Source organism: Xiphophorus couchianus, chromosome 22 (genome assembly GCF_001444195.1).
Source record: "Xiphophorus couchianus chromosome 22, X_couchianus-1.0, whole genome shotgun sequence".
In the NCBI taxonomy this organism is placed as follows: domain Eukaryota; kingdom Metazoa; phylum Chordata; class Actinopteri; order Cyprinodontiformes; family Poeciliidae; genus Xiphophorus; species Xiphophorus couchianus.
The window spans coordinates 22,702,542-23,243,693 of record NC_040249.1 but is presented as its reverse complement, the minus strand read 5'-3'; the positions used below and the strand labels follow the sequence as shown (position 1 = coordinate 23,243,693).

Genomic DNA, 541,152 nt, shown 5'->3' with positions numbered 1-541,152 from the left:
AAAATAAAAGGATTGCCACTATCAGATGATGGCTCTAATCCAAATTCTACATTACATAATAATATAAAAATAAAACGTACTGTTGCAAAAATATTGTAGCAGTAGTAACGTTATCAATAATCTTTATTTATTGTGATTTAATAATAACGATTAGCAACCCGCTAAATTGACGTGTGATTTTTAAGTGCATATTGCATGCAATATTACTATTCTTCATTTTCCTGTTCTTTTTAGAATAACACCAAGTGGATATTAGCTGGTAATTAGTCAGGCTATCTGCTCAGGTAGCCATCCTACAGTTGGCAGCTTGTAATTTTGAAACATTGGGAGTTATTGTGGCACTCTTTTAGCTTGCACATCATAATTTTGTGTTTTTGTGAGGAGACAAATTCCAAAACTGACATTTTTTCTTTCTATTAAGTGAAGTAAAAGTGGTATCCTTTAGTAATAATAGCCCATAACATAAGAACCCTCCAAATAAAAATCTGAAAACGTCTTTTAAGAGTTAAGGCAGTAGTTGTAGAAACTTGAATAAACTTGAGTGAAAGCCACTTCTAATTGAGGTGAGCCAGGCGACTAACAGGTTCGTGAATTACCAGGAGTCATTCAGATGTTAACCTATATTTGTGTCATGTTCTGACTCAGATAAGCTTCCTTCTATGACCAGTGGTTCGCAATTTGCTTAAAGTGCTCTGGGCATGACATTATTATTAGAATGATTAGCATGCAAATCTTGTATAGCCCCTGGCACTGGCACAGGCATCTACCCTTAAATTGCTCTTTCACATTCATTCACATTAGGCCCCCTTTTGGTTGCATCTTAATGCTGGGACCGTAATATACATAAATTATAGCCTGTATTTTGTGTGTCACATAAATGCAGGATAAAGGGTAAAAGACCCATAACTTCAGACTATATATAAAAAGGTCGATTGAAAAAGTAGTGCTTTATTTTTAATCCGGCTTGATGCTAAAGCTAGCTCATCTACATACAAAAAATATTATTAAAAACTGTTTTGATGGACAAGCGGTAATAGTGTCTGAATATAAATATTGTTATCGGTGAGTTTTGTCTTTGCTTATTTGACATAATGTTGAGTTTATGGGAATAATAATATGCTTACTTTTTAAAAAAAACAAATCTATTTCAGGAGATATTTATTAGTAATTATTTTCCTTTATTTCCGAAATAACAAGAATTAAGTCACAATATTACAGGACAAAGTTGTAAAATTACTAGAAAAAGGTATTCTTTAAAAAGAAATTAAATAGTTTAATAACCATTTCAAAGTCCTGCTACTGATAATAACTTGACTTTGATATGTTAAATGATGAAATATTTTCTCAATTGTAAAACCAAAGTATAACTTTATATGCTGCGCAACATTCCTCATTTTAAGTTTTTACTATGTTTTGTGTTGGAGTTATTATAATATTGCTACTTTATTCTCCTAATATTCAGACTTTATTCTGATAATGAGGTTTTTTTGTGCGTTTTATTACTTTTGACTTGTATTATTTCGACTTTGTTCTTGTGAATTTTTTTGTATTACTTTAACTTTTCTTGGTATTATTACAACTTTATTCTGGTAATATGACTTTATTCTTGTGTCATTAATCTTTTTTTCTCACAATCTACTGAGTTTTTTCACTTATTTCAACTTTATTAAGATGTTATTCTCATTATTTCGACTTATGTCTTTACGACTAAAATGACTTTTTTCTAACACAGCGTTTTTCTTGCAATTTTATGACTTTTTTCTCATAATCTTTTTCTCTTAGCCTAGCCCTAATAGTCTTATAATACCAACTTGAGTTTTTGCCTAAATATAAATAAATAATGTAAAAGTCCTTGACCTTCCTATGATCTTAGAGATTTATCCGGTTTATTTCTGCTGCGTATATTAAAGTTGAGTGATAAAGCTTATGTCATCATGAACATGTAAAATACATTTCATCCTCTGAAATAGGCCGCCATTAACTGGTATCACTCACTCTGCATTATCGCCACTTTAATTACATTCATGACAACACATCAGAGACTGAAGGTAAACGAAATGTACAAAGTCAACGTTAAAGCTAAAGAAATTTGATTTCCAGGTTTAAATCATTTTTTATTGATTAACAGGCTTTGTGTTCTATTTCACAGTTGAATTAATGTCTTGGCTTCCCCACCATCTATCTTCCTCTCTCTCTCCCTGGCAATGCGCTGCAGTTCATTATTTCTGTCATTTCTTGGTAATTTGGAGTTGGCTGTTTAAAACTTAGAGCCTCTTATTAAGTTTTTGGCCACGGTGGATAAGAGGCAGGACTGTAAGAGCACAGAGATAAACTAATCATCTTAAAACCCTAATTATTAGTATCTTACTGTGACAGACTGTTTTTGCGAGCCAGCCAAATTGAGCCTCAAATGAGGAAAGGCATATCTGTGGAAGTGGTAATAATTTTAAGTCATCTCGATCTGGCTTGGTGTGGCAGAATTCATTAGTGGAGATTAGCGCTGTGTGTACAAAGTAAATGAGATATCTAATAGCAAACGTGGAGGTCTGGGGACTCTTAATTTCCTCGCCAGTATGAGGGATGATGTTAAGAGGTGATTTTATATATTTATATATATATTTTAATGTGGTGGCTTTGGTTATGTGGATTTGTCTGCACTTAAACCAAGTAGTTAAACCAAACAGTGTCGCTAAACTGCTCACCTTTCACCTTCCTTTGAGTTTTTGCAACAAAAACGAAACCCGAATCAGATTAAAAGCCGGCGTTTTTCTGCCAGAAGTTAATTATGTGTGTAAGGAGAAGGTTGGGGGGAAAAAATAATAAGATTACAAAGAATAATTTGCTGATATAATTACACCAAAATTGGGTACACACAATCGTAAAATACATGTATTGCTTGACCCGGGTTAGCCGGTGAAATAAATCCTCCTTCTATAGCCTTTGTTAATTTGTTTTTATCATCTCCAAGTGGTGTTTGTGCAGGCAGTTCAATTTGCATGTGTAATTCCACTGTGCAAATTGACAACAAGTAGATAATTCGAGGAAATGGGCTGGTTGCAGGCCCCTGCTATCTTCCAGAGCCTATTCATTTTGAGGAACCACTGAGGCATGAAACTCATACATCAACTATTTCCTGACAACGCTTTGGCTTATTGTCCCCTAAAATGTCATTACAGCCATTATTTATGAAGCTAATTCATTTATTAAACCATATTTACTCTGACAGAATTTGTTACATTCTATCCATGTTGTGAGCGTCTGAAAATTGTCTCTCAGTGTGGGAATCTGCACTGTTCACAAAGTCTCAAATTAAAGGATTGTGTCTCCTGAAATAGTTGGAATATTGTAGAAAACTGTAAAGCTTAAAATAAATTCATCCTTTATTGCAGCAACATAATCTCCATGTGAAAACTTAAGAAAAGTCCAGCCTTTAACTTCAGCACTTTTATTTAATGGAGGAAAATCCTACTTTAAGAAGTAATTATTTTTTTTAAAAATCATCACACTGTTGATTTTGTGCACATAAGACCATTGCAGATAGAATAAAAAATAAAAAAGGAGTGAATTTGCTAGAAAAAAACAGAAAAATGTGGCGATTAATCTAAAAAATTATCTAGAAAATTTCTAGAAATTCCTGAGTTTTAAAAGTTTAAAATATGCTACACAAATACAGGAATTTTCCACAAAAGTCAAAAACTTCAGAATTTGAAAAGTTAAAAAATTTGCTACAAAAAGCTCCGAATTTTTTAGATGAATCTCAAAAATCTTCTGGACATTTTTGAGCATCAAAAGGTCGCTCAGAAAAACACTGAAATTTTCTACAAAAACATTTAACATTTCTCAATTTGAAAAGTTAAACATTTTGTAGAAAAATCTCAGAAATTTTCTGGAGAAAACATGGAAACTTCTGCGCTTGAAAAGTCAGAGAATTTGCTACAAAAAACTCAGAAATTTTGTAGAAATTTTTTGGGGGAAATTTCTGAGTTTGAAAACGTAAAAATGAGTCGAGAGAAATGAATATACAAATTTTTGACCTTTGAAACTCATAAATTTCTAAGTTTTTTCTCAAGAATATCTGAGATTAATCTAAAGATTTCCAGATTTTGTCGAACAAATGTTTGACTTTTCGAACTCAGAAATTTCCAATTTTTTCTTGAATATATCTCAAATTATCCCTCAAATTTTTGAGTTTTCTCTTGCAATTTCAACTTTTCTAGCTCAGAAAAGTCCATGTTTTTTTCTAGAATGTTTCTGAGATTGTTTGCTAAATTTATTTGGCAGAATTTTACTCCTTTTTTTCTGTCTAAACTGACCATAATACACCGTCATAGTTTGGTAACCAGGATGAATCTTCACTTTGCTTCCACACTGGAAACTGGAATTACAAGCAGCACTGCAGTCAAAGTTTTGAAATAAGGGAAAATTTCTCCAATTGGACTGATCAGAATCTCCTACATTACTTATTGTTAGACTCTGAAATTAGGCAGATGTTGCTCCTCTAGAATTTCCTTTGGGTTTAGACCACTCTCCTCTTTGACTGGCAGATTTTACAAACTGGAAGGAAAGTGAAAGCTAGACAAGGGCTTTTTTGTTTTTACACACGGTGACAGATTTCATGGCTGGTGAGCCACTGCGCGCCACCATCCTCCTACCACTTCCTGTCGTCTAATTTGTCGTTTCAACCAGTAGTAACATCCAGTTGTTGACTCGTGTGATGCCAAAAATGTGTTTCTATTGCAGTTTTTGTAAAATACATACAAATTGGTGCATCTCCATTAAGCACATTTATTTTTGTATTCCCAATTTATCCAATTTTAAGGTCAATGGAAGTGCAGCTGGTGAAACCAGACATTAAGTTTATAGACATGTTGCATTGTGACGTCACGCGCACGTAAGATCCCAACAGAATCGTGTCTTTGCCGCCTCAGAGTTGTGCGCATGCGTTAGTAGAAGAGAAAAGCCTGTAGTTTTGTAACAAACGCTGCGTTTCCCCCGCTGCTTCCTAAACCAGCATTAGTCAGTTTCAGCGCGTTTCAGGCCGACGGCGGAGACTTTCTGCATCGAGCCTCCTGGCCTGTTGCTGCTGACTTGTGGATCTGTCAGTTTAGTGCAGCACACTTCATGACAGTGTGGATAATTTTCAATTGTGAGCAGTGAAGGAACACATGGTGAACCGGGAGGTGTGTGTGTGTGTGTGTGTGGGTGAGTGTGTGTGTGTGAGGGTCATAAATTTTAATGTTACATGTTCTCTCTGGATAAATCCGTCACACCATTCTCTTGCATCTCTTTCTCTGGACTTACCTGTCACCCAAAAGCACTTATCACAGCAGTGGCGACGAGTTGTGTTTGAACTGTTTTACAATATTGATTCGGAGCCATGACATTTTAATTAATACTGGGTGTTAGCTGTCATATAGGCAGCCGTAGAAGGTGCGACAGGCGAGGTGGGGGCGCCGCAGATAAGACTGAAGCACTTACTGGGGAAGAGAGGGATCAGACAGTCATGGGGCGAATTTAAGGTGGAAAAACAGAAATATCAGCGCATACTGTGGTCCCGTCAAAGCCCATTCTGCGGCCTATAACACAAATCAGCGAGACACGGCGTGTCCTGCGTGTTTTCCACAAGACCCACATCCAAAACCAGAGAGAGGGAGAGCGGGAGCGCAGGGCGACCAGGGGGAAATTAGGTAACTTTTTAGCACTCCATTGAACAGCAATAAGCTTCTAAGGATTAGCAAGCATAAACACATTAAACTGATGAGATTCATCAGCACTCTAGTGTCAAATCTATTGAGCCCACAGGCGGAGCTCAGCCGCTGCGAGCTGCACACTGCAAAAACTCAAAAGTAGTTTTGGTCCATACTCCAAATATCTTATTACACTTTAAAACTAATCTACAAGTAACTTTTCTGCAAAACATAGAAGCTTATTTTAAGTAAATAATTCCTCAAGAATGATGAAATAGTTCTAGTTCCACTTAAGGGAAAAATGTCAATACAAGTGAAATAATCTACCAGTGAAAAACTAGAACATCAATTACTGACTTAAAACAATCTCTCATCTCACTGGAAAGTTACTTACAAGGTAGTTTTGTCTCATTTGAAGTGAATGGAGATATTTTAGAAACTAGACCAAATTTACTTGGTAAGATTTTGTGTTTTTGCAGTGCAGACAAGGAAGCTAGCACTTTCAGGTATTTTGTAGACATCAATTTTATCCAAATTGTATTCTAGATTTTAAAAAAATAATTCACAAAAACTCCTGACAGTCAGAAGTTTGTTGATATAACACATTTAAATATTAAAAGTATCGCTGTCAGTACGGTATCGGTGATATTTTCTTGGTATCGGATCGATACTAATGGCACACCTTCAGGAGAAAACCTGAAAATGTGGTTCAGGTATCAGAAGTTTAAATTTCAGACGGCTTTTATCTCATTAAACTGATTGCACTATAAAACATCTGTTTGCTAAGATGTTTTTAGTGTTTGAATGCAAAAAATTAAAATGAGAAACAGATTTTATTAGCTTTTTTCAACTGAAATGGGAAGCAGCAGCAGCAGCAGAGTTTCAGGGATAATATTTCACATATTGACGTCAGTGATACAACCCATCATACCATAAATATACAAATTATCCTGTATTATATACTATATTTATCACTGTAGCTCTTTTCCAAACAATAAATGTCTAAATAAGTGTAAATAATGGTTATAAATATCCATTATGCTTAAATGTAGCTTAATTTACAGTTAGTTCATTATATTTGGTAAAGCTGCAGGATCTTCAACCCGATAAAACGAAACATTTGACTTAATTTGATCATCTATCTGTTGTCTGTTTCCTTTCCAAACCATCGTCGCCTCTTGCCTTTCACTGGAGGCGACCAGGTCGGCATGAAATTATCCGGTTTGAAACTACGGTCCAATCAGATGAGCCCAGATTTAATCTCCGCCGCTGCGGCCGACCAGAGTCCGTCCAGAGTCCCCCACCCGGATGAAAAGTTCATGGCTTCTCCTCCATTACATCAGTTTATGCCAAACACTTCTTGTTTTTTTTTATTCTCGTGGTTTGTAGCATGAAAGTGAAACATGGAACATTAAATATGAAGTGACCCCAAACAGATGGAACTGAAACTGTAAACAAACCAGGTTTGGTTTTGAGAAAACAATGGAAATGTTGAATCTAAATACCAAACATTTCTTTGTGATCGTTTGAGATCAGGGCTGTAATAGCTTTGGGTTTTCATGGTAGTTTAGTTTTATTTTGTCCTGATCTAATCCAGTTAGTTTTTTCAAGTTATTATTAGTTAAATATTGTTTAGTTTTTATTAGCTATAGTAGGAGTTGTAGTTTTTTATACATTGGTAAGTATTGTAATTATCTATACATTGATTGGTTAATGAATACCAATTAGAAGCTCTCTGTGACGGCTGGGCAATTAATAAATTTTATTGATTACTAAAATTTTGTTTTTTGAAGGCTTAATTTTTGGAAGCTGTCCTTTTTTCCATTTTTAGCATGTCAGCACGCCCAAGGCCGCCATCGATTTTGATGAGCATGTTTTACAGCTTCTGTTTATTTGGACTTTCAATTCTGTGAAGGAATATTAGGGTGAGGTTAGAAAAACCAAAATAAAGTCAAAATATCACAAGAATAAAGCTATGATATAAAGCAAATACCAGAATAAAGTTGCAATAGTAGGAGAATGAAGTAATAATTTCATGTGAACTCCATGGTGAATTCACACCAGTTTAATCCGGTTTAATCCAACTCCGGTCCGTTTGTCTGGAAAGTTTGGTTCGCCTCTGGTGCGGTTTGAACGTATATGTGAACACCAAGCGAACTGGAAACTGCTCCAAAAGCAGGAAGTGGACTACAACGCAGGGCATTCTGGGTAAATATAACCAAAACAAACACGAGAGTTTAGCACTAAAGGGAGAAATGGCTTGTGGAATTTTACCAAAGACAAATAACTGTTAAATTTGCTAAAAACCAATCAATAGTTTGGTTTGTTTCACTTAGTGAATACAACCAAAACAAAACCGTTAGTGCTATCGCTAGTGCTAGTGGTATAAATGACTCATGGTTTTTGCCAAGGATAGGAGATAAATCCTTCAACCGGTAAAATCTGTCACCTCTTCATTTCTGTTTACCTTTCATGAAGAAGGAAGTTAAGCTCAGTGTCTTCAGAGGTTTCCTGAGCTACTTGGTCTAGCACCCCCACAGGCGAGGAGGGGAACCACAGCAGCTGAAATTGTAACAAATGTTATCTTTGTCCCCAACTGGACCAAATCTACTGGATTATCAGATGTGAAAACACCCTGAAACACAAAAACTGGTGTTTTTAGCAGACCAGAGTCCGATGGCGCGTTCTCACCTCCAGTCAAACCAACTGGAGTTCGATTAAAGCGGACCAAACATGGCTGGTGTGAATTCACCCCTTATTTTACTGTGTAATTGCAGCATACCCCAATAAACTCTGTCCTCTTCCTCTACTAATTAGGCTCATCCAGTAAGTTCACAGGTATAAGCTCTCCATCCTGACACCTTGGTGAAAGAAGGAGGGAATGAAGCCCACATATTGTGGAAATCATCATCTTCCCCTCAGAGGCAGAGACGGGTGGGGGGGGAGTCGGCTGTGCGATGCCTTCTCTTCCTCATTACACTGCTGTCATTTACTCTTCATCCCCCGTACTCTTTAGTGGCATTAAGACGGGATGTAAATTTGACAGTTAACGCTGTTAGAAAATGGCTAGTTCAAGAAGGGCAGGAATTAGAGATGGGCATTAGGCGCTGATAAGCTCCTTTCCTCTGCTGTGGCGGCTGCTTAACATTCATGGGAAAGTCATCATCAAACAACGTTATCACAGCTCTGTTGACGGCTGAGGAACATCATCACTATGATAATTTTTTTATAGCTGTGAGCCAAAAAAGCACTCTTTTATTTCAGCGGTTTGTTAATGAGATAGGAGCTTGTTGGTATGGGCGAATGCAAACTTGCCACTCTCCAGCATTTGTTTGAGCGCCGCCCCCGCCGCCGCCACCGCCACCGTCCTCCATGATGGCTCCCAGCTACCCTCCACACTGTTTAATGTTGCAGGAGGTGTTTAAACGCACTCCTCCCGAAGTGCGGTGTGTACACTGCTGAACGAGGGCCTTTATGTGCAGCTCTGCAGATCAGTCGCTCAAAGAGGAAAACACGCTTATATCAACAAGCGCTGCCTGCTGAGGGCCGGCGGCGGCGGGCGGCACCTGCCACTCACCTGGCTTCAGCCACATCCAGACAATTAGAACTACAAAATGCTTCTGAACTGGAGATGAACCGATCTAATATTAATATTTGTATCGGTCTAGATTATGTATTGTTGGCGATGTTCCTGATCTATAAAATCAGATCTACCTCCAAGTGACCCAAATCCGCTGTTTCACCGTAATGTGACCTGTGTCTGCTTAAGTCTGAGCAACACAGATCCGATTTGTTTTAATTCAACCCAAGTTCTAATCCTGATACGTGTCTGATCTTTTGAAATGGACACTGCAAAAACTAAAAATCTTACCAAGTATTTTTAGACTAAATTTTAGAGAAAATGTCTTAGTACACTTGAAATAAGACAAACTAATTGATAAGTAACTTTTCAGTAAGAACTAGAGGCTTGTTTTAAGTACATAATTTGTTAATATAGATGAAAAACCACTTGTTCCATTGTCAAAACATTTTATTATGACATGGGAAAAATACTTGTTGCAACTGAAATAATCTGTAAATGAAACTAGAACTTTCTCAATATTAAGGAATTGTCTACTTAAAACAAGACTCTATATCTTGCTGAAAAGTTACTTGTAATTCATATTTGTCTATCAAGTGTACTGAGGTATTTGCACTAGAAATTAGAAAAAAATACTCTGAGATTTTGTGTTTTTGCAGTGTGACCTTGTTGCAGTTTATTTTTGTAAGTTTCAGCTCCTTCATTAGTTATTTCACACTGTCTCTTATTCTCCTAATTACACTGATTGAATACATTAAAGTTGTTTTTAAGAATATATCAGCACCAACATCAGTATCAGCTGATAAAGATTTTTTTTTTTTACATATCTGTATCAGTCCAATGTGAAAAACTGATATTTATTTTTTATTTGTTTCTGTTTGGGGTTTTTCCCCAGAGTTGTTGAAAAGGTAATGAAATATATGTAAAACTGGTAAATATCGGTTATCAGTCCTGACACCGTTATTTATATCGGATATCGGTATTGGCCAAAATTTTCATATCAGTTGTTTTTACATGTTTGACGAAACTTTGTGAAGCTGATGGTGTAATTAAAGTTGCTGTACTGATGCAGAGTTAATAAATTTGTAATTCAGTACATTTATGTCTGCTTAAAAAGAAGAAACATTTTAAATTAATTCAGATGTTTTTCTGTATCGGATCGATATCGGCCAATGCTAAACCTCAGATATCGGTATCGGAAGTGAAAAAAGTAAATCTGTGCATTCCTGTCTTGAATTGTAATAAGAGGAACTTTGGCCAACATGTCTGATAATAATTTTGATGACGGCTCTTGACAAACTGTAATGTTGATTATTGGTTTTCACTAATTGTTGACTCTATGATGAGTTTGTGACCATTTTTATGTTTTTATGATGTAAAACACTTTGAACTGATAAAACAACAAATTAACAAAAAAATTGAGAAAACATTTTTGTTAACTGAAACAAATAACAGTAATTAACAGGGGAAAGCTATAAACTAACTGGAATCATATGTAAAACTAAAACATACTAAAATTATAGATTTAATGTCCTTTGTTTTTGTGTTTATGCATCTATCTATTAGCCTTTTGAACTGATGTGAAATAAAGAAAATCCAGATTTTTCTTAAATTAAATATTCAAACCAAAGATTCGATAAACCGATAAAACCGATTTATCGCCCAGACTGAATCATGTTTATTCACAAGTCAGAATTTTGGTCCAACCATAAAACCACATTTCATGATGAGCTCTGTGTCTTTTATGCAAATATAAGGCAACCTGACCCCACATAAGGTCATGACCTTAAACTGGTCAGGTGATACTTCCTGTTAGCCGCAGACTTTATCTAATTTAAAGCAGTCAGGATCCGCGTTTTACTGAGTAAACTGACACAAACAGTAACAGCAGATCTGAACTATTAAAGATGGAGGGATAGTTAAACTGATTTTCTCAGCATTCAGTCGGTTAGCGCCGCTGGATTCACACGTTCGCTTGCTGCCAATAAGCTGCTTTTCCCCTGGAGATCAGCGACAAACTGGACTGCAGATATCAAAATCTGATTTTGGCTTTGCTGCTGTTCATTTTTGAGAGATTCAAGTCTTTAAAAATCCTCATCAACAGGGGAAAACCAATCATATCTAATGACTTCTAGAACTTTTTGTTTGTACAGTTTGTGAACAAAAGCAAATACAGTCAGATGCCTGGAATAGAAAACCTTTAAATATACTGGGAAAAAAGAGCAGGTGATCCAATTTAAAGATATTGCATTAATTGGTCACAAGTAATCAAATTAAATTAATCCAAGTAAAGTCTGGAAAGAACTGCAATGTGGGTTTTATACTGGAAAAGCAGACGGTGTGTGGCACCAAGAACCAGTAAAACCAACAGAGCTGCGTCGATTTAAAGCACATTTAAACGTTTAGCAACAAAATGGATGATTTACAGTGAGATATTCTACAACTTTGACTCAGATTGTCATGTTTTGACTGAAATTTTAAAAAATCAGACTAAAAATAAGACAAACTAAATAAAAAGTAACATTTCAGCTAGACTTGGAGGCATATTAAGTAAATATTTCCTTAATATTTATTTAAAAGTATTTGTTTCATTGGCAAATAAGTTAACTTATGGAAAAAATGACAAGTGAAACAATCTGCCAATAAAACAGGAACTTTTTCATCAATATTAAGGAATTATTTACCTAAAAGAAACCTCTATATGTTGCTGAAAAGTTACTTTTTAATTCGTTTTTCGTCTTATTTCAATCGTATTAAGATATTTATACTGGAAATTAGACCAAAAACACTTTGTGTTTTGTGTGTTTGCAGTGTGACAGGAAGTGTTGACATTATGATTGCAGAAAGTTTCAGAGGAGGACATCGCTGCCACGTTCCTCCGCCTGGTTCTCAGATGCTGCTGCGCTGAAAAGCTCAGCGTAGATTACGGCTCTTTGCAGCACAAGGTCTCATCACTTAGCTAGAACTAAAACACCCTGACAGGCTGACACATCACAGGTAGGAGCTCTGAAGCCGAGCCACCGTCTGAGGTACACACTCACGTCCACCACACGTTCACACACCTGGCAGATCAGAACGTTTCTTAGCTTAAATACAGCAACACCTCCAACCGGAAATGTTTAGAAAACTCTTAATTTGAATACAGAAAATCAAACAAATCCCACCAACAAAGATTGGCGTTCAATAAAATCAGATAAAGCGTTACAGATGGGACGTTTTACCATAACAATAATTTATTTTCTATTAATAATATGTTCAAATCCGGCTGTTTATTAAGTTTGCATATTCCTCCCACACTCAAAAAAATGGCCGCTGGGTTAATTGACTATTCTGAATAACTTGGCAGTAGTGTATGCAGTTAAGCTAAGAGTCATTACAGCTGCAAACTCGTAATCAGAACTGAAATCTGGGGGTATGTTTGGACCTGGACATTCAGAATCACATAAAGACAGTTACAAAGTCGGCCTTCTGTCACCTGAAGAACATTCCCAGGATTAAAGGTCTAAACTCATCGACACGTTTATCTTCAGTTGCACTGAAAACAGCGTCTTCTCAGGTCTGCCTAGACAAATGAATCAGATAGCTTCCAGATCCAGCTCATCTAATCTGGAACAAACTTCCAGAAAACTGCAAAACTGCTGAAACACTGATGCTGCGTTTCAGTTGTTGTCCGAACTGGGAAATTCCACCTTCCCAGTCGGAAAAATCAATTGGAACGCCTTCCGTGGCTAGATTTCTGTTTACGAATGGTGCGCTACAAATAAACCTGTCTTAGGTTCTTAGGTAAAGTTTTAGGGATATAATTAAACAGTTAATTTTATTAAATCTAATTAATTTAATCGTTTTCTACAGTGCACAAATTTACAACACATGTGATATGTAGACAAAGCAATCATACTTGGATCCAATTTTATAGGAATATGAGTACAATTTAGTCCATGTCAATCCAATTAACTTTAATAAAAGCCACTCAAACAGATTCAGATGAAGTTAGAAATCATAAAAATATGTCGATCCAGCCGAATGAAGCGATTTGTAAACTGAGGAAGAACAGAATATTGATATTTGGCTTTGCATCAACCCGTCGTGCTGAGCAGGCTCGAACGTGAAATAAACACATTGAACACATTTAAATGTGATTAAACGAGTGTTATTGTCAAACTGCTCTGTTCTACGTCAGGAAAAGTAAAATATATTCTGATTTTATTTAGAAATCATAACCAGGCTGCAGCCATTTTCTCCGTTTATGATAATGAAATGTAATTCCACCCGTCACTGACACCCAGCACTTTTTATACCCGCTAAATTATTCCTCTTTTTACCCTTACTTTCCATATTTTGAAGCCATTACTTAATCACATTGTCCAAATCCCCATTCCCTCTCATCAATCCCACACTGAGCTTTATTTGTGATCCTCTCTGTCTTTTTTGCCCTCACTCCATTTCTCTCATTCAGTTTTGCTCTGCATTGATGTTTATTTATTTTGAGGATGATGGATTACTCCTACTGAAATAGCTGTTACTGAGATTTTAGGCCATCTTCTAAATCCATTAGGAGGAACGTACAAATAACCCTTCGCCTCTCTGCCAGCCGTAACACTTCAGTCTTTCTCATCTTCTTTTGTGACTTTTATTTGTTGACAAAGTAGTTTACTTTATTATTAACTCTTCATTTAACCAGGAAAGACTTTTAAGATCTTATTCAGAAGAGTGCACTAAAGCACAACAAACACAAAGGTTGGGGTAACTAAAGAATTTAATCAAATTAAAAACGTCTACATCATTAAGTATTTGAAATTTGGTGAGACAAGCTAATTCTGAAGCTTAAATTATATTTTCTCAAATTCTGTATAAACCTTTAAAAATGTCAACAGCTTGATGTAGAATTAGTTAGAAAAATAACAATCCATCAATCACCAAAACCAGATAGAAGCTTCAAAAACTTAAATTTAGCTTAATTTATGTTTTTGAAAACAGGTTTCTAAGGGCTACACTGTAAAAACTGACGACTCCCTCAGGTTAAATGCTCTCAATTTATCTCCATTGTTATAATGTTATTGTTTTTTAAACACAGAATGTAAGTTTATGTGTTTCCCGATGTTTAAAGTGTAACTGAAATAATAACTCCGCCCCCAGAAAAAGTCTGGAAAGTTCCACCAAAGTGGGCGGAGCCAGGAGGCGCTGAGGGGCGTGGCCTAATGTTGGGACGAGTGGAGAAGGTTAAGCAAAGAGATGAAGCATTCTTGCCAACTTTTTTATATATTTATGGACTTTCAGACACTATTTTGTGAAAAAAAAAAAAGCGACTAGCAACAATTTTTTTCTGGAGACATTTATGGCAACAATCACCAATTGCTCTGCAGAAACCGAGTGAGAAACCGAACCAATGTGATGTAGACATCAACCAAACTGTTCTGCCGTAACCAATAGGAAAATTAAACTGCAGTAATTCAACCCAAAGAGGGCAGCACTGAGCTTTGCTCAGAAACATAAAGATAGCGTCTTTAAGAATCAATTCAGACAATTTATCTTCAAAAATAGTTAATTTGGGGTTTAGTCCCTCTTTCACCTACAGTTTAAATTGTGTTCTTAAGGTGTCAGCATTGATCTATCTCATGTTAGTGCCTCACAACAGAGTGCATTACATCATTAAATGCAAAAAAGAAAAGAAACGGAAAGAAAATTGGTGTTCTCTTTCGAGGCAGATTGTTGGTTTTAAAGTGAATAACAGCAGTCCCAGAACTGAACCCTGGGGAACGCCTTAGGATACATGAAGGAAGCTAGACGAGTTACTTTCAGCTGTTTTGTACATCATGATAATTTTCTAGTCAGATATTCCTTCAGTTGTTCACTCATTAATGGATCTAGAGATTTTAACAAGAACATTTTTGATGAACATAAGCAGATTTTCTGATGTGGAAAGTGTCGCTGCGATGGCCGTTTTGTCCTAAACAAACATTTCTAATTCATTCCAGCTGTTCAGCGCGGACTCTAATGCCAAACACTGAAAGGTTTTATGAGTGCAAACTGCTGCATTTGTCATAATTTGTAATTTATTAATTTGCAATTAGCAGGTTTAATGAAAGCGATACGGCTGTATTAGTTTTTAGCTGCACAGTTTCAGCAGAAACAAATCTGCTCATTCGGTTCCATAAACGTGGCCACATGAAAGAAATAAAGTGGAGAAGCAAAGCGCATTGAAGCTAACGAAGTGCATTACACACTTATTAAAGTCATTTTCACTTTGCCTTCCAGACCTGGCCAAAAACACTTTCAAATTCTCATTGTACTCAGAGGTAGAGCAATTTTTACCCCCCGTCCCCTCCATCTTCCTCTTGTTAACTTTGAAGTAAGCTCAAAAACGTAAAGGTAGACAGGGGTGGCATCAAATAATCAGCAACTTCAAAAAGCATGCTGCCACTTAGCACTCCTAAAGCTAATGTCCCCGAGACATTCAGGATGGAAATTATTCAAACTCATTTAGTGGCTGCAAATTGGTCGGAGTTCAATCAGAAAACAGACTGACACCGAACAAGAAGTGCAGCCTAATTATACTTGTTTGTCAAATGAAAATTTCATTTGGGCCGAAATGAAACCTTCCAGCAACTTCTTTTAAGGTGAGCTGCTAGTTGTATTATCAGCTAAATGCAGTAAAATCCATAATCATGTGATGATAATGAAAATGGAGCCAATGTTAACATTCAGGCTTCCAAAGCCTCGGGCGTTTGGAGATAAAAATTAAGTACCATAGTCCTCTGCCAGGCACGCTGACACTTGGGCTGGTCTTTAGCCTCTTAGATGCGTTTTTGCATTTTAAAAACTTTATCAAAGCACTGTTGCAATGTGGAAAATGTCAACGTGAAATGCACTGAAGGCAAATTGGAATTTCATTAATGGTAAAATTATTGCTTTTGACTGATGTATTACTATGGTTGTTAAAAGCCGGGGAGTGGAACGCCCGTCTGTCTGGTCGGCGGGCTGCGCCTCTTCTCGGCCCGCGCCATTTGCTGAAAGTTAAGAGATCTCAACTTTCCGGATGGCAAATTGAAACAAGAAGTTGCTAAAGTTGCCCGACGTTTTGTTTATCACATGATATGAAGCGGAAGAGATTTTTCTCTTTGTTTGTCTTAATTGTGTCTTGCTTTAACTCATAAATACTGGAAAAGCTCATAATATGTATCATTTTATTTTAAATCATTTAATTAAATCCTGCTGCACACCTGGGATCACTATCACAGGTAAATCAGGCTGAGCAGAAGAAAAGAAATCAGTTCTCATGTTTTAAATTCAATAGAGGCAAAACAGGAAAACTGTCAGTTTTAATAGAAAACATAATAAATTACAAAATTAATCACTTTAATCTGACTAAATAATAAAAAACACAATGTATTTTTATTACATTTCAACTACTTGTGTAAAAAAAATGCTACTTGGGAATCTTGATGTTATAAAATTATAGATTTTTGCACAAGAATTGGCATTTTATTATGATTTTCTTATTTATTCTCACACTTGAATCCATTATATGTTTAAATCTGATTTTTTTTTTCCAAATCAAATCAAATTACAGTTTTGTGCTGAACACAAAACAGCAAATAACAGTAATTATAACATAAAGGAAAATAAAAACACAGCATAAAGCAAAAAAAAAAAAAAAATCCCATAAAACGAATGTCTGTTTTAGGAATTGACTTCGAAACACCAAAAGTTTATAATTTTAATTAGAAATTCATCATTTCAAACAAAAATAAAATGTTGGAACAATGTAGTTTTTAATATTTTTTGAGGTTGAGACCGCTCTTCCTATTTTTAAACATGAATCTGGTCAAATATATTTAAAAATATCCTGGTTTGTAGTTACCTAATTTACAGAAATATATTGATTCTAAATTTATTTGTCATGTAAAAGTATAAAAAGGAAAGATAAAGTAATTTATTTGAACTCAGCCTATTAAACTTTGGTAAGTGGAAGCAGCCCACAGCACTACCTTTAATGATAGCATCTCCTTACCATCAGTCACAAATTACACTGCAACCTTGTTCCAACCGAGCTTTCAGGAATTTAAAAGATTTTCCCTCCACACAATGTTGTCTCGCCTTTCATCTAGTCTAATGACAGTATTAATTGGATTTGTAATTATGTTTTAGGCAAACTTATTTCAGCAGGCATCTTTCAGGCGCCGGCCGCCGTGATAACGGCGAGCAGAGAAGAAACGGCAGGATTTGTAGGAGAACTCTGCCCTCTTGTGTCTGACTGAGGAACTGCAGGCATTTTCTGTTTGATGAACTTTTGCTGTTTTTCTTTGTTTCTATTGTAAATAATCAGATTTAAAAGAACATACAGAACAGCTGGACATACCTCACTTATCTCTAGTCATTAAACAATCAGTTTCACAATGACTTTTGTCTCTTAATCAATTTTCTGATGATTAATCGATTAATCGTACTAAAACATTTCCATTTTCTATCATTTAATTTTACCAGTAAGCCGTTTTTATACAATATTAGAAATACATTAAGATATACAAAAAAAACTCCCAAATAACTCACTTTAAAATAAGAAAATAAACATTTTATTCTCTAAAATGCAACAGCAGCATTCCTTTAGTGAACGCTTCCTCATTTGTAGCAAAGGAAGCATCTGCAGCTAAAAACAAAACTTATATCATGAAAAGCTCAGTCATTTCACATTAATACAGCGTAGGGCTGATCTGTTGATTATTTGTTCTATTAAACTATTGATAATTGTTTAGAAAAAGGGGATTAACATGAGAATTTCTTAGAATTTGAACCAGGCAAAGTTAAAAATGAATAGAAAATATTTACATCTTAAAAGCAACATGTTTATAATAATGCTTTGGCTTAATTATTGCTCTGAGTGTATTCTTTCAGAAAATGATGGGGGTTTTGAGTCCATATAGTCCAGTTAACGATTAATCAAAATCGATTAATCGCGATCAATCTGATTAATCGTTTCAACTGTAGTCTCATTGACCCCTGTCTCGCTCATTCACAGCAGAAACAAGAAATGTTCACATTTTTGTCACATTACTAAGGAGTTGGGTGAAGTAATTAAAAGTAAAAGTAGTTTTACTTTGACGCATTAATAAAATTGTAATTGTTCAAACAGTAAGAGCAAAAAAGTACTTGTAGCTGAAAAAAATGACTGTAGCTGATCATCTGATTAAAAAAAATAAGTTGAAATCTTTGTGTAAATTGTACAATTTTAAAGAAAAAAGTAGCTTAGAGCAACATCTAAACAAAACAGAAAATTTAGGGATAGAAACACATTTCCAACCTAAACTTGTTCAAAACTTAAAGATTTAGATTCTTATATTCGGTCATTTCTGTTAGAAATGTGCAAAATACAATATATAAACTTTTTAACGTATAATCACTCAACCTCCAAAGACTTGGCAGATTATTAAAACAGTCTTTACTTTTGAAACTCTGAAAATTTTAAACTTTACGAGGTCAGAAAATAAAAAGGTTTTTCTAGAAAACTTTTTACTTTCAGAGTTCAAAGATTTCCACATTTTTTAATCACAAAATTTCTCGCATATTTTCAACTTTTCAAACTTAGAAATTTCTATGTATCTCTGAGATTCATCTATAAAGTTATTTTCTGGCGAATTTTAGAGTTTTGGAGCTCAGAAATTTCCATGATTTTTTTCTGAAAATTTTCTGAGATTTATCACAAAAATCCTGACTTTCCTTTTTTGCAAATATTAAACTTTTTCTTTTTTGTCTGAGATTAATCTTGTAATTTCTGAGTTTTTCCTTGCAGATTTCTGACTTCCAGAGCTCCAAAGTTTCCATGTTTTTCTGAAAAATTTCTGAGATCTATAAAATTCTGGGTTTTCTTTTCTTTTTGCAAATTTTCGATTATTGGAACTTTTCAAGGTTTTTCTCAAAATATTCTGAGATTAATCACAATATGTCTGAACTTTTCCTTCCCCGAAATTTCAACTTTTTAAATTAATATCAAACTTTAGGTCCATTTTTTAATCATTTTTCCTTTTCATCTTCCCTCTAACTTTTGGAGGGCCTCCTAACAACAAGCAAACTTTACAAACGGCCTGTACAGAGGACATGTAATCATCAGCCTTACTCTCCAGTTGTTGCTCTTTTAAATTTGCGCTGAAGCTCATCAGGAGTCTCTCATAAAGAGGCAACGTTATTCACCGGGCGTCGCTTTTGCTATTATTCATCGCGTGTTCATCTCTGTCAGCCTGATGAATTCAAATGAAGCAACAATCTGTCACATTTACTCCACAATGAGGGCGGCCGGCAAACTTTCTCTGCAGAAATGAAACTATTATCTCCCACTAGACACGCACGGGGCTCATTATAAGTAAATAAAGTCACAGTTATCTGCTGGCCGGGTGATTGCTGCAGTCCAAATTGACTGTCTTATCATGCTGAAGTGGCGCCTGCAGATGAAGGCTCCGCCATCTTTAAACCGTCGTTAATGATGGCCGCTCGATAAATTGCGCCACAACAGTTTTGATCAGCTAAGCATGCGTTTCCTCCGTTGCCTATTTAGATGTGCAGGATAAAACTTGAGTGGTGTTCCACAAATTATAGTCAAAGGTAATGACTTCAGGAGGATGTTTTTAGTATTTTGTAACGTAAATAATCAAATAGGAAGGTTTAAAACAGATCTGGTAATAAATTAAGACAAAGCTTTCCCTACTTCTGTTATAAAAGTCTATAAATTGTATTTGGTCTCCTGTCCTACGTCGAGCCTTATGTGGGAAATATCAAAGCTGTTTCCCTCTTTACTAGTCAAAGCAATGCTTGTTTAATGGTAATTGGAATCTTATCCCGCTGTTTGCTCATCATTTCCTGCACCTAGTTATTCCACGCCTAAACTCCATTTAAGTTTTTAATAACATTTTAGAATAGTTCCTGTTGGGGTAAACAGAATCTGATTATCCTGATGGATTGAAAATGTATGTCCGACGGTGGTTTATTTGATTTATTTATTCGGGGGACCTCAAATGGAGGCGGCTTAAACGTAGGCAAACAAACACTTCCCATATGTTTCCCACCAGAACACAGAAACCCAAATACTGATTTGTTTTATTTCCTTCGCTTCTCTTTTCAGAATCCAGACTTGGTTTGTTTGTTAAAAAAAGAGAGTTTTTTTGGCCAGCACACCTACATTTACAGCCATGGACAAATTTGTTGGTGTCATTGGAACCGATAGTTTATTTCTAATGAAAAAAATCTAAATTGTTCTCACCTTTAACCCTTTGTCACATTTTCAGAATATCAAACCAATTTAAATGTTTGTCAAAGACAACACAAACGCAAAATGCAGTTTTTAAATGAAGGTGATTATTATTATGTAACTTTTATAAAGAATGGTTTTTTTACATATTTCTTAAAACTGATATCATATCATGACAAATAATCTGTAAAAAGCTCCACCTCTTCCTTATTACTGTCTGAAGAAATGTACCGCTCCGACCGAAAGCAAACAGTCAGAGCGTGGAGGAGGGTCTTAACGCTGTCAATCAACATCATTTAGTCTCCTGGCTCTGATTGGCTGTTTCTAGTTCGCACTGGGAGAAGGCGAGATATGTTTATATTTTTGCTGCAACATTATGGCTCATCATCGGCTGTCAGACGAGACATTAAGATTCCCTTTTACCTTAAAATTGGGCAAAGTGGCGCTACTAAAGTAAATTTGCTTTATAAAAACTCACCAATTTCGACTCCAATAAACTGCGGTCACGTAGTGATACAGAGGAGTAAAGTTGTGTATCATCAGCATATGTATGATAAGGTGCCTTAGAACTGAGCCTTGATGAACTCCCAATCACTGTTACAGTCTATTAGCAAAAGCAGCACAAAAAATATTTTGCTGCAAAACGTAGCCCAAACGTTTGACACCAATTTTGTTCGATTTGAAGAAGTTCGGGGGATGGTTGACCTGTAAAGTTTCATTAATATCTTCGTTCAAAAGCAGCACAAACAAAACATTTGGCAGCGCAAACTTAGCCGAGTTGATTGACGCCGGCTTTGTCTGATTTGAGGAAACTTGGGAATTTCGTTGACCTTTCATGACCCCTGGACACATTTATTAATATTATTAAAATGACAGCAGCACAAACAAAAATTGTTGCTGCACAAACGTTTGACACCAATTTCGTTTGATTCGAGTAATGTGAGGCTGGTTGACCTTTTCACCTTTAAACTTTCATTAATATACTCAAGCAAAAAAGCAGCACTTTTTGTTGCTGCAGTGACCAGCACAAACGCAGCCGAGGTGACTGACACCAGTTTTGTCTGATTTGAAGAAGGTGAGGAAACGGTTGGTCTTTCATGACTTCTAAACCTATCTTTAAAATGACAGCGGCACAAACAAAAAAATTGCTGCACAAATGCAGCACAAAAATTTGATGCCAATTCTGTTAGAGTTGATGGAAGTGGAGATTTTGATTGACCTTTCCTGACCTCTGGACACATTTATTAATCTCTTAAAAATAACAGCGGCACAAACAAAAATTGGTGCTGCACAAATATTTGATACCAGTTTTGTTAGAAGAAGGCGGAGGGGCCGACTCCCCTCAGGTCTGGGAGAAAGCGCTGTGGGCTGGAGGAGATCGCTGGATCCGTCTGAAAGCTGCAGACGTGTTCCCTCCCAGTCAGGCCCAAACCCGACGGGTCTGAAACCATCCTCTGATAGTTTTGGATTTCTTTCTCTCCATAAGCCTCTCATTGTGCTGCAGGGAGCTGCTTTGTACAAGCACTTGCCAGCTGCTTGCCAAATGAGGTTATAGTGTTTCCCTATCAACTGTAAATTTCAATAATTTGTTGGAGGGGCCTCTCACTGTCAGTTTTTATCATATTATCAATGACGACTCAATTTTCCTGTGCCACTCCATCTCAAGCTGAAGCTGACCCCCGGCCCTATTACGGCCCTGTAATGAAGTGCAATGGAGTGGTAATTGGTCCACATTATACCAGATCAGGTAACAGTAGACTTATTTTCTTATCACAATGAGCCGCTGCTGGTGACTCTCAATGAGAAACCAAACACAGCGCCTTTCTTATGCGGGCTATCGTCCAAATAACATTTCAGCTCCAGAGGCTTTCCCCATTTTAGTTTTCCGTTTCAAGATTGCCCTCCGTGTCCTCGGACCGCGCTTTGTTTCCGACTTTTAATGTCTCCCGAACGAGCGGCGAGGCGGGTCAGATATGAGGGTAGAGGTTTTCCAGCGAGGGGAAGTACAGTAACCGAGAAGGTAACTCGACCGCGATGCGGGGAATATTAGACGCCTCTTCCCTCCATCACCGCTTCCTCTTGATAACTTCACTTTGGATCATTTTTTAATGTCTTTTTTTTTTTTTTTTACAGCGGCACATTTTTCAGAGTTTCTGAGGGTAAAACTGCATCCCGGTCGATGCGTTTTCTTAAAAATTACCTTTTGCAGCCAGGAGGCTCGGAGATGTAGCTAAAATGAAATGCAGTTGGTAAAATTAGCACAAATCAATTTGCTCAAACCAGCTGCAGTAATTATGTCTCCGTCAGCTACAAAGGAGATTATATAACTCTGGGTAACAATGAGATAATGTAAGGTGCAAAAACATTTCCGCTCCGAAATTAAATGAGCAAAATAAGATGTTATGTGGAGGAAATTACTGAACTGTCCGAAGGCTGTGGGCCGAGAAGATTGAAATGAAAACGAATCGTTGGCTCAGTATGCGAGTCGTATGTATGATGGAGTATTATGAGATACTAAGGAAACATGTTAAAAAATTACAGGAATAAAGTCATAATATGAGAATAAAGTTATAGTATTAAGAGAATAAAGTCATAATATTTAAATATTGTCATGAAATTGCAAGAATAAAGTTTATAATACAAGAAGAAAGTCTAAATAATACAAGAAATTTTAATAATATGACAATAAAGTTATGATGTTACCAGAAAAGTCAAAATAATACAAGACTAGTCGTAACAATGAGAATAAAAGTCACAATATTTCAACAATGTCATAAAATTACGAGAATTAATGTAACTTTACAAGAATAAAGTTTAAAACAAATACGAGAATGAAGTCAAAATATTATGAGAAGCTGTGATAACATGGTTCCTCATATTTCAACATAAAAATACAAGAATCAAGTTAGCTTTACAAAAATAAAGTCAAAATATTACAAGAAGTTATACTAATATGAGAATAAAGTCATAATTATATGAAAATAAAGTTGTAATATCATGGCCTTGTTCTTGTGCTTTAATTATTCTCATTTTCGTAGCGTGGCGCTAACTGTCGTTAGCAGCCACCGCAGCCCTCCCAGCCTGGGTCTGACTCTGAGGAGCGGCCGGTCATTGGTTAGTGCAGAGCCTCCGGTCGAGTCGCTCCGCGTTCAAAACACACAGACGACTAAAGACACAGGATATTGGATAACAAGGTCAAATTATAGGAGCAAAAATATGCTCTTATTAAAGCCAGGCAGCAGGGATTTGAAGTGAGCCACCTAATAGACAGCGGTTTAAGGGAGCCCAAACTAAAGGTAACAGGCCGGTCATGCTTATGGTGGCTAATGGCAGCTTTAGAAGAAATTAGGGGATTCTTTTTTCTGCAGGAAATTGTGCCTAAAGGCAGGTCATGAATCACCGTGTTCTTCACAGGCGGCTTCAGAAGTCAAAAAGTGAACGTTTGCTGCCGATGGGATGACGACTGTGTTGCAGAAATGGGCCGAAATCAACCGTTTTATCGACAGAACTCAGATGGAGGAGAGTTAAAATGGAAGCGAAACTCTGATTTTTACCAACTTTTACCAAACCAATTCCATCAAACATTGAAAGAAGATTCCTTTATATTCCTATTAGGGGATTAAAAATACAACATTTATTAAGTCTAGTTTATTTGTAAAGTACATTCCAGTCCAAAATGCTGTAAATAATAAAAACAAAACAAGAAATAAACATCACATTTTGTCAAGAGTCATTAAAATCAATAAGAATCAGATTTATTGATCAATGCTCCAGTTGTTATTAATCAAACCAGCTGGGATTTTATCTTTGATTTAAAGGATTCAGCTGTTTTACAGTTTTCTGAAAGTTTATTCTAGATTTGTGGCGCATAAAAGCTGAATGCTGCATGTTTGGTTCTGGATGCAGAGCAGAACCAGAACCAGAACCAGAACCAGAAGAACTGAGTGGTCTGGAAGGTTGACCAGCAGCAGCAGGTCTTTCAGCCGTTCAGTGATTTATAAACTAACAGCCGTATTTTATTCTCTCAGTGAAGGACTGTAGAACTGGGTGATTTGTTCTGTCTTCCTGGTTTTAGTCAGAACGCCAGCAGCAGCGTTTGGATCCGCTGTAAATACACTGTTGCAGTAATCAATACGACTAAATATAAACGCATGGATGAGCTTCTCTAGATCACATGTGTCAAACTCAAGACCCGGGGGCCAAATCTGGCCCGCCGTAGGTTTTTATGTGGTCCTCTAGACTCCAAATCACATCAGTAAGTTCCTCCAGTTTTTTCACAAATCTGCAAAATTCACACAAACCAACAATGAAATCCTGATTTCATTGCATATTTTCTCAAATTTGGCCGATAACACTGGGTTTTAGCGTCTGCTGCCTCAGCCTACTTGGTGTTAAGTTATAGTCCGAGATCGATACGGCAAGTAATGAAACGTCAAATTTAACATCAAACATTAGCACAAATACCATAAAAATTTCTTACAAACATTTCTAAATTAGCACAAAATCTGTCATTTTGAATGCAAATAAACAAAAACAATCATGAAATCCTGGAGATTGATCAGTGTGAAAAAAGTTTCAATAATACTTAATTTTAAGAATCTTACTGAGCACTGATACAAACAGCTGTTTATTAATGTTTTAACACCTCAATTGTTTTAATTAATGCATTCTGGCACAACCGGCCCGTTAAGAACATTCAGACTTTTGATAATCCAAAATGAAAATGAGTTTACACTTCTGCTTTAGATCCTGCTGGGAGATTAGTCCTTTAATTCTGGAAACGTTCTTCAGGCGACGGAAGGCCGACTTTGTAACTGTCTTTATGTGGCTCTGAAGGTTCAGGTCCATCACCACACCTGTCTGAGCCTGATTTCTAGTTTCCGGCTGAAATAACTGAAGCTGTTCATTGACTGGCAGCATCATGTAGAGTGGTGTATCATCTGCTAATCTGGTAGCTAATCTCATTACTTGCTATGATCTGAACTACTGGAAGAATGTAGAAAAATGTATAGATCTCTAAGGAGTTTAAATAAATAGAGTTTACTCCGAAATTTGATATCAAGTGTTAATTTGAGGGAAAAATATGAACTTTGAGATACAGAAAAAGTTTTTTTTTATTTATCTCTTAGCTCAATGGTGGTTTTTCCCCTTTTTGTTCTTTGTGTTTGTGGCTGATTTAAAATAAATTAAACTTTGATTCGTAAATATACTAATACAATATACTTGCTAATATATTTTTCTTGGTAAATATACTTACCAGGGAAAGTATATTTCCTTGGTACCTGGTGCTTTCAGCGTGTGGATAATTCTGAGTTTGTTACCAAATATTTCTTACCATGAGACATTTCCTCAGTAGATAAATTCATTGAAATTAACACCTGGATTTTTCAGATTTTATTTTCAGTGTGAGATTATCCCACTGCAAAAAAAAGTTTCATCTTATTTGCATTTTCATTAATTTATGTTTTTGCATATTTACCATAGATGTCAGTACATTTGGAGAACCTTGTGTTCTCCAAATAATCCAAAACTTAATTCACCCGGATGAGAACAAATTGCAGAAAAACTGCTAAATTCCCTAAATAATCAGTAATTAAAATAAAGTCAAAGTGTCTTTATGGTTATATCTGTGTAGTGAGCTACTGATGAAACTGAGTCTCCTGACCTCTAGTGGTGGTTATGGGGTGGTGCAAATTAACCTTTAATTATTTTTGCTTTATTTTTTGCATTAGACTAAAACCCATCTAGAACTTTAATGCATTCTTTATTTTTGTTATGTTATCTCTAAACAAAGTCAACAAAATGACGGTTTGAATTTAAACTATAATGAAAGTGGATTTTAATTAATTAGAATTTAATTTACTTCAGCAGCTCAGTTAATTTAATAAATTCAAAATAAATTTACTCTGCAGAAAGGAATGTCTGTACTTTTCCGGATGCATTCAGCTGCCGGTTGGGGCTCATTTGCATGAATTATTGCATAAATCCTAAAGTGGCCTTTGATGACTTAAAGCAGGTATTTGGACTTTTGTCACTCCTGCTGGGAAACAAAATCAGCCTTTCCATAAAGCTCGTCAGCAGCAGGAAGCAGGAAGTGGTGTGAAATTTCCAGGTAGACGTCTGGTCTCGTTTAGATTTGATCAAACTCATCTGGACCGGAACCAGGAGACGACATGGACCGCCACATCTGTGGAAACGTCCCACTGGACCTGAAGCAGCGTGGATTCTGTGAGTCTTCGCTCTTCCTCCTGATTCTGGGACCTTCAGGCTTTTCTTTCACCTCAAATGAGGACTGTGTACCACTGATTATTCATTACGCTAAAGCAAAAATCCATCATGTTTTTATTTCACACAGAGCTTTTCAAGCCTTTAAACAACATAAAGGGTTACATTTTTCAGGATGTTCTGAATTTAGCAAAAACATAATAAAATTTAACATTATTTTGTCAGTTGTATTAAATTTCAAGGGTGCATTACACCACTGTAAATAGAAAAAAAGAAGCGGAAATTACTACCAAAAATTTCAGAAATTTAGATTTAATCTGACATTTTCTAAAAAAAAAAAAGTTTGAAAAATTTAAAATTTGCAAAGAAAAAAGAGAAAAAAATATCATATTCTGAGATTAATCAAAAAATTTTCTAGAAAAAGAATAAGAACATTTCTGAGTTTCAAAAATTGGGTATTTCCATAAGTTAAAAAATTCTGACTTTTCAAACTCGTAAAATGTCAAAAAAAAAAAATCTGGAAACTTTCTGAGATTAATGTCAAATTTTCAGATTTTTTTCTAGTAAATTTTTGACTTTTCAAACGATATTTCCAAGTTTTTTTATACAAAATTTCTTGGATTAACCTAAAAATGTATGCGTTTTTCTAGAAAATTCCTGAGATTTATCTAAAAATATCTTAGTTTTTTTCTAATAAATTTTTCAATCTACAACTGCCCTTCTTAATGAACTGACTGAATAAACAAAAACATTTAGGTTTCCTCACGTTCCTAAACTTTGTAGCACAAAAGTAATTTTCTGTTGAGAAGTTGTTGCTGCTCCTGCTTGCAGCTCGGCTGAATAAAACTAAAGTTGAAAACTTAAGGACTTTATCGAGTGTTAATATTTCAAAGCAGAATCACATAAAGTAAACTTTCCTCCCAACCCGAACCCTGTTTGGACGTTTCTCTTTTCCGTTGTGGAATCTCCCTGCCATCTTTGTTTCTATATCAACTGACTCCGCTTCAGAATGACCAGCAGCGCCCTCTGCTGGGTGGAGGCCAAACTACATCATCAAAAGAAGGTCTAAATGGATGTTACTAGCTAATAACAGTAACCAATTTTATTGGAACCAATTTTAATCTACTAAGTCATTAATCGTAAGTAAGTTCCATCCCTAGTTGTTACCTACTGGTGCATTTAATACATTGTCATAACCTTTATTAATCATCATACTGGCCAGATTTCATATCATCTGTGTTTTTATGAAGAATATTTCTGGACCATATTATTTCATTGCTACCTCTGCAGTGTTTATATCTCTTTATTTATCTGTGTTTCCTATAAAACAGAAATTCAGCCTTGCCTTTGTAAATTAATAGATGTAAAAGTTAAAGTGCTAAATAAAAACATTATGACTAGATGTGTCTGTGTGTGGTGGCCTTTAAAGCTCTAACTTGTTACAGCATGACACTTCCTAAAAAACTGAGCTGAGACAATCCTTTACCAAACTTTATTTATATATATATATATATATATATATATATATATATATATATATATATATATATATATATATACTGTATGTTAATAACTTGAACCAGGTGAAGCTAAAATTGCCACTTGATTTCTGGGTTGAACATATTTAGAGAGAAAAACTGGTTTCTTTTATCTTAAATGAAAAATATGTACATTTTCTGACATTTTAGACTTAATTGCTGCTCTTAATGTGTTGTTGTTGTTTTTCTTTTAATCAAATGGCTGTTTTGAGTTTAGAAACTAGACCAGAAATACCTTTCTGATCTAGTTTGCATACTGTATATGCAGTGTGTATATAAATGTGTTTATTAAAAGGCCCCTGCCAGTGCAACTCTTCACAGTTTCTCCCACACGTCTTCCTTTCTCATGCAGCACAGAAACAACATGGCTGTATGTTTAAAGCAGCTTTTACTGCCTAGTTTGGCATTAACTGTCGTATCTCTGAAGTGCAGAAAAGCACGCGATTTTTCTGTTTTCTGATGATTATCAGTATGAACTTGAACTCTGATCTCACAGGCTTGCGTGAAAGTTTCCTGCCAGATTGCACCTTGTGAAGGAAGTGAAAAATAGGAAGAAGTTCTCAGGTGAATCGATACATTTGTTTGTTAATGGAACTTTTTTTAAAATGGAGAACAAAGACTGTGCCCTAAAATGTTGCCTGTTATTAAGAAGTAGGATGCGTCTTCTGTTCATATGCTTCCTAAATTGAACGTGTGTCGTCTCTCTGTTTCTGCTGTTTTAAATAAACATGTAAGTAACATGAAGGCGCACGAGGCTGTGGTGACGCCAGACTTGTTGCAGTTTCTGATGAGACAAGGGTGCATTTTCTCACTTCTTCAACTGTTTCAGGAAGTGGGGCTGAGCTACCAAAATCAGGAAACTAAAGTGTTGCTATTTATACGACTGAGCAAAGGGCCAGAGCTGGTAGTCGCCGGGTTAGTGTGAGCCAACTAGCGAAAGAGAGAGCGTCGGTGGAGCTGGAAAAAAGGAAAATATTTGGAGGAATGGAGCCGCTTTTGGGATGATTTTGTGCAGATTTGAGCCCAAACCATGGAAGGACTCCCATCCATTACCGAGTCAGGTGAGTGTTGCCCGTTCCCTAAGACTTTTACACCCAAATATCACAACAAGTCCTCTCACTTCCTGCTTACTTCTCTGGGAAATTACCTAAATTTACTCGTTTTTCGGTTATTTTAGCCATCGTTTTTGCTGACTTGCATTTGGTTGACCTTTCATTGAGAATTAACATCTTAGCTGAAAAAGGAAAAAAAGAGGAACCAAACATGTCTGCATCCTGTATGGTTAAATGCCTACAGGAGCTAATTAATAAAAACCACCACACACACATTTAGTGTTGATTCAGTTAGTTTTGGACGGTCTCAGCAGCAGACGCCAGCGCTCGGCCGCTGATGAAGGCGAGCGCTCCGTTCGGTTTCTGAGTACAGAGCTGAACTCGGCCCGATTAGCGACTGTAATGAGTCAAACAGAATTACTCAGCGCTGTGTTGACACACACCGGTGTTTGCTCAACTCGCCGTTGACTCACACAGTTCACACATCCATCCCTCAGCCAGTCACCTTGACTTTCAGCAGCTGGAATGCTGCACAGGTTTTACACAACCTGCTGCAGCGAATAACGTCCCCAGGGTCTGAAATGTACCGTTGCACTGCAAAAACACCAAATGTTACACAGGAGTTTTGGTCTACTTTCTGGTGAAAATATCTTAACACACTTGAAATACGAAAAAGCTAACTTACAAGCAACAAAATATAAATAAATATTTATTTACTATAAATATTTAGTTAGTAAATAAAATATTTAGAATATTTAGCTACAAACTAAATACGAGGATAAGATGCTAAACATTTATTTTATCTCCAAACTAAATATTTACTTAGTAAATAAAATATTTAGAATATTTAGCTACAAACTAAATACGAGGATAAGATGCTAAACATTTATTTTATCTCCAAACTAAATATTTACTTAGTAAAATAAATATTGAGTTCACCAACTAATTATTTACCTTGAAATGAAATATTTGGTTAGCACAATAAATATTCAGTTAGCAAGTTAAATATTCAGTTAGCAAGCTAAAAATTGATCTAGCAAGCTATATATTTAGCTCTAAATAATGGAAATTGCTAACTACATTTTTAGCTCTCAAGAAACTAAATATAAATACTTAACAACCACTTTTTCATCAATTTTAAGAAAGTATTGCCTTAAAACATGAGTCTAATTATTGCTGAAAATTTAATTATAAGTTAGTTTGTCTAATTTCAAATTTACTAAGACATTTGCATTAGAAACCAGACCACAAATATTTGGTAACATTTTGTGTTTTTGCAGTGTAGTTTAAATCAGAAGAGGTTGAGGCTAAACCAGCTGATGAAAGTTTCTTTTTCCACTTTGTTGCATTTTAAAAACACGCTTCAATGCTTTGTTTTGCAGCCATCTCTGAGTTTTCCTCTGCGTTTGAGCTGCTGATTCTGCACACGGAGGAGGCCCAGGAATGGGCCGCGTACCTGCAGCAGATCCTAAAATCCTCCAAACATTTCCGCCGGGGCTCCGTGTTGCTCTACGCTTTGAGCTCGGCCGATCAGCTCCACGGATATAACTTTGAGGATTTCCAGAGCTGCAAATGCATCGTGGTGCTACTGACGGGATTTTTCCTGGACGTCCTGTACGACCCGGATCTGCACGGCGCGCTGCAGAGACTGCTCTATCCTCCACACAGGGTGGTGGCGCTGCTATGCGGCGTGACGGAGGCCGACCTGAACGTGGAGTACTTCGAGGGCTGGCCGAGCTGGAGGAAACTCTACGCCGACGACGAGCCGGGCGTTTATGTTTCTACCGTTTTGGAGTCAATAGCTGACAGTATGCAGACTTTCATCACCAAAACAAACGACAAATCCTTCACTGGAATTAAATATTTATCCACATTTTGATTTGAAACATCTGCAGAGATTTGATTTTTAACATTCGGAAATTTCAAATTTGCTGTTTTTTTAGGACGGACAGATGGATAAAACCAACATTTTTTAAAATTAAATGTTCTTTCAATTCATTTAATTTAGTTATTTCAAACAGGTTTTTAAAAACAAGAAAATAAGTAATCAGTAGGTCCAGAGAAAACGTGGAATGGAGCAAAAAGAAGTGAATTTTATTTAATCCTATTTTATCCCAATTTCATTATATTTTTATACCACGTAAATATTGGGCCCATATCTGTGATACTGATACTTTTTGTTATTTAAGTTTGATTTATCAACAAACTTCTAATCTCTAGATGTTTTTGTGATTTTTCTTTTAAATTGTTTTGTAAAAAACAAGGACAGAATTTGGACAAATTTTATAGCTGTCTATGAAATACTTTAAAAACAAATTAATCTGGAAAAAATAGAAAAACAAAGAAAATTTGTGTTGTTCTACACAAAGTACAAAAAAAAACATTTGAGAGCAAATAAAAAACAAAATGCTGAATCAACAAAGTGCAGACAATTATAATTTTAAAGTAAATCGAAACAAAATATTTAAACTGAAAAACATTTCAAGAGGGAAAATTACGTATTGATCTTATCGTATCTGATGCCAACTTATTAGCCATATTATCAATATTTTGGATCGATCAGCCCAAATCTAAAGCTTTCTTTGCCTATAAAAATGTTTTTATTCCTCCTTAAACCCTAAAAGAAGGATATTAACGTGTTAACATGTTTCCAGTTGTGCACAATAAATTGGAAAAATTCGACCATTTTAAAGATAATTTTTCTGTTTTGTTCGAAGGCAGGCGAGCAGAGGCCGAGCTTCAAAGCGAATATCCTGCAGCAGAGTCGCTCGTCTCCGCCACAGCGGCGGCTTCTCCTCTCTCCTCTGAAAATCCCACGGCGGGTGAAAGTGAAGAGGAGGAGTCAGAAGAGCAAAGCGAAACGTTCCTGAAGGAGGAAGAGCGAGCGAGCGGCGAAGATTCAGCAGGAGAACGCATCAGCTCACCGACACAACCGACATGTCTGACCGTTCAGCCCAGCAGAGTTCACTGTGGGGTGAGGATGAAGAAATAAAAACTAGAGCTGGGCGATACTGGCTCAAAATAAATATCCGATTTCTGATTTTAATGGAGTTTATGTTTGCTTTCTTTTCTAAAAAGATAAAAAAATACAGAAAATATTTTTTAAAAGTGGTGTATTAGAGCCAAACTACAAGAATTTTTGTTTAATTACAAGAATATTTATCTATTTAACTAATCTGTAAGATTGATTAATCAAACAGCAATAATATTTGATTAACTGATAAGAATGATTAATCAAATACAGATTTGATTAATCAACAAGTTGAATATATTTGACTAATAGAAAAAATTGATGAATTAAATAGACATAATTTGATTAATCGTAAGATTGGTTCATCAAATAGAGATCGATAAGAATGATTAATCAAATATGTATATTTGATTTATTAATAAGTTAGATATTTGATTGAGAAACCTGACTAATCGAACAGAGATATTTGATTAATCGATAAGAATGATTGTTCAATCAAATATTACAGGCAATATTTACTCTGGTTTGTTCTGTTCAGGATCAAGAGACGATTTTCATCGTATTCAGAAGCAGAGTGGGTTTCGGGTCGCCGGTGGAAGTGGAGTTCTCACCTGAAGGCGCAGCGTCCAAACGGGTTCTGGCCTCGGTGGAGAACGAGTTCACCATCAGCGTCTCTGCACCAGGCGAGCATCAGCAGGAAGACGGTTTCTCTGCTGCATTTCCTAAACATTATCTCATTATCTGTGTGTTTTTTCTGTCATTTCTACACAGAAATGCCTGCAGGAGTGACTTCGCTCGCTCTGCACGCCGACGGCTCGCGTGTCGGTCTGAGTCCGGTCACATTTTACACCAGCATGGGAGAAGTTAGCCGCCATCTAAAACAGGCTACTGACCCTGTGAACTTCATCTGCCAGGTGAGACATTTCTGTTTCCTCTTGTCTGTCCTGGTTTTTCTGTTTGTTAGATTTTTTAATCTTTGACTTTTTTAAACTGATTTTTGCTTCCAGGCCTTTAACTTGACCTCCAATGCAACAGAATCAGTGGACACATTGCTAACGGACTCGTTAAAGTCCAGGATGCCTCCATCCGGTCTGCAGCTGTTTGGAGTCAAACAGATTGAAGAAGACAACATGTCAGCATGTGAGTAAAGTTTTCTGATTTCATGTTGAGCTAAAGGTTTTGAGATGATTCCTATTTTTTTATAAATAAAAACGCAATCCTGCAAAAACACAAAATCTCACCAAACATTTTTGGTCTATTTTCTGGAGCAAATATCTTAGCACACTTAAAATAAGAAAATTAATTTACAAGTAACTTTTCTGGAAGATGTAGGAGCTTGTTTTAGGTCAATACGTGTTTAAGGTTTATAAAATGGTACTAGTCTCACTGACAATATGAGAAAAATGTTTTGTTATAAATGAAGAGTGAAGAGAATATTTTATCATCAATATTAAGAAATAATTATCTTGCAGAAAAGTTACTTGTGAGTTAGCTTTGTCTTATTACAAGTGTGATCATTTATTTGCACTAGAAACTAGACCAAAAAATACTTAGTAAGGTTTTGTACATTTCAGTGTTTCTATGCGATTCAGCTTGATTTTAATCCTCCTTCACTGCTCGGTCTGGGCTTTCTCCCATTGAACTGGATTTCACTGAAAGAATTTCGACGACCAGGAGAAGTCGTTGCTGTGCTGTTTTATAATTGTATTCGGTTTTTAGTTTTAGCAATGGCAACGAAGGACGTGAACGAAACCGTTCCGTATGATGATGTATTACAGTCATTGTACATAAAAAAGTAGTAAAATTCTAGAAAAAACGTGCAAATTTATGAGCACTGAAAGTCAAATGTTTGCAAGAAAAAAACTCAGAGATTTTTCAAATTAATCTCAGAAATTAAAAAATATATACTTTGAAATATCTGAGTTTAAAAAGTAAAACAAAAAAATCAGCTTTTGAAACAGAAATCTTCAAAGTTTTTTTAAAGAAAATTTCTAAGGTTAATCTCAAAATTGTTATTTTTGCTACTTTTCAAACCCAGAAATTTCCAAGATTTTTGTCTAAAGAATTTCTGAGTTGTCAAAATTTTTGTTTTTTTCTTGCAAAATTTTGACCTTTCAAACTCAGAAATTTCTACTTTTTTAAAGTAAATTTCTGAGAATAATCTCAACATTTCTGAATATTTTTGGTGGAAATTCAATCCTTTTTTTTCTCCATCTACTATGACCCTAATACATCGTCACAGTTCGGAGCCAACATTGGCAGCCATCTTGCTCGGATCGGCACTTCTCTTTTTGCAGTGGCAGATGGTTGTTAACAGTTGAGCCAATTTGTAGTAAACTTAAGCGTCAAACTGGCGCATTACAAATGATTGGGTAAAGCTTAAAACCTCTACACCTTGCCTCAGGTTTTTCTACCTTTTTTTAACCTTTTGTCTTCCTATTTTCTGGTCTGAAAATCAAGAAGCGCAACATTCAAACTTTATGCAAATGCAGAATCGAACCAAGCGCATCCAGTGATTCGCAGCTACTTTACTCTACAGCTACATTTACAGCCGGTGGAGAAGTGACAGAAATCATGCGGACATTATCTGGCTGTTTTAGAGAGGAATCACGTTCAGGCTGAGAGGATTTTATTGCTGCAGACGATAAAGAGATTGGGAAGATTATAAAACAGTGACTGAGATAAGGCTGTGTTAGATCATAGAATCATTACACGTACAACACACAGTTGTCCTTGAATACATCCTGTTATTTTTGGTTAATAAATGAGAACTGGTGTTGAGTTTCTATCATGGAGATCTGGCTGTGAACTTCCTCCATGCACCACTCCCAGGGTTGATTCTCACCCTGAATGTAGCAGCAGAGGGTATCGGTGACCAGAACCGCAGCATTTAAACTTTAAATTTAATCATTGTTGGCTTAAATAAATTATTTTAAAACCTCGTTTTGTGAAAGCTAGCTTGCCCATTTTAGCTCCAGCAACAAAATTGATGTTTAGCTAATTGTATTTATATATGCATGTGAGTGGAAGTTGGTATAAATGCATGCATGATGCATCTGTCCATTGTCTGCCTGCTTATCCTTACAGACAGAATAAACAAATGTGCACACCGATACATAAGGTCAGTTTAGAGAAGCAGTCGTGTTTTTGGACGGTGAGAGGAAGTTGTAGGAGTTTCCAGATAGAAACAGCGCATGCACAGGGAGAATATGCAAAGTTCATGCAGAAAAACTTCAGGTGGGGATTGGAACCCAGTTCCTTTTTGATGCAAGCAACAAAATAACCAGTCAGCCTCATACGATGTTTTTAAGTGTGAGCGACTGCCCTGGTGCAGTGAAAAACTATTTGATCTATTTTAGGAACAAATCTGCAAACAGTTTCACACACTCTCACCAAGTACTTCTGATCTAGTTTCTACAAACAGCTCAGTAGACAATGAAGTAAGACAAAAATAGGTTACACAGAACTTTTCAGCAAGACATGAAATTATTCTGCAGGCAGATTATTTCACTCAGATGTTTTAAATATTTGATTATTTAGCATGCTAATTGATTAGCATTAACCATGCTAACCAAACTAAAAATTTGGTTAGTCTGCTAATTAGTTTACCACATAAATAAAGGTACTAGTTCCACTGGTAGACTCAATATCTAGCTTGCCAACTAAATATTTCATTTGGATCTAAATATTGAGCTGGAAAGTCAATATTTAGTTTGCTAACTAATTATTTTTTAAGCTAAATATTTTGTTGGTTATCTACATATTTAGCTTGCTAACTCAATATTTAGCATCCTAAACAAATAGTTGGCTTTGTTAAGCACATATTAATATTTAGTTGGTAACCACAATATTTATCTTACTAATTAAATATTTAGATTGGAGCTAAATATTTTATTCCAAACTGAATACTTAGCTGCTAAACTAAATATTTATAATGAATAACATGGTAAAAATCTGACTTTGTATAATGAACCCATATTTTGTTTCTATCATTTCTTGCGGAAAAGTTATTTGTAAGTTAGTTTTGTCTTATTTCCAGTGTACTAACGTGTTTGTAGAAACTAGAAAAGCAAGCAGCTTTTTACATTTACCCCTGAATAAACTCTCTCCTGCTTCTGCTTTCCAAATGATGCTCACTTAGTTCAGGATTAAGATTTACAATCTGTTTGTGTTTCAGATCAGCGCAAGGAAGAGCTGCCCACGTTGCTCCACTTTGCTGCTAAATATGGCTTGAAGAAGCTCATGAGCTCCCTCCTGCGGTGCCCCGGGGCTCTGCAGGCGTACAGTGTGATGAACAAACATGGCGACTACCCAAACACACTGGCAGAGAAGAGCGGCTTTCAGGACCTCAGACGTTTTATGGACGAATTTGTGGTAAGTTAACTCATGAATCGATTAATGAGTTCATCTGAAGTTGATTGCTCTTAGCGATCAAGTTATAAGCGGCCATTTTCTTAAAAACTTTAGTTTTCCCTTTTGTCAAGAGGGCTGAAGGTCTTTACATAACATAAAAGGCTATTTTTTCATAATATGCTGAATTTAACCAAAAACATAATTCAATTGTAACTTTATTTTATGTCGGCTGTATTAAATACTTACTAAATAAACAGAAAATTGTGGTTTACTCACATCCTCGCGTTCGTAGCACATCGTCATGTTTAGTTGAGAAGTTGAGCTGCTCCGTCTTGCAGCTCCGCTGAATCAGCGCCATTAAGGTAATATATTGTTTATATATTAAGAATATAAACATATCAAGTGTTTATATTTCAAAACAGAACCGCATGGAATCCATTTAGCATCCCGCACCAGACTCTTTGGACCGTTTTGGTATTTTTAAGGGATACCGCCGCCATCTTAGATTCTGTATTAACGGCTCCGCTGTGTAAGGCTGCCCCGCGGCGCCCTCTGCTGGGTGGCGGCCAAACTACAACAATAAAAGAAGGTCTAAGCGGGCGATTGGAACTCATTTTAATCTAATAAACAATTAAGTCGATTAATCGTTTTCATCCCTAGATAGAAAACATTTTTAAATGAAACATTTATAATTAGAGTTAATAGTCTTGTTGGAACCCTCTCAGGAAACAGCAGACCTGCTCCAGTCTCACCTGGAAGACAACTTGAACTTGGACAACGATGCCGAGATCTACGAGCCGATGTCAAATTCTTCTCAGGACATCATGATGAAGTACTCCGGCTGCACTGAGGATATTTACGAGTCGATGCTCGGCCTCGACCCTGAGTGTGCACAAGACTTATGTAAGATCAGCTCTGTGATAAAAAATACTCCAAGCTTTTACAAAATGATGCTGATGGTGTGACTCGATTGTTACAGATGAAGTCATGACTGTAGTAGATGAGAATCCAGAAGAAGCTATGCTCAGGAAGTTCTTCCAAGGTATTTCAATCTTTTTACTTTACATCTTATAGTAATACTTATGATAACTTCTGATAATAGTTTTGGTGTTTTCATTATAGTTTATCTTTATTTTGTTGTTAGTTTTTGTTTGTCCAATTAAGCTGGTTTTAATTTGTATTTAGAGTGTGTCTGATAGTTTTTCTTAGTTATTATTAGTTAAATATTGTATAGTTTTAGTCTAGGTTTTAATAGTTACAGTAATAGTCTTAGTTTGTTCGTATTTTGTGTCATTTTTAGGCACAAATTAAAAAAAGTTTAAGTATTGTGACTGTTCTGTGACTATCTTTTGTATTGTGTATACAGAAGATACCATTTCCAAAAATGTATTCAATTATTGTTCAGTTATTCAATTAATGTCGGTTCTGGAATTTTTGTTGTTGTTTCTTTGTTTAACAGAAGAGCAAGACGTAACATAAAAACATTTCACGTTTGACATTCTTTACAGATAATATATTTTAAATAATCCTCCTAAAAATAGTCAGAAGAAAGTATAACAATGGTATAACTACTATTAACAACAGAAACAATACGGTAAGCAAAATATCAGGACAGAAAAAAAACAATAAAATCAAGACTTTAAAGCACAAATAAAAATAAAATCTGGGGCTAACAGCAAATTAAACTCTGATATAATTGAGAAAAGTTTGAAATATTCAACTTTTTTATTCCTTATTGAAATTCCATATATTCAGTTTTCATTACTTTGTTAGTTTTTGTTCACTATAATAACCTTATTTCTGAATATATTTGATTTTCCCGTCTGGCAGCGAAACCTCACGCCGCCGAGAACCAAGTGAACGCCCCGCCGCCTGCAGCTGAGAACAATGACAGGAACGAACACGTCAACTTTGATGAAATAGAGGAGGAGGAGGATCCGTACAACATCTGTCCAGAGGATATTTATGACATCGTGGATACAAACAGCACCTATAACCCGGGAGTCCAGAACCGCCCTCCGGCCCCCATCCCCAGACCTGAGTCTGAGCCCGAACCTGAACGACCCGCAACCTACATTTCCAGAGGTCTGCTGTTCACTGTTAAGTTTTTACACACAGGGCCGGCCCAAGGCAGATACTTAGGACCTCCATACCACCAGGGGGCCACTAAGAGCACCAAGCTATCATGATAAAACATACATATATAAAATAACATTGAATAATATAAACTAGTGGAGAAAGCATTTCTTTCTACATTGTTTTTATAGTTGTTACACAAATAACTGTTAATCACGTCCTGTGGAGAGACGGCAAGCTCAAGTCGTGGCAGTGGCAGCTAGAGTGGCACTTCTGGCTGCAGGAAACTGCCACAGCCTCCTGGTGTTTGCTTCCGGCTTTTGTGTCCGATGCCGCGGCTTCTGAGGCAGGTTGAAAATTGAACGTGAATATGAAGAAGTTTATTCCGAAAGAAAAAACCAGGAATCGTGGCAGCTGACACCAGAAGTGCCACTACAGCTGCCACAATTTGAGATTTCAATTTCAAAATTTTTTTTTTAGTTTGTTACTCCCGTAAGGTTTAAATCAACAACCATAATAACATCGGTTTTATGTAAGCTAATTGCAAATGATGCTAATGACAGCAGGTATGTTACACACATAGTGATAAACCATCTGGTGTCTGTATGGGGGCCACAAATGAAAACCTGCCTAGGGCCTCAGAAGGGTTTTGGCCAGCCCTGTTTAAACCCTTTAAGTTAATTTATTCTGATTTAAAATTATTAGTGTCATTAAAGATTTGTGTTTTTTATTTACAGTTTTTTCAGATACAGACATGTCCAAACGTAACTCGGTGGACAGTGGATGTCCTGCAGGTAAGACGGTTTCTGTTGTAGATTTTTAGTCTCGTGAGAAGCAGCAACACACTTTTATTCCCTTTAAAAAAAGTTTAAAGAGCTTTTTTACTGATTCCTCTTGTCTGATGCCTGCTTGCTTTTGAATTTGCATAAAGTTACTTTTGGGTGTAGGAAGGTCCGGTCCATCTCTGGCTGTTTTTTTTTATATGTCTAAACATAACTTGATTATCTTTTACGAAGAATTGTTGCTTTTTTTGTTTGTTTTGTTTTTTTAGCTAAAAGTCTCCACTTTACATAAAACAGTGTGAATAAAACACACTTTATGTTTCACCACCGTAGAATGTAATTTAGCAACTGTAATTTGTGATTTTTGCAGACTCAAGTATTTCTTTATGGAAAATGCACTTTAATCATAAATATCTCTGGACTTTTACACCTTGAATTTCCTCCTTTCAGGAAGGAACAATTCAGATTTTTAGATATTTTGCAGCTAGTATGACGTGTGGTTTTGTTTGTTTTGTGTTTTGCTGATGTTTTGCATTATGGCCACCAATCTCAGCTTTCTCAGGATTTACTCAGTCCTGTCGTGAACTTTGACACTGAACATGCTTATTTAAGACCATAGAAAATGAAATGCAGCTTTTATGGCTTTTCTCAGAGTTTGATGATTTAACATTGACGGAAAAATGCAGAGATGTCCACTTTTGTAGCTTTGAAATAATATTTGATGTGCTTTTATTGTATTGTTGGCTTACATTGTAAATCATTATATGTTCCAAGACTACAATGGTAGTAATTCAGCTTTAATTTTAGCACTTTTTGCAATATTTAAATGGAGTTGATTAGAATCCGTTGTTACAAAGCAGAGAAAATTTATTTAGTAGAAAGAGAGAAAAGGGAAAAAATCAATAGACATGCAGTTGGAAATTATTGAGTGCATTTTAATTTAGAGTACAATGAATTAATTTATTCACTTCATAATTTAGTCTAATCCTTCCTGGAGTAAATGATCAAATCTTGAAAATTGGCTCATATTTTAGAAGCATTGTCTGACGTTTGTTATTAGGAAAATGAAAGACGGTGTTGGTTTATTTTCTGCGACTGCGAACACAACCTGAGCCTGCTGAGCCGAGCAAACGTATCTAAACCTTTGTGGTGTTTCTGTCATGAGACATGAGAGTGTCTGTGACACCAGCTTGGTCAAATAAAACCAGCAGTCATTGCAGTTAGCTCTGTGGTCAGGGTAAAGTTTACAACCACCCCTCCTCCCAACGAAACGACTTCCTTCAGAGATTAACACGCACAACATGGCTGCTCTAAACTTAAATGAAATATGGGTAAAAATAAAATATTCATCCCACTTCTCTTTTTTTCAGCTCGCCCTGTGAGCGAGGCTCCCTGCTCGACCTATGACCCCTACGGCGGGATGAAGACCCCGGGGCAGCGGCAGCTCATCTGCCTGCAGGAGCGGGTCAAAGTGGGGGAGATAACGGTGGACGAGGCCGTCCAGGAGTTCAAAGCATGGCAGTTCGACCACGAGCGGCGCGCTAACTCTCTGCGCTATCAGCAGGTAGATGATCAACAAACATCCTCGTCTGATAGCAGCGCCATAAACCTCACATTTAATTCTTCTTCCTTAAAGGACAACCTGAAGAAACTACGAGATAGCATCACGAGACGTCACAAAGAGAGGGAGAAGACGGGGCAGGAAATCGGTGAGGTGTTTGGAGTTGACATGTCGACATCTTGTTGTGTTCACACGACTTCCTGTTGAGCTCATGGCTTCTGATGTGGTCTACTTCTTCTCTGCCAGATTATGAAATAAGTGCGCCGCTGCAGAGGAGCCTCTACTGGGGATCCAACTCGACATTAGAGTGCAGCGTGTACGAACCCACACCCAGAATGGTGGCTCCGCCCCCTCCGGCAACTCAGCCAATCAAAAGAGGGAGCTGGAAGACTGGCAGTACGTCCAGCACATCGAGTGAGTCTTTGGTTATTTTATTTTTAGGGATGAATATTATTGAATACGGAGTAATCCGTTCAGAAAAGAGCTGCCCCTGTGATGAGCAAGCGGTGTGTTCATGGTGCCGCCATATGGGTGGGAGAAACGGCTACCAGGACACACATGCAAAAAAATTGTTTTTATTTAGGAAAGATATGGAAACTCCATAAAGTAAATACATCTTTTATTGCAGAAGCATAATATCAAACAAAAAAAAGCTAAAATAAAAATCTATATTTTGTTTGTATGCAGTGGTGAAAAAATCTAGTGTTAAAATTCACATTTTGCATGTTTTTATACTTCCATTTGGGTCATTTTATTAACTTTTTTATAAAAAAAATAATACAATAAAAATACAAAATATAATTTTAATGCAGTAGGAAAAAATATCTGGTGTTAAAATTCACATTTTGAATTTTTTTTATTCTTCCATTTGGGTTTTTACTGCTTTAAAAAAGCCCAACAGTCTAAAAAAGAGACTCTGCTGTTTTTTTGGGAATAATTTGTTTTGGTGTCTAGGAAATGAGTTGTTTCTGCGGCGTTACCTAGCAACCCTAGCGGAGTTTCTCCCGTTACCTAGTAACCCCAGCTGAGCTTCAGTACGTTTTTATTAAGCTGGTTTTATTGCTGTATTTGCTGTGAACATAATAGACTTTTTGAAGGCTTTTTGTTGTTACCACTGCTCTCCGTTTACAGTTTCAGTATCTGGTCATGAGGAAATGCAGAACAAGGTTTTATTTTTACACGTTTAGTTCATGAAATAGCTTCAGAAAGGTACCGTATTTTCCGCACTATAAGGCGCACTTTCAATGAATGGCCTATTTTAAAACCTTTTTCATATATAAGGCGCATGGAACAGAGGCTACAGTAGAGGCGGGGTTACGTTATGCATCCATTAGATGAAGCTGCGCTAAAGGGAATGTCAACAAAACAGTCAGATAGGTCAGTCAAACTTTATTAACAGATTACAAACCAGCGTTCTGAAAACTCCGTTCATTCCCAAAATGAATAAACAGCTGTTTTATTATTTTCCCCGAGGTAAAGGCATGACTGATCGCCTTGAGCTTAAACTCTGCGTCGTAAGCTCGTCTCTTAATAGGAGCCATTTTGGGGTCTTTACACAAAACCCAGCCTGCACCGCGCGCTTCTTCTTCTACGGGAGAAATGAAGTCGGTGGCTGCTTACCGTAGTTGTGAGACCTGTTGTGGCTCAATATTGGTCCATATATAAGGCGCACCGGATTATAAGGCGCACTGTCGGCTTTTGAGAAAATTGAAGGTTTTTAGGTGCGCCTTGTAGTGCGGAAAATACGGTAAAAATAAAACGGATCTGTTTACCTGTTTTTCCTGTTTCTAAAAACGTTTTGACCGATTTGCACTGTAACATGTTCCGTCAGTGAATCAAAAAGCTTCAAATAATAGCCTCAACCTTAGTTTTAAAGAGAAAATAACATAATTTTTGATAAATATGAACTTCAGGAAACATTTTATTGGTACGTTTTGGGTCTTGAAACAGTAAAATGAGATTTTTTTGCAGAAGCTACATCTGGTGTTGCTTATTTAGGTTTCAGAGTTAAAATCCTTCAGAAATTTGCTCCTGACAACATGTTCATGTTGACTTTACTCTCTGTTGATTCTTATGTACAGCAGCAGCCGTACAGAGTGGCCTTACTCCGTCACTCACCAGACAAACTACAAATCACGTGTTTTCTTCTTACTCCAACTTGTTTTCTTGTCACTTCAGGCACAGAGAGCAACAGACTCAGCACTCACAGCACCTTTAGCCTCAGCAGTGGGACAGAACCGGACTTCGAGGTGAGCTCAGAACCTTGGGTTTGTGTTGATGCACTGCAAAAACACAAAAGTATTTTTGGTCTAGTTTCTAGTGGGATATTTTAGTTCACTGGAAATAAGACAAAACTAACTTATAAGTAACTTTTCAGCAAGAAATATTCAGTAATTCCTTAATATTGATGAAAAGTTTCAGTGGCAGGTTATTCACTTGCAACATGGGAAAAAATTATTTTGAAATTTCATCAATGTTAAGGATTTATTGCCTTAAAACAAGCTCTTCTGTCTTGTATATCTTGTACTTGTAAATTAAGTTTGTTTTATTTCAAGTATGCTGAGATATTTGCACTATAAAGTAAACCAAAAAAAGACATTTGTTTTTGCAGTGCAGAGTGAAGTCAGTGTTAATATATGCAGTAAATAACATTTTACACAACTCTTTCCACCAACAACCGTCTCCTTTAACAGATTAAATCTGTTTTTAAGTAAAGTTTTGTGTGTGTAGACCAAAAATAACTGATTTTGTGTTTTTGCAGTGTAAATCGTGCAGTGAGAACCAGTTCTGGTTCAGACCAACTGATTCTTTCTGCTTTTAACTCGGAATCGTGACTGAGAAATCTTTGTTTCACATTTTATCTTGGCTGCAGCTCAAACATCTCGCTCATATTTTGTGTTTGACGATGCATAAAGCCGCAGCTGTTCGTTAACGGAGGGAGTTTTGTTTTCTCATGCTTTGTTCTGTTTTGGGAACTTTGACTCTGAGCTTGAGGAAGTTCTGACCCAAAGTTTGAGCTCTGCCTTAATGTTCAGTTAATCCGGTTATCAGCTCTGTCACTAAAACCATCTGTGGAATTTAAAGTGTGATTTTCAAAGCGGCGCCATCTAGTCGTAACAAACAGAAAGTTCACCCTGTTTAATTGTTTCTATTTATACTAATAAGGGAACAAAAACTGATCAGAACCTTTGACAGTTGTGCAAATATTTAAAGTCGTCCTCAAATAGAAGAGGAACTATTATGCAAAACTTTTGTTTTTGTTTTTCCATTTTGGTTTCTACTGCTACTAAAAGCAATGCAGACAGATTTTTGGCAATAAGTTTGTGTTTTTTGAGCTGTTTCAAAAACGTCCGGAATGTAATGTCCCGGCCCGTTACCTAGCAACCCCAGCAGAGTTCCACTCGTTACCGAGCAACGCAAGCTGAGCTCCAGCACTTAGGTCGCTGTATTCGCTGTACAATGGCTGCTGGAAAAGACAAGAGTTCTTGTTGTTGACCCACCATCCAGAAACCACTTGCTGCATTCTTGTTGGCTGTACAGGAAGCCCTACTACTGCTTTTCAAAGATGTATGGATGTATGCACATTTGTTTGCTGCCATTTTGAGGTGAGAGTGTAAACGGTGAGTTTTGGGGGCGTGGCCAGTAGCAGCTTATTTGGATTTAAAGTGACAGAGGCCCAACTAAAGTCTTACTATCTAAGACAGGGGTGTCCAAAGTCGGTCCTGGAGGGCCGGCAGCCTGCATGTTTTAGTTCTCTCCCTGGTTTAACGCACCTGCCTCAAATGATGGCTCGTTAGAAGACCTAAAGGTTGTTGGTACCACCAGGGAGAGAACTAAAACGTGCAGGATGCCGGCCCTCCAGGACCCACTTTGGACACCACTGATCTAAGACCACCGATCTGAACCTGTTCACCTTTAAAAGACATTCAGTTTTTCTTTTTCTTCATATTTGCAGATTTATTCATTGATGCTAATGCAACAACATTGAAAATAATTAAAAATAATTATGGGATCTGGTAACTCTTAGTTTTTGTCCTTCCTGATACTTTAAATGTTACTCTGACTGATTTTATTTTCCTGTATGGTTCATATATTTAATGTTTCCCCTTCATCTTTAAAGGACGCAGTGGAAACTCTTCCTCCTCCTCCTCGGCCTCCGCGACCCTCTGACCCGGTGCCCGGCGTTCCTCCACCCAGGCTTCCTCCGCGGATCCCAGAAAGGTAAGGAGGCGTAATTAGGGGCAGAAAGCGCCGCTGAAGAACAAGCAGAGAGTGATAAAGAGGAAGCGTTCACCCTTCAGCGAGTCTGCAGCTGTGAGTTTGAGGGGAAGACTGAGAAAGTGATAAAAAAAAAATGCAAATCTATAAATATCTACAGGGCAGAGTCATGTTCTCGGAAAAGTTTAGGTGACAGTTTTAGACCGAGGTCCAGAAAATGTCGTCCTTCCACCAAATTTAAAGGCTGAATTCAACATTTTCAAACATTTTCCAGAAGGAAAATTATTCATGTTATTTACAGAATAAAAACATCTGTGAATCTACTGATTAAATATCCTGTGACCTTTATTATTAGCGTGATGCTAAATTTCCCAACACTTTATTCTTCAGAACGACTGGAATTAAGAAGGTCAGACATGAAATGTCACATCTCTGATGCTTTAACCCGAAAGCCTGATACGGAGGTGCAATTCATCTGGGTGGGTTTATTCATCCGAGCTTCGTGGAACTGCAAGATCTTATCAGCAACGCTGTTTTTAGTTCGATGAGGCGACGCATTTACTTTTTTTTTTCTAATCCGAGAAGACTAAATGTTTGAAAGTAGGCCGTGTGGTTTGATAGATGTGCAACCGTAACATGGGAAAGTGCAGCTCGGTGAATAACACGTTTGATTTATGCACAGCCTCTGTTCAACAGAGAAGCTTTCAGAGAAGAAAACGACGATGCAGCTCAGAAACGTCTTATTCTGTCGCAGCATTAACCAATAAATCAATTAATTACGTGATCAATTAAAACCAACTCAATCATTTCCATTTGCGTGATTTATCTTTTCTCTCTTTCTAAAAAAAACTGGAAGGTAAAAGTCTCCAGTTTGTTGTTCTGGTCTCAACGAGCCGTTTGTTTTGTTTACAGTTTTCATAATTCATTTTATTTGTTGTTTTCTTTATTTATTTTGGATATTTAAAATGTCTTCCAGTGTTAAATGTGCATTAGAATTTAAATTTTATAATTTTTAAGAATATATTCTTGTATTATTGTAGAAACTCCTTGAAGAATTTGAATTAATGTGATTTCAGCAACATTAAATTTCCCTTTGGGATCAATAAAGTATTTTTGAGTTTAATTTACTGTTAATAAATAAAGATTTCTCAAACAAAGTCTAAAAGCAGTGTCAGATTTTTGCCTTAAAAGATGGAAGTTGTTTAGATTCTGAGCTTTTTGGTCCCAGTTTGTTCCCAGCAACAAAAATGAGAACTTTCTTCGAAAAGCGTTTATTTAAAGAAGTTCAGTGAAAGGGTGTGATTCAGTTTGTTTATGAAAAAATGTCAATGGACGGGTAAAAAAGAGAAAGGAAAAACAAAACTACTGTGGCCACAAAGGAGAAAATTTCAAACAGAAACATTCTGACCGAAAAATTTCAAAAATTATGAAGAAAAAAAACTGAAATCTTTTAGATTATTCTCAGAAACTTTAGAAAATGTTCAACTTTTCAAACTCCAAAACATCCGATTTTTTTTTCTAGAAATTTTCTGGGATTAATTTCCGGATTTTCGTGACGGCCGTGTTTTCTGTGCTGCAGGGTGCCGGAGACGCTGCACGAGCGCTACATTTCCTGCCCGACGCGCGCTCTTCCTCAGAGACCCGCGCCCAGACAGACGCAGGCGGCGCCGCCGGTACCCCGCCGCCGGTGATGGCCGGCCGCCTGCGGCCCGGTCGGACTGAACACACCGGTACCGAGGGAGAACCGGTGGCTGAACGTGATGCTCTGGAGAATTTCTTTGGATGATATGAAAAAAATAGTGCAAATTGTTTCTATTATTATGTTTTTTTCTGTATTTGACATTATAATTAATGTAAATAAGATTTTTTAGTAAAAGTGACATTTAGGGTCACACTAGATGTTTAAGCCCAAAATTAGTCTAATTAAAGTTCACAGTTCAGGGTGTTTTTTTAGATTTTTTTTCTGTCCCTTTAACCCTTTCATGCATAGTGGTCACTACAGTGGACAGCTATCTAAAAGCCATTTTCTTGTGCTTCCTGTGGATTTTTATGTTATAAATGCACACAGACCACTGAAGTGGACACTAATGCATCATAAAATATACCATCAACTACTGGCCATCAGCTGCAAATGCAAGAAATTATTTTTGTTAAATACAATATGGCCGACAGACAAAAAAGCATGAGAACCGACCCGGTCCCTCCTTCTACTGTAGACGACTCTTGCAAGTAAAAAAAATATTGTGACATCAGATAACCCCTAAGGAACAATACTACTGATGTATTTTTCAAATAACAACTTTGTATTTGGACAAAATTACAATTGATCACATAAAAAAAAAAAATTAAAAAAAAAATTATTTTTACAAAAAAAATTTCCTACCTTTTTTATGCCTTAAGAAAAGAATTTTAAAAAATGGAAAAAAAATTCTGACACAAAGGATCACAATTCAGAGGGTTAAGACACTTTTCATGTGTTTTATTGCACATGAAAGCATCAGAGTCCATAAAAACTCCAACATGGAGTCCAGGCAGATGATTTAGTGTGAATGTTGCAGGTTTTAATTTTCAGCTGCGTCGGACCCGTCTCCAACAGAAACGCCTGTAAATTATGTATGAAGACTGAATGTGTTGCTGTAAAATATCAGAGTCTATTCTGCATTAATGTTGCTTGCTTTATCTGACCTGCTCTTGTTTGCACAGTCGAGTTTAAATGGTGTAACTTTTCATTGTTGTGCTTGATAAAAGGTTTCCCAAAGTAACTGTCGGCTCTTTGTTGCTGCTGGAAGAAATGAGTTTTACGACGGCGAGTTGTTGTTACCTACGGTACTGCAGAAAGGGAAAAAAGAAGTACATTTCTGCCAAAACACTTCTTAGAAATACATTTGAAATGTATGAGCTTGAAAAGTCAAAAATGTTTGCCTTGACATTTTTTTCATAAGTTTTTCTCTAAAGAATTTCTGAGATTAATCTCAAAATTTCTCTTTTCTTTCAAGTGTTTGAAATTTGACAGAAATCTTGCAAATTTTCCAAATTTGAAAGAAATTTCCCTCTTTGGCAGTTTCTGAGCTTGAAAATTTGCTTTAAAAAACGTAACATTTTTTGCATTCATCTCATTAGTTTTTTAGAGAAATTGAGTTGCAAAGTCGACATTTTTTTACTTTAGAACATAATAAATGTTTTTTCTGGAAGGTTTTTGGGAATAATGTCAACATTTCTGATTTTTTTTCTAGCAAATTTTGGACTTTCAGAGGTCAGAAATTTTGTTATTTTTCTATGAAATTTCTGAAATTAATATCAGAATTTCACTTTTTTTTTGCAAATATTCAATTTTAGATATTCCAAAATTTGCCATTTTTTTCTAGAACAATTCTGAGGTTTTTTTTTCTTGCAAATATTTGACTTTTCAAACTGAGAAATCTCCAGCTTTTTTTTAGCAAAATGTTGATCTTCTCAAGCTTTGACAAACAAGGAAATTTCTTGCAAATAAAAAAAGAATTTGAGAAAAAATTCAAGTTTTGGGATTAAAATAAGACATTTTCTTGAAAAGCTCAAAAATGTTCTATTTTTTTCTAGAAAATTTCTGAGATTGATCTGAAAATGTCTGAGGTCTTTGGTAAAATGTTTTCTATCTAAATTGGTCCTAATATGTTGGACCAGTTTTGACTTGACCTCTTTAGTTTTGGCTCATTTGTCCAACTCTGTGATTATTGCGATGTATCAAAACCCTCAAGATAAATTCATCTTGTATTGCAGAAGTGAGATATTTTTACTCGTCCGTATTCACATGACAGTAACACTATTTCACAATAAAATCACAGAAGTAAAAGTTGTAAAAAAATACTTTTAAAAACTTTTTTTCCCAAAAAGCTACTCAGGTAAATCTAACTGGTTTCTACCAAATTCTGCTTTCTTTGTTCTTCTAATTCAGTGGTGTCCAAACCAAAGTTGAAGACACTTGCAAGATACTGTTTTTTCCAGTTAAATGCAAAAAATACGTATAACAAATAAAAGTGGTGCAATATTTACTACAGTCTGGTTTTTGTGGAAAGGAACTTTGTAAATCACTGATGATTTTGAGTAAAAGTTTCTTGATGCACTTTGACGTGTCGGAGGGTTTGTTTGAGTTTTGAGTTGCTGGGACCTGCAGTGTGCCATGCTGAATAGATGTGTACAATTATATCTAACCTGGCTGTCAGTTGCTTGAATTCCCGTTTTTGAGAAGCTGGTTTTTGTTCCTATGTTTGTCGTTTGTCTCTCTTTTTTTTCTTTGCTTTTCATTTCTCTGATATGAGAGAGAATAATTACTGTCATGTAATAACTACAAAGAAAACTTGTTCAGATAGTTGCATGATTGTATTTCTAAAGTGGAAAATCTCAATAAAAATATTTTGGTAAAAAAAAAAAAGTTTCTTGATGTTTGTGAATCTGTTAACTGCAAAATTAAGAGGAAGGCTGAATGCTAAAATGAAAATATGTTTGTTGTACAAAATACTGGAGCGTGAAATAAGAAATAACAAAATTGAGAAAATCAGACAGTAACAAAATGAAACACCTTGATTTTAGGGAATAATTTATAGTAAAGTAAAAAAGAAATATGCCCAATTTTTTCCGAGCTGCAGTGTTATAATTTGGCCACTTGATGGCGCTCTAACCTTCCGTATTTGGCAGGTGGGCTCCATCTAATGTTCTCATCTACAAACTCAGCTGTCTGCTGAATCAAAGTTTAAATAATACTTTATCTTACTGGTTTATATAAATTCAGGCTTCCAGGAGGAACTTCCTGTTGAACCCTTCAAAATAAGACTGATGCAGTTCGATTAAAGTTTCTGTTTTTAATTTTAAGAAATGCTCTAGCTTATGTACTTTCAAAAAAACATTACAGTGAGGGGTTTTAATTAATTCAATTTCCTATTTATTGTTTTAAATAATAATATTATTCCCAAAATCTAAATCTAACCTTTGACCCCACACTTGAAAAATAGATGGTCAACCTTTAATTAAATCCAATAATCTCTCGCCGTCCACATCAGTTAGTTATATGGATGATATATACATTTGATATTTTTAATGATAAGCATTTTAGAAACATAAATATTAAATATTGTCTTCAAAAATATAATTGTAGACATTAAATTCCTAAAAACTGATGTTTGAGTTTGTTTAATCCACTAAATAATAACATCTTTAATAATATTTGTTAATGTTATTTATTTTATTTTTATTAAAATTACTTATATTATTAATTGTTTTATGTTTTATTATCCTTTTATTTTTACCAACTTTATTTTTAGTTGAACAACTGTACGGCAAGCCGTAAACAGACATTATAGGGTGCGTCCCCCTGACCGGGCTTTTATTTTGAAGGGCCATGCCCCCCGGGGCCGGCTGGGACTGAGGCTCCGTGATGCGCCGCGGTGGTCACGCAGGACGGTGGGGCGCTGACAGCCGGGACGCTGCCTGCGGAGCTCGGTGAAGTGTGTCTGCCACCCCGAGCCTAAAGCTGGATTACCACCAGGCCGAGGTAAGCTGCCCTGATGCGGGTTTTCTATTATTATTTTTATTTAATTATTAATAGGATTATTTTACCCTTTCTTCTCCTCTATTAGCTGAATTTAAGTCATAATGGCGTCTTTTAAAGTGAGTCCTTCTCATCATTTCAGTGGTTTTGTTCCAGTTTGTGTACTTTAGGAGGTCGGTGCGTGTTTTATTCAGTCGCTGTGGCAGTGGGACAGCAGCCGCCGCTGCTGCAGTGTAACACACGCAAACCCACGCCGTGGAAATGCGACCCACTCTGCCGCACTCCGGTGCTCAGTGTCCAGCTCAAATGATTAACCTTGGAGGTGAAGTCTTCCTGAGTCTCTCAGGGTTGGACAGTATTGATTGTGGTTTCCAGTGCGGGTGTTTGTGGATGTAATGGTTCGGCTGGGACAGCTGCTCCTAATGGGATGCACACTATGCGGCACGGAAGTGTCAGGAGCAGCAGGGGCGCAGCTAACCACTTTAGAGCCCCCCCGCCGCCCCCTCAATAAATAAAAACAGAAATATAGAAATATGTTTTCCGCCATAATGTGGCGCCCCCTTTAGCATGGCGCCCGCATATATATACATACCCAGTTTTTGCGCCACTGATGAGTTGCTGTATGAAGAACCAAGACTGACATAATTAAAAATAAAAGCAGGAATAGATATATATTGTTTTTCCTTTTCTGTTGGACTTGTGCGTTGTGATGGGACAAACCACAAGACATCAAGTCTGGGTTCAGAGGCCGTCTCCGTTTATTTAACCTGACAAGCGGGCAATATTAGCATTAGCACATAGCATGTGCTTCAGTTCTCCAGCCCGATCTATACAAGAGAATAGTGTTAGCATGCAGTGCGCATAATGCTTATAAGAAAAACAAGCAATTAGTATCATCAGATGTTATAAAGGCGTAATAACAATTCCAATGAAAATATTCAATCGTTAATACAGAAGAAAAAATAAACATTTAAACAATATAAATAAAATGAGGAAGAAAGAGAGGCGGAGCTGGAGGACCACACCCTCATAACGGATGCAGAGGAACACAAGAACAGTCAGGTATAAACAGACAAATACATTAAAGAACACATTTTGTGTAAATATACAACTATTAATATAGACACACTTACACATGCGTTTTAGTTTTTAGTGTTTTTCTTTTACAAGTGTTTGTTCTTTTGCCATTTTCTTTTCTCCTCTTTTTTACTTTTACATTTCTTTATGCATTTCTTCCTCAATATGCAAATGAGGAGGGCGGTGTCTTAAGGCTTCATCTTCGTCTTATTGGTTGGTTAGCATTACGCTCTGCTTGGCTCCAACAAAGATGGCCACCATCTCATCAGTGAGCTGAAGGTTAGCTTTAATTTAGGATTACTTCTTATAACAATAAAGGACTAATATAGTCCCTACATTTTCATGTTTAATTTTGCTAACGGGATTGTTTTACCGCGGCAGCGTAGCTGTGAACGGCAAGTAAAACAATCGTGAAATTTCTGGGTGTAAACAGTAGTAACGTGCAACATGTCTGAGGAGGTACCAGCCTGAACGATAAAGTTACCCGTATGTAAGTTAATTTAATACAGTAGAGATGAAGTGCAATCTGACATAACTGTAAATTTGCATTTCATTCAGGACATTTGTGTAAATTTAGCTGCTGATGATATATTAAACTGTGCAGCCTGACTAGGTCCTGGTAGGCAGCGCATGGCCTTTGCTGCTGCTGGACAGGTGTAATCGCTCCTCCTTTCTCTGCTCGTATTGACACAGCAACATGAATGTTTAACTCGGCTCTGCGGTCCGACCAAAAGGTCTCATCCTGAACAACAACTGCTGCGCCACGCCAGTGTAAACCCACACAGACAACCAAGCGCTTCACTGCTTAACCGGCTATTTATAGCTTCAACAAGTGTTTCCTGCTTTAAACTAAGTGCTGTCAAATACGTAAAGAAAATTTACTCATTTTTCATAAAGGTATATAGTTTGACTCATAGAGTCATCATCTGCATCGATAAATTTTAGATTCATGGAAACTTTTGAGGAATAACTTCAGATTGAAATGATTAAACAACACAACTTATGAAATTTCTCAGACGCACACAGATATCATGTGTGCGTCTGACTGATATTGGTGAAATATATTTTTAAAAGTTGCAAATAAACCATGAACAAGCTTTTTGGTACTTGATTATTTTCTTCAGTCAAACTGGTTGGTTCCTTACTTCAAACTGGTTTTCAGAACCTCACAGGGGCGGTACTTAGTGTTTTCCAGGCACACAGTATCATTTTACCGCACAATAAAGTAGCAATGTTGCCTTCAGTTGTTATAAACATGCTGCATGTTTATGTATCAAACAAATCTTCACAGAAATTTGATTTCACAATTTGATGCCTTGAATGTGGCTTCTGTCTCTTTAAGAAGCAGGTAGTCTTTCTGAGCCTTCGCCTCCAGTACGTCATTAAACAATGCTTCTCCATTATGCCGATTACAACTGTTCTTAGAAGTAATTTTTATGATGACCTCAGCAGACGCACGTGTTTGTCAATTGCTGCTGCCGCTAGTCTGAAGGAGTTGAATGGAGAATGCCCTTTAATGTAAGCCTGCTTTAGTTATTCTAAAACCAGTGATGATGTGTTCAGGTTCAGTTATTGGTGTATTTTAGTGTGCTGTTCTGGTCCAGACTTATCAAATAACTGTTTGTGTTTTAAAAGCATTTTACGTCAATTCAGAGCCGTTTTTCTGTATTGGATCGGTGTCGGAAGTGAAAAAACTGGATCGGTGAGTCCAACACGTGTTGCACGTCTCGTCCCGTGTTTTCATTCATGATTTTACTCCCCAGGCTCGGCGCAACATGATACTAAACGGGCGTGCTGAAATATTAACCCGTGCACAAATATTTAATCACACAGAGGAGGAGCAGTCAGATTGATTTTCGTTTGCTCCGTTTGTCCCGTCACATGCACGGTTCCTAACAGAGCTGCAGATTTATGTTTTCATGATAAAAAGCCACGTTAGTTTTCTGGTGCTGGATGTTTTTCAGGGTTTCAGCCATTCTGGGGAAGCAGCAGTTTAACAGCGAATGAAGGGATCAGACATGAGCCGCTGTGTTTGTTCAGCCGAGTCCCATGATCCTTTATTTAATATCATTAATGTGCGTCAAACTGGAACATTATTAGATTAATTCAGGTTGAAAAAACTTTTACATGCAACATATCCTGGCACTAATAAATGTTTTATAGTTTGTTTAAACATGCAGTAGCATAATATAAAGAAAATAGACAAATCCAACTTTTAATTTGGGTGCATGTATTCAGTGTAGAAAATATAAATAAAAAGGTTTGCCACAGAAAATGCCATGATCCTTAGTCTTTAGTTTAAGAGTTTTTAAGAGAAATGGACCATATTTATAAACAATTACTCGACAATCTGATAATAATGATAAAAAATTGTGTAAATCAAATTTATTTTCTATGATTTTTCAGACAATAAATTGGGTATTTTAATGTGAATTTGTTACTCAGATTAAATGTTTTTAAATCCTAGATTATTGAAGAAATGCAAAAGCAACCAATCATAGCCAGGAGGAGGGTCTTAGCGCTGCCAATCAACTTTATGTATTTGCTGCTAAATGTGATAATGGTGGAGAAACAACTCTTCCAGAAAACTGTTTATTGTCTGTTATTGGTGGCTATGCTAAGTAGCCTTAGCATCCAGAAAGGCTAAGCTATCAGAAATACACTGTAGCGTAGCAGAGAGAAATGGGGGAAGGTAATTGACAGCACTAGGACCCGCCTCCTGGCTTTGATTGGTTGGTTCTAATTAGCACTGGGAGATGGTAGACTAGCCGTTTGTTTCACAGATTATCTGTCTCATCTCCTACTGTCATGACTTGGTGACGGTTTCAAAAAATGTAAAATAATAATGTTTTATGCAGGTTACGTACCGCAGCTTTAAGACTTTGTACACACAACCAGTTTATTTTTGATCAGCTACCACAAGCAAAAACTGTAAAGAAAGATTTTTGCTCACTTTTCTAAAAGAAAGTGAAATTTTCAGCCACAGTTTGTTTTTCTTCTTCTTCGGGGATCTGAGTAAATCAAGGGGAGCGTGTTGCATTCGAGTGTTTTCGGTGAGTAGAGCTGACAGCGTCGACCAGCTCCCATTAATATTTCATGAAGCTTCTTCGGAGTCACATTTCCCTCTTTTCTTAGATTTGAGAGCAGCCGCCGCTCTCAGCAGTGATGAATTTGAAAGATTTGCTGATGAGGGATGAGCTGGGGTCAGCCATTTTGTTGGTCATGTGTTTTATTCCAGTTAGAGTAGCGCACAAATTGTTTGTTCTACTATTCGACTGAAGTTTGTTCTGTGAATTTCTGTTGACATTTGAAAGTGAAAGTTTGCTATTCTTTGTCAGTTGATGTTCTTGTGACTGTTGACTTGACTTAAAGAAAGTTATGTTTAAGCTTTCTGGTGTAAAATGAAGAAGATAACAAAATTACTTTAGACCTACTTAATTTCTGTGGAACTAAAATTTAGTCAACATAACTAGAAAAAATGTGTTGAATTAAACATAGTTAATGGATAGCAAATTATTAAGTTATTAACGTACAAAAGTGGACAGAGTACCAAAAACTGTCCTCAGGTAAGAGTAACACTACGTCAGCATATTTCACTCAAGTAAAAGTAAAAAGTAGCCGCCCAAGAGTAAAAAAAGTGTTTGGGAAAACGTCTATTAAAGTAGAGTAACTGATCAAATAATCAATTATTTAATATTTTAAAATTACATAATCAGATGGATCAAAATATAAAGTGGATTTTTTTTTTATTTTAAGGATAGAAATGATAATAATTCATATAAGTAGCAAACAATTTTTTTTTTCAATAAAAAAAACTGATGAAACTTTAACAGAAACTGCAGGTGTGTGTCTGTCTGGTGAATTTTTGGTTAAACATGTTTGTTTTTCATTCAGTGGGGAGAAAATCCAGAAATTTTACTAAACTAAGAGTAGAAATACTTCATAATAAAATTACTCAAGTAAAAGTAAAAATATTGCTAAAAGTGTTGTTTTTTTAAAGTTACTCATGTAAATGTAATTATTATACCCAATTCTGTTAAATGACATAATTTGTTTGTTTAGTGAAAAACTGTAAAAAGATAAACCTAGAGTGTTTGTTTTGTCGGACTAACACTAAAAAGTTAAGTTAGTTCAGACGACTTCTCTTTTGTCAATCTGAAGTGATTTGAAGTGTTTGAGTTAACTCATTAATTTAATCCTAAAGTCAGATTATTATATAATTTTTGTTTTTAATTAACAAAACACAATCACATTGAGCCAGTTTAAAGGAAAATTATATGGTAAGTCAGTGGTTTTGCCTTTGTGTGCAGACCGGATGCTCCAGCCGGGTTTCTGTTTTCCCTCCTTGTTAATGTTGCCTAGCAACGGCCCGACTGTCGGCTGCAGCCATTGGCTGAAGCCAGAGGGGAAGGGAAGAGTCAGGCTTTGACTTTTCAAGGTCCGAGTCACAGAAAGACACCGCCTGATCATGGCTGCATGTAAACAAGCAGATGAACAGATAGTTTACTGCCTGGTGATGGATTCCACATCCTGCCAGGTGTTAGACGTCAACAAACGATGGAAACACAGAGGCATCATGGCGGATGTTTGCAGAAATATTTCACAAACATTCATCATAAAATACCTGGTAACAGTAATACATAGTTTCTACATGTGTTAGGAAGACCTAGACCTATATTTCAGGAATAAGATCATAATATTAGCAGAATAAATACACAATATTACCAGAAGAAATTTGTAAAGTTATAAGAAAAAGTTGTTTTAACCAGAAAATAGCTTAGATAGAATTAGCAAAATTTCCTAATTGTTTTTTTGAAATCAATTCAGTCGTTTTCACAACTGTGTCAAAGTCCTGCAGATAATAATTTATGAACAAAATTTTTTAACTGAAAATAGTTTGAAACTGAAAATAAAGTTTGAAGCCAAAAACATGTTTTGAAACTGAAAAAAGTGTGAAGCTGAAAATAAAAACTGGAAACTGAAAGAAAATTGAAACTTAAAAGATTTAAAACTGAAAAATGTTTGAAACAGAAACAAAAAATTTTAAACTGAAAAAACTGTTCAAAGCTATTTTTCATATTCAATGTTCAGTTTGATTTTCTTTTCCTTTTAAACAATCGTTATGGCCCCAATTTAGCTCCATAGCCATTCATGCTTTTCAAACTTGAAATAAAACTTAACAGGTCTGATTTGTCATGAGCGGCCCGCTGTCTGTCTCTGGGTGGAACCGGGGTCCAGTCGGACCGCGCCTGCGTTCTTCGAATAGCCGGATGATGGCGACCCTCCGGAGTCCTGCAGCACGCAGTACCGTAATTCATCGCACTCGAAATTGCTGGATTATCGCTCGGCCGTTTGTTTTCACGTTCTGCCGCCATATCCTATGACTCAATTATCAAGTGGGTTATATTAGGGAGCAGAGTCACAGCTTCCAGCCCTGGTCGGAGCCAAAACATCCAGCAGAGATGAAAAAATGCTGTCGGCACCTGCTTAGGCTATAATCTTAATTGTCATTGGTGTGCAGCTAATGCACTGAAGCTGCACAGCTGAGCTCATTACATAGACATGACATTATATCAGCATCTGTTGTTTCTCATGTTACTAAATTAAGCTCCATGTTTTAAATAAACCCTGGCAATGATGATGCAAGTTATCGATTAATAACATTTATCTAAAGTTGTTTGACCTTATAAATTGACTGATTAATTGATGCAGCATTTTTTTTTACAAAACCTCTTTCTGGAACAGGAAGTGCAAATTTTTTCAGAACTTGCTGAATAAAAAAAAAAAATTACATTTAACACAATTTTGTGTCCGCTGTAAATACTGAAACAGAAAATTAAATTTAGACATATTTTATTTTAACATTATAATATATGTAAAGTTTGTTAAAATTGCTATTTATTCTTCAAATTAATTTTGTTTCATCAAGAAGTTATTTTCTCCTCACATTTATTATATTATGCTGCTCTTGATGGTTGGTGGTTACCATAGCAACCAGCAACTGACAATTCATCCGTCATCCCTTTTTCCCAGTTTCTGTCCATAACAGCGGGGCAGAAATGGCAGGACTGATGTTAAGCAAGTTGGGTTTTTTTCTCGTTAGAATAGTGAATCTTCGTGTGTCTGTTGTGAAGTCAACCTGCTGGACCTGAGACGAAGGGTTACCTTTACTTATAACATATAAAGGGCGATTTCACCACTTTTTAAAAATCTTGGTCACACAAGAGCTGCTCTAATTCCAAAACTACAACAAAAGAAATTCTCTTCAAACCTGGACTAGATTATTCTGCTCTAATAGCAGAATATTTTAAACCATGTTTGTGATTTGTAAGACCTTTATGTGATTTGTGAAACTTCACTAAAGTTTAGATTACTATTCACACTTGTTCCATGCAGTTTTTTTTTCAAATTCTAATTCAAAACCATTTTAGTAATACCAATAGGAAATTAAATGTTGGTGTAACTCATTAATTCTTCAAAGAGTTATTGTAGATGGTGATGGCTGTTGGAAGGAAAGATCTTCTGCAGCGGCTAAGTGAAGTGAAGTTTCACAAATCAGAAAAAGGTTTCACAAATCCCAAACATGGTTCTAAATATTCTGCTACTAGTTGAGAATAATCCAGTCCAGGTTTGAAGAGTCGAGGTGTTGTAGTTTTTAAACTAGAGTCGATTGAAGATGTGGAAGGAAGTGAAAAATTAGGTGGAATCGCCCTTTAGTCATTTCCCAAATCTGAAGCTAGAATTGGAAACCAACTTCAGCTTCGTCTTCATGTTGAGCTTATTTGCGGTTGGCAAACAGCTATTAGTTGGTATTAAGTTGCACACTAATAACCCAAATCAGCTGATCACAAACTAAATCAGCTGTTTCCTCCTAAACTCAGGCTTACTGTTGTTGTTTGTCCGAAACTAAAATGGCCACGGTGAGAAAATTCAGCAGTTTGACGTCATTGATGAGTGCCGTTTGAATTAATTGACAATTACAAGTCGACTGTTTGCATTCCTGAGCCCAGAGTTGTTTTGTAATAACTAGTTGCATTGGCCCAGTTACATTTACTTGGGTAAAGTTTTGAAAAAAAACAACAACTTTTAGAAGCAAATATTGCTACTCTTACTTAAATGAGAGGAGTAATATTTTTACTCAAGTAAGAGTTGCAGAGAAATTCTGGATTTTCTTCCCACTGAATGAAAAACAAACATGTTTTAAACAAAAATTCACCAGAAACACACCTGCAGTTTTTGTTAAAGTTTAATATTTAGAAAAGTTAATTTGGAAATATGTGTCTTTTGTTACTTTGTAATTTTGTTGTTTATGACTTTTTTTTATTTTAGTTCTTAAAATACTAGAATTTTCACAGAACTTTATATTTGGTCAATAAATTACAATTTGATCAGTTACTCAGAACTTGAGTCGCCTTTTTACCAAATACTTTCTACTCTTACCTGAGAATTTCTTGGATGGATACTTCTTACTTTTGCTTGAGTAGAAATATGTTGAAGTAGTTCTAGAAATATGTTGAAGTAGTTCTAGAAATATGTTGAAGTAGTTCTAGAAATATGTTGAAGTAGTTCTAGAAATATGTTGAAGTAGTTCTAGGAATATGTTGAAGTAGTTCTAGGAATATGTTGAAGTAGTTCTAGAAATATGTTGAAGTAGTTCTAGAAATATGTTGAAGTAGTTCTAGAAATATGTTGAAGTAGTTCTAGAAATATGTTGAAGTAGTTCTAGAAATATGTTGAAGTAGTTCTAGAAATATGTTGAAGTAGTTCTAGGAATATGTTGAAGTAGTTCTAGAAATATGTTGAAGTAGTTCTAGAAATATGTTGAAGTAGTTCTAGCAATATGTTGAAGTAGTTCTAGGAATATGTTGAAGTAGTTCTAGAAATATGTTGAAGTAGTTCTAGGAATATGTTGAAGTAGTTCTAGAAATATGTTGAAGTAGTTCTAGAAATATGTTGAAGTAGTTCTAGAAATATGTTGAAGTAGTTCTAGGAATATGTTGAAGTAGTTCTAGAAATATGTTGAAGTAGTTCTAGAAATATGTTGAAGTAGTTCTAGAAATATGTTGAAGTAGTTCTAGAAATATGTTGAAGTAGTTCTAGAAATATGTTGAAGTAGTTCTAGGAATATGTTGAAGTAGTTCTAGAAATATGTTGAAGTAGTTCTAGGAATATGTTGAAGTAGTTCTAGAAATATGTTGAAGTAGTTCTAGGAATATGCTGAAGTAGCTCTAGAAATATGTTGAAGTAGTTCTAGGAATATGTTGAAGTAGTTCTAGAAATATGTTGAAGTAGTTCTAGGAATATGTTGAAGTAGTTCTAGAAATATGTTGAAGTAGTTCTAGAAATATGTTGAAGTAGTTCTAGGAATATGTTGAAGTAGTTCTAGGAATATGTTGAAGTAGTTCTAGAAATATGTTGAAGTAGTTCTAGAAATATGTTGAAGTAGTTCTAGGAATATGTTGAAGTAGTTCTAGAAATATGTTGAAGTAGTTCTAGAAATATGTTGAAGTAGTTCTAGAAATATGTTGAAGTAGTTCTAGATATATGTTGAAGTAGTTCTAGAAATATGTTGAAGTAGTTCTAGAAATATGTTGAAGTAGTTCTAGAAATATGTTGAAGTAGTTCTAGGAATATGTTGAAGTAGTTCTAGAAATATGTTGAAGTAGTTCTAGGAATATGTTGAAGTAGTTCTAGAAATATGTTGAAGTAGTTCTAGAAATATGTTGAAGTAGTTCTAGAAATATGTTGAAGTAGTTCTAGAAATATGTTGAAGTAGTTCTAGAAATATGTTGAAGTAGTTCTAGAAATATGTTGAAGTAGTTCTAGGAATATGTTGAAGTAGTTCTAGAAATATGTTGAAGTAGTTCTAGAAATATGTTGAAGTAGTTCTAGAAATATGCTGAAGTAGTTCTAGAAATATGCTGAAGTAGTTCTAGAAATATGTTGAAGTAGTTCTAGAAATATGTTGAAGTAGTTCTAGAAATATGCTGAAGTAGTTCTAGAAATATGTTGAAGTAGTTCTAGGAATATGTTGAAGTAGTTCTAGGAATATGTTGAAGTAGTTCTAGGAATATGTTGAAGTAGTTCTAGATATATGTTGAAGTAGTTCTAGAAATATGTTGAAGTAGTTCTAGAAATATGTTGAAGTAGTTCTAGGAATATGTTGAAGTAGTTCTAGAAATATGTTGAAGTAGTTCTAGGAATATGTTGAAGTAGTTCTAGATATATGTTGAAGTAGTTCTAGAAATATGTTGAAGTAGTTCTAGAAATATGTTGAAGTAGTTCTAGAAATATGTTGAAGTAGTTCTAGAAATATGTTGAAGTAGTTCTAGAAATATGTTGAAGTAGTTCTAGAAATATGTTGAAGTAGTTCTAGAAATATGTTGAAGTAGTTCTAGAAATATGTTGAAGTAGTTCTAGGAATATGTTGAAGTAGTTCTAGAAATATGTTGAAGTAGTTCTAGAAATATGTTGAAGTAGTTCTAGGAATATGTTGAAGTAGTTCTAGAAATATGTTGAAGTAGTTCTAGAAATATGTTGAAGTAGTTCTAGAAATATGTTGAAGTAGTTCTAGAAATACGTTGAAGTAGTTCTAGGAATATGTTGAAGTAGTTCTAGAAATATGTTGAAGTAGTTCTAGAAATATGTTGAAGTAGTTCTAGGAATATGTTGAAGTAGTTCTAGGAATATGTTGAAGTAGTTCTAGGAATATGTTGAAGTAGTTCTAGAAATATGTTGAAGTAGTTCTAGGAATATGTTGAAGTAGTTCTAGAAATATGTTGAAGTAGTTCTAGAAATATGTTGAAGTAGTTCTAGAAATATGTTGAAGTAGTTCTAGAAATATGTTGAAGTAGTTCTAGGAATATGTTGAAGTAGTTCTAGGAATATGTTGAAGTAGTTCTAGAAATATGTTGAAGTAGTTCTAGAAATATGTTGAAGTAGTTCTAGAAATATGTTGAAGTAGTTCTAGAAATATGTTGAAGTAGTTCTAGAAATATGTTGAAGTAGTTCTAGAAATATGCTGAAGTAGTTCTAGAAATATGTTGAAGTAGTTCTAGAAATATGTTGAAGTAGTTCTAGAAATATGTTGAAGTAGTTCTAGAAATATGTTGAAGTAGTTCTAGAAATATGTTGAAGTAGTTCTAGAAATATGCTGAAGTAGTTCTAGAAATATGTTGAAGTAGTTCTAGAAATATGTTGAAGTAGTTCTAGAAATATGTTGAAGTAGTTCTAGAAATATGTTGAAGTAGTTCTAGGAATATGTTGAAGTAGTTCTAGGAATATGTTGAAGTAGTTCTAGAAATATGTTGAAGTAGTTCTAGAAATATGTTGAAGTAGTTCTAGGAATATGTTGAAGTAGTTCTAGGAATATGTTGAAGTAGTTCTAGGAATATGTTGAAGTAGTTCTAGGAATATGTTGAAGTAGTTCTAGGAATATGTTGAAGTAGTTCTAGAAATATGTTGAAGTAGTTCTAGAAATATGTTGAAGTAGTTCTAGAAATATGTTGAAGTAGTTCTAGAAATATGTTGAAGTAGTTCTAGAAATATGTTGAAGTAGTTCTAGAAATATGTTGAAGTAGTTCTAGAAATATGTTGAAGTAGTTCTAGAAATATGTTGAAGTAGTTCTAGAAATATGCTGAAGTAGTTCTAGAAATATGTTGAAGTAGTTCTAGAAATATGTTGAAGTAGTTCTAGAAATATGTTGAAGTAGTTCTAGGAATATGTTGAAGTAGTTCTAGAAATATGTTGAAGTAGTTCTAGAAATATGTTGAAGTAGTTCTAGAAATATGCTGAAGTAGTTCTAGAAATATGCTGAAGTAGTTCTAGAAATATGTTGAAGTAGTTCTAGAAATATGTTGAAGTAGTTCTAGAAATATGTTGAAGTAGTTCTAGAAATATGTTGAAGTAGTTCTAGAAATATGTTGAAGTAGTTCTAGAAATATGCTGAAGTAGTTCTAGAAATATGCTGAAGTAGTTCTAGAAATATGTTGAAGTAGTTCTACTTTTACTTGAGGCCAGTTTTTGGGTGCTCTGCCCTTCTCTGCCTGTGCCTGACTTTCTCCTCATTTTGAACTTTTCACTCTGTGAATCCTCTAAAGAGAGTGGAGAGCTACTTAGATATTCAGTTCAGTGTTTATCCTCACTCTTGGACTGCAGCCTGGAGCATTTGCTCTGGAGGATTCATCACTTTCTGTAAACTGTCAGCTCATTGGGATTCTTTTGGTGTTGCCTCTAAAAGCCGAGCATGCAAGCTGTAAGCAGGCTGGAAGAGAAAGTTTGATGTGCGCGGCCAAGTGCGGTCCTCCGCAGGACGTTCCCTCGCCTTCGGCTAAGTGATCTCTGGGCTTATCAGCCTCTGCAAGCACTCAGGCACACGTCTTTGTTAGCTGTGGGTTTGCCTCTCCTTTAAATAGGACCTTTTATCCTGGAGTAGCAGACGTTTCTTGAAATATTTTCCTGAAATATGATGTAACTGGCTAATTAAAAACGTTCTGACTTTATGAATGTGTTGCTGATATTCTTGAAGACGTAAATATACAGATATAGTGATGTCGTGATAACAGATTTTTCTGGAATTGTCCCAGAAGAAATTGCGATAAACGATAATATTGTTGCTTTGAGATCATTTTCAAGTAATATAATGGTAATAGCATAATAATAAGTCAAGAACACTTTCTCAAAGATGAATAAACTTTAAATTCTGATTAAGATTTAATACTGGAACTGGAAGATATTTTAATATTCAAAATAAACAAAACAACAAATAAAATGAATTATGAAGTGTTTGTAAACAAAATTGTCCTTCAACAAAAGGGCTAGTGGACACCAAAGGTCCAGACTCAAGACTTTTGTCATCCAGTTTTTGGTAGGAAGGGAGAAAAATGATAAATTATTGAGCTTGTTCTGATTGTGATTAATTGATTTTATAATTTGTTTTATTTGTTGTTTTGTTTATTTATTTTGGACAATTAAAATGTCTTCCAGTTCCGTACTAGAATTTAAAGTTTATGGAATTTGTTTTGTCATTATTACTGTTATATAGCGTTTATCGCTATAACTTCTGGGACGATTTATCACCCAGCAAAATTTGTGATTGTGACAGGCCTAATCAGATGAAAAGCAGCTGATAGAAAATATTTTTCTGAAAATATGTTGAAAAACATAAAACGTGAGAAAATGTGTGAAGAGCAACATTCTGGGTGTGTGTGCTGCCGTCAGCCGTACAGGTGCTTTCCTGCTCTCTGTGTCTTACATTCACTTCCTTTGTGCTGCAGTTGTTTGAAATGAACTTCAAATAGCTTCGCCTCAGGAATGTGCAGAATCCCAGGCCGCTGCCGAGTGTGGAAGCTGTTTATGGAAGAGAGCCGGCAGCATCGGTGGGGGTCTCTTCTCCATTAGGGGGATAAAGCTCTGCAGCGCCTCGTTCGAACCATGTTTGGAGCTCTGGCGGTGAGATCCGAGCGCCGCGCTGCTCGGCCGTTTGTTGACAAAGCAGAAGTCAAACGGGCTTATGTAACGACCTCTCTCTAGTGCGGCGTGCGATGAGAGCTGCTTCGTGTTGACACAGCGCGGTGCGGAGGGATGTTGCACACAGGGACCCCCTGCATGACATACATCACAGCTTCGCCTTTGTTTAGCTGTCAGAGCAAACAGCAGAAACGTGGAGGATGATTTGCTTCATTTAATGCTGTTAGAAGATATCAGCTCAGAAAAGACAGCATTTTACCTACAGACATATAAAGTAGAGACACGCCGATTAATTGATTTAATCACGATTAATCGATTTTAGAAATAATCGTAAACCAATTTAGTAGTTGATTAATCGTTACCTGGAGCATACAGACTCCAAAACAGGCCAGTTCTTTAATAAGCCAAAACTGTACAAAAATATAAACATTTTACAATTAAATAAAAAAAAATCTGTAAATATGTTCCACTCAGAAATGGTAAATGGACTGAACTTATATTTTCCAGTAATTTTAACCACTCAAAGCGTTTTACACTGGAACTGCAACGATTGCTGATTTCGATTTTGGCTGATACCAATTTGTTTTGTCTGAAACTTTGCCAAATATAACAAAAAAGTCACAATATTGGTGTGACTACTGTTAACTCCAAATGTGGAGAGATGATCGGTCAATCTCTCGGTCCCATCGACATGTGTCAGGTTGAAGCTGGAATCGAACCTACAACCTTCAAGACGACTACTCCAACCACTGACCCTGATGAGAACTCCTCAAAACACAGTCTTAGCTCCACCTGGTTTAAATTCTGTTTAAAAAGTCGTATTAAGCACCTTTTTGTATCAAATTATTAATCGGTTAAACCAAAAAATAATCAACACCTCTGAACTGTACTGATGTTCAAGCAGAAACAATATTTAACATGTTGATAGGAATATTTTTTAGCTGCAGGTGGATTCTTTCCTCCATCTGATTAATTGTTTACCTGTCAGAAAGTAAATGAAATAATGAATTACTAAAATAATTGTTAGTTGCAGCCTTAATATAAAGTATTTTTACAAGTGTAGACAGTTGCTTCGGAGATTTATGTGCATGAAATGAAACTAGCTCTCCAAAGTCTACACCCTCGTTAAGATGAGATTATCTCATTATCTGAAGAAAACGATTGGGAATGTAACTCGTTATCTCAAGAAAATCATTAGAAAATTAAATCTTGTGAAAACCATTGAGAAATAACTTATCTTCAGAGGACAATCAAGAAAAAGTACATGAGGTAAATGTCCGCTCTCTGACCTCTGACCTCTGCAAAGCGTTTCTCTCACACCAAAGTGTCCATTGGGAGTCAGAAGGACATCCAGCCGTCTGTCCTCCTCTGCCCCGTCCGTCTCCATGTCGAGTGGGAGGGAGTGGTTAGATGATGCCCTGCACAGTTGGTGAGTGGGTGCCACATTCCCAGGTGGCATGTGGTGACAGGTCTATCTGGACGGGTCTGCTGGGAAAAACAAACAGAACCTCCAAGATAGCGAGGGTCAAGGTCGGAACCGGGACGGTCTCGCCCAGACGGGACAGAAAACCCCCCCGGAGCTCCAGAAGGAGCTGATGTTCTGGGCGGAGGAGTTTCTGTGCTCATCATCAGGTAGGAAATGTCAGCTAGCTGGCCGCTGCCTTTTGGGAAATGTTTGTTTTGGAAAGATGTTTCTGTTGGACCCGAAAGCATTCAGCAGGATGCTTCTGTTTGTTCGGGAGAGATGGCGAAAATGAGACAAAGAGCAAATTATCTGGCATCTGTTTGATTCAGCAACAAATAACTCAGCCGAGAAGTTTAATTTTCTGGCTCAGTTTGAGTAAACCTTTGAAGGTTTTTCAGTTTTATTCTGATTCAGGATTGCATGATATATCGGCACTAACATCGATACGGGTCGATATTTGTCCGTTTCTAACATATCGGTATTGATCCGATGAATAAAACTGGGCCGATATTAACAGCTGATATTTGTTTCCTTCTTGTTGCTGGTCATGTGGTATATGTTTGGTCATGTGACAGTGAAAGTGATGCATCACAGTATTATGGGTAATTTAACTGAAGCAGAGAAGCAGTGGTGAAGTCAGGGCGTGGTCGTTTTTTTCAAGGTCGAAAGGTTAGTGAAATACAATATACAGAATATCTGTAAATATTGTTTATCAGCGATAACAGCAATATTAAAGGGGACGTATTATGGAAAATTCACATTTGAACACTTTTTGTACCTCCTTTTATTTTTCTACTATTTCTAAAAACAGCCCAAGTGCTTAAAAACCAAAAAATCTCCCATTTTTGGCAATAAATGTATAAATGTTTTTTGATATATGGAAACTGAACCCTTTCAAAAAACCTTCTGAATTTAAGAACCCAAATCAGCAGAAACTTTCCCGTTACCTAGCAACCCCAGCGACCTTCCACGCATCACCTAGCAACCCAAACGGAACTCAGACGTTTGGTCAGCTGGTTTTAAAATCTCATTATCTAAGAATGATTTTGTGCAAAAAATGTAATGAATATATTTGGTATATCCCATAAAAGTATCCTAACCTGTTCAAGGAAGCATAGAATGTCACCTTTAACATCGGGTATCAAAATCAGCCCAAATTTTTATACAAGTGACTCCCTATTTTGGATATTTTTTTAAAAAGTTCCTACAAATCCATCTTTTTTAAAATTATAAAACACATTATCTATTCTCTTTCTTTGATACATTCACTTCAGCTGTGTTTAGTCCGCTTTAATCAAACTCCAGTCCGTTTACCTAGAAAATCTGGTTCATTTGGTGAAAGGTGAATGTTCAGTTGAACTCAAAAGAGTGAACTCTGGTCCGCATAAAAACCTCGGTTTTGGTTGGGTTGAAGTGAACTCTGCCGTGGTTTGAATGTATGTGAAGTGGATCGGAGACCACTCCAACAGCAGGAAGCGGATTACAGTGCAGGACGTTCCAGGTAAATACATGCAAAACAAACCCGCTAGTCTGTAGCTAGCGGGAGAAATGACTTTTACCACCATCAACTTTCCTGTTTATAAATACTGACATTACATTTTGTGAACTTTACTTTATGTTGGCTGGATTCAGCTGTTTGTTCTGTCCCGAGCAGAACCAGGCAGGACGGATGGATGGCGTTCTGCTCCCCAGTGTGTCTTCCTAAAAAGGCCCTGTGGGATCTCTGCTGTCCTGTGTTTATACGGCCAACCAAACTCTGCAAGCTGTCATCGTCTTTTTATCTTCCATAAGTTGAACGGCGCTCTGCTGTAAACCCAACATCTCTGGGTTCATGTGAGGATGCAGCTGAGGAAGGAATGCCTCGTAATGTTTTATTATTTATTTAGGACATGAGATCAGGGGTGCATCGACTCTCTGGGCTGCTGGGGGTCAGGAAGCAAGTTGATTTTATTAGAGGGAGGAAAAATAAATACACTGCTGCAGATTCTCAGGGACAGCTCAGCGTGAAGGCTGAGAGTTTTTCCCCTGGAGGCCGTTTTGGAGTCGCTCCCATTTTCCCCTCGTCCACTCAGGCCTGTTGGAGGTTTCCAGCTGGAACGTCACTCCTGCAGGTTATTCGTAAACATGGAGCAGACAGAACAGCACAGCCTCACACTCACAGGAACAACAAAGTGTACGGTTATTGTTTGGAGCAGATGTCATTTTTATCTTTATTGATTACCAAGGAAGCAAATTTTACCACACAGGACTTTAGAAAAAAGAAAAGTAAATCAGTTCACTATGATAAACACTTGAAATAAGACAAAACTGACTTACAAGAAACTTTTCAACAAGCTATATGAGCTTGTTTTAAGAAAATAACTCCTTAACATTAATGAAAAAGTTCTAGTTCCACTGGCAGGGTAACTGGCCCTGCGCTGTTACCTAGCAACGCCAGCCAAGCCCGGCCCGTTGCCTAGCAACCCAGGTCTAGTTCCATTATTTACCTAAAAGCATAGAAACACATGTCTTGTTATAAGTGTAATAATCTGCCAGAGCAACAAATACATTTAACAATATAAAGGAATTATTGACTGAAAACAAGTTTATGTATCTTCTTGCTAAACAAATATTTTTAAGTTAGTTTGTCTCATTTGAAGTGAACTGAGATATGTTCACTAGAAACGCAACCAAAATTACTTGGTAATATTTTGTGTTTTTGCAGTGCAGTAATCTTTTATAATTAAGACATTCGCAAAAAACTTGATAATGGTTTTCATTTTGATTTCTGCATTTTCTCCAACAATAGGAGGATTTCCATCACACTGGCATTTCTGAGCAGGTGTGATAAAGAATCATAAACAAAGTTTTTCCATCCAAATTCTTTCCATGCCACTGATTTATTATATGGCCACGAATATTTCCATATTATTGCTTATTCCTCTTCTGTTTCTAAGTTGCCCTCTCTTTCCCATCTTACTTTAATATGAATTATTTTTTAATCCTAGCAGGTAATTTTTAGTTCTGCTCTCCTGAATAAAACCCAGTTGGTGTTTTTGTGTCCATGCCTGAGTGACTCTGAGTCTCTGCACCTCGACTGGCCCGTTTCTTGGCGTTGTGAAAGAGAGCGACTCCTAAATCAGCTGAATACAAGCGGAGGCCAGCGTGTTCCTGAGCGACCGCTGTGGTGTTGCTGCTCCGCTGCATGTTTACTGCGACGTTCCTGTTTTTACTGCAGACACACACTTAAACACGGAGGAACAGATTCAAACATAACAAGACTTTAATGCTTCTAACTGTCAGACGGCACAGAGGAAGATCTGCTCTTAAAATTATCTGCATGTAAAGAAAATACAGTTCACTCATTCAGGGGGAAAACGGCTCAAGCCTTTTATGGACCAGTAATGTTTGCGCAGAGTATCTAGTTACATTTACTCAACTACTTTTAATTGAGTAACGTTTTTGAAAAAAATTACTTTTAGGAATATTTCTACTACGCTGTACTTTGAGTAACTTCATTATGAAGTATTTCTGCTCTTACTTGAGTAAGATTTCTGGATTTTCTACCCACTGAATGACAAACAAACATGTTTTAACCAAAAATTCACCACACACAGACACACACCTGCAGTTTTTGTTAAAGTTTTATATGCTTTTTTTGAAAGAAACTGATATTGAAAAATGTCCTTTTGTCTGATTTTTTAAATTTTTTGTTACTGATATGAATTATTTTCATTTTGGTCCTTAAAACACCAAAATTTCCACTTAACTTTAGATTTTGGTCCATCTGATTAGGTAATTTTTAAATATTAAATGACTGATAATTTGATGAGTTACTCTGTACTTGAGCAGATTTTTTACCAAATACCTTTTTACTCTTACTTGAGTAATTTTGTGTTACTTTTTACTTTTACTTGAGTAAAAATATGTTGAAGTAGTTCTGCTCTTACTTGAGTAATATTTGTGGCTACTTTACTCTCCTCTGTCGATGTGCTGGATTTTATTCTCCAGTTTCGGGAGGATGTGATACAGAATCAATTTTTATTAAATTTAGTCTCAAAAATGGATTTTTCTCCAGCTGTAAATTATGAGACTCTTTTAAAATGCAGTGAAATATAAATTGGATGTGGTCATTTTCATGCAGCTGAGTTTGTTTTATGTAGCTGCACCATTATTTCATCTCCTCTGTTTGAAGGTTTTCTCTGTTTCTCTTCCAGAGCCCTCCAGCAGAGGGCAGCACAAGCTCAACTCGCAGTAAGTCCGCCTGATTTCTCTAAAAACACGATTCCTGATTAGAGCCTGTACAGATTTCTGTTTGTAACTGTAATTATGTGATGTTTCTTAATTGAAATGTGGCCTTCTTGTTGTTTTCTGTCTGATTGTTGAGGATCAGGTCCCAGAGCAGTGAGCGCTGTCAGGATTACTCCTTTAACAACCATGAAAGGTTCTCCTGATCTGATTCCCTCCGCAGGTGATGTTTCCCTTTACTTTCTCCAAACTCTAACACTGTAAACATTTTTATTCAATTAAAAAAATGAAGATATTGTGTGCAGAAATGTAAAAAAAAAAGTATTGAATATTTTATTGAAATGTCAGAATCTTGTTTTAAAAAAAGGAGAAAGTCTGTGTTGTCTTGGTCACATGCTTTCCAATGTAGGCATGTAGAGTTTAGCAAACTGTGTGGTTAGGTTTAGAGCTGAAACGGTTAATCAGATGAATCAGTTGTTGAAATAACTAATTTAGTGATGGATTAATCTTTAACTGGAGTAAATAGACTCTAATCAAGGCCATTTCCTGAAAGAACAGCACACTCAGAGCAGTAGTCCAGCCAAACTCAACAATAACTATATTAGTTTTGCATTTAAGATTTTAATCACCATATCATTACATTGATTTTAAGTCCAGCAGAACGGACCGAGCTTTTCTCACGTTGATTTTGGAAGTATTTTTTAGCTGCAGATGCATCCTTTGCTACCAGTGATCAAACTTTCACTAAAGTAATTATTATTCTTAAATTTTAGACACAGAAATGTTTGGTTTTTTATTTATAAAAGACATTTAATCATTTGGGTTTTTATCTATTAATGTATTTAAGTGGCACAATAAAAAAAATCTGCAAAATATGCAGATTAATCAGACAAATTTTTTTCTGATTAATTGTAAAAAAAATAATTGATTACTAAAATAATAATAGTGGAAAAGACTGTATAAAAAGCAACATTTGGTTAAGTAAGATGTTTTATTCTAATGCAGGTGACAAGCAGCATAATTTCTTCCAGGAACAGAGAACCAGTAGCAGAGATTTTAATAGATCATATCTAAGATATTCTAATTAAAATACAGCCTTATAAACTGAAATACTAACTTGAAGTTTCCCTTTATTTCCTTTGCCACTGTTGGGCTGAACCACAAAGAGCAGAAATAAAACCGGTAGCTGTTAGCTTCTCCGTTAGCACAGAAACGGCTTCCTCTGGGTGTTCTCTTGTGACGTCGCGCTTCTGCACGTAGTTGGAGTTGCTATGACAACAAGAGGCAAACCACTAGCATAGAGCTAACTCTTCCCCTTTCCTATCTTATAAACAATATAAGTACATTACAAGTATTAATCGATTCAAATTTTTGAGTACTCTATCCACCTCTGTGTAATGCTAAGATAAGTAGCAGTGATATTTACTGTAATACTTGCTGCCGAATTAGCACAGTTAGCTTAGCTAATGTAGCTCTCATCTAAAGCTAAGACAGAAATGTAGCCTACTTTCTCCCCTAGCATCTTTTAGCTAAATTTAACAGGAATCTTTATTGAGTCTGACTCACTACAGCAGTTCAAACGGAGGTCAAACTGGGGTCAAACTGAGGTCATGTTTCACAGAAGCTGTGATTTTATGATCTAGTGATAATAAAGGAACTGTCCCTCTTTATATTACTAATACATCAATTCATCAATTCATATTTGAAATTAGTGATTAATTTGCACTGTTGATTAATAGTTACTTCTTCAATATTCTTTTTTTCCACCAAGCTCAATAAATGCAGTTGAATTAAAGGTTGGATTTTTCCATTTTTTCACTGTGAGGTCATCCTACTGCTTTAAAAAAAGATAAAAAAATTTTTTATGTTGTTTTACTCATCCTTACCCGAGCCTCCATCTGCTTCAGCTCAGCAGCTAACTTTGTGTTAATTAGCTTCACGGCGTTTTAATGTGATGGCCTGGTTCTGATGAGCCGGATCTATTCCAGGAACTCCCTGCAGCTTTGAAACAATCCCGGCTCTAAAGCCGCTTCGTTTTCATCGGGATGAACCTTTTTCAGATTTGGACCCGAGCAGAGTGTGCAAAGGGAAAGGCGTGGTGACCCTGAGGGCGACCCTCGTCCACATCGACGACGACGACGGCGACGAGCCGAATGTCATCGCAGCTACAAGTACGTCGGGCTTTTTCACTGCAGCTCTGTGCATGACGAAATAATATTTAGCGTGGGGCAATAATCGCATGACTGAGTGCAGAAGATGACATTTCATCATGTTGTAAAGAGGCTTCGCTAAGCTCTGACCCAGAGCGTTTCAGTGGATGGACTCTCAGAACCGATTGCTCATATTTTCATGCAAATGTCAAAGAGCGTTCTTCCTGCCCACGCTGCGCTCCGGACCGCAGATCCGCTACTGTGGGCTCGTTTGTTGCTCAGAACCCTTCAGAACCGGGCTGGAAACAGGGAGATGCTTTAATTGTTGCGCAGCGGGATTAAAAAGGCCACTGGAACAAACGATCTTTGCATCTGTCTGAAAAGGCTTTTTGTTCTCCTCACAAAGTTCAGAGATTGTGGGAGAATCTTTTTTTTCCCACTTTTCTGTGAGTGAAGCTCACCAAAGAAAAAAACCCACACTGGGCGGAAACAGAGGACATGCAGCAGCAGCAGCAGTTATCTGCAACAGCGTTTTAAAAACAGGGACTAAATCATGGCAAAAAACTCAGAAATTTATTGAAAAAAAACCCTGAAGTTTTTGGAGTTTGAAAAGTCAAATTTTTCTTACTTTTTAAATTCACAATTTGGGATTAATCTCAAAACATCAAAAATAAATAAATTCTAGCAGTTTTTTGACTTTTCAGATTTAGAAATTTGCTTATTTTTTCCAGAAAAATTCTTTAAATTAATCCAAGTCAATAAATATTTTTAGCAAATGTTTCACTTTCCAAACTCAGAAACGTTCATGCTTTCTCTAGAAAATTTTAGATTAATCTCAGACTTTGAGTTTTCTCTAGAAAATTATTGACTTTTCAAACTCAGAAACATCAATGTGTTTCTAGAAAATTTGTGAGATTAATTTCCAAATTTTTTTCTATCAATTTTTCATCTTTTAAAGCTTGGAAATGTCCTTGTTTTCTCTGGAAAATTTGTGGGGTGAATCTAAAAATGTCAAAAGTTTTTTTTTAGAAAATCTCTGACTTTTCAAAATCTGAAATTTCCAATTTCTTCTGGAATATTTCTGAGATTAATTTAAAGGTTTAGAGCTTCTTCTAGCAAAATTTCAGAAATTTCCAAGTTTGTTCTACAAATTTTCTGACATCAATCTAAAAATGGCTGATTTATTTCTAGCAATTTTTCCACTTTTCAAACGTAAAAATTTCTTTGTTTTTTTCTATAAATGTTCAGATTTTTTTGGCAGATATTGACCTTTTTCTTGTCTCTTTCTTGTGAAATGTCCCTGATCCTCCGTTGTATTTGTCTGCTGTGGTTCACTGACATGCCACACCTTTCAGTGCCTCCCCCAGTGTTTGTCCTGCTGCAGTAGCGGCCGCCGTGCTCAGAGTGTTCTGGACTCGTTTCAGGCAGCTGGACCGGCCAGATTAATGGAGACGGATCCAGAGCAGGAGCAGCCGAGGACGGCAGCAGCAACGCGCCTCATTTACCTCCTGAGAGCAACACCCGGTGCCAGGTAGGATCACTTCACCTCGTTTAACCTCGGCCCGCTTCTCCAGGTTTATGGAAACATACCGTTCATTTCTGTTTTCTCTGCATTTTTTAGGCCTTTTCACCCAGAAGCATAAGCGAAAACGAAGCTGCTTCTCCTCCAGATGCTCTGTACGTTAACCCCTCGGCTCCCGGTTGTGTTTATCCCCGCACCAGTTCAGTCAACCCCACCATCGTCCTGCTGCAGCACAACAGAGGTGAGCCGCAGCAGGAGCTGCTGTTTCTGACCCATCACCAACTTGTGAGGCACGCTTGTCGTTCTGTTTCTGCGTCTCTAACCAAACTGATGCTTTCACACTTCAGCTTTGGCTGCTGAGTCACTTTTCACCGTTTGTCTCTCTCTCGCCACAGAGCAGCAAAAGAATCTGCCTCACTTCGAAGGTATGCGCTCAGGTTTCAGCAGCACATTTACTTACCTTTTCATCAGGCAGAAACTTAGATCTTCTGCACACAGAGACAACGTGTCTACATTTGTTTTCTTAGGGGGCAAAAACTGTTGGCCCGGGGTGTCCAAAGTGCGGTCCGGGGGCCCTTTCTGGCCCTCTGTAGGATTTTGTGCGGCCCCCTGACCTCAATGCAAGCTTTATTTCATCTTGTAGAGCAACATTTTCTACAGAGAAAAACATTTTTTAAAAATATCAAGATGTTTCTGCATTTGTCTTGATTTTGGCGTAACTAAACACAGACATACTTTTTCTAAATGCAAAGCATTCAGGCCAAATAAGGAGATAATCAACCCCAAAAGTGAGAAACCTGTTTTACAACGCAATCATGCAAAACCTTTTCTAGGTTTTGTATTTACAACTATTTAAAGTGTTACTTTAGTTTATTGAGCAGATAAAAAAGGCACAAAAAGTTTCTTTTAAAAAACTTTTGTGCCCCCCCAAGTTCTTTCAATGTAATGATTTTGGCTCTAAAAAGACTAAAATTGCAATTTCCTCTAAATTCACTTCAATATTAGAAAATAATGAACAAAACTGGAATAACACAAATAAAACACATGGATCTGTTTAGCATGTTTAAGTTTGTTTGTTACTGTTGTTTATGACACGCTAGCTGCACGATTAGCCTGTTTAGCTTAGCATAGCTAGCTGTATGCGGCTCTATTTTTAGTGCCGTTATTGAACCACTATAAACTACAAATTGCAAACAATTGTTTAATTATCTGGCACTAGAGATGGAAATGATCTTGTAATGTTAATTAATGTGTGATGCCCTGTTTTTAAAAAAATTAAAGTGAAGCAATCAACAAGAAAAACATACAGTATATATTTTAATGCCTGCTGTAGAAAAGCCTATCACCGTAACACATTTTGCTGGACGATAAATTGTCCCAGAAGTTATTGTGATAAACGATAATATTGTCGTTTATAGACCATTTTTATGTAATATTAAGGTAATAATGCAGGAACACATCATTAAAGATCAATACACATTAAATTCTGATTAACATTTGACACCGGAACTGGAAAACATCTTAAATCCAAAATAAATAAACAAAAACAACAAATAAAATGAACTATGAAGTTTCTATAAACAAAATTGTCCTTCAACAATTGGGCTAGTTGAGACCAAAGCACCCGACTGAAGAGTTTTATCATCTGGTTTTTCATAGAAAGAGGGAGAAAAATAGAAAAACAATAAATCATGCAAATGGAAATTATTTAAATTTATGATGCGATTAATTGATTTATTGTAAAAGAAGAAAAGGAGAATTTCTGTCATCTGCTGACATGGAGTGTGAACAGAAACGCTAATCTATGAACGACATGATGTAAACATCTGATGGCTCTGCTGACCAATCAGGTTTCATGTGTTCATTTGCATCAGAATCAGTTTTATTCACCATGTTTCTGCACATAAACAAGGAATTTGGTTTCATTTCCACTTTTCTCCTGAAGAAGACATTCCTTCTCTTCATGTTAGCGTGTGTCAGTGGTATTAGCCAACTACTGAATATTTGTTCCTCAGCTTCGGTGAGACAAAAGCAGAAAAACTGTTGGAACGATTTGAGTTGGTTTGAGGACACAGAGTTTATGCCAGTTTGTTGGATTTGAGGCTGTGTGGCTGCAGACCAGACAGGATGCTCACCTAGGAAACATTTGGCGCCAGAATGCATTGTGGGAATAAAACCAGCTGACAGAGGCAGAGTGATGCTGGAAACCAGCCGAGGGTCACATTCACATTCCCACCTACTGAACAATTGTTGGAGCCAGCGGCGCCTGAGGAAGGCAGCAAGGACATTTGTTCAGTTTGATGATCATCATGATGATGATGATGATGATGATCATGATGGTGATCATGATCATGATCATCATCATGACTTTTCTAATCCCCCACAGATTGGGTTAGCATACACGTATGTCTGCAGGGCTGAAGCTAATGATTGCTTTAGTAATTGATTAATCGATTACTATTTGATTAATTGGATAAAAATTGGCACATTCTGCAGGTTTTTTATTTAACCCTTTAATCCTTTTTATACAATTTTAGAAATACATTGCTAAATTAGTTATATAAAATGAAAAATGAAATGAAAAATCTGTGGCATATGCTTTTTCTTATCCGATTAATCGATTATTTGTCAGAATAATCGATAGATTAAAAGGTTTGTTTGTTTCCTCCGTTTTCTCTTGGGTTTTGTTTTATAAACAGTCAGTGTGGAATCTCCTGTGAGTGTTTTTGCCAACTTAAGATCAGATTGAAAGATGAGATTATTTCTGCGATGTCCTGACATGTGAAAGCCCAGAACTGAGAGGTTCTGTTTGCTTTCACACAGAGGCGTCGCCGTTCTGATTGTAGCGTCCATGTTGGACGACATGAACACAGAAACATTTCTCACATATCCATCGTAATAAACCGCCATAATGTGCCTCATTCACACTCCTATGATAACAGTTACTGTCATGCAGACTCCTGCACAGCTGTGAAATATTTAAAAAGTTCTGCAGTCATGCTTCATTTATTCTCCTCATTGCAACAGTTTGGACTTGTAACAACAATCATCACATTATAGTTGTATATTTAGTTTAATTGCAGGTTCTATAATTAATTAATCACATTTTAACTGAAAATTAAAAACAAAATAAGCAACATTTTCTATCTTGAAGCCCTTTTCCTGCTGAATTATTGAATAAATAGACATATGAGCTCAATAACGATATTTGTTGTTTTTCATCTGTTACCTGAGTGAAGTTGGTTCCCCTTTTTGTCAAATCTAACAAAATTTGTGTCAGACATTTGTGCACCAAAATTTTAAAGATATTACTAAATGTTTCTGGAGGTCATACAAGGTCAACCAGCGCCAATTTTATTGCACTTGGTCCACCAAAAAAGTGATTGATTAATTATTTGCTAGAGTATATAATTTATTTTAAAAGGTCTGATATGTCTTCAAATCAGACATTTTTGGTGTCAATCAACTTGACTACATTTTTGCAGCCTTTTTTTGTTTGTGCTGCTTTTGCTTTGATTATATTAATAAAAGTTTAAAGGTTAAAAGGTCAACCAGCCCCCCCAACATTAGTCCAATCCAACACAATTGATAAATGTCTGTGGTACGTTTGTACCCATTTTTGTTTGTGCCGCTATCATTTTAAAGATACTATTAAATAAAGTTTCCAGAGGTCGTCAGAGGTCAGCTGCCCATACTCTGACCTCTGACCCCATACTCACATGTACAATATCAAACAAATTCGATGCGAATGAACTGGGCTACATTTGTGCTGCTTTTGCTTCAAAGATATTGATAATGACCTCTGATGACCTCTGGATCTTTTTTATCAACATCTTTAACACGATCGCAGCACAAACATACCACAAAACATTTGATAGATTTGAAGACGGTCCGCTTCATTCTGGTAGCTAAACAGAGTGAAGTTGGTGGAATCAACTGACTCACTCACTCTTTGGTTACCTAGCAACTCGCTCATTCTTTGGTTGCCTAGCAACGACCTGTTGAGTAACATGCACAGCAGCAGTTTAATGTTTCGCCACTTTGCTTAAAAATAACTGATATTAAAAACAAAAAAAACTCTGATCAGTAGTTATCAGTATTGGCTGATACGAAACTCTCATAATGTGATCCCATAGAAGCGTATAAAAATTATTTTTATTGGTGAGGCTAAATTTAGAGTTAAATCATTAGAATTAACAGAAAAAAATGTCAGCTTGGAGTGAATCTAACAGTTTACTGAAACTGCCTCTGGTCTGCATGAGGTCCTTGGTTTGTCTGTCGCCTTAATGTTTCTCTCCTCTGTGTTCTGTTCTGTTTCTGGTCTGCTGTGCTTTTCAGAGCCGGCCCCAGACAAAGGCCCCGATCCCAGCAGGGACTGTGTGAGTCCCGGCTCCGACATGGACGGGACGAGGCTGCGGCTGTCGCTGCACTCCCCCGTCCGCGGCCCCATGAGCAAACCCATTGTGCCTGTTCGGGTGAGCAACCACAGCCTCTGTCTGATGGAGACAGATTTACTCACTGCGGACTAATAAAGACCGCTCTGTTCACAGAAGCCACATTTTCTTTACTCCTCTGTGGAAAACAGACATATTTCCATCAGGGTTACCAGTTAATCTTCTGTTATTGATGACTACACTGCAAAAACACAAAATCTTACCAAGTATTTTTGGTCTGGTTTATAGTGTAAAATATTTTGGGGTGGGGTGGGGGGGAGGAAGCTAACTTTAAAGTAATTTTTATCAATTTAAGCTAGGTTGTTTTAAGTTAATAAATCCTTCATATTGATGAAAAAGTTCTAGTCCCACTTTTAGCAAAGGAAAAATGTCTTGTTATAATTTATTGCAATAAATCAATTAATCACAAGATAAATTAAAATTAAGTCTAAACCATTTGCATGATTTATTGTTTTTCTCATAATTCGTTTTATTTGTTTCTATTGTTTGTTGATTTATTTTTGATATTTAAAATGCTTTCCTGTTCCAGTGTTAAATGTTCATTAGAATTTAAAATTAATTGATCGTTGACAATGTATTCTTATGCTATTAAAATTATACTACTTGAAAATGGTCACAAAACAACAATATTATCATTTTACTATCACAAAATGTTACGTTGCAGGCCTAGTTATATGTGAAATAATGGAATCAGTACTTTTTCATCAATATTAAGGATTTATTAACTTAAAACAAACTGAAAAGTTGCTTGTAAGTTAGTTTTGTCTTATTTCAAGTGCCCAAAATTATTTCCCCTAGAAATTACAGAAAATACCTGGTAATATTTGTGTTTTTGCAGTGCGTTCTGATTATCATTGTAATCTCTAGATGATCTGTTTCTAATTTCTCACATTTTAATTTCAGAACACTGAAAAGTCCAAGGACTGGTATAAGACCATGTTCAAACAGATCCATAAATTACCCGGTAAGTCTGTTTTTCTGAGCCGGAGTCGTCAGTTGGGTGTCCCTGTGGCTGTCCAGCGTGTGTCCCTGTCCCTCATGTCCTCTGTCTCACTGTGCTCAGAGCCTTTTGAGGAAAACCCCTACCGCCCCACCTACATTTTCCCCGAGACCTTTGACATTCGCATGACCCCAAAAGGTATCGATGGCGGCAGCCGTGCTCTCATTGGCTTTTACTAATTTGCAGCCATCTTCAGCTCCGGTTCCTCCAGTCTGCAGAAACACAGAAACTCTTTAACAAATTTTTTTCTGGTGTTTGTCCAAACCTCTGAGCCTCCAGCCACATTTGGAAATAATCATTAAACTGATTCAATGCGGCTGGAGGAGGATCAGCAAGGCTTTTTTGAAATTTCAGGTAAATTTGGACATAAACGTTCAAATTTAAATAAACATAAGCTAATGTTGTAATTTTCCTGTTAATCCAAATGTTTTAGTTTGTGATATGTAATAATTCATAATTACTTTTTTAAAAATTGGGTATTTTTTTTACTATATTTCTCATAAACGCAATGCATGTTGGTAGGTTATGGTGAAATCAAGTTTATAAACAAAATATACAAAGATAATGTGAACAATATACGTTTTTATATTAGCATAAGATCTTTACTGAAACAAACATGATTAGCTTCTGCTCCACTGTTTACTATATTAGCAGGAGCTAACACCGTTAGCAGGAGAGAGCGAACACCATAAGAAAGAGCTAACACCGTTAGCGGGAGCTAACACCTTAAGCAGGAGCTAACAGCGGTTAGCAGGCGCAAGCTAACACCATAAGCAGGAGCTAAAGCAAAATCAAAACAAATGTGAAGATAATAAATAAAATGGATGATAAAATAAATGGATGTTTAACGTGAAAATTAACCGTCTCTAGCTCTTTTTGTAGCTCTCCATTTTAATAGGTGAGAAAATATTTTGATCCATGCTTACCGTAAACAGCTTTCCTTGGAGCTTGTTGCTCTCCTCTCTGGTTAGCATTCCTGAGTTGCAGCCGCACAAACACCAGATTTTCTTTCCCCTCTTCCTCCGTTTGGTCCTCATCATCTTCATTTCTGCTTGTCGTTTCTGTGTTAACTTGTATTTCAATTTCTGGTTCAAATGGAAAGGACTGAATATTTTTCACTGATCAAAAATTACTGTTCTGGCTGGACGGAGCTAGCTCTGTAGCACCTAGCATGCGTCATCTACCTTGGATGCTTTGCAGCATGAACAACACAGCGATGTCCAAATGACAATATTTAATTTAAATTCATCAAAACTAATCAGCCTGCAGGTTCTGCTGTGTTTTTAGTCTGTTGTTGCAACTAACCGAGGTTGTTGTTGGACATCCAGTGTTTGGAGGGACATCCTGAGTACAAAATGAGAATAAATATCTTAATTTAACGAGGAAAACAAGTTTTTTCTCAAAAATTTCTGAGATTATTCTAAAAGTTTTTGTTTTTTCTAGCAAATTTTCAACTTTTGAAACTCAGAAATTTGCAAGTTTTTTCTAGAAAATTTCTGTGATTAATCTTAAATAATTTTTTGGGGGGTGGAAATTTACTCAACTCGTTTTTTTCTGTCTACAGTAGCCGTAACAGTCCTGTATGTGTTATTTTGGTCTGTTAAATACTTCACCCATATAAAAGCTTTTATTTTTGGTAAATAAACACATTTGTTCCCCAAACTTTGCTCCTATGATCGTCTGAATATTTAAAGAATTACAATAACCTCGTATAGCGGTTGGAAATAGTACGAGAAAAATCACATTTAGTCATGATGACGTTTCCATCTGAAGCTCCAGTTAAACATTTAGTACCATTTATAAAGTTTTCTTTTTTGGTTGTTTAGGTAATTATTTAACTGAGACTGGCTCTAAATAATCAGCACAAACACAGATAGGATGTTGGCCAGGATGCTCCACTCCTTTAAAATTCTGTCGCCTTCACAGATTCTAACTTTTCTATTTTGGTCCTTATTTCACTTATTTTCCTTTTTGTTATTAATTGTTTCAAAAATATTGTTCATCATTGGTTGTAGTGCTGAGTTGTGACCACTAGGTGGTGCTCCCGACCTGTGATGAGAGCTGCTGCTCCACAGAACATTTTCTTTACTTTTCATTATCAGTGTTCAGATTTATCTCAGTTCAATGTCATTTATTTACATATTTATTTCTAGTGAGTAAACTAAGATTTAAACGTGGAGAAATTTGTTTGATGTTTAAGTGGTCTGGATATGAATTGTTAATCCTCCTGTAACTAATATTTGACAAAAATATGGGTGTTTTTATAGCTCTGAGTGCTTTGCCTCAGCTTCATGCCTCATTATTAATTCAAACCCCAGTTTTAGCCGAGCGATGCTTCCTGTAAAAAGCTTTGATTTGACCCTCTTTGATTGAGTCGGCGATCCTGTGATGCTGGACCTAATGGAAAGCTAAAAAAGCCTTAAACTTTAATGTGTTTTGAATTATTTAGAGATCTTAAATGTATTTCTTGCTTAAAATCAAGACGTCTGCATTCCCTCGGCTTTCCTGTCGCTTTGTGGCTTTTTTGGGTTATTTTGAACGGTTCTCTCAGGTGGATGATAGGATTATACGACAGGCAACTTTAATGATTCATAAGAACAAGAATTGGACGCACAAATCTGAATCTATGGTAGATTTTCTCTCAAATTCAGAGTTGAAATAATGAATAAAACCTCAGAAACAGAAACTCAGTCATATTTAAAATATTGCAGTTTTAAGTTGCAGAGAAAACTGCACTGAAAAAACCGAACGAACCTCCAACTTTTAAAAAAAAGTTAATTTGTTACTTGGCTTAAATTAAGTTTCTGAAACTTAATTTATTTATGTTTCTTTAATATGACGACTTAATAAACTTTATATATTTATTTGGATTATCTTATTTTATTAGAATCAGATCACCTGTTTAACCGCTTATAAAAAAAGTAGAGCTTTTTCAAACAATAAGTTTAAATGTGCCTCTGTCTCATGCAAAATATAAATTTAAAAATATCTGAGTGTAATCGAACCAGTTTTTAAAGATCTAAAACGTTTTTGATTATTTTTTGTTAAACTAAACAAAACTAGTTTAGAAACAAATTAGCTTATTCAGCTTAGATCATTAAAATAGTTTGTTTTTAAATTTAAAAAAGCATTTTCATTTTTGTTTTTAGGTTTTAAAAGAAAGTTATCAAACTTTTTACACAAAAGGAATAAATACAAATTATCAGTAGAAAGTATAATTTTTATTTGACAATTATTTTTAAAAAGTGCAAACTTTGCGAGCATAGGAGGAAGAAATACTTAAAAAAGGAATATTCTTAACATTATTAATGCTATTCTTTGTGAAAATGCTCTGTATATATTACATAAAAACATTTACAGTTTAAAACACAAATTCTTTAGCATTTTTGACCGAAGTTATTATTATTATTATGTTTCTCTGGACAACTAATTTCAATTTTAAAAGCTGCATATTATTGTGTGGAGGCAATAAAACTGCATGTATAATTTTGACCCTGTAATCCAGAATAAATCCACTATAGTTTCTAAACTCTAATCTCATTAAGATGCTTGTCGTAGAGTTATTCCAATCTGATGAAAGAACCAATTTAATGAAACATTAAGAGAAAATATTAATATGAGACCAAATTTAAATGTTTTATCAAAAGCAACTTAACATTCCTCCTCCTCCTTCTTCTTCTTCTGCTTTTTTCTTCTTCTACGTTTTCAGACGATGGTCCCACCCCATATGTTTACCTGGAAGATGGTGAGTTTTCTGATCATCCGTCTGAAGCGACAAAGAATGTGTTCAGTTTGATCTGTTTTTCAGGAAGAACTGTTCAGAGAACACTCCAGAGAATCTGTTCAGTTTGATCTGTTTTTCAGGAAGAACTGTTCCGCGCTCTAAAAGCGCCGACCCGGTGGACTCCAGAGGGAGACCGATGCCGGTTCCAACCCGGTCCTCGTCTCTCAAGCCGTCTGCCACAAGGTCTGGTACCAGACAGAAAGTAGATCCACTAGAACCGCCAGCTTCTGCTGCTGTTTAGTCACTTCCAGTTTTCTGCTGGTTCCTGGGCCAGTTTTCTGTTTCTGACCATCCTGGACAGTTTTCAGTCACTCCAGGGAGAAAGTGGCTCAGATGGTGGAAAGTTGGACTCAAGGTGATCCAAAAACCACCAACAAGATTTGGTTTTGGGGTAAAAGACCTAAATTCTGAGAATACAAGTCAGGATTCTGAAATTAAAGTCAGAGTTTTAAAATTTAAGTCAAAATTTGAAGGTTAAAATCGGAATTCTAAAATTTCAATCAAAATTTTAAGATTAAATCTCCAAATCCAAAGAAAAAGTCAGAATTATAAAATTTAGGAAAAATTCTGAATAATAAAATTAAGTTTGAAATTCTGAGAAAAAAGTCAGAATTGTGAAATTAAAATCAGATTTCTAAAATTTAAGTCAAAATCCTAAGATTGAGTTGATGATTCTCTTCGTTCTGCCAGCGTCCCTGGTTCTGTATATTCCTAATTTAATGTTCTGGTTTCCGTCCGTTGGGAAAACTTCTTTTCTCTCACCGGGTCCGGCTTCGCCTCCGTAATCCAATCACTGCCCAGATTGGATTTTTCTGCCGTGTCGTCGTTAGAGGGAAGAGGCAGGCGTGTTGAAACGTCACGTTTTTTAAATGAGAAATCGTCTCAGCTCGCGCCGGTTGCCATGGAGACCGCCGGATAAGGCTTGGCTCTCGGTGTCTCTCTCTCTCTGACTGTCCTTCCTCCGCAGGAGCGAGTGGGAGCCGCCGGAAAAGAAGGTGGACACCAGGAAGTACCGCGCCGAGCCCAGGAGCATCTTCGACTACGAGCCGGGGAAATCATCCGTCCTGAAGCTGGAGAGAACGGTAACACTCTCTGGGTGTGTGTGTGTGTGTGTGTGTGTGTGTGTGTGTGTGTGTGTGTGTGTGTGTGTGTGTGTGTGTCGTCTGAGCTGTGTCCTCCCCTTCATCATCTTCATCATCTTCCCCTGCCACCTCTGCATCCGAGCTGCTTCACTGCTAACGGTTAGCAACACTCAGGTTTACTGCATTTATTACAAGAGAGAAAAAACCAAATCAAGTCGGTGGTTAACATCAGTCCAGCAGCTTCTGCCCCACAGTTACCGACGGCAACAGACTCTGATCGCATTAATCCGCATAACTAATCTTATCTTTAACATAAATTGCAAGTAATATACATATACATTTTTAGTACAGAAAATAAAATCACACATATAACATTCAAAACCATCACACATTTAATAACTGGAGCATTACTTTGTATGAAAAATAAATAAAACCTACAAAGAAAAAATCAAGTTAACATCAGTCCAGCAGCTTCTGCCCCTACACAATAAAAACAATATAATGAATAAACCTAAACAGTTCCTAATACCGGTCAATGCCTCTCAGTGAACAGTTAACAGTTGCAAAAGCTTTAATTATAACAGTATAAAACATAAACAAACAGACACGTTGCAGCATGATGTTACAAAAAGCTGCCAGCTGCGATGGCTACCGTTGGTTTTAGCTGTCAAGTTGTCAACATGACGCATCAACATAAATCTTAAATCTACATGTGACATATACAAGAAAAAGGGATGCAGTGCTTTGCTACTAATTGTCAACACACTGGCAACTAGATAACAAGGTCAGGAAAATTCAAATTCAAATATACTGTATTAGTCCCAAAGGGAAATTAAATGTTTCTGTAGCTCATTAATTCAGATTCTTCAAAGAGTTATTGAAGATATTTCAGTTAAAAAATAATAATGAGAGAGAGGGAAGTAGGTCAGTTGTGCTAGCTTGACTCTGTGTTTTGTCTGTGTTTTGGTTTAGTTAAAAATAAAACAAAGGCGACCCACACAGAAACTCTGACAGAGTAGCTAATCAACCACCATTGTGTTAGCTTAGCTGATAGCAGCAGTAGCTAATCTACCACCACTGTGTTAGCTTAGCTGATAGCAGCAGTAGCTAATCTACCACCACTGTGTTAGCTTAGCTGATAGCAGCAGTAGCTAATCTACCACCACTGTGTTAGCTTAGCTGATAGCAGCAGTAGCTAATCTACCACCACTGTGTTAGCTTAGCTGATAGCAGCAGTAGCTAATCTACCACAGCGATCATTTAATCATAAACGCTAAATAAACATAAAGCCTAAAACCATAGCACTGTAATGGACTGAATGTTATGTGTGTTTTTTGGTGTTGAATGCTGATACATTAGTGGCGTTGTTGTCAGTCAGTTGCTATGGCAGTTTGTTTGTGTGTAGCATAGTTGACACAGAGAGCGAGGAAAAAAGAAGAATACAAGTGGCTTTGAATTGTTCTTCAACGGTTTTTCAGCGTTATTTTTCCCTTTGCGGCGGCGCGCTGAATTAAATTAGTAACACCTGCGCCTCCAGGTTTCCTTTCGCTCACGGAGTTGCTTTACCGCAGCAGCGCGGCTACAGATGGTCCCCAGCGTCGTGCGCGAAATTCCTGGATGTAAACAATAACATGCAACATGTCTATAGATTTATTTATAAATTACATTTTTCAATTTGCATGCTTCTCTGTATTTATTTATCAATTTATTTGATATTTTGTCATATTTCAGTTACTTACGATATCACACTTATGTATATATTTTTTATAGAATTGATATATTTGTATTTAACTAATATTTAACACTTTGGATGGAGTAGCCTGTCAACAACACAATTTCTGCTTAGGGATTAATAAAGTATATTCTATTTCATTCTAAAACATGAAGTAATTACACATGAAACCATGTTTATTTGTATCTGTACATTTGTCTAAAATAAATGTTAAGAACATAATACTTGTAAAGAAAACAGCTGATCCTAATATGCACCACAGATACAAATGGCAGCAGAAAAAGGGGGAGGAGCTGACAGTTACTGGTTGCTATGGTAACCACCAACTGCCAAGATCAGCGTAATGTAACTTCACAATAAGATGTCAAGAGGAAAAAAAGGCTTTTGACTAAACAAAATGAGTTTGAAGAATAAATAAACCAGTTTTGACAAACTAACATCTAAAATAATGTTAAAATAAAAACCCTGTTATGTTCACATATTCTGCGGTGAATTAAATATTTCGTGTCCTTGGCAAGCTTGTCGTCTTTATGTAATCATTTTCCACTCAGATATTTAGAAAAGATGCTTTATTGTGACAGAGCAGAGATGTGCTCATGTAATTACTGCCAGGCTGGTTGAGATCTGGCCTGATCCCACTGCCAACCATTTTGCCCATTGCAGTTCGCTCCAGTTCACCAGTAAAATAATGAACTCAGTCATTCATTCTTCATGTTTGGTTCACTGATTTTACTCTGTTTCTTTAAACCAACAGAGAGCCTTGCAGAAAGTTTCATTCTTCCTTTCTGTAAAACTACAAACTTCAATGTATTTCAGTGGGATTTTATCTGAGATACAGCAATACATAACTGTATGTATAACCTTATGTATAAAGTATAAATAAGGTAATTAATACCTCTTCAATACTTCACTTCATGTTGTGGAAGTACTGCTGGGGGGTTGTGAGACTTCTGATTAACTAAGCAGATTCAAATCACTTTTTTTATTCAAATTTATCTTTAAATACAAATTAACCTGAATCCAAAATTACATATTTTAGTCTGAAACGCAAACATTCGGTGAGAAAAATCTGATCATTGTGTCAAAATGATCAATATGTTCATAGCTGCGGCTTTATTAGGCCGTCAATTATGTTTAAAATAAAAACATGAAATAAAGAAGCTGTGAATCATTTCCATTGAGTCTGAAGTAAGTAAAAAGGCATGTTTTATGTAGTACTAAGCCTCGTTTATTGTAAAATACTACATACTATTTAGGGCTGGACAGTATGGCTGAAAAGCATGTCAGCATTTGTTTTCAGTTGATATCCATAATTATTGATCATTTTTTGTTTTATGTATCTGTACTACAGACAAACTATTGGTTACTTTTTCTGTGTTATCCCGTTTTCACTCCAAATTGAAACCTGAAACTGCTCCTGTGCAAGTTACTTAATAGTTTTATGGTTGCTAGGCAACCAAAAGAGTGAGTGAGTGAGTGAGTTGCTAGGTAACCAAAGAGTGAGTGAGTTAGTCGGTGCCACTGAAGACCTCTGGTCTATCTCATACAATTCCCCAAAACTTGCATTAAAGTTTATGGTTTTTAATGTCAGGAATATGAATATTTTCTGCATGGCACTTTATGCAAATGTCCTTTGGCTTATGCGGCATCAAAACCAGGATTTTATTATATGGTTTGATCTGAGATATCAGTTTCACAACTAATGAAATATGAAGCAAAAGGCAGCAGCTGTTACTGTAAAACCCCTGAATTTCTTCATGTTGTGGTCGACATGAAAGCAAAACTTACAGGCTGGACAGTTGCTGGGCTGGAAGTTGTGGTGTGAAGAGGACAGATTGGATGTCACAAACTAATTAGAGGAGGAGGCGGATTTGGTTTCTCCTGGTTCCTGTTTTCAAGTCTTTATGCTTTGTGATGTTTATCAGCTTCTGTTGCATCACTTTTTGCAAGGAACTAAAACAGCATTTTACTGAAAATATCAAACTATTTCAGGAAGAGTCATTTCATAAATCACATTTGCTTTCATGTGATTGGCTCCTTGCCTTGATGTGCATAAGCTGTGCTGTCTGAACTGTCTTCTCTTTGTCTTTCTCCTCCTGTCGCCATGCCCCTTTACTCAGGATGTAAGTCCAGAAGATGTAGATTTAGAGAATGAGCCTTGGTATAAATTCTTTTCAGAGATGGAGTTTGACAAAGCGGTAAGTGGTCGCTGTTCTCACAACGACGGCATATCGTCACGTACTGCATGTCATGTAACATCCATGTTGAACGTCTAAACAAACTGTCTGTGAGGTCTGCTTGTTTCCTCTCCCACTCCCACTGTGATCCTCTGAGTGTCTGATCGTATGGATCATTGAGGCTAAATACTGATTATCAGTCATAAAATGTATTGTTTTCTTGAATTTTCAGTTATTTTCTGTACAAGACCTACACTGTTAGGTTTTGTACACAAATATGTAAAAAAAATATATATATATCCTCACCACATCGTTAAAAAAAATAACATTGTCCGCATGGGTTTAAGAAAAGTTGTCATTAGTGCTGGACGATAAAAGCGCTTCATATCAATCAATATCAAGAATTATTGATAAGTTTGTAGTTTTAAATGTCTGAACTACCAAACTGGTGGAGCGGCCTTTCCTGATTTATCTGCAGCTTTCACTCCTTGCTACTATTGTTTATTTTTAAGCAGTTATGTGGCAAAACCTAAAACTGCTGCTGCGCAGGTTACTCAACAGGTTGTTACTAGGTAACCAAAGAATGGGTGAGTTGCTAGGTAACCAGAAAGTGAGTGAGTTAGTTGATTCCGCTAACGTAGTCTAGCAAGAGCCCTCACAAATCCGTTTTAAATATGCCTAGCCTGTAGAGGGCAGTGTAGCGCTATGGTAATACATATGTTAGCCAATCAGATTGCTTCAAAACAACCATAACTTCCTGTTACAAATTAAACATGGAGGCAAAAGACTCATTTGTGGGGACTGAAATAAAGGTAAAGTACTTTTAAATTGCGTATTAGAATATAGAGTTATTAAAACACAAAACTATGTTGATTGGAAATTATGTCAAAGCAAGTACATGGATAAACTACGACAGTGTATTTCGGCCATTGTAGATAAATTACCACATATTTTTACTCAAGTAGAAATAAAAAGTAGCCATCCAAGAAATGACTCAAGTTTGAGTAAAGAAGTGTTTGGAAAAAGTCAAGTACTGAGTAACTGATCAAACCACAATTTGATATGTAAAAATTACATAATGAGATCAAAATGACAATAATTCATATACACAACAAAATCAGACAAAAGAAACAGTTGTGCTCTCCATTAAGTGAAGTTACTCACACAGGGTAGAAGATCCAAAACATTTAATCAATAGTAGCGATGCTTCAAAATAAAATTACTGAAGTAAAACCAAAATTACTCCTAAAAGATTTTTTTTTTCAAAAAGTTTCTCTAGTTACTGTGCTGTTGTAGTAAAACCACATTCTGTTAAGTGACTCTTGCAAAATATTCATGTTTATTCAGTTACACCAATAACTTCTTTGTGAAACTCGGATTTTGCTCCTCATCTTTTGGCCTGCGGTGTTTTCTGAGCATGAGGTCTGGATCAGATGATTCACCCAGGAGTCTCTTCTCTCTTGTAGTCCACCCAACAAGCAACAGGCTCCAGGGTAATCCGTGCCTGTTATATTTACCAAAATATCCGTATGGCGCAGGTCTGAATCAGAGCCGTGACACATGCGAGCCTCAGGACAGAAGTGGTCCTTGCTGCCCAGAAACAGATGTTAATTTCCCAACCCGCCCCGCCCCAGATCCGGTGAGGCGGCACCACTGGCTTTGTGTTCCTGCGCCGTCCAGACGCTGCAGTTTGAGGTTAGCAGGAGGTCCAGGAGGCTCAGTGCCGGTGGCAGCTGCCGGACTCAGTTTCTGTCTGGACGGGTGCCACGTGAGCTCGGCTTGATGACTGGCTCCTGTTTAATGTTAAAGCCACTTCTAAAGCTGCACCTGGTATGTGCAGCATTTGACCTTAAGGCCCAGCCAGACACCATGGCTCATTGCGGCTTGATTGACAAATCAGGAGTCGTTTGGTATTAGCGAAGGAGAAGGAGATGCATTTTCATATCTGCTGAATCATTTGTGTGTTGAACTGGTTGATGATTCATTTTCTGTTTCCTGGCTGTTTATTTAAAATGGTCTGGTATTATGAAGAGCTGATGATGCCGTACATTCTGGCAATTCTTTCAAAAACCCCTTTAGTTAAAGCTGCAGTATGCAACTTATGTATTTTTTTACATATTTGTTGAAACTGTCACCATGTAATGACGATATGAAACAGATAATGTATTTCTTCTGCCATCTCCTTGTGCTCCCATTGCTAACTAGAAACAACCAATCAGGGCTAGGAAGCGGGTCTTAGCGTGGTCAATCATCCTCTCTGCTACAGTGCGGCTAACAGTGAATGCTAAGAATAGTTAGCACGGCCACTGATGACGGGGAATAAATGGTTTTTCCATAACTAAGTTGTTTCTCTGCCGTTAGCACATTTAGCAGCGAGTACATGAGAATGATTGACAGCTCTAAGAGCCGTCTCCTAGTTCTGATTGGTTGTTTTTGGTTGGAAGTGGTGCATTTCTTCAGACGGTACTAGCTCAGGATGGAGGTGGAGGAGAACGATTGGGTGGCAACGATCATGTTTTTTGGTGTCTGGAAAATGAGTCATTTCAAAAACACTAACTCAAAGTTTACACTTGCAAACAGATGTGCAATTATACAACTGTGGATCTTTGAAAAGCAGAAGTGCAGCCTTCTGTACAACCATCAAGAATGCAGCAAGTGGTTTCTGAACGGCAAGTCAACAACAAAACACTTGTCTTTTCCAGCAGCCATTGTGCAGCCCACACAGCAATAAAACCAGCTGATCAAATGTGCTGGAACTCAGCTTGGGTTGCTAGGTGACGTTACATTCAGAAGGTTTTTGAAACGGCTCATTTTCCAGACACCAAAAAACATAAACTTAGTGCCAAAAATGGTTGGGTGTTTTCAGAAGCAGTTGAGACCCAAGTGGGAGTATAAAAATGTGCAAAATTTGAATTTCGCATAATAAATCCCCTTTAAAGGTCAGTTATTGGCCAGAAACTTGTAATTGGTGCACCTTTTGTCCGCGGAACTCAACCCAAGTTGAGACAGTTTCAAGTAAAGTATTGCGAAACTTAACATTTTTGCAATATAAGCTTTTATTAGTTAAAAGCTTCTTGGCATTTTGATCAACTTCAAGAAGTTTCCAGTTCAACTTGAAGACTGGATTCGTCTAAATTCTTTTAGGTAAAAAATCATTTATTTTTAGTGCTTGTGGAGAGCGCTGCAGATTGCTGGTAATGGTCCTCTTTAATAACACATCAGGGGTTTAAAGCTGCGTCTGAAAATACATCCAGTGACATGACAGCTCCAGTCAAGCGGCGGGTCATCGATAGACATAGCCAGCTGGAGCCGGAGTTCCACACGTATCAATGCTCAGGAAGATCACTGTGGCCCCCTGCTGCCGCCACAGCGACTCCATCTGCGGCGCGGACACTGACGTCAGCCCCGCTGCCAGCCAGTCTCAGCGCCGCCCCGCCGCCACCTGATGTACCCTAACCGGGGCGACGCTAAAAGCCTGCCAGCTCATTGTGTGCTCACATTTAACCTCTGTTACACACTTAACCTTTACCTTTAAGCATTTAGCGGCGGCAGGATGAGCTCCCCGGCATGTTAGTGTTCATAAGAACACGTCAACACAAATAAGGTTCTGGAAAGAATGGGCTTCGTGTTACAACGGCCCGCTCTATTTTGACTGTGAAAGCAGCAGAGTGCAGTCTGAGCCGCGGGGCAGCTGTTAGGAAACGCGGCGGTTCTGATGAATTGTTGTCGCCTGTGTTCCTTAGATACCTCAGTTTGCATCCGTAGGCAATATTAATAAAAACTTTTATTTTACTTATAACACGACATTTTTCTATTCTCTATTACCAACTTAAAATATCATATCTTACTGAAAAGCTACTTGTTAGATTTGTTTTAAGTGTACCAAGATATTTGCACTAGAAAGTGGACCAAAAATACTTGGTTCTATTTTTCAGTGTTTTACATAAAAACCTCAGAAAATAAAACACCATTAAGTGACGAGCGGCATTTTGTGCATCATCTGATTGTTTATGTCTCCGTTTGTTTGAAGTACCAGGAGAGATTGGATGATTTGGGCAGAAAATGGACGCAGGATGAGATGAAACGGCAAACAGAGTAGTTTCCATCCCAGCAAGATGTATACAGTGTCACCAACCATTATCTCCCATTTGCAGCACTAAATCTTTTCCCGGGACGTCCCAGAGTAACACGACGCTGTGATAACACGGCCGGGTTAGTCTGAAACTGATCCATTTTCCCCCCGTTGGACGAGGAAAAGTCCTCATAAACTGACACTAATCAGTCATCTTGTAAATAACCAGATTAAGATTCCAGTCCTTCACTGCAGATAAGCCCTCCATGATTGTTTCCTGTTTACTTTCCACTGACGCTGTTTGTGTGTGAGCCCAATAACCGGGAGTGTCAGAGGACGCTCTGTTACTCCCCCTGATAAGAGAGGTGGAGGTGGTGGGGTGGAAGACGTGGAAGATTAATCGGTGACCCCTCGGTGTGTTCTCCAAGTCGCCATGGAACATTTAACTTTATAAATAGACGCGACTATAGACCTGCCAGCTTGGTGTTCGGCTCCTACAAAGATAGGCTCTTATTCTCCGAGGTTATTAATGATCATCTGCCCCGGCAACGAGGCGGAGAGGCATGTTGTGGCAAATGAGCAGCGCAGAATGTTCCCTGTCTGGTCTTTGGTGTGGGAAGTGGAGGCTCGGCCGCGCCGCAGGGATGCCGGGGGGGTTTGGGGCCAGGTTGCCATGTCTGACTGGCAGTTTCCAGCCAAAGACAATGTCAAACCCACCCAACTCCCAAAAAAACCCGCCCAAATCTCAACCTTAAATGAAATTCATGTTGATAGCAGCAGACATAGTTACGTATATATGAATATATATTGGGGCTGGACAATAAATCAATAATATGTGATAGACACGTGATCAATGATGATAGATACATCTGATAGAATATTCAAAATTCACTAAACTCCAATCTAAAACTGCACAACATTCTGAGCTGGGTTGGTGAAACCAACTAACTGACTCACTCTTAGGTTTTATTTTATGAAAAGTTTCATGCAGCTTTATAAAATTGAGTTTAAAAGCAGTCTTACTGGGAGGAAACTTGCCCAAACTGGCAACCCTGGGATCGTTGGGAATGGGAGAGACGGGGGGGGGGGCGATTGTGCAATCGTATTTGCAAACAACACTTGTGCTCTTATTCATAGAGCCTCGTTATTTTTACCTGCTGTGACGTCCGAGAAAAGGAAAGCAGCAGAAACAGTGGGCTAAAATTAGCTTAGCTTAAAAGCATTTCAAAATGCCGCTCTGCTCCATCAGTGACCCCCAAAAATATGTGTTTTATTTCTCCTTATATAATGCCAATTAATCTCCATTAAATGTCACTCCACTCGCTAACCCTGTTCCTAACCCTAAATATGCAGAAAATTATTTCTTCTTTCATGTTCGAATATTTCTCTGTGCACTGCAAAAACACAACATCTTACCAAGTATTTTTGTCTGGTTTGTAGTGCAAATATCTTAGTTTTGTCTCATTTTCAACAAGATATTGGAGCTTGTTTTGAGTCAATAACTCGTTTTGAGTCAATAACTCATTAATATTGATAAAAGCAATTATTTATTTTATAACAACACATTACTAAATCAGTCTATGACTATTTTGATATTTGATTAATCGCGCCTAACCCGATTAATTGCTTCAGCCCTAAATGTTTTACATATAAGTCCGCTCTTGTGTTAATAAGAGTGGACTAATTCGGCTTTCTTGCACCACCAACACTAAGTATATATATATTTTCATACAGTTCTGGCTTAATTACTGCTCTGAATGTGTTGTTCCTGCATTAAATCGGCTTTTTTGAGTATGTATACGTTCTTAATGATTAATCAATAACTAAATTAGCTGTCAATTCCTTCAATATTTGATTAATCGCAATTAATCCAATAAATTTTTTCAGCCCAGCCAAGTTAAAGCGTAATGCACATATCTTTACTGCTTTTATTGTGTTGTTTTTTCAGTAATTTGCCTATTTTTGAGTCTGTTTTGTGTTTGTATGTTCCAGTTATTGATTAGTTGATTACTAAATTAGCCGAGAGCCATTTCATTCATCGATTAATCGTGGTTTATACGATTAATCGTTTCAGCCCTCATATCTTTTGCATATTGGTGAGCTCCTGTGTCTGTGTTGATACGTGTAATTCGGCCTCCTTGCCCCACCAGCTGGTTAATTGCCCCCGTCTGCTCCGCTGGTAATGAGAGCGACTCAGTCAGACAAAAGAAGTGGCTTCAGTGGGAGACAGCAGCTTATAGGCTGAGCCCGTGACAGCCTCCCCTCCCCGCATGGCGCCCCCTGACCGACGCACGCCCAGCCCTCCCTTCCCTTCCACTCTCCTTTCTACCGCTTGTTTTCTCCCAACTTGCATGCAGGCCAAAACACACGCTTGGCCCCCCCACCCCGTCCATGCCGAGAGACGCTCGGAAACGCTCGACGCAGAAACACACGGCCGACCGAGAGGAACGGAGGGCAGAATCTGGCCTGACTGGAGGCTGCTGCCTGTGTTTCAGCGGGAGGAGATCTTCCTGTGGATCTATCAATGACTTCTTTGTTTGGTTTGTTGCAGAGTGCCCCCTCCTTCAGCCCTCTGGAAACAGCCTCCGACCTGCAGCAGTAGTAAGTCAATGCTTCTTCCTTTCCCCAGCTCTCCAGCTTTAAAATCTCGCCTCATACTTGCAGATTTAATGTGATTATGAGAGGGATGAATGGCAGTTTCCTGTTAAAGAGGCAAAAAGCCAGCAGAACAGAGTGTCCCCTGGTTGCATTTTGTGTTGTTTTCCCTTCAGGTTGTAGATATGGCTCTTATCGGGGGGGGAGTTTATTTAAAGACAGGAACCTGGATGTCACTGGGATAAAGGGAACACTCCCAGCTGCTGCATAACTTAAAAACTGTTATCTCCGCCTGAATGTGCTGAATAACCGGATCATGAAACATGAGCGAATAATCAGATTAATCAACGTATTTAGAGATAGATTAATCGGTAACTGGAGTAAACAGACTCAAAAAAGGCAAATTGATGAAAGAACAACACAATCAGAACAGCAATTAACCTAAAAAATTACATATTTTGCATTTAAGATAAATGAAACCCGTCTTTGTCTGTTCAACCCAGAACTACGCAAGTGGCATTTTCAGCTTCACCTGGTTCAAATTATGTAACAATAATGAAAAAAGGGTGATTTTCTACCCTTTTCTGCAAATATTTTGCTGCTGCTCTGGTTTAAAGTGCAAATATTTTATTAGATTTTAAATAGGACAAAACTAACTTAAAAGTAACTTTTCAGGAAGATATAGAAGCGTGTTTTAAGTGAATAATTCCTTAATATTGATGGATCAATAAAAATAAATTAAATTTTAAAAAATCTGCAGAATGTGGGACTTTTATTTATCAGACTAATCAGAGTAATCAGTAGATTAATTGATAACTGGAAGAACCGTTAGTTGCAGCTCCACTCAGATCAAAAGCTGCGTTTGATCTTCTCTTTGTGTTTGATGGAGACTGACAGCATCTATTTCTGTGTCCTGCAATAAAATGCCAGGAATTTGGGGCCACGGCTCGGTAACTGTCTAGAGAAAATAAACCTTCATTTCTGCTTTCCATCTGCTGCAGTCATTATGTCACCAGGAGAGGGCGGCGGGGGGCGAGCGCGTCTAAAATAAACCCCAAACCAGCGTTTTGTTCCATTGATACGTCTGTCGTTTGAGAGCTGGAAAGGAAGCGATCCCTGATTAAAGGCCGATGGAAGTTTAGCCACTCAAAATGTTCGCAGCGGAAAGCTTTGCTCATAAACCGACTTCCCCCTGAGGGGCAAATTTATGGTCGCTTCGCTGTTTTCCTGCCTCAGCAGAGCTCAGACATGGCTGTTGGATCTGACACATTTCAGAAAGGAAAGGCACGACACTTGGAGGCTGGAATGATCTGGACTCGTTTGTTCTGTCATCATGATGCAGCAGAACAAATATAAAAGATATAAAACTGTCACAAGTTTACAAAAATAAACATTTTCTGTTTACTAGAACCTGTCTGACAACATGAAGTAGGCCACAGGCTCACGTTTCCTGAAGAAAACTGTCATGTTTGGCATAAAAGCACAAAATCTTACAAGTATTTTTGTCTAGTTTTTACTGTAAATAACTTAGTGCACTTTAAATGAAACAAAACTAACTTAAAAGTAACTTTTTAGCAAAATATAAGAGTTTATATTAAGTAAATTATTCTTGAACATCCATAAAAAGTGGAAGAAAATGTTTTAACTGGAAAATTTCTGTTTTATTAATATTTAAGAATTATTGACTTAAAACAAGCTCTTGCTTCTCACTGAGAAGCTACTTTTAAGTTAATTTAGTCTTATTTTTCAAGTCTAATTAGATATTTTCACTAGAAACTAAATGGATTTTCTGTTTTTATGTATGCAAAAGTTTTTTAGCCTACTTCATGTTGTCAAACAGGTTCTAGAAAACCGAAAATGTTGGGGTTTTTTGTGCTGTTTTTTGCAGTGTAAATAGAGCATCACACTAGCAGTTCAACATGGTGGTGGAAGTATTATGGTCTGGGCTCATTTTGGGCGCTTCAAGAAATAATTTATTTTATTTTTTAGCTTTGGACGAGAATCCAAAGCTCACCAATAAGTTTCACTCTGAATGATTTCATGAAAATTCAGAAGTGGCCTAGTCAAAGTATGGAACAGTCCATTTTAGCTCAAAACCACTGAATGTGGCTGAATTAAAACAATTCTGCAAAGAAGAGTGGATCACACTTCCGCCGCAGTTACTGCAAACAGTACACTGCAAAAACAAAATAGTAGTTTTATCTAGTTTCTTAATACACGTTATATAAGACAAAACTAATTTTATTTCCCTGCTGAAAATGTACTTATAAATTGGTTTTGTCTTTTTTAAAGTGTAATAATATAGTTGCAGTAGAAACTAGACCAAATATTACTTGGTACAGTTTTGTGTTTTTGAAGTGTTGATTGATCTCAAATGTTTAGATTTGATGAAACTATTTTGTACTCCTCGTTAGTACAGTGGTGAGTGTCACGTGGGAGACCGGGGTTCGATTCCCCGATGGGGAGTGAAGTTTGTCTCAGGTCCCTCTTGAAAATGAGATCTAGATCTCAACGGGGTTTACCTGATTAAATAAAGGAATATTATATTATTATTATAAAAGAGCAAAAACGGAACAAATCTGACATTTTTTACCGTTATGTTTCATGAAAAGTGATCAGGAAAGGTAGTAAACTGGAGTTATGTGTGTTTTGGAGTCTAATGATGACAGAAATCCTCAAAAGTCATGAATAAATCCCACCCAGTCTAAACCTGCAGGGATGTGCAGCATGAAAGCGCAGAACATGCGCCGCTCGGCGTTTGCTTTTACTAGAAGCTTCTCAGGAGATTATTTTAAATCTGATCGTAAATCAGCCACAGAAACATTTACGTGAATTCCTGTTGCACACCCAGACGCCATGCCTGCGCTGAGAATATTTCCCCTTCCACCTACGAAGGAGCCTCCTGCTGCTCAACAACTTAACAACGCTTCTCTGTGGCAGCTTTTCGCCAGAATGAGGTCAGAGTGAGCAGCGTCTGGGTGTGACGCAGGTGCTGCTGATGCATCAGACGGGAATGTGGAGGCAATATTTATAGAAATCATTCCCAACGCAGAGAAATCTCCTCTCTGCCTTCGCTCTGGATCCCACGTTGGGCTTTTTCCCGCTCTAATTACATCACATCCCACAAGCATTTCACATACTTACCCACAATCCCCTTAATGAGGCCCATATGACGGAGCATTACCCGCTTCCCTGATGTTTCGTTCTTTTTTTTTTAGATAATAATCTATGGAGGGAAATTAGTTCCAATATTATTGCAACCAAGGAACATGTTTCAAAAATTAAAATGACAAAAATGCGTTTTAAAAAGATTTTAAAACTTCTCAATCAAAAAAATATGACCTAAGATCCATTTTTTTTAGCAGTTTGCTAGTTTTACAGATTTTTATTTCATTTATTTTCAAAAAATATTTCAATTAGCAAAAATAACATCTAAAAAAGTAAAAAAATCAAATAAAATCTGAAAAAATAGTAAACTGCTCATTTTATCTTCCATCCATCCATCCATTTTCTGTTCACCCTTGTCCCTAATGGGGTCGGGAGGGTTGCTGGTGCCCATCTCCAGCTACGTTCCGGGCGAGAGGCGGGGTACACCCTGGACAGGTCGCCAGTCTGTCGCAGGGCAACACAGAGACATACAGGACAAACAACCATGCACACACACACTCACACCTAGGGAGAATTTAGAGAAACCAATTGACCTGACAGTCATGTTTTTGGACTGTGGGAGGAAGCCGGAGTACCCGGAGAGAACCCACGCATGCACAGGGAGAACATGCAAACTCCATGCAGAAAGACCCCGGCCGGGAATCGAACCCAGGACCTTCTTGCTGCAAGGCAACAGTGCTACCAACTGCGCCACTGTGCAGCATTTTATCTTTTTCAATTTATTTTTCTGTTTTGAAAAAAGTAAATTTGAAAAAAGTAAAATTTAAATAGAAAAAATCAGAAAAAGTAGTGAACTTGAAGTTATTTTTGCTTCATTTTTTTAAACAATAAAATATTTTAAAATTAATTTACATTTTTTTAAAATACATGAATAAATTAGCAAAAATAAAATCTGAGAAAGTGATTAAAACTAAATAAATATGGAAAATGTTGAACTGCAAGTTATTTTTGTTATTTTAGTTTTTTAATTTTTCCAATTTTTTCAAATAAAATCCAAAAAAGTAAATTTTCAAAAAACTATTAAAATTAGCAAAAATAAAACTCACAAAGGAAGTAATTTACAAAACATAATGAAAAATAACAAACTGCATAAATGTATGTTCAGCTTAATTCAACATAATGTGAATTACACTCAAAATGTGTAATTACACTCAAAATGTGTAATTCACAATGTGAGTTTGATTTACTTTTATTTTTGAAATTCTTTTTTTTTATATATATATATTTAAATTTTTTTTAAACATGCTCCTCGCCTTCAACAATATTGGAACAAATTTCTTTCCATCAATCTCTGAAATAAATAACAATATTGAAGCAGCCCGGTTGTGTTTGATTAACTTCTTTCTCTCTCGTTTGCGGCGCAGCTCCTCTAGCAAGTCTGGACACAACGAGGTGGACAAGGACGGGGGGTCGTCGTCCGGCGACCCCGCCGCTCCAGAATGCGACCGACATGTTTACAAGAGCATCCTGGAGGGCGGCGACATTCCCCTACAAGGCCTGCGGGCTTTAAACAAGCGCCATGGCAGCTCCTCCTCCTCTAAAGGTAGGACGCTAGCTCAGCATCAAACATGGCCGCTCACTGCAAAAACACAAAATAATAATAATATATGTACTGAATTACACATTTATTTGGTAACTTAAATGCACCAGTAGCTTGAGAAACTTGGTCAAACGTAAAAATATTTTATTTTTGTTCAGTCAGTGCAGTTAGGAGTAGAACAACCAATGCAAATAAATGATAAAGAAATTCAGGTTCAAACATGTTGAAAATAAACTGAAACATTCTTTCAAACGGTTCATAAAGAGCAATTAGAAATTCTCAATATAATGTAAAATAAATAATAAAGCATAGAATTAGACCGAATAGATCTGTCTTTATGGATCATCACCGATAACCGATGTAGAATTTTTTTCAATATTGGAACCAATACAGACACTATAAGTAAAGAAACCTGCCAGTGGAACCAGAACTTTTTAATCTGTACTCAATATTCAATTCAATTTATTGACTGAAAAATATGTTTTTGCATAACAATATCATTTTGTTGTAATGTAAGACAGATAATCTTTTTAAAAAAAAAATTGTTCCTCCTCCATTTCCTACTGCTTCTAGAAACAACCAATCAGAGCCAGGAGGCGGGTCTTACCGCTGTGAATTGCTGCAGCTAGCAGTGAGTGCTAACGCTAGTTAGCAGAGCCATCCATGATGGCTTATAAACAGTTTTCCTATGACAGTGAGTTGTTTCTCTGCTTATAAAACATTTAGCAGTGTGTACACGAAATTGATTGACAGCGTTAAGACCAGCCTCCTGGCTCTGATTGGAATAAAAAAAACATTTTTGTAAAAGTTACATACTGCAGCTCTAAAACAAGCTCCTTCTTGCTTTATTTCAATTGTACTAAAACATTTGCGCTGGAAATTAGACAAAAAATACTTTATAAGATTTTGTGTTTTTGCAGTGTAAACATCTCTTAAAGCTGCAGATGTTTTAAAATGTTGAAACTTCCAGATGCATGTGATTCGCTCAACCGTTCTGTTGGATTACACGCAGTGCACATTATCGGCCAATCACGTCGCAGCATTCATTACCGCTTACAGCTGCATTTCTATAAACCAGGAAATCAAGTTTATTTATTTCTGTCATTTATGGAAGGAAATTAGTTCCAACATTATCACAAGCAAAGAACATGTTCCAGAAATGTTTATTTGAAAAACTTCTCAATCAAAAAACAAGATTTTAGCATAAAATCTTGTACACATTTATGCAGTTTGCTCATTTTTTTATTCAATTTTTTTTTAAATTAAAAAATGTATCCAAAAATATATGGAACTGCATAAATTATATATTATGACTCTCAAAAATTATTTTTTGATTGAGAAGTTTTTCAGAGTTTAATTTTTGAAATACATTTTCCTCAAATTTCCATTTTTGAAATATTTTCTTTGCCTGCAATAATATTGGGACAAATTTCTCTCCTTATAATTCAGCTTAACAAACTTTAAGTCAAACTGAAAACCCTCAAAATAAACGTTTCATCTTGGACAGAGTGAAATATATTTGAAGTTCATATTTCAGTTTCAGAAAGTTGAGTGGAAGCAAAAAGTGTGTTAGAATAGAAAGTGCAACTAGCAACAGGGATAATAATAGAAATATAATTTATTGTCTCCACAATGGGAAAATTTCTGTGCAACAGCAGAAAAATAAAAGGCAATAAAAGCTTTTTGAAAAATCTTAAAGCGAATAGACTCACACAAAGACAGAATAAATAAATAAAATGGATTTCAATACAGAAAGGTCACTTTATGTTATATGTTCTCCACAAATTGCCATAAATAAATCATTAAAGGTCAATTTCAGAGAAACTGGCTGCTCACAGAGAGCTGCATCCAACCATATTAATTGAAAGTTGAGTGAAAGGAAAAACTGTGGTCAAAAGGTACACAACCAATAGAGATTGAAAGCTTGTTTTGTCAAGAAGCTACTTTGAAAAGGTGATTTATGCGTTTATCACGTCGTGTTGGCCAAGCTTCCAGTTCAATACACCAATATCCCAAATGACTTGTTATAAATGCACAAGGTTTTTTTGTTGTTTTACATTTATTTTTTTATTTATTACAAGATTTATTTATTATAAATGCACAAGTACAACTTTAGCAGAACAGACTTTGAATCCTTGTTCCAATTTTTCTACCACAGTTCTTCCTTCCACTCAACTACCATTAGTACACCTGGAAAAGAAACAACATTTTAAAAGTGTTTTTGGTCGCCTTTTTAGTGCAAATATGAAATGAGACAAAACTAACTTACAAGTAACTTTTCAGGAAGATATGGAAGCTGGTTTTAAGTCAATAAGTCCTTAATAATGGTGAAAAGGTTCCAGTTTCCCTGGCAGATTATTTCACAGATAATGGGCCCTGCGCCGTTACCTAGCAACGCCAGCCAAGCACAGCCCGTTACCTAGCAACCAAATTCTAATTCCACTGACAGATTATTTTGCTTATAGTAAGACATTTTCCTTATGTTACAATTGAAATCATTTGCCAGCAGAACTAGTACTTTTTTTATTAATAAGGAATTATTGACTGAAAACAAGCTCCTATTTTTTGCTGAAAAGTTACTTGTAGGTTAGTTTTGTTTTACTTTATAAGATGTTTGCAGTAGAAATTAGACCAAAAAAAATCTTTTGCGTTCTGCCACAACTAGCTAAAATAAAATAAACTTTCTGATGGTGTGCTAATTTATTTCAATGCGCCTGTGGATCTTTTCACTTGTTTATTTTTTGACTCATGTTGGGTCTGAAGTTGTCTCGAAACCCAACCGTGTGGATTTTTCCCTCCGCTGCCGCCCAGCTGGCGCGGTCTCCGGGCAGAGAGGGTATGGATGAGGAGAGATAAACAGAGCAGTGAGATAAACAGAGGGCGGGCATGAGGAAGTCAGCTGTCAGTGTGGGGTCAGGAGCTGGAATGCCAGAGCCCGGGGTGGAGGGGAGCGCAGATCCCAGGCGGGGACACTTTGACCCAATGTACCGAGCTGAGTAAACATGCAACAGTTACCACTTTTAAAGCCGAACTGCATGATAATCATAATCCCAATGCTGGAAACGGTGATTGTTGTAAGCAGATGTGGAGCTATGCAGTGTGAAAAATTACCCATCCAGTCAACTGACTAGCATGCAGCTCCTGCCTGAGGCTCCACCTGGGCCATTTGAGTCACTCGCTGCTCATGAAGCAGAGAAAGGAAGTCAGAAACCAAACTCTCCATCATGTGTTTCAGTCACAAAATGTTAAAACATCTAATATTTAAACTGCTGCGGCTAACAATTAATTTAGTAATCGATTATTCTGGCGATTAATCGGATAAAAAATATACATTCTACAGATTTCTCTTTTAGCCACTTAAGCCTTTTTTATACTATATTATAATACATTAAAATATACAAATAAACATATAATCCAATTCCTTTTTTAAATAGGAAATGCAATAATGAAGCATTCTTTTAGTAAATCTGAACCGAGTGAATCTAAAACTTTACAACTGAAGGAATTTTGACAAAAACATATTTACAGACAAAATGCAAATTTTATATATTTTTGTACATTTTTGGCTTAAGTACTCCTCTCACTGTGTTCTGTCAGCAAATCAGCTTTTTTTCAATTTGTACAGTTAACAATTAATCAATTACTAAAGTAGTTGACGATTATTTCAATAATCGACTAATCATGACTAATGGTTTCGGTCCTGTTTAAAATTAAACTAGCAGGCAGTTACTTCTGATCAGTCATTTTTGACTTAATCCCTGCTTTGAATATGTTGGGGGTTTTTCACCAAATGGCTGTTTTTGGGCCCAGTTAGCGATTAATCGATTACTGAATTACAGTCACAACCGGTGACTCTGTGATGTTTTATGACGTAAAGCACTTTGAACTGCCTTGTTGCTCAAATGTGCTATAGAAGTAAGCTTGAATTGAGTTAATTCAATATTTGATTAATCATAATTAATCCGATTAATTGTTACAGCCCTAAGTCTTTGTTAACAAACAAAAAAAAACCCTGACTAGCTGTGCTGCATTCCTGAGCAGGAGTGACTCTTTTCACTCCATCTGCCATGAATAAAACGCAGAGTCATCCTCCGCAGCGTGTTTTCCTGACAGATTTGAATGTGGCAGATCGGTCCCTCGCCCCGCGGCGGAGCCTCGCAGCGCGTGAAAGTGTTGTGTCATTTCCCAGCACCATCTGGATCGCAGTCATGAGTCACCAGGCGCTGACACAAGCTTTTCCTAGCAGATTTCAACTTTTTAACTGCAGGGCGGCTGGATCAGGAGGTATTTTTAATTCACAAACTCAGGGAAGCAGCGTGATAGCAGCTCCGCCGGCAAACATCAAACAATGAAAGCAACGTTAAAAACTATAACTTTTTCATATTTTATTAAAGTTTAGGGAGAAACTTCACTTTATGTTGTGGGGATTTTCTTTTATAGACAATAACAAACGAGCACAGAACTGTGAAGTGGAAGGAAAACTATGCATGGTTTTCAGTTTTCAGTGGTCAGCGCTGCTAACTAAACCATTAGCTGCGTTTCAGCTTTAGTCCTTTTCCTTCTACTTCACAATTACTGTCTATTTTGCGTTGATCGATCACCTAAAATCCCCTCCAACAACACACCGAAGTCTGAGCCTGAAGCTGGATAAACACAATCAGCCTTTAGCTTTAGCTAGCTTAAACAGCCTCCAACGTCACATGACATTTCATGGCATGTCGCTGTTTGAACGCCGTCTGTTCCCTCGTTGTGTCGACGATACAGGCTCCTACGGTGGCCCTGAAGTTCCAACCACATCAACAAATCACTAAACACAACTACAAATGGAAAAACACAACATTAATTGTGTTAAGCACAATTAAAGTAAGAGGGGGAAACCCAAAAACGTGGCTTTAGAACCGGATATTGTTCTGACTCTGCAGTTGTGCTTAATGTTGTGTTTTCTTAATTTTCTTAAGAAAACCCTTAATTTTTAGTTTTTTACTTTGTTTTCTTAATTTGTAGTCGTGCTGCGCTAATGTCATTGCGTTTTTCAATATTTTGTTGTGATATTCAATTTGCTGTTGTGGTTAGTGATTTGCTGATGTGGTTTGACCTTCAGGGCCACCGTAGTTTCCTGCCAGAGAGCGACTTCTTCCTGGTTTCATTCTTACCATGCAGTAAACATCTACTTGATGTTCACAGCATCAAGTCTGCGTCCTCTCATCCACTTTTTGATGGAATTTGTTTTTTAGCTCAGACTCAAACTGTTTTTGTGTGTAAACTTTGTTACCGTTGTAATCTAATATGTTGTTTATTCTGTTGTCCTGCATGCTTGCCAGTGGATTATAAAGGTGGGAATGGCTATTTAATTTCACCCTGCTCCTCTGTAAATAGTCGAATGGTTCTTGCCAGTAATGCAATAGGTGACCAGTGTAAGAGTAAGAAGTCCCTGTCCGCTGCCAAGGCCTGCATACCGCAGATCCTGCCCTCCAAGTTCAAGCCCAAGCTGCTGCCCCCCGGTGGTGACAGCCGGGACTGCAGGACCGATGGCGCCAGACAGCCCAAGTCTCACAGCTGCGAGGATATCTACCCAGGGCGCTTTGGTGAAGAGGAGGACCGGGGCGTCTCCCCTGCGGTGAGACGGAGCGCGTCCGGGTTCTCCAGCCTGTACCGCTCCATGCATCACATCCAGCGGCCCAGTTCGGTCGGCTGCAGCCCGCACGGCAGCGTACGCAGCCTCACCTCGCTGTTTGAAGCGGGCCAGAGCGACGCAGAGAAGTCGGTCGGGACTGTTGGACGGGACAACGTGTCGTCACGGGTCAGCGAGTTCGAAACGATGATCCGGTCTGGCGCCGCCCCCAGCCGCTCGTCGTCACTGCCCGCCCTGGACTCCGGGCGGAACCGCAGCCCCGACCGCGTGGCGTCCGCCGTGTCCGCCGAGGCGCTCCTGACAACCGAAGCCACAACGACGGACGTTAGCGCTGCGGCGGAGGGTGGGAACTCCAGGGTTTCGTCTCCGGAGGACGAGGTGGCTTCGTCATCGGGGGATGGACAGGAAGTGGAGCAGATCCTCAGCGGATCCAAAACCCCTCCGCTCCACCACCACCACCACCTGCACCACCTGAACCATCCGCTCCTCCTCAAGCCCAGCAAGTGCAAAGGCGCCTGCCCGGCCTCCTACACCCGCTTCACCACCATCCTGCGCCACGAGAGGCAGCAGGACACACCGGCTGCTGTGGAGAGGAAGGCCATGCTGCCGGGAAACCTCTTCCTCATGGGCCCGGCGCCCTTCAGGTTACGGAAGAACCCACAGCCGCACCAAACCCGACGGACGCTGTTGGCCACCAGGGTGACGGCGGGCGCCCAGAGGCCCCTCATCCCGCGGCGGCTCTCCTCCCTGGAGGTCGTGGAGAAGCTGGAGGGCGGCGGGACTGAGCGACTGAGTAACGGCCAGGTGTTTGACGCCAACGGGAACCTACTGGCAGCTCACCATAGAGGTCGCTAACTCCATCCCTTTCACTGCTCTGTGGTCTCTCATTGATCTTCACCTTCCTCCTCCACAAAGCAGCGCCACCGTCCTCTCATTTCCAGTCTGTGTGGTGTGTTCAAGTGACAGGGAACTGTCCATCTTCCATTTTCACTGTGAATGAGAACTCTCATCCAGGCGTCTAGATTATGTAGAAAATTACAATTTCATCTAAATGCACTGCAGTCTAAAGGTATTTTCACACCTGATACTTTGGTAGACTTGGTTAAATTGGGGATCAAAATTGCAACATTTGTATAATTTTCAGCTGCTGTGGTTCTCTTTCTCACTGCACTGGCAAACAATCCAAACCCTTTGAAAAACCTGTTCCCCTCCTCGCCTGTGGGGGCGCTGCACCAAGAACCACTGAAGGAAACGACACAAAAACTAAGTGCATCTTCCTCCTTCGTGAAAAGTAAACAAAAATGGAACGGTGTCAAATTCAAATTCAATTTACCCAGAATGCCCTGCGCTATAATCCGCCTCCTGGTAGAACCAGTTTGATTGGGGACCAAAGTTGCAACATTTGCTACATTTTCAGCTGGTGTGGTTCTCTTTTATGTCAAACAAACCAAACTAATTAGAATATGCAGTTCTCCTCCTCACCTGTAGGGGCGCTGCACCAAGAAAGGGTTTAGATCGTTTGCCAGTGCAGTGAAAAAGAGAACAGCAGCAGCTGAAAATGTAACAAATGTTGCAGTTTTTGCCCTGAACTGTCAGGTGTGAAAACACCTTTAGATTACAGTGAACATTTAGCCAAAACTATTTATTTATCCAAAGAAAACACACTAATCCGTTTAGCAGAGAAAACTAGTTAATTTTTCTATCCACACAATTAGCCTGATAGCTTAACATAGCTTAGCTGTATACAACTCTGTTTTTAGCACCATTATGCTAACTCTATTTAGCTTATCAACTTAAAACCAAAATTATTGAATCCTTTATACACTGCAAATTGCAAACAAACCAGTTTTCTCCTTTATGAAGACTCTTTTTGTGCATTTGTCTTAGACTGCTTTTTCTCAAGATTATTAAACACTAAATACCAGCGCTGTGGCCACGGCCTTCACGCATCCAAACATTTCACTGACAGCAGGAGGTTTAGGAAGCCTTTCGTAATACACATAAATATCTTCTGGAAATCAGATTAGAGTCCTGAAAACTGTGAAAGCATTACATCTTTACAAGTTATAGTTTACACTTTATATTGGCAAACACTAACCTGAAGTTCACATGAAAAGTAAAAGCCAAACGTTAAGAGTATGAAGAGAAAGCTGCTAAAACGCCTGGTTTTTGTGACATAAAAGATGATGAAACATCATTTTGAAACTTTTCACCTGTAATGTGACTCAAACTGCATCTTTTAGGAATTAAATACCAAAACAACTTGGGTTGTTATAGTCATAATATTGTCAGACTAAAGACACAGTTTTACCAGAGGAACGTCTTAAAATTGCGAGAGAATTTAGTTTTAATAAAAAAATAATGCTTAGAAAATGATTATTTATTTATTTTATTTTTTGGTATTGTAGTTCTCATAAAATTGCTACGCCATTCTCCTAATGTTTCAACTTTACTCCGGTAATATTAAAATTTTACTCTCGCTTTACTACGATTGTCTTCTTGTAAGATTATGATTTTCTTTTTGCAAAAATAAAAAAGAATTCTTCTACCTAATATTCCAAGAAAATAATCTGTTAGGCTTGTGAAATAAGATGGCCGCCTTGGACGTGCTGACATTAATCCAGAAAAGCATTGGCGGGGAAGAAAGTCTAAAACTGTGATTAATCGCTAATATTGATTTATTGACCTGGAGGTGTGAACCTGGTGAGGTTTGAATGCTTGTGAACACCAAGCAGACCGGAGACCGCTCCAAAAACAGGAAGTGGACTACAGCACAGGGCATTCTGGGTAAATACAACCAAGACAAACACATTAGTCTAGTGCTAACAGGAGGAATGACTTGTAGTTTTTTACCAAAGACAAAAGAGAAATCCTAAAACAGCTCAAATCTGACGCTACTCCATTTTTTTTTTACATTTGGTGAAGGAAGAAATTGCGCTTTGTGTCTTTTTTGTTTTCTCCAGTTGTTCTTGGTGCAGCGCCCCCACAGGTGAGGAGGGCAGCGGGTTTTTCAATTAGTTTGGATTATCTGACTCAGGGCAGTGTGAAGGAGAACCACAGCAGCTGAAAATGTAACAAATGTTGCAAATGAACACAATACCTCATGTGAAACATGATGGTGGCAGTATCATGCTTTGGTGCTGGCTTTCACCGCTAGAAAGCTGTAGCACAACATTGATAGAAGGAACCTACTGTATTTAGCTCATCAGAATTAGCTTTTTGGCCAAGATTGAAGCACAAACAGTAAATTTAACTTTGGTTCCACCTGCTCACTGCATGCAGACATGAAGCAGTTGGGGTCATAGGTTACAATTAAGTTTTGAAATGACTTTTTTTACTTCGTCATAGAAAACGGGCATGTTAGCAGAGATTTACAGGCTTTTTATATTCACTATAACCTTACGTGACTGATGCATTTCTATATTAATTTTGTTTTTTCGTCATTTTTTACTTTTAGACACGTCGCCAGTCTTTACTTCCCAAACAGATTAGATATTTCCTGTTTGGGAATTGATAAATTAATGAAATAAATGTAAAGTTTTAAGAAGTATTGGTCACTCACCATCAATACTCTCATGATTTCATGTTAATTTTTTATTTTTTATTGGAGGTTATTGTAATTTTATTTATTTTTTCCAGCATTTGGTCATTGTTTTCATCCCTGTCTGCATGCAAGTGTTTTTGGGGGTTTTTTGCAGTGTACTTTGTTTTTTTTGGTCATTTGATGTGTGCATGCTTATTATAGTATTTCCTTTCATTCAGTTGACTGGAATTGAGGAGGTGACTGCAAAATTTTAGTTTAAAATTGCTGTTATGCGATGTAAAGTTAGCGATTAAATCATTTTGCTGTTTCTGTCAGACTCGTCCCCAGCTCACGGGGAAAGCCAGGATGAAGTGTTGAGGAAGCGTCATGGGGACAAAGAGGTGAATTCATCTCTAAAATGTGTGCAGATTTTTTAGAAATTAGCAACAGAAATGCAGCTTGCTGTTTTGTTTTCCTGACAGAAAATCCTGGAGGAGCAACGGCGGCTGAAGCGGGAACAGGAAGAGGCCGACATCGCGGCGCGGCGGCACACGGGGATTGTTCCGACGCACCACCAGTTCATCACCAACGAGCGTTTCGGAGACCTGCTCAACATCACAGATAACGCAGAGAAACGGAAATCAGGCGTCGAGGTACAACGCAGGGTCGAGTCTTATCACCGCTGCAGGCAGGAAGACGGAGGAGGGGGACTTTCTGAACACTGATAAATAAATATTTCTGTCTAGGTTTTAGTGAAAATATTTTAGTACTCCTGAAATAAGACAAAACTAACTTAAGAGTAACTTTTCAGGAAGATAGAAGTTTGTTTTAAGTCAATAATTCCTTAATATTGACGAAAAACTAAAAGTTCCACTGGCAGATTATTCAACTGTCCCTGCACCGTTACCTAGCAACGCCAGCTCAGTCCGTTACCTAGCAACCGAGTCCTAGTTCCACCGGCAGAATATTTCTCTTAAGAAATTTTTCAAAACAACAGAAACTGAAATCGAGAAAAGGATGGATGGATGGATGGATGGATGGATGGATGGATGGATGGATGGATGGATGGATGGATGGATGGATGGATGGAAGGAACTGGGACTATATTGTGCGTTTATGAAACTAACTTAACTGAAAATCGTTTTTGTGTTTATGGAATCTATTTATTTGTTTTTTGAACTGATGTGAAATTATTTTTTTCCCAAACACAAGCAGTTTATGTCAGCCTAAAAAAATCCAGATTTTCCAAAAATTTAATCTTCAAAAATTTGATAAATTGATAAGATCAATTACCTGGCGTTGCTAGGTAACGGCGCAGGGACAATTTATCGCTCGGTCCTACATTGAATTCTAGTGTTCCTCATCAATTTTAACAATTGAAGAATATTTTATCCAAGGAAAAACATAATTTTTGGGAACAAAAGAAGAAAACATTTCTCTATAATTAATGACGTCATTTATGATTTTAAAATCTGTAAAATGATATATTTGCAACAAAAACTACCAGAAGTCTTGTAGGGTTTAAGTTCATTCAGTAGATAATATTTCATTAATTTCATAAATTTACCATTTAGATCTTAGAGGATTCTGGCATTTTATGACTTTAAACCATTTATTTTGTTGCATTTTCTTGCACAGTGACAAAGGAATTCTGATTCTGATAATGTCAGAGAATATATAAGTTTTAATATAATTAATTTAATCATTGAAAAAAACATTTTCTTGCAAATCTTAAGACTTTTGAATAGCAAAGAATACCTGAGTTTTTTCTTCTAAGTATTTGATATTAATCTAAAAAATTTTGAGTGTTTTTGGTGGAAATTTACTCCACTTTACATTTTGTTTTAAGTCAAAACTGAAAATAAAAATATATCAAGGTCACACCACAACTCAGGAAGATCTTCTTTTACTATGTGCCATTTAAGAGCCAGAAAGAACAATCTGATTAAAATATATTGGAATTTTATTGATAAACTAATGATGCTGCTCGTAATTTTATCCAGAAAACTGAAAAGTTTCATTTCTACACAGAGAACTCCAGCCATGGCACGCTTTGACTTCAGAGCAGAAAGCCTAAAGTAGGTGAAAAGCATCAGAATAATGACAATAGTCAGTTGTTTTCAAAACTTTAAGCCAATAAAATTTGCTGTTTGTGTTTTTCAGGGAATTACCGTTTCAAAAGGGGGATATTGTGTACATAATCCGACAAGTCGATCAGAACTGGTATGAAGGCGAACATCATGGAAGAGTCGGCATTTTCCCACGAAGTTACGTTGAGGTTGGTTCAGTTGGCTAAGAAACCAGAAACCGTTTGCTGCATTCCTGTTGATTATGCAGGGGGCTCCACTTCTGCTTTTCAAAGATGTACAGTTGCATAATTGCGCATCTGTTTGCAGCCAGTTTCAGCATGAGTTGGGGCCAGTTTATTTGGACTTAAAGTGGCAAGAGGCCATAAAGCAGCTCATTCTGAAACTCAGCAGACTAAAATCTCATTATTTAACAATGATTTTGTGCAAGAAGAATTTAATGAACATGTTTTGTATAGACCATAGACCTGTCCTAACCTGTTCAAGCAAGAATAATAGGTGTAACTAACCCTTAAATCAACTTTTTTGCTGATGTCTAAATGGGTTATTTAGGGTTCTGTGTGAATTTTGACATTTTCTTGTAACTTTGTTTAGTTCTGTGATATTTTATCTAAAACCTTCACAGTACTGCCTCCTTCTGTCAAACGGTGCTTCACCAGTTTATTTTTCCTCTGGGTTTACAGCAGTCAAAACTGAAATTTTTTGCAAAGAATGTACTGAACATGTTTTGTACTGCCCACAGATCTATCATAACGTACAATAAATCACCTTTAATGGTTTTATGTTGCAGCTCCTGCCTCCAACAGAGAAAGCCCAGCCAAAGAAAAGCGCCCCAGTCCAGGTTCTGGAGTACGGAGAAGCGCTCGCCCGCTTCAACTTTAAGGGAGACACAGTGGTGGAGATGTCCTTCAGGAAGGTGAATCATCTGTCTGTGGTACTGATAATATTACTGAAGCAGAACCGTTCTGACCCGACCTGGTGGTTCTGCAGGGCGAGCGGATCACGCTGATCCGCAGAGTGGATGAGAACTGGTACGAGGGGAAAATCTCCGGCACCAATCGGCAGGGCATCTTTCCCGTCACCTACGTGGAAGTACACAAGCGGCCGCGCGTGAAGAACGGCGTGGACTACCCGGACCCGCCGGTCAGCCTCTCGCCGCAGCGCAGCACCAACGCCTCGCCGCAGGTCAGCCTCGTCTGGGTCGTGTTTAAGACTGGGCGATAAATACATTTTTAACATTTTAATATTTGGAAAATCTGGATTTTGTTCCACCAATGCACTCAGGGTTTCCATGGTCCAGGGCGGCCATCTTGTTTGACAAGCGTGTTTTAAAGCTATTTATTTGGACTCTGAATTCAAGTAAATTCTACAACAAAATATAACGGCCAAGCTAAAATTGTTCTTGTATTATGCAAATAAAGTTATATTATTACAAAAATAAAGGCGGACGATTAGGAGGATGAAGTAGAAAAAGAGCAAAAAAATCAAAATGAGCGATTTTGAGAATAAACCTGTCACAATAAGCAATTAACCACACGATAAACTAAAATTAGCTCAATAATTTCCACTCTGACGAGTAGCATTTTTTTAACGGAAATTTTATTTACAGAGACTTCTTAATCTGTTTTATTCATAGCTTCAGTTGTGTGTGATTTTTATTTCTATTTTATTATTATTTTTGGTTGTTTTGTTTATTTATTTTGGACATTAAAAAGACCTACCTGTTCCAATATTATGTACTCTTCACCAAATTAAGGTTTCTTAGTTTTTGAGAAATGAACTTGCATTACTATTACTTGAAAATTGTCTCAAAAAAACAATATAATAATTTATTGCAACATTTTCTGGGGATGATTTGTTATTGTGACAGGGTTAGATGAGAATTTTGTGAAGTTATACTTTGGTATCGGTTTTACAGAACCGGAAATAATAAATATTTTAACACATCGGCTTCAGATTATTATCAGTAGCAGGACTTTGAGCAATAAAAAAATAACAGTATATATCGCAACAGACACATGATCAATATCAAAAGATAACACGTTTGATTGAATATTCAATATATATAATCTTCACTGAGCATTCTGGGAAATGTAGGCAGAGGAAATGCTTTAGCCACTCAGCCTCTCACAACTAGAAAAGCTAAATTGGTGGAATCAACTAGCTCACTCACTTCTTGGTTACCTAGCAACAACCTTTTGAATAACTTGTGGTTACCTAGCAACGGTTTGTTGAGTAACTTGCGCAGCAACAGTTTAAACTTTTCGACACTGTGCTCACAACTGGTAAAAAATAAAAAACTGTGGATCAAACAGGAAAGGCCACGCTACCAGTCTGGCAGAATTTCAGATATTTAAAACTAAAAATCTAGTCAATAATTATTGATACCGACTGATATGAAACACTTACGTATATCATGATACATTTTTCAGTAATATCGTCAAGCCCTACAGATATTATGACTTTATTCTTATAAATAAACAAATAGTCTTGTAGCCTGGCCTTAATACTGTGCCGTAGAACTGAGATAGACAGACAACAAACACTTAAAACAAAAATCCACTTTTTGCAATTTTAATTTTTAGAAAAACATTTGAAAGAAAATGGAGATATAATTTTTAAATCGCCCAGGTCTCGTTATGTCCCTCTATCATCTCTGTGTTCACGTCATCTCTCTTTTTTGTTGTTGTTTTGGTGAATTTTTCTCATCTTTTATTTCCCGCTCTGCTCCCTCCATCTTGTGTAAAAAGCTGTACCGTAACCGCCTCACCACCTCCCCCCTGACGCTGCCCCGCTCCCCCCGCCGCTCCGTCTCGCCTGAGGTTCACGCCGTCTCCTCCGAGTGGATCTCTCTCACCGTGGGTGGTGGCAGCCCCCCTGCCGCCCCGACACCCCCCCTGCCGCCGCCGCCCACCGTCTCCTACCGCTGGGGCGAGTACCTGCCCCCGCCGTACTCCGCCAGCCCCGTGCCCTACGTCTCCCCCATGGCGTCGCCCTCCGCCTCCCCGCTGCCGCCGCCGCACCCGCCCAGGCCCGGCTCGGCCACGCCCTTTCTCACCTTCACTCCGCCGCATGGGGAGGACTTCCTGTCGCACAGCGTGAGCCCCAGCGGCGGGCCGGTGCTTGAAGGCTGGCTGAGCGAGGGGGAGAGCGCGGAGGGGGAGCGGGGCCGGGCGGCCCAGGGCAGCAGACAGAGTAGCCCTGCAGAGGTACCACCTGCATGGTGTGTGGTGTTCACTGCAAAACGACCTTTGACCTCTGTAGAGTAGCTGTGGATGTGGTTCTGATGTGTGCTCATCACTTTTGCAGCGCCTTGGAAAAGTATTCACAACCTCTGAACCCAGTGAATATGAAATATGTTGCCATAAGAATGGTGTGTTACAGCATTTTAGGCAATAAAATATATAGTTTCTTATTCAAAAAAGGAATTGATTTGTTAATTTGCATATTTTAATGTATTTCTAATATTATATAAACAAAGCTTAAGTGAGTCAAAAATCTGCAAAAACATTCCAAATATTTTATCTGATTAACTGAATATTAAAATAGTTGTTAATTGCAGTACTAATTACAACTACAAATCTAAAGTAGATTAAATTAGAGAAGGGAAGAAAATGAATGTCATACTTTTGTGTGAGTGTCATTTACAATATTATAGAACAGGAGCATCTTTATGTAGGTATTGTTACCTACTCCAGACTCCCCCTAGTGGTTTGGAGGACTTCCTATTGTGGAGCGAGTTTGAAGCGTTCCATACTTCCTGTTCTTTTTGCTAGTTGCATCATTCCCTTTTGTTTTGTTTTTGTAATTGCAGGTTCATGCAAAAAATTTATTGCATTTGTTCCGTCATTTGCATTATTTAAAAAACAATTAATCATTTTCCCTTCCATTCTACAAAAATGCACTATTTTCTGCTTTATCGCGTAAAACCTGAAATGAAGAAGAAACAGTGAATTTGCTGGTTTTAACGTGACAAAATGTGGAAAAGTTTTAGGGGTGTGCATAATTTTTCAAGGCACTGTGGGTTTGACTTGTAGCTGCACAGAGTTCTGCTGGTCTTCGCAGAAGATCGAGTCTGTAGCGGAATGCATGCTGTTGTGTGTTCACTAACATTCAGTGGTTTCGCGGTGTGTGTGTGTGTGTGTGCCTGCATTTCATAGCTGTGAAAGACTTTCAGGAGAAAAAGAAAAGTCCCAGTTCAACTCCTGTCATGAGGATGTTAAAATAAAGAATAGTTTTGCCAAGACAAGTTATGAGAGACTGACACTAACAGGAAATGCTAACTACTTCCTGTGCATCGATAGCTTAGCTAGGAAGTTTACTCAGGTGACCATTTATAGGTTTCATGCCTGTTAATTAGGGATGCAGACAATTAATCAACGTACGATTAATTGTGTATTAATGGTTTATTAGATCAAAATTAGTTCCAATCGATTCACTAAGAACGGCCGCTTCGATCTTCTCTTAGTGTTGTAGTTTGGCTTTCATCCAGCAGAGGGCGCCGCTGGTCATCCTCAAGCAGGGAGTCCGTTGATACAGATACTAAGATGGCGGCCGGACCAGAACGGGGAAAGAGCAACAGCCCAAACAGAGTCCGGTGCACTTGATGCGGTTCTGTTTTTAAATATAAACGATAAGCTCCTTAAGATTCACATTAATATTCAGCCGAGCTGCAACTTTTCATTCAGAAACTGATACGTTTCAAAGGTGAGGATGTGATGACAGGAAAGCCGTGAATTTAGCGGTGAGGGGAAAAACATGGCGCCAAAAAAGCAAGATTGATTTTGAGGTCTTTCGTGAGTAAATCAATTTAATCGAGCAAAGTTTCAACTTTCCTTGAAGAACAAACACAAATGGTACTTCTGTATTAAGTGTTTCAGATGCTTCATTATTTTCATCTTTTGTTTTTCCTATTTTCTACCCGATAGCAATAACAAAACTAAATGCAATCAAAAACAACCACGAATCATCATAAATGATGTATGTGAGAATGTGGCTGTTCTTATTTTTTATTTTATTTTATTTTTTTGCCAGTTGTTTGTTGATTCTTGCGTTGTGTGTGAATTGTGAGACAGTTATTTTTTGTTTTTGGGCATGTGCACTGACTGATGGCACCCTTTGAATTTCGTTGTCCTTGTGACAATGACAATAAAGATTTATCTTATCTATCTTATCTTATTTTCTTATATTTTGTAAATAGTAAGTTTATCATTATTTATATTTACGTGAGAAAACCACATTTTCTTCTGTTTATTCAGTCAGTATTTAAAATAGCTGACACAAAATAATATGAAAAATAAAGTTATCCTTTTAATTCAGCATAGGAAAACTTTATGGAAATACGGTCAGCCATCTTGGTACAAGAGAAAACTCAGATTTTTAATGACAGCTTATTTGTTAGTCGTTAGTTGATCAACTTCAGATTAATTCAATAATTGATAACTTGCATCCCTATCTGAATAAATCTGCTGTGAGGTTGTCGTGGGGTTCGGACAGGTTTCAGCTCAGTCAACTAAACTTTCATTAAAAGATGTTGGTGATGTGTGTGTTGCAGTTTGTGAAGAACGAGGCCGACCATCTGGGTCGGATCTCCAGGAGCCCTGTCATGCCGTACGACATCCAGGAGAACAACAACGTTAACTCATTTGCGGTAAGAAAATCTCTGATCTTTGATCAAAATGCAGTTAAACTCACTTCATCTTTAACTTCCAATTTGTGTTAAGTTGTGCCTCATGTTTGACAACAAACAATTCATCCATAAAAGTTTGACATTTAGGGAAAATCTTGATTTGTTTTCTTCCTAAGCATCAAAAACCATCCTTCAGATAACTAATAAAATTAAACAAATTTATGTTTTTAAAGAGATGCTGCACTCTAAAGCGTGTCCTAATAAATGTTTTTTTAAAAAAAGTGTATGGAATCCCATTTCTGCCATGAAAGAAAAAATAAAAGCCCCAAAGGAAGTCTGAATTTTGACTTTGAAAGACAAAATAATGACTTTAAAAGACATTATAATTTTATGTCTCATAATTGTTGCTTTCCTTCTCAAAATTGTGACTCTGAAAGCCAGAATTATGACTTTGAATCTCATAATTATGACTTTACGAACATTATAATTATAACTTTGTAAGTCATAATTATGATTTATATCTTATAATTATGACCTTTAAAGCCCAAATTATAATTTTGAAAGTTACTATTATTTCTTTCTGGCTCGTAATTATGACTTTGAATCTTTATGCTGCCTCCTGTACATGTCTGTGTCCGTTATATTAACCTGGAGGCTGCTTGAGGCTTCTGGATGATCAAGCGACACGTTTTCTGTGTATAATTTTAAGGTTATAACATTCAGGGGAGCAGCTGACAAAATTGCCCTTCAAAAAAATATTAATAATCAGAATGGAAATTATTGAGCTCATTTTAATTCATTATGCGATTAATTGAATTATTGCTTATTCCACTTTGGTGGAAACTACTGGTTGATGCTAATAAATGAACAAATAAACTGTCTATCTGATATAAACCAGCTTTATGTGACTCTTAGGAAGAAAATGAATTATTGTCTTAAAGGGGCAGCATTATGTAAAATTTACTTTTTTCAGCTTTCCATCATGTTATGTTTTTCCCGCGTCACAAACAAACCTGGAGTCTTTCATGCACATTTCAGAAATCCTTTAATCCCTATGGCACAGGTGTCAAACGCCAGTCCTCCAGTCGCTGTCCTGCAGTTTTTAGATGTGTCACAGGTACAAAACACTGGAATGAAATGGCTTCATTACCTCCTTGTGTAGATCAGTCCTCCAGAGCCTGAATGACCTAATTATTCTGTTCAGGTGGTGCAGCAGAGGCACATCTAAAAGTTGCAGGACATCGGCCCTCGAGGACGGGAGTTTGAGACCCCTGCTCTATGGGAACCATTCAGTGGTGCAAAATGCCAGGTTGGACTTAGCCCTGCCATCGAGGAAGTCATAATTTTAGTTTTCAAAGTTATAGTTATGCAACCTTCCTTAGATAAACAAAGTAACTTTCTATCTCAAAATTGACTTTAAAAGTCAAAATAATTTCTTTCTATTTCATTAATTATAATTTTAATCTCATAATTATGACTTTGAAAGCTAAAATTATGATTTTGAAAGTTGCAATTATTTCTTTCTAGCTCATAATTGTGGTTTTCAAGCTTCCACCTTACAGAGCAGTCCTTCAGCTCCTTCAGACTAGCCAGCAGCAATTAGCAGACACCTGGGATCATTATAGGAGATACGTCTCAGTGAAATACTGGTGAAAAGGGTTAATAGAGGAGCAGCGTGATAACTTCCTGAAGGCGGAGTCTCAGAGAGACCAGGAGTTTTTAAGTCAGATTTTAAATAACATTTTAATGAAAACTGAGGGTTACTTTAATTGTGCTATAAAATGGCATTATGTGCCTGGAAAACATAATACTGTCCCTTTAAACGTCTATCTGTGGCCACCAGCTTCCCTTTAAGTCTGCATGCTCACACTGACTAATATCCTGTAACGATGAACTAACAGTCTCATGTTTCCTGTCTCCATGTTCCCACTCTGGTGTTTCATTCCTCTCCTCCTGGGCTTCACCAACATCTCTACTTTTTCTTCTGGCTTTGAATGGATTACTCCCTTTTTCCCCGTTTTTTCCTGCCTTTGCTTCGTACCGGACTCCCCTCCCCACCTCTTTCTAACTCCTTAAACCTCTCCCTGACCTCGGCCTCCTCTGGGACTCTTGTATGTCTCTCTCTGGCGACTCCTGCTCCCACCAGGAGGCAGTGTGTAATGAGATCTTGAATATTGCTGAGACCTCAGTGAGGTACTGCAGCACCCTGTCCCACCACCATAATGACTCTCTTCACAGACTGCACCCCCACCCCAGTAAACAATGTCTCATCATTTCCCAGCAACCCCAGTCCCACAGCAGCAGCCCGGAGCCGAGCCGTCTCAGCTGTGGAATGTGAGTGACATTTATTTACACTTTCACTTTTTAATTTTTGCATGTTTCAGCTGAAGCCCCTCCCCCATCCTTTAATTAGCGCTAGCCGGTTTGCTGGTTTTAACAAAGTGCTCTTTGTGTCGCCGCTCCAGTTTCCAGGCTTTGTACAGTTACGTTCCTCAGAACGACGACGAGCTGGAGCTGCAGGAGGGAGATCTCGTCAGTGTCATGGAAAAATGCGATGACGGCTGGTTTGTCGGTACGTCCTGCAGGACATTAATCCATACAGGGTTTCTGCACAATGACAGCACAGGCTTGCAGACACTGTAGCATATGGCAAGCCCTTTTAACATGAAATCAGCCTGTCGCAATAAATCAGTCACATGAAATTTCCATTTGCACGGTTTATTGTTTTTCTCTTTTTCTACCAAAAACTGGATGATAAAAGTCTTCAGTCTGGTGTTTTGGTCTCATTTTTTTTGAAGGACAATTTTGATTAGAGAGACTTTATAATTCATTTATTTGTTGTTTATGTTGTTTTGGATATTTAAAAAGTCTTCCTGTCCCAGCGATAAATATTCATTAGAATTTAAAGTTTATTGATCTTTGAAAATGTGTGCCAGATCACCCTTATATTCCTTGAAAGTTCTTTCAAAACAACAATATTACCATTTATCGCAATAAGTTCTTGGACGACTTATCATCCAGCAAAATTTGTTATTGTGACAGGCTGATCTGTAATTACGTTCTACAAATTTAAAGATGAGTAATTAACAATTACTGTGATTAATATTGTGGTTTGAAACCATTTTCAAGTAACATATTAATAAGGGCGTATTAATGCAAAGTTGACCTATAAACTTTAATTTAGTAATAAAACACTAATACAGGAATTGAAAGACATTTTAAAAATCAAAAATAAAACAAGCTTGTAGAAAACAACCAATAAGAATGCAACAAGTGTTTTCTGGATGGTAAGTTATTGTTATAAAACACCCGTCTTTTCCAGTATCCAATGTACGGGACATAAAGCAGTAAAACCAGCTGACCAAACGTACTGGAACTCTGCTAAGGTTGCTAAGTAACGGGATGGGGTAGCTAGGTGAGGGGCAGTGCTTACTGACTTGTAATGTTGCATTCAAAAAGGTTTCGGAAACATTAACTTGTTGCCCAAAAAGCTGGTTATTTTTTTTAAGTGCTTGAGTTTTTTAGAAGCAGTAGAAACCCAAATGGAAGTAGAAAAAATGCAAAATGTGAGTTTTGGATAATTGGTCGCCTTTAATGGTAAATTTAACCTCATTTATATTAGTCAGAATGTAACAAAGAGATATCTTAATTTACTATTGCATGTAGTCATAAAACAGTTTCAGATATCTGGAATGTAAGTGTAGTGAAATTGATTTTATGTTAAAATGGCCTGCCATACATAGCATGCATGAAGCCTCCTGCAGAGGGAGAACCATGCGTCACTGGGTCACATTGCTCCATATAGAGTTTCTAATGGATGACAGCATGACATTCTCTGCAGCAGAATCCCGTCACTTACTCCCATTTTCCTGTTTTTCTTCACAGGCACATCAAAGAGGACAAAACAGTTTGGGACTTTCCCTGGGAACTACGTGAAGGAAGTGAAACTGTAACAATATCTAATCTGCCTGTAACACACGGTTGCCTGTCAAGCTTGGGGAAGTTATTACTACTGCGCATGGCTGCTGGGTAGAATAGTCATCTGGCCAGGCGAATACATTTGTCTGGGGAAGTGATCGGTGCGGCCGGGGGGATGTGGAAGGACAGCGGAGGGGACAGCGCTCTCCGTCCAAACCGCCATCACATGTTACTCACTTCTGGGCAGAATCCATCCGTCTCCAACATGTGGGGATTACGTCACTCGAATTAGCTGGTGTTGCACAGATTATAGCTTCCAGTACGTCCGTGTGTTTATGTAGCACCTGGTCTAGATCACCACATCACAGTGGATCTTATTATCGAAGAAGGACTTTGGAGGAGGGAAAAACGTCATTCTTAAGGTGGCTCCCTAAAGGTGAAGCCACCTTTAGGGATCAGAGGTGTGAATCATCAATCATGGATCTTCTTAATTTAAAAATATCAAATTTACTTTCCAGATGTGAAATTTTGTCTGTCAAACAGACTTTTCCTCTTTAATTCTGATTGAAGAAAACAATCATTTTGAGTTTAAAGGGCATATATCATTATTATTAAAGATGATCTGTAATGCTTCCTTGAACAGGTTATGGTAGGTCTATGGCCTAAACAACCATGTTCATTACATTTCTTGGAAAATCTTTCTTAGATGATGAGATTGTAGTCTGCTCAGTTTCAGAATGAGCTGCTTTAGGGCTCTGTCACTTTAAATCCATATAAGCTGCAGCTGGTCATCCACCCAACAAATCAACGTTTACACTTACTGCTGCAAACAGATGCGTAATTTTACAACCATACTTTGAAAAGCAGAAGTGGAGCCTCCTGCACAAACAACAAGACTGCATCAAGAGGCTTCAGACACTGATGAAGAAAAAAGATTGTCTGAGGCAGTTACTGGTAAAAGAAACTGTTCCAGCCTGATGAACTTGGTGGTCTGGCTGTCGACTCTGCTTGCAGCTGTAGCTGTGTGTCAACTTTAAATAATTTCTTAATTTCAATCTAAGTTTTCTATTATTTTCTAGAATATCTTTGTAGCAAGCATGCTAACTCCATCCTCGTTCCATATATTTGCCTTAAAACAGGGAAGCCAAACATTTTCATTTTTGGCTGCATGTAGATCATGAATGTCTTCGAAGGGCCAGTTGTTGCAGAATGTATTAATAAAACTAACCGTTAAACTGTTGAAACTTATCTACGTTTAATTAGTACTTTTTAAAATGTAAACATTTTTTACTTCTTTTCACACTGATGTAATTTGGTCCTATACAAATGAAAACTGATTTGTTTTTGATTAAATAATGTTTAAGTACACAACTGGTATCTTATCAATTTATGTGGCTCTCTACACTCTAGCGGGCCACATAAATCGTCACGGTGGCCGGATTTGGCCCGCGGGCCGTGAGTTTAATACCTGTGCCTTAAAATGTTCTTTTTTGTCAAGAAAACAAAATATTTATGTGCAGAAAACATTATCTACAGTAACTAAAATACGTTATCCATATATGGTTGTACCTTCCTGTTTTAGGGAGCGTGGCTTGAAAGTCTCGTTTTGTTTCAGAAAATTATCTTTTAAAGTTTATTACTCACTTTGAAAACAAACAGAAGGTGAGATACCTTAAATATTAAGTTTTCTGCCTCTTCAATATGATGATATTTGCCCTTTAACCATCTGCAACGTTAGCGACCCCTGCTGGAACTGGTCTGATTTTGCTTCTTTTTTCGTTTTGTGTTTTTTTTTTTTGGTTATTTGAAATCACCATAAATTCAGTGTTGTTGTTTTTTAGGGGAATGTTAAAGCTGTTACACCTCTGTGTAATCCTAACGCTTCAGATACCGCTGCAGTATTGCCTTGTTTTGTTTTTTTTTTACCAAACATTCTTCCTGATGCAGTCGGGTGCATGTGTAGAAACAACAAGCTTATTTAAAATGCTATATTTAGGCACAAGCAGCGAAAGCGCTGCGAAGGCCTATTTTCTGTATTGTTTCTGTAGCAAACACAACACGGACTGTGTTGCATGTACTCTACAAGTGAAGCTTTTGATTTGACTAAGTGATGCCTTTAAGGTACCTAGTGATCCAACGCCTTCAGCACAACTACCAGACGGGCGTAGTTGCACTTAACTTCCTGTTTGTCCCCAGCTTACAAGATAAAAGCAGATTAATCTGATGACCTACACTGCAAAATCACGGTACTTTTGGTTTAGTTTCTAGTGTAAATATATTAATACACTTAAAAATAAGAAAACTAAGTTAGAGGTAACTTTTTAGAACGATATAGGAGCTTGTTTTAAGTGAACAATTCCTTAATATTAAAGAAAAAGTTGTAGTTCCTCTGACAACTGGCTCTGTGCCATTACCTAGCAACGCCAGTCAAGCATAGCCCGTCGCCTAGCAACCTAGTTCTACTTCCACTAGCAGATTATTTCATGTGTAACAATAATTTTTTTCAATAAGTGAAATAATCTGCCAGGGAAACTAGCACTTTTTTATTAATATTTAGTTATTTACTTAAAACCAGCTCCTATATATTGCTGAAAAGTCACTTGTAAGTCATTTTTATCTTATTTTAAGTGTACTAAGATATTTCCTCTAGGAATACTTGGTAAGATTTTGTCTTTTTGCAGTGTATTGCTATCTAGTATTAGTCCAGGAATGTGATTTTTACTGATTCTTATAGAAGTTTTAACCACATCCTCTGTGACCAGATTGTATCCACACACATGAGGCCTTCTGAATACGAGCACGTGTTTGTTTTTCTTTCTGTAAATGTTCTGCATGCACTGTAAAACCAAACTGGAGCATGAAATCCCATCTCAACCCAATTCATCTTCCCACAGAGGTGGTGACAGGGTTTCACTTTAGATCCTCTGAAAGCATCAGAGCCGTCTTCCTGTGTGAGAAACGCAACATCCCAGAGTTAAGCTACCTACAAAAACAAGGATTATTATTGATCTTTTTTTTTTTCGTGTTTTCTTTAGAATCCGTCTTGTTTTTGTCTGTCTCAGCTTTGTGCATGTTAGTCCTGAACACAGCTGTCGGATTGTTCTGCAGATACCCGTAGAGCTTGTTATGACCTGCACAGAGCAGCATGACGCTGTAGTTTGAGGGTTATTTGCTAAACAGGTATTTTTAAGCTGCTTTGGTGCATATCAGGGCTCTTTGCAAAGATTATAATCATCATTTCTCAATTACAACATAGCAGACCATCAGTAGTTATCCCTTTGTACAGTGCCTTGAAAAGTATTCACACTCATACTGTTTTGTTTTACATTTTGTCAACTTCCAGTCACAAACTTCAATCTGTTTTTATTAAGATTTAATGAAAGATCAACACGAATTAATTACGGCATAATTCCAGCTTACGTATGGAAACTATGAGGCTGCGTTCACACAGCAGAATGTGACGCAAATTGGATTTTTTGTGCATTTGTGCGACTTTTTCCAGAGCAGTGTGAACGGCCCAAATGTATGGAAGAGTATTAGGGCCACTGTAAAAAATGTAAATAAAATTTTGACTTTTAACTCATAATTCTGATTCTGCGTAAAATTCCAAGTAAACAAATATCCTTAGCTGTATGTCAATTATGTGGTTAGCTCATGCAAATAATCACATTAAGTGTTTCTTTCTTGTAACTGGATTTGTAATCCTGCTCTTTGTCCTCACTGGAAGCCTGTCACAAATTTATTTGGTTTATTTGAGTTTTAAAACGAGATTTGCTGCATAAACGATTCTGATTCAGAGAAAAAAAGTCAGAATTTTTATTACATTTTTTCTTCAGTCGCCCTAATCCTATTCCATACAATTGAGATCCTTTCATCTAAAAACAAAAAACCATCAGATTTGTGCTACTTCATATGTGGAACTAAATTGGATATGTATTAGTTTTCAAAACATAACCTAATTTTTGCACATTCTTTACAAAATAGTTCCAGCTCACTCTGAATGAGTGCAAAAAAGATCCTCAATTGGATGCCAGTCTAGAATTTGACTAGGCCATTCTAACACATCTGTATGCGTTGATCCATCTTATCGTTGCTTTGGCTGCTAAAGGTGAATCTCCACCCCAGTCTAATGTCTTCTACAGTCTCAGGCTTTTTCTTTTTCCATAATCTTTTTGTTTTTAACTTCTCTGATTACTGCTCTCGGTCTCCAGCGTGTCTTACTGTTTTAATTTTATTTTTGTTTTTCCCTGATGTGTGAGATCTTGTTGCTGTAAATCTCTCTGTTATTTCCTGACCTGTCTGCCGTGTTTCTGTCTTCCTGATGCTTTTTGTTCACCAACGTTCCCAGACAACGTCACACAACAGTTGGCATTTGTACTGACATTAAATACAATCATTTAAACATGATTTTTATTTATTCCACTCCACAAAAACAGAAAATATTGAGATTTAATAAGTAATCTTGATCTAGTTTCTAGTGCAGATATCTCAGTACACTTGAAATAAAACTAAACTAACTAGTAACTTTTCAGCAGGAAACAGCAACTTCTTTTAAGTCAATAATTTCTAAATGTGGATTTTAAAAAGTTCTAGTTCCACTAGCAGAATATTTCACTTATAACATTTCCCTTGTGTTACAAGTGAAGTCATCTGCCAGTGATTAATTTTTCATCAATTTTAAGGAATTATTTATTTAAAACAAGCTCCTATATCTCGCTGAAAAGTAACTTCTAAGTTAGTTTTGTCTTATTCCATATTTGTACAGGAAACCAGACCAAATTGAATTGGTAAGATTCTGTTTTTGCAGTGTATCCATTAATTTGTGTTGATCATATAAAATCCCAATTGTTTTTATAAAAGTTTGTGCTCCTGATGTGACAAAATGTGAAAAAGAAATATACTTTAGATAGAGATCAGAAGAAGGAAATATGAGATATAAATTAAGTTTGATTTGTCACCAGAACAATCAGTGTTCCCATTTCTTTGGGCTTTAATTCAGTTTTTTCCCTCCTGCTTTGCCAACAGAGTATTTCCTCAGCTAGTTTGTGATAATACGCTGCACTGTGGGTTTGCACTGATATAACGTTCATGTTTTGTTTCACCACAGAGGCCTCCACGACATGTTTGTTCCTCTATAACCTCAGCTTCACGTCAACGTGCCTGGCTGGTTGAGAGTGTGACGACTTGTAGCTTTGTAAACTTCCATTATATATATTAAAAAATAGAATTTTTTTTAACACCCGATGTAAAAATAGGTCAGTCGGAAATACTCACGGCAGTGTTTTTGTGCTCTATTGTGCTCCATACAGCATCAGGGGGTGAATGAATGTTTGCAGATATGAATGTGATGCAGGCAGCGTTGTCCAAACTTCATCCTAAATGAGAAAGGGAAATGTTGTAAATATGTAAAATAGAGCAAATAGACTGTAAACGGCAGGAGGATCCGATTGTTCTCTGTCACTCGGATTATTTACCATGAAGGATTTGAGGCAAAGCACAGAAGGTTTCACATGTTTTCACGTTCGCTGCCATTTGTGAGCATAACGATGATGATTTACAAAATTCTGCCTCATTAGCTGCGTTTCCGTTAGAAATGTGCGCAAAACTTCTTTAATATTCCGCTAATGTCGGATAAAACACAATTTCGTAATTGCAGTGTTTCCATTGAATAAGAAACAGAATTAAAATTACAGGTAAATAAGTTTGTTCACACGATAAATCATTAAAAACATGCCACGCCACGAGCCTCCAACTACTTCCTGTTTTCTTCTTCTTCGTGGGTTGTGCCAGTGACAACATCTGGTTGTTGATCATGTGACTCGTTTGACGCAAAGATATTGTTTCTATAGCAGTTTTGCAAATAAAACCAATTTTGTAGAAAAAACACCTCGCCATTGCGCCAAAACGTTTTCTTTTAATTGCGCACTAAAATAGTGAATGGAAACGCAGCTACTGTCATTTTTTAAAATTTTGATTTACTGAAATGTATTGGGTCATAACTCAGCGTAACCATGGTCTGTTTGTTACCGAACCAGAACCAGTACCTAAGATTGTGACACAGTGCTTTGAAATAACGATTAACAATTGAAATAATTGGGCTAGTTTGATGAGATGCACAACCTGCAGCAGGTTTGGTTTGTTTGCTTCTACTTGCAGTGATTAGATTAACAATATTAAAATAAAGATACCACACACGGCTGTGACTTCGGTATTATGCAATATTTAATAAACAATTTAAAATATTATGTGTCTTGTCGCATTGTTTATCACTTTAGTTATCTGCAGTGATTGGAATCTGTCTAGGAGAGCAGATATTGAAAACAATGCATCTTCTTTTTGACGCAACCAGAGCCGGCCCAAGTAATAAGTGAAATAAGCAAGAAAACAATATATTGTACATAAGAGATTTTGTTTCTACTCTGCAAAAATACAAAATATTACAAAGTATTTTTGTTCTCTAGTTTTAATGCAAATATCTTAGTATGTTGGACATAAGAATAAACTAACAAGGAACTTTTCAGCAAGATATAGGAGTTATTTTATATTAAGTCAATAATTCATTAATATTGATGGGAAAATATACGATGGGGAAAATGTCTTGTGAAATAATAATCTGCCAGAGGGACTAGTACCTTTTAAAACAATATTAAGAAATTATTTACTTAGAACAAGCTGCTATTTCTTATTAAAAAGTTACTTTTAAATTCGATTCGTCTTATTTCAAGTATACTAAGATATCTGAACAAGAAACTAGTCAAAAAATACTTTGCAAGAGTTTTTAAAAATGTATTCAGTGGGTAGAAAATCCCAAAATTTTACTCAAGAGTAGCAATTCTTCATAATTAAATTAATCAAGTAAAAGTAAAAAGTACAGCGAAGTGTTTTTGTTTGTTTGTTTTTTAAGTTACTCCAGTAAATGTAGACAGTTACTACACAACTGGCTAATGGGAAATATGAAACCTGAAGGGTGCTAATTTCACCCTTCAGGTTTTACAGTGATGCACTGACGGTTTTAGTCCGGCTGTGGTTGTAACAATCAGCCCCACCTTTACCCTCCCGCAGGATCTGGTCTTTAGCAGCAGAGGGGCAGAAGTTTAAAGCCCGCATGCAAAGCAGAGAGAGGGGGCGTTTCATTCCCACTGGGAGTGGGAATGAAACGCAGCTCCTGGCTGGAGTTAAGGTTTTGGGAGCGGCACATTCCACATCCTGGGATTTTAGCTCTACCATAAATGGTAAGCTTGCACATAACAGAGTGACGTAAAGGCAGAGCTGACGTCCCCTTGAAACAAATAGCTGAGTTCAGCTGAGAGGGGCGAAATGTGAAGAGGGGCCTCTCTGCTCTGCCTTGAAGAACTTTTATCAGCTCCAAAGGGGGAAAAATTAGATACTTTCAGCAAATTGTGTTTGTAAGGATGCTAAAGTATGTTTTAATATGTGGGAACTCATAGAAATGTCAAAAACCTGCTTACAGGTTATGTCAAAAATAAACAAGAAAACATTAAAGAAGACTGTGAGATATTATCTATTAACTTTTTCAAATACAAATTGAAAAATATTGTATTGATCCCAAAAGGAAATGGTCTGTGTTACAGAAGCGTCCAGTAAAGACTGTTTTTCAGAGGCAAATATGAGTACAACTTTTTTAATATTCTGCTGTAAAAACCTTTTTAAAAATGTACTTGCATGTTTTCATTAAGTAAGAAACGTATAATCACAGCAGAATAAGTTTGTTTGCAATAAGTAATTAAAAATCATGCTGCACCATCAAATGATTCGTGCATCTCGCAAAAAGAAATTCCATTTAGCGAAATGGATTCATTTGGAAATAGCTGAAAACCATCTCATCCTAACGCAAATACGTCCCATCAAAAAACGTGTTTTTGTTTTTTTCACAGTTTGCGTGTCCATCCATCCATCCATTTTCTGTGCACCCTTGTCCCTAATGGGGTCGGGAGGGTTGCTGGTGCCTATCTCCAGCTACGTTCCGGGCGAGAGGCGGGGTCACCCTGGACAGGTCGCCAGTCTGTCGCAGGGCAACACAAAGACATACAGGACAAACAACCATGCACACACACACTCACACCTAGGGAGAATTTAGAGAAACCAATTAACCTGACAGTCATGTTTTTGGACTGTGGGAGGAAGCCGGAGAACCCGGAGAGAACCCACGCATGCACAGGGAGAACATGCAAACTCCATGCAGAAAGACCCCGGCCGGGAATCGAACCCAGGACCTTCTTGCTGCAAGGCAACAGTGCTACCAACTGTGCCACTGTGCAGCCCAGTTTGCGTTTCAATTAAGCAAATTTATTCTCGCAATTCCTATTTCCACAGTTATTTTGTCATTGGAAATGTAGCTTCTGCAGTCTCCTGAAGAGGATGCTCGGAGTTGTTCATAATTTAATTCATTTTAAATCCTTTTTTTCCACCATCATCTGAAGCGATCCACTCTCCAGAACACAATCAGCCTATTTATCAGCTTTTTTAGCCTTTTTTGAAAACTTTTTGACTTAAATTGTTGAAAAAAAATTGGATTTTTCTACAGATATTTCTGAAACATGAGTAATTGTGGTAAACAACTGTTTTATTATCATGATCACTGCACACGTTAACTCGATGGTTTAACAAATTAACAGATTTTAACAGATGTCCCCTTAAAATGTTTTATAGTTAGGAATCCATAAGGTCTCTTTATTGATTACTTTAACTTTTTTTAACGCTAATACATTTTAAAACCGAAATAGACTCAAACTAGTCACCAGATGTAGAGTCGTTTGTGTCTCTAACGTTTTTTTTTTTTTTTGCCAACCGCTAATAAAGCTCGAGAAGAAGAAGTGTTTGGATGTAGGTGTGAGAACGCAGTGACTCATCTTTGTAATAGACGATCTCTGGACACCGGGTTATCAGCGAGGAAAACCTCCACGTTTGTTCGTCCAATTGTCTCCGGAGGGCCCACCCCTCCGCCGCAGCGCTGCTCAGCCTCAACTCACCGACTGCTTCATGTCAGAAACAGCAGGAACTGAGCCAGAGGTTGGTCGTTTTTAACGCCTAAAGTCGCCAACGTTAGCCTGACGCTATGCCTCCTGTCCGGGTGGTGCTGCAGGGTCCCGGCCCGTGGGGGTTCCGGCTCGTCGGGGGTAAGGACTTCGAGCAGCCGCTGGCTATTTCCCGGGTAAGTTTGGCTTCACACTTTCACATTCAGCACAGCCGTGTCTACAGTAACCTTGCGGCTAATTAAAGCGGGCTAACGGGGACTGAACTGAGGATTTATTGGGTTAAAGTCAGGCTAACTGTGGCTCAACTAGTAACGGTTTTAGCTAGCTGGCTTCAGTTGTTTACCTGCGTTAAGGTGTGAATACGGAGGTAAATTAACCTTTTATTTGAAAGATAGTCTGTTTTTAGTTTGTTCTTTCTCTACCTTTCTGGTATATGTCGCAGTCATCAGTTTCTGTGATTATAAAAACATTAAAAATGATTATTTTAGAGAGAGGGCTCCAGTAAGGTGTGTCATTCATGGCCTCTGTGCCCTTTCCGTCTTTTTATGTTATTATACAACATCTGGGTGTATCTACAAGGCAGACGCTTATGACTAACAATATTGTTTTAGTTTTGTTACAATCTAATCATGTCTGTGCTTCAATCATTAAAATGACCTTTAAAAAGTTAAGAGCTTGTGTGGTTTTAAGTATTTTAATGAAATAACTTTTCTTTAGTGATAATTATTCCTAGTGCGTAAAGTTAACTATGACATATATTTTAGGTTTTTTGTTTGTTTGATTTGGCTTTTAAAACATAAGCAAAAAAAGAAAAAACATTAACACACAGCAAATAAATATGTCCAAACGACTGAAGGTGTCTATGTAGACAAGTAAAAATACAGTGCCCTCCTTTCAGCCAGCTGAGCACCAGCTTTTCAGAAGCAGACAGGGGAGAGGCAGCATGGACCTTATAACAGCGGCCGCTTTTCATTGGCTGATGCCCATTCTACCTGGTCACGTGCGTGGCCGTCTCACAAACACACTTAGCTTCCCGTTAGCTAAGTACAGCATAATGGCAGAACTGATACAACTTCTACACCTTGAAGCCTGTCTGCTACACAGTCTTACGTAGCTAAACAGATCAATATCCAACGTGTCTGTATCTGACATACACTAAAGATTTTATTTTAGCAGAAAAGGCTTTGGACTAAACTGTTACTCCTGTTAGCCACGTTAGCACCAAGTACAGCTAGTCAATCAACCATCGCTGTGTTCAGGGAAGCGCTGATTAATAATCGAGAAATAAATATCAAGCCTGGAAACTTGATATCGTAACGGACTGAATGTTATGTCTTTTTTTACCCCTCCAGGGTCTTTTGTGGGCTCTAGTGTCTGACTACTATCCTGTCAGATAGTAGGCTGACAGGAAATGTGGAAGGAGAGGGGGGAAGACATGCGGCAAATGTCGTCGGGTCCAGGAGTCGAACCCGCGTCGAGGACTGAATACGGGTCGCGCTAACCACTACGCCACCACTGCACGCCCCTGAATGTTATGTTTTTAACGTAATCTTTGCTCATCTTGCGGGGCGCAGGCGGTTGCCACGGTAACAATTGTGCTTAAACTACAAAGAGAGAGAGAGTAAAAAGGTAGGAGTGGTTTTGAGTTCATCACCTGTTCAGGTTATTTTACCTTTGTTTTCCTTTGTTGTGGCTCATTACAGCCGCTGTAGTTTCTAGATGTTGGACTAATTACCTCGTTAGTTTGTGAGTTTACGTCATTCACAACAAACATCAAACAGAACAAATGTATTTCATAAAATTTTAATTATGTGAAATTAAATTAATTATATCCCAACTTCAGAAGATTTGCCTTTACCTTTACAGAGCTCTTTGGTTCCTCAGTCTGTAGCTTCTCATATTGAGGTCAAAGTTCAGATCTACCATAACTGACTGACACCTGCTGGCCTCAGGTTTGCAACCAGCTTGTGACTGAGAAACCAGTAACCTCCTCCCAGATGATGACATGAACTTGTTAGTTCCTCTGTCCATTTAGTAGCTGATATATTGTGAAAATCCGGTAGAAATGATGCACTAATCACGTTTACATAGAAACAACGCGCTGCGAGGCTTTGTTTGTGAGACATGCGGTCACTTGGGTCGGTTTTGGGCAGAGCTTGGTAAGGTCCATTAAAGACCATAATAGTAGAACTGATATAACTTTATTAAAACATGTAGATATCAGGAACCAAACTATGCCAATTGGAATTCCAGCTTGTTTTGGGGAGGTTTTCACAGCACGATAACTGCTTTGTGTCTTGCAGTAATCAAGATGGTTTTTAAATTTTAAACAATTGGATTCTGATTTTACGTAATCGCTATCATTTGGTGTTGACATCTGTAATACATCAGCTCTATAAAGCTACCATAACCGGACTATAATTCTAAAATGTCGCAGAAAATCAGTGTCATCATTCATAACTTCTTGTTCTGTTTGCTGATTGGCCAGGTTGAAATTTAACCAGAGAAATTGATCTCAATGGTAGAAATTCCAGTCAGGGAACTGATGGAAGATGAGAATCACACAGAGGAAGGCCATGGACAGACTACTTATAAACTATCTGTAAACTTAAGAAGTACAAATTATGACCAGATCTGCTACTCTTTCCATGAAAACATGAATAAGTTATTTATTTTCCCAAATATGGTTTTAAAGTCATCACAACTTGCTGTAATAGCAATAAAGAAAAGTAGCTCATTGGTTGTTGGGTACGTTTTACTTTTAGTCAGGATTCCATGATATGGATTTTTTAGGAATCATTTCTGAAACCGAATCTGATACTTAATTACAACATCTATATGTAGTAACTACATTGCACTGAGTACATTAGATTTCATTAGCATTTCTTGTCTCTTAACATGGTTTAGTAAACTGTTCTAATCTCTTGACTATACATAACCTAATATGGGCATGGCATTGTTTCTAACTAACTACAGTTACAGTTTCTTCAATAAATCCAAATTTCACTGCTTCTGGTGATGTTTTCACATGGACCAGCTTGCTGAAATGCTAAGCTAATATTAGCATATTTTCTATTTTGATAGGACTTGTTGATATTTCAGCTCATAGCATTCCAGCCAACCGTGTGGGCACAGAAAAAATTTACTACTCATTTATAATTGTTTCAATTAGTGATGAGACTCGATTAATATTTTTTTATTGAGTTAATTACAGGGTCTGTAATTAATTATATTTCATTAGAAAATCATATGTCAACAAAATAAGCAACATTTTCAATTTAGAAAGCCTGTTTTGATTCTAAATTATTGAATAAATATGCAAATGAGTTCAACACCTAAGATATTTATTCATTTTAATCTGTTATTTAGGTTACTTAACCATCATATAGATTCAGATTGCCACCCTCGCCATTCAACAAAGGGAAGCGGTGCGTCAGATTAATGGGCGTACCAGAAACGATTCCGTTAGGAACCTTTGTAATAATTCTGAATAATTGCATGAAATTTTTGCAGTGAAGTCATAACTCTTGTTTTAATTTTGCAAATTTAATTAATTAATTCTATTTTTTTAGCTGCCATCTGTGAGGCTCTAAGGGAACAGTTGGGTAATTATGAGCTTCAGCTGCAGCAGCCATTACAGTCCGTCCTTCACTGTGAACCGTATTTGTAAAGGGGATTTTGAGGAAAACCCAGACTTGTTAGAGCTGTAATACAATCACTCAGTTAGTACCAGAGTTATAATAGTTTTGGATTTTTCATTGTAGTTTAGTTTTATTTAATTTTTTTAATTCATTTAGTTAATTAGATTTTAGAGTGTGTTTGCTAGTTTTTGTTAGTTATTATTAGTTAAATATTGTTTAGTTTTAGCTGAGTTTTTATTAGTTAGTATTTTTTTTTCATACTTTGGTTAATTTTTAGGTGCAGAATTAAAAGAAATATTGTATTTTGATTATCTATACATTGATTGGGTAATGCATACTCAACATTTTTGAAATAATTTATGAAATTATTGTTGAAAAAAACTACTTTTTCTGTTGCCATTTTGTAGTCTAGCATAAGTGAAATGCCATAATTTGTCAAAAGCTGACGTAAACTAGTTGAAATCTATTTTATACCGGATAGAAAGGCTAATAAATAGATTCATAAACACAAAATGAAGGATATTATATCTATTATTCCAGTGTGTTTTAGTTAGTTTTATAAACACACGATGTAGTTCCAGTTAGTATTTCCTCTTTAATTGTCATTTTAATTTATTTCAGGTGACAAAAATGTTTTGTCATTTTCAGTTTTTGTTACTATAACACTCAATAAGTATCGGGTACAGATAACTGACTGTATTTATTTATCTTTTATTGCCACTTCTCTCATTGTTCCCATAAATACCGAAACATATTGTTGTAAAAATGTAGTCCAAGTTAAGCATGTGTGCATGTGAGTCCGGTGTGTGCTCAGCTGGACTTCCTGTTGTAAACGCAGTCGCTCCACTCCACCCAGGAAACCTGATTAGGAATGCCCGAACTGTGCCAATCTCTCCGTTTTAAGCTCCTTATCTCCGTGAAACATCTGCCTTCTGGGCAGCAGACTGAAAACTCCAGTTTGTAAGTGGCTTTGCGTCTATTTACTGTAAACAAAACTGTGTGTGTAAAGCATGTGAGAGGATGCAACGCCCCGATACGAGCCCAGGCTGCAATTAAACTCGGTTTACTCCGTTTTTATTCATTCAGAAATCAGGAATGTTTTCACTCTGATTTAAAGCTGTAACGATTCATGGAATAATTCGACTACATCGCTTATTAAAATTTCTCCAGGCAAATAATGTGCCTCAAATCTTCACTACACAATCTGTACAAAATAATATTTCTGGATTATTCTTAAAAGTTACATCAACAAAGTGTAGCATTTATTTATATTTATTAAAATACTCGTTACAAAATGTTATTTTTCTAGAATTATTCATTAATTACATTAATGAATATTTTGTGTAATTTAGTTAAAAGATTATAAGTAGAAAATAATAATCTGCTGGTAGCTGCTAGCTAGTAGCTCCCTCATCACGGACAATTAAAGGACCTCTATTTTTATAATTATTGCATTTTTTATGAGATAACTAAATGTGTTACTGTACAAGACTATATACCAGGTGTTCATTTGGAACATTCATGTATTACACTATTCTTTATCACACCACATACATTTAATTATTATTTTTTTCTGTTGTTGTTTCTAAATCATATACAATCTTACGATTACAATGACATGCAAAAAAGAAAAGAAATTAGCAGATTAGCTGATTATACGGATTGTTCTTCTGGAACGAATCGTATGTTTTACTATTGGATGAACACAGAAACTAAAGACTGCTGCATTTTTAAGTGTCTTTGTCAGCCTGCTGCTTTATTTTTATTATTAAATTGCATATACTGTAACTTCAGATATTTGTGTAATTTTTGTCCAATATGACTTGGGGCTGGACAATATGGCTGCGTTCACACTGCAGCCTGAAGTGACCCAATTCCGTTTTTTTTGGGGGGCGGGGGGGTTTGCCATAATGCGACCTGTATCCGCTCTTTTTATGACAGTCTGAACAGCAGAGGTCAGATTCTTTTGGATTTTGACTTGTATCCGATACATAGCTGATTCAAATGCGATTTAACGTCCAGGTCGCTTTCATCCAAATACTGACAAATGTCACAATGCTCTGAATGTGCTAAAAACCCCAAATAATCCTTGGCGTTGTGTTCACGTGATTTTTGTTTGTTTGTTTTGTCATCGTAGGTCAACCCTGGGAGCAAAGCGGCGCAGGCCAACTTGTGCATCGGAGACATAATCCTGTCGATCAATGGCGATCCGACGGAGAGCATGACTCACCTGAAGGCGCAGAACAAGATAAAGGGCTGCGTCGAGGAAATGGCGCTCTCCATCGACAGGTGGGCCGCAGCGACACGTAGAAACTGACTCAGCTTCCGTCCAGGTGTTCGGTGACAGCTGTTTGCTCAGGGAGGCGCTCTGAGCCGTGTTGCAACTCACATCTTACTTCACCGCATTACATCATGGCTTCCAGGTGGCAGAGAGCTGTGGTGTATTTAAACATTACCAAGTATTTTTGTTCTAGTTTCTGCTACAAATATCTTAGTTCACTTGAAATTAGACAAAACTAACTTACAAGTAACTTTTCAGCAACGTTTTAAGGCAGTAATTCCTTAATATTGATGCAAAAGTTCTAGTTCCACATTTAACTGGCTCTGTGTGGTTACCTAGTAACCCCACCCAAACCCAGCCCGTCACCTAGCAACAGAGTTCAAATTCCACTGGCAGATGATTTCACTTATAACTTTTTCCCCATGTTTTAGTGAAATAACTGGTACTTTTTCCATCAATATTAATGACTTTATTTACCTTAAACAAGCTCCTGTTTCTTGCTGAAAACTTACCTGTCAGTTATTTTTCTCTTGTTACTAAGATGTTTGTGGTAGAATCTGGACCAAACTGCTTGGTAATGTTTCTGTTTCTACAGTGAGCCATCTGTGTGTGGAATAGCTCAGAGCTTTAACCCTCATTTTCCTTTGTTTTCTTTGCTCGGCAGGTCAGAAACTAAGCTGTGGTCTCCGCTCTCATCTGAGGAAGGAAAGACACACCCTTACAAGATGAACCTTGCGTCAGAACCGCGGGTGTGTGTCATCGTTCACTTTATTTAAATTACTACCTTGAGAAGCAAAAACATCTTTTTTTCCTTTTTTTTTAAATGCAGGTAGCAACACAGTTTTTTTGAAGTTGAAATATTTGTGCGCTTGCGAAGGTTGTGGGATATTTTTGTGTGTGCCAGAAATTAAGTCATTGTTTGCTTCCCAACAGGCGGTTTCCTAGGAGACCGTAGTTTATCAGCCAAGCCGTGACGCAAGACTCAGTCGCTGCTGTGTCGGGGGGAAAGTTGAGGCCAAAGTTTGAATTCATGTAGGAAACTGAGTCACAGGCCCTCTCTGTCTCCTCTGTGTGCGTTTTTCTCAAACACGTTTCAAGCATTTGGATTAAATCTGACGCTTTTATCCTTGTTAACTGAAACTTTTTGCAAATGAGGTTTGAAAAGACTCAGCAGAGTTAATAAATCCTGATGGCAGATGCTTGAAGTGTGTTCCCGCTGTGAGGCATGAGCTGGATGTGGTGGTGTTGATCTGCCGGCTGGCATGCCGACGTCGTTACGCGTTTGTTGGATCGCATCATGAAGTGAAATTCAGGGTTCGGATGAATGCTTGAAATCCTTGAAAATCCTTTAAATGTTTTCAAGGTTTGCAAACTTTACAGCTTTGTAATGAAGTGCAATCTAATGTTTGAATTAAACAGTTTGCAGCTGGAACCAGATGTTTTCATACACCTAGGACTAACTGTCACAGTAACAAATGTAGCTGGATGATAAATTGTTCCAGCAATAAACATTGTTTTGTTGTTTTGAGTCAGTTTTTAGGTAACATGTTGATGATGTCACAATAATGCAAGTACATCCTCTGATAGACCAATAAACTTGAATTTTGTAGAGAACAATTAACACTGGAACCATAAGATATTTTACATATTCAAAATAGCACAACAAAATTTATTTGTTTCAATGTAATGAATATTTATTATTCCTAATCGCTGAATGACTTATTGATCCGTGTAACGGAAATAAAGATTATTTAAATTTCATACATTAAATGTTATTGAGATTTTGGATTTTTTTTATTAGTGTTTTGCTTTCAGACCAGTCAGGTGTATTAGAGACATTTCAAAATATAAACTTTTGTTATAGTTTAGTTCATCTTGTCCCTGATGTAGAATGTAAAATATAAGACGTTATCAATAAAAGTAATAAATTACATCATAAAATGGAGAATTGAAAGTTAATTTGCCTTGTTTTTAACTCCAAAATCTTGCTGGAAAAGTTTGAAAATTACCTGGAAAATGCTTGAATTTTACTTTGGAAAAGTGAACGAACCCTGAAAATTAAACGAGCATCATCAAGTTTAATCAAATCAGTTGAATATTATGACTGCAGTTTTTCATGCATGTTTGTGTTTAAATTGATCATAATGTTCACTGTGTGAAGTTTCCACCGCACTGTCGCACGTTGGAGAGCAGGAGCCTGAACAGAAACCTCACTTTAAGCTTTATTTTATTATTATTCAGGAGGTGAAACACATCGGCTCGTCCCACAACCGGAGCGCTCTGCCGTTTGCTGGTTTTGGCCCAAAGGTGGTGACTAACCAGTACAACAGTCCGTCTGGTCTCTACTCGTCTGACAACATCAAGGACTTTAACTCCGCCGTGGACGAGGTGAAGACGGTGGCGAGCGAGCCCAACAGCAAGTGAGTTCTGATTAAACGTCCGTCAGAACCCAATCAAGTTTGTGTGGTTTATTAGTGCAGATTAATGCATCAAAATACTATTGGAAAGTTAAAGAAAACTGATTATCCAGACGAAGAGCATTGGGGCCACTGACAAGAAAGAAAGTCAGAATCTGCCTTTTCTTTTTTCTTCTGGATTCTCTAATACAGACAAGCGAGGCCACATAGAAGTATCATGTCCATGTTCTGAACCCTCTTTTCTTGGTTTGGGCTCCTTTTGCTTAAATTACTGCATCAATGCGGCATAGCACGGAGGAGATCAGCCTGTGGTTCTGCTGTGTGTATATGTGGAATATGGTGTTTTTTGTGAAATGCGACAGGAAAGTTTTTTATTTTTTTTACTTGTAGGATAAAATTTACTTTCATTTTCCCCGCTCCGTGGCGTCCCCCGCTCTCCGTGGCGTCCCCCGCTCTCCGTGGCGTCCCCCGCCTCCGTGGCGTCCCCCGCCTCCGTGGCATCCCCAGCTCCCAATCTGATGATTCCTCATTACTTTGTTCATCGCCCTGATTTTTCAGTTTTCCAGGGTGGCCATGTTAAAAAACCTTTGAGTCGTCGTTTTTGTCTTGAAGCGACTACACATTTATTCCACAGTAATCATTTGGCACTTTTATTTTGTTGTGTTTAAAAGGACTTCCTGCCACACTCTGCTTCCATAAAATGCATTTCCTGTTTTTTCATAAAGAAAAGTATCGTCCGTTGTGTTGGTACCACGTCTCCTAAGTATCTTAACAAATGCTCTGTGATCAACAAAGACTTGTTTGAACAGTTTGGATGCTAACGTTGAGTTTTTTCCGTCTTTTTAGAGCGCTGTCAGAGCCGGCGGCGCCGGGAAAGCGACCAGCATTACCATCGGACTCGGAGGTCTACAAGATGCTCCAAGAAAACCAGGAATCCGACGAGCCGCCGCGGCAGTCCGCTTCCTTCAAGGTGCTTCAGGAGATTCTCGAGACAGGTGCAGATACCAGAATGTTCAAAACACCTGCAGTTGAATTCAGATTAATGGAGATTGCAGATGCAGATTTATGGCAGATTAATGGCTTCGTAGTCTGAAAACATAAATTTCGGTTTGTTCCCGACATTTTGTAGGCGACTCAGACAAACCGTCAGGCTTCAGGAGCGTGAAGGCGCCAACGACAAAGATTGGATCATCTGTTGGGAACACGGAGAAGTTGCCCGTCTGCGATAAATGTGGTTCTGGGATTGTGTAAGTATTCACATGGATCTAGAGTCTATATAAGGTCACACTGAGGTCACGATGGGGGCCAAAAAACGTCAAGTTGAAAGAAGGGCTGGACAAAAAATCAATAACAAATATACATCACGATAAACACATGATCAATATCAATAGATGATTCATCTGGTAGAATATTCAGTAACTCGAATAAACTGATCAAGAACCGCACAGAAAAGTTTGTTGAATCAACTTACTCACTCACACTTTGGTTACTCATTCCTTGGTTGCCTAGCAACAACCTGCTGAGTAACTGGCTCAGCAGCAGTTTAAAGTTTCACCACTGTATTTTTAACTGTTTCAAAATATACAATGTGGATTGAAAACTGAGGATAAAACAGGAAAGTTCAGATATTTAAAACAAAAACTAATCAATAATTATCAATAGACTGAAACGATTACATAGTGATACGTTTTCAGCCACATTGTTCTGCCCAGAAGGAACTCAATGGGCTACAAAATTTAGTTTTTTGTAGTAATATTGCAAAAACCTCAAATTTTATTTAGTTTTTAATTTTTTGTTGCTCAATACTGAACAAAACGTTCAGTATTTCTAGGAATAAGCAGAATAGCCGCTGATAATTATGTCGTTATTATATTTATGATATAACCTTGACGCGCAGTGAGACCGATGTGAGCGTATATATCTATGTGAACGAACAATAATTTATCTCACACTTCATTCAGCTTCAAATAACAAACATTATGTTAACTATCAATAATTTACAAATCAATGTTTCGTTTATGGACAATGATTTTAAAAAAGATGAAAGTCCTGATTCACTTATTTGTCAGACATCTTGTTAGCACATGGCTAACTGGTTTAGTCATTATCCAGTCGGGTTTGGCTGCAGCAGGTTTTAGGACTGATCCAAGGCTCACTTCATTATGGGATGTCAGCTTGTAATGAAGGGACTTTTATCTGAAGTTTGTCTCCACCTTGTGGCTGAATGCAGTTAGACTCTGGAGCTGTCTATTAATTATATCTTTTATTGGTTAAAAAAAATACAGCTTCGTTACTAAATCAAATTCTAATTATAGTTTTGTGTAGAAGTTATTTATGATGGAGTTTTTCTTGCTGCGATTAAAGTGGAGATTGGAGCATCTTTAACCTGTGGTTTTATGGCAGATTGTTTTTTAAAAAGTGATAAAGTTGAAAATTACAAGTTTGTTTTTTTCAACTCAGTTTGTGGGATAAATTTCTGTAAAATTACGATTTAACCTTAAACTTCTCGTTTTAACTCTTTGTTGTGCCGGTCCTCTGTATTTTTTTGAGCGACTGATCCTGTTGAATGTGTTGCCAGGGGGATGGTGGTGAAGCTGAGGGAAAAGTTTCGCCACCCTGAGTGCTACACCTGCACAGCCTGCGACGTCAACCTGAAGCAGAAGGGACATTTCTTCGTGGAGGAGCAGATTTACTGCGAGCAGCACGCTCGGGAGCGCGTCACTCCGCCGGAGGGCTACGATGTCGTAACCGTCTTCCCCAAGTAGGGCGCTCCGCCCCCCGGCCTCGGACTGCACGCCGCCTCCCGCTCTCAGACACAAAGAAAGAAAACCGACGATTTGCACATTAATTTTGGCCCCAGAGCCTGATATTGATCATGAAACTGTGTTCAAGTCCTGCTTTTCTGTATGTTTTTCTAAATCATGAAACAAGTGTTAGTTACCCCGAATAAAACTTGGATTTTTATACAGTGAATAGATATTTTTATACAGCAGAAACAGCCCAAAGCATGATGGAACATGACTGCCAAATAAATCTTTTAGCTTTAAATGGTTTGTTTGCTTTGTGATTATTGTTGACAGAAGATGTTAGAACTGCATCGATCTGTCCCATCGGATGTTTCAGTTTTTATTTACATAATCAGGAATGGATTTAAAGTATTAGTTTGAGCAGGTTCTGGTTTAGTTTGAGAACATTTTTGGTTTAGTTTCAACAGGTTGAAATTCCTCCAAACTAAACCTTCTGCTAATCTTTTTACCAAACCAGATAAATGGAAAGAAAAACTGCCAACAAAGAGCAGAGAAACCTGATCAGAGGAATTCATGTTAGAGTGATGGTTCTGCTAGAAACATAGAACCCAAAATATATTGCTGCTAGCTCAAACCGCTAGCTCATTATTAGTCCTGATTAGCCCCAGATCGCTCACTGTTTTGTTTAATTTTAATCAGATTGAGATGATCTGAAATCACTGACAGCCAATTTACTTCTGTAATTTTATTATGAAGTATCGCACTCTACCCACCTGATGAATGACAACAATAAATAAGTGTAAGTCATAATATTAAATATTTAATAATAAAAAAAAGAAAATACAAATATATGCAGAACATAATTCTAATGAGTCCCTTTAAACTTTCTGTGATGTCACCAGAGGTTTTGCATAAATAATTTACAGCAAAAAAAAAAACAATTTGGAAAAAATTACAATTTGCTCCAATTTAAAAAAACAAAACAAACTTGGATCTACAAAGAAGACTTGAACATTTTTTTGAGTTTCACATAATTTTTTCCCCTGTTTTAATTTAGTAAGATTTCTTTTTTTTTCAGTTTTAGAACTTTTTTTAGGTTCAGATCTATTTCAGATTCAAATATTTTTTCAGCTTTAAATGTATATATATACATATATATATTTCAGTTATATATATTTTTTTCAGTTTCAAAATAATTTTTCTGTTTCATTGTTATCATTTGCACAAACGTTATGGCCATATTTTAGCTCCATACAGTTTGACATTTTCAAGCTAAAGAATCAGTTTCTACCAAGAGTTTCTGATGACTTTCTCCCCATGGATCGACCTGAAATAAATAGTGACCGGAATAAAACTTTTGCAGCTCAGTTCATCAGCAGCGGTGGCGCACCGGGACTCTGCGGGAGATCCCGCGTCCCACGCCGCGGGGTTTGCGTGATGGTCCGCCATTCGCAGCGTCTCCGTCAGCGCCCAGATGTAGTTGCGGGCGAAGCGCAGCGTTTCTATCTTGGTGAGCTTCGCGTCCTCCGGCAGCGCCGGCAAGATGTTCCGCAGTGCGTCCAGCGCAGAGTTCAGGTTGTGCATCCGGTGGCGCTCCCGGTCGTTGGCCTTCATTCTGCGCCTGCCGCGCGGTCCGCACTGCTCTGCGCTCTTTTTTGGCGCTTTTCTGTCGCACGTCCTGCGCCACTGCGGCTGCTGCTGCAGTCCAGGCGAGTTTCCATCATAGTCTCTGGAAGACATCCTGCGCAAATTAACACATTTTAATACCATTAACAGGCATTTTGCACACTGATTCAATCATGCAAACAATAACTTCCAGTTTTCCACGTAAAAAAAATTCAATTTTAATCTAAATAAACTAAAACAAAAAAAGAAAGAGGCACCTGGGTGGATCTGTTTGCACTTACTTTTGCGGTCAGGTGAAGACGGAACGCGGAGACAGACAGACAGACGGCCGTCCTCTGCTGTCGCTGAGGGGTCAGACCCGTTTATGTGCAGCTGACAGTGCGGGATGGATGCGCATCTTTGCCATTTTATATGGCCTTTATCTTATCTTTTTGCGCAGCCTGAATCAACAGCGGCCGACAAATGGCCAATCAGCGTCCGAGCAGCGCGTCCCCCTGCGGTCCCCTCATTCTTTACTGCTTTTTAAATAATGTGCTTCAAAAAATGATGCAAATCTATAACATAAAATATCCCTGGTCGGAATTTATATATTTTTAAACATTTTATCTGCTTTGTGGTTGTGAATAAATTATCTAAACTAAAGAGCAACTGGATTTCCACTTTTTACGCACTCAAAATGACGTCCTGAATATCGCACCTGCAGATTAAATGTTCTTTAAAATTTGATAAATCAGCTAAAAAATAACTCCAGGTGCTCCGCTGCTGGAAAAAATTGAGAAAAAATATATTTGAAATTGTTTCAAAACATTTATTTCCAGCCTAATTGTGTCTGGATGATCTTTTGCGCGTATTTCCAGGTTTCCAGTGAAAAATACATCATTTTTTCAACTTTTTAAACCAAAGTTTCACTATTTTATTAACATTTTGTCTTCATTAAACGTGTAGAATGAGTAAAATTTTAACTTTAACCGGAGAAAATTATGTTTCTAACCACGTACATATTTGGTTCAACATTCGCTTTGTGCGTTTAAGCGCAAACCTTCCCCGTCAGGAGTAAAACAGTTACGCACGGAGCTGCAGAGTAAACCGGATCCGATTTGACCAAACCTGCTGTTTGGATTCAAAGTTCACAGACTCATTTATTGTGACGTAATAGAACAAACCCAATTTCTACTGTAAAAGTGGCCATACGGGCCACTTATGGGGCAAGTCGCTTGTGCGCCATGACATCTCCAAAAACATGCCCATTTTGGCCACAACCCGATGGCGCGTCGCTCTTTACGGCGCGACTTGATGGTTTTTTCCGGAGGTTAAACATTAGTGGAGTGGACAACAAGCAGCGGAAACGTTGGAGCTTTGACTAGGACATGATTTACTGACAAAAGCTCACAAAGAGCTCCACTTAACTTTCTGTCTAAATATGTGTTTTGGGGGCATTCTGATAACCATATGCTTTCAATAAACTGGACAAATACACTTGTGCGATAGGAGATGGTGGCCCACTGTTATAAAAAGGCTGGAAAAAAGTCTAAAGTAAACGGAAAACTGCCACTTTACAAATACCCATCGGTGCCAAATCCATGTTCGGATATCTTGGACAGGTGTGCGTTCGGACCTGTCTGTCTCTTCTTGATTTTTTATATGATCGGCGTCCCGCTTATTATGCAAAGTGTGGGCAAACACGAGAGGCCAGTTGCTGCGGAAATGGCAGAAAGTGATTTAACAATATTTAACAATAAACTGAACAAGCTGCGGAACAGGTGATATACCTGCCGACGCTCCTGATTAACGCTCCGCTTTATGCGGCTCCTTTAGCGTATTTATTAAAGCAAATCTATTTATTATTACTTTGGCAAACAGAGGAACCAGGTGGGGCTTTATTTTCGTCTTGAGCTTTTTGTTTGAAGGACGTTTTGAGGGGGACAATCAAAGTCCAACAACTCGCTGACCAGATTGTTGTCGATCCCAAACCAGCAGCGGAGCCTTTCAATGCGGCCCCCTCCCTCCTCTTCTGTCTGCCAAAGAGCTGCTGGGAGGAAGAAAAAGGAAACTTCTTCAAGTGAGGAAAAACATCTTAAAAACATTTAATTGCAACCCGGATGCCATATGTACACCTCTTGTGAGACCCCCAACAATGTGACTGGCTTTTAGAAACCATAGAGTGCGCCTTTGGAGACATGTGCGTCTTTGGAGAGGTGCGCGCGTCGTGACCAGCGTGACCCCAACGCACTTTACACAAGAACTAATTCACTTTTAATGTGCTTTGGAGTTTCCTTTCACAGGCGACGCATTGTGCGTCTCACCGCGGCTTTTGAAGGCAGTGTACACCAATTACAGTGGAATCGCTGCTTCTCGGAGACGGTTCGTCTTTTTGTTGGACGGTTTGGACGCTTAAGGCACAAAATGGGGGCAAGTCGCTTCTTTTCACCTCCAAACAGCTGAAAAATGTTTCTTTCTATTTGTTTTTGATTGCCCGTTTATGCATTTATTAGTGCGTCCAGTTAAATAGGTAGAAAACGTCAATTTTATGCTAAATAAACGGACAAAAGGGTTTAAATATGTGATATTTCTGAAATTATTATTTAAATAATAATTTCCAAAATATTTTTGGCTCTGATTCCAAAAATATCTTTATCACTTTACATATTTCTATATTTTGACTCATTGCCAACACTAAAACTGCATTAAGTAACTTTTATTTAAAAACATAGTAGTAGGCCTACTCTTGCTCTCTGCTACACGGCAGCTAGCATAGCCTATTATGAAAGCTAAGGCTAGTTAGCATAGCCACCGATAACGGCGGATAAATGGTTTTTCTGTAATGGTAAGTTGTTTCTTTGCAATTAACACATTTAACAGACAGAACATCAGATTGATTGACAGCGTTAAGACCCGCCTTTTGGCTCTGATTGTTTGTTTTTGATCAGATTGGTAATAATAGCTCTGCGGGAGTTGGAGGAGATCGATCTTTTCACAGATTATCTGTCTCATGTTAAACTGTAACAACATGTTGACAGTTTCAACAAATATGGAAAAAACATACTTCTTATAAAAGTTATATATTGCAGTTTTAATGTCGTGTTTGAAGCTTTTTTCTGTCTAGACTTTTCTTAATTTCGCTCTGTAGATCAAGGCTGTTGAGGCTATCGCTAACTAGCTGCTAATATGCCCTTGCTAAGCTAGCTCTTCGTGTCAAGCTGCAAAATGTCAAAAGTTCCAGTAATATTGTTTTAGATCTATTTTTTCTTGTACTTAGGTTGGAAACTATCCAAGTTAAAGATGGATAGTAAATATGTAAAAAAAAAAAAAAAAATCAATTTTTATATAAAAGTTATGTACTACAAATTTAGCTTCAGTATACTTTCTTAGGATTCTGTGTAAAATGCAAAGTTAGCCATTAAGCGGAAGTAAAAAGATACGTCCTGAATAGTGGAGTGCTTAGCAATATCTAACCTTCTGGATCTCCACAAGCAAACATTTGAGCCACTAATTTAAAAAAATATACATTTTTTAAAATTCCCCATGGAGTTAAACACAAAACTTCTTTGACACTGATTACTTGATTTCTGCTCTTTTGGACTAAATGTGAAATCCATTAATTTCACATTTCTTGTTGAGTGGAGATGTGATTCAATAAAAATGAAGTTTTATCAACTGAATTTACAACAGATGGACTCAGAAGAAATTTTGAAGGCTTTTCAGTTATGAGTGCAAAAAAACTTGGATACTTTTAATAATTTTTTGGCATAAAATTCTACATAAGATACCCCATAATGGCAAATTGAAAAAGTTAGTGTGAATTTTTTTTTGCGATTTGTATTTAATTAGGAAAAATTTCAAACTAACTTTTTTCAGTTTGTCGTTCTGGGGTATCTTATGTAGAATTTCACACCAAATTGAATTAAATCCATTTTGGGATAAGGCGGTAACATTATAAATAGACTCTTCATAAAATAAAGAACATTACAGGTAATCCTGAGCATCTTCTTCATGAGACTGTCTTAGAAAAACAGATTGTCTTCAGACAGAGGCTTCTTCTGCGCTGCTGTAACACAGACCTCTACAGGAAATCCTTCCTGTCCACAGCCATCAGCATTAATAATGCTTAATTTGAGGAAAATTATATATTACAAAAGTGTTTTATTATACTGCAACATACTGGCGACCTGTCCAGGGTGACCCCGCCTCTCGCCAGGAACGTTAGCTGGAGCGGCACCAGAACCTCCCCACCCCACTAGGGACAAGGGTGTTAGAAAATGGATGTCTTATTATATAAATAGAAATGAAAAATAATAAATAAATAATAAAATACAATACAAAATATATTCAACAAATAAATAAATACAAGCATAAAAATTATGTGGAACAACCTTTGATTTCCCTGTGGGATTACTAGAAAACTTAAAATAGATTTAATTGAACTTTGAGAAAAATATTAAAGTTATTTTCAGATCATCCTGTTGTTGTTTTTCTTGTTTGTTTCTTTTCCTCTTTCGTAACAGCTTGTTTAATTCAATATGCAACACGTCTGTAGCAATCCCGTTGTTTATAACTCAGATCTGCATCTCATGCGGAAAAATCACTCTCACACCCGGATCCTATGTAATCAGGCCAATCAGCATCGTTGTCAGATCTACACATGCGCAGACGGCGCAGAAGCTGCTTCCTGAATCAGGGTTAGCTTTCTGCTCGCTGCGGCTCCCTGTAGCATTTAGATGCGAGCTGAGGGGCAGACAGACAGACAGACAGACAGACAGGCTTTATATGAGAAGTGAACAAAGAGGAAGAATTTAAACGGCAGCTCAACTCGGAAACATGGATTACTGGGTATGTTTCTCTTGACTTTTGTTTCCGTTTTATTTAGAACTGACTTGTTTAAGTGGAGAAGTTAGCTAACTGTTTTCCTTAAGGACTTACAAAGAACAGAAATAGGGCGATTTACTAGAAGAACAAGTGTTAAACAACAATTTAAGCATCGCTATTGTTTTGCTGTTGATAAAAATCAACATATATGATGTAATTCCCCACATTATTGTTCTATAATTTAAATAAAGCTTAAAATGTAGCCTCTGTTTGAGCCACCAACCTGCTGTAAGAGGGGTTAAAGAGCACTGCTGCTGTTTATTGTAGGGTAAAACTGGAGATCCTGTCCAGCATGAACCTGCCGGAAGCTGCAACAATGTGTTATTGTTGTTAGCTGTTCATATTGGAGTGTGATTTTCTTTAAAAAAGATAACAAACTGCTGTTAGGGCAGATTTTACAGCCTGGATCAATTCAAACAGAACAAACCAGATGCACTTTGAACATTTAATTAGTTTTCTCCTAAATAAAACTTTATTATTATTACATTTAATAAGTAGAGGACGGCTGAGTAGCCAAAAATTGTACCCAATTAAAAGTAGCAAGAAATTAGTCGAGAGTAAAAAAAGCATTTGGTAAAAAGTCTTCTCAAGTACTGAGATACTGATCAAACTATCAATCACTTAATATTTAAAAATTACAAAATCAGTCAGACCAAACTATAAAGTTAAGTGGGAATTTTGGTAGTTTAAAGATGAAAATGACAATAATTTATATAAGTAACAAAAAATAACAAAAGGACAGCGTTTCCAAATCACTTTCTTTCAATTAAAAACTGATGAAACTTTAACAAAAACTGCAGGTTGTCTGTGTCTGGTGAATTTTAGGTTAAAACATGTTTGTTTTTCATTCAGTGGGTAGAAAAAACAGAAATTTTACTCAAGAAAGAGTACTTCATAATAAAATTACTCAAGTAAAGTAGAAAGTACAGCATAGTAAAAATACTCACTAAAGTAATAGTAATAAAAAAAAGCTAGGGGCGTGCTGTGGTGGCGTAGCAGTTAGCGTGACCCGTATTTGGAGGCCTTGAGTCCTGGACGCGGCCGTCGCTGGTTCGACTCCCGGACCCGATGACATTTGCCGCATGTCTTCCCCCCTCTCCTTCCCTGTTTCCTGTCAGCCTACTGTCATATAAGGGACACTGGAGCCCACAAAAGACCCCTTGGAGGGGTAAAAAAAAAAAGTTAGTCAAGTAAATGTAACTAGTTGCTTCCCAGGTCTGTTAATAAGTAGAAGTTTGCAGATATTTAGCTAAAAGTTGGAGAACTTGTTTGTTGTCAGCAGACGCAGCCGCCGCTTTTGCGTGAAAGCAAAGCCTCCTGGGAGACAGCAAAAGATCTGATTTCAGAGCAGTCAGATGTAGTCGGGACGGGGGGGACTGAGAGAAATGGGCATTTACGGCTCAACAATGAGGGAAACAATACAAACCAACTTCCTTTGTGTGAACTGGGTTTAAGTTTTCCTCAGGCAAAGACAGCCGAGTGGGTTTGGAGGGTTATTGGCGTGCAAAGGTCAATAATTAGTGATGGTGGTGATAACAGACCAGAGGCCGGTTCTGAAAACCCAACCAGGTTTGTTCTGTTCTGTTCTGTGCTGCCGTTGCACTGGATCCTGCCAAACCTGAAAGAGGAGATGCTGTCTAAACAGGCAGAAATTACAGCCTGGTTGTCGTCACTTCACTTCACAAATAAACTGTTTAATCAACCGAATATTTTGAAACTAAAAGATTTGGCTAATTTAAAAGGTTTTTGTTATTTTTAAAGCTAGAAAGACATTACTGCCAATTAATTAACAAACGATTTTTTGTCTTAAGATCAAGTGACAGAAATGACCAAAGGAAATATGATTTTAAAACTAAAAGTGTGCAGACTATTTTAAAGCAAACGTGCATTTTGGTGCGTGGAGTAAAATTATGAAATATTTGAATGAGGATTTCAAAATACTTCATAAGAAAAAAAAGTAAGTCTTTTGAATTAACAATAATATATTGTTTGCAACTTGTATTAATTTAATATTAATTATTTTGTAATTATTGAGAAAATAATTTATACAAGATGGTTCTTCTTCCTGCCCCCTTTTCTTTTTTATTTAATTTAATTATTATAATTTTTTAATTCAATTAGTGGATATAAAACTAACTAAAAGAGGTATTAATCTACAATTATCAACAAAAATAAAATAAACAAAAAATAACTTTGCACTCATGTGGCATAAGTGTTATAAGAGAATGTGTTGGCATATTAATTATAAGCCAATAATCTGATTGATTGATTGACTGATTTCACTGTAATTAGGGGGCTGGGTGATTTGGCTTAAAAATAAAATATCAGATTTTAATTGTTTGTTTTTTTTCTTTCATTTCCAAACACATTCAGAAATATTTTTAAAAAGTGGCTTTGATTTCTAGCATCCATTCCAGAGACTATTAGAGTCAGGTTAATTATTGCTTAATTACAATAATAAAGTTATAATATTAGCAGAATAAAGATGCACATTTACCAGAAAAACATATTAAAATTACGAGAAAAAAGTTATTTTAATGAGAAAAAAGGTTTGATGGAGATTGTGTGGTTCTTTCTTCAATATGGACCCATTGAAACTCCTGCTACTGATAATGATTTAATGCTGATGTGCTAAAAGACGAAGCATTTAATTAACTGTAAAACTATTATCAAAGTACAGGTTCCTCATTTTCATTTTTTATTTTTTGTGTTGGAAAATTACAACAAACCAACAAAAATTTGTCAAATTGTCTCTTTTATACACTTATCTTTTTAAACCTTTTTTTTTTTTTTTTTTTTTTAACCCCTCCCGGGGGTCTTTTGTGGGCTCTAGTGTCCCTTATATGATAGTAGGCTGACAGGAAACAGGGAAGGAGAGGGGGGAAGACATGCGGCAAATCTCATCGGGTCCGGGAGTCGAACCCGCGACGGCTGCGTCGAGGACTCAAGGCCTCCAAATATGGGTGGTGCTAACCGCTACGCCACCACGGCACGCCCATCTTTTTAAACCTTTACTGAAATAAATTCATTTTATTTCAGTAACTCTATACACTAAGTGAGGCACATCTTGTAGACTTTTATAGATGTTTTCAAGCCTCTATTTCTGTTAATTACGGTAATTTTCCTGCTTATAGCGACTGAAAACACAACATGAAAGATCAGAAAATGGCATCAAACCAACAAAAATGGTCAGATTGTCATTCTTTTGTAAACTCCAGCGAGATATTATGAAGTTTATTATTGCAAGGTGACAAAACGTGAAAAACTGAAAGGTGATGAACATTGGAGGTCACACAGATAGCGAGTTCTTAAGATACCATGTTGTGAACCTTAAGCTTTCTCCATCTGATTGCAGCTGATGTGAAGGGTCTGTCCTATCAAAATGTCCGCCGCGGGGTTGTAAACACACCTCTGCTGAGAGACAATGGAGATAATGTTACCACGCTTGTGCAATTTGATTCATTGGTATCTCACTGCTGAATTCACAGCTGAACAGAGCAAAGCTCTTTATATTCATCAGAGGAAATGCAGGACTGTTTATAGCTGGGGAACTTCCTCTCAACCAGTTGCCTAACACAGAGTGGGAGGAGTCACCCAGTTAGCTCAGCGTTTTTCCAACACTTGTAGAGGGAAGAATCTGTTATTTTCTCCCCAGGTTCTCTGTGGATCCAACAATGTCTTCTAAAGTAAGTCCTGAAACTTGTACCACTTTTCTGTAATGCAAGGTAATCAACCGACTAACGATTATTTAATAAGCGGCCATTTTATTAAAAAGAGTTTTCTCTTGCTGAGGATCTCTCCATAAGATAAAGGGTTAAGTTTTTTAATTTGACTTAATTGAATGTAGTGTAATATAAGAATAAACAAAGATAAATTCAAAGAAGCAAAAGTTGTGAAGCATATTTACATGTTCCAAATAGTGGCTGGAAATATGAATGTATTTTTACACCCAACATGAACTGGCTTATGACATATTTTCTTAATTAGAATAACTGATAAATGCATTCATGTTATTAGCAAGCCTCAATCATTTCTAACATGTTAAAATTCTTTCAATATACCACAAAGCAATAATGATTGACAACTTAATTAAAGAATGACAGTAGCATTGATAATAGCAGTAACAACGGTAATTATTTCTAATTTTGATGCAGTGATGATCCTATTTTTAAATTACATTTTAAACTGTTTTATGTTTGGACATTGCAGCTTCACTCGTACTGATGGAGGACTGGGTACAAAATCTTTTTTATGATAGGCTGAATTTAAAGTTGTAACAGAAAAATCTTAAAGATTTCACTCCATATTCCTCAAAATCAACGGTGCTTATTGGCGTCATGTTTTTATATATATAATTTTTCTGCGTTTTCTGTCATCATCCTCGCCTTTGTAGCACATCAGTAATATTTGGTTAAGTTGGCGGCTGAATCACCGCTATAAATGTGAAACTAAAAGAGCTTGTCGAGTGTTATATTTCAAAACAGAATCGCACTAAGTTAATTTTTCATCCCACGCCGGACTCTGTTTGGACCGTTACTCTTTCCCGTTCGGCTGTTATGGCCGCCATCTTAGGCTCCGCTCTATTAAGGTGAAACTTGTGTGTCAAGGGTTTACAGAACCACATAAAGTGCAGTTTTCATCCCACATCGGACTCTGTTTGGACCGTTAATCTTTCCCGTTCGGCTGTTATGGCCGCCATCTTAGGCTCCGCTCTATTAAGGTGAAACTTGTGTGTCAAGGGTTTACAGAACCACATAAAGTGCAGTTTTCATCCCACATCGGACTCTGTTTGGACCGTTAATCTTTCCCGTCCTACGGCGCCTCCGCCATCTTTGTTTTTAGCGACTGCTGGCTCCCCTTAACCAGCTACGTCCCGTCCTGGGTGGCAGCCAAACTACAACACTAAAAGAAGGACTAAGCGGACGTTATTAGTTAAATGAATGGAGCCGATTTGTAATAAAGCATTAATCAAAAATGAATTGTAAGTCGTGTGTTGTCCTTTCAGAGTGCCTTGGAGGTGTATAAGGAGATGCTGCTGCTGTACCTGGAGGAAGGCCGGCGGCAGATCAACTCCCGCTGTTCCCACCTGGAGCCGTGGCAAATCATCGGAGCATCTGTCCTCACCACGCTGGCAGTTCTCTGGCTCAAGGGATTCCTCTTCCAGCGAGAAAGTAAGATTTCACCCCTGGAAATAATTAAATAATGAGCTACAGGTACTTTCACATAAAGATGGGTGATATGGACTCTGAATTTTATTGAGATATTTTGTGATACTATTGTGATAGCGATAAAAATGATGATAAAATAAGCTATTTATACTTAAATATTCCCATTTTAGGACGTCACCTACTTAAAGAAGTGAGATTTATATCACAATACTGCACACAGTAACTGCATTCTGTTATATTTTTTAAGTTACTGATATTTACTGATACTTTCAGGAAACTAATAGTGGAGAAAATATCAAATTAATTTTCCAATGATGCTTTCAGTTTTGTTTTTTATTTAACGTCATTAATTAAAATTACAAAAATACATTTTTTTAATCATGGTAATAAATATTTTATGATAAATGCCCACCCTTACTTTCACATAATTTTCATCAGAGTTTTTGTTCTTATTTGGGTCGGTATTGTACTTTTAAATCAAAGTAATTTGGAGTAGAAAAAAAAACTGTTTATTGTATTGACACAATATAAAAATATATAAAATGATCTAATTATTTTTACTTAAAACAAAAATTAGTCCTATTGCTTCTGAACGATCTTATAAGGTGACCAAATGTCACATGGATACAAACACGTGTAATAGACGATTAATTTTTCCAGAAGTTATTGTGATAAATGATAATATTGTTGTTTTGAGACCATTTCCAAGTAATATAATGGAATAATAATGCAAGAAGACATTCTCAAAAATCAATAACCTTTAAATTCTAATGAACGTTTAACACTGGAACTGGAAGACAATTTAAATAACCAAAAATAAATAAACCAAACAACAGAAACAACAAATAAAATGAATTACGGAGTCTCTATGAACACAATTGTCTTAAAGAAGGTGCTAGTTGAGACCAGAACATCAGACAGAAGACTTTTGTCATCCAGTTTTTGGTAGAAAGAGAGAAAACAATAAATCATGCAAATGGAAATTATAGAGCTTGTTTTAATCATGCGATTAATTGATTTATTGAGTATTGCAACAGGCCTACAGAAGTAACTTAATGAACACAAACCGCCTGAGTGTTATTTAATCTGAATTTAAATCCAGCTGTGAAGGTTGTTCTAGTAGCTGATTGTCCTATAGATTATTCTGACGATTAATCAATTAATCAGATACATGTTTTAATAAAAAAAAAATAATAATTACATTAAAAAAATAACTAAATCATCCAGTATTTGGTAGAAAGACAAAGACAATAAATGGAAAAAGAAATGGAAATTATTGAGTTCGTTTTAATCATGCAATTACGGTAATTAATTTATTGTTTGTTGCGACAGACTTCGTGAAAGGTTTTAGTTTTAAGACATGTCCGTTCCTGAAAATGGAAATGTTTCGGTATTTCACTTCAGATCTTTTTCCATCTACTAACAGCCACTCTGCATTTCTGCTGTTCAGGCTTGTAGAGGTAAAAAAAAAAAAAAAAACATTCTCCCACTCTAGCAGAATAAAATGATGATTTCATCAAACTGAATGCATTGTTAGTCACAGTCAGCTGCGTTTGCTTCCTGTCATTTTCACCCACAGCTGCTGCTCTGTGTCTCTGGTTCAGGTCTCACTTCCAGAATCAAGAAGCAAGTCTTTCGACTCGTCAGAAAAATACCGTTTGTTGGTGACAATGTAAGTTATGTGGTGGATCTGCTCCTCCTTTGTGGTTCGATTGTTGACTGGGATTCCTGTGAGTCACTATGGGACCTTTGGCACCATTTGCATCACGCACTCATGATAAGCTGGTTACTTCAGTTCAACTAGTCACACTTTTACTTCTGCTGACTTTAGCAACTTTATTCCAATAACAAATGTCTGGGTTTTTTTCTTTTTTTTAATGCAACAGATTCAGAAGCAGCTGAACAAGGCTCTGGACGACATGTCCCACAGTCTGTGTACGCTGAAGGAGGGGATGAGCTACACTCAGCAGCTGCCCACTAAAGGGCTAACTCAGAGCCAAGTCATGGAAAAAATCAAAGAGTATCAAACGCTGAGTAAGTGATTCCTTTATGAAGACTTTAAAGACCAAGATCCCATCCCCACCTCCCTGCTGAGGATGACTAGCGCTGGTTTTAACTATCAAGTTGTCAACATGAAGTCAACACTAAATCTTAAATGTATGAGGGATGTTAAAAAAAACGAGACACAGTGTTTTGCTACCAGTTGTCAACACTACGTCAACTAGTTAAAGTTTTATTAAGAAAAAAATAGCAAGGGAGAGGGACATAGGTTAGCTATGCTAGCTTGACTTTGACAACCGTAACATGTAGATGTGATGTGGAATTTGTTTTGTTTTGGTTCAGTTAAAGAAATAATCAAACCCAAACACCAACTCTGACAGATCATCAGTAGAGCAAATGTTTAAATTAGCTAATCAAGATAGATAGATAGATAGATAGATAGATAGCATTTATTGTCATTGAACAGAATTCAACGAAATTTCCATTGCAGCTCCCGTGCAAAAGGTCAAATATATACAGTATAAATAAGCAAACACACAATAATAATAATAACAATATATACAACTAAATTAACTAAAGGAACTAAAGGCACTCAACCACACCAAAGAAGTAGCAGCAGGTCCAATTATGGCAAAGTACAGATAATGTGACAGTGCAAAGTGCAGAACAATATGGCTGTGTGGGGGTGGGGGATATGTATGTGTGACTGTGAGGTTATGATATGTGTGGGAGGGGGGGGCGGCATGGAGTAATGGCTCTGATGGCTGTGGGGAAGAAACTGTTTCTCAGTCTATTTGTTGTAGTCCGTATATTCCTGTACCGCTTGCCTGATGGCAGCGGCACAAACAGTCTGTGGCCCGGGTGGCTGGAATCCATGGCTATGGATCCAGCTCTCTTCTTGACCCGGTCTGTGTAAATGGAGTCCAGGTCTGGGAGGGGGCATCCCACAATGCCTTGTGCTGTTCTCACCACCCATGTCAGTTGTTTCCTCTCCAGTGCTGTGCAGCTACCATACCACACAGTCATGTTGAGGCAGAGGATGCTCTCGATCATCGCCCTGTAAAAGTTCACGAGCACTAAGTTAGCTTAGCCAATAGCAGCGGTAGCTAATCTACCACAGCTATCAGTTATTATTAATCCCAAATAAACATCAAGCCTAAAAACATAAAACTGTAACAAACTGAATGTTCTGTTCTTTGTGAGGTAACATTTGAATGATTTTTGGTGTTTACTCCTGATACATTAGCGGAGCTGTTGTCAGTCAGTTGCTATGGCAACGAGTCTGCTTGTAGTGCAGCTGATGCAGAGCTCGAGAAAAAAGTGGTTTTTTTGCATTATTTTCCCCTGTAGCGCACTGCACAAAATTAATAACGCCTCCATCTCCACGTTTCATTTTGTTAACGAAATTGTTCTACTGCAGCAGCGCGGCTACGGACAGCATGTAAAAGAATCGCCTTTTTTCCCTCCAGCGTTGTGCGCATGCAAAATTTCCAGATGTAAACATAAACATGTAGGGGGTGTTTAGCTAATGTTGGTGTGTTGTTTTACTTAATGATATTTTCAAATAGCCTGTCAACTTTAAATATTTCTTAATGACTGCTCTGGCGTTCTTACCACCAGGCTTAGAAATGTTTCTGGGGGAAACCTTGTCTGTAAAACATACATAGATTTGATTTTTCTTTTTCAGAAGTTAAACTTTTCTTTTTTTATTCATTCACCAACTAGTGCATATAAAATAAACATTACCGACTAATAAACAGAGGTATTGATCTACAAAATAACAACCAAATACATAGGAGAACGAATCGCAATAACAACAAAATATAATAATATGATATGATATTGAATAAGCTGATGTTTTGTTTATTTTTTGTGCATTTAAAATATGCTTGTAGTCTTCTGAGATGAATAGTCATGTCAGTAGGAGGCAGATATAAGTTTTTACTTCCTTCTGCTCCTTTTTATTATTTTGTTTTAGTTGTTAGTATTCATATATATTATTGAGTGAATGAGATACAAAATGTAATTAAAATATTTTTTTCCCAGATGACGTACAGTGGGACAAAGGGTGTGTTTCCGGTGCCGTGTACTGGGGGGATGAAACGCTGACCAAACTCCTGGTGAAGGTATGAGGCAAGAAAATGACTATTTTCTTGTGTAAAAAAGAAATTCAGTCATTTGTTTTTGTAGTTCAAATATTGTATAAAAGACTTTAGTGGTTAAATAAAAAAATCCACAAAATGTGCCAATGCTTTATTAGATTTTGATACAAATGAACAAAAATAATTAAGAAAATAAACATTTTCAGTAAATGGCCTTGTTTTAGTCTGGATACTTCAGTCAACGATTAATCAGTTTTCCATGATTAATCGTTTCAGCCCTTTTAACACTTGCTGCTTTTTTTGTTGGTAGTTATGAGACTTTGTTCTAATAATTTTTTTTCCTGTTTAATGTTTTGTTGTGCAGGTTTATGGAGATTTTGCGTGGAGCAACCCTCTCCACCCGGACATCTTTCCTGGCGTCAGGAAGATGGAAGCTGAGGTTGTCCGAATGTCCTGCTCCCTGTTCAACGGTGGACCCAACTCCTGTGGAACTGTAAAACTTCAGACTTCATACTCCAAATAAAATATTATGTCTTATCTTTATAATCTCAGGAAATCCACAAGCCCGTTGAGGAAATATTTGCTCAATTTGATACATCTTGACTTTCCCCAGGTCACTTCTGGAGGAACGGAGAGCATCCTGATGGCCTGCAAGGCGTACAGAGACTTGGCTTATGAGCGGGGTGTGATGTTCCCTGAAATGTAAGATGAGCTTCAGAAAACCTGACTTTTTATTTCCAGTAGGGCTGCAGCTAACAATTACTTTAGTTATTGATTATTGATCATCAATTATTGTGACGATTAATCAATTAATCTGTTAAAAAAATGGGCACATTCTGCAGATTTTTCATCTGAGCCTTTTTGATATATTAGAAATACGTTAAACGATGCAAATAAATTGCTTTTGTAAAGTAAAAAAATAAACATTTTATTGCTTAGAATGTGATAACAGAGGAGTTCATTAGATTTCTTGATGCATCTGCAGCTAAAAATTAATCCTTAACATGCAAAAAGCTCACAGCTTTCTGCTTGACTTGACATCAGTAGTGTAGAGCTGATCAGTTGATTATTTTTATATTATTTTAGATATTTTTTTATGTCACTTGAGTAGTTTTTGATAGAACAGATTTATAGACAAAGTTTTTTTTTTATCTTGAATGCAAAATGTATGTGTTGTTTAATAGTTTTTGCCAAATTACTGCTCTGATTGTATTAGTCTGTTAGTAAATTACATTTGTTTGGAGTTTACATTCTCTAGTTAACGATTAATTGATTACTAAATTAGTTGTTGATTATTTCAATAGTTGATTAATTGTTTCAGCGCTATTTTTCAGTGAAACTGCTGAGGTATTTTTTGTCCTAATCTTCAGTCTAGCTCCAGTGAGCGTCCACGCAGCGTTCGACAAAGCAGCACATTACTTTGGGATGAAACTCGTCCACATTCCTCTCGACCAGAAGACCATGAAGGTCGACGTTAAGGTGAGTGCATGTGGTGTGTGTTATTCCCTCTGAGTGTTTCCTGCTTTCAAACATTCATTATTCATCTTTTGTTTGCTCTGCACCAAGGCGATGAGGAGAGCCATCAGCAAAAACACAGCCATGCTTGTCTGCTCGGCGCCCCAGTTCCCCCATGGCATCCTGGATCCGGTTGAAGAAGTAGCCAAGGTCAGAGGCGAGACATTTCCTACCCCAATACGCGCAAAAACAGAAACAGGAAAGTCCGTTCTTTGAAACGTTCCCTTGCTGTGTTGCAGCTGGCGGTGCGCTACGACATCCCGCTGCATGTGGATGCCTGTTTGGGCGGGTTTCTCATTGTTTTCATGGAAAAAGCTGGTTACTCACTCGCCCCGTTTGACTTCAGAGTGAAGGGAGTTACCAGCATCTCTGCAGACACCCACAAGGTAAGGAGCGTGATTAACCAAGGTCCAGAGAGAGAGGTCCAGTAGTCAAAATACTAAATCTTACCCAGTATTTTTGTTCTATTTTCTAACATAAATATCTTAGAATATTCGAAATAAGACAAAACTAACTTAAAAGTAACTTTTCAGAAAGAAATAGAAGATTGTTTTAAATAAATAATTCCTTAATATTGATGAAAAAGTACAAATTCTATTGGTAGTTTATTTCAGTTACTTCACAGTCAACTGGCTCTAGGCTGTTACCTAGCAACGCCAGCCAAGCACAGCTCGTTACCTAGCAACCGACTTCTAGTTCCACTGGCAGATTGTTTTTCTAATGACAAGACATTTTTTCCAGTTTATAAATGAGAAAAATTCCAGTGTACTTTTTTGTGATTAATTTGAGATTTTAACACACAAATAAAATCTTTTTAAACAACATTCATTTATGTACAAGACAAAGTATTTTTGTTTTATTAACATTTTTCGGTTGTCATTGATTACACTTTGCCAAAACCAGCAAACTCTGCCCAAACTTTTTTTCTAAATGTATAAAGAAACAAGAAAAAGAAAAAAAGACCTTTTTGGATCAACAATAATTTACCAATTCATTTTTGAAAAATGTTTGATTTAGCTTATTTTTGTAAAATATTGTCTATGTATCATATTTGTTAATATATTAACAAAAGTTTTAGTAGAAATAGAAAAGTGGTTTTCTCAATTTAATTTTGGCCCTAATGGCACAAACTTTGGACAGATCTGGTTTAAATAAAGTCACCAAGTCTCATTTAACTGTTTTCATTTCCACCTTTTTAATACTTTTCTCTCCAGTACGGCTACGCGCCCAAAGGCTCCTCTGTGATCCTCTACAGCGATAAAAAGTACCGTCAGTACCAGTACTTCGTGGCTCCAGACTGGCAGGGGGGAATCTACGCCTCGCCGTCGGTGGCGGGCTCCAGGCCCGGAGGAATCATCGCCGCCTGCTGGGCCACCATGATGTACATGGGAGAGAGCGGCTACGTGGACGCCACCAAGAAGATCATCGGCACGGCGCGCAAGATCAGAAACGAGTGAGACGGCCGCGTGCCGCCGGCGCTGAAGCGACGCAGCAGTGCAACATGCTAACATCCGTTGGTTTTCTGTTTTCGTTTTGGACAGGATGAGAAAAATAAAGGGAGTGTTTGTGTTCGGGAACCCGGAGGTGTCTGTGGTGGCCATCGGCTCCGAGGACTTCGACATCTTCCGCCTTTCGAACGCGCTGACGTCGAAGGGCTGGAACCTGAACACGCTGCAGTTTCCGTCCAGGTTGGATGAGGGGAAAACGGGAGATTTAGAGAAAAAAACTACAAATGTCTGAGTCAGGAGGATTAAATCATCTCTGGAGATTAGGATGGAAAAACAAAATGATAAAAAACAGTCTTCAGTCAGAGGCTTCTTCACTGTAATACAGACTGCTACAGAGGAGCTTCAAAAACTCAATTGAATTACATTTGATTTCCCTTCTATTTTTTTATTTTAATTTTTAAGTATTGTCCAGAAATAATCCACAGATTAACAGAGAAACTTTGGTCCTAGTGTATTTTTATTTTGAAAAACAAATTTTGTTATTAAATAATTTTTAAAAAATCCAAGTAAATTGTTTCGAATTCAGACTCTAAGAATTGGAATCAAATCAAAGACACTGAAGATTTTTATCTCTACTTTGCACCAGTAACAGATTAAAAACAAATATAATTGTTTTTGTGCTAAAATGTTTATTTATTCTGTATTTTAGCAGCAAAACCATTTGGAATTTTTCAATTCAAAATGGTTTTTGAAGTGAAAATGTTGCTTATTTTGTAGATAAATTATTTACAGACCGTGCAATTTACTCGATTAAATTTTTTTTTATTGAATCCAGCCACTAAATTAAACAATAAACAGAACAACTGATCCTGGAGTACGGTACTTCCTATGGGAAACAAATACGAAGAAAGTTACTAGCATTATTACCTTCTTTGTTCTTTTAAAAACCTGTTTGAAATAAATAATAAACAAAAATCACCAGCATGTCTCTTCACAATAACTTTAACTAAAAGCCGAGTCAGAAATGAAAGTATGCAGGGTTTCCACTGATAGAAAGTGACTGATGGGAGCCAACAGTGCAGCTGTAGACTAAACTATCTGAATTTAACAGGAAACTAATGTAAACAAACTAAAACTGGAAAAACAAGATTCCTTTCATGATAAAAAATGAGTAGACTTTTATTAAATACTCTTACTGTTTCTTGAGTAAATTCTTGAATGGTTACATTTTATTTTTACTTGAGTAAAAATATATTGAAGTAGCGCTACTTTCACTTGCATAAAATTTTTGGACACTTTTCCCACTTCTGCAAACATTAAACCGACGGTTCCTCACATTAGCGTTGGAGGCCAAGTGGTGTAATTCTCGTCCTTTTTGAGCTTCCGTACTTTCCTAACATGCTGGTAGTTTCAGTGTTTACAGCGTAATTTCTTCCTTTGCAGCATCCACCTCTGCTGCACGGTGCTGCACACCCAGCCTGGCGTCGCTGATCGGTTCATTCAGGAAGTTAAAGAGGAGGTGGCCATCATCATGAAGAACCCCAGAGAGAAAACCACAGGAATGGTGAGTTGGTGATAAATGTTAAAGAAGACCTAAATTCACATTTTTCTACATCCATTTGGATTTTTACTTCTTCTAAAAACAACCCAAACACCCTAAAAAACCACCCAGCTGTTTTTGGCAATAAGTTAATGTTTTTTGTCGTCTCAGAAATTAGCCTTTTTGGGAACCTTTCGAATGTAACGTTACCTAGCAACCCAAGGTGAGCTCCAGCATGTTTGGTCAGCTGGTTTTACTGCTGTATATGCTGCACAATGGCTGCTGGAAAAGACGAGTGTTTTGTTGTTGATTTACCTTCTAGGAACCACTTGCTGGATTCTTGTTGGTTGTGCGGGAGGCTCCACTTCTGCTTTTCAATGATGTACAGCTGTATAATTCCGAATTTGTTTATAGCCATTTTCAAGTGCATGTGTAAATGTTGAGTTGGGGACATGGCCAGCAGCAGCTTATTTGGATTTAAAGTGACAAGTGACAAGACACCTAAAACATCTCATTCTGAAACTGAGCAGAATAAAATTATCAGAAAATAGCCAAATTTCTGAGAAAACAAAGCCAAAATGTTGAGAAAAAAAGTACATTATGGGGAAAAAAGTCAAAATTTTTAGGGAAAAAAAGTTAATTCCTTTTTTTTTCTCCAAGTCGCACAAGTTGTCTTCCATACAAACCTAATGTATGACTCTATCTTTTTTTTTTTCTTTGCCTTACCGTTGGCTGATGAGGATTTTCTGGTATCGCTGAGGATCACAACCTTTTCCAGCGATAGTTTGTTGGAGGTTTGCTCTTCCTGAGTGAAACTCGGCGTGGGCGGAGCCATCTTGTCTGTCATCTGGACCAAATGATGAGTTTGGGTTTGTCTGATCCCCCTCTCTCTCTGCCTCTCTCCCCTCCAGGGTGCGATCTACGGCATGGCCCAGTCCATCCCGGACCGGTCCCTGGTGACAGAGATCTCCAGAGGGTTCCTGGACTGTCTCTACAGCACCGAGGTATCGAAATCCAACGTCAGCCACATGAACGGCAACGGCAAAGCCCACTAAATTTAACTCTCCACATCCTTGAACCCGATTTCAAGGTCAATACGCTCCTTGTTAAATCGCTCAACGGTTGCCTTATTATTTAAAACTGCACTGAGAACGTCTGCAGAGCGTTTAGGAGAAGAAGAAGCCATCATCGCTTAGCTGAACCCAGAGGGAAACTGGACTTTCCTGGGTTCACCAGAACCTTTAACTTGATTTTAACAAAGGGATTGAATGTGTGTGTGTGTTATTTTATCTTTCATTCATTTCAGTGACAGTTTTTATTTGTTAATCTTGACATGTTCTCCAACTGGTGCATCTCAAGAAATCAAAAAAGCATCATAAAATTAACCTGTTGATGATTTCAGTGTTTATTTCTGATTTTTTTCTGTGATTATTTATTCAATCTTATGAAAATCTAAAAGCTTTCGTCTCAAGATTAGAATATTACATTCTAGGAAACTACTGCATCAATGCGGCATGGCATGGAGGGGATCAGGAAGTAGCAGTCCTGAGAAAGCCCGCAGTTTTTCCTTCCAGTTAACTTTCCATTAACTTTACTTACATCCAGCCCTGCTGATATTTTGATGTTATTGAACTTGTATAATAATTTCTAAGAGACTTTTATGTTTGGTTTTCATTAGATTTCTACTATAATCATCAAAATAAACACTTTAACAGTTGAAATGGTGGAAATTTCAGAAGTTTTTGATATTTTGAGATGCACCTGTGTTTAAACCATAGCAAAACAATTCAGTTTTTTCTTCTATTTTCATTTTTATTTTTACCTGAACATTTCAGCTTCTTTCAGCAACGCCTCAAAACCACTGTTAGAGCTGCTGTGCTGCCCTCTAGCGTGAAAACGTGAGGACCGCAGCAATATTTCTGTCAGCGCCTCAACATGCAGCATTTATTTCATTTTGTCTTGTTGGTGCAAAGAGCTCTGCAGTACGGCGGCCTTTTAAATCCATCTTAGATAGAAAGAGAGTACATTTCTGCTAAAGAAAATCTAAGAAATTTCCTAGAAAAAACTTGAAAATGTAAAAGTGTCTAAAAGTTGAACATTTGTTAGAAAAGATTCTGAAATTTCTGAGTTTCAAAAGTTTTTTTTTTTTTTTACTTTTGAAGATTAGAAAATTTTGGACTTTTGAATATTTCTGAGTTTCAAAAGTCAAAAATTTGCAAGAAAAAGCTAGCAAATTTTCTGATTAATTTTGAGACTAATCAGAATTTTTGTAGAAGAAAATTAAGAACATTTCATGTTTCGAAACAACTCTTGGTCTATTTTCTTCTCAGTGGTTTCTACTCTGTGTTTAGCGTCTTGTGCTAATTTGTGTGATAATTGAATCTACCTCAGTTTGTACTCGCCTCATCCAGCAGGGTGACGGATTTCCACACAACACTGGGAGTTTATCAGGCCGCCTCGTTAACGCGGTTTCAAACCCGCAGAGCGGCCGGTTGGGAGGAAGTTTCCGGAAATGTAGACGGTTCCTTAAATCTTAACAAAGCAAACTGTAATCACTTTGTCTCTGATTCATGTGTTCTCCTAATGCAGTTAAAGTAGTTTTGTGCAATATACATTTTTCTTGTGCGAAGTGGTGGGAAAAAGGGAGAATCTCCGCTGTTGGCGTTTAAATCAGCCACATAACAATGATAATTTAAAATATACGGCGGCGTATTAGGACCATTTATGAGAAAAATGAGTAACAAACTCATGGATTTTGAGATTATTCACAGAAACTCTTTAGAAATTGCCAATTTTAGAAAAAAAATTGAAATTTCTGAGTTTCAAAAGTGAAAAAATTGCTAGGAAAAAAATGTATTTGGAGAATATTCTCAGAAAGTTTTAGAAAACAAAAACAGTTTTTTGTTTGTTTTAAAAGTCCAAAATTTGCAAGAAAAAAAAAGAGATGAATCTCCGTGATTTTCTAGGAAAAACTTGAAAACTTTCTGAATTTTAAAAATTAAAAATTCTCACTGTTTTAAATTTCTGAGTTTCAAAAGTTAAAAATGTTCCAGTTTAAATTAATTTACCCCCCCCCCCAAATAAATTCAGGGATTAATCAAATTTTTTTTTACAATTTTAAGTTTTTATAAATTTTTGACGTTTGGACCTCAAAAATTTCAAATCTTTTTTCTGGAAAATTTCTGCTGTCCAATAATTTACTTTTTTCTCTAACTTTAAAGTTTTGGAGCTCAGAAATTTCCACTTTTTTCTAGATAATTTCTGGAAAATTTGAAGTTAATCTAATTTTTGTCAATAGTCTCATGACAGAAATTTGCTCCTTTTTCTGCTTTCTTTCTGCAGCGGCCGTAATGCGCCGTCGTAAAAACTTTTAACCACTTTCTAATCGACATTCAAGGCTTTTTGTGAGAATTTGTTTTCATGGGTAGCATTGTTACTCAGATTACACATGAATGTATTTGGTTTTGTTTGTTGTTTTTTCCTCCATGTTTTATTCAGCCTGATGTGCTGAATTATCGTTCAGTCCGGTAACATTTACATCATATCTGCTTGTTAAACCTGATAAACTGAGTTTGGTCAGAGGCTCATTGAAAAAACAACCTAAAGACTAACGAACAACTCTTAACGACTCTCCATAAAGACTTTTTGCTGTAACCTTTACGCTAATAATGTATTTTCTCCACAGAAAATAAACAATCTGCCCTTTATTCTCATTAAATGATTGTATTAGTACTATGGGTTTACATGTAGTTCAAATAAAATGTTAAAATTACAAAATATTCAAATAAAGAAGCACTAGTATAAAGATTTGGGTCCAAAGTGTGGGCGAGGGGGCCGTTTGTGGCCCTTGAAATGAATTTATTCGGCCCCTAATGACATGTCAAGAATAGTTAAAAATGATTGAAGACCTCCAAAAATTTTGGAAAATGTCTTTTTCTTTTAATAAGTCAGTCTGAAGCCCTTTTTACGTTTTTGATATTTAAAGATATACAGATTTAATAAAATGTTTTATTTTTGAGCAGGATAAACAAACAAAAAATCACAAACTATGTTTTGCCGTTTTAATTTAATCAACTTTGTGGCCTCCCAGTAGTAAAAACATTTGCTTGTTTTGGTCTCCAAGGCCAAATGTTTGGACCTCTGTGTCTTTAGCTCATTAAAATAATGCATGTTGGCTTTTAATACATTAATCACATATCTTAAATTCTGTAACAAACTCACAACATGGTGACAATTTTAATATGTAAAAATATTTTTATAAAAGTTAATAACTTTAGTGTTTTGTTTGTAGCTTTTTTTTGTCTCTGGTATTTTCTGTCCAATTTCTTCTTAATTCAGTTGAAGCTAGCGCTAACTAGCTGCTAATATACCCCTGCTAGCTAGCTAGCCCTTTGTGTCCGTCATGGGTGATGGGCAAATTGACACTAAATGTTCCAGTAATATTCTTTTTATATCTATTTTTCTTTGAATCATTTTCCACAGGAGAAAATGTATCAAAACTTCTTTGGCCAAAAGTTTTTTGTTTTTATTTTAAAGCCCAAAAATTGAAATAAGGTGTTTTTTTTTTCTCTCTCTCTCTCTCTAAAGCTCTCAACAACTGATTGAGTCAGAACTTTTCTACCTTATAAGATACATAAATCACCCTGAGCCTGATAAAATGGCGTCTTGGTCATTATTTAGATACATCAGGTCACAAATGCAACCTAACATTTTATTACCGTAATACAAAAAACAACAGGCAGAACAAATCAATGTTTTTTCTGTAACAATGGAATGAATCATGATTGCTGGAATTACTCAAATCCTAACGTAACTTAAACCTGATTCTGTTTTCTCAGTTTCAGCAACAAACCAAATGGCTACATTTTTTCTTTTTCACAGAAAACAGAGTTGTCTGCTTTCATTTGGCGTTTGAAATCTGATCGATGTTTCTCAGTTAAAGCAGCTTCACATCAGGGAGGCCTGGTCGATGAAGGTGGCCAAAGTGATGTCGCGCTGAGACAATCCGCCGCAGTCGTGGGTGCTGAGCGTGATTTGGACCTGCAGGGATGAAAAAGAAGAACCGCACTGAACGATTGTTCAGTTTCTAAAGACCATGTAAACACACAAATTGGAATTACAAACATAAATTTGCTTAATGGAAACAAAACCATTTAAAAGAAACTCACTTTTTAAATTAAATTTGCACTAGAGTTGCTGCTTTTCCATTATAAATATGCGCAAAACTTTACAGATATTTTGCTAATGTCGAAAAATGCAATTGGATTGTTTCTATTAAATAAGAAACGCAATTACTGAATTAGTTCACGCAATAAGTCATTAAAAAAACCCACTACGCCATCCTCCTCCTACCGCTTCCTGTGTGTCGTCTTCGTCGTTTCTGCCAGTAGTAACATCCTGTTGTTGATCATGTGACTCTTGTGATGCTTAAAATGTTTGCAGTTTTGTGAAATGAATGTTGACATGGCCAAAAAAAAACCCACTTCACTGCAGGGCAATAACTTTACCAAAAACCAGGTGAGATTTTTTGGCATCGGTTTTTTAAAGCAAATTTATTTTTGCAATTGATTTGCGCAATTATGGTCAATGGAGAAGCAGTTAATTAGATGGGTTGTTTTAGTAATGAAATTGTTTTATTTCAGAAAACTGCAATAGAAACACTTTCTTTGCATCAAGAGTCACATGATCCACAACAGGATGTTACTACTGGCAGAAACGACAAAGAATATGACAGTAGTTGGAGGATGATGGCGCCACATGTTTTTTTTTTTTAAAGACTTATTGCGTGAACAAATGTATTAATTCTTATTTAATGGAAGCAACGCAATTACAAAATAGTTTTTTTCCCCAACTTCAGCAAAATTTTGTACACATTTTTGGAAACGCAGCTACTGGTATAAGTCCAATTTAAGTGATTGATTTCATGCATTAATTTAAACTGATAAACATGAAATTATGAGATAATCTCATATATAACATCGCTAAGTCATAATTAAGAAACAAGTTGGATTTTCTTTTTCATCAGAGTGGCATCTATGGCCTTCCATACAATTGAGATCCTCCTATAAAAAGAAGGTATTTTTTCTTACCTAAATGTTGAACGTGAGATTTTAATGCTGTAATAGAGGTTATCCAATTTATTTTTGCACATATTTACCATCACATAAACTCAGCTGATGTTTGGTACCTTGTTGTAAACGTTAAACCACTCGGGATGATGGTCCATCTTCTCCGCTTGTAAAGCCACTCTGGACATGAACCCGAAAGCCTGCAGGCGGAGCGGAAGCGTCACGCAGTCACGTTCAGACGGCGTTCATAAGCGGCTTTGATGAACAAACCTGATTGAAGTCTTTGAAAATGAATTCTTTGTAGATGGCGTCGCGGCCGACCGTCTCCACCCACTGGGCGTTTCGCAGCAGCGGCAGCAGGTGAGCGCGCTCCTCTTCGCTCAGAGTCTGGATCTTACCGGCCTGCAGCGTGGCAGAAACAGGAGGGAGAGAAAGAAAACATGGACATCTCTGCCCAAAAAACTCAGCAATTTCCTAAAGTCAAATAAAAATACAGGGACATTTCTGAGTTTCTAATTGCTAGAAAAAAAACGGTAATATTTAGATTAATCTCAGAAATTTTCTTCAAAAACCTGGAGATTTGAGTTTCAAAAGTTGAAAATTAATTTAAACTTTTTAAATTAATTTCAAAAGTAAATTTGAGTTTACATTTAAAACTCAAATTTTCTTGTTTAGAAAATTTCTGCAATCAGTCTCAGAATTTGAGTTTTTTCTAGCATATTTTCGACTTTAGTCAAAAAGCTCAAATATTTCCTTTAAATTTTCTGCATTTCAAATTTTGAAAGTTTTTGACTTTTGAAACTTTTACTTCCTTGTAAAATTTGGACTTTCCAAACTCAGAAGTCAAGATCTTTCTGGAATTATTTTTCTAGCAAATATTTTTTACTTTTGGAGCTCAGATATTTTCTTGTTTCTTCTAGAAATGTTTTGACACTCAAAAAATGTCCAGGTAGAAATTTTCAGACTAATATAAAAAGTATTATTTTTTTTTATTCCCAGCAAATCTTTTGCTTTCCAAAGTCATAAAATTCCGTTTTGTTTATTTTTTTTTAGAAAATTTCTCAGATGAATCCCAACATTTCTGATTTTTTCCTAGCAAATTTTCAACTATTTAAACTCTGATTTTCTTGTTCTTTTTCTAGAAATTTTCTGGGTCCCATAAATCGAAAATATTTCACTTTTCAAACTCAGGAAATTTCAATTTTTTTGTAGAAAATGTTTAAAATTTATCTCGAATTTATAGTTTTTTCTATCAAATTGTCGACTTTTGGAGCTGTGAAAGTTTCCTTATTTTCTCTGCAAGCTTTCTGTGATGTTTTTGTCATATAGTTGCTCCTCTTGCTGCCCCTCTGCCTCGCGGGTTGAAGAGGGGCAGCTTCTCAAACACAAACACTGATTGGCTGAAAACGCGTCCATCTGGAAACAATCAGCCGCCGCATTTCTGCTTTAGAAAATTTAAATGTGTTTTCTGTTGGTTGAGGGGTTTGTCTGCAAGCATTTGGTCATTTTTTTACTATTTATTCAAAGTCACATGATTTTAGTCAGCTGTTTGAACCAAGCAGATGTTTCTTTTTCCCTGCGTGGATCCGCGCTGTGACGTCATCAGGTATCATAGCAACAGTGTAATCTGCTCAATCAGTGACATTATCATCAGCTCACAAACAAATCCCCTCTGGCTCCAACACGCAAACTCAGCAGAAAGTCAGGATAAACCTGCGCATTTCTGCATAAATGCCGCACATTCCTGTTCATTGTGGTGTAAAAACGCCGGAAGTGAAGCAACAGGTTGCGCGTACTCACCATGTTGGAAGAGAGGCAGCTCTGCTGTGGGAGCCGCTGACTGCAGCTGGACCTAATCCATCTGAAACGGGGAGCTGGGGGTCCTGAGAGACCGTCTCTGCGGAAGCCTGAGCAGAAATCATCCCAGACAGAAGCGAGTTCAGCCGCAGGTTTAATCATAAACACGCATCTGCTGCACCAGGCATTCGTGAGGCCAGCTGCTGTTTGACCTGTGATGACATTCTGCCTCCTGGACTCACTAAAAATAATCAATATTCTGCACAAACAGTGAAGCTAAGGTTAATGTTCAATCAAATGCAGGGGAATCACACACAAATCAGCTCCAAATAGTGAATAAAAAGCTATTAAAACAGATAAAACAGGAAATAAATACATGTTTAGTTTAATAAAGAAGAAAAAAATAAATGCCAATAATAAAAGTACAGATTTTTATTATTTACAAATGTTTTTTTTAGACCCAACAGAACATAACTTACGCTTTAACCTTTAGTGCAAAAGTGGGCGGGGCTAAATCAGCTCCTGTCAAGATGATTGGTCTGAATTGGACCAGATTCTACAAGTCAATCAATCAGACGTTAGACAATGTTTAATAATGGACAGACAAATTAATTATATTTTAACTATGCATATTTAATTAGATGTATAGATCAAATTTCTGGCAACTTTGGTGCCAGAAATTTGTAAATGTATTTATTTAATATATTTATTTATTTATTATTTTAGTTATTAAATTTGATTATTTAGTTAGTTGATTGAGTGTTAAATATCTAAATAAATAAGTAAATCAATTAGAAAGTGCTCATATGAATATGCCACCATTTTTATCCAGTTATTAAAATTCAAGTTTATTCAAAATTCAAAATATGTTATTCCTTTATTTATTTATTTATTATTAATCCCAAAGGTAAATTAAATAAATATATGTGTATGTTATTAAGTAAATAAATATATATTATATATAAATACATTTTTAACAATTCTTTTGTTTATTATGTTGTGGCACTTTTGGCCCTCCGTAGAGAACACTAAAAGTTACTCTGTGGATTAAATATCATTGAAAACTATGAAATAGTGGGTAAGTTTGGTAAAAATAAAACGCATCAGGAAAGACAGACTTTCTATTCAGTATTCTAAGGAATAAAATTCCCTATTTTCAGTAAACAAAATAAATCAAACATTATTTTTTCACATTAAAATGTCACATTTTGAATTAACCATCACACTGAGCTGTAAGGTAGCATTAGGTTTGAATATTGTATTAAATTTGAGTATAGAAGGCAACAGATGTAAAAACTAAAGAGTGCAGAAACCCTGAGAGCATATCAGCAGATCTGGAAGGTCGTAACAAAGGAGGTCAAAGGTTAACCGGCTCCTCCGGTGAGATTTGCCCCAGTGAACTCATCTGTCACTGGGAGCGCTGGACGAAATGAACTAGTTAATGAAATGAAGACGTGACTGGGATCAGCATTTACCAGTTGGCTGCATTTCAGGAGATTGGGACAAAAACTGGAGATGACGGGGTTAAGACAATGTTTTTCAAAGTGGCTGCCGCCAGAGGGCGCTAGAGGGAAGGAGGAAAAAAGAAAACAAAAATGGCAAAAATAAAAACACTAATACGATTTTATACTACAGTTTTAACTATATTTTTATTGTAAAATTATTCTAGTTTACAGTCATTATTAAGTTAAAATAATTTATTGAAAAGTTATTTACCACACTCATCTTTCTGATTGGATTGCTAGCATAGTTAGCATAGCAAGCAAGTGCGAAATGAAGTTTGCCGACAAGAAAAAGACCGAAGGAACCGTCCAGCTGCCCGCCTGCGGAGGACATTGAATAATAAATAAAAGTTAAATAAAATATTTTACAAGTTGAAATCTCTTTAGATATTTTGTAGCATTATCTGCGGGTTTTCAAAGAGGGTCCAGACCCGAAGCTAATGCTATTTGGGATTCATGGCGTGGAAAAATATGGGAGCCTCTGGGTTAAGAAATGCATATAAACGCTTCTAAAATCATAATAAACTTTAGATTTTCTATCAATCTTCCATTTCGGAATTTATAACGATGTATTGGCCGGATATATGACTGAAAGCAGAGTCTCAGTGACCTTTGACCGGGTTTTACGCAGGTGGGAGAGCTGTAAAGATGAGCAGAAGGACAGATAGTTTCCAAGAACCGACATGCAATCCAGCAGGCTGCGCTTTGCAGGCCTGTTAGTTTTACTCCTGGTTGCCTGTAGCGGAGGAGGATTCATCAAAAATGAGGAGTTTTATTCTGTATTTTCAGAGGACGGTGAGTGACGTTTGGCTCAGTCTGATTTCTGTCGCATATTTTCTGTTTTCCTCCAGCTCGTCTGAAACGTGTTGTGATGTGAAACGCCCTTTAGATGTCGTGTTTTTATGATGAAGTCCATAAATCAACTTGAATCTCTGCAGAACTTCCTCTGAAAATGGACCAGGCTCTGCTCACGTTTCACAACAAGCTAACAGAACCGGTCCGGGTTTTCTACACCTCAGATTACTGCTACAAGGTAACGGAAAATCACTTCATAACAAACTAAAAAGTTAGCTACAAACTAAATCTTTACTTTGTCGTTAAATCTTGCTCACAAAAAAATTGGTGAGCAATTGGTTAGCATGCTAACTAAGCTAAATATCAAGTTGACAAGCTAACTTTGCTAAATATTTAGTTTACTATCTTTAATTAAAAACAATTTTTTTGTTTATAATTTAATTATGTCAGGCCAAGGCCACATTTAGCTTGTCATTTACTTATCAAGGTAAGAACTTGACTGTATAACTAAATATTTAGTTGGTAAACCAAATATTTAGCTTATTTAGCTTGATAACTAAATAAGTACATGTAAGTACATGTCTCCAAACTAAAAATCTAGTTAGGAAGCTAGCTAAGCTAAATATTTAGTTGATAGTTTTATTATTCTACACCAAACTAAATATTTAGCTGATAGTTTAGTTGACAAAAGTCAGCTAAAGAAGCTAGTTTATAACTAAATATTTGGCAAGCGAGCTAACTAAACTAAATATTTTGTTTACAATCTGATTATTTGGCTCCAAGCTAAATATTTAATTTAGCTAAGTAAATATTTAGTCTGAATCTGTGACATTCTTTAATGAATAACAAGGTGAAAATATGACCTTTTTTTCTCTTATGACAGGGTAAATAACCCAAATAATTTCTGTTTTAATCCCATATTATGTGTACTTTATTTTCTTTTTGTTCATATTTTTTGTAATTCACATTTAACTTTATGTAATTTAGAGACAGATTTAGTTGTTTAAATGAAAATTTCTGCCTGTTTTTAATGTTCCAGTGTGTGAAGCAGCAGCTGGTCACCGTGAAGCCCAACAACAACAATGCGTCTGCAATAATCAGCACTAAATTCGCCCTGACGCTGCAGGTTGAACCGCAGACCAGGAACTCAACGCTCTGCAGGTGAAAACCAGCTGCTAGCATCGCTAACATTCACCGTTTCTCCTGCTAGCTTACAGACGGTGGCATCAGCATCCTGCGGGATTATTTACTGGCCTGTTTGAGAAACCGTGACCTGCTTTTGGGAGCTGAGTGACGTTGTCTCTGAAACCTCTGAGGTTATTGATCAGGAAGCTTTCGGGGGTTAATGAGAGCCAATATGCTAAAATTGATGAAAATGGTTTACTAAAACCTGAAGGCAACTGGAGAACAGAGACATTTTCCATCTTTATAAACTGAGCTGTGTGTTTGTGGATGGATTTACTCCCATAATCACCTTTATTTTTCTCGTCTTTGTTCTTCTGTGATCAATGCTGAGGTCTCTAACCAGGCGATTGATTTGCTTTCCCCGGTGAGAGAAAAAAACCCGTCAGAGTGACAGCCGGTCTGTCATTGCAGCTCCGGATCGATAGCAACATGCAATCCATGTTTCTGTTCCTGAAACTGGAGACAATCAGAGGTCAGGAGATTTACGCTGCGCTGCTAACGTTTTAGCTTTTTTTTTTTTTTTACACTTAATAAGGTGACAAATAATGAAACGTTGGAACATTTTGACATTTTAGGGAAATTATGCAATTATTTAAAGACATATTGATCTAAAAACAATGTTGAGCTGCAGTCAACTTCTCCAGGGCATTTTTATAAATAATATTTTTGATCTTCATAGTTTTTTTTTTAATTAAAATTTTGAATTAAAAATAAAAAGACACATTAATTTTTTTCACGAAGTTAAATCAAAACAAACTTTTATTGTTTTAGTTGAGTTAGAATTGCCAAAATGATTTCTATTTAGGTTTTTCGTAACTTGCCTTCAGTTCAAAAGTTTACATACATTTGCTGAGTATCATGGAGAGGGAGTGGATGAACTGTAAAACATGCCTTGTTCTTGTGCATTCAATGAAATTAATACACAGATTAAAATTTCACTTTTTTATTTTAAAATATTAGTTTGAATAAAACTATGCTAATTCTGCTGACTTATTTCTTTAGTTATTATGCTGAACCTTTTACATAATAAACAGTAAATGTGAGTTTTTCACTGAAATATTTTATTTTATGCCTAACTTTATCCATTTGTTAGATGAATCTTAAAAATAAAAAATTGTCATGACGTGGTTTTACCAACGAAAACTGAAGTTTGTGGTTGCAACGTTGTGGATGAATCTGGAATCGGTGTTTTTCATGGTTCTGCCACCAGGTGGAGCTCCTGACCTTCACAGGTGAATCTGAATCCATTAACACGTTTTTTTGTCTTTGCACTGTTTTGATGAGAAAAACAGCAGGCGGCTTTTACAGAAAAAACGGCATCAGATAAAAGCTTTTCAGGGAAATTTGTCTGTTGGTGTTGTGGCTGCAGATGGAGTCGAACATATAAGGAGGGAGGCCATTACTCTGTTTGGATGCAGACGCCCGCGGCCTCCGCTGACCCAATCTGCAGCGTCTCAGTGGATAAGAGTCCAAACAATGCTTACGTGCGTAAGTATAACACACTCAATGAGGACGCAGTGACAGAACCGACATTTGGGCCACACGGAGCCCAACGTTTACTTACCTGAGTCAGAACAGAAGAACATTAGGGCCACTGGAAATAAATACTTTTTTGTTGAAATTGTTTATGTACCATCAAGAAAATCTAGCCTTAAAACTCTAATCTACCAAATACATTTGCAACAACAAGCAAATTACCGTCACCATCCTAAAGGGATTTTTTTCTTGCCAAAGTCACTTTTGGGAAAAAATTACTCGGACCATTAATTTAGGGAGGTAATGCTATGCTAACTACATAACTGACATACACCTAAGAATGTTTGGCTTTTATTTGGATTTAGACATAGATTCAAACACAATTAGAATTAATTAGAAAAAAATTAACATTCTGAGATTAAGGTAAAAACATTTCCAAATGTCAGTTTAAAAAAATGTAATAACTGTGAAACTGAAGTCTTAAATCTCAGGAAAAGGACAGAATTCTGACTATTTTTCTGACAAAGAATATCTGAATTCTGAGGGGAAAAAAAGGTCAAAATTTCTAGACTAAAGTCAGAATTCTGAAAAAGAAACCATAAAAAATCTGAGATCAAAAATTCAGAGAAAAAATTCAGAATTCAGAGAAAAAAAAGCCTAAATTTTGAGAAAAAATAACACAGAGCGAAAAGCCAAAATTCTGCCAAAACTCTGAGATCAAAATCAAAATTCTGAGAAAAAAGTTGATATTCTGAGAAAAACATCAAAATTGTGAAGAAAAAGTCAAAATTCTCCAAAAAAGTCAAAATTATGAGGAAAAAGTCACAAGTTTGGAGAAAAAATAATAGGAATTCTTTGTTTCTTTTTTGTGGCCCTAATGTTCTTCCGTAGATCAGAACCGCTCCTCTCTCTGTGCATCGATCAGACCGGCGCGGCCGTCCTGAAAACGAATGAAAGGAGAAATGTGTGGTGCTGGTTGTGACACGGCGGCGTGCATTAGGCGGCGTGGAGGGATTAGAGGCGTAATGGGATTCTGAAAGCGTCTCTCTGCATAATGCACACTCTACTTAACAACACTGCAGATTATGCTCAGATCAGACTTTTAAGGCCAAGTGGCCATTATCTGCGCCGGTCAGTGTGACTTCGCCTTCCACAGCACGGCGAGCTTCCATTAGCTCTGCAGACCGGTGATTACTCCGACCGCCCCTGCGGACCGGATCAGCCTCAGTAATGTTCTGGTCAGCAGCTGGAAACGAGGCGACCCTGTTAGGAAAACCCGACCTCTTGTCGTTTCATCCGGCTTCGTTTTGTTATAAATGTTTGCTTTTACGCAACCAGAGGCGGGCAGAGAAGCCAAGAATTATACTCGTGTAAGAGAGAAAAAGTATTTGATAAAAAGTCTACTCAAGTTCTGAGTACACTGCAAAAACACAAAATCCTACCAAGTAATTTTGGTCAAGTTTCTAGTACAAATATCTTGGTACACTTGAAATAAGATTTAATGAACTTAAAGTAACTTTTCAGCGAGATATATGAGCTTGTTTTAAGTAAATAATTCCTTAATTTTGTTACAAAAGTTCTAGTTCCACTGGCAGATTATGTCATTTATTTCACCATCGTTACCTAGCAACGCCAGCCAAGCTCAACCCGTCGCCTAGCAACCCAGTTCTAGTTCCACTGGCAAATTATTTTTCTTATAAGAAAACATTTTTTCCTTAGCAAAACAATGCCAATGAAACTAGAACTTTTTCATCAGAATTAAGGAAAACAAGCTCGTATATCTCGCTGAAAAGTTACTTTATGTTAATTTTGACTTACTGAAATGAACTAAGATATTTACGCTAGAAACTACACCAAAGTTTCTTGGAAGGATTTTGTATTTTTGCAGTGAAACTAATCAAATTATCAATCATTTAATATCTAAAAATCACATCATCAGATGGAATAAAATATAAAGTTAGGTGAAAATCTTGGTATTTTAAGGACAAAAATGACAATAATTCATAAAGTAACAAAAAGTAACTAAATCGGGCAAAATAAAATGTTTCCAAATCTGTTTCTTTCAATAAAAAACTTATGAAACTTTTAACAAAACTGCAAGTGTGTGTCTGGTGAATTTTGGTTAAAACATGTTTGTTTTTCATTCAGTGGGTAGAAAATACAGAAATTTTACTCAAGTCAGAGTAGAAATACTTCATAATAAAATTACTCAAGTAAAAAGTACAGCATAGGAAAAATACTCCTAAAATTATATATTTTTAGAAAGGTTACTCCAGTCAATGTAACTGAGTAAATGTAACTAGTTACTACCAAACTGACCAAAATCGCCTGCTGACTCCATGTTTCTCACCAGGATCGGCTGTTATTTTGTTTTCTTTCCCTCTAAATATGTCGGCCTGTCAGTGAATGTGGACTTTAAATTGAGTTTAATCGGAAGGGCAGCAAATAAAGGAAAATGCTATAATGTGATTTATGATCGGGAGTTGGGAACGCTGGGATTTTTCCGATCAAATTAAATGAGCAGAACTGCATGCATTATTCCCCTGAATTAAAAATGGCTTCTTTCTGTTTGTTTTTCCACTTTGGACAAACACTGTCGCTTTAAATTACCTGCGGCTTGATGAGAGGACTCAATGAAGCTGGGTAATCTGTTTTAATCAGTTAAACTCTTCAAAAGGGATGAGAAAACTATCCAAACCATGTTAACTTTCGATTTTCACACATTACAAAAATAGACTTCAATTCAGTTTTGGTGAAGTTTTTTTATGCTAAACCAATAAAACAAAAGAAGAGGACATGAAAAATCTGAAAGGTGTGGCTTGCATTTTTGGTCAGTGCTTTGTTTTTGTCTTTTGTTTTTTTTGCTACGTCTCTACTAGGGATCCAACGATCCACTTTTTTACTTCCAATACCGATATCTGAGATGTAGCATCAGCCAATACCGATCCGATACAGAAAAATGGCACTGATTTGACTTAAACCTTCATAAATTAAGTGTAAGGCTGAAATGATTAATCGGAATTAATCATTTCAGCCTAAATTAAAATAATCGGCAGCTAAACTAGGCAACAACATGTTTTTCTTATTTAAAAAGGGAATAGAAATAGTTGTTTATTAGCATCTTTTGATGCATTTCTAAAGTAACAGGAGATGAATACACAATCCCAGCCTGCTAACTTCCTGTTGTCCTTCATTTTTCCAGCTCTTCTGGTGGCGGCTCTGCTACTGGCTGTTATTGTGTTATTATCTGTTGTGGTGCCTTACGTCTACAGGTATGGATATGTTTCATACGTCATTACTGATCACTCTTCCATCCCTCAGTTGTCTTTTCTTGCAGGAGGCGTTGCACATCTGAATGTATTAAAATAATCTGCTGCCAAGATCCTCTGCACTCCGTGGATAATGTGAGTAATACGCTTCTTTAATGAATGCATTAGATTACTACCCTAATGAATGGAGTTAGCTGTAAAACTCCATTGATTTAATTTAGAAATGTTTTAAATGCATAAACATTATGTTAAATGAGACTTTTATACTTTTATTTGGGTTTCTACAGCTTCTAAAAACAGTACAAGCACTTAGAAAAACAAACAATCATCCAGCCATTTCTGAATGTTTTCTGTTGTCTGGAAAACGAGCCTTTCAAATATGTTCAGAATGCATCATCAAAAATCAGCAGGCACTGCCCGTTACCTAGCAACCCTAGTAAAGCCCAGCCCGTTACCTAGCAACCCAAACTGAGCCCAGGCCGTTACACTGCAAAAACACAAAATCTTCTAGTGCAAACATGATAAAAATAACTTATAAGTAACTTTTCAGCAAAATAACAGAAATTTATTTTAAGTCAATATTTCCTTAATATTGACTAGAACTATTTACTAGTGAAATAATCTGCAGTGTCGCAACCCCAGTGAAGTCCAGCCCGTTGCCTAGCAATCCGAGCGGCATTCCACCCATCACCTAGCAACCCAAACTGAGCACGTTTGGTCTGCTGGTTTTACCTCTGTATGCGCTGTACAATGGCTGCTGGAAAACACTTGCTGCATTCTTGTTGGTGGTGCAGGAGGCTCCACTTCTGCTTTTCAAAGACATACAGTTGTATAATTATGCATCTGTTTGCAGCCATTTTCACATCTGAGTGTAAACGTTGAGTTTCGGGCAGCAGCTTATCTGGATTTAAAGTGACAGAGGACATAAAACATCTCATTCTGAAACTGAGCAGATTAAAATCTGATTATTTAAGAAGGATGTTGTGCAAAAAAATTTAATAGACATGTTTTGTATAAACAGTAGACCTATCCTAAGGAAGCATTATGGGAAACCTTAAGTCGTTTAAAAAAATGTATGTTTTTTTTTTATGTCTTGTTGGCTCCGTCATCCAGAACATTCATGTTGGTGTGAAAGTACTCTGGGAAAAATACTTTTTATATTTTTATTTTGAAATCGAACACATTGCCACGATCCAGTTCTTAGTACACTAAAATTGCTGTGAGCCTCCAATCATCAGGCCGTTTGAGAGACACTAATTGAATGATTGATACAAACGTTGGCAGAGCAGAGCTTTTATGGGAGCGGTGGAGCGCCGCGTCCGTCCAATCGTCTCCGTTCCTGGCAGGGGCTGCAGTGTGTCTTTGGTGAGCATGAATAGCTCCTCTCATTGGAACAAGCAACATGTCTCTGTCTTCCATATGCCGTCTGCATGGCATGCAGATCCATCATGACATATTAGCGCCGGTGTCTTCATGCTCTGGCGCTTCATCCTGGTGCACGGAGGCCAGTAAGGCTGGCTAATCCAACTGGGAGGGCAGCAGGCCACGAAGGAGCTGCTGCCTTCAAAGAGAGAGAGAAACAATTTTTAACTGTTTTGACCCCGGCGGCCATTTGATCTATCGCATTCATCAGAATTTGAACATTTTATTAGAGATGAAACGTCTTCATATTCAGTTCCACTTCGGGACATCAACCCCAGACTGGAATAAAGAAGGTTCATAAGGAAAACAGGAGATCTGTCACCACTTTCCAAAGATCTGAAATAAGACTCAAGCTGGCCCTCTCAGATGAAAACAAACAATCTTATAAACCACTAAACACCAAGCTAGCTAAGAACTAGCTACTGCTACCAATGTCACTGTCCACCATTGCAGGTGTTGGAGCACTAAGTGAATCAACAGACCAAAGATTGATGCTAGCATCATGTAACGCGTCAAAGCTAGCAGCTGTATTTACTGTTAGCTTGCTGTAGCAATATGATAACAATAAGCAGCTTTACTTGCTGGGTGTGCTAGGCTTTAGCAATAAGATCTGTCCAGCTGAGCTTACTGTTAGCTATAAGCAATACAAGAACACTGTCCACCATTGCAGGTGTTGGAGCACTAAGTGAATCAACAGACCAAAGATTGATGCTAGCATCATGTAACGCGTCAAAGCTAGCAGCTGTATTTACTGTTAGCTTGCTGTAGCAATATGATAACAATAAGCAGCTTTACTTGCTGGGTGTGCTAGGCTTTAGCAATAAGATCTGTCCAGCTGAGCTTACTGTTAGCTATAAGCAATACAAGAAAAAGCTGTATTTACTCTTACCTCATTATTTGCAATATAACAAGTAGCTAAACATGCAGTTAGCTAGGTATCAGCAACAAGATCAGTTCAGCTAAGCTTATTGTTAACTATATATTAGCAATGTAATAGTTACACTTACCGTTAGCTAGATATTGGCAATAGAAGCTTACAGATAAGCTAGGTATTAGCAATGCAATCAGCTAAGCTCATTTTTAGCTAGCTATTAACAACATAATAACAGTTAAAAGGTAAGCATACTTTTAGTTTTTAGTAATAAGATAAGAGCTAACAGATAAATTCACTGTTTGGTAGGTTTTAGCATAAGATTAGCCAAGCTAACTGTTACGTTGACATTAGTAATATGATAATTAACAGCTAACCTTACTGTTAGCAAGCAATAATATCAGCTATGGTGAATGTTGGCTGGCTATTACCACAATGATAGCGGTTAGCTTTGAGCAATGAGATCAGCCAAGCTAAGCTTACTCTTTAGCTAATGTCAAAGTAAATAGCTGATTTGACCTTTTGTGGTTTGTAAATTGAAAAGTTTACAGTTTGGACTCTGAGATATGGGCATTTTAAAAGTTGTGTTTATAAAAGTTTTGCATATTTAAAAAGTTTATTTGAAAGTGTCTTGAACTCTGCTTGTGTGTCCTTTGCTTCAATTACACAGCCGAATATAACCAACACATATTTGGAATAAAATTACAGCCAAACTACCCTCATTTGAATGTAATTTGAGTGCTGAAGCTATTTTATCTCCTGGCTGTTATTTCTACAGGAGGCTGCTGAGGCTGCGCATGTTGGCGGTGAAGCCAAGCCGTCGCGTCTGCTCTCCTTGGATGCTTTCCGAGGGTATGTACGCCATCAACAACCATCCTTTTTATCAGGCTATCACCACATGGGCCCATTCACATGCTAATCCTTTTTACAGCAGTCAAGGCATGATGAAGATCTACAGGCCCAGTATAATAAATAATTACATGGGTCACCGTCTGGCCACATGCTCCCTGAAGCTGTTGTTATGAGGCGGTGTAGCTTTGGGCATGGTTTCTGATATGAGAGCGCTGCCGGTTTGGAACAGAGTGTTTCTGTTGGATAGGAGTGATGCATGTGATTGAATCTGGGCTCCCTGTTTGCCTTAATTGTGGCCTGGGGGTAGACACAAAGCACGCCTCTGTGGAAACAGGATGCTGGTGTGGCTTTGACCTCCCCCTTGCCAAATAATTGATGTAATAATATCATCAACATATCAGCACACATCCACACGGCCATAGATCTCCTGCCAAACCAGAGAGCGAGAGGAAATTCAGCAGGACACGGATTACATCCAGCAGACGACCGGCATCATTTCCATCTGTGGCTTCCCCTCTGCAGGAAAATCAATTTGAATCTGTTCTGCACACATCCCAAATGTAATATGCAACATTTTTATGTAGTTTACGAGCAGTACCTGGAAAGACATGTTTCATCTTCAGATTTCACTGCAAAAACACAAAATCTTACCAAGTATCGGTCTGGTTCCAAGTGCAAATGTCTCAGTTCACTTGAAATAAGACAAAACTGGGTTAGACGTAGCTTTTCAGCAAGATAGAAGCTTTTTTTTTAGAGTCAATAATTAATTTTAATGAAAAAATTAATTCATTTATTTTAGTACCATTCCTAGATTAATACCTGCTCATACCTAATTTATCTGTAAGCTCTTATTGCCAATAACTAGCTAACAGTAACTTTAGCTGTAATGATATTGCTAATATCTAGTTAACAATAAGCTTAGCTGAATTGATCTTATTGCTAAAACCTAGCTAACTGAATCTTTACCTGTTAGCCGTTATAATATTGCTAAATTAGCTAGCTAAAAGGTAGATTAGCTGATGTTGTTGCTCTTCCCTAGCTTATCTGTAAACTCTTACTGCCAATAATAGCTAACAGTTTGTTTAGCTGTCAATATATTACTAATGTCTGGTTAAGAAGAATCCTAGATAAACTGATCTTATTGCTGGCTGCATGTTTAGATATTTGTTGTTGTATTGCGAATTGCTTGCCAACAGCAAACACAGTTAGTAGCTTTACTAGTGTACAGTAAACTTAGCTGTTAATGCTAGTAGCTAACAGTAAGCTTGGCTGCTATCATATTGCTAGTAGCTTAATAACAACTGAATTGATCTTATTGCTAATACCTAGCTAAACATGTTTAGCTATTTGTCGTTAGATTGCACATAGAGAGCTAACACTAAATATAGCAGCTGTTGCATTGCTGATAGCTGGTGAACAATAAATTAGCTGTTAATGTATTGCAAATAGCTAACAGTAAACTTAGCTGTTGTAATATTGCTAATGGCAAGTTAATAGCCTTAGCTGAACTGATCTTATTGCTAATACGTAGCATGCCCAGCATGTATCTGTGTTTATCATATTGCTATACGAGCCAACAGTGAATACTTACTTTTTTTTAATCAATATTAAGGAATTATTGACTTAAAACAAGCTTTTATAGCTTTCTGAAAAGTTACGTTTAAGTTATTTTTGTTTTATTTCAAGTGTACTTAGATGTTTGTGCAAGAAACTAGACCAAAAATACTTGGTGAGACTTTGTTTTTGCAGTGTTTTGCTCCATGTTTCAATCTGAAAACCATCTGGTCTAAGATTACAAACACTTTTCCCCATGTTGATGTCCTGACTGATGACACATGAGATGACATTTAATCAAACTGTGACTCAGCACTGAAGATTTACGCTGCAGGTGTCTCCGCAGCCCTGTGACTTATGATCCATAACCCTGATAAGTTACAACTTTCTGCAGAGAACAGACGCATCAGTCACCTGCCATAAACACTGAGGCATTTCTGAAGGCTTTCCTTCTCAGCTGAAAGCTTTTTCTGCTCGTTGCTCTGGCGCCGCTGACATGATATACAGAGAAACCCGGGTTATGGTCGCGCGTTAATTTTTCTAAAAGGATTTAGATTTTTAATCTTGTGCCCCACGGCTGAAAGCCTTTCGTTTGGTTTTTCTCTCCGGTGAAAATCTCACTGTTAGTCAATATATTACAACTATTACAACAAAACCAGATGGCTGACTCACTCTGAGCCTAACTTTGACTGGCATCCAGGTTTTCAGATCCAGTTTCACATATGATCAGACAAACAGAACCTTGGCTAAGCTTACGGTACACCCTGGACAGTTCGCCAACCCACAGGACAAACATCTTTACACACATTCATACCTCAGCGCAATTTAGAGAGACTAAATAATTTAGCATCTGTATTTTTTCGGCTGTAAAGGTGCAAGAATGTGCGTAGGAGTAACATGCAAACTATACAGAAAGATCCCTTAGCTAAATGTACCTTTACCACTGATGTTTGTAGCCATCAATAACCTTCTGGAATAATTCTTATTTGCAGTATTCTTGGCAATGTTGGTTTATTAAACTGTTTGGTTTCCTGGAACAAACCTGACATTTAAGCATATAGTCCACACACTGCAAAAACACAAAATCTTACCAAGCATTTTTGGCCTAGTGCAAATGTCTTGGCACACTTGAAAGAAGTCAAACTAACTTAAAAATAACTGTTCAGTAAGAAATAGGAGCTTGCTTTAAACCAATAATTCCTTAATATTGATGAACTACTAGTTCCACCGGCAGATTTTCACTTACAATACGTGCTAGTTTATATGTAAGCTCTTCTAGTCAACAACTAGATAACAGTAAGGTTAGTTGTTGCTGTATGTCAACAATAAACTTAGCTGAACTAATCTAATTGCTAATGCATAGTTAACTGTTTGCAAAACTCTCAACAGCCTTTTCCCACATTGCCATAATGAGGTGTTTGCATGTGGACTTATAAAAAAAAGAGATTAATTAAATAGAATTTGGAACAAGGTTGCAATGTAGCAAAATGTGGAAAAAGTGAAGCGCTGTGAATACTTTCCAGATGCACTGCGCGTACAAACATCTTCACTTCTACTCCACAGCTAGATGCTGCAAAACATGCGTCTAAATAATTTTCCCTGAGTCATAGGCCTTAATCAAGGAACAAACGCTCTCCTCTCCGCAGATCTCCATGAGGACGTTAACAACCTTAACTTGATTACGAGCTGAGGAAAAAAACAAAAAGTCCACAATGTTCAGATGCAAAACAAAACAAAGACCTGTCGTCGTACATCATATTAGCCTTTAATTATCTCCCTTCATCCATGATTAGTTTCCTCACACGCAGCGTAATAAAGCTCCCGTTTGGAATCAGACAGCTGGGGGTTTTAATTAAAAAGACGGCCAATAAGTGGAGAGATTGCTGCACTTTTTCTTTTAACAGGGTCTCATCTGGCAGCGGTGGGTTTAACCTTTGTCTACGTTGCTATGGCAACTAATGGATACCTTCGTCAAAGTTTAAACGGTAGCCCGGGTGTGTGTGAGAGGCGGAGGGAGGGTTTTACTCTGCTTCAATAGCCTTTCGGAGATGATAGCGGCCGATTAAAATCTTGTATCAGCAGGTTGGAGCAGTAATGGCTTTGGTGCACCTCTTAATTGAATCCGGACATAAAAAACAAGATGAGGCAGAGGTAGATGCACCTTATCAGACGGTTTTATCCTCAGAGGTTGAACTAATCTCATTTTGACTCCCAGTGTAACTCCTGTGATTTCTTTTAGTTTTTATTAAATGGCACATGAAAACCAAAGTGAACAGAAAGGAACTGTAAGCAGATTTAGTGCAGAAACATGCGTCGTGTTGTAATAATGTGTAATAATCAGTACTAATGTGTAATAATCTGTACTAATGTGTAATAATCTGTACTAATGTGTATTAATGGCCTCTCCAGCTGTTTATCAAACATAGTGAAGCCCTTCGTCACATGAGCGCAGTGTTTCAGCAGCTTGGCCGGCGGGAAAGCATAAAGTGTATCATATATTAGGTGCAAAGTCTTTAGTCAGCGAAGCCGAGGAGATCCAGAGGACAGGCGCTCATTTCCTGAGTGATTCATAATGCTGAGGCGGCATTCGCCAATAAAAACGGCTTCAATTCAGGGCTCCATGTAGTATTATGATCTCACTTTCATTTCCTGCTGTTCTTTCCTACTTCCTTCTTCCTTGTGTTGTCCTTGTCTCCTTTCTTCCTTGGTTCCTTCTCTCATTTTTCACATGGTTCCTTCCTTGCTTGGCTCCTTTATTCAGAATTTATTATCTTTGGACCTAAAGAGGAACAATCTGCCGTCAGCACAGAATTTCAGTTTTTACAGCTGAAAACTAGAGATCAGGATGAAATCTGGGTCTGAGCCGTCAGAGTCACATAGAGACAGTTACAAAGTCGGCCTTCTGTCACCTGGAGAACATTTCCAGGATTAAAGGACTAATAATGTCTCAGCAAGATCTAGAGAAACTCATCCATGCGTTTATTTTTAGTCGCATTGATTACTGCAGCAGTGTACTCACAGGTCTGAATAAAAAAAAAAAATCAATGGTCTAGCTGCAGCTGATCCAGAACGCTGCTCCTGGCGTTCTGACTAAAACCAGGTAGACGGAGCACATCACCCAGGTCTTCACTGAGAAATTAGACTTAAAAAAAATACTGTTGTTAGTTTATAAATCACTGAAGGGCTTAAAGATGTGCTGTTGTCGTATCAACCTTCCAGACCCTTCAGGTCTTCTTGTTCTGGTTCTGCTCTACATCTCCAGAACCAAACATGGAGAAGCAGCATTCAGCTTTTATGCACCACAAATCTGGAATAAATCCTTCTCCCTTCTTTTCTTCCTTCTTCCCTTCCTTTACTCTAACTAATGTCTCCTTTTTGTGCACTCATCTGTTCACGCCTCTGCAGGTTTGCCCTGACAGTGATGGTGTTTGTGAACTACGGCGGAGGCGGCTACTGGTTCTTCCAACACGCTCCCTGGAACGGTGAGGCTGAAAAGCAGAACCCGCATGAATCTATAGAACCAGAACAGATTGGGCTCTGCTAGCAAGAAACCTGAACCTGCTAAATACAAATTACATTTCCTCATCATGGCTGCTGCATCGTCTAAACTGGTCAGCCATCATGATGAATGGAGGACAAACATGGAGGATTTCAGAGATTTTGTTTTATTTTAAATTCAGCTGAAATGACAGAGATTTATTTTTGAGAATTCAGAGCTAATCTATCTTTTTAAAATGTCTTCAGTTCAGTCAACATTGTAGCGTTTTTAACATTTTATAAACCTTTACGCTGCCAACATTCAGGTTGTTTGCATTGTTTTGTTGAGGATTGCTAATTTTACTGCTAGGATCTATTTTTAGGTCCAGTTTTGTCTGTTTTATAATTTCTGCTGAAATATTTACATATTACAATTATAACTAGCTAACAGTAATTTTAGCTGTTATGATATTACTAATAGGTAGTTAACAATAAGTTAAGTTAAACCTATTTGCCATCTGTATTTGCCAACAGTTGCTAGCTTTTGTTGTATTGCTAACAACTAGCTAAAATAATGTGTAGCTAATTGTTGTTATATAAAATAGAGAGCTAACAGCAAATACAGCTGTTAGGTGTTGTATTGCTAATAGCTATCTATTAGCTAGTGGACAGTAAACTTAGCTGTTAACATATTGCTAATAGCTAACGCTAAGTTTAGTTATCCTATTGCTAATGGCTCGTTAATAAGTTTAGGTGAATTGATCGTATTGCTAATACCTAGCATATCCAGCATTTAGCTGTTTGTTGGTATGATCCTGTGGGATTAATATAGTTTACTGACTCTGAGCCCAGACGAGTAACGCTCCAGTGAATCTGTTTGTTTAGATCACTGATTGCTATATTTGTTGCAGGTTTAACGGTGGCTGATCTGGTCATGCCCTGGTAAGTCCAGCCTGATATTTTCTCTCCGCCTGCGTGCACGTTGCGTGTCTAAATGACATCCTGGTGTTTTGTCTTGCAGGTTTGTGTTTATAATTGGGACTTCAGTGGTTTTGGCCTTCAGCTCCATGCAGAGGAGAGGAGTCGGCCGCCTGCAGCTGCTGAGAAAAATCACCTGGAGGACAGTTGCGCTGCTGATAATCGGCTTCTGCTTTCTCAACTATTCTCCCCGAGATGGCCCGTGTAGGTTTAAAACCAACCTCACAAAATGCTTAAATCAGAGCTTTGGGAGAAGATAAGATAGATAAGATAAGATAAATCTTTATTGTCATTGTCACAAGGACAATGAAATTCAAAGGGTGCCATCAGTCGGTGCACATGCCCAAAAACAAAGCTAGAGAGCAAATCAACAACTACATTACTGTGAACAGTTTGCCCTTCCAGTGTAGTAGCTTGTAGTGAATGATCTAAACAAATGGATATGCATGCAAAATTACACCAATGATAGTAACAATACCCCCTTCAAGCATTAGTTTGTCAAACAAGCTCACCAAAGGTGCTGGAACTCGGGTTGCTAGGTAACGACGGAGCTCTCTGGGGGTTGCTAGGGAACAGGCTGGACTTCTCTGGGGTCACTGGGTGAGGGGCAGTGCCGGCTGATTTGTGACGTTACATTATGAAGGTTTATGAAATGGCTCGTTGTCAAGGTAACCAAAACACATTAACTTATTGCCAAATAACGGCTGTGGGATGTTTTTTTTAAAAAAAACATTTGAACTGCTTTTAAAAGCAGCAGAAACCCAAATGGAAGTACAAAAACATCAAAAATGTGAATTTTGCATAGTACATCCCCCTTTAAGGATCCTTAAAACATTAACCAGAATTGATCAGCAGTCCTATTTCAGGATCTTAAGTATTTTATACACAAACTTATTAAAATTAACTTAATTCCACTTTGGAGTTCAATTCAGTGGAAATGGTAGAAAAGACAAAACTGGACATAAAAACAGATCCAAGCGGAAAAATTAGCAAACCTTAGCAAAACAGTCCAAACAACCTGAATGACGAGCAAATCCCCGCTGAATCTGGTAACTACATATCAAGTCTTCACTGGCTGAATGGGTTACAAAGCCATGCAGCCAGTACTGTTATAACAGCGCCCCCAGTGGCTGGATGACTGAACAGCTAATAGGCTTGGTGAATTGGCCAAATGTCTGAAGTTAATTTTGTAAACTAAATATATAGCCCAGACTTAAATATTTAGCTTGAAGACTAAATTTAATTAGCTTTCAAACTAAATTTGTTTAATTGATAGCTACATTTAGTTCACAAACTATTTATCTTGTAAATATTCAGTTTACAAACTAAACATTGAATTTCTAAACTAAATATTTAGCTCAAAATTAAATATTGATTTTGCTAACTAAATATTTAGTTCCAGGTTGAATATTTATTTTCCATACTAAACATTTAATTTTCAAACAAATTTTTTATTTTCCTAAATAAAAAACCTTTATGTTGGAAAATTTTAAAATTTTGTTTTTAAAAAAAAAAAAAAAGAATTTTGTTTTCCGAAATAAAAAAGTTTAGTTAACAAACTAAATATTTAGCTGTTAAACAAACTAATTAATTTAACTAAATATTAGTTAGATTGCTAACTAAATATTTAGCTTTCTAACTAAATATTAAATTTGAAAATTAAATATTTACTTTGCACACTAAATATTTATATCCAAATTAAATATTGAGTTTGGAACCCTTACCTTTAATAAATAAATAACATGGCGAAAATATAACTTTGAAAAATGAACACCCATTTTTAAAATAAATATTTACTGTTAATTTTTTACTGTGTAACCTCATAAAATGGGTTCGCCTCCACATTTGTGATTAAAGTTAATCTCCATTTCAGTCACTTGGATGCGTTGGCGCTCTTTGTTGCACATTAGCCTCCGCGGTGCTAATGGACGTTCCTGCACAGATAACTGGGTTAAGGAAAATACTGCTGCTGAGTGCGCGGTCTCAAGGTCCTGCGGCTGGGGACGTCGAACTGAGCCGAAACGGCGGCTGTTTGGGTAATGGACGATTACAAACAGATAGAGTTACAGGCCTGCTGCAGCTGCTGGACTCTGTGGATCTGACTTCACCGTACGGAGCGGCTTTGCCCTCCGTCTCCAAGGACGACGCTTTGCGTCTTTCAGTCCCACGGTTTGATCTAATAAGGGAATGGAGTCACGTCAGCTCGAAACGCCGAACCCTTTCAATGTCAGTCGACAGAGAAAAGGAGGCGCTAACCTTTGTCAGAAGCAATAAATTACACCGTGGAATAATGTTTCGGTTCAATAACTTGGTATAACTTTAGAAAGTTAATATATTTTAATTCAATTATATCAGTTGTGTCCAAACTTTTTTTCCCCTGGGGTGAAAACTGGCAAATTTTAACAACTGGTGTGCCACAATTCCTTAAATAAAACATGCAAAACTTAATTCTTTGGATTTTTTATTTTTTATTTTTACCTGCTGAGCAATAAAATACATTTTTATAAAATTTGTATATCAAATAATTTTCAAATTTACAGGTTAGCTAGTTTGGTGTTTTTACCATGATCATGAAAACTAAGAAATAAATGGCTGAAAAATGTCACCTCCTCTGTTTAACTAATCTACATAAATTATGTTTCACTTTCTGAATTGAATTCCTGAAATAAATAACATCCTAGCCTATTAAAATACACTTGTTGTTCTGTGCAAAACGCAATAAAATTTCAATAAACGGATTATTTCAAAGTAAAGAAAATTCTGACTTCCTGTATATAATCTCACTGGCTCTCTTCTATAAGTGCTCAGACGCCAATATCAGCCACTTTTCACTGTTATTGAACGTATTTTAACTTCCTGAAAGCGTAAATCCACCAAAAATGAACGATAATGTGTAAAAACGTTCGTTCTTTTCTCAGCTTTCTTGGGTCTAAATTACCTTTAACATACAGATTTAACTGAAGTACCATCAGTGAGAGCTTCCTCTCCTCCTGCGAGACATTTCCGCCTCTTATTTGATTTGTTCATCGGATCAATGATTGGGATCGGATAGTTTTGCAGCACTTTGTGTGACAAAGGTCTCCAATTAACTAATGTGCAGATAACAATCAATCACAACCAAGAGATAACTTGGAAACTTGCTCCGTTCTTAACATTCAAATATCTTTCTGGACCTAATTCTGTCCATATTTGAACATTGTTGAGTAGTTTTTGCCCGTTGTTTGACTCTGAGGTGATAATGTTGGATGTAAATATGTTTGTGATGGTTGTTTGTGCAGTTCTGAGTGTTTGCTTTGTGTCCCAGTGTCCTGGTCCTGGCTCAGGATCCCCGGAGTGCTGCAGCGTCTGGGCTTCACCTACTTTGTTCTGTCTCTCCTGCAGACTTTCTGGGGCCAGAAACAAATCCCAGAGCGAGCGGTGAGCAATTCATGTCAACTTCCCTTTTGTCAGTCGCTCAACAGAAACGGACATTAAAAGGGTGCAGTCTGAGGCAGCACATTTAAACACAACTAAATGATCTGAAGCCAAGCTGAGGGAGCATGGCAAACTGTTTTTCACCATTTACCTTTAGCATGTTAGCATGCTAAGTTGCTCAGCTTGGGTTTTTATTTGTTTTTGAATAATAAAAACAATGGAGTTAGATTATAGCAGAGGTTTTAGTTAAGCTAAATGCCAATAAAACCAAATATATGTATTTGAAAAATGACAAGCTACTGGACTGGATGATGAATGGCTGCTAGCATGTTTTCAGATAGCATCTCTAAACATGCTAGCATCAGAACATGCTAGCATCAGGACATGCTAGCATCAGAACATGCTAGCATCAGAACATGGTAGCATCAGAACATGGTAGCATCAGGACATGCTAGCATCAGAACATGCTAGCATCAGAACATGTTAGCATCACTGAAAAGCAACATCAGTGGAGGAAAGACATTTACTCCACTTAGTGAATGGGCATCCATCCAATTGTATATCCATCCATCCATCCATCCATCCATCCATCCAATTGTATATCCATCCATCCATCCATCTGTTTATCCATCCATCCATCCAATTGTATATCCATCCATCCATCCATCCATCCATCCATCCGTTTATCCATCCATCCAATTGTTTAGAAGAAGAAGAAGAAGAATTACTTTATTCATCCCAGCAGGGAAATTATTTCAGTTACAGCAAGAATTTTTTTTATACACAGATTAACACACACGACGGGAGCTGCGTCTGCAGGCAGCCAGCTGAGCCGGTGCCATTTATCCATCCATCTGTTTATCCATCCATCCATCCATCCATCTGTTTATCCATCCAATTGTTTATCCATCCATCCATCCATCCATATGTTTTATGAACTCATTAACCTATCTCAGATGTTTTTATTTATGTTATATTTTACTTATAACTCAGACTTTGTGTTGGTATTTTCTAATTAAAATGATATTGACTCGTTTCCTCTGCAGCCTCAGTGGAGGAGCGCTGCCCAGGACGTCCTCCTGTTCTGGCCTCAGTGGCTGATTATCATCCTGCTGGAGACGTTTTGGCTGTGCGTCACCTTCCTCCTGCCGGTACCCGGCTGCCCGGCGTAAGTCCAAACAAGGCAGCCCGCCTGTCATTAACTCGCCGTGCATATTCATGCCACAACAACAGATTTCCTCACCATCTCCACGTCGAGTGTCTCCATTTGGGTCTGTTTTGGTGTTAGTCTGCGCCTGGAGCTGCAGGTGTTTGGACCCACAGTGATTTATGGGCCTGCGGTGGGCCCTTCAGAGGGTATAATTAGCCAATCTCAGTCTGGTCGTGTGGAACCAGAGAAGAAGAGGCAGAGGATCCATCTTCCTCGCTCTGGCTCTTCTGCCTCGTGTGTCTTTTATTCCTCCATCTTTGTGACTTTAAATGGTTAAAAGTGTTCAAATGTTACATTGTAACCATTTTTTAAGATATTAGTTGAATGTTTTTGCCAACAAACAACCAGCATATAGTGTTTATTAAAGGGGCATTATCATGGGATATTTACTCTTTTTAGTTTTACGTCATGATTTTCTGGAAGTTGGATGGAGGTTGAGGAACTTACTGTTGAAATCTGTATTTGAAAGCGTTGAGCATCAACTCTAACAGAGGTTGTATTGTTGCCTCTAGAGGATATTTGGGAGCTGGCGGGATCGGCGATGACGGTCTTTACCCAAACTGCACTGGGGGGGCAGCAGGATACATCGACCGATGGATGTTTGGTGATAACATGTACAGATACCCCACTTGCAAAGTAGGAACATTTATCTTATTATAATCATGTAACATATTATTTTCACTGAATTTACTTGTTTTTGTTTGTATTTTGTAGGAAATGTATCTCACTGTGCTGCCCTTCGACCCAGAAGGGATTCTGGGAACCATCAACTCCATTGTGATGGGATTTCTGGGGATGCAGGTAAACTGGATCGCCTATTTCTCCTCATTGTACATTTTTTATGGTTCCTAAATCGCCTTTGGTCTCATGAAATGCTTAGTGCTGCCTCATTATGGATTTATCTGTTTATCTCCTAAATATGTATTAAATGTCATTTTATAGAAAGTATGGTTCAAAAAATCCTACATAGACCAATGTGTCCACCTCACCACTCTATTAAAACCTTAAACAAGTCGGGACGGCGTGCATGCAGCTGGTAAAAAACAAGTTTCCAAATTAGAGGCCAGAAAAGTTTTAGCAGCCATTGAAAACACAAACTCTAAAACGAGCCACTAGAAAAGGCTCCACAGTATGGAAGTCTGATTTATCATATAATAGATAAGAGTCTTCAGAGCAGAAAGAATGATGCAGAAAAGGATTAGTAACACTCAGAACTGACTGAGAATTTTTATTATTATTTTTTTTTCACAATTCTGACTGAAATCTCAGAATTCTTATTTTCTTTCACCATTTTGACTTTAATTTGAGAATAATCTATTTTTCCCACAATTTTGACTTTTTCTCAATTTTTTCGTTTTAATTTAAGGATTCAAATTTTTTTCTCAGAATCCTGAATTTTTTCACAGTTTAATCTCAGAGTAACGCATTTTTGTTTCAAAATTTAGATTATTCTCAAATTTTTTGTTTTCATTTCATAATCCTGACTTTAATTTTAGAATTCTGACATTTTTTCTCAAATTTCTGATTTTAATCTGAGAACTCTGACTTTAATTTTCTGAGGAAAAATGCAGTTTATTTGTTCTGTGGCTCTGTAATAAATGAAGCTGAGTGTAAATGTACATGTAGAGGACTCTGGATGTTTTTCCAACTAATCCATCCAACAGCATCAACTATTCCCACAGTTCCTACTTTATTCTGGAGAAACACATAAATGTAACCTTTTCTATTATTAATATGCAACTACAAAACATGACAGGGACTCTGGCCCTTTAATAAATGTAAAAAATATTCCCATGAGGCGACAGCTGTTCCCCTTCACCGACACAAATCCATGAGGCTAGGAGAAAAGAAAGCTTTTGGTCGTTAGCGTCGTTAGCGTCACTTATAACCATTTGGTCTGTGGGAAGCCGCCACCCTGACGCAGCCGCATTGCTGAATCCCCAGGAGGCGTTTCGGCTTTGAGCCCCTCAGTCAGCGAGGAATGGACGACACGCCAGGTGTCCGCTGCCCTCGTCCCTGTGTTTGTCTGCTAATGCTTCCAGCTGAGGCGCATTCATCACCACCAAATTAATCAGATGACTTACACGCCACATCTGGCTGCGCCACATCAGGGCGCCGCATCCCAGGACTATTTGGTTACTCAAGGCCAGAGGCGGCAGAGTACCCGAAAATATTACTCCAGTAAGAGTAAAAGAGTATTTGGTAAAACGTCTACTCAATTACTGAGTAACTGATTAAATTATCGGTCATTTAGCATTTAAAAATTACAAGATCAGACGAACTAAATGATAAAGTTAAGTGGAAATTTTGGTATCTCATGAATGAAAATGGCAATAATTCATATAAGTAACAAAAAATAACAAAATCAGGCAAAACAAATGTTTCCAAATAAGTTTTTTTCAATTAAAAACTTATGAAACTTTAACAAAACCTGCAGGTGTGTGTCTGGTGAATTTTTGGTTAAAACATGTTTGTTTTTCATACAGTGGGTAGAAAATCCAGAAATCTTACTCAAGTAAGAGTAGAAATACTTCATAATAAAATTACTCAAGTAAAGTTATAAAGTACAGTAAAAGTCTTTTTTTAAAAAGTAAATGTAATTGAGTAACTGTAACTAGTTACTGCCTGACTGCTCAAATGGACGCAGCGATTGATGGAGTTCATGTTGGTTTTTGTTAACTAGATGTTTGAGCTGATTTCTTCCCTTTTTTCTCCCAACAGGCTGGAAAGATTATCGTTTTCTACAAGAGAAAGAACGTCCACATTCTGTGTCGATACCTGGTGTGGGCCGCCATCCTGGTACGTTGCACCACTGCTCTAAATAAATGTCCACAGGGACGTTACTAGAATCAGGACAGGGGCAACTTAGCTCTCGTTTTACCCAAAATACCAAATAAGCTTCATTAATTTATTCATCATTAGTTTTAGACTGTTTAAAAGGTTCTGTTACTTCCCATTCAGCAAAGATACTACAACATGCAGAATGCAAACATGGCTCTCAGGATTGTTAAAGCTGACCTGTTACATTTCCTTGAACAGTTTAGGTCTATGGCCTATACAAAACATGGTCATTACAATTTTTTAACAAACTCATTCTTATACCACGAGACTTTTATCAGCTGTTTTAGGGCCTCTTGTCACTTCAAATTCAAATAAGTTATTACAGGCCATGTCCTCCAACTCAACATTTACACTCACACGTTAACATGTTGGAAAAGCACAAGTGGAGCCTCCTGCGCAACCAGCAAGAATGCAGCAAGTGGTTTCTGGATGTTAAGTCAACAGCAAAGCACTTGTTTTTTCCAGCAACCACTGTACAGCGCATACAGCGATAAAACCAGCTGACCAAACATGCTGAAACTCAGCTTGGGTTGCTAGGTAACCCAAGCTGAGTTTGAGTTACCTAGCAACCCAACTTCACATTCCACAGTGACTGTGGATTGCGAAGTTATAACCAGGAGGTTTTTGAAGCAGCTCATTTTCGAGACACCAAAAAAGATGAGCTTACTGGCAAAAAATGGCTGGACAGTTTTTTAAGTGCTTGTTCTGTTCTTAAAAGCAGCAGAAACCCAAATGGAAGTACAAACATTTACAAGAAGTGAATTTTGCACAACAGGTCCCCTTTAAGGATGTTAAGCCCTGGTCCAGACAGAAGCTGCGTTTTATCACAAATGCACGAAAAACTTTGTTGATATTCCGCTAATGCCGAAAAAACACAATTTCACAATTGCTTTGTTTCCATTAAGTACGAAATCGCACGTGAATAAGTTTGTTCACACGATAAGTCTTTAAAAAACATCATCCTCCAAACACTTCCTGTTCGTCTTCTTTGTCATTTCCACCAGTAGTAACATCCTGTTGTTGATCATATGATTCGTGTGACGAGTTTTGCAAAATATGCTAATTTCAATAGAACCCAAAAACTACTAGTGCCAAAACTTTTTATCGAAAATGTGTTTTTTTTTCTAAATCTCTGTGTTGTAATTAAAATTTGCACAATTATATGGTCATTGGATTTGCAGCCAGTGAGAAGAAGGTTGTGTCTATTTTTATATTTTAAAATATCTGCTTTTAACCATATTTATTATTTCTGAAATTCTGGAGGGAGTTTGAGGAATATTTCAGGTTTTCCCTGCATTCCTCACAAAGATCCTGGCTGGGATGTTTTACTGCGCCTGTCAGGTAAACTGTGCAATGTGTTTCCCAGTCGTTTGGCGATTAGTCAGAGCCGTTCATTAGCAGGACTTAGCAGAGGACATGTGTGTGATCTCATCACATGTGTGGCTGTGTTTTCGGGAAGACATGAGTATCCCCCGCCTCGGGGGGCTACACCCTCCGCCTCACATGTGGTTTCAGATTAGAAGAGCTCTGCGTATTGTTTACAGCCTCCTGCAGTGATGTAGTCAAAGTACCAGAAACAGACCCAACATGTGGAGGTTCTGGAAAAGAACTGGTTCTTTACTGGTTAAGTCTGGGATAAAATGAGGAATCCTCCGAAGCTTTACGGTGTTTCTGGGTGGTCTTAGAGCGAAAAAGGACCAAGCTGCCATCAGAAAGGGCGTCCCTCAGGGGACGACAACCGATACATGAGATGGTTTGTTTTGTAGCAGGAGGCTAACGAGCGTGCAGAATCGTCGCTGGCGTGAAGATTTATGTCCAGAGACGAGGTTTGTTTGTTAAAACGGGGTCAGCAGGAGTCCGCTCCGACTTCCTGCGCCGCCGGTTCCCCCGACCTGCAACAATGACGGAGAAGAAGGAGCTGCAGGCGCTGCCGTCATCGCCAGGCCTTTGAAATTAAGCCGCGCAGCAGAAAAACAGGGATAACCTCAGATTAGCCGACTCACAGTCATGGGAAAATATTTCTTTGACTGGACAGAGAGATAAAACTAAGTACATCCTATGAGGGAAGTCAGTCTGGATTCACTGGACCAGGACTGAAACGATTAATCGTGATTAATCGTGATTAATCAATTATTGACGTAATTGTCAACCAATTTTAGTAATCGATTAATTGTTAATAGGAGTATACAGACTCAAAAACAGGTCATACATATTTAGAGCAAAGCTGTACAAAAATTATATACATTTTGTATATAATACATAAAAACGTTCCTCGTTGTTCTACCCAGAACTTCTCGACTGAAACAGTTTTAGCTCCACCTGGTTTAAAATGTGTAAAATATAAATGCTAAGTTAATCAAAAAGAGGAGAGTTTCCCACATGTTGATGTTAGAAGTATAAAAATCTCAAACTAATGATCAAACGTACACTAAAGAAATGCTCTTGTTTCATTTTAGGCAATAACATTTGTTATTTAAACATTGAATTCAATTGTTTATTTGCATATTTTATTGTAAAGGCTTAAGTTAAATGAAAAATGTCCAAATGTTTTAATACAATTAACCGATTAATCTTTAGAATAATCGATTAATCAAATAATTGTTAGTAAACAAGAGAAGCATCATCTCCCTGAGATGCAGCATTTTGAGGTGGGTATAGATTATAGATGAATGCAACCTTAATTGTTAAATAATAAATATCCTTCATTATGTCTCCTTGCCTTGAATATTATTGACTGTCGTTGTGCAGTGAGCTGCTGGAGGCAGATGAAATAAATTAGATCCATTTTCCCAGAGCCACAGAGTGATAACGTAACACATAATGAAAATAATAAACAGTAGACCGTTTTGTTCCACTGAGTGTGAGGCAAACTACAGCGAACGGGTTGTTTATGATTAAACCACACTGGGAATAAGTGCACAGACTCAAAATCATGGTTAAAAAATTACTTGTGAAAACTGCAGCGCAGAGATGGAAATGCAGACCAAGATAACTGGTGGATTTTTGGTTAAAACATGTTTATTTTTCATTCAGTGGGTAGAAAATCCAGAAATTTTACCCAAGTAAGAGTACAAATACTTCATGATAAATTTACTCAAGTAAAAGTAAAGGGTACAGTAAAAGTAATTTTTTTTCAAAAAGTTACTGCTCCTTTAATAAGACTTGAACTGCAAAAACACCTTTTTTATTGGAAAATAAACAACCCGAAGCCTTAAAATTCAGAGGAAACACAAATTACAAAGTAAATCATCATCACTTCCTGTCTGTGTCTATTTACTTTTATATGTGACTCGTGAACCGTTTTGGATGCAGAGATGCCGGTTAGCTGGATATCCATCATGCGTGTGGATGACAGAATCGATGGAGTGGAAATAGCTGAGCTGGTCGAGTCTCCAGGCTGCAGGAAGTGGGATGGGGCCGCTATGTGGGCCAATCGCTCAATTTCAATCTCACACTTCTGAGGCCTGATCGTTGAACTTTAATTAACTGGGCCTGTTGTTTATTGTGACGAAGACCCGCGGCTGGATCTTTTCTGCCGCAGAATCTAAAAACTGCGGGCGGAGACGCAGCCGGGCGTTTAATGCGTCGGAGGAGCGACTCTGCGGTGGAGGTCTGGTAATGTTCAGGACACAAACGTCTGGAGAAAACGGCTTCCGGGCCGCCGACGCCAACCAGAACCGCCTTAGGGAGGTCAATAAGAAGAGCTGGCCGATCACTAAAACTAATTGGTTTTGGTTGGAATAAAAATAGATCAGGCATGAGATACAGAAGCAAAGCAGCGCTGCGCTGTTTTAGGAAACTATTCACAGCCCAGTTTTACACATTTTGCCTCAAATGTAAAGTTGTTTATGCAACAAACTGGAAGGAAAAAGTAATTCTGTAATAACAGTGGTTTATATTTATTTTCAACCCCTCTGAGTCAAAACCTTTTTTAATTTTCAGTTGTAGGGGTGTCCAGCCTGAGGCCCAGGGGCCGTTTTTGATCAGCAGCTGAAAGCGCGTTGAACAGTTATTATCAGAAAGTTTTCTGGTTAAAAAATGACACTCCAAACTTTGGCTGAAGTGGCGTGTTTAACAATCCTGCAGGTCCTACAGAACAGAGAAAACTACAGAGAAATGCTTTGTTGTGTTTATTTATTGTTAAAATGAAGGGATAGATGGTCTATCTTGTTAAAAATAGAAAGTAATGAGTTAATTAGACTGTAAGAAGCGGCTCCGCCTTGCTCTGCTGGAGCTGCAGAGATTCAATCCTTTCAATCAATCATCCCAGAAGATTTGCTCTTGACTCATTCTGCATTACAACAAGCAACAAAACGGAGCTGGAAATGTGTTGATTTTGTGTGAATTTTGTAGATTTGTGAAAAACTGGAGGGACTTGTTGAGTCTAGAGGGCCACATAAAAAGCCACGGCGGGCCAGATTTGGCCCCCGGGCCTCGAGTTTGACGTGTTTTAAAACATGCCTTGTATTAAAATAGTGTAAAGTTTGGCTAAATAAACGTTGCATATATAAAACAATTGGTATTTTAGATACTACTGTTTTTCTTTTTAAACGCATAAGATAATCATAATAATAATAATACTTTATTTTATATATATCCAACTTTAATGCGTTGTGCTTCCTGGTGATATTTGTGTATTTGGACCGAGTCAGAGCATTTCTCCCTGCTTTGGACTGATTGTCGTTTGGTTTGTTAGGATTTCTGTGTTGGATCAAACTGGCGCTCGTTGATAATCGGTTAATTCGCCGGACGGGTTTCTGCCGCCGCACGTTCTCAGCAGCCCGACACATGTTGCTTTATCGCCCCGCATCGATTTGAAATCTGTTTCATTTCCACCCTCAGGGAATCTCCGCAGCCATCCTTTCTAAGTGCACGCGAGACGGAGGATTTATACCTGTCAATAAAAACCTTTGGTAAGTGCTTCCTGACCCGCTAAATTCAGCCACTTTTCCTCACAAAGAGAAAGGGAGGATGGGCACAAATCACGGCTGATAAACACGAGTTTATTTACCTCCAACAGCAGCTAGGACTGTAAATAATCACCCTGGACGTTGGGAGTGAGAAGTGGAAGGAGAGGTTAAACTAGAGTCCTGTTGGATTATTTCAGATCCTTAGTGAGGGAAAGGATTAAAGGTGACATATTAGCTTAGGACACGTTTATTTACGTACATGTTTTTTTCACAGAACCATTATTAGATATTGAGATTTTAATTTGATCAGTTCTGTCTGTTTTGAGCTGATTTCAGAAAAATCTGTTTATAACGTCAGTTTATTAGGGACAAGGTAAAAAAGTAAAATTATTCCGATAATAAATGTTAGGAGAATGAAGTCAAAATATGAGAATAGTTTTACGAGAATAAAATTGAAATAGAGAGAGAATAAAATCATAACATTACGACTTTATTTACAATTTAATTACATTTTTTTATTTTTGTAATTTTTTCTTAGTGTGACCCTATTACTCTGTTGTTGTTTTGGGGCTAAATAAGCTTCTTCTGGCCACGCCCCCAAACTCAATGTTACGACTCGTACGTGAAAATACCTGCAAACAGAGACGCAATTATACAACCGTACATCTTTGAAAAGCAGAAGAAGAGCCTCCTGCACAACCAACGAGAATGCAGAAAGTGATTTCTGGATAGTTAGTCAACAACAAAACTTACCATCCAGTTTTGTTATTGTTGTTTCCAGCAGCCATTATACTGCAGAAACACAAAGTATTACCAAGTAGCTTTGGTTGAGTTTCTAGTATCTTAATAAATTTGAAATAAGACAAAACTAACTTGCAAGTAACATTTTAGGAAGAAGCTTGTTTTAAGTCAATAATTCCTTAACATTGGTGAAAATGTTCTAGTTAAACCGGCAGATTATTTCTCTGATGGGGAATAATGTCTTGTTATAAGTTTAATAATCTGCCAGAGGAACAAGTACATTTTTAATAACATTTAGGAATTATTCACTTAAAACAAACTCCTATTTCTTCCTGACACATTACTTGTGAGTCAGTTTTGTTGTATTTTAAGTGTACTAAAATATTTGCACTGGAAACTAGACCAGCAATACTTGGTAATGTTTGTTGTTTGTGCTGTGTACAGGCGTAAACCCAGCTGACCAAAGGTGCTGGATTCTGTTTGGGTTGCTAGGTAACGGGGCTGAGCTTGGCTGGGGTTGCTAGGTAACGGGGCTGGGCTTATGGAATGTGAGTTAATATTGGAGACGTTTTTTGAAGCCCCTCATTTTCAAGACACCAGAAAAATATGAGCTCTCTTCCAGAAAACGACTGGGTGTTTTCTTTCTTTCTTTTTTAAGCGTTTAGGTTGTTTTTTTAGGAGCAGTGGAAACCCAAATGGATGCAGAAAAACATGAATTTTGCTTTCAGGCTCCTAAACCTGATGAATGTTCCCATCATGAGAAACGGTGGCGTCCGTTACTGCGGATGTATCCGCCTGACCAGCCCGTGCTCCGGCCCCGCCCCTGAATCATTTTAATGTTTTGCTGCAGGAAGAACTCCATTACATCTGTGATGTGTAAGCAAATTTCTGGTGATCTTCCTCAGGGGAAGCTGCTCATCCCTTGCTATTACTGCACCTGCCTGGCTTTTATAGGCAGTTCATCAGGGGCGGCTTATTGAGCTGTTGAGTCTCTGCCTGGATGTCTAGAGGTAATTAACTCCTGGCTAAGAGTCCTTTCTGGCTCAACTTCAGCCGGGATAAAGGATAAATAAATAGGACGGCTCGCTGCAGAGAGGCTCGTTCGGACAGCCGTTTTACTGTAGAGGGTATTTCATCAAACATTCTTGCACTTAGAGACAGACAGAAACATGGCAGACTGGCGCAGGTCCACAGGTTCCTGCCAGCTGAAGCTTCGGGCCGATCCGATGATTTGTTCGGTCCGGTTCACACCCAGCAGCTCGTGTCTCTGCAGGTCGCTGTCCTACGTCACGGCCATGGGGTGTTTCTCCTTCCTGCTGCTGGGAGCCATGTTCTTCATCATTGATGTGAAAGGCTGGTGGCGAGGGCAGCCATTCCTTTACCCAGGTACTACGCACTAATCAGCAACAACACAGTTCATATGATCTATTCCCTTCAGATGAAACATAAAACACCCGTCTGGATCCTCAGGAGTATGACATGCTGGCTTCAGTTATTTAAAAAATTTAAATATTTTCCATGTTTAATCTGTAAAAAATTGTTTATGAACAAAAGATTTTATAAATTTGTAAAAGATTTTTTTTCCTTTTCTCCACTTTTGTCTGTCTTTTTCTTTTCCTTTTTTAACGTTTTTTTGTATTTTTTGGCTTTTATCCATTTTTTTTACTTTTTCTTCCATTTTTTCTACATTTCTAAAATAATTTACTCTTTTTTAATTTTTTCTTCTATTTTCTTTCAAGTATTTCATCCATCCTTTTTCTCTTTGTCCCATGTTTCTTTTATTATTATTATCATTTCTTAATTCTCCCCTTTTCCTTTTTTTGCTTTTCCATTCTTCTTCCTTATTTTTAGCAATTTATATTTTTTCCCCCTTTTTATCATTATTATATCAAATATTTAATTTTATCCATTTATAGACACAAGTGGCTCTATATTAACTGAATTATCATCAAAAAATTTTATTTATTCTGTGATTCAGTTTAAAAACTTTGAAATTTAAATATATAAATTCATTATACTGTAGTTCTATATGTAGGTATTAATTTTAGCCACTGCAGCTAACAGCTTGTGAAAAACTAAAATTCAGTTTCTCAGAAATTAACATTTTTCATCCAACTGATAAAAAAATGAGAGAGATTAATTCAACTTGAGCTAATTATTTGATTTTTAGCTTATCATAATTAAACGTCTGAGCCTTCTTCAGCAGAGCGTCTTTGTTCTGAGTTAAAACGCTTCTGTTCGGATGTAAACAGGGATGAACTCCATCTTTGTGTACGTTGGCCACTCGCTGCTCGGCTTCTACTTCCCCTTCAGCTGGGAGATTGGTTTCCAGCAGAGCCACTGGGAGTTGCTGCTGCAGAACCTGTGGGGAACCGGGCTTTGGGTTCTCATCGCCTTCCTCCTCTACAGGAAGAAGTTTTTCCTCAAAATATAACATTCCCAAAAAAATCCTGCAGAAACTCTAACCTACAAGCCTTAAAAGATGTTAAATAATCTTTTCTGTTGTTGTCTCTGGGTTTCCATAGCAACCACAGACAGCATCTACATGTCAGTCTGTAGTTTGGCCTAGAAATGCTGTCACCATTCAGATGTAAATATGTAATCTTTACTGGAAATGTCTTGAGTTTAAGTGATTAAGTACAATTTTGAATCAATATTTTGACAGCAAAAAAGTTTGGAAAAATCAAAGGATTAAAATTTAACTAATATTTTGTTTCACTCTTTTTTTTTTAAATCAAAGTCAAAATGTTTTGTTTTTCTTCCCCCACTTGATTCCAGATTTTTATGATTGGTTGGATATATATAAAAAACAGTTGAAGATTTGTATAATTAGGCTGCGTTCACACAAGCACTGCACAAAATGGAATTACAGAAGTAAATTTATTTAATAGAATCACAACAATTAAGAAATAAATGTTTTGTGACAAAAATGTTTCTGTGCTAGGATAAAGTGGATCTTTTTAGCCATTTCAGCTTTAGTGTATTTCAAAAAACGGTGATGAAAACGGTACTTTTGCATCTCAAAAGTCACATGATCAATAACAGGATGTTACTACTGGCAGAAATGACGAAGATGACCAACAGAAAGTGGTTGATGATGCCGGATGATGGCGCGCTGTGATTTTTAATGATTTATCCCATAAACAAACTGATTCATGTGTGATTTTAATCGCTTCTCATTTAATGGAAACACCGAAATTGGGTTTTTTGGACACTAGTGGAATATCTACAAAGTTTTGTGCACATTTGTAATGGAAACGTAGCTACTGTTTTCCTGTGTGTGCAACAGTTAATGGAAGCTGCTTTTCCATTAACCATAAAATTGCACAAATGTGTTTCACATAGTGATAAAGTTTGTCAAATAAATTGAATATTTTAATGATATTCTAATTTATTGAATGACTCTGTATGTAACTGGTGTCATGAATGTCTCATTTTAAAAGGTTAATGGAATGTTGTACAGTCTCTCTGTGTAAATAAATTAACATTATAAAACATATGGCTGAAACGGTTCACCACTAGTTACACTGTAAAAATTAACAGTAAAAATTTTGTTTTTTTAGCCTGTCGGAGAAAAACATGAGTTCATTTTTTCAAAGTCATAATTTCAACACATCATTCCTACATTTATAAATGTCAGAGTCCAAACTAAATATTCACACGCTAAATATTTAGTTTATAAGCTAAACTAAATATTTAGTTTAGTTTACAAACTAAATATTTAGCATGTGATTTAAATATTTAATTGACCAATTAAATATCTAGTTTGTGAATTAAATATTTAGTCTGGAAGCTAAATATTTGGCTTTCAATAGTTTAAGAACTAAATATTTAGTTCATAACCTAAATATCTACCTTCAAGTTAAATATTTAGTTTGGAATTCTGACATTTCTAATATTTAATTTGTCAATTCGGTTGACAAATTAAATATTTTGCTTGTGAATTAAATATTTAGTTTGGAAACTAAATATTTAATTCAACAGCTAAATAGTTGTGATGTTTATAAATGTGGGAAAAATGTGTTGAAATTAAGACTTTGAAAAATTAACACCCACATGTTTTTTCTCTGACTAAAACTAAAATATTTGCTGTTAAAAAACTTTGATTTTTTTTTTGTAACTTTACAAACGGATCTCTACACATCAGTTTGTGAACTTTTTCTTTTTTCCACAGAAAAGCCGGATTTATTTCACCACAGATTATCATTTTCTTACAAATTAAAGGTTGCATTTTTCTAATTTTGTCACTGTGAGATCACCGTACTTGCAATAAAAGTTGTTCCTTTTTTTATTGGCTAAAATAAAAGGAAATCCCTAAACCTTGAGTGAAAGCCGGACTGTCTGGAAAAGGTTATGAAGTGTTCATTTATGATCATCATTAAACCTCCGGTCGTTCTCCAAACAACATGTCGGCTCCACTCGGTTTGCGCATAAAACAAGACTGATTAGATCAGATGCACTGATGTGGTACTTAACAAATTAGGCCAAGTGATTCCGCCACACTCCAGGCCGGCCATTACGAGCCGGTTGCCATGGACACGCCTCCTGTTACTGTGTGCGTGCGCGAGCCATCTGCCGGTACCTTAATAGGGGTCAAAGTGCACCGCTAGCTGAAGAGAGGAGTGTTGCTAATGGGACTGACACCTCTGCACTCGGCCTGTTAGCAGATTTAGGAAATTACGCTGATTCGTTTCATCAAGGCGAGGCCCCGTCGAAACCGGGGCTTTAAAATGTCGGACAATTACATGGATTTTACAACCTGAAGCTGCTAATTAAATTACGGCTTCGTTTTTCTGAGTCGGATTTCAGGATGAAAGGACGCTGCAGTGATTTATTTGAGGTGTGTCTCTCAGCGTGAGGTCAGGTGTTCACGTCCGCCTTGTTAATTAATTGAAAACAGAATAAAACCGCTAATCCCGGAAGCAAGAAACTACAATAACACGTTTCGGCAGAAATTTTGTTTTTTTCTTCCCTTGACATACGAGTTGTTAAACATATTTATCACAGTCACAGTTTCAAACAAAATATTTAATTAGACAGCGAAATATTTAGCAACTAATGAAATATTTAGTTAGCAAGCTAAATATTTAGCCTCAAAGCTAAATATTAGCAAGATAATTTTTAGCATACAATATTGCTAGCAATCGACATATTTAGCTTCCAAAGTATTTAGTTTACTAGTTAGATACATAGTTTGTGAACTAAATGGAGGTTTATATCTTGCTGACTAAATATAGCTTCAACTGACATATTTAGCTTTCTAGTTAAGTACTTAATTTGAATCTAAATATTTAGTCAGCAATGTAAAACTTCAAACTAATTAGCTGCAAACTATATATTTAGTTAGCAAAGTAAATATTTACATTACAATGTAAATATTTAGTTTTAAACTAGTTAGCAAGCAAGATATTAACTTGATTTAGTTTGTACGCTATTTAGCTTGCTAGCTAATTTGTTTGTAAGCTAATTGTTTAATTTGTAAGCTAAATATATTTAGCTTTCTAGCCAAATATTTAGCTCACAACTTAAACATTTAGCTTTAAACTAAATATTTAATTAGTAAGCTAATACAGCTTTAAACTAAATATTTAGCTCCAAGATAAATATTTAGTTTATAAACCAACTTGTGTGTACCTAAATATTTAGCTTACTAACTAAATATTTAATTAGTAAGCTAATACAGCTTTAAACTAAATATTTAGCTCCAAGTTAAATATTTAGTTTATAAACCAACTTGTGTGTAGCTAAATATTTAGCTTACTAACTAAATATTTAGTTTGTAAAATCAACTGTATAGTTTGTGACCTGCATTTTTAGTTTGCTAATGAAGTTTGTAGTTTGAAACTGTGACATTTATAAATGAATTAATGATGTAATAGGAATATTGCTCTGAAAAATGAACCCTTTTTCTCTGTCAACAGGCTAAATAACTCAAATTACTGCAGTGCATTTTTGGCTGTGCAGCATCACAGAGGCAGCTCACATCCAACCTCAGGCGGTTTGTCTTCCAAGCAGAAGTTGCTCTTTGGGTCCCAGTAGGTGTGTCCTGCTTTCTTGAACAAGACCCAAGTCCGTAATGGCTTTTCCAAGCGACTGTGCCAGTAATGGAAACAAAACGCTGATTCTTAAGAAATGAAAATCAATAGACTCACCTCAGTTTATTGGCACATTTGCATGTGATAATAAACCTTAGAATGAAATAGAAACATGAATTGAAGGTGATATAAAACAGCAGCAGCATCATGAGGAGAATTCACAGCTGTGACAGAAGTTATGCTCTGATTTCAGGTTGAATTTCTGCTCAACTTAAACACAAAGAAACATCAGGAAGACGTCAATAAAACAGACACGATGTGGTCACTCTGCCATGTTCGCACCAATTGATCCGCAGGGCGCCTGCGTCTCAACATGGCTGTGGTCTATCAGATATGGAAACTTTATCTCATCTTCAATGAGCTCCTGCTGCTGCTAATGTCATATTAAGATGCTCCCTCAGTACAGCAAGAAACCATCATAAGATAGGATTAGATTTAGATTCACACGGTCCAATTAAAGCTAATTAGGAAAAATGTTAAGAAAAATTCAAAAATACTTTGTTGATACCAAAGGGAAATTAAACAAGTCTGTAACAGGGGTGGACAAACTGTTTAGCTCCACAAAACAAATACTGCTTCTGAAAAACACAATACGCTTTCTTAGGACGCCAGTCGCATCAAAAACTGAGATTTATCAATAAAATGAACACATTAACTGCATTTAGTCTTTTTTTTTTTCATATTTCCTAATGTTTATTTGATCAAGATAAACATTGATTGATTAAGCTCTAAATTAGCAGCAGTAGAACTATAGATATTCTTACCGAGGTCCAACAGAATTACATCTACATAACAGAAAAAGAAGATATAATTTAGCTTGAACAAAACAAAAGCAGATACATTTATACTTTCCCTTTACACAGCAGTTATTTCTACATTCTGTAAAATTACACATGTAATTTTTCCTGTATACATTGTATACATGCATGTGTCCATACATGAATACAAACATACATATACATACGTTCACACACCTGTACACACATATACCCACCTACAATTAAATTCAATTAAATGTTGTAACGCATATTAATTTTAATTCTTCAAAGAGTTATTGTAGCTAGAGATAACTATTGGCAGGAAATACTCTCCTGCAGTGGCGTGTGTTACAGTGAATCTGAAGCTGCCTCTGACTGAAGACACTTTGTTTTCCCAAGACGTTCTCATGAAGACGATAGTCAGGGTTGGAATTATTAATTGGAATTCATCATAACAGAAGTGGAGCCTCGGACACTACCAACAAAAACGCAGCAAGTGGTTTCTGGATGGTAAGTCAACAACAAAACACTTGTCTTTTCCAGCAGCCATTATACAGTGCATAGAGAGGTAAAACCAGCTGACCAAATGTGCTGGAACTCAGCTCTGGTTGCTAGGTAACGGGCGGAATTTTGCTGGGGTTGCTAGGTAACGGGCAATCTTTGCTGATTTGTGACGTTACATTCCGGAGGCTTTTCAAGGAGCAAAAACATTAACTTCATCCCAAAAACACAGCTGGTGTCCTTTTTTTAGCGCTTGGATTGTTTTTTAGAAGCAGTTGAGACCCAAGTTGAAGTACAAAAATGTGCAAAATGTGAATTTTCCACAACACATCCCCTTTAGGCACAACCCTCTGGCGGTATATTGAATAATGGCTATAATTTGATAAAAATAAAAAAGATTATAAGCTGGAAAAGTGTGAAAATAAAGTTCTCTTATATTGGATGCAAACATAGACGGCTGGATGTGAAGAAAAAATGAGAATACATTCATTCATAATGTCGTTACATTCAGAGTATTCTCCTTTCAGCCTTAACAACTGACAAGAGTGAATATTTTTATTTTTTTCCGTCCTGCCATCTCCTCTGCAGCAGCCTCCCTGTGTTTGACAGTTGAAGTGGAAGGCCACTGGCCTGTGAGGGACTCGGTTCATCACGGCCCCAGGCTGCAGCATCCAGCCGCATAACAACAGGGATCCCACCACGCTCTAAACACCGCCTGCAGCCTGGACGCATCTGTGAGGGCCAGACCGGGGTCCCACGGGGCTGCTGCAGGGACACACTGCAAACAAACTAAATATTACCAAGCAGTTTTTAGCTAGTTTCTATGGCAAACATCTTAATGCACTTAAAGTAAGACAGAACTAACTTACAACTAACTTTTCAGCTTATTTTAAGTAGATAATTATTAATATATATGAAATATGACATTTTCCTCATACAAGTTAAAATGTTTTGCTCCACTTGTAGATTGTTTCACTTCTGACTAGAACTTTTTCATCAACATTATTGACATAAAGAAGCTCCCATATCTTCCTGAAAAGTTATTTGTTCGTTTTGTGTTATTGTAAGTGTGCTAAGATATTTTCACTAAATTCTATACCAAAAACACTGTTTTTGCAGTGCACACAGCCTAGATCAGCACTTTGGACCAATCTGATGGTTGAGTAACACGAATTTCTGATAAATATATTTGATGTTGAGTTAATATGTCTATGTATTCAATAGTTTAGCATCAGAAATGGTTTTTGAGTAAAAAATTTTGCTAATTTTATTGATATGTGATTGTCAAATAAAATGCGATTAATTTAAATAATTAATTACACACCCTGTAATCAAAACAAGTTCCTATGTCTTGCTTAAAAGTTGTTTACAAGTTAGTTTCATGTTATTGTAAGTGTGCTAAGATGTTTCAGCTAAATCCTACACCAAAAATACTTTGTTTTTGCAGTGCACACAAACTGGAGCAGCTGTTTACACCAGTTTGATGGTTGAATAACTAATTAAACAATAAATTAAACTATAAACATGTTTGATGGTGAGCTATATGTCTATTTATTAAATTATTTAGTAGCAAAACGTGTTTTTGAGTTAAAATGTTGCTGATTTTGTCTATTTTTGATTAAAATGCAATTGATTACAATTAATTAATTGTACAACCTGCAGTCAACCAGATTAAAAATTTAAATCAAGTCCCACCACTGTTGCAGATAAATAAAGAAGATTGGGGTCTGTTTAGAGCTTGTGCCCCAATCTCACCGTCAGTCTAGCATCGCCCCTGTCCAGTGCAAAGATCTGCAAATATTAAACAAAATAAGTCACTAAATAAACAAAAACCGGAGCGGAAACTACTCGACAGCCAACCTGAAACACACCTAGAGATAATTATAAATAATTTCCTCCCTGCGGAGCGTTAATGAGATAACTAACCTGTCGGTTAATTATTGCTCTTAAATTTCCTGTGGATGCTGCGCTACCTGCAGCGGAAGCAGCGGGGCAGTGAAGCAGTCAACCTCCTCCTCCTCTTCCTCATCCTCCTCTTCCTCCCCATCCAGGCAGCAGCAGCCAGTTTGCGGGACACCGAGGACTTCAGCCAGCTTCCCCCCGGAGCGGAGGACGCACTCCGGTCGTTTTATCGCGACGATCTCCGCTCTGATTTGATTTTTTCTTCTTCTTCTTCCCGATTGAAGGAAAGTTTTGGGATTCGTGTCTTCATCGGGAAACTTTCACCTATGGTTTGTGAATATGGAGCCAAGTTGCTGTTTCTCTCCGGGAAACGTCGCTGCGCTGCTGCAGCTGCTGCAGCTGCTGCTGTTCGGAGGTAAGACGGAGTTTAACCTCAGTTTAATGTTAAAGCTGCAGGATGACGAAGAATAAAGATTATTCATATTTATATGAAATGTAGCTGGAGGTGCTTGAAAATGAGCAAAAACTATTAAATAATATTAGACTTTATGATTAATTATGCAGGCTAAATAAATAATTGTATAATTCAACAGAATAATAGATGTTAAGGATGAACTGATCAGGTTTTTCTTGGCCAATATCAATCTGATCATCTCCAAAGTCAAAGCTGCCAATTTTGGTTAATCATGATTTTCTTTTTTTACCTGGAGGACTTTGAGAAAACTCAGCTGTAGCTTTTCTCCCTGTTTTTGTGGAAATTATCTTCAAGGTTTTTCCAGTATTATGGAGAATAATCAGGATTAAATTAATAGATTACAAAAAGCATAAAAATGTCCAACAAAAACTATTTTTCTCTGTTTTCTCCCACATTTAATGCTATTTTATTGTAAAACAAATAGTGTACAAGGGTGAGATGTTGTTTGTATTGAATTATATGCAATATATTGTAAAATAAGTAAATAAACGTAAACTAGATAACATATTTAATTTAAAAAAACCTAAATTTGCAGTGATCTAATTAAACATTAAGTTAGATTATAATAAATAATTATCCCAGTTTATGCATCAAAGCATATTTCTCTAATCTTTTTTTTCTAAATGCACTTGGTTGATGCATTTGTAGTAATGTATAGGTAAAAAACCCCAATGCATTTTATGGAAAAACTTGAAGAGTAATTACATTTCCAGGGTTTTTTCAGCTGATCTTGAGTCAAAGCTGATCAAGGGCCAGTTTGTGACTCTTTATTTTATTCCAGACTTTCCAAAATTAAAGAGGCAGACAGGAAGAAAGTACATCTGAGAAGTCCGAATGCACTTTTCTTTTTTCCACAAAGCAACCTGAATATGAAGCGCAATGCAGAAATCTGGCATTGTGCGCTGGTTGTTATGTGTGGCATGGCTGAGGAGTCACATAAACATCATAATATCATAATCCCATTCACAATCCTGGAGCCCAACTGTACCAACACTGTCCCCTCATGCAGGCTAAATATAAACCTGCTTTTCTCTGCAAGCATGCAGAACGTGAAACTAAATATAAATATAAGCCAATATGTGCAACTCCTGGTTTTAAAATTTAACTAAAAGCAACTCTGGAGGTTTCTATTCTTGCTTCAATCAAGGATAAAAACTTATTAGAAGCTGTAAGTGGTCATAAACAACGCAGCAGCGGTTGTAAACAAGTCTATTTCATGTCAGCAAATCCCCCAGGGCAGGGCCGGCCCAAGGCATAAGCGGCTGCTTAGGACCCCCCACCACTAGGGGGCTCCAAGAGCACAAAGCCACCATGATTGAAATATATATATTTAAAATAACATTAGATAATACAAACTATTGTGGTAAAAATTCTATATTGTTTTTTTCTTACACAAATAATGTTTAATGTCACTGATTTCTGCTTCCCCTTTTGAGGAAATATAATATTAAACTTGTTTACTGTAAATGTTGTGTTTATCAGCTAATTTTACTTTTAAATAGTTAAAATAATATGACACACTTAAATACACTGCAAAACCCCAACATTTTACCAAGTATTTCAGGGTTTAGTTTCTAGTGCAAATATCTTAGCACACTTGAAATAAAACAAAACTAACTAATAAGTAACTTTTCAGCAAAATATAGGAATGATTCATTAATATTGATGAAAAACTACTTGTACTCTTGGCTGATTATTTAATTTATAAAATGGGAAAAATGTCTTAATTTAAGTAAAATAATCAGCCAGTGGGACCAGAACGATTTCATCAATATCAAGGAATTATTGACTTAAACCAAGATCCTAAATCTTGCTGAAAAGTTACTTGTAAGTTAGTTTGTCTTATTTCAAGTGTAGTAAGATATTTGTACTAGAACCTAGATTTTGTTTTTTTGCAAAGTCAAAATATTTTTTAGTTTGCTGCTCCTGTGAGGTTAAAATCAACAGCCATAATAACACTGGTATGATGTAAGTTAATTACAAAATGATGCTAGTGATAAACATAAAGCAGCACATGAATATTGAAGCATCTGATGTTGATGCTAAAAGGGGGGAGGGAATAAAAATCTGCTTAGGGCCCCCAAAAGGCTCGGACCGGCCCTGTTACCGGCCCCGCGGTGCAGACCATCGGTCTGGTTGGACTGCTTGTGCTGGTCAAGGCCGCAGGCTGTAATTAAATGGGCGCTGACATGTCGACCCCGGCCAAAGAGCGGCGCTCATCACCTGGCTGCCTGTTGCAACAAAGGACCGGGCGGGCAGGTGTGCAGCAGCTGCTCCCATCTCTGGGTAAACACCGTCTGTTTGTCTTCTTTAAACATAAAAAATAAAAAATACAGCCTGTTAGATGAGTACGCACACCGTCCTGGACGTGAAGCACCCTCCACACGACACAACGGATTGATTTACGGCGTGTATTTCTCTTTGACTTTTAGTTTAACTCATTATTTGTACATTTAGACAATCAGATCTTCAGGTTAGTGATTATTTGGGTGTTTCCTGCTGAGGTATTAATCAAACCAAGAAAACTGGAAATCAGTGGCCAGAGCCTTTAAATGCTAGTTTGTGCTTCAGAAGAACTGGATGCTTCCTGGGTTCCGTTTGAATATTTTATTACAGAGTAAAAACATTACAATTCGGTTAATTTTTTTATAAAAAATACAACAAGAAATAAGTTTGATCAAAACTAGGAATGGACGTTATTGATTCATCGTTCATGTAAACGATTAATTAAGCGGTTATTTCCTTAAAAATACGTTTTCTCTTGTGTTTAAAGTTCCGATCGTCTTTCCATAACATAAAGGGATAAATGTTTATGACAATGTAATGGCGTTTTGGACTTGCCAAAACGCCATTTACTACAGCCTCGTCTTCGTACTTTAAATCCGTAGTTTTTGTTTCAGAAGTTGAAGCTGCTCCGTCATTCGGTTCAGCTATTAAGTTTATAACTTCAGGAGTTTGTTGGAAGTTTCTATTTCTAAACAGATCAGTATAAGGTGCATTTTCCATCCCAAACCGGACTCTGTTTGTACCATTTCTCTTTCCCGTCCTGGTCGGGCTCCGCCATCTTTGTTTATTTGTCCCCTTCAGAATGACGAGCGTCGCCTCCTGCTGGATGGAGGGCAAAGTACAATTCTACCCTTTATTAGCTTATCTAATGGAACTAATTTTATTTTGAGAAATCATTAATCGACTAATCAAGGCATTAATCATTCCTATTCAAAATTATTGATGCCACAATTTCAACAACTCTGAAAAATATGCTCTCAATTAACTTACAGTTTAACTGTCTAAGTTGATGTATTGCAACCAATTTCCTATTTAATCAAAACAAACTGATTTAGTATCATTGCTTCAGCTTAGGGGCCAGAATAGGGAGGAAAATCCCTGTCTAGAACCACCTATGGCCTCCAGTATTTACTTTGAGACTGTTTCTAAAAACACTTATGACGGCCAAATTTAATAGTCAAAAACGGCAGTTAAATATGCATTAATACACACAGGTGAAACCATGTTAGTGATACCTGAGAAGCTAATATCTACTGTTTTTGATATCTCTACTCTTGGGGGTTCAGCCAATCAGCACCAAGGAAAAGGGATGGCACTCCAGGATTGGCTGCTTAGTGTGGCGTCTGGATAGTTCACCTCAATATAATTTTTTTCTTTTAGCGTATTTTTAATAATCTCTACAAAGAAAAATCTGTGTATAACGTAATTAGGTGGCGGTACACTGTATGTATAATCAACGACTTGTTGTTTCCTTGGAATATAAATGTAACTTAACATGAGAAGCTAGCTTCTTTTAGCCACTCATCAAAATGGGAAAGACAAGAGAACATGTAAATGTTCAGCAGTAAATAGCAACAAGATTTGCTCATATCAGAGGAATATTTATTATGTTTTTACCAGCTGGATCTTTGACCAACAAGGCTGAATGAGAAATAACGTTTTTAAAAAATGCCAGGAGGACAATGCTAAGGGTTGGTAGACGAAGAAACGGTCAAAGGTCACTTATCATGATGTACCAACTCTATTACAACCATTAGATGCTAGAAGAACCTTTTCAGTCCTACCATCACAAATGTAAACATAAGTTTCTTTCTCTAACTTGGATTTTTCCACATTGACTGAATTAACTCAACTTAAACTAGGGCAGAAGTGATTAATCCATTAATCATAATTAATCAAATAATCGTAATTCAGTAATCGATTAATTGTTAACTGGAGTATTGAGACTCAAAAAACATTATGTGCTGAAAAAAAATATATATATATTCCTAGGAGTATTTAACCCAAAGCTGTACAAATATACATATATATTGTTTTAAGATAAAAAAACAAAACTTTGTCTGTAAATATGTTTTAGCCAAAACTCCTCAAATAGCAGTTTTAGCTACTTCTGGTTTAGATTATAAAAGGAATGCTACTTTACAAAATGTTTATAACCTCATTTAAAAGGGAATTTAATTATTTGTTTATTTCCATTTTTTTAATGTAGTTCTAATATTTCATAAAATGCTGAAGTTATGAAATAAAAACTCTGAAGACTGTCCCAGTTTTTATCTGATTAATCGATTAATTGTCAGAATAATCAACTACTAAAATAATCCGTAGCTGCAGCTCTAATTTAAACGTTTGCCCAAATTTTTCAGTGCTTCTGCATTAGATGATGAGTTAATTCAAAGGATTTCTTGTTTTAAGAATAAATTAGAGCAGCTTTCTCTTCTCAGCTGCTCTTTGTGCCTCCAAACCTGCTGGGAGGCTGTAAGAAAATTAACCGAATCCGTTAACATCTCGAAGCAACGCATCGATCGGTTTATCTTCCCCTGTGACCTTGCTGCTGCAGCTTTGACCCTGCGTTGCTCTCTGACCTGTGAAACCAGAAACCTGCTCCTCCCCCCACAGTCTCCTCAGCTGCTCCTCTTCCTCCCCAATTTAGAGAAATCATTTACATCAGCATCTTTTTGCTTCTGAGAAGGACCAGAACAATAAATCTCATTTGTTACTTGCTGCTATTTGATTTAGCTTCTTATTATATTATGTAATTCACTGAAGCTGGTGCTCTTGTGGTTCATGTTGACGGAGAATCAATGCCCCGCCCCGCTGCCACTTTGTCTTTTTAGTATAATTACAGCATGAAAGAATTTAGACTTTAACATTAAACTGTAAAAAAGTTACATTTTTGCATATTTCCATATTTTTATTGATTTTAAAGATGTTCAGCTGTTCTGCTTGAACTTAATTTACATTTTAAAAAGAAGTAAATGAAGGGGGAACAAAAACATTTTTAGCTAAGACATAGCTCTGTATGAGCTCTGAAACGATTGATCGTGATGAATCAATTATTGAAATAAATTGAAAAACAAAGTGATGGAGCTCAAAGTCCACTGGCCTAGGGCTGAAGCGATTAATCGGATTAATCAAATTTAATAGTGATTAATTGATTTTTGAAGCAATTTTCATCTAATTTAGTTTTTGACTAATCGTTTACTGGAGTACACCGACTCAACAAAGGCCATTTGCTGAGAGAAAGAGACACTCAGAACAGTAATTAGGTCACATCTGTTCTATATATGTATGTATATATAACCATTTTGCAATTAAGAAAAACAAACTTTTTTCTGTAAAATCTTTTTTATAATGGTTCAATAGCCTGTGGATCCAGTAAAAATGCAAATCAGTGACAGACACATTCTGTCCCAATTGATTGACATCGTTTATGAATAGAAGAGGACCTGATCCACATCCCTGCAGAACCTCATTATGAACTGACACAACTTCAGAACACAGATTATAATATTTCATACATTTTGAGATAATCTGTGAACCAATCGACCAGAGTCCCGCAGCGTGGCTAAAACTCCTCTATCCACGTGTGTCAAACTCGAGGCCCACGGGCCGAATCCAGCCTGCCGTAAAGCTTTATGTGGCCCAGAGAGAAAAATAAATGTAACCTTGAAAATAACCGTTGAAAACAGTTAAGAGGAAAAGGGCCACAGAAAAAAGATCTGAATTATTTTTTCAGAATTTTGACTTTTTTCTCAGAATGTATCAGAATTATTCTGACTTTAATCTTTAAGATCAAAAGTCAAAATTCTACAAAAAAACTCAGAATTATTAGATAAACAATCTGAATTCTGTCTTTTGATCTTATTAAAGCCAGAATTATTTTTTTCAGTGGCCATAAGATTCTTCCGTAGTTTTCATTTGCATAGTACCAAATTACATCAGTGTGAAATTATATTCAGTATTTTTTAGCTTGAAGCTCATGGCGTGCAGAGCGGCTGTTTACTCATATTTTAGTGGGTTTTATCAATACGTTTTCCCGCCACCGGCCCTTTTAGGACATTCATAATCTCTATTTTGCCCCAAAATCAAAGTGAGTTTGACATCCAGCTCTAGTCAGTTCAGGGTCAAACTTCCTCTCATGCATGGCTAGAATCTAATTTCCTTCGGTGAAAGGACAAGGAGACAGGGATCGAAGAGTCGCCCCGGGGGCATTTAGCCGCCACCCCTGGCTTCATGGGTTTTGACAAGTTGTTTTCCAGTCGCGCTGGTTTGACCCGGCGCTCGCCAGGAACGGAGCGAAGGACGAGCGCAGCTCTTTGTGTCTGCATGGATCTGCAGACACAAAGAGGTGAAGGAAAAAACGGAGGGAAAAGCTTTCTCACAAAGTGAAACGTTGCATCTCTCCCATTGGGTCTGAAATCACCTTTTATCATATTCCATATCACATTAAGCCAATAAGACACTCAGCACTTTTCTTACCCAATCAACATGTTTACATGTCTTGTTCTCAAGCTGCATTGGTACAAAAGGCAAAACCAGTCATGCACCAATTATAGTTGCATTGTTAATGATTTAAAATGGTGATTTTTATTTATGAAATTGTAATAAAAGCTCTCCAAACCAACCTTTGAATGAGAGGAAACCAATTGCCTGCTAACCCAAATGTGCCATTAATGAGTCGATTGAATCGCTTTAGAGAAACTGTCTGTGGCAGAACAGTTTTATTACAGAAGCTGTGGTGAGTTTCTAGTATGAAACGACCCGTTTGGGAAATTGCCAACCGGACTTAAAGCTGCAGCAACTTCAGTAAAAATATTTTTTTACATATTTGTTAAAACTGTCACTATGATGACAGTTTCAACAAATATGTATGAGATAATCTGTGAAAAAATTAACCTCCTCTGAGTTCTCCCATTTATCCCAGTGCTAACTAGAAACAACCAATCAGAGCCAGGAGGCGGGTCTTAGCGCTGTTAATCATCCTCTTTGCTATGTTGTAGCTAGCGAAGCCTGTTGTGACCGCTAAGACTAGGTAGCAAAGTCACAGATAATGGCAGATAAATGGCTTTATCTGTCGTCACATACAGCACATAAAACTGCACATACATGAGGATGATTGACAGCTTTAAGACCTCCGGTTGGCTCTGATTGGTTGTTTTTACAGACAGCAATATGAGCTAAAGTAGGAGGTGGAGAAAAGATCAATCTTTTCACAGATGATCTGTCTCCTAGCAAACAGTAACAGTTTGAACAAATATGGAAAAAAACATTTTCCTTATAAAAGTTACAATCTACTTCAAAAAGTAACTTTAACTGTTTTTATGCAGATAAATTGTCTTAATTGGTCATTAGTGGTTCCATCTATCCCGCTATCTATCCTTTGGTCTCAGTGCAAATTTTGACGTTTTCATGTAAATCTGATGAAACCGTCCGTCTCAGTGCTGCCCTCTCTGGGTTGAATGGTGGCTACTGCAGTTGAATTACAAAGGTGTAGCTTGGTTAGCATCTACTCACAGGTATAAAACCACCTGACTCAGACACGCCCCCTAGTGGTGAGTCAGGAGTTAGCAAAGCAAGCGTTGATCGATAGTGTTTCTAAGTTTGCATGTGTGATTTATTTGTAATGTAGAAAAAATTGCTAAATTTGTAGCTTTTTTGAAAAAAGTTTGAAAAGTTGCCAAAGCAACAAAGTTCTGGTGGAATTGTTCAAAATTAGTCCGGGGGCGGAGCTACGGCTTCGTTTAAAGTCCAGATCTTGTCAGATGAGCGTTTTTGTTGTTTTTACTTGCATATGACTCTACATTTCTATAAACTGTGGCGTTCCACAAGGTTCAGTTTTCTTCTTTTGCATCTTTTAATTATCTTACAACATTTAATCTTTTTCTGTCATTTCCTTTCACATCCGTGCAGATGGCGTCCAGTTGTGCATGTTTTTAAGCCTCTTCTGCTGGATAATTACAATTTTTTTGATTGTCGAGCTAAATTAAAGTTTGGAGTCCAGTCCACACAATCTGAGAATTATGTTTGGTTCTTCTTGTATTTCGTGATTCTGTCATTTAAGAAAACATTTACATTTGGCGCCTCCTGCTGATCTAGAGTCACGTATTTTTATTTCTTTCTATGAGCAGTTCCAAAACGTCACGTTTGCATTCAGACTGCAACGCATGTTTTCTGTTTTATGTACTTTTTTAGAAGGAAATTAGACTTACAGGTTGTTATTTTATCATTTTTAGTGATGTTACCATAATAATTAACATTAACTGCATTATCAATACGTAATGAATAGTGAAAATAAGCTGATAATATTACAACTTTATTCTTATATGACTTTATTCTCCTGATTTAATTTTTTATTTTGTGTTTTTTCTTAGTTTGGCTCAGTTGTAAAACCACCTAATAAACAAAGAAATGACCAAAACACAAATCAAAATGGAAACTAGAACCTAAACAAAAGATCAAAACAGGAATGATAAAATAAACAAAAAAATAAAAAACTACCATAAAATTAACAATTTTGAGTAAATGTCATTTTAATTAAATGTCCCTGCCTTGGTTTGTATTAAATGTGATTGAATGTTTCTCTTAGTTTCTAAGCTTTAGCTTCTTTTCCACCAGAAGTTGCGTCCGTTTCTCTGTGTCCCTGTCAAAGCCCGCTAATGGCCGCTCAGGCTGGAACCACGTGTCCAGTTCTTAAAGCCGCAGTCCTCCCTGAGGAATCCCTGAACCCGGTTTGTACTTACTGCAGCCAAACCCTGCGGGAGAATCTCTATTAGATTTCCTGATGACTGATGAACATGAATCATTGGATCTCGGCTCTTGTATCCTCGCAGGGCTAATAGGATTACATTACGGAGTAATTGATTATTATGTTATGGTATGCATCATGGCAAACTGAGTAACCCGCTACCTGGAGCCCGACTGCCTCCTCCGAAGCCGCATCAAATGTCTCATTACTCTGATGAAAAGTTTGATGCGTGTGTCATCGTTAACAGGAAATGGCTTCCCTCCTTATTGTGATGTTTCCAGAGTGAAAACATCACAACGATAAACACAGGATCAGCTGCAGAAGATGGGAAAGAAGTCATGAGAATAAATTCAAAATATTAACATTTTAATATTATCTCTTTATTCTCACAATTTTTATGATTTTATTATCATTATATTATTACTGTATTCTCTAAATATTATGACTTTATTGTCATATTTTTATGACTTTTACTCTCATAACTTTACTCTCAAAATATTATGGCTTTGTCCTCAGAATATTTTGACTTTATTCTCTAAATGTTATAACTTTATTGTCATATTATTATGGCTTCCTTCTTCTAATATTATGGCTTTGTTCTCTGATAATTTTATGACATTATTCTTCTAATATTATGACTTTATTCTCATATTTTTATGGCTTCGTTCTTGTAATTTGATGACTTTATTAATACTGTGTGCATTCAGATCAATAACATCTTTCATAAGTGAAACTCCAGTTGGATGTGCAGCTTTTTAGTTAATTGCAGAGCCGTTCCCATTACTGCTCCATCTTCGGACGCAGAGCAATCACGGCGGGCTTCGGAGTGACTGTAATATTTGTTTTGTTTTTATCATCATCTCATAACTGCGCCTTAATGCAGCCAGGCTCACAGGCTCTGTAATAGATGATGGATTATTTGGAAACATGGATACTGATTAACCAAACTGTGGAGCTGCACATGTGCAGCAGAGATGATTGGATATATGCAGCCTCCAGCGTCCGTCTCATCAGTGGAAAACAATCAGCCTCTCTGATGATTACTGCAGTTATTGATCGCTTCCGTAGCCTGATATTCTGCTTCTTGGACGATTTCTCTGATGTGTAATTTTTCTGAGGATTCTCCCTGCTTTGCTTCTCCAGTTGTGATTTTTATAATCAGAGGTGGTGGCGGGATACGCCATGAGCTCATAGCTGGTAAATCTGTCCGCCGAAGCACGCGTTGCGGTAATTGAGTTCCTGTCTTTGTCTGGGGCGATGGAAAGGGCGTCCCACCCTATCAGCCGCATCCAGACTGATTGTGCGATGAGCCTTTGTCCTTTTTGTTCTCACTCTGTTAAAGCTACAGGCACATTTTAAATTAAATCTCCCCCAAAAGCCCACCATCAACACAATTTATCACCTGAAGAATACGCTGTTCTGAGAACTTTGTAACTGACAGCCATCTTGGTAGGCAGTTGCTACACTGCAAAAACACAAAATCGAACCGTTGTTGCTGCTAAACTATTGAATAAATAGACACAATAGCTCAGCATCAAAGATATTTATTCATTACTTTTGTTATTCAGCCATCAAATTGGTGCAAAGTGCTGTCCCAGTCTGTGAGCACTGTAAAAACACAAAGTATTTTGGGTCTAGTTCCTAGTCTCAAGATCTTAGTACACTTTAAATAAGACAAAACTAAATTACAAGGAACAAGATCTTATTTTGAGTCAATAATCCTTAATATTGACTGAAAAGTAATGTTTCCATTAGCAGATTACTTCACTTACAGCAAGACATTTTCCCCATGTTATAAATCAAATAATCCATAAAACTAGTACTTTTGAATGAATATTAAGGAATGATTTACGTAAAACAAAATCATATTTACTGCTGAAAAGTTACTTATAAGTTACTTAGTCTTATTTCAACAGTACTGAGTCATTTGGACTAGAAACTGGACCAAAACACTTGGTAAGATTTTGTGTTTTTGCAGTGTATGGGATTGCTATGACGGCTAGATGTGTTACGATTGTAAATTCTACTGGGGGATAAATTATTCCAAACGTTATTGTGATAAACGATAATATTGTGGTTTTAGGACCATTTTCCAGCAATATAATGGCAACAGCATAATATTAATGCCAGAACACAATCTCAAAGATTAATAAACTATAAATAGTAATAGATATTTAACACTGGAACTGGAAGACATTTTAAATATCCTAAATAAATAAACAAAATGATCAATAAGATGAATTATGAAGGCTCTGTAAACAAAATTGAGACCAAAGGAGCAGACTGAGGAGTTTTATCGTCCAGTTTTTGATAGAGAAAGAAAAACAATAAATTCTGTCAATGGAAATTATTGAGTTTGTTTTAATTCATCATGCAATTAATTGAGTTATTGATTAGAGCTAGCGCTCGCTTGTTCCTGTCTAATTTTATAGCTATTACTCAGTCATAGTTTTTGAGTTTTCTACCCACCTCTGTGTAATACCAAGATAAATATCAGGAATATTTACTGTCATACTTACTGTGGTACTACCTAAATTAGCCTAGCTAATGTAGCTTTTATCTGCTAGGTGAGACGGACATGTAGCGGACAAAGTGCTACAAACACAAGTACGTGTTTGTTACTATGTACTTACTCCGATATTCACCAGAACCTCGTCATTCACATGAAGAGTTCATACGTTCCTTACAAATCCGTTTAAACGTTGACTGTATCCGTCCATGATGTTCGAACTCTTTGTGTTCACTGGTGAACAGAAATCAGAGGCAGCTTGTTCACATCGTCTGACATGTTTTCCTTTTCTGTCTCATTCCTGTCCATCCCTATAGCAGCCATTTTGTTTATATATATATTTCTCCTGCACATTGGTGAGTGGGATAGCGAGCGTATTGACGCTGATTGTTGGCGTTTCTCTTCTTTGACAGGTGCTTCATGTTTTTTACCATAAAAATCTTCAAGAGCAGAAAAAACTTGCTGAATTTGTCGCTAGCTACTTAAAAAAAGTTTCTAGACATCACCACAAAGTGCTTCTTGTGACCCCGTCCACAGTGTTGGGGCGTGGTCCCAACGATTGACCACGACCCTTAGCTCCGCCCACTTTGGCAGAACTTTTCAAAATTAGTTTGGGGGCGGGGTTATGCTTTCACATCAGGTTTAGTTCCACTTTACATTGAACTCTCGCGTAATATCAGTTCAGTATTCCTACATCTGTGAATAGTAACTCCAAACTATTTTTTCATGCAGAATATTTCAAAGAAAATGTAGCTTGGGAAGCTAAAATACATAGACATAATGCTATCTGACATGCTATTGGCTGATGTTAGCAAAGTAGCCAATCCAGGAGCGACATTATTTTTCTTGGCTCTGATTGGCTGATCCCTGAATATGGGAAATAAAGAAACCAGAAGTCAAATAAATCAAACAGGAACAAAAACAGAAAAGGTTCTGAAGACGATCCCAGTTTTTTCCCTCTTGTGATGTCACTAACCCAAACGAACACAAAGCAGATGGAGGAGTTTCTTTTTTCGTTACGCTTTTTAAAAACTTTCTAAAACTCTGCGATGGAAATCTGTCCTTCATTAGCCAGCTGTGTTTTTATCCTCAGTACATTTTATTGTGCAAAAAATGAAAATAAATAAATACCCCACCGGAACGGCGTCTTTAAAATACAAACACTTGGAGAAGAAAATCATTTAATGTTTTCCAGTCTTATGTAAGTCCAGTCTCACTGCCCAGCAGCGGTCATGATATCTGTAGTAAACACAGATTGCTACAAGAGTCGTCCTGTTCAAACACGGAGTGTGTTTGCAGAATCACTTAATCTGGGTTTTCATCAAACGAGGCCTCATGCGGAGCCTGAGCATCAGTTTTATAGCCGATTGAAGGCTGTAAAACGTCTTTTTATGTCGTTAATGTTTAAACTCTTTGGTGCAAAACAGACAAACAGGCTGTAATAAACAGAGCTGAATAAAACAGCCTCTAAACGCAGAAAAATCTGCAAGCTAAAACAAATTTAAAATAACTTTAAAATGTATTACTAGACTTTATTTCCGCTCAGTATTCCTCCCATTGTCTAAAGCAACTTATTACTTTGATCAACGATTATTTTATTCGTTATTCAATTGATAATTTTTGATGATTAATCGATTAATCGTATAAAAATATATGCACGTTCTGCTGATTTTTCATTTAACCACTTAAGCCTGTTTTATATAATATTAAAATATGCAAATAAGCAAATAATTCAATTACTTTTTAAATAAAAAAATTTTTTATTCAGTTTAAGATGCATCTGCAGCTAAAAACATTCTCTTTACTAATCTGTTGATTATTTTTGGTCTGTATACTCCAGTTAATGATTAATCGCGATTTATTTATCGTTTCAGTCCTACTTTTAACCTGTGACTCTCTTGCTGCAAAGCAACACTGGCTGGGGCTTTTTTTACATTATTTACTGCATCACCATCAGTTGGTGGCTCTTCCTTCCACTCAACTTTCTACCTGTACGGATGACTATACCAATATATGAAGAGCAACTCAATTCTGTAGTTTAAAAATGTTTATTTCTTTTCATTTTTTATTTAATTCCCTCAATAATAAATACAAATAGTACATTTAACAATTAAAATAAATCATGAATGAAAGACGTATAAACTAGCTGAGAAAACTATTTCAGCCATATTTCAAAAACACAAAAAATCAGCTTATTCAACGCATTATTGCTTAATCATGATCATTTAAAAATTTCTCTTAATGCAGAAAGAAATGTTAAGATTGTTGCATAAACTGACACCTTACATTTTCCATCATCGCTGTTTGTTTATTTTAAGTTGTATTTGCTTTTTCTCTCTTAAAAAGTTTTTATATAAATTCTAAAATATTGCACTTTATGAATTCATGAAGTTTCATAATTGAACATAATTTTGTAAGAAACTGATTTTTTTCTTGTTAATCGTGAAGCTTAACAGGAAATACATAATTATACAAGTAACAAAAACATGAGTTTTCTCTGTTTTTAGCTGAATTACTGAATGAAATGAGGTTTCCAGTGACCTATTGACCTGTCAGACAGCTTCAGTTCAGAGGAAACTCGCCGCCTCGCTCCGCAGAGCGCCTCGCTCCGTCCATCCAGCTAATTAGTCCTGATATAAACGCTTTTCTTTCTGTTGGCTTCTGTCCTGGAAACAAATTGAATTTTGAATGATATAAACAAATTGTGTTGCAGAGCCTTGGTGGTGGTGGGGGGGGTTGGTCCCAGTGGCCTGCAGCCAGACCCCTCCCTGCACCACTGGCTCCCAGTGATGAACAGGTTGGCCCCTGGGTTTTATTCAGGGGGCCGCTGTCGTCGTCTGCTGCTTTTGATTTACTCGTGCGTTTTCTGTTGATTAAATCTGGTTTATGTGATTTGTAATAGTTCGCTTTAGAGCGGTTGGGTAAGCCTGAAATAATTATAAAACTAACATTGAGATTAAAATAACTGGAGGAGAGAAATCAGGATCAGCGGTCTGTGGCTGCATGGTAACAGCGCCCTCCAGTGGCCGTCCTCGGCATTTAAATGAATGTTTCATTTTGAACGATGTTTCATCTGGAAGGTTCATTGATTTGGATTTAAATATTTTTATTTTCAAGTTTAGCAATTAATGGAGAGCTTAATTTATTATTATTGATGATTAATTTAGAGCTGATGTTTCCAAAGAAGAAAAGATTTAAACAGAATCTGGAAGAATATTATGTATGTATGTATGGATGTATGTATGGATGTATGGATGGATGGATGGATGTATGGATGTATGGATGTATGGATGGATGGATGGATGGATGGATGGACTCAGATTAAATCCCATCTATATTTTTTGCGTGAAACTAAAACCTTTCATGTGTTGCCGTATTTTTTCCTTCCACTAAACCTTTGCTGTAATTTCTCTAAGTGTCTCTTGATGAATGAATGGATCCTCTTCTCCTTCAGACTCGTTGTTTTAAACCTTTTAATGTTTTTTTCCACTTGCTGCCATATTGACGCCCTCAGTGCAGACGGTTCTTCATGATCGGATTCTCCGGGTCCAAACGGTCGAGTGTCTGGATGTTTGTTTTGGCCTCAGGAAGCCATTTAATGAAAAGGTCGGCGCCTCATTGAGTGGATCTCCATGTTTCAGGAAGCAGCGGCTGCATTTCACCCTCCTGTCATCCAACCAAATTAGATCAATGCCTGAAACGGGAGCCGGGCCTCAAACCACCCCGGCACAAATAGAAAATCTCGTTTAGCTCCCTGCTAATGACATTAGCGCGTTCCCAAAATGGCCGCCCGCCGTCGACACATAACTGGGATATAATTACAGGAGGAGACGTCTCCTGTTTCCTGTAAAACACTCAGCGCCACGTGTTTTATGGATCGCGATGCTGCCAGGGGAGGAATCACTCCTCATGCTATCCCCGGAAATTAAGATGCTCAAGGTGAAGTCAAGGACAACGGGGAGCCGCGCGAAATCGACCGGCGGGAGGTTCATTAGACCATCCAACCATCCATCCATCCATCCATTCAACCATTCACACACCCAACCAACCATCCAACCATCCATCCATCTATTCAACCATTCAACCAACCATCCATCCATCCATCTATTCAACCATTCATCCAACCAAACATTCAACCAACCATCCATCCATCCATCCATCCATTCAACCATTCATCCAACCAAACATTCAACCAACCATCCATCCATCCATTTACCATCCATCCAACCAACTACCCAATCATCGAATCCATGCATCCATCCATCCATTCAACCATTCATCCAACCAAACATTCAACCAACCAACCATCCATCCATCCATTCATCCATCCAACCATCCAAATGATAAAAACAGAACCAAATTATTTGCCTAAAATCAAGATGACCCTTATCACCATGACGACTAGAGATCCTGTCCTTGAACACCTTGAATAGAATCAGGGTCAAGGGTCGTCCCTGGTGTTCAACTCACTAGGGACACGTGAACTTAGTCCAGAGAAAGTGGACCTGGCTCTAGCTCTGGTTATTTTGTGTCGAGACATTGGACACTAATGTCTTGAGGGACGGCGTCTTTACTCTTTTCCGGATCCAATAAAAACTCACGTAAAGTTCTGAACGGTTAAAGATCCGGTCCAGTTTCCAGTGAGATAATTTGGTTTTTTCTTCTCCCTGCAGGAGTGGCGGGGTTGTACTTCCCTCAGAAGGAATACACTGAGACGGTGTACGTTGGACAGCCGGCGGGGACGCCCGTCCTTCAGGTCCACGCCATGCTGGACGGCCGGTCCGAGCGGCCGCATTTCTACCTGTGCGGCAGCAGGCGGCCGCCGTACGCGCTCTGGTTCCAGATGGACGTCCAGACCGGAGAGCTGTCCCTCAGCAAGACGCTGGAGGAGACGGACTTCGCCTCGCTGTGTGAGTTGGACACAAGCTTTGGCTTCCACCTTCTTCAAGTCAAACAGATTTGGTGTCAAACGTTTGTGCAGCAACAATTTTAATTTGTGCCGCTAATTTTTATATACATTTTTCATTTGTTCAAAACGCTTAACAATATTAACAAAACATTTCAGAGGTCAACCAGCCCCCCACATTTATGAAATCTAACAAAGTTGTTGTCAATCAACTCTACATTTGTGCTGGTTTGCGCCGCAAAAATGTTAATTTGTGCCGATATAATTTTTAAGGTTTTAATAAATGTCTCCATGGTTGTGAAAGGTCAACTAGCCCCAGCCTCACCTTCTTCAAAGTAAACAAAACTGGGGTCCATCAACTCTGCAACATTTGTGCTGGTTTATGCTGCAAAGATTTTAGTTTTTGCCGCTACAATAAAAAAAGTAGTAATAATAATAAATAAAATTTTTATAGTGCTTTTTCAGACATTCAAAGATGTTTGATCAATAGAAAATGTTTGCCAGAGGTCATTAGAGGTGAAACAAGCGTCACACGTTTGCAAAATCAAATTGGTGTCCATTGTCTCTGCTACGTTTATGCTGCAAAAAATTTTCTTTTCTGCTGCTATAACTTTAAAGATATTAATAAATGTTTCCAGAGGCCATGAAGGTCAACCTGACCACCATCTTCAAATCAAATAAAATTTTTGCCAATCAATTCTGTTACATTTGTGCTGTTTTGTGCTGCAAAGATTTTTGTTTGTGCTGTTATCATTTTAATAATATTATTACATAAAAAATTGTAGCGTTTTCAGGCACTGAAAGGTGCTCAAAGATTGACATTTATTAAAATCTTTAAAATTGTTTGACTTCTGATGACCTCCAGAAATATGTTTTTATTAATATCTTTATCATCTTTGAGTGTCTAAAAAATTGTTATGAAAATCTGATCTATTATTATTATTGTTGTTAAAATAATAGCAGCACAAAAAATCTTTGCAGCAGAAATGTAGAAGACCTGATTGACACCAATTTTGATTTTGTAAATGTGGTTGGGCTGGTTGACCTTTGATGACCTCTGTGCTGCTATCTTTAAAATGATAGCAGCACAAACAAAAACCTTTAGCAGCACAAATGTTTGGCACCGCTCTCCTCTGATTTGAAGGCGGTGGGGAACGAGCTTCGCTCAGGTTCAGTTTCCTGATTCTGATGCATTTTCCTGCTCTGCTGCCAGATGCCTCTCCTAAATGCACTTCCCGATGTTTACGCTCTCTGCATGCTAATAACGCTCTGGCTCTTTGTCCGGGTTTCTTCCGCCGCTATAATAACATAATTGCATGGCCTCAAAGTAAAGCCAAGTCATCAGAAAAAGAAAGTGCAGTCTGAGATTAAATTGCCTCTTTTGTTTGTTTTGGTCGCCGTTTCTCATCAGATCAGAACTCCTGGCCCGCCAAGCGGCTCACTCTCCAAGTCATGGCTCTAAACAGCGTCAGCAAGCGCGCGCCGTGCTCCAGGAACTCAGCTCACATCACACTGGACTTTGTCAACGGTTCGATGCCGCGCTGCGCCCAGACGGACATGAAGGAACTCTGCTTCCCGCACAGAGACACATCCAACCCGCACATCATAGAGAACAGGTTCCCTGGGGTTCTCCGCCAACTCCGGCGGCTCACCAGACTCACCGTCTGCCCCAACTACACCATCGCCTACGGCGTGGAGTCAGGTGAGATCTGCTCTCACCTGCTGACGGATTTAGAAACAGCAGCATAATTTCATCTCTTCAAAATAACATTTGATGACTAAAGAAACAAATAAACATGCAAAATGTCAGAGTTTGGGCGTGCCGTGGTGGCGTAGTGGACAGCGCGACCCATATTTGGAGGCCTTGAGTCCTTGACGCGGCCGTCGCAGGTTCGACTCCTGGACCCGGCAACATTTGCCGCATGTCTTTCCCCTCTCCTTCCCCCTTTCCTGTCAGCCTACTTTCAAAAAATAAAGGACACTAGAGCCCACAAAAGACCCCCGCCAGGGTACAAAACATATATATATACAGTACAGACCAAAAGTTTGGACACACCTTTTAATTCTATGAGTTTCCTTTATTTTCATGACTATTGACATTGTAGATTCACACTGAAGGCATCAAAACTATGAATAACACATGTGGAAATATGCACTAAACAAAAAAGTGTAAAACAACTGAAAATAGCCCTTATATTCTAGTTTCTTCAAAGTAGCAACCTTTTGCTGTGATTACTGCTTTGCACACACTCTGCATTTTCTTGATGAGCTTCAAGAGGTCGTCACCTGAAATGGTTTTCACTTCATAGGTCAACCTGCCCTGTCAGGTTAATAAGTGGGATTTCTTGCCTTATAAATAGTCATGAAAATAAAGAAAACCCATTGAATTAGAAGGTGTGTCCAAACTTTTGGTCTGTACTGTATATATATATATATATATATATATAAAATAAATGTCAGAGTTTATTGTTTTAAATGACGTTATTGAGAAAATAAAGAGAGGAAAGGTGAAGATAAAAATGCAACTGTTGCATAAACAGTCTTCACTTACTTCAAAATAAGAGCATGAATATTTGACAACCAAATCTTTGAACTTTATTCAACTGAAGATTTACAAAACAGACAAGTAAATTAGTGCTTTAGTTCATTTAGGGGAAGCAAACTGCGCTAAACATTTTCAAAGTTAGCAAAAGTGCTAACCTAAAAACTAGCTCCGCAGTTAGTGCATTAATGGAAGTGTTTCCACAACTGCATCTAAGACTAATATAATTCATATTAAATATTTAATAAGTTATCAAAAAAATAACTTTAACTTACTTAAGTAAATTAATATGATTTTAACGTGAAATGTTTTGTTTTACCTTCCATACAATTAACAGACACAGATGTTGAATTTTATTCAACTCAAAATGTAGAAAATAGTCAAGTAAATTATCTGGAAAAATTAATGTAGGGGAAGCTAAGTGAGCTAAATGTTTTCAAAGTTAGCAGAAGCGCTAACTGAAGGTTTAGCTGTGCAGTTAGCGGAAGGTTGTGGTTCAGTGGGGACGTTTTGAAAAGTTCAGGAAGTTTGAACTCCTCTGTAAAGCTTTTCACTCACCAGTTTTCATGTTTCCGCTGAATGCAGAGACTCCTGCTCCGTTCGCCGTGAACGGAAACACCTCCGAGCTGGTGGTGACCGCCCCGCTGGACCGGGAGGAAAGTGAAAACTACAGACTGCTGCTGGTTTGCACGGTCCAAACGGAGAGCGTCGTCACCAAGGTGGAAACTCCGCTGGATGTCTTCGTGGACGACGAGGACGACAATGCGCCGTACGTCAACGGGACGGACACGGCGGAGGTCGTGATCAGTTTTAATCGGACTAAGGTGGGAAGCAAATCTGGCACATTTTACCTGAGGAATAATACGTTTATTTTTAATATTCAGACTCAAACTGAGGTTTTTGTTCTTGTTTTTCAGGGCGCAGCTTTTGGCACCTTGTTTGTCTTTGACAGGGACTTAACCACTTTGTTTCCTAAAGACCTGAGCCACAACAGGTAGCCAAAGATATTACTCAAGTAAAACTACCACCACTTCAACATAAATATAAAAATAACATTAAAAAGTAGCCGTCCAAGAAATTACTCAAGTAAGAGTAAAAAAGTATTTGGTTAAAAGTGTACAGTAGACCTTTGGGTTAAAAAAATCCAAAATTTAACCAAATATTTTGTCTAGTTTCTTGTTTTTGTTTTAGACAAAATAAATCTACTTGTTTTAAGTCAATAATGTGTCAGTGTAGATAAACATGTTCTAGTTCCACTGGTAAATCTTTTCACTTAAAACAGGAAAAATGTATTCATGATGAAAAACGACGTATTTAGCTTGTTGCTAAATAGTTAGCCTGAACCTTCAGAACCACATAAAGATTCTTACAAAGTCAGTCTTCTATCTGTTGAAGACATTTCCATAATTAAAGGACTAATGTTCCAGCATTACTTCAACATATTTTTACTCAAGCAAAAGTGAAAAAGTACAGCGTAGTAAAAATACTCCTAAAAGTACATCTTTCTAGTAAATGTAGCTAATTACTTCCTGACTCTGCAGGTATGTGGGGACTTTGCTGAGCAGTGAGTCCTGGATTAAAGACACGTTTGACATAAAGGGAACTTTCAGTGAACGCAGAGCGTCCCCTGGTGGCATTCGAGAGTCGGTTTACGATTACCGTAAGTAATCCTCTGAGCGACATTCTGTCTGAATCAAGAAAATAACTCTTCATTTAGAATAAATCTCCTCCTCAGAGTTGATCCTGAAGAGGAACCTGGACATCACGGAGAACCGGACTGTGTTTCTGGATTATTTGGTGAATGACACCACCTATCCGGGTCTGGAGGGAACGGTGCTGCTGCACTTCAACGTCACCATCTTACCGGTTCAGATCCGCTTCGCCAACATCACACACGTCTTCACGCTGTCACGAAAAGCTTCAATATATGCACAGGTATGCAGAAACCCCTACCGTGAACACCATATTTCATAAAATGTCATTTTTCTGCTGTGTTTACAGTAAAAGTGGGCTAAATGTGCGTCAAACATTGGCATAATTGATAAAAAAAAATACGACCAAAGAAAGTTTTTTACTCCTGTCATTCGAAACTCCTATTTTATAAAAGCATTATTTATAATATTCAGGTAATTAATGTCTGTTTCCTGTGAAAACAAAGCAATTATTTCAAAACTGCTCTATAAATGACAGATATTTCTTTATTCTGTGTATTTTGTACACATTTCTGTTAATTCACAATTTTTATAGCACAAAAAGCTTTTTTTTCCTCCTTTTATGTGACACACATCTTGTATAATTCATCTTAAAAACAGACAAATCTGTAAGAACTAACACGCAGCATTCAGGCTGTTAAAATACCGAGAAACTAAATAAAAATGAGAGAAAATTCAGCTGTTAATGTTAAATTTACTTGATTTTGTTTCTGTAATCTTACCTTCTTTGGGGTCTCTATACTCAATTTATCGATTACTTGATTACTGAATTAGTTGACGATTATTGAATAATCAATTCAAAATGATTAATCGGAAACATTATTTTGGTTTTCTACAGGATATAAGTCAAAGTAAAGATGAAAAATGGTTCATAGTGGCATAACTAATTTAAAAAACATTTTTTAATCCACAACATGTCTGAACCACGTTGTTGTTCTTTCTGTCAGGTTGGCAGAATCTGTGTGGAAAACTGCCTGGAGTTCGACGGCTTCAGCGTCTCTTACCAGCTGGAGGTTCCGGATAAAAACATGTCGTCAGAGCTGCTGTCGTGTTATTCCGCTATAAGCATCACCCAGGCTCCAGACAGGATGCTGGGACTGTTATATGTTAATAACTCCGGCGCACTGAGCAAGCCGGGCTGCCAGGACCTGGACTACACGGTGGTAGCTCAGGAGGAACAGACTCAGCTGGTCGCCAGCACTCAGATCCGCATTTTACTGCATGGTGAAGGTAAACCACCCCAACCAGCGTTACATACTGACCACATTCAGCTGGTTGCTAATGTTTCTGACTCTGTTTCATGCAGCAAATGTCAGTCAGGAGAGCCAGCAGCTGCTGTCCTGCGCAGAGAACAGACAGAGAGACGACTGTGAGGCGTCTCAAGGCCTGGGAGCAACGACTGGGGCGTGTCAGTGGAGGCAAGGCTCTGAGAAAGGTACAGCTCACGCAACAAAAACGACAAAACAAAGCACAGCAGAGGCTCTTTGATGCTGCTGCAGCAGTTTAGCATCATTAAATAAAAAGAAATGTATCAAAACCCCTTTCTCACAAACAGGTTCATCTTAGAAAACTAGATAAAAGTTAATTTATTGCAACAAAAATGCAGAAAATAACAACTTACATTGATTCATTACATACATTATGCTAGTTGCGGTATGTAACTTTTATAAAACGTTTTCTTTACATATTTGTTGAAGTTGTGATAATATGAGATAGATAATCTGAAAAAATCCAGCTCTTCACCTTCTCCCAGTGTTCCCAGTACTACCTAAAAACAACCAATCAGAGCCAGAAGGCAAGTCTCAGCACTGCAGCTAGCGCAGCCTGTCATCAATGCTAATGCTAGTTAGCATGACTACTGATGACAGCGGATAAACAACAGAAACTAGAAAATTTCTAAAGAAAGTGTTCATCCAAAGTGCGCGAACCTGTCGGACCTGAAGCGCTTTGCTAAAAGAATAAAATACTTTAAAGTATACATGATTACTTTGCGATTAATTATTTTATAACCAGTAAGTACATTAACATAAGCAAAAACAAAGTGATAATTAGATAATTAGCAATAATGCTAAGGCTAGCTAAAATGTAATCAATAGCATGCGGGGTATCACTAGCATGTTGACTTACATGGACTTTTTCCCTTCAGTATGCAAACAATATTGTGTAAGCTAAGATTACAATACTAACAATACTAAGATTGGCTAGAATGCTGATTTGTGGGCTAGCAGTAGCATGCTAACCACTAGTAACATATTTTATTGTCTCAAGAATAAAAGGCTTAGATTAAGAAATCCAATAATAAAGCAGTCATTGCTAAAAACAGAAAAAATAAACATATTTTTGTTTATTTTCCAGGAATATCTGAAAACTATTCGACCTGCTCCCCTGACCTGCGAACATGTCCCGATAGCGTTTGCGATGCGGTGGAAAGCAGAGACACTTCAATTTGTCCGCAGGACTGTACAAGTAAGAAACAACAACTTCTGCTTAAGCTCCTTCATGTATCATACGTCATTTGAAAACACCTGTATGTGTAGATTACATGCATGTTTGTTTGTGCAGCGGAAAGTGTAACCGGAGGCCACGAACGAGGCCTGAGTGGGAGTGGCATCAGAGCCGGCTATGGGACCTGCTACTGCTTCTCTGAAAAATGCTTCTGCGAGAACGCGGACGCCGAGGCCGTTGTGTCAAAAAACAGTAAGTGAGGCAGGAGGAGGTCATAATGAATACTGAAAATTAAGTCTTATCATTATGTAAAATTAATAATTTGCATGTTTTTGTTCTATTTGGGTCTCAACTGCTTCTAAAAACACCCAAGTGCTTTACAAAACAATACCAAGCCATTATATATTTATATTTATATACATAATAAGTTCATGCTTTTTGGTTGTCTGGAAAATTATCTGTTTCAAAAACCTCCAGAATGTAACGTCACAAACCAGCAGGTGCTGCACCGTTACCTAGCAACCTCAGCTAAGCCCAGCTCGTTACGTAGCAACCCCAAAGGAATTCCGCTGGGGTTGCTAGGTAACTAGCTCTATAAAACATGTTTTATGTAACCTGTTCAAGGAAGCATTATAGGTCATCTTTAATGTATATCAGATGTATTTCTCCACCCGTCCAACACCATACAAACGTCTAATCATTACAGCAACTAATTTGCTGAACCTAATTTTGTGTTTAAGTGTATATTCAAATATGAAAACTTTGGTCAATACCGATATGCGATATTATAATATGTTACTTACAGGTTACTGTCCTGTAATGTACAGACTTTTCCATGGATCTTAATGGTTACGTTCACAAATCTTTCAGAATACTTTTCTGAACATGCAGTTATTTGAGGAACTTTCATACAACTTAAATGTTTCCATCCTGAAATCAAATGGACACTGTCCAAAAGTTACACGTTACTTTCACAGAACTTACAAAATACTTTTAAGAGGTACATTACAGAACCGTCAGGTTACTTTCTGAAACTTATTGTTTACTTATTGTGGAATGTTCCAGAATTAACCAAAACATGCCACAGTAAATGTTGTAGCTTACTTTCTAGAATGTTCTAAAACTACCAGAATACTTTCCAGAACTAATAGTTTACTTTTTCAGGAATTTCCAATTTACTTTCTGGAACTTGAATGGTCAGTTTAGTCTCTATGTTACTTTTCTGACACTTTGTTTTTGCTTATGTTAATGTACTTACTGGTTATAAAATAATTAATCGCAAAGTAATCATGTATACTTTAAAGTATTTTATTCTTTTAGCAAACTAGAAAAAAATCATAGAAAAAAATATCAAAAGTAATTTAAATTGAGTCAACTTTAGAGTGCAGAAATTTTGCATATAGTTGTTATTAATATATAGTTTTGTCCATCAGGGTTCCCAGACGTGATATGTGACGACATGTGTAAAACCATCGTTGCCACCGCTCTCCTCTGCTGCTTCATCATTTCCGTCCTGCTGTCGTCATACTTTATCCACCGGTACCACAAGAACTCACCCAAGGCTCCCATCGCGTTCGCTGAGATGACCTTCCGTCGGCCAGCTCAGTCTTACCCCATCAGCTTCCCTGCCAACAATGTGCGAAGGGGCTCACAGGAATCCATAGAGGCAGACACCTTTAAAATACCTGTAAGACCTTTTATCAGACTCCTACTACTTTGTGTAATGTGTAGGATTTGGGGATCCACTTAGGATTAATAGCTGATTAATGGATTATTAGAGTGAAATTTGTTTCAATTGAGTTTTTAATAATAATAATGGCTTATTAGATTAAAATGAGTTACAATTGATTAACTATGTATTAACGTCCGTTTAAACCTTAGTTTTAATGTTGTAGTTTGGCCGCCATGCAGCAGAGGGCGCCGCTAGTCATCCTTAAGCGGAGAGTCCGTTGATAAAGAAACTAAGATGGCGGGTATGTCAGAACGGGGAAAGGGAAACGAGTCCGGTGAGGGATGAAAAATGCACTTGATGCGGTTCTGTTTAGAAATATAAACACACGACAAAACTCTTTTAGTTATCAACTCAATAGCGCTTTATTCAACAGAACTAAGAATGCCTGGATGTGATGACAGAAAAGCGGAGGGGAAAACGGAGAAAAACATGGCGCCCATAAGCACGGCTGAACGTTTCATGGCCCTCTTGATACAATATAAAACTTGGGTTTTTAAGGAAATGGCTGCTCATCAATTAATCGCTAATCAACTTTAGATCGACTCATTAATCGGTAATTTGCATCCCTAGTTGGATCTTTTGAGTAAATGATGTGCAGAGGTGGTTAGTATACAAAAATTGCACTCAAGTAAAAGCAGTACTACTAAAACATTTTATTCAAGCAAAATTAAAAAGTAGTCATCAAAGAAATTCCTCAAGTAAGAGTAAAAATGTATTTGTTAAAAAGTCTACTCGGGTACTGAGTAACTGATCAAAACATCAGTTATTACATCATCAGACACACCAAACTATAAAGTTAAGTGGAAATTTTGGTATTTTAAGGACAGAAATGGCCATAATTTGCATAACTAACAAAAAATAAAATCAGGCACAATATTTTTCCGGTTTCTTTATATAAAAAACTTATGGAACTTCAACAAAAACTGCAGGTCTGTGTCTGGTGGATTTTTGGTTAAAACATGTTTGTTTTTCATTCAGTGGGAAGAAAATACAGAAATTTTACTCAAGTAAGAGCAGAAATACTTCATAATAAAACTACTCAAGCAAAAGTAAAAAGTGCAGATTGAGTTACTTTTAGGAGTAAAGTTACTCCTAAAAGTAACTAGTTACTACCTAATTCTGATGATGTGTTATTGTTTTAACAGGAGGATCCAAAGTGGGAGTTTCCTCGTAAAAACCTGGTCCTGGGGAAGACTTTAGGCGAAGGGGAGTTCGGTAAAGTCGTCAAGGCAACGGCGTTCAGACTGAAAGGAAAAGCCGGTTACACCACTGTGGCTGTGAAAATGCTTAAAGGTAAAACTGGCCAAGCAAGTAATTGAAGTAATGATGATATATGAGGAGTGAGAGCCTGAAAAAGATGAGGTGCTTCTTGCTTCCTTCTCAACAGAAAACGCTTCACACACCGAGCTGCGTGACCTCCTGTCCGAGTTCACCCTCCTGAAGCAAGTCAACCACCCACACGTCATAAAGATGTACGGCGCGTGCAGCCAGGACGGTGAGGCCTCGCTACTTCTCCTCCGCTGGGTGCGCTGCTCTGCCTCTAAGTGCTGCGTTTCTCTCAATAGGGCCATTGTACCTCATCGTTGAGTACGCCAAATTTGGGTCGCTCCGTAATTTCCTGCGTGAGAGCAGGAAAGTTGGTCCCAGCTACATGGGCAGGGATGCAAACCGAAACTCCAGCTACCTGGAGAACCCCGATGACAGGGCGCTGACCATGGGAGACCTCATCTCCTTCGCCTGGCAGATTTCCAGAGGCATGCAGTACCTGGCAGAAATGAAGGTATGTGGAGAGACTAAAGCCACTGTGGGCCTGTCACAATATCCAATAAATCAATTCATCGCATGAGCTCAATAATTTGCATTTGCATCATTTTTGTTTCTCTTTCTACCAAAAACTACATGACAAAAGTCTGGCGCTTTGGTCTCACCTAGCCCTTTTTGTATGTTTACAGAGACTTCATAATTAATTTTATTTAACATTTCTGTTGTTTTGTTTATTTATTTTGGATATTTAAAATGTCTTTGAGCTCCAGCGTTAAACGTTAACTTGAATTTAAAGTTTATTGCGCTTTGAGAATGTGTTCTTACTGTATTACTGTTCTTTTACTTCAAAATGGTCTTAAAACGGCAATATTATAATTTAATGTAATAAGTTCTGGGATGATTTATCAAAATTTGTTGTCATGACACGCCTAACTGTTAGCAATTAAACATTTCATATACTGAACATTTAAGCTGAAATAATTACTAAAATCTAATATTTATTACCAATAATAACAAATTAAATCAGATTAGTTAGGATTACAAAAATGATTTCAATTAGCTGCAAAAGCAAAGAACATTTTTATTTTACTTTCTTTTATTCCCGAAATGATTAATCAGATTAATCGAGATTAATTTGATTAATCACAATTAATTGATATTAATTTGACTCAAACAGTGAGAAAGATAAGTTTTAAGTGTGTTTAAAATCCTCTCTGCTGTACATGAAAGCAGTTTTAATTTAATAATGAGTTTTATTTTTGCCCCATCAGCTCGTTCACAGGGATCTCGCTGCGCGAAACGTCCTCGTCGCCGAGGGACGAAAAATGAAGATCTCCGACTTTGGTTTGTCCCGGGACGTTTATGAGGAGGATTCGTATGTTAAGAGGAGCAAGGTTGGGGAAAAAATATATATAATTCAGGCAAACTGAAACAGTTTGTAAAGTTAAAACCCAAACTAAGTCTGATTCTGTTCAACAGGGCCGAATTCCTGTGAAGTGGATGGCGATAGAATCTCTATTCGATCACATTTACACAACTCAAAGCGACGTGTGAGTATGGGCTGATCTTTCATGCAACTTTCACAACTACATCAGCAATAATGGTTACAAATTAAGAAAATATACATGTGGAAGAAATAAAATCCAGAATCTCTGTAAATTGGAAGGAACTTTCTCTGATCTCCATCAGTTTATAATGAAAGCAGTAGTTAATAAGAAAACTTTACAAGTATTTATCCTGTTAAAGATTTCTTTTGTTACACATGAATGTTTCAGGTCATCTCTCACCGTGCTCATGCTGGGTTTATTTGAAACGTATCAGTACTTTCTGGTTGTAGCATTAAGGAAATGGATCATGGTTTCCCAGAGTTTGGGATTTGGATCAGAAGGCAGTTCGTCTGTTTTTGTGACTGGAAAATGCTTCCCGGTCTTCCAGCTGGTCCTTCGGTGTGCTGCTGTGGGAGATAGTGACCCTGGGGGGAAACCCGTACCCAGGAATCGCTCCTGAACGCCTCTTCAACCTCCTCAAGACCGGCTACCGGATGGAGAGACCAGAGAACTGCTCTGAGGAAATGTGAGCTCCAGTCTTTTAGCATTTCTGCTGACCGCTGTAACTTCCCTCCGCCGCTCCCAGATGGAGCGAAACGAGTCTATTGGGAGGAGAAACGATTCGTGTTTCACGAGCTGTGGAACGTTTTTCCCTCTTTAGGTATAACCTCATGCTGCGGTGCTGGAAGCAGGAGCCGGACAAGAGGCCGACGTTCTCAGATATCAGCAAAGAGCTGGAGAAGATGATGGTGAAGAGTCGGGTATGGAGTTCAGTTTGACACGATCTGAGGCCGGATCCATTTGTTCTATTGGGACAGACCTCAGAGGGGGTTAGCCTAGCTGCTGCACTTTTTAGCGCAGCAGTTACACCTCATAGCACAGTTGTACACCTGTTAGCACAGCTTCTACACCTGTTAGTCTAGCTGCTACACCAGTTAGCCTTAACGTGTTAGCCCAGCTGCCACACGTTAGCCAGCTTCTTCGCATGTTTTACTAACTGCTTTGTCTGTTAGCCTAGCTGTTTCACCTGTTAGCTATCTGCTTCACTATTTGCCCAAACCAATTTATATGTTAGCCTAGAATGCTTCAAGTGTTAGCAATCGTGCTTCACCTGTCAGCCTCGCTGCTTCTTTGAAACAGTCGAGTTTCATCCATCTATTTATCCATTTGTCCAACATTCAGCCAACCATCCATCTTTCTATCAATTCATACATCATACTTCCTCTTGTCCACCATCCATCTTTCTTTCTGTCCATCCAATCATTCATTCTGACCACTGTAGGTTATTTGCTATAAATCACCTATGAACTTTAAAATTGGGCTAAATCCAACTGAAATGTTTTATTTTTGTGACCATAAAAATGTGGAGGAGCCCTGAAACAGCGATGCAGCGCTACAATCTGACAGATGGTTTTATCTTCAGTGGTTTTGACTCAGAAAATTGTGTCTTTGTGCAAGCTGGGGCAACAATGCGACCGTGCCCACTGTAACCACTTTAATTCAAGAGTTCAGAGTCGGTACTGAAGACAGGAATGCTGAAAACCTCCCCAGAGATTTACAGTGGCAGTCCCGGATTTTAATTAAATAGTTTTACTGGCGGGACTCTGCCGTCTCCATGAGTCTGACCTTCACCATGAGCTCAGCCCGACCTGACTGTACGCTCCTCCGCTCCTCACAGGACTACCTGGACCTGGCGGCGTCCACCCCGGCTGACGCCCTGCTGTACGACGACGCCCTCTCCGAAGAGGACACCCCACTAGTGGACTGTAATAACGCCCCTCTCCCTCGAACCCTCCCCTCCACATGGATTGAAAACAAGCTCTATGGTAGAATCTCCCACGCATTTACTCGCTTTTAGAAACAGGACACATGACTCTCTGTTTTGGCAAGCTGTGATTGGCTATTTTTTTTTTTTTGTTTAGTTTTTTTAACTGTAGTCAAGTGTGTGTGACTGTGACCTAGGCATGCTTCTTTTGCTGTTTGATTCTCCCATTTCACCGTAAATGAGAGGCTCAGTGTGGGAAGAAAGAAAAAAAAAAGATCCTGTGTCTTTTCTTTTGTTTTATTTGGACCTGCTTCTAATGTGTGCTGACCAAAAAATGCAACATTTGTAAATATTGACTATATTCTAATTTATCATCTATCATTGATGTTAATTAGGAGATGGCTCATTTTCACGTAAAGCTTGTATTGTTTGAAACACTGGAGGGAACGGAGTGTAACATTTGAAACAGGTCCTCACTGATTCACTGTGGTTTGGAAGTAATTCTTCAGACTTTTATGTGTTTTTAAAAAGCTGAACAGAGTAAACAGTAAGGCTTTTGAATGCAACTCTCAGGTGACAAAAACTGCATCATAAAAACACAAGTAATTAAACATTTGTAGAACAGGCTACCATGAAAACCTCTGGGAAAAATGGCAGTTTCATTATTTACACAAAAATATGAATATTAGCTTAATTTTATTTAAGACAGATTAGTTACACTGGTAAGATGATATATCATTTAAAATTATGATGATAATGATTTTAATAGGTGAGTTTATCTACTCCAGTAAGTTATTTTAGTCTTTCCATAATTAACATTTTAGTTTCCTGTCACATTTAACTATTGAAAAAGTAGTTTTCTCATCTCTACTCCTGTTAAAACTCATAAAACACAGATTGAAATACGTCAGGTGTTTGTTTCTGTTTACAATTGTAAAAGAAGGCTAAATATCAACTTTCTGAAAAAAATCCAGTCTCACAGATTGCGATAAATGATAATATTCTTATTTTGAGACAATTTTCAACTAATGGTATAATAATGTAAGAACACATTCTCAATATCAATAAACTTTAAACCCTAATGAACATTTAACGCTGGGACTGGAAGAAATTTTAAATATTAAAAATAAAATTTTGTAAAATTGTTTTTGTTTATGAATAAATAAAAACAACAAATAAAATGAATGAATTCTGTAAACAAAATTATTCTTCAAAAAAGGGATAGTTGAGACAAAAACCCCAGACTGAAGATTTTTATTCAGTTTTTGGTCAAAAGACAAAAAAGAGAAAGATGATAGTCATTAAAATGGAAATTATTGAGCTTGTTCTGTCAAGCAATTTATTGCGACAGGCCAAATAACTCCAGGTAAAATACAAAGGTGTATTTTTGGCTCCTTCTCACCCTTAACCTATGCATAATAAACAGTTATTAATTTATAACGTGTTTATAGATAACTTAACATATCTATTAACCATTTATTAGCCATCTATTGTAAAATGTTGTTTAGGTTGTATAAAATCTGAAACCTGGCACAGCCAGTAAATAACACCACTGAGTTTGATTCCAGAGCCTTACTGCCTGTTTACCTCTCACAGAGTTCAGAAAAATGATATGTTCTCATTTTTAGGCATGTCATACCCCAGCTGGCCCGAGACGAGCCCGGTACCTCTCAACAGACACGATGCCACTAATCCGGTCTTTACAAGATATGCCAATGATAGTGTTTATGCAAACTGGATGGCTTTGCCTTCACCCGCTAAAGCTGTGGACAAGCTCGATAGCTAAAGGCAACGCTGCACTGTAGAAAACATGGGTAACTGCTAGATGTATATTTATTTTTCTGAGTTTGTATTGACCATTTGCAACTACGTCACTTAATCACTGGAGGTGCCATGGTGGACATCGGAAGTGCAGGATGGTAGTAGTTCCCATATGTCTGAACTGGAAGTGATCAGCATCATCTTGGTAGGCAATCACATGCAGTTTGAGACCAACAAAAAGAAAATATGTGGAAACTCTTGGACAGTGTGCGAGAGAAATATACATGAACAAAATGGCTGCTGTCGGGAATGACCCATATGAGACAGAGTAGAAAAATATCTCAGACGATGTGGACAAGCTGCCTCTGATCTCATACTTATTAACACGGAATAAATGTTCTAAAAGATTTATAAAAACGTACGAACTCTTAAGGTTCTGGTGACTGTAAGAGTAAGTAACATGCAGTAACCACACATAGGCTACATTTCTGTTTTAGCTTTAGATAAATGCTACATTAGCTAATTTTGCCAATTCAGCAATAAGTACTACAGTAAATGTCACTGATATTTATCTTAGTATTACACATGTGGGTAGTGTATTCAAAAATCGAGTAATAGTTGTAATGTACTTATATTGTTTATAAGCTAAACTGAGAGCTAGTTCTAAGCTTATGGCTTGTTTATTGTTGTCATAGCGATTGCCTATCAAGATGGCTGTCAATCACAAACTTTGCGGAAGTGTGTCTTCACATGAGAAATATGTATTGAACAGAGCAACTTAAGTTGTTTTCCCAACTTGTTTTGTTGCTAGTTTATTCATGTCTGCCTCTTGTTCAAGTCAAGCTAATTTGTCTGTGAACGTAACACACCTGGTTGGGACAGTGGTATTTACAAAAGTTGGAAACGGCTAGTTTAGAGACTGATGTTTCCTTCCTCTTCATGTGTTGATAAAATTACCAATTTACCCTGAATTCACACCACATAATTTATATCATAAACAACGTTTCCTCCCTTTAACCAGAGCAGCCTTAAAAACGAGATGCTAACCAGTTTTTTTCCCAGACATGCTAGGCTACATGACGGTGGGGCATTTTCTCCATGGTTACTAATGGTTAAACCTGTACCTCCTCTATAATCCAATATTTGATTGCATCTTCCTAATCATACTTCATTATAAAGTTTATGATCGTTAATCTTCTTACCTTGTAAAAAAGTGTTCGCTGCAAATCCGCCATTACACCGAGGACTGCCACACATGTTTGACAGCTGATATCCATCGCCGCCTTATCTTTCCTCATTAAAAATTATACAACAAAAAATTACAAGTTTAGTTTGTATCCCTGTCTGTTCTTAAAGTGAAAACAATTAAATAAGAGCGATATTAGGCTACGAGCTTTCTGTTTTTTGAAGCTGTTTCGACATCCGTCATGGCAGAGCGGACTGCGCTCCGAACAGCGTGACGTCACAAGCAAAAGGTCAATACCCGCCATTTTGTTTGTTTTTAACTGTTTTGTTGTTTTTTTTCGTTCAGACCAGCCCCACGCTCCTCGTTATTACCTCACAGGTCATGCTGACCAAACTGTATCACTGCATGACTGTTGTACCAGACTGTATGTCAGTGTCGATGTCTTTTAAGTGCCTGTGCTGCTTTCTACGACGGCCTCCAGCTCATTATGAGGTTCCTGTTTCAGCCCAGGAGATTCAGAAGAAACCCAACAACAAAAAAACGTTTTCATAACTGGATTGTTTTGTCCTGAAACTCACAACACCTGCTTTGTGTTTCAAAGCTTCCAAAGAAAAATGAATGCCTGAACTCTTTGTTTTTTCTAACTTTTCTCCTCGGTTTTTACTAAAAATGACACTAGAGGGAGGGCTGGTCCAATCAGAGGAGACGAGGCTTAATGGCGGCTCAGCGCACATCCTGTGTCTCATTAACATTCTCTGTCATAATTATGTAAAGCAATGTGTGTTATTGCTGTTATGGTATTTGATTTTGTTCTGGTTAATAAAAAATAGTAACTTCAAATCAGCACTTTGCTTGAGCAGTTTGTCCAATACAGCGGATTTGATTTCGGAATACATTGAAGTAGACCAGTGGCACACCTAGGTTTTTATACAGGTGGCCATATGTAGGGGTTATCTTCAGTCAACACATAAATGAATTCATAAAATTAAAAATCAAATTTACACATGCTTCCTATACATACATATGTATGCATTATGTTTTTATATATTTTTTATATTATGTGTACGTTTCTGAAAGATAATCTTACCATATTACGTTATGTTAATGTTTTATGCAGTTAATACAGTTCATTTTCCTCAGTTCATGATTTTAAAAACCATTTAACTTGACGTATTATCCAATAATGTTTCAAATGAGTCTTTAAAAACCCAGAAGAATATGGCTGGTATAATATCAGGGCAAATCCTTCTAAATAACAGATTAATCCGTCCATAATGGGTCAATTCTAATGGGTTTAATGAAGGAAATTAGTGAAACTAAAAATAAGCCCTCATGACATTTCCTGGTTTACTTTGGGAAACATTGTGATAAAACACGATAAAGATCAGACAGATTCATCATCTGAACCAACTTCAGGGTTAATTCATTTAGCGCGTCATCACAGATATCAGCTCTGGGTCATGAACTGCAGCAGACAAAACATGCAACTTATGAGAAAAATTTAGTTCACTGTAGATTTTTCTGCAGCAAACATGCCACTTTTCTATGTTTACATTTGTATTATTTAAAGAATAATTAGAATTTGCAAAAGCTTTTATTCACAAAGAGGTCAACTTTATGTTAAGAGTGAGAATTTACAGCGTAAAATGAAGAAACTGCAGTAAAACTTATTTGACATCTTATTATATGATCCATCCATCCATTTTCTGTACACCCTTGTCCCTTAGGGTTGCTGGTGCCCATCTCCAGCTAACGTTCCGGGCGAGAGGCGAGGTACACCCTGGACAAGTCGCCAGTCTGTCGCAGTTATTATATTATATTATATTATATTATATTATATTATACAATCTAAAAAATGCCTTAGGAGTTTATTTTAATGCTACTAATGATAAGAAAATTAAAAAATTGACTAATTTGCCTTTTTTTAATTAACCCTAAGCGTCCTCTTCATGATAGTTTGTCAACACTGTAACACAGACTGCTACAGGAGATCTTTCCTTCATTATATATTTAAGTTACAAAAACATTTAATTTCCCACGAGGGAATTGATGGCGTTCTGAGTTGTAAAATAATTACTGTGAGATACAAGAGAAGCAGCGTGATTTATGACGTCACTTGCCAACAAAGTTCCTATTGGTTCTCCTGTGACCGGAAGTAGACTGCTACCCACTCTTTGCTCTGTGCTCCGTGGCGCTCTGTAAGCAGAAGCTGCTCTCGGCTGCTGGTTTCGTGGGAAACATTTCCGCTTCGAGCACAAGCAGACATGGACGAACGCAAAACCAGGTGAGGAACTTTTTTTTTAAACTACCATCACCGATTAATGAGCGTTATTTTAGGGAGCTAGATAAGCTGGAGGCGTCGCGGAGAGCTCAGCGTCTCTAAGGTCTCAGAACCTTCCGTGTTTCCGCTTTTGATTTTTCAAAATAAGACTACAGTTGTAAGTACAGTAACGGCTCGGCTAGTTCGTAAATACGATGTTTAATCAATAAAAATTTATATTATTGAAATGGTTATCAACGTGTGTCGATTAAATTATCTTTGGATTCATTTTGTTATATTTTAGGCGTTTATTTCCTATGTTTTCGTTGATGAAAACCAAAGTCAGTTCGCCTGACCGTTAAAATACGACATGAGTCTAATAAAAGATGGTCTTTCATTACAGAAATGCTACGTTATAACCATGCTGTGTTTTACTATCATAGAAAAAAGTGCTGACTTGACAGCCACTTACTTCCTCAAGCTGTCATCGCTAAAGAGGCTAAGTGTTGTTTCCAAGATAATTCTTGGAAAGTTGAGTGGAAGAAAAATGTTAGACGTGTCTCAATGTGGTTAAGGAGAAGAAAGACTAGACTGACTCAGTGGTGACAGCGGAAACTGAATTCTGCCGGTGTTAATCTGCTTTGAGCTCGATTTACACTTTGAGACATAAATAGTGTCAAGCATGTTTTTTAAACACATTTCTTATGTAATGGATAAACTGCAATTGGAAAATTGTGAAGGGGGTTTCAACATAACGGGAATACCGACAAAGTTTTGGGCACATTTGTAATGAAAACGCAGCGACTGCTACATAGCATGATATTGATATAAGGAGTTTTATTTATTATTTTGTTTATTTTTTAGATATTTAATTAATTTAATTTTCATTATAATTTAGAGTTTATTGATATTTGAGATTGTGTTTTTGCATTATTATTATTATTGCATTATATTATATTACTTGAAAATGGTCTCAAGACAACATTATAATTTATCTCAATAACTTATGGGAGGATTTATCACTCAGTAATATTTGTTAAGTTGACAGGTGTCGTTATCCTGTGTTTTTTTTTTCCTTCACAGCTGATTGTTGGAACAAAACGGAGCCATGAAACGCCAGCAAAGCGTCACGTTTTAGACGAATACTTTGTGCGATGTGAGCAGGAGGATCGCGATGCAGACTTCACAGCTGTAGGTCGCATGCGGACGTGATGCCCAGGCGGGGGTTCCCCTTGCAGGGCCGGGTCCGCTGGCTCCTGCTGGCCCTCTTCCTGCTCCTGGTGCTGCTGCTATTCGCCTACCTGCTGGAGTGCACGCCGCCGGCCGACGCCAGTCAGACGCTGCCTGGCGCGGCGGGCGAGCCCTTCGGCAGGGAGTACTACCAGGCGCTGCTGCAGGAGCACGAGGAGCGCCACCTGAGCCGCGCCTCCAGCCTCAAGCGGCAGATCGCGCAGCTCAAGCAGGAGCTGCAGGAGATGAGCGACAAGCTGAAGCTGATGCAGGAGAAGAAGGAGCCGCTGGGCGTGCAGGGCCTGGGCGAGACCCGAGACCAGGAGCCCGGTGACCTGCTGGAGTTCCTGCACTCCCAGATCGACAAGGCCGAGGTCAACGCCGGGGCGCGGCTGCCCAGCGAGTACGCCCTGGTGCCCTTCGAGAGCTTCACCTCCTCCAAGGTGTACCAGCTGGAGATGGGGCTGACCCGGCACCCGGAGGAGAAGCCGGTCCGCAAGGACCGGCGGGACGAGCTGGTGGAGGCGGTGGAGGCGGCGCTGGACATCATCAACAACCCGGACGAGGAGGACGGCGTGGAGGAGGACGTCCCCATGCAGAGGCAGACCTACGCTGACAGCCACTTTATGGAAGGCAAGACAGTACAAACAAACAGAGCTCTACGGAACAGCAACAGGGCCAAAAATACAAACTTTAGTCTGAGAGTTCTAACTTCAATATTTTGATATGAAAAGTACAAATTATGACTTTAATCTCAGAATTAAAAGTATAAATTCTGATTAAAGTCAGAATCCAATTCAAATCTCAGAATTTTGACTATTTTATCACAATTTTGAGTTTTGGTTTAAACCTCAGAAATTTTACTTTAGGAATTCTGAAATTAATATTTTGATATGAAAAGTATGAATTCTGACTTCAATGTCAGAATTTTGTCTTCCATCCATCCATCCATCCATCCATCTTCTTCCGCTTATCCGAGGTCGGGTCGCGGGGGTAGCAGCTTCAGAAGGGAGGCCCAGACTTCCCTCTCCCCAGCCACTTCTTCGAGCTCTTCCGGGGGAATCCCGAGGCGTTCCCAGGCCAGCCGAGAGACATAGTCCCTCCAGCGTGTCCTGGGTCTTCCCCGGGGCCTCCTCCCGGTGGGACGTGCCCGGAACACCTCACCAGGGAGGCGTCCAGAAGGCATCCTGACCAGATGCCCAAGCCACCTCAACTGGCTCCTCTCGATGTGAAGGAGCAGCGGCTCTACTCTGAGTCCCTCCCGGATGACTGAGCTTCTCACCCTATCTCTAAGGGAGAGCCCAGCCACCCTACGGAGAAAACCCATTTCGGCCGCTTGTATCCACGATCTCGTTCTTTCGGTCATGACCCAAAGCTCATGACCATAGATGAGGGTGGGAACGTAGATCGACCGGTAAATCGAGAGCTTTGCTTTTTGGCTCAGCTCTCTCTTCACCACGACGGACCGGTACAGCGTCCGCTTAACGGCAGACGCTGCACCAATCCGCCTGTCGACCTCCCGCTCCCTTCTTCCCCCATTCGTGAACAAGATCCCGAGATACTTGAACTCCTCCACTTGGGGCAGGACACCCCCCCTGACCCGGAGAAGGCACTCTACCCTTTTCTTTTGTCTTTAATCTCAGAATTCTCATAAGTGCAAAGTCACATCACTGACTTATTTTGGCCCTAATCCTCTTCCGTAAGATCCAATATCCAATCTTAATCTTTTTTCATTTTAATATTCTTTCTAAAAAAGTAATTAGAAATTACAGAAAATATTTTAATTTCATTCATTCCTTCTGTGAGTTTTACGACAGAGCTTTTTACCCAGGTTGCAATAAAGTTTGTTCAATTATGATAATAAGGTCATGAAATTGAGTATTGAGGCAATTTTACCTTAAAAATTGAATCTTAAAAATTTTCCTCTTTAAAAATGAAGAGGAAAAAAGTCGTTTTTATGAGAAAAAATCTCATGAATCTGACATGATGAGCTTGAAACACTCAGTCGTTTGCTCATTTCAAAGTTCTGCTGCTGATAATTTGATGCGATTTAATATTTATTTACCTTTAAATGAAGCGAAGATGCTAAACTCCTCATTTTACCTCATTCTGATAATAATACGACTGTTTTTGCTCTGCTGTCTCGGTTTTGTCGCTGCAGGCCTGTACAGGACGGAGCGAGACAAAGGGACGCTCTACGAGCTTTTCTTCGCCAAGGAGGACTCCAGCAGCTTCCGACACGTCTCGCTCTTCCGGCCGTTCGGGCCGATAATGAAAGTCCGGAGCACATCGGTGGAGACGCTGGGGATGATCATCAACATCATCGTGCCGCTGGCGGGCCGAGTCGACACTTTCTCACAGTTCTTACAAAACTTCAGGTGAGACGACAAGCCTCTGATGTCTGTGAGACATGAAGCTGCTTGTTGTTGATTTAAACAGATCTGTGGGAACGGAATACTAATGAAAATAAAAATAATCTGTTTTCAGGGAGGTGTGTGTTCAGCGGGACAGGCAGGTCCATCTCACCGTGGTTTATTTTGGACAGGAAGGTCTGCAGGAAGTGAAGTCATCGCTCGAGAAAATGTCCAGGTTTGTCTTCTTGTGCTTTTATCATTTATATTATTTTCCACACTAGTTTTTTTTTATTATGTATTTATTTTTTATTTCAAGTTGCACAAAGTAAACACACATCTTTTCATTCTACTTGGACTTTTCCAGATTAAGTCACAACAATAAAAAACTAAAACCTTCCACTTACTGGTGAACTGGACAGAAAAGGAAACTTAGTTATTAATATTTATTTCAATCAAAAAATCAGAGAAGAACCATTTAAAGTAAAAACACAGGAGAATAAAGTGGTGATAATATATTATTAGCAAAATGAAGTTGAAATTTTGTTAGAATCTGATTAATTGCATAAAAAGAAATTTGCATTTTCCACTGATTTTCCATTTATCCACTTAAGACTTTTTATATCAGAGATACATGAAAAGATGCAAATAATATTTTAATTCCTTTTTTAAATAAGAAACATTTAGTTGCCTAAAGTGCAATAATATGAATTTGCATTCATTATCTATATATGAGTGTGTCTTTTCAGCAAATGGCCTTTTTTGTATCTGTATACTTTCATTAGCGATGAACCGATTCTTTAAATAATCGATTATTCATTTCAGCCCTCGTCACTTTGCCAGTTTTTGTTTGTTTGTTTTTTTAACCTGCCCCGGGGCTTTTTGTGGGCTCTAGTGTCACTTATTTTTTGACAGTAGGCTGACAGGAAAGGGGGAAGAAAAGAGGGGAAGACATGCGGCAAATGTCGCCGGGTCCGGGAGTTGAACCGGCGACGGCCGCGTCGAGGACTCAAGGCCTCCAAACATGGGTCGCGCTAACCGCTACGCCACCACGGCACGCCCCACGTTGCCAGTTTTTATCCATATAAACTGTATGAAATGTTGGTTTTCCCTGCAGAGAGGAGACTTTCTCTAATTACACTCTGATCCCGGTGGACGAGGAGTTTTCTCGCGGCCGCGGTTTGGACATCGGCGCCAACGCGTGGAAGAACGGCGACGTCCTGATGTTTTTCTGCGACGTGGACATTCGTTTCTCCCTGGACTTCTTGAACACGTGCCGGCTCCACGCCGCTCCCAGTAAGTTCCTCCACATGTTCGGATCTTTATATTCCCAGTTTAACGCTCCAGTGTTTAATGAATTTTTCTCCTGCTTTTGCAGACAAGAAGGTTTTCTACCCGGTTGTGTTCAGTCTGTACAATCCGGCCATCGTTTACGGAAGCTTGGAGCTGGCTCCACCTATTGAACAACAGCTGGTAAGACCCCTAAAATCAACACTCATATTAATGTTGAATAACCTTAAATGATGTAAAATTTTACCTCTGAACTTTTATCTTCAGATTCACAAAAAAGACGCTGGATTTTGGAGAGATTTCGGATTTGGAATGACCTGCCAGTATCGCTCAGATTTCCTAAACATCGGTAAGCAACAAACAAGTTACATCGGTTTTCATAATTATATTTATTTATCATGCTATAGTGACTTAAAAACTGTTTAACAGTTTTCTTTGATTACTTTTAGCAAAACAACTTCTTAAAAAAGCATCAGTGAATCTCCTGTGTCACTAGCTGCGCTTCCTTTGCAAATGTGAGCTAAATTTGATCAATATTCTGCCAATGTTTAAAAAAACCCCAACAATTTTGCAATTGTTTCCATTAAATAAGAAACACAATTAAAACTGCACATGAAGGAGTTTATTTACAAATAAATCATAAAAAAAACAACAAATTCTACAACTACTTCCTGTCGTCTTCTTTGTGGTTTGCGCCAGTAGAAACATCAGGTTGTTGATCATGTGACTCGTTTGATGCAAAAAACAGATTTTTCATACATTTTTGGCTTAATTACAGCTCTGAGTGTGTTGTTCTTTCAGCAATTGGCCTTTTCGAGAGTCTCCAGTTAACGATTAATCAATCCAGTTGACGAATAATCGATTAATCAGATTATTCATTTTGCTCTTAAATCATTTAAAAATTTGTATTCCTTTATGTTGCACCATAAAATAATCTTATAATCATGTATTGGTCTGCAGTTAAGATGCTGTGCAGGTTAACCAATCAAATATCAGGATCACGCATAGATATAGTAGCAGAGCAAATAATTATCAAACAAGTACTGAAATAATTTTGTATTATTATAACATAGACGTATATAAATGTGTGTATATAAGTTCAGTTTTATGAGTTATTTAGTGGTAAATTTAGTATAGTTTTCTATTACTTGAATGATTAATTGTGATTAATCGTTTCCTGTGTTCAATGTCAAAAACCATCCGAGATTGAAAGAAATTTATCGATTGATGTTTTATTCCTGCAGGCGGATTTGATCTGGAAGTGAAGGGCTGGGGCGTGGAGGACGTCCACCTGTACAGGAAGTACCTGCGGAGCGAACTGATCGTGATCCGGTCGCCGGTGTCCAACCTCTTCCACCTGTGGCACGAGAAGCAGTGCGCAGACGAGCTGACACCGGAGCAGTACCGCATGTGCATCCAGTCCAAAGCCATGAACGAGGCGTCGCACCCCCACCTGGGCATGCTGGTCTTCCGGGACGAGATCGAGGCCCACCTCCGGAAGCAGGCCTTCAAAACCCAGAGCAAGACGGAGGCCTGAGGAAGAGGAAGAGCCGCCGCCGACATTCCCAAATGAGGCTTAAAGCTGCAGTACGCAATTTTATTAAAAATAGGTTTTTACATGTTTGATATGAGACAGATAATCTGTGAAAAGATCAATCTCCTCCACCTGAGCTACTATTACTTTCTGAAGAAATGCATCAAAAACAACCAATCAGAGCCAGTAGGAGGGGCTTAGCGCTGTCAATCATCGCAGTGTACGCACTGATAAATGTGCGAATGATGGAGAAAAAACTTGCTGTTGCAGTAAAAGGGCTAATCCTCCGTCACTGTTGGCCATGCTAACCAGCCTAGCATTCATGACGGAAGACAGAGGGGGAGGATGATTGACAGCGCTAAGACCCGCCTCCTGCCTCTGACTGTGTCAGGGAGAAGACGGAGAAGCATTTTTTCTTCAGACCATCTGTCTCTTATCAAACTGTCACAACATGAAGACAATTTCAACAAAAATGTGAAAAAATATATCTTAAAGTTACATACTGTAGCTTTAAAGGGGCGCCGCAACAAAAAAATATTTAAACCTGATTAATGGAAGATGTGGCGGTGTACAGTGTACCAGTTAATTAATAGTGATTAATCGATCCTTCTGCTTTTCTCTGCACAGCTGTAGACGGATGAATGTAGAAAAATGTGAAACAAAGCCTTACGATCAAATCAGCAGTATTTAACTCTGACAGGAAGACTTGGTGTTGTACAGAGGACCTTGTTTTGTTTCTGCGAAATTTTTGAAAATCGGTAAGCGTGACCTTGAAGGTCGGGGTTTTTTCGTCGTCTTCTTGCTGCTTCTGAATGTGAAACATTTCAGCTGCTTCTCAGACACGGAGAAGCAGCGTAGGCAGGCGGCACCCAGCGACGTTTGGAGAAAATAAACGGAAAACCAGTTAGGGGGGAAAGAAATCACATTTCTAATTTATTGAGTATGAGAACAACAGGAAGTTGCACTTTCTCTCAGCGGAGATTAAAGTATATTCTGACCGTTTGATTTTCAGAGGCCCAAACTACGAAGGAAGATTTATGGCTCGATTCTTGGCACTACTGGTTTCCCGTAGAAAGCTGAACTTCTGAGTATGAAGGCATTTTAGTTCCAGACTAAGATTATTTTTTTTACTTATGAGACTAAAGTTATAATGTTGGCAGAATGTTTTCAATGAGATCAAAGCCTTGATGTCAGGATCTGACACGTAATGGTGATAATTCTTTGATGCTAAAGTGTTAAAAGATTATTTATCTTTAAACCCAAAGTATAACTTCACAAGATTTTGACTTCATTCTCGTACAACTTTTTTTTTCTCGCGTTATTCCCACTTTGTTCTTTTAACACTAACTTTTTTTCTGGTAATATGGCTCTCGAATTATTCTGACTTTTTTTCTCACAATATTATGACTATTTTTTAATTACATTTTTTTCTTAGTCTGGCCTTAAGATTTCAAAAGACTCGATGTTGGTTACCTGAACTCGTCATCGATTTGTTCACCTGTTTTGGGATCTTTAAGGAATATTTTACCAGTTAATTGAGGGACTAAACTGATCAAATAAAAATAATTCGGTGCCTAAATTTGTATTTATGGCAGATTATTTTTAATCCACAACGTCAGATTTGCACTAAAATGTGGATAGAAATATTTCTTCATAGCTTCGGCCTCTGATAGAGAACCTCTTGATTTATTTACAGAGTATTACTAGGAAAATGTCAGTTTTTGTTCAGACTGGCTGTGTGGATAAAAAGGGAACATTTTGTGTTTTTTATTGTAGGATTGTGTCAGAGTTTAAATGCGTTGGACCAATCAGAGGATAAACTACGGCATGCGGCTCACGCTGCTGTTTTTCCTCTGAATCTGTTCCAGTCGTTCTTACATGTAAATACGTTCCAAACATTTCAGACTCTACATTGAACCTGCAGGTTCTAGAGGAATATATTAACTGTTTTGCTTGTTTTAAGCTGAGAGGACGTTACATAAACAGGTGCTTTGATTGTCTTAAATATACCAGGTTGCTCCTGCGTTGCGTTCCGTCATTATTTAAATATTTGCTTATTCTGCAGCTTTTTTAGGCCGTCTCAAAGTTTCCTGGCTTGACAGGAGAAACTAAACTTCCTCTTTACGTCTTCCTCTTGGCGGCACACCACGGTTAAAAGCTGAATAATAAAAACAAATGAGCAAGAAATGGATTTATTGTGACGATTTGTCCATGAATAACTTACATCCGACTGCATATATTGGCTGTTCCTGTTCCGCCTCGGCCACTTGTTGTATATTTGCTATAAAAATGTAATATCAACCCTGTCAAGTGTCTCTGCTTCTACCAACTCATTCGTTTGTTTCTTAATTTAAGACAAATGGCATAATACCAACATATTATTCATCTGTATACAATAAGCTACTTCAATAAAAATAGAAAAACAGAACCGAGTAATCAGAGTATTAATGAGCGAGCGGCTCCGGATGGATCCCAACGGTTTTGTAGATTTCCTTCAGGAGAAGCAGCGCCGTGTCTTCAGACTGCCTGCAGGACGAAACAGAAACACGGCAGGTGAAAAAACATTTTACGGTTTTTAGTTTCCTCCAAGAAACAAAAGATCAAAACTCTCCGATAAAACCACCACAAAATAATTATTGGTAAATGTTTATTTTCTATCAGCTGTATGGAGATAAAATGTTACATTTTAGGGGATCAGCTGATTCATGAGAAACTGATGACAACTGAGCAACTTTATCACTATATTAAGCAACTAAAAAAAAAGTATTGGAAGTTTTTTTTATAAGATCGATGCTCCCCTGATTTTACATAAATAAAATTTACATAAATAATCTTGAATAAAAAACTCTTTGTTTTCTCACTTTGGTGAGATTATCTGAGAATAACAAGATTTCACAAAAAAGTATTTATACTAAATAAGTAAGAATTACTAGTTTTTGCATCAGAATCACCAATTTAAAGGCAAACAGTTTATAATGTGTAGAAAAAATAAATAAAGTTAGCAAGTGGAAGCATCTTTTTACCATGTATTTGTAAAACATTTGGTAATAATGAGTTTAATCTTCTGTTCTTAACTATTTTTTAATTTCATTTTTTAATTTCCACACTTTAGTTTTTATTTTTCCTGCAGTTCTTTTTTATAATTAACATTTCAGGACAAATCAATTATTATATAGACACAAAAATGTGATCATTAGTAAATTACACAGTTTTTGTGTTTTTTTCTCCTAGAAGCACAATAGATGGCTATTTTAGGATATTTAGGCCAGAGAATAAACTCATATTACTACCAGAAAAAAGTCGTAATAATATGAAAATTAAGTCACAATATCACCAGAATAAAATTGTAAATTTATGATAATTTTAAAAATTTAGCCTGTTATTAAGTTTTACTTTTAACTTGTTAAATCAACTTTTCCTCATAATTTTAATTCATTTTTCTGGTAATTTTATAACTTTATTCTTGCTCAATAATTTTCCCTTTTTTGTCTTAAATATCCAGTTACATCGTTACCGATTAAAAGCTAAAACTCTAACCCTTCATTGTTTTCTTTTACATGAACCGTAGTGTGGAAACCCGAACGGCTCGGCTCGGTAAACTGACGTACCAGTAGCAGAGGTGGCTCTGCAGGGCGAACAGATACTCGTTGAAGCTCTCAATGGGTTTCTCCTGCAGAACGAAGTCGATCCGATTCCCTCCGTTCAGCATCCCGATCTTCACCTGCGGCTCGTCTTCCCTCTGCAGCTCCGCGCTCTCAGCGACTTTATGCTCTGTGGCGAACGACGACAGCGTTGAGGCGATCGAACGGACCCGGAGTTAAAGAGAAGAAGAAGAAGAAGAAGAAGACAGACGTACCGTTGTGTACGTGCTCCTCCTCCTCCTCTATCTGATTGGCCACGATGGCGAGCTCGGCCTGCAGGGCGGAGGAGGTGTGGGCGCGGGCGAACTCGTTGAGCGTCTGCCAGGCGCTGCGCAGCGAGCTGATGAAGCCGTGCTTCAGGTCCGAGCCCATCCGAGACAGACTCTCCTTCAGCTCTGCAACCGATTCACACAAAATGCCCTGAAATGACCTGCGCCTCCGTTACAAACTTTATCAATATTACGCTAATGTCCAAATTTCACAATCGCTTTGTTTCCATTAAATCAGAAACACAATAAAAATCTAATCTGAATAAGTTTGTTCACGCAATAAGTTATTAAAAAACATCATCCAACCACTTCCTGTTGTCTTCTTTGTGGTTTCTGCAAGTAGTACATCCTGTTGTTGATCACATGATTCATGTGAAAACTGAATCATGTGATCAAAAATGCGATTAAAAAAAGTGTTTCCATTGCAGTTTTGAGAAATATATAAATTTTGATCCAGAAACACCTCAACCAAAACTTATCGTAAAATCAAGTTTTTTAGGTTTTATTGAAATTTGTGAATTTCACAAAACTGCAACAGAAAGACTTTTTTCACATCACAAACCACTACAATGTCAAACATTTGTGTATCTTGTTGAATGAACTAAAAAATCTCATCCTGCACAGAAACGTCTTATTGAAAAATGAGGATTTTTAAATGGGTGAGTCTCCATTTAGTAAATTTATTTCACCAATTCCCCGATTCTTTTTCTGCAGTTTTTAAAACAATTGGGAAAATTATCATAGATTACACAAAATGATTTTAGATTACATCATGTTAGATGAGTTTATACTAGATCTAATTAGATTAGGAAAGATTAAATCGACTGAATAAATTATTCTATTTAACCTTAAATTAGTGTAGATTATATCAAATTAGATGAGATTAGGTTAAATTAGATTCCCTCAAGATTAAAGTTTTCTAATTAGATGAGTTTAGGCCACATCAAATTAGATTAGATTAACTCATACCAGAATACATCAAATGAGATGAGCTAATCCGAGATTAGATCAGAATCTATATTACCCGTTCCAGACCGAACGTGTCGCCGACGACACAGCCGAATTTGTAGGACCGTAATTCCTCGATGATTTGCGCAAGACGTTGCGCTTTCTAACCAGTATCGGGTTATTACGGTAATTTCACCCCCCGCCGTAGCAGGGACCAAGTTTTACTTCAGTTTAATCTGATGAGAAACTCTTCTGGTACATTGTGAAAATAACTGCTAGTTATCAAAAGTTCCAGTTGTTATGGAGAAAAGGGAAAATATATTTACTCACAGGACATTTAAAGAACTTCAGACAATTAAAGTAAGCAAAAATATCCAGGTGGAGATTTGAAACTCAGATGGTTAAACTGCAGAAAAATAACTAAGAGTCTGTGCCTTTTTTATTTCCACTGTATTCACGCCATAATCTCAGTTTCAACAAACAGTAAACTGAGATTAAGCAACAGAAAGTGTTTTTCTGAAATGAAGAACTGAAACATCCCAGCAGCCTCTGAAAGCTGATCAGTCAGCAGAAGTTTCTTACCGAGATGAAGCCTCTTCCTTCCTTTGTAATGTGGGATTAAAACGGGCTTCAGGTCCAAATCTGGAACGATCATCGGCTCGATTCGGTACGCCACCGGGTCCAGCTGAAACAAGACGGCGCTGTTAGCTTATTTCCAATCAGACGCTGTAGGGCTGGGCAATAAATCAATAACAATAAATATCACGACAATATCAATAGGTAATATATCTGATAGGATATTCAATAATCAATATATAGAATATTCACTGAACTCCGCTCAACCTTTTCCTTGCTAGCTCAGCTGTGGTGGAATCAACTCTCTCTCGCTCTATGGTTGCCTAGCAACAACCTGTTGGGTAAGAAGCAGTTTCAAGTGTCCCGCCCACAGCTTCGGTTGCCTGGCAACGGCCTGCTGAGTAACCGGCAGTAACAGTTTCAAGTTTCCCCACTTTGCCTGAAAACGGCTTAAAAATGAAAAACACGGCGAGGAAACTGGATAAAACAGGAAACCAGTATTTAAAACAAGAGTTGACAGACTGAGATGAAACGGTTACATGGTGATTAGTTTTTCAGCTTTAGATAAAACAGTTCGTAGACGTTTAACTCCCAACGTTCAGACGTTCAGGCTCTTCGCACCGGGTGGTAGATGTTGAAGAATCCCTTGCAGGTGGGCAGCTGGTACGCCTCGTCGATCTTCTCCAGCCCGCGCACCGTCAGGAACATCCCGATCGGAGAACCCAGGGCGAAGAAGTTCACCGGCTCAAAGTCCAGGCTGTGGTAGATCACCGACACCTGCAGAACCAGGCAGAACGTCAGCGCCGCTCCGCTGCGGTTCATAACAATCAGCTTCCTTCTTCAGTGGTTTACCCACCTGCCCAGTTCCAACTTCAAAGTAGTCGTAGTTGACGTGGACTGAAGACACAGTGCTGCCCACTGGTGGCTTGGTGGTGGCGCTACCGGCAGGCTGGGTTACCGTGGCTACCGTGGCCGGACTCTCCTCCTTCGCTTCTGCTTTCCTCTGTTGGCGTCCGGCCTGGAGACCACACACAGCCACCACGCCCCCAGCAGGGTTAAAGGTCACAAGCTATCAGTTAATGACTTTGAGCTCATTGATCGGCGAACGATTAACTGATAAAAGGCCATTTTCTTAAAAACTTGAGTTTTCTCTTGCATTAAGAGAGTCAACCTATTAGGTCCAGTGTAGAAGAAAAGAAAGGAGCAAATTTCCAGCAAAACATGTTGAGATTATTCACAAACATTTCACAGAAAAAGTTTGGAAATTCTAAGTCTGAAATTTTTTTAATTTGCTTGTAAAAAAAACTCAAAAGAAAACAATCAGAAATTTTGAGATTAATCACAGAAAAAAACTTGGAAAATTTCTAGTTTGAAAAGTCAAAAATTTGCAAGAAAAAAAATGTTTTATCTAAAATTTTGAGAATCTTTGAAATTCTCTAGAAATATTTTTTGGACATTTCCGAGTTTCACAGTTAAAAAAATTCTAGAAAAAGCTGAAGTTTTGAGATTAATCTCTAAATGTTACATATTTTCTAGAAAATAAATTTGAATTTTGAAAAGCTGAAAATTTGCTTGAAAAAAAAATCTGAAATTTTGAGATTAATCTCAGAAATTTTCTGGAAAAAAACCCAGTAGATTTCTGAGTTTCAAGTCGAAGAATTTCCATTTGAAATTCAGGAATTTCCACGTTTTTTTCTAGTAAACTTTCAACTTTTAAAACTGCGAAATCTTTTCTGAAATTAATCTAAAAATGTATTTTTTCTTGGCAAAAATGTTCTCCTTTTATTATATCTACAACGGCCTTGATGTGTTTTAGGTTAGTTAGAATCATCTAAATTATTTCTATTTGCTAAATGCTGGAAAAGCATTTTAGAGATTTTTTTGTAACTTCCTCAGACCAGTCTGGTGAAGAGTGTTAGAAACATTTAGTTTTGTTGTATTTTGCTGAACACGTAAACAAGCCCACCTGTCTGCTGACTCGTTCTTTCACGAACTTGGTGAGTTTTTTCCGCGGGCCCAGAGGGATCCCCATGTCCTTCAGGTCCTCCGTCGTACACATGAGCTGGAAAAACACATTCAAGCTTTTTTTTTTCTTCTTCAACTTTCAGCAAATCCATACAAAGTGAAGGAGATTTTTATATTTTTACTAAAGACTCCATGTCGATCTTCTCCTGGTCCAAGGTGCTCTTGTACTCAGAGAGGCCCAGATGTTGCAGCACAGCAGCGAGATCCTCAAACTCTTCCTCATCCTCCTCTTCCTCTCTATTTGGCTCCTTCGCGGCAGGAGCCGACACCTGAAACGAGACGCAGCGTTTCCACACGCAGTTCCACACATTTCAGCGTTTCCTGGTGGGTTTGCGCTCTACCTCTCCGTTAGCGGCGGGCGCGGCCGGCATCAGCGGCGCAGCAGAGACGGTTTTCTGGTTGGAAAGCAGATCGAAGAGAATCAGGGATCCTGCAGAGACGACAGTAACCATTAAAACCGGAAACGTGAATCTGCCGTTTAAAAATAAAAAACAGGGTTTCGTTTTACCCAGGCTGTGTCCGGCCACCGATATTCCCCCTCTGTAGTCGGGGTTCCTCTTCATGAACAAGGCGTAGAGACGGTTGATCTCCTGAGCCACAGTGTCCATGATGGTCTGGCAGTAAGTCGGACTGTTGTAGAAAAGCACATCCAGCAGCGTCTCGTTGGTGAAGTGGCGCAACCGTCCGGTGCTGGGCAGGGTGATCTTTTTAATCCTCCTGAAAAAAAATCAAAATAAATTCATTTACTGAGACAAATCACCTACTTTACCTTTTATTAAAAAGTAATTACACTCACTTAATTACATTTAAACTGCGATTAATCACATTATTTCAGTTTCACTCCAATAGTGAAAATGATCCAGAACAAACTGGACATTTTAAATCCAACAACATGAAGCAGGATAAAACATCTAAATAATTTACACACTGAGCTTCAATCGTTTAGATTATATACATGAACCAAAAAAAATGTAAGTGAATATTAAAAAATAATTGAGAAAATCAAAGTAGAAACGTATTGATTGCAGCTTTTTGTCAGCAATTAATCGATTACTAAATTAGTTGACGATTATTTCAATAACTGATTAATTGTGACTAATCAAATAATTCACTCCTACACTTTTTTATTCATTAGAAATACATTAAAAGACGCAAATAACTAATCAATTTTTTTATTTTTTATAATAAAATAAACATTTTATTGCCTAAAATGAAATACCGTAGCATTCATTTAGTAAATCTGGACCCAGTGAAACTAAATCTGCCACTTGAAGAGTTTTGGCTAAAATATATTTACAGACAAATGAGTTTTTATCCTAAATCTGAAATGTATTTATTTTTTGTACAGTTGTGGTTTAATTTCTGCTCTGAATATGTTGCTTTTTCTTTAAATGATCTTTTTTGAGTGAATTCTAAAGTTAACGATTAATCAGTGACCGTTTCAGTCAACAGTTATTTGATGAATCGTTTGGGTCGGATGCGTTTCGCAGCCCACCTGTCCACCCCAGTGGCGTCTCCGTGGAGAGCCGTGTGCCACTGGACAGGAAGGAACTCCACCCGGCTGATGGCGTGTTCGTCCAGCGACTTCTTGAAGTGGCTGTGCAGCAGCTTCAGCGAAACGCTCCGGAAGTCGTCCACTGGAAGCAAACGACGCCACGTTTAAATTAAAGTTTCCACAGATAGGATCACTGGTGGAGACGCCGCTCACCGCACTCAATCATGCTCCTGAACCTGAGGTCGCAAACCGGGCCGATGCCATGGACCATGAACACCAGATGATCCACCGTGGGAAGCTCGCCTGAAGCAAAACAAATCATTTTCAGCTGAACTGATGTTGGTTCCACCGTTCTGATTCGCAGCGAGGCAGAGTACCATCAGGCACTTCGTCGTGGTCATCATCAACCCCTCTCTTCACCACCCTCGGCCTCGTCTGCCCGTCCTGAGTGGTACCCCACTCGTCTGGGTTGGACGAAGGCTGGAACTGGACTATGACCTGCGGGAACAAACAGAACGTCCAAACCGGGTTTGTCTGGTAATTTGCTACTGAGGGCGGTTTGGGCTCACCTTTGGGTTGTGCATGACGATCGTTTCTCCGGATGGAAACTCCAGCCTGCGATGCCACTGGTTTGTTGATACGGCCTTTTTATATTCTGCCTGAAGGTGAAAAATGTACTCATGAAGTCACAGTCTGAGGACTGATTACTTACTTTTGTAGTTAGAAATGCACCGATCGGACATTAATAACTGAATGGATCCTGATATGGAAAAGAATTCTACATTGGTTATCAGTGATACAAGCTACAGATGTAAACAAAACTTTGTCAGTATTTCATTCGTAAAAAAAAACAAAAACACACTTTTGCAATTGCAGTGTTACCATTAAATAAAAAATGCAATTAAAATCATACATGGATAGATTCATTTTTTACTTTCTTCATTGAAAAACATGCAGATCCATGATCCTTCAACTACTTCCTGCGATTTCTTCTTCATGGTTTCCGGCAGAAGTAACATCCTGTTCTTGATCATGCGAGTCGTGATGCAAAAAAAAGTTTTTCCATTGAAGCTTCAATACAGCCGAAAAAAAAAACACCTCACCCAAGCAACAAAACTTTTGATTGAAAAACAAATTGTTTGGAAATTTCTTGAAATGTCAAATTGCACAATTGGAAATGCAGCCAATGTTCCTGATCCATAGGGGCAGATCTATTCCCTCTAACTCTAGGATTTATGATTTATTTTACATTGGTTGTTTTACTCCTAATTACACTGATTGAACAAATTCAAGCTGTTTTTACATATTTGACCAAACCTGTGAAGGTATTTATGTTTCTAAATGTGCTGCACTGGTGCAGAGTTAATTAAATAAATTAGTAATTCATTACATCAGCGGAGCTTAATTTTTTCACATATTGTCTGTTTTGTACCAACTAATATGTAAAAATAAAATCCTAAAACTTAGCTGCTGCAGCTTCAAAAGAAAAAAAATTAATTGTTTTTAGAAATTATTGTTTTTCTACCAAAAAAAAAAAAACTAGAGGAAAAAACCCTGATAATTTGTTTTTGGTCATTTTAAAAACCAGAGAACCAACATGAATTGAGACTTCACCAATAGATATTAAATATTTAAAACTATGTGAATTGATGAAATTATTATTTAACTTCCCTTTGGGATCAATAAAGTATTTTTGAGTTGAATTGAAAGCCATCAACAAATGTTTGCTGTCCAGTTGTTGCTTTCTGAATCATTTTCGGGTGCATTCTGGTGAACCGCCAGGTGGTGGCGCCTCTTTACGAACCTCCAGTTTCTCGCTGAACTCCTCAGAGTACGGGACGAAGCGGCTGTCCTTGTCGCCTTTGTAGAACCAGGTGCAGCGCCGGACCTCTGTGGGCTCCTCCTCCCAGTACACGGCGCTGCGCATGCGGTCGTAAAGCTGCACGTCGTAGCGCCCGCCGTCCGTCCGGACGACCACGTTCTCTGGGTCCGGTTGGACTGGAGGAACCAAAGGTCTTCAGACTTTGTGTGGGAAATATTCACCGATTCTCTTTGCGTTTCGGTACCTGAGTTGAACGTCTCCTCAAGCTGCAGCGAGTCGATGATGCTCAAAGGAAACCAGACGCTCTTCGACTCGACTTCCTTGCAGTAGAACCAGTGCGGCTGGACCGGTTCGTAGACGTTGTAGTTGTACAGCGTCATCGGACCTGCAGGAACGACGGCGCCGGCGGTGGCAGCGGGCGGAGGAGGAGCCGCCTGAACATGTGAGGGAGGAGGCTGAAGAACGAAAAAAGATTTATTCAGATCAGGGTTTGTACAAAAATTCAAGCACTTTTCAAGGATTTTCAAGGCAAGTTTTCAAACTTTTCCAGTAAAAACAAAGACAGTTTCAATTATGTCAATTATTACTGCTATTAATGCTTTGTGACAGTTTCTACATTTTACAGCAGGAATAAGTTAAGCTAAAAATATAACAAAATTTTATGTTTTGAAATGTCTCACACATCCTGACTGGTCTGAAAACAAAACAATAATTTAACAAAAAAACCTAATATAAGATAATCTTTATAGATCAATTAGGAACTATAAATATTCATTACATTGAAACAACCCAAACAAATTGTGTTAAGGTAAAATATTTAAACAAAATATGCAGTGAAAGTTTAAAATATAATCTCTAAATAATGTTCTTGCTAAATTTTTTGCCATTTAAAAAATAGAAAAAATTTTGGTGATTCTAACTAACCTAAAACAAGAAAAGTTTAGTCTGATTTAACTTCAGAGTCTATTTATGAGGTGTAGGTCTGAAAGGATTACTCGGATTAATTGTGATTGATTATTGCAATAATCGTCAACTAATTTAGTAATCCGTTTATCGTTAACTGGAGTTTGCAGACTCAAAAAATGTCACTTGCTCAAAGAAAAACACAGTCACAAAAGTAATGAAGCCAAAGCTGCACAAAAATCTGAACATTTTCCATTTAAAATGAAAAAAACTAAAGTTTGTAAAAATGTTTTAGCCTAAACTCCTTGAGTGGCAGCTTTAGCTTCATCTGGTTCAAATGCTGTAAGGAAAATAATTTAAAAATCTCTTTTTAGGCAACTTTGTAATTCTAATATTGTATAAAAAACGGTTTAAATGACAAATCACCACAATGTGCTTATTTTTTTATCTGATTTAAAAAAAAAAAACCCACGTCATTTGTAATTTTTTTGAGGATTTTCTAAACCTTGGAAACATCTAATAGAAATTTTGTGGCACCTACTGTTATAAACGTCGGCCCTGGGGGGGGAAACATCATCTGCGGCGCGCTGATAGAGTAGGGGATCTGCGGCGGCGTGTGTGTTGGCGGCAGAACCTCCGGCGCTGGAATGTAGGGGCTGGCTCGGCTGCTGCTGGGGGTGTGGCGGTACGGGTTGTGAGCCTGCGGCTGCATCAGGGGGGGCGGCGGCGTCATGGTGGTCGGGGGAGGAGTGTGGCGCCCCACTGGGCTTTGGTAAACGGCGCCGCCGAACACTTGAGGTGGCGGGTTGATCTGTGAGCTTGTAGACGGTGGCGGCGGAGTTGGAGCCATGCTGATGCTGCGGGGAACAGAAACGGGTCCGGCTGCTGAGGACATGGCGGATGGGGGGCATGGCGACTGGCCGATGGATGCGAACGGGTCAGAGGTCGTGGCCGGACTGGAGAAGTAGCTGAAGGTGGAGGAGGATGCTGGTGCAACGCCAGAGGTCTGACCAAGGAAGCTGTCTTCTTCTCCAACATCAGTGGAATCTTCTTCTGAAGGGTGAAAAATAATAAATTTAACGGCAGCTACAAGTCCTCTCTGTCTTCTTTAATTTTTTAATGGGCCTCCTGCTTCCCCTTTGCATTATATCAATATATCCCCTACGCCAACATCTCTCAGCAAAAGAAAATGAAGTGGATTAGCAGTACTTGCTAGCAACTGATGGTGTCATCCAGGACATTTTACTGTGGAATATCATCTTTGCTGCCCGGCGGACACTGAGCTGTTAGCATCAGGGCTGAAACGATTAATCATATTGATTAATCGTCAACTAATTTAGTAATTGATTAATTGTTAGCTGGAGTGTATGGACTCAAAAAAAGCGACATATTCAGAGCAGTAAATAAGCCAAAACTGTACAAAAACATGTACATTTTGCATCTAAGATAAAAAAAATTAACTTTGTAAACATGTTTTAGTCAAAGCTCCTGGAGTGAGTTTTAGCTCCACCAAGTTCAGATTTACTGAACTAATGCTGTTATTGCATTTAAGTCTAGTTACTTATTTTATAAAAGTGAACTGATTTGTTTATTTGCATCTTTTAATGTATTCCCAATGTATAAAAAAGGCTTATTCAGTTAAATGAAATTTTGTAGGATGTGACAATTTATTAGAATTATTGTCAGAATAATTGGTAAAATAATAAATTACTAAAATAATCATTAGTACGTCATGTAACTGTCATACAGCAACAGTCTTCAGTCAGAGGCCTGTTCAGATTTGTTGCAGTACTGACTGCTACTGGAGATTGTTCCTGCCTACAGCATCACCAAAACAATTCTTTGAAGACACTTAAATGATAGGAGACATCATAATTTCCCTTTGGGATAAATAATCTATTATTTGACTGAATTAAATTTACTTATTCTACAGATTGGACACTAATCCCACCTGGTGAACCAAATCAATTCAAACCAAAAATAAATGTGATCAATCACAGTTATTCACTGATTTAAAAGGAGGGGAAACTTGCCTTTGGTATTAACAAAGGCAAAACCTTTATTCGGTTATGAAAATTTGCTACATTTTGTCTCCAGTAGAGTTTGTAGAAACATTAATGTGATGTTTATGCACTTTAACCTAGTAATTTATTTGCCATTTATTGTGATAAACACCAATAGCAGGAATGCTACAGCAGAAGCATTCAGAAGTTGGATAATTTAGCAAACCTGTCGACTATTTATCGTGGTGCTTCTGTGTCTTTCATTCAATAACAGCTGATAGCAGGAGGTTAGCCTGGCTAGCTTAGCATGCTAACGACCTGTCCACAGTTTAAACATTTCCTCAAACAGTGTCGCTAACTCTCACCTCCTGACAGCACCGCCGGCCCGGTGGCCTGGCTCACCGGCATAAACGGCAGGTTGAAGTTAAACTCCGGGGCGGCGCTGAACAATAAATTCGCACTGCTGTTGGGAACATTGTTATTTTTTCTATCTGCCATTTTTCCCCCAGAATTACACGTAGCAAGAACAGGAGGAGGCCGCCGGCGGAACGGGGTCAGCTGTCCAAACGGAGCTTTTTTTTTTAACTGTTCACCGATTCTTAAGGTGCCATCTGAACAGATCAATACAGCATCTACCCAAGCAGATGATTTAGAGATCTGCTGTAATGTTGCCGGTATCGCTCGTTAGTTGAAGATCAAAAACAAACACTTCCTCTCACTACTGACACCTAGAGGTCAGGAAGGCACCTACAATTTTAAGTAAGCAAAAATTTTTTTTTCACCTTTCACAGATAAAATTCACAAAGGGATAAAACAAAAATACACAAATAAAACAAAACAACAACAAAATAAATCACCATGTTAATTAAAAGTTAAAAGTTTTTCTGTAAAAAACAAACATTTACAAAAGTACAAACATTCTTAAGATAATTACAAAATATCCACACTTTAATGTAATTTTGTATCTTAAATATACATTTGCAATTACAATTTTTTTTACTAAAAACCTATAAAGATATTGCAGAGTCTCTCCTTACAGAAAACGTTGGAGAAAATATTTTATTATTTAAATTGCCAATATTGCCCATCTTTGACAATTCAACCTTTTTTCAGGTGAAGGTGACATATTTTGCTATCTGGCTTACTTTTATTTGTCTTTTAGTTATTGTAACAGACACTTTCTTATATTTTAATAATATACTTCTGTTTGCTAAAAATTCATATTGTTTGCATAAGAGAATAAATAAAGGATGCACATTATTTTAATATACCTATTTATGTGTAACTGTATTTAACTTTTTTAAACTTTGTTTTACATTCAATAAAAATAATAATGATAATCAATTTTATTTGTGTAGCGCCTTTATAAAACTGTGACTTTACAGAAATCACATAAAATTAAAAACACTAATAACATCAAACACAATTGTAAAAGGAGAACATTCAAATGCATAGCATGTTATAATTTTTTTAAAATTAAAAAAGTTATAAAACATACATTAACAGTTGTTCTGAAAAGGTATGTAGCAGATTGATTGTAGATTGCAAGACTGTTGAGAAACATAAATTATGACAATGTTTATGGTTATTATTTTATATTCTTTATATATATGTTATTCCTCTTTTTTATTATATTTGTTTAATGCAATTTGCTGATATTTCTTATTGTTTTGTATTGAAGATATTTCTTTGTAATTTTCTTTGTTCCAAAATGTTTGCCACTCTCAATATGGCGTAAGCGTTGACGGATTATTTCTACGCATGTTACGCACGGTCATGAACACGGTACGTGGCGGCTGTGACGAGCCCCACCTGCGGCCCGTCCGGGTACTCAAATCAAACCAACTAGAAAGTGACGCAAATTTCCCGCCCTCGTTTCTGCCAGAATCCTGTGTGACGGGGAAAGTCATCAAAGTAGAGGATTGTCACAGGTTTTCCTCGCGTGTATTTTTATCACTCCTGCCTCCCGTGACAGTTGAGCCATGCCTTCCACTCATGACTGGATTAACGACCCTCTGGGTGTGGTGGAGGGGATGTTCGGTAAGACTCCGGGCGGAACTTCTCTCTCTGTGAGGCGCGTGGAAGCTGCTAGCTAGCCGCGGCTAGCCTGGTCCACACCACGCAAACAGAGCACATCACATGTTGCTGCGCTTTTATCTCTCCATTAAGTCTCTAATTTAAACACCGACTCACTGCGAACTTCTGCCAGAACCACTCCAGAACCACTCCTCATTCTGGACCGCAGGAAATGCCGCCGAACCGTTTAAATGCTCGCTTTGTTGTTGATACAAATCCTTTAAATTAAGGTGGAATGCCACCCAAAGTCGAGTTAGTTCATAAATATGAACTATTTCAAGCATTTACTTGTATTTTTTAAAATAAAAACTCACAGCACACTTTTTTGTGAATTAGAATATCTCTTACAACAATTTTAAAAAGACATTTAATAGATAAATTAGTGTCTACTAGAAGGTAGGCATTAATTGTTGTCAATTTACTGAACATGTATAGATCTGAAACGACTATAATCGATCATTGAAATCAGGTCTTTCTGCATGGAGTTTGCATGTTCTCCCTGTGCATGCGTGGGTTCTCTCCGGGTACTCCGGCTTCCTCCCACAGTCCAAAAACATGACTGTCAGGTCAATTGGTTTCTCTAAATTCTCCCTAGGTGTGAGTGTGTGTGTGCATGGTTGTTTGTCCTGTATGTCTCTGTGTTGCCCTGCGACAGACTGGCGACCTGTCCAGGGTGTACCCCGCCTCTCGCCCGGAACGTAGCTGGAGATGGGCACCAGCAACCCTCCCGACCCCATTAGGGACAAGGGTGAACAGAAAATGGATGGATGGATGGATGAAATCAGCTAATTTAAGAATCAATCATTAACTTGAGTTTCAAATGTAGGAAATTTGCTGAAAGAACAACAGCCAGAGCAGTAATTAAGCCAAACTTGTACAAAAATATATACAACATGCATCTTTTCTGTAAATATGTAATATTACAAATTTTGCTGGGACGATCAGATGCATTAAGTAATATATATACAATATATTTTTAGCTGCAGTCATCCCTGTTGCTCTACTTTTTCCTTTCACTAAACTTTCCATTAAAATCGTTGGATCCGTCACTTTATGGCTTCTTTAGCACTGACCTTCTGTCGCTTACTGTTAGCAATCTTCACAAGATTTTTGTTTTAAATCAGTTTTTCTTGAACTTATGCAGGACTGAAACGACTAAACTAAACTAGTGATTAATAGATTATTGAAATAATCGGCAACTAATTTAGTAATTGATTAATTGTTAGCTGAGTAAATGGACTATAAAACATATTCAGACGAGTTCTTGAGCTGCACAAAAAACATTTAAGATAAAAACCTTTGCCTATGAAAATATTTTTGACCCAAATTTCTCAAGTGACACTTTTAGCTTCACATGGTTCAGATTTACTAAATGAATGCTGTGGTATTGTACTTTAGGCAATAAAATGTTTGTTTTTGTATGTAAAAACGGAACTGAATTATTTATATGCAACTTTAAGACATTTTCATTTAAGTGTTTAAATAATATTTGCAGAATGTGCCAATATTTTTTTTTTCAGATTAATCGATTGTCAGAATAACAATATAGATTGTTTTCTAAAATTACCATTAGCTGCAGGCTTAATCTAATGTAATAATCCAATATCCTGAGTTTTATATATTAACGTTTTAAAGATATTCTAATTTACTGAGATGATAATTTGTTGCAGAAATACCAGCTGGATGTTACTGGATGATTCTGAGAGTAAATTTGTGTGTTTTGGTTTCACAGCTGCTTCCCAGAGCAGTCAGAGTTCAGGATGGGAGGCGAAGGCGGTGGAGTTTTTCAAAGAGCAGCTGAAGGAGAAAGAAGCCCAGACTCTGGTAATCCTGCTTCATTAAGCTCATTAAGGCTGGACAAAAACATTACCATGACTAGAAATGTTGATTTGTTGTTGTCTTGATCAATTTCAATTAATGATGTCAAATAAAAAAAACAAAAGTGACAGTGTTATTGGAAATTACATTTTTTACTATTTTCTCCACTATTCGTTCCACAAGAGCATCAATAAATATCACTAAATTTGGAAACATAATTAAATGCTGTTACTACGTTTAACTATACACAAATTTTCCCAAATATTTTTGGTCGAGATTCTTGTGCGAATATTTTAGTGCATTTGAAATAAAACAAAATTAACTTACAAGTAATTTTTTAGCAGGAAACAGAAGCCTGTTTTTAGTAAATAATTCATTAATATTTATGAAAAAGTGATAGTTAAACTGGTAGATTATTTCAGTCATAAAATGGGAAAAATGTTTTGTTATAAGTGAAATAATCTGCCAGTGGAACTAGAACTTGGTTGCTAGGTAAGGGGTTGGGCTTGGCTGGCGTTGCTAGGTAACGGCTCAGGGCCAGTTGATTGGGAAATAATCTGCCAGGGAAACTAGTGCTGCTTCTTCATTATTAAGGAATAATTGACTTAAAACAAGCTCCTATATCTCGCTGAAAAGTTACTGGTAAGTTAGTTTTGTCTTATTTCTAGTGAACTGAGATATTAATATGAGAAACTTGACAAAAATACTTTTTTGCAGTGTTTGTCTAGTTTACTGATATAAAACACACTTTAAGAAAGTGAAGACTGTTTCAAATGTTTTTCAAGAGCAACATTTGTGTCGCTATGAATGCTGTGCCATGAAGCTAGAGCCATAAAGTTACCTAAAAAAATAAGTAAATAGTTTATCAGACACGTTGCAACGTGACGTCACGCACTAACAAAGCCACTCGCATGTCGATCACAACCTTCTGTTTGAGCTGTCAAGTTGTCGCTCTAAATGTTGATGTACGCCTGATGTATTAAATAAAAAGCTTTACTGCTAATTGTCAACACTACGACAACTACAAAACAAAGTCCAATGACAAAGTCATTTTACAAGTAAGTGAAAAGTTTGAATAAAAAGAAAGATAGCGACGGACAGGGGTAAGTAAGTCAGTTATGCTAGCTTGACTTTGACAACCTTAACATGTAGATGCGCGGTGGAATTCATTGTGTTTTGGTTTATTTCAAATATTCAACACTACTTTATTTAATGCAAAGGGAAATTAAATGAAGTCAAGCAAAAGTAAATAAATAACGGCAACTCTCTGACAGATCATCAGTAGCGCTCGTGTTTAATTGGCTAATTAACCACCGCTGTGTTCAGGCATCACTTATTAATAATCGCAAAATAAACATCAAGCTTGAAAACATAAAACTGTAACTGTGGGAAATGTTTGCTTGATTTTTTTTTTTTTTTACAAATTTTTGGTGTTGAATCCTGATACATGTAGTGGAGCTGTTGTCAGTCAGTTGCTATGGCAACGTGTCTGTGTGTAGCCAGCCGACACAGAGCTAGAAAAAAGTAAGAATACGAGCGGTTTGGAGTTGTTCTCCAATGGTTTCTCTGAGTTATTTCTCCTTGGCTGCGGCGCGCTGCACTAAATTAACAACTACAAGTTTCATTTTATTAACAGGATTTTTCTACCGCAGCAAGTAAAGGAATCGTCTTTCTGCCCTCAGTCAATAACTTGCAGTATGTCTTTAGTACCACAAACTATCATGATGAATTTCTGAGTTTGGATCGCTGACCCCTGGAAAGCGTACGAGTCTCCAGCCGTTTTCTCACCTTTCCCTGGATTCAGGTCCCGTCTCTGAACGACGTTCCTCTGCACTACCTGAAGCCCGACAGCCTGGTGAAGTTCCGCTGTTTGGTCCAGGACATGTTCGACCCGGAGTTCTTCATGGGAGTCTACGAGACCGTCGACCCGGCCACCCAGGCCAGAGTGAGCGCTTCCTTGTTCCCTCCCCTGCAGACATTTACATAGCCGGCAGCTTCGTTTGCATTTTATCACGTTTTGGCTGCTCTCCTCTCATTTCACTGCCTGACGCTCCCCAGACGCTGCGGTGCGGCAAATACAAAGACGTGACAGAGTCTGGGGTAAGGCCTCGTCTCTTCGGGCTCCGAGTCGGTTCCTGAACGCCTCGTTGCAGCTGCTTTTATCTGCAGGTGGATGTAAACTCCAGAAACGCAGTGACTGCAGAGAGACAGACGTTCTACTGTGTTCCCATCCCTGGAGAGAATCAGTGGGCCAAGGACATATCCTGACGCACAAACGCAATAAATTAACCTTTTTCTGTTACAGTTTAACATCAATTAGGTCTTTTCAGGGTTTGGAAAGTTCTTGATATTCAAGCTGCATAGTTTTATAATAAACTGCAACCTAAAGTAAAGATTTAAGTTATTAATCTAAAGTTAATTAATCTAAAGTAGATTGATCTTATTGATTGACTAACAATTTTTAAGCGGCCATTTAAAAAAAGGATATATATATATATATATATATATATATAATCACCAAGTATTATTGATAACAGTAATAAATGCTATGATATAATAATTCATTGAAACAGTTTTTTTTAGTTCATTCGTATCATTTTTATCTCCAGTGTTTTGAATTTTACTGTGGAAAAAGCGTACAAACCTTTCTCTTCGTTTCAGCGTTTTAAATCCCGTGTGTCTGAAATTATTCCTTAATGGTGGCGCACGGCTACGTGGAGACGACGAGTAACCAGGGCAGGGTGGTTCCCTCCACGTCGTACGTTCCCAGCAGACAGAAGCGCAGCTACGAGGAGGACGAGGAAATGGAGGTTCAGCCACAGAAACAGAAGGAAACGCATGCAGGTGCCCTCAAAGCGCCACAGTTAATCATTTACAACGCAGGAAAAATGTGTTTAGAAAATCCTTAAAATAAATTCAAACTTTACTGCAAGAATATAAACGGAAAATGCAAAATTTGGACAAATCCAGCCTTTAATTTATCCTTTAACGACAAAATTCCACATTAAGAAATAATTGTCGACACTCCTAACAATATTATTAATTATTTTTAAACTATTGGCTCCTTTTTTTGCTTTAAGTTTCTTTATATATATTTCTAACAAAACTATAAACATATTTATTGAATAAAAATATAAATAATTTGTATTTACTAAACATACATATGTAATAAATGTATATATTAAATAGCAGCAGGGATGTCTGACGGCGTTTTAAAGTCATTGTAGCTAAAATACATTCTGAAAACTGAATTTTTCTGGAGAAAAACTTACAAATTAATCTCAGGAAGTTTGACATAAATCTCAGAATTTTTTTTACACAAAAAGGACATTTTTGATTTTGATAAGTTTAGGGTTTGCTAGAAAATGTTTGAAATTAATCTCAGGAATTTTGAGATACATTTTAGAAATTTTCTAGAAAAAAATCTGAAATTTTTATAATTTCAGATTGTAAGAGTTTTTTTTAATATAAAACCTCTTTATTAAATAATTTTTTAAAAGAAAAAAATTCCATGTTTTTTTTTCTTCTGTCTACATCCCTAAAACAACGTCGTAAAAACGACTTCATAAAACTCAGAAATCTGACTTTTTTTCTCAGAAAATTAAAGTCTGAATTCTTTTTTTCAGTGGCCCTTATATTTTTCAGTATTTTTTGTTTGTTTTTTTTTTAACCTCGAGAATAAATCTGCTCTAAAATACTGAAATAGTTTTGTTTTAAAGTGTTTTTACACATCTCCACCAGAGGGGGCAGCAGCTGTATCGTATTTCCTCTGTTTCTGACGCAGCTTCCCCGAGCGCGGCCGACCCGCACGGTAACGGCGACTGTAAGCGTCAGGAGACGGAGGCTCCCTCCGGCCAGGCGGCGTCCGCCTCCCACCTGGACCTGAACTTCCCGCTGCTGGGCGAGAAAGGCCCGTCCTGCTTGGTGAAGGTGGGTTCCGATCGCAGGCCGTGGCTTTTCCAGGAGCAGGTTCTGACAGGTGTGTCCTGCCCAGGTGTATGAGGACTGGGACCGCTTCAAACTGAACGACACGCTGCAGGTGTACGGCATCCTGTCGGTCAGCCCCGCGCTCAGCGCTCTGGCCGATGAGAAGTGAGTCACGTTTACCTGCTTCCTGCGTCCGGTCTGGTTCTGCGACGGTGTGTGAGAGCCGCAGTAGAGACGAGGCAACAAGAGGAGTACATTTATGACAAAAAACTCAAATATTGAAATTAATCTCAGAAAATTTCTAGAAAATACAAGAAATTTCTGAGCTTCAGAAGTTTAAAATTTGCTACAAAAATTTTTTCAGAGGAATCTAAAAAATTTAAAGATTTCAGTTTAAAAAGTTGAAAATCAGAAATGTTGAGATTAATTTCTTAGAAAAAACAAGAACATTTCTGAGTTTTAAAAAACAAAATTATAAACCTCAGAAATTTTCTAGAAAATAATTTTAAATTTCTGAGCTTCAGAAGTTCAACATTCTTTAGAAAATAATCAGAAAACTTTAGATTGATCTAATATTTTTTTAGAAAACACCAGAAATCCCTGAGGTTTAAAAATTGAAAATTTGTTATTAAAAAAACTGAGAAGTTTTGTGAAAAAAACAAGAAATTTCTGAGCTTGAAATGTCAAAAATGTGGCAGAAAAAACTGCCAAACATTCTCTGAGAAAAACTTTCTGGAAAAAATTTCAGCTTTAGAAACTCAGAAAATTTAAAAGTCAAACATTTCAACATTTGAAACTTTGAGTTTAGTTTGCAAATTCAAAAATGTTTGACTTTTGAAACGCAGAACATTTCCATGTAATCCAACATTTCACAGTTTTTTTGGCCACAAATTCCAAATTTTTTTCTCTAGAAAATTCTTGAGTTTTTTGGCAGTGATTTCCTTGTTGTTTCTGTCTCTACTGGCTTTGGTTCTGACCTGCTTTGGTTCTGTTCTGCAGGGATTCGTTTCTGGACCCGGCGGTCGGCATGGAGTCGGCGGCAGAGCAGCGGGTCCACAGCCCGCCGGCCTCCCTCGTCCCGCGCCTCCACCTGCTCCACGCCGAGCGGCTGGAACACAACAACCCGCTGCTCCCTGGCGCCGCCCTGCAGGAGAACGGCGCCTGTAAGAAATCAGTGACGGCTCAGAGCGTTGTTTGGACTAGGCCAAAAAATTATTGTCCTTTGAGGATCAGTGAATTTCTGGACTTTCCAAACCTCCTTCCATTCTGTAAATAATAAAAAAAATTTCTTCCACTGAACCTTCAACATAAGTTTTTCCTTCCACTAAATCTTCCAGTTGTTTTTCTCCACTAGTCCTTCCAAACTTTCTTACATCATCTAAAAAAATCAAAATAGTTTCTGCCACTGTACCTTCAAAATAAACATTTTTATTGTTTTTTTCCTTCCACTAAACTTTCCAGTCGTCTTCCTGTCCAGTATTTATCCAGTTATTGGTGTTTCTTTGTGTTCAGATATCCCTGATTTATCCCGATCTTTTTGATTTTTTTCTCCTGTTAGTTTAAAGTTAGTTTTTTCCTCGTTTCCATGGAGATCAAGTCGTTTTTCTGCTGTAGCCTTGAAGCCAGGCCTTCTTTTCATCGCCATGGAAACTCCCTTCACTCTCTCTCTGCAGTTTTGTCGTCGGCTCTCGGGGAGATGGCCGCTGTCCGGGCCGAGTTGCTGTCGTACTTCACCCACGTCCTGCTGGGCGACTCTCTGGCTGCCGAGTTCCTGCTGCTGCACCTCCTCTCCAGCGTGTAGGTCCGGTTCGGGTCAGAACCGAAACCGGCCGCGTCCGAAGCTAAGCTAGCGTCTCCGTGCTGTCGCAGGTACTCCAGGCGAGACGTTCTGCCGCTGGGAAAGTTCACCCTGAACCTGAGCGGCTGCCCCACCGCCGGCTACACCCAGCGCCTCTACCAGATCATCCAGCAGCTCGTCCCGTCGGTGAGTTCAGGAACGCAGGAAATCAGAGCGTTGTTTTCTAAAAACTCACTGTAATACAATGCTAACCCTCAGAGGTATCATTCAGGAACGCCTCGCTGCTTCACAAACCTCTCACTTCTACTTGAGCAACTTTTTTTTGTCAGTTTTTTCTTCCGCTTAATTTTCCATTAAAATGCCTGGATTCAGCTTCTTCAGCAATGACTAACCCTCGTTTTTAAGGATGTTGATGGACAGCTGTAAGGTCAGTGACCATCTGAAAGGTGATGGAAAACATGGAGAGTTTCTGTATTATAAAAATTTTGTTTTCTTCCTTCCACTAAACTCTCAAAACACTTCATCCTCAAAACTTTCCATTCAATCTTTGGAACGTTATCGTTTTTTCCTCCACTAAACTTTCCAGACTGTTTTTCTTCTACTAAGCCTTCAAATCTTCTTTCAGTCCTCTATACCTTCCATATCAAAATGCTTTTTATTCAAATCTTTTTTCAATACTCTGAACCTTCAAGGTTTTTATTTCCTTAATCTTCCAAAGTCTTCTAACTTTTTTCTTCCACTAAATTTTCCAAACATTTTTATTCCATTAAACCTTTAAAATTTTATTCAGTCTTCTGAATATTCCATTTATTCTTCCTGTAAGTCTTTCAAATGTTTTTATTTTTTCCTTCCACTAAACCTTCCAAATGTTTTGTGCCTGTAAACCAGGGATCCTCAAAGCCGAATTTGTATTTTTAAGCCTTTTAAATCAAACTGAATATAAATGAAAACATATTGATCTGAATCAATATGTATTTTCTTTTTATGTTTTCCTGTTATTTTTTGTAGTTTTTCCTGTATTTCATTGATTCTCCTGTTTTTTGTTGTTATTTTCCAGTCATTCTACCTGGCGATGAGCCTCCAGAACATGAACCAGATGCGGCTCGTTCCCAGGAAGGACTATGTGGCGAACCGGCTGGTGAGCGGCGCGCTGCAGCTGGCCAGCAGCACCTCCCTGTTCCTGGACGAAACCCAGCTGGAGCCGGGGCAGCTGGACCCCACCGGTGAGGCGCCACTAGAGGGCGACGGCGAGCCGCCGCCTGGACGCCCCTGACCGTGTGTTTGTGCCGCAGGTGTGCGTAACGTGACGGCCCTGGGGAACCTGATCACCTGGCAGAAGGTGGATTATGACTTTAACTTCCACCAGATGGAATTCCCCTGCAATATTAACGTGCTGGTCGCGTCGGAGGGACGTTCGCTGCTGCCGGTGAGGACAACAGGCCCAAACCCGCCCCCGCGCCTTTAGGAACCCCCCTTCAGTCCCCTCAGCACGGGTTGGGTTTCCTGCTGTCGTCATGGCGACGATGCTTCGGGCCGAGGAATGTGGCGCGTGCTATTCCTGAACACAGCTCCAGTGCGTTGCCATGGCGGCAGCTGTTAGCCGCAGGAAACGGTCCTGAAGGAGGCCAGGCGGCGCCGTGTACACAGCTCCTGGCTAGCAGGGGTCAGAGGTCAGCATGGGCTGCTGATGGCAGAACTGGGGAGTTTATGAGAAAATAAAACACAGCAGAGATCCCAGGAGTGTTGGGGACGACAAAAATAAAATAAAAATAGACATATGAGAATAGAAATGTAATTTTTAAGATGCTCATATCAGGAGAATATAGTTGTAATATTTTAAGAAAAAAGTCGTAATATTATTAAAATAAAATTATATATTGAGAATAAATTCATATTACGAGAATAAAGTCGTAATAGAATGAGAATAAAATCATATTTTAGAGTACGAGACTAAAGTAATAAAATTACATAACAGAAACGCCGTAAAACGTCCTCATGGCTGCAGGTGTTAGAAAGATGAAACCTGAATCCACCTCCTCTGATTACTACAGTCTTTTTTTTAAAAATGTTTTCCATATTTTTTACTGACTGGGTGTAATTATTTCCTCCTCTTTGCCTCGGCAGTCCGACTGCCACATACACCTGCAGCCTCAGGTGGCGCCGCCCCACATGGAGGAATACCTCAGCAGCATCCACGTCCATCCGCAGGCCTCATCGCAGCTCAACAAGTTCAGAGTCTTCCTGAGCCTCGCTCGGCTGCTCGACTACAGCATCTCAGACGAAGTGACAAAGGTCTTTCAACTCCACACTTTTAAAACAAAATGTTAACTTGACCATTTTAAGTTAAGTCAAAATACTTTGACTTGCCATTTTGAAAGTACTTAACAAAATATCAAGTATTTTCAAACTGAGATTTTTCAAGTCGAAAATTTTTAATTTTCTTCCACTAAAGAAATTTTAATTTTCCACTTTTGAAATTCATAAATTTTCAAGTTTCTTCTAGAGAATTTCCTAAATGGAATAAAAAATTTTATTTCTTTTTTAGAAAATTTTCGACTTTTATATGTCCAAAACGTTTGGAGACCACTGACCTAAAGTCTTTCAGTTTGGCTCGGATGTGAACCGGTCAGCCATGTTGTTTTTGTTTTGTCTCCCCAGGCGGTTGAAGATGACTTCGTGGACATGAGGAAGGACGACCCACAGAGCATATCTGCCGACGACCTGCACAGGATGCTGGTTGTTGCTAGGTGAGCGGTCCGAACCCGGACCCGGTTGGGTTTCTAACCCCTCATTAGCCGCGTTTCTATTACAGATGTGCCCACATTTTTCCATGTTCTGCTAATGTATAGCAGGGAAACACAATTTCACAATTGCGGCGTTTCCATTAAATAAATGAAAATGAAATCTCACACGAATAAGCTAGTTCACGCGATAACTCATTAAACATCATGGCGGTGATGAATGTAAACACTTACATGAGATGTGTCCATAACTCCGCCATCAGAGGAGACGTTAGCTGCATATTATTCAGGCGTTGGAGCGACAAAAACTCAAGATACAAGCTGCCAACTTTGACAAGCTAGGAGAGCAAACGTTGTTTTAACGTCCGCCATGACAGAGTTGGCTGCGTTCTTCAGCGCGTGACGTCACGTATTGTTGTCGGCCATTTTACGTAAGCGCTATGCATACAACGGGTTGGAAACGCAGACAACTTTTATGAACTCTGGTGGAGCCAGTTGCTCGTTGTCCTAAAACAAAAACACCCCGCCATCCTCCTACTACTTCCTGTCTCAGTCTTCTTCGCTGTTTTCGTTGTAACGGCCAGCTCTTGATCACGTGACTCGTATGAGGCGGGAAAAAAAGTGCTTCGACACGGTTGAAAAATCGCCTCGTCCTAGCTTAAAAACGCGTTTTATTTTTCTTAAAAGCGGTTTTATTTGAGTAATTTCAGTTTTACGGCTAATGGAAACCGGTTCTGTGTTTTGCAGGCTGCTGTCGCTGAGTTTGGGTCAGACGTCACTGTCCAGAGACAGCTGGCTCCGGGCCAAACACATCGAGACGCTGCGACGGAGCCGTATGGAGCAACATAAGAGCGTCAACGGCAACGAGCCCTGATCACAGCTGCTTCCCTTTTTGTTTTGATATGTTTGTAATAAAGACGTTTTTCAGGTGCCCTTCAAGTTAAGATGTTTTTGTATACTAAGCTGCAAGTAAAATTTAGAGATGTGTTCTTGTTTTGCAATAAAAATGTCAAAGAATTTATGCTATAACTAATTTTGCTATAAATTGAGGCTATTTTTGAAGTCATTTCTTCTGGTTTTTACAACATGTTAGGGTCATTATAGATGGAAAAACAAAGTAAATATCCCCCCTAAAATAACTCCGAATTGTTTTTTATGAAAAAAAAAAAAACAATTTGCTGGAAGAAATTCAAAATTTTTAGATTAATCTTAGAAATTTTCCAGAAAAAGATTAAAACAAGAACATTTGAGCTCCATCCTAGAAATTTGAGAAACCTTGAAAATTTCTGCATTTTCAAGTAAAAATTTTACTTTTGAAACTCAAAATTTTACGTTTTCTTAAACTGACACTAATCTAAATAATTTCTGTTATTTTTCTAGCAAATATTTGACTTCAAATCAAAAACTTCCAAGTTATTTTCCAGAAAATTCCAGAGTTTTTTTTGTGAAAATGTTTTATAAAAATGTTTCCATCTCCATTGGCACTGATATGACAGAAATACTGCAGAGCAAAATTAAACTTTATAATCTAAACTTTATTAAAATGGTTGTTTTCAATCTTCAAATTGCCAACATGTATGACTGTCTAAAAAAACATCACTGTCTTTTGCATAATGTTACCACAGCTTGATAAATTGATGGGGGTTTTTATTAGGTCCGACTCAAACATTAAATTTAAATTAACTCGGAAATTATAAATGTGTAGAACTTTTTGAATTAAATTTCTGAAATTATTTCATCGATGCCTTAAGATTCAACTTATTGAAAATTAGTAGCACGCCCATAGATAAGAATAAATAGGATACTTTAATATACAATACAATTTCAGTACACTGGAAAACAATGACAACAGTCAGTTGGTAGAGGAACAATATGACTACAGACTAGGAGGATGTGCTTAATCGGTGCAAATAAAATACTAGAACATGTTTAATTGCACATCGAAGTCATAACGTTGGGTCCTAATTGGAAGAAAAAAAGCACTTGGTGTGAAAAAAAGAAAAGATAAATCTCACTCAGCAGATATCTGAAGAAAAACAAAAACCGTTGCATATTAAAAAACAAAACAGCGACACTCTTGTTCATGAGGAATGTTGAGTTTTTTCTGTTCACCGCATCGAAAGCTTGAGAACTGCTCCAGTGTTTACAACGAAGATGTTTAAACCTCAGCGTGAAAACGTTGCACTGCAGGAAATCTCCCTGAAGCATTGGCAGCATCACCTACTGTCAGCAAATCTACGGAGGCCCAACACTGCCACAATTCAACAAATAAGTTCTCAAATATTCACACATGATAGCGTAAACAAAACTTTAACATAATTTTAGTATTTAATCTTATAAGTATATCATATGCATACTTGTAATATCAAATACACATTTGAATAAACTAAATTATTTCAGTAATTATAAAATTTTTCTTGGAACAACAGTCCATAATGACTCAAAAATAATTTCACAAAGCAACTCAGGACTTTAAAATAATTAGATACCATAAACACTGCATACATTTTAACAATTAATTGAAATTCCATTAATTTATTTTGTTTTCCTTCCACTGAACTTTCTGTCCGTTTGTAGTTGACTATCTTCTTGAAAATTAGATATTTATAAAAATACAAGTTAATTTTTTAAAAATTTATCCTAATTTTATTTAAATTATCTCAAGAATAAATGTTTAATGTATATTTTTCTCCTTTCGCTGAACTTTACGGACGTTGGAACAGCCAGCTTCTTGGAAATGTCAAACTTTTTTTTGCAAGTTTTATGTGTTTAATGTTTCCTTTAGATTGTCATAATTTCATTTAAATTATCACATGTATAAATATTTAATGACTTTGTATTGAATTATGGCAATTCATAGCAGGCAGTCTTTTTTTTAACGGTTTAAACAAGATAAATATACAAGTCTACCCAATTTCAGCTGCTGGTGAGGAAAATGGAGTGAATACGACCTTTGACCTTTTATCACACACAACATGATAGAGTAAAGCCTCTTAAGATCCTTATATTTAACAGCAACAATAAAAACAAATGAATTTAAAAAAGCAAAATGTCACTTCTTCAAGTTAAATGCATGTATTATAAGAAAAATACATGCAAAACAGGAGGTTTAATCCAAATACATCCAGGGATCTACGGCAGCAGCACATGGAGACAACCTACAGTTAGTGTCTATGTTTCCATAAACAGAAAAATAGATTAAATAGAGACGGTAACCCTGAACATATTCCCAGCAGTGCTCTAAATGTAACACAAGAAGGAAATAAAAAAGGTAGATTCTGCATCGAATACCTGAAACACGTAATTCTGCCTCTCGAGTTCCCAGTTAAGGCAAATTTCAGCTTGGGGGAGTGCATAAAGCGTCAGTGCTTAATGTGAATCTGCATATCTGTGTATTATATGCTACACTCCGGCGCCGGTCGGACTGAATCCAAACCCAACCCTCATAAACGAGCCGAACCTCTGATGGCGAATGCAAAAAGAAAAGCGGTTGGGTCAAACACGACTCACTGTACATATGAACAACCAGGATACTCTCACTAGTTCCTACTGTCTAAGTGACTCGACAACACTTATGTTAGCTAATAACTACATACAGCGTGTCGTCTGGCTAGCTCGGTACATTTATACACAGGAGGGTAGCACGCCAAACTTTACTATCCTTTGGGATCAACAGATTTGGTTAATTTCTACAAGAAGCTCAGGTCCAGCTTAGCGGTGATCTGCATATATGGGATGAAACTAAGCACATGATTAAATAAGAGCAGGTCAGCTAATGCTCGCCAGATGTTACAGCTAAAGTTACACGCAAGCAGAGTTGGGACGTCATGATCTTCAAGTTTCAGAAAGTAAAAGTCGTACAAGAAAAAAAAAAAACATGTAGCAGAACTTGATCAGCAGAGTGGATTACTTCGAAAGCTGAAGTATTTTACGGAGCAGAAAGTGGGTTTGTTTACTACAACGGAGCTTTAAGGCCAGACTAAGAATTTGTGTTACTTTTTTAAAATTACGAGAATAAAGTCATAAACAAAAAGGTCGTAATAAAAGTCGTAATCATGCAACAAAATTGCTATATTATGAAAATATACAAAAAAAGTTGCAATTTTACCAGAATAAAGGCGTACTAAGACATGCACAGAGTCGCAATCATACAACAAAAAGGTTGTAATACTATGAAAATGAAGCCGCAATCATACCAGAATAAAGTAACATTGGGAGAGTACAGAATAAAACAAAAATAATGTAATTCAAGAATAGTTGTAATAATATGAGAATAGTCATAAAGAGAATAAAATTGTAATAATGGAACAACAGCCACAGTCATACAACAAAAAAGACACAACACTAAAATAAAGTCCTAATAATACCAGAATAAAGTAATATTGGAATAGGAATAAAGTTGAAATAATACAAGGACAAAGTAACAATCACACAAGAAAAAGTCATAATATTAGAGGAAGTCATAATATTACGAGAATACAGTTGTAATATTTGAATAAAGTGGCAATATTAGCAATAATAATGCATTAAAAAGATGAATGTTCACTTTTTTGGATAATTTAACATTTTTATTTAGTAAATAATGTGACTTTATTCTCATAATTTATGATTTCATTTTAGTAATAAAGAAATAATTCTCCGAGTCTGGCCATAACACTCCGTCGTAGTGTATGGAGGTTTAAAAAGGTTTAAGTTTACAAAACGGTAAAATTTCTTCCTATTACAGTTTAAAGTCAGGTGCACACTGACGGACATCTTTGTCTGCAAACATTTAAAAAAATATTTTCAGGCCCCAGCTTTTTTCTCTGAAAGTGTTAACTCAATTTTTGAAAACAGTCTGAGGTTTACTAACAGGAAGCAGATGAAGTACAGAACATAAGGTAATGCTAATGCTAACCAGCTAACATTAACAGGGACAGCAGGGATGTAATTAGCTTTAAGCTATCCTTAAACCAAAACGCTAACAAATTTAAGTTGCTTTAAAACTCTGAACCTCAGAATTCAGATATTTTTTCTCAGAATTTTGACTTTAATTTTCTAAGATTACAGTCAGAATTTAAATTTTTTTCTATGACGCTAATTTTCTGTAAATAACTGATTTTGTTTGAAATCCATTTTGAATATTTGTTGTTTTTTTTCCTTTAAGGTTATCACACCTCATACAGACCCATGCCTATTATGGGATGTTTAAGGATTTGGATGGAATGTTTGCTAATCCCAGTTTCTGCTCATTTCCAAACATACAAAAAAAAAAACGTAACCTTGTAATTATTCTATTTCTAAATCCAGCTGGTACGCTAACAACATAGCAATCTCCACTGTGAGGCACCAATAAGCCATACAGGACGACATATATTAATATTTTTCAGTGTGCAAGGTGGCATGGAAAAACAAAATCAGTGCTCAAACAACAACAGAAAGTAGGAAATCCGTACTTGTGTGCATGTAAACATGGTCGCTGTCATGATGGGAGGGAGTGGTAAGGCTCATTTAAAGCTGCAGTTTGAAACTTTCATAAAAAAAACAACAACTTTTTAATGTAAATTGTCACCATGTTGTGACACTATGAGACAGATAATCTGTGAATAAAAAAATCAAGCTCCTCTGCCTTCTCCCAATGCTAACTAGAAACAACCAATCACAGCCAGGAGGCGGGTCTTAGCGCTGTTAATTACTCCACAGGTAGTTCACCACAACATAGCCTGCCATGGATGCTAAAGCTAGTTAGCATGGCCACCGATGATGGTGGGCAGACGGTTTTCCTGTAGCGGTAAGTTGTTCCTTCAACATTAGCACATTTAGCAATGGGCTCACAAGCTTGAGTGACAGCGCTAAGCCCCTCCTCCTGGCTCTGATTGGTTGTTTTTGGTCTGGAGCGGTGAATTTCTTCAGACAGCAGGACTAGCTCAGGGAGGAGGTGGAGGAAATCAATGTTTTCACAGATTATCTGTCACAACATGTTTTTTATAAAATGTTTTTGGTCTAGTTTCTAATGTAAATATCAAAGTTCACTTGAAATTAAACAAAACTAACTTACAAGTAACTTTTCAGCAAGATATAAGAACTTGTTTTAAGACAATAATTCCTTAATATTGATGAAAAGGTACCAGCTCCTCCAGCAAATTATTTCAGTTTTAGCATCGAAAAAATGTCTTGTTATGTGGAACTAGAACTCGGTTGCCAGGCGACGGCTCAGTGATTGGCAGGCGTTGCTAGGAAACGATTGTGAAATAATCTGCCAGTGGAACTAAAACTTTCATCAATATAAAGGATCAAGCTCATATTTCTTGTTGAAAAGTTACTTGTAAGTTAGTTTTCTTATTTCTAGTGTACTAAGATACTTGTACTAGAAACTAGACCAAAATACTGGGCAAGATTTTGTTTTGAAAAAATATTTTTGTAAAAGTTGCATACTGTAGCTTTATGAGCGAATCTAAGAGCACATTTATTGGCCTAATAATGACTGTGTGCAAGCTTCTGCTGATGCTACCACACTGGAGGTTCCAAGGTGACCAGAAAATCCTGCTACAGGAAGGAGAGAAACGGCGCTTTAGATCTGGATGATCCTCGTCTGGCACTGTGTGAACATTGCCTTCAGATCGCTCTCCTGAGCGTCGCTCACAGCGTCCGGGTCGGGGCTTTTCTGGACCTTCGCCACGGCGTAGTTGAGGCCCTGCGTGAGCCCCGCCTGCGTCAGGCTGGCCACCTGCACCATGGAGCTGCGGATCTTGGCGAACGGCGACACGACGCGGCTGCCGTTGCTGTCGGCGGGCGACGGTCCGAGGCTGCCCTCCATCAAGGAGCCGAGGCTCTTCTGGGAGCCGCCAGACGCCGCCGAGCTGGGCCGCTGGACGGACAGCAGGTTGGAACCGGAGGTAGAGGTCTGGACGTCCAGCTGGGACGGTCGGGGCAGCTGGGCGTCCTGGTTCTGGGTCTGCAGGTTGGATTGCTCAGAGTCTGCGGGGGTTTTCTTCTTCTGCGGCAGCGGCGCGACCCTGGACGCCGGCAGCTCACCAAACACCTCCACTGGTATGGTCTGGGCGTCCTGAACGAACTGCTGGCAGTAGGCGTCGATGGGCGTCCCGAAGTCGATCAGCAGCGCTTCTTCCGCCAGCGACGCGGCGCCGGGCGACTTGTCGTTGATGTCAGAGACGTCATCTTGGCAGCCGGTGACGTGGATCACAGACGGAATGTTGAGTTCGCCGCTGCCGATGGACTGCGAGCAGCTGCCCAGTCGCGGGTTCGACGCCACGATGCCGCAGCTAGGCAGGACGTAGTCTACCTTGTCGAAGGAGCCGGAGCATGGGTGCTCGGGTTCGGAGTTGTACGAGTCGGAGTCCGAGTCGTTTTCGTAGCGCTCGTCGCCCCGGACGCCGAGAGTGGCGGCGCCGGGGTTTCCGTTCGACGTCTCCAGGCTGCTGTCCGACTTCCACAGGTTGACGTGCATGGTGGGCTTGAGGAAATTAACCATCACGTCGGGTTTGGAGAAGTTCCCCAGCTTGCCGAGCGGCTTGAAGGGGCCGATGTTGACGTTGGTCTTGGTCTGCTTCACCTTCTGGTTGAGGGAGGAGAACTTGTTGAGGAGGAAGCTTTTCCCCTGAGCGAGTCCAGAGCTGCCCGCTGCCTGACCTGCAGGCTTGTTCTGGATCCCCATGTTGTCCTCATGAGGTTTACTCTGGCGCCTGCAACACGGACGAAACGCCAAAATTACTGGACTGAAATGATTCATTGTGATTATTGATAACTGAAGTGCACAGACTCTAAAAACCACAACTTGCTTAGAAGAAAACTTATTCACAGCAGTAAATAAACAAAGGCTGTACATGCTACTCCAGTTTTGTTTACATTTCAAGAAGGAAGTAGTGTTCATTGTCTTCTTCTGAGGCTTTTGTATCGTTTCCTTCAGTTGTTCTTGGTGCAGCGCCCCCACAGGCGAGGAGGGGAACAGGTTTTTTATTAGTTTGCATTGACACAAAGCAACGTGAACGCGAACCACGGCAGCTGAAAATTTAACGCTTGTTCCAATTTTTGTCCCCAATCTAACTGAGTCTATACCAGGACGTGGATTACAGCACAGGGCATTCTGGGTAAAAACTACTAAAACAAACACACTAGTTCAGCAGTAGCAGGAGAAATGGCTCAACAAAAGAAAAACCCTACCACCACTAAAATCTGACGCTACTCTATTTTTGTTTACATTTGTGAAGAAGGAAGTTGTGCTCAGTGTCTTCAGAGGTTTTTTGTCATTTGCTTCAGTGGTTCTTGGTGCAGCGCCCCCACAGGCGAGGAGGGGAACAGGTTTTTCAATTAGTTTGGTTCATTTGACTCAGTGCAGTGAGAAAGCACTGAGTCATTTACCAATGCAACAAATGTTGCAACTTTGGCCCTTAATAGAACTGAATCTATTTGATTATCAGGTGGGAGAATATAGTGAAGTTTGTGTTTGTAAATAACAACATGCAACAGAACTGGTATGAATACTTTAGCACTGCTTCATACTCGCCTCTCCAGCTTCTTCTCGACGACGAGCAGGTCCAGCCCGGACGCCTGCTTCGTTATGCGGAGCATCTCAGCGATGCACTGCAGCGTATCTGAAAAATGTTGCAGTGCAAGTCGTCACTTCATGTTTGACACCTCAGAACATAGGTGTCAAAGTCAGGGTCCGGGGGCCAAATCTGGCCCGCCATAACTTCTTCTGTGGCCCTCTAACATGACATTATATTACTAATCAAATCAAATCACTTTTTGCCAAATTAAAACAATTTGAAAATACGTTCAATTTCATTTAAAGTTAAGTAGTGATCACCAACAGGTCCGTCATGACAATTATGCTGGACAATAAATTGTTCCAGAAGTTATTGCGATAAACGATAATATTGTTGATTTGAGACCATTTTTAAGTAATATTATGATAATAATGCAAGAACACATTCTCAAAAATCAGTAAACTTTAAGGTTTGATGAATATTTAACACTGGAACTGGAAGACATTTTAAAAAATCCAAAATAAAATAAATAAATATATAAGGCAACAAATAAGATAAATTATGAAATCTCTCAAACAGAAATATCCTTAAAAATGGCAGGTTGAAACCAAAACACCAAACTGAGAACTTTTATCATCCAATTTTTGGTAGAAAGAGAAAAACAATAAATTATGCCAGTAGTGAGTTTGTTTTATCATGTGATTAATTGATTTATTGATTATTGTGACAGGCCTAATCACCAAATGTAAAAACAGCTATTTATTCATACATTTAGCCGTTTCTTCAATGAGTTTTATCATTACATCCTTCCACCACCGGCCTTTTGAGGACATTTATGATCTTGAAACAGTCCAAAATGAAACCAAAGAAGATCATTTTTCTTCTCCTCTGCTTCCTTACCTTTCCCGTCGTCCTCCGGATTGCGCGTCGCCGCCCTCAGAGTGTGGAAGTAGCCACTGGTTTCCTGACTCCTATAGTGCAAACGCATGCAGCAGAACTTCGGCTTCCCGAACAGAGTGGGCTCCGGACCTGCACAAACCCAATCACATCCATTTTTTTCTGTTTTTTATTTTTTTTAATAATCTGCTGTCACTGCATGAATCATATTCAGTGAGGATGTTGCTAAAAGGTTACTGAGAACACTTTCAGGAAGTGTTGGGTGACTCAGTGAATGCGAACGGACTTCTCCTTTGAGTTTAACTCCTCACCGATTTCAATTTTTTCCAAACCCTCCAAGTCGAGACGCTGGTACTGGTTGACTTTATCCGCCTCGTCGTCGTAGCTGAAACAGAAAATAAAGGGAAGTGTTAGTCAGCCGACGCAGCGCACACAGCGGAAGGTGAGGTTAGGATCCGACTCACTAAGCGATGTAGTAGGCTTTATCTGACAGGAGCAGCAGAACGTCCACGTCTTTGTTGGTTGCATCAATGAGGCTGCAGGAAAAAAATAAAAATAAAAACACTGACTGAGTTCTTGTGAACATATCAGATCTGCATCTTTATACCTGGTTCTGTTAATATGAGTGAGTTTTATTGTACCATTTTATTCTTGTTATTACGACTTTATTCTGGTAACATTAGTTTAGTTTATTTTAAAAAAAAGGTAAACAACATTAATAAAAGATGCTTTTCACCAGATTCAGCTTATTAAGCTGCTCACATAATAAAAGTTTATGAAAACTTTGTTTTCATACTATTTTTATGTATTATGTACCAGTCATACTATTTTAATTAAGAATTTATTCTTGTATTGTTATTACGACTTTATTTGTGTATCATTACAACTTTGTTTTTGCAATAATGCAACTTTATTCTCATATTTTTATGACTTTCCTGTATTTATTGTAGCTTGGTTTTCGTATTTTTATGACTTTATTCCCGTAGTATCTGACTTTATTCTTGTTTTATTAAGAATTTAGACTCGTATTATTATCACCACTTTATTTTCTTATAGTAACGTTATTGTGATATTACTACAACTTTAGTTTGGGATTTTTGTTACGACTTTATCCTCATGTTATTATTACATCTTTATTCTCGTATTTTTGCAACTTTGTTTTTGTATTATTAAAAGTTTATTCTCATATTATTACGACTTTATTCCATGCAACTTTTTTCTTGCAATATTATGATTTTACCCTCTAAATATTTCAACTTTATTCTCTTAATATTTATTTTCTTACTCTATGACACAAATCTGATACAAAACTCCCTGATAAGAAGAAATTTCCTCCTTCAGTTGCAACTTTGATAGATTTTGACTGATTATTGATGTATTAATAATAATGTAAATTAGCTTCTTGCTGTTTTGTTTATGAACGGATAAATCTGGTTTCCTGCAGTTCTGCAGGAGAACAGATTCCTCACCTCATGTCGCAGTTCATGAGCGCCCAGCCTCCGTGAAACGTCTCGTCGTCCGGCAGCAGCAGCTGCATGTAGGTCTGCAGCAGCAGGCCCACCTGCTCCTGCGCTCCTCTTTGGCTCTCCTTCTCCTCGTGCTCCTTCTCCTTACTGAAGATGGAGTAAAGGTCCTCCGTCACGGGCAAACCCATCATCAGATCTGCAAGGAGCCGCAGATTCACCAAAAAGACGGTTTCCATTACATCCGATCAGAGGAGGCGTCAAAAATATTCTTGTATCTGCAAATCTTTGAACAATATTGACATGGGCTTTTCTGTTGGATTTAATTTTTATGCGGTTTAATTTATATTCATCAAGTTCAACACACAATTTCATCACAGATTAATGAAGCAGATGAATTTATCAAACTTTTTCTCCGCAATGACAAAAACCACAGACAGAACAATGAAATTAATCGGCCTCACAACTTCTTCCTGGTTCACATCTAGACAAGAAATCTGCACTAAAGTTTAGATCGGGCCTAAAAAACTTGTTCCCGATTCAGACCGAGTCCATTAAGTCTGAGTCCGATCCAACCCGACTGATTAACTTTAATTAGAGGCTCGAGCCTTAAATGACGTATTTTACTGAAGATTTTACTGCTTTGTTTTTAGAGAACCGTTTGAATAAGCAGCGTAACTTCTCCCAGCTTCCTTTGACATCTTCCAGCTCCGTTTTGTCACTTGTTGTAACGCAGGATGAGTCAAGTGCAGATGTTCTGGGATGATTGATTGAAAGGCTTGAATCTCTGCAGCTCCAGCAGCACAAGGCGGAGCCGCTTCTTACAGTCTAATTAAGTCATTACTTTCTATTTTTAACAAGGTAGAATGTCGACTCCTTCATTTCAACAATAAATAAACACAACAAAGCGTTTTCTTTGGTTTTCTCTGTTCTGGATGAACTGTGGGATTGTTAAACTTCAGCCAAAGTTTAGATTGCGCTGTCGATATCGGAGGTAACTTAGTTACTGCCGCGATCTACTCTGTGCATAAAGTGAAAATTGCTGTCTGCACCATGTAATCTGTCAAACTGACGGACAGGTTTCAGATTTTTCTGTCAAATTAAAAAAATACTGGTCAAACACATAAAACATTCTGAGAGCTCCCGTACCGATGACTGCTTGTCTGTAAGCGTCTCTGAAGCGGTTGAGATAGTAGCGGTTGGCAGAGTTCACGCCGTCCTTCATCACGCCGGCCAGCTTCCTCTCCCCCGTCCTCGTGAAGTCTCCCTAAAGCAGAACAAACAGGGTGTTAATTAAAGCTTCAATCGCACTTCATTTGCACTCTTAGGACAGCGCAGCCTGTGACAACAACAGTGACATAACCTTTTCTCAGCCGTGTCAAAAGCTCCAGAGTCGCTGGTGTGAAAACAGAACTGGATGCTAAACAAAGCTAGCTAAGGTGGAAGCGGTGCTACCTTGAGGGCGGCTGTTCCTGCATACTGCTTGCTGATGGTGTCGCCGTTGTTGGCCCACATGACCTGATAAATCCGGTAGCATTTCAGAGGCAGCGGCTGCTCCGGAGGCATCACACCCAGCTTCTTCAGCTGCACGGAGGAAAACACGTGGAAACCAACTTTAAAGCTGCAGAATACAACTTTATGAAAATTTTAATTTTTTTTTTTACATATTTGTTGAAACTGTTTTTATGAGACAAACTGTGAAAAAAGAAAATCAAGTTCCTCTGCCTTTTCCCAGTGCTAACATTTTCTTCCTGAGTTTAGCTCGTTAGTAAGGCTACCGATGACGATGATATAGTTTTTCAGTAATAGTGAGTTGTTTCTTCACCATTAAAACATCTTAAAACGGGTGCACAAGGTTGATTGACAGCGTTAAGCCCCGCCTTCCGCCTCTGAATGAAGAAATGCACCAAAAACAGCCAGACACCAATAGCAGATCAATCTTTTTACAGGTTATCTGTTAATAGCAAACTGTCATGACATGCTGCACTGGAAAAACAAAAACTTTTATCAAGTATTTTTGGTTTAGTTTCTAGTGCAAATATCTTTGTTCATTTGAAATAAGATAAAACTAACTTACAAGTAATTTATCAGCAAGATATAGCAACTTCTAAGTAAGTAATTCCTCTATATAAATTAGAAAGTACTGGTTCCACTGGGGAAAAAGTAAAATAATCTGTCAGTGGAACTAGAATTTGGTTGCTAGGCGACGGGAACCAGTGATGTAATGTAGTAAACATCTTGTCACTGTAGCTAATCAGAACAAGAAGCTTGTTGCTTTGCCCTTTTTTAACTAAAAAAAGTTTCAGTATAGTTATCATACTTCGTAGTGGTAATGGAGGAAGATTGATTTTGTTTTATTTATGAACGAAACTCTTAATTTGTCTCTTTGTTTTCCAACAAATTATTTAAAATATCAAATTTATTTAATGAAATAATGTTTAGAGCTGCAGTGTGTAACATTTGTGAAAAATATTCTTTATATATTTGTTAAAACTCTCAGATATTTTTAAAAAAATACCACAGATTCACAGTATTTGAAGAAAATAAGTTTAAAACAACAATATAACTTGATTTTATTGCTTTTATTTGACAGAGAAAAGAAACAATGATTGCTACTGTTGTAAGAACAAATATATGAGCACAATTACACTTAGGTAATTTATAACTATTTTCCTACAACGGCACGCACAAATATAAAACAAACGCAGATTTACTAACTTTTATGGCAGTTCTTATGTTGTTGTTAAGCAGAATATAATTTGGATTCTCTGCTACTACTTGACTAAAATCTTGACTGAAATCTTTCTAGCCACGCCAGGTGTACCACAGGGCTCTGTCCTCGGGTCTATTTTTTATCTAACCCACATCCGTCTCCTTGCTCTCATTTTCTGCATATACAGTGTTGCGCTCAGTGCTATGCAGATGACACCCAGCTGTATATTTAGACCAAACTTCTCTTCCATTCATTGCAACTCAATGAAGAGAGTGCTTCACCTCATTTCTTAAAATGTAACAGCAACAGAACAGAAACTCTTCTCATCGGCTTCAAACCACAGCCCAATAGTTTCTCTCTTCCCTTCCCCCAGGTTAGTTGGTCAACCCAAGGTTTTGTCTTTTTTTGCAGTCAAAATCAATGATTTTGTGGTGCTCTTTAGAAACATTTGCAAGGAATTTTGTAATACGTTTGCTTAATTTTCACTCCATATTTTTGTTTTTCCAACAGAACATAATTCATATTTCAGAAAAATGTTGTTCGTCTAAACAAGGGAAATATATTCAGCCTATTTTCAGCCAGCTGACTGATACTGAACAGTTTCAGGTGATATTTGTGGTATGTTATAAACCATACAACTTGAAAAAAACTCAACTCACTTCCTCTGCTACTAAAATAGCTTTAGTTCAAATTAGTGGTATAATGGAAATGTTTATATGCAGCTAAAAACTCAGTAGGTGTTTTGGCACTAGAAAAGGATGAAATATGTAATAAACTCGTACCTGGTGCTCCATCACAACTCGAGCAATGGCAGCTTGAACCACGTTGGTCCGGTCGAGACAGTCCATACAGTTGACCCGGAAGATCCCGTCCTGCTTGCAGATGACGCCAGCTTGGTCCACCCTGACAGATGGAGAGTCATTAGAAATTAATCGCATTCATAGAAACACAAATTCTATCTGATATTAATGAAAATTAGAAAAAATGTATCAAGAAATACTGATGGTGCCAATTGAAGGTCCAACATAAATAAACTTTACTTGTTTAGTCGTGTCAAAAAAGAAAAAAATATATAATAACGTGGACAAGGCAAGAACAAATTAAGATTAATGTTGTTCATTTGAGCCCCAAAGAATTACTGTACAACTTTCCTAAAAATCTAACCCATTAAAAGACTTTTATTTTTTAAATCATCTGGAAGGCCAATTAACATCTATTTTTCAGGAATTATCCAGTTTCCCTAATTAAAATCTGAACTTTTATTTTCTGGTCCTCCAGCTGTATTTTGAAAAGCGATCATCATCCCTTTTTCCTTCACTGCTTTTACTTCCATTATTCTTTTGGAACATACTTTTTCAATAAGATAACTTTGAAACACTGAAGATTTTATTTTGAAAGACACAGTTTATTGCCAATGTACGCCCATAGCAGTAATCTCATATACAAGACTGTATCTCTTAATTGGAGGATTTTCTATTAACTTTAATTTAAAAATAACAAATAAATCAATCTTTCATCCCTGTTATAAACCATTAGGAATTTGAATCCTCCCTTTATTACATCTGCCTTTGAAAGTTAAAGAGTCTTATTTTGAAGGATATTTGTAAACTTTACAGAGAAAAGTCTGTAATGCAACATTTTCTCGTTGCCATGGCGATGCCATGCAGCAGGTGCAAGAGGCCAAGACTTTACAGTAATAGGGGCTGAAAATACGGCTGTGGTTCAAGAACAGAACAAGGTTTTGGAAAACCTTTTCAACCAAGAGTGTGAGCAAAGTCTGCTGCCCGTTTGAAGAAATTTTCAACTTCTTACATTAATTTTTGCGTTTAACACGACAATGTAAAGTTGCTTTTTACATCCAGACTTTATGAGGAGATTCAAAGTCAAATAACATTAAAGTCTATGAGCAGAACTATGTTTCCTCGCAACCATTTGGAGGGATTTAACAGAAAATGGTCATTTCTACAACAATAACACACACATCATCTGAAAGTAGACAAATTTTACCACAAAACTACCAAAAATTTACTATTTTAGTTTAAATATGTGGTTGTGATGGTGAGTTAAACAATTTTTTTGTTATTTTAGGTCAAATCAGTAGTTTCTGTCTACTCTGCAAACAGTAAAAAGCAATGCATTGAATTGTTCTCTATTAATTCAAATGGAGATGAACCAAACATTAAAATAGTTAATATGAATAAACCATCTATGCCTTAGTGTTCATGTTAACAGCATTTGTTTTGGACAGAGGCACTACTTACCATGCCCACTTCATGTCAGTGATGATGTCAGAAATGGCATCTGTCAGTATCTGCACGTTTTCGAACTTCATTCCACGACTGAGAAACAGGAAGTAAGAAGCACAAAGAGGAAGTGAAGCCAATGTAGTGTAAAATGTACAAAGCCATGGCGCAGCGTTTTTTCCTACCAGTGCTCGTGGAAGTCAAAGGAAACGTAAGTGAGGTTTGGGTTGTTGTACAGCAGGACCTGCTTCAGATACGCATCCCCGATTATCTTCTCCCGCCCATTCTGATCCACCAAGTTAATTATCACCTGCAATAAATTAACGAAGCAACATGTGATTTAAAGAAAACAACTGCAGGGCTGTGACTGTGTTTGCTCCCATAGGGATTTCTTCTCTTTTTCACTTTTTTTTCCACTCTTTAGTCAAGTTTCTGATAATGGTAAATGTAAAAAAAAAACATAACATTACCTAAAAAAATACAAAAAGCAGTAAAATTGTGGTTTCATTTATTAAGGGAGAAAACACCATCTAAACCAGTAAAAAAGTAGAGTTCAATTTCTCCAGAAAAACCCAAGACAGTATTAATATTGAATATTTTATTTTTGCATTATATCTCCGTACACTTTTTGTCACTTCAGTTTTACTTTTAGGAGTGGTATCAATATATTAAAAAAAGACAAACATCGACATAGATGCCAATATATTAAACATCCTTCAGTAAGAAACTAGAAAACACTTAAATAGAACCAGTTTGGCTACATGAAGTAGGTCTCAAAATGATCTCAATATGCCACATATCAAGAAATTCAAGATTGGAAGCAATAAAATTAATTTTCTGGAAAGGGGTTCAAAATTTAAAACCACAAATAGAGACAACAGAGTTAAGTTCACATTAGTAACCAAACATCTCTGGGTTGTTGTGAGTCAAACTGACCTGCTTTGTGTAAAGCTCAAGCTGCTTCTCAAAGTGAGCAGCAAAGTAAGGCATCGTCTCATTCTCCCCTGAAACACAAAGAGGAGCAGGTCACATTTTCTGAACACATGTTCGTAACCCCTAAATGTGAACGTCTCCCTGGCTCAGATAACCCAGCTCCTCTGACCTTTCTCGATGCGTGGCCGGGGGTTGTAGCGATACCCAGCCTGGCTCCAGAAGACGGGTACCGACCCCCGGGTCTGGACGAAGGACAGCGTGTGGCTGTGGACGTGGATCAGCTGCTCCGTCTCCACGTAGTTCGCCACATGGCCGTCCGTGTCCACACCTCTGCGCTTGTACCGCATCCCTTTAAAAGAAGACCAGTTCTCATCTTCATCACACATTCATCACAGTTCAGGAACAGCACCCTCTAGAATCACTTTCACACCTGGTAGAAATGTCTAAAACTGTTAAATATGTTTCCTTGAGCAGGTTAGGATAGCTCTATGGGCTACACAAAACATGTTCTTTACTTTTTTTGTACAAAATCATCCTTAGATAATCAAATTTTAGCCTGCTCACTTTCAGAATGAGCTGTTTTAGAGCCTCTTATAAGTTTCTGGATGGCAAGGCAACAACAAAACTCTTGTCTTTTCCCGCAGCCATTGTACAGCCCATACAGCTGTAAAACTAGTTGAACAAATGTGCCAGAACTCTGCTGGGGTTGCTAGGTAACGGGCGGAACTCTGTTGGGGTTGCCAGGCAACAGGCTGGGCTTCACTGATTTGTGACATTACATTCAGAAGGTTTTTACCAAAAAAACAAACTTATTGTCAAAAATCAGATGGGTGTGTTTTTAGAACACTCGAAAATGAAAGTACAAAAAAAATTGCAAAATATGAATTTATCACTTTAAAATTAATTTATCTTGCATTCTGCAAGAGTACTCCAACAATGTTGACAAGCGACATTTTAACTAAAAGTTTAGTTTTCTGCTGCAGCACATCACAAAAAAGATAGAGATCTTTGACCGTTCCTCTTTGCACAATCTCGCCAGGTCGGATTCATGACCTCTTATCTTCAGCTCAAGAGGTTTACAACAAAACTTAGATCTATGGACTGAGTTGGGCGTGGATTAATCCTGATTTTGTGTCTAATAAACCCTTTCTGTGCTGATTTGGAAATATGTTTTGACCATTGTCTGGTTGTAAGACCAACCTTTCAGTTTTCTTTATATTTAAAATGTTTGAGATCCAGAGAGAAAGAGAGGTCAGCCCACAGCATCACTGATCCTTTACCAACCTTAGCAATGGGACGATATGTTTTCTTTCATTCCCATTTTGAATAATGACTCTTTAAAAAAGAAAATTAACAGATTTTACAGATTTTTAATCAAACACTTTGATCCAATATTTTAAAAGTCTGCTTCAGTTACATCTGTTTTCTAAGAATTATTATCTCAATAAATGTGGCACAAATGATTTAGTTTAGTTTTTTTCTTATTGCAGGATTATTACCTCACACTGAATGAATGTAATCAGAAGAAAGGTTGGGTTTTTAATTTTTTTTATTTATATATGAACTTAAACTGCTGCAACAAAAAGAGTCAGCCGACAGAGTGCGTTAACTCAACGCTCTCCTGAGTCCAGGTAGGACTTGGTGTGAACGCCTACCTGCGCGGTGGCGACTTCGTCTGGAGATCAGCGCCACGGTGAAGCGAGGGTGAATGTCATCGACGCAGATAATCTCCTTGGGTGGAGTCTCTGGGCTGCTGCGCTCCTCGTCTGACGTCTCGTTGTAGTTCACCACCAGCTCCTCCACCTGGACAAAGCCTTGGATGATCGGAATAACCCACAAGTCAACCTCTGGGACCTGGAGAGAAATCTTTTTAGGTTAATGCTCAAAAACATTAATTTAGTAGAATCAGAATCATAATAGATGGTTATGATTTAATCTTCAAGTATTAGTTACCTGAAGATTGATAAGATCCTGGATCATGTGTTTGTTCCAGAAGAAACGGTCGTCCACCTTAAAAAAAAGAGACAGTCAGTCAAAGTGAAAACGGATTTAAACAAATTAATAGGGCAGAGTCTTTAATTACATATATTTCTATGTAATTAATCTCTCTTTCTTTAAGCATACAAAAATCCTAAGCCGGAACCTTTGTGCTGTGTTTCTGGTAGGTCCGTAAATCTGACGCACAAGCAACATCCGCTAACAGTAATGGACGACAAAGCTGCATCCCCCACACTGAATAAATGTACTCAAATTAAAGGTTGGATTTTTCTAAATTTTTCAAAAATGTATGTAATTTTAGAGTTCAAAACTGCTCAATTGTGCAATAATCAAAATTATTAATTAAGTTTAAGACTTTTTGAAAATCTTTATCAAGGGTGTCAAGATGCAAATTTTTTAATAACTGTTTTTGATTTAGATGCAATTTAATTACAGACTCTGCAATTGCCTCTATTAAATTTTTTTACTGCTGCAACTGACGATTATTTTAGTAATCGATTATACTGATTTTAGAAAATGGCACATTCTACAGATTTTTATTTAACCACTTAAATATTTTTTTATACAAAATTAGAAATACATTAAACAATAATAAATAATAAGATAAACATGTTACTGCCTAAAATACTATAACAGCATTCCTTCAGTAAATCTGAACCAGCAGAAGCTAAAACTGCCACTTGAGAAGTTTTGGCTAAAACATATTTACAGCACAAATGTTTTTTTTTTTAATCTGAAATGTAAAATATTTATATTGTTTTACAGTTTTGGGGTCATTACTGCTCTGAATACGCTTTTATTAAGTCTGTATTCTCCAGTTAACGATTAATCGATGACTAAATTAGGCAACGATTAATCGTTTCAGCCCTAAAATTTCTATAGAGTCCCACCACTAGAAATCAGTGTGGTCTCTCTCCCACCTGTTTCCACAGAGGCAAGTTGGACTTATCCGAGTCTCCCTGCCGCTGCACGCTGTTGGTCAGGTCGTAGGTCATGCTGTAGTAGAAGGAGTCTGAGTCCATGAATATTTTGTAGAGCTCGTCTAACAGCCGCCGCTCCAGGCGCTCCTTCTCTTTGTTTTCCTTAACCTGTAACGCAGGGGAATACTGGAGAGAGGAAGCAGCATGAGACGCCTCAAAGGTCAGAACATGAGGAAGGTAAAAGGTCAGTTTGAGCAGAAATACCTTCTTCTTGATGGGAACAGACACGTTGGATTTGATCTGACTCAGAGTTTTCATCAACTTTGATTCATCTGGAGACTGGGTCGGTTTCTCAGTTTTGTCGATTCCAAAATGATGCTTCTTGCAAAGCTGCGAGAAATTAATTAAAACACTTATTTTCAGTTCAGGGGATCTGGTAGCATCTCTCTGCAAACAAGAGCTAAAGGGGAAAGAGTTGCCATTACTCACTAAAGTAGGAAGTCTTTCTCGTTTAGTCACATTAAACCACACACTTCAGTAAATGTTAGGTTTTAGCTTTATCTAACTGGAGCACCTTCTTTTACATGTTACTCGAGGAAAAACATAATCAGGACGTTTTGATGCGTTCTCAACAATCTACCACTCTGAAAAAACACAAAACTTAAGCATTTTTGGTCTAAATTCTAGTGAAAATATCTTAGTACAATTAAGATAACTTATAAGTAACTTTTCAGCAACAGTTAGTTTGTCTTTTTTCAACTGTACCAAGTTATTTTCACTGGAAACTAGACCAAAAATACTTGGTAAGATTTTGTGTTATTGCAGTACACTCCTACATAAAAGGTCAGATTTATAGACAAAACAACTAATTATTGTCCTGCAGGTCATCCAACTGTGCTAAAAACCCAACCACAGTACTGAGGTTTGAGGTTTCATAAATTGAGTTTAAAGGCTTGTAATGACAGGATTGTAAATCCAAATCCTTTTTCCATGTTCAGATGATGAATTGAACAGACAATGTGAGATGTTAAAAGCTTGGGATGTTGTTTTATAACCTAAATCTGCTTTAAATTTCTCCCAAACACAAAAAACAAATGCAACAGAAAAAAATATGCTAAAAATAAAAAATGCTGCAGTCTGGAAAAATGGAAAAATGTGGGAAACAGTAAAAACAACAGCAAGTATGAAACCTTCCAAACAAAATGAAGATCCTCCAAACCACTAGAGGGAGTCCCGTAAAGACTGGATGTCATGATTTTATGGGAAGTCCAGAAGAAAGTTGGAGGCAGAAAAGATGCACTTTATTTCATGTCTTTTACAAACACTCAGTCTTTTACAATATTGTAGAACAGCAGCATCTTTACATAGGTAATACTAACTGCTCCAGACTCCCCTAGTGGCCTGGAGGACTTCCATTTTGTAGAGGGAGTTTCATATTTGCTGTTGTTGCAGTTGGCAGAATTTTCTCTTTTGCTCCATTTCCTGTGGTTGCAGCATTTTTGATTTGCATTTTTTGACAATTGCAAGTTTGTTTGTTTTTTCTGGAACAGAGCCTCCTGCAGGATATGAGGAGATTTTTTCTTTTGTGTAAATTAGCACAAATTACACAATGCTCTATTTTGTATGCAGTTGATAAATATCAATTTAAAACTGCACATATGTAAACTTTTAAAGAGCCTCAGTGAAAATGTGCATCTACAGTCTTAACTCTTTGGTGCAGAAACTGGTTGAAAATTGATCCATTAACTGCCTGTTCATGCTTGTTTGCTAAAGGTGGAGATGGGACTGTGCATGAAAACTGGTCTTTATTAAACATTCAGACTACCAAGATGAAAAAGACACAATCAAACCTGACTTTATTACCCTGTTAGAATAACTCAAAAATACTCCAAATAGTTGGGATGCATTTTTTCTTTCTTACATAAAGTTTTTATTTATGTCTTAGGAGGAATGGAAAGAGACGGCCAATGATTGACCTGTTTTACTTTTGTATTTTGCACATAAATTTGTGGTGCCTTTGTATTCTAAAGAAAAAGATTTAAAACTTCAGAAATGTCAGTAGTGGCATATTAAGATATGTAAAAATACTACAAAAACATTATATTATAACAGAAAGACTTTCAGGATTCAAGATGCCGCATGAACCAACTAGTACATTACTATGATAGAAATCAAAACTATTGCGTAGGAGTGCAATAATTTTGCGAGAGAATTAAATACTTTTATGAAAAAGAACAAAAATTCCCCCACTACCACTAGGTGGCTCTGTATTTAGCTTCTGTTTTCTGTAATTACAGCATTTTTGTTTGCTGCTCTTTTCTGCTGCAGTTATATTTTTGTGTTTGTGTGATTTTGGAGTTTTAATCATTCTGGTGTTTGCGGCTCGTTTTATGGTTTTCTACGTGTTTGCGCCTCCCTGCCACTGCTTTATTTTGAAAATCATGCATCGGTTTTGTTGTACGTCACGATTGCGCTCCACCTTGTGTTGGTCGAGTTCATAAAAATCACGATACAGTTCACTGAAGTCTTTGGTTATAACGTGACAAAATGTGAAAAGTTTAATGGGAAGGAATAATTTTACAAGCTATTGTTCTGGTTCCAATTTAACATGTGTCAAACTCGAGGACCGGGGGCCGAATCTGGCCCGCCATAGCTTTTTATGTGGCCCTCTAGACGCCAAATTACATCAATAAGTCCCTCCAATATTTCAGAAAATCAACAGATCTCCACATTTTTTGTGATTTTACTGCAAATTTTCATTTACAAAATGGTCAAAACATTTTAATTTAGCATTGTTTATACCAACTACGGTTGGTTTAAAACAACACAATTGGTTGCCAAATTGGTTTTCTACAAGCCAGTAAATATATTTACATGAAAAACTAATGGAAGGAAACGTTACAGACCAACTTATGTTGATTTAAGCCAACTTATGTTCATTTAAATCAACTTATTTTTTGTAGCCTTACTTGATGTGAAATTCTTGATGCGATGAGCAACAAAAAGTCACATTTAACATCATATATTAGCACAAAAATATAATAAAAATTCCTTGCAAATATTTCTAAATTAGCACAATAAATTGCGATTTTGATTGCAAAAAAATGCAAAAACAATCATAAAATATTGGAGGGACTGATCAGTGTGAAAAGATGTTCAATATTATTCAATTTAAAGAGCCAGTTATTCATTAATATTTTGACAGTTTAATGGGTTTTATCAATGTAAATGAGTTTGACACCCTGAACTACAGGATTTCTACGTGAAAAAGACGACAGACATCACTTCCACTCTGCTGTGCAGGAGCAAACTACAGCTCTAAAAGCTTCTGCTCTACTCGTCCTCCTCCGTTTGTTACTCACTTGAAAATATTCAGTCTCACCATCCAAGAAGCCTCCCTGAAAAACTGAAATCTTAGCACTGTTCTGCATGTTTGTTGTCATTTTTTGAATGTCATTTCAGGTGTAGAGCTATATTTTTAGCAACCCAGAGCTAATTTCCCACCACTTGCAGCTTCAGGGATGAATCACGCTCTGACTCATGTTCGGTATTCTGAGGAGAAATCTGGAATTTCCACGAGTGTGTGATTTACCACCAGCTCCAGCTCCTGAGGCTCCTCGTCAGAAAGGGGGATGACGGCGATTTTGGTGATCTTGTAAACCTTGTGGTCGCCCGGTAACTGACCCACCAGCGCTTTCTGGCGGATTAATACGAGACCGAGAGGAAGGTCTGCAGAGAGGGGAGAAAAACAAAAGGACAGAGGGAACTGGGTCAACTGGTGCAGAACCGCGAAGGTGTGAAGCCACAGCTTCTATTAACAGAGACGCATCTGGTAAAAATGTATTTATATGACGCTGATTTGTCTGTATGAAGCACTTTTAACACATATTAAAGATGTGGAATAAAACCTTAAGATAAAACCATCTTCATCTGCAGAAACAGAATCTCACTTTAAACACTGAGAAAAATAATCCAATTTAAATCGATTTAGATCAATGATTTTTTGGAGCTTGTATTTACTTTATTTTACTTTTAAAAGCAGGTGATTAAAATGGGAAAGAAAAGCGAACATGTCGTTAGAATAGATACAAGCTTCTGAGAAAAGTCATGAAGAATTTATCGATTATTCTGGTGATTAATCAGATAACAAAATTGACACATTCTGCTGATTTTTTATTTAGAAACACATTAAAAGATACAAATAAATAATTTAATTACTTTTTGATAAGAAAATAGACATTTTATTGCCCAAGATAAACCAACACAGCCTTCCTTTAGTGAGTGCCTGATCATTTGCAGCTAAAATATCAACATGTGGGCTAACCTGTTGACTAATCTGCTAGATTATTTCAATAATCGATTAATCACAATTAACTGTTTCAGCCCTACATATCGCCTCTGCAAAATTTATCAACATGGTGGCATTTTTTCCTCATATTGGAAAGTCAGAGCAACAATTAAAACCAATAAAACAATTGGAACTAAAACAAACAACAGATAACAAGGTGTTTTTTTTGTTCCTGTATATGTCTTTGTTTTGTTTTTAGTGGGAGAAAATAGAAAGACAGCGAGGAGAGGAAGTGGAACCAACAGTCTTCACCCACTTCAAAATAAGAGCATGAATATAAACATCCAACTACCTGAACAATTAAAGTCACCAAAACTTTAACACAGATGTCAAACTTTATTCAACTGAAAGTTTACAAAACAGCAAAGTTAATGAGCATTTTAGAAATTAGCTGAAAAAATAGCTAAGTTCGCTAAACGTTTTCTAAGTTAGCAAAAATGCTAAAGCACAAAGCTAAACAATTTGCTTTTCTATTAGCAGATTAGAAGAAATGTGCCCACCACTTTTGAGGGCAATATAAACTTTTTTTTAATACCAAGAAAGTTTAAATACAATTCTGGTTGACTGCAAAAAATCTGAAAATATTTTGTCACTGGAAGAGAAAAGATGAGTCTCTCTGTATGAGACTAACCATACAGGCACATACAGACTGTATGAGACTAACAAAAGAGCTCCTAAAAGAGGCTTTAAATAATAATAATAATAATAACTGTTCAGCCACAGGTATTTCCCCCCCACACTGAATAAATGTACTAAAATTAAAGGTTGGATTTTTCTACATTTCTCAAGAATTTATGTAATTTTAGAGTTCAAAACGGCTCAATTAGAAAATTACCAAAAAGATTAATTAAGTTTAAGGCTTTTTGGAAATCTTTATTAAAGGTGTCAATAAGATAAGATTAACATGCTGAGACCTGCATAACCTGAGCCCAGATTGCTCATCTTCACACAGCAACACATTTTTTAACACCTCTACTCATGACAAACATGACAAATACTGATGACACGACTGTCCTGAACATGCATGGAAAAAGACGAGCCAGTGACAAACCAAAACCAGCCAAAACGGTTTTCATCCCCCCACCTACCAGTGTGCAGCTGTATCTTTCCGATGACTCCCTCCACCAGGCCCATGCAGACCGGGTTCCAGGCCAGCAGCAGGTCTGTGGCTGAAATCACCGAAGAAAACATCAGTTACCAAATGACCCAACACTGAGACACAAAAAGATGTTTCTGGAGGAGGAATGTGACTAACGATTATTCCAGTAATCAATTATTCTGAATGTTAAGTGATTATTCTGATGATTAATCGGTTATTTTGACAAAATAATCAATTATTCTGACAAAATAATCAATTATTCTGACAAAATAATCAATTATTCTGATGATTCCTCGATTATTCTGACTATTTTAATTTGTTATTTTGACAAATTAATTGATTATTTTGATTGTTTATCAAATATTCGGACGATTTAATTGATTAATCGCATTAAAAACCAGCACATTCTGCAGATTTTTCATTTGAGCCTATCTTACAATGTTAAAAATACATTAAAAGATTAAAATAAACAAATAAATTCCTTTTAAAACAAGAAAAATAATAACGTTATTGCCTAAATTACAATAACAGCATTATTTTAGTGAACGTTTGATCATTTGTAGCAATTTTCTTAGAATTTGCAGCTAAAATTTATTTCTAGCCTTTTATATTTGACATCAATACAGTGCACAGCTGATTGGTTGGTTATTTTGGGGGATTAATCGATTAATAATTGGTAAAAAAAATTGCTTGATAAGAGATTTTTTTAAAGCTAAACCTATGCCACGAGTTCTTAAGAAGGGATTTTTATTTTGTAAAGTTTTGGCTTAATTCCTGCTTTGAATATGTTATTTTTTAATCAGCAAATGGCCTTAGTTTAGTTGCCAATTATTTCAATAATTAATTAATCAAGATTAATTACAGTTAATCACGATTAATTACGGTTAATCACGATAAATCTGACTAATCATTTCAGCCCTATTCTGGAGATGTGGGAGCGTGAGAACCTGTCATTCCAGCAACAGATGAAGAGTTGTTTAAACAGAAAAGGGATTAAATGAGTCGCTGTTGTGTGACTTGTTTAAAATGATGGGAATGAACAGAAACAGGAAGAGTTGGTCTACATATTTCAGAAGCTATCAAGTTCTGACACAAGATGTTGGAAAACAAGCTTTAAAACTAAAAGCAAAACTGTAATTTACTGTAATAACGTAGTCTTTCTTTTTTTATGTGTGGAGACAGTTCATAGTGAGAAAACAAACTGGAATGCTCCACATTAGTAATGGAGTCTGGATTAGAGAACGAGGAAACTGGCAAAAGATGGAGGGTGTGGCTACAGGTGGAAAACATCAGCTTCAGACAATAACTCTTCCTGTTCCAACTAAATGTCCAGACGAGGAGGGAAGAACTGCAGATCAAGAGAAAGGAAAAAAAAATACAAAAAGTCCCCTCGGAAAGCTGACCTTCATGGAAGTCCTTTCTCCGTTTGTGCAGAGCAAAGCGGAGTGGAAACTCGGCGAGGAGTGGAAACCCTTTTTCCAATTAAATAATGAAACAGCGGTGCAACCAAAGCCCCGTTCAGGCCGACTGCACAGCTGACACAACGGGATAATGTGCTGGGCCTTCAGTGAAAACATTTTCTTTTGCTTCAGCAGCCCTGAATTTATAACTCGCATAAAGACACAGCAACAAAAGCGTCACAACTTGATTTCTCATTGAAATCAAACTGGAAAAAATATATTTACTAAACAAAAGGTAAATGTTTTCATAAGTATTTAATTCTGCGAATAATTAAAGGCATATATAAATATTTGTATATGTATTTTGAGCTTTACGGTATTATTTGGTAAAACTAAATATGAATAAATATCTTCATATTTAAGGATTTCAATCATTTAAGTTTAGAACACAAAGAGCCACAAAGTCAACAATAAATAAATCACTCAATAATTTTTTTTACTTTCAAAATACAATTGGAAATAAATAAATGCATGTCATTTAGAGCTGGACAAAACGTCTGAAAAACGCATCACGATACAAGCATTTTATATTAATAATTATTGATGAGTTTTTTTGTTTTAAATATTTGAAATTACCTTCCCAGTTTTATCCAGGTTTCACTCTACACTTTTTAAAATTTATTTTTAAGCAGTTATGAGGAATGGTAACAGTTACTCAACAGGTTACAACTCCCAGAATGCTCTGCGGTTCTGGGTCAGAGTTCAGTGGATATTTCATATATTGATTAATGAATCTTCTATCAGATGTATTATCTATTGATATTGATCATCTATTGCAATATTGTCCCGCCCTATCAAACATAATTAAATATATCACTATATAAAAATGTTAATAATTACTTCAATAGGTTTTTTAAAATTACATTTAAAAGTTATTATATGATAAGAACTATATATTATAAATTTAGTGCTTAATTAATTTAAGCTGTGAATAAAATTACACTGCCATTCCTGCTTATTGAATAAACTGAAGCATTTAATCAATCCTATCGACAGAAACAGCGGTAGCTCCGCCCACTGACTCTGGCAGATAAATATAGCAAAATTATTTAAAAAACTAAATATTATTTTAAGAAAACATAAAGCAAAACAACAAAAATCACATTAAAAGAAAACAACAAAGAAGATACCAATGACAGTAGTCAAAAGAGCTCCCAATTAGTTTCATTTTATATTGATTAAAGAATGATTTGCAACAAATTATTTGCACATTAACACCATTATGCTGGAAACAGATGAGGACTGTTTCCACTTTTGCACTCATCTTTGTCACCTAATTTGTATTTTTTGATGATATCGCACCAGGAAGCAGAGAGTTTGAGGTGTTGCCTTAAAATACATCACATGTACAAACATTCACCTCAAATGTTGGAAATTTTAATATACATCCATGATATCATCATCTGGGATTAGGCCTGTCATGAAAACTAATTTTACTGGATGATAAATTGTCTCAGAAATTATTGCGATAAACAATAACTTTATTGTATTACAACCATTTTCACATAATATATTGGTTATAGCATAATAATGCACCTTCACTCTGTCAAAACTAAACTTTAATTTAGCAAAGAACTCTTAACACTAGAACAGGGAGATATTTAAAATATCTAAAATAAAACAAGACAACTAAAATTTACAATAAAGTCTATGTAAACTAAAAATATCTATATATTAATCATCAGAATGGAAATAAAATAATCAAGCTAATTTAAATTTATAATGCGATTAATTGATTATTGCTTATTGGGACAAGCTTATCTGGGCTTTCCTTAACTGTTTTAAAAGCACAATAATCTTAGTCTAACTCCTGAATTTAAAGAAAGTATCTTTTAAAAAGTCTTGGCAATCTTAACTCTGCTAAAATAAAAATCAATTTCTCAATTTCAGACAGCAAAGAGAAAAAAAAGTAACTGGTTTAACGTGTAAGTTCAATAAAACAGCTGTAGAAAAAGATCTTGTACTGAAGAATACTTGAATGATTTCTTATAATAATAACAATTATGATTTATTGCTAATTACTAAGTAATGCTGTTTAAAACCCACTAAACCTGTCTGTATTGTTGGGATTGTTAAACTATTTTCTACAGTTTTTTTCAATGGCAATATGAATGAAAATCAATGAATTTTAAAATATGATTAGTTGCAGTTACTGTAGGTTAGTGACAGTTGCCCTGAAGAAGTGCGTTACAAATGGGAACGTTTTTCAAGGGCAGTAATTCTGTCCTATTGCTGTGCCCTGCAGTCACAGCCAAAAAAGTAGCAATAAATAGCTCTTATCGTGACTTTTATCGTTATCACAATAGAGCCATAGAATATCGCGATAAAACTAAAGTCCATATCGCTCACCTCTACGTGGACGCGAGTTGTTCTTATTTACTCCTGTACATTCCTGCATGGTGTTCAGTTCAGATTAAGCGGTCAAATTCAAGCCTCGGTCTGCAACCTGAGAAGCAGGCTGACAACTTTGAAGTCAGTTTGGGGTGTTGGCGCTCCCTGAATAACAGCCAGGCGATGATTTACAACAGAAGCGCGTCCAAAAGCAGACAATAAAAAGAATAAAACCGGCGTGTTTTTAATCCTATTTGACCCACATCAGTCGGTTTGATCACATTCACTGATAACGATCAGGTTTCGGAGCGGATGACAGAGTTAGGAGAGAATGAGGGGCGGATTGTGAATAAAAAGTCATCAGTAATGTAAATGAAACCGTTTCCAGCAGCTGTCATCGGTACCTACCAGGTCTGACAGCCATGCTACCGTCCTTCCTGCTGCACCACAGCGCCTGGTCCCCGCTCTGAAGAATGTAATTGTCTTTAGCCTGAAACAGCTCCATTTTCTTCCCCACTCTCACACAAAACCCGCTGCCTTTAAGCGCGTCTCCGCCACCCGGTGCGGTTCCTCCGCTCCGAGGTTAACAACGGAGCTAGCCTAGCCGCCGTTAGCTCGGCTTTTGTTTCTTTTTATTCCCCCACCGCCAGCGAGAGACGGTGGCTAGCTGCGTCCACGGCTAACAGCAGCTGTATCCGACCCGGATTTGGTTATTCCGCCTCTACATGCTGATACTCAAAGTTCCCGTGGACAGGAGGAGAGGAGGCAGCCTTCCCACAGTCTTACCGAGGGGTAGATACTCATCACTGAGTGGGGAAACTGTGTCGCCGTTCAGGACGTAACCGACGTTTCCTGCTCCAAACAACACCACGTGACCTGACGTCATCACCGCTGCACAGGTACAGCAGGAAGCAGATGGATGGTCAGATGGTTCAGACCTGGAACAAATGTACCGGTGCAATTTTAGATAGAAAAAAGTAAATTTCTGCTCATTAAACAAAATCATAAATTTTGAGATTAATGTTAAACTTTTCAGAGAAATCAAGAACATTTCTTAGATTGAGAAGTCGAAAATTTGCTTGAAAAACAACAAATCAAAACTTTTGAGATTAATTTTTAAAAAATTCTTTAGAAAAAAGTTGGAAATTTCAGAATTTGAAAAGTCAAAATTTCCTAGAACAAATCTGAAATTTTGAGCTCACTCTCAGAAATTTTCTAAATAAACTTCCTGTCTGATTTTATCTGACCCTCACGTTTTCTTTTTAAAGATTACCAGCTTTCCTCTGCATCGCGTCCAAACAAGGCGTACTTGTTGGATATTTTTCTATTTATAGTTTTGTTACTGAGGGTCAGAAAATATTCTCAGTCATGACTCGACGCTCCTAAGGGAAAAGCAGCTGATCTAATAGAGACATAAGTCTTGCACTTGAAAGTTCTTCATGTGATAAATGTGCTCTGTTTCAGGCAAACAATCGTGTGTTGTTATGATGTGTAACCATGGCAACATGGTATTGTTTTTACAGTTGGGAACAGCTGATTTGCACCTCTGTAGCACCTCTTTTAAGGATGACATCCCCTACTCCAACATCTCTCTGTACGACCTGACAAAAAACTGCAGAAGAGCTGGCAGACTGGGTTCCTTTAAATGAAATCAGCTGATTAGCATCTCAAAAGCTCAAATAATAAATTTTTTCAGTGAAGGTATCCCCTACTCCAACGTCTCTCCAGCCAGACGACCTTACGGAAAATTGCCAGATAGCTGAAAAACTGAGTTCCTTTAAATCGAGGCTAAAACAGGGCAAGAGTTTTGCTCTTGAAAAGCCTTCAAGTGATGAATATGCTCAACTTCAGGTCATCAAATGATGTATGTTGGGAACGATGTGTAACTGTGGCTACAAAGTATTTTGTTTTTACAGCTGGAAGCAGCTGACTAGCATCTTTAAAGCTCAAATAACACCTTTGTTAAGGATGATATCCCCTACTCCAACATTTCTTCAGCTATACGACCTGACAGAAAACTTTCAACCCATAATAACTGGAATATTAATTTGTATTATTGATTTTGATGATGGCACTAGACAAAGTGATTTAATGTTTGTGACTGGTTTCATGTAATCTGTTTTTAAGAATTTGTATTTTTGTGTTTTTATGATGTAAAGCACTTTGAACTGCCTTGTTGCTGAAATATGTTATACAAATAAACTTGATTGACAAAGATTTAAAGAAATGCAGCAAAAGCAAATGAGGTGGGTTAGCAGTGCTTGCAAACAACTCGTGTTGTCATCCCAGATGTTACCATCATCTCTGCCACCTGGAAATTCAGCTTGTAGAATATAATGGCAGTCACTAGTCTGTGATAACACAACAACATTCTTCAGTTAGAGGCAAATTTGGATTTGTTGCAAGACTGACTGCTACTGGAGATCCTCCCATTTCACTTCCCTTTGGGATAAATAAAGTACTTTTAAATTTTATTGATTTGCTCAGTCCAAACGTTCTTTCAAATTGAAATGCTAACAAACACAGATTCTGCAGGAATAAATATATTTTCTTCTCAAAATCAAACAAAATCCCTCACAGAAAACCAGAAAACTCTTGAAATGTCAGTCAAAACATTTTATTTTCAATTATACAAATGTGACTCCCTATAATTAATGATTCAGGCAGCTGCTAATGAGCACTAAGAACCATAATTTGTGAATGCATGTCAGACTGTGATGCCTCACAATCTCATCAGTGGCAAATTATCTCACAGACAGTTGTAATAAAATAGTTCCAGGCGGAGGGATACAGATTTGTATTTTAATTTTTTTTACAGAGGTGTTGTTTTTAAGGCTTCGAGGGCCCGTAATGGGTCCAGAGTTATTACGGATTGTGGCTTTGGTAGGTTTATGAGGACATTCTGACAGTCGTTAAAATGTTCTGATTGTCTCGCATCTGGAGTTAGATGCACATCACACCCTGGCTGGACGTTTCACATTCATGTACCAAAAATACTCATAGAAATCTCATAGAAACTCTGGATTCATGGTCGGCAGCAGCAGCTAGGGAACCAGCGGACGTTTACACTTCGACACAAGACCGAAAGACGCCGTGAACGGAGGTACGGCTGATTTTTCAGCTTCTTCCAGGGTTCCTGTGCAGCCTGGAAAATTTTGGAAAAGTTTGGAATTTGTTTTAAATGTTTTCCAGGTTTTGATTGTTAAAGAAAAATAAAAACAGAATATGGAAAAATAAGAGTTTCACACTTTATTTCATCCATCCATCCATCCAAACTCCATCCATCCATCCATCCATCCATCCAAACATCCATCCATCCAAACTTCATCCATCCATCCATCCATCCATCCATCCATCCATCCATTCATCCATCCAAACTCCATCCATCCATCCATCCATCCATCCAACCACACTCCATCCATCCATCCATCCATCCATCCATCCATCCATCCAAACTCCATCCATCCAACCAAACTCCATCCATCCATCCATTCATCCATCCAAACTCCATCCATCCATCCATTCATCCATCCATCCATCCATCCATCCATCCATCCATCCATCCATCCATTCATCCATCCAAACTCCATCCATCCATCCATCCATCTATCCATCCAACCACACTCCATCCATCCATCCATCCATCCATCCATCCATCCATCCATCCATCCATCCATCCATCCAAACTCCATCCATCCATCCATTCATCCATCCATCCAAACTCCATCCATCCAACCAAACTCCATCCATCCATCCATTCATCCATCCAAACTCCATCCATCCATCCATTCATCCATCCATCCATCCATCCATCCATCCAAACTCCATCCATCCATCCATTCATCCATCCATCCAAACTCCATCCATCCAACCAAACTCCATCCATCCATCCATTCATCCATCCAAACTTCATCCATCCATCCATTCATCCATCCATCCATCCATCCATCCATCCATCCAAACATCCATCCATCCAAACTTCATCCATCCATCCATCCATCCATCCATCCATCCATCCATCCATCCATCCATCCATCCATCCATCCATCCATCCAAACTCCATCCATCCATCCATCCATCCATTCATCCATCCAAACTCCATCCATCCATCCATCCATCTATCCATCCAACCACACTCCATCCATCCATCCATCCAAACTCCATCCATCCATCCATCCATTCATCCATCCATCCATCCATCCATCCAAACTCCATCCATCCATGCATCTATCCATCCAGACTCCATCCATCCATCCATCCATCCATCCAAACTCCATCCATCCATCCATCCATCCATCCAACCTTCCATCCATCTGTCCAACCATCCATCCATCCTCATAATGGCAGATTCCCCATTTAAAGCCTCACTGCTGTTGAAACATCTAAATCATGCTGAACTTTTGATTTTATACTTTGAAAATGAACCAAAATAAACAGCAAACATTTTTGAGACTTTTTTTTTTAAATTATGGGACGTTGACGTAGAAAACCGTGCAGGAACCCTGATTCTCAGTGACAGCAAAGTGCAAAGACAGCAAAATCAGCAATATGCCATAAAGCAGCACGTGGTAAACAAATGCACTGTGTTTTGTGACAAAGCAGCTCCAACAATAACAGATGGCATTCACTGGGAGAAATTTGCTTCTGTTGACTCAGGCGTTCTGCTTTAAAGCCCAACCCGTGTTCTGACTAGATTAAGAAAAGCTTCATAGAGGATTTAATCAGACAAAAGGCAACTCCAAATATCATTTCTTAAGAAAATACTTGCGTTCTCTTCTGTTTATTCATAAAGGCCTCGTACCTGAAACAAAAATATGCTTAACAATGTTGTCAAGAAGAACTCACTGATGAGTGAAATCTTGCTTTAAAGATACTGGAACAACAAAAAGGCAACAACAATGGCTTGAACAATACAGTTCCACTGGGCTACCATCGATTATGTGCTGAATGGACATAGCAACACTTTGAATCAATGCATGCAACTTCCACAAATGCTGTAGGTTGAGGAATCTCTCCACTATGAGGTGTTCAGTCATAATCTCTCCCTCGCCATCTCCAGGCTGTCAGTGATCATGCTGGGTTCTCCTTTCTGGGTCAGACTGTCTCTATCCAATGCAGCCTCACTGGCAGAATGCTCCTCCAGTTGCTCTAGTTCTTCCAGTATGGTCTGCACGCGGCGGACGCCGTCCCGCCTCGCCTGCCGTACGTCCACACGGCCTTCAGGGTCAACAGAGTCTAGCGCCAGCAGCTCTTTGGTCAAGAGCTCCTCCAGTAGCAAGTATTTCTTATCATTTTTCTTTCCGCTGAAGCTTTTCACATCCTGCTCCAACTTGGCGACTCTTTCCAGGATTTGCTGCACTTTAGCCAGCCCTGGGTGTACCGGGCACTTGACCGTCGGGTCTGCCTCAGTCTGCGCAGCCGGGACGTCGGCCGGTGCCTCCTGGGCTTCTGGTTTCGGAGGTATCTGAACTGTGATGTCGGACATGTGGTGTGGTGGCGGCTCCTGCTTCTGAGCCTGCGGAGACGCTTCGTGATGCGTTTGAGGTTGCTGGAGCGGCTGTGGTTGCGGCGACTTGGGGACGTCTGCTTCTGTGTGCAGCATTTGGGGAAGCAGCGTGCTCTCGGGTTTCTGCTGCACGATTTGATGCTCCTGCTCCGTCCTCTGGGGCATTTCTCTTGACAGGACACGCAGTGGAGCCTTGAGTGTAGAGAGGAACAGAAAAATACGTTATTTAATTCATGACCATTGCCCTGTTTCCATCAGAGTCTGTTTTTTTTAGCATGTCTTGAAGTAGAAAGGTTGAAAGAGTGAAAGCTGCAGTATGAAACTTTATGAAAAATAAGGATTACATTTTTTTTACATATTTGTTAAAATTATCATTATGACAGTATAATATAAGAGTGTTTTCTCCCAGTGCTCCCAGTACAAACTGCACAAATACACCACTCAGTCAGAAACAACCCATCAGAGCCAGGAGGAGGATCTTAGCGCTGTCAATCACTCTCACGCTCCCTGCTGCTCTACAGCTCGTTATAAACGTTACATAATGCAGCTTTAATGTTGGCAACAAATCTATATGTGGGAAAGTTCAAGGGATAAAAATATTTTTGCAAGCTAACTTAAATATGTGGAATGATTTTTAAATAATAATTTCAGAAATATCAAACATTTCAATCCTTGGATTCAAACATTTAGTCAGAACAGTTATTTTGTTTATTTATATTTTGTAAAATCTTTTTTTTCTGCAGAGAATTCAGAAAAAATTCTGATGATGATTATTATTTTGGAATATAATAATTTCCAATTATGAAATATAAAATAACATAATATAATATAATAATAGTAATATAATTCTGAAATAATAATATATTTCTTAGTGATTTATTCAGAAATAAATACTCTCTGAAAGCATTTTAATCCTTGGATTTAAAATTTTAGTCATTACAATTATTTAGTTTTGTTTATCATTTATAATCTGTATTTTCTTAATAAAAGTTTTATTTTCTGCTCATTTAATGTGAGCCACTCGTCTGCCTCATATCAAACTGTTACAACATGGTGACAATTTTCATATTCTTTATAAACGTTTACCGAGTTCACAAATAAAAGTGAAATTACCTGCGGCCTTTCCCCCATCACCTGTATCTTAACAGGTGAGTGGCTCCTGACGTGAGGCGGCAGGTGAGCAGACGTGGCGTCGCGATGTTGGGGGAAAGCGGTCGGGGAAGCCCTTTCTCTGGGGGGCTGCGCCGCGGCGGGGTAGCTGGGCCAGTCCTCCGTCTGAAGGCGATGATGGAACGGCGGCTGATGCTCGGCGTAGGGAACGCGCTGGGCGTAAACCGACGGGTTCATGTGAGGCGTCGTTTGGCCCCCTCCGCCCTCGTGGATCACTGGGATGGGGATGTAACCGGGCTGGAGACCGGAGCTGCTGGGCCGCGCTGGCTGGTGATGGGCGGCCATGTTGATCTTCAAAATAAAATAAAAAGAAAGATTCAGTTTGTGGCAAATGCAACATCATAACAGACATATAGCATCTTGGTAAAGTGATTTATTTAGAGGTATCAGAGTAAAGGGGGTTAAATACCAGAGTTGGGTAGTTAGTTACATTTACTTGAGTAACCTTTTGGGGGAAAAAAGTACTTTTAGGAGTATTTTTTACTGCGCTGTACTTTGAGTAGTTTTATTATGAAGTATTTCTACTCTTACTTGAGTAAAATTTCTGGATTTTCTACCCACTGAATGAAACCAAAACATTTTTTAACCAGAAATTCACCAGACACAGAAACACACCTGCAGTTTTCTGTTAAGGTTTTTGAAGTTTATAATTGAAAAAAACTGAATTGGACAATTTTTATTTTGTCTGATTTTGTTATTTTTTGTTTCTTATATGAATTATTGTCATTTTGGTCCTTCGAATACCAACGGCATTGTTTCCTTTAAAGATTGAAACATATTTGATCCATTTATACGTTTATTTAACCAATTCTTATTCATGAATACTTTAGCAAGGCGCAACAGTTTCAATGCTGCTCAACTGTGGAACCAACTCATAAAAAACCTGATTATACACATAATTGGCTCCTTTTAAATCACTAATCAATTTAAATCTTTCCTGCAGCCTCCCTATAAAGGCTAAAGGTCATTTGATCAAGTTTTTCCTATAAAAAGCGTCGTAAACTCGCAAAGTACCTCTGATGTTGGTGAAACCGGTGATCCGGTCTTCCCACACTCAGCATCAGAGTGTCCAAGCAGCGGCGATTTGGGTCTGTGGTGGAGCCCTGACGTCTGCGGCGCCGTGGGACCCTCGGTCCGGACGCTCTGGGCAGCAACCGGCTGGATGTAGGAGTAACACGGATGCTGCTGCTGCCTCACATCTGCTCCGTCATGGTAGACCGGGATGGGAATGTAACCCGGCCGGAGAATGGGATGCTTCATCTCTCTCACAAACGTCTTCAGAGGCTCCACAGGGATCAGTTCTGCTGATGCGCTGGGCCCGTTTGCTGACACTTCTCGAATCTGAAATGTGAATTTTACAGTAAATTTGACTGGAACTATACAATTTTATTATTTACATGCATCTGTAATAAAAATCCAGCATATGACTGAACATAAATAACCTTTTTAAACACACAACTGCATTATTATTTATAGTGATCACCACATTTATTATTCCATATTTATTACATGAATAATGTCAGTGTGCAGAGTTGGGTAGTTATATTGACTTGAATAACTTTTTTTGAAAATAATTTACTTTTAGGAGTATTTTCACAACGCTGCACTTTTTACTTTCACTTGAGTAATTTTATTAAAAAGTATTTCTCCTCCTTGTTGAGTAAAATTTCTGGATTTTCTACCCACTGAATGAAAAACAAACATGTTTTAATCAAAAACCCACCAGCTGGATGTAGGAGTAACTCGGATGCTGCTGCACAGACACACCTGCAGTTTCTATAAAATTTATAAAGTTTATTAAACTTAGAAAGTTTTATAAGTTTTTTATTGAAAGAAACATTTTCTTTTGCTTGATTTAGTTATTTTTTTGTTATTTATATGAACTATTGTCATTTTTGTCCTTAAAATACCAAAATTTCCACTTAACTTTATAATTAGGTTCATCTGATGATGTAATTTTTCAATATAAAATGATTGATAATTTGATCAGTTACTCAGTATTGGACTAGACTTTTTATCAAATACTTTTTTACCTGAGTAATTTTTTGGACAGTTACTTTTTACTCTTACTTGAGGAAACATTTTGGTTGCTCTTCCCTCCTCTGTCTTTCTGAGATTGTCACGGGATTTTTTCTGTCCCCAAACTGATTTGTTTTTTTTAATGGTGCATTAACAAAACAAACCGATCGTTGGCTCAGTCTCAGGCATTAAAAAAGGTCGTGGGGTGAGGCTGAATATTTCCTCAGCATCATGCTAAAAGTCTCACTTCTGCGCTTTGGAAAGAGGAAAACAACATCTGCCAGTCAGCCTTTAAGTGTAAAGTGATTTTTATGGTAAAATGTGTTTTATTGTATTAATATTTACATTTAGACTCAGTTATTTTCTTTTCCTGCAATGGATATTTACATCTCAATAGCTTAAAAGACACTTCTGGCATATTAATGACAGATTATTGCAACATACAGTAAAATAAAGGTGAATTTATTTTATTTTTTTAACCAGTATTTCTTCTATTTCAACAGAATTTTGTGTCTTGAACTAATTATATACATCACATATTTTGTATATTGGGCCTTAAAACCAAATTAGCTACTTTGTTCCCAACACAACCATGAAAACGTTTATATACTTAGTGGAGATTTGCTTGCAAAATAGGGAAAAACTATGATGCTTTTTTTTTTTTTAAAGTTGCGTGAATGATGAGGAGTTCCTGAAACGCTTGAAACCTGAATGGATATTATTGTATATTTGCTCCAATATGGTGGTTGAATAAAGTAAATAACAGATTAAAATCGATAAATATCTTTGTTGTTGAGCGATTTATTCAACAATTTAACAGCCAAAAGGGTTTTTGAATGGAAAATGTTGCTTCTTATATCAATTAAAATATAATTGTGACCAGTTAATTACAAACCCTGCAATTAATGTGATTAAACATTTTACTAGAGTCCCATTAGTTGTAACAAATGCTGCATGAGGAGATAATCAGTAATCACGCTAATTGATTGGTGATTCACTTTATGACCTGCTTGCTGCTCATAAACTGAAAGAAGAGAAAGGAGCTCCAACTAAAAAAAACATTTTATTTGTTACATTTAATCAAAACAAGTTTGTCAAACTTACTTTATTTACATTTGTTTAACATTACAACTTAATATATTTACTTGGATAAACTAAATAGATAGATAGATAGATAGATAGATAGATAGATAGATAGATAGATAGATAGATAGATAGATAGATAGATAGATAGATAGATAGATAGATAGATAGATAGATATGGGTATTTCTTACTACGCTGTACCTTTTACTTGAGTACAATCTTTAGTTACTCTACCAACTCTGGAGATAGATACCCAGATAAAAATGAAAACGAATTAATGTTTGAGCTTCACACTTCTCAAAATATTAAGCTGGAGAATATTTATTTCTCTTTCAGATTAAAGTCTTTGCTTTAATCTTGCAAACATTTCTAGTATTGCTGACAGAAATCACACTTCTCCTTTAACTGGAGGTGGGCCCACAGATGAAACTTGGCTTCTGGCCTTGTAGGAGCAACAGGTTCCCACCCATTTAAACTTTAAACAAACCTGCAAAAAAACTAACAGAAATCCACTGTAAACTGGGTTTATATGTAAAGCAGGAGCCTCCGTGGTGAAATAGCTGTGAACGACCCTTTGCCCTCTGCTTGCACAGGACACTGCAGACTGGCTGCACCAATTTTATCCCCCAACAGCTGTGTCTTTCCAGCAGATTCCTTAGCACACTAACTTTGGAAAACAAGAGTCTGTCTCTGGGAGGGAAGATTACCAGCTTAGTAGGCCGGGTCTTCACAGCATTTCCGATCACTTTCTGCTCTCTTATTATTATTAATAATAATTTTTACGTTATTTATATCATAATTAAAGGTCAGGCGGTTTCTCTTGCCTACTAGTGAGGTGAGAGCTGGTTGAATCCTTGTAAGGGAAAAGTTTATTACGATCTGATCGCCGTTTTTCCAAACACAGGGATCAGATCCATGCAGCGCGGTGACTCACCGAGTAATAATACCAGAGTTAGATCATGGCATGGGAATAAAACGGCAATGGTCATCTGTTATATTAGGCTTATGAGCTGTCAGTGAGGGGGAGGTGACGCTGCCTAACAAGGCCTATCGGCAACAATATTAATGTGTAACATAAAACGCAGCGCACGGATTTAAAAACACAAAATCTGCGTAACGCGCTTGGAGAAACAAAACCGACGTAAACAAACGCGTTTAGACGACATTTAACAATCACACCAACTTTATCCTCCCGGTTCCGTTACCTTTCTGGTGTCGTGTCTCGGGTCATTCCAGGTGGTGGTCCGGTTGTTGTGGTCCACGAAGAAGGGCCAGCCGGTGTGCGGGTCGATCTTCACCTCCCAGCCTAGCGGCAGAGGCTCGCTGTCGTTGGTCGCCATCGCGGCGGGCATCGGTGACTGCGTCTTCACGGCGTTCATGTTGCAGGCGGCCGAGTATTGAGACATGTTACACGGGGCGACGGTCGCTTTAAAGATTCCCACTGGTGACGTGGGGGAGTGGGCTGGAAGTTTCTGGAAATAGCGAGGGGTTAATGTCGGGGGCGGCGGACGCAGCGCGCTGGCTCCTCAGAACCCAAACACAGACGACTCGGAGCAGAATAACATTCATATCATTTTTATTTATTAATTAATTAATTAATTAAATTACCGATACATAAGTAAACAAAAACGAGCAGAAGGATTCCCCCTCGCGATGTGTCCCGGGACACAAAAGGGAATTCCTCATTTTTCCTGAATAAAAACAAATCTCTAAATAGATGGGAGTCAGACTCCCACCTGATGATGAATCTAGTCCAAAGATTTGCTTGGATTTGGTTCACAATTATGTAACTGCTGGTGTGAAAGAGTGTAGGCACGGTGACACCTCTAATGACAGTCCTTCCTCTTTATTCTGCTAATAAGAACACTGTCAAAAAACAAAAACAAAAACAGATTTTACAGCTTCCTTAAACCTAAATTATATTCGCATAGCAGCAAGTGACAATGTGAGTCAACAGAATAGATTAGAAATGAATTTTATTGTCACACATTGGGGAAATTTAACAGCAGATCTGACAGGACATGCAGGTAAGTTCACACAAATACATAAAAGACAAACAAAATTAAGAGGAATATACAACAATAAGGGCAAAATTACAACATAAAAAATGTGCAAGAATATACAAAATGTGCAAACAGACTATTTATTATATATGAATATGCTGCAAATACCTGCAAGTATGTACCGTAAAATTTATTGAGTTTGTTGGGAGAAGTGATTACAGTGGTTATAAAGTTCAGCAGCTGCTGCAGGAAGGACCTACTATAATGCTCCTTTGTGCACTTAGGATGAGTTCAATTTAGCTCTAAATTAGTCAGTTCTTAGTCAGTTCAATGGGACTTATAGTATAATTTAATGTAATGCAAACATATTCAGATTCAAACAAATTCAAAACTTTGTTTTGTATCTAATTACTGCAGTGATTTATATTATATTATATTATATTTACATTGTGTTATTAAATCCATGTAACCATTTACTTAAGGTCCGTCAGTAATGTTTGAATTGTGTGTATATATATATATATATATATATATATATATATATATATATATATATATATATACTGTATATAATATATATACACAATAAATGTCCAATAAATAATTATTTATTATTATATATTATTTATTATAAATAAATAAATAAATAAATAAATAAATAAATATCCAAACTTATTTGGATTGTAGAGGGTTAAGGAAGTGGGTCAAATATTAAACCACTCGATTCCAGAACTGTCCTTGAAGTTCGAGTGAACAGCATGTTCCGCTGGTGTGAAAAACAAGCGCTCCCTTGCGTCACACTCCGAGGTTGAGGCCTCTTACGGAAGTTACTTTGCTTAAAAAACAGCTAAGTTTATCCGATCCTCTGAATTTGCTGTCTTATTTGTAAAAGTCTCAGTAAATACAGACAGAAACAGAACATGTCCTAAGAAAACACATTTTTACAGCTAAAATTGAAACAAACCTCTGCTTTTACTACGACGGATAACCCGGAAGTCGTAGCGTGACGTAAGCCATGAGCACAGTTAGCTAGCTTCTGAGCTAGTTGACGAGTTGTTGTTTTCAGGGATTGTCTTTAGTTATTAATCTGCCTATCAGCGAATATTTCTGAGTAGATCTTAGTCGATATTGGCCATGGACGACGAAAGCTACCCAAAAACCCTGTAAGTAGTTTTAAGTGTTCAATATTCGCGGTTTATTTCGCAGCGTTTGCTAACATCAAACCGGTGGATAACTTAGCTCCTCAACCATCGATTACTAAACAAAAATCAGCCTCTGGAGCTTCATTCACGAGGTTTAAATGAGATTATTAATAATTAAATAATAATTTGATGAACGTATTGATGGTAAACTCTTTCTGTTAGCCGTTTTTGGCGTTAGGCCTTGGATTTTATGCGGATAACGTCACAATTACACTCCAAAACCTCACCTGAAGAAGTTCAAAGCGACAGAATTAAGACGTTGTATTGTTAATTTGAATCACACAGTCCGGCTGTATTTGGACTAAACTGTTTTAACATTTTATCCACTCCTTTAGGTATGTGGGAAACCTGTCCAGGGATGTTACAGAGATCTTGATTTTACAGCTCTTCACCCAGATAGGACCCTGCAAAAGCTGCAAGATGATCACAGAGGTAAAGATCCTGGTTTGGCTGCTGGTCTTTTCAGATAAATGAAAACATCACGAAAATGTTCATTTATTAAAAAATAACTTAAACTCCTACAGATTGCTTTAGTGTGTCGTGGTTTATTTCTTACATATAAGGCTGTGATTATGTCTGTTGCTTGTCTGTTGTTCCAGTCACACTTTTTCCTTCCAGTAAACTTTCCATGAACATGCATGGATGCTGCACCCTGAATTGCCAGCCTTTTAAATAAACACTTGAAATATTACTGTGTGTTTACAGTGGATTTAAATAATTGAGTTTTTATTTGAGTCATTTGAATAAATGAACTCTTTGATGGTATTTATTTTGCTTTGCGTCATTTTTCCGCAGCACACAAGCAATGACCCATATTGCTTTGTGGAGTTCTACGAGCGCAGAGATGCAGCTGCAGCCCTGGCAGCCATGAATGGCAGGAAGATACTAGGAAAGGTGAGAGGAAGAGTATTAAAATAAAATGAAATGGGCAACTCATCTAAATAAAGTTTATTTTGATTCTTGTGTATGGTCGTTTTTTGGGGGGGTTTAATCTTTTTTGCAGCTTTAATGAGGTTCAATTATTCTTTTGCTTTTAGGAAGTCAAAGTCAACTGGGCAACCACCCCTAGTAGCCAGAAGAAAGACACCTCCAGTAAATTTATCATTATTTTCATCATTGTTTTAAAATTAGATGAATAATTATTTAGAATTTTTAAGATGATGTAAAGTATTTGCTTCTGTTTTTGCTTTTTCTCAGATCACTATCATGTTTTTGTGGGTGATTTGAATCCAGAGATTACTACTGATGATGTCAGGGCTGCATTTTCACCTTTCGGGGCAATCTCGTAAGTTCATTTTTTAAAACATAATTATAATGAAATGCGTGTTTAAAGTGGAGCTCCTTAGTTTTAGCATTTGATCTGTTAAAAGTTGGGTAGAAATTAGCTTTGTGAAGCTGCTCTGTAAGCCTAACACCAACTGTGACCATGTTTACATGCACCCAACTGGGGATTTGATTCAACAAAATGCTCACAAGTAAGAACATTTTCTGAGAAGATGAAGATCCGGTGTCGGCAAACAGATGCCCACTGAGGCTTCGTTCTCACAGCAGGCAAATGTGACCGATATCTGACGTTTTCATGGCAATCTGATCGGCCCAATTCTGATCTTTTTCAACCGGAAAATAAATAAATTAATCAGATACATATCCGGTCTGAAACGGAGGCATGCGTCGTAGCTCTGCACTGGAAGAAAACAGAAGAGGGATAAATGGAAGTAAACAATGACTGAAAATGATAATTATAAGATTTTAAAAGAAATCTGTGTCAGAGAAGTTCATCACATCACAATCCCACCGCTTCAGTTCTGACTACGCATCCAAACAGCCTTCCATACAGAACATGCAGTGACTTCGCTGCTGTGTGACGTTTTACGTATGCTTTGTACGGAGGACTGATCCGGCCAAAATTGACAAGAAAATAATTTAGTGACAAAATAAAATTAAAAATTACTAAATAACTGAAGAAATAAGTAAATTGAAAATGAATAAATATTTGTATAAATAAATGAACACTTTTGGAACTTTTCTGTGAACCTACATAACCTGATGCTGCTGAATTTTGAGGCAAGAAATGCTATTTCTGCTCTATATTTTAAATGTATTTTATTTTCACAATTATTTACTTTCATATTTATTTAATTATTGTCAATTTTGGCATTATAAGTACTCCCATAGAACATACAAAATTGGATTTTGGTTGCTTAAATAAGAGTAAGTGTCTTCATGTAGACATGGTTACTGGTACTAACACATGTTTTTATTTTAAATATGATCTTACATACAGTACTTTGTAAAAGTTTTTATTCCCTCAAACCTTTTTTATATTTTATCATCCTTTAGCTTCAAATTTCAATATATTTTATTGGGATTTAGATTTTTGATAAATCAACTAGAATTACCACATAATTCAGAAGTGAGAGGAAAATGATAAATTATTTTAAAAATATTTTAGAAATAACCAATTACCTTCAGAAGTAACATAATCAATAAAGTCCATCTGTGTGTAATTTGTTTTAAATATAAACCCAGCTGTTCTGCAAAGGTCAAAGGTTTATTACAGAACAATCAGTCTCTCCAGGATTTCACGATTGTCTTTTATAAACTTATGTATTTTTTTATATTACTTTAGAAATATTTTCAAAGAATTTTGTGATATTTTTTCTTGTGCATATAGAATAAAACAGGATGAAAAGACAGATTGGACACATGAATAGTTTTATTCTTTAAAGAAACTAAATCGCTTGGTTTCAGCAAACACTGACACATTTTTAAATTAAAAAAGATAAATGTATTCAAGAAGCTTAAATGAAATAATGACCATATCAAAGGTAGTTTGTTTATATTTTACTTGTGTAAACTTGTGAGTTTTGGTTGCCATGTTGGGGCTGAAACAACTAATCGGGTTAATCGATTATTGAAATAATCGACAAATTTATTAATCGATTTATCACTAACTGGAGTTTACAAACTCTAAAATTAGCCATTTACTGAAAAAAATCTACATATTTAAAGCAGGAATTAAGTCAAAAATATATACATCATCCAATTTAGATGAAAATCTTTGTAAATATTTTCAACGCAGAACTCCTTGCATGTCAAAGTTTGACCCCAGACTGCAGTAGACATAATAAATACTGCCACCTGCAGGTGAGAGTTGGCATTACTTTTATCCAATGATTTCAATCATGTTATGCAGAAGAAATTAAAATAAAGTCACAATTATTAATTATTGCAAAACAAAAATTGTGAATCAGATGATTTTGCGTGGAGGGTTGAACATTAAAGGAGCAGAGAAATGAGATCTAAGCTAACTCTGGAGGAGCAACAGAAAGCCACAGCTCAGGTGGGAAGAACAGCATTATTAAAAACCATAAGAAGAAAAGTTTGGAAACGCGTGACAGAAGGTGAAACTTTAATAAACAATTTTGGCAGAAAAATTCCTACTGCACCCAAACTCCATGTTGAAACACGGTGGTGGCAGCATCATGATGTGTGGAGGCTCTTTTTGCAGACAAATGAAGGATTCCTTTGTTATTAATGTTAAAAGCTGCATAAATTGTGCATTAATTTGTGGTTTTCTATCACATAATTCCCTCAAAACCAGAATAAATGTAATATTTATCAAATGACGGATTTAAGATGCTCAGGGTGAAGGAAGACTTTTGCAGAGCAGTGTGTGGTTCTAACCACTCTAACAGATTTAAGCAGTCATGTGGGTTGTGTGTTTTACGGTTTGTGCATTTAACCAGTTCCTGCATTTTATCGTCATGTAGAGCGCGGTAAGTGAACCGAGCGCTTCAGAGCAACGTGCAAGCTTTGTGTGTGAACCTGAACTGCCTTTAAAGTACTTCTTCACAGTGAAGTTTTAATAGCCCTTTGGTTATTTTACAGAAATGCTCATAGGATTGGACAGCAGCTTGAAGGCTAACAGCAAGGAGCTGTGCACTCTGGAGACTCAGATGTAGTTTTTTTTCTTCCTCTATAAATTTTTTAAATTCCCACATGTCTTTATTTGCAGATAAAACCGTGTATTTTATTTTTTTATTACTTTTTTAACCTCGACAGCTTTGCTTAAATTGTCTCATTTTTGGATTTGTGTAGTGTTGTTTGTAGATCAATGATCCTCTTCTAAAATTTTCTGAAAATGTCAATTTCTCAAAATTTACAGCTGCCCAAAGTCCAAACGGCATAATGGTGGTAAAGAATTGACCAGGAAAAATACAGAAATCTGTTAACAGGCCACGTATGCCATTTAATTCCTTTTTTCTTCTGATATTTCATATATATTTATATATATATATCTACATTTATGTCTGTAGGAATAGCAGTTACAGCAGATTTTAGGAATGCATGGTAATCTGTCAATTTAATCTCTAGGATTGAGCCAAAATGTGGTGAAATAATTTAAAGTATACTGTAGGCTGCATGTATTTGTTCATGTTTGTTTTGAAGAAGTCAGCCATAGGTCATGTTAGCTATTTTAACCCACTGTAGGTCAGAGTAGAGGAGTTAAACTGTGTGTTTGCGTGGTTCCTTTTTTTTTTTACTGAAGATTTTCTTTCTAAATTTTGCTGATTTCATTTTTTTTCCTCGTTTTCCCCTCAGAGATGCTCGTGTCGTGAAGGACATTACAACTGGCAAATCAAAAGGGTATGGATTTGTGTCCTTCTACAACAAACTGGTAAGGCTTCAGTACAGGAACACAGACCGAAGGTTATGTTTTTCCTTTATTATTCTACCTTTTTAAAATGCTCAGAATAGATGAAATGATAGCCAGCCGTGCCACTAAACATCACACACCACAGTTTCCTCATTGCCAATGCCAGTTTTTAAGTTTTGCAGAATTGAAAACTGTAATTTCTGTAGTTTTTTTGTTGTTGTTGTTGTTTCTGAAGAGCGCCGCTGTTCCTCTGTTTGGCTTTCAGGATGCAGAAAATGCGATCTCTCACATGGCGGGTCAGTGGCTCGGAGGGCGGCAGATCAGGACAAACTGGGCGACGCGTAAACCTCCGGCCCCAAAAAGTGCTCAGGACAGTGAGTATTGACAGGAAATTATTCATTTAAAGACACTTACTGCCATTATTTTAATCAATTATTCTACAATTAATCAATTAATATGATTTTTGTTTTTTCCACATTCAACAGAATTTTTTAATTTAACCACTTAGGCTTCTTTTATTTGTGAGTTTTTAATAAGAATATAAACATTGAATTGCCTAAAATGCAATGACAGCATTTATTGAGTCTCACACTTTAAAACTCTTTCATATTCACAACAAACTCCGTTAAAAATGCAACAAACTTTCAACAAATGTTGCCAACACAGATGTCTGTCTGTTGCTTCGATAGAGAGGATGGGGAATCTGCAATCTGGGATTACAACCCTGTAATCTACCATAGAGCTGAAACGATTAATCACGATTAATCAGTTATTCAAATAATCAACAACTATTTTAGTAACTGATTAATCATAAAGAGGCAGATTTCTAGAAGAATGACACATTCAGAGAAGTAATTATACCAAAATTGTTTTAAAAAAGTAAACATTTTGCATTTAAGATTTTAAAAAAGTTCTCTAGAAAACTTGTCTAGAGAGTCCGGTTCTTTTGGGGAGGTCTGAATCCTAATCGAACTCTAAAATCTGAACTCTGGTTTGGTTTGAATGCATATGTGAACACTAAGAGACCGGAGAGCGCTCCACAAGCAGGACATGGTCTACAGCGCAGGGCATTCTGGGTAAATGCTACTAAAACAAACATGCTAGCAGGAGAAATGACTCGTGGTCTTTTACTAAAGCCAAAACACAAATCCCTCAAACACTAAAATCTGAAGCTACTCCATTTTAGTTTACATTTTGCGAAGAAGGAAGTTGCACTCAGTGTCTTTTCCAGTGGTTTTGTCTCGTTTCCTTCAGTGGTTCTTGGTGCAGCGCCCCCACAGGTGAGGAGGGGAACAGGTTTTTCAAAAGGATTGGTTTGTTTGAATCTTAGCAGCTGAAAATGTAACAAATGTTGCAACTTTGGTCGTCAATCGAACAAAAGTGGGAAAACCAGCCTTTCAACCAGGGCCGTTTCCATGGTAACCTGATAATCTGATTCAGCCTTGATTCCTGCTCTGAGGATGCACCTTCAGCGTTAAAACAGTGATCTCTTCATGGATTGGTTTTGTTTTAAAATCTGTTGTTGTTTTTGTTTTGTTTTTTGTCAGACGGCTCAAAGCAGCTGAGGTTTGATGACGTGGTGAATCAGTCGAGTCCACAGAACTGCACGGTGTACTGCGGCGGGATCCAGTCGGGTCTCACAGGCGAGTGCCACATTCTCTGGAGGCCATTGTTCCACCATGTCGTCACTCTATAATTATAGGTGTCTTACCAGTTGCCTGACTGGAAGAATCAACCAGAATGACATTTTTTTTCTCCTCTGTGGTTCTTCCAGAACATCTGATCCGACAGACATTTTCACCATTTGGTCAAATCATGGAGGTCAGGGTATTTCCAGAGAAAGGATATTCCTTCATCAGGTATTATTAGAGCTCATGGCAGCGTTTCGCCTCTAGATGTCAACAGTAGCATGTTGGCAGTAACACGGCCTGTGTTCTGATTCGTTTTGTTCTTTTTGTGTTGAAGGTTCTCCACCCATGACAGCGCTGCGCACGCCATCGTCTCTGTAAACGGGACAGTCATTGAGGGACAGATGGTGAAGTGCTACTGGGGCAAAGAGTCTCCTGACATGGCAAAAAGCTCGCAGCAGGTTGGTGTTACATGACGGAAAACAGGCGAAACCTAAACTGAACATGGCGGCATCGTCAGAGAGGCTGGAAGGGCTAATATGAAAATACAGGACAGTCCTGTAAAAAAGTAACAACCCTAAACTTAAAGCCAGAGCTGCTCTGAAGTCGTTTAGGTCAAATTATATGTTTGTGTCAAATCTTAGAAAACCCAGACATATAAAAACATGAAGAAACGAAATAAGTTAAACCTTTTTAGATGTTTTTTAGGAGTATTTTGGATAGGGGTAAAATAATTAATCAAATTAATCGTGATTAATCGATTGCTGAAATCACAATCAACGATTAATCATTAAAATATACAGACTCTAAAAAAGGCAATTTTCTGGAAAAATATCACACTCAGAGCAGTAATTAAGTCACAACTGTACAAAAATTGTCTACATTTTTCATTTAAGATAAAAACACATTTGTCTGTAAGGATATATGCTTGTCTAAAACTTTCCTATCCAATCGCATTAAAAGACTGAACTACAGAGTTCAATCTATAAGTTGAAATAAAATAATAAAAAAGTAGGAGTTAAGATTTTATATATTATACCACTTTCAGGGTTAAAATGGTCTACTCAAAGTCCACTGCTAAACACAGTCGAGAATCTTTGCTAGAAAGCTAGAGAACCGTGTGTTTTTCTTCCATGTCACAGGTATGTGGTACTTTGTGTTGCTTTATCACTTAAAATCCCAATAAAATATATTTAAGTTTGTGGTTTATTTAGACCAAGAGGTATAAATACTATATTTTTCTACATTTAACATTTCCTGGTGATGAATCCAGTAACAATGAGTGTCTATTTTCACACAGTTGTTTTAAAAGTACCTGAGAAAATGATGTTTGAAGCAAAATTTGGCGTCTGTCCAGAAGTTACTGCTGCATCAGAGATTTTTGTTTTCATTTTTTTACAGATGTCATTGTTTTATTTGTGCCAAACAAATTAGTCAATGTGTGGCAGACAGACTGTGGATTCAGGATCTTGGCAAGAGATTCAGCTCAAGTGTTGTTTGTGTTTCTGCCTCCCAACTACGACACATGGTCACTGTAAAACTTTGACCAGTTTGATTTATTTAATAAATAACAAAATCTGACACAGATTTCCAATCAGTTTCTGGTTTTTCATGTCATTTCTATTTTTGTGAAGTCTTTTAGAAGTATTAATCACTAGAACTGAAACAATTAATCATGATTAATCGATTATCAAAATAATTGAACTAATTTAGTAATCGATTAATCGTTAACTGGAGTAGATGGAAAAAAGAGGCCATTTGGTGAAATGACAACATATTCAGGGCAGTAAAGTTGTACAAACTGTATATTTGTTTTGTATTTAAGATAAAAACATCGTTGTCTGTAAATGTTTTTGCCAAAACTGATCAAATGGCAGTTTTATCTTCACCCAGTTCCATTTACTGAAGCAACGCTATGTTGCATCTTAGCCAGTAAAATGTTTTTCTTATCAAATAAGGAATCAAAGTATTTGTTTGTTTGCATCTTTTAATGTACTTCAAATGTATAAAAAGGCTTGAGTGTAGGGCCGAAACGATTAATTGTGATTAATTGATTATTAAAATAATCGTCTAATTTGGTAATTGTTACCTGGAGTACACAGGCTCACAGAAAAAAGGCAGTTTGGTGAAAAATAAAACGCATTTAGGGGAGTAATTAAGCCAAAGCTGTACAAAAAAATAGACATTTGTGTTTAAAAAAAACACAAACTTTTTTGTCTGTGAATATGTTCGACCCAGAACTCCTTCAAGTTTTAGCAGTTTTAGCTTCACCCAGTTAAAATACTGTAAAAATACAAAAAATCTCCCTATTATTAAGCAACTTTTGCTATTTAGGTATTAATCAGTTAATCTAGAAAGTAATCAATCGATCAGCCCTGTTAAGCAGAAAAGGTTGAACTTTTCACATTTTGTACTTTTTAGCTGCAGGTTCGTCCTAAATGGATGTTACATTATCGGATTTTAGAACATAAGGTGTTTATTTTCTTCTTTTAGTAATGGTTCGATAAAAAATCTTCAGAATGAGCCATCTTTTTAAAAAAAAATGGTTTTATTTAATCAGATTGTTAATCTGATGAATTGTGTTTTGTACCTGTGTCAGGTGGATTACAGCCAGTGGGGCCAGTGGAGCCAGGTGTACGGAGACCCGCAGCAGCAGCAGCAGCAGCAGCAGCAGCAGCAGCAGCAGCAGCAGCAGCAGCAGCAGCAGTACGGCCAGTACATGGCCAACGGCTGGCAGGTTCCCTCCTACAACATGTACGGACAGACATGGAGCCAGCAGGGATACGGAGCCGAGTGAGTTCACTTCCTCTTCCATTAGGACGCCGTCTCTTTAAGAAGAATCCCTGACAACACTTCACCATATATGGAGTTCCTACTGCGGAATTATTTTTAAAGTTCAGATCAACATGAAATACAAATTTAATTTTGAAGATTTTCTTTTTAATTTCCAGGCTTTTTTTCTGTTCATTTTTTTAAAGCTCTTACAATTTAAACACAATTAGTCAGGGTGCTTAAAATTCTTCAAGATTGATTAAATTCAATTAAAATTTTATCACAATATTTTGTGGTACTATTATCATCATAAAAATTACAATAAAAAACTGTTTATTGCTTTTTTTATACAACGGTATTGTTGTTTGAGAAATGTTCCCATTTTTAATGTTTTTTTTATTACACCAGTCACATTAACAAATGTGATTCATGTAATTAAACTGCAAATTGTAACTGAATTTAATTATATTTTCCAATTAATTGATGCGGCGTTCATTGACCAAAGGTAGGAAAGAAGGAGTAAATTAGGGATGACAAAGTATCGGCACCAATATCAGTATGGAACAAGATCAGTCATTTTTTTAACCAATCGGAATCGGTCCGATGAATGAAATTGGGCCGATATGAACGACCAGTAGTTATTTTTTATCCATGTCTGGTTATTCTTTTCCCCAAAGGTGTTAAAATGGCAGTGAAATCCATATAATATCAGTAAATATAGATTATAGACATAGTGGAAATATTAATATTGGATATTGATATTGGGCCAAATGTTCATATCTGTGCATCTCTAGAGTAAATATAACAATCTGGGGGTTTTAAACATTGTTAAACTGAATTTATTTGAGACCAAAGCATCAGAATGAAAAGTTTTATCATCCAGTTTTTGGTAGAAGGAGAAAAACGATAAATGAAGCAAACGAAAATTATTGCACTTGTTTTAATTTATCAAGCAATTAATTGATTTATTGCTGATTGCGACAGGTAAAGTTAAAAGTTTGTTCTTTTATTGTTTCCTACTTTTGTATTGTTTTACATGTCTTTTTTTAAAAAGTCAGAAGTTATGCAAGACGTATATGAAGTGAACAAACTTTGTATAATCAGTTTAAAACCGTTTTCTTCCCCCAGACATTTTGAACTCTGCTAAACTTTTAGTAAAATCCGTATTTCACTGTTGAAACTGAAATGTTTGAGTAAATATTTGCTGATCTGCTCGGCCTGCAGGCAGTCGCAGTCGACAGCCTGGATGGGCGGCTACGCCTCGGCCCCGACGCCTCCCGACACCGTCGTTTCCAACGTGGGGAATTTCAACATGGCCGGCTACCAGATGCAGTGAGACGTTTCCGACCCGAACACGCCACCAAGGGAAAAAACAGAAACAAAACGGCACTTTTCTTCTGGACAGAAACGAGAGAACAGGAGTCGTATTTATACAGAGTTTGGTCGTTAACAACCGGTTTTATAAATCACTCTCCTCCTGACTCAGATTTTGTTAATATGGTGATTATTTACAATTTTGATGTTTTAGAAAAGGAAAACCAAAGCAGCTAACCTGGCCTGAATATCGAAGGATAAACCAAAAGTTTAAACGTTTGAAATCCAAACAGAAAAACATCTTATAGTTACTAATTTTGCTGTTTTTAAATCCAAAACTTGACATTTCAAAACACTTTGGGAATGTGATGAATTTAGCAGCATGAATGTTAAATGATCCTCCCTCCCAGTCCTGAAATGTTTTTAGAAATATATTTTAGTGAATTTACTAATAGGGATGTTTTTCTAAAACAGAACAAACTTTAGTTTTTCCTTTTCATGCCGGGTTTCGACGCAGTTTTGCATAAATCAATCGTTATTGAAGATTATTATTCGGCTGCTTCGTGTTGCTCTTTAAAATATGTCAGAAATATAAGTGGGATTTTTGTTTTCCTGAATAAAGTTTGTGTACAAAGAAATCCTAAGAACGCCATCTTTTTAAAGGAGTTTATTTTCATCTTTTGCAGTGGAGGGCTTGTCGTTTTCAGATGTTGATGGTTTTATTTTGGATGATAATGCAGCCGAGTTTGAATTTATGCTGTTGAATCTGGAAAAGGCTGCACCTTTATAGTCCCTGTGTAAATAAGCTTAAAACTTGGTAGAGGTGACAGGCTTTCTGCTCATTTTGAAGCAGTTTGGTCAGAGGAGCTCTCTCTTTTTAAATGTTGATTTCTGGTTGGCAGCAGGATTTATTGAATTTTCATTTGATGCTTACAAATTTTAGCAAGATTTATTTATTTTTGTTCTTTTAAAACATTTTCATTTCTAGTCAAATTACAATAAGGCAATTACTTGAATCCTGCTGTTTTGGGTTTTACTTGTGCTTTTCGGCATGGTGTGTCAGAATTTAAAAGGCATATATCAGCATTTTCACCAGGAAGATTAATTAATTTACATTATAAAAATTTAGATTTATCTGCTCTTTCTGTAATTCACCACAAAAACAAAATATAGACCACATATTTTTGCCAGCTGATGTGATTCTAACTAGAATAAATGTACAGTGATTGTGTAAGCCTCACTTTTTCCACATAAAATCTCCATCTTTTACTACGATGCGTTGAGACACGCCAGTCAAACTCTAGAAGTTTATCTCCAGGTTTGTTATTTGTAAACCAAGTTCTTTAGACCTAAAAGTGCTGGATAAGAGGAATAAATACTGATTTGCAGTCCAACTCATTTGTTTGGTTTTGATGCTCAACGTTGAAGCTAATTATCAGGGCTAAACATGCATGAGGAACTTTTGGGGATTTAATTCAACCTGCAGAAATCAGTAAACATTTTGTGGACAAATAACATCTGGAAAAAGAAAAAAGGTTTTTAATTTCTGGGTAAACTTTCTGCTCACAAACAACCATGTCCACCTTAGCGACGATCCGTCTTATCCTGGCTATAAACTCTGTTGTGTCCTCTTACTTTATTCCTTTAATTTATTTCATAATACTGAAAATAAAACGCATCCATTCAACATGTTCCTCTTTTTAAACCAAACAGTTTCTCCAGTAAAAACATAAAAACTGAATATCACAGCTTCTATATATGGTATTCACTTCCTGTTTAAGAGCAGTGTGGTTGCCAAGGTATTTTTATTGACAAAAATCCTTTTAAAAATGTACCGCAGCGTTCTTGTTTTCATTTTTTGTAGATTGAACCTTTGCTGTATGATATGTGCCCTTTAAAAAGCTAATTTCTGTGCTGAACGAAATGTTTTGGTTCTTTTCAGTTCTGAAGTGTTCAAGGAATCGTAAACCTTTATAAAATGTACATAATGTTGATTAACACCCTCTAGAAGAATATTCTTTTTGAATATTTTAGCAGCATAATTTATGAATACGCCTTAATTGATTTGTTAATAAAGTCAAACGGCCGATTTGTTTTGAAAACGTTGAATTTTTCCTCGTATTTATGTGTGTGCCATTTCCTGTGTGCAGCACAGCGGCTGAGCTGCTCCAACGAATCGCTTCGGACGTGAATGTAATTATTTTTTGGAGCTGTTGAAGTTAGCAGAAAAGAAAACTCAGTCACTTCAAATAAAGGAGCATTTGTACCTCGTTGTTCAGGACGTTTATTAGACATGATGAATGTTTTCTATGAGAAAGTCTGACGGCAAAACACAAACACTGTAAAACTGCATTTTATGCAACATTAACAGATTTAATCAAACTAAAGATTTTTAACTTACAGGACAATATTTTTGCAGCTCACTTCTAAAGGCCTCGTAGGTCTAGTCAAAGTAAGTTACTATCCAATATATAATGAGCTTTTGTGCTCATTCTGAAAAGGCGACACTAGACATTAGAATATGAAGTAAAAACATTTTATTTTTTCACTAACACCACTGTGTAGGTATTTATTTTGCAACACAAGTGGTTCAATCATAGCGAAGAGAAAAGTTTGATCTCTACACAGGGACAGAAACTAAGTACACCCCTGCTGCTTCTGTATGGATTAAGTGGGGAAGTTGAGTTTATTTATTAGCTTTAACACCATTAAAAAAAACAACTTTTGTAGTTATTTTCTGTGAAACAATGAGCAGGTGTTGCTGAGTATTAGTCTGGAAAGTTATAAGCAGTGGTGCTTTCAAAAGGGGGGACAAAGGGGACCAAAGCCCATGCCTGAATTTTTTATCTTCTTTTTTTTAAAGTTTCGCCAGCCTACATTTTTTACAGGCCTGGTCTGACCACCTTCATAAAACTAAAAGGAAGCACCACTGGTTATAAGGTCGATCCCAGGATGTTAAAGGAACATTTTCCAAATGTGAAAAATATTTCTTACATCTTTCTCTTTTCCACCTCCTTGTCCAAATCGACTGAAATCAACCCAGAGCAAATTCTTATAATTTTTTTCTAAATATATATTAATTGGTCCATTATTGTGAAAACTGTAACGCTCCACGTGTGAAAATAAAACAGTTCAGATTCTTTTTGGCACTTTGACATTAACTCTGATTGATTTACAGCTAGACAGGACAAATAAAAAATAAAAAAGTGGGAAATGTCTGTCTCCAGGCCTCGGTATGCTAACTGTTAGCATTAGTGGCATGATAGTTAAAAAGGGATTGAAGGAGAAACTCTAAAGACACCCTCCATGTTTTTTGGCACAACTTGTAGAGATGGGAATTTTTATTAACAGCAGAATAATCTCACAACGATGAAGTCGGGTTTTTGTGGAGTCAGATTTGAGTCACTTCCAATCTGTTTGATTGGATTCCAGTGAGAACAATTTACCAGCCCAGCAGGAGCTTCTCTGCTACCAGTGGTGTAAGATGTTACAGCACAGGGTGTACTTAGTTTTTAGAAACATGGTTGTGCCACTGAAACCAGTTAAACATTAATCTGCTTTTTGTCTCTTCTCTACTGCACAACGACGCATTGGGGACGCTGAAGATGGGAAAAAAGGTCAATTGCTGTCAAAATGAGTCAAATTTTGAAATTGATCTCAGAAATTGACTGGAAATTTGGGAATTTCAAGTCAACAAATTTTGATTTAAAAAAATTCTTAGGATTTCAAAAGTACTTTTTTTTTTTTTTTTACATTTTTGAAACAAATTTCCAAGTTTTTTCTAGAAAATCTCTCATTTAAAAATTTGGGAGTTTTTTCTAGAAGATTTCTGACTTTTCAAGCTCAAAAAATTTCCAAAAGTCGAAATTTTTTAAACTTTTGAAACGCAGACATTTCAACATTTTTTTCAGAACATTTCTGATAAAAAAAATTTATGACTTTTTTATCTCAAAACTTTCCAATTTATTTTGAGAAAATTTCTGAGTTTAATTCCAAAATTTCAGGGTTTTTCAGTGATGTTTTAGACTTTTCAAAGTCAGAAAATTTCCAAAATTTTAAAATTGACAGATTTGCACATTTTTCCCCCCAAAAAAACCTTGGATTTGTTTTCCAAGTTTTCTGAAATAAATCTCAAAATTTAATTTATTTTCTAGAAAATTTGAATTTAATTTAAAATTACTTATTATTGTCTAACAAGGTTTTGACTTTTCAAACATGGAAAATTTACAAAAATTTAATATTTTTGAAATTTCCAACACCTTGAAAATTCTGGAGGTAAATCTTAAAATTTCTGAGTTTTTTGGATGAAATTTACTCCTCCTTTTCATCTTCCTCTTCATCTGGCCCTGATGCGCCGTCGTTCCCCTGCAGTCAGATAGCTGGTAGGCGATACATTCGCAATCATTATTACAGTATTTACACGTTTCCATGACAACCTGCTGGCGCCAATTTGTTTTCAGGCGTTGATATTTTTCATTATCGCCGACTATGACGCGGCTGAAGCGGCGGCTTCCAGCAGGTTCATCACATCTGAGACGTCAGTGAGGAAGGTCGGTCACTCTGGGAGGAGAAAATCTGATAAAATTAGATAAATAAATTAGATTTTATTTGGAAAATATCAACAACTTTATGACTTAAAATCTGAAAATTATGACTGAAAGTCAAAACTATGACTTTGTCTCATAATAAAAATGAACATCGTAAAAACGACTTCCTGTTGGACTTTTGCTTTTTCTTTCAAATGAGTTCCCATAGTTACATGACTTATGGAAAATAAAAGTTATATATTTTTTTACTATAGGAAATTTGATCCCTTTTTCAAAACCTAAATTTTATTTCAGATTTCAGGCTTTTAAAGTAAAGAAAATAACTTTTCCCCAATAGAGCATAGAAACATTTTAATCTGGTTTAATCTGAATACTGACGTTGTTTCCCGTTAATCCTAGTTTCTCCATGATCAGGTCCGTCCTGGATGTGAGCGCCGCCATCGACGTTTCCATCTGTAGAACCCGCCTGCTCAGCCTTTCAGGAACAAAATCTGCTTTTAGTCCGTTTCATCAGTCGCGTTTAATTTTTCTTAAATAAATTTGTTTTTACCAGAGGAACTGTTCCTGCGCCACGAAGCCTCGACTTTTTTCATCGTCTGAGGCCGAACGACTCTCCGGAAACGCTTTTCCGTAGTTCTTTCCCAAGTTGTTCAGCTCGGCGTTAAGAGCATCCTGATTTTTACACACAAATCAATCAGAATAATTCATTTATTTATCATTTGTGACGCCATAATCACAAACTTCAAAATATTTATTGAGATTTGTTGTGATGAACGAAAAGGTCTAAAGCCACTAAAACCCAAAGAGGAACTTCGACCCTCAAAATTATGACTTTAAATCTGACAATTTACTAAACTGACTTTAAAATTCTAAATTATGACTTTAAATCTGACAATTTACTAAACTGACTTTAAAATTCTAAATTATGACTTTAAATCTGACAATTTACTAAACTGACTTTAAAATTCTAAATTATGACTTTAAATCTGACAATTTACTAAACTGACTTTAAAATTCTAAATTATGACTTGCGTCAGTTTATTTCCAAAAGTTGAAATATTTTTACTTTTTAAACCTAAACACAATTGAAAATTCCTGGGATGAATCTCAAAATTTCTGATTTTCTTTCAGCAAGTTTTTGACTTTTCAAGCTCAGCAGATTTTAAAAATCAAACATTTTTGACTTCTGAAATTCACACATTCCCAGGTTTTTTTTTACAGAAACTTTCTGAGATTAAACTCAAAATTTGGGAGTTTTTTTTCTAGCAACTAGTTTTTTCCAGAAAAAAACTTGGATTTTTTCCCTACATTTTCTGAAATAAACTTTTCCAGGACGCTGTGAAAACAGACGATTGATTTGGTTTGAAACAAACCCGTTTTTCTTCCAGTTCGATTTTCATCCTCGTTTGTTCGTCTACATCCAGAACCTGGTTTCCGTCTCGGTCAAACTGCGAGAAAGCCGCAGATATTTCTTTATCTTCGTGACCCATCCTGCAAATTCAACACTTCTGTTAGACAGGATTTATGTCTAATAATAATAATAATAATAAAATGTAATGATTTTCTGCGTATTGTCTCTTACTCTTTAAGAGTCTCTCTGAAATCCCTGAATTCGATTTCTCCAGATCCAGACTGTAGAGCTTTCTGAACGTCCGATATTTTCTCTTTTTTTACTTTCAGCTTCATAAAAGTCTTCATGTAGCTCTGGAGTTTTAAGGAATCCGTGTCGTTAGTAATCCTTGTGTGGATATTAGATGATTTCATCTGGTCCGTACCTGTTTGATGAGGTCAGTGATCTGCAGCTCGTCCTTCTGAGACGCCAGCTCCTCTTTGACCTCTGAGTAAGTGTCATTGATGATGGCCAGGAACATGTTCTGGAAGGAAAAACACATGAACACCGCTCAGATTTAGCCCTAAAATCAAACATTTGTTGCAGAAATTCTTACCAGCAGGACAAAGAAAACAAAAAACACGTAGGTGACGAAGTAAATGGGCCCCAGGACTCGGTTTGCGCGGTCGATTGCGTCGTAATCGAAGTCGCCGAGAATTATCCGGAACTGCGTGAAACTGCAAGAAAAAGGAAAATCGACGGTTTAGTTTTTCCAGTTACAGTCTGTTTGGTAACAATATTTACAGCAGTGGGTAAAGTACTCAGAAATATTACTCAAGTAAGAGTAGAACAACTTCAACATATTTTTACTCAAGTAAAAATAAAAAGCAGCCGTTCTTAATAAAAACTGCAGGTGTGTGTCTGTCTGGCGAACTTTGAGTTAAAACATGTTTGTTTTTCATTCAGTGGGTAGAAAATACTGAAAATCTATTCAAGTAAGAGTAGAAATACTTCAAAACAAAATTACTCAAGCAAAAGTAAAAAGTGCAGCACAATAAAAATACTCCTAAAAGTAATTTTTTTCAAGAGTAAATGTAACCAGTTACTACGCAGCTCTGGATATTTGTCACCACTTACATGCACTTGACGAATGTGCTGAAAGATTCGACCTCGGTTCCAAACAGCAGGTATCCAAGCTGCGCGTAGGCGAAGAAGACGATGAAGAACATGATGGCGAAGCCCAGGATGTCTTTGGCGCATCGGCCCAGCGTGGCGGACAGCTGCGTCATCGTCTTATTGAAGCTGATGTATTTGAAAATCTACAAAAAAAAACAAAAGGTTTCTGTCTTTGATGGTTTTTTCCTTTGTTACTCTTAAAAGTTACAGCTAAAGGCTAATTTTAATATGGCGTCATGCTAACATAGCTAGCTTGCTATCCAAACCAATCTTGCCCCATGTGAAAAAGTATATCTCCTATATCTTGCAACGTTTCAGCAAGATATAGTCTATGTGTAAATTTAGAAAATATTTACATGAGAAATTAAGACAAAAATACTTGGTACGTTTTTGTGTTTTTGCAGTGAACTGCCTCACAGTCGCCTCCAAGGTTTAGGGGTGAAAACGTTTTCACACTGGGATACTAATTGCTTTTTCTCTTATTAAATGACATAACTATTTAAAAATGTTATTTTGTGATTATTCATATTATGTTTATTTTGAATAGGTTGCTAACTACATTTTAGTTTACCAACTAAGGATTTGGTTCAGAGCTAAATATCCAGTTAGCAACCAAAATATGAGCAAGCGACAGAGTTAGCTTGTAAACCAAATACATATTTAGCAAGCTAAAGATTTTGCTTGCTAAATATATATAAATTTAGTTGCTAACTAAATGTGGAGCTAAATATTTAGTTTAAAAACTAAATATTTACCTTTTTATCTATGAAATTTATGAATGAAAAATTAATAACATTGTGAAAATAGGACATTTTAAAATGAATTCCTATTTTTTCTCTTATGAAAAGCTAAATAACCCAGATTACGTCTGTTAATCTTTATCAGAGTTTGTCGATCTGAAAGATTTACGGAGCCTGGAAACTTTTTAAAGTGCAACAATAAACGGTAAAAAATATGAAAAGTTTACCTTGATCCAGGCGAAGAACAAATTCACAGCATTCATGTTGTTATACTGGGTTTGCCAGAAAGCCAGGAATTCAAAGTCAGCGTATAAATCCGGCTGTTCCAGCAGAGACCCGAGCAGATTATCCACTTTGATGGTCCGGAAGACATTGAAGACAATCGCAACGATGGCGAGCTGGAGAGAAAAACGCCGTTACTTCCTTCAGGACGAAAAGCGGATCTGAATCTGGACCTGAATCCTTCTCCTACCAGTATGACCAGTATGTCCAGGATGTTCCAGATGCTTTTGAAATAGGCAAACTTGTGTATCCGCAGCTCCAGAATCTCCTCCACCACGTAGTAGAGGATGAACACGCAGAAAACCAACTCGCAGCCGAGGACAAAGTAGTCCCAGTGGGTGATGTAGCGGATCAGTTTGACGGTTCTGATCTGGTAGGATGGGACGGCGCCGCCAGTCGCTGGGAACTCCACCACCAACCTGAGAGACGCAAACCAGCCGGTCAGAGAACCAAAACGAGTTTGTATGCAACCAAATCCAAAATAAATAAAAGAAATTCCAGCCGTTGTTCCTCCAAATGGCTGAACAGAAACACAGAAAACCTTCTGATCATCAGAAACAACAAACCACTTTGCGAATCTGCTCTAATCTGTGTAGGTTTGTGACGCAACATTCATTAAAATACATTAAAATCTGCAAAAATCCCATTTAGCATATTTTCATACTCTCATTTGGGTTTTACCTGCTTCTAAAAACAACCCAAGATCTTTTAAGAAAAACCACCCAGTCGTTTTCTGGGAGTAAATTAATGTTTATGGTGTCGAGCACGTTTGGTTTTACCTCTGTATGCGCTGTACAGTGGCTTCTGGAAAAGGCAGATGTATTGCTGTTGACTTACCACCCAGAAACCACTTTCTGCGTTCTTGTTTGTTGTGCAGAAGGTTCCACTTCTGCTTTTCAAAGATGTACTGTTGAATAGTATCATCCAAGAGAGACTTTATGCAGAACAAATCAGATAAATGTGTTTTGTATAGGCCATAGACCCATCCTAACCTGTTCAAGGAAGCATAATGGATCACCTTTAAAGTTCGTAATGTTGGAATGTTGGAAAACTTTACCTGATGACACAGAACATGTTGATGTTTGCATTGTAGGCTGAGAAGTCGATGAAAACCGCCCTGGTTCCTCGGTCCAGCCAAAGGTTGTCCATCAGTTCTGCCAGGATGTTGGCGCTGTCCTCCTTGGTCCGGCTCAGGTCCTGGTAGAACCCGGCGCCGCTGTAGGTGGTCAGGAGGCCCCAGTAGGAGGAACCTTTGATGTCTTTCTCTGTGTGGTAGCGCCACCTACAGAGAAGGGAAGGTTTACTTCTCTCAATGGTTTACTTCTCTCAAAATCTCAAGCAAATTTCTGAGCTTAAGATATATCTAGATATCTGTATATCTAGATATATCTTAAGCTCAGAAATATATATCTAGATATAAATATCTAGACATATACTGTATATCTAGATCTATATATAGCTATATATCTAGATCTATATATGGGGTGCCGTTTGTAAAGTGACACCAATAATCTGGGCTGTTTAGCCTATCATAGTCATATTTCACCATTTCATTCATACATTTATAAATGTTGTCGTTTAAAATTAAAATTTTAATTAGTGAGCTAAATATTTACAAACTAAATACTAAATGTTTAGTTAACAAGAAAAATATCTAGGTCGCTAACTGAATCTTTAGTTTACCAACTAAGGATTTGTTTCAGAGCTAAATATTCAGTTAGCAACCAAAATAGTACGCTTCCTAGCTACAAATGTTAGCTTGCTGAGCTAAATGTTTAGTTAGCAAGTGAAATAGTTGTCACTAATTAAACAGTCTGTAAGCTAAATACGTAGCTCAAAGCTAAATGTTTGACAGTAAAATATATTTAGCTATGAGCTAAATTTCTAGATAGCAAGCAAAATAGTTAGCTTGTTAACTAAATGTTAAACTAAATATTTAGCTCAGATATAAAGGTTTAGCGAGAAAGCAAAATAGTTAGCTTACGAAAAATATATATAGTCTATAAGCTAAATATTTAGCCCAGGGCTTAAATGTTTAATGAGCAAGCTAAAGATTTAGCTTGCTAAATATATAAATATTTAGTTGCTAACTAAATATGGAGCTAAATATTTAGTTTAAAAATTAAATATTTACCTTGGAACTATGAAATTTATGAATGCAAAGTTAATAACATTGTGAGAATAGGACATTTTAGAATGAATCCCTGTTTTTTTCCCATGAAAAGCTAAATAACCCAGATTACGTCTCTTTATCTTTGACTGTGTCGCTTCATAAAACCACCCCATCGTTTCCGTTGTTTCGTAGGAGATGAGAAGCGGCGTACGCAGAGCCGTTGATGAGGCCAAAGCTGAGGTTGTCCTCCTTCTTCTCGTTGTAGACGTCAAAGCATTCGGCAATCTCATTTTTGAAGTCTTCTGGGACTTTGCAGGAGTTGTTTTTAATCTTAATCTGCCTCATCCGTGGAACTCCGAGCAGCATGTTCTCATAGTAGATGAACGACTGGTCTCCGCTGTCCAGGGACTGGTTGTTGTACCATTTGGTCCAGTAAAGCCCGTCCAGTAAGGGACCCTGGGCGAACTGATGTTACAGAGAGAATAAGACGGAGACTGATTTTCACTTTAACTCATTTTCTCATTTGTACAACGGCGGATTAGAGCCACTGTAGATAGAAAAAAAGGACTAAATTTAACTTTGAGATTAAATTTTCTAAAAAAAAAAAAAAAAAAAAAGGACATTTCTGAGCTTGAAAAATAAGAAATATGGTAGAAAATAATTCAAAAAATTTGATATTAATCTCTTTCTTTTTTATTAATAAAATCAAGGACATTTCTGGGCCTGTGAAATCTAAATTTTGGTAGAAAAAAATTCAGAAATGTTGAGACTATTCTCAGAAATATTCTAGAAAACATTTGGAAATTTCTGAGCTCCAAAAGTTGAACATTTTCGACTTTTGAATTTCAGACATGTCCAAAAGTCAAAAAAAATTTTAGTTTTTAATTTAAGAAATTTCAGAAAGTTTTTGTATCAATTTTAAAATTTCAAATATTTTTTCTTGAAAATTTTCAACCTTTAAAACTCAGAAAATTCCCTAAAGTCAAACATTTGACTTTCGAAGCTCAGATATTTTCTTGTTTTTTTTCTGCAATTTTTCTAAGATTTTTTTAAAGAATTTCTTCAAGCATTTTTTTCACTTTTCAAACTCAGAAACATCCTTGATCTTTCTAGAAAAGTTTTGGTATTAATCTCAAAATTTCTCAGTTTTTTGGCAGGAATTTTCTATTTTTTTCCTTCTATTTACAATAACCCGGATCCGCCATCTTACATTTAAATCAGCAAACAAAACCTCGAAAAACAAACGTGAAACTCACGTCCCAGAAGTCGGCCATGTTGCCAATGGTCTGAAACGTGACTCCATTTTGGCTGGCCGAGCCCACGAACAGATCCGTCATGGCTTTGGTGAAATAATAGCTGCTGGAGACGGTCATACCGTAGGTCACTGAAAGCACATCAACGTAATCACATTGTTAACACCTGGCTAGCTACCAGATAAGAAAACCGCGGGCTTTGTTCGGGTCGCTGCTGCGGCTAAAAGGATCCAGATTAGTCCTGGTCATTTGTTTGGATAAAGCATGTCGGCTGGAGGCAAACAGCCTCGTCAAACAATGAGAGTCCAACCCACACAAAGCCACAAAAAGAGCTAAATGCTCTTATCGCTAAAAGCCAAGAGAGCAGCAGCATTTGCTTCCCTTTCACTCCCAAAGCTCAGCTGGACAAAAGAGCAACAAGAGCGGCATCGAGAGGGAAGTTTCCATCCGCAATTAGTCTCAGATTTACTCAAATACTCAGAAATACCCTTGGGAATTATATAATCATCTTCCATAAAGAGGTAACATTACATTTAGACAAACTCTGATTATTTTTTTTTACCGTTTTTTTAATCCCAGATGTTCTCTGAACATGCTAACCTACATACTAATGCTAATTCAAGTCGCAGAATTATTGTTGATTTGACAAATTAAAAAAACAGCAACAGTTAGAAAGAAAAACAGACAACAAAATGTTAGACTATTATTTGAAAAAAAGAAAACAAAAAACATCAACTAAGTTGAGAAAACAATTTGCCACCCTGATTAATATGGAGGCCCAAAACTGTCAAAATTAAAAATGGAAGCAGAAATGTAGACTTTCCTCTTCCTTTACCATATACATGCGTTTTCAGTAAGAAATGTATATAGATTGTTTTTCCTTTTTCTTATTCATGCAGTTTCACCAGAAAATGTATATTTACTTTTGCATTTTCCCTTGCCTTTGTTCTTTTTACATGGCCTCTTCTTTTTTACTTTTCCTTATGCATTTCTGCCTCATTATGCAAATGAGATGAAAACAAAAAAGTGTAAAATCCTGAAAATTAGTTCATCCTGCTCTGAAAAATGTAAAAATAAATACCGTATTATACCACTTCACTCCTCAAGCACTTATAATACAACATGGCAGCTGCTGCATAGAAATAAACTGTAAGAAAAAGACAAATGAAAACATCATAAATAAAAGGAAGATGTATAAGTAACATTATTTTATTGGGAAATAATAAAATGCAAAGAAATAATTGCTTGTAGCATAATTGTGGGCACAGTTTCAAAATAAAAACAGCATTGTTTTGGTTTTTTATAAAATCAAACTTCATATAAAATTTTTATTAGTAATTAATTTCTTAATTTAGCGTGACACAGATGTTTTTCTGTTAGCTTCAGTAGATTGAACCAGAACTCAACTTTATCTAAAGATGATGGCGAAAGACGGAGAAGTAAAAAAATAATCTGAGGCTGACGTCATCAAGTTACCATAGCAACCATTAGATACTATATGCTAAACTCAGATGAGACAAGGATTGAGGTTTTTTTCTGTAACAAACACAGAAATGATACGTCTGCTCAAAGCACCAAATGCTGACGATGAGGTACGGTGGAGGAACTGTGATGCTGCGGGAACCATTTTAGAGAAATCCTTCAACTTCCAGAGAATTCTACAGAAAGATTTGGTGCATTCTGCTACTAAACTAAAAACAACAATAAATAAATAAAATCTGCACTAATTTATATATACACATGTTTCAAAATCGTTTTTTTATTATATTTTTTATATTTAGGTTTTGTTTAGAAATGTTAATAATTTGACACTTATGTATATATCTTTTAAGAATTGTTATCATGCTTACACTTATATTTTGTATTTTCTGACATTTTAGCAAAACTGAAAATAAATAAGTCAAAACTGTACAAAAAAACATTTTGTCTTATAAATATGTTTTAGCCAAAACTCCTCCACCACTATAGGCATTAAAATATTTATCTTCTTTAAAAAATGAATAAAATTTTTTATTTACATCTTTTAATGTACATTTCTGATTTTGAATTTAAAAAAGGCTTAAGTGGTTACATAAAAAATCTGTAGAATGTTCGATTTTGTACCTGATTAATCAAGTAATAGACTTATTGATTAACTGATTACTAAAATAATTGTCTGCACCTTTAGATTTATTTAAAAACAAACATTTAGGATGAAACTACAGCAGAGGCATACAGTGGTAAATATTCCCCCTTATGATTTAACTAGGACATTAAACCTGTTCAGCAATTCCAAGCACTTACAGAGACACACATCCAGCAGGAACACCAGGTAGACGATCAGCTCCCTCAGAGTGGTGCGGATGAACTTTTCCCTGTTGTTGGACGTGTTTTCGGTCCAAGCTGTTCCCCAAAACGCTGCAGGAAACACACATGCACAACGGCGTTTTAGTCACTGTGTGAAGGGGAAACGGATGAGTAAAGTTCTGCCAGAAAACTCTGATATTTTAGATCAGAAATGTTCAAGAAAAAAAGAGAAAATTCTGTTTGAAAAGCCTAAGATTTGCTCCAGATTTGCTGGGGAAAAAATTAAAAATTTTGTGACTAGTTTAAAAGATGTTATAGAAAAAAACATTTACATTTCAGAGTTTCACAAATTAGAACATTTTGCTAGAAAAGAATCAGAAATTTTGAGAATAAACTCAGAAATATTCCTGAAAGACACAGAATTTTATTTTATTTTTTACATTTTCCTTGTTTCAAAAGTTGACAATTTTCTATCTTTGGAAATTTTGTTTCAAAAAGTCGAAATTTTTGAAATGTGGAAATTTTATGAGTCGCAAAAGTCAAACATTTTCCAATTTTGAAACTGAAATGTCCAAGTTTTTTTTTGTAAAAAAAATGTCTGAAATTAAACTAAAATTTTCAGATTTTTTTTCTAGCTACTTTTCAACCTTTGAAACTCAGAAATGTCCAGGTCTTAGGATGTTGGGAAATTTCTGAGTCTCCGTTTTCTGTCTCTAATACGCTGTGGTAATAAAATAAATCCTTTCCCACCATTTTTCCAGATAACACTCATTATGCAGATAGAAGTCGATATATTTTCTGTAAAACTGAGTTAAAATGTTTCCCCACCTTTGATAAAGCTGCAGCAGCCTCTTCTCTTCTTCACCGGGCTCTGGTCGGAGCTACCCGGTTCCTCCTGGATGCGGTCCAGTTTGTCGTCCCGGTCCACGGAGGCCGGCTGGGGGCTGTAGATGGTGCTGACCTGCGGCGCAGGGGAGCCGCAGTAGCCGTGGTTCACCCAGCCTCCGTCCGTCATGGCGTCCAGCTCGGACTCGGCTCGGCCCGTCAGGTGGCTCTCGGCCCGGTTGTTCAGTCTCCTCATGCTGCCGGACTCGCAGTTTGCGGAAAAAGTGAGTGCGGGGCGGCAAGTTGCGGCTTTTCAGCACCTGCCGGAGGGACGATGATGATGATGATGATGGAGGGATGACCTCAGATCGATGAAGAAGGAGCTTTTGTTGTAAAGCTCAAACTAATGTCGCGTTTTGATTGTTGATTCTATGTTGCTTTGTGTTTCTGTGTTTGGTAAAGCACTTTGAAATGCCTTGCTGCTGAAATGTGCTATACAAATAACATTTGATTTGATTTTAATATCCAGAGTTGTGTAGTAACTAGTTACATTTAGTAACTTTTGAAAAAAAAACTCCTAATACTCTGTACTTTTTACTTTTACATGAGTAATTTTATTAGAAGTGTCGCTACTTTCTGCACTGAATGAAAATCAAACATGTTTTAACCAAATAACTCACCAGACAGACACACACCTGCAGTTTTGGTCAGTTTCATAAGTTTGACATTGAAAGAAACTGATTTGGAAACATTTTATTTTGCCTGATTTTGTTATTTTTTGTTACTTTATGAATTATTGTCATTTTGGTCCTTAAAATACCAAACATTCCACTAAACTTTATAATTTGGTCCGTCTCAGTAGGCTTTTTACCAAATACTCTTTGACTCTTACTTGAGTCATTTCTTGGATGAATACTTTTTATTTTACGTGAATATCGTTATTGGATACTTTACCCACCTCTGAGAGAATAGCATCTGTTAGTTGCATAACAATAAAAATGATCAAAACGGCTTTGATAATTTCTTTGTTTGTTTCCTAACATAACTCCGTTTCAGTTTATTGTTTGTGTTTGTTCAGTCAAGTCAGTGTTTCTCTCTGTTTACTGTTTTATTATCAGTTTGATTGACAAATTTCTGGCTTCCATAATTCAGAGTGACGTCAGCACGCCCAAGGCCGCCATCTTGTTTGACAAGCATTGTTTTACCTTTTCTATTTACTTGGACTTTATATGTTATAAGGCCGGGCTATGATTTTTGTCTTATATTACGAGAATAAAGTTATAATATTACAAGAATACCGTCATAATATTTGGAGAATGGAGTAATAAGAACTCCTACATGAAAAATAAGCAGGGAATGTTGAGAAACTTTAGGTTTTAGAATAAGGAAATACTTCACTTCAAATTATCAGCAGCAGGATTTCTAAACGATTGTGTAATCAACTAAGTCTATTTTTTTTAAATCCCACGTTGATGTCAGATCCTGGCAACTCCAGCAGCTTTGGCATTTTTCCTCTTAATTTTAAGACATTCTGGTAATATTGTCTCTATTCTGTTAATATGTAAAACTGACATAATTTATATCTTGTTATAATATTATTCCCTTATCAAATACATACCTGCTGTGCCGCCTTGATTCTTTTATGCATGTTGCAGAAATCCTTTAATTTCCATGGCAACCATTCAGCTGTGCAAAATGCCTGGGTGGACCTAGCCCCGCCTTCCAGGTGCAGCTCCTTCCCCACTCAGATCCTTCAGACTAGCCAGCATCAATTAGCAAACATCTAAATGCTGGTAAAATTGTTGTTAAAGGGTCAATAGAGGAGCCATGTTGTGATGACTTCCTGAAGGTGGAGTTTCAGAAAGAGCAGGAGTTTTTAAAGAGACAGAGGCCAAATTACAAGATGATAAAATATTAATTCAAATTTCTTTTAAGTCATATTTGATATATATAGCATTTTTATAACAACTTTAGGTTACTTGACTGTGCTGTAAAATGTTACTATATGCCTGGAAAATACATAAGATTGCAAAAGTATTGCAGTTTCTGTATCACCTGTTTTTCTTTCTTGGAAAAATACTTCTTACTTTTAATAGGTGCTATTTTTTTTTCTGCCAAATTAAGTTGTTTAACATCCAAGGTTACAGCTACTGAGGGACATTTCAGTGAGTCTGACCCTCTCTGGTAATCAGGGTTGTCACTATCGATTAGCAGCTCGGGCGCTAACAGGCCCCCTCTAGGAAATCAATTAATTGTCCGTCGATTATATTCTCTGTCACCAGCTGCTCACTTGTGACTGAATTAATGAGGGGAGTAATTGAAATGTCACTAAGGGTCTCTGCCCCATTAGCATCAGACACCTTTGACATTCTACTCTCCTTTAGTCTTCATTAGGTATGCAAACACTCATCCAGAGTGTTTTTTTCTCTTTACATCCTGTAATTTCATGTATATTACAAATATTTGTAACCCCTTTTGTGTTTATCTAACATCCAGTAGGATAACCTCGCAACAAACACACTCAGGTTCACTCTATTATTACGTCCAACAAGTGAGAAAATCAAGCTAAATTCAAATTCAAAACTACTTGATTGATCCCAAATCAGGTGTAACCTCAGTCCAGAAGTTTCTGTCCCAGTTACCTATGGCAACAGAGCTGACTGTGATCTTACAATCACATCTATCAAACATAAATTTACATAATTAAGCCACATAACTAATCTCATCCTTAACATAAATAACAACAAATATACTTTTTAGTACAGGGAATAAAAACCACACACATTCAAAACTATCACACAATAACTGAAACATTTCTTTGCATATAAAATTAAAACATAAAATCAGCCTCTGCCAGTATACATTAAATAAAAACACAACAAACAACCCTGAGCAAATCTATAGTGCAATGGCTGCCAATGAACAGTTAACAGCTGTAAAGTTAAATGCACATTAATTATGACAACAGTTAAAAAATACATATACAAAACATGGCAAAATTACACTTTAAAACCCTGAATACAATTAAATTAATCTAAAATAACTATTAAAAAATTAATACTCCCCCATGAGGCTTTGCGTGATTTATGGGCGCGACTTCCGCCGCAAACCAGAACCGCCATACATGTTAGCAACTCGCTAACCGGCTTTTGTCAGAGCTTTTAGGCTATAAAATATGTGGAAACATCAGCTATCAAAGCTTAAATGTGACAATATTGTTTTACCGCAACCTACAGCTATTGCGGGGAGGGATGGCAACATGAAGAAACGTTGCACTAGCATATGTAGCTACCCGCATTAGCATATGTAGCAACCCGCATTAGCATATGTAGCTACTTGCATTAACCCGCATTAGCATATGTAGCTACCCATATTAGCATATGTAGCTACCCGCATTAGCTTATGTAGCTACCTGCATTAACCCGCATTAACATATGTAGCTACCTGCATTAACCCGCATTAGCATATGTAGCTACCTGCATTAACGCGCATTAGCATATGTAGCTACCCGCATTAGCATTTGTAGCTACTTCATTGACTCAGTCGCTTCGGATGCAGATGCGGCTTTTCTTCCATTGGCTTTTTAATAAAATGAGCACACATAAATCATTTTGGGTTCTCTCTTCAAGTTTTGAATTTTTAGCCTTCCTGTCGCTCCCCGTGATTAAACTTATAATTATGATCCTCTGTACTGAGCAGCTCTCTGACAGCAAACGGTGTGTCCGTAAACAAGTTTTACTAAATATTGTATTATAACCGAAAAGAGAGATGTAACTTCTATCATAAATACAGACTAGCAAAAGAAAACTACAAATTACAGTGAAATACTGCTACTTCCGGTGGGCGCCGGAAGTAGAACCCATAATCGTTTCCCCAATAAACCTCCCAGGAATAAGGTGGAAACTGAAAAAGGTGACAGAAAAAGGAGAACGGGAGCCGTCAGTTACCGGTTGCTATGGTAACCACCAACCGTCAATAGCAAGTTAGCATAACTTTGAAACGAACTTGAAGAATAAATAAACCAAATTTTGACACACTTCACATCTATAATATTGTTAAAATAAATCTCTGTTACATAATAGGTATCTTTTCTCTCATTTAGGTTCTCTTTTTAGACTTTTAATAAACATTTTTAGATAAAAACATCGGAAATAAAGGAAGCAACTCCACCGCCTGCTAGCTGATTAAAAAGTGAACATTATTAACATTATTTGAACGTTAAAGTTAATGCACAGCGTTTAGGGAGGTCTGTGTTTGGGTGTTCATGCTTCAGTGGCTCTGAACACAGCCATTACACACGGCCATTATCACGCAACAGAGTTTAATTTCTTTCTCCCCCGCCTCCCAAGCTAGGACCTTGGCACGTATGCGTCCTTCATCTGCTGCTTGTGCCACCGCTCAAACGGTCACAACATCTGATTTAAGGGAAGTCAAGACTTAGATTTGATAAATATATATAAACTTTCTTTAACTTCTTAAAGTTAAGTCAGTTGAACAAATTAAATTAGTCGGTTTTGGGTGTCCTTCCGGAAGTTTCTCCATTAAACTTATGGAGTAAAAACGTCTTCATAAATGTACAGTTAATCCCATAATGGCTTAAAGTTACCTTTCAGGGCAGTGATATCCAAACCTTATGTTAGGTCAATTCTAAAAACTACAATAAAATTACAGCTTTTAAGAATTTTTTTACTGCTCAACAGTAAACTAAGCATACAATAATTCTAATTGAACAAGTTGTTGTTTTTTTTTGTAGAAAATTGAAGTTTAAATCATTGTAGATCCAAAACTTAAATAGCTTTTTATGTTATTAAAAGAAAGACATCCAGTTTGCAAACTCTTTTGGGCTCAGATGGAAAAAATAAAGAAAAACTATTTGGATTTTTCTCAGCAATAAGAACAAGATATGGGTCTCTCTCTCTTTAAAAATGCTTTCTGTATCAAATTAAATTAGAAAAATGTTTATTTATGAATTTTGAGTGGTATGTAAATACTTCTCACATTAATTTATTGTCTTTTGAGAGAAGGCTGCCTTATTTTGTTTCAAAAACAAACTTCTTGAATGAAAAGATTTAATAACTTGCTTCTGTGCTTAGCAATCTTTTTTATTTTTTAAAACTGTCAGTCCTGAGCATAATTACTTAGTCTTTCCTTATTCTTTTACATTTCTACATCCAAGGATGCCGGATATTTCTTTAAATATCTCAATAATGATCTCATTTTTTATATATATTAAAATTTGTTCATAAAATCCAACTGATGCCTCAGTAAAATGGGTTGCACTTGGTTTTAAACTGGTTTATATTTATCTTTTACTCTGGTGACGTAGAGAATACGTGTTATCTGAGAGCCCAGCAGCTCTGGGTCAAAGGATGATTTACTCCTCTGCACACTCTCTATGTTATCGCTTGTTTTAGCCGCTCAGCGTCATTTTGGCAATATTTAACAGAAAAGCCTTTCAGTTGGAAGAAATTAATCAACTGGGACTAGATATGCAACTATCAATTAATGAGTTAATCTAAAGATGACTGATCTTATCTATCAATTAACAATTAATTGATAAGCAGACATTTTGTATCAAGAGGGCCAATTGTATTTCCATAACATAAATGGTTACATTTTTCATAATATAGTGAATGAAGAAAAAAACATTTTATCATTATTTTGTGTCAATGGTACAATGTCCTGATAAATAAATAGTGACTAAAAGGATTTAAAAAGATTTTTATGTATAGAAGTGGAGAAGTCAGACAAAGTTTTCTCACAAAATAATTTTATTCTTTATGAACATTTTAAACAAAATAGATGTTTGTAAAAAAAAAATAAAATCTATATTTAAACTCTACAAACATGCCATCTTAATTCTCACAAAGATTGTCTTACAATTTATCGCAGATTGCACCACATTGCTTTTTTCCCAGAGTTGTTTAAAAAAACATCCCCATGTTACATTAATGATATACAGAACTTGCACAACAGAACCTTTTCTATCAAAAAAATATGCAAAAAATTTCCAAAAAACAGAAGCCTCTTTGAGGCTTAATGAACTGCAAAATAAATGCAGAACAGAAACAATACGAAGGTATTTACTACCTGGAAGGAAGACCCTCACATTGTCCAACAACATGGCCGACTTTCAGAGGCAGAACTTGGTACTTTCTGAAACTAAATAGGCGTGCCTCTGTTACAGAAAACATAATTTTTGATGAACAAAGAGCTGTTACAAACCAAAAAAATGCTGACTTGAAACCATTTTTACACCTTTTTTTTTATGGCGCCCCCTCCGCACAGCGCCGGTAGCGTTACGCATGGACGTGATGGCCGTCGAATTCATAAGGAAAGGACGAGTGGACGTACTCCTGTCCTGCCGGATGCTCGTACCTCATCAGGCATGAGTAACTTTCCGGTTGCATGACATCCAGCTGCAGGTCCAGCCACTGCCGGTGGGGGGCCGCGGGCCTCCGGGTGTCTGTCAGGATCCTGTTGAGGGCCACGATGTAGCTGAGAGCCATTTGCAGGGTTTCATACTTGGACAGTTTCTTGTCCTGGCCCCACTGCGGGACCACCTTCCGCAGGCGGTCGAAGGCCGTGTTCAGCCCCTGCATCCTCTTCCTCTCCCGGGCGTTGGCCGCCATCCGCCGCCGGGTGGCGGGCTCGAATTTCTCCGGAGCCTTCGAATCCGGCTCCGAGGATTCGGATCCGGAGTCGCTGCAGCTGGGACTTGGACGGGATTTCATGATTCAAAGGCAAAACCAGTTCCAGTTCCACGCTGGATTTTGAGCTAATAGCTCCAGAAAGTGTGATGAGTCGGAGCTGCTGCGGCTTTTATAGGGCGGAGGGGATGAACAGGTGGCAGCAGGTGGAGTCCCGACTCCCTCCACGGGGAAACCCGGACCCACACCCACTCTCAGCACACACCCACACTAACAAACCCTAATGAAATTTTAATTATCACGGTCCGGCCGTGCATGGCTTCACTCGGAGCCATGTGTCACAAACACCAAAAGTCGGCCATCTGGTAGCGCTGATGGCCCAAACAAACATGCAGAGAGGAGCTAAACTGGAAATTATGCAGTTTCACTCATTAATTCGGTAGCAATAATAATTTAATAATCACATCTATTATTATTATTATTATTATTTTTTGCTTCCTGATGTGGAAAACTTTGGGAAAGGTTGAACGTTTTCTTTGTAAATTTGCTCTAATCTGCGAGAACTACAGAAGAAGAATAAAGTCGTAGTATTACGAGAATAGCAATATTACGTATTTATTCTCAAAATATTACGACTTCTCATATTATTACGACTTTATTCTTGTAATTTTATTTTTCTTTATCGCACTAATACTCCTTGGAAGTAACTACTCAATTATATTTACTTGAATAACTTTTTAAAAAGTACTTTAGAAGTAGTTTTACTATAACTTTTGAATAATTGTAATTGTAAACTGCTGCTATTCTTATTTGAGTGAAGATTCTGCATATTTTGTCCAATACTCGCAACTTAAAGAAGCATTTTAACCAAAAAATATACAAAATAGATGCACAGCTGCAGTTTATGTCAAAGTGAGACCTCTTGTTGATACACCAGCTTTGTAGTTCTAATTGGAATTAATAAGATAAAGTACTATTATTTATTGTCACTAGAAGTACATTAGAACATTCTAATACACACATTATTCACTGTAAGTGTTGATTTTGTGTGAAGTTTAATGTTTTAAAAGTATTTATTTTGCCTAAATTTTGTATTTATTTTTAATTTTAGTCCCTAAAATTCCTTTATATATTAACTATATATAACTATATTTTTTCTATTTGATGACATCACTTTTTACTCTCACTTGAATACTTCTTATGGTGATAATCTGAGATTAGCCTGAGGCAGCAGAAGTGATAGTGAAGGATTTAACCGGCAGATTATGAAAGGATTATTGCTTTTACACAATATGGACCAAGATGTTGTGAATGTTGCAGAAACTTCAAGCTGTTGGTTCAAATCCCTTCATGTTGCTTTGTTCACAGTTCAGGAGACGCATTAATGTGTCTGGTGTTGAACACATGATGCCAAATGAATAATTGATCTGTGAAGTGGTGCAAGAAGTAATACGTTCATCTGTCCGTCCGTCTGTTGTTTCCATTTGCTGAAGCCTAAGGAGCAACTCACACCCAAAACTGTTAGCATTTAGCATTTTAACGTTGCTGCTTGTTGACGTTTAGATCATTTAACCCACTGAAAAAAATAAAAACAGATGATATTCTAACATCAAAACTCAGAGTCAGAAGTATTTATAAATTAGGCGGAAAAATCATTTGCAATAAAAGGGATGAAACGATTAATCTGCTTAGTCGCGATTAATCAATTATTGAAATAAGCGTCAACTAATTTAGTAATCGATTAATCGTTAACTAGAGCACACACATGAGAAAAAGGCCATTTAGTGGAAAAAACCAATCAGAGCAGAAATTTTACCAAGATTATACAGAAATACATAAAATTTTGCATTTAAGATAAAAAAGATTTAAAAAAAAATGTTTTAGCCAAAATGCCTTAAGTGGCAATTTCAGATTCACTTGATTCAGATTTACTAAAGGACCATGCTAAAGGGCATGTTGTTGCATTTTAAGCAGTGAAATGTTTATTTTCTTTAAATAATTTCTTTATTTGCATCTTTTAATGTATTTCTAATGTTAAATAAGGCTTATGTGTAAGGCTGAAACGATTAATTACGATGAATCAATTATTACAATAATTGTCAACTAATTAAGTAATCAATTGTTAATTAGAGAACAGAAACTTTAAAAAAGCCACTGGGTGAAAAAACATATTCAGAGCAGCCAAAGCTGTAAAAAATATATCTTTTGAATTGAAATACAATAATTTAATTGAAAAATTATTTAAATTTTGTTTACTTGCACTTTGCAATATATTTCTAATATAATATAAAAAAGACTAAAGTGCTTAAATGAAGGTATAAAACCAGTCAAACCGTTTTATTTTAAAGGATATTGAAACTAAATACTGAATATAAAATTCAGTGCATGAACACACATTTATATTTTATCGAACTTTTTACAAAATAATTCTTCCCAAGACTTATTATGAGGAGCCTACTGATTTTTTAAAGATATTTTGAAAAGCTTCACGTACCCCCTGCAGTACCTCCACGTACCCCCAGGGGTACACGTACCCCCATTTGAGAACCACTGTTCTAATAAAACTGCAGAAACAAATTTATTTACTTTTTTGAACTTCAACTCTCACTGAAGAAGTTTAGGTTTTAAAATCAAAATATAACTGCTACCATAATAAAACTACAGTAGTTATGATTGGAAATATAAAGCAGGAAGATACAGGATGTCATTTTATTGATTAAAACAGAAACATTTGAACACTGAATTAAAGCTCACAAGAGAAACGCCCAGTTAGCAAGTAGCAGCTGGTCAGATGGGGCTGTGACTCTAATTAGGTCATGTAAGGTGAATGTGATTTTATGCCTGTTTGAACTCCAATCTGCTCCAATTGGACTGATTAGCGATGCTTAATTGGCTTCTGAGTTTTACCATTTTTTTAGTTGGAATCAGTTCGAGCCAATAGAGATACATGATCAGAGGAAAACAGGCTTCTATTAGTGATGGATTTACATACACATCTAAATAAACAAGTCAATAAATAAATACGTAAAGTTTCAGGAATGTAGCCAGTAAGTTCAAGAAGGTAACTTTAAGGCTCCGGTAACATAAGTTTCTGAAAGTGACTGAAAGGTTTTAGTAAGCTTAAGGTTTCAGGAAGATCAACCTAAATGTTCCAGAAAGTAGCCTCAAAGTTTCAAACAGTAACCACAAAGTTCAATAAATACAAAAAAGTACCAGAAAGAAACTTTAACATTCTAGGAACATAACCAGTAACTACAAAAATGTAACCTTAAAGTTTATCAAACATGAACTGCAAGTTCCAGTAACATAAACTAAGTTTCAGAAAGTAACCTCCATGTTCAATAAATATAACGTGCAAATACCAGAAAGTAATGTCAACGTTTCAGGAACATAACCAGTAAGTTTCAGAAAGTAATCTCAAGGATCCAGGAATACAAGCAGCAAGTTCTAGAAAGTAACTGGTTCGTCATCCAACATGTTAATCTGTAACTAATATGGCGTCACTGATTTAAAATTACATCCATTTTAGGGAATTTATTACCGACAAAAACCAATCAAACCTGGAAAATTAGAATTTGCAAACTGGATTTATTTCTACTATTTTGTAGAATAATTTAAGACGAAATCCGCAGCAGAATAAACATCCCACTGTTTTGCATAAATATAACTTTATTCTGAGATGGACAAAAGTATTTTACAGCAACTTTACATCAGGTGACCTTCTGTTCGACATCCAGACTTGATTTTATTAATTAAAGTCGTTTACCGCTATCATAGAGCGGAAAATGGAAATAAAATGTTTTTATTTCTAATGCCAACTTACTTCTCCAAACTTCCAACTTTTACTGTGGATTTATTTCAATAGATACATTTCTGTCAATACGAAGCTCAATTAACGCAAAGAAAGAAAGATTTATAATAAAAGAAAACATTTTCAGTAGATCAACAACAAGCCATCAGCTAGACATGAATCAGCAGAGCTGGAGTTTATCCGTAAGCTGCAGATACGCGTGCAAATTAAAATTACGGAGCTTTAATGTGAACCAAGACATCAGAAATTATTTTGTTGAATGAAGAAAAAAATCTGCAGGAAATATTTCAATACAGCAGAGAAAAGGAAAAATTATAGACACTTTTCAGACACTTTGGTGTTTTTACACTTTTTTTTCTTTTTACAGTTTATTAAAGCCAAATGTCAGAAATTAGCTTAGGATATGAAATTCATGCCAAACCTGCTATAAAAACAACTGAGGAGCAATTAAATTTCTTCAGATTTCATTAGAAATAACAAAACAGAAAAATCACTTGTGGTGATCTTTACTTGCTTTTAATACAAAGAGAATATAGATGCAATCTGAATCTGAAAAAAACATTCTGGATGACTTTTGGACCTTTTGGCTTTCCATAAATTGTAGTAGCTTCTGCTTTCTGTGAGAGATGATGCTAGGACAACAAAAATATTTTCAGAGACTCACGTCTTACTGAGCCCATTTTAAACCCTTTGCATCCTGCTAAGCAACCAATGAAGATAACTAAATATTAAACAATAAACTTTACTTAATCCAAGTTGTTTACCTTAATTTGGAGGAGAAAAATACTTATTTTATTTCTAAATTTTGTATTTTATTTTTATAAATAAAAGAGATGCATTTATAATTAATTTTCCAGTGAAAGAATTCTTGAAATTTTACTATATTCCGCACAATAAAATTTCCAGTGAACAGAAACATTATGTGTTAAAACACTATTTTAAATAAATTTGCAAAAATCTCAAACTTTTTCCTAATCATCATAATAATGTTTTTGTGTGCAGAATTTTGAAGAAAAAGATTAATTTAATAAAATTTGGAATTAAAAGGTGGAAAAAATAAAGCACTGGGATACTGGGCACTGGGAATACCTTTTGTAAGTGTTGGGGGGGAAAAATCTGTTATCTCTGCTTTTTGGGGTTCAGCCAATCAGCAACCAGGAAAATATGTTATTGGCAGCCAATAGCGTTTCATACACCGCTGTATTGGGGCAACTGTAGATATAAAAAAGGACGAGTAAATTTCTGCCAAACATTTCTGAACTTTTGAGATTAATCTCAGAAATCTTTTAGGAAAAAAACATGAACATTTTTTTGTTTGAATAGTCAGAAATATGCAAGAAAAAACTCAGAAATGTTTAGTTCCGAAAAGCTTTTTCCCACATGCCATCAGACTGCTGAACTCTTAACTGGACTGCACTCAAAAACTGGTCTCCACTTCATACCTTGCACATGTACAGAGCATGTACAGAGTCAGTCCTGCACTTTATATTTTATATTCATATTTTATACTGTATTTTATTTTATTCTGGAGTAACATCACAACATTGGAATCTCAAAACATTGTCCTGAGCCGTATGCAACGAAATTTTGTTCTGTATTCACCCTGTGCATGCAAAATGACAATAAAGTCAGTCTAAGTCTAAGTCTAAGTCTTTATTCTCATAAATTTTCTAGAAAAGAGTAAATACATTTCTGAGTATGAAAAGTTGAAAATTTACTAGAAAAAACCCCATAAATTTTGAGATTACTCCGAATGTTTGTTTTTTTTATATGTGGAAATTTTATTTCCACGTTTGACTTTTGGAAATTTTCAGTCTGAAGAGTCAAAAAATTGTAACTTTCATAATTGAGAAATTTCTATTTTTCTTCTAGAAAATTTCTGAGATTAATCTCAAAATGTTGAGGCTTTTTTTCCTCGTACATTTTTGAGTTTTGGAGGTCAGAAATTTTAAAGTTTTTTTTCTAAAAAAATCTTTGAGGTCAATCTCAAAATTTCAGATTTTTTTAAACCAAAATTAACTTCTCTTTGGTTTTGTTTAGAATGCACCTAGATATTTATCATTTTGCACTTTCAATTCATGCTTTCTGAAAAAGGGGCATATTTTCAGGGAATAATCTGTTGTTACTTCCCACAAAAAAAAAATCTGTGACTAGTTGAGTTCTTGCTGTATTTTAATGTCTAATTTGAGAGAAACAAAACTCGATTTGAAAGGATCTGAAAAGTGTCTTTTTGCTCATAATCTCAGCTACAGGTGAAAGTTAGTGAGCAACCAGCACAAGCAGCTCAGGTAAATAGGGCACAAGAAGCACTTAAGGAACAGAACCAACAATTAAGAGTGGAGACCAGCAGCGTTAAGCATTCATTGCGTCTTCAAAGACAATTATAAGGTAAAAATTACGTGAATCAATCAAACCTAAAAGAGAAAAACGTCTCAAGTGGCTCATGAGACTTTGCTAAGACTGCGTATGTTTTTTTTTCTGCATGTAAAATTTTGTTCATATGTCTTTGAGTAAATAGGAATGGTGAAAAACTCTACAGCTGCGTTTCCATTTACCTTGAAATTGTGCAAATTGGAATTATGGAAAAGTCGCTCAATGGAAACAACAATTTTGGAAATAAAATTTTGTTTTGTTTATTTTTAAAAAATGTTTTGCGCTGAATCAAAATTAGTGCCGTTTGCAAAACTGCAATGGGAAATTTTTTTGGTAAATCACAAGTCAATTTAGCCTTAATTCTTTTGGCTAAATTTTATGTTCATAAATGTAAATTTCGTAATGAAGCACCATATTTTCTTCTTTTTTAAGAAATGAAGAAAAATGTAATGCATGTATTTATCTAATTGAATATGTTTGTTTAAATGTGATTTTTCTGTATACTTTGTTGTGTGCTTGACATTTGTTTAAATAAAATACAGTTTAATGGGAAAAAAAGACAACAGAAAGAACGATGGCGATGCAAACTTGTGCACGCAATTTTAACTGTATGTCTTACTTAAAGGGGAAGTGTTATGTAAAATTGTCTTTTTTGAGCGAATCATCGTATTATGTTATTACTGCACCCAAAACAAACCTGGAGTGTTGCCGTGATTCTTTCATGCATGTTTGAGAAATCCTTCAATCTCCATGGCAACCACGCAGCTGCAAAACGCCTGGTTGGATGTAGCCCCGCCTTCGAGACGCAGCCCCTCCCACTAGGCTCCTTCAGACTAGCCAGCAGTAATTAGCAAACACCTGGTGGAACATTGCAGGAGCTGAAGGGTTGCTAAACGTTGTTAAAGGATTAATAGGGGAGCCATGTTGGGATGACTTCCTGAAGGTGAATTTTCAGAAAGAGGAGATTTTAAAGAGACAGAGGCCCAATTTCAATGCGTTAAATTACAAATTCAGAATTATATTTGATATATTCAGCATAACAACTGAAGGTAAGACACTTGAAGATTACTTGATTGTGCTATAAAATGGCGTTATGTGAGAGGAAAACATAATACTGCCCCTTTAATGGAGACGCCTCAATCGCAAAATCATGTTGTTTTTTACTTTAGCGGAACATCAACAAAGTTTTCTGCACATTTGTAATGGAAACGCAGCTTTTCAGTGCTGATTGCTGCTGTAATCTGAATGCAACACTTCAAAAATGTACCACACAAAATATGCTCTGTTGGTGTTTTTCCCCGTTAGCCTCATCGTGTTTGGACCTGGCGGTCACAGAACACGGCGGACGCATCCGTCACAGCTCGTCGCTCTCCAGGGTGGCCTCCGGAGGCGAGCTGGCGAACAGGACGGGGCTGGTGTCTGACGTGGAAAAGGCCGACTTAATGTCAAACCCCTGGCCTGTCAGAGCGGCGTAGCGGCTGCTCGCTCGCGGAGCTTTCCTCATTGGTGCTGGGATACTCTGATGCCACTGTGCTGAAGACGCAGCAGCAAGCTGGAGTTACTACACAGTTACAGAGCGGATATCTTCAGAAACCTGACAGCTGTGCAGAGTATTTACCATAGATATCAAGTCTGCAGGTGCAAGATACAACTCCAGCATCGTTTTTAGCTGACACAGTGTACCATCCAGCATCATCTTTTGTTGTTGGATGAATAAGAAGGCAGACATATCCTGTGGAGTCCTGCGTCATGCTGAAATAATAACAGAGAGTTCAGACTTATTTCCACCAGCAGACAATTTAATAGTTCAGCAAAATGTTTCACAAGAACGTGGGACAGATGTTAACAGAGATTACATCTTTTCAAAAAAGTTAGCCACTGGAAAATTTAAGATGGATACATTCTAAATGTATCCATGCACTAAATTTTCCAATATTTATCATAAATTAATATTTTTGGTGTCAAATCGTACATAATTGGACTCAAAGAAATCATATTTACTATTTACTTTTATTTTTCAAGATGGCCACCATGGTTGTCATGGAAAGTTAATTTCTGCACTAAAATGGCCAGTTAGTCCACAGAAATCTTTTATATTTTTCTGGTTTTAGGTTTCATATTTCAAAATGGCTGCCATAGATGTAAGGAGGATATATGTTTGCCTTATAGTAGCAGTCATTATTAGCTAGCTAACTAAATAACTAAGACCACTAACTACTAATTTGCTAAACAATAATGTTAGCTCTTCTAATACCTAACACTAAACACATTAAAAATTAGTGGAAGCTAATGCTAAACACACAAAACAGTTAGCAAAAGCTACTACTAAATTACTGCACACTTTAAAAATGATCAGAAGCTAATGCTAAACCGCTTAACACATAAAACAATTAGCAGAGGCTAACACTAAACACAGTAAAAACGAGAGGGAAGTAAAGCTACACAGCTAAACACAAAACATTAATCAAAGCTAACAGAACCGCTAAATGTTAAAAAATTAACAGAGGCAAGCACTAAACACATAAAAAAATTAGCATAAGTTAACGCTAAACTACGAAACAAAAAAAACATTGGAAGCTAATGCTAAACATACAAAAAAAATAGGTAAAGTTAACGACTAAGATCACTGTATAAAACGTCTCAACTTCTAGTCACTTTGAGGACAAACGTAATGTTTAGATGGTAAAAATATCCCTTAGATTAATTCCTCCATGGTAACAAAATGATAATATTCTGACCAGTATACATCAATCTGCCACCAGTAAAAATTCACAACCATTCACTTTTTTATGTTACAAATTATTCAAATCTGATTTTAGTATAATTTTCTTAGAAATAAAAACAAAAGGTACTAACCTGATTCTGCTCTTCGTTTTTGAAATAGTTTCATTGTCTTTCTTCCAGAAGATGGCCGGAGGCGGCATTCCCGCCACGCGGCACTCCAGCCTCACCGGCGCCCCCTCAGGAATACCCATGTTCTGCAGCTTCTCCACAAACTGCGGCGGGTGCTTCATTTCTTTCTCTATGCAGAGAGATCAAATTTATTTCACTTATTTTATGGCAAAACAAAAAAAAAGTGCTGCAAAAAAAATGCTGCGTTTCTATTACAAATGTGCGCAAAACTGTCGATATTCCGCTAATATAGGAAAATAATAATAACTTTGCAATTGCGTTGTTTCTATTAAATATGAAATGCAATTAAAATCACATGTAAATAAGATAGTTCTCGCAAAAAGTCATTAAAAAACATCATCCTCCTACTTCCTGTCATCTTCTTTGTCGTTTCCGGCAGTAGTAACATCCGGTTGTTGATCATGTGACTCGTGCGATGCGAAAACATGTTTTCATTACAGATTTGCGAAATAAATTAATTTCAATACAAACAAGAAGTGCCAAAAATGTCTATAATTTTTTAACATTTTTAATTGGCATGCTTTTATTAAGTAAATTTATTTTCATAATGTCCAATTATCTGGTGAACGGAAACTCAGCTAATGAATGTTAACTTAGTGGCACCTCACCAACGACTTTCAGCTCCAGGCTGAAGGAGCTCTGTCCTGCCTTGTTGCTCGCGATACACGTATACGTTCCCGCGTCGTTCTGCGTCAGCGGGTCGATGACCAGGGAATGGACGCCATTCTCCCGCACCAGCATCTTGTGGTTGAGGTCTGGATAGATGGGCCTCCCGTTGACCAGCCACATCAGCTCAGGGCTGGGGAGCCCACTGACCTGGAGATGACACACCAACAGTAAGGTGGAGCTAAAAGAAGAACAAAACGCTAATGTTCTCTGTGTTTTTAATGGCCCGTACTTTGCAGTCGAGTCTGCAGAGTCGGCCCTCGTGAGCCATCATGTCTCCGGGAGCCAGGAGGAAGTGAGGTCGGAAGAAACGCTCCTGGGTTTGTTCGCCTTCCACCTCCTGGATGCGAGTGCGAACCCTGGCATCATCATCAGCAAGGCATGTTACAGAACATTTCTGTCATTTTATCAGGTTAAAACAGCAGCAAAATTACAGTATGCAACATTTACTTTAAAGGTGACCTGATATGCTTCCTTGACCAGGTTAGGAAGCATGTTTTGTGTAGCTCATGTTTTGTCTATGAGCTACACAAAACATTTTCATCACATTTTATGCACAAAATCATTTCTAAATAATCTGATTTAAGCTGTTTTATGGCCTCTTGTCACTTTAAATCCCAAAAAACTGCTGCTGGCTACGACCCTAACTCAACATTAGGAATTAGTGTATCATAAGTGTAAAAACTCATGAAAATGGCTGCAACCAGATGCGCAATTATACAACCATGAAACTCTGAAAAGCAGAAGTAGAACCTCCTGCACAACTATCAAGAATACAGCAAGTGGTTTCTGGATGGTAAGTCAACAACAAAACACTTGTCTTCTCTAAAATGTGACATACTTGGTCAGACTGCAGACGCTTTGAAAACATTCGGATCTGAATTAGATCCACAAATGTAAGTTGGATGTTTTTAGGCAGTAAGAAGATCTGAATTGATCCGTTTGGACTATGGGTCGCATCTGCCTGCTTTTTAAACTTATGGAACTGCTTTGATCGGAGGATTCTAATGTGAAACGTTTGAAGGGGCAGTATTATGTAAAATAGACTTTGTTTTATTCATACATGTTTGAGAAATCCTTTAATCTCCATGACAACCACTCAGCTTTTCAAAACTTCCGGATGGACATAGCTCCGCCCTCAAGGCAGAGCTCCTCCCCCTCTCAGCTCCTTCAGACTAGCCAGCAGCAATTAGCAAACACCTGGTGGACCTGCTGAGCTCATTATAGGAGCTACTTCTGAGTTATCGCTGGTAAAAACGTTAATAGAGGAGAAATGTGGTGATGACTTCCTGAAGGCGGAGTTTCAGAAAGAGCAGGAGTTTTTAAAGAGACAGAGGCCCAATTTCAAGGCGTTAAATTACAATGTCAAATTTCTTTTAAATCGTATTTGAACTATATGGGATTTTTATAAACAGTGATGGTAACACAGTTGATTGTGACATAAAATGGCGTTAATACTGCCGTTAAAAGTGATTTGGACATCCACTAAATCAGACTGATGTTAGTCCAGGAACAGGAAGTAACTGTTTGTTCCTCACTCTCCGTTTGTCAGATCACATCCATCTAAGGTCTGCTCACCTCTGAGACTGAATAGGCGTCAGCCGGCTTCGCGGTGGTCCAGATTGGACAATCAAATGTCCCGAGCAGCTGATTCGTCCCTGGAGATCACCAAACAGCAAATCCAAAATCAGCCAGAGCCTCCAGCAGGACGGTGTTGATAGAAAGGCCCAATACTCCCAATACTCGCTCAACACCCTGCAGCCCTCTACGAAGCGCACACTCAGTCGAAGTGAACACAAGGGATCGAGTGTGCAGCTTACAAACATGAAGAAATTAGAGAGTTGTGACAGTACGCCTCATTCCAAAATGGCAGAACTGGGCATTAAAAACGACAACTACAACAAGCAATTGACTTTAAATGTACAGTATACGTATTTTAGCTTTCCACAGCCATTACAGCAGATAGGAAACAGGCTGTTTCCTATAACTTCATGAACATGGAGAAAAATTTGATAATATTCACAAACGTACAGTAGAGCAAAACAAAAATTATTTAAATACTTTACCTTTGGAAAATGATTTTTTTGCGACAGACAGCTTCCTTGCTGAACACTGCCATATTTTCAAGATGGAAACTTTTTATCATATGATGATTTAGTCATAAAATACTAATTAAAAGTCAATTTAACAGAGCCGTAAAGGCAATTCCTCCTGCTATCATGCAGCTACTTAAAGGTATGTTTATGTATATATTCAGCTAAGAGTAGAACTACTTCAACATGTTTTTACTCAAATAAAAGTAAAAAGTAGCCGTCCAAGAAATGACTCAAGTAACAGTAAAAAAGTATTTGATAAAAAGTCTACTCAAGTACTGAGTAACTAATCAAATTATCAATCATTTAATGTTTAAAATTTACTTCATCAGATGAACCAAATATAAAGTTAAGAGGAAATTTCGGCATTTTATGAATCAAATGACAATACTTCATTTAAGCGACCAAAAATAACAAAATCAAGCAAAATAACTTTTTCCAAATCAGTTTCTTTCAGTAAAAAACTGATGAAACTTTAACAAAAACTACAGGTGTGTCTGTGTCTGGTGAATTTTAGGTTAAAACATGTATGGTAAGTGCAGAGATAATTTATTATAAAAATTTTAAAAGTTAAAAAGTACAGCGTAGCAAAAACAAGTACATTTTTACAAGAAAGTATCTCAAGTAACTGTACCTAGTTACCAGCCAACTCTGCTCTCTAGTTGCCTAGCAACAACTTGCTGGGTAACTAGCAGTTTCAAGTAACCCCCCCCCACCCCCCACCCACCCCCATACACACACATGTGGTTGCCTAGCAACAATCTGTTGAGTAACTTGCGCAGCAGCAGTTTAAGGTTTTGCCTCATTACTGCTTAAAAGTAAAAAACATAATAAAGTGAAAACTGTGAGTAAAACCAGAAATGTCATTCACCGGTTTGGGAGTATTTCACATATTTAAAGCAAAAACATACAAATTATTGACATCAGCTGAGATGAAACGCCTTTACACAAGCTTTTCAGCCCAAGCATGAACGCGCATTTGAAGGCCACCAGGGCGGAAGTGCGAGTTTTGGGACCGGGCCAAGAGAGGAAGGATGAAACTGAACCTGAGGGTTGGCGGCCATGACGGTGTAGTTTCCGTCGTCGTCAGCGGCGGTGGACTCGATGTGCAGGCAGCACGTCCCGTCGCCTTCCCTCAGCTTCTGGTACTGGGTGTTCTTCTTCAGGATCTGCTTGCCGTCCTTGAACCAGTAGACCTGGTCAGGACCAAAGATGTGAGCGACTGTGTGTGGGGAACGACGGCAGACGGTCAGAACCGGGCCGGGTTTCACCTTTGGAGACGGGACGCCCAGAACTTTACAGGTGAAGGTGACGGGAACGCCTTCCATCGCCTTGTAGTTCTTCAGCTTCTTGTCAAAAACCGGGGCGATGCATTTCCCGGTCGGGATGTCGTCGTGCTGAACCTCGTCGTCCGACTCCTCCACCGGCGTTCGCTCCAAGCGAAACTCGATTTCACTCATTAGCCGCTGCTCAAAGTTGGACACTTTGTACTCCTGCAGAAAGAAAAGCAACAACGTCCGAGTAGTCAGGCAGTCAGGATAGAGCGACGTTTCCATATTTTCATCAAATCTGCCTGAGAAACTGACGACTGCAGCCACATGCAAAACCATGTGCATAAATCATCAGGCATACAAACTTAGTCCTCATGTAAAGTCAGATGTACCTTTAATACAAATTTATTATTCATTAAATCCTGTTTGCTGTTACGTTTTAGAAATTGGTGCAGCTTTTACAAAAAATTTTGAACTTTCATGCAGAGAAGTTTGACTGTGTTTAATACGACGGAGTATCAGGACCAGGCTAAGAAAAAAAGATAAATTGCAAGAATAAAGTCATATGAGAATGAAGTCATGCCACAAAAAGGTCATTTTACGAGAATATATTCATAATAATGTGAGAAAATTAGGAGAAAAAAGTTGTAATAAAACAAGAAAGTCATAATATTACCAGCATGAAGTTTTTATAAGAGAATAAAGTCGTACACAGAAAACGTGATATTACGACATGTTCTAATACAAGAAACAAGTCATAGTTATAAGAGGCTAGTCGAGTTGTAATAATCTGGTAGACTGTGTTGTAACATGTGACAATAAACTCATAATATTGCCAGAATTAAATCATAATATTATCCGGATAAACTCACACTCTGAGAATAAAGTTATAAGATAAAAAATTATCTTACAAGCGTAAAGTCGTAGCAATACAAGCAAAAGTCATAACATATGAGAATAAAGTCATATGACCAAAAGTCATATACCAAAAAAATAATAATAATACAACAAGAATGTAAAAATTTTACCAGGATAAAGTCGTAATAACTTCTAACAATACAAGAATAAACTCATAATTTTAACAGAATAAATAAGATCAAAATTAAGTAGTAATTTCATGAAAAGTCCTTCACAAAAAAATTAAATGAGGAAAGTTAAGAATCTTGTGAAATTATACTTTGGTATCAGTCCTCTTAACACATCAGCATCAGATTATCATCAGTAGCAGGACTTTGAAATTATTATTAAACTTTTTCCAAGTACTCTTACAACTTTCTTCTGGAAATATTACGTCTTTATTCGACTAATAAAAGCTGATTTTATTCTCATAATTTAAAAAAAAAGAAAAAATCTTAGTCTGGCTTTAATTTAGGTGGTAGAAAACCTGTTGCTCAATAAAACCAAACAGTTCAGGGTAAAACACAGAAATAATCGCCCAGTTTCTTTTTATCCTTCGGACCCCAAATAAAACCACAAATTAGTTGTATGGATCTCAAGCACTTCATGGGAGAATAATTATGCTAAAAATTGTTGCCAAAGCTTCAAGTGGAAAGTTGAGATGTAGATTTAATAGGAAGCTGAAAATTTTATGAATTTTCACAATTAGTTTTGACTGAATTATTCGTGCATGTTATATATTAGTCAACAGAAGCTTAAATGCTGGATTAGAGATATTAATTAAAATGATTATTTGTAAAAGAACAGAATAATGAGCACGTATTTTGAAAGTTTCTGGTCTGAGACGGTAACTCATTCAGCCAGGAGCAAAGCAGAGCCGTGGAAGATCCTTGTACCTCATCATAGTTAATGACAGTAGCAGCATTGTTTGGTCCAAGGAGTCTGCTCGCTGTTTTCCCCTTAACACTCAGCTTCTACGAGAGGACAGGGATGGATGAACACCAAATACACACAAATGGTACAAACATCCTGCACAGGCCTGTCGCAATAACAAATCAATACATAGCTCCCACAGGTCTGAACCGGAAGTGATCAGCGCCATCTTGGTAGGTAAAAGCATGGTGGACTCATGGCTTCGAGAGAAAACAAAAGAAAAGAAAATACAGGTGTGTGTGTGAGAGAAAGATACCTGTACTTTCCGGATTACAAGGCATACTTAAAATCCTATAATTTTATCAAAAAATGAAAGTGCGCCTCATAAGAGCGATTTTGTGCTCTGTCAAAATGTTTTAGTTACATTACGGCTACCATAGTCTGGAGCGTCGCGGAGTAATACGACGTATTACTTATTGACTGACTTATCTGACTGTTTTGTTTCGCTTTATGTATGAAAAAAGATCGAAAATAGAGCATTCATTAACAGTGCGTCGGAAAATACGGTACTTGAACAAAATGGCTGCTGTTGGGATCGACCCTATGAGACGGAGAAGGAAAATATGTCAGACGATGTGGACAAGCTGCCTCCGATTTCCTATTACAATATGACTAACTAGCTAATGAACACGAAGAGTACGTACTCCATAGTGGAGTTTCGAGGCCTGAACAATCAACTTTTAAAATGATTTGTAAAGAACGTACGAACTCTTCATGTGAATGACGAGGTTCTGGTGCCTGACAGAGTAAGTACGTAGTAACAAACACGTAGCATACATGTCCGTCTAAGGCTTAAGCTAGCAGATACAAGCTATACAGGCTAAGCTAATTCTGCTAGTTCGGCAGTAAGTACGACAGTAAGTAACTTAGTACTACACAGAGGTGGGTAGAGTAGTTGTTGTAATAGTTGTAATTTGTGTTGTTTATAAGTTAGACAGGAACGAGGCGGGAGCTAGCTCTAAGCTTGTATCCTTTTTATTGTTGTCATAGCAACTCCATAGCAACCGCTTGCCAAGATGGCAAAGTTCACGGAAGCGTGATGTCACATGAGAGCTTTGTATTAGCTGCATGATAAATTAAAACAAGCTCAGTAGGTTCTCTTTGCATGATTTGTCATTTTCTCCCTTTCTACCAAAAGCTGGATGATAAAAGTCTTCAGTCTTTTACTTTGGTCTCAGCTAGAATGAATATTTTAAATGTCTCCAAGTTCCTGTGTTAAATATTCATTAAAATTCTTAAAATTTTATTACTTGAAAATAGTCTCAAAACCAAAATATTATCGCTTACCGCAATAACTTCAGGGAGAATTTATCATCCAGCAAAATGTGTTATTGTGACAGGCCTAATCCTACAAGCTGAGAAAAAACCCCACCACACACACAAGCTGCAGGTTTGAGCGTGCAAACTGTGTGTTGTTACTCTGTGAATGACATGGATGATGGTGGCTGCAGCACTTTGATATGGAGGAGGATTATTAGGTGTGGGAATTAGTCTGAATCCATGTTTATCCAAACATGAGGGGAGAATGCATACATGCAACATCCTTTTACACCTGTTCACACACCTGGTGGAGACGTGTAAAACAATCCCATGTAGAGAAATAGTTTGTTTTACATGAAAAGCTGTTTCAGCTTTAACTCTTTTTCTATATTATTTGATAAGTTTGGAGGAGAACATAAGTTGTAACATTTGTTTTCTGTTCTGTGGTTTTCTTTCACACCGAGTTAAACTTTAAAAATAACTGATCAGTTTTTTGCACAGAAAGATTTCAGATTTCAGACGGTACCTGCTGATGTGCAAACTGAGGAGCATCGCTTTTTAACCGAAGTGTCTTCTCCATGTCCTGGAGGAGAAGCTCTTTGCTCTCACTGATATTTTCAGCTGACGGCAGGCGAGTCTTGGGAGTTTTCTTTTTGACCCTGCAGAGGATGAAGATGTAATGAAGGTTTGCGGTAAAAATTAAAAAAAATTCTCGTGTTCTATGAAAAAAAACATAAATCAAGATTCTATTTTTCAGCCATGTTGTTCAGCACTAGCTCGTAGCAGCACTTGTTCATAGCAGCGCTAGCTCATGGCAACCAGTCCAACGCTAGCTTGTAGCAATGCTAGCTTTTATGAGAAGGATCTAGGGCTGCAACTGATGGCTATTTTAGTAATCACTTAAAAGTTCAATTATTCTGACAATTAATTGGGTAATTGTCAGAATACCCAATTCTGACCACTGTCATTTAACCACTTAAGCCCTTTCTATACATTAAAAATAGATTTAAAAGTTTTGGCTCAAACATATTTACAGACAAATGTGTTTTTATCTTAAATGCAAAATATATTTTTGTACAATTTTAGATTAATTGCTGCTCTAAATATGTTTTTTTTTCACAAAATAGATTTTTTTTAGATGATGAATCAATGACGATTATTTTAAAAAATCGATTAATCACGATTAATCATTTGCGCCGTAGAGGGAACTCACCCTGACGGAGCTCCTTTGGGAAGCCCCATGGAGTTGGTGGGCTGACTCGGGCTCAGTGACGGCAGGACGGAGCTCAGGAAGGCCACCGGGTTCTGGATGGGGCTGGGCGAGGAGCTGCTGGAGGTTGGGGAGGACGCCTGCGGCGGCGACTGGGCCCGTAAGCCCAGACCGCTGTTCAGGAACGTGGGAGACGACAACAGGGACGGAGGACTGGTGGGCGACTTGAGAACCCTGGTGGGGGTGAACGTGAACGGCGGGGAGAACGGTGGTGGGGTCGGGGAGCTGGCCGCCGACGAATTGAGCTCGGCGGCCAGCTCCTGCAGCAGCGGAACCGGCGATTCTGTCGGAGACGGACTCCTGATGGGCGAGAGGGTCTGAGCGGCGATGAACTCCTTGGGCCGGGTGTAGCTGAAGGACACGGCGGTCAGGTTCATCAGGGAGGCGTGAGTGCTCCGGAGCTGAGGAGTCGGGGACATGAACTGCAGAACGGATGAGTCTGGTGGAGCGGCGCTGAGCTTTGGAGCCGGCGGAGAACTGAACTGGGGTTTGGGTCCGGCTCTGCTCAGAGCTGCGGGGGAAAGGTTCAGATGGGAGGCGTGGATGGTGTTGGTCGGACTGGTCACCAGGGGGGACATGTTGAGGTGAGGAGCAGCAGGAGGAGTCCAGGAGGCAGCGCTGAGGGCTGGGGCGGAGCTGAACGAAGGAGCTGGAGGTTTGGTGGCGCTCAGCGGAGGAATCTGAGGTTCACGGTGCATTCTGGGAGACCACAGAGGACCCTCAGAGGGACTTTGGACCTCAGAGGGGAGCTGGGTCTGGAATGGGTGGTGGGGCCGGTGATGGGTGTGGGGTTTGGTCTGAGGTTCGCTCTCCTGCTGCTGCTCCAGGAGGACCTGGTTGTGCAGAAGCTGAAGCTGAGCCGGGTCCCTGTTGATGGAAACGAATGCAAGCAACACAAGTCTTAAACCTGTCGGGACGTAAACCGACAGAGAGCAAAACAAAGTCCTGCACAGAAAAATACATGGTGCTTTTTCATATATTTTATATATAATATCTAAAGGTTTGACTTAAAGTTGTTTTCAACTTCCATCTGAGTTGAAAACTCATTCACACAGCAGGTATTGATTCTCCATTCCAGTTTTTTTGCTGAAATCTGATTTTTTTTTTTTCATGGCTGTTCAGGGCTACTAATTAAGTGTGACTGCAAACAGACCTTTGTGTTAACAGTTTGCAACCCCAAAGCGACCCGTATGGTCAGAAGAAAAATGTAAACATCACACAGAAGCAAACTGTTTATGGAAGTAATAATGGACGCCGTCGTTGACTGGATGAATTTTTAAAGTTCCTTCAGCAATGGCAGATGGCAGTATTACTACAATATTATATCAACACAAAGGAAGCTAATAAAAAGAAAGCGATAAAACCAGCTGAACAAACATGTTCGAGTTTCACTTGGGTTGCTAGGTAACGGACTGGCCTCTGCTGTGGTTGCTAAGTAACGGTACAGTGTCCAAATGCGACTTCATCTGGAGGATTTTGAAACTGCTCGTTTTCCAGACACCAGAGAACATTAACTTTTTGCCAATAGAAACAGTTGGGTGTTTTGTTTGTAAGCGCTTTGACGGTTTTTAAAAGCAGTTGAGACTCAAATGGAAGTACAAAAACATGCAAATGTGAATTTTCTCTTTAAATTATAGACAGATAGACTTTGTTTACTGTTTAGGAGATTTCTAAACAGGTTTCACTGGATTTAGAGGTGTCAGAATAAGAAATAAATGCAAATTAATGTTGCTCCTTCTAATAAAAATGGTAAGACACAGTAAACTTTGTGACAAAATGTGTAAAAAGCTTGAGGGGGGATGAATACCTTTGCAGAACTCGCTGCGTTTATGTGGATGCAGTGAAGCTGAGTGGGGCATGCATGAGGAAAACCGAGCTGTCCTTTTATGGAATAAAAACAAGTGGCTCACAAACAGCACCATCTCTTTTCCAAACAAATTTACCTTTCAGTGTTAGCAGCTTACAGCTTATTTAACATAAATTATTGCATTTTTGCAAAACAGTGAACTATAATTTCAAGCTGAAATCTTAAATAAACAACCAATAAAAGGCAAGTTTCTGCAAATTTATTTATACAAACAAAAAGAAGCAAACTTACAAATAAAAAACGCCATCCTTTGTTTTGGAAAGCCTGAAGATCCACATTTTCACGTCTGCATGTTTGAGTTTAACAACTGAAATGTTTGCAGCTGCTGTCAGTGGAAGCAGGAGGAAGCGCGCCGCCTCCTCTGCTGCGTTGACACGTCCCTCTGCATAACTCACACAACTCTCAGCTACGAATGCAAACAAATGGTCGACTAATGGTTTATTAGATCAAATTTAGTTCATATCGATTAACTAATAACGCCCGCTGAGACCTTCTTTTAGTGTTGCAGTTTGGCTTCCATCCAGCAGAGGGCGCCGCTGGTCATCCTGAAGCAGGGAGTCCCTTAATACGTAAAACAAACATGGCGGCCAGCCGAGCTGCATGACGACGTTAAACCTGTTGAGGTGCTAAATTAAAGTTAAATTAATGAAGGTGGCGGATTTAACAAGAAAAATCGCAACATGATGAAAAAAAACATGGCGCCAAAACGCAGGGTGGTTTTTGAGGGCTGTGGTGAGTTAATGCAAGTTTTAACTTTCCTTCAAGAGTAGCAGACAGTACTTCTGTATGAATATCTCTGTTTATGGGGAAGTAAGAGTTTAACATGTTTGTTCTTTTAAAATCTCCTTAGTAACTTAAAAAGGTTGCTGATTTGCTATATTTTACTATTAATTGATTCAAGTTTTTGGGAAATCGTTGGGATTCATATTCATATTTTTTGGTAATTTACTACCAATTTTATTTTTGTTTTTTCATTCAACTTAAATTTTATTTCTTGTTTTGTCATATCTGCCTATGATGTTGACATTATTGTGAAGCAGCTGAAATGTAAATGTGCTACATAAACTTTGACTTGATAATTAGGTCTATGTTTAATAACCCAAGAAAACCACAATTTTCTGTTTATTTTCTTTTTGATACAAAAAAATAGTAAAAATATGATGTTCTTCTTTAAAAAAATTTTATCTGATAAAAAATGTAGCCCTTCATGTTATGGACAGACGGTCAGCCCCCTTGATACAAGAGAAAACTGATGTTTTTAGGAAAATGGCCGCCTATAAATGAATTATTAATTGATAAATCAGCTTTATTAATCAATATAACTTCATCCTGGCTCTACTTACAGTTTGGGCTTGGCCAGTACTGGCGGCGGCTCTTTGCCGGATAATGCCAGACTGAGGTCTTCGTCGTAGTCGCCTTGTTCTTCGTCCTCCTCATCCTCGGGGAGTTTGAAGTGGACGCGCAGGCCGACTCTAGCGCCGGCTCGGGAGTCTCTGTGGTTTGTCAGCGTTCCTGTTTTCAGGCAGGAGTTAGGCGGAGGGTCAGGCAGGGGAACCACGCTGCTGCCGCCGTTTGGCCGGTTTGGGGCTGCCTTGGCATGTCTATCCGACGGTCTGGACGCTTTCTGCTCAGGCGTATTCGCCGCCGCAGGAGACACAGTGAAAGGCCTTTGACTGGAGAAAATCTGCCTGGGGTTCTGGAGATCGACACGTGGACCACTGGACCCCGAGACGCCGTCCAAGTTCAGGACAGAGGGCTCCAGACGGAGGGTGCTGGTATTTAATGGGTCGAGGCATAACGTGCTGGAAACCAGCGGCTCGAGGCGGATGCTGCTGCTCACCGTGACCTCTGGGTGGGAGGTCACAGCCGGAGCCGACGGGGTGAAGCCCTGGTCTCGGCGGGACTCTGTCAATAATCCGCCGAAAGGCCTCGCATGGCTGCTGTTGTTGCCGTTAGCTGAGAAAACACAGGAACAATGTATAAATTCATCCAAAAATACTATAGGGCTCAAACGATTAATCACGATTAATCGATTATTGAAATGGTCTACTAATTTAGTAATCAATTAATTGTTAATTGGAGTATACAGATTTTTACAAAGGCCACTTGGTCGGAGCAGTAAATTAGCCAAAACTGCTTATAAATAAGTGCATTTAAGATAAAAACACCTTTGTCTCACCTGGTTCAGATTTTCTAAAGGAATACATTTAGGAAATAAAATGCTTATTTTCTTACTTAAAAAGGAATTGAATTAGTTGTATATTTGCATTTTAATGTATTTCTAATATTGTGTAAAAAAGATTTAAATGGTTAAATAAAAAATCTCCAGAATATGCAGAATTTTTTATTCGATTAATTGTCAGAATAATAAATAGATTAATCGATTACTAAAATAATCATTATCCCTGAACCCCTCACATTTTTAATTCTGTTGAAAGAAAGAGGAGTTTTACCTTTGACCCTCAGAGCAGCAGAGCTGGATACGGTTCCATAATTGTTGTTGGCTGTGCAAGTAAACATCCCTGAGTCCTCTGGAAAAACCTCAGCTATAACCAGCGTGCAGATTTCCTCTGCAAGAGAAACAAAACAAAGAACCCTGCATCACTTCAAACAGCCCAGCAGCGTGTTTTTCTACGCATCACTTCAGCTGGGAGTCGGTGTGCAGCTGCTGCAGGAGGACCACGTCAGCCCGGGATGGGGGATACCTTATAAGGTCCAGTTTGTGGAAGTCGCAGCTCTGGCTTATGTACAGAAGAAGAGCTGAGGACTTTAAACACTGCAGCTCATCTAAACGCTGCTCTGGTGAAGCTCATGTGTTTCAGACTGAATGAGTTTCATACCTGGTTCTGCTGGAGATCTGGGCTCTGAAACAAGAACAGAAACCAACTTTAGTCACAAACTGATCTATAAAAAGCTTTTTTAACAAATTCATGATGATTTTTGTTTGAGAAATACATTTAAATTGAACACAGATCTCATTTAATTTTATCTGTTTACTTGCTGACCTTTTCCAGCTGCAGTAAAAGTAAAAGTTCATTTTGTCCAGTTACAAATTTCACTACATAAAGAGAAACTTTGTCATTATAACGAGACATAAAACTTCATAACAAAACATTCTCATTTAAACAAGAAACTTCACAGTTATAACAAAAACCCTTCAACAAATAGCATTATATAAAACTCGTCTCGTAATGAAACTCGTTTAAATAAGAAACGTGCGTTATAACGGAAAACGTTCTCGATATAACGGGAAGCTTTCTCGTAAAAAATCAGAGTGGTATATAAAAATCTCATTAAACCAAAAAACTTATAAAACTTCTCATCACAACAAGAAAGTTTCCCTTCATGAAGAGATACAAAACTTGTCTCGTTAGAACAAGAAACTCATTAAAACAAATATGCATGCCACACTTTTCAGTCTTTTTTCTTGTAAAAACCTTTTGTAAGTCATCCATATCCCATCTACATCTGAAAATCACATTAAATAAAGAACAAACTGCTCTTAAAGGCCTCCACTTTTTCTTCTTCTACACGTTTATTCAGACGGATATGAAAACACAGGCGGCAGATTTTACTTTTCTGTAGGATCCTGAAATCAGGGGAGTCCTCTATGAGTTTTCCGTCTCTGAACCAGTCGACCCGCGGAGCCGGGACTCCTTTCACCCGGCACTCCAGCACCACCAGCTGGCCTTCTGACGCACTCAGCTCCTGTAGGCTCTTTTCACAAAACAGGAAACAGAGGGATACATAAACACAGCTGGAACCACATATTTACATACACACAATAAATGGACACAATCATTTTTTTCTCATAATGGCAGAATTACCAAAGTTATGTCTATTGGCTAAATGCTGCAGCAGGAAACCCAACAGGTTTGACCCAAGTGATACTGATGAGATGTATGTAAACTTCTGGATTGAAAGAAATTAGCAAAAAAATAAATATCTAAAAATCTTCTCACAAACTTTTATGTTATTTAGCAAACAGAAATAATTTTGGTGATTCAAACTGACCCAAAACAAGAGAAGTTTGGTCTGATTTTACTCCAGACAGAAAGAAAATAAATGTTTGTGTCTTAATTCAGCGTATGTAAACTTCTGGTTTCTACCTCCGTGAACACCGGGGCGGCCATGACGGGCGGCCCGCTTCTTTCTTCTGAGTAGTGCTGGCTGAAGGTTGGAGTCTGCAGGAAAACACAGAACCAGAGCCGGGTAGTAACTACGGACATTTACTCAATTACATTTACTCAAATAACTTTAAAAAAAAAACAAAAAAACTTTTAGGAGTATTTTTACTATGCTGCACTTTTTACTTTTACTTGAGTAATTTTATTATAAAGTATCTCTACTCTTATTTTAGTAAACGTTTCTGGATTTTCTACCCACTGAATGTAAAAGAAACACGTTTTAACCTAAATTTCACCAGGCACAGACACACACCTGCAATTTTTATTAAAGTTTTATAAGTTTTTAATTGAAAGAAACTGACTTGGAAAAAAATGCTCCAACCTTTTGTTATTTATATTAATTATTTTCATTTTGGTGTTTAAAATACCAAAATTACCAATATTTTGGTGTGTCTGACAATGTAACTTTTAAACATGATTAATGCTTTGCTCAGTTACTCAGTACTTTTTCACCAAATACTGTTTTTCTCTTACTTAAGTAATTACTTTTTACTTTTAGTTGAGTAAAAATATGTGGAAGTAGTGCTACTCTTTCTTCAGTACATTTTTGGGAACTCTGCCCTCCTCTGCTGAAGATCCAAACAAACATTTAAAAATGCCAAAAGAGAAATGCTGCTGGATTTGAACTGATACATTTTTAGAAATGAACTCAGTTCCAGAGCAACAATAATCCCATTTTTTGCTTCCTGTTTTGGAAAACTTCACAGGAAGACATGTGGGTTGTAATATTTTGGATAAAAATGAGGCTGCAGATGGAAACCTTGCAGCTTGTTTACCTGAAGTTGCGGCGTTTGTTCTGCAGTGGACAGTATGGACGACCCGGCTGGATTTAAAGCCAATGTTGATGCGTTTTCAGTTTCTGTTAGTTCTGCTGAAGTGGGAAACACCTGCACAGGTAGCACTCTTTGCTCCTCCTCAGCAGGAGGAACCAGGGTCACTCTGGCGAGCTCTGGGACTTGCAGTATGGTGGCAGATGTCCGGACGGGTAGAGGAGCTTCTGGAGCAGTTTGGGTCAAATCCTCCTCCGGTTCCACTGCGGCTGCTGCGAGCGGAGACGATGCCGAGTCGTCCTCCTTCACAGGCCGAGTTTGGTTTGACAACTGAGGGAAAGATGGAGATGACTTTGGTTTCCGCTGCAACCTTAAAAAACAAACAAAAACGGAAGAAGAGGAATGGGATTATGCAGATTTGGTTGTTAAAAGCAGGAATTTCATGCAGAAATGTATTTTTATTGAAAACTTTCGGTCTCACTTTTGGAAACTACTTAGAGATTCAATTTATCCACTAAAGAGTTAATATAAAGGGTGGTTGATTTATTAATTGACAAGCTGCCATTCTCTTAAAAACTTGAGTTTTCTCTTGTATCGAGAGTCTTTCTGTAACATAAAGCGTTAAATTTGTCATAACAAGCTAAATTTAACAAAAACATCATTAAATTATTATTTTGTGTCAGCAGTATTAAATATTTACTGAATAAATTGTGTTTTTCTCACGTTATTAACCTTCGTAGCACATCGGTAATATTTGGTAGAGATGAATAAAAAGCTATTAAAGTGAAACTTAAGGAGTTTGTCGAGTGTTTCTATTTCAGAACAGAGCCACATTAAGTGATTTTCTTTCACCCCACAGCGGATTCTGTTCGGACCGTTTCTCTTTCCCGTTCTGGTTCGGCCGCCATCTTGCATCAACTGGCTCCGCTGGAGGATGACCAGCAGCGTCCTCTGCTGGATGGCGGCCAAACTACAACACTGAAAGAAAGTCTAATCGATTGAAACTAATTTTAATCTAATAAACCAACTGTTAGACTTTATAACCATCACTGCTCCCAGTAAACTCAAACATGTTTACATCCCTGCTGTAATACGAATAATGATTAATGGATAAAAAATGGCAGCTAAATAAATAAATTGATAAAATAAAAAATATTTAGTTATCAGAAGGTAAATTTCTGACCAGATTGATGTCATGACAGTAAAACTCACTGGGCTACATGATCAAATCGCTGTTCAGCCTCAGAGTCTGAAGAGGAAGCACCTGAAGGATGAGACAGGCGTGTGAATAAAGCTCTGAAGAGGTGATTATCTGATGCTTTAAATAAACGCGAGCCTCACCTTCAACATAGATCTCAGCCGACGTAGAGTCCGTCCCGTAGACGTTGGAAGCGAAGCAGGAATATCGGCCGGTGTCTTCCTCAAAGGCCTCTGCTATGACCAGAGAGTGAAGCTCGCCGCTGGTGATGATCTGAATGTCAGGGCTGTTTTCCAGCTCTTTTCCCTCGCAGAACCACCTGGAAGTGAAAACGGAAGTAAACCACCACCGTTTTTATTCGTTCATCTGAGGATCTCACCACAGTACAGGAAAGTAACTTATTCAGAAACTGTTTTAAGATTACAAATCTGAAAAGTGTGGCACAATTTTGCATTTGGACACTTTTACTCTGATACTTCTAAGAAAAAACGGTTTGTGTAATTTAATCTGCTCTGTGGAGGCTTCAGGCAGGGTTGGGCAATAAACAGATTTTCATTAATTATTCCTTTTTGGTTTTTGAAGATTAACTTTTAGAAAAATCTATTCCCCCCAACCCCCACCAATACACTCCTTGGGTTTTCATAGTTCAGAGTGATGTCAGCACTGAAGGCGGCCATCTTGTTTGAGAACCATGTTTTACATGTTGCATTTATTTGTACTTTAAATTCAGGTCAAATCTACAATTAAATATTCGTGTTTTAAATATATTTCTTTTTTTTTTAAATAAAGTGAAAATGTCAGTCGTATTGCTATGACTATTCTCGGCATAGTAATACGAGAATAAAGTCTTAATATTAGAAGAATGAAGTAGTAATTTAACAAGAACTTCAACACAAAAAACTAAATTAATTATCCAAGATTTTTTTTCAATGTTTTTTCTTATAATTTTAAGATGATTCTCTGGTAAAACTGCATCTTTGTTGTGACTGTATTCTTGTAAATAAGCAAGAATTACACTAAATTGACCCTAATGCCTTGCCGTACAAGTCACAATGGAGAGACTGAAAATCTACTTTATGAAAATATTTCTCATCAGTTACTTCTTTTTAAGAAAAGAAAGACAGAAATAAAATCAATTAAAATAGATTAGATATGTTATGAAAAAAAAGATTTAGCCCAGCCAAATATTTAGTTTGTGAACTACATATTTAACTTGCTAACTAAATATTTAGATTCAAAGTAAACAGTTAGCAATCTAAACAAGCTAAGTATTTAATTTACAAATGAAATATTTAGTTAGCTAAGCATTTACTTTGGGGCTAAATATCTAGCTTGGCTAAATTTAACATTGCTAAATATATTTAGCTATACTAAATATTTTTGCTTCAAACTAAAAATGTTTACTAAATTTGTGTTTGTAGCTTGATAGTTTGTTAACTAAATAATTAGTTCGAAACTGTGGCATTTATAAATATGTAAATACAAATGTCTTCTCTTATGACAGGGTAAATAATCCAAATTATTGCTGCTACATTTTGACTGTGTAACTTTACAAATGGCACCTCATGATCCAGATATAAAACTAACTGAGAATCAGTGACAATACTGACGTGTCTCCACCCAACCGGACTGAGATTAAACTATTTCGCAGAGGTAAAAAGGGTCGGATTTCTGAATTTGTGGAAAACTGGTGGGGATGCACCAAATGACTTGGAGCTATAACTAATGTGGGCTGAAAACAAACATAACACACATTTTATTTACAGTTTTGTGTGTCAAATAAGATGTTGGTGGTTGTTGTGTCTTTTTTTGCTCCCATTTAACTGTTTCTGGTCTGATTCCCATCAGCTGGCCAACAGTTAAAGATTTTCATGAGCAAGTCGCATCTTTTTTACTGCAACACCGGTGCATCACCAGCACCGGTAAACCAAGTGAAATTTGAAAGAGAAGGAGAAATATTGACGTACTTTATCCCACATTTGACATAATGTGGCATAAAGCCACATTTTAATTGTAAATCTATAGCTGTTAACATCAAACTCCTCCGTCCGGAGCAGCAACATACCTCTACGTCAGCAGGCGTCTATTTTCAGAGGATGAGGCCTTGATACTCCATAAAATCCAACCAATGGCCAAACAAGAAGCGTATGATGGTGTCATCGCTCAGCAATAAACCTGTCTGCGCGCAAAAAACCGGACAGTGATCTAAGCTTTTACGGTTCTGTGGTAGCAGGAAGAGAAAAAGCCACACACGCGGGATTTCAATCCCAAAACAACAGCTGTGGGGTCCGAGCGGAGCCGCTTCTGATGAGTAAGGGGCTAAATTGAAAGCATGAGTAGCAGAGGAGGAGGCGGTTGGCCCATGAAGGCGAAGACCCGGCCTCGCTGCACCTGCTGGGCTATTTTCCCTCCTGAGATCAGAACCAGAGAGGAGGTTTCCTCTCCGACTCACTGACCTTACGTACGACACTAAACATAGACTCAGAGTACACACAATGCAGAATGTGGACAGACAGTACAGCACTTTACAATGACGTCGGCTCCTTGAAGTGAGACAACTCACAGCTAAAACGGCAAAAGCAGCCAACTAGGACTGAAACCTTTAATCGGATTAACCATGATTAATCATGATTAATCAATTACTCAAATTGATTATTTGTTAACTGGAGTATATAAAAAGGCAAAATGTTGAAAGAATAACACACTCAGAGAGGTATTTAAGCCAAAACTGTACAAAAAATGCCAAATTTTTTCATTTAAGTTTAAGAAAATACTTTTTTTTCTGTCAATATTTTCTACCTATAGGACTTCAAGTGGCAGTTTTAGGTTCACCTGGTTCAAAAATAAAAATCCTTTAATTACTATTAACTGCTTAATTCAAAACATAAACAACAGATCAGCCAAACATTGTATCAATGTTAAGTCGAGGAGAAAGGGCAGAGCTTTTCACATGTTAATGTTTGAAGTATTTGATTAGCTGCAGATGAATCCTTTGCTTCAAATAATCACAAATTCACTTAAAGAATGCCATGTTGTTGCATTTTAGGCAATAAAATGTTTACTTTATTATTTAAACATGGATATTTGCATCTTTGAATGTATTTTAAATGCATAAAAACGCTTTGGTGCAGAGCTGAAACGATTAATCACGATTAATCGATTATTGAAATAATTGTACTTAACTAATTTAGTAAGCAATTATTTATTTGGTGAAAAAACAACATAGTCATAGCCGTAATTAAGCCAAAAGTGTACAAAAAATACATTTTGATTGATGTATAAAAATTAAATGAAAACTCTGCAGAATGTGTAATTTTATTTTTTTTTACACAATTAATCACTAGATGCTGCCCTACAACGTCACAACTTTCACCATGAACCACAACAAAATGAGCTAACTGTGAAACAGAGGTCACCTGAATGTCAACACAAACTCATAAATGCATCATCTGAGCAAAAACTATTCAAGTAATCTCACCGAGCGCCTCACAGTTCCATCAAGAGCCGAGCCGGTCCATTATCAGACAGGAGTGCAGCTCGCGTTGCCAGTCCGGTCTAAAAATGGCCGGCAGCTACATTCTCCACGGACACGTATAAGTTAAGAGGCTCAACAATGTTCAGGAGGACCAACAAGCCCATGCCCCCTATAGTCCGACAGCTCAGCTGCTCTGGGAGGAAACCCAACAACACCGGCACAGACGGGAAACCAGCTGAATGCAGCGTGAGAAATAACATCACATGTTAGCGCATTCTGATGATTAGTTGTACAGAGGAGCGATCTGTGGACAACTCTGACTGATTGCTTTCACAATTTACTCCATTCAACACACACACACACACACCATTCAGAACCAGGACCAGCTGCTGGCCATCATCACATGTCACTTCTGTCAGGATGGCCCAGGAACAAACAGCATCTTCCTTCCGAACTCCTAATCCGTTCAGTGATTATTTGATAGCTACCAAAGGAAGATATGTGTGTCAACTCTTCACGTGATTCTGAAAGTGTCAGTAAAACATTCTCAGTTTCTCTCTTTGATGGGAGACTTGACAAGTTACATAAAGCTGAGTAATATGGAGCTACATCAGGGCCATAGTTTGTTCAAAATATATCTATAAATATATAATACTTTCTGGGTTCTTTGTGTTGCTGGATTGTTGATTTGATTCTTTCATACATGTTTGAGAAATCCTTTAATCTCCATGGCAACCATTCAGCTGAGCAAAATGCCTGGAAGGACCTAGACCCGCCTTCAAGGCGCAGCTCCTCCCGTAGCTCCTTCAGACTAGCCAGCAGCAATTAGCAAACACGTGGAACTGCACTCATGATAGGAGCTACTTCTCAGAGCAACCCTGGTGAAAGGGTTAATAGAGGAGCCATGTTGTGATGATTTCCTAAAGGCAGAGTTTCAGAAACAGCAGGAGTTTTTAAAGAGACAGAGGCCCAATTTTAAGGGGTTAAATTGCAATGTCAAATTTCTTTTAAGTCATATTTGATATATAACAATTGATGATAACAGTTACTTAAGTATGATATAATATGGCACTATACACCTGGAAAACACATAATGCTGCCCCTTTAAGCAGTTTATTTTTTCTTACCGGACTTCAGGGACAGGATGTCCCCTCACGATGCAGTCCAGCTGGACCTTGGTGCCTTCAGGAACCTCCCTGCTCTTCAGCTTCAGGATGAAATGTGGAGGTTCACACGCCGGCTCCATGTGATTCGGACTCTCTTTCGGCGCCAGGCTTTCGTCCAGATCCTCCGTTTCCTGAGAAACGCAGTCAAACTGCTCCTCTTTAGGAACCGTGCAGTCCTGAAACTCCAATCGCCCGCTCCCCGGGTCCTGCCGGGCCGCCGCCGGGCCGGGTGTTTCCTGCTCCCCCTCCACAGGCATGGCAGCGCGCTCCCTGTTGTCAGGGCTGATGGGGTAAACTGCATCGTCCATTTGGGTTTTGCTCTGGATCCTGGTCCGGTGGGCCTTGCAAGCTCTCGGTCGGACCCGCTTGGAGCTGTTGGCCTTGAAGAGGGAAGACAGTTCCTCAATGAAGTCCGCCGCCTTGTTGAGGAACTCCTTCTTGGACTGGGTCTCCGGACCGTACGGGGAGCTTTTTGCCAGACTGTTGGTGTCGTTGAGTCCTTCGCTGGCGTCCACACTGTCCCTCGTCATGTTGTCTTGCCTGTTGCCAGAATTGGGTAGCAACTAGTTACATTTACTCAATTACATTTACTTCTTTAATTTTTCAGAGTATTTTTACTATTTTGGCTCGGTAACCGGAGTTGGGGGAACTTGAATCTGCTTGTGACAAAGCAAGTTGTTGCTAGGTAACCAGAGCAGAGTTGGGTAGTTTCTAGTTACATTTACTCAATTATGTTTTCTTTAGTAACTTTTTTGAAAGAATGTGCTGTTAGGAGTATTTTTACTATGCTTTACTTTTTACTTTTACTTGAACAATTTCATTATGAAGTATCTCTACTCTGATTTGAGTAAAAATTGCTGGATTTTCTACCCACTGAATGAAAAGCAAACATGTTTTAACCAGAAATTCACCATAAACAGACACAATTCCAGCCTTTGTTAAAGTCTCATAAGTTATTGAAAGAAACTGACTTGGAAAAAATTTATTGGCCTGATTTATTATTTTTTGTTACTTATATGAATTATTGTCATTTTGGTTCTTAAAATACAAAACTTTCCAAAGTCATTTTGTTCTGTCTGATTACGTTATTTTTAAATATTAAATAATTGATCATTTGATCAATTATTCAGTACTTGAGTAGACCTTTTACCACAATGCAAAAACACCAAATCTTACGAAGTATTGTTGGTCTAGTTTCTAGCGCAAATATCTTAGTACACCTGAATTATTACAAAACTAACTTAAAAGTAACTTATCAGCAAGATATAGGAGCTTGTTTTAAATAACTAATTCCCTGATGTTGATGAAAAGTACTACTTCTATTGGTAGATTACTTCACTTATAACAAAACATTTTTACCACGTTGGAAGTGAAATAATCTTCCAGTGGAACTAGAACTGGGTTGCTAGGTAACGGGTTGGGCTTGGCTGGCGTTGCTAGAGAACGGCGCAGGGCAAATTGATAGTCAATCTGCTAGTGGAACTACAACTTTTTCATCAATATTAAGAAATTATTTACTTACAATAAGCTCCTACATCTTGCTGGAAAGATACTTTAAAGTTAGTTTTCTCTTATTTCAAGTGTGATAAGATTTTTGCACTAGAAACTGCAGAAAAATACTCGGTAAGATTGTTTTTGCAGCGTAACGGTGCAGTGGACGGCTACTGTCTACTTTACCTTGAGTAAAAATATGCTACTCTAACCGGACTACTGTACCCACCTCTGCCTGCTGTGCGTCTTCCTGTCAGGTGTGAACCTGGCGGATGAAGACGCAGGTAAGTGGTTTGACACCGGAGCAACGGCGGATAAAGAAATTGTGTTTTGGGAGAGGTGGTTGGTGGCGTCACTTATGGCGGCGGTTCCTGACGTCACGGCGGCCTTTACGTCGCCTTTCTCGTCTCGGGTCTCGTGTCCGATGGCCTGGCAGGCCAAGTTCACACTCTTATCCAGCTCCTCCTGGCTGAGGAAGGCTGACAGGTCTGGGAACTGGGCGTCGTTGTGGCCCACGGTTTCGTCGCCTTTGGCTTTCAGAGAGCCGTAAATCTGGAGGCGGGAGGACGGAGCGTCGGAGCGGCTCGTCTCGTCGTGGCGGTGCTGGGCTCGGGCCTCGTAGCTCACCCTCAGCAGCTGGGAGAGAGACGGAGGCTGCTCCGGGTCGTCCTCCATGCTGCTGAAATGGCCACACATCAGTTCCAAACGCTAATAAATGGGTTCATAGGCACGAAAACGGAGGGTATTATAAAAAAGGTTCAAACATTTCCTTACAGTTCTCCCACATTGACTCCTTTTTTAATCCCATTTGTTTTGATCATTTCCATCCTGTTCGGATTGATCAGATCCAGCAGACTGGGAACAAGCAAAGTTATCCATACTAACAAACAAAACTAACAAAATAACAAAAATAAATAAATAATAATAATAATAAATTTCTGATATTGTATAAAATGATTCGAATATGTAGAATGTTGCATTTGTTATTCGATTAATTGTTAGTTGCAGTCCTAATTAGTCATTTTCTTTTCCCTCAATTATACGCCACGCAATGTGTTGGTTTTTCGCATAAAATGCCCTAAAAAAACCCATCAAAGCTTGTGGTTGAAACATAAATATTAAATAGTTAAAGTACAATGACCACACAATAATCTTGTAATTCGCATTACTCCTGAAATGAAGGCGTGTAGTGAAAATACTATTTTATTTTAGCCGGATTGCGGCCTTCCTCAGGCCTCCTGCTCCTCCGCAGGGGGAATCGGGTTCCTGACCCCGGATCGGTTCTCTCTGTCCACCTCGCACTAACACCTGGATGACGTTTTCACTGAGAACGGATTTTCCTCTTCAGGTATGATGCAGGTTACCGAAAACAGACGTGGAAAAAAAGCTCGCAAATGCTGCTGACAAAAAAAAGAAGCGCAAATTAAGGAGGAGGAGCGATGCCTTTCCAACAGGCTGCAGCTGTTGTGAGCATTAATACTTTGCAAACAGGCGCGTCACATCTAATAATAGCAAAGTTGGTCTGGGGGGGTCAGTTTACAAGCAGAAAATCAACACAAAAAATATTTTATCTGTTTGTGGCTGATTCTGATCAGCTCCAACCAGGATTTATTGAGTTACAACAACAGAAGTGTAATTATCAGGACGCTGCAGAGGACGATAACACCCGTCCCGTTTCATTACAGAAATAGAGCCAAGCTTGTTTCTGAGGATAGATAAGCCACCGGCACAAAGAGAGAGAGGCCAAACAAAATGGGGGCGGGTCGGGTTTACCTTCAGAATAGACCCAGCTGGTCTCTGACCACCTGTGCTGCTGCTGCTGGAGGGGGGTCCCAGTCTTCCGGCCACCTGGAGAAGTCCCGGATTCAGGCAGCTGCTCTCCCTCACACCGCCACCGGCTCGGAGTTCAGAGGAAAATCAGCAGCGGAGGAGCCGCGACCAGCGGAGAAAGTGGCAGCATTTGACAGCGCGGCGGCTGCAGGGTTATTTTTGGGGCCGGACGGGACCCATGTGTCTCTGGGTGGCGACCCGCCTCATTGGACGGAGGAGGAGGAGGGCGGGTAAAGGGCCTCTATATTCTGAATGAACCACAGAGTTAGGAGGTCAGAGATCTTCCTACAAAACATCCAGAGTTTGACAGGTTAACAAACTCAGATTCCCAGAATTCTCTGGTTATTTCAGAACTCAAATTTAAATGGATGGGCGCATAAATTGTTCGATGAACGAATGGATAGAAAGAGAAAATGTTGGATGGAGTAATGGTTGGATGCACAGATGGATGGAGAAAATGTCAGATGAAGAGATGGATGTTTGAATGGAGAGAATAAATGATAGACAGATGAAGTATTCCTGGATAAACTGATAGAAAAACCAAAACATTTTCTTTGTGCATCTTTTATTAAAAATCTGGCAGAGAAAAGCAAACAATCTGGATCATCAGAAATTAATTTATCGTGTAAAAACAGAGCTGAGAGAAAAAAAAAAATCTGGAAACTCAAACATTGTTTTCCTCCTGAAACTAGACGAGAATTTTCCCGTCCAGGTCGGTTTCTCTGTAAACATTTTCCACAAACACAAACTGTTTCTCATTCTGTTGGAGGAAAACTATAACAGTTTACATCCAGTGTTGAAACTTTACTCTTTCTCTACTTCATCAAAAAGTTTTAGAGAAAAACAAGACAGAAAGAGAAAACTAGAGCGTCTATTTACACTTAAAACAGTGTAAGAGCTTGTATCAAAATACTCATCAGATTATTAGAGGAAAATGCAGCAGTGGCAAACTATATACATTATAAACAAGCTTTACATCTTAACGTTTGCATAAAGACTCATCAGATCCATGAAGAAATAGAATCTGGGATATCAAAAGGTTCACAAGGATTTCTGGCACTTTCTGGAAAAAATCTGCAAATTGTGCATGTAAGGCTAAAAGCAGAGCAGAGAGACAAAAAAATAAAATAAAAAAGGAAAAAAGATGTTAGTCTGGATGGTATGGAAGACGATTAGGGCCACAAAAGAAAAAGAGAATTCAGACTTTAATCTTTGGAGTTGGAATTTGGAGCAAAAAAAGTCACAATTTTGAGATTAAAGTCATAATTCTCTTTTTTCTGTATGGATTATTAATTTTAAAAAAGCTCCAATTTCCTGCTGAAAAGTAACTTAAGTTAGTTTTGTCTTGTGTAATACAAGACATTTACAATGAATAGACCAGAAATCCTGAGTAAAATTTGGGGTTTTGTAGTGAAGGAGCATAAAAGAAGCTGCTGCATTCAACAGAAAGTTTAGTGGAAGGAAAAAAAGTGTTGCAGGAGAGAGTTTAAAAAAATAGCTGTAATTTTCAAAAAAACCTAATTTGAAGTTTTCATTAAATCAACAGAATTAAACTCTTTACATCCATCATTCTGTAATTAGCAAATCAATATAATTTACAACTTTTATCTTACATTACAGAAATAAGTTAACAGCTGATGTGAAGATGCACTGGTAATGGCTGATCGGTGCAAACGTTAAAGGGAGGAAGCAGCCTGAATGAAAAGCATCACATATAAAAGTTAAATATCTTCCGCTCCTCTTTGGCAAACGTTTTATTTTATTAGTTATGCGTTAAAGGCAACGTAAAAGTAGAGAATTGCAACAGAGGTCTTACGTTTGTTTTTTTTTCTGTAACAAGCGATTTGTGGGATTTAAACACAAAGATTATGGTTAGCAGCAACTAGAAAGTGTTTATTAGCCCCTTATGTATCAAACATTCACAGGATTTCCAGCTGCAGACGCAAATCACAGCAGCTGGAATCAGAGAGGGAAGAACGTGTATGGAAGTCTGAGAGTGTCGATTTTCCCTCCCTTGCATCAAAATGAAAAAGGTTGCGGTCGTTGTGTCGTTCACAATGTTTTTGTGGCGTCGCGTCAACAGAGACGAACGTGAGGCAATGTTGAGTGTGTATTTAGAGCAGCGAGTGGGCTCAATTTGTAGGAGGCACAGTAGAGTTCTGCAACAGAGCCGGCGCCATCAGGAGTCTTCGCTGGCACGTTTGCGGGATTGGTCGCCCCTGGAGACAGAAAACAAATAACCAAAACAAAGAAAAAAACGTTAGTTTCAGAATTTTTTTCCTTCAAATCCTTTTTTTCCTGTTTAAGATTTGTTTTCAGTTTCAACTTTCAAAGTTTTCACAAACATTTTGCCTAAATGTCGCTCCGTAGATGTCAGTTGTGATTTCAAGGCCTTAACTGGTGACTAAAGTTAAAATATTTAGGGGTTTTTCAATATAGTTTTGTGACTTTTTGTCTAATTCAGATAGTTTTAATTTCTTCTTAGAGTGCAAACACACTATTTATTAAATATTTTTTTGTTTTTACAAATTTTTTTATACTTTGACATTTTTTAATTTCGCACCTAAAAATGAATAAAGTATTATGATTAAGTTTGGGTAATGAACACTAGGAAGAAGAGACCATTTTCAAAAAATATATACAATTTTTATTGAATAAATTTTTCCAACTATTGCGGTCGCCATTTTGTGGGCTAGCGTAATTGCCGCCAGTATGGAGTCCCGTAATTTGTTGACAGCTGGTGAAAACTGCCGTTTTTATTTATTTCAATTCACAAAAATGATTTTTGTTAACTATATCAACCTTTCTGGTGACTGCATTTTGATTTTAATGATTTTTATTTTTGTGTTTTTATGATAGAATCCTTTGAAAAGCCTTGTTGCTGAAATGTGCAACACAAATAAATTTGATTGATTGATTGGTGTGAAGTGGAGGGAAACTAGCCGTGGAAAGCCGTTCATGGAGAGCTCCATCTGCAGCTTCCGGTCGCAGTCGGCGTAATCGGGCAGCTGCGACTCCATGGCGGGGGGGTGGATCTGTGGGATGAAGCTGGAGAAGAGGGCCGGAGCGAGCTTGGCCCACTCTGAAACAGAAACAAAACATTTATCCATCAGAAAGATGTTAAAGTTATTGATCTCTTTCGTTAAAAACGTTGATTGGCCACCTGGTCGCAGGCTGTGGAGGCCTTTCACCACGCTGGCCATCGTCGACGGCTGCACTTGGAACGGCATGGAGTGAGCTTTAATGAGCAGAGCTGAAAAAAAAACAAAAAAAACTGGAAAATTAACAGGACGGCTGGTGCTTTAGGAAAGTATTCACACTTCCTTAGCTAGAAAAAAAAACATTTGATCTGTGATCCCTTTCCTACAAAAAAATTATTTCATCTTCGTTATCAAGTAGGTTAGAAATAAAAACATTTTTATTTTTAAAAAATTATATTTTTGGAGGCTGGGATTAGATTTCAACTGATGTCCAAAAACTTTTGACACCCCTATCCTAGATACTAATAAGGTTTGTTGGAGAACAAACAGCATCCTGAAAGCTATGGTATGGAAGTAAATTAGGGCCACATGGTTTGCTCCTTTATTTTAATGTAAAAATAAAAGCAAATTTTGACCAAAATCAAAATCAAAACTACTTTTCAACAGTTTTTTTCCACTTTCAGACTTTCTCACAGTCATATTTATTTTGTTTTTCACTTTAATTTTTTCCTCTACTTTCAGTATTATTTTTTCCAGTTTCCAAATTATTTCAGTTTTTTCATACTCTTAATATTTTTTAAAGACTTTATAGCCCCACACAAGGTCCATAATATGGACATAAGGGCCATAAACTGAAAAGAAATGTTTCAGATTCATGAATTTTTTTCTGTTACAAATTATATTTTTCAGTTTCAAAATTCTTTCAATTTCCTTTTATTTATTTAAATTTCCCAGTTTTTCCTTCCAACTTTATGATCTCAATTTATCTCTGTAGATGTCAATCATAATTCCAAACCTGCAACACTTTAGGCCTCCGCTCAAACAAGGAAAGAAGTTTTTAAAATCTATTCTTTTTAGTTTCAAAATTATTTTTGAACAAACTTATGACCCTAATGTAGCTCCATACAAAGGAACACAGCAAACCACACAACTTTGTTTTGCTCCATCACATAAAATCATCCAAAAATAACTTAAAAGTTTGTTTTAGTGTGAGAGTGAAAAAGTTTAAAGGTTATGAAGACTTTTGCAATAATCACGTTCACTCACGCATCAACTTGCTTAGATGTTCTTCTGCAACATGGTCTGCAAACAGCTTCATCAGATCCTCTTTCAGGTCTCGGTTCAGTTTCGACTCAATATAAAACTTGTTCTGAAAATGTTGAAGAAAAAAAACATTAAAACCAGCTTTAAAAAAGTTTCTCTTTCGTTACAGATAATACCTACCAAGTATATAAACACTGGAACGATACACTGAAGAGACGCTAAGTACTGAGTCAGAGCGATGTTGAAGTTTTCAATCAGGTTTTCAGTTGGGCTGGCCTGTAAATAAGCAACATATCTTAGTTTTATTTAGTTTTATCTGGTGGTTATTCGCTGGATTTGGGTTTTCTCACCTGTAGTTGTGTGGAAACTTGCTGCAGGTGAGCTGAAATCTTGGAGGTCAGGTCGCTGTAGAGCAGCTCAGAGTGCTGCTGGCAAACACACTTGTAGACGTAGCTGAGAAAACAAGTCAGAGGAAACAATCAAGTCCTACATTTTAGTTGATCTAGAACAGGGGTCGGCAACCCAACATGTTGAAAGAGCCATTTTGGACCAAAAAAACAAAAAACAAATCTGTCTGCAGCCGCAAAAAATTAAAAGTCTTATATAAGGTTTATAATGAAGGCAAAACAATCTCTAAGTGTTTGTATTAGCTATATTAGCATATTATCAAAATGACTAAGTGTATACATAATTAGCATTCATGATTAAATGTTTATTTTCTCTGCAGTGCGTCCTGGATGGAATGACGCACCACGTGACTCTGCTGTGCTTTAAGTTTACCTTCAGTTACAATATTAATGTATTTGCCGACCCCTGATGTAAAAACAGCTTGGCGCCCCCTGGTGGCCAGACCAGGTTGATACCAGAAAAAAAAAAAAAAGAAAGAAATCTGCAATAATCTGGTTGCAGAAATGTTTAAATCTTTAAGTAATGCTTTGCAGTAGTGTCTTCTGGTTCAGTTTCAGCATTCTGTCTACCTGAGTTTACTCATGCAATCAAATTGCTTAAAGAACAGCGTTCTCAGATGAGAAAATAAGACAAATAGTACATTTTGCATGAAAGATAAAACCAAAAAGCATTTGTTTATAAATATGTTCCACCAGAAACAACCAATTCTGTAAAAAGGGGGAAAAAAAGCATCTCTTGTGTCTTTTTAAAAACAAATGTCGCCACCATTTTGTTTAAAAATAATAATATTTTACACACAAGATCGGTTCCAGAAATGTTTTCATCCACATGAAATGTTGGAATTTTTTTTATCTACTCTCCAATCTAACAACTAATTTAATTAAACAAATAAAGTTAATTATTTTTTTTTTTAACAAATAAATCAATGAGCAGATGTGATCCTAGTTACTATAGCAACAGAAGGAAACCAGAGAGCTTGGAAAAGATGATCATGATCACTTTATGTTGCATCTAACATTTTGGCAAGCAAATTTTAATTTAAAAAGTTGTAGTTTTGTCCTAATTTGTTTAATCCTTGAATTATAATTTGCATAAAATCAATGGCAGGTGCCAAATTTTGAACATCCTTGCTCTAGCATCTCATTAAAATAACTTTAAAACAATGAGATGTACATTTTTGTGTGGTTCTGTAACAGTTTTAAAGTTGCAGCATGTAACTTTTTTCTGCGTTATCTTTCCCTTTGCTGTGGCGCACTAAGTTAATAATACCTACATCTCCGGGTTTTATGTTGTTGACTGGATTGTTGCCGGCTACAAACAGAATGCAAAAGATTCGCCTTTTTGCCCTCCAGCGAGGTGCACATGTGCAAAATCACCAGATAAAAAGAAAACATGCAAGGGTTCCATAGGCTGATTTTCATGCTTCTGGGAGGACACAGACCAGCCAGTAGATTGGAAAGTTCGCTACATCAGAACTTATTCTGCAGCTTTAATTCTTTGTTCACTTTGGTACCAGAACGCTCTCAGAAAGTTGGAGGAATGATCTGTGATTTTTCTTTTACTGGTATTTGTTTTAATAAATAACACAAACTAGAGTCGGTACCCACAAATCAACTCCCCCGTCCCCGGGGCCTCACGGTATTTTGGACCGGCCCTGGTGTGCATCCAGTCTTACCCGTAGATCTGAGCGTAGGAGACCGAAATGTGGTCCGAGAAGTTCTGGATCAGCAGGCGGTCTATCGCCTCCTCCAGGTTGGGCCAGTGGTTTTTCCGGTAGTCTTCTACTGCCATCGCATTCAACACTGGGTCAAGGGAGAGAGGGGTGGTCAGTCACCTGAAAGCACCGCTTTAGCGGTAAAAACAGAACCTAGAACCGAGCTGCAGATGGACCGCGGCTCTTCGGGCCCTTACGAAACTTGGAAGTGGAGTCGAGTCTGAATTTGTCCTCGGTGCTAGCAGCCGAGCAGTCCGGCTCGCTAATTTCGCTGCTCTCACTGCCTGTGTCCGAGTCCATGAACTTTGACCCGCGGGGACTACAGGACCACGGTTTCGTCTGCCGCTTCGCCGGTTCTCCCCCCGGTACCGTTGGACAGACGGGCTCAGGGGCTCCTACTCCATCCGGTACCTGGCTGCTAAGCGCCGCCCTGACTTTACCACCGCAGTAGTTGTGGTTGTGGTCGTCTTTAACCTCCGAGCTGTCGTCCTCCATGGCCTCCATCTTGACGATAGAAATTGAGGGCCAGAACCGAGCAGAACTACCGACACATTCTGACAGAAACAAGCGAAAACAAATACAAACTCTCAGCCGTGCTCGGTGCTGTGCATCCCTCTTTCTGCTCTGAGCTCACATTTTACGACAGTTTGTGTCGCAGGACAGCAGAGAATCCTCTCCCATCATCCGATGGGAAATGTAGTTCCAACCTGTTGGGTTGGCCCGTCCTTTGTAGTACCAATAAAAGTGACAAAAAGAAACAAAAATGAACCTGCACCTTAAATTATCTCTGTAAATATAACAAAACACTAATAAAAATAATTTTAAAAAAAATTAGGAAAAACATAACTTGCTTTTGATAGATAGATAGATAGATAGATAGATAGATAGATAGAAGGGTAAATTTTTGCCATTTGGTCAGAAGTAAACTAAGAATCTTTTTTCAATTTATTAAATAAATATTAGATTTTATTATATATATTCTAAAACTTTATGAAGTGAAGTATAGAACTGGAGATTTGGTTAGATGTTTTTCAACAAATACAATATTATAAGCAGGCATAGCCAATGTATGAATAAATGGGTTATAGTACAATGTAAGCACTTTAAAACAATAAATGATTTTAACACGACTGTGCCCATATTTGCGAATAAAATAGGCTTAATCATGTTTTTATAATTGTCTTACTAAGTTGGCTTACTAATTGTGTTGCCCAGTTTGTTTCTGAGGATATGACAATAAAATTATTTCTAGAGTTTTGGTGTTTCAACTACCTAGCATCTCCGCTGTACCTGAATGTGTGTTGGATTTTGAACTTAGTTAAATCTAACATTCTAGAGTTTTGAAATTACTATTTTTTTCCCCAAGAAAATGTCTAAGTCTTTTGGTGAAAATTGACTCTTTTATCTACAATGTCCCTAATACGCCGCGTTAAGACGCAGACACGTTACCTGCATATTTATTCACTTGTACCGCTCAAAAGCTTGAAGAATCAACATTCGTCAAAACTAAAAATCATATTTGATTGGATTTAACCATCAATTATTACATTTTTGTTTTTATATGGTTTCTGTAGACATTTTAAGACCATTATGAATAAAAAATAAAAACTTGTATCTCCACAGAAATGTACAAACTTCGTCCGGCCAACACGGACGCAACACAGCTAGTTAGCATTAATGTTAGCAGCTAGTTAGCATTGATGTTAGCAGCTAGTTAGCTAGCCTCAACGGTCTCAAGTCACATCTTGGGTGCGACTCAAACGTTTGCCTGACAGAAAATTCCCGAGAAAATAAGTAATTCATAGAATATACGAGATTAAATTGTTCTGTCATGACAAAATGTGAAATCTGTAATTAAGATAATAACGGTCACTATTTTAAAATTGAACTTAAGACATTCTAAAGCCTTAATTTAAGATATATTAAGACTTAAGGATGCACAGATACCCTGTTTTAATTCAGTCACATTTTCTAATTAAGTTTTTATTTTTCATGCGGAGAAAAGATGCCTTCAATTGAGAAAAAAAATCGCAAGAGCTTTCTGTTTGTTTTTTAGTCAGACCCCAAAGAAGAAACAGTTATGATATAAAAACATTTCTTAAAATCTGGTTTACAAAACATCAGCCTCCAAAAAGCATATGCAATGTTTTGCTGTAGCCAATCTAACAGGATTTTAGTTCCGTTTCCCTCTAAAACAAAGAGAGGCAACAAAACCGGATGTCGTACAGAAAAGAAAAAAGTGCCGGTTTTCGATCATTAGAGTATATTTCTACAGCTTACAGCTCAATATAGCCAGACCTCTCCTCCATATAAAGCCTCTGGTACAACTTTATACAAATTAAAAACTACCATCTACCCGTTGATGAGTATGTATCACTCCCAAATATAAAAATAAGAGGCTTGACCAGAAAAGTAGCTGCCCAATGAAGATTTTAAAGGACAGGACATACAAAACCACAGATGAGTGTGCAGGTAATACCTTCTTTGGTTTGAAATTAAAGAGTACTGTTCCTTATTTCCATAATTTACCCAAAGAAAGGGGGAAAACAGAACTTTATATCTCATGCAGGTTAACAAATCAGCAAAAAATATGCCTGAAACGCTTGAGAATCCAGTAATAAACAGGCAGCAGGCTTCTAAACGTACATGCTTCCTAATCAGAAACCACTGTCAGAATCAGAGCGATTTAGGAGAACAAAACTCAACATTATGACCGTGAATCAGAGCCATTGTAGATGGGTAAAAAACCCCCCATAAAAACAGAGTATATTTTCACCAAAAAACTCACATTTTTAGATTAATCTCAGAAGTTGTCTAGAAAGAATAAACGTGGCCATTTCTGAGTTTGAAAAGTTAAAAAAATTGCTAAAAAAATGCTGAAATTTTTAGATTAATCTTTGAAATTTTCTAAAATAAAAAAAACTTCTGACTTTTAAAAGTTGAAAATTTGCTAGAAAGAAGTCATACATTTTGAAATTATTCTCAAATTTTTCCTAGAAGCAACTTGGAAATGTTTAGAATTTGGACTAAAATTTCCTTAAGTAAAAAACTTTTAACTTTTGAAACTACAATTTTTCAAGGTTTTTTTTTATGAAAGTTTCTGAAGTTAATCTGAAAGTTTCAGATTTTTTTTCTAGCAACTTTTCAACTTTCCAAATTCAAAAATTGCTGAGATTAATCTCAAATATGTTTTTTCAGGAAAATGTTCAACTTTTCAAACTCAGAAATCAAAATCTTTCTAGAAAAATTGCGGGATCTCAATATTTCTTATTTTTTCTAACAATTTTCAACTTTTAAAACTCGCAAATTTTCAAGTTTCTTCGAGGAAATTCCCAAGATTCATCCCAAAATTTCAGATCTCTTTAAAGCAATTTTTAAACTTTCCAAACTCAGAAATTGTTGAGTTGTTTTGTTAGAAATTCTGTCTTTTTTCCCCCATTTACAGTGGCTTTAAAATGCCGTCATAGAACAAAGTGTTGCAGGAACAGAGTGGATGAATTTAAGAGAAAAAATGGATGCAATGAAACGAAACCAAACAGCTCATGAAGCTTTCGACCAATCCGAACAAGAAGAGACCTGCTATGTTTACAGACACGTGTGAGATGCCATTTCAGCTTTATGAAAAAATAACAGTAAGTATGACAGCCAAAAATATAAGAACATATTTATGCGTCTTTATATATATATATATATATGTATATATATATATAAACCCAAGAAGACAGTTAGTGCTTTGTGAAATGTATGCCTAGAGATGTGTGGTCCTCTCAGAGTGTTCTGATGTGAAGTCTGTCTGCAGAGTGGGCGTGGCCTCTTCGTTTAGTGGTAACGTGTCTCTGTGGGTCGCCTCGTCGCCCGCCGGCCGGGCGCCGTCCTCGTCCTCGGCCTCGCTGCAGTCCTCCGGCCCGTCCTGGCTGCAGTCGGAGCCGTCGCTGTCGCTCCCGCAGGAACTCGACGTCTCGTCCTCCTCTGAGTCGGAGTAGACCTCGGCGCCGTGGAAGATATATCGATTTGGTGCTTGGAAAAGGTACTGACCGCCTGCAGAAAACCAACACAATGCCCAGTGTCACATTTAGAGATAATCTGGATTTTTTAAAAGTAAATATTACAACTCTTCATTCATTACCATTAAAGTGCCTAAAACATGCATCATTTTACAGCATATTATTCATTATTTTAGTAATTAATTATTGTGATGATTAATCAGATGAATTCTGAAAATTGTTTATTTGTTCCCTTAAAACTGCAGAATGTAACTTTTATAAAAAGTATTTTTACAAAATTGTTGAAACTGTCACCATGTTGTGACAGTATAGTATAAGAAAATTATGAAACAAATCCAGCTCCTCTGCATTCTTCCAGTTCTAATGTGAAGCAGCCAATCAGAGCCAGGAGGCGGGTCTTAGCGCTGTCAATCACTCTGTCTGCTAGTTCCCCTTCCCCTCTGTCATGAATGCTAAGGCTAATTAGCATAATCGCTGACAACAGCAGATAAATGTTTTTTTCTGTATCATTAAGTTCTTTCTCCACCATCAGCACATTTATCAGGGATACATGAGGGTGATTGACAGCGCTAAGCCCCTCCTCCTGGCTGTGATTGGTTGTTTTTGGTGCGTTTCCTCAGACAGAAACAGAATCACAGGAAGGAGGTGGAGAAGATCGATCTTATCACAGATTTTCTGCCTCATAAACTTGTGTCAAACATTGTGACAGAAATAAAAACCATTTTTTAAATAAAAGTTACAAACTGCAGCTTTAAGTTTATTTTATAAATTAAAAATACACAAAAACATGCAAATAAAAAAATAACTCCTCTTTTTAAATAAAAAAACATTTATAGCCTAAAATGTAATAACACAGCATTCCTTTAGTGAATGTTTGATCATAAAACAAAACAAAACAATCTCTACTCAACTTAACATTAATACAAATTAGGGCTGATCTGTTTATTATTTTTACCTTGACTGATTAGATAACTAGATATGCCTAATTTTAATTTTTTAAAATAGGATTTGAAATAGGTGGGGCTAAAATTACGACACTTAGAGTTTTGGCTAAAACATATTTACAGACAAATGTGTTTTTACCTTAAGTATAAAATTATATTTTTTTGTGCAGTTTTGGCTTAACTACTACACAGATTTTATTATTATTTTTAACCAAATGAGAGAATAATAATCATTATATGAGCTACTTCTCAGTGCAGTGCTGGTGAAAAACCTGTTACAATAAATCAATTATTCGCGTGATAAATTAAAACAATTTCCATGTGCATGATTTTGTTGTTTTTCTTTTTTCCAATTTTTCTTAAAAAACTGGATGACAAAAGTCTTTATTTTGGTGCTTTGGTCTCAACTACAGATTTGTTGTTTGCAGAGACTCCATAACTCATTTTATTTTATAATTTACTTTGGATATTTAAAATTGCTTCTGGTTCCAGTGTTAAATGTTCAATCAAGGCAAAGTTTCAGAAAGAGCAGGACCTTCTTAAAGTGACAGAGACCCGATTTCAAGTCAAATTTGATATGTATAACATTTTGTAGAACAACTGAAGGTAACATAATTAATTGATTTTTCTATAAAATGGCGATATTTGTTAGCAAAATACAACACCGCCCCTTTAAATGATTTTTGCTGCATGTCTCTAACTCACCTTCAAGCCGTTTGCTGATTGGACTCCTGCTGACCCGACTCATCCAGTATCGCTTTCGATTGTCCAGCACTGAGGTTTGGCTCTTCGCCTCGCCCGCCTCGTCTTTCGCTACGTCCTTTCTCTGAGGCTCCGGCGACTCGGCGTCGTCTGTGCTTCGACTCGCCGCGTTCGAACAAGGCTCGGACGGCGTTACAGTTTCCTTGACATTCTTGCTCTCCGTCTCTTCTGGAGGTTTGTCCGCCGGGTCAGTGGAAGCCTCGTCCGGTGGCGGCGGCTCTGCTAACCGCGGCGGTTTCTCTGTGATCTCGTTGAGGGTTAGAGTGTTGAAGCAGAGCTGCTCGAAGTCTCCGCCCAGCCGATGGCAGAGTTCGTTGATGATGCCATCGCAGTCACCCAGCAGTTCCACGTCGAAGTTCAGATGAGGCAGCGGCTCCCTGTTGATCAGAACCTGAGGCACTTCATGAGGAATGGAGTCTGGACGAAGACAGGAAAAGAAAAAACTGAAATTACGGCACCAAAAACCTTCAACAGACAACAGGAAGAAGATTCTGGTAAGACATACTCGGGATGAGGGCGACCGGTCGGACTTTTAGAGACGACCCGATGACGATCAGAAGGTCGACCTCGTCTTTGTCCTGCTTCATGGCTCTGTGGAAAAGTTCTGGAAGATTCTCTCCAAAAAACACGATGTCAGGTTTCATGATGGCCAGAGGAATGTCCGAACACCGGGGGCAACGGGGGACGACCTGCAGGAAGACTCTGGTTATTCATTACGGTTAATTAAGAGTTTCCATGCTGGTTAAAGCTGCAGTATGTAATGTTTATATAAAATATGTTTCTAACATAAAACTGTCACCATGTTGTGACGTTACAACATGAGATAAATAATCTATGAAAAGATACCAATCTCCTCCACCTCCTCCCTGAGCTGCTATTACCGTCTGAAGAAACGCACAAAAACAACCAATCAGAGCCAGGAGGCGGGGCTTAGCACTGTCAATAAATCTTGTGCACTCACTGCTAAATGTGCTAATGGCAGAGTAACAACTTACCGTTACAGGAAAGCTGTTTATCCACCAACACTGGTAGCTATGCTAACTAGCCTTAGCATTCACAACATGATACGCGAGCTGCAGCGTAGCAGAGACGAAGGGAGGAGTAAGACCCGCTTCCTGGCTCCGATTGGTTGTTTCTAGTTAGCACTGGCAGAAATAATAATAATAATAATTTTTACTTTATTCATCCCAGCAGGGAAATTATTTCGCAGTTACAGCACACGACAGGAGCTGTGTCTGCAGGCAGCCAGCGCCATTTTTTGAAGGAGGACATGTGGCAGAGGTCGTCGGGACCAGGAGTCGAACCCGCGACGTCCGCGGGTCTAAGGCCTCCAAACGGCGTTAGGGCGTGCTAACCCGCTGCGCCACCACAGCACGCCCTACATAGGAGCTAGATTTCTTTTTCACATATCTGTCTCAAGATAGTGACAGCTTCAACAAATATGTAAAAAGAAAGAAAGCTTTAAATCACTACAGGCATGTGTAAAAAACTTGTTTTAAATGTTGCTGTTTACTTCAAACTTTTCTAATGAGTAAAAATTGTAAATTTAAATAGTAAAAACAAATCATAGCTGGAAACAGTGTTTATGATGGTGGTGACCAAACTTTTTGCACTGCAGGCCAAAATTGGCAAGTCAAAAACATTTTTACGCCAAACTAAAAACACAAAATGATTTTGTGGTGGATTATTTCCTTCTACTTGCTAATATTATAATAAAACAAAAGAAAAAAATCTATTATAGATGCCTAAAAAGCCGAACAGCTCCATAAGTTTACGGGTCGAATATTTTCAATTTTGTTCCTCTTGAAAATATTTTCAGTCTATTCCTTGGAACAAAAACAAAAACTGAGTAAACAAATGAGTAAGTAGTTGCTGAATGTTTGTTGCCCTACTTTCTATAATATTAAAAGCAAAAATAAAATAAAAATAAAACACAGCTAATAAAAGGAAAATACGACAAATTTGTGACTGAAAAGCGCATCCTAATAAATTATAAAAAGTATCCATCAGCTTCATTTGCTACAGAAGCAAATTTGGGGTCACATAAAATCTATACAAACAACTACAATAATCTTTTAACGTCAACATTTTTAGTCAACAAAATTTCTATGAATTTACCTTTTTGTGTTAATTTTTACAGCTCACTTCTTCCAAACTGCATATGAATATTTGAAGTTCAATTTTTAGCCCATTTTATTTCCAAATTCATAAATAATAATTGTATTTTATTTACTTGTAATGCCTAAGGCCGCATTTTTGAACAGACTTGAACCGGTTTTTAATCAATAAATACCTGATTGAGGATGTCAGCCCTTATCGTCTCACAATCCACCTTGTGTTTACAGACAAGACACGAAGCAGTAGCAAATGATCCTGAAAGGACAAAAAGCAGTGTATTGTTTTTAAATCACCATATAGAAAGGGATTATAGAGCAGGAAACAAAATAAAAACTCACCATGGCACTGGATGATTCGCTGAACTCCGGCCACTTGCTCCAACGTATCAATGTTTTGAGTGTAATTGCGAAGCAGCTTCCCTTGTTTATCCATCATGGATATAAATCTGTGACAGGGCGACGGCTGGAACTGACCGGGGAAGATTTCCTGCAAGAAAAGGAGCAAATTCAACATTAACTGAATATAAAAGCCCATATTTACCTTCCACTAGCTTCTAACATTTTAAAATTTTACTAAGTTCTATGTCGCATTGTGTTTCTGTGATGTAAAGCACTTTGAAATGCCTTGCTGCTGAAATGTGCTATACAAATAAAATTTGATTTGATTTGATTTAAGTTGCTGAATGAAACTTGTCAGCAATCATTTATCATTGTAATAAAAAGATGAGAAGGCATGAACAAACCTTAGCAAACTTGAAAAAGGGTCTAGGGTCTCTTCTAAAATATTCAATATCAAACATTGATTGAGGATCTGGAAGATCAGGAAAATCTACAGCAAGTCGTGCATAAATTCCATCTCTGGAACGAAAATCTGGTATTCCACATGAAACAGACACCTAAAAACACACACAAAATAGATATTTTAATAATAACATTTTAAATTAGACATTTTTAAAATAAGTACAAATACATACACCAGCTCCAGTCAGGACTAGGATCCTTTTGCTTTCATGAAGCAGCTTCACCACGTCTTCCAAGGTGTTGATATCCTTTCGTTTTCTTCTTTTTGGAGGCTCAGAAATGTTGATGATTATCTGCCATAACGTCATATCATCCAGGTCTGGAGGGAGGATGGTTTCAGGAAGCAGATCCCTCAGAATGGCCCGTGGATCCGTCTCTCTGATGTGCTGCTGTATATAACTGTATGAATCTGTTAACAGATGAAACATGACAGAAAAACAAGGGTTAATGTAATTTAGATTAGTAATAAACATAATAACTCGAACTTTCTGGTAGGAAGTGACAGTAAAATTCTCCAAATTACTTATTTGCGGTTGAGGAGTCCAGTCACTGGAGCTTGCATGTGAAGATCTGTCATCTTCTTCATCAATGTGCTCTGGTGTGACAGCAAGACCATTGCGAAGCAGATCGTTATGTCCAAGAAAATCTGTAAAGAGAGGGAGAAAAAAAGGCTGAAGCTGACTGGTAAATGGTCATAGTTCGATACAATGAAATAACTTAATCTATTACAAAATGGCTCTCCTATTGCTACAAAAAGGCGAAGTAAGCAGAGGCATATTAGCATATGCAGTAATATAGTCTAATAATTGATAAAAAACTATTATAATCTTAAAAGTGTCCAAATTATCAGAATGAATTACAACACCTTTATGCAAAGGCAATGCAGCAGGATGCCTTAAAAAAGGCGGATCTCAGATGAATGGTGTACAGAATTTAGCGCTACACCGGCTAACTGACGCAAAGTTAGTATCCAAGTTTATTCCCATTGAAAAAAGTTGTCTAATTCACAAGCGCAGCTGAAAGCTTTCTGTTCTTCTTCAGAAAACCTAATAAAAATAATGAAAAGGGCAATATAATACTTAAGTAAGAGAAGAGAATAACACAGTTTCGCTATTGTAAAAATCTAAGTAGCTAGCCGGTGATTTGATTGAGTTGGTAAGCCAACCAGCGTTGCCGTAGAAGGGACGTCCATCGCTCTACATACCCGCACCTTCCTCAGTTGCACCAAAGGCGGTGCTGTCGCCTAATTGCCCAGCTAGTTTGTGCGGCTCGGAGACCGGCAGACTCAGTCCATTGTTGTCCCCGCCTCGCGATGCCAGGGCCTGCTCCACCGCCATCATCACCGGCTTCGCTTCCTTCTTCTCCGCTGTCTCGGCACAATTCCCCGCCTCTTCCCGGCTCCCAATGGCCGGCGAAACGCAGGAGATTGTGTCCGTTTCTATGGCTCTAGGTCCGTGGTTGGTCACCGTATTGATTTTTGACCTTTTTGCAATAGGTTCGTCCATCTCAGAGGTTCCTGAATAAGCAGTTCCGAGAGCGTTCTCTCTGTCCGCCATCTTCAGCCCACAGACCCGCTGCGCAGCTCCTTCGTCTCCGACAGCTGGCATCACGTGACTTGCTCTCCGCCAGTAAGAATGAGCGAAATGTCCCCATTGTGAGTCGGTGACATTAAACCACAACAAATTGGTGCTGCGTTCAAATACTCAAAGAAAAATTCGTTAACGCCATAACGAATTTGGCTAAAACGAATCGCTAAAACTTTGCTAAAATGGGATTGAAGCGCAAAATTCTAGCCTTCTGATGAGTGAATAGTGATTGAGTTACTATATTTTAATTGATTTAAGTTGCCCGGACATGCACATTGGTTTTCTAAGCATAAAACTAATGACAAATACATCCCATCCATCCATCCATTTTCTGTTCACCCTTGTCCCTAATGGGGTCGGGAGGGTTGCTGGTGCCTATCTCCAGCTACGTTCCGGGCGAGAGGCGGGGTACACCCTGGACAGGTCGCCAGTCTGTCGCAGATGACAAATACATATTTATCTTATATGCACTTTTAGCTCAGAGGTTTTACCGAAACTCTTGAATGCAACACACGTCACTCGAGAAAAGGACGGACACGTTTATTCAACTGAGGAGATTTGATTGACATTCTTATCAGTTTAATGTGTCTTTAGTGTAATTTCTTTTTTATCAGCAATGCTATAAAACGTTTGGGGAGAGGCCGAGCTAGACCAGTCCTTGAAATAAACAGTTGTAATCTGACGCAGCTGCATCAGGTTGCGATAAAAAGCGACCACAAACGTTTTTCTAAACAACTCATAAATGGAGGCTATTTTGGGTCGTAAACCTGAAGACTTGGAGGATTACTACGGGTTGTTAGGTTGTGATGAACTGTCATCGGTAAGTTGCCAGTGGATGACTCAAGGCTCTGTCTATTTGCTGGAACATTACATCTTCGCATGACCAATAACACGTTTCTTTAAATACTAATCCAGAAGCATAGAGTATTGGATGACTATTATTGATAAATAAATTATTTAAAGACTCAGTTCATTTTTGTTATTCAAAGTAAATTTATGTGAAACCTGTTGCTTCACGACAGTGATCTTTCGCAAATCAAATAAACCTTTTACAGATCAAAAACTGGATTTGAAAGACTCTGCTATTAGAAGAGAGTAATTTAATCCTGTTGTAAAGAGTCCGCATTTTGTAGTTTTTAAACTAGAGCTTGAATTCATCATCTTAGTCTCTGCTTAGAGTCGTTGTGGATGGTGATGCTCTGTGCAGGAACCATTTCTGGTAGCAGTCAGTGTTGCAACGAATCTGAAGAGGCCTCTGACCAGGGGCGCGGTATAGGGGGGGAAAGTTATGACAATTCTAAGGGCCCCTGGCCAACAGGGGGCCCTCCACAATTTATTTATTTATTTTTTGTTCATATAAATAAAAAAAAGGGGCATTGTCAATTACAAAATTAATCATATTGTATTTTCGAAGGTTGTTTTAGCAGTAAAAATGAAATGTTACCCCTCCCAGACCAAAAAACACACATCCATATTTGCCCTGAACCTCCTGGATTTGCATGAAATGGTTCGTTCCTGCTTGGAGCCTTGACCATGTTCAGCAGCAGTCAGTAGAAGACAAGAACGACTGAGGCTGTTACTATGCCGCCAAGAAAAATAATAAATACAGGCTTAGAAAAAATAGAGAGAGGGAGAGAGAGAAAAAGGCAAGAGAGTTAATTTATTACCCAGTTTTTCTCCAAGAGAGCTGGGTGGACTATGTGAGATTATCAACCATTTAGCATAGTTAGCTTAGCTACAGACTGTTTGCCTCCATTTGACTAGCATTTAATGAATTAAGGGGAAAAAATACCAAGATATTCATATATTTAATGTGTCCCTGTACCTTTTATCACTTAACAACAGATGAGTGAGTCAGCAGCAGCTCTAACCCACATCCCTCCTGACCTGCCCTCTCCTAAGTGAAATTAAAGCTGCACTATGTAACTTTTTATAAATATATATATATATATATATATTTTCACATATTTGTTAAACTGTCACTATGTTGTGACAGTATAGTATGAGAGATAATCTGTGAAAAATCTATTTCCTCTGCTTTCTCAAAGTGCTAAAAACAACCAGTCAGTGGCAGGAGAGTTTTAGTGCTGTCAATCACCATCTCATGTGGCTGCTCATCCTTCCTCCCCCTCGCTCTGTGCTATGCTGCAGCTAGCATAGCCTGTTGTAAATGCTTAGTCTAGTTAGCATAGCTACCAGTGATGACAGATAAACGATTTTCCTGTAATAAGTTGTTTTTTCACCATTAGCACATTTAGCAGTGAATGAATGATGTTGATTGACAGCACTAAGACCCTCCTCCTGGTTCTGATTGGTTGTTTTGGCCGGACTGTTGCATTACTTTAGCAGCTCAAGGAACAGGAGGAGGAGATTGATTGTTTTCACAGATTATCTGTCTCATAACAAACTGTCACAACATGGTGACAGCTTTAACAAACATGGAGAAAACATATTTTTTATTAAAGTTATATACTGCAGCTTGAATAAAATGCAACATCATAGCATTTTTTGAGATGTCTGGATTGCTTCATGTATATTCTACGGGTTGCCTATGACTGTTGCTTGTGGGGAGAGACATTTCACTAATCTAAAACTAATAGAAAAAATGTAAGCAACCTACTTGCATACTGTATGTGGACTGTTGCAGGTAAAATTCACGAGCAGTAAATATTGTGCTAGTTATCAGTATTGGACCAAAGAAAGCAAGGCCGTTGCAAGCCTTAAAATTGTGACGCTTTTGATGGGTCAGATAGACTCGAGAAATTGTAACAGCAGCTGCATAGGGGGGGCCAATTTAATTTTTGGTGAGGGGGCCCAAGGTTCCTGGCAGCGCCGCTGCCTCTGAGTGAAGACAGTTGCTGTGTGACGGTCTGATGATGCTAGCAACTCATTTTCCAGGCATCAGAGACAATATTATTGAAATGTATCTGAATTGTTTTTTCTGTTTTGTGTATGTTTTCTTAAAGACTGAGCAGATTCAGAATGAATACAAGATCAGAGCCTTAGCGTGTCACCCAGATAAACACCAGGACAACCCAACAGCAGGTGAGTCTCAGATTAACTTCTCTTCAACTGAAGACATCTGTTAATTCAATGCGATTGTATGAGATAGACCCGTGTTCTGCAACCTTTGCATTCCATAGAGCCACTTTTCCACTCAGTCCAGCTAAATAAAACGAGTTTAAAGACACAAAAATTACCTTGTCTTTGAAAAAAGACATCTTATAATTTTTGACAAGTTATCAATTGCAGTAAATCTGTTGTGATTTTTAAAGAACCAGCATTTTATTCCTATTTTTAGGTTTTCATATAAAGAGAAAACATAAATCTTTTTCAGAAAGATGATGGGTACATTTTCACATATGGAGTTTTTGAATTCAAAAATACTCTATTAATCCCAAAGGGAAATTAAATAATAATAAATAATAATTTGATATTTGCATACAGTTTCCAGCCTAATAACAAGAAAAATAGATTTAAAAAAAAAGTATGGTACTTTTAGTGTCATTCTGTTGTGGAAATAAAATGAAATTATTCCATGAAAAACTGAAAAATAGCAAAAACTAGCATTTATCATCTATTTATAAAACTGTCATTTTAGTCAAAGTTTTTAAGGGCCTCCAGAAAATAGCATAAGACAAGAGGCTGCTTTTTCTTTACATTCTATATTATTATTAATATGTCTTAGACATAATTATTGTAAGTATTTGCTTTCTTCTGGTCAGTGGCTGATTTCCAAAAGCTGCAAGAAGCCAAAGAAGTTCTGTGTGACGAAGCCAAACGGAGAAACTACGACCTGTGGAAAAGAAGCGGGATTAGTATTCCCTTCCACGAATGGCGAGCCCTGAATGATTCGGTAAAAACGGTACGAAGCATCTTCAATCTCTGTAGGTTTCCAGGTTTTGAAGCAGCTGCAGCTGCAGTTAACTAACTGACGCAGCTTTTTTCGGCGTTTGCAGTCGATGCATTGGGCTGTGAGAACCAAGAAGGAGCCGATGCTGGAGTCCTGCAAACCGGAAGATCTGGCTGCTTCACTGACCGACGAAACATCGGAGAATCCTTCAAAAGAAGCAGCATTAAGTAAGTAAATAACATCAGGTATTTAAAAAAAAAATTACTTTAATAAATATATCTAAACTTGTCTGCTAGTCCAGTAAAATACATAGAAATCAAATCATCTTGGCTGCCAACTTGTTTGACGAGGGTTCTGATTATATGGACTTTGAATTCAGGTCAGTTCTACAACAAAATGTTAAGGCCAGGTTACATTTTTTAAAACTGTGACAATAAAGTCAAAATATTGCAAAAAATACAGTTTTCTTGCAATAAAAAACTGTATTTTTTATTCTCACTTTTTTATGTGAGAATAAAGTCGCACACCAATGTGAAAACCAACAAAAACTAAAAATGAGAAATGTTGAGCATTTTGTGAAGTTAAGCTTTGGTATCAGCTTTACAGATCAGGAAATACTCCGTCTTCTAACACATTAGAATAAAATAATTATCGATAGCATTACTTGGAAATAATTTTGTAAACTACTGAGCCTTTTTAGATCTTTATGACTCTATCAAAGCTTTTTTTCCTCATTAAAACAACTTTTTTCCCACAATTTTTAGATGTTCTGGTAAAATTGCTTCTTTATTCCTCCAATATTATGACTTTATTCTTGTAATTAAGCAAAACATTATCATATAATGGCACTGATATTATGCCATATAATCCATAAAATGGATAACTGACATAAAAGCAAAGTGTTTCTGTCATTTTTTAATTTTGTTTTTAGAAAAGAATAAATCTGAGATTTATTTTTAAGTCAATTTCGTGTTCTGACCAAGAACCAAGAGTCTTCAAAGAATAAATGTGGATGGTGGTATTTAAGATATGCACACCGCACCTTTCAGATTTTAATTTGAAAATAGTCATATAATGTTTGAAAACAGTGAGTACTTTTCTTTCCATTTCTCAGTTAGATGCTACCAGACAAAATCCCAATAAAATACACAAATATGGAAAGATGAAGGGATATTTATCTTAATTTTCACGTCATTGCCTACCTTAAAATAATCTTTTATTATTTTTTTCCAATCAGGCGATTTTTATCATCAGCGTTTCCGTTGGGCCTCCGACTCTCCATCGTGTCTGCTGCAGAAGTTCAGAAATTATGAAATATGATTTCATAAATGCTAGCTCTCATTACTCTCTTTAAGTATTTGCTTCCTGCTGTTTTCAGGCATTCAGCTGCTAAAGTTTCTACCTTCTTATGAATATTTAGTTTGTGTCTATGCTATAAAAAATGTGTGGATGTGAATGTTTCCGTTCCAGATGTATAAAAATTACATGTTCCATATTTTATCTGATAAAATCAAAATGTAAATGATTTTTAATGTTTTGTGTAACTTTTGCTGTTAATGCTCTGAATGTAATACATTTGATAGGTTATATGTTTCCTTTTTTTCCGTATTTGTCTCGTCTTTTAAACTAAACAGAGGAATTTCAGCTCTTTGTGCCACTGACTGCTGTTCAAAATGGTTTTGTTTTTCAAATAAACTACAGTTTCAATGTGATTTATTATTTTTTCATTATCTGGTGTGAATGTGATATTAAATGTTCATGTTTCAGGATTAGACATTACTCTATTTGGGTTCAGGCCAGAGTTACAGCCGCTGCTGATCTACATTAACTGAGTGCAAGATAATTTGTACGTATGGTATTAAAAGAGAGTAAACTTATATTTTGTTTAAATCTTTGCTTATCAGAAAAAATTGGTAATACCAATTTTTTTATACAACACACACCACCTGCAAATACTAAAAAATAATTTGTTGGTAGTGATGTTTTTTCTAACAATAAAATACAGATTTAAAGAGGGGTGCATTATACCAAATCATTGTTTTGCGCTTTATGTCATGCTACAATGTTGTTGCCTTGATTCTTTCTGGCATGTTTGAGGAATCTTTAGGTCTCCTGTGTTTGTTTGCGTTGTTAAAAGACCATGTTAAAAATGTAAAGGTAATTTTAAAATGCTAGCTTTAGCTATTTTAGGTGTTTTCATGCAATATGTTCACAATATTTCCCCAAAGAATAACCCTAAAAGGATAAAACAGGTATTTCTGTTTTATTAGCTTTTTTTCATCAGTACTTTGTAAATCACCTAATTGTCATTAAAGTTCAAGAGTGTACTGAAGAATATGTATTAAAACCTAAAAACAAAAGCAAAGTTGCTACTTTGTAATTTAAAATCTAAAGAAAAGGTAAATATAAATGTAAAAATAAATAATTGATTATTTTTCTTCTTTCTGAGACTCTCAACAAGACTTTACTATTCATAATTTAACACTTAGCATCTTTTTATTTATTAGCTGACCACTTAATAAACATGAACGATTAATATTAAGAATATTAAGAAATATTGAACGTTTCATCTTTAAACCTTTAATAGTAAATATTTTGTTTTTTAAATCACGCTTGTTTTATGTTCTTTTACATATTTCTCAACAATGATTATTTTTGTAAGGGTATTTTTTAACAGAAAAGTAGGTGGTTATTTGCGCTGTGGTCCAGTTGGGGACTGCTTCACGTCAAGTGTTTTTAATGAATGATAAGATAATAATACTAAGATAAGTAGTAGTCTCCTGTTTCAACCGATAAAAGTAAGAAAAAGGAAAATGTTCGGTTGTTGTGATGCAGCAGACGTCGGCAGTACGTGATGACGTCACCTTGCTAAGGGCTAAATGTCCGTTGAGAGCGGGCATCGTTCGCCGGGCGCGGTGGCGCGCGCCTGTAATCCAAGCTACCGGGAGGCTGAGGCTGGCGGATCGTTTGAGCTCAGGAGCTCTGAGCTGCAGCGGACTATGCCGATCGGGTGTCCGCACTAAGTTCGGTATCGATATGGTGCTCCTGGGGGAGCCCGGGACCACCAGGTCGCCTAAGGAGGGGTGCACCGGCCCAGGTCGGGAACGGAGCAGGTCAAAGCCCCCGTGCCGCTCAGTAGTGGGATCGCGCCTGTGAATAGACGCTGTAGCGCAGCCTGAGTAATACAGCGAGACTCAGTCTTTTTACTACGGTAATGTTTTCATCTTCTTACGCCGCCTCGCCAACTACTATAACCTGGGCAGTAAAGCGTCTAGAGGGGCAACAAGAACGTCACGTTTTCTACTAAAACCACTGCAGCTTCTTGGTTCCGCAGCGCCCCCAACTGGACCACAGCGCAAATAACCACCTACTTTTCTGTTAAAAAATACCCTTACAAAAATAATCATTGTTGAGAAATATGTAAAAGAACATAAAACAAGCGTGATTTAAAAACTAGGTTAATATTTAGTTAGTATTAATCTGAAATTAATATTATTAATAACTGCGTAGATCTGCGTATCGGTGTGTAAATATGTGCGCGTTTGTGACTGCGAATGGGTGAATGTGACTTTAGTGCAGTGTTTCTCAATTCCGGTCCTCACGCCCCCCCTGCCCTGCATGGTTGTTCCCTTCTGCCACACACCTGGGTTGAATATGTGGGTGATTAACAGGTTTCTGCAGCACTTGATAGTCATGCAGTCATTTGAATCAGCTGCTCTGGAATAGAGGCACATCTAAAACATGCAGAGCAGGGGGGCCTGAGGACTGGTATTGAGAAGCGCTGCTCTAGTGTAAAGCGCGTTGAGTGGTCAAAATGATTGGAAAAGCCCTGGACAAGTTCGGTCCATTTACCATTTATTAAAGGTATAAAGATTAAACTTTCCGTATTTCTTAATATGCTTAATATCACAGGTGGGCAGAGTACTCAAGTAAGAGTAGCACTACTTCAACATATTTTTACTCAAGTAAAAGTTAATAGTAGCCATCCAAGAATTTACTCAAGAGTAAAAGGAATTTGGTAAAAAAGTATTCAAGTAGTGACTTATTATGACAACTTAAACAAACTGAAACCTGGAGATGTAGATATTAATGAGTTAGTGCGGTGCGCAGCGGGAAAACGATGCAGAAAAAACGCTTATGTTTCTGAAAATACAATATGACGGCAATGTAACAAAGATTGTTTGTAACAAGATGTCACACTCTGATCAAATTTCAAACCCAAAAAATATTAACCATTCTCAAGTACAACATGTAATTCGCTGCCTATAAAATTATTTGTCAACTTGTTTCCACTATAAACTAATTTACCGAATGGAGTCGTGAGCGAAAGTTTATTAACCACCACAAGATGGCAGAAAAGGCACAACTTCCTGCTTCTCTTCCGGTGCCTCATAAATGTGCTTCCGGTGTCAGCAGGTCCATGTGGTAAACAAGCTGAAGCAGAAACATGGAGCCTTCTGATAAGTGGGCGAATTTGCCTCAGGGACCGAGTTTGAAGAACCTGACGGATGGAGGCTTCGGGAAACTGAAGGACAAACAGCACCCCGCCGTCCAGGACCTCACCAAGGCCCACATCGAGTCCTTTAACCAGGCTGTCACCGAGGGGCTCGCTCGGGTCGTCCTGGTGGGTCACCGGACATCTAATACGGAGTAATAAGCTTCAGAGATTTAGCTTAAGATGCTAAATTATATCGATTCGTCACTCAGCTAAATGCCAAGCGGATAGTTTTATGTCATTCTGGGTGAAATCAGAGCAGATTAAAACCCAAACGTCATTTTTCATAAAGTTATTCCAGTTGTCCATTTATTACTCATGTTCGCCCCGCTGTCACAATAAAATTAACTTGTTTTATGTTAATTAAAATTATTTCTGTTTGTTGAATGCGAGAAAACTTTGTGAGAACATTTTTAGTTTTTTTGGTGTAAATTTGTTTATTGTGTTTAAGCATTTAATTTGAGCAGAAAGGTGATTTGTTTGGATTGTTTCAATGTAATTAATATTTATTACTCTTGATCACTCAATGACCTGTTGATCATCTTGGATTACATAAATTAAACAACGTTATTTTAATTGATAACTAATTAAATAACCTTTCCCCACTATTTTAATTTGAGATTAAGTTGTAACAGAAAGTTATAAACGGAGTTGGACAATATGGCTGTACAATGTATCACAATATTAGCATTTCATATCAGTCTATGTCAATAATTATTGATTAGTTTTTTCCTTTAAATATCTGAAATACAGCCAAACTGGGTGCGTAACCTTTCTTGTTTCATCCAGTTTTTACTCCACTCTGTTGTTTTTTATTTTTAAGCAGTTGTGAGATATGGAGGGAAACTTGAAACTGCTGCTGTGCCAATTACAAAGCAGGTTGTTGCTAGGCAACCAAAGAGCGAGAGAGTTAGTTGATTCCACCAACCTAGCTTAGCTGCCTTTCCTCTGGCTACATCAACCAGAATGTCGTGCTGTTCAGGATTGGCGTTCAGTGAATATTGAATATTTTCTAGACGTATTATACTGATATTATGTCTACCCTGCTATATATTGTTATTGATGTATTGTTATTAGCTATGAGCTGTTCGTCGGCCATGTTTGATTTTACCCAGTGTTTCCTCTCAGGCAATCCCGCCCCTGGAGTTCATGTTCAGACAGGACAAAGTGACCCTCGCCTTTGTGGAAGCCTCCATCCACAACCCAGTGGTCACCAAGGGCAGCGTCTGCACCGAGATGAAGGTTTACCCCGCAGAGTGCCGAGGCAGGAGGTGCTCCTACAAAGGAAAGCTGGTGGTAAGGCCCCGTCCCTCAGACTGGGATCAAAACAGAGACCTTGGACCTCTGTTTGACGGCGCGTTGTGTCGTTTTAGGCGGACATCAGCTGGGCGATCAATGGCATCCCGAAAGGCATCATCAAGCAGTCCCTGGGTCAGGTGCCGATCATGGTGAAGTCCAAGCTCTGCAACCTCCACGGCTTGTCGCCTAAGGAGCTCGTAAAGCATCATGAAGAGGCAGAGGTTCGCTACGCCGTCCGTGATGTTATCATCAACCATGACGGCCAATCAGATTCAAGCTTTAAGTGATTTATTTTAATGGTGGAATGATTACTCACTATGCAAACTGTTGCAGAAAATACAGACTCTATTTGTAGATGTAAACAAGAAGGCTATGCTAATTTTAAAGTAGAGTGGTGGCTGCATCATGCTGGGAGGTTATTTGAAGCCAAAAGCACTGGTGCACTGCACAAAGTGAATGAAATGCTAAAGATTCATCAGGTATGCAGTCAGGATTATACCACCTCCTTGGAGAGGTTCATACCTAACAACTAACTATGTAGCGAAGGTGGTGGCAGCATCATGCTGTGGGGGAGATTTGACATGCATAATGATTTCATATTATAAATAAATCACTAAAAGTCCAGATTTTATAAAGTAAAGCTGTGACTTTAAGAGCAAAGGAGTTGTTCCAGTTAAATCCCACTAATTGTCTTTGATTTGGCAGGAAATGGGAGGTTACTTCATCATGAATGGCATCGAGAAGGTCGTCCGCATGCTGATACAGCAGAGGAGGAACTATCCGGTCGCCATGTCCAGGCCCAAGTGGAAGAGCCGCGGTCAGGGATACACCCAGTACGGTAAGGACGCAGAGCCACGGCCCCTTTAAAAATGAGAGCCGCCCCTTTAAGAACAAGCCCCGCCCCCTGCTGGCAGGTATCTCCTTGCACTGCGTGAGGGAGGAGCACTCGGCCATCAACATGAACCTCCACTACCTGGAGAACGGCACCGTGATGCTGAACTTCATCTACCAGAAGGAGATGTTCTTCCTGCCGCTGAGCTTCGCTCTGAAGGTAACGCACCAAGCCGATACCGGTACCGATCCGATACCTGCACCGATCCGATAACCGTATCGGTACTGATAAAATTCTACAACATGTGTCAGATCCATTAATGCAGATCTATTCAGTCTGATTCTATTTATTTTGCGTTTATAATTTCTAACTGCACTTTCTTGGTGTTTCTTAGTTATCAAACACATTTGTAATCCAGTGCATTTATATGACGGCGTGTTAGAAAAAAAAGGAGTAAATTTCTGCAAAAAAAAAACCCCTGAAATTTTGAGATCAATTTCAGAAATTTGATAGAAAAACTTGGAAATTTATGAGCTGCGAAAGTCAAAAATTTACTAAGAAATTTTGAGATTAGTCTCTAAAATTCTCAAGAAAAAACTTTAAAATGTTTTAATTTCAACATTCGATGATTTTTCAAACTAAGAAAATTCCCAAAAGTGGAAAACTTTTAACTTTTTAACCTCAGGAATTTTCAGGTTTTGTTTTTTTTTCTACAAAAATTCTGACATTAGCTTCAATATTTGAGTTTTTTTCTTGCAAATTTCTGAGATTAATGTCAAAATTTGTGAGATATTCTAGGAAATTGTAGACTTTTCAAAGTCAGAAATTTCCACTTTTTTCTTAGAAAATGTTTGATCTTAATCTAAAAATTTTAGGGTTTTTTCAGCAAATTTCCAACATTTGAAATTTTTTTTTTCTCCTTTCTTTATTAATCTATTTCTTGACAGTACTTACTCCTTTTTTTCTATCTATGAGGATCCTAACAGGCGTTTTATATTTATGTCTGTGTTTTACAAAAAGAAATGTTTTAAGTCTACTGTACCTCAGATAGCTTTATTGCTAAATTACTAGAAAAATCTCAGAAATATTTAGTTACAGACAAAAAAAACCTTGGAAATTCCTGAGTTTCAAAAGTAAAACTTTGCTATGAAAAACTCAGAAATTTTGGGACTAGTCCAAAAGATTTTCTACAAATAAAGTAGAATACTATACCACAGATATCGGTATTGGAATTGGAAAAAGTGGGTCGGTGCCTTCCTGATTTTAAGTTTGTATTTTTGTTTGACTCTCGGCTGCTCAGGCTCTGGTGGACTTCACAGATTTCCAGATCTATCAGGAGCTGATCAAAGGCAGCGAGGACAACTCCTTCTATAAGACCTGTGTGTCAGAAATGCTGCGCATGGTGTCGGAGGAGGGCTGCACAACCCGCAGCAAGGTGCTCGACTACCTGGGCGAGCGCTTCCGGGTCAAGCTGAGCGTACCGGAGTGGTACACCAACGAGCAATGCGCCAACTTCCTGCTAAAGTAAAGACTTATTATAATGTACAAATAACCCCTTTAAAATGCTTTCATGTCTTTCATTGTAGTTTTGAGGATTAGTGGTTAGAGTAGGGGTGTCCAATGTGTGGCTCGGGGGCCATTTGTGGTCTGATTGTGTGTGGCCCTTCACTTCAGTTCAAGAATAATACAAAAGTTTGACTTTCTATTTTTAATTGGGACAGAATTATCACAGACAACTAGGCTTGGGACGATAAATTGTCTGAAAAGTTATTGCAATAAAAAACAGTATTGTTGTTTTGAGACCATTTTCACTAATGGCATTGATCAATAAGTTTCAAATTCTAATGAACATCTAACACTGAATTGGAAGACATTTTAAAAATAAATAAAATAGAAACGACAAATAACATAAATTATCTCTGAAAACAAAGTCGTCCTTTTAAAATAAGGGCTATTTGAGACCAAAGCACCAGAAATGTGACATTTCTGTCTAAAACTACTAGACCTCAGAAAAAATTTAGATTTTCATTCACATTAAGCCGTAATGATCAAAATTACAAGAAATAAAGGCTTGAAATATTTCACTCTGTATAATTAATGTATATAATAAATAGAGCTGGATGATATGTCTGAAAAATTTATCACAATATCAGGGTTTCATATCAGACTATCGATAATTTTTGATTAACTTTTTGTTTTAGGTGTCTGAAATACTGCCAGACTGGCCGTGTGACATTTCTTTCACTTCACGACATTGTTTTTTATTTTTAAGCAGCTATGAGGAGAAACTTTAAGCTGCTGCTGCTGCGACAGTTACTCATCCGGTCGTTGCTAGGCAACCATACAATAAGTGAGTTGCTAGGCAACCAAAGAATGAGTGAGTCAGTTGATTCCACCAAGCTAGCTTCTGGATCAGAGTTCAGTGAATAGTCTACATATTGATTATTGAATATCCTATCTGATGTGTGATCTATTGATATTGATCAAATGTTATATTGTTATTAATTTATTGTCCAACCCTAATAATGAATTTCATTTTCTGAAACGAGCGACTCAAAGTATTAAACTTTTCCTCAATATGCGCATCCTTCTAGACGTTCATGTATGGCAAGCCAGTATATCAGATAATACGTTTTTTTAAAAAACGTGTAATTTAATGCTGTGCAGCATTGAGTTATGCGTCGCATGCGGTGCCCTCGGTGACATCAACTCCCTAGGAAGAGCAGCACAGTTATGAAATAAAATTAAATAAAAATGATGGTGAAATTCTGCGTTTTGTGTGCAGCGAATGCCTCTGCATCCACCTGAAGTCGGACCTGGAGAAGTTCTACCTGCTGTGCTTCTCGACCCGGAAGCTCTTCAGTTTCGCCAAGCAGGAGTGCATGGAGGAGAACCCGGACAGCCTGATGTGCCAGGAGGTTCTGACTCCGGGTCAGCTCTACCTCATGTTCCTGAAGGTCAGACCCGCCCGCCCTTATTTGGGTTCTTCCTGTCTCTTCTGTACCCTTCCTTCTTTCTGTCCCTCTTTCCTTCATCTCTCCTTTCCATCTGTGTTACCTTGTTTGCCTCCTTTATTTCTATTTGGATTCCTTTCTTTCTTCCTTCCCTGTTTTTACATCCTTGCTTCCTTCCTTCATCCTTTTTCTTCCCTTCCTTCCTGTCTTTCATCCTTCATTTCCCCCTTCATTCTTTCGTTCATTTGTTCCTTTCCTCATTCCTTCCTTTCTTCCTCCCCCTGTCTCCTCCTTCCTTTCTTTCTTGTGTCCTTTCTATCTTCTTTCCTTTACCTTTTCATGTCTTTTCTTTCTTTTCTCCCCCTTTTTTTTTTACATCTTTGCTTCCTTTCTTCATCTGTTTTCTTTCCTTTGAAAATACCCATAAACAACTTGTAAATTCAGGAAACCCGTGTGAACCTCGTCTTCATTAAGATTTAATTTAACTCCGTTGAATCTCTCCCGCAGGAGAGACTAACGGCGTGGCTAACATCGGTGAAGCTTTCCTTCGATAAGCGAGGGTCCAAGCTGACCGGCGAACTGAGCACCGAGAATGTGATGAAGTTGTTAACCATGGGGTCGGATTTAACCAAACCGTTTGAATATCTGCTGGCCACCGGAAACCTGCACTCCAAAACAGGTACGCACAACAACAACCACAAAGACCAGCTAGCTAACTAGCTTAACTTGGGATTAAAGAAATTATCTTAATGCTTGGGAGAGGATGAGAAGCTAATTTAAAGTTTAGCAACCACCAGAACAGCTGCTACCACTGAAAAGAGGAGTTCCTTAAAGTGGTCCAGAGATGTTGATGCACTAACAGAAGGTTGTGGTTCAATTCTTTGTATGTTTCAGACGGGTCGAAACAAAGAAATGCCGTTATGTTAGCTTAAATGCTACCGTCAGTATGTGGGCTCTTACTAGCATTTTGACTTGCACAGATTTACTTCATTTGTATGTTAGATTAGTTTTATATCAAAATTAACTCAAATGCTAATGTTACCTTAAATGCTGCCATTACCATCAGGGCTATCACTAGCATGTTGACTGACTTTGTCTAGTTAGTAATGAATTTATGCAAACATTCATTTATAAGCTAAAATGCTAATGTTAGCTAACTGCTACATTACTATGTGCGCTATCATTAACATGTTTAACGTTGATTCACTCCATTTCGAATTCAAACATCTGTTCAGAAGGCAAAATGAGCTAAAATGCTAATGTTAGCTTAAATGCTGCCATTACTATCAGGGCTATCACTAGCATGTTTACTAACATTTAGTTTGCTAAGCTCAGTTTTATATCAAAATGAGCTAAAATGCTAATGTTAGCTTAATGTTGCCACTAACACCGAGTTACTCCATTTAGTTTACAAATATTTGTTTATGAGCTAAAATGCTAAAATTAAATCCGACTAGTTCTTTGACACATTAATAGCTAAAGTTGCATCTAATTAAAGGTTACTTTTAAATCTAAAAGGTCAATGGAAATGGCATAAGAGGAAAGCTCTTCCTGTGGGGTCAAAGGTCGTTTCGTCCTCCAGGTCTCGGCATGCTGCAGAACACGGGCCTGTGCGTCGTGGCCGACAAGCTGAACTTCATCCGCTACCTGTCGCACTTCCGCTGCGTCCACAGAGGAGCCGCCTTCGCCAAGATGAGGACGACGTCGGTCAGGAAGCTGCTGCCGGAGTCCTGGGGCTTCCTGTGTCCGGTCCACACGCCGGACGGCGAGCCCTGCGGCCTCATGAACCACATGACGGCGAGCTGCGAGGTCGTCACCGCCACCGCGTACACCACCGCGCTGCCGGCGCTGCTCTGCTCGCTGGGTGAGAACGACACCGCTGGCTTTCTGTTGCTTTTGCTTTCTTTCTGTTTCTCTATTTCTTCCTGTCTTTCTTTCTTTCTTTTTTCTATTTTGTCTTTTTGTTTTTTCATTATTTTCTCATTCCTTTTTTCTTCTCTTCTGTTTCCTTTTACCTTTTTTTATTCCATTTTTTCTTTTCTATTTCCTTTATGCCCTTTTTCTCTTAATTTTTTTACATTTCCAATTCTCTTGCTTTTTCTTCCTTCCTTTCTTTATTTTTCTTTCTTTGCTTCTTTTTTTCTCTGTTTCTTTCTTTCAATCTGTCATTTTTCTTTTGTCTTCTTTTTTTTCTTATTTCTCTCTCTCCTTCCCCAGGTGTCACCCCGGTGGACGGTTCTCCGGGTCAGGCCTTCTCTGACTGCTACCCGGTGGTTCTGGATGGGTCCGTTGTCGGTTGGGTTGAAGCTGATTTGGCTCCATCCGTCGCCGACTCGCTGCGCCGCTTTAAGGTGACTTGGATGAATATTTCTCGTCCTCTTGGTCGTTTTTCCAGGTAAACTTGACCTCTGAACTCTTCCTTCAGGTTCTGGGACAGAAGAAAGTCCCTCCCTGGACTGAGATCGTCCTGGTTCCTAAAACCGGGAAGCCCAGTTTGTATCCGGGCCTGTTCCTCTTCACTACGTTGTGCCGCATGATGCGACCCGTCCAGAATTTGGCTCTTGGGAAGCAAGAGCTGATTGGCACGTTTGAACAGGTAAATTAACATATTGTTAAACTGTTTTTGGGGAACCAGCAGCACTAAACCAGCTGCACGCTGTTCGCCTGCAGCTTTACCTCAACGTGGGGATCCTGGAGGCGGAGATAGAGCCGGATGTTAGCACGCACCAGGAGCTTTTCCCCCACAGCATGCTCAGCGTGGTGGCCAACTTCATCCCCTACTCCGACCACAACCAGAGCCCCAGGAACATGTACCAGTGCCAGATGGGTACGTTGGCTACGCCGCGGGTGTCCAAACTGTGGCCCGAAGGCCATTTGTGACCCTTTAGTTAACTTTCTGTGGCCCTTGACTGGAATTCAAGCATGGCACAAATGTGTTCATCCAACGCTTTTTGCAATATTTTTTAGGATGAGATTTTCCGTGGCGAGTTTTTATGTTCTTAAACGGAAAATGTACAACACAAGTTTTTCTTTAGCTAGCCTTTTTTGTATTTCATAATAAGTCATACCACAAGCATCCAGCAAGATTTTACTGAAAAACTGTAATTCTTTTATCAATTTATGCCATGATGACAGTTTGCCGGTCTGGACTGTTTCTCATTGTTATTTATTGTTGTATGCTTCTAATTATTACTTTATTTATTATCTATTTACTTATTTACATTTTTATTGTGTGCTATGCTGGGAGAAAGAAAATTTCTCCTGTGGGATCAGTAAAGTCTCTCTCTGCTAGCTAAGCTAGACTGGTGGAATCTACTGTCTCTCTCTTTGGTTACCTAGCAACTCACTCGTTCCCTGGTTACCTAGCAACAACCTGCTTGGTAACTAACACAGCAGCAGTTTAAAGTTTTACCACTTGCCTAAAGTCTGATTCAATGTAAAATAAAGTGTAGAGAAAACTGTGGCTAAAACAGGAAATGTTGCCAGTTTTGTAGTATTTCAGATATTTAAAGAAAAAACAAATCGGTAATTAATGATATTGACTGTGTATATTGTGATTCACAACCACACAGTTAAATAGTTATCACTTTTATTTTTATCGCATCAGTACCACAAAATATCATGATAAAACTTTAAGTCCATCCCTAATTTTAATCCACAACAATCATAAGTAAACCATCCTGGAGGGGCTGGGGAATTGTTAAATCCTGTGAATCGGCCATCTTCCACTGCAGGGAAGCAGACGATGGGATTCCCGCTGCACTCGTTCACGGATCGCTCTGACAACAAGCTGTACCGGCTCCAGACGCCGCAGAGCGCTCTGGTCCGGCCCTACATGTACGACCACTACAACCTGGACAACTACCCGAGCGGCACCAACGCCGTCGTCGCCGTCATCTCCTACACCGGCTACGACATGGAGGACGCCATGGTAAGCGCGGGTTAACGGTCTGGTTTCTGTATCCCGCTTTGGAGCAGTCTTTATCAAACTGTGGTCCCCGGGCGCCGTCTAGTGGTCAGAAAGGTACTGCCTGTAAACAACCATTTATTTGCCGTGACGTCAGCTAAAAGTGCGACGCCACAGCTAGCTTACCAAAGTATTATGTTTATAAGTAATAATGGGTAAAAGGCTTAAAGCCAGGCCACTGAAAAGAAAAAGTGAAGAACCCGGTGGAAAGAAAACAACGTCAGGATTACTTATGATCGAAGGAAGCTGAGTTAAACCCGCTCAGAGTATTGATGTGTCGTTCATGAACGATTAGATTTGTTTTGATCGGCTCTAAGCCGTGAACGAGTCTCAGTTGGTGAGAACTGTTCTTTATTTTTACGTCTTTGTTTGCTTATAACGCTCTTGTTATTTTTATTTAATTTAATTCGCAAATAAATACAGTTTGTAGAAGTGGGGGTGTTATTTTTTATATGTAATGGTGCAGAAGATGGTTTTTGTTCCCGCCAAGCAGCTCATGTCTATTTTTCTTTTATTGTGACTCTAAATTTCAAATAGCCGTAAGATATTGTTAATGCATACCACATTTGGTATAAAACAACTTCTTTTTTAATTTCTATGTATTTCATATCATTGGAAAGCACGTTTTCAGAATCTATGAATAAGTCAAAATGGCCCCAGTAGATTTGTTCATGAAAATAACTGATTTAAGAACTAATATTCTCATTCCAGGTTATATATTAACATGTTGTGGGGCAGTTTCATGTTAGGTGGTCCGTGTTTGTTTGTTAAATGAGTTAATCAGCCTGAAAAAGTTTGAGAATCGTTGGTTTAGGGATGAAACGCTTCTCAATGTCATTAGATCGTGAACAAGTCGTCCTGGGAGAGAGGCTTCGCTCACGGGAGCATCTACAAGACGGAGTTAGTGGACCTGGCGGAGAAGGTGAAGGGAGAGGACGGCGTCGTGTTCGGGGCCAAGCCAGGCGACCCGAAAGTGAACGGGAAGCTGGACGTGGACGGGCTGCCTCACATCGGGTCGGTGCTTCAGTACGGAGACCCGTTCTACAGCTACATCAACCTGAACACGGGACAAAGCTACGTCAGCTTCTACAGGTCACTGCTTCACGCCCCGAACAAACAAACTCCACTGTTTTAAATACTCGTTAAAACTGTCACCATAATGTGTCAGTTTAATAAGAGACAGATAATCTGTGAAAAGATCGATCTCTTGTTTTGGTCAATTACGAACACATAGTCGACCAAAAAGCGATCTCTGGTCCGCCTACAAACCTCTGTCTTGGTTCAGTTGAAGTGAACTCTGGTTCAGTTCAAATGCTATGTGAACACCAAGCACACCAGAGACCGCACCAAAAGCAGGAAGTGGACTGCAGCACATGGCATTCTGGGTAAATACAACCACAACAAACGTGCCAGTTGAGCACCAGTGGGAGAAATGACTTGTTTTTTTTTATACCAAAGACAAAAGAGAAACCCTACAGCTGCTGAAATTTGACGCCACTCCATTTTTGTTAACATTTTGTGAATAACAAAGTTGTGCTCATATTTCTTGAGAAAGTTGTGTTGTTTTCTTCAGTAGTTCTTGGTGCAGCGCCCCCACCGGTGAGGAGGGGAACAGGTTTTTCAGTTTGGTTCATTTGACGCAGTGCAGTGGGAAAGAGAACCAGAGTTGGGTAGTTACTAGTTACATTTACACAAATTACATTCACTTGAATGAGTTTTGAAAAAATTAATTTCTACAACTCTGTACTTTTTATTTTTACTTGAATAATTTTATTATGAAGTATTTTTACTCTTTGTAAAACTTGTGGATTTTCTACCCACTGAATGGAAAAAAAAAAAAACCCATTTTCACCAGAAATTCACCAGACACAGACTGGAAATACTTACTTGAGTAATTTCTTGTAACCTTTACTTGAGTAAAAATATGTTGAAGTAGTGCTACTCTGAAGAGAACCACAGCAGTTGAAATGTAACAAATACTTTAATTGTCCGGACTATCAGATGTGAAAACGCCACCAACTGTATGTTTTGTGTCTGTAGGAGCCAAGAGGCTTGTGTCGTCGACAACATAAAGGTCTGCAGCAACGACACGGGATCGGGTCTCTTCAAACGTGTCTGCATCACCGTCCGAGTGCCTCGTAACCCGACGATCGGCGACAAGTTCGCCAGCCGCCACGGTCAGAAGGGCATCCTGAGCCGCCTGTGGCCGGCCGAGGACATGCCGTTCACCGAGAGCGGCATGAGCCCGGACATCCTCTTCAACCCGCACGGCTTCCCATCTCGCATGACCATCGGGATGCTGATCGAGAGCATGGCCGGGAAGTCGGCCGCCATGCACGGCCTGAGCCACGACGCCACGCCGTTCACCTTCTCCGAGCAGAACTCTGCGCTGGAGTACTTCGGGGAGATGCTGCGCGCCGGCGGCTACAACTACTACGGCACGGAGCGGCTCTACAGCGGGCTGAGCGGCCAGGAGCTGGAGGCCGACATCTTCATCGGCGTCGTGTACTACCAGCGGCTCCGCCACATGGTGTCCGATAAGTTCCAGGTGCGCACGACGGGAGCGCGGGATAAGGTGACCAACCAGCCGCTGGGAGGAAGGAACGTCCAGGGCGGGATTCGGTTCGGGGAGATGGAGCGGGACGCGCTGCTGGCCCACGGCTCGTCCTTCCTGCTGCAGGACCGGCTGTTCAACTGCTCGGACCGCTCCGTGGCGCAGGTGTGCGTGGACTGCGGCAGCCTGCTGTCGCCGCTGCTGGAGAAGCCGCCGCCATTCTGGTCGGCCATGCGCCACCGGAAGACGGTGTGCAGTTTGTGCGGGAAGAGCGACTCCGTGGACTCCGTGTCTGTTCCGTACGTTTTCCGTTACTTCGTGGCTGAGCTAGCAGCGATGAACATCAAAGTGAAACTGGATGTGAAGTGAAAGGAACAATCAAAGCCTCTGTTTTCCTCTGCAGCTGTTTATCAGGTAGCGCTAAAGTTTGAATGTTTTGACCCTTAAATAAAAGATTTTTAACTGTCGCCGTTTTATTACATGATGGTTATTAGTAGCTGTGGACAGTAGCAGCTAGTTGAGCTGCAGATTTCAGAAGCTGCAATTCCAAATATTTAGATACAAACTATTTAGTTTACAAATGAAATTTTTAGCTTGCCAACTAAACATTTATTCCAGAATAGCAAACTTTTTAGTTGGCAAACCAAATATTTAGCTTGCTAATTAAATGTTTAGTCCAGAATACCAAACTATTCATCTTACAAACCAGATATTTAGCTTTCAGCTTGCTAACTATATATTTAGTCTGCAAGCTGAATATTTAACATACAAAGTAAATATTTAGTTTAAAGGTATGTAGTTTATAAATCAAATATCTAGTCTGTTTAGTCCAGAATACAAAGCTATTTCATTTACAAATCTAATATTTAGTTTGTGAACTTAAGGTTTAGTTTGCCAGTTGAGCTTACAAATAAAATATTTAGCTTGCTAAATAAATATTTAGTTTGAAACTGACATTTATAAATGGGCAAGATGTAGAAAAATTAACCCGTTTGTTTCCTCTTATGACTAAATAACCCAGATTACTCATTTTTACAGTGTAATTTTCCAAATGACACCCCATATCAGGGTTTCTCCCAGAAAACTTGATCAACCCGGTGCTCAGGGCGCTAGAGCAGTCCTCCCGCCGCCCACCGTGTTTTTGAGTTAAAAAGTGTTTGAAGTTGACAGGAAATTTAAAAACGTCATTTGATAATTATGCATTTTTGGAAGACTTGAAGATTAATACCTAAACACCAACTATAAAGTCTTACAAAAAGGCAATCATAAAAAAAAAACAACTAATAAATTAGCAATGCTAAGCCTGGCGGGGGCACAAGTAAAGCCTGGTGACCCGCCAGGCTTATCATACACTGAGGGAAACCCAGCATATAAAAGCAGAGTTTCTGCCTGGAAATCAACGAGTTCAGATGAACTATTCCAGTTCTCTCAAGGATGGTTTACAAACTTTTTATTTTTTATTTATTTACTAATTTATGTTGTATAACCACGCCACCCTTGAACAAAAACTGTTAAAATAATTAAATCTTCAGGTTAATGACTTTAATGCCCACTTTGTGGAGGTAAACTTCTGCACACCCCTTCACGCTTCACTCATTGTAGTGTCTTAAATTTAACATACAGTGTCAAAAAGTTGATAAAATCTGAAAATATTTGTAAACATATGGAGGTTAAAAACAATCAGTTCACATTCACATCACTGCAGCTGTGCCAGGACGGCCGGCAGGTCCAGAACAGACGGGACAGTGTAGTCTGGTTTCACCGGACCGTCCAGCTCAGACCCATCCGCTCTGTGGATCCACACCGTGGCGCGAACTTTGGCGTTAACCCCGCCCTGGATGTCCGTGTCCAGAGAGTCGCCCACCATGACGCAGTCCTTCGCCTCCACCTGCAGCAAGCTGAAGCACAGCTGGAAGATGGACGGGAACGGCTTCTGCTCGGCGTGATCTCCGGCGATCACCACGGCGTCGAAGAACTCCTCGCATTCGGCCGCCTCCACCTTTTCCCTCTGAGTCCGAGCGTCGCCGTTGGTGAGCAGCAGCAGCTTGTACCGGCCGCTGAGCTGCCTCAGCAGGTCGCGCACTTCCGGGGTCAGACACAGAAGCTCCAGCCGGCTGTTCTTCCACAAATAGTAGCACTGAGAAGCCAAATCGGATGCGGCGCTGCTTCCTGTAGTCTCTGCGATGCTTTCCGTCCAGTGGCACATGCGGATGTCGTCCTGGGAGGAGCCAGGCGGCCGATCGGGGCTCTCGCACAGCAGCTTCAGCTTGAATTTATCACAAATGCTGCGGATTGTGTCGTCGTCCAGGTTCAGTTTGGACTTCAGAAGCTCCCCAGTCTGCAAAATACACAAACCAAGCCACATAAATAGGTCTGAAGCAATTAATCGTGATTAATTGATTATGAAAATAATCATCAACTAACTTAGTAATCGATTAATCGTTAGTTGGACTGAAACATTTCCATTTGCTGAATGATATTTACATTCGATTAATTGTGATTAATTGATTTTTTAAAAATAACTGTCAATTTAGTAATCAATCATCAATTGGACAAAAAAAGGAAATTTTCTGAAAGATATTTAGATACACAGTACAAGTAGACACATTCTTTGCTTGATTCTGTCTGACAGAAAATCAATCTAGGACTGAAGTGATTAATCGTGATAATAAAAATAATGAATAGTGCAGCAAGGACGAGAGAAAAAACTGAATACTTAGATTTAAAGAAATGTTCAACTAGTTTAATTTTTGTTTAAAGAACTATGCTTGTGTATTTCTGCGTTAAAAAAAACAAACAATTTTCAAGAATATAATTTTTTTTTTTAAATAACCAGGATGGTTTTAAAGTCTTAACATTTTAAATAATGTCTTTTTGCACTAAATTGTTTCAACTGTTTAGAATTTTGTTTTACAAACATACATATTAACTGTGTATAATTTGGGTTGTGTTAATAAGCTATCACCTCTCGTGAAAACAAGAGTTTCCCCAGGCTTTTAGGAGGAAAACTCCTCCCTTGCCGGTCTTCATAACTCCTTTCTAGGTCGTGCGCCGGCAGTCTGTTAAGGAGCGGACACCACGTCTTCATTCACTTCCCAGTTCGTTCAAATATCGACTCTTTCTTATTTATGCCGTGTAAATAAAATAAAATAAAATAAAATAAAACATTTTCTCCGTAAAACAAGTAACGCGAGGGTTGTTGACTTTAAAACCGAGAACTTTAGCTGGCGACATCAACAATCAGCGGAAGTTTTAACGGAACCATTTTCAGCCTTTATCACCTTCTTTAGCGCCACGTCGCCGGCTCGACTCGTGTCTACGAGCGTGTTGTCCAAATCAAACAGGATCGCTTTCACAGCTTTACCCTCCATTGCTGAAGCACGCCGTCATTCAACGCTAACCAGGAAAACAAGCACAGCTTTCCAGAAGCGGTGCAAAGTGAAGTGCTTCATGGGATTTGTAGTTCTAGAGATAAAATTACGCATTTTCACAATTTTCCCTCTAGATGGTGCCACGCGTACACTGAAACTAAATGATATCTAGACAGACAGACTGATGGTATTTAACTTGCTTAATTAAGGACTTCCGCATTGTCAATTTGGTTGCAAGCTAAATATTATTAGCTTGAAAGCTTAATATTTAGTTATCAAGCTATTTAGTTTACAAACTAAAATATTTAGCTCGTTAACTATTTAGTCCAGAAAATAAACTATTTAGGAAACAAATCAAATATTTAGCTATTAACATGCTACCTGAATATTTAGTAAGAAAGTTATATATTTAAAGTCAATCTTAATATTTAGTTAGCAAACTATATACCTTACAAACCAAACTTTTAGCTCGCTAACTATTTAGTCCAGAATATTAAACTATTTAGTTTACTAATGCTAGTTTACTAGTCCAGAATAGCAAGCTATGTGCTGTAATAAGCAAGCAAAAATATTTAGCTCCCAAACTAGATATTTAGTTTGCAAGCTATTTAGTTTACAGATAAAATATTTAGCTTTTACTTTGCTAACGGAATATCTAGTTAGCAAGTAAAATATGAAGCTTGTAAACTAAATATTTAGGTAGCTAGCTAAATATTTATATAATTTATATATATCTTTTATATTTAGCTAGCTATATATATATATATATATATATATATATATATATATATATGCTTATATATATATATATATATATAGCTAGTTAAATAGTTATCTAGATAGACAGATAGGAAATATTATAGCATACTATTAGTAAAACACCATTACAATAATCTAGCCTACTAAAAATGCACCAGTTTTTCTTTATCCTGAATTGATACAAACCCTTGTGTCAATTAATTTTGATAAAATTTCAAGAAGAAAACCTGATTTATTAATTTTAAAAAGGTGGTAATTAAGTAGGTTTGGGATTAAAATATTAAAATTTTGTGTCTTAAAGTTTTAAGAATTTGTGGCCAATCCCGAACAAACAACCCAAAGAAAACAAGTGATCCAAATTAAGAAAAGAGTTAATTTTGTTATAAGTAAGCAAAACAGTGCTTTATGTCATGAAAACATCAAACATTCCCAAACGTCACATTTTGTTGAATGCCACCATCAAAATCATCAATAAACATCAAGTATGTTGATCAATGTTCCATTTATTATTAATTATTAACTATTTTTACTTGAGTAATTTCTTATGGCTACTTTTTTACTTTTACTTGAGTAAAAATGTGGTGAAGTATTGCTACTCTTACTTGAGTACATTTTTTGGGTTCTCTATCCACCTCAAGTTAAACAAATGTAAATAAATTAAGTTTGACAAACTTAATTCGATTACACATAACAAATTAGCTAAATAAATTCAGTTGGACTGGGTAAAATCAACAAAATTACCACATGAAACACTTTAAAGTTTAGAGAGGTAACTATTATTTTCATTGGTTTCCAGGATTTAACAACGAATCAGCTGATTTTTGTGTCCCAGACGCTTAATTGGAAGAATTAGTCTCGCTTTTCTAAATAATAAGAACAATTCTTCTAACAGTAATAATAAAACCCCCTACGTGACTCCCGAGCACGCACAATGCCAATTTAAACAGCATATTCCGTGACACGCAGCCTTTCAAAAATAAAAAACATTCCTCAGCTCTTATGCAAGCTGCGCTTTAACTCAGCCTCGTATCTGGCGGCGGGCCAGAGGTTCACACGCAACGCCGTGCAGAGAAGCTGCAGAACCTTCCCATCAGATACCACTACAAGCCTTTCTCACATTAAATAGCTGTTCTTCCAGCGCAGGTACCTGCAGGACAAAAAGAATCTGGCCTAAATATCTCTGGAACATCCAAACATGCAACCTGCTGCTTGCATGGGAAGGAAACCTTAAATGAAAGAGCGCTGCAAATTAAAGCCTCATTTTTATTGACATTAATAAAAACAAAAAAACTTAAAAATGGAAGTGAAAGATGAGACGGTGGATGGCTGAAAAGAAAACATGAAACTGTAAAGGTGGAATTTCCCCTCTAATGTGAACAGGGAAACAAAAGTGACATGACTTCCTTCATGTTTCCGAGAAAGAGCGGAACTGTAGCATTATAAGTTTTTGGCATTTTCTGCCAATGTTATGTCACTTTTTTTCCACCAAGCTTAATTTTATTTTTTGCTTTATTATTTATCTACCTGTGATGTAAATGTTGTGATGCACTTTGGTCAGCTGAGGTACGTTTCTGCATTTATCAGGCTGAGTGGCCGAGTCTGACGTCATATTTCAGCTAGAGATGGAAGCGTGTCGCCGGCACAAGAACGACACAACTTAAGGTGTAGTTTACAATTCATTAGATTATTAGAGTACGTCGATTATTAAAATTCCTCAAGGCAAATTATCTGCTTGAAACTTTGTTAAATTATGTTTTACGTTGTATTATTTAGCGCCATGTGTTCCGGACGGATATTATTATTTTTTGCTCTCACTTCCGCCGAAGAATGCTAAGTCCTATTAGCATAACATAAATCTTTAATCCCGTGTTTTCATCGTTTTGCTGGGGTCTGGTGTTTTTGTGTTGTAAACTTAGAGTTCCTGTATTAAATTGACTGAAATGACTTCCAGGCGCGGAGAGATTCGCTGTCCGCACGGAAATACTCCTGCATTTATCACGGAGGGTGGCCAGTCTCAAAAAAGTCTAAAAGTTATACTAGTCCTGAAGCTTCTTTATTTAGTGCTGTGTTTCCGGCCGGATAATTATTTGTGTTGCACAGCGCTTTTGCTTCGTTGCCGAGCAACGCTAAGTGCTATTAGCACAACATACGTCCTCTTTTCTCCTGACATTTAATCGTTTTTCGGGGAACTTGTGTTTTTATCTGTGTTTAAAAGTATATTTGTCGGCTTTGTGCTGTATTATCTTTATTATTAAATTTAACATAATTTCAGATTTTTGTGTGATTTTTTAACGTACTTTTAGGATAATTTTCACTGCTCTGTAGCTTTTACTTTTATTTGAGTAATTTTATTATGAAGTATCTCTACTCTTACTTGAGTAAAATTTCTGGATTTTCAACCCATTGAATGAAAAACAAACATGTTTAACCAAAAATTCACCAGACACAGACCTGCAGTTTTTAAGTTTTATGAGTTTATTTTTTTTATGGAAAGAAACTTATTTTGATTTGTTTTTAACTTTTCTGATTTCATTATTTGTTTGTGAATTATTGTCATTTTGGTCCTTAAAATACCAAAATGTCCACTTAACTCTATATTTTGGTCCACCTGATGATGTAATTTTTAAATATTAAAGGATTGATCATTTTATCAGTTACTCAGGACTTTTTACCAAATACCTTTTTACTCTTACTTGAATAATTTCTTGGACGGCTACCTTTTACTTTTACTTGAGTAAAAATTTGTTGAAGTAGTTCTACTCTTACTTGAGTAATATTTCTGGGTTCTCTGCCACCTGCATAGTGTCTGTATGACGGGAAGAGGGTGATAACCAGAACTCTGGCAGCCATTTTGTTGCCCAATCAGAACTTTATTCTGCTACAGAGACAAACTCTGGCCACACATTGTGGATGTTAGATTTAATCAAAGTTAGGGAATGTTGATTGTTTAAACACAGAAGCATCGGCGTGTCGGATGCACTCGTCAAGCTGCACGTACACATAAACAGAAGCAGCAGGGTTATGTAAAGCTCTCTCTGATAAAGCGGTGACATCCTCCCCTGCTGTGTCTGTATAAACCATCCGTTGGAGATGTGAATGTTTAAATCTGCTGCAGATGCATGCATCAGTAGCTGCCACTCTGCACAAATCCAGGTGCGTTTAAGTTGGACATCTTCTTAGCAGTTAGATGTAATCTAAAAAGAGAGAATGTTCCTGCCAGTGAAAAGATTGGACCTCCCATGGTTGTCGGGCAGATTGCCATTTCTGCTGTTCTGATGCACCTGAGTTGCTCTGACCGGCGACTGAACTGCAGCAGCAGGAAGCAACATGGAGGATCAGCCACTGATCTGCAGAGTCAACAGGTTCTTCTGCAAATAACGACTATTTTAGTTATTGGTTTTTCTATCTAATAAGTCCAGATTTGAAAAAATAAAACAAACAAAAAAAGATTAAAGAATACAATCTGAAATAAATAAATAAAATTATTAGGATAAAAATGTAATAAAATCTGGAAAAGAAATTGACTAAAAATCTGAAAAAATATATTTCAGAAAATGAAATCTGAAAAAGGATTTGAATAAAAATATTAATAAAAAAAATACTTGAAGAAATAAAATCTGAAAAAGAAATTTAAAGAATAAAATTTTAATATGAGAAAATGACTTAAAAAAATAGAGTCTGAGAAACCGGAAAAATAAAACTACATCAAAATGTGAGAAAATACAATCTGAAAAATAATAATAAAAAAAAGTACAAAAAAATGTTTGGAAAAAATATCTGAAAAAGAAATTGAATAAATAAAATCTGAAACAACTCTTTAAAAAGATAAAAACAGAAAAAAATTATTAGAAAAAATATAATCTTAAAAATAAAGAAACAAAATCAGAAAAAATATTTTAAAAAATAAAATATGAAAATATATTTGAAAAAGAATGTGAAAAAATGAAATATAAAAAAAAGCAAACAGCATAAATGTGGGCTCAACTGTGGCAAACACATTGTAAATTATTCTCAAAATGAATTACATGTTTTCTTGTTTTTCCTCTTTAGAAGAGTGGCTAGGAGAAGCTGGAATCTGTGTCAGATTATATTTATGCATCAACAGGAAGTAAAAAGTTGGATTTTACAGAAAAGTATGCATCTCCAGTAAACAATTAGTAAATTTCAACGTTTTTTATGCAACTTCAATAATCTGGAGCGTAAAGTTCAGTTTCCAAACTTAAATCTAAATATTGTGTTTTTTTTACATAAATGAATCCAAGATTAAGCAGAGAAGCAAATCATTGCAGAAGGATTTGTTGGAGTGTTTTTCAGCTTTGGACATGTTGACCCTCTGCAAACAACAATAATTCACAGCCAACAGTCGAATATCAGGCCTTCAGAGCTGCTCCTTCTTATTAACATGTCATGGATTACATCATTTATTGTTAGCAAACACTACCTACAATGTCTCCTCTCATCCTCCTGCTCCTTAATCTGCCTGATTGCTTTGCAGAGACACGTTAGGGTTGAAAATATGTTCCTGCAGCCGCATTCCCGATATTCCTGCTGTGCAACCTCGCATTCCTCCGGATAATCACACGAGGAGCTGGATTAAAGTTTCTCCGGCTGCAGACCAAGTAAAAATCAAATGTCTGCGTACTTCTTAAACAAGAAGCAGACATTCATGTCAGTTACTGTTTTTTTCCTATGACTGTCGCATCCCTTGCAGAGGTTAAATAGAGGCTTTCCAGATGTTGATTTAAACAAAGACATGACTTCATATGGATTTTATGCGTCATTCCTGCTTGTTTATTCTCATGGTTTTCAACTGAGATCATCACTGTCCTGTGAAATTATCTACAATAGTATTTTTAAGCTGATCAGATTATTTTAACTACCAGTAGTCATAAACTGTGGATGTGATGTATGGAAGTCCTGAAATGCCCATTTTCTCTTGGACTTTAAAGTTCATGTGGAAGTAAAAGAATAATGTAGATTAAATCATCCAATTGCAGGGTTTGGATCTGTTGAGACGTATGTGTTTACAAAGAAAATTAAATGTTTTTGGATAATTTACAGTTTTATGGAATTGCGTTGGAAGTTAATGGAAAGGCTAATGTATATAAGAAATAATTACTAAAAATTTTAATGATATTAAAAGATTATTTAGCTTATTTTGATGCATAAAAAATCACATGCTTAAATATTAGGGCCAGGATTTCAACTTGTTAATTTTGATTAATTAATTACACAGATTTTAATGCAATTAATTGTATGTTTTAACATATAGAACGTGTATATGCGTGTTTCTAGTATGTCCGTAAATCTAAAGCACAAGCGACGTCCACAAACAACAGTGATGAAAAGCAAAGCCGCTTTTCCTTAATCTAATTTTAGATTAATTAATTACAGATCCTTCAATTAATGGCTTCAGACCCAAGGTCCACAGAAATGAACATGGTATATTTCTAGGTTTAAAACAATACATTTAAATTATTCTTGTTGCTAGTTTCCCATTAACCAATAACATTGAGGTTTAAATCTTAACTGTATATGAGTGAACTTCAGGATAACCGTTGCTCTGAAACTAGAGAAGTTGAAGAGTGTGTTTTCAATTAAAAATGAAAATTTAAGTACACAGTGGTCTAATAAAATTGTTCTCTGTAATTTTAAGTATTTCCTGTGTTAGAATTTGAATTGACTATTTACTATTAAATTGTAGGATTTTTTTTTTCAAAATAGATTGTCTAACCCAATGGGCATCCAGAGTTGGGATATAAAAAATATATAGAAAAAAAAACTGTAATCATTGTATAGCTTATTTGTGATTTTACAATTCATTTGATTATTTTATGTTTTTCTGAGAATAAACTCAGACTTTCTTGAAAAACTTGGGAAAATTTTGTTCTCCCCCTCCCCCACCCTCATTCCCCTATTTCAATGCTGAAGGGAAATAAAAATTTGTTGAGTAAAAATTTTTTTTGCCCTGTTGATAAAAGTCTGAAAGGGCTAAGTCGATTAGAAATTTTAATCGGGCCCCCACCACTAATAAATATAAAATTTGGAACTTTTAAAATAACTAAATTATGGCACCTGTGGCTTTCCATACTTACTGTTCTGGCGCTCATCGCAAATGACGTCACTAGTGCCCGGATGTTCGGATAAACAAGCACAAACAGAATGGTGACATCTGAAGAGCGCATATGGAAGGTGGCGGTAATGCACCTGTAAGTTGTTTGCCAACCGCCATAAAACAAGAAGAAGAAGAAGAAGAAGAAGAAGAGCGCATATGGTCGGAGCTTCCTTCAATACTGTCCAGTGCAGAAGTGAAGTGTGGAGAAACTTAAACGATGGTTGAAATAATGCGGAGGATTCATTAGGAAGGCAGCGCTGGATTAAAGGTAGGGTTTTTGTTTCCGGTTACGGACTGTGCGGTAGTTAGCACACGCTAGCACTAAGCTATCTGGGGCTAGCTTGACAAGTTCCCGCTCCGCAATTGGTTTACGTAAAAATATTGATTCATCGCTGCTTTGCAATTCATTTATCCAATTAAATATCAAATTGAAAAGGCCTGTGAATCGATTATATCTCCATGGTGAGCAACACTGTTGTGAGCAGCTGGCACTGTCACTTTATCATGTCATGAAAACAGTTCTTCATCTTCAGTTGATTTGCGGTTGGCAAACAGCTATTGGTGGTAATTAAACTTTACATATTAATTACTTAAATCAGCCGATCACAAAGGCGCACAGATGTTTCCCGCTTACTTCTCTTGTTGGTCAAAACTAAAATGGCCGCCGTGCGCAGATTTAAATTTAGCAGCAGCATGTTTAATGTTGAAACATTTGAGGTCAGTGCCATCTCTCTGCTTGTTTAGATTTAAGCTCCAAATGCTCCAGAACTGGAGTTTTTACAACCTATCTGTCGAAAACTTTCGGTAAATGCAGATTTCTGATCATCAATAACTAGTTTTGTTTTCAGGTTTTCACCTAAATGTATGAGATGACTTCCATTTGTTGCTCCATGTTGACGTGTGGACATGAATATCTGACTTGCAGCCTTTCATTTTCATTCTGTCAGCATTAGCTTTGTTGTTGGGAAAGATGTGTAATGTGTGGGCGCATGAGTTGTGTTCCAAAGAAATATTTAAAAAAAATTTAAAACAGTTTCAGATCTTGGCGGTGAGTAACGTGGCGTTAATGTGTAACATCAGCCATAGGGGTTGTGCTGTGATGAGCAAACTACGCTCCCATTCCTGGTGAGATGGTAGTGAGTCTAATGGTTCTTCAGAAGAACATCATGTTCTCATTAGCTGCTACCGGTAGCTACCAGAAAGGTGGAAACCTCTGTTAGTGCCAGGTCACCATAAATCATTTCAAAACATTCACCATGTCGATGTGGCCCTCAGCCGAAGCTACATACACTGTACAAAACAACACGTAATCTTTATCCTGATTCCTTCTGACAGAAAATCAGAATAGGACTTAAACAAATAATCGTGATTAATCGAATATTAAATTAATTGTCAACTACCTTAGCAGTTGGTTAATTTTTAACTGGTCTGTACACAGACTCAAAAAATGTCCATGTGGAGGGCAAAAAAATTCAGAGCAGCAAAACTGTATGAAAAAAATAGAAATTTTGCATTTAGGTATTATTTTGTATTTATTTGTCAGGGGATTTCTGAATTAGCTAAAAACAAAGGATATATAAATGAGGTTAAAATGACTTAACTGCACATTTTGTCAATAAATATAAATGAAAACAATAAATACAAGATAAGTAAACTACAATACAATTATCATAAAAAGTATAAGAAGTATTTAAAACTAAATGAACTAATTAAGATAACAAAACCTGGTTCTGTAAATGTGTTTTAGCCAAAACTTCTCAAGAGGCAGTTTTAGCTTCATCCAGTTCTGATTTACTAGAGGAATAATATGTTATAAAATGTTTATAATTGTTTTTAAAGGGGAATTGAATTGTTTATTTGCATCTTTCTAATATTGTATAAAAAGCTCACATGAATAAATGAAAAATTTGTAGAATAATCCGATTATTCAATTAATCATCAGAATAATCATTAAATTAATCGAGTAATAAAATAATCCTTAATTACTGCCCTAAATCAGACTGAAACTCCTCTATTTTAAGTTTGGTAACATAATCAAAATTATGCCAGAACATTGAGAGAGAGATTTTCTTAGAATAATATTTACACAAGATTATTTGGGAAAAATTTTGAAAAAGCCCAGAAGATGATCATGCCATGGCTTGGTAAGCCTCTGATAGGTTAATTCACAACTGATAATTGCATGAATTTAATAATGATAAGCTATTATTTTTTATACTTTTCTACCTATAAAATGTTGATGTAACTGTACTAAATAGATTAAAAGTGAGAACAGTTTTCTTTTCAACACATCTACTGTTTTCTATTGGGAATTCAGTCATTATGAGATGTTTTAGGTCAAAACTAAAACCGATACGGCACACAGGACACGCTCATTTCAGTTTCAAATGCACACAGAAAGCTTTTTATAGCTTGGAATGTGAGATTTATAAACGGTTTTGTTTTTCCAGATAAATCAAAACCCAGGAAACTGGTAAACGGTTTGATTTAAAAAACAAAAAAACCATCAGACAAAATGGCACCACATTGTTGTGAAACGTACCTGTAACCTGGTTTTTCCCCCTACTCTAACCGAAACACCAGAGGCACGGAGCCAAGAGCGCAGACACAATGGCGGCCATGCACCAGTGTTAAAAATAAACCTATAGTCGAATAACATAGCACCAAACAGGTAGACAATCATTGTGAAGCGGGTGGGATGCCAAGAGATACAAATAATTTCATTCTCGCAGCAGGTTCCATTTGAGCTGCGCTGCCAGATTTCACAGGGTGGATCAGACCTATAAAAAACACGTTCATGGTTACTGGGAAGGCCCGGGTTTAAGCAAAATGGAAACAATATGTACAAATAATTAGCAACCAGCAAACATTCGCAGACAGAAGTGAGTCACTGACTTCTGTGGGAAGAGTCAGATTTAGCACAGGCTCGTTACAGAGGGAATCGGACAGCACATTGGACAGCACTGGTCGTTCAAATCGGCCTAATTAAAGTAGTTACTCACATTCGGATCTGAAAAGGACAACTTCAAGAGAAACCACAGGATTTCTGAAGAAATGTTCTGGGTTCTTGCAGCGAATAGCAGCTGCATTTCGATTACAGATGTGCACAAAACTTCTGCTATGGAGTTGCTATGGCAACAATAAAAAGGCCAAAGCTCTCGCCTCGTTTCTATCTAATTACATTACAATTCTTACTCGATTACAATTTTTGAGTACTCTACCCTCCTCTGTGTAATAGTAAGATAAATATCAGTGATATTTACTGTAGTACTTATTGCTGAAGCTTAGCTAACGTAGCTTTTATCTGCTAGCTAAGACAGACATGTAGCCTGCATGTTTGTTACTACGTGGACTTACTCTGCCAGTTACCAGAACCTTTTTATTCAGAGTTCGTACATTGTTTATAAATCTGTTTAAACATTGATTGTATGCGCCATGCTGTACACACTCGTCATGTTCACTAGCTAGTTAACCATATCGTAGTAGGAGATTTTTAGGCAGCTTGTCCACATCGTCTGACATATTTTCCTTCTCCGTCTCATTCGGGTCGATACTGAGAGCCGCCATTTTGTTGATGTATCTTTCTCTCGTAGATTGGTCAAGAGTTTCCATGCATTTTATTTTCATTGGTCTCAAAGCCATGAATCTGCTGTGCATTGCTCTGCACTTGCCTACCAAGATGGCGCGGATCACTTACAGTTCAGACTAGTGGGAACTTTGCATTCTAGTGTTTCCATTAAATAAGAAACACGATTAAAATCGCATGTGAATAAGTTTGTTCACATAATAAGTCTTTTAAAAACATTCGACACAATTATCCTCTAACTACTTCCTTTCGTCATCTTCTTTGTCGTTTCTCCTAGTAGTAACTTCCTGTTGTTCATTATGTGACATTTGTGATGCGAAAATAGTGTTTCCATTGCAGTTTTATGAAAGAAATAAATTTTGATGCGGCCAAAAAAAAATCACTCATACCAGCACTAAAACTTTTTATTAAGAAGTTTTTTCAAATTGTTTCTATTGAGAGAATTTATTTTCAAAATGTCAAATTGTATGATTGATTCCAGATTTTGCCGGAAGTAAACAATGGTTGAAAGTTCCATTCATTCATTCATTCATTCATTTATTTATTTATTTGTCCCTAGTGGGGTCAGGAGGGGTGCTGGTTCCTATCTCCAGCTAACGTTCCGGGCGAGCAGGTTGAAAGTTATAAATATAAAATCAGGAAAGAAGTCTGTCAATGGAGCACATCATATCAAAGAAGGTAAAATCTTAATTAAGTTGTGCTTTGGTTTAACTTTATGTTTTCAGTCTCACCACAGATAAGTATATGACTCACATTAAAATTACAGACCTGACTGTAGCTTTACATGTGGTTTTAATTATATGTCTAGACTCTGAGCTTCAAAAAAGTATTTCTGCGCCATGTTCTTTTCCACATGTTTTTTTTTACTTAAGTGAATTTTACTGTGATTTTGTGATAAACCATCATAAATGAGCACATAAGTGTAAAACGGAAGGAAAAACATGATTTTCACCACTTTAGTCGTAATAATAATAATAATTTAGTCAGCTAATATTTGATGTAGTTATAAGCGCACAATAAACAAACAATTAGGAACATTTAAGATGTGTTTATTTCACACTATGCTGCATGACCGAATAAAATAAACAGCGTTGGGTAATGGCTAGTTACATTTATCTGAGTAACTTTTTGGAAAAATAAACTCTTATGCTTTACTTTTTATTTCGACTTGAGTAATTTCATTATGAAGTGTCACTACTCTTATTTGAGTAAAATTTTATTTATTCCTTTATTGACTGAGTAACTTCTCTAAATGATCTTGTTTCAAACAAAGTTTCACCAAACACAAATTTTAAATATTAAATGGTTGATGTTTGGGTCAATTGAAAATAATTAAATTTTTTCAGCCATTTGTAACCTTTCCATACACAAGTCAAAAAACACTTTTTTCAGCTTTACATCATGTTATAATGTTTTCCCCTCATCAAAACATACCAGGAGTGCTGCTTTGATTATTTCAAGCATGTTTGGGAAATCCTTTATTCACCACAGCAACCATTCGGCTGTGCAAAACGCCTGGTTGGACTTAGCCCCGCCTTCGAGACGCAGCTCCTCCCCCACTCAGCTCCTTCAAACTATCCAGCAGCAATTGGCAAACACCTGGTGGAGCTGAGTATCTGCTGAGCTCATTACAGGAGCTACTTCTCTGGTAAAAACGTTGCTACAGCCTTAATAAAGGAGCCATTGGTTTCATTGGTCTTTCTTTTGAATTTCGTTGTCCTTGTGACAATGACAATAAAGATTTATCTTATCTTAGGTTGTGATGACTTCCTGAAGGTGGAGCGTCAGAAAGAGCAGGAGCTTCTTAAAGAAACAGAAGCCCAATTTTAAGGCGTTTATTGAGGAAGGAAAGTTTCTTTTAACTCATACTTGATATTGACATTTTTATAACAACTGAAGGTAAAATAGTTACTTGATTATGCTATAAAATGGCAGGAAAACACATAATACTACTTATTTAATATTTGTCATGACCTTTAATTTTTTTAATAAATTCTCTCTTAATTCATAGTTACTCAAGTCAGTTACTGAGTATCCATTTTACCAAGTACTTTCTACTTTTATTTGAGTAACAATGTGTTGAAGTACTCTTACTGTAGCACAATTTTTGGGTATACTCTTCCCACGCCTGAAAGTAACTCACTGAAACATATCTAATGATGAGTGTATCTAGATAACAAAATGTTTATCTGCTCATCCTCTTCTCTTATCTGATTTTTGTAGCAGCTCCTGAAGGTTTCTTCATTTAGAGACATCCTCTCTGCAAATCCTCCCCTCCCTCTCTCGATCTTTTCGTGAGAAGTCGGAGCAACACAGAGCTGTCGGGGCAGAACCTCGACACGTGATGGTTGCACTGTAACAATAAATCCTCCACAGCTCATCTTACCACCCAACACTTCCCTCTGTCTCACACAAACCTTTCTGGGAGCACAGGTAGCTTCACGCCTCACAGAAGCAAAGAAATTCAGCCTGAATTAATTTAAATTCACTATTTAAACAGAAATTTGTATGTTTAAAATAGTTTTTTTTGAGTGCATTTGGAGCTGCAGGATGATCTCTGGAGCGGTGCGTGCTTCAGCCGCTGCAGGCTTGTTCATCCTGTTTGGTTTCTTCTGTTCGGGCCGACACAAACACTATTACCTGGCTTCAGACAGGAATGTAAACTACCAAGAAGAGACGACTCGTAGGCTGTCTCTTCTTTCTTGGCGTGCGAGAAAGAAGAGACGGCCTCATGAATGAAAGAGGCTGTTCTCACTTACCATTCATAAATCAGACCTGAATTTATGAAAAGAACAACTGAATCCAAACTGGAAAACTGAAGGTACTCTCCAAAACTTGATAGTAACTAGTTACATTTACTTTTAGTGTAATAGTATTATCTGAAGTAACGCTATTCTTTCCGTCTACTTTTCCAACTCTGGTTATTTTACTGAATAACCAGAGTTATGAAAATGAAAAACAAACACATTTTTACTTTTAACATGCACCAGGCATAAAAACACACAGTTCAAAGGCGACATATTGTTCTTCTATTTTTGTCTTTACTGCTTCTAAAAAAAGGCCAAGTGTCTAAAAAAAACCCACCCCGCTGTTTTTTTCGAGATAAGTTAATGTTTTTTGGTGTTTGGAAAATGGCCTGTTTGAAAAATCTCCCTCAGTGAAGTCAGCCTGTTGCCTAGCAACCCCAGCAGAGTTCCGTCTGTCACTTAGCAACCAAAGCAGAGGTCCAGCACGTTTGGTCAGAGGGTTTTACTGTGATGACAAGAGGCGTTTCTGTGCCGCTAACACATATTTCTATGTGTGTTGATGTTTATACCATGAATTCATCATACAGTAACATATTATGAAACGACCAATAAAATTTAAATTTATTTCAAAACCATCAAGCAAATACCCATCAGACATGTTGATTCGTTCAGCCAACTCTGAACGAATGGGTTTTTAGTATCTATTTAAAGGAACTCAGTGTTTCGGCTGTTTTGCAGTTTTCCAGAAGTTTGTTCCAGATTTGTGGTGCACAGAAGCTGAATGCTGTTTCTCCATGTTCGGTTTTGGTTCTGGAGATGCAGAGCAGAACCAGAACCAGGAGACCTGAGAGGTTTTGGAAGGTTGATACAATAAGCAGATATTGAATGTGTTTTAGTGCTAAACCGCTCAGAGGTTTATAAACTAATACAAGTATTTTAAAGATATTTCCTACAAAAGGTTAGGATAGGTCTACGGTCTATACAGAAGATGTTCATTACATTTTTTGCACAAAATCCTTCCTATATAATGAGATTTTAGTCTGATCAGTTCAGCCTATGAGCTGTTTCAGAGCGTCTTGTCACTTTAAATCCAAATAATCTGCTGCTGGCCACGCCCCCCCAACTCAGTATTTACACTCACATGTGAAAATAGCTTAAAGCAGATGCACAATTATACAGATGTACATCTTTGAAAAGCATAAGTGGTGGCTCCTGCACAACCAACAAGAATTCAGCAAGTGGTTTCTGGATGTTAAGTCAACAACAACACACTTGTATTTTCTAGCAGCCACTATACAGCAAATACAGCGGTAAAACCAGCTGACCAAATATCCTGGAACTCTGCGGAGATGCTAGATAATGGGCCGGGCTTGGCTGGGGTTGCTAGGTAACGGACAGTGTCTGCTGATTTGTGACGTTACTTTTTTTTGTTGTTTTTGAAACAGCACATTCTTCAGACACCATAAACATTAACTTATTGCCAAAAAATGTCTGGGTGTTTCTTTTTTTAAGCGTTAAGTCTGTTTTTAGAAGCAGTGGAAATGGAAGTATAAAAATGTCCCGTTTGAAGTCTGTTGTCTGAGCTACAGGAACCAGCGGAGGAACTCTGGCAGACCTGTGAAGAAACTGGTGATGAGTTTTCCTAATCTTGTTGGTGTGTGTGCCTAACATATTTTAAAGTCTGACTGTTTATCACATCATTAAGAACCATGAACCACTCGGAGACATAAACATTGTGTGAAAGCAAACAGGCTGGTTGTGTCCGTGCAGATGAGAGCGTCGAATTTAATTGGAGTCCAGTCTGAGTTATTAGAGCATGTCGGCCGTTGGACCCGCGGCGTCCGCATACGTCTGACCTCGGTCACACCCGTCTACTCGGCGCCGCAGGCTCCTTTAGGGGCTTTCACTTTTTATTTTTGAAACATACGCGAGATTCACACGTGTACCTTGTCGTAAAAACATAAACGTTGACGACTAGAACTGCCAAAACCTCGCTGACACAAGGCAACGAGGCGAGCTGCCAAACCACTCATGTTCTGCTTCCAGCACTGCGGATCAGTGAGGAATTAACCGAACGTCGTTGCTAGATGCTGAAAAGGAGATCTGTGATAGAAATCATCCAAAACTATCTCCATTTCTTTCTTCTGTTAATAAAAACTTCTAGTTAGCGTTTCTTACATTTTAGAGCAACAGAACCCCTCGCCCCTCGTTTGTATGTGACAGCAATCTGCAGCAGGTTAGGGGATTCTGTTGTGGCAACATTATGAGAACGTTATGGTTCAGAGATTTGTTGTCGCTGCCTCAGCTTGAACTAGAGCCACGAAAATTGCTCCAAAAATTCATGTTCTTTATTAAAAACCAGGAATATACTTCTCTATTTATATACTAGATGAAAAAAAAATTTTTTTTTTTACAAACAGTTGTAATGATGATTCAAACACCTCATGGTAAAATAATTCAGAGTTGCATCAAATATAATTATGTCTAGTAAATTTGACAGCTAACTACTTTGTTTTGATTAAAATAGTTGTCAGAAACAACCTGTGTGATAGATTAGTGTTTAGGTGTTCCTCAGGGTTCTCTCCTTGGACCTGTTCTTTTTGTGTTTCCATGAAGGTTTTTTTTATGTGCATTTTGAAGTATCAAAGTATCACATTAGAAAAGATTGATGGAAATGACAAAAATTCAAAATAGCTTCCTAAATTTTACTTTTGAAAGTTAAAACTCAAAAGTAAAGATGGTGTATTTTTATTCAATCTGAATTTCTAAATCTACATTTAAGATTAAGCTAAATTAAAAACGCGCCTCAGTAATTTGAGATTGGCTTTAAGTTATTAGAATGGGAAAAAATATAAGGAAAAAATAAAAAAAATGGACCAAAAAAGTATAAAATAAAAGAAGAACACTAATTTGATGAGAAATTAGATTTTATTTCTGCAGTGATGCAGATGGTAGCTGTTACCGTTCAACAAAAAGGTCTTTGGTTCAAATCCCAGCATGCGGTCTTTATAGAGTTTATAAGTTCTCTATAATTGTTTGGTTAATTGTTCACTCTAAATTATCCTTAAGTCTGAGTGTTTTTGTGCGTGGCAGATGCAAGGATAAACAGACAATAGATGGATGTATGGAAGTCTAGATTTATATTTTTTTATTTAAGGAAATTAATCTAAAAAGCAGATCTATAATCCAGACTCTTTGATGACCAACTTGGATAGCTATTGAACATACCAGAGTATATATCTGGAAAAATGTTTAGTTTTTAATCCGTCGGATGTAATGTGGTAACTTATGTTGACTTTGGCTCAGAAGGGAGAATAAAAGCAGAGCATGTTCTTTGTTTTTTGTGCCAATAATAATGTTGACGAGGTTTTTTCCACCTTTCCTCCTCGCTATAAAATCAAATCCTCTGGGACCGGATTTTATTTTTGTCAGGGGGTTTTATGTTTCGGATGGAGACGTGGGTGGAGGGGAAGTAGTTTTGTTTTTTCTCCAGTACAGGTTGGTGTTTTTAATATGATTTCAGTCGCAGTTTTAATGGTTTCACTTTTTTCTTTTGCTTTTCTGTTTCTCGCATGTTGTAAATTACTTATGTCCTAATAACATTAAAGAGATTTAAGAAAATAACAAGGGACGTTTCTCTACATGACAAAAGCTCTCTCAATGCACAGTGAAGAAAATGTATGCTAACAACAAAATTCCAACGTAATTTTCTGGTATCAAATCATTAAAATGCTTACAAACAATTAAAAAATATCCTTTACATCTTGTATGAATATTTATATAAGCATGATGAGCAAATTTGCCAATATTGGAGAGAAGATTTGGATTTTTTTTCTGTGAAATTACACAAAATGGATATTAAATTAAAGGTGATAAAATAGTACTGGGCAGTGGTAGACACCACTAGCAAAAACATTAGCTATACTAAACCTAAAGCCCTAATCATAAACGTTAGCTTTGCTAATATTAAACAGTATAACAACATAACATTTAGCAGAAGCTAATGCTAAAGTGCTAAATTCAATTGTGTTAATGATCACCATCTTTTATTGACACAATATGTGTTACAGCATAATTCATAATCTTCAACATGGTTAAATTTATTATGCGTGTTAAATTAAAGTTGGTGAAATTGTTATGTACAGTGGTGGGCAGCGCTAACTAAAAACTTAGTTGAGCTAACATTAGTTCTGCTAATGCTAACCTGCAGTACGGGTGGAAAACATGAGGAGAGGAAACGGAACTGTGGCTTAAACAGTCTTCATTGGAGTGTAGCGATACAATAATCTCACGATACGATATTCTGATCACGATACGGTATATATCACGTTTATTTTTTTATTTTTGGGGGGTAAACGATTCGATACGATTCAAAGCACTTTTATGATTTCCTGAAAGATTTTAGAGGGACAGAGTGTCTTTAGTGACATTTTGTGTTCCATAGGCTTGGATTTAATTAACTGAAAACTGATTAAAAGCACCAACTACACAATACCCGACTCTGTCCAATACCTGGATTGGTCAGAGACTTAGAGTCTACAGCTGGACAAAATTAATAAAAGATGCAGTGAGAAAATTAGTTTGTCATTTAATTCATGTAGATTTGACATAAAACTCAAAGTTTCCACAGTGATCCAGGAGCTGAGTGGGGACATTATCGGCCTCTGGAGACTCTCAATATCCAAATGATTGCACGTTCAAATGTGATCGACTCCTTGCAGCTGCGCAGCGCCAACATCCCCCTGCTTGGATCTCAGAGTTGCTGCCAGGATCTCATCTACTCTTGGTCTCTGATACTCTTTGTCAGTTGCTGATAAGAACGGATCGATCCGCCACCGTCATCATGACCATCCTCACTGCGCCCAGACTGCGGCTGCGGGTTTCCCCTCTTTGTTTTCCAGTTCATGAAAAATCTATACCTTCCGCGGAGGGAATAAAATCGATAAATATTGTAGAATCGATATAACTATACAGCCCTAGACTTCATTCACTTCAAAATAAGAGCATGATCATAAACATCTAACCACTTGAAGAATTAACAGTCAGTGAACAAAATTCCAACACAAATGTTTATCCAACTTAAAGTTTATAAAATAGCCAAGTAAATGAGTGCTTTTTTAAAAATTTGTTTATGGGAAGCTAAGTGCGCTAAACGTTTTCAAAACATTAGCTCCACTATTAACGCATTAGCGAAAGTGTGCCCACCACTGCTAGACTATGGATGGATGGAAACCATTGCGTATGCATAGTTCCCACAAGTCTGAGCTGGAAATGAAATGTGCCAGCTTAGTAGGCAAACACATGCGCAAAGCATCACGGACCCACGGCTTCAAGACAATCCGGATCAACCCATGTGAGACGGGGAAGGAAAATATGTCAGATGATGTGGACGAGCTGCCTCCTACTACGACATAGTTAACTATCTAGCTAACACACAGAGCGCGTACAAAATGGAGGATCTTCATGGCTTGAAACCCATGGACATATAAAATCAATGTTAAACGGATTTGTAAAGGACTTACGAACTCCTCATGCAAATAACAAGGTTCTGGTGACTGACATAGTACATGCAGTAACACACGTAGGCCACATGTCTGTCTTAGCTAGCAGAAAAAAGCTACATTAGCAGAGCTAACTGTGCTAGTTCGGCAGTAAGCGCTACAGTAATATCAGTGGTATTTATGTTAGTATTATGCAGAGGTAGGTTGAGTACTCAAACATTGTGATAGTTGTAATGCATTTATATTGTTTATAAGTTAGATAGAAATGAGGCGAGAGCTAGTTCTGAGCTTTTGGCTTGTTTGTTGTCATAGCAACTCCATAGAAACCGCCTGCTAAGATGGCTGTCAGTTATGAAGTTCACGGTGGTGTGATACATCAATCATTGTTTCTTTTAAGCTACATAAAGTGTATTTTAACATTTGTTTGTATACTTTTTAGATACTTTTATCTGTTTTTAGCTGATGTGGGCCTGCTGAGACCTTTTGAAAAAACAAAAAGGAATAAATGTACACTGTAAAACATTAACGTTTGTGATGGGGAAACAGGTAGACGTCAAGACAGGAGATACGTTTGCAAGCGATTGGAGTGAAGTAAGGTACTTTACAACATGACGTAATCTGGCTTCATATTTCCCATGTGACAAACTGTAACTGCTGTATCAGCAGCAGCCACACGCCCAAAGGAAATACCTCAACCTCATGAAACAATGAGCCACGGACTTACAGCCCCTGGGACTTCCTATTTCAAGACCCGCTGGAACATGATGCCCTTGGACCTGATTTACTTTACCACACCAAACATTTTCTATTTTTATGCCTCCACTAGGTTTCATTGAGAACAAAACCTACCACCTGCAGAACTCCAGCCCAACGTTTGCGTCTCTGATTTACTGTCCTGCTGCTAGCGTGTCACATGTTGAAGTTCCTACAAGATAATTAGAAAAATATTTTGACTACAACCTGAAAATTATATTGATACGTTCAGACAAAAAATGACAACTTCCCTCGTTTGAATAAAACCTTTTTTATTTTCTTTTAGCTGGTTTCTGCAAACTCAAACATGAACTACTGTTTGAATCAAATGAGGAAAGAGACACCATAAAGTTTCACAGTTGCGCCAGGAAAGCAAAAATTTACATACACTGAATAAAAACACACATAAAGAAAAAAGTGCTTATTTTTTGTGCAGTTTTAACTTGATTACTGCTCTGAGGATGTTATTTCAGCAAATAGTTTCTTTTGAGTCTGTATGCTCCAGTTAATGATTAATCAATTACTAAATTAGTTGATTATTTCAATAATCGATTAATCTGATTAATCATTTCAACCTTGCATTGAATAAAAAGACACTTAATTGCAAAACTGTGTTTATTTTTTGTGTGGTTTTAACTTGATTACAGCTCCTAGGATGATATTTGTTCAGCAAATAACACGTTTTAGTCTGTGTATAAAAGTTAACGATTAATTTATTACTAAATTAGTTGATGATTATTCTAATAATCGATTAATCTGATTAATCATTTCAGCCATACATATAGTAAAAAGACACAGACATATTTTTTCCTCATGTTCTGAAGTTAAATTAGACTAAACTTCTTGTTTTAGGTCAGTTTGAATTACCAAATGTATTTCTATTTGCTAAACAACATATTTATTTATTTATTAACTTGTTAAAAGAAGTTCTCACAGAATGTTTACTGTCTCTTTAAACAATGAGAAATCATTTAGGTTATTTTATCTAACCTAAATTAAAGTTTGGTCTGATTTAACTTCAGTGAGAAAAAAAGATGGATGTTTTTATTCATTGTGTTTAATTACTGTAATCTGTTCAAAGCATCCTGGAAAACACACTTATATGACACATTTTATTCTGGGGTAAGATAATAAATTAAGCCATTTTAAAACCGTCCTAATCGTTTCCTGTTCATACTAATTGCATCCGAAGGTTTACGTGGGACAAAAGGCGGCACTTTGCGTGACTTCCAGCTCTACAGGCCTCAGCCAGTCGGCCATGACGGTTTGTCGTCGTTAATCTCTTGTGCAAACACCACAGACAGGCCTCAGGAGGGGGTACGAGAACAGGCTTATCCTCCCTTTGAGTGCTTCTTCACCTTTGACGTCTCTCAGAGGGGAAGAGATAAACATGAAGGGGGGACTTCTAAGCTTCAGTGACTTTAAAGAGCGACCCGGTTTGGGTTGAAACAGCAGAGTCTGGGCTCATCAGGAGGACGAAGTGGCAGCTTACTCTGTTCGCTGCTCAGATAGAAAAATTCAGTTTATAAAACAGTAAAAACCTCCATTTGTGCAGTAATGCGTCATCACAAACTGAAAATATACTTTCAAGTCATCTTAGTACTCAAAAACAAAACCGTCTACCTTGATTTAAAAATTATTCACTGCAAAAACACAAAATTTTACAGAGTATTTTATAGTATGCTTGAAATAAAACAAAACTAACTCAGAATAAACTTTTCAGCAATATTTAAAGTAAATAATTCCTAAATATTGATGAAAAAGTGCCTGTTCCCCTGGCAGATTATTTCACTTATAATCATGGGGGTTCAAAGTGCGGTCCAAGGGCCATTTGTGTACCTTGGTCTGACTTTGGGTGACCCATCCCAACTGCAATTCAAGAATAAAACTAATTTGATCCGTCCAGCATAATCAGTTGATGGAGACGTTTTATTTGAGTCAGCCACTAACACCAGACCAAAAATACTTGGTTAGATTGTTATATTTTTACAGTGTTCTGGCCCTATTTTCCATTGGATTCCTCTCAGGAAAAAAGCCAAAGAGGAGTTCGTGTTTTCCGTTAGCCCGGATTTGAAAAGCGCAGTCATGCGGCGGAACGCGTCAAAAGCCTCCCTATTCTTCTCAAAGCAGCACAAGCAGTTCAGACGGACCCAACCGACCCGGAGCGGGTCTCGGACAAGCTCGCCGATTCAGGATTGAAGGACAAAATGCCCTTTTAGTGTGAGAACGGAGGGGAGACGCCTTCACGGGCTGCTGACTACGCTTTGGCAAGCGCCTCCATCACACTTATTCAGACGGGTTAAAACAAAAAACACGGAGATACCTCAATGTTTGAGGATCATTAGCTCTCATTAGCATCGTTCTCATGGACTTGGACGGAAAACCTCAGAACAGGATTTAAGGAACGTTTTTTGGAGGAGGGGGTTGTTGTGGGACAGTTTGACATTTGAAGTCGCCGGGGTCATCCAGTCGTAATGAGGCGCTCTCGCGGTCGGACCAAAGTGAAGGTTTTGCCCCGCCGCTCAACTCTGACTCGTCGCCAATAACCGGTTTATTTTGGTTGGTTTAGTTTGGTAGTCGGACCAATCACACGGCGGCAGGTCGATTCATCTCTACTGGATGGTAATCAACATGACAGGCCTGTACAGACGCTCCTGATGTGTGTGTGTTTCTGCTCGTCTCTTCGTCTAACAGGATGTGTGTGTGTTTGAAATACTTTAAATTTCAAGGTTTGAAAGTGTTTAATATTCAAGCTGCACAGTTTTAAAATAAAGTTCAATCCAACGTTTGATCAAAAAGCCAAAATTTGGAAAATGTTATTTACAGTTGAAACCAGATATTTTCATACACCTAATTAGGTCTTACACCAAGGATCTTTGGTCTAGTTTCGAGTGCAAATATCTTAATACACTTAAAATTAGACAGAATTAACTTATAACCTTTCAGCAAGATATAAGAGCTGGTTTTAACCCAATAATTCCTTAATATTGATGACAAAGTACTAGTTCCACTAGTTATTTCAGTTTTAACATGGGAAAAATGTCTGAAAGTAAAATAACCTGCCAGTGGAACTAGCATTTAATTTGAGTAAAGTTTTTCACCTTATATGAATTTGTTTGGATTGTTTCAGTGTAATGAATATTTATTATTCCTAATTTCTCAGGACTTATTGATCCTGAGATCAATAAGTTTTATGTTATAGAAATTGGACAAATTTTTTTTGTTAAATTATTGTTTTGTTCTCAGACCAGTTTTGTTTATTAACATAAAATGTTGTTAATTTGTCCCTGTTGTAGAATCACAAGTTATTATTAATAATATTATAAATTCTATTATATAAAAGTGAGTTGAAACTGTCTTTTGTTAATTTGGTGCTGGAAATTTTTTAAAATGTACCTTGAAAATGCTTAAATGTGGGGAAAACTTTACAAAATCATTTTATGGAAATGTAAAAGTTTTTGTTCAATTATGAAAGCAAAACTTATAAAGTTGGAAACAGCAGCAGCCAAAGTAAGTCAAGAGGAGAAATGCAACAGAGTTGGACACGGAGCAGAAGAACCTGGAAATGAACGGTGGAAACCCAGTTTGTACTGGGAGGGATGTGGAACAGGTGGCTGATTACCAGCAGCCGCAGCTGGGAGGAACCAGGAGTCAACACAAAGACGGACAGCGGCCGGGGAAACCGAACAGAACACAAGAAGAAATAAAAACTAACCAGACGACTCGGAAACCAAAAGTCCTCCTGATTATGGCAGCAAAGAGAGAGAAGCATCGATAGAAATATTGTCCCACAACCTGGAAATGTTGGCGTAAGAGTTGAATCTGGTATTTAAGTTCACGGAAAGATAAAAAAATATAACAACAAACAAGCAAAATTAGGAATAACATGCTGCATTAAACACAAGATTATAACTGAAACATGGTGTGCAGTTTTCAGAAATAGAGTCGGAAATAAGTTGGTCCCAGTAAAGGAGACCTATGATGCAGGTAAAAATTGGTCTATGGCTGATTTTCATTACAAAACATTTTTATTACATTTATTTCACAAAACTATTCCAATAATTTCTATTTACTTTTTAATTTGATTTTTTGAGTCAGCTGCTTCCAGCCACACCCTGCTCAGCATTTACACCTGAAAATGGCTGCAAACAGAGGAGTAGTTATGCAACTGTACATCTTTGAAAAGCAGAAGTGGAGCCTTCTACACAACCAAGAATACAGCAAGTGCTTTCAGGGTAAGTCAACAGCAAAACACTTGTCTTTTCCAGCAGCCATTATACAGAGCACACAGTGCTGGATTTCAGCTTGGGTTGCTAGGTAACGGGTAAAATGATGCTTGCGTTGCTAGGTTACGGGTAAAATGAATCTTATGTTGCTAGGTGATGGACTGGGCTTGGCTGCAGCTGTTAGGTAGATCATATTTACAGGAAAAGCATATTTCTTTCATCTTAAATGCAAAATGTTTATATATTATTATATGTTTGTTCGGTTTCAGATTAATTTCTGCTCCGACGATGTTGTTCTTTCAGCAAATGCTCTTTTTTTTTGAGTCTGTTGACTTCAGATGACGATTAGATTATTACTAAACTGGTTGAGGATTATTTAAATGATCGATTATTGACAAATCAGCCATTTTTCAGCCCAGTATCACAGCCATTTTAATTGCTCCAGCTGAAGGTTTGAAAAACTGCTACCATGCTAAATACAGTTAGCCATAAAAGCTAATAACATATTTTGAGCAGCACTCTGATAACAGAGGGTGTACAGTCATAGTTAGATTAAAAATATTAAACATACTTTACTATAATCCCACTTATTAAACTTTTTATTGGTTACATGTAGGATTCTAATATTAAATGTTGTTTTGTTGGTTGTAAACAGAAAAATGATAGAAATAAAGGCTTGAAAACATCAATGTCCTATATTATTGGTTATGACTGATTTAATGAGCGTGTAAATAACTTCCTGCCTTTTTAAAGAGCAGCAGACATTAACAGTACTTAGGTAATTGCAAGATTATTCAACTGCAATAAAAGATTCATTCATTTTAAGATTATTCATCATTACAAGAAGGCAGAAAACACTTAGAGAACAGGTGATCCAACTTAATTAAACGAAGTTTATTTACTTTATTTTGACAATTTAATTAACTTGGATAAACTTAATTGGATTCCTTTTGATAAATTAACATGTTTAAGTTGGTTCTGTTTTTAGTGAGAAAATGTGACTTGAATCTTTCAGAAACAGTAAAGCAGTAAACCACCGCCGTGGTTCAAGCGGGTTTTGCGTGTTTTTAAGCGGAAGTTGTGTGCGTGACAGCGCCGCAACCACAGATGATTACCTCAGGTTTTACTAAAATAATGTCGTCTTGTGAAACATTTCGCTAATAACGTTCATAAATCCGCCTAATGTTTGCAGATGACGTCACTTCGTGATAGTACAAATATGCAGTGAATGAGACAAATGATGAAATCACATCAGGCTGGAATTTCCGCAGTTCCACTCTGCGCCGTTTCTTTTTTTAATTTATTTTCTTAGCGTGACTGCAAGCTGTCGGTTGCAACACGCCTTCCTGCGCTCCTGCATGACCTCCATGCTCGCTCATACGCGATGAGCGGCTGAGCTGCCAGCCGCGGCGGGAGGGAGGGAGGGAGAGACGGAGCCCGGCGGGGTCACGGTGTCCGCTGCAGCTGGAGGTCACCGCGCTGCGAACCCGGACAGGATTACCGAACCGCTCTGCCTCCCAACACCAGCAAATGAGCGGATTTGGGGCGCTATTCAAGAGCCACGCAGGGTTTACATAGCGATTAGTGCAGGAGTGGAACTGCAGCAATAACTAATAATAGATGCCAGGATTTGGGACCACACGAAAATGGGCGCCACCTTTTGGGGGCGCAGTGGTTTATTTATTTATATGAATTTTTCTGATTTTCTTTTAATTCATATAAAACACTTTGAAGTGCTTTGTTGCTGAAAATGTGCTTAAATGACCTTACACATTGTTATTGATGAACCTCCTTTGAAAACTTTATACAGACTGGAAATACCAGTCAGTGTGGAATTGATCCATTTCATGTGTTTTATCTATTGGAATATGACTGAATATTACTGCGTTTGACTCGTTTAATAACTTTAAACTGTCAGAATGTAAATAACTTCCCACCACTGCCTTTCTAAACAGAAGCAGACATGAACAATGCATAAATAAATGAATGAAATAATCACAAGATTATGCAACTGCAATAAAAGAGGAATTTATTTTAAGATAATAAAATAAATAAACCAAAAAATATATAAATTATTATTTTATTTTAATTTTTATAAATTAATTATTTATGGTGTTTTACATTCATGTCTTGATTGAAGAAAATTACTTTTTATTGTTTTTTTATTTTGATTTTTATTATTGGTGTTATTGTGGGAATTTTTTTTCCCCCTTTGGCCATCAATACAGTATTATCTATCTGTCCGTCCGTCCATTTTTAATGATGGGGCCATGGCCCCCCGTTGACCACCCCGTGGGGTCGCCAATGCTAAAAGTTAAAGAAAAAATGAAAGTTAAGGAAGTTATTTTTTTTAGATCCATATATATTTGAAGTCCTTAATAGAGTGTAAATTTGATATATTTCAAGAAATCAGGAAATATGAAGTGAAGTAAAATATTTTGATTGCTTTTTGAGTGTCGCTCACAACATTTGACTCAATACATTTTAACCAAAAAGAATGAAAACATATTTGGACGATGACTGCCAACTGAAAAAGGGAAAGTCCTTAATTTAACAGATTAAATACGCAAACATTTATTTCTATGATTCTTCCTAAATATGGAAACGTCAAACTGAACCTCAACCCAAAATTTACTCCGTTTCCCAAACCCTTCAATCGGTTTTCTTCACAGATTTTCCTTCCACTAAACTTTCCTTGTGCAGAGTGCCGACTAACTCAGCGGTGTCCCCTGATGATGTAGGCCACAACAGAACATTGTGACTTGAGCTGCTGAAATAAATAATATTTATGTTTAACACGAAACGCCTGAAAATGTTTGTTTGCGATATTAGGTGAGAAATAAAGCAGTAAACAGAACAATGTATTTCCACGCGTGGAGAGAGGCGGGAACCATTTCCACTGGTTTGTCTCCGGCCTCGGATCAGCAGCGGACACTGTGACGGGTCAGAGTGACGTCATCGGAGTGACGGCGAGCCTGAGAGTCTTTACGCAGTGAGTTCATTTTGCATTTTGCATTAAATGTATTTTAGAAATAAAAATAAAAAACTTCGGCGCTGCGAAATGTGTCGTTTAGTGTCGATTAGCTAAAAACACAAATATACAAAAGGGAAAATTTCTCCCGTCGTCCTTTTCACTTAAAAAACAACCTCAATTATAATTTTAATTATTTATAAAACATTTATATTTAATCAGATTAATAAATTCAAGACTGTCTTCGCGTCTTGGGAAAATTAAAAAGATTAATGTTAATAAGAGTAAAAATTTTGACTTATGTTTATTCAAAAAGACAAATTAGTTTATTTTTTTATCTCCTAGTAGAATATATTTTAGAAACAAAATATTAAGACCATTTTTTAAGGGATAAATCGCTATATTTATGCTCTTTTATGTTAATGCGGCTTTATACTCGTTTCATTTAGTTTTTTAAAATTAGGATTGGTGAAAAATAAAGTTAATGTGTTTTTTTTCTGAGGGTCAAACATGTTGAGTCGGTCTGAGCCGCTGTCCGCGGTGCTGAAGCGCAGCTCCAGAAAACATCAGCAGAAAGCAGAAATAAACTTCATTCCTGCAGAAAAACATCCAGAGAATCAAGATGAAGTCTAATAATAATAATAATAATAATAATAATGATAATTAAATGCGAGAAGGAAATAACATTAAAAACACTTTCAGAGTAGATTTATGTGATTAGCGGCAGGTTTTAAAATAAATGTACTGCTGTAAGTTTGATCTGAATCACAGGTTTGATGATAAAACACACATTTCATGTTATTAATCCTCCAGTTGGATCGGGGTTACAGTAACGTTCCCGCCCGGAACCGCATGTTGATGAGGAAATCTGCGGGTTCGCCTCCTTGCGGCTCCGCAGGAAAACGCAGCTTGGTGGGGATTTAATCCCAAGATATGAACGGATTTAATAACAAACTCTGCCTCAAATTTACTAACGCTGCGAAATCCTTTTTGGATCTCACGGCTTCCTTATTTGTCACCCAGACTTAAATCTTCTCGGGTTGTTTTTCTCTTGTTTTATGTTGTTTTTAACTTTGAATTGTTTTAGACTGAAAGCTGCTATATAAATAAAGTTGCCTTTAAAGTTTAGAGTTAGACGTAAACATGTTCAGTTTGTTGTTGTTTTAATGCCTCGCTGTGCAGCTGCAAAGCTTTTAATCTGAAATGTTTCTGCTCGGATCGAGATGAGAAAGACTGAACTCCGCTGAACCTGCAGGATGTCGGCTTCACGTTTCACTTCCGGCTGGAGAGTCACTGCAGCGGTTCATGTTTTCTCTTCAATAAACTAGTAATTAAATAAAACCAGCAATATGACATGTGATAAAATAAAAAAAGAAAAGAAAACCTGGTTTTGTTCGAGTCCTATATTTTATCATGCTCAAAATACGTCATCAGGATAATAATAATATAAATAATGCTCTAGTCGTGATTGATTTTAATTCATTATTCTAAGACAAATACAATAAATTCTGCAATATTAAGATTTATCTCTTATTTTATTATTTGCAATACTGATGCTAAACTGTTCGTCCAACTTGATAATAATGAAAATTCATAAAAAAATAAATAAAAATAATCCATTTATGATTGACTTAATTCATCTAAATGTGTTGCTTTTAAATAATAAAACACTAAATGCTGTGACAAAATGTTTTAAAGTAATGATGTTGAGAGGAATCATCAGTCTGTAAATGTTTTGTTAAATTTTTAGTAAATATTCAGTCAGATTCTGTTCTGCAAAAGGCGAAATAAAAGGTTTATAATAAGAAATATATGCAACATTCATCAACACTGATGATGATGGCGATGATGATGATGGTGATGATGATGATGATGATGAGGCTGAGAGGTTCAGCTGGAGGAGGTGGAGGTGATGGTGGGAGGAGAGGCGGAGGTTCGGTGGCCCCCCCACCCCCTCCGCATCAAACCTGCCCACTGCACCGGAGCCGCCGACGGGCCGTGATGCTGCAGCTGCCCGCAGATAAAAGACCCGCCGCGGCGCTGCGGACAGAAAACACGCAGCGGGAAGTCTGCGGCTGCAAAACCTCCGCAACAGAAATGTAGAGGAACCATCTGGTTTTTGTTGCTTTTAAGGTAATTCATCAAAAGATAAAAACTATCTGAATTACCTCCATAAAATCTATTATAATTATAATAATAATAGTAATAATAATTATTATTATTATTGTAATAATAATTATTATTATTAATAGTAATGACTTCATTATTTTCGTCCCGCAGGATCTGCGTGATGGAAGCGTATCTGCAGAGTTTCCCCGCAGTTAACGGTTTAACTCCCGGCGCCCTGCTGGCGGCCTGCCTGGCTCTGCTGCTCTCCGTCAGGCTGTGGCTCCGGCGCCGCGGGGCCGTTCCGGGCCTGCCGGGGCCCTTCGCCTGGCCCGTTATCGGGAACGCCGCGCAGCTCGGCAACACGCCGCACCTGTACTGCACCCGCATGGCGAGGAAGTACGGCGACGTGTTCCAGATCCAGCTGGGCAGCCGAACCGTGGTGGTTCTGAACGGCGGCGCCATCCGACCGGCGCTCATCAAGCAGGGTTTGGACTTCGCCGGGAGGCCGGACTTCACCTCCTTCCGGTTCATCGCCGACGGCCAGAGCTTGGCGTTCGGCACCGTCACGGACTGGTGGAAGACGCACCGCAAAGTGGCGCAGTCCACCGTCCGCATGTTCTCCACCGGGAACCCGCAGACCAAGCGGACCTTCGAGCAGCACGTCCTGGCCGAGTTCAGGGAGCTTCTGCGGCGGTTCGTGGAGAAGACGCGGGCGGAGCGGTACTTCGAGCCCTGCACCGACCTGGTGGTGTCCACCGCCAACGTGATGAGCGCCGTCTGCTTCGGGAGGAGGTACACCTACGAGGATGCGGAGTTCCGGGAGGTGGTGGGCAGGAACGACAAGTTCACCAAGACCGTGGGAGCGGGGAGCATCGTTGACGTGATGCCGTGGCTGCAGTACTTCCCCAACCCAATCAAAACCATCTTCGAGGACTTCAAGAACCTCAACCGGGACTTTGGGGCGTTCATCCGGGATAAAGTCATGGAGCACAGGAAGTCCATGGAGTCGAGCGCCATCCGGGACATGACGGACGCTTTCATCGTGGCTCTGGACCGAAACACGGAGACAACTGGACTCTCCTCTGGGAACGACTACGTGACTCCCATCATAGGGGACATTTTTGGAGCCAGCCAGGACACGCTGTCCACGGCTTTACAGTGGATCATCCTCATACTGGTCAAGTAAGAAACCTTTATTTTAGCTGGAACAAAAACATCTGGAAGTCCAGATTGGCTTTAAAACCAGTTTTTAATCTGATTTTCTAGATTCTTGTAAACCATTAAGGATCATCTGATTAACCCCTAACTGGTAAAAAAATATCTGTTTTGTTTAAATGTCAGAACCGGCTTCAGTTTCCATAACTGAGGAATCAGGTGTTTAAAAAAGAAAGAAAAACGAATAAATCTGAAAGTTTATCCGTTTGTCAAGCCCTGATTTTAAGTTTTAGGTGTTTTAAACTCGGCATCTTAAAGATATTTAGTCCGAATTTAATCCAAACAAAAACACTAAAAAGTCCGACTTTGTTTGTTGATTTAATTATAGATTTAAGACCTCAGAGTTATTTTCTACTCTGAGGTGTGTGACACATTTTAGCACCATAAACTGTAAACTGCAGCTGCAAGACAATAACGATCATGTCAAAATTAAACTAATCTGAATATTTACAAGCTTCCTCTTGACAGACTGAAATTAATTACTGTCTCTTTTGAAAAGCGTTTTTCATCCCCATGACATCTCTGTCCTTTTTCTTTTCTGCCTCTCCATATTTACCCGCAGCACGAATCAAATCGCCTGTTTTTTCTGGCGCCCCCTGTAGCGCAGCGCCCCTATGCGTCACATTTAGTGCATACTCACTTTTTGCGCCACAATTGGTGCAAAACCAAGGAAGTTTAATTTTATGTGTTTTACATGAAGGTCAGTGCAGGTCAAGTCAGGCCTGATTTTATAAAACCACATTTTAAGAGATTTCTCGTCATCTTTTTATTTTTCAGTCTTTTGTTTTCACTTTGAGGGGAACAGCAGCTGATTAGCTCACACTGCTCCCTGTTAACCCTGCAGAGACAAGAAGAAGTGTTGTTGCATGTGTTATGTAAGCAGTGAAACTGAACACTGGTGGAAGTGAACAGTCAGCTGTTTGCAGCGACTGCTAGCGAGTTTATGTCATCGGTTTTTAGAAAAACAGGTTAAAGCTGCAGTATGAAACTTTTATAAAAAATATTTATCACATATTTGATATGAGACAGATAATATGTGAAAAGATTGAAGCTCATCTGCCTCCTCCCATTTCTAACTAGAAACAACCAATTAGAGAAAGGAGGCGGGTCTTAGAGCTGTCAATCATCCTCGCTCCTCTACTGCTACTACAGCTTTTTCCTCATATCATAGCATGCTAACTAGCCAAAGAAAGCAGGTAAACAGTTTTCCTATAATAGTAATTTGTTTCTCCATCATTAGCAAGTTTAGCAGCGCATTCACAAGGTTGACTGACAGCACCAAGCCCCGCCTCCTGGCTCTGATTGGTTGTTTTTGGACAAGAGCAGTGCATTCCTTCAGACAACATTTCCAACGATGCATTTCTTGAGACATACTGTTTCAAGGCTAAGTAGCAGTAGTTAGCCTTGTGAATGCTAACTTGTGAATGCTAGTTAGAATGCTAAGGCAAGTTAGCATTACCACTGATGACAGCAGATAAACAATTTTTCTTTAATGCCAAGTTGTTTCTCCACCATTAACACATTTAGCAGTGCATTCATGAGCTTGATTGACAGCTCTAAGCCCCGCCTCCTGGCTCTGATTGGTTGTTTTTGGTCTGGAGCGGTGCAGTGTTAACAAATATGTAAAAAAGCATATATTTTTTTGTAATAGTTACACGCTGCTGTCTCACCTTCAGGTATCCTGAGATCCAAACGCGTCTTCAGCTTGAGGTGGACAGAGTTGTGGACCGGAGTCGTCTGCCGTCCGTCGAGGACCAGGCCGAGCTGCCGTACGTCATGGCCTTCCTCTACGAGGTGATGCGCTTCACCAGCTTCATCCCGCTCACCATCCCCCACTCCACCGTCACAGACACCTCCATCATGGGCTACGCCATTCCAAAGAACACCGTCATCTTCATAAACCAGTGGTCCGTCAACCACGACCCGGCCACGTGGTCCAACCCGGGGACCTTCGACCCTGAGCGCTTCCTGGACCCCCAGGGGGCGCTAAACAAAGACCTGGTCGCCAACGTGCTCATCTTCTCGTTGGGCCGGCGGCGGTGCATCGGCGAGCAGCTCTCCAAGATGCAGCTGTTCCTGTTCACGGCGCTGCTGGCGCACCAGTGCCGCATCGCCGCCGACCCGGCGAAGACGCTACCCCTGGACTACAAGTACGGCCTGACTCTGAAACCGCTCGACTACGCCATCGCCGTGTCTCTGCGGGAAGACGTGACTCTGCTGGACGCTGGTGCCGCTCAGGCAGTCACAAACGAACAATCAGCAGAATTACAGGCAAAAGGTTAAAGATTAAAGGCCACAGCAAGAGGCTGCAACCTGCAGAACCACAAAATGGCTCATCGGACGCAAACCTTTAGCGAAAAATTAAAAACAACCATTTTAGTATAAATATAAAAACAAATGCTGAATGTTTAATAGGTTTCCTGCAAAACATGGAGAAAAGAAGTTAGCTGAAGCTAGCTATAGCTTAGCTAGCTACAGCAGCCATAGCTAGAAGCTACACTGCAAAAACACAAAAACTTACCAAGAGCTTTTGTCTCCTTGCAAATATTTTAGTTTGCTTGAAATAAAACAAAACCAACTTCAAAGTAACTTTTCAGTAAAATATAAAAGTTTGCTTTAAGTCAAAGTTACTATCAGATTTTTTCACTTCTAAGATATCTTTTCTGGAAATTGGACCAAAACTCTTTGTAACATTGTGTGTTTTTGCAGTGTATGAATGTTAGATTCTGGATTTCAAACAGAACGACACTAAAAGTACCAGATTAGGTCTGTTTTTAAAATTTAATTTAAATTCATTTTTCATCGTATAAAAAACGTATATCCATCAGCTTAATTTTAAATCATAAAAATATAAATAAATTAGTGGTTCGTTAAACTGAGGACAAGTTTCCTAAAGTAGATATTTGTCTAAATTTCTTTGTTGTTTTTTTCTAAAAGTCATGCAACAAAGGAATAAAATGTTGAATTTAATTATTTGATTATTTGCATTTTTAATGTTTTTCTAAAATTAAATGAAAAATATGCCAATATTTTTATCAGATTAATCGATTAATCATCAGAATAATCGATTAATCACTTACTAAATTAATCATTAATTGCAGCCCAGGTTTTACAAAAGTTAATCCACCTAAAAAATATGTAAACTTAAAGAAAACACCTTAATTTATTGATTGTTTTGATTTCTTTAAAAAGCTAATTTGGTTGATGTGGGAGAGCTGTATGGAAGGATTTTTCTAAATCTTTTAGCAGCTGCAATAACAGATAGATTTACTTTAAGACTCTTAGCAGAGCTTTAACCTGAGGTGCTGATAAAAGCGTCTGCATCTGAATTTCTGCAGACAGAAAGCGACGGCACATCTGTTCTCAACATTAGTCAGCCGCAGCGATCGCCTGCGATGCGTCGATTCGTCAGAGCAGAGGACTGCAGCCAGCTGCTTATAACCAGAAAACAGCCTGGAAAAACACAATGAAGCTCTGATCCTAAACAATAATAAGCTGCTGCATAATTTATCCCTGCAAGGTGGAAAAACTGCACACTGAAGCCTTTATTGTTGCTTCGCTACCCGGAGAAAAGACACTTTATCTACTTAAATAATCCAAATGTTTCTCAATCGTGTATCTTCATAACTGTGATGAGCAAACCGTGTTTCAGATCCTCATGACTACAGAAACAAGCCGCCGTCTGAGGGTCGAGCTGCAGCTACATAAGCTCCTAGCTTCAGCTCTGCTAACACTAAATGTTCAGTAGCAACGTGTAAATTAATATATTATATATGCCAGTGTATTATACAGGAAGAGAAATACTAAAATACTATTTAATCTAATATATTCTTTAACTTTTTACAGATGCTGTTGTACAGAGACGGTCAGCTTTCACATGTAAACAGATATTAAAGCAATGTAACTCAGTCAGGAAAATGTACAGGACATTACAGGCACGCACTGCAAAAACAGAAAATACCACCAAGGGTTTTTGGTTACTTTCTAGCGCAAATATATTAGCACACTGGAAAAAAAGGCAGAACTAACTTAAAAGTGAATTTTTAGCAAGATTTAGAGGAGCTTGTTTTAAGTTAATAATTCCTTAATATTGAAGAAAAACTACTACCTCTATTGACAGATTATTTCACTTATAACAAAACATTTTTACCATGTTATAAGTGAAATAATCTGCCAATAGAACTAGAGCTGGGTTGCTAGGCAACGGCTGGGCTTGGCTGGCGTTGCTAGGTAACGGCACAGATTGTGAAATAAGTGGAACTTTTAGTTTTTCATCAATATTTAGGATTTATTTACTTAAGACAAGCTCTTACATCTGGCTGAAAAGTTACTTTTAAGTTAGTTTTGTCTCATTTCAATTCTACTAAGATATTTTCACTTAAAGCCCTTTGAACTGCCTTGTTGCTGAAAAAGCGCTATATAAATAAAACTTCTTATTCTAAAACTAGTTTAAAAAAACCCTTGATAATATTTTCTGTTTTTGCAGTGCAGGATTAGAAATTCTCACCTACTCACAACCTCGACAAATACTAACATTTTTATGGTTTTTACAGCAGAAATGTTGAAATTATTTTTGTTTAAAAGAGAAAAACAACAATTAATCGAGGGATTAGAATGAAATGTGCAGTATGTTTCTTTCAGCCAGCTGGCTGACAGTGTGTAGCAGCATATGGAGACAGGATCTCATTATTAAACTGCAAAAACACAAAATCTTACCAAGTATTTTTGGTCTAGTTTCTAATGTAAAACTTGAAATGAGACAAAACAAAACTACACGTAACTTTTCATCAAAACAAAGGAGAATGTTTTAAATCAATAATTCTTTAATATTGATTTTAAAAAAGGTTCTTGTTCCATTTGAAGACTATTTCACTTGAAAAAACATTATAAGTGAAATAATCTGCCAGTGCAACTAGAACTGGGTTGCTAGGCAACGAGCTTGGCTTGGCTAGTGTTGCTAGGTAACGACTGTGAAGTGAAATAATCTGTCAGCAGAAATAAGTACTTTTTAAAGTCAATATCAAGGAATTACTGACTTAAACAAGCTCTTATTTCTTGCTGAAAAGTTACTTTTGCTTTATTTCAAGTGTACTAAGATATTTACACTAGAAACTAGACCAGAAAAACTTTGTAAGATTTTGGGTTTTTTTGCAGTGTAGGGCATTAAACTGCAGAAACTGTATGATAGAAAATGTGAAACTGAAACTGGATTCTGGTCCAGGCCTCGTTGCTAAAGCTCGGCTCATTTTGGGCATTTCATGTACGTTTGAATCTGATTCTGAACGTCTCACACTTTAGATGCTGACGCAGAGATCTACGGGTTCCTGCAGAAGCCAATCTGATTCATGTAAATTCTGTGTAACTGCAAAATGTAAACATTTACCGGTGTAGAGAAAACCAAATAAAATGCTTTTATCACCACAGCCAGTTTGCTAAGCTGCTTTTTTTCTGGACCCATGCTGCACAAAAATAAAATATTGGGGATACAATTTGCTTTTAAGCAAATTTAAATGTTTTCTGTTTAAAGTTTATCTGAAACCAGAGGCGCAGGTAAAGCTAAGCTACAGCTCTGCTAACACGTTGCTCCATTTTTGAGCCTCAGATAAAACCATTTTAAACATTTTTTAAAGATGTCGCCATAGAGAAATTGTGTTTTTATTCAAAAAGTGTCAGACTAGCCAACCAAACGTCCTGGAACTCAGTTTGGGTTGCTAGGTAACGGGCTGGGCTCTGCTGTGGTTGCTAGGCAACGGCTCAGCGCCTCCTGATTTGTAAATTTACCTTCTGAAGGTTTTTGAAACGTGTTATTTAATTTTACCAACTTGTAACTCGAAAGATAACTTTACTGAAAGACTCAGAAGCTTATTTTAAGTAAATAATTCTTTAATATTGATGAAAATTGACTTGTTCCACTGGCAGATTATTTTACTAAGACATTTTCCCAGGTTATAAGTAAAATAATCTGCCAATATAAATATTTTTTTCATCAATATTATAGAATTATTTATTTAAAACAAGCATCCATTTCTTGCTGAAAAGTTACTTGCAAGTTAATTTAATCTTTTTTAAATTGTACTAAGATATTTGCTCTAGAAATATTTGGTAAGATTTTGTGTTTTTGCAGTGTAGGTCAGTTCTGTCTACTACTTTTAATCCAAATAAATCTATCCAGCTTGTTTCCATTTGAGTTTTTGTCAAGTCAACTGGAAATAACCTGAATTTAGACGTTATTATACCAAAACTGTCATTTTTGATGCTTTCCAGGAACTGAGCTGCAGGTGGGAACAGAAAGGGAAATGTTTCTAGGATGTTTCTGCCTGTTCTGCCTTTTTTTGTTTTGTTTTTTATCTCGGCCTGCTAGAACATCCTGTACTCGTTCAAAGTGAGGCACGTAGCTGCCGACTAACCAGAGCGTGACAGAATCAGACAGTAGATGGCTGCTGATACCGAGCAGCTCTCTCTCTCTCTCTGTTTTTTTGCCCATTTGTACAAACCCAAAAGTGATTCCCAGGACTAAACAGTAACGTGTGGCAGCGCTCCAAGCATAACCTTTATGAATGGGAGTGAAAACATTGTTTTCTTTAGTTAAACTGCAATACAAAAATGCTGAGCTGAAACATTTGCACACGGAAACGTTTTACTCTGGATGCTAAAGTTTTCCCACACCTTTGACTTTCTTACAATTTGTTTGTATTTAGTGTGTTTATAGGGTCATAAGTTGCATTTCTATTACAAATGTGCGCAAAGGTTTGACAAAATTCTGCTATTTAGTTTCCATTAAAGCTGCAGTATAACTTTTAATGAGAAATATTTTTTTGTATATTTTTTTGAAACTGCAACTATATTCTAACAGATCAATAAACTTTAAATTCTAATTAACATTTAACACTGAAACTGGAATAAATTTTAAATATCCAAAATAAACAAAACAGAAACAACAAATAAAATTAATTATGAAGTCGCTGTAAACTAAATAAAAAAAAAGGGTTTAGTTGAGACCAAAGCAACAGACTAAAAACTTTTTTAATCCAGTTTTTTGGTAGAAGGAGATAAAATAGAAAAATGATAAGTCATGCAAATCGAAATTATTGACTTTGTTTTAATTTATCATGCTATTAATTGATTTATTGCTAAATGCGACAGGGAGGCCCTGATCAAGTGTAATGTTTAATATAATGTAAAAAGAGCTGAATAAAAATTTAGTTTTCAGAATCTTAATAGTAAAAACATGGACTCACTCCATTCTGTATGCTAACATTAGTGAATAAGCTACAATTAGCCAAAATGCTAAGGTTAGCTTAAATGCTGTCAGTAGCATGTGTGGTGTCAACAACATAGCATTAAATGAGCTAAAATCTTATCTTAGGTGGAAGCCTAATGTTAGCATGAGGGCTATCACTAGCATATTGAGTCACTAGCATGTTGATGCTACCAGTAGGATGAGGGCTTTTGCTGCACCAGGCAGTGATTTGCTACGACAGGCTCCAATGAAGATTAGAGAAAATTTTACTGTGCAAAGAACTTGGACACCAATCATGAAAGAGCCGTTTTGTGGCGCTACATTGCAAAGCAACTTGACATATTGCATGAATTGGTTGTTAGACACATACTGTGTCATCGCAGCTTAAACCTGTCAAGTCTGCATTAGCCAGATTAGCAAGAGACTGATACGTTTGCATCTGGCATTGGCTGGAGATAAAACACATGCAAGTTGTGTAACTTCAGCAGCGTATGAATGATGGCGGGTATTCAAGCTGTGGCATTCAGACAGCGGCTGATGGAGGCTGAGAAATGTCACAGCAGGGCTGAGACTGGGATTATTTGAAGTGAGTCCTGAACAAACAGCAGGTCTAGCCAGAAATAGTCAAAAGCCGAGCAGAGGGGTTGACATTGGGTCAAGTTCAAAGCGTGAATGCACTATTTATGAGCATTACTGTCATATTTTACTTTATTTGCACTATTTTCTCAAGGTGGGGTGATTGTAAAGACAAACTGCAATCTGGACTTTCTCTGACTCACATAGGGACATAATTAGACATAAGTATTGATGCAAGTTAATCTAAAGTGGATTGATCTTATCGACCGACTAACGGTTAATTAATAAGTGGACATTTTCTTAAACTTTTCTCTTTCGTCAAGAGAGCAGACCGTCTTTCCATAACAAAGAGCGACATTTTTCATAACATGCTAACGCTACTCCGTCATGCAGCTCGGCTGAATAAAAGGCTATTTAGGTGAAACTTAAGGAGCTTTTTGATAATTTATTGTTTCTAAACAGAACCGCATAAAGCGCATGTTGTACCCCACACTGGGCTCTGTTTGTTTGGTTTCTCTTTTCTGTTCTGCTTGGGCGCCTCCGCCATCTTCGTTTTTCTTCACTTCATGATGACCAGCGGCGCCCTCTGCTGGATGGCGGCCAAACTGCAACACTAAAACAAGGTCTAAACGGACTTTAATTATTGATGGGAACTAATTTTAACATAACCTATTAATTGTAAGTGAATTGATTGTTTACATCCTTAACCAATAAGGTCAAATATATAAATGCACCATCAACCCTGAAAATAATAAAAGTATAGTCATATTATTACAACTATTCTTGTAATTTTATAACTTTACTCTCAAAATGTTATTAATTTTCTTAGTATGGCTCCGATATTACATGTTAGTTTCTCTAACAGTCAGATTGATAACAGAACAAACTACACCATGAAATAAATTGATTTAATTAATACAACTTAAAGGGGCAGTATTGTGTATTTCCAGGCACATAGGAAAACAATTATAGCACAATCAAGTAACTATGTTAACTTTAGTTGTGCTGCATATATCAAATATGACTTTAAAGAAATCTGACAACAAAATTTAATGCCTTGAAATTGGGCATCTGTCTCTTTAAAAACCTCTTTCTGAAGCTCCGCCTTCAGGAAGTCATCCCAACATCTCTCCTCCATTAACCCTTTATCAACATTTTTACCAGCGTTGCTCTTTTAAGTTGCTCCTATGATGAGTTCAGCAGCTTCTCAGTTCCACCAGATGTTTGCTAATTGCTGCTGGCTAGTCTGATGGAGCTGAGTGGGGGAGGAGAAGCGCCTCGAAGGCGGGGCTAGGTCCAACCAGGCCTTTTGCCAAGCTGAGTGGTTGCCATGGAGATTAAAGGATTTGTCAAACATGTATGAAAGAATGAAGGTTTGTTCTTGAGGGAATAACATTAAACATGATGTAGAGCTAAAAAAGTGAATTTTACATAACGCTGACCCTTTAAATGAGTCCAGTTGACTCAGCAAATTTAGTGTTTTACAGTGTAGCAATGCACTCGCACAAAATATGACGAAAAGAATAATAATGTGCATTTCTGCAGGTAGCCAGTGTGAATTGTCACAGAAACAGGCGAGTGACAAACGCACCTCAAACAATCAATCAAATATGGCCGCTGGATGAAAATTTGGTGCTGCAGCAGAGAAAAAAAACCAGACACAAATGTTTAATGGTGCAGCTCCTGAACCCGTTTGCAACATCTGGCCCTGCATGTGCAGACACCACAGCTGTCTCAGCCGAAGCGCTTTATAAAAACAGGCAGGAAAGATGAAGTTTCCATTACTGTTTAAACAAACACCTGCACTGATTTGGGAAGCACCTATTTATAAAAAACAGATGAAACATGACTAGACCAGCGGGAGGCCGGCCCAAATCAACGCAGCAACAAACTCCCCGCTGCCCTGGCACACAATGTTCAGAGGCGAATTCTGCATGACACGACCATACTTGTTACTCCATGATGACTTTGGATGAAGATCAATTCGGTTTAATATAAAAAATTATTACTGTGCGCTTTAATTATACGCCGGAGATTACAAAACCTGTTACTGTTTTTTTAATAAACAGCAATAAAACAGAAAAGAACACAAACAAAACGATTCCTCCAGTCAGCAATTTGTAGATTTACTAACACATTCCAGTAATGACTGAGCCGCAGCTTCATCTCAGTCAGAAAAATATTTAAATCATTCACGTACATTCAACTGGTAAAAAAACGTACAAAGATACATGTAAAGAAAAGAAGCTTTAAAAGGAGGTGAATGTTTGTATGACGGCGTTTTAGGGTCGTTGTAGCAGGAAAAAAGGAGCAAATTTCCATCAAAAATTGCAGAAAGTTTCTAAAAAAAAAAACAAGGAAATTTCTCAGTTTAAAAAGTAAAATAATTCTAGAAAATTTCTGAGATCAATCACCAAATTTCTGAGTTTCTTACAAAACATTTTTGACTTATCAAAGAAATTTCCATATTTTTTCTAGAAAATGTTTGAGTTTAATTTCAAAATTTCAGATTTTGCTTGTAGCAAGATTTTGACTTTTACTCTGAATAACATAAAACTTTCTGAGTTTTTTGGTGCTCTTCCTTTTTTTCTTTTGTATTTTATCTACGATGGTCCTGATTCGGTGTCGTACATTTGACCCAAAGCTCCCCGTACCTGCTGGCATGTCTGGATAAAAAGCCTTAAAATAAACATAAGTTATACTGAAGTTGCATAATTCAATACCAAAAGGATTCATAATAATCTGTTTTATAAGTCAGGGGTGCGAATATGTCACAGAATTAAAATCAGTCGGAGATTTAACATAAAGAAAGCGTCCAGGAATGACCAACAGCATGAAGCAATCAAACAGTAATGGTCTCTCAAATACATTCAGATTAATAAAAACAACAAAACAAATACAAATACTTTTCTTTATCACAACAAAGAAACCCCTGATATTCATGTTTTCGTTACATATTTTTTATATTACCTGTGAGCTACAGCTTATCTGACCTTCAAACAGCATCATTTAAACTTTAGACATAAAATGTAGTGTAATGAAAATCATCTTCACATAAAACATTTACAAAAAAACCCCAGTAAAAATAAGAAAGTCTGACTTCTACAGAAGAGGATTAGGGCCTCTGAAAAATTATTTTTTAAAAATTCTCAAAATTTTGACTTTTTTCTTAGAATTCTGACTAATTTCAGAATTTTTACTTTTTTTCTAAGAATTCTAACTTTTCCCCCAGAATTCTGAATATTCTTAGAATTTGGTTACTTTTTTAAAATCAAACTTTTGACTTTTTATTTTCTGAATTGTTTAAATCTCAAAATTCAGATTTTTTCCCCTCAGAATTCTCTCTCAAAATTTTGACAATTTTCTCAGAATTCTAACTTTAATTTCAGAATTCTGACTTTTTTCTCAGAAGATTAAAGTCAGAATTCTGAGAATAAAGTCAATGTTTTCTTTTTTTTTTCAGTTTCCCTAATCACTTTCCGTAAACTTCTACTTTTGCTTCAAGAAAAAATATGTAAATCAGGGTTCAGATGATTCACAGATGGATTTTCCCACAGATCCTGGGGGATTTTTCCCGTCGCTTGCCTCCTCCCTCACAAACACATAAAGTAATTTCAGTTTCTAAGCGGCTGGAGAACACGGGAGAGTTTATGTTAATCATGTGAACTCAGGTGTGCGGATTCAGAATGAAAGTTTCGGGTGAGATAAATCTCAGACATTTTCTGAGAAATTGGAAATTTCAGACTTTTGAAACTTCCAAGTTTCATCTCAGAATTTCTGTTTATTTCCAAGAAAATGTTCAACTTCTGGAGGTCTGAAATTTCTGAATTTAAACTTTCTGAGATGCTTTGAGCAGATTTTGACCTTTGAAACCACAAAGTTTCAAATTTCTCAGATTAAACTCAAAATTACTGCATGTTTTTTTCTCAAAAACATTCGGTGTCTGAAAATGAGAAATTTCCAAGTTTTTTTTAAAGAAAATTTCTGAGGTAAATCAAAAAATTGCAAATTTTCAGCTTTTGGAACTGAAAAATGTCAAATGTTTTTCAAGAAATATCTCGAATCAATATCAAAATTTCACATATTTTTCCAGCAGATTTGCGACTTTTGGAAAACGTTTCTTTTGGAAAAATTGTCCACATTTTTTCTAAAAATTGTTTGAAATTATTCTAACAGTTTTAGAGTTTTCTGAAACTTGCTCCTCTTCTCTATATTTCCATTCATGATGGTTGTTTTATCTACGCTGTCATACTTTCCCATCTCTTAAAAGAAAGTCAATTTCAGCTGTTCCACCATCTCTACTGTTGTTTCAAATATTGTTCTGGTCTTTAAATGAATAACTGATTCAGTGTGATAATCTAATCCCACTGCCTAATCCTTCACACAGGCGGAGCCACAATCCAGCAGAACATTCACTGCTTCTGAGTAAAAACAACAGAAAATGTTTGGTAACGCTACAGTGAGTTTTCCAAAGTGAGAAAGAATGATTCATCTGGCACAACAAAAAGAAAGTTGTTGGGAAAACTGCTGAGATTCCGTTACGAATGACTTTTTACAGTGAAAAGGGATCTTTCAGGTTCAGTTCTGTTTCCAGTTAAACGCTTTAATTTGCCTCAAACTCTGTGGGTTTCTCTGAAATACGACCAGTTTCTCTTAGCGCAGGTGGAAACTGAAGTTGATTTCATGAAATTATCTTTCGCAGCAGAGCCTCGCACTGCAAAAACACAACATTTTATACCAGTTATTTTGTCTAGTTTTGGTGCAAATATCTTAGTTCACTTAAAATAAGACAAAACTAGTTTACAAGTAACATTTCAGTAAGATATAGGACTTTGTTTTCTGTCAATAATTCCTTAATATTGATGAAAAAGTTCTAGTTCCACTGGCAGATTATTTAACTTCTTTCACAGTCGTTACCTAGCAACGCCAGCCAAGCCAAGCTCGTCGCCTAGCAACCCAGTTCTGTTCCACTGGCAGATTATTTCACTTATTATAAAACATTTTTCCCATGTTATAAATATGGATATACGTAGGAGCTAAAACAAGCCTATTCATTTTGCTGAAAAGTTACTTGTTAGTTTGTTTTGTCTTATTTAAAGTGTACTAAGATATTTACCAGAAACTAGACCAGAAATACTTGGTAAGATTGTTTTTGCAGTGTATATGGCGCTAATGCGTCACCCATGTGTATAAAGTCTGGAGCATGTACAAGAAAAAAAATAAATCACATACATAATCACAGCATATAAATGAATAAACTCAGATTATAGGAAAAAAATTGATTGATATGAACTTTTTCATGATTAGAAACGAGAATTAACCGTTAGAATAAGAAAACTAAATATATATATGATATTGTTACACTCACAGAGTGAATCAAACAGATATTTTCACCCATCGTTTCCCCCTGCATATTATATAGATATATATATATAGATATAAATAACTTCAGATTGGTTCCTTAGCGTTTTCACACTCTGACTGAAGGGTAGAGTAAATCCAGCTCCTTTTGTGCTTCTTCATCCTGAATAAAGGAAAATATTTTAAAGTCATTCGTCATTGTTGGCTCATTTTGAACTTTTCAGCCACTAACTGAAGCAAACTGTCTTTTTTATTCTTTTTTCCATTCTGTTTCTGGTTTTTATTGGGAGTGGTGCATTACTGTAAAGTGAAAGTAGAAATGTGTGTAAAACTTTGTCAATTTTCTTTTAATGTTAAAAAAATAATAATTTTGTTGTTGTGGTTTTTTCCAATAAATAAGAAACACAATTAAAATCACAAAGAATAAATTTGTTAAGATGAAAAGTCATTAAAAAACAGAGGCATCATCCTTAACTACTTCCTGTTGTCTATTTTTGTCATTTCTGGCAGTAGTAACAACCAGTTGTTGATTATGTGACTCGTGTGATGTGAAAAAAGTGTTTCCATTGCAGTTTTGTAAAATAAACCAATTTACATGCAGCCAAAAAATCCACCTCATCCAAGCGCCAAAGAATTTTATCAAACAAATTAGTTGTTTTTTTTTTAATTGCCTTATTTCCATTAAGCAAATTTATTTTAAAAATGTCAAATTGCGCATCTATTTGGTCAATGGAAATGCAGCTAGTCTTAGTGAATAGTTCCTCTTCTTCTTCGTGTTCAATCATCATAATGGACTATTAGCGCCACCAACTGGTAAGAAGGATAAATGTCACCAAAAACCCCTGAGCACTCTGTCGTTAATCTTTCTGAAATAAATCAACAAATTTAGTTTTGGCTGTTATTTGATAGAACATGAAACAAAATAAGACACACACAAAAAAATTAATTTACCCTCAATTTAGATTGGATTAAGAAAAGTGAATAATGAAAACTATAAAACTAAATTGCCACTGAAGCTGCAACTAATTATTTTACTTACTGATTAATCTATTGATTATTCTGACAATCAATTAATCTGATAAAAAATAGGCACATTCTGTTGGTTTTTCAAATAACTGTTTTATAGACTATTGGAAATAAATATATTTTTGGATAAATCAATTAATAATTGGACAGCAAAGGATTTTTTTTACAGAACTAAAACTTGATGAATTCTGGGTGAAACATATTTAGAGACGAATAAGTCTTTTTATCTTAAATACAATTTTTGGATTAATTACTGCTCTGTGGTGAATTTATAGAAAAGATAAATGGAGGATAATCCAGGAGGAAAGCCTCTCATAGGTTAAAATGGTCTAGTCAAAGTCCAGACTTAAATTATTGATTTTCACAGATGCAGTTCCTTTAATCTGTCTGTGATTGAGGCATGAACAAAAATGTCATGTCTAAATGGAAATTCTTTGTATTTCACAGCTTTGCACCACGTTCTATTGGTTTATTGCACAAAATCAAATTAAAACGGAAATGTTTTGGGTTTAAAATAAATCTAAAATGAAGTGAACCTCTTTGGAGACGGTGTTCATGGAAGATGCAGCTTCACACATCTTCCTGGCCTTCTCGCTCTGCCCCAAAGCTTTATAACACTGCCACAAAAAACAGTAAAGTTAAGATAAATCCCAGATTACAGCCAACAGGATCATCAGAAACCATCACTGACCTTAGCAAGGAACACATAGTTCAGCTTCGAGTACGCAGGATGAATCTCTTCAACCTGCGATAATAGAAAAAATAGAAAACTGGTTCATTTCTGAGCTGCAGCGCCGGATTTACCTCAGCAACAAACAGATTATCCAACAGAGGTTGAGTTCAGAAGAACAGAAATCTTCCTTACTGTTCCATGGAGTGAAAACTCTAACAGCAGCATTGAGGCACAAAAATGGTCAAAAAGTGATTAAAAAATAACTTAAAAGTAACTTTTCAGAAAAGATTTAAGAGCTTTTTTTAAGTAAACAATTCCTTAATGTTGATGAAAAAGTTCTACTTCTACTGGCAGATAAATTAATAAATAATAAGGGGAAAATGTTTTGTTATAAGTGAAATAAACTGTCAGTGGAACTAAAGCTTGGTTGCTAGGTAACAAGCTGGGCTTGGCTGGCGTTGCTAGGTAACGATTGTGAAAAAAGTGAAATGATCTGCCAATGGAACTAGTACTTTTTCATCAATATTAATGAAATACTGATTTAAAACAAGCTTATATATTTTATTTAAAAATTGCTTTTAAGTTACTTTGTCTTATTTCTAGTTTACTAAGATATTTGCTCAAGAAACTAGACCAAAAATATTTGTCAGATTTTATGTTTTTGTAGTGTAGGATGAAAAAAAAAGAAAAAGTTCAACATTGAACAGTAAAAAGACAACAGACTGCTTACAATAGCACACAAACCTTTTATTGAAAATAAAAAATATTGTTTTTCAAAATTGGTGTGGTTCCATTAAGCAAATTTATTTTCGTAATTCCAACTTGTGCAGTTTTAAGGTTAATGGACGCGCAGCTAGAGAAGGTCTGGAGGAAGGATCTGCTGTAACGATGCTTTGTGCATTTAGGATGCAGCAGTCAGATATAACGGGGGAAATTAGTAAGAAACAAGCTAATGTGATTCGTGTTTGTCGTTTTTTTTAGGTCAAAAGAATACTATGATTGGTCAGGTGCAATTATGGTAACCATGGTAACCCGCCCCACCTTTACTCCACCTTCTATAAAAGTGGCTTATTTATGGGGGAGTCTGAATTGGCGCTGGGTTTTTTTCCTCCAGCTGCTCGGCAGCAGAAATGCTCTAAGGTTTTAGCTGGCGAGTCGCAGCACGACTCATTTAGAGCCAAGCTAATGAGAAGAGGCATGCAGAGGAATATTGGCCAGGAGCAAAAGTATTTTCTCTGCTGTATAAACAGTTGAAATGTGGGAACGCAGATAAGACCGCTCTGAAAACACACAGATTAAATAAAATAAAATAAAGAAGGAGTGCAGGAGTGAAGCCGGAGGGAAAATTTCTTCTGCGGCACAAAATAAACTCGATTCTGGTTGATTGTGAGAGCAAAAACTAACAAAACTAAATAAAAACTCAACTTTCTCTGCTATTTAAGAGTGTTTCTGTCATTTCAACTAATTATGATTAACCCACATTTTCTTTTGACATCAAGACAGTAAAGGTCAATCCAACAGGTTGTTTATTTAAAAATATACCACTATCGATATCAATATCAATACCCAATCCTATATCAATAATGGGTTTCAAGCAGTTCCCTGCAAATTAAATGTAATGTTTAGCTCTACTTTAAGGAATTTGCACCAACAAAAGTTGGATTTGATCACCTTTATTAATATTTAGGCCCTCAAATAGACTCTCTTGCATTATTAATTGTTAAACTTCACTTTGTTGAAAACAACTGGAAACATTTTCACATAAAATTCAAGCATTTTTAAGCATTTTCAAGGTAAGTTTTCAAACTTTTCCAGCACCACTTTGGAGATAAAAACAATACAAATCAACTAAAAAGACTGTTTCAATTCACCTTTACATGATATTTTTAACATGGTTATTAGTAATGTTTTGTGATAAAGTAAACTAAAATGGAACTAAATTTTACGTTTGTATTTTAATTTTCTCACACACTGATGGATCCAAGAGTAAAGAAATCCACCAATTCCAATAAAGTTTAACGTAAGTTAATCTTTATTTAATTTCCACAGATTATTAAATCACAGAGTTATTAGGAATAATAATTTAAACAATTCAAACAAATTGTGTTAAAGTAAAAAACATTTCTGCTCAAATTCAGTGTAAAGCACAATACAGCATCTTTACAAACTTCAGAATTTGAAGAAAAAATAAAATAAAATCTCACGTCTGACATTAAGCAAATAGAAATAATTTTAGATATTCTCACTAATATAAAACAATAAAAATTTTATCTGATTTAATTTCAAAATGAGAAAAAAATATTTTTCTAATCTTTAAATATCTGGTGTCAACATTTAAGCTTTTAATCAAATGTTAGATTTTATTACTAATAGTAATTAGTAATAAATTACTTTCAAGGACTTTTTACAGAAATAAAGAACTTTCCAAACCTTAAAGACATCGAAAAAATTTTTTTCCAGGATGTCAAAATAAAAACAAAAATAATAAAATAAAAACTCGGTTGTTTTTAAAACAACGTACCTTCAGAAAATTCTTCAGTGCGTCTTCGATTGTGGCGCTTGGAGGTTCTCCAAATAGCGTTGCAGCAACTTTCCTCTCAATCCACGACAACTGAGCAACCTGGAAAATAACCAAATAACCGACCTTAAAACAGGAAAATACCAGACAAAAAATAACAAGAATAAAAGAAAGATACGGAGTAATTTATACCCTTTGGCACCAATTTCATTAAATCATTAAAATTTCTATTATTTCTTATCGGCACCATTCAGCCAATCAGAGCCAAGGAAAATGGAACGGTGTTCCTGGATTGGCTGGTTTGAAAATCACTGTTTTAGCTTCCAAAGCTGCAGTTAAGTTAGAATATTTTAGAAAAACCTTCAAATTTTCCACAAATAATTTCATTAAAAAACCCCCAAAATTTTAAAGTCGCATTATTCTTAATCATCATGTTTTCTTGTCTTTCCCATTCTGTAGAGTGGCTAAGAGAAAAGCGCGTCTGCGTCGCATCATATTCATACCCAAACAGGAAGTCTTGGATGAATAATTAAAAGTTTCTATGCACTGATAAATTAAAATTTTTAACATGAAAATAGAAATAATTTGCGATATTCTAACTAACCTAAAACAAGAAAAGTTTAACCTGATTTAACTTTTTAGTAGGTGTGTAAAAATATATGGTTTCCACTGTAAATAATGTTTTCTAAATTTAATCAAACGTTGGATTTCACTTTATTACAAAACTGTGCAGTTTGAATATCAAGCTTTGTTTAGGATTTCAAAATAAAAGCATGGATAGTGTTTTTTTTTGTAAACTAGCATTATAAAAAAGTTAATATTTTTCACAAATTTTCAGAGTAAAATCACACCAGTGTTTTTACTGGAAGAATAAGATTAATTTATTTTCCCACTCCTTTGCCAGGAATGAAAGTCATTTCTAAAGTTAAAATCTACCAACTTTTTTACATTTCAACTAAAACCTAGTTCAAAATTTTTGTTTTTTTAACAGCAAATTAACATGTTGCATGAAAACAAAATCTGAAAATGTACCAATAAAACCAATAAAACCCCTAATGAGAGCTAACATCCAAATATAGCAGCGATGACTCTGAGTAAAGACGTAGCGTGATGGCCATAAAAACAGCCTTTATCTGAATCAGAAACAAACGCCAGAACGGAAAGAACACAAGCAGAACAGAAACAGGATGGAGCTCTCACTCTGCTGCAATCTGATTTAAAGCTAACAATGGCTGCTGTTAACCTCCCAGAGAGCGCCCTGCACAGGCAGAAAAAATCGCACTGAACTCCACAGGTTGTCTGCTCTACGGCAAGCCGTCATTATCAATAGTTAGACATACATTAACGGCTTGTTCTAAACTGGTTTTTATTATAAACTCAACATTCACGAAATGGAAAAGCTCAGCATCTACTGACAACGTTTCGGTATAGAAATGTTGCAATACAATGTCACGCCAAAAAAGCTGCATTTCAGTTATGATGAGCATTAGGTTTAGCTGTCAAGTTGTCAACATAAAGCACTAAATCTTAAATGTTCACCTGATATTTCCATAAAGGAAAATGGACACAGTGCTTTGGTACTAATTATCAAAACTACAACAACTAGATAACAAGGTCAGAAAAAAGTTTTAATTAAGAAAAATAGCAAATGAGAAGGAAGCAGGTTAGCTATGCTAGTTTGACTATGACAACTTTGACATGCAGATGTACTGTGGAATTCAGTGTGTTTTGGTTCAGTTAAAAAATAAAAAGAGGCGATCTAAACACCAACTCTGGCAGATCATCAGTAGAGCAGGTGTTTAAATTAGCTAATAATTTCCAGATATAAACAATAACATGCAACGTGTCCACAGATTTAGTAGAATCTGTAACTTGCTGAGATGTATTCATGGAAAAAATCAAGCTCAAACACAAAGACTAAACTCCTAGCCTTAATCTTCGAACGTTTACAAAGTAAACTTGCCAGCTTCTTTAAATCTTAATTTTAAATGTTAAGCAAGTCAAGATCTTATAATTTATCACTGTTGAAACCATTAAATCAAATTTCGCAGCATTCACAAACAAACGTTAAAATTGTAAATCTATGCTCTGTGTCCAAATGTTAGCATCTGTGCTAGTTCACTTATGCTCTAAATATGACCCTCATTAAGTAATGTTTTAAGATCTGATTACTAAATTGGGATTTAACAGAAGTGCAAATTTTTTTTAGATATTTATTTTAATTGTATTTTTTTGCTGTGTGTTTACGTACTGTCAACAATGTCTTCCTGTAACATTTTTAAATTTTCTGCGGTCAAACTCAGAACGTCTCATTATTCATACTAACGGCTTGCCATACTCTCTGAGGTCAGACAGGAGGGAAAGGTCACGTACAGCGTAGCACCAGCGGCCCAGCAGGTAGTAGGACATGGGATCCTGAGGCTTCAACTCGATGGCTTTATCCAGGTGATCCTGGGACAGAAACAGAGAAACAAGAGGATTTAACGCTGACTCAGAGTTCAGCAGAGACGGATTTTAACGCTGATTCATGGTACGATAGGAAGACGGATTTTAACGCTGATTCAAGATACGACAGAAAGACGGATTTTAACGCTGATTCATGGTACGACAGAAAGACGGATTTTAACGCTGATTCATGGTACGACAGAAAGACGGATTTTAACGCTGATTCATGGTACGACAGAAAGACGGATTTTAACGCTGATTCATGGTACGACAGAAAGACGGATTTTAACGCTGATTCATGGTACGACAGAAAGACGGATTTTAACGCTGATTCATGGTACGGCTGCTGCTTTCACCGCTTTCTGTCCCAACCTGATCTGTCGTGCTTCACCAACCCACAAGTTTTTCACAAACACCTCTCACACACGCAAACCTGCCGCAGCGCCGCACACTCCCCCCGCTGCCACAGACCCTCCCCTTCTTTTCATTTCTGCCCTCTTCAGCTCTCTTTCCCTCCCTCTTTTCTCTCTCTCTCTCTCATTCACCTGTCAAAGCTCTGAAGGTACACAGTGTTTGGGAAAACTGCTGAGAGGAGATAAAATGCTACGTGCCGTTGTTCCATGCTCTGGTTATGTAAGCGGATGAGTGAAACCTGAACCTTCAGAGCCACATAAAGGCGGTTATAAAGTTGGCCTTCTCTCACCAGAATTGCCTTTCCAGGATTAAACGACAAATTTTCCAGCAAGATCTAGAGAAACTCAACACTTTCAGAAATTTACATGCAACATATGAAAATGCTGGAATAGTTTATGATATGTGTGGCTCACCTTAAAGATGTAACCGTTCTTTATCTTGTTTTGTATCGAGTCGTATTCTGCCATGATTCCACACATGATGGCGTACCTGTGAAGACAAAATAAAACTCACAAATCAGTTTTTGTGTAAGCAGCATTTCATGCTAAATAAAGTGTTAAACTTATTTTTGAAGGTAAATTTTTATAGGCAAATTCCTTAAGGTGATTTTTTTGCTGCTGAATTTAAATTAAAACAGAATGCCACGGATAAAAATTCACTGCCTAAAAACGACTTTTATTATACTCTATCTTTCATACTATGTGCCAAAAGGCTGCAAACACTGAAGATGTTGTGCTGCTTACAAATTCCCCCTAAACGTCTTAAATTACATTTTATTTCAGTAAAACATTAAAGCTTCTCCTGCTCTGCTAGAAAACAAGATGGCTCAAGACAGATAAAAATTTTAAAACAACATGTTCAAGTGAAGTGGGGGGGAACCACCATGGAAGAATTAAACACCAGAGAAACAATCATTAATGGAAAATCAACACTGATAAGACAAATACTGCCGCAAATTACCCTGAAAGGCAAACACCAGATGAGGAACTGTGGGCTACTGTGACTAAAGAGCTTTGTGTTTATTTAGCGAAGGCAGCGCGGGACGAGCCCACACAGCCACTGGCTGGCGCTGCGCTGCGTGGGTTTCCAGCAGAGATGCTATCTGTCACTAGCAGGTCCAATGAAAACAGGCAGCTGGATGCAAAGGCTTTGAACAGATCCATCACTTCTGATTAAAGACCTGCTGAAAGCCACAGCGGTTGGCTTATCCTTCGCCTCCATGTGTTAATTAAGTTTTTTTATTTATGCAAGTAGCTGAAAGTCCCTCAAAGAGTTTAGCAACTTGGTCATCAGATCTTCTCAACTTTAGCTAGAGAAAACACTGCAAAAACATAAAATTATACCAAGTACTATTGGTTGAGTTTCTAGAGAAAATATCTTGGTACACTTGAAAAAGGACAAAAATAATTTACAGGTAACTTTTCAGCAAGACATAAACACTTGTCTTAAGTCAACAAAACAAGTTCTTGTTCTTTGGCAGATTATTTGATTATCAACTGGCCCTGTGACGTTACCTAGCAACGCCAGCCATGCCCGGCCTGTCGCCTAGCAACCCAGTTCTATTGCCACTGGATAACTTGGAAACAAAATATTTTTCCCATGTTATAAGAGGAAAATTCTGCCAATTGAACTAGTGTTTTTAAATAAATATTAAGGAATTATTTACTTAAAATAAACTCCTATTTCTCGGTGAAAAGTTACTTATGATGAGAGGTGGCAGAGAACCCAAACATTGTACTCCAGTAAGAGTAGCACTACTTCAACATATTTTTACTCAATAGTAAAAGAGAAGTGTTAAGGCTGAATATTGCAGAATTAAACAAATTTTCACAAAAATGTCAAAACGTAGCATGTTAAAAGACCAAACAAGACCGAATTTCTGCAAAACAGTTGATTTGAAGTTTAGTTACTCTTTATAGCTGGAGTTTTTTTTAGCGTTTGTTAAAACTGTCACCATGTTGTATCAAAATGAGGCAAATAATCTGTGAAAAGATCAATCTCCTCCACCTCATCCCTGAGATACTTTTGCCGTCTGAATAAATGCACTAAAAAACAACCAATCAGAGCCAGGAGGCGGGGCTTAGTGCCGTCAATCAATCTAATGTACTTGCTGCTAATGTGCTCATGGAGGAGATTCAACTTACTGTTACAGAAAAACCATTTATCCGCCACCATTAGCATTCATGGCAGGCCGTAGAGTGATTGACAGCGCTAAGACCCTCCCCCTGTCTCTGATTGGTTGTTTCTGGCTGAGTGGTGTATTTCTGCAGCTTTTACTGGGAGCACTGGGAGAAGGCAGAGGTGCTTCCACAGGTCATCTCTTATTGTATACTGTCAGGAAGTAATGATAACCAATACGTAAAAAATATAATTTTTAATAAAAGTTACATACTGCAGCTTTAAGGTGGATGAAAACATCAGCAGATGACTTTTATTGTGATTCGCCATTTAGAAAATTAGAGACTCAGAGTCAGTTAATGAGCTCAGCAGTAGAAAAGTTTCTAAAATCCACGTGGTTAAAGGCGTCAGGAGGAGCTTGTTGTGACATCGTGACGTGAGACGAGCTGCACCGACATACCAGAGACGAATAGTAACCATCACTGGGATCAGGGATTGCTACAGACAACCATGGCAGGAGACGTTGGCAAACATCCTGGCCACCACAGGCTCGTGTTGACTCTACTAGACATGCTGCGAAAACGTTCGCCATTAAGGGTCAAAGAGCAACTGCACTGTAAAACATTTGAGCCGCATTTAGCTGTGTCTATTATCTTCTACACTTTAAGTCAAATAAACTCAGCGAGTTTTAGACTTTGAACCTAAATGTGTGAGCCTGTGAAAGATAAACTTACAGTAGTAAGTTGTGTTCATTTTTTTATTAATTATGTCAAACCTCCAAGAGTTTTTAAGTTAGCACTTAAACTGAAAGAAGAAAAAGAAAAGAGTGGGAACTATTTCCCAGAATGCTTAGCGGCATGTTTTGTATCCTGACATGAAACATTGATCTGACTCTGTTGTTATTAAGGCAAATGTTCATTTTAATGTCCTGTTCTCACTAAATGTCTGAGCAGAATTCATTGTGACGTTTAATAAACTTCATTATCAGATCAGAAATTTTGTTCATGAAATTTGAAACAAGAGTTTAAATCATTCTAAAGTAAAATAAAGTTATTTTAACTTGATATTGAGTAAAATAACAGAGAAACGTGGCTCTTTAGGTAGGAGCAGTTTTTTCCCCCTGCATATTGTGAAATAATTATTTGGTTTAAATTGCAGCATTAAGTTAAAACTCACAGTTCAAGATTAATTAACTTAAAAAAATATATTTTAGAGAACTGCGCAGTTGGTAGAGCTGTTGCCTTGCAGCAAGAAGGTCCTGGGTTCGATTCCCGGCCCGGGGTCTTTCTGCATGGAGTTTGCATGTTCTCCCTGTGCATGGTGGGTTTTCTCTGGGTACTCCGGCTTCCTCCCACAGTCCAAAAACATGACTGTCAGGTTAATTGGTCTCTCTAAATTCTCCTTGGATGTGAGTGTGCATGGTTGTTTGTCCTGTTCTGTCCTAATTTCTGAGTTAAAACAATTTTCTTGTTGACTTAAACTGCATTTTCAAGGCAGCAGGTGGACTTTCATTTTCAAGTTAAACCACCTTCAAATGTTTTACAGTGCATGCAGAAGCAGCTGAGCCACGTTTTTAACATGAATACTTGATTGTTAAAAGGACTGCTCTTATGCAATGCTACTTTATTTCAGAGGCACGGAGCAGGGAAGAGGAAGAGATAGGATGTAGAGGTGTGTCTGGCCTCAGGGCCCCAACTGCTGGAGCTAACCCGCTCCTTTAAAGTGAGAGCTGAAACACTATCCTGGCTAATAAGAAAAGGAAAGTATCAAAAGGGGAGGAGAGAAGTCGCAATAAATGACAGGGGAAGATGAGGCGACGAAAGAGCGCTTTATTGCGTAAAGTTGGTGCACATGTTCCAATAACATCTCTAAGAAATCCCCTAGTCCACTGGGCAAAAACAAAGAGCCCAAAGAGACAGGTGCTTGGCGGAAACAGCAGATAGATTTCAGCTTTCAGATCCAAACACGAACAGCCAAACGCAGAGAGTTGCCAGATGGGACTCCAGGCTAAAACCTGTACAGAAACAGGGCGAGGAACTGCCAAATGTTTCAAGACAGTGTGCAATGTGTACAGTTTGCTGACACAATTAGCTCAGGACAAAAACAAAGTGATACTGTTTTCTCTACCGTCTCAGAGGACCGCTGGGAGTGAAGTCTACAAGTTTTTGCACCAAAATGAGTGAAAAACTGTGAAATGAAACAAAATAAGCATTTTATTGCGTACATTATTAGTTTGCTACAATTGTGCAAACAAGAAACAGGTATTTTGCAAAGTTTGGCTATAAATATGAGGAAAGCTTCCACTAAAATGTTTCTAGTGCACTAAAAAATCACAAAGTCTTACTATTTTTGGTTTAGTTTCCAATGCAAATACTTTAATATAATTGAAATAAGACAAAACTAACTTTCAAGTTAGATTAAAGAGCTTGTTTTAAGTAAATAATTTCTTAATATTGTTAAAATGTTCTAGTTCCACTGGCAGATCATTTCCAATGCTATAAGTGAAATAATCTGCCAGTGGAATTAGAACGTTTTCATGAAAATTAAGGAATGATTGGTTCAATATTTTGCCAAAAAGTTACTTGTAGGTTACTTTTGTCTTCAGTACAAAATAGATCAAAAATACTTGGTAGTATTTTGTGTTTTTGCAGAGTGAATAAAAGCGAGTGTAGACCATAAAGAGCAAAACCTGAGATGACCCACTAATCATGCCAAACCCGTTTTTTCCATTAAAGCACCAACAAAAGAGCTCACCAGTCTCTCTGTTTTTTTTTTAAAGAACATCTGAGCTTCATCGGCAAGATGAGACACCGGAGCGGTGCAGAGCCAGAACAGCAGCACCTTTCATAGCTGCTGCTACTCTCGGATCATCAAAGCAGGTTTGTTCAGCTAGCCTTCCTCACCCAGCCTATTAAGCTGTCACTCACTCCGTCTCTGTGTGCATTCATTAACATCTAAACGTCATTTTTATGTGACTGACTTTAAAGAACAGGTTAACATCCTCAAAATCATCTAGAGGTGTTTCATTTTAACTGCATGTTAAAATGTTTAAAGGGCATGGATTGTGCAAAAATTCTTGTTTGGCCCGGTTTTGTATTTCCATTTGGGTTTCTACTGCTTCTAAAAACAACCCGAGCACTTAAAAAAAAACATAAAAAAAACAACCAGCTGCTTTTGGAAATAAATTAATAATTTTTTTGGTGTCTGGAAAAGGAGCAGTGTCAAAAACCTTTGGAATGTAACATCATAAATCAGCAGGCACTGGCCGTTACCTAGCAACCCCAGCAGAGTTCTGCTTGTAACCTAGCAACCCCAGCAAAGCCTGGCCAGTTATCTACACTGCATAAAGAAAATTTTACCCAGTATTTTTGGTTCAGTTTCTAGTAAAATATCTTAGTCCACTTGTTATTAAACAAAACTAACTTGCAAGTATCTTTTCAACAAGATATAGGAGTCAATAATTCCTTAATATTGATTTTAAAAAAGTACTATGTAGTAATAATCTGCCAGTGGAACTAGTAAGTTTTCATCAATATTAAGGACTAAGTAACCAAAAACAAGCTCCTATATTTTGCTAAAAAGTTATTTCAAGTGTATTGAGATATTTACACTAGAAACTAGACCAAAAATATAGGTAAGATTTTGAGTTTTTGTAGTGTAGCATCCCAAGCTAAGCTCTAGCACATTCGGTTTTACAGCTGTACAATGGCTGCTCAAACTATATATTAAAATCTGATTATCCAAGAATGATTTTGTTCAATAAATGTGATGAACATGTTTTGTATAGACCAGGGGTCCCTAAAGTGGGTCCTCGAGGGCCGGCATCCTGCATGTTTAGTTCTCTCCCTGGTTTAACACACCTGGATCAAATGATGGCTCATTAGAGGCCTAAGAAGAACATTGACATGCTGACATGCTGAAAAGGTTGTTATACCACCAGGGAGAGAACTAAAACATGCAGGATGCCGGCCCTCCTGGACCCACCCTTGGTATAAACCACAGTCCTACTGTTCAAGGGAGCATATTAGGTGACCTTTAATGCCTGATTGTGCTTTTGGGCAAAGAGGGTAAAAAACCAGCTTGGTAAGTAGTTTCAGTGGGGAGCAGGAAGTGAGTTGCGCTGCATCTAAACAGCAGCTGCCAAAGTGTGACAAGATGAACAGCATTCACAGAAAAAGAAAAAAACGGTGACAAGTTTTCTCACGGCATCTGTGCTCTAAGTAAACAGTTACCTGCAACATAAACTTCCTTTCAACACCTGGCAGCGCTCCACCAGTCCCACCCTCCTCCGCTCTCAGAGCAGCTCTACCTAATTTGACCCGCTCATTCAAGTCGGACTCTTTTACTGCTTCATTTCAGGATCTCGCTAATCCCATTAGCAAAAATTAGATTACCCATTAAGCCGTTTCTCTTTATTAGCTAAACAAACGAGGCTTTGTGTTTCGGTTGACATCGCGAGCCGAGGCCAGTTGTTAACTAGTCTACTGAGAGAACAAGGCTTCAGTCTTACAGACGAAGAAACGTCTGCAAAAACCAAACGAACTTGCATGAACTCAGCCGCAAAGGAAAATATGTTTCAAGAATTTCTGACACTCAGAATGAGGAAGAATTCATGTTATGTAAACAAGCAAATCATGCTATTATTATAAGCAGTAATAGTACAAAGGAGGAACTTCTGTAACAAAGCATTCGTTGGAAATACAAAGTACACTGATGCCTTTAAGGCTTGAGGAACAGCATTTAGTAGCAGCAACACTCAACACGCAATTTTCTCTTTGACTTAAGGCGCCGCTTTAGAATGTTTTTTCTAGAGAGGGAACGTTTTTAACCCTTTCAGGCCTGCGTCAACAAGGAAATGCCACATTCCAGTTGAGTCCACCTTAATCGAAGTCCAGTTCATTTGTCTAGAAAGTTCAGTTTGTTTTTCTGGAGGTGTGAAAACGCAATACAACCCCAAAAAATGCTAAATCTGGTCGGCCTACAAGCCTCTGAATCTATTCAGATGAAGTGAACTGTGGTGCAGTTTGAGTGCATATGTGAACGCCAAGCGGACTGGAGAAAACAGGAAGTGAACTACAGCGCAGGGCATTCTGGGTAAATAAAACCAAATCGAGCGAGAGTTTAGCGCTGGTGGGAGAAATCTTACAAACTCTAAAATCTGACTCTACTCCATTTTTCTTTATATTTTGTGAAGAAGGAAATTGATCCGTGTCTTCTTCAGATATTTTAATGTGTTCTTGAAATAAGACAAAACTAACTTTCAATTATTTTTCTGCAAGATATATAGAGGCTTGTTTGAAGTCAGAAGTGACACTGGCAGATTATTTTACACATAGAAAACATTTTCCCATGTAATAAGTAAAATAATCTGCCAGTATAACTAGTTCTTTATCATCAATATTAATAAATTATTGACTTAAAATAAAGTTCAGGAGAGAGATAAGAGGGAAACAGAGGGGACCTCCATGGAAAAAAGTACAAAATAAAATTATATATAAATAAAAAATAATAAAAATACAGGAAATACACATATAGTAAATTACAAAAAAAGGAAAAAAATCCATCCATCCATCCATCCATCCATCCATCCATAACAAAAACGCTTAAATTGTAAAACAATGTCTCAGATACTAAAACAAGTTTGGTCTGATTTAACTTCAGACAGCGAGTAAAAGCCATTTAAGTCTTTTTATTCAGTTTATGTAACGGGACACATTTCAGGCAGATTCTTCATCTAATCAGCAGTCAAGTTTTGACATGAGCAGATTTTTTAGATGTGAAACACAAAGGGCCTGCAAACAGGATTTTTACCTCCCAGACCTAATTAACAGGAGAGAAGACTCTTTTCTTTTTTTTTTTTGCAACAAGCACATAGCTAAATATTTAGTCACTGTTAAACTGACTAACATGCAACTTCTGCAGATTTATGGATGTTTCTGGATAAAAATTAAATTTTCTCCCTCATATCCCAAAGCAGTTCACCTGTGCAGGTGTAAACAGTGAATGAAGAACTACAACTGTAATATCAGACATTAATCACACCAGTTCTTCCAGTATAACTGTCAATATATGTCAGCGGGGTTAACCCTGGCTCTGTTTACATTCCTGAAACTGGATGTGATTCTATCAGATTGATGTTTGGGAAGTTGGTTGACATTATCTCATAAATATGCTTGACTGGATCGCCTGCACTGAGAGTTCATGTTTCTTTATTTACTTATTTCTTCACTAGTTGGTTGAAAGAAAAGCTAGAAGGTCACCCAGCATTTAACTTGGGACCCATCCATGTTTACTGGGTAATCTCTTGTTTTGTTGTGTTTTGTAAAATGCACCATCTTTGTCATGTATTTAAAGTTTCTGCTTCACGAACTCAGAGGAACATCTTCTGCCTGGGTTTGACTCTAAAAGAATCAACAGAATCAAGATTGACAGAACAGGAACAGATGGAATCTCAACAAATACAAAAAAAAGGAAAGTTAAGTGGAAGGAAGACATGTGGTTGAGAAAGAGGAGGGAAAGCATAACGGATAACTGAGACTTATTGTGTTTTGACTGCAGTTCTTTACTGATCCCCATAAATCATGGATGTCAAACTCGTTCTCATTTGGGCCATATCAACATCACAAAGGTCCTGAAAACGGCCGGATGTGGCAGAAAGTACTGATAAAACTAAACATTAAGAAACTATGATTACTTTTTCCATTGAAATGTCTGACATTTGTTGTCTTGAAAATATATTTTAATATTTTTACCCTCTGACAAGCTAACGTTTGGATTTTTATTAGAATTAAACCAAAATAACCAAAAACAGAAATAAACAATCAATACGTCATTAAATAAACATGAGCAGAGTTGGGTAATATTTACTCAATTACATTCACTTGAGTAACTTTTTTGAAAAAAAAAAAATGTTTTCACTACTCTTTAGTTTTTATGTTTACCTGAATAATTTTATTAGGAAGTATTTCTGCTCTTACTTGAGTAAATTTTCTGGATTTTCTATCCACTGAATTAAAAACAAACATGTTTTTATTGAAAGAAGTTGATTCGGAAAAAATTTCTTTTGCCTGATTTTATTTTTTTGTGACTAATATAAATTATTGTCATTTTTGTCCAAACTTTCCACTTCACTTTATCTGATGATGTAATTTGTAAATATTAAATGATTATTTGATCAGTTACTCAGTACTTGAGTACCAAATACTTTTTAACTCTTGAGTAAATTTTGGTGTTTTCTAGCCACCTCCGTACATGAGCTTCCTATTTTTAATGAAGTAAGCTAATAAACTCAATTATATTTTAATATGACATGAACAAGCATTTACCAGAATAAAAAGATGAAAAAAGGGAGAAAATGTAAAAACTTACCACTGATGACTTTCAGCACATTTGGGATTCACTTTAATGGCCTCTTCACCAATCGCTTTACCTAAAACAAAAAAGTAAGAAGATACTAACTTCCATTTAAACTCAAATTCAACATTTATTTTTAAAGGTTACAATGTGGATTTGTCATTAAAAATGTTTATAAATATGCCTAAATGCATAAATTATTATTTTTTCTTATACATTTCTCTTTTTGATAGAAAAAAGAATATTTGGTGAAATAAAATGCTTTGTTGACCAAAAGACATCCATGAATCAAAAAATTTGGCTTTAGATAAAAGCGATGAAAACAAAAGTTAGATGATGAAACGACATCCAGGAGGAGTTTTAAATCTGTCACTGCTCCATGGAAAATGTCATATCAGCTCTAATTATGTCAAAATGTTCCTAAAATAGTCACAGGTGTCTGCTGACTGTGATGAGCGGCGCGGTGATGAGGAAGGATTAAAGTTCAGAGGAACAGGCCCGTCCTGTTTGGACCAGAGAAAACTCGTAAAAATAGCCTCTGTTCATTAAGGGGAAAAGAAAAACAAACGCTGCTGTCTGTAGGAAAAGGTTCAGGAACGTCACTGGAAAATGTTTGGTTTCGTCATGGACTCTGGAAAAAACTCAGATTCAATCATTTGCATAGTGGAAAATAAAAAACTATGCATCGTTTTCCTTCGACATATATAATTATGCCATAAATTAGATATAAACCCATAAAATACCCTGGTGTTTGTTGATGATGCAGAACAAAATGTGGAAAAGTGAAGTGAAGCCTAAGTGTAATCAATACATATTTTAAAATTCCTAATTTCACACACATTTAATGGTAGTTTTAATACTTTGTTCAGCATTTTAACCAGATTTAGAGAAACATCAATCTCAGTTTTAAGTTTCTAGCCTCAAAAAATACCATAAAAAAGATAAATGAGTATCAATTCAGTCAAAAATTAAAATGTTAAAATTATAAAAGTTGTGATGAGGCAAATCAAAGATATAACGTGCAGGATTTGTTACATTTTTCCTTTTGAGAAAATGGAAGAAATTCTGGATTTTTTTTGTGCCAAAGTTAATTTAAATATTTTCCACACGTTTCTTGAACTGAAAAAGAATAGTTCCAGACTTTTCAGCTCAGCCGTGGAAAATAGAAGTTAAATGACCAGAAGGATCACAGAGTAAAGAATCTGGTCAAAAAGGAATCTGTTCAGAACCAATAGTTATTCAAAGACAGGAATCTTTTTAGAATCAAACAAATAATGTTCAGAGTAAAGATTCAATTTACAGTAAAGAATCTGTTCAGACTCAGGAATCTATTCGGACTAAAGAATCTGTTCAGACTAGGGAATCTATTCAGACTAAAGAATCTGTTCACTGCGGAATCTATTCGGACTAAAGAATCTGTTCAGACTAGGGAATCTATTCGGACTAAAGAATCTGTTCAGACTCAGGAATCTATTCCGACAAAAGAATCTGTTCAGTGTAAAGAATTAAAGTAAATAATCTGTTCAGAATCAAGAATCTGTTCAGTTTGGTTAGGACTGGATTGGAAATTGTGCTAAAATCCAAATAAATCTTTATAAAACCTTCAGATAATCTGCTGAACTGCTGATATAATAACTGTTAAAAAATGTTAAACGTTCAAAGTGAGTCTTTTAGTAAAATACTGCAGCGATGTTTGTAGGTTACCGTTTTCTGCATGAGTCTTTTTCTCCTCCAGAGTGACGGTAATGTCGTGAACGTCGCAGTACGCTCGGGTCAGCCGCCACAGAAACTCTGAGTTCTGCCCAAACTGCAGAAGTGAACCACATTATGAGACGCCGCCATGTTTTCTGCCTCACTGGCAGAGAAAGTAAACTCACCTCGTCTCTCTGCTCCAGAAGGACGCTCAGACTTTCCCTTTTGTCCGACTCGCCGCCCTGACGCAAGCGGTCGATTCTGTCGAGGAGGACGGATAGCTTGCCTTGAGTTTGCTCTTCATCGCTTTGCTCTTCATCCTCGGAGTCTGTCAGCGCAGTCATGTACCTGTAATCACAATCAATCAATGAAATAACAGGTTTTATCGACTCAAAGCTGCAATTTGTAGCTAATGTAGATGATAAATGTGCTTTAAGCTTTAAATGTCCCAAAATTATACACTTTATAAAACTATTATGAAAATTATGTGGGTGTTTTAGCCTAGGCTGAAAAGTAACAACATTGTGGTCAGAAAGGTACTGCATGTAAACGACCGTTTATTTGCCGTGACGTCAGCTAAAAGTGCGACGCTACAGTTAGCTTACCAAAGTATCGTGTTTAAAAATAATAATGAATAAGTGGATTAAAACCTGGTCACTCAAAAGAAAGGGTGAAGATACAGGTGGAAAGAAAAAACTCCAGGATTATTTATATGATCGGAGGAAGCCGAGTCATTCATGTGGTTCACGAACGGTTCAATTTTTTTAACAGGTAGGACTCAAGTTGGTGAGAACTGTTCTTTGTTTTTTGCGACTTTGCTTTCTTATAATTCTCTGCTCAACGTTAACGGCTAGTATTTTTAATTATTTAAAAATAATTAACTTAAATTAATTAAATACAACAGATAAATACAAATGATAGAAATGGGTGGATACATTTTGTATTTAATGGTGCAGAAGAGGATTTTTTTTCTGGCAAAGCAACTCAAGTCTGTTTTTTTTATTTTTATTGTGCTTCTAAGTTACAAATGGCCCTAAGATGTTTTGAGTACACACACAAAACTTGGTAGTAAAGAACAACTTATCAAACACATGAAAATTTAGATATGTAATTGGAAAGGTTAATCCACACATTAAGAATCTGTAAATAACTCAATGGTTTTGTTGTGGCCATTCACATTTACCAAACAAAGAAAGCAACAATTAATGAGTTAAGAGACTAATTACATTTTAGGTTGTGTATATTAAGATGTCCTGTTATTGTGGGGCAATTTAACATTATGTGATCCGTGAGTGAAAACGTTTGAGAAACTCTGATTTAATTCAAACAGCTTTTACTGGCAGGATGCTAAATTTGGCAAACCATCAAACAGGCTGAAAGTTTTCACCTTCTTGCTCTCGATGGAGAAACAATAATCTCCTTGTGAGCTTTTTCTTCTCACTAATCAACATTCAGAACAATCTTGTCATAACGAACATTTTTAATAAACCACATGCTACCAGGTGGTGATTATACCAGATCAATCTTCATGTCTTGTTTGCACACAAAAATGGCACCTGGTATGTTTACATAAGTGGGGGGAACTTAATTGTTTATAATTTTTAGTGGTTGACGTCTGACGTCTGTCGAGTTTACAGGAACATGGGGGAACTTGTTCAGCAGGGTACGGCACGCAACGCTCGCATTACACGTTTTATGGAGCCTTTTCAATCGGAGGCGCAAGCTTGCACCAACACCCAAAGCTAACACTTGAAAGCCAGAGGTAGAAATATAGGTGTAATAAAGTTAAAGGTAAGAATCAAAGATGCAGACACCATGAAAAGCGTCTATTAAGTGTTGGCAGCAGCTGCATGTGCGTCAATGGTGGTTAGAGAATATTTGGGGCCGTGAGGCACTGTTTAGAGGGGATGTGTCAGAGCGGGTCGCAGACAGGAACAACGTAGGTCCGACAGGTGTTTCATGCCAAACGCCGCATGCTAACTCCACCCAACAACACACACTCCGACTGTGATGCACTGCAGAGGTTTTATTCAATACAAATCAGGACATGCCTGTGTTCTGGGATCAAGAAATCATGTTCGTTTATTAAACAACAACAGAGCCACAATGGAAATGCTTCTATTGGATTAAAGATGGAAAGTAGCAGCCAAATGTTCCTGATTAAAACCTTTTATTAACTGATGAGAAAAGCCTCATAAACGAAGGCGCTTTGGCAGTTTGCCGTTGTGGAGCTCTGAGGTGTGTTAGCACAATGCCAAGCAGGAAATACGTCCGGAATCACCTCAGAGTTCAGCGTCTAAATAATGTCATGATAAAATAGAAAGTCCATCCAGTTTAAATTGGAGGATTTACAAATCAGAGCAGAATAAAATAATCTGGTTCAGCAGGTTCTAAAGTAACTAACATTCAGGGTTTCCCCCAGTGTATCGTACGCCTGGCGGGCTGCCAGACCTTAGTTGACACCCCCCGCCAGGTTAGTCGCTTGTTTGTTTATTTAAAAAAAAACTTTTTCAAAATACATCAGTAACAGTGAAAGTAAAGAAAGGTTAAGCTAGGTTTACAGATGACACAGTGAACTTGGCACAGATCACGTGTCACTTTTATCTTATAATTGTTTATTTATAAGGAGAGGAATCACCTGTAATGCCATTTATATCATCCATCAGTAGCTGCATTTCTGTTACAAATGTGAATAAATCTTTGTTGATATTCTGCTAATGTGGGAAAAAGCACAATTTTACCATTGCGGTGTTTCCATTAAATGAGAAATTAAATGAAAATCAAACTTTATCATGTGATAAGTCATTAAAAATCATAGCAGTTATATAACATATGTGCATAATTCAGCCATCGAGGAGACAGTGGCGTTTTATTCAGCCATTGGAGTGCTGGACTGTTATACTTGGGAGCCGCTACATATGCTTTGTTTTGGGGAAATTGTAGTCGGCCATTTTACAGAAGAGCAATTGATTCGATGGAAACGCAGCTATTGGTAGCAAAGACAGGTTAAGCTAGGTTTATAGGTGAGACACTGAATATGGCGCAGATCGAATGTGTCACCTTTTACTCAAAATGGTCTGTTTAGCAGGTGAAAGATCACCTGTACTGCTGTCTATATGATTCCGCTGTGAAGGCTGACTTTTCAGAGGCAAGGCACCAACTTGCTCAGCTCACCAGGCTCAACTAGAACTGCAAAGATTTGTAGATGTGCTTGTCGAGGTTTGTGTTGAGTGAGACTGATATGAGCACATACTGTATATCTTTGTGTACAAAGAATAATGTGTGAAAGTCACTAGAGGACAGCAGCCAATCTTTACATGAGTCAACGTCCCAATAAATTCCTCCAAAGATCAGAGCTTCATCCCCGACTCTGAGTTTTAGTTGGAATGTTGAACCAGTGTTTCCTAATCCTGGTCCTCAAGGCTCACTGCCCTGTATGTTTTAGGTATTTCCTTGCTTCAGTCCAGCTGATTTCAATTGATGACTGATTAACAGGCGTTTGTTGAATTGCAATCAGTTGAATCAGGCACATTAAAGCAGGGAAACCTCAAACATCTAGGACAGTGGGCCTTGAGGACCAGGGTTGGGAAACTGTGTTAAACAATTAAGTTTTACTTTGGTACAATTGAAAGGGTTGTGAGGAGAAAGCCTGGTGTTGGTTTGAAATTAATCACAACTTATCAGTACTAACACCTCATTCCTCCTGTTAAGCACGGCGGTGGCTGGGTGATGATTTGGGCTCGTTGTGCAGCCACAGCACCACGAACTCCTCTGTACTCAACAGCATTTTAAAAGAAAATGTGACCCAAACTGGATCATCAACAGGACAATGATCCCAGATACAGAAACAAGACTACAACAGCATGGCTGAAAAAAATTTACTCAATGTCTTGAAATGGCCCAGTCAAAGTTTAGACCTTAGTCCGATTGAAATGCTGTGGGAAGTGTCGGGAACCTGAAATTGTGTCATTTAATTCAAAGTTAGATATTTGTAAAAGGCCACACATTAATTTTCAGACTCAGCAGATGAAACAGCAGCTAATTACTGGCCTACCCTCCGTCACACGCAGCATTTCTGCAGAAGAGTGGAAGAGCATCCAGACTTAACGCCATCAGGAACCTTAATCTCTGTCTGTTTTCATTTTATAATTTTAGGATAAAGCGCTAAATCCTTTTAACAGCCTTCCTCTTTATACTAAGTCCCCAAATAAACCCTAAAACCCAAAACTCAAATTATTCGTTGGCCAACACACCTCAGCTTAAAAGACATCTAAATGGGCGTGTTTTCGTGTTTACCCTCATTCTTGTGGTCGCTTTTTTCTTTTTAGTCTAGTCGCACAAAATCACAAGGAGCTGCAACAAATGTGGCTGATCTTATTCCGAGCTGCGTCGTTCGCTCATTCATTCCCCGATTCATTCATGTTTTGTACCGTTTCTTCATTCAGCAGTCGGCTTTTCCGCCCTCCAATTATTTACTTAGTGGAGCTGGAGAGACACGCAGCACAGGACTGAGCGATCAGTGCATTCCTGTCACGCCACTGCACGGCTCATGAACCTCGTATGTTGAAAGAAAAAAGACACTAAGGATGTTTTTGTATCACCGTGTTTATGTAATGTGCGTTAACTCGTTTTGAAGCCGTTATTTTCTGTGCAGAGACCTTGGAAGTGACAGCCTCTGAAAGAAGATGTCAAAATATTGCTAAATAGGAATTTTATCGCTGATCAGGCGTATCATCACCATCTACAACAATGTTTTCCTCTGCGTAGTCAAATATCTACAGATAATTTGCTCACAACAGTTAAAAAAAAATCAGAAATGATGTTGCCTCACACTGCAAAAACACAAAATCTTACCAAGAAATTTTGGTCTAGTTTCGAGTGCAAATATCTTTGCACACTAGAAATAAGACAAACTAACTTAAAATAACTTTATAGAAAGGTATAAATAAGCCACAAGCTTAGAACTAGCTCTTGCTTTGTTCCTAACTTATTAACAGTATTACTCAATTACAATGTTTGAGTACTATACCCACCTCTGTGTAATACTAAGATAAATATCAGTGATATTTACTGTATTACTTACTGCTGAACAAGCTAAATTAGCCTAGCTAATGTAGCTCTTATCTGCTAGCTAAGAAGGGCATGTAGCCTACGTGTTTTACAGGTACTTACTCTTCCAGTCACCAGAAACTTGTTATTCACATGAAGAGTTTGTACTTCCTTTACAAATCCGTTTAAACATTGATTGTATTCGTTCATGGATTTCAGGCCGTGAAGCTCCTCCATTTTGTACCCTCTCTGTTCAATAACTAGTTAATTATATCATAGTATGAGATCGGAGGCAGCTTGTCCACATCGTCTGACATATTTTCCTTCTCTGCCTCATACGGGTCGATTCCGACAGCGGCCATTTTGTTCATGTATCTTTCTCTCGCTCATTGGTCAACAGTGTCCACATATTTTCTTTTTGTTTGTCCCCAAGCACGAGTTTCCCTATTGAGAATGCACTGATCATTTACGGTTCAGACTTTATTATTTGTTGATATTGAACACGTGTCTATCCTGATATATATTGTTACTCATTTATTGTCAAGTCCTTTTCAGGTTTTCAGTTCTGAACTAAAACTCTTTTTCTTCATCCCGTTTTGTTGCTCCGTATTCAGATGCAAGCAGACATTCAAAATGCCGCGACTGAATGCCACCTTGCAACACTCCACCTTTTGTAAAAAGTCAAGGATTAGAAGAGCTGCACTTTAATTTTCTACCAGTGCTGGGAATCAGCCACTAGGTTTGAAGACCCCAAGGGGCAAAGAAAGGACGTCTCAAAAGAGCTTAGCGGTGCCAGTCTCTGTGGTTACCCTGTTCCAAACAAACAAGAGTTACCATCCCAACATCTCTGGGCCTGGGAACATGCCGTCCAACTTATTCATCGTCTGTTGACAGGATCAATGAAAAGCTGCCTTTAAACAATGCCTGACTGACTGGAGAGAGTCCAGTTATTTAGCCCCCATCCCTTCCTTAAAGCTTAACAGGGATTCTAATGTAGGGTTTACCCCTACACTGTAAAACGTAATGAGTGGAATTTACTTAAAAAGCTTACGCAAACTTGGTGCCTAGAAAAAATGTTAGCATGTGCAAACCATACTTCTTAAGTTTACACAACTTGACTAAATTGATAATTTCATGTTTAATGACATGAAATTACATAAAACCTAACGACTGTAAAAGTAGTTGTCTTTACTTAAAAAATATATTCAAACCTGTTGCCTCAAAATGTTTTAGCTTAAGTAACTGAGTACTATTAACTTGTGAGGATAACTTAATAAATTTGACTATGTTGTAATTAAACACCATAAGCATAATTTTTTAAACTTGACACGTTGCATGTTATTGTTTACATCCGGGAATTTCATGCTTGTAAAAGACGATTCTTTCATCCATCCGTAGCCGCGCTGCTGTGGTGGAACAACTCTGTTAACAAAATAACGCCTTTAGATGTACCTGTTATTAATTTAGTGCAGTTCGCCACAGCAAAGGGAGAAATAACGCAGAAAATCAGTTAAAAAAAGCAACACAAAACTTTTTCTTTTTTCTCTCTCTCTCTGTGTCAACTACGCTACGCAGACTCGTTGCCATAGCAACAGGCTGATAACAGCTCCACTAGTGTGTCAGGATTCAACACCGAAAAAAGTGCAAATCTTTCCAACACAAGAACAGAACATTCAGTCCGTTACAGTTTTATGTTTTTAGGCTTGATGTTCATCGTTGCTATTAGCTAATCTAACACAGCGGTGGTTGATTAGCTAATTAAACATCTGTTCTGTGATGCGACCCACAGACAGAGAGTCGGTGTGTGGGTCGCCTTTTATAAATTAACCGAAACACCAAATTCCACAGCACATCTACATGTTAAGTTTGTCAAAGTCAAACTAGCAAAACTGGCCTACTGACCTTTCTCTCACGATTAAGTCTCTTAAAAACTTAACATCTAAGAAACTTTTTAAAACTGTTTTAACAAATGTATAAATTTATTCAATTAGATGCATTTTTAAATACACAAAACATTTAAAATCATGTTAATGTTTTGGATCTACGATGAATAAAATCCTTTTTCAATAAAAATAAACTATTTGCTTGATCTTAGTTTTTTTTTCTTTTTAGCCTGTAAATAATTTTGACTCGACAATTTAGATACATGACAAAAAATCTGATGAAGCTCTGGAGTCTACCTTAAACATCTTAAAACACATTTCTGTGACAAAATGAAAAAAGTGGTTTAATTAGTTGTGGAACAATGCATTGTGGGACAACTTGGCCAATCTAATACGTAACTTTTCACATTGATTCAACTTGAAAAGATTAATTTATCAAGCATTTTCTATCCAAAAGTTCAGGCCACTCGTTTAATACGAGTACAAACGAGTTGATGAAATGTTTTATGAAACAGAAAGTTTTGTTCACCTCAGCAGCTGAATAAAGAAAGCTGTCACCTGTTTGTCACAACCAGGAGGTGACATTACAAGGCGGTAATAAAGGAAGCAGTGTTTGTTTTATTGCTGCCGGTTTCGTCTCTACTATACGGCTATAAATAGCATCTCTGCGTGGTTGTGGTGAAACTTGGTTCCAGAAATAGCCGAGGGGGGAAAAAACGGGAGTGGAAACTCAGTTTACACAATCCCATATGAAAAAAATACCTTTGGCAATAACGTTCCATGATAGATATACTGAAAATGGCAGTTACTCTTGACGTCCACCGGCAGAATGAGAGTCTGTTAAACTTTTTGTCACGTGTAGAGTCAAGTATTCACAGGCCAAGAAAAAAAACAACAAAGTAAAATGAAGCAGATAAAGTCGCCCGATATTAATACATATATTTCTTTTTCTTGTTGTTGGAAAGTGATTATATTCACTGTAGATCCAAAACGTTTAATGGATTTTGCACGTTTGCTGTATTAAACAAAAGGCATCTAATTTTCAAATTATTTTCGGCTCAACTGTTTTTATAAAAAAAAAAGTTTCTTAGATAGAAAGTTTGAAGTGGAGCCTCCTGCACAACCAACACTAATGCAGCGAGTTGTTTCTGGAAGGAAAGTCAACAACAAAACACTTGTCCTTTCCAGGAGCCATTGTACAGTGCATACATGCATCCAGCTCAGCTTGGGTTACTAGGTAACAGGGTGGGCTTCATTGGGGTTGCTAGGTAACGGCACAGTGTGACTCAATAAACAGGAGGTTTTTGAAACGGCTTATTTTCCAGACACCAAAAGACATTCATTTATTGCCAGAAACTGTCTGGATGTTTTTTAAGCACTGGGGCTGCTTTTAAAAACAGTTGAGGCATAAAAATTATGCAAAAGGTGAATTTTGCATAAAAGGTCCCCTTTAATCTTTTAATACATCATCAAATTATTACTATCAGTAGCAAGACTTTTAAATGATCTTTGAAACTGAGTCTGTTTCGAAGAAAGACCCACAAAGACTGAGCTGGTCACGACATATTTTGATAACTTTACGGAAGCTCTTTTCTCATCTACACAACTTTTTTCTCGTAATTATATGGATATAGTCTAATTCTTTTAGACTTACCCTAATACTTTGTCCTACAACTGATGAGAGAGATGACTGGAATAAAAGCCACTTTTACAAGTCTTTTGCAAAAAACTAAAATTTAAAAAATCAATTACATTTGGAAATTGGCTCTGGTATGAAAAGCCATATTGTTCAGCCCTAATTGAATGTCGAGTAATCGATTAAAAACCCAGTCGTGGGTGATCAGACTCTTCAAAAATTTTATTCCTCTGTTCACAACGTAAACAGAGGCCCCTGGAAAAACCAAGGTGAATAAATGTGTTTGTCTGGCTGAGCGCCTCCAATTAATCCGACGATACGAACGTGAACGTCTCGCGAACTGACAGGTGTGGAGCAAAGCCTGAATGACGTCATGTGGAAGCTCGACTAAAGCTTTTAATCACAAAGCAGACAATGAGCACCTTTTTTCTCCATCTTAACTTTTCTGAACAGGCTTGCCCCGCGCACAAACAAAACTCTGCCTAACATCTGCTTAAATCAACAACTATCCAGTGTCAGAAATGCTATTTTTTTGGAAGAGATAAAAAAAAAAAGAGAGGTGGTAATGTCCTTGAGCTACGGCGATGTGGTCCAAATAAACTCAGCGGGAACTGTTTAACGAATCACAAGTTCCTACAAGACGTCTTCAGATGAGGGCACTGACATCTTGGCTCACGGGCGGCGTGATTGATGGATCTCCTTTCGAACAGAGAGCGAGTCTCTGTGACATAAACAGCTACGGGTTCTGCAGAACTGATGTGCATCGCAACCCTGCGGTGAGGCTTAAACTGTCACACTGGTCACAGGTGAACGACCTCTGCAAACATGAAGGACAAACTGAAATAATAATAAAATATTATTATTATTTGTCTAAAGAGACGAAGAAAAAAAGCAACAAAAACCATTAGGCTTGCATAATTGATCACTTCCAGTGTAATAAAGTCATGCTTTCACACACATCCATCATTTTCAGCAACAACACAACATGCTTCTGTTTCTATTTCACTGGCGCCCCCTGTTGGTAATCTGCTGCCATGATGGAGAAGATTTCCAAACAATTTGAATGAAAAAACTTTTTTCTTCACTGTAAACTTCGACTCTAACAGTAGGTTTGACTTGGGGTAATAATGTGATTTAAAAGTGATGACCTCACTGCAAAAACAATAACTTAACAATAATTTTTGTCTATTTTCTAGTGCAAACATTTTAGCACACTTTAAATAAGATAAAACTAACTTATGAGTAACCTTTCAGCAAGAAATATGAACTTGTTTTAAGTAAATGATTTCTTAATATTAATAAAAAAGTTCCACTGGCAAATTATTTTACAATCGTTACCTAGCAACGCCAGCCAAGCACAGCCCGTCGCCTAGCAACCCAGTTCTAGTTCCACTGGCAGATCATTTCACTTATAACACAGGAAACAATTTTTGTTACAAGTGAAATAAACACACTGAAAAAACAATCAAAAAGTATTAATATCTTTTTTCTTTGGGTTCAAATTCAAAAATATTTTATTGAATCTAAAGGGAAATTAAATAAAATCATAGTTGTGATAATTTAAAAAACTGTCTCAATAAGCAATAAATCAATTAATTACATGATAAATTAAAATGAGCTCAATCATTTGTATTTGCATTATTTATCGTTTTTCTCCTCTTCTTCTTTTTGCTAAAACTGAATTATTAAAGCCTTGAATCTACTGCTTTGGACTCAACAGGACATTTTTTAAAGGTCAATTTTGTTTACAGAGACTTCATAATTCATGTTATTTGTTTATTTATTTTGGATATCTTCCAGACTCAAACCCAAAGTTTATTGATCCTTGAGAATGTGTCCTTGCACTATTATGCCATTACCATTATAGTACTTAAAACAACAATAATATCGTTTATCACAATAAGTTCTGGAACAATTTACCTTCCAGAAGAATCTATTGTTATGACAGCTTTAGATACAGTGTTGAGATATTTCACTTCCCAACCAACTGCACTGCAAAAACACAAAACATTACCAACCAATTTTAGTCTAGTTTTTAGTGCAAATATTTTAGTACACTTAAAATAAGCTGGAACTATTTTAAGTGTACTAAAATAGGACTGACTGACTGATTGATTGATTGATTAAAAAGTACTAGTTACACAGATTATTTCAAGACATTTTCCCATGTTATAAGTGAAATAATCTGCCAGTGGAACTAGAACTTTTTAAATCAACATTAAGGAATTATTTACTTAAAACAAGCTCATATTTGTTGCTGAGAAGTTACTTGAAAGTTAGTTTAGTCTTATTTAAAGTGAACTGAGATATTTTCATTTGAACCTGGACCAGAAATGCTTGGTTATGTTTTGTGTTTTTGCAGTGTGAGCAGACCCTGAGCATGCAGAGAATTAGAGACGTCGGTTCGATCCGGTAGGCGAATAGAACACGCTGAACTTTCGTCACCACATACAGACACACACACACACACACACCTACACTGTCTGTAGAAATAACAGAGCGGTAAGGAGGGTTTTTTAATTATGAGAGGTGTGTGCGTTTGGTGATTTCTTCTAAACCTGAGCTGTAATTAAAAGCATCTGATGTGGCTGCCGGCTGTAAGCAGACACCAGCGAACCACATCGCATCTGATCTGCCAGATCTGCCAGCATGGCTGGTTGTAACATAGCAGGCCGGCCGAGCTGAAATGTTATGAAAGACGCGCCGTGTGATGTGTATCTGTTATCCACCAATCAGCCGTCTGGATCCCACTTCCAACAAACATGCATGACCTGAAACTAAATGAGCTTGCAGGCTTTGGGCGACGCCCGGCTTCAGTCGGGTTACGCAACATTTACTGAGGTAGAGATGTAAGCCAGGGGTGTCCAAAGTGAGGCCTGGGGGCCACTTGTGGCCCTTTGACTGATTTTGTGCAGCCCCTCATCTGCTATTCAAAAATTATACAAATTTGGCTACTACTATTATTATTACTACTTTTGTGTTACTGGCAATCATAATATGTAGGGCCAAAACAATTAATCTATTGTTAAAATAATAATCAATTAATTTAGCAATTGGAGTAAACAGACTGTGAAAAAGGCTATTTGCTAAAAGAACAACACCTTCAGAGCAGCAACTAACTGTACATAAATTTTTCATTTAAGATAAAAAAAAACTTTGTCTTCTACCCAGAACTCCTTAAATGGAATAGTGTAAGCATCACCTAATTCAAATTCTTAAAAAAAATCCTACTAATCACCTTTTGCTGTCCAATTATTCATCAAATAATCTAAAATAATAATAATCAGATCAATCCTACACTGTACTGATGTTGAGTCAAGAATAAAAGATTTTTTTTTAACTACAAATGACCAAGTGTTCACTAAAGGAATCCCATGTTGCTGCATTTAGGTAATAAAATAATTATTTCTTATTCAAAAAACAAATTTAATGAATGCCAACTGTATTTTTTCATTTTATTTGATTCCATACATGACTAGAGTTGCATCATACTAAAAAATTATTGCAACAATATCTGTCTATTTTCTTCATCCCCCTGTTTCTCATCAGTTCTTCCATCCCTCTGTGACCTTTGACCTTTTGATCAATATTATTTATGTCTGACTTGAGCTTTGGTTCAACTGGCTAAGTGTCACTTTAGCATCTAAAACACAATTCATGATACTTTCGATAGTTTAGCCCAATGATTTTCAGACAGCTGAAGTGAAGGTGAGAAAGAAAAATTAAATTTCAAAGTAAATTTTTATTTTTTACAAAGGTAACCTGTTTTTCAGTCATTACTATTAAAATATAAGTTAAAATAACTTATTTTAAATGGAGATAGAAGATAGAAATAGCCTCTAATGTTCCTCAGAGGCGGAAATCTAAATTTTCATATTCGGTTTTCTGATTGGTTGCCAGTCAAATTTATAAAATTGCTTCTCTCTTTAAACTAAAAATGGAAAAAAATTCTGACAAGAAAAAAACAGAAGGAACCGCAGCAGAATCCCCGCTGCTGGAAAAAACCTAAACCATGAAGATTAAATACAATTTTATGGGATTAATATAAAAAGCAGCTCTTTGCCCTCCACGCATGATGTCACGCAAGAAATTCATAAGATAATTAGCAAATTTCTGTTTTCATCAAAGCAGAGATATCGCTGTTTATGAGAAAAACTGTGTTTCTCAGTCGTGCAGTTTGTGATAAATGAATCGAGTAAAGCACAAGAGAAACTCCAATCCTGCCTCCAGACCTTGGATTAATCTCTGTCATTTTGCTGCTAGTGTTTGTTTTCATAAGTTGAACATTTTAAAAGGGAAACAGAAACGCATCTGCTGTTTACCCTATCAGAGGCTGGAGTGGGTTAAAGGTTGAAGAAGCTGCTTGATTATTCTGCCATTTCTATCCAGCACCTTAGGCTAATGTGGCTAATTTGAAACATAAAACGATCAAACTGGTTCCACAGGTGGGGATGAAAATCCAATTACCTCTATACTGAATTAAAAAGGGGAAATAACCAACAGAAGCTATAATTTCCTCCATAATTGGACACGGCGAGTTAGCTAGTCTCATTGTTTATGTTTTAAGTTCTGGAGTTTGCTGTAATTAAGTGGCCAAAGTACTGATAATTTATTTTAACAAAGTTAAGATGAGCATTATATTCAGATTCATACACATGGAGAAAACTGCTAATGGTCACTGAAATAACTTGGAACTGACAAAACTAACAATAAATAAAATGTACTGACAGTAAAGTCAAGCAACAATAAATGTGTGTAAACCTCAATATAATGTTGGGGAAAAGTGGCCATAATTTCTCCACAAAGATGTTAGCGACTGATAAAGTCAAAAAAGGACCACTGGTGTTAAAATGGGTCTATAAACTACTGAATAACAAGATGTAATGGTTTTTTTCTTTGTTTTGTTCCAACTTAAAAAAAATGGGACAATGTTAGATCTGTTGTGTGTTTTTGTTCATATTATTTGAATCATTTAAAACATGGTAAAGTGCAGGTTATTGTTATTATGTCATAGTATGTAAAATAAAATTAGTTATTTTTTTCAATGGGTTGCGTTTCTTCAGCAACATTAAAACAGCAGCAGTAAGAGTTTTCCAGGCACATATTGCCATTTAATAGTGAAATAAAGTAACAATGTTAACTTCAGTTTCTGTATTTGTCAAATATGACATGAAAGAAATTTCACTTGTAATTTGACACCTTGAAATTGGGCCGCTGTCTCTTTAAAAACTCCTGTCCTTTCTGAAACTCTGCGTCAGGAGGTCATAACAACATGGCTCCTCTACTAACCTTTTGACAACGTTTTACCAGCGTCTCACTGAGAAGTTCTAATTTCACTGGCAGATTATTTTACTTATAGCAAGAATTGTTTCCCAGTGCTGCAGGTGAAATAATCTGCCAGTGGAACTAGAACTGGGTTGCTAGGCGACGGGCTGGGCTTGGCTGGCGTTGCTAGGTAACGGCACAGGACCTGTTGAAAGTCAATCTGCCAGTGGAACTAAAACTTTTTAAATCAATATTAAGGATTAATTGACTCACAACAAGCTGCTATCGTTTGCTGAAAAGTTGCTTTTGAGTTAGTTTTCTCTTATTCAAGTGTGAGAAGATATTTGCACCTCAAACTAGACAAAAAAATACTAAAATAATTTTGTGTTTTTGCAGTGTAGAAGCTCCTTATATTGCTACTTATTCTCATTTATTGTTTCATTTACTTCTTCTATATCTGGACTTACTTTTAGCTGATTTTCAGATATTCCAGGTGTTTAGTTTTAGGATCTTTTGGGGATGACTGCATGCAGAGATGTTTTAATATTTGGATAATTTTTCCCCTGACACACTCACCCTCCCTCGCTCTCTGCGTCCTCTGAGCTCTGTCCGCCTGGGCTGCTGGTGGCGCCCGCTGTTCTTTTCCTCCTCGTCGCTGCCGTCCTGTGCTGGGCGCTGACTCGCCGCACCTCGCTGTGGCCCTTCAGCTCCTCCCTGACTTGGTCCGGGAGGGAGGGCAGCGCCGTCTTCAGTGCCTTCATCTCTTCCTTCAGCTCAGACACACACTGGATCAGGGCCTCCAGGCGCTCCAGCACCTCGGCCTGACCACTGGGCAGAACAGGGCCGTCCACCAGCAGCAGGCCGGATCCCGGGTCGTTGGTGCGGTTCTGGTAGAAGCCCGGCCAGGAAACTCTTCGCTTGGATCTTAAGCCGCGGTAACACACCACGGCCAGGCTGATGCCAGCCACTCCGGCCAGCGCTCCCAGAACCAGAACCTTGCTGTCTGTCTGAGCCATCCTGCAGGGAAACACACAACTTGTTACTAAAATTAGAAAAAACGGTGCTGCTAGGAATGTCACAATAATCAATAGATCAATTGATCGCTTGATCAAAAGGAACTCAGTAATTTCCATTTGCTTACTTCCTGGTTTGTCTCTTTTCACCAAGAACTGGATGATGAACGTCTGCAGTTTGGTGCTTTGGTCTCAGGTAAGACAATTTTGTTTACAGAAATTTTATAATTTATTTGTTTCTGTTGTTTTGTTTATTTTGAATATTTGAAATGTCTTCAGTTTCAGTGTTAAATATTCATTAGAATTGTAATTTTTTTTCTTATTTTTGAGAATCTGTTCTTGCATTATTATGTCATTAGTTGAAAATGGTCTCAAAACAACAGTTGTATCGTTTATTGCAAAAACGTCTGTGACAATTTATCGTCCAGCAACATTTGTCATAGTGACAGCTCTACTTACACCAGGTTTAGCAAAAGCCTACATAAAACTAGGCCTGTCATGATAAAAAAAAACTGATAATAAGTGCGATAAATGATAATACTGTTGTTTTGAGACAGTTTTCACGTAATATAATGGCAATGACATAATAATGCAGGAAGACATTCTCAAGATTCTCAATAAACCTTAAATTCTAATGAACATTTAACACTGGAACTGGAAGACATTTTAAATAGCCAAAATAAATAAACAAGAGAACAGAAACAACAAATAAAATTAATTATGGAATCTCTGTAAACAAAATTGTCGTAGTTGAGACCAAATTACCAGACTGAAGACATCATCTATCATCAGGTTTTTGTAGAAAGAAAGAGAAAAGAGAGAAATAAACATGCAAATGGAAAATATCGCACTGGTTTGAATTGATCATGACTAATTAACTTATTCCTTATTCAAATTCAGTTCAAATTAAAATTCAAAACACTGTATTGATCCCAAAGGGAAACTAAATGATGTAACTCATATTAATCCAAATGATTGTTGGCAGGGAAAATCTCCTGTAGCAGTCTGTATTACAGCACATTTGAAGGAAAAGCGTAAACATTAATACTACGGTATGTAACATATTTTTTAAAATCACTTGAGCACATTGGACTTTTGTGCATTTTCAGCCTTTACTGAGACATAAATCCTGGAACATTTCAACAGAAAGACAACCAAATCATCTTTTTTCCCCTTTTGACTTGCTGCTCTCGCACCTGAATTTCCCTACTGTGGGACAGTAAAGGATATTTCTATTCTGCTCAGTTTGATAAATGTCACATTGTTGGTAAAATATGTCTTAAAATGATCATGTTTTCACTATTTTGGCTACTGTATGTTTAAACCAGATACTGTTATGAATTCCCATCAATCCCCAGCAGTACTGATCCATATTTCTGAATTTTTATCTACTTTCCGACACCTTTGTCTAAACGTAACGCGACACCATGCTGAATAATCTCTGTAGTCCCCAGTTTGCAGAGTGTTGTTGTTGTGTCTGGCCAGTTAGCAGAGATAATTGGATCACCATGTTAGTCATGAACCAGGAGGTGTTAGCTTCCGTTGACACGAGAGCTGCGAAATATTCAAATAAATATTTCAAGCGGCGTCTGAACTTTGCTTTAAGCGTCATAAGTTTACTCCATAAAGTCTTAACATCGTAAAAACAAGCTAGGTGCGTTAATTAGCGATGGCAAAGTCAAAGCTAGCACTGAAACGCGGCATTTAACTTAACACAACCAGTTTATACTGGTTTCCTTCCAGTTAGACCCAACAACAACATCTTCACTCAGAAACTGCGAGTTTTACAACAAAAACTGAAAGTTTCCATTATGACACGTCTTACCTCACTGGTACGATGGGAGCTACTTCTGTTGACTTGACAGCTCGCGGGTGCAACGATCAAAACGTTCCGTGCGGAATTATGCGTCACAATAGAAGGTTCCAGGTAAACGCTAAATAAAAGAAAATTAAATAAAATAATAATATGATAAATTAATGAAGGTTAAAGTAAAAAATATAATGAACTAAAAAAATAAGAGGAAATGAATAAGTTGAATTAATTAAAATTGAATAAATATAAATAATACAATTAATTACAAAAATGAAATAAAATTGAACAAATTAGTTTAAGGAGAAATAAAATAAAACAATAGACTAACTAATTGTGTAGATGGTGTCTAGTACCAACAAAATAAACACATTTGACAACAATTAAGAAGTAAAATACACATTTAAATGTTAGTCTTTTCAGGTAATGTGGTTTTATTTTCCCATGATGTATTTAAATAAATTATTATTCATGAAAACGGGAATTTCACAACAAGAGGTATCTCCAAACTATTACTGTTGTGTAAGAAACCTGAATTTTAACACATAGAAACTGCAGAAACTCTTTCACTTTGCTTACACATTTAGCTAAATAAAATAAAAATGTAAGAATTAATTCAAGTTAAAGTAAAAAATAATCTAATAATATAAAACATCAGAAAACAAAATAATAAACTGAATTATTTAATTAGACCAACAGTAAAACAATTTTTTAAACAGATAAATAGCTAAAAGTAAAAATTAAATTAATTAAAAGATTTACTGGAGCTGAATAATTAAAATAAGGAGTTTCAAAGTAAAAAACTGAATTTCTATAAGGTTGAATTTGAGGTCTTTAAAAGAAACACAAGAAACGTTAGTTTTCACCGGGAGAAAAATGGGGAACCTTTTAATCGATAGTTTTATTTTACTTCCACTTTTTTGGACTTTTTCCCCACCCCATGTCAGATTATTTGTCCCGTGATTTCTATCAAACACTAAACCTGATTTTTTGTATTATCTTTCCTTGCATTGCAGCAATTCATGTTTAATCAGAAACCAGATGATCAAAGTTCATCACAACAGCAACAGCACAAAGTTGATCAACAGAGAAAAACCTTTAACTATATCTGAACCTCTCCCTTCCTGCCTTGGATTAAAACTTAAGTCTAAATATATACATATATGATTTTATGATCCAGTTTAGTTGTTCTGAGTTTAACTCTGCAGTATGAAGCTGAAACAGTGACTCACCTCGTCAGTCTTTCCTTTGAGCACGTTTCTGCAATGAGTTCTGGTTTAATGTGCACTGTGGCCTGAAATGTTGCCACACATTCATTATCGCAGCAACCTTGGACCTGTAGCCAGAGCACCGAGCCGTCCTTGCTGCGGCTGATTTAAGTCCAATTTGATGTGGAGGAAAGTTCAGAGAGTTGATGTGATTTAGGGAAAATTAAAATTAAAAAATGTGACAAGGTATTGTGTGAAATTTACTATTTTGAGCTTCACATCATGTTATAATATTTTTCCTACATCAAAACCAAACCTGGAGTGTTGCTTTGATTTTTTCCATGCATGTTTAAGAAATCCTTTAATCTCCATGGCAACCAATCAGCTGTGCAAAACGCCTGAGTGGACTTAGCCCCGCCTTCGACGATGAAGCTCCTCCTCTGAGCTGCAGTTTCCAAAAGTGCAACAAAGTTTTAAATAAAAAGCAACTCTGGAAGGCAAGTCAAATAACTGAATAAAATAGTAATTAATAAATATATCTCAATAAAAATAAAAGAAGAGAGGAAACAGAAATACCTAGGATGTTAAGGAAAAATAAATAATTAAATAGATAACTAAATAACTAGATTAAAAATGGGCAAATAAAATAGATAAATGAATTAATTAAACAAATAAATATAAGGTTTTTTATGGATTAGCTGTTGAACTATTCTTTACTCAGTTTGTTTGACTTTATTGCCATGAAAATCAACATGTTTATTCAAAAGTTTTGTATTTTTTCCTTCTGCTATTTTTATCTCGTATGTACGTGTGGGAGAAATTCAAACACCCAACAGTTACCGTATTTCAGACAGGTATTTTTAATTGTGTTTATTTATTTTGGCAGATGTAAACAAACTACATTTTTAGCTGCAGAGAGAAGAATGAAGGCAGGGAGGTGACGGGAGTTTCCTTACATAATGATGCTGGGACTGCTACGTGCGGTTTCTGCCTCGCTCTCTGAACGCAGCATTGTTCTCCCTGCCCACAGCCTGCATTCAGGAACAAAAAGCCCACCTGAAACCCAGAGGCATGGCAGCACACAAAAAAAAACTCAAATAAAGACAAACCTGTGGCTGGCCCTGCAGATACGCTGATAAGGCAGCACAGCCTCACTCCTCTGGGGTCAAAGATGAGCTGATACGGTCGACAGGCTTCTCTCAGCCGGACGCCACACAGAGGCAGCAGCAGCAATGGCAACGGCAGCAAGAGAAGCAGCAGCAGCAACAGTAGCAATAGCAGTTACAGCCGTCACATCCTTATGAAACAGAGTCAATTTCAGTCACAGATGAGCAGGAAGAAAACTAAAATCTGCATAAGATACAAGCTATGCTATGCACCACATGTTTAGTTCTGGTTCTGGGGATGTAGAGCAGAACCAGAACCAGAAAACCTAAGAGGTCTGTAAGTTTTATACAACAGCAGATCTTTAAGCCGTTCAGTGATTTATAAACTAACAGCAGTATGTTGAAGTCTTTTCTCTCAGTGGAAGGACTTTAGAACTGGGTGATGGGCTCTATCTTCCTGGTTTTAGTGAGAACACAAGCAGCAGCAATCTGGATTTTACCAAAATTCAGCTTTTTTCCCAAAATTCAGCTTATTTTGTCTATAAATAACACATAGCTTTATATTTTGGTCCATCTGATGAACATAATAGTGTTTTGATCAGTTACGCTGTACTTGAGTCACCTTTTTACCTTTTTAGTAGACAAGCTACTTTTTACTTTTACTTGAGTAAAAAGAAGTGGAATTTGTGCTGTTCTTACTTGAGTAAAACCTTTGGGTTCTCCTCTGATGTTCAGGACTTATAAAAGTCCAGAAAAAGTGAGATTGCATCAGAGAACCACTCTGGGTTTAATCTCTTCCTTCCTATTCTGTCTTTAAAACATCACAAAGTCAGAAAAGCTCCACACAAACGTGTATTTACTGAACCTTGAGCCACATCCGGATGTGATTTTTTCAGTTTAAATAATATTTTAGTTGTTAGAAAAATCCTTTCAGATGTAACATCAACACATCCCCGGCCTTGATCTGCCCTTCTGTACTTCACCCAGAGTTCAGTAGGAAACACAAAAACCTCCTGCACTCATCTAAGAGATCCTTAAAGCTATCAACAAAACGTTTTGTCTAAACAGTAAACAATTTACATTTACATTCTCCAAGGATTTCCACATACAGCCATAAAAAAGACGGACCGGCTGCATTCCTTTCTGTTGTCGGGCAGCTGTTGTCCAGCAGGTGGCGCAGTCAGAGTGAGTGTTGGGATTATGACGCTAGTTTAGAGGCAGACATGTTGCTCCTCCGGTGCTGAGTCTTCACTTTGGTGGAAATGATGAGTTTCATCAGCAGTCTGGACTGAATGAGACGCAACATCTGCGCGGTTCAGACTGGAATAAAAAGATTAAGATAAACACAGTCTGCACATTATGCAGACAACATTACCCAGCATGCACCTGTGAGCGCCATAATAAGACAACAGCCTGAGTCATGTCTGAAAAAACACACAACTGAATGATTTTAATGTCAGCAGAAGTCTTTAAGTCTCCAGCTAAAGCTGTTCTGTGTAACTTGTTTGTTGTGAAACCTTAGTTAGCCTTAAAGTAGAAACTTGTCACTCAAACTGAACCTATTTTTAGATTTTTCACATTTAGTCCAGAAAATAAAACAAATTTAAAACCACAAAGGTTACAAAATCCTTAAAAAAGATTTTTCAATATTACCTACTATTTTAAGGTTTTAAACCAGCTAAACAAAACCAGTAAAGTTACAAAACTTACAAGATCTTTAAAAATAAATAAAATTAATAATAATTTTGACAATTATCTACTATTTTTAGGTTTAAAACCTATTTTTAGATTTTTTCACATTTATACCAGCTAAACAAAACTTGTTTAAAGCGACAAAAGTTACAAAATCTTAAAAAATAATAATAAAAAACGATCACTTTTTTGATAGTTTTTTTGTTGTGTTACTATTTTTAGGTTTTAGATCTATTTTTAGATTTTTAAATGAAGTAAAACATTTTTTTTCTTCAATGGACAGTGAATAAATATGTTCTCCCATTGGATGAATTCTGATGTAAAAGTTTTGGCATTTGGTATTTTTAGAGTCATTCTGTTATCCAACGCCAACAGAAGGTCCAAAGTTCAGCCTGGCGGCCATTTTGTTCCTGAAATGATTCTGAGGCTCCCGACCACAATTCAAGACTAATTTGATCCACCACAGCTGATCCACAAGGCCGAGATTTTTATAGAAAAATTACAATCTTCTTCAAGTTGAAAGTTTAAAATACAACACAAAGTACTTTTTACTTTCATTTTAATGTAATAATAAACAGGAGAACAAGAATTCACTGCATCCACTGTGTTTTAAACCTTCATCATTTGAATCGTTATGAGGAAACACATGAAAGCTGCTGGATTTGGGTGCGGCTGCGTCTCGACCCGGATTTGGGATTTGGTATTCAAATGGAAATGCAAAGTTTCATAGAAGAGATTTTTAAATAAAACAGTGGATGCAGGTGCAGAGAAACAGGCTGAAAGGCTGCAGGGTCTTTTGGTTCTGATCAAGATTTTCTCCCCATTTTAAACTCTAATTAAACTTTGGATTCTTCTACATTCAAATGCTGGAGACATTAAAGTTTGGGCCGTTGTAGAAAATATAATTGAAACCAGATATTTACATACACTATAAAATATTAACTCAACATCTGACATTAGCACTTTGAGATTTCTTTGAAATGTAAGGTGTGTTACAAATAAAATGTATTATTATTATTATTATTATTAAAACAGACTAAAGTTTTAGGACTGACATAGAACTGTATTGTGGTTTTTAGTAAACTGTGACTATAATCATAAAGAACTGAGTTTATATATATATATTTACTCATGAACTGCGTTAGTGCTGAAATGTGCTAAAAAATAAATATGATTGATTGATTAATTTAAATAAATGTTTGCCATAGAAGTTTCTCAAACGTATCTATTATAATGAATAGTTTTTGTGTGTGGTCATTTTTTTCCTTTTTTAAAATAATTCTATAAAATTTGATGGTTCCACTATAACCTGTATTACTTCTCCTTTATGGAAAAGTTTGAAAAACATATTTGATATTTTTTAATAATAATAATAATATTTGTTTATTTTATTTTTTGCTCATGTAGCTGATGTAACCCTAAACAGTTGAACCAGTTATTTAAAAATCCACCAATCAGAAGCTTAAAAAAATCATGATATTCTGTGCATAGTATCGTATGTAAACGTCTGACTCATCTTTGTGAGAGGTGAATAATGCTTCAACTGACATTAAATATTCATTAAAATTATATAAAGATGAACCAGAACTGTTCTAATTTTTAAATATTCTAATTGTTTTAACTCTGTAACTTTAAATTAATTGTCTTATATCTCTTTTTAATCATTTTGTTGTAAAACTGTTGATCTTTTCATTTAATTAAAGGCCCTTCAAGGCTACAAACACTGTGATGCAGGTATTAGATAGTGTTTCTTTTATCTGCCCCCGTCAAATAAACAATAAAATTACAATACAAAGTCTGCAATAAAGTAATTTAGCAATTGATGGCATCAATACTGGACAGATTATCACTTTTCTCTCACTAATTTACCAATAATATTTTTGGGATTAAGGCAGATTATTGTTGTTAACTGAGTATTTGGCCTCATTAAAAGGAAACAGAATAATTTAGGAAAAGTTTCACAAATAGCAAACATTTGAACTGAAGTTTCCTCAAACACAGAAACTCATTAAATAAACTTCAGTTTCTGCTTCACACTGCAAAAACACTAAATCTTACCAAGGAGCTATAGTCCAGTTTTTAGAGCAAATATCTTAGTTCACTTGAAATAAAATAAAACTAACTTACATTTCAGCAAAATATATAAGCTTGTTTTAAGAGAGTAATTCCTTAATATTAATTTAAAACATTGTGGTTTCATTGGCAGATTATTTCCCTTCTAATGTGGCAAAATGTTATAAATAGAAATAATCTGCCAGTGGAAACTGTATTTTTTCATCAATATTAAGGAATTATTGACTCAACAATCTGAAAAGTTACTTTTCTCTTATTTCAAGTGTAGTAACATATTTGCACTGGACCAAATAAACTTGGTAAGATTTTATGTTTTTGCAGTGCAGCGAAGCATTACTGCTCTGAAGTGGCTTTCACACGTCATAATTAAAAGTAAAACCAACAACAACAAAGACGAAGCCGTGCAGAACAAACATCTCCTCCGCTCCACGCCAGACCTTCCTGTTCTCATGCTTTTCCTGCTCAGGCTTTATTTGTGTGGTTGCTGAGTGAAAGCCACCACAGTGGCAGAGAGGCCCAGAATAGCCGAGGGTGGGGAAGGCCGGCCGGCCGGCGCTCGCAGTGGGATGTATCGTCTCTAAACCATCTGCTAGTCTGTGGAATGGAGGCTGCTTCCTCGTACATGCCAGTGGTCGGAGTTGGGCCTACACACCCTCAGCTATTTCTGTGCTCCTCTGTGTAGCCACTCTCTAATTCTAGCTTCTCTTCTGTTTCTCATACGGCCGCCTTTGGGAGATGACAAGTATCTCACAACATAATGGAGCAATAAAGCAATGCCAACTGTCTTAGATGTATAAACTTGAGCAACAATTGACACGTTTTTGTACCTACATTTGGGTCTCACTTGGTTCTAAAAACTTAAAAACAAAACAACCATCCAGCCGGTTTATGGGAATAAGTTATTGTTTTTTGGTGTCTGCAAAATGAGCCGTTTCAAAATCCATCGAGATGTAACATCACAAATCAGCAGGCACTGCCCGTTACCTAGCAACCCCAGCAGAACTCGGTCATTACCTAGCAACCCCAGAAGAACTCCAGCACATTTGATCAGCTGGTTTTCAAATTCAGATTCAAAAACACTTTATTAATCCCAAAGAGAAATTAAATGTTGTAACTCATTAATTCCTTCAAAGAGTTTCTGTAGATCGTGATGGCTGTTGGCAGGAAAGATCTCCTGCAGCAGTCTGTATTGCAGCAAATCTGAAGAAGCTTCTGACTGTCTTTAAAAAAATTATGATTTTTTTGTTTTGAAGAGTTTTATTTTGAAAGGTCGACACAATCTCTTTTTCCGTGAATGTTTTTTTTATTTATCAGCAACATGGAACCTGTTTAGGCAACAATCACTTAAAAGACTAAGACTTTTATTTTTTGATTTTAATGATTGATTAAAAATAGAACCTGAAATATCCATCTATTTGTTAATTAAACATCCATCCGTCCGTCCATCCATCCATCCATCCATCCATCCATCCATCCAGATGACAGTACGTATATTGACTAAACTCTGGACCAGCCCGAATGCCTCCAGCCTCCTGTCAGGCACGGTGGTAGAGTAGTGGTGATGTGGGTTTATTCTGAGCAGCTTCCTGTCATTGAAATGTTCTGGACCAAACACTGGATTATGAAAAAAAAACAATTTAAACCCCTCTGCCTGTTTTCTTGATACCTATTTTGTTAATTTATCATGAACGGAATGTCTTTGTGGAAAATGTTCTCCTCCAACATTGTATCCATGCAGTCCCCATCCTGTAATGTAACACTATGGATGTCCTGATACTTATCTCCACTGCTGTGAAATATCTCAGGGTAGAAAAATGTCTAAAATGTAGCTTTAATTATCTAAAAATCCCTGAAAGTAGCTTCAGTTATTTTCTTTTACATCCAATAAGGTGAAAGTCAAGGACTATTTATGGCTATGAGAACAAACACAACCCGTGGTGCCGTCAGTCACGCCATCAGTTAACAGTAACACCGACATTCCTGGCACATTATTGCTGTTGATCACTGAATTATGTTGAACTGATTAAGTCAAACGCAGTGACTAATGAATATTGGAGCAAAATGCTGAACATTCCTGTTTGCTCTGGTATCTGAACGTTCGGGTGAGCTGCTCCGCTGGGGAACATAAATCCCCAACAATGTAATGGCCGACTGTTGGGGAATTCTGCAGCCGTACAGAGATTTCCATTGTTGCCCAAAGAGTCCAACGTTTGTCTTCCTCGCCGACTTAAATGTGCAGCGGGGAGAAACACAAAAGGCTGTTTGAGTGAATTATTGTCTGTTTGTCCAGAAGCATTCCAGGCACCTGGTGAAACACAAACGCACTCTCACCGTAAAGGAATGTCTGCTGGAAACCGTATCGGGCCTAAAGCCCTGCTGCAGCTCAACTGGTTGCTGTCGCCGTTCTCTGATCCTCTCTTTTCATTTTAGACTTTGTTCACTTTAACAGGACGGAAGAAACTGCAACTAACGATTATTTTAGCAACCAATTAATCGATTATTCTGATGATTAATCGGATAAAAGTGGCACATTCGACAGATTTTAATAGAACCACTTAAGCCTTTTTTATATACACAGCGCTGTTAAAATATAGTTTTTTGAGTCTGGATACTTAATGAATAATCAATTACAAAAATAGTTGACTATTATTTCAATAATTGATTAATCCAATTAATCGTTTCAGTTTGACATCTAAGACATTTTTAAACATTAAAAATACATTAAAAGATGCAAATAATTCAATTCTTTTTTAAATAAGAAAATAAACACTGTTATTGCCTAAAATGCAATAACATAGCATTCCTTTAGTAAATCTGAACTAAGTTAAGCTAAAACTATGCTCAGGAATTTTAGCTAAAAATGTTTGCAGACAAAAGCGTTTAAATCTTAAATGTGAAATTTATATGTATTTTTTGTCCATTTCTGACTTAATTACTGCTCTGCGTATGATTTTGTGTCACCAAATGGCCTTTTTGAATCTGTATAGTCCAGTTAACAATAAATCAATTGTTAAACTAGTTGACGATTATTTAAATAATCGATTAATCACGATTAGTCATTTCAGCCCTAAACTTTTTTATACATTGGGAATACATACAAGATGCAGATAAACAAATAATTCCTTTTTAAATAAGGAGTTAATAAAGGGAATTGTCAAAAAATTTAGACAATGTTTATTGACTAAAATAATTTTTTTTTTTGCCATTTTCGGCAATGCTTGCTTAAATAAATATTTTAGGTTCAGTTAGCAGGTTTATTGGAGACATCTTAACTTGGTGAAGCTAAAACTGCCACTTGTATAGTTTTGGCTAAAACAGACAAAAGTGTTTTTATCTCATCCATCCATCCATCCATCTTCTTCCGCTTATCCGAGGTCGGGTCGCGGGGGTAGCAGCTTCAGAAGGGAGGCCCAGACTTCCCTCTCCCCAGCCACTTCTTCCAGCTCCTCCGGGGGAATCCCGAGGCGTTCCCAGGCCAGCCGAGAGACATAGTCCCTCCAGCGTGTCCTGGGTCTTCCCCGGGGCCTCCTCCCGGTGGGACGTGCCCGGAACACCTCACCAGGGAGGCGTCCAGGAGGCATCCTGACCAGATGCCCAAGCCACCTCAACTGGCTCCTCTCGATGTGAAGGAGCAGCGGCTCTACTCTGAGTCCCTCCCGGATGACTGAGCTTCTCACCCTATCTCTAAGGGAGAGCCCAGCCACCCTACGGAGAAAGCCCATTTCGGCCGCTTGTATCCGCGATCTCGTTCTTTCGGTCATGACCCAAAGCTCATGACCATAGATGAGGGTGGGAACGTAGATCGACCGGTAAATCGAGAGCTTCGCTTTTTGGCTCAGCTCTCTCTTCACCACGACGGACCGGTACAGCGCCCGCTTGACAGCAGACGCTGCGCCAATCCGCCTGTCGATCTCCCGCTCCCTTCTTCCCCCATTCGTGAACAAGATCCCGAGATACTTAAACTCCTCCACTTGGGGCAGGACACCCCCCCTGACCCGGAGAAGGCACTCTACCCTTTTCCGGCTCAAGACCATGGCCTCGGATTTGGAGGCACTGATCCCCATCCCGGCCGCTTCACACTCGGCTGCGAACCGATCCAGCGAGAGCTGCAGATCACGATCTGATGAAGCCAAAAGGACCACATCGTCTGCGAAAAGCAGAGATGAGATCCTGAGGCCACCAAATCGGATCCCCTCAACACCTTGGCTGCGCCTAGAAATTCTGTCCATGAAAGTGATGAACAGAATCGGTGACAAAGGGCAGCCCTGGCGGAGTCCAACTCTCACCGGAAACGAGCCCGACTTACTGCCGGCAATGCGGACCAGACTCTGACACCGGTCATACAGGGACCTGACAGCCCGTATCAAAGGGCCCGGTACCCCATACTCCCGGAGAACCCCCCACAGGGCTCCCCGAGGGACACGGTCGAACGCCTTCTCCAAGTCCACAAAACACATGTAGACTGGTTGGGCGAACTCCCATGCACCCTCCAGGACCCTGCCGAGGGTGTAGAGCTGGTCCAGTGTTCCACGACCAGGACGAAAACCACACTGCTCTTCCTGAATCCGAGGTTCGACTATCCGACGGACCCTCCTCTCCAGGACCCCTGAATAGACCTTGCCAGGGAGGCTTAAGAGTGTGACCCCTCTATAATTGGAGCACACCCTCCGGTCCCCCTTTTTGAACAGGGGGACCACCACCCCAGTCTGCCAGTCCAGGGGAACTGCCCCCGATGTCCATGCGATACTGCAGAGTCGCGTCAACCAAGTGTAAGTGTAAGTGTTTTTATCTTAATAGCAAAATGTTTATATTTTCTGTACAGTTTTGGCTTAATTACTGCTCTGAATATGCTTTTTTAACACCAAGTGACCTTTTTTCAAATCTGTATAACACAGTTAACAATTAATTGGTTATTAAATGAGTTGACGATTAATTCAATAATCGATTAATTACGGCTAATTTGATTAATCGTTCCAGCTCTACTTAACTTCTTTTTATTGCTGTGTAAAGCAGCAATAACCAATTTTCAGACTGCAACATGACCTGAACTATCCATTCTGTCAACCCTGACACATTTCCTAGAATACGGGTAGTTCTTCCAGCCATCCATCCTCCACGTCATACCAGAGTCTAGTCTGTCTGCGGCGGCTGATGGCTCGTCTCGGTCCACCACGTAAAGGGATAAGCAGGCCCAGATGGAGCAGGTCAGATATGCCTGTCTGCATGATTTAGCCACAAGTCTGGGAGGACGACAGCGGGGACAAGAACTGAGCTAATGTCCTCACCCGCAACCATGGCAAACATTTACCACATGGGAGAGGTGTAGATCACTCTGATGATCTCTTTTGATCTGCTCTGCGTGGGAATCAGGGTTTCCAGATGTGGTTTCCGACAACCCTCAACCTCTAGGTGACCCAGCTACTGTGAGAAGGGAAGACTTTCTGTGGCTCTGCTGATCCGTTGCTGACTAGCAGGGTTCGTTAGCAGGTGGAATGAAGGGGTTAAATATATTTGGTTACAACACGACTTAAAAATCTATGAAAACATAAACTCATACATTTGTACAGTTGGCAGAGTGTACTGTAAACTGATCATTTAACACTTTCAGAAACAACAATAGTTTATCACTACAGATCCTGATAATCCCTGGCATGTTTTCATCTCTATTGGACCTTCCTTAATTTGATCTTCCGAGGTCAGATGGTGAAATCAAAAGCTAGTCATGAAGACATGATAAAAATGGTATAAAAAATACAGTATATTTTTTATTTGTTAAATCGTGACACATAATCTGCGAGCTATTATTGCCGTCTGAAGAAATGCACTGTTCCCCACCAAAACCAACCAATCAGAGCCAGGAGGAGGGGCTTAGCGCTGTCAACCATTCTCGTGAACACACTGCTAAATGTGCTAATGTTAGAGAAACAAGTTACTGTCACAGGAACACTGTTAATCCATCATCAATGGTGGTCATGCTAACTGGCCTTGTGAATGCTAGGCTAATTAGAATTCACAGCTAGCCTTGTGGAGGCTAACTAGCAATCACAAAACTAGTTAGCCTTGTGAATGCAACAAAAGGCTAACTAGCCTCAAGTTCACAGGCCAGTTGTGAACTTGTTGTGCTAGTTCACAACTAGCCTGGTGAACTAGCATTCACTAGGCTGGTGAATGCTAACCAGCCAAACTAGCATTCACGAGGCGAACAGTATGAGTTATGAGACATATAATCTGTGAAAAGGTCTTCTCCACTTCCTCCTTGAGCTGCTACTGCCGTCTGAAGAAATGCACCAAAAACAACCAATCAGAGCCAGGAGGCGGGGCTTAGCACTGTCAATCATGCTAGTGATCACGCTAATAAATGTGCTAATGGCGGAGGAACAACTAACCATTACAAGAAAATTGGCATGATTGACAGTGCTAAGACCTGCCTCTTACCTCTGATTGGTTAGCACTGGGAGAAGCTGGATTTTTCCCAAAGATTATCTCATGACATGGAGACAGATTAGACAAATATATATAAAAAATATTTTTTGTTCCATCAGTAAAAGCATCTAGAAGTGAGTTGATCTAATCCTGTTTTATTGTATTTTGTTGCGACGGACCGGTGATCCGTCCAGGTTTTGTCTGCCTCTCTCTGATTGGCTGGGGTAAATTTGATCAGCCCTGCGACCCTGAAAAGGGCAGAAAACGAGCGAGTGAGGCATTTTTATAGCAACGAGGTCTGGGAACATTTTTAGGATGTTCATTAACTGAACACCTGATGCAGAATATTGGATGTTTATGGGGAACACTAGATCATAACCCGAGTTGAAAGATTAGTCTCCCTGGTAATTATCAGCCTTCTCTTTGATGCTCTTTATATTGACAGCACATGGTTTGTTTCCAGCTTTTCAAAAGCCTTCCTTTCATAAGATCGCTCAGTTTCTTCGTACAAGTTTGGCGTTTAAAAACCTCCAAACACAATCAAAGGAAAGGTCTCCCTGGTATTTATGTCACCCCCACAGCACATCTTCCTACCACACATGCCAAAGATGCAGACAGTGATTACAGACCTCTGCACTGTCCTTTCTGAGGTAATTCCTATGTTAGAGTTCAGAAAATATGGTGCTGTGAGTGGCATGCATTGTTAAATAACTATAAGGTCACTGAATAAGAGGACAGGAATGTTTCAATGTAACTGGATTTCATTCAGGAGACATGCCACTGGTGCTGGTGGATTCTGGATCCAAGTTTTCACAGATTCACTTTTAAATCACAGTGGCATCTTTTCTAAACAATAGAAAAGATGTTTACAGTGGATTAAAAAAAGGTATAGGCCGCAGTAGAAATGGTTTCATGGCATAAAAACATTTTGGTCAGGTGTGATGTCTTCCAAACTGTTTGAAAACATAATAATGTAATTCTCTTAGTATTTTTCTAAGGCTGCATTCACTCCAGCCCTGTTTGGTTCCCTTTAATTAGATCTCAGTCTTGGTTCAATTAAAGTGAACTCTGGTGCGGTTTGAATGCATACGTGAACGGAGACGGCTCCAAAAGCAGGAACTATATCGCAGGGCATTCTGGGTAAATACAACCAGAACAAATGCTATATATATATATATCATACATCTGCAAAAATCCATTTCTGTTTATGTTTGTGAAAACGTAAGTTGTGCTCAACGTCTTTGTTTACAGGTTTTTGTGTTGTTTCCTTCAAGGCGCAGCGCCCCCTCACGCAAGGAGGGGAACAGGTTTTTCAATTGGTTTGGTTGGTTTAACAGTGCGGTAAGAAAGCGAACCACAGCACAGAAAAATGTTGCAATTTTGGTCCCCAATTGAACTGAGTCTGCCAGAAACTGGACTAAAGCGCAGTGCATTCTGGGTAAATACAACCAGAACAAACGCAAAAGTTTAGTGCTAGCAGGACAATGGCTCCAAAAGGACAAAAGAGAAATCCTACAAACGCTAAAATCCATTTTCGTTTACATTTAGTGAAAAGGACGTTGCGCTCAATATTTTCTTCAGAGGTTTTCATGTCATGTCTTTCAGTTGTTCTTGGTGCAGCGCCCCCACAGACGAGGAGGGGAACAGGTTTTTCCAATTGAGTGTGAAAGTGAACCACAGAAGCAAAATGTAACAACCTAAAAATAAAAATTAAAACAAATCCAGTCATGGAAAATATACAAAGTAAGGGCACTGGTGTCCTCCTGGCAGTCAAGGAGCTAAAATAAAGTAAATCAAAAAAGGGGTAAAAAAATGTCATGTAGGGTTCTCTCCTTTTTCAAATGTATTTTTAGCATGTATATGTATGTTTTGCTGCATTGTACAGGATTTATTTCACGTGAACGAAGGAAAACATTTTGAGAAGATTTCTCATGGTCTCAGGTTTTTGTATGTCACAAGAACCTGTGAGTTTGTCAGAGTTATGAACACATTTCAAATAGATTTAAATAACTCTTGGTCTCCAACAACATGATGCTGTGCTTTTCAGGCTTTTTCTCTCACAATTTAATTTTCCTTACATTCTTGTTCAGAATGTGAACAAAAGAAGCAAGAAACATCATTCATCCAGTATTATTGTTTTAGAAGAAACCAATCAATGATTAATTGAGGCCATTTAGTGAAGTTATGAAGTGTACGCCAAGTTAAATTAACAGAATAAATGATGAAATCATCAAATTAAATCTATTTAGATAATAAGGGCAGCAGATGGAGATGGTGGATTTTTAATTTGCTGCCTTGTTATAAAACTAATCACACGCCTTAATGAGCGATCCGTGTCATGTAGGAATCTGTTGCTAAAGTGAGAAATCAGTAAGAATGTGTTTCAAATTTCAAACCAACTCCAAACAACTGAGCAGCTTCATTAAAGTCCTGCTAAACCAGCAGCTGGAAACCTTTGAGTCACTCAACGAACCAAGCTGTTGGGATGTGATGAAGCACGACTCGGTTTCTGGAAATAAATACACACATCAATAAATCAGTAAAAGTTAGAACTAATGTCCAGACAAAAAATGTGTTGTTCAAATCTGGAATGTAATGCCAACTGATGTTATATTTAATAATAGCAAGAAATGTAAAGGACAGATAAAACAATATTGTAGTAAGCTGTAAGCTCCTGGTTGTGAACTAATGTTTTATACAAGAGTTAATTAAGTGTTTGGCCAAAAATTACATGTATTCTGCCATGTTATTTTGGTTTAATTTAATGTCTAAAAATAGTTTTAGTGATGTAATGAAGTGACTATGAGAATATTTCTATTTTATACATGCTAGAATAATGAGTTGGGTTTTTTTTAATGAGAATTTGTTTCAGTCACATATTTACACAACTTCAGTCACTGGAGGCACGTTTTGAAACCAGTAAAACTTTTCAGAAACTACTCGCATGTTATTGTTCACATCCATAACTTTCTAAATTTCGCGCATGCGCACATTGCTGGAGGGCAGAAAGACGATTCCTTTACATGCTGTCCAAAGCCGCGCCGCCGCGGCAGAACAATCCCGTTCACAAAATGAAACCTGGAGATGGAGGTGTTATTAATTTAGTGCTATGAGCCACAGCAAACGGAAAAATAACGCAGAATAACCGTTAAAGAATAGGTCAAAACCACTTTTTTTTTTCTCGCTCTCTCTGCGTCGGCTACACTATACGCAGACTTGTTGCCATAGCAACTGACCACAACGCCACAAAATGTATCAGGATTCAACACTGAAAAACACGGAAACATTTCCCACACAAAGAACAGAACATTCAGCTACAGCTTTGTGTTTTAAGGCTTGATGTTTATTTTGTGAGATTGCTTTTAGCTGCTATTAGCTAAGCTAACAGCAGTGGCTGATTAGCTCATTTAAACATCTGCTCTTTTGATGATCTGTCACAGTTGGTGTTTAGGTCGTCTATTTTATATTTATTTTGTCACCTAATTCCTCATCACACCTACATGTTAAGGTTGTTAAAGTCGAGCAAGAATAACTGACCTCCTTCCCTGTCCGTCGCTAGGAAGAAGTTTTACTTAATAAAAATTTTTTTCATTGCATTTTTAGCTAGTTCTGATATTGACAAACACACACAGACTCCTAAAACCACTCAGAGACCACAATTGGTTATTATTACTCCCAGAATTAAAATGAAATCAGAAGCATAACCTCATGCAGATGTGACGCTTTTTCTCCTGAAAACATTTAAAACATCGGTGCGTCAGCGAAAATAAAGACTCTCTGGAATGTTATTTACTGAGCAAGCAGATAAGAAGACTCTTGTAAACCAAACAGCAGCGACACTTTGGTTCCCAGTGGACGGCAGGGAGAACAACAGGAAGCAATCATTTGATCAGATTGGAGGTAAGACCAAGTTAAGGTCACTCTCCTCGCAGACTTGTCATGCAATGCTGATGTAACATTCAGAGGGCAGCTGTTTACTTTATATCTCAGGAATGTGGAATAATGTCTTCATTTCCCTTGTGACCGGTAAATTTTCAGCTGTTGCTCAATAGCATCATTTAATTCACATTAAACCTTACAGTGAGAATTACATAACGGCCGCTCTGTACATACTCTGAATTCCAGCATGTTGGAACAAGTTTCTAGAGTTTGAAGCCCCTTTGTAACAAAGTACAGACTCTGCCAGAGGGCAGAAGATTAATCAAAGAACAGCAAACTGGACATCTCAAATGATCTGAAGATCTACACCAGCATGACAAATGATACTCTGCCTTCATTCAGTGACGTGATTATGACTTTAGATGATACACTGCAAAAACACAAAATCTTACCAAGTCATTTTGGTCCAAATATCTTAGCACACTTGAAATAAGACAAACCAGTAACTTTTCAGCCAGATGTAATGGCTTTTTAAAGTGAATAAATCTTTAATGTTGCTGAAAAAGAACTAGTTCCATTGGCAGATAAATTAACTGATAACATGGAGAAAATGTCTTCCCATAAATGAAATAATCTGCCAATGGAAGTAGAACTGGGTTGCTAGGTAACAGGGCTGGGCTTGACAAGGGTTGCTAGGTAACAACATAATGCCCGTTGAATGTGAAATAAGTGGAACTAGAACTTTTTTTAATCAATATTAAGGAATTATTTACTTAAAACAACCCTCTATCTTTCTTAAAAGTTACTTGTAAATTAGTTTTTTTCGTGGACTCTGGTCTGATTGTGTGCGGCCCCTGACTTCAGTTCAAGAAGGATACAAATCTAAGGATATAAATCTGGGCCCCCAGTACAGGTGTTTAAAAATGATCGCAAACAGGTAAAATATTCTTACAGTAGAAAACATTGGCTATAATCAGAGGTGGACAGAGTACCCAGAAATTGTGCTCAAGTTAAAGTCGAAGTACTTCAACATATCTTTACTCAAGTAAAAAGTAGCCGTCCAAGAAATTACTCAAGTAAGAGTAAAACTGTGTTTGGAAAAAGTCTACTCATGTACTGATAGTCGATCAAATTTAAAAATTATATAATCAGACGGACCAAAATATAAAATTAAGTGGAAATTCTGGTATTTAAAAAAAAAAAGAAGACAATTCATAATTAAATAATCAGGCAAAAGAAATTTATTCTAAATCAGTTTCTTTCAATAAAAAACTGATGAAACTTTAACAAAAACTGCAGGTGTGTGTTTGTGTCTGGTGAATTTTTGGTTAAACATGTTTGTTTTTCATTCAGTGGGTAGAAAATCCAGAATTTTTACTCAAGAGTAGAAATACTTTATAATAAAGTTACTCAAGTAAAAGTTAAAAGTACAGAGTAGTAAAATATTCCTAAAAGTAATTTTTTTGTAACTAGTTACTACCCAACTCTGTTAATAAGAAGTAAAAAGCCAGAGGAGCACAATGGAGGCAACATCATGACTCTTGGCCTCTCGCCATCCCATCCTCCCAAATTCCAGCCTTCACCTTGACCAAACTTTGTTCACTTGCTAAATAAGGCACAGAAGCCAAGGCGCTACCTCATGGTGCGTGTGGTCTGCTGTAATTCAGGACGGCCCGTCGCCCACGCTCACACAGAAAAGCATTCTGAGATACAGCCGCAGAGCAAGACGGTGTTTAGACTACCCACAATCCCATCCTGCTCTTCCCCCAGCAGGCAGATGATCGGCCTGTGCCCCCGGCCTGCGAGCGCTGTGAAACCTTTACTGTCAAAATGAAAATAAACAAGTTTAAGGAGCCAGAAGTGGAAAAAGTAAGAGGTAGCTCAGAAAGGAAAACTTTTCTGATCAAGCTGTGTTCAATGACACCATCCTTTAAAGCAGTGGTTCCCAAAGATTTTCTTCTGGACCCCCCCAGTGGTTCCCAAAGATTCTCTGGGCCCTCCTATGGATTACAATAAAATCCCCCCCAAAAAAGAAAAAAAAAAATCAAATGGGCACACATCGTTCAACCAGACATAAACCTATACACATATTTTGTTTTCAAACTCCACTGAAGTTTATTTCACACTTCAGGTTGCAACAAAACTACAAACCCTCTTTACAGTGAAACACTTTTGTGTAACTGTTTTTTCTTTCATTCATCCATACTGCTTCCTGTGCCCCTTACCCCCCCTGCAATGGCACTGCGCCTCCCCTAGGGGGTGCGCCCCTCACTTTGCTTTAACGGACTTAAAAATGCTAACAAATGACGATTAAACCAGCTGAATGCAGTGGTGTCTGAGCCAAAATCATCAAGTCAAATTGTGCAACTTTATGGTCAATGGAAACGCAGCTAGTGGCTGTTTTTTAAATGAGCTGGAAGCTAAGTGTTAAAAGCACCTGTGTGTTTCAACAACATGCAAAAATCACAGCGCCATCTAGTGGCCCGGCATGACAACGACAGCCGGCAGTCTTGTCTAAGTGTGAAACTTTTCCCTAATCAACTTCTGAAAATGCCGGCAGTTTCCAGTCAGCGGTCTCCTGTAAATGTCCCCTCATGCCGACACTTTTTGAATCCAGTTAAAACTTTTCAAGAAGTTTGAAGTAGAAGTGTGAAGTACTACACAAGTGTGTAAGCATAGACAACACAAACCTCACAGCTGCAGGGTTGTTGACAAAAAGGAGGCTAGTAAAGCCAAAAGAATATGCGTATTATGACTATATGTCAAAATCACAGCGCCATCCCGTGGCGTGGCGTGACAACTACAGCCGACTTAAAGTTTCTTAGCAGTCTTGTCTAAAATGTGAAATTTTTCCCAAATAAAAATAAAAATAATGTTGGACATCCTAAAGTGGGAAATGTTTAGTCTGAATTAACGTCAGACAGTGAGAGAGAAGCTCTATTGCTCATTTTAAAGCAAAGAAAACGGATAAAAGATCTGCAGTCCATGATACGTTTTGAATAGAGACTTTTAGTTTTTCTGTTTTGTATTTTTTTTGTTTTTAACCATGTTCCTCACCTCGCTTTCCCAGCTCTCACAGACGCAGAGTGATAATGATGCAGCTTACTCAATAATGGGTGTGAAGCACTGTGTCAACATTGCACACAACTGCAGCTAAACCTGTGAGTTATGAACAAGCCACCATGAAGCTTGAAGTAAAAACATAACTAAAAGTGGAGAAAATGACAAGAAGTGCCTTGTTTTTGAAGGCTGGTCTCTGTTTCATGTGTTCACTTCACCGGACAAGGAGAGGCTTGTTTACCTGACAGGCGTCCAGTTCACAGCGTCTCCGTTTGGGAACGGTGACATCAGTGGAAAGGTTTGGACCTAAAAGAGAAAAACTGAGGTTAAAACCGAACAGAGAGCTTTTATTTGAAGAATATTGGATTTAACTTTAAAAAATGATAAACTTCTTCCACTGCTCACAGTAAAAAAAACTATTTCACAACAAATACTGGAGTTATAATCCAGAGTAAGGAAATATAACTTTTGGTACTTATTTACAATTAATACAAAAAGAATTGGACTATGTTTTTTCAGATTACACTGAAAAAACCCAACATCATACCAAGTATTTCTGTCTGGTTTATAGTACAAATATTTTAGAATACTTGAAATAACTTACAATAAACTTTTCAATAAGATATATTAGTTTGTTTTAAGTCAATTATTCTTTAATATTGATCAAAAGTTCTAGTTCGAGTGGATGATTTATTTTACTCATTTCACTATCAACTGGCCCAACACCGTTACCTAGCAACGCCAGCCAAGCCCAGCCCGTCGCCTAGCAACCCAGTTTTATTTCCACTGACCGATTATTTCACTTATAACAAAACATTTTTCCCATGTTAAAGGTGAAATAATCTGCCATTGGAAATAGTACTGTATTTTATCAATATTAAGGAATTATTGACTTAAAATGAGCTCCTATAACTTGCTGAAAAGTTACTTGTAAGTTAGTTTTGTCTCAGTTCAACTGTAATAAGACATTTGGACTAGAAACTAGACAGAAATATTCAGCATGATTTTGTGTTTTTGCAGTGTACAATATTTGCACCTCATATTAAATGTGCACATTACCTTTATTGTGGATTTTCTTGATTTGAAACAAAATTAAATACATAGACATTACTATTTACATGCAGTAATATAAGCATTGCTGAATTTCTTCTGATTTTCTATAACAATAAACTGAGCCAGTGTTTTTTGCTTCTTTGCGATTAGATTGACCGACAATCAGAACAATTAGACTGAAGCAAGTTGGGAAATTTTCTTGGAGCTTTCTGGAAACAACTGCAGATTTCAGCCAAGATTTTCTGATGTCTCACTACTTAAGGAAGATAAAATAGAGAATGTTCAGAACTGGAAACTGCAGGGAAACAAGTCACTTTAAAATGATCAGAGTGAATCATTCAAGAAAGACGCCATTGCTCCACCTTCAAGCTTGGTTACCCACATTAATAAACAAAATGCCTTCTGTGGAAAAGTTTTATGCTCAGACAAACATGGAGCAGCTCGGCCGCAAATGACAAGAAAAATGTGTGAAATGCCAAACGTGAGCCGTTCAGACTCACCTCAAATCAACAAGTGGAAGACTGAATCTTGAATAAAACTGGGTGTTCAATACCAGATCTGGATAAATTATGTTAACATTACCTGATCTATACAAATACCTGAACTCTGGAAACTTTTACAAGCCAAACTAACTGAAATAAAGTCAAATCTGCAAGAAAAGTGGTTAAATATGCTGCCAAAATTACCCCAGAAGCTTGTTGTTGGTTAGAAAAAGCATAATGTGAAGTTGTGTCATGCTAGGATGATTTAACTAAAGTTAAGTAGGGGTTAATGCATATGTTAGAATCTGTATTTTACTTTATTTTGACGTATGCAGGTCTAAAATTTAAGAATATGAAACTTCTGCACCACATCTTTGGTTTAAATTTAGTTAAAGTTCTATATTATACAACAAATGTCAAACTTAAGGCTAGGGGGGCAAATCCGGCCTCTATATGCTAGCCTTCAGAGGGCCACATAAATCAAACATTCAAGATAACACTTGTTTTCTTAAATATATACATCAATCAAATTAAAGCACTTTTTGAATATCTTTAATATTATTTAACTTTAAGAAATAGTCATCAAATGCAGGAAAAGCTATTTATTCATATGTTGGCAAATGAAGACATTTGTTTTCTTGTTATGGTCCAAAATGGAGATTCATTAATTTGACACCACCGATCTACAGTATTCCCAACTTGAAAAAATTATTAGAATAAATCATTCAAGACCAAAAATTTATATCCATTATCAGTGTATGTAAACTTCTGACTGAACCTGAATGCTGTAAACCAAATATTCAACCTCGCAACTTACTAATACAGAGGAACCGTAGTATAATGGTGAGTTAAGATGTAAATGGAGGTTTGAAGGAAAACTAAGGGCCCTCCTGTTGAGCATAAAAGAGAAATGTAGTTTCCATTCTGCTGCTCAATCCTGGATTCTCTGGAGGAATCTGTTGAAGAACAAGTTGTGAAACGTTGCAGCAAGTTGCACAGACGTTCTGATTTTGAGTAGGCTGCCAAGTAAAATGAGTTTCTCCAAATACCTAAAGACCACAAAGCAAGAGTCGAAAAGCACATTTACTTTAACTTAATTATAAATTATTATCTTTGCTTCTAGGCTTCCGTTACTGTTGCCATCTTGCATCAAGTATCCCTGAATTCGTCCAGGATCCAACTGCTGTGGACCACCCACAGCTTACAGGAAGTGGCACAATTTCTACATTTAAAATACGGTGAAAAAGCTAAATTTGCTCCGTCACATAATTGCATTTCCACAGTTATGCTGATTGAGCCCAGCTCTACAAGTCTAGTAAACTAGCCGAGGGTTTTGCAGTTTTAGTAGTTTTTAATTTCCACATTATGATGGCACTAAAAGTACCAGCAGTCATTTTTATATGCCTTTTATTTACTGTTAGATTGGAAACAATATGTCTGTTTACATAATTTCAAGAGGGACATATTATGCAGGGCTGCTCAGTGGCGCAGTTGGTCGCACTGTTGCCTTGCAGCAAGAAGGTCCTGGGTTCGATTCCCGGCCCGGGGTCTTTCTGCATGGAGTTTGCATGTTCTCCCTGTGCATGCGTGGGTTCTCTCCGGGTACTCCGGCTTCCTCCCACAGTCCAAAAACATGACTGTTAGGTTAATTGGTCTATCTAGTGTGTGTGTGCATGGTTGTTTGTCCTGTATGTCTCTGTGTTGCCCTGCGACAGACTGGCGACCTGTCCAGGGTGACCCCGCCTCCCGCCCGGAACGTAGCTGGAGATGGGCACCAGCAACCCTCCCGACCCCATTAGGGACAAGGGTGAACAGAAAATGGATGGATGGATGGACATATTATGCAACACTTTTTGCATGTTTTTGTACTTCCATTTGGGTTTTGACTGCTTCTAAAAACATTTAAAGCACTTAAAGAACAGCTGTGTTTTGGTAATAAGTTAGTGTTTTTTCGTGTTTGGAAAATTAGCCATTTAAAAATTTCCCCATTGCTAAGTCACTGCATCGTTGCCTAGCAACGCCAGCCAAGCTCAGCCCCATTACTGAGCAATCCAAGCAGAGTTCCAGCATCTTTGGTCAGTTGGTTTAATCTCTGTATGCGTTGCACAATGGCTTCTGGAAAAGACCAAACTTTCTGCTCTACTAATGCTTTTCAAAGATGTAAGGTTGTCTAACTGCTCATCTGTTTGCAGCCGTTTTCATGTGAGAGTGTAATCATTGAATTGGGGGCGTGGCCAAAAGCATTTAAATTGGTGGAGTTAAAGTGGCAAGAGGCCCTAAAACAGCTCTGAGCAGACTAAAACAATTTTGTGCAAAAATAATGTAATGAACATAATAAATCACCTTTAAACAAACATGAACTAGCTGCTCTCTATTCTCTTTTTAGAAAATGTGTGTTTTCTGATTATTTTAAGACCCCAAAATAGAAACAAAATGGCAGTTCTTTAAAAATGACAAATTTTCCAGAGACAATGTTTATGAGCCATGTTGTCTTTGTTCAAAAGGTCAAGTAACACTTGAGGCTTTAAATTAGTTTTATTGGCTAGACTGAGGGCAAACCCTGGAACTAGACGAGCACAAATTGTCTAGAAGCAACAAATAAATAGATGTAGTAACTTTCTAAAGATACGTAATGATAAGTGTGTAGCTGTCTTACCAAGGAACAAAATCTCCCAGTGATTAATCTTCCAGGCGACATTGCTTATTAGAGCCTCCGCCATCCTGGAGTTTCCACGGTTTAGCGCGCTTCTTACAGTAAATGAAAGGACAGTGTTGCGCGTCCTCCCTAATGATCATGTGGCGGCCACATGGGTCCCACGATGACATCACCCGGGGCAATCTGACAACACCAAAGCAGCCCATTCACAACTGCTCTTTAACTGGTGGTAAATAACGCTGGTGTACGTTAAACAGAGGATGCATTTATGACAAACAGACACAGGCCAGGATGCAGTACAGCACAAGACTTATGGTCTGATCGTGTAGGAAATAACATGACCTCCAACCATGTTGGCTTACCTGTTAAAACATCTGAAGAACTCTTAAAATTATGTTTTAATAAATAATTTCATACAAAAAAAATCATACTTTTAATTTAAGTACATTTATTCAGTGAAGGGGAAAATGTAGTGTGATAAAAATTAAATCTAGAACTATTTTGATACCTCTACGTTTCTATAATATGAATGCCACTTGAGATTTTTGAGCTCTTATTAATCAAACGTTTCCTTGAAAATCTCCAAAATGAAAAACAAGAAAACAGGCCATTAAAGTAAGGCAGGAAATGAATGAAGTAAAGACGTCCCCGTCCCAACTTCTCCACATCTTCATTCTGAACAATGAATGAAGAGTTTTAGGCTGTTTTCACACAGACTAGACTCTGTTGACTCAATAATCACACAGTGATGTTAGCATCCACACTTTAAAGGATGTTATTAACTGTTAACTATGCGCTTGAGCGCTCTTCTCACAATAGAATGAAAAACTACAGTTCTAGCCTCGCCTCCCATTACCTTACATCCAAAACAAGCGCAGTATGCTGTCTACAACTTAACAGACTCGGTTCAAATGCATTTTCAGTTGCCATGGTTCTCTTTCACAATGCACTGTGTCAAACAAACCAAACTATTGAAAAACCTGTTCCCCTCCTCGCCAGAGGGGGCGCTACACCAAGAACCACAAAAGAAAACGACATAAAACCCTCTAAAGAAGACACCGACCATAAATTACTTCTTCTTTAATGTAAACAAAAATAGAGTGGTGTCAGATTTTAGCCATTGTAGGATTTCCCTTTTGCCTTCGATTTCTCCAGCTATCGCTAGCAAGCAATTGTTACCCAGAATTCCCTGTGCTACAGTCTACTTCCTTTGTTTGGAGCAGTTTCAGGTCCGCTTGCCATTTGCATATGCATTCAAAATGCACCAGGGTTCACTTCAACCGAATCAAGACCGAGGTTTGTAGGCCGACCAAAGTTTGATTTTTTTTGGTCCATATCAGAGTTTGATTACTTATTCATACCTCCTCAAACGAACCGGACTTTCTAGGCAAACGGACTGGAGTTCGATTAAAGCGGACCAGGCAGGGTTGGTGTAAATCCACCTTCAGCCAGAACTTAGACTTAGACAGCAGAAAAAATACAATCACCTTCCTAAAATAATGGCCTGTTACTTTTTTTTTTTTTGCCAAAATCACTTTTGGCAAAGAATAACTCAGGCCTTTATTTTAGGAAGGTGATGAAGTGGAGTGATTGATTTTTTGGCACCCTTCCCCCAGCATGTAAAAAAGACTGAACAAGCCGAGTCTCACACCTCTCCTTTTGCCCTTTGCGCAGAAAAAAAATTGTTTCCCATCTCCCCTGATGCAGAGTGGTTGCCACGGTGATGGGAATTTCAGGATAAAAGAAAGTGGATTTGCTTCTGCTTGGTGTTCTTGTTGCTAGTTGAGTTATTTTTGAAGCCTTTCTTTCCCACACACCATCTTGTGTCTCATTTAGAAATCATTGCATGGAGGCAGAGTGAGAGCATGCAGCAGCTGGCCATGTGCTCTTCCTACATGTGCTGCAGTGCTGCAGTATTCTGCAACAATTAGTCTGTTCAGTCGATGACGCCTCGCTGTGCTGCAGCTTTTAGGGGAGAAAAAAAATCACATCTCATCATGAAGTGAGATTGCAAAATTAGAGTTTGGGCAAATAATGAGTATGCGTGTTTACAGATTAAAAGAAAAATCAGGACAAGTGCCAAAGACAGCCAGAGTGAGTCCCAGATTGGTTCTTATCAGATGTGGAAAGTTAAACAAGGACAGTCAGAGAACACACCAATAACACATATTTATTTTGCAGAAACAAAGCTGATGAACGGACAAAAAAAACTAGCTCTGCAAGAGAGTGGACAGACGTGCACAGGTGCTGCAGGAGAGAGATGACCGAGAAGGAAGAGAAACAGACAAGAAGGGAGAGGAAGAGGGAGCCAGTGGGGGGAGTGAAGCGAGGTGGAGGAGGAGACTGCAGAAGGAAAAAGGAGTGGGAGAGCAATTCCCAAACAGCTGTCCAGCAGACGTCCCAGTCATCCGGAGTGCAGCGCCCGGAGGCGGGTACAGAAGGCAGGACAGTGTCAGCGCACCGCAGGAGCAGCACTGCGGCACACACACACACGCAGAGACACGCTTCGTCCGGAGAATCAGAGGGATACCGGACCGGGATTCAAATCCAGCCGAGGTAAGGGAGAGATGTTTGACCTCACGCTGCGATGCTAACATGATCCGAGTGATGCTGCTGGAGATTTGCTGCTGACATGCATGTCTGTGGGGGTTCCTCTGAGAAAATGGTTTGAACCATAAAACTATGACCAAGCATGTATAAAAATCTCTGCTTTGCTTTCATTTATGTAATCTTAAGGTAAAACCACATCAGATTCTTAAGATTGTGCTTTTCTTTTTACTACATCTTTCATACTAGTTCTGCACATTCAACAATTCATATATCTAAACGTTCAGCTTCTTCAGGAGAATTCTGCTGTATCTTTTTGTATTTTCAGCTTTCATACTTTTTATAATATTTTAACTTTAATGCAGATTTTGGCTCCACTGAAATTCAGCAAAAACTTTATCTTCATCAGCCTGTTAATTCTGCCTACTTCAGTCTAGAAACCTAATTCAACTTTTAAACAAATCACAAGATGTTAAGCTATTTTCATATTATTCAGCTTTTTGATTTGAGTTTTTTTAAACTCATGATTTATATTTTATGTAGAATTTTTTTTTACAATGTAATGGCAGAATTCTTAAACTGACAGTGGGCACTGATGCTTTTTCAATGTTGCTTTTTCACAAACAAAATGCTGCTGTTCGTACATATCTGACTCTACAGAAATAATTTATACATCAAAATGTAGCCATGGCTGTCTGCTTTGACAAAACATGAGCATCATTGCTGTAGGTTTTACAGTTTTCTTTCAAACACTTTTGGAGTTCAGGCATGTCACACCTTCCTCCATTGGGCTCCATATAAAATATTCAGAATTTCACAAAATTCAGCTAAAACATTCTGCTCTTTAAAACTCTCCTACTTCTGGAAACTTCGACCTAAAAACTCCATTCAACTTTTAAACAAGTCACAAGATGTAAAGCTATCTTCATGTTATTCAGCTTTTTGATATCTCTTGCGGTTTTTCTAAACTCACGATTTAAGTTTTATGCAAATTTTTCGCTGTTTTCAGTTTTACAATGAAATCCAATGGCGGAATTCTTCAACTGGCAGAGCGCGCACTCTAGCAACTTACGCTTTTCAGCTTTCACAAACAAAATGCTGCTGTTTGTACATATTTCACTCTACAGAAATAATTTATGCCTCAAAATGTAGCCACAGGTGTCTGCTTTGAGTAAATATAAGAATCAGTGCTGTAGGTTTTATGGTTTACTTTCAAGCACTTCCGGAGTGCAGGCATGTCACCTCTTCCTCCATTGGGCTCCATATAAAATATTTTCAGCTCTGTCCGTCCAGTCAGCTGTCATCAGTTTGTCTCCCTTCAGCTGTTTTCAGCTCAGTTCAGCAGCTTCTTTCAGCAGATTAGCATTCTCATGGCTGTTTCACAAGGAACAGCAATTTTTCTAGTATCCCTGTTTTCCAGGAGACATTCATATTCCGGCTTCATGCTTGTAAAGAAAGCTTGTTTGCTCTGCTGAGCTGCTCTTGCTCTGTATTTCTATCAAGTCGCGGATTTTGTAGAGGCCTTTAGCGATACACAAGAAGAAGAGTGTTGATTTTTGCCGGCACATGTTGACATTCTCTTCATGTTTCAAACGCTTTGATTCAGTTCCCCTGCTTGCATCTGCCAAGCAAAACTCTGGCAAGTGCTGGCCATGCATGCGGGTGGCACGAGGGGAGTGAGAAAGAAACAGAACAAATACTCCACCCTGCAATTCATTCAAGCCACTGGACTCTTTGAAAGCAAGGCCTTTGCCTATAATTGAGGAAACAGCTCATTATATTTTGTATTTTGTAAGGCTGCCATTACCCTCTGTGGCATGTGCTTTTTATAACAACCCCAAAGAGAGGGTCTTTCTGATATGCAAAGGCGTGACCCTAGTCAAGGTCAGTTTGACATCAAGAGGAGGACTTGGTAGCATCAAAGTTGTTTTATAGAGAGAATGGGAGGAGCTGGACTCTTTTTACTTCCATATGGTCCCAAAAAAGGCAACATGTAGATTAAAGTATAGTGATTTTTTTGTGTGTGAAAGGTCACTCTGGTCATCCTTCGATGGATATTTTGGGAAGTGCACTGTATCTATTTTTAAAAAGAAGGTAGCAGCTGCTTGCAGACTGCAAAGCATCAGCAAACTGTAGCGTTTATTTAGACTACAGTAAGATTACGCTGCATCTCAGAATAATACCGAGCCGCTGATATCACAAGTGCCTTTAAGGTGTCCAGAAATACCCGGGCAGATCACGAGCCATAAGCTTAATTACCCGATACCAGCTCTATATTTATCGGCCTCCACACTCAAAGCTTCATCACCTAGTATGCATTGCCTCGCCTTCCAGTTTTAAAGAGGCTGGGTTGGCTCCAGATCCCTGCATGTCCAGACAGATACTTTGCTGACCCAATGACACAGTGTTTTCTTCCTGCACCACTCCCGTTATGACTGCATGACTGCTTGGGCAAGCATTTCTAAGAGGAAGCTGCCATCAGCTTTCCATCTTCCCAGGAGGTGTAAATGAAACCCAGGGCTGCAATCTGTGGTGGCGACACCACTTAAATTGTACTTTGCAGCACGTGCCGAGTTGGTTTAAGTTTTGGAGTCGTTCCAAAAGCATGGTGTGAATCTAGGGCTTGTTTTGCTAGAATATACCTGTTCAACTATTTACAGTGACTCATGGAATCATTCAGTCAGCAACCTCAATTAACTTTGTCGATTATTCAGCATAGAAGTCTCTAGTGTCACATTTTTATCAATCTGATAATTATGAATATGAATTTTCATCCCCAGTTATGCCAAGTTGACAAACTATTTTTGAACATATTGTATTGGCAAGCTTTCCATGTGATTTATAAAAATGCTAACTGAATACTAGCTTGGTAAAAATCCACAACTGTATTGCTGTTTTAAGTTTTAGCCAATCGCTAACGTTTGGCTGTGACATATGTAATGCGCTAGTACGACACTATAAAGCTTACTAGAAATGGCATCCTCCAGTGCGGCTGTTAATGTTAATTCACTACAAAAAACTAAACTACAGGCAGATTGCAATGCTAAAACAGCAAATAAGTTTGGTTTGGTTGAAATTTAACCATTGAATTTCTCCCAAATTTCAATGGGAGAAATTAAAATTTCTACGAATGCAATGGCCATGCTCATTAAATCTTGCAGAAAAGACAAAATGACAACATAATGTAATCCCATAATATGCTATTCCAACACTGTGTGTGCTGCTGAAAATCTGTTCATCAAGAAGGCTTGGAGCGGCTCCAACTGTCGGCAGCATGACCTATTTTCTGTTTAATCCAATAAACAATAATTTGACTAAATAGTGGGGGGACTCGTTCATCCTCAAATGGTCAAAAGATTCTTAAATATAAGAATAAAGTAATAATCAAACCATAAAGATATAACAAACTGAATGTCTCATAAAATCCGCTTCATTACTTTACACCAGCGTTTCCCAACCCTGGTCCTCAAGGCCCACTGTCCTACATGGTTTAGAGGTTTCCCTGCTTTAATGTGCCTGATTCAACTGATTAGAGTTCAACAAACGCCTGTTAATCAGTCATCAATTGAAATAAGCTGGACTGAAGCAAGGAAATACCTAAAACATACAGGGCAGTGAGCCTTGAGGACCAGGGTTGGAAACACTGGTTTACACTTAAACCAACCTAATTCACGTGGTGAGATAGGAAACTTTGAGAGCAGCTTTAATGAAACAGATTAAGGTTTCATTAAGGCTAAGGCATTGAAGACTGACACCTAATTATAATATGTCTCATGTTTTGCTGCTGTCCCCTTGAATTCCATACATTCTTGCCGTTTAAGTCCAGCGTGAAGCCTGACACGAAGGTCAGTCCTTCAGGCTTTCACTGTATCAGCCGCCTTCTCATAGACGGCAAGTGGAAACCTTAGAGTATCCATATTGGATTACTCTTTCTTTGAACTACAAGACTTGTTTCAAAATTACTGCCAGTAAATACTGACTCAAACTTTTAAGTTATGTTCAGGGCAAATGACCAAGCTGTGTAAAAGGGCTTTATAAGATATATGGCTTTAATACAATGCTAATTGCCAGTAAAAAAGCAATTACTCGGAAATGAATGATGAAATATCTGCACTACATAAACATTCTTTGAATGGAAGAACTGATATTTACATTGAGACTGAAACAGGACAGATTTGAGGAATGTTGGACACTCACTATGGTGGACTTTCATCTGAAACTGTTAGCTTCTCTCTTCTGTTAAAATAATCTGTTTTATTGTATTGAAGTTTTGTTTCATTGTTTTTCTTTCAACTGTTCTAAGCAAAAACAAAATAAAACAAAAAGAATAAAATGTGCTGGATATTGACTAACCACATGAAAGGGTATTCATAGCTCTCATTAGACATTACATGTCTATGAACTTTGTAACTGGCAGCCATCTTGGCAGGCAGTTGCTACGGAGTTGCTATGACAACGATGAACAAGCTACAAGATTACAGCTAGCTCTCGCTTCATTCCTATAACATAAACAAATATGCTACAACAATTACTCAATTACAATTTTTGAGTAGTCTAACCCACCTCTGTGTAATACTAAGATAAATATGACTGATTTACTGTAGTGCTTACTGCCAAACTAGCTAAATTAGCTAGGCTGATGTAATTTTTACCTGCTAGCTAAGACGGACATGTAGCCTATGTGTTTGTTACTACATTTACTTACTCTGCCAGTCACCAGAAACTTGTTATTCACACAAAAAGTTTGTACGCCCTTTACAAACATTACATTCGTCAATTTTGTACGTACTCTTCCTGTTCACTAAGTAGTTAACTATTTCGTAGTAGGAGATCGGAGACAGATTGTCCGCCATCGTCTGACATATTTTCCTTCTCCGTCTCATACGGGTCAATTCCGACAGCAGCCATTTTGTTCATGTATCTTTCTCTCACACATTGGTCAAGATATTTTCTTTTTGTTGGTCTCGAACCGCATGCACTTGCCTACCAAGATGGCGCAGATCACTTCTGCTTCAGCCTTGGAACTTTGAATACACGTCAGGATTCATATAGTCCACTGGAAAGAGAATTGTAAAATATTGTTTTACAAGATGTGAATAGATGATTCACATCTTCATGTTGTTCCTAAATAAAATTTTGAATTTAAAAACAAACAACCAAGTACAGTTTTTGCTGTATTTCCTTCTACTAACTTCTACCTCATCCCACTTTCTGCCTCACACGTGTCACACCTTTCACCGCCACCTCTCACAAACGCTCTCACCAACTCTTAAGTTAAGTTCCCATTCAACACTCTCGCACACATCTTGCCGGCTGTCAGAGCTATATTTAACACCAATGTGCTCATCGAGTGATAAACTGAGATTTTGCCTCGTAAACCTCATTTTCAAATAACGGAGGAGTTGTGACGATAGCGGAGGCCGTTTGGATTCAAACGCCCAGTGTGTGTGTGTGTGTGTGTGTGTGTGTGTCCCTTAATGGGCCTCCTGAACAAACACAAACTTGTTAAGTGACTCAGATAAGAACGGAGCGGCGATTCGGTCGGCTGCTGCAGGAATGTGGATGTTTTCCTGAGTGAAATGTAAGGTGTGGACCAGTCTGGCCAGGCACTCTCTCCTAATTAAATATGCCTATAAATGGGAAAGCGCTCCTCTTACTCACAGGCTGTCACCTCCCTTTAGCCACAAGCTGGTTTACTGACTGTTCTTCTATTCCATTAGTTTCTAAACTTGGTGACATTCTCCAATGGGTTTAAAATGGAAAATGTCCTCAACTTTACCAAATTTTCCATTTCTGTAAACTAGCTGGTGATCCTATGCAGTTGGGTAGTAAATAGATACATTTACTCAGTTCCATTTACTTAAGTAGGGGTATTTTTACTATGATTTACTTTTTACTTTTACTTCAGTAATTTTATTATGAAGTATTTCTTCTCTTACTTGAGTAAAATTTCTGGATTTTCTACCCACTGAGTGAAAAACAAACATGTTTTAACCAGAAATTCACTAGACACAGACACAGACCTGCAGTTTTTGTTCACGTTTCATAAATTTTACATTGAAAGAAGCTGCTTTACAAACAATTACCTTTGCCTGGTTTGGTTATGTTTTTGTAACTTAAATTAATTCTTGTCATTTTGGCCTTTAAGTGCCAACATTTTCACTTAACTTTATATTTTGGTCCATTTGCACTGCAAAAACACAAATCTTACAAAGTATATTTGGTCTAGATTCTAGTGAAAATATCTTAGTTTTCTCTTATTTCAACTGTATTAAGCTAAATGTAACTTTTTAGTAATGTATGGATGCTTATTTTAAGTAAATTATTCCTTAATATTGTTGAAAAAGTACTAGTTCCACTGGCAGATTATTTAATTTATTTCACAATCGTTACCTAGCAACGCCAGTCAAGCCCAGGCGTTTCCTAGCAACCCAGTTCTAGTTCCACTGGCAGAATATTTCACTTATAAAAAGACATTTTCCCATTTTATGTTAATTTATCTGCCAATGAAACTAATACTTTTCCATCAATAATAAGGAATTATTTACTTAAAACAAGCTCATGTTTCTTGCTGAGAAGTTACGTTCAAGTTATTTTTTGTCTTATTTCAAGTATGATAAAATATTTGCACTAGAAACTAGATAAAAATATTTGGTAAGATTTTATGTTTTTGCAGTGGAGATGGACAAAATATAAAGTTAAGTGAACATTTTGGTATTTTAAGGACCAAAATGACAATAATTCATATAAATAATGTAATTTTTAAATATTAAATGACTGATAATTTGATCAGTTACTAAGTACTTGAGTAGACTTTTTACCAAATACTTTTTTACTCTTGCTTGGGCAGCTACTTTTGACTTTTACGTGAATAAAAAGATGCTGAAGTAGTGTTACTCTAACTTGAATACAATTTCTTGTTTTCTACCAACCTTTGATCTTATGGTCACAACAGATTTGCTCCTCAAAGAAAAACCAGTTCACATTCTGCATCCTGTTCCCTCCTAAGATGCCTTTGCTCTGTAATTCTTCACTCTTATCTCTCACACAATCCCCGTAAAGCCCTGTAAACCCGGTCCTTCCCACTTTGCCCTCCTCTGGTGCAGCTCTTTCTATCATGCTGGAGCAGTAGCTCGCTCCAAATACAGGCTGCCCTGCTCTGATCCCCCTCTCTGCAGCCGCTCGCTCCCAATCTGCAGCCCAGCTGTTCCACATTAGCACATCCAGAGCTGGCGCAGACCAGAAGACGTGTGAATGCAGCAGCAAAGTCTGCAGATTTAGGCCTGATCCTCCTTTGCTCTCAAATGCGAGACAAGAGGATTTTTTCCTCACTCTTTAAAGACGCTGAAAGTTTATTTCTGGGGCGTGTGGTAAAGCTTTCTTTCTAATAAATCTATCATACTGAGGCAAAACAGTAGCTAAAACTGCAGCAGCATCTTCCTGATACTTTAACATCCCCAATCTGATCAATGCATTTTATATGTAATTGTATCAAAGAGGATGAAATGAACTACAGAATATTACGGCCATAAAATAAAAGTAACTATGAGAATAAAGTCAAAAAATTACAAGAATAAAGTTGTATGAGAATAAATACAAAATAATGAGAATAAGGACCTAATTTTAAGAAAACGGTTATAATATTACCAGAAGAAAACTGTATGAAAATAAAAGTGAAATAATGAGTAAAGTGATATTTTGAAAATAAAATCATATCATAAGAATAAAGTTGTAATAATGAGAACAAAGTCATAATATTACAACAATAAAATTGTAATATTTGATCAGTTACTCAACTTTATTACAGGAATGAAGTTGTATGAGCATAAAGTTGAAATATTGCAAAAATATTCATATTATGAGAACAAAGTCATAATAATCTGACAAGTCAAAATATTATGACGTTAAGGGGGAACGCGGAGGAACACCATGGAGTGAAGACGTGCTTCTCGAGGCTCCGCAAAAGCAGGGACAAAACATTTATTTTAAAGCACACCCCTATTTATCAATCAGCCTCGCATATGTATATAATGGTGCGCTTCTAATCCCTGGTTCATTTGACACCTTTTTTGGTCGATAAGTCGTTTGTTTTAATAACTTTTTGTAACAGGCCGCGGTCGTCGCCTCGAACCTAGCCAGCGTGCACTAGCTACATAGCGCCCGGCCCGGGCCCGAAACGGACTGGTTTGTCGTTTTTGGGTTGATCCCTTGTCCCCTGCACGGTGGTACTAGGACTGATATTACTGCGGGCACGGGTGAGCATAAAAGAGTGGTTTCCGTCCTTGGATGGTCCATTGTGCTAAAGCTAATTATTGGTTGCGCTCGCTCGTGTCGCTGAACTGTGACGTCATCGTTTACGCCAACTTTCTTCGGCACTGTTTGGGACCATTTTCTGTTTTAAAGTACTGCGACTCTTGTAAAATGGACAAGAGGGAAACTAAGGGACCTCGTCAGAGACGTACTGCCGCTGAGACGGGATCGGGCGCGCTCCGGATGGATGAGACGCCGCTGGGGAGCGACGAGCGTGGATCAGATACACCGCTCAGTGAGGCAACATTTATCAAAGCACTGCAAGGTCTGAAGCAAGACATTTGTGATACTTTTGACAAGAGGATCGACTCTCTTACTCTCACATTAAGGTCAGAAATTAAATCCGTGAAGGCTGAGCTTAATGCTAATATAAACTCCATCCAGTCTCTTGTTGAAACTCAGGGAGCCACAATCAAAGAGCTTGAGGTCTCTGCTACCTCTTGCAGTGATGATTTGTCCTCCCTGCAGACCTCTGTATCTGTTTTAGCAGGGGAAGTTAAACAACTACAGGCTAAATGTGAGGATCTGGAGGGAAGGTCAAGGCGTAATAATATTCGTCTCATCGGGCTGGCTGAAGGACTGGAACTGCCCAATTCTAGAGAATTCATCTCACAGCTTCTGCGTGACCTTTTGGGATTGGAGGATGTGCCGCTTCTGGACCGAGCTCACAGATCTAGCAGGGAAAAACCTAAAGAAGGAGCTCCACCTCGACCAATTATCATCAGAGTGCATTATTTTCATGTGAAGGAACTGATTCTGCGCCGGGCAGGAGCTGCTGCACCTCTTCTCTATCAGGGCAGGAAAATTTTTATCTTTCCAGACTTTACGTCATCAGTGGCCAAAAAACGCTCACAATTTGGGAATGCCAAACGTCTCCTACACTCGTGCCCTGGCGTTAAGTTTGGTCTGTTCTACCCTGCTGAGTTAAGAATCACACTGCCAAATGGAGTTGTGCGCAAGTTTTCCGACCCCGAAGCTGCCACAGACTTTATTAAGAAACTGGGAGGTGGTGCTCCTTCTGACTAATAACTTTGACTTGGTTTGAGGCTGATGTTCGTTATTTCTGATTTATATTTGTGAAATGGTAACCTAAGTCAAGGTTTTTTTTTTTGTTTGGTTTTTTTTTGTGATTTCACAAAATGTAGGGGGTGCTTTTAGTACCAGATTTTGTTAATTTTTTTTTTTTTTCTTACATATTTAATTCTAATCACTTACTTATCTTATTTATGTTTTATTTATTTTTGTTTAATTTTTAAAATTTATTTTATTTTATAAATATTACTATATTATTATATTATTTATATTCTATTAAATCTCTTTTTTTTTCTTTCAAATACCTTTTTAGTTTTTCTATCCTTACTACTGATTTATTTCCTATATATACTTTATTTGTTTATTTATATTTCTGTGTGTGTGTAGGTATGTAGATGCATATCTATTTATACACTTAATTAGATAATATCATTTGATCCACTTTTTTTTTTGTTCCTGCTTTGCACTGGTGGGAGCTTGAGTTCTACTGGGTCCGTGGATGCTTGGGGAGAGGTATCTAGTAGTTAGCAAAAGGGGGTATGCGCGCATCTTGTTTGGGAAGATGCTTCAGCAATCAGGGGTAAGTTCTAACGTTCTTGTTTTGTCGTACTGTTTTTCACATGTTATTTGGTCTTTAAGTGCTATCAATGGGTCATTCTTTACACAGATTGATGGATGTCACAATCTAATTGTGATAATTTACTAAAGGGTCAGGTTTTCAAGTTTTGTAGCTGGAATTGTAAGGGTTTAAATCAACCCATTAAAAGGAGTAAAGTGCTCCATCATCTACAGCATTTGGGTGCTCAAATTGTGTTTTTACAAGAAACCCACTTGAAAATTTCAGATCATTCTAGACTCCGGAAGGGCTGGGTTGGCCAAATGTATCATTCAACTTTTCAAGGTAAATCTCGAGGTGCTGCTATTTTAATTCACAAATCAGTACCATTTGTGTCTTCTAACATTATTACTGATCCTAATGGTAGATACATTATTGTTTGTGGGAGCATCTTTAATACAAAATTAGTTTTGGCTAATGTGTACGCACCGAATTGGGACGATTATAATTTTTTTAGTTCCTTTTTTACCAAAATTCCAGATTTATCTTCACATTTTCTTATCTTGGCTGGCGATTTGAACTGTTGGCTGGGCCCTTTGGATCGGTCATCAAATAATGTTAACAGACAATCACATTCTTCCAAAGTTGTTAATAATTTTCTTAAAGAATTCTCAGTTATTGATGCCTGGCGCTTTCTTAATCCTACTCGTAAAGAATATACATTTTTCTCCCCAGTTCACCATACATACACTCGTATTGATTACATTCTTTTGGACAGCCGACTGATACCGCATATCCGATCTTGTTCTCACAATGCCATTGTAATTTCAGATCATGCTCCTGTGACATTGGACCTGGTGATGGGAGGTGGCTCTCCTTCTGTTGTTCCTTGGCGCTTGAACACACGTCTGTTGTCTGATGATAAGTTTGTTGCCTTTGTTACTTCAAAAATAGACTTCTTCATTGCCACAAATGATACTCCAGGTACATCACCCTCTCTCTTGTGGGAGACTTTTAAGGCTTTTATACGAGGACAGATTATATCCTACAGTAGTTTCGAAACTAAACAGAGAAAGGCAAAGTTGTCAGAACTTACAACTCGAATTCTGCAGTTGGATGAACTATACGCAGCTTCCCCCTCACCCGAGGCATACAATGTTAGGTTGTCTTTACAGGCAGAGTTTGACCGATTGGCATCGGTACAAGTGGAGGAGATGCTTATGAAGTCGCAGCATGCCCAATATGAATATGGTGACAAGGCCAGTAAACTACTTTCTCACCAACTTCGTAACGCGTCAGCAACACATTTTATCCCACAGATCCAAACTCACAATGGCATTTCTTCGGATCCACAAATAATTAATAACCAGTTCCAAGAATTTTATTCGTCATTATACGTGTCTGAATGTCCATTTGATATTTTGTCTCTGGACTCTTTCTGTGATAACCTTGTTTTTCCTGTACTAGACCGAACTTATAGTCTTAAAATGGAAGAGCCCTTGGCTGTAGAAGAAGTTCTACGTGCTCTTAATAATATGCAAAGTTCAAAATGCCCAGGACAGGATGGATTTCCTGTCGAATTTTATAAAAAGTTCAGTCTTAAATTGGCTCCCCTCCTACTGAACATGTTTAGGCACTCATTTGAAACTGGAACTCTCCCAGCATCCTTGTTACAGGCTTCTATTTCTTTGATCCTGAAGAAGGATAAAGATCCTTTATCTTGTGGCTCCTATCGCCCAATTTCTCTTTTAAATGTAGACTATAAAATTCTCGCCAAACTTTTAGCCCTCCGTTTAGAAACTGTCTTGCCATCTTTGATCAGTCCTGACCAGACTGGATTTATTAAGGGGAGATATGCCTTCTCCAATGTTAGACGGTTATTTAATGTGCTCTATAACCCCACAGATTCTTGTGAAGCTGAATTTGTGATTAGTCTGGATGCGGAGAAGGCGTTTGACAGGGTGGAGTGGGGTTACCTTTTTTATGTACTTCAACGTTTTGGATTTGGTAATAAGTTTGTTTCATGGATAAAACTCTTATACACTTCCCCACTTGCCTCTGTCAAAACAAATTCCATTTACTCTAAATACTTTCCTCTTTTCAGAGGCACTAGACAGGGGTGCCCCATGTCCCCATTACTTTTTGCAATAGCTATAGAGCCATTGGCCATCTCACTTAGATCCAATACACATTTAAGTGGGGTCACAAGATCAGGCATTGAACAACGACTTTCCTTGTACGCCGACGACTTGCTTCTCTATATTTCTAAACCAGCCTCTTCAGTCCCTATTGTACTTTCAACTCTTGATCAATTTAGCCGCGTCTCTGGCTATAAACTAAACCTTGGTAAAAGTGAAATTTTTCCATTAAATTCGGTGGCTCGAAAATATTCACTTGCTTCTCTCCCATTTAGGGTTGCCCTTGATGGTTTTACATATTTAGGTGTTAAGGTCAAATGTAAATTTTGCGACCTTTTTAAATTTAACTTTGAGCCGTTGGTGGACAAGGTCAAACAAGACCTAGATAGATGGTCTTTGCTTCATTTATCCGTTGCTGGGAGAATTAATACGATTAAAATGAACGTGCTTCCCAAGTTTTCTTTTCTCTTTCAGTGTGTCCCTGTTTTTATCCCCGTTTCTTTTTTTTAGCAAACTGGACCAAATCATCACTGGATTTATTTGGGATCATAAACCCTCTAGAATTCGTAAATCATATCTTAGGAGACCAAAAAGTGTGGGTGGAATGGCATGGCCGGACTTTATGTTTTATTATTGGGCATCCAATATTAGAATTCTTAATTATTGGTTAAAGGCAAATGATTTGGACAGTGCCCCGGCTTGGCTGGATTTGGAAGCCTCATCCTGTATACGATCGTCTTTGTCTGCTTTAGTTTATGCTCCCAAATTGCTATCAGGAGCTGAAATTCCGAACAACAAAATGGTGAGAGTGACTCTGAAAATTTGGTTTCAGTTCCGCCGCTATTTTAAATTAAACTTTTTTTCTTTACAATCTCCTATCTTCAAGAACCCTTTATTCCGGCCCTCTATGATCGATAATGCTTTCTCCGTTTGGTTCTCTCATGGTATCAAAAGCTTTAGTGACCTCTATGAGGAGGGTACATTTGTCTCCTTTGATCAGCTTTCTGCAAAATTCGACCTCCCAAAGAGCCACTTTTTTCGTTACCTACAGGTCCGAAATTATGTTAAGGAAAAAACTTCTCTCTTTCCCTCTAAACCTCCTGTTAATGATTTGGATAATCTTCTGTCACCTTCCCCACCGAAAAAGGGTCCTATTTCATGTTTGTATGAGAGATTGTGCTGTCTTCGTGAGTCCCCAATTCTCTCAATCAAAGCGGCATGGGAAGAGGACTTGGGTTTTCTGTTTCCAGATGACTTGTGGGATAGAATTCTTTACCGTGTTCATGGTTCGTCACTGTGTGCCAGACACGGACTAATTCAGTGTAAGGTCCTGCATCGCACTCACTGGACTAAGGCCAGGCTTTCTAAAATATACCCAAACGTTAGTCCGGAATGCGATCGTTGCCATCAAACACCTGCCTCACTGATCCATATGTTTTGGTCATGCCCATCACTAAAGCAATATTGGACAAACATTTTTGCAGCCTTGTCTGAAGTAGCTCATATGTCCATCCAGCCTGATCCACTAACTGCATTGTTTGGTGTACTTTCTGAGACGGTTTCTTTGTCAAGACTTGAGGCTGATCTGGTTTCATTTCTCACTTTGTTGGCGAGGCGTAGAATATTGCTGTGCTGGAAATCAGCTTTACCTCCCTCATTTGAAATCTGGATTAAAGATGCTTTACACTTTAGTAAACTTGATAAGATTAAATTTACCCTACGAGGTTCCACAACTAAATTTTTAAAGATTTGGCAGCCGTTTTTTGATTTTGTTCAGACATTGCCGTCCCGTACGGTGCCCAACTAAATTTAGCTTTTGCCTGACCTTTTTATTTACATTATCATATTATTTATCAAATTATTTATTTTGTCATTAATACCCATTGATGTACCTTTTTCTTAAATCCTTCCCCCCCCCCCCCTTTTTTTTTTCTTTCTTTCACTATTAAGACCTATATTTATATCATTGTACTTTGCACACAAGACTAATGTCTTTTTTATTTCTTCTTCTAACATATCTACTTTTTGTTTTTTCTTGTTTTCTTTTCTTATTCCTCTGGATTTTATTTGGGAAGGCTTATCCATGTGTTCTGTACGACTTATGTTCGGTTCTGTTATAGAAAAAAAGTTTACATATCTTGTTCATATATTTTTGTACATTTTGTATTTTGATGTTAAAACCTAATAAAAAAAAAAAATAAAAAAATATATATATTATGACGTTAATAAAGTCAGTATTAGTGTCATTATTTGGTAAATAATGGGACTTTTAATGCAAAATTCCATTAAAATAGTCATTTTCATAAAGACTGTCATGGTGTTACAACATGTTTTATGACTGTCATGAAAGTTTTACCCAGATTTCTCTGTAAACGTTTGAAAACTCACATTTTTGTCTCTGTTTTGTCT

At 37.5% G+C, this 541,152-nt stretch overlaps 25 protein-coding genes and 3 long non-coding RNA genes across 54 annotated transcripts in view; 15 read left to right on the top strand and 13 right to left on the bottom strand.

The window, feature by feature from the left end:
• Nucleotides 1-26,590: 26,590 nt before the first annotated feature.
• pik3ap1 (phosphoinositide-3-kinase adaptor protein 1) lies at nucleotides 26,591-47,248 on the top strand. Of its 2 annotated transcripts, XM_028007477.1 has the most exons (18): nucleotides 26,634-26,731; nucleotides 29,096-29,327; nucleotides 30,701-31,126; nucleotides 32,036-32,292; nucleotides 32,828-32,972; nucleotides 33,061-33,203; nucleotides 33,297-33,429; nucleotides 36,467-36,663; nucleotides 37,368-37,545; nucleotides 37,622-37,684; nucleotides 38,473-38,727; nucleotides 39,456-39,512; nucleotides 40,871-41,064; nucleotides 41,137-41,209; nucleotides 41,308-41,475; nucleotides 43,240-43,310; nucleotides 45,182-45,282; nucleotides 46,859-47,248. In XM_028007477.1, the coding sequence occupies exons 2-18, from the start codon at nucleotides 29,297-29,299 to the stop codon at nucleotides 46,968-46,970; spliced, it is 2,604 nt and encodes an 867-aa protein (XP_027863278.1). In that variant the 5' UTR covers nucleotides 26,634-26,731; nucleotides 29,096-29,296; the 3' UTR covers nucleotides 46,971-47,248. The 2 variants fall into 2 exon arrangements, with proteins under 2 accessions (XP_027863279.1, XP_027863278.1); XM_028007478.1 differs by lacking the exons at nucleotides 29,096-29,327; nucleotides 30,701-31,126 and having other exon boundaries at nucleotides 26,591-26,731.
• A 3,427-nt stretch (nucleotides 47,249-50,675) lies between these two features.
• Nucleotides 50,676-124,505, top strand: sorbs1 (sorbin and SH3 domain containing 1). Of its 11 annotated transcripts, XM_028007473.1 has the most exons (29): nucleotides 50,676-50,803; nucleotides 70,008-70,044; nucleotides 70,178-70,261; nucleotides 72,099-72,209; nucleotides 73,613-73,719; nucleotides 73,810-73,951; nucleotides 74,106-74,135; nucleotides 78,049-78,185; nucleotides 79,068-79,128; nucleotides 79,228-79,302; nucleotides 82,874-82,909; nucleotides 83,029-83,131; nucleotides 83,916-84,030; nucleotides 87,883-87,960; nucleotides 94,563-94,612; nucleotides 99,139-99,317; nucleotides 104,636-105,793; nucleotides 108,806-108,870; nucleotides 108,952-109,122; nucleotides 110,501-110,547; nucleotides 110,633-110,747; nucleotides 111,347-111,472; nucleotides 111,547-111,741; nucleotides 113,307-113,765; nucleotides 116,111-116,206; nucleotides 118,332-118,378; nucleotides 118,467-118,519; nucleotides 118,651-118,757; nucleotides 120,071-124,505. In XM_028007473.1, exons 3-29 carry the CDS (start codon nucleotides 70,228-70,230, stop codon nucleotides 120,119-120,121), a joined length of 3,948 nt encoding a protein of 1,315 aa, XP_027863274.1. In that variant the 5' UTR covers nucleotides 50,676-50,803; nucleotides 70,008-70,044; nucleotides 70,178-70,227; the 3' UTR covers nucleotides 120,122-124,505. The 11 variants fall into 11 exon arrangements, 9 of the variants coding, with proteins under 9 accessions (XP_027863274.1, XP_027863269.1, XP_027863275.1 ...); XM_028007468.1 differs by having other exon boundaries at nucleotides 70,184-70,261; nucleotides 118,332-118,519; XM_028007474.1 differs by lacking the exon at nucleotides 118,332-118,378.
• Nucleotides 124,506-129,032: 4,527 nt separating this feature from the next.
• On the top strand, nucleotides 129,033-140,486 carry pdlim1 (PDZ and LIM domain 1 (elfin)). The gene is made up of 7 exons (XM_028007616.1): nucleotides 129,033-129,275; nucleotides 134,878-135,029; nucleotides 135,686-135,770; nucleotides 137,263-137,441; nucleotides 138,285-138,433; nucleotides 138,568-138,685; nucleotides 140,017-140,486. Exons 1-7 carry the CDS (start codon nucleotides 129,180-129,182, stop codon nucleotides 140,201-140,203), a joined length of 966 nt encoding a protein of 321 aa, XP_027863417.1. The 5' UTR covers nucleotides 129,033-129,179; the 3' UTR covers nucleotides 140,204-140,486.
• Nucleotides 140,487-141,228: 742 nt separating this feature from the next.
• neurog3 (neurogenin 3) lies at nucleotides 141,229-142,190 on the bottom strand. The gene is made up of 2 exons (XM_028007591.1): nucleotides 142,093-142,190; nucleotides 141,229-141,926 (listed from the first exon to the last, which is right to left on the bottom strand). The coding sequence occupies exon 2, from the start codon at nucleotides 141,923-141,925 to the stop codon at nucleotides 141,473-141,475; it is 453 nt and encodes a 150-aa protein (XP_027863392.1). The 5' UTR covers nucleotide 141,926; nucleotides 142,093-142,190; the 3' UTR covers nucleotides 141,229-141,472.
• Nucleotides 142,191-146,468: 4,278 nt separating this feature from the next.
• Nucleotides 146,469-163,173, top strand: sgpl1 (sphingosine-1-phosphate lyase 1). 2 transcript variants are annotated; one of them, XM_028007644.1, is made up of 14 exons: nucleotides 146,469-146,638; nucleotides 151,680-151,845; nucleotides 153,447-153,514; nucleotides 153,729-153,876; nucleotides 155,890-155,969; nucleotides 156,310-156,438; nucleotides 156,559-156,647; nucleotides 157,316-157,424; nucleotides 157,512-157,610; nucleotides 157,700-157,846; nucleotides 158,675-158,913; nucleotides 159,002-159,148; nucleotides 160,352-160,472; nucleotides 161,360-163,173. In XM_028007644.1, the coding sequence occupies exons 1-14, from the start codon at nucleotides 146,627-146,629 to the stop codon at nucleotides 161,501-161,503; spliced, it is 1,698 nt and encodes a 565-aa protein (XP_027863445.1). In that variant the 5' UTR covers nucleotides 146,469-146,626; the 3' UTR covers nucleotides 161,504-163,173. The 2 variants fall into 2 exon arrangements, with proteins under 2 accessions (XP_027863445.1, XP_027863446.1); XM_028007645.1 differs by lacking the exon at nucleotides 146,469-146,638 and adding an exon at nucleotides 150,317-150,360.
• A 1,326-nt stretch (nucleotides 163,174-164,499) lies between these two features.
• Nucleotides 164,500-170,046, bottom strand: pcbd1 (pterin-4 alpha-carbinolamine dehydratase/dimerization cofactor of hepatocyte nuclear factor 1 alpha). Of its 4 annotated transcripts, none has more exons than XM_028006256.1 (6): nucleotides 170,030-170,046; nucleotides 168,317-168,423; nucleotides 166,787-166,918; nucleotides 166,636-166,716; nucleotides 166,498-166,510; nucleotides 164,500-165,488 (listed from the first exon to the last, which is right to left on the bottom strand). In XM_028006256.1, exons 2-6 carry the CDS (start codon nucleotides 168,317-168,319, stop codon nucleotides 165,385-165,387), a joined length of 333 nt encoding a protein of 110 aa, XP_027862057.1. In that variant the 5' UTR covers nucleotides 168,320-168,423; nucleotides 170,030-170,046; the 3' UTR covers nucleotides 164,500-165,384. The 4 variants fall into 4 exon arrangements, with proteins under 4 accessions (XP_027862057.1, XP_027862058.1, XP_027862055.1 ...); XM_028006257.1 differs by lacking the exon at nucleotides 170,030-170,046 and adding an exon at nucleotides 168,793-168,800; XM_028006254.1 differs by lacking the exon at nucleotides 170,030-170,046 and having other exon boundaries at nucleotides 168,317-168,497.
• A 295-nt stretch (nucleotides 170,047-170,341) lies between these two features.
• LOC114137570 (heparan-alpha-glucosaminide N-acetyltransferase) lies at nucleotides 170,342-202,083 on the top strand. 3 transcript variants are annotated; one of them, XM_028006249.1, is made up of 18 exons: nucleotides 170,342-170,610; nucleotides 170,754-170,848; nucleotides 171,650-171,771; nucleotides 173,165-173,283; nucleotides 176,474-176,543; nucleotides 176,609-176,675; nucleotides 179,612-179,685; nucleotides 184,645-184,721; nucleotides 185,628-185,658; nucleotides 185,738-185,898; nucleotides 188,999-189,111; nucleotides 190,155-190,276; nucleotides 190,831-190,954; nucleotides 191,033-191,119; nucleotides 193,040-193,117; nucleotides 198,002-198,072; nucleotides 200,069-200,196; nucleotides 201,063-202,083. In XM_028006249.1, exons 1-18 carry the CDS (start codon nucleotides 170,499-170,501, stop codon nucleotides 201,242-201,244), a joined length of 1,833 nt encoding a protein of 610 aa, XP_027862050.1. In that variant the 5' UTR covers nucleotides 170,342-170,498; the 3' UTR covers nucleotides 201,245-202,083. The 3 variants fall into 3 exon arrangements, with proteins under 3 accessions (XP_027862050.1, XP_027862051.1, XP_027862052.1); XM_028006250.1 differs by having other exon boundaries at nucleotides 170,344-170,610; nucleotides 200,084-200,196; XM_028006251.1 differs by having other exon boundaries at nucleotides 170,506-170,610; nucleotides 170,705-170,848.
• LOC114137574 (uncharacterized) lies at nucleotides 199,195-208,253 on the bottom strand. Its single transcript, XR_003594022.1, has 3 exons — nucleotides 208,138-208,253; nucleotides 206,262-206,942; nucleotides 199,195-199,286 (listed from the first exon to the last, which is right to left on the bottom strand). It is a non-coding gene; the product is annotated as an uncharacterized LOC114137574 (long non-coding RNA).
• Nucleotides 208,220-241,783, top strand: ret (ret proto-oncogene receptor tyrosine kinase). Of its 2 annotated transcripts, XM_028006246.1 has the most exons (21): nucleotides 208,220-208,481; nucleotides 224,755-224,991; nucleotides 226,399-226,689; nucleotides 228,115-228,353; nucleotides 228,447-228,523; nucleotides 229,071-229,189; nucleotides 229,265-229,464; nucleotides 230,189-230,471; nucleotides 230,548-230,676; nucleotides 231,597-231,707; nucleotides 231,804-231,938; nucleotides 233,120-233,373; nucleotides 234,564-234,711; nucleotides 234,806-234,913; nucleotides 234,984-235,198; nucleotides 235,953-236,075; nucleotides 236,161-236,231; nucleotides 236,617-236,754; nucleotides 236,890-236,989; nucleotides 237,907-238,054; nucleotides 239,622-241,783. In XM_028006246.1, the coding sequence occupies exons 1-21, from the start codon at nucleotides 208,406-208,408 to the stop codon at nucleotides 239,777-239,779; spliced, it is 3,360 nt and encodes a 1,119-aa protein (XP_027862047.1). In that variant the 5' UTR covers nucleotides 208,220-208,405; the 3' UTR covers nucleotides 239,780-241,783. The 2 variants fall into 2 exon arrangements, with proteins under 2 accessions (XP_027862047.1, XP_027862048.1); XM_028006247.1 differs by lacking the exon at nucleotides 239,622-241,783 and having other exon boundaries at nucleotides 237,907-239,027.
• Nucleotides 241,784-243,070: 1,287 nt separating this feature from the next.
• Nucleotides 243,071-251,920, top strand: csgalnact2 (chondroitin sulfate N-acetylgalactosaminyltransferase 2). Of its 2 annotated transcripts, none has more exons than XM_028006252.1 (8): nucleotides 243,071-243,224; nucleotides 244,284-245,063; nucleotides 246,592-246,808; nucleotides 246,918-247,019; nucleotides 247,899-248,077; nucleotides 248,160-248,254; nucleotides 248,339-248,420; nucleotides 249,316-251,920. In XM_028006252.1, exons 2-8 carry the CDS (start codon nucleotides 244,412-244,414, stop codon nucleotides 249,606-249,608), a joined length of 1,620 nt encoding a protein of 539 aa, XP_027862053.1. In that variant the 5' UTR covers nucleotides 243,071-243,224; nucleotides 244,284-244,411; the 3' UTR covers nucleotides 249,609-251,920. The 2 variants fall into 2 exon arrangements, with proteins under 2 accessions (XP_027862053.1, XP_027862054.1); XM_028006253.1 differs by lacking the exon at nucleotides 249,316-251,920 and adding an exon at nucleotides 248,521-248,620.
• sec23ip (SEC23 interacting protein) lies at nucleotides 251,384-263,850 on the bottom strand. Its single transcript, XM_028006248.1, has 18 exons — nucleotides 263,653-263,850; nucleotides 261,826-262,337; nucleotides 260,626-260,836; nucleotides 260,364-260,557; nucleotides 259,129-259,218; nucleotides 258,937-259,057; nucleotides 258,773-258,862; nucleotides 258,560-258,701; nucleotides 257,573-257,781; nucleotides 257,406-257,494; nucleotides 257,187-257,333; nucleotides 257,006-257,101; nucleotides 255,896-256,057; nucleotides 255,661-255,816; nucleotides 255,046-255,148; nucleotides 253,462-253,641; nucleotides 253,214-253,376; nucleotides 251,384-252,131 (listed from the first exon to the last, which is right to left on the bottom strand). Exons 1-18 carry the CDS (start codon nucleotides 263,783-263,785, stop codon nucleotides 252,050-252,052), a joined length of 2,880 nt encoding a protein of 959 aa, XP_027862049.1. The 5' UTR covers nucleotides 263,786-263,850; the 3' UTR covers nucleotides 251,384-252,049.
• A 1,285-nt stretch (nucleotides 263,851-265,135) lies between these two features.
• mcmbp (minichromosome maintenance complex binding protein) lies at nucleotides 265,136-276,692 on the top strand. Its single transcript, XM_028007375.1, has 16 exons — nucleotides 265,136-265,327; nucleotides 267,096-267,187; nucleotides 268,986-269,126; nucleotides 269,240-269,281; nucleotides 269,351-269,440; nucleotides 269,890-270,025; nucleotides 270,966-271,111; nucleotides 271,176-271,273; nucleotides 272,108-272,271; nucleotides 272,782-272,905; nucleotides 272,978-273,092; nucleotides 273,964-274,129; nucleotides 274,199-274,332; nucleotides 275,031-275,198; nucleotides 275,565-275,653; nucleotides 276,395-276,692. The coding sequence occupies exons 1-16, from the start codon at nucleotides 265,270-265,272 to the stop codon at nucleotides 276,519-276,521; spliced, it is 1,890 nt and encodes a 629-aa protein (XP_027863176.1). The 5' UTR covers nucleotides 265,136-265,269; the 3' UTR covers nucleotides 276,522-276,692.
• Nucleotides 276,693-281,710: 5,018 nt separating this feature from the next.
• On the bottom strand, nucleotides 281,711-305,387 carry inpp5f (inositol polyphosphate-5-phosphatase F). The gene is made up of 20 exons (XM_028007857.1): nucleotides 304,947-305,387; nucleotides 300,737-300,817; nucleotides 298,893-299,029; nucleotides 295,565-295,690; nucleotides 295,301-295,486; nucleotides 294,336-294,392; nucleotides 294,038-294,236; nucleotides 292,552-292,731; nucleotides 292,386-292,453; nucleotides 291,635-291,759; nucleotides 291,468-291,545; nucleotides 289,989-290,109; nucleotides 287,949-288,077; nucleotides 287,643-287,760; nucleotides 286,500-286,692; nucleotides 285,495-285,566; nucleotides 285,342-285,415; nucleotides 285,034-285,162; nucleotides 284,151-284,238; nucleotides 281,711-283,329 (listed from the first exon to the last, which is right to left on the bottom strand). Exons 1-20 carry the CDS (start codon nucleotides 305,041-305,043, stop codon nucleotides 282,198-282,200), a joined length of 3,390 nt encoding a protein of 1,129 aa, XP_027863658.1. The 5' UTR covers nucleotides 305,044-305,387; the 3' UTR covers nucleotides 281,711-282,197.
• A 3,592-nt stretch (nucleotides 305,388-308,979) lies between these two features.
• bag3 (BCL2 associated athanogene 3) lies at nucleotides 308,980-315,813 on the bottom strand. Its single transcript, XM_028007698.1, has 4 exons — nucleotides 315,523-315,813; nucleotides 312,229-312,555; nucleotides 311,158-311,505; nucleotides 308,980-310,236 (listed from the first exon to the last, which is right to left on the bottom strand). The coding sequence occupies exons 1-4, from the start codon at nucleotides 315,721-315,723 to the stop codon at nucleotides 309,571-309,573; spliced, it is 1,542 nt and encodes a 513-aa protein (XP_027863499.1). The 5' UTR covers nucleotides 315,724-315,813; the 3' UTR covers nucleotides 308,980-309,570.
• A 1,328-nt stretch (nucleotides 315,814-317,141) lies between these two features.
• Nucleotides 317,142-330,162, top strand: tial1 (TIA1 cytotoxic granule-associated RNA binding protein-like 1). Its single transcript, XM_028006470.1, has 12 exons — nucleotides 317,142-317,483; nucleotides 317,858-317,954; nucleotides 318,318-318,416; nucleotides 318,560-318,614; nucleotides 318,720-318,807; nucleotides 322,128-322,203; nucleotides 322,448-322,556; nucleotides 323,730-323,825; nucleotides 323,957-324,041; nucleotides 324,148-324,271; nucleotides 326,410-326,603; nucleotides 327,807-330,162. The coding sequence occupies exons 1-12, from the start codon at nucleotides 317,455-317,457 to the stop codon at nucleotides 327,916-327,918; spliced, it is 1,164 nt and encodes a 387-aa protein (XP_027862271.1). The 5' UTR covers nucleotides 317,142-317,454; the 3' UTR covers nucleotides 327,919-330,162.
• Nucleotides 330,163-332,097: 1,935 nt separating this feature from the next.
• On the bottom strand, nucleotides 332,098-342,751 carry pkd2l1 (polycystic kidney disease 2-like 1). Its single transcript, XM_028006263.1, has 15 exons — nucleotides 342,452-342,751; nucleotides 341,621-341,734; nucleotides 339,341-339,468; nucleotides 338,296-338,549; nucleotides 337,029-337,253; nucleotides 336,162-336,390; nucleotides 335,917-336,087; nucleotides 334,911-335,092; nucleotides 334,390-334,510; nucleotides 334,219-334,317; nucleotides 334,026-334,147; nucleotides 333,817-333,934; nucleotides 332,994-333,115; nucleotides 332,822-332,918; nucleotides 332,098-332,471 (listed from the first exon to the last, which is right to left on the bottom strand). The coding sequence occupies exons 1-15, from the start codon at nucleotides 342,702-342,704 to the stop codon at nucleotides 332,421-332,423; spliced, it is 2,286 nt and encodes a 761-aa protein (XP_027862064.1). The 5' UTR covers nucleotides 342,705-342,751; the 3' UTR covers nucleotides 332,098-332,420.
• Nucleotides 342,752-348,266: 5,515 nt separating this feature from the next.
• atoh7 (atonal bHLH transcription factor 7) lies at nucleotides 348,267-349,333 on the bottom strand. Its single transcript, XM_028007697.1, has one exon. It carries the CDS (start codon nucleotides 349,180-349,182, stop codon nucleotides 348,748-348,750), a length of 435 nt encoding a protein of 144 aa, XP_027863498.1. The 5' UTR covers nucleotides 349,183-349,333; the 3' UTR covers nucleotides 348,267-348,747.
• A 6,985-nt stretch (nucleotides 349,334-356,318) lies between these two features.
• On the bottom strand, nucleotides 356,319-382,707 carry mypn (myopalladin). 6 transcript variants are annotated; one of them, XM_028007691.1, is made up of 23 exons: nucleotides 382,513-382,707; nucleotides 381,514-381,594; nucleotides 380,969-381,418; nucleotides 379,210-379,788; nucleotides 374,751-374,926; nucleotides 374,622-374,673; nucleotides 373,416-373,779; nucleotides 372,562-372,636; nucleotides 372,028-372,169; nucleotides 371,293-371,316; nucleotides 370,906-371,022; nucleotides 369,796-370,408; nucleotides 366,529-367,452; nucleotides 365,842-365,974; nucleotides 364,019-364,096; nucleotides 362,226-362,447; nucleotides 362,001-362,150; nucleotides 360,440-360,519; nucleotides 359,094-359,220; nucleotides 358,804-359,011; nucleotides 358,139-358,304; nucleotides 356,901-357,034; nucleotides 356,320-356,815 (listed from the first exon to the last, which is right to left on the bottom strand). In XM_028007691.1, exons 2-23 carry the CDS (start codon nucleotides 381,564-381,566, stop codon nucleotides 356,637-356,639), a joined length of 5,046 nt encoding a protein of 1,681 aa, XP_027863492.1. In that variant the 5' UTR covers nucleotides 381,567-381,594; nucleotides 382,513-382,707; the 3' UTR covers nucleotides 356,320-356,636. The 6 variants fall into 6 exon arrangements, with proteins under 6 accessions (XP_027863496.1, XP_027863492.1, XP_027863493.1 ...); XM_028007692.1 differs by having other exon boundaries at nucleotides 380,969-381,415; XM_028007695.1 differs by lacking the exon at nucleotides 364,019-364,096 and having other exon boundaries at nucleotides 356,319-356,815.
• Nucleotides 382,708-383,122: 415 nt separating this feature from the next.
• cacul1 (CDK2 associated cullin domain 1) lies at nucleotides 383,123-389,588 on the bottom strand. Its single transcript, XM_028007826.1, has 8 exons — nucleotides 389,133-389,588; nucleotides 388,897-389,023; nucleotides 387,164-387,266; nucleotides 386,994-387,089; nucleotides 386,817-386,919; nucleotides 385,733-385,822; nucleotides 385,513-385,651; nucleotides 383,123-384,788 (listed from the first exon to the last, which is right to left on the bottom strand). Exons 1-8 carry the CDS (start codon nucleotides 389,437-389,439, stop codon nucleotides 384,749-384,751), a joined length of 1,005 nt encoding a protein of 334 aa, XP_027863627.1. The 5' UTR covers nucleotides 389,440-389,588; the 3' UTR covers nucleotides 383,123-384,748.
• Nucleotides 389,589-390,972: 1,384 nt separating this feature from the next.
• sirt1 (sirtuin 1) lies at nucleotides 390,973-399,191 on the bottom strand. The gene is made up of 9 exons (XM_028007437.1): nucleotides 398,768-399,191; nucleotides 398,087-398,209; nucleotides 397,737-397,972; nucleotides 397,506-397,658; nucleotides 397,102-397,249; nucleotides 396,939-397,018; nucleotides 395,151-395,334; nucleotides 394,589-395,062; nucleotides 390,973-392,973 (listed from the first exon to the last, which is right to left on the bottom strand). Exons 1-9 carry the CDS (start codon nucleotides 399,168-399,170, stop codon nucleotides 392,684-392,686), a joined length of 2,091 nt encoding a protein of 696 aa, XP_027863238.1. The 5' UTR covers nucleotides 399,171-399,191; the 3' UTR covers nucleotides 390,973-392,683.
• Nucleotides 393,289-405,026, top strand: LOC114138278 (uncharacterized). The gene is made up of 3 exons (XR_003594181.1): nucleotides 393,289-393,545; nucleotides 404,798-404,803; nucleotides 405,016-405,026. It is a non-coding gene; the product is annotated as an uncharacterized LOC114138278 (long non-coding RNA).
• Nucleotides 399,618-404,714, top strand: dnajc12 (DnaJ (Hsp40) homolog, subfamily C, member 12). Its single transcript, XM_028007439.1, has 5 exons — nucleotides 399,618-399,969; nucleotides 402,116-402,194; nucleotides 402,875-403,014; nucleotides 403,109-403,229; nucleotides 404,240-404,714. The coding sequence occupies exons 1-5, from the start codon at nucleotides 399,892-399,894 to the stop codon at nucleotides 404,320-404,322; spliced, it is 501 nt and encodes a 166-aa protein (XP_027863240.1). The 5' UTR covers nucleotides 399,618-399,891; the 3' UTR covers nucleotides 404,323-404,714.
• An 851-nt stretch (nucleotides 405,027-405,877) lies between the features above and the next one.
• On the top strand, nucleotides 405,878-419,570 carry polr1b (RNA polymerase I subunit B). 3 transcript variants are annotated; one of them, XM_028007485.1, is made up of 16 exons: nucleotides 405,878-406,213; nucleotides 407,419-407,626; nucleotides 408,626-408,793; nucleotides 408,871-409,017; nucleotides 409,502-409,634; nucleotides 409,711-409,847; nucleotides 410,929-411,152; nucleotides 412,414-412,585; nucleotides 413,090-413,261; nucleotides 414,165-414,446; nucleotides 414,800-414,933; nucleotides 415,008-415,178; nucleotides 415,253-415,409; nucleotides 416,317-416,513; nucleotides 417,391-417,641; nucleotides 418,590-419,570. In XM_028007485.1, the coding sequence occupies exons 2-16, from the start codon at nucleotides 407,450-407,452 to the stop codon at nucleotides 419,470-419,472; spliced, it is 3,405 nt and encodes a 1,134-aa protein (XP_027863286.1). In that variant the 5' UTR covers nucleotides 405,878-406,213; nucleotides 407,419-407,449; the 3' UTR covers nucleotides 419,473-419,570. The 3 variants fall into 3 exon arrangements, with proteins under 3 accessions (XP_027863286.1, XP_027863285.1, XP_027863287.1); XM_028007484.1 differs by lacking the exon at nucleotides 405,878-406,213 and having other exon boundaries at nucleotides 406,813-407,626; XM_028007486.1 differs by lacking the exon at nucleotides 405,878-406,213 and having other exon boundaries at nucleotides 407,544-407,652.
• Nucleotides 419,571-420,536: 966 nt separating this feature from the next.
• On the bottom strand, nucleotides 420,537-422,563 carry nanp (N-acetylneuraminic acid phosphatase). The gene is made up of 2 exons (XM_028006058.1): nucleotides 422,385-422,563; nucleotides 420,537-421,441 (listed from the first exon to the last, which is right to left on the bottom strand). Exons 1-2 carry the CDS (start codon nucleotides 422,472-422,474, stop codon nucleotides 420,800-420,802), a joined length of 732 nt encoding a protein of 243 aa, XP_027861859.1. The 5' UTR covers nucleotides 422,475-422,563; the 3' UTR covers nucleotides 420,537-420,799.
• A 6,930-nt stretch (nucleotides 422,564-429,493) lies between these two features.
• LOC114137406 (uncharacterized) lies at nucleotides 429,494-435,397 on the top strand. Its single transcript, XR_003593979.1, has 3 exons — nucleotides 429,494-429,616; nucleotides 433,494-433,612; nucleotides 435,158-435,397. It is a non-coding gene; the product is annotated as an uncharacterized LOC114137406 (long non-coding RNA).
• A 15,138-nt stretch (nucleotides 435,398-450,535) lies between these two features.
• Nucleotides 450,536-456,465, top strand: cyp1b1 (cytochrome P450, family 1, subfamily B, polypeptide 1). The gene is made up of 3 exons (XM_028007968.1): nucleotides 450,536-451,265; nucleotides 451,413-452,423; nucleotides 454,133-456,465. Exons 2-3 carry the CDS (start codon nucleotides 451,423-451,425, stop codon nucleotides 454,737-454,739), a joined length of 1,608 nt encoding a protein of 535 aa, XP_027863769.1. The 5' UTR covers nucleotides 450,536-451,265; nucleotides 451,413-451,422; the 3' UTR covers nucleotides 454,740-456,465.
• Nucleotides 456,466-465,182: 8,717 nt separating this feature from the next.
• On the bottom strand, nucleotides 465,183-501,916 carry rmdn2 (regulator of microtubule dynamics 2). The gene is made up of 12 exons (XM_028007927.1): nucleotides 501,761-501,916; nucleotides 500,544-500,652; nucleotides 498,282-498,722; nucleotides 484,058-484,220; nucleotides 483,885-483,987; nucleotides 482,196-482,256; nucleotides 473,123-473,198; nucleotides 472,224-472,301; nucleotides 469,854-469,952; nucleotides 467,351-467,404; nucleotides 467,196-467,276; nucleotides 465,183-465,796 (listed from the first exon to the last, which is right to left on the bottom strand). The coding sequence occupies exons 3-12, from the start codon at nucleotides 498,719-498,721 to the stop codon at nucleotides 465,743-465,745; spliced, it is 1,209 nt and encodes a 402-aa protein (XP_027863728.1). The 5' UTR covers nucleotide 498,722; nucleotides 500,544-500,652; nucleotides 501,761-501,916; the 3' UTR covers nucleotides 465,183-465,742.
• A 24,608-nt stretch (nucleotides 501,917-526,524) lies between these two features.
• Nucleotides 526,525-541,152, top strand: part of cdc42ep3 (CDC42 effector protein (Rho GTPase binding) 3) — a 16,289-nt gene continuing 1,661 nt past the window's right edge. Inside the window, exon 1 of the mRNA XM_028007641.1 lies at nucleotides 526,525-526,716. The gene's annotated coding sequence lies outside the window, so the exon portion shown is untranslated. The remainder of the gene's footprint in view (nucleotides 526,717-541,152) is intronic.

Bases quoted from the DNA above. Each gene is read 5' to 3' on its own strand.
- sgpl1 (XM_028007644.1), top strand. The intron at 156,439-156,558 runs GTAAAACTTCAG...GACTTTCCCCAG, and splicing joins GACCCAACTCCTGTGGAACT to GTCACTTCTGGAGGAACGGA. The intron at 159,149-160,351 runs GTTGGATGAGGG...CTTCCTTTGCAG, and splicing joins ACGCTGCAGTTTCCGTCCAG to CATCCACCTCTGCTGCACGG.
- inpp5f (XM_028007857.1), bottom strand. From the start codon at position 305,043: ATGGAGCTGTTTCAGGCTAAAGACAATTACATTCTTCAGAGCGGGGAC. The intron at 295,691-298,892 runs GTAAATCACACA...AATTTCTCGCAG, and splicing joins CTCAGGAGCTGGAGCTGGTG to CTTTGCAAGAAGCATCATTT. The intron at 294,393-295,300 runs GTGGGAGAGAGA...CTTTTTTTTAAG, and splicing joins ACTTGCCTCTGTGGAAACAG to GTGGACGACCGTTTCTTCTG.
- LOC114137570 (XM_028006249.1), top strand. From the start codon at position 170,499: ATGCAATCCAGCAGGCTGCGCTTTGCAGGCCTGTTAGTTTTACTCCTG. The intron at 170,849-171,649 runs GTAACGGAAAAT...TTAATGTTCCAG, and splicing joins CCTCAGATTACTGCTACAAG to TGTGTGAAGCAGCAGCTGGT. The intron at 191,120-193,039 runs GTAAACTGGATC...TTCTCCCAACAG, and splicing joins TGGGATTTCTGGGGATGCAG to GCTGGAAAGATTATCGTTTT.
- mcmbp (XM_028007375.1), top strand. From the start codon at position 265,270: ATGCCTTCCACTCATGACTGGATTAACGACCCTCTGGGTGTGGTGGAG. The intron at 269,441-269,889 runs ATATCCTGACGC...ATGGTGGCGCAC, and splicing joins AGAATCAGTGGGCCAAGGAC to GGCTACGTGGAGACGACGAG. The intron at 271,274-272,107 runs GTGAGTCACGTT...TCTGTTCTGCAG, and splicing joins AGCGCTCTGGCCGATGAGAA to GGATTCGTTTCTGGACCCGG.
- cyp1b1 (XM_028007968.1), top strand. From the start codon at position 451,423: ATGGAAGCGTATCTGCAGAGTTTCCCCGCAGTTAACGGTTTAACTCCC. The intron at 452,424-454,132 runs GTAAGAAACCTT...TCTCACCTTCAG, and splicing joins ATCATCCTCATACTGGTCAA to GTATCCTGAGATCCAAACGC.
- tial1 (XM_028006470.1), top strand. From the start codon at position 317,455: ATGGACGACGAAAGCTACCCAAAAACCCT. The intron at 318,615-318,719 runs GTAAATTTATCA...GCTTTTTCTCAG, and splicing joins CCAGAAGAAAGACACCTCCA to ATCACTATCATGTTTTTGTG. The intron at 322,204-322,447 runs GTAAGGCTTCAG...TTTGGCTTTCAG, and splicing joins TGTCCTTCTACAACAAACTG to GATGCAGAAAATGCGATCTC.
- pdlim1 (XM_028007616.1), top strand. From the start codon at position 129,180: ATGCCTCCTGTCCGGGTGGTGCTGCAGGGTCCCGGCCCGTGGGGGTTC. The intron at 135,030-135,685 runs GTGGGCCGCAGC...TTTGCTCGGCAG, and splicing joins ATGGCGCTCTCCATCGACAG to GTCAGAAACTAAGCTGTGGT. The intron at 138,686-140,016 runs GTAAGTATTCAC...ATGTGTTGCCAG, and splicing joins AAATGTGGTTCTGGGATTGT to GGGGATGGTGGTGAAGCTGA.
- sorbs1 (XM_028007468.1), top strand. From the start codon at position 70,228: ATGAAAGGTTCTCCTGATCTGATTCCCTCCGCAG. The intron at 72,210-73,612 runs GTACGTCGGGCT...GACTCGTTTCAG, and splicing joins GAATGTCATCGCAGCTACAA to GCAGCTGGACCGGCCAGATT. The intron at 118,758-120,070 runs GTACGTCCTGCA...TTTTCTTCACAG, and splicing joins CGATGACGGCTGGTTTGTCG to GCACATCAAAGAGGACAAAA.
- pik3ap1 (XM_028007477.1), top strand. From the start codon at position 29,297: ATGGAAGGACTCCCATCCATTACCGAGTCAG. The intron at 32,973-33,060 runs GCGAGCATCAGC...ATTTCTACACAG, and splicing joins CATCAGCGTCTCTGCACCAG to AAATGCCTGCAGGAGTGACT. The intron at 43,311-45,181 runs GTGAGCTCAGAA...TCATCTTTAAAG, and splicing joins GGACAGAACCGGACTTCGAG to GACGCAGTGGAAACTCTTCC.
- pcbd1 (XM_028006254.1), bottom strand. From the start codon at position 168,475: ATGATTAAACCTGCGGCTGAACTCGCTTCTGTCTGGGATGATTTCTGC. The intron at 166,919-168,316 runs GTGAGTACGCGC...GCCACGCTGCAG, and splicing joins GCTGCCTCTCTTCCAACATG to GCCGGTAAGATCCAGACTCT. The intron at 166,717-166,786 runs GTTTGTTCATCA...CTCCGCCTGCAG, and splicing joins TTTTCAAAGACTTCAATCAG to GCTTTCGGGTTCATGTCCAG.
- sirt1 (XM_028007437.1), bottom strand. From the start codon at position 399,170: ATGCCAGCTGTCGGAGACGAAGGAGCTGCGCAGCGGGTCTGTGGGCTG. The intron at 395,335-396,938 runs GTATTTATTGAT...GTCTTCCTGCAG, and splicing joins GGGCTGACATCCTCAATCAG to GTCGTCCCCCGTTGCCCCCG. The intron at 395,063-395,150 runs GTATGTCTTACC...GTCTTCGTCCAG, and splicing joins ACCGGTCGCCCTCATCCCGA to ACTCCATTCCTCATGAAGTG.
- csgalnact2 (XM_028006252.1), top strand. From the start codon at position 244,412: ATGCCCAGGCGGGGGTTCCCCTTGCAGGGCCGGGTCCGCTGGCTCCTG. The intron at 246,809-246,917 runs GTGAGACGACAA...ATCTGTTTTCAG, and splicing joins CAGTTCTTACAAAACTTCAG to GGAGGTGTGTGTTCAGCGGG. The intron at 248,078-248,159 runs GTAAGTTCCTCC...CTGCTTTTGCAG, and splicing joins CCGGCTCCACGCCGCTCCCA to ACAAGAAGGTTTTCTACCCG.
- mypn (XM_028007691.1), bottom strand. From the start codon at position 381,566: ATGGAAATGATCAAAACAAATGGGATTAAAAAAGGAGTCAATGTGGGA. The intron at 374,927-379,209 runs GTAAGAAAAAAT...TTTCACTTCCAG, and splicing joins CATCCTGTCCCTGAAGTCCG to GTGGTTCTGCGAGGGAAAAG. The intron at 372,637-373,415 runs GTAAACAAGCTG...GTTTTCCTGCAG, and splicing joins AACAAACGCCGCAACTTCAG to ACTCCAACCTTCAGCCAGCA.
- polr1b (XM_028007485.1), top strand. From the start codon at position 407,450: ATGGAGCCTTCTGATAAGTGGGCGAATTTGCCTCAGGGACCGAGTTTG. The intron at 413,262-414,164 runs GTACGCACAACA...TTCGTCCTCCAG, and splicing joins AAACCTGCACTCCAAAACAG to GTCTCGGCATGCTGCAGAAC. The intron at 415,410-416,316 runs GTACGTTGGCTA...CTTCCACTGCAG, and splicing joins CATGTACCAGTGCCAGATGG to GGAAGCAGACGATGGGATTC.
- bag3 (XM_028007698.1), bottom strand. From the start codon at position 315,723: ATGTCTCAATACTCGGCCGCCTGCAACATGAACGCCGTGAAGACGCAG. The intron at 312,556-315,522 runs GTAACGGAACCG...TTCACATTTCAG, and splicing joins CGAGACACGACACCAGAAAG to ATTCGAGAAGTGTCAGCAAA. The intron at 310,237-311,157 runs GTAATTTCACTT...TCTACACTCAAG, and splicing joins TGATGGGGGAAAGGCCGCAG to GCTCCACTGCGTGTCCTGTC.
- neurog3 (XM_028007591.1), bottom strand. From the start codon at position 141,925: ATGTCTTCCAGAGACTATGATGGAAACTCGCCTGGACTGCAGCAGCAG.
- rmdn2 (XM_028007927.1), bottom strand. From the start codon at position 498,721: ATGGCTCAGACAGACAGCAAGGTTCTGGTTCTGGGAGCGCTGGCCGGA. The intron at 472,302-473,122 runs GTGAGCCACACA...TTTCTGTCCCAG, and splicing joins AGAACGGTTACATCTTTAAG to GATCACCTGGATAAAGCCAT. The intron at 467,277-467,350 runs GTCAGTGATGGT...TTTTTGTGGCAG, and splicing joins ACTATGTGTTCCTTGCTAAG to TGTTATAAAGCTTTGGGGCA.
- atoh7 (XM_028007697.1), bottom strand. From the start codon at position 349,182: ATGAAATCCCGTCCAAGTCCCAGCTGCAGCGACTCCGGATCCGAATCC.
- dnajc12 (XM_028007439.1), top strand. From the start codon at position 399,892: ATGGAGGCTATTTTGGGTCGTAAACCTGAAGACTTGGAGGATTACTAC. The intron at 399,970-402,115 runs GTAAGTTGCCAG...GTTTTCTTAAAG, and splicing joins GTTGTGATGAACTGTCATCG to ACTGAGCAGATTCAGAATGA. The intron at 402,195-402,874 runs GTGAGTCTCAGA...TCTTCTGGTCAG, and splicing joins CCAGGACAACCCAACAGCAG to TGGCTGATTTCCAAAAGCTG.
- nanp (XM_028006058.1), bottom strand. From the start codon at position 422,474: ATGGAGGGTAAAGCTGTGAAAGCGATCCTGTTTGATTTGGACAACACG. The intron at 421,442-422,384 runs GTGATAAAGGCT...TGTATTTTGCAG, and splicing joins GCGACGTGGCGCTAAAGAAG to ACTGGGGAGCTTCTGAAGTC.
- sec23ip (XM_028006248.1), bottom strand. From the start codon at position 263,785: ATGGCAGATAGAAAAAATAACAATGTTCCCAACAGCAGTGCGAATTTA. The intron at 259,058-259,128 runs GTGAGCCCAAAC...TTGTTCCCGCAG, and splicing joins TCGTCATGCACAACCCAAAG to GTCATAGTCCAGTTCCAGCC. The intron at 256,058-257,005 runs GTGGGCTTGTTT...TGTGGTCTCCAG, and splicing joins AAGAACGAGTCAGCAGACAG to GCCGGACGCCAACAGAGGAA.
- pkd2l1 (XM_028006263.1), bottom strand. From the start codon at position 342,704: ATGAGGAGACTGAACAACCGGGCCGAGAGCCACCTGACGGGCCGAGCC. The intron at 336,391-337,028 runs GTAAAGTTTTCC...TGCGTCTCTCAG, and splicing joins AACATGTTCTGTGTCATCAG to GTTGGTGGTGGAGTTCCCAG. The intron at 332,472-332,821 runs GTCAGTATTCAG...TAATTTTATCAG, and splicing joins TAGGATTAACGGGAAACAAC to ATTTTCTCCTCCCAGAGTGA.
- cacul1 (XM_028007826.1), bottom strand. From the start codon at position 389,439: ATGGAGGCCATGGAGGACGACAGCTCGGAGGTTAAAGACGACCACAAC. The intron at 387,090-387,163 runs GTGAGAAAACCC...GCTTATTTACAG, and splicing joins AAGTTTCCACACAACTACAG to GCCAGCCCAACTGAAAACCT. The intron at 386,920-386,993 runs GTAGGTATTATC...CAACATTTTCAG, and splicing joins TTCCAGTGTTTATATACTTG to AACAAGTTTTATATTGAGTC.
- ret (XM_028006246.1), top strand. From the start codon at position 208,406: ATGGAGCCAAGTTGCTGTTTCTCTCCGGGAAACGTCGCTGCGCTGCTG. The intron at 230,677-231,596 runs GTACAGCTCACG...TTTATTTTCCAG, and splicing joins GAGGCAAGGCTCTGAGAAAG to GAATATCTGAAAACTATTCG. The intron at 235,199-235,952 runs GTATGTGGAGAG...TTGCCCCATCAG, and splicing joins AGTACCTGGCAGAAATGAAG to CTCGTTCACAGGGATCTCGC.